The sequence below is a fragment of the Girardinichthys multiradiatus genome, chromosome 9, assembly GCF_021462225.1.
Source record: "Girardinichthys multiradiatus isolate DD_20200921_A chromosome 9, DD_fGirMul_XY1, whole genome shotgun sequence".
Lineage (NCBI taxonomy): Eukaryota > Metazoa > Chordata > Actinopteri > Cyprinodontiformes > Goodeidae > Girardinichthys > Girardinichthys multiradiatus.
In genome coordinates, this window is record NC_061802.1 from 48,728,990 (window position 1) to 49,291,919 (window position 562,930).

The 562,930-nt window shown below is 41.1% G+C and overlaps 6 protein-coding genes across 11 annotated transcripts; 3 read left to right on the forward strand and 3 right to left on the reverse strand.

The window, feature by feature from the left end:
* Positions 1–2,012: 2,012 nt before the first annotated feature.
* hyi (hydroxypyruvate isomerase) lies at positions 2,013–22,715 on the forward strand. 2 transcript variants are annotated; one of them, XM_047375761.1, is made up of 9 exons: positions 2,013–2,901; positions 4,170–4,281; positions 13,872–13,986; positions 16,131–16,209; positions 17,632–17,681; positions 17,773–17,842; positions 18,944–19,047; positions 20,233–20,367; positions 20,441–22,715. In XM_047375761.1, the coding sequence occupies exons 1-8, from the start codon at positions 2,703–2,705 to the stop codon at positions 20,344–20,346; spliced, it is 843 nt and encodes a 280-aa protein (XP_047231717.1). In that variant the 5' UTR covers positions 2,013–2,702; the 3' UTR covers positions 20,347–20,367; positions 20,441–22,715. The 2 variants fall into 2 exon arrangements, with proteins under 2 accessions (XP_047231717.1, XP_047231718.1); XM_047375762.1 differs by lacking the exon at positions 18,944–19,047 and having other exon boundaries at positions 2,015–2,901.
* Positions 22,716–25,030: 2,315 nt separating this feature from the next.
* szt2 (SZT2 subunit of KICSTOR complex) lies at positions 25,031–272,900 on the reverse strand. 4 transcript variants are annotated; one of them, XM_047374204.1, is made up of 74 exons: positions 272,678–272,900; positions 271,731–271,856; positions 262,923–263,096; positions 258,179–258,349; positions 256,494–256,616; positions 256,139–256,301; positions 243,357–243,463; positions 241,184–241,394; positions 233,969–234,139; positions 233,647–233,878; positions 233,415–233,544; positions 232,638–232,783; positions 214,394–214,546; positions 214,147–214,261; positions 208,965–209,170; positions 208,644–208,880; positions 206,327–206,405; positions 206,121–206,209; positions 205,788–205,956; positions 205,552–205,669; positions 203,936–204,049; positions 203,620–203,823; positions 201,824–201,903; positions 200,373–200,505; positions 199,940–200,254; positions 199,588–199,795; positions 191,504–191,631; positions 189,307–189,562; positions 187,246–187,399; positions 185,248–185,340; positions 184,927–185,005; positions 173,649–173,936; positions 171,919–172,054; positions 171,436–171,552; positions 171,254–171,323; positions 169,339–169,524; positions 165,592–165,813; positions 160,567–160,828; positions 158,038–158,112; positions 144,202–144,340; positions 143,696–143,831; positions 143,350–143,470; positions 143,018–143,170; positions 131,062–131,164; positions 130,215–130,329; positions 128,494–128,581; positions 127,508–127,626; positions 127,192–127,356; positions 124,594–124,678; positions 115,196–115,375; positions 114,315–114,497; positions 113,772–113,971; positions 113,445–113,611; positions 109,493–109,587; positions 109,218–109,350; positions 106,906–107,036; positions 105,632–105,679; positions 91,000–91,121; positions 89,265–89,450; positions 67,693–67,948; positions 67,525–67,604; positions 66,805–66,930; positions 64,368–64,570; positions 64,078–64,174; positions 59,034–59,114; positions 58,728–58,802; positions 42,701–42,766; positions 37,102–37,315; positions 28,888–29,065; positions 28,667–28,789; positions 27,729–28,245; positions 26,915–27,025; positions 25,944–26,012; positions 25,031–25,846 (listed from the first exon to the last, which is right to left on the reverse strand). In XM_047374204.1, the coding sequence occupies exons 1-74, from the start codon at positions 272,699–272,701 to the stop codon at positions 25,703–25,705; spliced, it is 11,073 nt and encodes a 3,690-aa protein (XP_047230160.1). In that variant the 5' UTR covers positions 272,702–272,900; the 3' UTR covers positions 25,031–25,702. The 4 variants fall into 4 exon arrangements, with proteins under 4 accessions (XP_047230160.1, XP_047230159.1, XP_047230161.1 ...); XM_047374203.1 differs by having other exon boundaries at positions 109,493–109,590; positions 272,678–272,899; XM_047374205.1 differs by lacking the exon at positions 105,632–105,679 and having other exon boundaries at positions 109,493–109,590; positions 272,678–272,899.
* A 15,192-nt stretch (positions 272,901–288,092) lies between these two features.
* ddx10 (DEAD (Asp-Glu-Ala-Asp) box polypeptide 10) lies at positions 288,093–294,537 on the forward strand. The gene is made up of 2 exons (XM_047375986.1): positions 288,093–289,530; positions 293,003–294,537. The coding sequence occupies exons 1-2, from the start codon at positions 288,181–288,183 to the stop codon at positions 294,092–294,094; spliced, it is 2,442 nt and encodes an 813-aa protein (XP_047231942.1). The 5' UTR covers positions 288,093–288,180; the 3' UTR covers positions 294,095–294,537.
* Positions 294,538–324,910: 30,373 nt separating this feature from the next.
* Positions 324,911–358,738, reverse strand: pde6d (phosphodiesterase 6D, cGMP-specific, rod, delta). The gene is made up of 5 exons (XM_047375819.1): positions 358,464–358,738; positions 334,857–334,945; positions 331,219–331,344; positions 328,773–328,878; positions 324,911–326,452 (listed from the first exon to the last, which is right to left on the reverse strand). Exons 1-5 carry the CDS (start codon positions 358,511–358,513, stop codon positions 326,371–326,373), a joined length of 453 nt encoding a protein of 150 aa, XP_047231775.1. The 5' UTR covers positions 358,514–358,738; the 3' UTR covers positions 324,911–326,370.
* Positions 358,739–371,616: 12,878 nt separating this feature from the next.
* rpl36 (ribosomal protein L36) lies at positions 371,617–376,237 on the reverse strand. Of its 2 annotated transcripts, none has more exons than XM_047375921.1 (4): positions 376,173–376,237; positions 373,409–373,503; positions 373,149–373,283; positions 371,617–371,740 (listed from the first exon to the last, which is right to left on the reverse strand). In XM_047375921.1, the coding sequence occupies exons 2-4, from the start codon at positions 373,499–373,501 to the stop codon at positions 371,651–371,653; spliced, it is 318 nt and encodes a 105-aa protein (XP_047231877.1). In that variant the 5' UTR covers positions 373,502–373,503; positions 376,173–376,237; the 3' UTR covers positions 371,617–371,650. The 2 variants fall into 2 exon arrangements, with proteins under 2 accessions (XP_047231877.1, XP_047231876.1); XM_047375920.1 differs by having other exon boundaries at positions 376,177–376,218.
* Positions 376,238–412,097: 35,860 nt separating this feature from the next.
* On the forward strand, positions 412,098–427,454 carry commd2 (COMM domain containing 2). Its single transcript, XM_047375755.1, has 6 exons — positions 412,098–412,256; positions 415,929–416,006; positions 417,818–417,900; positions 419,393–419,467; positions 419,566–419,664; positions 427,230–427,454. The coding sequence occupies exons 1-6, from the start codon at positions 412,190–412,192 to the stop codon at positions 427,437–427,439; spliced, it is 612 nt and encodes a 203-aa protein (XP_047231711.1). The 5' UTR covers positions 412,098–412,189; the 3' UTR covers positions 427,440–427,454.
* Positions 427,455–562,930: the final 135,476 nt, after the last annotated feature.

A 562,930-nucleotide genomic window follows, 5' to 3' on the forward strand; every position in this document is an offset into this window, starting at 1 on the left:
GGAATGCGGCACTTGTAGCCCATTTCCTGCACACGTCTGTGCACGGTGGCTCTGGATGTTTCTACTCCAGACTCAGTCCACTGGTTCCGCAGGTCCCCCAAGGTCTGGAATCGGCCCTTCTCCACAATCTTCCTCAGGGTCCGGTCACCTCTTCTCGTTGTGCAGCGTTTTCTGCCACACTTTTTCCTTCCCACAGACTTCCCACTGAGGTGCCTTGATACAGCACTCTGGGAACAGCCTATTTGTTCAGAAATTTCTTTCTGTGTCTTACCCTCTTGCTTGAGGGTGTCAATAGTGGCCTTCTGGACAGCAGTCAGGTCGGCAGTCTTACCCATGATTGGGGTTTTGAGTGATGAACCAGGCTGGGAGTTTTAAAGGCCTCAGGAATCTTTTGCAGGTGTTTAGAGTTAACTTGTTTATTCAGATGATTAGGTTCATAGCTCGTTTAGAGACCCTTTTAATGATATGCTAATTTTGTGAGATAGGAATTTTGGGTTTTCATGAGCTGTATGCCAAAATCATCCATATTAAGACAATGAAAGACCTGAAATATTTCAGTTAGTGTGCAATGAATCTAAAATATATGAATGTTAAATTTTCATCATTACATTATAGAAAATAATGAACTTTATCACAATATGCTAATATTTTGAGAAGGACCTGCATATCCAATTTTATTCACAACTTTTTCCTCTCCTCCGGCCTTTGCTACTTCCGTTTGAACAATCTATTTCGACCCGCAATGAATCATGGGATAAGGTGGGCCACGGAGGATACACCGGACCCATCCTTCAAATCTGGGGATAAGAAGGACGCATTTGTTGGAACCTTGGAGATTGGACAGCATTCGTCGCCTCATCCAAGACGTTATCGACCTACATGCGTCCTTCAAAGGATGCAGTCCTGAATTTGGACACTGCAATAGTGAATGACATCCGTGAATCAGTAAATCTGTGTTTGATTAATCTGTAGCTTCAAGAACCCGGATGTGTGACACAAAAAACTGAATTTTGGAGCTGAAATTGAATTACAGACCTGAAAGTGAAAGTAATCCAACTGAATTTCCAATACAATGCAAAGCAATTTTCTTTAAATTTGCTTTAAATCTTTACTTATGTGTGTGTTGCTTACCCCTGCTGAGATTTCTATATTACTTTACCTAAATGTGTGATACTTTTCATAGATTTTCAGATTTCTCAGAAGGATTACCAGCGAAAGCCAAATATTATTAGTATTTGAAAATTTGACTAAAGCTGTTTTTACACCAATGACTCAGCTTATTTGAATGATGGGACCACAATTGCCTCATACCAGCGACCTCAAGGATTAACGTTATCATTTTTCTTCTACCACAGGATAAATTCTTTACCACAGAGGACTTAATGAGCTAATTACCTCTATTAGAAAGATTGGATTAGAACCAGCTCTTACCAGTAAACTCCCAAGCATTATTAGTGTCATTTGATTTGTTTTTCTGTGTTTGATTTTCTGTATCATTGTAATGTTTTTCCTCATGTACAGCGCTTTGAGTGCCTTGTTGCTGAAAAGCGCTATATAAATAAACTTGACTTGTAAAACTGTACACTTGATAATATACTTGATAATGGAAGGAGATGCACTAATTACAGCTTTCAAAACTATTACTGACCCATCCTTCAAATCTGGGGAAAAGAAGGACGCATTTGTTGAAACCTTGGAGATTGGACAGCATTCGTCGCCTCATCCAGGACAATATCGGCCTACAAATGCATCCTTCAAAAGAATGCAGACCTTAATCTGGACACTGCAATAGTGAACGACATCCGTGAATCATTAAATCTGTGTTTGATTAATCTGTGGCTTCCGGAACCCAGATGTGTGACACAAAAAACTGAATTTTGGAACTGAAATTGAATTTCAGACCTGAAAGTGAAAGTAATAAAAGTGAATTTTCAATACAAAGCAAATCAATTTTCAAAGCAAACTAATTCAGTTTTAAACCATTATATTCAGTTTCATTCATTTATTTCAAATTACACAAATACAGATTCAGTCAGAGCAATTCAAATTCAGTTTCTGATGGCACGTTTCTTCCTATACAACAGTGCCATCTAGGCCCATGGTTACAAAGACTCATTTTGCTTTCTGAAAACTACAGCAGCAAGAAATAAAAAGAACAAATATTGCAAAGTTCTTACTTGATTATATATGACATCAGTACCCACATTGATTTTATTTCATAATAATGTGAATATGTTGGGACTGTGAATTTAATTCAGAATGTTTCGATAACAAATAATTAACGTGAATTAATTTTGTTGTGTTAATATGCCTGGGTTGTAGGTGGCAGTAAAATCTGTGAAAACTGGTTACAGGTCTCAGAACAGTTCCGATCTACAGCACTAAAGATTTAAACGCCCCTAAAAAAAAACCTAGCGCGTCCGCCATATTGTGAGTGGCACGTTTGCTTGAGAAACCAGGACTGCTATCCAATGTGAAACAGGGGAGCTTTGCGCTATTAAGACCTGACATTATCACCACAGATCACACATAGCACCCCCACTTAAAGCCCTTGAAGTGGCGTGAACAGTCATTGTCTCGAAAAGGCCATTCACAGTATGGCGATGACGTTGACGTACGATCCGGACGCTTACTCTCGTTTGTTGATAGTAAGGAATAGTGTAGCTTGATCGCAGGGTCATTGGCTCAATCTGGTTAGAAACATGCCTGCGTTGAAGTTTTGTGCGAATATTTCCTGGCTGTTTACTGAGCTTCCAGATTTCAGCAAGAGAATATATGCGGCTGCTTCTGCCGGGTTTGATGCCGTCGAAGCAGCCTGGCTCTACGACTCGGACCTGTCGGAACTCCAGAAAGCTAAGGAGGCAACACGAGTGGAGGTCGTCCTCATCAACACCCCTCCAGGTAGCACAGGCTCCATACAGCACCATGGCTTCAGCACCGAGTTAAATGCGGACGGCAGCAGAGACATGGTGGCCTTGATGTTGTATATTTCATTTCTTGCCAGATGCCATGAGGCTATGGAGAGCCGTTTCATTCAAAATTAAATAAATACATAAATACTGCTATTGATAAATTATTAATAAATATTCCATGAAATAAATACATATCCCCATTAAATAAAACAAAATAATTATGTTAAAAGAAATGTTCATCTTATTTTATTTTATTCATTTCAGGATTTATTTAATTTACTTAAAGATTTATTTATTTATTTCATAATGCATTTTGTGACACTTTTATTTTATAAAGCTATTTTGCGTATTTCAGTGACTTTTACTTTTTAACCCCGTTTTTCATCTTATTCAAGAAGACAGCATGCAGGGGAACCAGGGGATTCTGCGAGGATACCAGAAGTTGCCAGACCCGCCGTAGAAGCCTTCCACGGCGGTTGCCGCTGTTTTTGTGGAAGCTGTTTGTGCAATAAGTCTTCGTCATCCTTTCAGCACGTCATGCACACACATAGTGCTATTTATTTCCCATCTCAAGTAAATACAGCCACCTATGGGTCTAACGCTGTTTATTAAATAAAAACCAATAAAGACATCATAGTTTAAAAGTAACAGACTATAACAATAATGACATCCCGCTTGCCGATAATCAGCATTGGTTTCCACAAAAACAGCGGCAATCGCTACATACGGTCTGGCACCTTCTGGTATCCTCGCAGAATCCCCTGGTTCCCCTGCATGCTGTCTTCTGGCAGGCAGCGGCATGCTTCTGCCGGCCACAGCTACGAATTGAGCTCGGCCCTGCTGTCCCAGCGCCACCCAGCAGATAAAACCCCGCCCCCTCATTTGAATATAAGAACATGAAATAAAAAGAGCTTAAAATGAAAAACGGGGTTAAAAAGTAAGTCACTGAAATACGTAAAGTAGCTTTATAAAATAAAACTGTCACAAAATAAAACTGCATTATGAATTAAATAGATAAATAAATCTTTCAGTAAATTAAATAAATCTTTAAGTAAATTAAATAAATCTTGAAATAAGATGAAAATCTCTTTCAACATAATTATTTTGTTTTATTTCATGGAATATTCATTAATAATTTCTCAATAGCAGTATTTATTTAATTTTGAATGAAACGGCTCTCCATATAAGACACATTTATTGTGAAACGCCGCTATATAAGTCGACTGAATTGAACTGAATTATATGGCTATGTTGCAGGAGATGTCAAGGCAGGTGATCTCGGTTTGGGAGCAGTTCCTGGGAGAGAGCTGGAGTTTAGACAGGGTCTGGATCTTACTCTGAAGTATGCCAAAGCCCTGAACTGCAAGAGGTCAGAGAACACTCTTCCTAAAAATTACTTTTTGTGCTATTTTGTAATATTTCGTGTTGCAAGCCACTGACACACAATAATACTATTTCTAATACTTCTACTAATAATAAAAGTGTTTGAGACCTAAATAGTTTTCAGTGTCATCAGTATGACAACCCAATGACAATTACAAAAGTAAAAAAAAAATCTTTTTGATATTTGATGAATTGTGGAAATGTGGCACAGCTGATGTGTTACATGGCTGTGCTGCTTTGATTACTGCAGAGATCGTCTATCCAGGGACTTTGCACCATGAAGTAATGTCCATGATCAGGATGGTCATGGCAGTAGATGTGTAGGTTTTAGGAATCCGAAAGGAGACCCTAAGTCTGTCTATAATACCCTGCCTCTCTTGCATTTTGTCAGAGTAAAACCACAAACCTCCAGGTGTTTCATTTAGATTTTATGAGGTTGACCAACAAAAATTAGAATTTAATTGTACAGTAGAAGAAAAAGACTTAAATCTAAGGTATGATGCATCTGTATTCAGCCTATTTAAAATAATTTGTAGACCAATTGTAGATCCTTAGATGTACTAATCTGCCAGAAGTGCACATCCAGTGTTTGGGAGTTTTGTTCATCCTATTTTAGCAAAATAGCTTTATTAGTCAATTCAACTCAGTTTATAGATACTTTATTAATCCCAAAGGGGAATAAAATGTTGTTTTAGCTCCTATTATACTGGTTTCTTCAAAGAGCTGCTGTAGATGATGTAGCGCTCTGTCTTAGAGCAGATCTGACTGAAGACACTCTGTTGTTGTAGGAGAGTCTCATGAAGAGGATGCTCAGGGTTCTCCATAATGGTCTTCATTAGGGTCATTTTTTACAGATTTCTTTTAGGTTTATGAGGTATGAAAGGATGGGTATGTTTGACAACAGGTACAAGGCCACTGCCACACCACATTTTTGTTTAAAATAAGATACTTGTTAGCACAATAATAGGTGAATCCCGTTCATACATGCATTACAACTTTGTTTGGACAGAAAATGACTGCACCAATAAGTCCGACATTACTACATAAATTATTTAAATGCAACGAATTTAGTTTCAGTGACCCACTCCTGTTCTTTCTATACATCCCAAACCAAATGTAAGACATGGTAGTAACATCATAACATGGTGTGAAAAAGTGTTTCCCCCTTCCTGATTTCTTTTTTTTTTTTTTGCAACAAATGCAATCAAGCGTATGTGATAAGTTGCAATGAGTCTTTTCCATCGCTGGAGAGGAATTGTGGCCCACTCAGTTTTGCAGAATTGCTGTAATCCAGCCACATTGGAGGGTTTTCAAGCATGAACGGACTTTTTAAGGTTACGCCACAGCATCTTATTAGAATTCAGGTCAGGATTTTGACTAGGCCAGTCCAAAGTCTTCATTTTGTTTTTCAGTTATTCAGAGGCAGACTTGCTAGTATGTTTTGGATTACTGTCCTGCTGCAAAACCCAAGTTTGTTTCAGCTTGAGGTTACAAACAGATGACCGGACATTCTCCTTCAGGATGATTTGTTAGGCAGCAGAATCCATGGTTCCATTTATCACAGCAAGTCTTCCAGGTCCTGAAGCAGCAAAACAGCCCCAGACCACCACACTACCACCACCATATTGTACTGTTGGAATAATATTACTTTTAGTCCGTGGAACACTGGACCAGCTCTATACCCTCTACAGGGTGCTCGAGGGTTCATGGGAGTTTGCCCAACCGGTTCACATGTGTTTTGTGGACCTGGAGAAGGCATTCGACTGTGTCCCTTGTGATGCCCTGTGGGGGGTGCTCCAGGAGTATGGAATCGGGGGCCCTTTATTAGGGGCCATCCGGTCCCTGTACGAGCGGAGCAGGAGTTTGGTCCGCCTTGCCGGCACTAAGTCGGACCTGTTCCCAGTGCATGTTGGACTCCGGCAGGGCTGCCCTTTGTCGCCGGTCCTGTTCATAACTTTTATGGACAGGATTTCTAGACGCAGCCAAGGGCCGGAGGGGGTCTGGTTTGGGGACCAGTGGATTTCGTCTCTTCTTTTTGCGGATGACGTGGTCCTGCTGGCCCCCTCTAGCCAAGACCTACAGCATGCATTGTGGTGGTTCGCAGCCGAGTGTGAAGCGGCTGGGATGAGGATCAGCTCCTCCAAGTCCGAGGCCATGGTACTCGACCGGAAAAGGGTGGCTTGTCCTCTTCAGGTTGGAGGGGAGTTCCTGCCTCAAGTGGAGGAGTTTAAGTATCTCGGGGTCTTGTTCACAAGTGAGGGAAGAATGGAGCGGGAGATCGACAGACGGATCGGTGCGGCTGCCACAGTAATGGGGGCGCTGTGCCGGTCCATTGTGGTGAAGAGAGAGCTGAGCCGAAAAGCAAAGCTCTCAATTTACTGGTCGGTCTACGTTCCTACCCTCACCTATGGCCATGAACTTTGGGTCATGACCGAAAGAACGAGATCACGGATACAAGCGGCTGAAATGAGCTTCCTCCGTAGGGTGGCCGGGCACTCCCTTAGAGATAGGGTGAGGAGCTCGGCCATCCGGGAGGAGCTCGGAGTAGAGCCGCTGCTCCTCCACATCGAGAGGAGCCAGTTGAGGTGGCTCGGGCATCTATACCGGATGCCTCCTGGACGCCTTCCTCGGGAGGTGTTCCAGGCACGTCCCACCGGGAGGAGGCCCAGGGGACGGCCCAGGACACGCTGGAGGGACTATGTCTCTCGGCTGGCCTGGGAACGCCTTGGGCTCCCCCTGGAGGAGCTGGAGGAGGTGTCTGGAGAGAGGGACGTCTGGGCGTCTCTGCTGAGTCTGCTGCCCCCGCGACCCGGTCCTGGATAAGCGGAAGACGACGAACGAATGAACGAACGAACGAATACTTTTAGTCCAGATGTAATGTGACATACACCTTCCAAAAACTTCTGCTTCTGTCTTGTCAGTCCACAGAATATTTTACCAGAAGTCTTGGGAACATCAAGATGTTTTCTGGAAAAATTGTGACAAGCCTTAATGTTCTATTTGCTCAGCAGTGGTTTTTACCAAGGAGCTCTACCATGCCGACCATTTTTGCCCAGTCTCTTTCCTATGGTGGAGACATGACCTCTAATCTTAAATGAGGCAAGTGAGGCCTGCAGTTCTTTGGATGTTGTTGTGGGGTCTTGGATGAGTCATTGCTGTGCTCTTGGGGTAATTTTGGTCCACCGGCTGCTCCTGGGAAGGTTCACTACTGTTCCATGTTTTCGCCATATGTGGATAATGGTTCTCACTGTGGTTCGCTGGAGTCCCAAAGCTTTAGAAATGGCTTTAGAACCTTTTCTAGACTGATAGATCTCAACTACTTTCTTTCCCATTTCTTCCTGTATTTTTTTGGATCTCGGCATCCTATTTAGCTTTGGAGGATCTTTTGGTCTACTTCACTTTGTCAGGCAGGTCCTATTTAAGTGATTTCTTGATTGAGAACAGGTGTGGCTGTAATCAGGCCTGGGTGTGGCTAGAGAAAGTGAACTCAGATGTGATGAATCACATTTATATTTTAACAGGAGGGGCAATCACTTTTTCACACAGGGCCATGCAGATTTAGATTTTGTTTTCTCCTTAATGATAAAAACTTTAATTTAATATCTGCGTTTTGTGTTTACTTGTATTGTCTTTGACTAATATTTACATTTGTTTGATGATCTGAAACACGTGTGACAAACATGCAAAAAAGAAGAAATCAGGAAGGGGACAAACACTTTTTCACACCACTATACCCACTTATCCTTAGAGGGTTGCAGGGGTGTTGGTCCCGAACTCCAGCATTCATTGGACGAGAGGCAGGGTACACGCTGGAAAGGCCACTGGTCTTTCACAGGGCAACACATAGACACACAGGACAAAGATGCATTGACACACTGGTACGTAAGGGCATTTATAGATTGACCAAATAACTGTTTTTGGACTGTGGGAAAAAGTAGACATGCCCAGAGAAAATCCATGCATGCCTGGAGAGAACAGGAAATCTGCATGCAGAAAGATCCCAAGACAGGATTGAAACCAAAGGAACTTTTTGCTGTAAGCCAACAGTACCAACTAGTGTGCCACAGTGCTGCCATTACTAGCCATGTTTAGTAATCCTTGATTCAAAGTTCATTTGTTTAAATTGACTTTGAACACTTGACCATTCTTGTACTTTGTCCAGCTGTAAGTCAAGCCTAGGGGGTTAACTTCAGTGCCCCAGGTGGCAGAATAAAGTTTAAAAAAACCAACCACAGAAAATGTGCCTTGAAAAAAAGTTTAATCTCTTGCCTTCAGGACTAAACAAAAATAAAAATGCCTCTAGTGGAAAAGAAAGGCATTTAAACAACTAGCCCGAAAAGTTATTGAAAAATAATTTCTGGCTTGCATTTCAGTGCTTCTACAAATTTCCCATTTAGCATGATGAAAAATGAAAGTAGAGTGATACATTTTTTGGTGAAGGTTTTGGCACCTAAGAATCAAGTCTTAACAGTTCTCCATTTCAAGCTGTTTGCTGGTGATAGAACTTTGTTGACAGCTAACGAAATTATTAAATCTCTAATGGCCAATTGTAGAAGATATTTGTCTCACTCCGACTTAGAATTGTTTTCTTCCTGTCCCGTAGATCATTTAAATCAATAGAAAAATAATTATTACTTAATGCCGAGTCTAATTTGTTAACCTCCTCTTGGAGGGAAGGTGTTATCGTGAGAGTCTGGGAGAGTTGGAGTTTTTGGTTTTCACGGTTGAGCTGGAAGAAGGCGGATTGGTGAAAATAAACCTGGCAAAATTATAAACGTGGTGTTTATGAATTTTCATGGTAGCAGAGGATGGTAACCAATTACAGAGTACCACCGAAGTTTGACGAGACCAGGCCATACAAGTGCTGGAAAAACTGAAGTTAGTATTTGGAAGCTTGTTGCGGACTTGGATCCGAAAAATCAGGCTCTAGCAGTGGTGCTGGGGCTCGAAGGGAGAGCCAGAGTGACTGCTTTGGAAATATCCGCGGAAGATCTGAACAAACGGTATGGAAACCTTGCTTACCAAATTGGACGCAGTATTCCTAAGAGAAGAAAAAGACCGCGCTTATGAAGCATACTCCAATTTTGACTCGACATCCAAAGACAACACAATGTCAATTGGGGACTACATAATAGACTTTGAACAACGATACAACCGTATCTAGAAGTACAATATGACCCTGCCTGATGCTGTGCTGGTGTTTACACTCTTGGACACGGCTTGTCTTGAGGAGAATAGGCAGCTTGTTCTCACAGCATGCACAGATTTGACTTTTGTGTCTATGAAGTCTGGATTAAAGCGGATTTTCGGAGGAAAAACCAGCACACCTAGCAACAGCAGCGAGACACAAGATGCCATTTTATTTGCAGAGCAAAGACGACCAGGAAAATTCAGATGGAGCAGTTGCTTGTCACAGAGCGGACAGCGGCAGCCAAAGCAAGGTACAAATCCACTTGATAAATATGGTAAACGAATAAAATTCGCCATTTGTCAGAGCACCTACCCTTGGGCTAAAGACTGTCCTCATCGAAGAAATGAAGTGAAGCTGACAGAAAATGTAGAGGAATGCAACATTATGTTGTTTACTAAAGTAATGATGGACTCTGAGATCTTTCTGACTGAATCACTTGGATCAACTATCATTGACACTGCCTGCACACGTACTGTTTGTGGTGAAAAGTGGCTGGATAGTTACATAAAAGACCTGAGTCAAAGCCAAATCGATAAACTGCTGCAAACAGAATATCCAAGCTGCAGACCTTTCAGATTTGGAGATGGTCAGGTGGTACACTCCAACAGAAAAGTAAAACTTACTGCCAAGCTCTGACAAACAAAGTGTCATATTGAGACAGAAGTAGTTTCTGTAGATATTCCATTATTGGTGAGCAAAATGTCTCTAAATAGAGAGCTGGAACTAAACAAAACATTCCTCTTGAGTTCACTAGTTCAAGACACTATTGTGTGGACATTAGAGATGAAACTACAAAAATGAGTAGCAATGAAAGCGAAGCCCTTGTCGTCACAGCAGGGATGTCTATAAAAGAGAAGCAAAAAGTTCTCCTGAAGCTGCATAAGCAGTTTGGCCACGCCTCGGCAGATCATCTGCAGAGGCTCATTCACAGCTCTGGAAATACTGAAAGACTGTTCAGTCGTTTTACAGAAGATTATTCAGGACTGTGAGATATGTCAGAGATACAGCAGGACCAAGTCCAGGCCTGCTGTTGGTTGGCCCTTAGCCTCAGAATACAATGAGACGGTGGCAATGGATTTACAAGAGTTGGAACCAGGCGTATGGTATCTGCACATCATCGATCATTTCACACGCTTCAGCGCTGGAAACATTGTGAGGACCAAGAAACCCTCTGAGATCGTCAACTCGTTCCTCCACTCATGGATAAGTGTACACGGTGCTCCCAAACGGATCTACACAGACAACGGTGGAGAGTTCAACAATGAGGAAATTAGAGACATGGCAGAAAACTTTAACACTGAGACAAAGACTACAGCGGGATACAGTCCCTTGAGCAATGGACTGCTTGAGAGACACAACATGACACTGACTGAGATCCTCCTGAAGGTGAAAAGGGAAAATGGGCATGGTTGGCAAACTGCTGTTAGGATTATGAATCTGAGAATATTATTTAATATTTAATATTAATATTTTATCATATAATATTTTGGTCTGTTAAAGGTTATCCTGTGAATACCATCCCAGTAAGGCGATGGTATTAGAACAAAATAAAAAGGTGTGAGACGGGCTCTGACATTATTGAACAGTAAAAACTCTGCACACACACGGAATGAATTCACACAATTTCTTAAAATACAAGAATTTATTAACAAAAATAAGTCAACTCAAAGTCAAACATATTTTAATCAACAAACTCTTTGCATGGTTATAGCCCATATCAGCTTGTGTTTGGTCACATTCCTAATCTCCCTTCGGCTTTGACTGATAAACTACCTGCTCTAGAGGGTACTTCTATGAGTACTAGAGTAGGACAGCACTTAGCAGCACTACATGCTTCCAGGAGAGCCTTCACAGAGGTGGAATGCTCAGAAAGAATAAGAGCATTGTGCAAACAGTTAAGGCCTACAGATGAAAAGTATGAGACTGGTGACAAAGTGTACTATAAGCGAGTAGATAGTACAGAATGGAAGGGCCCTGGTGTAGTTATTGGTCAGAATGGAGCTGTAGTGTTCATAAGACATGGGGGGATTCTTGTCCGAGTACATCAGTCCAGGCTAAATAAAGTGAACGTACAAAGGAAGGATAAACCACTACTGCCTAGTGTTACTGAAAATGATAGAGAAAATGATGACATGGTTCATACTGATGTGTCAGAGAGTTCAGATGATGAAATGAGTGTTAATAGAGAAGAACAAATCACTGAGAGCACAGAGCAAGATGAAAGAAATGTCAGACAGACTAATGAAACAAACACTGAAACAGAGGGTGATGTAACTAATATTCAAGATTCTACATACATTAAACTGAGAACAGGTCAGACAGTCACATTTACTAACAGAGATGATGGTACTCAGCACACTGCCAGAGTCTTAGGTAGAGCAGGGAAACCCAAGGGGCAATACAAAAACTGGTACAATGTACAGCATACTGACCCAGATGGCAGTGAGGGACAAAAACAAGCATTAGACATGTCACAGGTTGATAACCTTCACACTGAATGTGAAAATACAGATGCTGATGTATTCATTGCCAATGACATCTCGTTTGATGCTGCTAAACAGCAAGAGATTGAAAACTGGAAAAATAACAATGTCTACGAAGAGGTCACAGTCAAAGGTCAAAAATGTGTTTCAACTAGATGGGTCTGTACGTTGAAAGAAACTTCAAAGGGTATCATTTCCAAAGCCCACCTTGTGGCGAGAGGTTTTGAAGAAGTCAATATTCAAGAGTTGCAGAAAGATTCTCCCACATGTGCATCAGAGTCACTCAGGCTGCTGATGGCTGTGATCTGTCAGAACAACTAGAAAGTTAATTTTATGGATATTAAGTCTGCCTTTTTGCAGGGTATGGAACTCTCGAAAGACATTTACATTCGTCCCCCACCTGAAGCGGGCGTGGATAATGCTTTGTGAAAACCAAAGAAATGTGTGTATGGACTTGCGGATGCTTTCCTCTACTGGTACAAGGTCAAAGAACTTATGCTGAACACTGGTGGTAAAATGTCAAAAGTTGATCCTGCAGTGTTTTATTGGCAGAATGAGCAGTCTAAAGTGACAGGAGTACTGGCATATGCCATGTGGATGATTTTCTTTGGGCAGGTTCAAACCACTTTGTAACTAATGTTTTCCCTGTACTCAAGTCTGCTTTTCATGTGGGACGTGAAGAGCATGAGAGTTTTTCTTACGTGGGGATGCACATTGCTACTTTGGGCGATGTGGTGCAGGTGCATCAGCATAGTTACATTGACAACCTGCAAACAGTTCATTTACAAGCATCACGAGCTATACAGCGAGATAACCCACTAAATGACACACAGAGAGAACATCTAAGGTCCAAAATAGGACAGATCTTATGGGTTGCAAAACAGACTAGACCAGATATTATGTTCGACACATGTAGCCTGGCATCCAGCATTAAGAATGCTACTGTTCAGTCCATACATGATGTGAACAAAGTGATTCACCAACACAAACCGGAGACAGTCACTCTTAAGTTTCAACATTTGGGCAACAGTAATAACTTGGGATTAGTTATCTTCAGTGATGCTTCACTGGGCAATCTTCCAGACAGAGGTACACAGGGAGGGGCTTTAATTGTCCTAATGGAAAAAAAACACAGGAAGATTCTCCTCTCTGTTTTGCCAATCTAAGAAAATCAGACATGTGATAAGAAGCACATTGGCTGGAGAAACCCTTGCCATGTCAGATGGTATTGACAATGCAATGTTCTTAGCTACGCTTTACTCTGAGCTCACTACTGGTGCAGTAGATCTTAACTTTCTTCCCCTCACTTGTGTTACTGATAACCATTCAATGTTTGACGCACTTAAGTCGACAAAACAAGTTACAGAAAAGAGACTAAGATTAGAAATAAGCAGTTTTAAAGAACCCATGCAAGAAAACAAAATCAAATAGGTGTGTTGGTCAGAAGCAAAGTCACAACTCGCTGATTGTTTGACTAAGAAAGGTGCTTCCCCCCTTATGCTCCTTAAGGCACTGGATGAGGGTGTAAAGACACTGTGATGTTATGTACACTGTTTAACGTTCATTTGGTGGTAGCTTTTAAAATGCTACTATGTTCTGATAAAATTTTTTTTGGTGACTGTTTTTTTTTTTGCCATGGTAAACCTCTTATCTAATGTTAATTTTTATTTAAAGAGAAAGAGGGAGATTGTTAACCTCCTCTTGGAGGGAAGGTGTTATCGCGAGAGTGTGGGAGAGTTGGAGTTTTTGGTTTTTACGGTTGAGCTGGAAGATGGCGGATTGGTGAAAATTAACCTGGCAAAATTATAAACGGGTGTTTGAATATGAATTTTCATAATTGAGCATTTTGTTCTATGTTTGCTGGTTTATTGCATTAAAGTAAGCTCTGTGTTAACTTGACAGAATTCACTTAATGGCAGGGAGGATTCCAGTGGATGCTCACAGAGCAACGGTTTCCAGAGAGATGGAGGATGTTTTTGTGCAGAACCTAAGCTATGCAGCTGATATCCTCTCCAAGGTAGGTGTCCAACCGACCAGAAATCCTCACTTCTATAACATCAAGTTCTCTTCTTTTTATGTTTAAAAAAAGATCACAAATCCTAAATTCCACCAATAAATGTGTATTTGAGAGGACTCTCTACTACAGCCGCACTCATTTCCTGCTTGTTTTGTGGTCTGGTGTTGTCCCTTTTAATGGGGAATGCTCTATTGCCTTCAAAACAATATACAGAACAGAACGGAATATTTTCCTTAAATTATTGCACACCATTTTTTCTGAATCAACAGTGACCTAATAACAGGTTTTTAGATTAAGTAATCCCCTAAAATATGATCACAGCTTCATATTTTTGTTCCAAACTCAAGCCGCCTGGATTGTGCTTTCACTGTATTACATACAAGTGGCACTTGCACAAAACAGACCCCTTGCATACATTTATACATTGACTATATATATATATATATATATATACAGTCACACCTTCTCATTCAAAGAGTTTTCTTTATTTTCATGACTATGAATATTGTAGCTTCACACTCAAGGCATCAAAACTATGACTTAACACGTGGAATTATATACTGAACAAAAAAGGGTGAAACAACTGAAAATATGTCTTATATTCTAGGTTCTTCAAAGTAGCCACCTTTTGCTTTGATTACTGCTCCACACACTCTTGGCATTCTGCTGATGAGCTTCAAGAAGTAGTCACCTGAAATGGTTTTCCAACAGTCTTGAATGAGTTCCCAGAGATGCTTAGCACTTGTTGGCTCTTTTGTCTTCGCTCTGCGGTCCAGCTCACCCCAAACCATCTTGATTGGGTTCAGGTCCGGTGACTGTGGAGGCCAGGTTATCTGGCGCAGCACCCCATCACTCTCCTTCTTGGTCAAATAGCCCTTACACAGCCTGGAGGTGTGTTTGGGGTCATTGTCCTGTTGAAAAATAAATGATGGTCCAACTAAACGCAAACCGGATGGAATAGCATGCCGCTGCAAGATGCTGTGGTAGCCATGCTGGTTCAGTATGCCTTCAATTTTGAATAAATCCCCAACAGTGTCACCATCAAAGCACCCCCACACCATCACACCTCCTCCTTCATTCTTCACAGTGGGAACCAGGCTTGTAGAGTCCATCCGTTCACCTCTTCTGCGCCGCACAAAGACACGGTGGTTGGAACCAAAGATCTCAAACTTGGACTCATCAGACCAAAGCACAGATTTCCACTGGTCTAATGTCCATTCCTTGTGTACTTTAGCCCAAACAAGTCTCTTCTGCTTGTTGCCTGTGCTCAGCAGTGGTTTCCTAGCAGCTATTTTACCATGAAGGCCTGATTCACACAGTGTCCTCTTAACAGTTGTTCTAGATATGTGTCTGCTGCTAGAACTCTGTGTGGCATTGACCTGTTCTCTAATCTGAGCTGCTGTTAACCAGCGATTTCTGAGGCTGGTGACTCAGATGAACTTATCGTCCGCAGCAGAGGTGACTCTTGGTCTTCCTTTCCTGGGGCGGTTCTCATGTGAGCCAGTTTCTTTGTAGCGCTTGATGGTTTTTGCGACTGCACTTGGGGACACTTTCAAAGTTTTCCCAATTGTTCGGACTGACTGACCTTCATTTCTTAAAGTAATGATAGCCACTTGTTTTTCTTTACTTAGCTGCTTTTTTCTTGCCATAATACAAATTCTAACAGTCTATTCAGTAGGACTATCAGCTGTGTACTGTATCCACCTCCTGCACAACACAACTGATGGTCCCAACCCCATTTATAAGGCTTGAAATCCCACTTATTAAACCTGACAGGGCACACCTGTGAAGTGAAAGCCATTTCAGGTGACTACCTCTTGAAGCTCAACAGAATGCCAAGAGTGTGCGTAGCAGTGATCAAAGCAAAAGGTGGCTACTTTGAAGAACCTAGAATATAAGACATATTTTCAGTTGTTTCACACTTTTTTGTTTAGTATATAATTCCACATGTGTTAATTTATAGTTTTGATGTCTTCAGTGTGAAGCTACAATATTCATAGTCATGAAAATAAAGACAACTCTTTGAATGAGAAGGTGTGTCCAAACGTTTGGTCTGTACTGTGTGTATATATATATATAAAAGAGAGAGACAGTGAGTGAGAGAGATCAACAGTTATCAGTATTAATCACAATTTGCCCAACAGGAAGGAATCACAGGATTGATTGAGCCAATCAACACGAGAATCACAGAACCCCGATATTTTCTGGACTCCCCACATCAGGGTAAGACTGGTTACCTCTGAGACGGTTTTGTCACTGAGCAATAGTGAACACTAATTATCAGTCAGGTGGTTGACAGTCCACTCTTCCAAAACACCTTTTACCCTTGTCTTAAAAAAATGCATCAGCATTTAGAGTAAAATGATGAGTATGAAAACAGTAAATTTGGAGTGATGGTTTGATGTGTAGAGCATGAGAACAATTTTTATATTATAAATTGTACAGAGGAAAAAAACAAATAGAATTTGTGCACTATTGGTCTCATTCTTTCTAAGAAAATGTTTGCTTTTTTACAATGTGGAAACCCTTTCATTCCTTTTGAAAAACACACTGAATAATGTTCTAAACAAAATAGATTAAGGGAGATGTTTTATTCTTGAAAGTAGCCTTAAATTTTTAAGGACAAGGAAATTTTTAAGCACAAAAACCCAATGTTTTACGCACAACTTGGCATATACTAAAATGAACGTTGCATGATCCACAGATTAATTCCTAACAAGTCAGGTCTGATGATTCCTAAGGCAGACAAGCTGGAGACAAGCACTCATCAATAGCTGCGTAAAGTTGCGCGTTATTTTGGAACGGTGGCAACTTTGGCTCAGCTGTAGGACATCGCCAATGGAAGAAGTTTGAGGGAGTGTTTTTTTCAGAGATTGTACTGACCTGCTGGTACATGGTGATGCATGTACCAGCATGTCATTTTGGAGCTCTGCACGGAGCTGGCCTCAGTGTTACAGAGGGAAACCTGGATCGCCGGTGCCCGTTCCAGTTCCTACTACCCTGTGTTCTTTTCAACTGGAGCTTTTCAGAAGGACCTGACTGACAGGTCGAATATGTAACAATCATCCTTGAGCCTGGCCATGCTAGCCATATGGGTCGGCCTCCTCCGTATATTGCACTGATATATAACATTCCCCTAAATTGTGGCTCTTATTTGCAGCGAGATGATTTCTGAATGTAATCAGAGCAATGGACTGCACTCATACTGCTATAAGGGCACCATCTCTAAGGGAAAATGCTTTTATGAATAGAAATTGTATTCAATATATGTGCAACTTATTTGTAATGTACAAATGCAGTGGCACGATGGCTCAGCCCAAGTGCACCAAGAGCACATGCAACTATGTCAAATCCACCGCAAATTGGGATGTATGACGGCTACGTGACATGTCTACGCACAGATTCATACATCTGATTTTTTTTTTGTGCAAAACAAGTTTCAGAATTTCTCCCTACCCAAACCTTTAGTATGAAAGCTGCACACTCTTTCGTACATGAGGCCCCTGGTTAGTTAAAACTTTTACTATGAACTGTTGTCAATGTTTATTATATCAACGTTCGTTAGAATTAGATATGACATTTGTTGTGGCCTGAAGCTTCTTATCTAGAGAGCATAATTTATTTGTTTTGTTGGCTGTTCTGCAGCTGCAGCAATACTGGAGAAGGTTGGCAAGAAAAACATCCAGCTACAGATGGTAGGTGCCTTTGGAATTTTGTCTTAGCTTGGGGAAAAATAGAAATAAAAACAGTTGTCAGTTTACTGACTAGTTATATCCACTCTTTCAGGACATATTTCACTGGCAAATAATGGATGGAAACCTGACACAAAACATGCACAAATATTTCCCCATAATAGGTGAGTTAAAAGAATAAACTGTGATATGTGTTGTGGCCCAAAATGCAAAAACAAAGCTTATCCTGTTTAAATGTTAAAACATGTACTATAATCGGACGAGTATTAACTGATCAATGTTGACACCACTGATTACTAAAATATGTTACTGTAAGTGCATTCCAGTCCGTCATAAGTTTGGATAAGAAAGGTGAAGCTCAGTTTAGTTTTTGAAATCCCGACTTTCCTTAAGATTATAGAATCAGAACAGGACATAAATGTTCTAGTATTTATAGTATGTACAATCTTCATAACAAGCCAAATGTCTCAATATACATATGAGCCAATACTCAGCATGTTTTTGAAGTGTTATCCTTCAGGTTATGAACTCATCTAACTATGGTGGAAAAAGAAATCAAAATCAAACACCTTATCAGTGTGCTGAAGAACACAACAGAGGCTCTGGAAGGAGGTCAAATCTTTATGTCTCAAAATGAAGAAATTAGCTACACCTTGATACCTATGTAAGTTCAAGGGTTACATTACACAGTGTATAGTTTTCAGTGACAGACATCTGGGTAAGATCTTAGTGTTCCAGACACAATGTGACTCTTTGCGAAAGTTCAAAACTTACAAGCAACAATCGTTATTTTTTCAAATTCTCTCCTATGAACGTGGGACTTTTGATTTTTAGGCTGTTTTCACATCTGCCACGTTTCGTACGCTTTAAACGGACCAGTGGTCGTTTTTTAACCTTGGATCTTTTGCACAGGTGTGAATACCCTCAAGCGAACCCTGGTCTGTACCAAACAACCAGACCGAGACCTACTGGTTGGGGTGGTCCTAGGGTGTATTCACACTAGCAATGTTCTTTTGTCTGCTTGTTTGGTCCGGACCAAAACTTAGAAAACTTGTAAACAAAGCCATGCGTGTGATGATCGTTGCTCCCATTGGACAGACATGGCACAGCACAGACCTGGAAATGAAGGAAAACTATCATGGAAGTCCTGCGTGCTGCATTTGTTCTGCATATTTGTGCTATTACAGCTGCAAAATCACTGTGATGGTCAAGAACAGCACATTCAACGCAGACTTCATGCCGTTCTATTTCTAATTTTGGAACAGCGTCAATGAATGCGTGCTGCAAGCCGAAGGAGAGGATGTGCTCTGCGTACCCTGACCCACAACATGCTGACAGCAGCGTCGCTAGGCAACAGATGGCTGATCAGGTATGACTTTAGTAAAATGTTCACTTTTGCTACCGGCTACAGTGGCTTGTTTAGTCCAAAGAGACGTATTTTTTTTGTAGTTGGGTCACATTGGGGCCATTCGATTCATATTCACACCATAAATTAACCGCACCAGAATCTATTTGGATGCGGACCAAGACCACCTCAAAAAGTGGGTCTCATCCAGTTCTTTGGTCCAGATCAGGGTTCGCTTGAATGTATTCACACCTGCACAAAAGGTCTAGACCAAGGGGGGAAACGAACTCTGGTCCGTTTAAAGCAGGTGTGAATGCACCCTGGGCTTGCTTCCAAACGGACTCTGGTCCGGTTTGATTCTAGTGCCTGCCTCAAGTACAGGAAACACATGCATTTTTGGACTTAATGAGCAGGGCATCATGGGACAAATTACCCTTGAGTGTTGCTATCGTCACTACTGCATGGATGCTACAAACAATAAGCTGTAGATGGACCTGGAGCAACTAGGAGATACTGTCCCTCCGTGATATTTGGGCAGATACACACATAGCCCAACTACTAGAAAAGACACACAAGAATGTGGTCGTGTTCAGCATGTTCAGAGAGAAAATGAACAAGAGGGGTTTAAAGAGGTCTTCAGCACGTTAAAGTGAAAAAACGTTGCCAAAGTTACTTAAAAGGCATGAGATACATTAAACGAGTTTTCCCCCCATTTCCAGGTCTGTGCTCTGCTCTGCCTTAATCATGGGAGCAACAATCCTCAATGTGGAGGCAAACTGCACCAAACGAAAAAAATAAAGTCGGCTTTTGATCCGGACCATACTAGCGACCAAGTGACTTTTCTGGTGTGAAGACAACCTGCAAACACTAAAATCTCTTCTTAAAATTATAATGATCAAAGCAGAATATACAGCTGTGGGAAATAGAAAGTACATCCTCTTTCAACTATTTTAGAAGCAATCTAATAGATGAGAAACAATCTCAACATAACTGCAAAAGAAACATCATTGGTGTATCAGAGTGCTGTGTTCAAATTTTAAAAACGACAAAAAGATTAAGAATTACTCAGTTATTAAACATTTATGAAATACAGCTTTGTTTTTATGTGACGCAGAATGATGAGAAAATTTATTTAAATAATTGAATGCCTACACTGAGAAAATGATACACAGTAAGCAGTGCTCTAAGAACAACTGTCTTGTTGCTCAGGCCATGCTCAGATTGCGCAGGTTCCTTGCAGAAATGAACCTGACAGCGATGGGGAACTTAGTTACAGCTACCTGTTCAGTACACTGGAAAAGCTTGGTTATCAGGGATATCTAGGCTGTGAATACAAGCCATTAGGTAAGTCTTCTATTAAGTAATGTTAATGTAATTAAAGTGGTGTGAACTGAATAATTGTTTCTGTTACCTGCAGACTCCACAGAAAAGAGTCTGGGTTGGATCAAACAGTACTGGGCCAAATAACCTTCATGCTGAGCTGATCACAAAGCTGTCATTACTCAACCTTTTGATCATTGACTTTTGACTTCACTGAAAGTCAAGTGGCCTTGTATTTTACCTTTAGGTGTTCTCTGTCACCACATGAAAACCACTGCCCAAATCCCTGCATCATGAAGAAACCTTTGTACCATATTCTAGTTTAACGTTTTATAGAAGATGGAAATTCAAATGGATTTAATACGATTGTAAAAGGTCTATTTTATTACATGTGGAGATAACATGCCTTAATTTTGAGACGGCTTACGTTTACTAGAACCTCATTATTTTGCTTTAATCTAAATGATTGTGTGCTAAATACAGTCAGGTCCATATATATTGGGACATCGACTCAAGTCTCATTTGTCTGGCTCTATAAACCACAATATATTTGAAATGAAACAACCAAGATGTACTTAAAAGCTGCAGACTTTCAGCTTTAACTTGCAAGGATCCAAATCATGTAAACTGTGTCGGAATTACAACTGTTTCAATATGTGCCTCCAACTTTTCAAGGGACCAAAAGTAATAGGACAAAGTAAAAATTATAATTCAAAGTTCCCTTTTTCAATACTTGGTTGAAAATCCTTTGTAGTCAATCACAGCCTGAAGTCTAGAAAGCATAGACGTCACCAGACGCTGGGTTTCATCCCTGGTGATGCTCTTCCAGGCCTCTACTGCAAATGTCTTTAGTTCCTGCGTGTTCTTGGGGCATTATCCCTTCAGTTTTGTTTTCAGCAAGTGAAATTTGCCATTGAATAAAATTCCACTTCTTTGCCTTAAAAAGCTCTTTTGTGGCTTTCACAGTATGATTTGGGTCCTTGTTCATCTGCACTGTGAAGCGCCGTCCAATGAGTTTGGAGGCATTTGGCTGAATATGAGCAGATAACATTGCCTGGATCACTTTAGAATTCAACCTGCTGCTTTTGTCAACAGTCACATCATCAATACAAGGGAAGCAGTTCCATTTGCAGCCATAAAAGCCCATGCCATGACTTTACCACCATGCATGGGAATCCCCTGTATTTTCTCTGATGAAGTCTTCTCATGATTGTTAACTTTGACACACACACACACCTTCCTCCTGGAGAGTGCTTTAATCTGGCCTATTTTTGTGAAGGGGGGTTTTCCCTCACCAGGGAAAGAATTCTTGGCTCATCCACCATATTTGTCTTTCGTGGTCCTCCGGTGTTGTGGTGTTGTTAAGCTCACAGTGTTCTTTCTTTTTGATGATATTCCAAACTGTTGATTTGGCCACACCTAATATTTTCGCTATCTCTCTGATGGGTTTGTTTTGATTTTTCAGCCTAATGATCGCTTGGCTTCACTGACGGTGATAGCTCTTTGGATCTCATATTGAGAATTAACAGCAACAGCACCCAAATTACTAATATAACAATTGAAATTAACTTTGGGCGTTTCATCTGCTCCTTATGAATGAAATTATGAGGGAAGAGCACACACCTGGCCACGGAACAGCTGAGCAGCCAATTGTACCATTACTTTTGGTCCCTCTGAAAAGTGGGCAGCACACATTCAAACGGTTGTAATTCCTACACTGTTCACCTGATTTGGATGTAATTACCCTCAAATTAAAGGTTGTTTTTATTTTAAATCTATTAAAAGATGTATGGACCTGATTGTAGATTAATATATTTAATAAAGAATTAGGGCCCTGTTAACACAACATTTTCTGGTGAAAATGGAAATGTTTAGTTCCGTTGGCACAATTTGACAACTGGTTCCAGATTGTAATGATTTGAAAACATCCCAGTCTTTGTTGTGTAGATGGGGAAAATTGCTGACTCCTTTGAATCTAACCGCGGTACATCTAATGTCTTATTTTTCTAGTAATCAAATGTTCAAAATGGTGGAATGGAATGTTGAAAGTGTTTTATTTCATTCTTATTGAAATTTCATTTATTGTTGACCTACTGAGCAAAGATGGAAGAATTGCATTTCATTGATAAGAATTCAGATGTTCTCTATGTCACAAGATTTAGATAAATCTGTTTAAGATACTATGCTATTCTTGCCACAAAATGGCAATGATATGTTTGATTAACACACTCACCACATCTTCAGTCTCCAGTGTATGGAAGCAAATATGTTCCAATATTCAAATTAAAATGTATTAATAAAATGCTTTTTCATTTTCAAAATGAAGCTGTGTTTTTTGACACACAAATAAAATTAAAACTAAATCATTCAAACTGGATTCAAACTAGCCTTTTCATTTTAAAGTCATAGCTGCATTTTTTGACTCATAAATGAAATTGCTAATAGTGTACGCATCTTGTACATTAGGGAGTGGTGTGCATTGCTCCCGAGACAAAATAAGAGCACGAAGATTGTGTTCAGAGACAGCGGGAAATCACCATGTCCAACTCTTTACTAGAGCTGCTACGGGAAGCTGCAGCTGCACTGGAACGGCAACAAAATCTAATAGTACGTCTCTGCAGACCGGAAACATTGGTGTTTACAATACAGATTTCTGTGTTCTTTTTTGTCTCTGCCCCTAGTCGGTCGTGGCAGATGGTCACCCACACTGAGCCTGGTTCTGGTTCTGCTGAAGGTTTCTTCCTGTTAAAAGGGAGTTTTCCACTCCACTGTCTCTACATGCTCATCCAGGAGGAGTGAATAATGCAAGTGACTGACTCAATGCAATCTGCTGGGTTTCCTTAGATCGAAAAACTTTTAACCAATGTGAATAAATAACTGAATCTGACTGCACCGTTTGATAGTTAGGATTAATTGGAATGTACACTCACCGGCCACTTTTTTAGGCACACCTGTCCAACTGCTCGTTAACGCAAATTTCTAATCAGCCAATCACATGGCAGCAACTCAATGCATTTAGGCATGTAGACATGGTCAAGACGATCTGCTGCAGTTCAAACAGAGCATCAGAATGGGGAAGAAAGGTGATTTAAGTGACTTTGAAAGTGGCATGGTTGTTGGTGCCAGACGGGCTGGTCTGAGTATTTCAGAAACTGCTGATCTACTGGGATTTTCATGCTCTACCATCTCAGGGGTTTACAGAGAATGGTCTGAAAAAGAGAAAATATCCAGTGAGCGGCAGTTCTGTGGGCGCAAATGCCTTGTTGATGCCAGAGGTCAGAGGAGAATGGCGAGACTGGTTCGAGCTGATAGAAAGGCAACAGCAACTCAAATAACCATTCGTTACAACCAAGTCATGCAGAAGGGCATCTCTGAATGCACATGTCGAACCTTGAGGCGGATGGGCTACAGCAGCAGAAGCCCACACCGGGTGCCATTCCTGTCAGCTAAGAACAGGAAACTGAGGCTACAATTCACACAGGCTCACCCAAAATTGGACAATAGAAGATTGGAAAAACGTTGCCTGGTCGTCTGATGAGTCTCGATTTCTGCTGCGACATTCGGATGGTCGGGTCAGAATTTGGCGTCAGCAACATGAAAGCATGGATCCATCCTGCCTTGTATCAACGGTTCAGGCTGGTGGTGGTGGTGTAATGGTGTGGGGGATATTTTCTTGGCACACTTTGGGCCCCTTAGTACCAATTGAGCATCGTGTCAACGCCACATCCTGCCTGAGTATTGTTGCTGACCATGTCCATCCCTTTATGACCACAGTGTACCCATCTTCTGATGGTTATTTCCAGCAGGATAACGTGCCATGTCATAAAGCACGAATCATCTCAGACTGGTTTCTTGAACATGACAATAAGTTCACTGGACTCAAATGGCCTCCACAGTCACCAGATCTCAATCCAATAGAGCACCTTTGGGATGTAGTGGAACGGGAGATTAACACCATGGATGTGCAGCCGACAAATCTGCAGCATCTGTGTGATGCTATTGTGTCAATATGGACCAAACTCTGAGGAATGTTTCCAGTACCTGTTGAATCTATGCCACGAAGGATTAAGGCAGTTCTGAAGGCAAAAGGGGGTCCAACCCGGTACTAGCAAGGTGTACCTAATAAAGTGGCTGGTGAGTGTATGTACCTGACTTGAAATCTGTATGATTTGATTGAGTTGACTTTGTGAAGTGCCTTGAGATGACATGTGTTGTGAATTGGCGCTATATAAATAAACTGAATTGAATTGATTTTTTGACAGTGTCTCTGATTTCGTTTTTAAGCAGATAAGCTTGTTGATTTGTGAAGAGAGTGTTAACCGATCCTAGGCATAGCTCCTAGATGAGAAAGATGTAATTTTTGACAATTTATTGATATACTCTGTTACTTCTTTCAATAAATAAGAAAAATCCAGTTTTTTGCATAAATTCTGGTGTCTTGTTTTTGTCCTCTGCAGTGAAACTGTCTAGGACCGCACATACACACTCTAGGACTGTAATCAGGCAGCTGACTAAGGATCGGTAATCTGGTCTGGGACCAGCAGTTAATTGTTTTAAATATCCCAGCGTTTTGCATGATTTTATGTTATGGTACCTTTGTAGAAATGGTATAACTACAACACTACAAAACATTTTTAGAAGCTAGATCATTATTATGGATAATTTACATAAACCAACCAAAGACTGCTGCCCATTTCATATCCTTTATTCACTCTCCTGCTAAATTCACCTTTATACAATGCTGAATTACATGTTGCATACACAATATACATGATTGAGTTAGTGCAGTGCTTAGATTACAGTCGTGTTCTCATGACGAACATGAAACTGCTCTATTTTAGACTCAGGCAGAGCACAGAATATTATCCACAGGTCTATGTTTGTTTCCTCCGGTCAGTGTGTCATGTAGCCTCCCTATTTATGGGTGGCTTTATTTCAGCCTCGAAACTGTAGGATGAGTACTAGTCACATTTGTTTAATGTGTCAAACTTATTCCCTCTCACACACCACAGAAAAATCACTAATAACATGTGGCTTGTGGTTCATAGCCAAAGCTAATACTGGTATTTCCTTCCTTATTAATTAGAGCTCTGTAAACCTACTCATCACATCAGTTTACCTTACGCAGAGCTGATCAGCTTATTATCTTCAGGGGTTTAGAAAAATAAAAAAATACAAATACAAATAAAGGCACTTCTTGGCACCGATGTGGCAGTAGGAGTTTAAATAGACACTAATCTTGACACATCTCCAAGTCTGAAACATCTCAGGTTGTTCCTAACACTGCTTGGCATGATTGGATAAATGAATGCCGTCACAAATCATTTGTGAACATGAGTTAGGCGTCATGCTGTCAGCTCTACAATAGTCCTGTCCAGAGGTTATAGCAGGCTGTGTTGACGACAGACTCCAGGTGGTGGTACATAGACACCAGCTGAGGAGGAGGACTGCTGCTGGCCTGAGGCTGAGATGGCAACAGCTCCCGAAATACCACCTTTAAGCTCTGTGGGGTCAAGACAATTGGTAAAAAACAACCTATGTGAACCAATTCTGAGCTTTTAAATGTTTAGCAAAAAATTCCAATTAGTTTAATAACTTACAGTTTTTCCTGCTTGGATGTCCAGAAAGACCAAAACAAAGCAATCTGTGAACTTCTGGTTCAGAACAGCCTTTAAAAAGATTACAGACATGGATCTACATTAGCTTGACAATCTGTAATTAGTGTCAAACAGTCAATCTTCTAGGTCTTATGATTTTCCTTAAATACACTGTGTTCATGTGCTTAATGTGGCACTGCCTCTGGTCTATGTACAAAGCTAAAAATTATCAGTGTGCACCACTATCCTTCATTGATTTAGATTCTAGAGAACTATCTGGAATTGATGATACTAATAAAAAGTTCAAGGATGACGCTATTGTCCTCACATCTCTACAGTACATAAGAGTTGTCCATACCGCTAACCCAACACTTCCTGGAATGTGACATTTGCATGTGTGGAATAGGTCAGAGGGCTGCTTTGTGCTCAAAGTTGTGATAGAATAAATTTGGCTGTGAAAATATTCAATCTAACCACATGACTGTGTGTGTCATTGTGTACATTCTAATGAACTTAAAAAAGTGCTATATTCTTCAATGTGTTTACATTTTAGTCCTGCTGTTTTTTTCTGTACTTTAGTTAACTGTGTGTTAACTGATTGCTTGTTATTTCTCAAGGTTGCCACGAGCCTATGGGTGGGGGGCTTGCCCAATGTGAGTTTCAGTCATACTTGGAATTGATCCAGACCCTGAGGGGACAACCCCCCAGACCATGAGCTAGGCTCAATCCTTCACCATGACCTTAAATATAAAAGAAACTGTCACAGTTATAGGTTACCTTCATTTGAAAGTTTAAAAGTACAGCAATAAATCAAATAGAGCAGGTTTGGGATGATGCCATAACATTAAACCAAATAACTGGAAAGCTACATAAGAGGACCAGCTTCAGTTATGTTTGGAAGAGAGTTTTCTGAAAAGGTCCAATGAAAGCCACTACTCTCAAGATCTGTTTTGATGCTGGATCTCTTTACTCACCAGATACTGGATGCCGTTATCGTCAAAGTGTCTGCAGCTCTGGGGAAATCGACTCAGTAGGACTTTGATCAGACTCTGGTACCATGCTGGGCTCATGGTTAGGAAATAATCCTGCAGCGACATAACTAACCTTTATCAACCAATCTGAAGCCACTGTTTCATTCTGATTTTTATACCATTCTGTCTAAGTACAGTATCCATGCTAATCAGAATAGAAGGTTTGATAACCAAGGTTTCATGGTTTTTGCATAGTTATCTTTATACATCTTCGTCAGACTGTAAAAGAGTAAGGAGAATGCTAAAAAACATAGACCCTCATTAATTAATGTAACCTGGAAGGAAGCTCTGTGTTGTGATGCATTTATTTGCACATGCCATTCACATTACTTCTACTTTCATGTTTCCTTCATGTCATACCACATTCCAGATTATTTTATGCACACAAAAGCAGTGGATTAGTTTATATTACCCCGTCTGTACTCTGGTCCCACAATCCCTGACAAAATGTATGGACTGATCACTCTTGGAGAAAACAGAAATGGTTGAACTTGAGAAACATAAGTATCTATTTATTCTGACCTTCTCTTCAACACTATGCTTTGTTAGATCTTGACACCAGTAGCTTGTTTTTTAATGTTAGCCTAATGACAAACAAGGACCTCAATTTTAAAAACAAAAATTATGGAAGTGTAAACTTTGTAACCGTCTCTCTGTGAGCCAGTAAATATTGTATAAAATCAACAACAACAAAGTATGGAGGGACGTCTGACTTGATTTTTGTCATGGTTACCAGTTTTATAGTAAATAATCTTACCAGCTGTGGGTCAATATCCCCCACTGAATGGCTCTGAACAGCCTGCAGCAGTTCCTCCAGTTCTGTAAATGACAGCCTAGCCAGCTTCAATTTGTCAAGGGCCATATGATCTCCGTGGAACAGCCTCCTCCACAGGTTATCCCGGCGGCAGTGACCCATGGCCTGCTCCACACTGGCCTGGATCTGTTTGCGAGCTGAAGCCACCTCATTGTTGAGCAAAGGAAACAAAGGGGAGCTGTAGATTACCCCCTGAGTCCCTGGCCTACCCCTTGTCAGGGGGTAAAATTCGTTGCCATCACTAGGAGCTGAGACCACGGCAGCTTCGGATGACCTTTCCTCCCAAAGGTCCTGGCTGTCTCCACTTGACCCGGTGCTTTCTGCTCGATCCCGAGAATGCTGACTGCCTGGCTCATTTGGATCACGGTAAATTTGCGGAAGCTTCTTGAAGCGGCGCATGTCAGCAGTGAGATGTGGGAACAGTTCCCTTTGACTGGTCATGATTACATAGAATCGCAACCTAAATATAGAGGTTTAAAAATATAAAAGACAGGTTATTTAAAACATCAGGTTAAATTCCTTAAAATGTGATTATATGACTTCCACACACTATAGTCATTATGAGTAAGAAAATTCAATCATTCAAACCAATCTTGATATTAACATGAATGCTACATTCATCCAGACACACACATTTATATATACATATACATACACACATGCATATATGTGTCCCCATGTTACTGCATTTTGATCTTTATGGTTGTATGAACCACTGCACGAAATTGTGTATATTTATTTACTGCTCAGTCACTAACAGTTCCGTTATAATTGAAAAACCTTGCTTATTGTGTCAAATACTGCTTTTGACAAAAATGCATTTAATTGGATTTAAAAGCAAATTAGTATTGTTTTTGATCTGTTGTATTACTCATCCTTACCTTAGCAAATGTCTTTCTCCATCTGACTGCTCTTCAAATGGAGCAGCATTATGACACACTACCAGGGACACATCAAAATCATCATGGTGGTGAAGGCCTTCCAGATCCTTGTAAGAGCCCGAGCTACATGTGAAGCAAAAATGAAAGAAACAGAATGTTCCATTGAAATGGTCAAACATAAACAGCAGGTTTATTTAGGGATCTCTGAGATGTGTTTTGACCTGTTCCACAGAGCCACTAGTGCATACTCATGGAGGTCAGCAGTCCCTTTCCTGTTGTCAGTAGCGACTGCAGCTTTTGACATGCGGAGAGGCTTCATGCCATAAGTGCTGGCATGGTCAATGATGTAGTTGTAGAGCTGGTGAGCTGTTATCATCCCCGTGGAGACTGAAAAGCTTCCTTTACAGAAATATCAAAAACTATTAAAGATATTAACACCTTTTCATTACAACCAAAGCCTCAACATGTTTCAAGTATGTAACATGATACCAAACTATTCATCATCTCCACAAAGGCTGAGTGACTAGGGAGAATTGGAGGATTCAAATAATGTTTAAAAATATATTGGACATTTGCTATTGTGGCTGATGTATTCATTAAGCAAGTCATTCACTAATGATATTCTCATGGTGTCAGAAAATGAACTTGGGTCTGTACTTGTTCTGTTAAATCTCAGTGCTGCATTTGATACAGTCGATCACAATATTCTCTTAGAAAGGCTGGAACATAGTTTGATAGAATACAGGCATGTCTTTAAAGACATAAATGACTTTAGATTTTCTGCTTCTATATTCAGAAAACACAGAAATTGCTGACTGGAATCTTTAAAAAAGAAACTGCTTAGTCAATCAATTAAAGTGGATGACATTAAATTGATCTGTGGTAATAAAGTAAAAAACCTTGGTGACACTTCATTTAAATCCCATATTAAATAGGTTTCTAGGATTTCCTTCTTTCACCTCTGGAATATTTTGTACTCGTGTGTCACCTTCTCCAGCTCCTCCGGGGGGAGGCCAAGGCGTTCCCAGGCCAACTCAAAAGGCTCCTCTCGATGTGAAGAATGTTATAAAAAAGCAGCGGCTTTTTTATACCATTCTGTCTAAGTACAGTATCCATGCTAATCAGAATAGGTTTGATAACCAAGGTTTCATGGTTTTTGCATAGTTATCTTTATACATCTTCGTCAGACTGTAAAAGAGTAAGGAGAATGCTAAAAAACATAGACCCTCATTAATTAATGTAACATGGAAGGAAGCTCTGTGTTGTGATGCATTTATTTGCACATGCCATTCACATTACTTATACTTTCATGTTTCCTTTATGTCATACCACATTCCAGATTATTTTATGCACACAAAAGTAGTGGATTAGTTTATATTACCCCCTGTCTGTACTCTGGTCCCACAATCCCTGACAAAATGTATGGACTGATCACTCTTGGAGAAAACAGAAATGGTTGAACTTGAGAAACATAAGTATCTATTTATTCTAACCTTCTGATAAGGATCTACTATAATGAAATTTTCTTTCAGGTGTGGAGTACTCGGTTAAATTAAACTCAAAGGTTATTAAAAAAAAATGGTCAGTCAGGACAGGGTTATGAGAAAATATTGTTACGTCTTCACACTCAATGCCATATGTCAGTACAAAGTCCAGAGAATGAAGACAAAGGTTTACCCACCTTTGTTAATGTTTTGAGCAAAGCCAATTGAGTCTAACATAGCATTAAAGGCTATACAGTGCCTTGCGAAAGTATTCGGCCCCTTTGAACTTTTCAACCTCTTGCCACATTTCAGGCTTCAAACGTAAAGATATAAAATTAAACTTTTTTGTGAAGAATCAACAACAAGTGGGACACAATTGTGAAGTTGAATGAAATTTATTGGATGTGTCAAACTTTTTTAACAAATAAAAAACTGAAAAGTGGGGCGTGCAATATTATTCGGCCCCTTTACTTTCAGTGCAGCAAACTCACTCCAGAAGTTCAGTGAGGATCTCTGAATGATCCAATGTTGTCCCAAATGACTGATGATGATAAATAGAATCCACCTGTGTGTAATCAAGTCTCAGTATAAATGCACCTGCTCTGTGATAGTCTCATGGTTCTGTTCAAAGCGCAGAGAGCATCATGAAGACCAAGGAACACACCAGGCAGGTCAGAGATACTGTTGTGGAGAAGTTTAAAGCCGGATTTGGATACAAAAAGATTTCGCAAGCTTTAAACATCCCAAGGAGCACTGTGCAAGCAATCATATTGAAATGGAAGGAGTATCAGACCACTGTAAATCTACCAAGACCCGGCCGTCCCTCTAAACTTTCATCTCGAACAAGGAGAAGACTGATCAGAGATCCAGCCAAGAGGCCCATGATCACTCTGGATGAACTGCAGAGATCTACAGCTGAGGTGGGAGAGTCTGTCCATAGGACAACAATCAGTCGTACTCTGCACAAATCTGGCCTTTATGGAAGAGTGGCAAGAAGAAAGCCATTTCTCAAAGATATTCATAAAATTTCTCATTTAAAGTTTGCCACAAGCCACCTGGGAGACACACCAAACATGTGGAAGAAGGTGCTCTGGTCAGATGAAACCAAAATCAAACTGTTTGGCCACACTGCAAAACGATATGTTTGGCGTAAATGCAATACAGCTCATCACCCTGAACACACCATTCCCACTGTCAAACATGGTGGTGGCAGCATCATGGTTTGGGCCTGCTTTTCATCAGGAGGGACAGGGAAGATGGTCAAAATTGATGGGAAGATGGATGGGGCCAAATACAGGACCATTCTGGAAGAAAACCTGTTGGAGTCTGCAAGAGACCTGAGACTGGGACGGAGATTTATCTTCCAACAAGACAATGATCCAAAACATAAAGCCAAATCTACAATGGAATGGTTCACAAATAAACGTATCCAGGTGTTGGAATGGCCAAGTCAAAGTCCAGACCTGAATCCAATTGAGAATCTGTGGAAAGAGCTGAAGACTGCTGTTCACGAACGCTCTCCATCCAACCTCACTGAGCTTGAGCTGTTTTGCAAGGAAAAATGGGCAAGAATTTCAGTCTCTCGATGTGCAAAACTGATAGAGACATACCCCAAGCGACTTTCAGCTGTAACTGCAGCAAAGAGTGGCGCTACAAAGTATTAACGCAAGGGGGCCGAATAATATTGCACGCCCCACTTTTCAGTTTTTTATCTGTTAAAAAAGGTTGACACATCCAATAAATTTCATTCCACTTCACGATTGTGTCCCACTTGTTGTTGATTCTTCACAAAAAATTAGAATTCTATATCTTTATGTTTGAAGCCTGAAATGTGGCAAGAGGTTGAAAAGTTCAAGGGGGCCGAGTACTTTCGCAAGGCACTGTATTTAGGCTATCACTTTCAGTGTCAACATGAATGTTAAAATCTCCCACTATAATAACCTTATCTGTATTTAACACTAAATCAGATAAACGGTCTGAAAACTGATCTAAACATTGAGGGCCTGGTGGACTGTACAAAACAACAAACAGAAGGGATTTTAGTGCTTTGCAATTTGGATGAGGAAACAAAGGATTAAATATTCAAAAGAGTTGTAGCTATTGATTGGTCTGGGACTAATCAATAAATCGGATTGAAAGATGGTTGCTACTCCTCCTCCTCGCCCAGTATTTCGAGGAATGTGAAAATTTAAATAATTAGTAGTTGACTCATTTATAGTAACATAATCCTTTTGCTGCAGTCAGGTTTCTGTGAGGCAAAATAAATCAATCTTGTCACAAATCAGGTTACTAACTAGCAAAGTCTTTTAAGAGAGAGATCTTTTTGTTCAGTAAGCCACATTGAATTGTTTTATTTTTCTTTTTAGTCTGAGTTGTGTTTATTTCTATGAGATTTTCAGGATTTCCTCCTTTTTAGATAATTTTTTAATCTATTCAATTTTGGCTGTGGGCTAGACACTGTCTTAATAGGGTAATGGGTGCCAAGGGTGTCATGTTAAAAGGGAGTTTTCCTCTCTACCCTTGCTACATGCATGCTCAGTATGAGGGATTTCTGCAAAGTCAATGCAAGCAACTATCCACTGTCACTACATGCTCATCCAGGATGAGTGAAGGCTCCAAGTCAAAACTCTTTCAACCAATTTGAATAATAAACTGAATCTGACTGCACTGTATATACTTGTTCTCTCCACTGTACAAGTCCTTCTCAAAATATTAGCATATTGTGATAAAGATAATCTGAATCAACGAGTTAACTCTAAACACCTGCAAAAGATTCCTGAGGCCTTTAAAACTCCCAGCCTGAACCCCCAATCATGGGTAAGACTGCCGACCTGACTGCTGTCCAGAAGGCCACTATTGACACCCTCAAGCAAGAGGGTAAGACACAGAAAGAAATATCTGAACGAATAGGCTGTTCCCAGAGTGCTGTATCAAGGCACCCCAGTGGGAAGTCTGTGGGAAGGAAAAAGTGTGGCAGAAAACGCTGCACAACGAGAAGAGGTGACCGGACCCTGAGGAAGATTGTGGAGAAGGGCCGATTCCAGACCTTGGGGGACCTGCGGAAGCAGTGGACTGAGTCTGGAGTAGAAACATCCAGAGCCACCGTGCACAGGCGTGTGCAGGAAATGGGCTACAGGTGCCGCATTCCCCAGGTCAAGCCACTTTTGAACCAGAAACAGCGGCAGAAGCGCCTGACCTGGGCTACAGAGAAGCAGCACTGGACTGTTGTTCAGTGGTCCAAAGTACTTTTTTCGGATGAAAGCAAATTCTGCATGTCATTCGGAAATCAAGGTGCCAGAGTCTGGAGGAAGACTGGGGAGAAGGAAATGCCAAAATGCCTGAAGTCCAGTGTCAAGTACCCACAGTCAGTGATGGTCTGGGGTGCCGTGTCAGCTGCTGGTGTTGGTCCACTGTGTTTTATCAAGGGCAGGGTCAATGCAGCTAGCTATCAGGAGATTTTGAAGCACTTCATGCTTCCATCTACTGAAAAGCTTTATGGAGATGAAGATTTCATTTTTCAGCACGACCTGGCACCTGCTCACAGTGCCAAAACCACTGGTAAATGGTTTACTGACCATGGTATCACTGTGCTCAATTGGCCTGCCAACTCTCCTGACCTGAACCCCATAGAGAATCTGTGGGATATTGTGAAGAGAACGTTGAGAGACTCAATACCCAACACTCTGGATGATCTAAAGGCCGCTATCGAAGCATCCTGGGCCTCCATAAGACCTCAGCAGTGCCACAGGCTGATTGCCTCCATGCCACGCCGCATTGAAGCAGTCATTTCTGCAAAAGGATTCCCGACCAAGTATTGAGTGCATAACTGTACATGATTATTTGAAGGTTGACGTTTTTTGTATTAAAAACACTTTTCTTTTATTGGTCGGATGAAATATGCTAATTTTGTGAGATAGGAATTTTGGGTTTTCATGAGCTGTATGCCAAAATCATCCGTATTAAGACAATAAAAGACCTGAAATATTTCAGTTAGTGTGCAATGAATCTAAAATATATGAATGTTAAATTTTCATCATGACATTATGGAAAATAATGAACTTTATCACAATATGCTAATATTTTGAGAAGGACCTGTATATATATACAGTGGGGAGAACAAGTATTTGATGCACTGTCGATTTTGCAGGTTTTCCCACTTGCAAAGCATGGAGAAGTTTTTAATTTTTATCACAGGTACTCTGCAACTGTGTGACCGAATTTAAAACAAAAATCCAGAAAATTACATTGTGTGATTTTTAAGTCATTAATCTGCAATTTATTGCATAAGTATCTGATACATCAGAAAAACAAAACTTAATATTTAGTAGAGAAACCTTTGTTTGCAATTACAGATATCAGCTATTTCCTGTAGTTCTGGATGAGGTTTGCACACACTGCAGCAGGGATTTTGGACCACTCCATGAAGATCTTCTCCAGATCTCTCAGGTCTCGGGGTTGTCGCTGACGAATACGGACTTTCAGCTCCCTCCAAAGATTTTTGATTGGGTTCAGGTCTGGAGACTAGCTAGGACCTTGAGATGTTTCTTACGGAGCCACTCCTAAGTTGCCCTGGTCTGCGCGTTTTGGTTTGTTGTCATGGAAGACCCAGCCACAACCCATCTTCAACGCCCTTACAGAGGGAAGGAGGTTGTTGGCTAAGATCTTCCGATTCAAGGCCCCATCCATCCTTCCCTCAGTATGGTGCCGTCGTCATGTCTATGTGAAAATGAATTCTGTGTAGCTTGTTCTGGGCATAAGGAAACAGTCACTCCGAGTAGTATGCAAGGCCTGTCTGGGAAAATGTTTAGAAAAGGACAAGTTCTTGGCGTGACGAAAGACTAAGGAACTTGTTATTGTAGAAGCGAACTTGTAAGATGGATAGAAGCAGTCCAGCTGGAAAGAATTATGTTATCTTGAATCCTGCCAGGTCGCTTTGACATTAGAGTTCAGTGTGCCAGAAAAATGTGCATAAATTGAAAGGATACTTTGGATTGGTCAATGGTTTCACATACACAACAATGATATGACTTTTGTATATATATACCCTGACTCGTGTTAGGGATGGGGGATTCTTTGGGATTTTGTATTATGAAGATGTATTCAGAGATGTGTTCTGAATAAATGGTCCCTCGCGTTGATTTTGTGAGGAAACCAGTTGTCTTTTCATCATGTTTATATTAGTAAACTTTCTTCTTCCACATCTTCAGGTCATTGACTAGGTCCTGCCGTGTAGGTTTGGGCTGATCCCCAGCTTCCTCATGATCATTGATGCCCCACGACGTGAGATCTTGCATGGAGACTGAGGTAGATTAATTGTCATCTTGAACCTTTTCCATTTTCTTATAATTGCTCCAACAGCTGTTACCTTCTCACCAAGCTGCTTGGCTATTTTCCTGTAGCCCATCCCAGCCTTTTGCAGGTCTACTATTTTACCCCTGATGTCTTGGCCACTGTGGAGAGGTTGGAGTTTCTTTGATTGAGTGTGTGTAAACAGGTGTCTTAACGAGTTCAAACAGCTGCAGTTAATACAGGTAATGAGTGGAGAACGGGAGTGCTTCTTGAAGAACTAACAGGTCTATGAGAGCCAGGATTCTTGCTGGTTGTTAGGTGATCAAATACTTATGTCATGCAATAAAATGCAAATAAATTACATAAAAATCACACAATGTGATTTTCTGGCTAAATTCCATCACTCACCGTTGATGAGTACCTATGATTAAAATGAAAGACTTCTACATGCTTTGCAAGGGGGAAAACCTGCAAAATCGGCAGTATATCAAATACTTGTTCCTCCCACTGTGTACATACATGTATGTATGTATGGTTGTTGTTTCAGACTGATGTTTGAAATACAATGTGAGCGATGGAAACCGAAGTCGAATTCTTTGTTTGTGCACACAAACTTGGCCAAGAAAAGTTTATTTTGATTCTATTTGTCACTTGCAATAAATGCTACAAAATATTGAGATCAAAACTCCATTTTATTGTGCCCCAGCCATGGGATGAAACATGGACTTAAACTGTACACACAGAGGCTGGTACAAATTCTTAGTCTCCAAATTCACAGCATTAACCTACTTTCAGTACAGCCCATTAAGGAAAAGCCACAGCTGGAATTCATGATGTCATAGAGCCACTATCTAAACATTTCTCTGAGTCAAGCCTCTTTCCCATTTCCCACAACAGCACAGTTGATTGTATCAGGGAGGCAGAGCACGACAACCTGAATGTCTTTGAAACTTGCTTGTAACTTAGACTCTACTACTTTGAAGAATCCTTGGATGCAAATTTGCAGCAAATATTTTAATTTGGAGTTGAATTGTTTTGTTAATAGATTCCTATACTTTGGAGAAGTTGATGTGAATTTATTCCATGTGTGCAGTTTGCTGTTTTGAAAACACCAGTGCTTGAATCACTCTTTTATCTACTGTTGTTTGGTCTTCACAGACCAAACGTTTGGTTAAATATTATTAGTTAAATATTATTGCACATAAACATGACCCATCACTTATGTCAACACATTGAATAAGTTGCAGTGATAACATGGTATCAGGAGAATTTGAAATGACTTTCCAGGTTTGGTACTGTGCTGAACGTTCTTTCAACTATTTCATGAAATCCCTGCATGCTGGTATATGTAATCTATGTCTTTGCATTTGATTTTTTATTTGTTGAATTTGAACCAACAACAGTATGTATTATTTTTATATCAAAAATATGCCTGAAAAACATACAAGACAAGAGAGTCATTGTTTAATAGAAAAATTCTCCCATCTGATCTCAGGTGATTTAAGCTGAATTCACTGTAAAGTCTTCCTTTGGTGAAAGATACAGTAGCTCACCTTGTACACCTTTACCTTAAACAATGAACTTCACTCACTTTATTTTCTTATATGGAATTTGGTGCAGATATTTCAAAGATAAAGGAGTTTAACATATCATCAATATCACCTTGAAAGATGTGATTGTGACCAAACTTGGGAATATCTGGGTAATGGCAGATGAAGTCATCAAGGAAGTCCATGAGCTGGTAGCCCTGACGAAGCGTCATGTGGCATCCAACCAAGTACTGGTGAGCAACGCGCAGGTGAAAGTCGTAGCTGAAGGAATGAACGTGCATCAGGTCCCGCACCTTATCACACTCCTCAGTAAAGAGCATGGACAACTACAACAGAAGGGGGAACACAGGCTGTCAGACATAGGAAGTCACAGAAAGTTTTACAAGATTTTACCTGCTGAATGAGGTACTTCAACTCCAAAGTGAAGTGGGAATATGCTACCTTTATTAAGCTTTCTAAACTGTTGTGAATGTGCTGATGAATGACCATCAAATTATAAGACACAAGTTGCCTTTTCAGTTGCACTGGGTATTGACTTGACCTCCTCTAATCAGGTTTTTAATCTTAAAGGCATGCTCATACATTACAAGGCATGGGCCAAACTTGCCCTTAATGCTACAGCTTAGGATTTCTGCTATGAACCACGAGCAACACCTGCCGTCTACAAAGGGCCACAGTAGACAGTCCCATAAGCCTTTGCAGAAGATTTTAGACTCCACAGAGAAGAAAAAGGGATACACCTACTGTATCTGCAGGCTGAGACTGAACAGATAACGTGCCTGTGTAGAACAAACAAAATAGACTAATAAAAACAAAAATTTACCCTGGAACTAATGGTGAGATGTCAGTGCACTGTCAGAGACTGGCCGCACGCCATCTGCTAGATATTTGATCCTAGCACCTAACACAGTGTGAACTGACCCTCTGTGATAGGTTGTCAGTTGCTTGTCCCAACATGTCGCAATAAACTGAGGTGTATAGTAAGCACAGTTAAATTTACTTTAAACATTAAAAAAAAACCACGACATACTTCTAAAAGTAGTTTTACTGCACCATAGTTTTTAGTATTAAGTTGACTAATATTTTGAAGTAACGATAGTCTAATGCCCCTTTTCCATTGGCTCCATTTAAGTTTTACAGCTTCAGTCTTTCTTTACTAGACTAATGTTCTGTGCCAGTATTAACGTTACAGTGTGACATTGTCACATTTTGGCACACTCCTCATGAGCAAACCGCTCCAGTTGTCTCAGGTTTGAAGGGTGCTTTTTCCAGACAGCATGTTTCAGCTCCTTCCAAAGATGCTCAATAGGATTTAGGTCAGGGCTGATAGAAGGCCACTTCAGAATAGTCCAATGTTTTCCTCTTAGCCATTCTTGGGTGTTTTTAGCTGTGTGTTTTGGGTCATTATCCTGTTGCAAGAACCATGACCAGCGACTAAGACCAAGCTTTCTGACACTGGGCAGCACATTTCTCTCTAGAATCCCTTGATTGTCTTGAGATTTCATTATACCCTGTACACATTCAAGACACCCTGTGCTAGATGCAGCAAAGCAGCCCCAGCTCCATGTTTCACAGTAGGGACAGTGTTCTTTTGTTCATAGGCTTCATTTTTTCCATCTGCGAACATTGAGCTGATGTGCCTCGCCAAAAAGTTAAATTTTTGTCTCATCTGTCCATAGGACATTCTCCCAGAAGCTTTGTGGCTTGTCAACATGTAGTTGGGCAAATTCCAGTCTGGTTTTTTATGATTTGTTTTCAACAATGGTGTTCTCCTTGGTCGTCTCCAATTAAGTCCACTTTGCCTCAAACAACGTCGGATGGTGCGATCTGACACTGATGTTCCTTGAGCTTGAAGTTCACCTTTAATCTCTTTAGAAGTTTTTCTGGGCTCTTTTGTTACTGTTCGTATTATCCGTCTCTTTGTTTTGTCATCAATTTTCCTCCAGCGGCCATGTCCAGAGAGGTTGGCTACAGTCCCATGGATCTTAAATTTCTGAATATGTGCAACTGTAGTCACAGGAACATGAAGCTGCTTGGAGATGGTTTTATAACCTTTACCTTTAACATGCTTGTCTATAATTTAATTTCTAATCTCCTGAGACAACTCTTTCCTTCGCTTCCTCTGGTCCATGTTGTGGTACACACCATGTCACCAAAACGCACAGTGACTACTTGTAGCCCTATATATAGGCCCACTGACTGATTACAAGAATGTAGACACCTGTGATGCTAATGAATGGAAACACATTGATTTAACATGTCCCTTTGGTCACATTATTTTCAGGGGTACCATCATTTTCGTTCAGGCCTGTTTCATGAGTTTATGTTTTTTGATAATTCTGTTGACGCATGTTTGAAAAGCAATGTCCGTGTGTGTGTGTGTATATATATATATATATATATAAATAGACACACACACATACATGATCATACATACACACACACACACACACACATATAAATATATATATATATATAGACACACACATATACATGATCATACATATACACACACACACACGGACATTGCTTTTCATATATATATATATATATATATATATATATATATATATATATATATATATATATATATATATATATATGAATATATATAGGCAATTAGGTACGAGCCTCCCATTGGATAATTACGGCCACCGCTTAACCTATCCACTCATCCCCACACTTGGCACCGCCTACTTTGGTGGCATTTTTCAAAATTTATCTGGAGCGGAGTTAATCTTTTACATGGGCTTTAGTTCCACTTTAAAGTGATCTGTGTGAAAAAATTAAATAATAAATAGAAAATAAAAACATAAATAAACAAAATACAAATGATGTTTGTATTATTGTAAATAGCTGATATATGTTTTTTTTTTTCATGTATAAAATAATCCACTGCGATGCTTATTTGGACCACAGCCCATCCAGAACTTATTAAATGAAGCACAGGGGTTTGATGTGAAGAGAGGTGTGGTAGGAGCAGCAGAAAGAAGAGACACTGCTGTCTAGACTAGTAATGCTCCAAAATGTGCCTAAAGGTTTTAAAATTATGTACTTCATGAGCAAGTTTTTGTCTCAGCAATGGCAACAAGGAGGACAAGGACTTTAAAGTGAAAAAACGCAGGCCTTGGACTGCGGTGAAGGTAGTTTTAGGTTGTGTGTTGGATTTAGATTCGGCTGGCCTTTGTCTCGTGGACCTGATGCAGGCAGTCTGATTAAGAGCAGCTGCTCTCTCCATGCTCCCTCCTCTTCCACATGCTGGGTCGCTGAAGGGTCGTCAATAAATTTCCGAAACAAACTCGCTGTTCAAAGGTGGTATTGTTTTGTGTGTTTTGGGGGAAACGTTTGTTCATCTGAACAGAAGATTTTATGTGTGATCAGCTGATTTAGGATTTTATTAAATACAGCGCTCTGTGTGCATGTTATTGAGAAAGCTGATGCCTCCTTTTTCTTTTCTGTCAGCCTTCAGGCATGGTTTATGACCCGTAAATGGTAAAATTACATGTTTGACCTGTTCCAGCCACTCTGGTCCTTAATATTATTGTACTTGCTCTTGAGTTTTATTAACCTTCCCTGCACTGTCTCAACGAAAACCTTCTCAGTTCTCCTACTCCCACGGCCAATCAGTGAACAACAGACTGTTCATGTCACTTGTAGTCCCTACTCAGCCCCGGTCGTACCTGCTCAGGAGCAGGGACCAAAAAAGTAGGTATCGATATGGAAAAAACTGTAATGGAAATGCTCACGTAGCGATCGAGTGGAGTTGAGTAGGGCCAAATCGAGCCAGTGGAAAAGGGGCTTAACTTGAGTACATATTTAGGCTACTCTTCCCACCTCTAGTTAACATGATATTTTAATCAAACATTTACCACACACATACACGCAACCACACTGTTTATGGTAAAGTAAGACTTCCTATATGCACACAAGCTGCTTTGTCTATCTGTTGAGCCTACTGTTGCATGTAGTATAGAGTATTATTTGTCATTGGAGGTAGTTTGCACTGTTTAAACATATATTTATTATCTACTGTAGGTATCAGTTTCAAAAGAATTATGTGGTTTAAAAACCAGATTTAGAAATGTATGTTTGTTGTGTCTTAGTTTGTTTTCTTAAAAATTTAATTTAGTATATAAAAAATATTTATTAATCCCAAAGGAAATTAATTGTTGTAGCTCATATTGTACAGGTTTCTTCAAACAGCCATTGTAGATGCTGATGGCTGTGGGCAGGAAGGATCTCCTGTAGCGTCTGTCTTACAGCAGATCTGAAGAAGCCTCTGACTGAAGACACTCTGTTGTTGTAAGACAGTCTCATGAAGAGGATGCTCAGGGTTCTCCATAATGTTCTTCATTTTATGAAGAATCCTTCTTTGCACAATGATCTCCAGAGGTTCCAGAGGAGTCCCCAAAACAGAGCCAGCCTTCTTTATCAGCTTGTTGAGCTTTTTTAAGTCCCTGGCTCTGATGCTGCTATCCCAACAGATGATGGCAGAAGAGATCACACTCTCCACAACAGACCTATGGAAGACATGCAGCATCTTGCTGCAAACACTGAAGGACCTAAGCTTCCTCAAGAAGTACAGTCTGCTCTGTCCGTTCTTGTAGATGGCTTCAGTTGCATCTCCGTTCCAGTTTCCAGTCTGTTGTCCAGATGAACACAGAGGTATTTATACTCCTCCACCAACTCCACTCCCTCTCCCATGAAGGAAATAGTGTTTGACCTGTCACCCTTGACCCATTTCTCTCAAAATCTTTAACCATGTCCTTTGTTTTATTCACCTTCAAGATGAGATGACTGTTTCAACACCATACCACAAAGCAGTCCACCAGCTCCCTAAAATCCGCTTATGGTCCGTCTCCAATTTCAGTTTAAAATACTTCTTTTATCAAATTTAAATCAGATAAGAAAGAAGGCTAAAGTCAAACTAACTCTGAGATGATCTTGGTTGTTTCTTTAAAAAAAACTATATGGCACCTAAAGCAAAAAAAAGCCTCACACCTAATATACTGTAAATAAAACAGTCTCTTATGCATGTACACAACCAACAGACTGGCCTTTTAAACATCCTGTATAAGTTTTAAAAGCTAACTTAGGAGCTGCAGGCCATGTCCTATCAGCTGTGCAAAGTGGAAGTTTCATTATTGACAATCAGGATAAAGAGAAGCAGTGATCATTGAGGTCACAGGAGAAGGAAAAGATCCATAGAAATGTGACTGAAACAGAACAAAAAGTAATTCCAAAACTTTTGGAACACCAACCTAACAAAGATGTAAGAAAAATATAACATGTTTTTTACAAGAATGGGAAACAGAATTGGGAAGGATGCACAATTAGCTGAAACACTGCACCAGCCAAACCAACAAGCATGGAGGCAGAAGCCTGTTGAAAGTCAAGAAAGAATATGAAATCACAGAGAGATTAAGCTCACATCTGAATTTCAAAAATATAAGATGTCAAAATTTAATTTTTCCTAGTTATTGAAATCGTGTGTTTATTTTTGCTTGCTTATTTACAGTCCAAAATCATTGTGTCACTGACACAAGTAGGGCAGAACAATTAATGATTTTGATCCAATTTTTAGATATGAAAAGACAGATAGCAGATTTGCAAAGAAAGAGATCAAGACTGATGGTAGCAAGCAAATTGGCGAACAGGGGTGAAGCCTGATTGTAGTGAAACACCCCTTCTTATGAATAGCAGGAACATACCGCACAGTCACATACTGGTGTGGCATCTGGAAACGGCTTGCAACGAAGTTTGGTGAGGAGGGTGCCCTGATGGAGAGATGACATGAGGTGGGACTTGGCAGACATAGAGACACATAGACAGATGGATGAAGAAGAAGACTGATGATGTTCTACAACCATGTAAGAAGATGGCTTCACAGACTTAGTAATGGATAAATACAGACTCTAATCAAACAACACAGCTGGGGTTAGGCAAGTACTGTTCTCCTGGTAAATGCCAAGCCAAGACTTATCAACAGGAAACACATCTCACTGCTCTAGTGCACTGTCCCAGTGTGTTTTCCACCACTATTTGAGGTTTTGCATTGACTTGGTAAGGTAAGGCTTGGATGTTGATGCTTGGCCATGGAAAAGCAGAAGACCTCTGCATATTATGTGTCTCAGTATCAACTGACACTGCTCAGTGATCTGACTTGTTCCACTTTGTGGCTAAGTTGATGTTGTTCCCAATCCATTCCGCTTTATTGTAAAACCACTCACAGTTGACCGTGGAACATTTAGGAGCGAGGTAGTTTAAAAACTGGACACAACTGTATCATGGTACCACATTGGACTTTTCTAAGCTTCTGAAACCCACCCATCGTTTAACAAATGTTTGTAGAGGCAGCCTGCATGCCTCTACAAACATGCTGATGGATTTTACACAGGAGTGGCTATGGAAGAGATTGGAACACTGGAATTGGAATTTGTAGTAGAGAAAGAATTCTTCCAGATTTGTAACCAAGGGTCCTCTGTAATTATTATGTTGGCCTCTTTTTCAAACTTTTGTCTAATGTAATTGATCTCCTATTCATAGTTGTGAAATTTGTGTAAAGATTGCCATTGATGCATTTTGTAGTATTGGTGGCATAAGCATATATAAATATTTGAATTATCCCTGCATTTATATCTAGGTTAGGGGTCTGGATTTCCCTCCTAAAGAAACTTCGAACCTGCAAGTAGCGATTAAATCCCCATATTTTATTACTATAAAGAAAGAGGCAATTCCTTGTTTGGCCCACAGCCTGTGTTTATGGTTGTTGGATAAATGTTTATAAGTTATCATTTAGTTTAAATCATGTTTATGTCTGAAGTTCTACTCTAGTTAAGATGATTGCTGTGATTGTTTTTTAGTGTGAAAAAGCATTTGTGGAAAGTTAAGGAATGCGGTCTGGAGTGGATCACTCTCTGGACATGACAAGCTTATACCATATATGGGGAATGACTACTCTTTTAAGTTGAAATCTCTGTAATAATTGGCTGAACCGATTCCCGCTTTTTGCTTGTTGGAATGTGAGTTGTAAATAAAAAGTTGGTGCAAGGATTTTCCCTTTGTGAGAAGGAAATCACTGTTCTGGCAGAGGCCTGTCTCACCCTTGCAAGTCAAACTGACTTGGTTCACTTGTGCCTTATTTTATACTTGTCTGTGTTTATCAGCTTTCTAACTCTATCAATGGTCAATGCTGGAAGGAAGCACAAGTGATATTCAGGCCAATTCAAAACTCCCATCTCCTTATGAAGATAAATTTACTCTAATCTGGGCAGACCTATAATAATCCACAAAGCAAGGTAGAGCCATGACCCACCTGCCCCCCCCCTCCGTGGAAATTTGCTTAAACGTCAACCGGGAGTGCCTCAAAAATATATAACAATCTAGGGAGAACATTTATCTATATTGTTCGGATTCTGCTGCCAAAGTTGTGAGGAAGCAGGCTCCACCTGTAGAAACCTCATAACTTTTCTTATTTATACATTTGTAATTAGCATCATATAGTTGAGCAAGATTTTATGTCAATAGAACACCCAAATACTTACTATGTGATTGGTGGCAGTTAAACTGATAACTACCCATTAATTGTTTTGCAGGGTCAAAAGAAACTTTTAGTTTTTTTAACATTGAGTGTATAACCCCAGAATCTTCCATAGGTTTACAGGGTGTTCATAAGCAGTGTAATACCAGGTTTAGGGATTTTCATTGTTAAAAGGACATTGTCCGCATATAGGCAAAAATCAATCAAAGTGTATTTATATAGCACCTTCCTACAATGCCTTGCATTGGCCAAGGTGCTTTATAAAATAAAACAAACACAGGACAAAACATGCTGTCATGTAAAAATTAGAAATACAAACATGTTCAATACATGAGTCTTAAGGTTACCTTTCAATAAAAACAGGTCAGAGAGAGTGCACAACTTATAGGCAAGACTATTCCAGGATCTGGGCTGGTGGGTTTTCAGAAGTTCAGCTAGGTAGGACAGAGCAAGGCCATGCAGTGCAGGGGTGAAACAAAGAATGATTTACTGGCATCAAACAAACTACATTCCTGTTTATCATTATCTAGGTGGAGAACGTTTTGAGAGAGCCAATGCTTAATGTCCTTAAGACAGCTGTCAATGGGATTTAAACTGAGAGGAGAATTGGTAGTGACTGGCAGATAGATTTGCAGGTAATCTGCATACAGATGAAAAGACAGATTATGGCGTGCAATAATGGGTCCTAAAGGCAGCATGTATAATGAGAAAAGCACAGGCCCCAAAATGGATCCCTGTGGCCCACCAGAGGTCAGTCGAGTTGAGAAAAAGGAGACCAGGTCACCTGAAATGCCCTCCCAAAAGATTCACATCTCTTGAGACCAGGTCATTCCTCTATGTAACTTCCCCCATTTTCACTGTGTAACGATGGGAAGGACCAGCTGGTGGCAGTAATGCGCAACTTCAAGTTTTTGCCAACCGCCAATAAACCCAAGAAGAAAGAAAACACATGAAAAAGATGAGGAGACCTGTGAGGAGATGCAGTAGATCACAGCATAGAGGAACACTGTACAAACTGTTTGACTCCAAGATAACATACCAGACAAACAACATCCAAAGTAACTTTAACGGTGGTTTCCTGTTTAAAATAACTTTTGTGTTAACATAGGAGATCGGTTTTGGTACTTCAGCAACAACTACAAGTTACGAACATCAAACTAATGTAACTGCCGTCTATATACAGCCGCTCCAAATTTATGTCTACATTTATTACGGGTTGTCGCATGTAAATGTGTTTCTCTAATGATTTAAGAGCAATTAAACTAGCAGACAATTGACCTGCTAGAGGATTGTTGCTCTGATGGTTGAGTGAAATGTTATGGGATTATGCTACCCTGTAAAGAGGCTGAAACGTTTTGTTCATAGGCTTGAACAGTTTTAGTACTTAATTTACAGCTACAGTCTGTTTCCCATGACTTTCTGAGGTAATATGAGGGGAATAGATAACATTGTGTAAGTAGTGTTTGGAGTGATATGACATGCTTCTTTTTTCATTGGGTCATTTGAGAATGTGATGGAAATTCTTTTATTAAGTGTTCCAAAGTGTATGACCTTTAGGTTACCTCACTCCTCAGAACAACTGTGTTAGAGGAGGAAGCTGTAAAAGCCATTATCAGAAGTTTAATGGTTAAAACCCCTGCTTTAGGGTGATGCCTCAGGAAGAGCAGATGGGTCTGTTTGTAGATAACTTTGTTACCTCTGACCTAAGGAGGGTATAGGGCCATAAAACACAGACTCTTTGAAGTTGAGATAACACTGTCATGTTTGGTAAAAATACTGTGTGTAAATGGTGTTCGTGGCTCTGCTTAACTGACTTGCTCAGTGACAGAGTCATTCAAACGCTGAATGCCTGTGAATAAAACTTATAAAGACAAAGTCCGGATTTTCTCTTTAATGAGTTCATTTTCTTTCCCACTTTGATAAGAAAATACCACTACAATTTTGGCGTCACGAACAGGATCTAACGTGCCAGAGGAAACCGCAGGAGGGGACACGGACGCCTGGCCAGCCTGGAGACAAAGTTGTCCTCAGTCCACCTCCATTTTATGGAGGGGAGTCCTCATGCCCGCCTGCGGCTTCTGGCCGATTGGATCTGAACTATTTGTCTTCAAATATATCTGGGTGAGAAGTTGCTCTGTATGATATAATGTATATTATTTTTTATTACACATTAACCATCATCTCCTAACTAATTAATTAGATTCCGGAGTTGCGAGAAGGAGGACATCAGCTGAGGGCCAGGTCACCCTGTAAGGATACAGGAAGGTTCTTATTGGTAACAATAAGATAAAGCAAAACACAGGGTTTTGCAGGTGGTTTTTTGCAATTTTCTACACCTCATAAAGGAGAAAGGCCAGACAGCAGACGTGCTGCTGAACGGGTAAAAAGGGAAAAAAATGGTTCCGGAACCTTAGAGGCGTCAGGGGTGCCTCCTCCAGACTCTGTGATTTATAAAATAATGAAAGGAAAAAGTGGGGATGATTGTGTTAAATGTGCTTTAATTTGGGAAAATAAGTTTGAGTGTAAATAAGTTCAATAGTTAAAAAAAAATAAATTAGTTTAAAGTAAAACAGTTGATGGAAAGTATGGAAAAAATAAAAAAAAACATAAGAAAAAGATTAAAAAGCATCAATTAAGGGGTTAAAGAGTTAAAACTTTCCTGAAGGAAGTTTCATTTGTCTTAAATATTGCGATCAGTCGGATAAGAAGGTAAAAGTGAAATGGGACATTAGAGATGCGAAAAGAAAGTTGTTTTAGAAAGGAGTATAGTGCATGTTATGGAAGGAAGTGACAGGCAGGTGGACAACTGACTGACTGATAATATTTCTGTGTGCAAAATCTGAACCTATACTAAACTTTTTCTTCTGCCTCTCTCACACACACACATACACACATATATGGAATTTGAGTGCAACATCTGCATTTTTGAGTCTGGACTTTAGAAACCTGCCCTTTCCCTGGCTACTCCGCCAGAGACGCTTCTTCATCATGGCCTGAAAGAGAGAGGGTCTGCCTGCCTGCTTGCTGCAAATCACAGTATGAGTTTCCACCAGAACGAAACTCAGAAGAAGTTACAACATCTCCAAAACTCAGCAGTAACCATGTGTTTCTATGTTATTCTCAGGACAGATCTCATGAAGGAGCATTTTCAAAACCCATTGCATGCGTAACACCTGATGGGCTTCTCCTTCAGGCATTGTTTTCTGTTGTCAGAGTTTGTATCCCATAAATTTAATGGGTAGAGACCTCATTAAAACAGGCTGAGTTCTCCTGCAGATGGTCTTCATACAGTCTCCGCAAGTGCTTACTGACGCTTGTGGAAAGTACAAATTCATTGTTTTTCACAGCGGCTGCTGGGAAGAGGTTATATTAGGTTTTTCTTTCCCTCTTCTGATTCATGCAGCATGTTGATTTACACTGTCCCTTATATCAGGTCCTGACAAAAACTATGAAAGGCTTGGTTCTGCAGGTTCTTTTTTCTCCCTTTGGAGAAGGAAAGAGAAACCTAATCAGTTCTGTGCTGCACAGAAATATTGAAACACTTGTTGTTTTCTAAGATATCACTGGCTAAAACATTTTAAACTTTTGAGAGTAATTTGTTTTGTTAAACACATTTTCCTTGGTAAAACAAACCTTTAAAATGAGAATGGAAAAAATTGGGTTATTTTTGAAGGTAAGAAAGGTTCTGATTGGACAGTGGTACCACACAAAAATTAAACTAATCTCAGGTTTCCTAAAAGACTCTGCATAGAAATGGCCTTAAGAACCGTGGAGTTATTTTCCACCAGAGTACCAAGTTTTTTAAACATGCTTTTCTTTATTTTAAAGCAGATCTGTGGTTTTTGTTTTGTTTTTGGATTTTTAGCATTATGTTTGTCTGAAGCTTCTTATGAACTGGGTTAGGAGCAAATATGATCTGAGGTAAATTAGGAGCTGTGAACTAGAGATTTTTAAATCTGATTATTGTCCGAGCAGAAATAATACACTAACAAGTCTGGGGATATTTAGCTAATCCTTCAATCTCTGCAGAAAGCTAACATCAGTGTTCAATGCTGCAGTACTCAACCTGTGGTTCCTGGACTCCTGAAGCCTGTAAACCATCGATTTTCGGTCCATAAAATTATAATACTTAATTAAAGGTAGACCGATTACCTATTAAAACAGATCTAAGCCAATGATGGTTTCCAGTCATTTGGTGGCTTTGAAATGCAATAATTCTCAAAATTTCTACTCTGGGGAACACAGATTGGGGTTTAAGAATTTTGTTTTGGAACCAAGGTTAGGATTTTTATAACAATAACTCTCAGGATTGTAGTTATTATTATTACAGAGTTACAGTACAAAGAATTGACAAAAGGTTTCAGGATCAGTAAATTTGGATTTATGTTAATGAAAACTGTTGCTGTGCTTCTACAGTTCCTTCTCAAAATATTAACATATTGTGATAAAGTTAATTATTTTCCATAATGTAATGATGAAAATTTAACATTCATATATTTTAGATTCATTGCACACTAACTGAAATATTTCAGGTCTTTTATTGTCTTAATACGGATGATTGTGGCATACAGCTCATGAAAACCCAAAATTCCTATCTCACAAAAATTAGCATATCATTAAAAGGGTCTCTAAACGAGCTATGAACCTAATCATCTGAATCAACGAGTTAACTCTAAACACCTGCAAAAGATTCCTGAGGCCTTTAAAACTCCCAGCCTGGTTCATCACTCAAAACCCCAATCATGGGTAAGACTGCCGACCTGACTGCTGTCCAGAAGGCCACTATTGACACCCTCAAGCAAGAGGGTAAGACACAGAAAGAAATTTCTGAACAAATAGGCTGTTCCCAGAGTGCTGTATCAAGGCACCTCAGTGGGAAGTCTGTGGGAAGGAAAAAGTGTGGCAGAAAACGCTGCACAACGAGAAGAGGTGACCGGACCCTGAGGAAGATTGTGGAGAAGGGCCGATTCCTGACCTTGGAGGACCTGCGGAAGCAGTGGACTGAGTCTGGAGTAGAAACATCCAGAGCCACCGTGCAGAGGCGTGTGCAGGAAATGGGCTACAGGTCAAGCCACTTTTGAACCAGAAACAGCGGCAGAAGCGCCTGACCTGGGCTACAGAGAAGCAGCACTGGACTGTTGCTCAGTGGTCCAAAGTACTTTTTTCGGATGAAAGCAAATTCTGCATGTCATTCGGAAATCAAGGTGCCAGAGTCTGGAGGAAGACTGGGGAGAAGGAAATGCCAAAATGCCAGAAGTCCAGTGTCAAGTACCCACGGTCAGTGATGGTCTGGGGTGCCGTGTCAGCTGCTGGTGTTGGTCCACTGTGTTTTATCAAGGGCAGGGTCAATGCAGCTAGCTATCAGGAGATTTTGGAGCACTTCATGCTTCCATCTGCTGAAAAGCTTTATGGAGATGAAGATTTCATTTTTCAGCACGACCTGGCACCTGCTCACAGTGCCACAACCACTGGTAAATGGTTTACTGACCATGGTATCACTGTGCTCAATTGGCCTGCCAACTCTCCTGACCTGAACCCCATAGAGAATCTGTGGGATATTGTGAAGAGAACGTTGAGAGACTCAAGACCCAACACTCTGGATGATCTAAAGGCCGCTATCGAAGCATCCTGGGCCTCCATAAGACCTCAGCAGTGCCACAGGCTAATTGCCTCCATGCCACGCCGCATTGAAGCAGTCATTTCTGCAAAAGGATTCCCGACCAAGTATTGAGTGCATAACTGTACATGATTATTTGAAGGTTGACGTTTTTTGTATTAAAAACACTTTTCTTTTATTGATCGGATGAAATATGCTAATTTTGTGAGATAGGAATTTTGGGTTTTCATGAGCTGTATGCCAAAATCATCCATATTATGACAATAAAAGACCTGAAATATTTCAGTTAGTGTGCAATGAATCTAAAATATATGAATGTTAAATTTTCATCATGACATTATGGAAAATAATTAACTTTATCACAATATGTTAATATTTTGAGAAGGACCTGTAAATAGTTTGAGATCTTTTTGCACTATGTGCACTCATTTTAAAAAGGATCCTGACAAGTGTCATAACAAAATTGATCAATTACAGCATTAAAAGATATGGCTGAGAAAACATATTTTGAAAAGAGATTGTTAAAAATTTCTTTTAATTCTTGAAGCTTCAAATTTGGCCATTTGTCTGTCTTTGATGTTTTGTCTTTGTTTTATTGGAATGAATGTTTGTTTATATGTTGCATGACACAATAATCCATGTTTAGAATAATGTTTCGAAATCCCAGATTGATTAAAACTTTGAGTTTTCAGGAGAGTTAAGAAGCAGCTTGTTTCTGAGGTAGGTGCACGTTAACAGTTTTACAGTTTAAGGTACACTAAGATGGGTTGGAATGAAGAAACTGTGGGTCCGCCCATAGGCTGCCCATCAGAGGTTAGTTCTGCCTGATTCTGCCCACCTACCAGGTTGGTTCACACCTTTGCTTTCATGGTAACGCTCAGCACCACCCTTCCTGAGTTTAAACACTGTTTAAGAGACTATAGAATCAAAATGCTTGTAGTGATTGTTGCCTTAATAACATGTTTTTGGATGTAGCATGACTTTTGGATTTATGTGTTTTACTATTAAAAGGTTAATGAAATAGTTTTAACTAGTTTGAAGAATTTGTTTTGCATGCAGAATCATTGGTGATTTATTAGATTGACAGTTTTCCCTGCTGCCATTAAGCTAGCTGACAGTTCAAGATATGCCAAAAGTAAGGAATATATTTTTGATAAAGAATCTGAGTCATGACTTCATACTTGGTGGGAATTATTTATTAGATTCAATTTGTAGGGTTTATGCATCCAAATTACATTAGATGTCCATTAATCTAATATTCATCTTCATACAAGACAAATCAGGATGATATGTGAGTAATTTCTACGTGAGACATTGATGAACTGAATAACTAAAGTTTGTGTTTTGTTGTTAATGGAACTGAATTGCAGTTAAAAACATCTGGATTTTCTTTAGGTTGCTTTTGTTAAATTCATAGTGACACATAGTTATGTCAGAATTCATTTCTTTGGTTCTATGTAATGTGATCTTGGTTACTAGAACATTTTTGTACAAACTTTTTGCTGGATTGTCGCATGGGTTGGACCCTGCGCCAGGAGAGGGGAATGTCAGAATAAAGTAACATGGGGTTCCAAATGTTTTAGCACTCATGAAAGCTCATACTTCCAGTGAGGACTTAGTGACAATGCGAGAGAGATGTTGTACTTTGTTTATATAAATGGTGCATAGCTCTGTGAGACCACATTCTGAAAACCTCTCTGAAAGTATGGTGTTGATTCTTTTGTGAAATTTTACATCTCCACCAATTAGACCATTTTTGAAATTCTCTTGGGGTATTCTGAAACTATGGAATTATTGACCTGTAATCAGACCTTCCACAAACATCATGTCACCCTTTTGATATTCAGAATATTTAGCTGATGGTCACTGCTAGTATACCAGGTGAAGTCAGAAGATCAATTCTTTTGATTTTGTTGGATGTTTTGATGAAGTTCATGTAGTTAAGCACTTTGAGAATGGGACTTTGAATTGAAAATTAGCCAAGCGTTGTGAAGGCTCTGCCTATTGTTCTCACTTATATGAGATTGAGACAAAGGACACAGGCAAATCTCAGTCCTTTTGAAGTGCTGTGTGGCAGGTCTCCTAATTTGGGCATGGGGATATTGCCAAGATCATTTTCTTCCACATCTTTGTGTGAAGATAGGATGTTGTTTTACTGTCAAAACCTGTCCACTGTGTTTTCTCAAGTTTCACAGACGGTGAAGGCTGCATTACCAGAGACAGCCACTTCCACCCTCCAGTCCTTTATTCCTGGCGACTGGATTCTGGTCAGAGAATCTAGGAGAAAACACTGGAAGTCCAGGCGCTGGAATGGCCCATATCAGATCCTACTAGTCACCCAGGAAAGCTGCAGGAAAGCTCCAGCTCCTCCAGCTTCATCTGGCTTCCAGGACACAAGTCATCTTCCAACTGGATCATCCACGGCCTGAAAGGTGTGAGGACAGCGGACCACCACAGGACAAAGAACTGTAAGCTGATCACTGGCGAGTGATTGAAGAGGTGGTTGAAGAACACTGTTCTTACAAGGGCACAATCCCTTGGGCAGTGCAACGTTATTTCCGAAACTACTTAAGGCCATCGCATTGCCTGAAAGTTAGAAATCATAAGGTCATTTGCCTCACTGCACACACACCACAGTGAGACACATAGGAAACATACAGGGAATACCTCTACACATTTGCACATAACCTTTCTCTGGATGATGGACTGGTGATGTCTGCAACAGAGAGACTGTCAAACATGCGCCATGATGCTTATTCTCCTTAATTTCATTTGGTGGCTACTAGGCGCTCCTTTGCCTGGACAGCAAGAGTCAGCCAAATTCTTTTCTCCCACTTTGACAGCGAAACTGACTCTGAGGAGGAAATCTCGGATGCTTTTATCTAACTTTCATGTTTATTGCTTGATATCTATCATTATGGTTCGTTCGTTCGTCGTCTTCCGCTTATCCAGGACCGGGTCGCGGGGGCAGCAGACTCAGCAGAGACGCCCAGACGTCCCTCTCTCCAGACACCTCCTCCAGTTCCTCCAGGGGGAGCCCAAGGCGTTCCCAGGCCAGCCGAGAGACATAGTCCCTCCAGCGTGTCCTGGGCCGTCCCCTGGGCCTCCTCCCGGTGGGACGTGCCTGGAACACCTCCCAAGGAAGGCGTCCAGGAGGCATCCGGTATAGATGCCCGAGCCACCTCAACTGGCTCCTCTCGATGTGGAGGAGCAGCGGCTCTACTCCGAGCTCCTCCCGGATGGCCGAGCTCCTCACCCTATCTCTAAGGGAGTGCCCGGCCACCCTACGGAGGAAGCTCATTTCAGCCGCTTGTATCCGTGATCTCGTTCTTTCGGTCATGACCCAAAGTTCATGGCCATAGGTGAGGGTAGGAACGTAGACCGACCAGTAAATTGAGAGCTTTGCTTTTCGGCTCAGCTCTCTCTTCACCACAATGGACCGGTACAGCGCCCCCATTACTGTGGCAGCCGCACCGATCCGTCTGTCGATCTCCCGCTCCATTCTTCCCTCACTCGTGAACAAGACCCCGAGATACTTAAACTCCTCCACTTGAGGCAGGAACTCCCCTCCAACCTGAAGAGGACAAGCCACCCTTTTCCGGTCGAGTACCATGGCCTCGGACTTGGAGGAGCTGATCCTCATCCCAGCCGCTTCACACTTGGCTGCGAACCGCCACAGCGCATGCTGTAGGTCTTGGCTAGAGGGGGCCAGCAGGACCACGTCATCCGCAAAAACAAGAGACGAAATCCACTGGTCCCCAAACCAGACCCCCTCCGGCCCTTGGCTGCGTCTAGAAATCCTGTCCATAAAAGTTATGAACAGGACCGGTGACAAAGGGCAGCCCTGCCGGAGTCCAACATGCACTGGGAACAGGTCCGACTTAGTGCCGGCAATGCGGACCAAACTCCTGCTCCGCTCGTACAGGGACCGGATGGCCCCTAATAAAGGGCCCCCGATTCCATACTCCTGGAGCACCCCCCACAGGGCATCACGAGGGACACAGTCGAATGCCTTCTCCAGGTCCACAAAACACATGTGAACCGGTTGGGCAAACTCCCACGAACCCTCGAGCACCCTGTAGAGGGTATAGAGCTGGTCCAGTGTTCCACGGCTGGGACGAAAACCACACTGCTCCTCCTGAAGCCGAGGTTCGACTATCGGTCGGACTCTCCTCTCCAATACCCTGGCGTAGGCCTTACCAGGGAGGCTGAGGAGTGTGATCCCCCTGTAGTTGGAACACACCCTCCGGTCCCCCTTCTTATAAAGGGGGACCACCACCCCAGTCTGCCAGTCCAGAGGCACTGTCCCCGACCGCCACGCAATGTTGAAGAGGCGTGTCAACCATGACAGCCCTACAACATCCAAAGACTTGAGGTACTCAGGGCGGATCTCATCCACCCCCGAAGCCTTGCCACCGCGGAGCTTTTTAACCACCTCGGTGACTTCAGCCTGGGTGATGAAAGAGTCCAACCCCGAGTCCCCAGACTCTGTTTCCACCACGGAATGCGTGATGGCAGGATTGAGGAGATCCTCGAAGTACTCCTTCCACCGCCCGATAATGTCCTCAGTCGAGGTCAGCAGTCTCCCGCCCCCACTGTAAACAGTGTTGGCAAAGCACTGCTTCCCCCTCCTGAGGCGCCGGACGGTTTGCCAGAATCGCTTCGAGGCCAACCGGTAGTCCTTCTCCATGGCCTCACCGAACTCTTCCCGGGCCCGAGTTTTTGCCTCTGCCACAGCCCGGGCCGCAGCACGCTTGGCCTCACGGTACCCGTCAGCCGCCTCAGGAGTCCCACAAGCCAACCACAGCCGATAGGACTCCTTCTTCAGCTTAACAGCATCCCTTACTGCCGGTGTCCACCACCGGGTTCTGGGATTGCCGCCACGACAGGCACCGCAGACCTTACGGCCGCAGCTATGGGCAGCAGCATCGACAATAGATGCGGAGAGCATGGTCCACTCGGACTCTATGTCTCCAACATCCCCCGGGATCTGGTCAAAGCTCTCCCGGAGTTGGGAGCTGAATACATCCAACTCACCACCAGGTGATGATCAGTGGACAGCTCAGCCCCTCTCTTCACCCGAGTGTCCAAAACATGCGGCCGAAGGTCTGATGATACGACAGCAAAGTCGATCATCGACCTCCTGCCTAGGGTGTCCTGGTGCCAAGTGCACTGATGGACACCCTTATGTTTGAACATGGTGTTCGTTATGGACAATCCGTGACTAGCACAGAAGTCCAATAACAAAACACCACTCGGATTCAGATCGGGGAGGCCGTTCCTCCCAATCACGCCTCTCCAGGTGTCACTGTCGTTCCCCACGTGGGCGTTGAAGTCCCCCAGCAGAATAATGGAGTCCCCGGGAGGGGCACTATCCAGCACCCCCGACAGGGACGCCAAGAAGGCCGGGTACTCTGCACTACCACTCGGCCCGTAGGCTGAAATAATAGTCAGAGACCTCTCCCCAACCCAAGGCGCAGGGATACGACCCTCTCATCCACTGGGGTAAACCCCAACACGAGACGGCTGAGCTGGGGGGCAACAAGCAAACCCACACCAGCCCGCCGCCTCTCCCCGTGGGCCACTCCAGAGTAGAAGAGAGTCCAACCCCTCTCAAGGAGATGGGTTCCAGAGCCCACGCTGTGCGTGGAGGCGACCCCGACTATTTCTAGTCGATATCTCTCGACCTCCCGCACAAGCTCAGGCTCCTTCCCCCCCAGCGAGGTGACATTCCACGTCCCTAGAGCCAGCCTAAGCATCCGGGGATCGTCTTTCCACTCTGCTGAATCTTGGGGTTTTTGCTAAAATTCTGTAAAATTGCATAATAACCAGACATAAACATTTGTTTCCACTTCTCTCAGAGATCCCTGCTCACCTCTCTCCACCTTACCAGCATAAGTAATCCTATCGCAGGAGCAAACGCAGCAGGTTTCGAGTAAAATCGAAGGCCTCTTTGGGATGGTCTTCTTCGGCTTCTCTACTAGTTAAGGAGACGTGCCTCATCTCAATATATATCTCGCCATTCGCTGGACCCTGTTCGAAACCTGTTTGGTCCCTGTAGTCAGCATGAAAGAAGTGTTTCAGCCCCAAAACATCCATTCTCCTAGTTAATCAGTGGAATTTGCAGCCTGTGTGTTGGGAGCCCATAAAGGTATACACGAGGCTCTGCCAGTCCCTGCTAGGATTGGCCTGGTTAAGCTAGGTTTGTACTTGATGCATTGAACAGGGTGTGAGGGTGCATGCGCCAACAGTGATGCAATGGCCCGTCCCTGTGCACTGTTGCAGCACCTGGCTGTTACACATCTGAATTTTTGTAACGGTGCCGACTGCACATGCTGTGCTCCATTCAGAATGAACGAAGTTGAAGGTTCAAACATTTCACTCAAATAAATTACTTCTTCATGAACAGAAGGAAGGGAGTAACAGAGAAGAAAAACACCAAAGAAAAAAGGTAAGAGAAATGCGAGTTACAAAGTTAGATTGTATGCATTAACCAAATTTTTCTAGCTTTTTTATTGTTAAGAGTCCGAAATTATATCCAGTTTTAGATCGCGTAACACAGTAACGTTAATAGCAGCACAGCGCTCTACACTCATGGCTGGAGGCGGGGCTTTAGTCGCCATAGCTTCAGCCGTCGGCGGGTCAGTGGAACCACAACAGTTCCCCTACCGAGTAGAGCGAAACCAAGTGCTGCAGAGAAGCGCCAGATAAAACGAGCCAGTGGAAAAGGGAAATTATGTGTCTGGTCTTAAACAAGAAGGTAGACACACAATTGATCTGGTCTTATTCTATGGTTTGCCTGTTCATAACTTTTGTGATGCTGTGTTGTCAGACCACTTGCCTATATTATTTGTAGTGGCTCTTTCCTAAAACTGTTAATCCTGTGCTGCCTGGTGCTCCCGTCTTTTGAACCGCTCCACTACTGCTCAGTTTTCATCCAGAACTGTTCTTTTTCAGAGTCCGTGTGTGTAACAAGACTAAGGAGCTTAGGTTGTGGTTTCATGTGATTGCGCTGGACTCTGTGGCGCCAGTGAAAGCCAGGCAGTTATGGAGCTGAGCAGTGGAAAAAGGCTAAACTGCAGGTGTCATTTTAGATGTTAAAGTACCGTTGGTGTCAGACAACAGGGAAAAACACCAAAAGAAAGCATTAATCGGATATTATGTTGCCTGTCACAGGCCTCATCTTTTATTTAAAACTATTGACTATGTCTTAATGCTCCATAGACTAATTGTAGTGTGCCTCTCTCGCTGCTTGTCCACTTTTTAACATATAAGATTGCATCAACTTGGGATCTTATCTCACATTCTGTTTATGACCTTTCAGTCTATGTTCCCTGCTCTGCTGTTTTAAGCCAGTTTGAGCCTGTGACTCTTTCCTCTTTACTAGTGATTGTTGGTCATTTGAAGCCTATAGCTTCCCCAAATAGAGTTCTACCTCCACAACTTCTAATTAATTTTGTTCCACATTTGGGCCTTTTGTTCTGGACATGGTTAACAGCAGCCTGTCCTTGGATGTTTATCCTAAAAATGATAAACATACAGTTGTCCAATCTCTAATTAAAAACCCTGATCTAGGTTTTGGCAAATTTAGGTCAATCTCTAAATTGACTTTCCTTTCTAAAATCCTTGAGAATGTTGTTTTGGGGCCTTCCTGGAGGAAAATATTTTCGAGGTCTTGTTTTAAAGTGCTCAATGAGCTGTTATAAAGGTTTTTAGTTATCTATTTCTAGCAACTGATTGTTGACTGTGTTGTTCTTGTGCTTTTAGATCTAACAGCTACTTAGTTCAAAGGTTTGTAAACAGAACCATTTTAAATTTGAGTTGACTGGTTTGGTTAATCATTTTTTATATTCCAGAAAGAAGTTGTTTGTGTTTATTCCATATGTGTGCAGACCTTGCTGTTAACTGAATGTCAGAGCTTGAAACCGCTTATCTATTGTTCCAAATTACCACACCATATTGGGCTGGTACTGGACAGGCAGAACGTTGTTTTGGTAATCTGGTAGTTTTGATTTATTAGTCTGACTAAAATTCAATATTTTAACTATATTGGTAATTTTGTTAATAAAAGACTCAAGAAGTTGACAGTTCAATACAGTTCAGGGAAAACAATGATTTAAATGTTTTTTAAACATCTATAGTAATAAAATGTTTCTGCATTAATTTCTTACTTTTTTATGGCTTTACATTTTGCTAGCAATAACGCACATAACTACTATCCACTTCCTAACAGTCATGACTGCAATGACAATTATTCATTTTAATTAACATTGTCAGTAAACAACTACTTGTAAAATAATCGAACAAAGAAGCTGTTACCTTTTTTTATTCGCAAAACATCCTGACATCTAATCCCTTAACAGACTAAAGAAAGACCAAGGGGGCTGAAATCTTTCAAAAACACAAATCATGTGGACCATTTTACTGATATTGTAATAATAAATTCACAATATTTTCTATTTAAGATTCTTTCATACATGTATGCACACATATGTATGCATGTGCACAATTCTGGGGGGTAGAGGGCTTTATTCTGTGTTGTGCATTCCCAGAATAGTGTAGGTTAATGTCAGGTATTTACCTGGGAGTTCACTGTCTGGCCCATCGGGATGCGGGAACACTCCAGCGCATACTGCTTTACACAGAAGTAACACCCCTGGCAGAACATATTACTTTGATTAGTCAAATGTTTGAACAGCGAACATAAGTACAGAATATTCAGGTGGATACTCTACTCATCAGCGACATGAAGAATGAGAAAGGTTGTAGCTAAAGTGACTGAAGTGTGTAACCAACACTTTGTGATAAAGACAACTCAATTTCAACATATATTGTGCTGTATAATCCCCTTATAAAAAATAAAAAGGACTGATAACAAATGTCTCACCTGAAAAGCCAATTCCATCAACACGATCCCTCCTGGCAGTGCTCTCTGCAGGTGATATGAAGTGGTGCCAGATGCTGAAGTCTGCAAATTACATTAAGGAAACAGTCTTACATATACCACCTGAAAAGATTTTTATGTGCTTAATTCAGAATTGTTGAATTTTAAATTGCACAGGTGATAGCTGATGGGGCAATAAATTCCAAGGCATATCTGTTATCAGGATCTTTCTATGCCCCTGTTATGACAAATATACTAATTTATTTATTCTAGATTTTCAATTTTTAGATTTTAGCCATCTGTCATGGATGTTGTTTTTCTGTTATTTAAAGCCAACCATTTCTAGTTGCGTCATCTCTACTCTAATCATTTAGGATTTTTGTGGGTAATATTTTTGTCAGGATCTGGGTTGTGTTTCTGCTTGCCACATGTGTTTTGTTTCAAACTGTGCTGGAGCTCTCAGGTGTGCTGGGTGACAGGTGCGACTTGTTCCACTGAGTACTAGGAGGAGTACTTAAGCAGGAGGCTGCCAGCACTTCAATGCGAGAGTGTTTTTGCCACCAGTGGTACTAACTCGAGCCACATCTAAGTTTATGCTTTGTACTTTGACCTTTGTGTAACTTTGTTTTTGCTCCTCTGCAGATTTTGAAAACCTAAGCCTTGGGTCTATGTCACTGAGTTTCTGGACTTTGTTTCTGGAAGTTATTCTGGATGATCAAGCCTATCTTCGTTCTGAGGATTCCTATCCTGTCATCTGCTTTTGTTTTGGATTCGCATCAAGCTGGCAGCTTCCTGTCCACACCATCTCCGGAGCCAAGCCACAAGCGTACCCTGTCCACCCTCCAACGTAAGCCACCGCACATCGAACTTGTTCTTTTGTTCCGACAGAACAGCACCAAGTGAACCCTCTACGGATATCCCTGCTTAAGACCTGGATCTTGAATCTCGTTCCCTCTGGCGACCTGACCACCATAACCCAGTAAGCCGATCTCAGATTCATGATAATTATTTGTTCTTAGTTTTGTCTTACCTTCCGTTACCCATACTCATCCATTCTCTTCACTTCTATCCCTACAGTAATATTTTCGTCCGTTTTGTTCCTGATTACATCATCAATAAACAAACTTTATTTTACTTCTTCCTCCTGAGCGTTCTCTGTATGTGGGTCAGAGCTATTTCGAATACAATGACAATATTAACCTCTCAAGCCCCAGCCCACAGTACTGGGGGGAAGAATTTAACTCGTTTATTTTCGGCTTTTATTAAATTAATTCAATTTGATTCAATTCAGTCTTATTTATATAGCACCAATTCACAACATTTGTCGTCTCAAGGCACTTTACAAAGTCAATTCAATTAAATCATACAGATTTCAAGTCGGTTTCATACATTCCAATTAATCCTTACTATAAAAGAGTGCAGATGGATTCAGTTTATTATACAAATTGGTTAAATGTTTTTCTATCTAAGGAAACCCAACAGATCGCATTGAGTTAGTCACTTGTAGGATTCACGCCTCCTGGTTGAGCATGTAGCAACAGTGCAAAGTCGCTGGCGTTGACTTTGCAGCAATACCTCATACTGAGCATTCATATAGCGACAGTGGAGAGGAAAACTCCCTTTTAACAGGAAGAAACCTACAGCATGACCAAAACTAGGCTCAGTGTGAGCAGCAATCTGCCACGACCGACTGGGGTTTCAAGAGAACAGAGCAGAGACACAAAAAGACCACAGAAGCACTGATCCAGGAGTACTTTCTATGGGAAGGAAAAGTAAATGTTAATGGATGTAGCTCCTTCAGTGGCTTCATCTAGGAAAGAAAGAACTGCTAGGTCTGAGCCAGTTTTGAAGTCTAGAGTATGAAAGAGAGCACATACAGTTAATAACAGTAGAAGCTCAGTCAGCAGCTATGTCTACAAGAGACAGGATTAAACTCTGAAAGACAGGGCCAAGTGGACCATCTGTAGAAGGAGAGCATTGAGTTGTAGGCAGCAGCAGCTTCGTCGATGTCCCCCTCCAGGGCGGTGCCACAACTAAACACAGTGCCAGGTCAGATGTAGCTCCTAGAAAGAGAAAAAAACTGAGAGAGAACATAAAGTTAGAAGCTGTAATAACTGCAAATAATGCAAATTTGGAGAGTAGTATGAGAATGTAGCAAAGAGAGTGAAAGTAGTCATTATGTCCTCCAGCAGCCTAAGCCTATAGCAGCATAACTACAGAGATAGCTCAGGATAACCTAAGCCACTCTAACTATAAGCTTTATCAAAAAGGAAAGTTTTAAGCCTAGCCTTAAAAGTAGACAGGGTGTCTGCCTCACGGACTAAAAATGGGAGCTGGTTCCACAGGAGAAGATCCTGATAACTAAAAGATCTGCGCCCCATTCTATTTCTAGAGACTCTAAGAATCACCAGTAAACCTGTAGTCTGAGAACAAAGTGCTCTGTTAGGAACATATGGAATAATCAGATCTCTGATGTATGATGGAGCTAGATCATTAAGGGTTTTATATGTGAGGAGGAGAATTTTAAATTATATTTTGGATTTAACAGGGAGCCAATGAAGGGAAGCTAAAATAGAAATATGACTTTTTAATTTTCATCAGAACTCTGTAACAACATTACTGTAAGTTCCCTTAGTGAAACATAAATGTGTGTGGAATCCACTGAAATGTTATATAGGAATATTTGCAAAAGCTAATAAAAACAATTTCTACGAGCACAGAACCAGAATGTCTGCTGGTTTGTCACAATCCACCCAGAAGTTACTCAACCAGCAACAAAGGAAGATCAGAATTATCACTCACATTTGAAAAACATAATTATTAGCATAATGATTATTTACATAGTTTGTAAATTCTGACAGTGGTGAGCTACCCTGTGGGAACTGCAAAGTTCACTGAAAGTTAAAAATAAAAAGGTTTATATTAGTGTTGTGATAACAATTGACTATAATTATAATGTGTGTTGTCGATTACATCAAAATCAAACTTTAATCACCCTAGCTATAGCTTTAGCACTCTTTCTCTTCATTAATACATTTTATTGATGTGAAACATATAGTGTTTCTAGCAATGTTGAAATTTAAAGACACTATTAAGCTAAATATTTAAAATTTCTATCCGAAATTTGTAAGACATTTATTGCATGTTTGTATAAAATAAAGCTATATTCAGAGGTTCCTCTGTTTTTTACAAAGCCATTTTTACATTTCTTGAATCAAATATTGTTTGCTCTATTATTTCCTTGCCAGTTTGAAGTAACTTCTCATAATCTCTAGATCTAACAAAACAGAGAAAAATTATAAATCATTTCATCATTCTGCACAGATTATAAAGTATTAAAAAAAATGAATCTGAGTGTATAAAACGTGGACTGAAAACTAGAGTATAGAGAAAACAGCATCTAACATCTGTTGAGAATTAAAATCATGTAATTTCATGTTATTAGTTTAGTTTGCATGTGAGAACATTAAACTGAGTTTTAACATGAGTGAGCCTTGGGGAGAGAGTACAGCAGGGGTCAGGGTGAAACAGGGGTTAGAAGGGTCTCAGCAGCTGCAAGCCATAAAAGCTGGCTGTAGGGACAATAAAGCAATAAATGTCAACTTTTGGCCGTGGTATAGATGCCACAAGGGAGTTTGGCTGATTTACAACACCTGATGGAAAAAGGGAAGGCACAGTCAGTAAGCTTTGAAGTCCACAGTATAAAGATGTACCTGGAACTTGAAATGACAGAGACATCTGGGTAAAGACAGCCATGCTTTGCTGAAAATCCATCTCTCTCCATAAGGGCCCTTATGTAAATTATTTTTTCCTTTATGTAATTTTCTTTCTTGTGTTGTCTTGTATATTCATTTTGCATTAGAAATCATTGGACTTATTATCTTCCAAATTAAACTTGCGTTAATCTTAATTTCCTGCTCTTCATCTGTTCTTTCTCATGACATCTGGACTGGGAGAGGTTGAGACCGCAAGAATATCAGTGATAGCGTTATTTGAACTCAACAATTCCTTTAGACATTTAAACTTACACAAAAAATAATGAGTCAAATGCTAACAAAGTGACTAATGCATAATTGTTGTTACATGTAATGCCAAAGATTACGGTTTGGTTTTTAAATGAGATGGTTTGCGCTGTAATCTGCTTACCTTGCAATAGTAACGGTACATATTAACCAATATTACCCTTAATTAAATAATTTACTTCCTAAGCACAGGAAGTCTCTGTACTTTGAACCTGAACCTAAGCAAAATCAGTGCATCCAAGCTGACAGATACCAGTAGCATAATAATTTCTTGATCAAATCAACTTTATAATAAAGTTCACTTTTATAGATATTTTTGTTATTTTAATGATCGAATGTTCCTCGTGTTTTATTGTAAATTCAGGTTTGTTTGGTTGCAGGTGATTAGCATGAAGACCATTTCTGTTTTGCATAGAAATCCAGTTAGTAATTATATTCTTAGTTTAATGGCTGCTCTGTTTGTTTGGGTTAATATTTACTCTAAACATGTACATCAGCACTTATTTTCTGACATTTGTTGTTCAGTTCCTCATGCTGCTTGTTCTGGCAATAGTGAAATGATCAGTTATTGCTTATTGTGATTAAATAACATTTTATCAAATGACTTTCCACAGTCAGTCACAAGAGGAGCCAAGGGTGGAAACTGTAAAGTATCTAAATGCAAAACACATTTTGGGCAATCAGCTTTCACTGTACAAGCCATTAAAACATGGAATACTTTACCTGTAGAATTAAAGGGAGAGTCAAACTGGGTCCTTTTTAAACATAAACTTAAAAACTTGTGAACATCGATTGCACTGATCTGATGTTGCATTTGTGATGTTTTTCATCTTTATTGTGCATGTGTAAAGTCAATGTTGTTTGGTGTTGTATGTTTAAGCATACCTAGGGACAGGAATTGAGAATTAGCCTTTGCTAAAATGTTATAGCAAACAGTACCCAGAAGTATATCTTAATTTCTAAGTGTGTGTCTGCGTATGTGTGTGTTTACAAACAAGTTCTGCATTTGCCAAGTGAATATTAACCTTAGGGTTGTCCTCACTCTTCTGCTTCACATAAGAAAAAGACATCCTTCCTTCCAACGACATGGAGCTCAGCATGGCAGCACGGGCTCTGGCAATACTATCAGAGAGAGGAGAGGGTGTTGGGTAGAACACAAAAAGCCGGAAGCCTGCAGTTAGGCTAAACATGGCTGATGGACACCACTAGTACATCTTTACCTATAAGACTAGTGGGTCAGAGGTTATCAAAAAAAACATTAAAAACTTGAAGAAGAATCTAAAATTACAAATGGACTACTCTTGTAATCACAGACCTGCGAGCGGGAGATGGAGGCCGGACCTGGACTAGAATGAAGCCCATACTCTGTAGGTACTGGACGTACTGCTGAAGGAAGTTGTTAGAAATCTCAAGCAGCCATGGCTCCTCTTTGAGTCGGCTGGGAAGCATGTCGGCTGAGTCAGTGCTGCAGCTTCGATCTCGACCTGACGCTGTGGAGTCACTGGAACAATGCCTTTTCTGGCAATATGTTGACAAGCTGACTTACTTAGAAACACTGACCATTGATGTTGCTTTTACTATACACTACTAGTCAAAAGTTGTAGAACCACTTTATCATTTAATGGTTATTTGTTTATGTTTATGACTATTTACATTGTACGTAGATTCTCACTGAAGGCATCAAAACAGTGAATGGACATATATTGAATTATATATAAGGTTGTCACCAGGGATGTGGGGGGGAGGGGGGGTGTTTAGTAGACGAGAAACGATTTTCTTCTGCAGGATCATCCTGATATGATGCCATTTATATGATTTTAGAAAAATTAGCGCATCGGCCTAATTTCAGTGTAGCAGCCCACTACGCTGAAATGCGTTGGCGAGAACCCTGATACAGCAAACAAAAAATTGTAAAAGATCTTTAAATGTGTTTTATATTTTAGATTGCTTCAAGTAGCCACCCTTTGCTGTGATGACTGAAATATTAACCTTTGGCAATCTCTAATTGAACCTCTGGGAAGTTCTTTCAAGACTCTTTGGAAAACCATTTCAGGTGACCACCTCATGAAGCTCATAGAGTATGCCAAGCAGTAATCAAAGCAAAGTGCGGCTATTTTGAAAAATTTAAAATATAAAAATGTTTAGAGTTATTTCACAATTTTTGTTTACTATATCATTTCATGTCTGTTCGTCCACAGTTTCAATGCCTTTGGTGAGAACCTACAATGTAAATAGCCATGAAAATAAAGAGACCATTAAGCATCTAAAACTTTTAAACAGTAAGTGTATATATTAAGTCAGTTTAAAAATAGGCTAAAGACCTCTTTTCTACACCAGCCTAGCTTGCCAGTAATTAATGAAGCAGTAAAATCATGATGAGACCAACACAAAATATCATGAAATTAATGTGAACTAAATCTTAAAGTGTTATTAATTCAGATAAACAAGGCATAATGAAGGGTTCAAGACAAAGTCATTGTTTTGCAAAAGTGTACAGCTACACACAGCTAAAATCAGATATTTAAATACATTTCATAAAAAGATGCAAAGCCTTTTTCCCCTACTTTCTGACAGTAAATCCACTTCTTTAGGTCAGTTAGAATTACAAAATGATTTCTATTTATTAATCACCAGAATAATGAGAGAGAGCCAATTTTATACTAATGTATTACTTACTTTAAAGTCAGTAGCTTACATACAGTTTGAACAATATAAACAATTTGAGAAAGTCAAGATGATAATGTCATGGCTTTGTAAAGCTAATCAGAAATAATCAAGTTAATCGGCACCATTAGCACACATGCGTTAGAGACTCGTCCAGGCAGCCAGTAAGATGGGAGGAGAAATGTTTCAAACTGAAATGTTACAATACAAACAGCTGGATGTTGTTTTGATATATTCACTAAAGTTTAGATATTGAGAAATATGTTGAGTTGAAAAGGTTTGAGATCTTATTGTAAAGAAAATTAACATTCATTACCACATAAACACACACAAAAGTACCGAAACTGGTACCGTTGAGTAACGATACAGATTCCCAGGTACCAGCCATTGGTACTGCATCGATTCAAATGTGAAAGATACCAATACCCTACTTCCTTGTGTGGCATTGTCCACAGTGAAACAGGTCTTGACGTTACATTGTGGAGAGACAAAGAAGCCATTATTCCTAAAGCAACATAAGAAGCCAGATTATAGACAAATGCACTCAGAGACCAAGACTTGAAGTTTGGAGACATGTCCTATGGTCTGATTAAATTAAACCAATTGGCCACAATGACTGTTATTACACTGTGAGGAAAAGGTGGTAATTGCAGGCCTGAGCCAAAACCCCAACTATGTAGTACAGGGGTGGAGCATAAAGTTTGTGGGGGTGTGCTGGTGCAGGCAAAACCTGACTCCAGTTCTGCTAGGAGAAATAGGCCAAAATTAGTACTAGTAACTACTGTGAGAAGCTTGTGGACAGAAACCCAAAACATTTGACCCATCCCATACAGTTTAAATTCTACCAAATACTGAGGATATGTGGTTTTTTTTGTGGTTTTTTTATGTTTTCTTAAAAATAATTTTAGCAACGCATAATTGACTAAAAACAAGAAACATTTAGTCTCATTAATGTCAGACAGGGAGAAAAAATTGTTTTACTTCTTTTCATATAGTGTAACAGATATGATCTCTGTGCTGGCTAGATGGTTCCCTTGACAAAACATGTGGGAACATTGTTTAAGAAGCTCTTCAGATAGAGAACCTACTTTTACAATCGGCTGATAAGTTGGTTCCTCTTGGATCTGCTTACGAAAGCCAGGGTCAAAGAGAAGAGGTGTGGCACAGTAGTGAACCAGCCGTGATGACTGCTTCAGTGTCTCCAAATCTGTCCCCTGTAGGGACAATTATTGCAACAAAATAACATTGGGAGATGTGGAATAATGGACTATAATAACTTCAAATACAAAAGCAAGTCTAACTTTTCATTGCGTAGTTCATAAAAGACAGAACAAGGTCTATTCAAATATATGGCAGGTGGTCAAAAAGTTATCAACAACTTTAAGAACATGACTAAATAGCTACAATACAGTCTGAGCACAACTTCTATTTGATGCAGTTTGAGAAATGACTAAATGTCACTTTAAATCCCTAAGATAAGTCAGACTGCAGACCCCTTTAGAAAGTGCCTGTAGAAACTGTAGAAAACGTGTTCATTTTAGAACCTGTCTCTACAGATATGACAGTGTCTGGCATCAACTTTTATAAGGAAGGTGACATTTTCCTCTCTTTAAACATCGCCACAAACAGTGATGACAGATGATTCTTTTTTTGAAAGTTAAGAAAAAGAAAAATAGCAGGAAGAGCCTCCGTGGCTATTTAAATACTGCAGCCAACAGATCAGCTATGAATATTTGGGCTAGGTTTCAACCAAAATAAAATGTTTAATTGTCCTTCAACATGTTCCTCATTACAACTGGGATACTTACCGAAATTGGCATGTTAGACTGTGCTGACCTCTGCTGCCAAGTGACAAACAAGTTTTCAATCTTCATTTGCTTCTCCATTTCTGTCAGGACACACAAAGACGTAACTTCATCCAACGTTACGTTGGCCTTACAGATCCGAAATATTCTGACAGTTAAGGCTAATATTACCTCTGCGCTCAGCAGCTTTCATGTCCAAGAGCTGGTTACCATGTCGAACCACTACATCTCCTTCCGTCAAGGGTCGGATAGTGCAGACATCCCTCAGAGCCTCATCAAAGGGAAGCAGCTCAGAGGGGAAATGAAGTGGAGCAAGACTTCGGCCCGAACCTCCAAGCCTCCCCTGCTCCTTGCTTGGCAAGGGGGCAACTGCACTACGCAGCAACGCATCAGGCTCCATTGATGGGCTTAGAAATGGGTTAGGATCCTGGAAAACATTGTTGGAATATAACACTGAACTGCACTAACGGGTCAAAATTTCCTGTTCTTTGAAAATATGAAGCCTGTGTTAAAAATGTCTAATATGATAAAAACTTGGTTCAAAACACAATCTTAACCCAAGACATATCTAACTGACACTTGTGGACTTAAGAAACACTTATAATCTTGTTTCCATCAATTTACTAATCAAATAGAAAATGTTTACACAGTGGAACTTGATATAAGGAGAGCCATAATTTTGAAAATGTTAAATAGGGTAAGTAACTAAGATGCTTACTTGAACACCTTCCTGGGATATAATTAATGAGCATTTAAAAAAATATAAGAAGGGGCCAGGCCATTTAAAGCTTTATAAAAATTATGAGTATTTTTAAAATCAATTCTCTGTTTAACTGGTAACCCCTGAAGAGATTTGAAGATAGGAGTTATATGCTTAACCATTTTTGTTTTACTTAAAAGCCTAGCAGTGGCATTTTGGATCAATTGAAGTTTATTGAAGGAGTGTTTTGACGTCCCAGCAAGAAATGCATTATGGTAGTCTAATCTACTAGAAATAATGGCATGAATTAATTTTTCTAAGTCAGGTTGCAACAGGAGGAATCAGATTTTTTAAATGATCCGGAGGCGATTGAATGCAAACTGTGATATAATTCAACTTTAGAAAGTTCCTGGACAACCATTTTTTGACAATAACGAGGCATTCAAGAAGCCTATTGACAAGGCTCATGTTGTCAGCGGAGACAGATATGTACAGCTGTGTGTCATCGGCGAATTTATGATAAAAGATACTATGGTGTCTAATGATTGAACCAAGGGGAAGCATGTATAAATTGAACAGGAGAGGAGCAAGAACGGATCCTTGTGGAACACTGTAATCAGCGTTAACCCTATCAGACTCAAAGTCACCAATATTAACAGAAAACTTTCTACCCATGAGATATGAAGACACCCAATTAAAAACAGGACCATTTAGACCTATGTGATGTTTAAGACGCTTAAGGAGTATAGCTTGGTCAACTGCGTCAAAAGCTGCACAAAGGACAAGGAGAATCAAAACACAGATTTTATGCTGGTCAAGACTAATTTTCAGATTGTTAACAAGTCTAACCAGTGCTGTTTCTGTACTATGATTGGCTCTAAACCCTGACTGGAAAGTGTCAAACTAACTGTTTTGGATTAAATACATATGAAGTTGACAATACAACACTTTTTCCAAGTAGTTTACCTAGAAATGGTAGATTAGAAATAGTTCTCTAGTTCTCCAAGGAAAGTAGGTAAAGTATTCTTTTTTTTACAATGGTATTTTAATGGCATGTTTAAAATTCCAGGGTCAAGGAAGCATTGACAATGTCAGTCACATCATCCACCAAACTTAAGAAATTGTAGAACAACTTAATTGGTTTATGTTTTCTACTAACTCGTGTCTATTTACTGAAATGAAATTGGAGAGAGTTATATTACATTGAGGAATTTGCATGAGGGGAGAGGCGTACAAATCAAAAATTGAATTTGCAACACTATTCCTAATTTTGTCAAGTCAAGTCAGGCCAGGTTTAGTGCTTTTCAGCAACAAGGTACTTAAAGCGCTCTACATGAGGAAAAAAACATTACAATGATACAGAAAATCAAACAGAAAAACAAATCAAATGACATTAATAATCCTTGGGAGTTTACTGGTACGATGGAAGGTTCATCAACTGGCCACACAGTTCTGAGCAGGTCCACAGATGTCCTCAGGGAAGGGAGGGGGCAGAGGGAGCAGAGCGTCATGTTTACATAACTTCCAGGAGAAGTTGAAGATAGCCAGCCATCAATACCGTGCAGGGGAGCCAGATTCAGAAAAACAACAATTATTTAGGTTAGGCTGACACTTAATTTTCCGTCAGCCTTGAGAGTCTTGCTGGTGCTTCTCAATGGCGAATCCAAAAAGCCAAATTCCTGGTCTTTCGCCAGATCCGATCATACAACTTCTCCAAGATTTATCCCATTTCACCTCTGAGTCCAGGAACCGCAGCCTGCCTGCGATCTTGCAGGATCACATCCAGTTTGTGATTCTGCTCCCTTAACATTTCAGTTAAGTGTTGATAGCTCTACAAACCCCTTCACATAAGCCAGGCAGCCTTACAAAGGCCAGAACTGCTGCCGATGTTTTCCCAATTTCACGATATGCCAGAGAAGAATGTCTGGTCTGGACAAGAGGGCTCTCCCTTACCCTGTCTCCCTGTCGAGAAACTTTGATCAATTGCATTGAGAGACCAGCTGACCAGATCCATAATTCAAAATTCAGGAGATATGCAAAAAGAGGCTCCGAAAGAAGACAAGACAGGTACGGGAGACAGGAGAAATGCGTCCTCCACCGAGAGCAGAAACTCATTTAGAGTAGAAATCACAGGTTTAGTAAGACTGTCTAAAGGGTTAAACAAGCTCTTGCTATTATTAGGATGATTTTAGATGAAATAATGTTTATTTCTTTGTGATACTCAGTTTGTAATCTTTTGCCGGTTGCAAAGTCAGATGTTATTTTGGTCTTGCACGATCTCCTTTCAGTTCGGCGACATGGTCTTTTACAATATTTGCCATGAGAATATTATATCTGTTAACTAAGAGGTCACATGAGGGCACAGAATAATTGGAAAAGAAACTTGAAGATAAATTCAAAACAGAAGGAGAGTCAGAATAATATGACTTAATGGTCGAAAATCTGGAATATCTTAAGTTGAATTCACTTATGATTGCAAAACAGATATTGTGTCTCTTGACAATATTGTGTCCAGGTGAATGTCTGATTCTAACCTAAATACTAAAATAAATGCAAAAATGATCAGAAACAGCAACATTGAGGATACACTTTACAACAGTTTTGAGACCTCTGGAAATGGAAACCCCTCCTCAACATTAAGACTACACTCCTAATAAAGATCTATAGACAAGGGAAAAAATTACGCTTATTTACAGTTGTGCTGCTTGATCATGTCCATGTTGTAACTTGAGTACAAAATAACAAAAAGAAGAAACAAGAGACAGGACAATACAAGACAAGAGACCAGGGACTGTGTCATCTAACAGGACCACACTACAGGCCACAACTGTCTGACAAAGGACTTCTTCCAGGAGAATAACACCCCTATTTTGGAGCATCTTGCATGTTGTTCTAATTTGAATCCCATTCAAAATCTTTTGGGATGGATAGCAAGTAAAGTTTACTAAAACAGATATTAGTCCCAGACCATAGATGTCCTCTGTGAAGCCATCTTAATCACATTAAAACAATGTTCCCACCAACCTACTTGAAACAGCCGCATCAAGCATGTCTAAACAGATTTGAAGTGACACGAAACGAGGAGCTACTCACCGCAGAGTTGTTTTATAATCTTTTGGTTCTATTTTGTGTTTTTTTTGGGCTACAGTCCTGATGTTCTGATTAGCTGATGAACAGCCAGTTTGAGGCTAAATGTCACTTCAAATTAATTACACTTTATATTCATTTTATGAGTGCTTCTGTTTCTACTTTTTTGCATTCTATACCTCTGATCCAGCAGCATAAAATGTGAATACTTGTAATACATTCTTTGGTCTGAATTTTTTTCATCAGTGCATCAACAAGTGGAATCATAATGTAAACAAGAAAAGTGTTTTAGAGATTCCAACTGTCTTAAAGAAAACCTTTGAAAATATTTAACACATTCTGGCTCCTCCTTTAACTCAGTACAGCTTAGGACAAAGGAATCACAGCTGGAATCCCCCTGATTTCATGGAGCCACCACAAACACTTCTCCCAGCCACACCTTCTTTTACATGTGACACAGCTGATTGCATCGGGGAGACAGTGTGTGACCACCTGAATGTCTTTGAAACTTGCTTGTGAGTGAGACTCTACTTCAAAGAATCCTTGTATCTAAAGTTGACTACAATCTGATGTTAGCGATTCCGTTGATTGAAGAACCATAACTCCACACGCCTGTTTGCAGTTTGAAGCATGTGGCCAGAGCAGGCCTCTTTGCCACACAACCCAACAACACCCTTTAGACCTTCTCCACTCCTGTTCGGTTCATGTAAGAGGTGGTGTCTGGGCAGAGAAAATTAGTTTAGGATAAAACATATTGTATGATATTGTTAATATCATTGTGTTTTGCTTTGTTTGTGGTGCTGAAAGTTAAACCATTTGAGTGCTAGTAGGCTATCTACCGAGCTAACGCAAACTGGCCTCTCAGCCTTGAGGCTAGTTTACTTATTCTGAGTTATGTTTTAATGTTATGACACACTTTATTTCAATGAGTGATTTAAACAGATCGGCCTTATTGCATCGACAGCTCTTATATGCACATTAATATTTATTATAATGATAGATAATGGTATATGTGTGACTTAAAGGAATGGTGAATAAACTTTAAGCTTTCCTTTGTTGGCTAAAACCGCTAACTGCTACTGCTAGTGCCAGGAAGGAGGAAAATTTATATCTGGTTCATCACCATCTTGTGAGAGTTAATAGACATTCCTCTCTGTCATTATACCAGTCAATTACTACATTTGATAGCTAGTTAACAACATTAACAACAACATTATTGGCCCCCTTCTGTTTTTTATATATAGTTCAATAGATTTTTTTGTTTCTTTTTTATGCTTGATAGTTTTTAGTTGAATTGTTTCTAGACTAGATGAATGGTTTGTTAATTGAATTATCTTAACTTGGAGTTGAATTGCTTGGTTAATAAATTATTGTATTTTGGAGAGAAGTTGTCTGTGTTCATTCCATATGTGTGCAGAGTTTGCTGTTTTGAGAAAGCCTGTGTTCGGATCAGTCTTTCATCTGTTGTTCTAATACTACTAGACTGGTATTCACAGGACAATACTTGACAGACCGAAAGTTGCTTGGCTGTTTCCTAATCAGGTGGTGGCCGGATTTGTTGGTCTGACTGAAATTCTATATTTCAGCTTGTTAATGTTTATGCATTTGAGATTATTTTGTACAAAGTATTATCCTGCACAAAGTAAAGCCATGGATTAAGGGGAAGTTCAGGCATGTTTGTTCATGTGGAGCAGCTCATGACACAGATGACTGAATATGACAGAGCTGACTGCACAATGGCCACAGGCTGCAGCAAAGAACTATGCACTGGTGCTTCCTCTGCTTTACATCATGACCCTGACAGATGAAGCTCTGTTTAGGCAAATTATCGGCTGCTCTAATTCTGTCTTCCGTCTACACTAATTAGCAATGAAGTGATAAAGAGCACTACCACTGGAGTGAAAACTTTCTTTTATTCTTTGAGCTTGTTTAATCAGGGGTAGGATAATAGGAAATTAATTCCACGTTCATTACTCTGTTAAAAATGTGACTCTAATAAACTTCAGTCTTCTCTACAACACTAGTTCAAGGTATCTAATAATTTTTCAAGAAATTGAGTCACTACATTTACACACTGCAGGCTAACCATTTTAAATCAGATTTATTTCTTAATAATTCAGATTCAGTATGTTTTAACCAAACATGTATCATGTATAATTTCCCAACATTTATTGTTATTCAGTAAGTAGACAGTGGCAACACATCAAAGAAGCTTACAGAAGTGCTCCTTCTGGTATTACAACATTCACGCTGAAGTATAAATTCCACATGCAAAGAGAAACATTTCACATTGTGTATGACCACAATGCACAACACACCCTGCAAAAAGAGCTGTCAAACAGATAGTCATAACAGAGCAACTTCATGGAGAGACAAACTTGCTTTGTTTTGACTGTAGGAACATTTTCAAGGAAACAGAGTGTCTTCTCTATTTCGCCTGTATTTAAAAGGGGAAACCTTTACCCCAGAAAAAGGCCAGACCAGGCAGGTAGTACTTTCTCATTAACAAGGAACTTTTGGATGGAGTGTTGTGGAATGGGAGTACTAAGCATTTGATATCGCTACTTTTTCATTCATACTCAAGCATTGGGGTTTAAACTTTCTCTTTAAAAGATTTTAAATGAATGGAGTCTGCTGAAAGCTGTATTTGGAGGAAAGACAATGTAAATCGCCCAGTAAAAGTAATATTTTAGGGTTTTGAACTGTTTATACTGTGAGGCACAATAAACAGCACCAAATATTAGTATCATGAAACCTGAAAATTTACTTTATTTTGAAAAACCAACACCATCGGCTACTTCCTGCCTGCAAATCTGTGACAGTTGTTCGTAGAGGGAGGCAAAAGAACTGTTAAATAATGACAGCGGTTCCACATTCTCCGTGACTACTCCGAACATCACCGTCAACAGACCTGCTCTCTGTCGTTCTCTGTGAAATTACTATTATGGCCCTCTAGTCGGGTCTGGGCTGGGGTTGGGGGTCAGGTCTTGGGGATTGTCTGGTGCTGGGCTGGCGTTTCGGCTCTCTCGGGATCGCTTGGGTTCCCTTGGATCCCGGCCCCTGGCTTTGGGCCCTGGTCTGCCGGCTGAGGGGGTGCCGGGCTCCGGCAAGGGGGTCTTAGCTGACGTTGATTGGGATGTGGCCCCGATTTCATGGAGGGGCTGGCAGGCTGGACTGCTTTGTGACCATGCGGGGGTGCCACCGTGGTGCGCCATGCAGGGGTGCGGGTGGCCGGCGGGCTGGGGCGCCCTCGGGGTTTGTGGGTGGGGTTGGTGGGGTGCCCGGTAACTGGGGTCACCGTGGCCTTTTTTTTCTCCACTGCTTCCTTCTGTGGTCCTGGCCTGGGGTCGGGCGATGGGCTGCGGTTGGCGGTCGGGTGGGTGGGGCGGTGGAGCATGTCTTGTGACTGCACCGGGGCGGCTGGCAGGTTGTGCTTGGCCTGGAGCGGATGGCCTGCATGGCCCAGGTCCCCGCCGGTGCATGTATCCCTCTCGTGGACTGGTGGGCTGGGGCTGTTAGCGCTGTCTGGGGGGGTTAGGCGGGCTTGGAGGTGTGCTGCTCTGCTGGCTGTCTTGTCCAGAGGGGGATCGGGGCGGTGGGCTGGGGGGTGGCGTGGGGGGCTGTGGCCTGTGGGGTGGAGGGGTTGTGTCCAATTCTAGGGCGTGGGGTCACTGGCATTTGGATCGGCTGGGCAGCAATGGTGGAGCTGAGCTGGATAGTGTGGGGTGGTGGGGTCACTGGCCCTGGGTGCCTGCCGCTGGCCGGGGACATCTTGGTGGATGAGTTTGTCCCGTCATGGTGCGGGGTCCGGTTGTGGGTGCGGTGCTGGGTGGGGTCTGCCCTGTTGCGCCAGTGGGCGGGGGTGGCGTTGCGCGGGGCACTTGCCTTGCCGTTGCGGCGCGCTGTGTGGTGGGGGAGAGGGGTGCGGCGGGGGTTCTTAGAGCGGGGCTGTGTGTGGAGCTTTCGCTGTGTGGGTGTGGCTTCATCGACTTCTCGGCCGCGGAGTTCACCTGTGGGGGTGTACCCCTGTGGGGGTGGGGATTTGTGGCGTTTGGGTTTGGGGGGATGTGTTCGATATCGGTGTCCTTGTTGGGGGTGGCCCTGTGGGGAGGTTCTTGTTGGGGTTCACTGGGGGTGGGAGACTCATGGGGTTGGGATCGGAGCTCGTTGGGGGGTCGGGACTGCTCCAGTTGGCGGGTTGATTTGGGCCATGTGGACCCCTCTTCTTTACATAGCCCCCTCACTGGAGGTGGATGGGGGTTGCTGGGGACTGGGTTCAGGGCGGGGGGGGCAGGTGTATAAGCAAGCAGGGTGTAATCTTGTATCCTCTTCATCCTTCTTTCTCTCCTCCACTCTTTCCTCCTTTTCTCCGCTTTTTCCCCCCATCTCTCTCTTTTTTGAGCTTCGTTTTTCCTTTTCATTTCAGTCTCCGTGTCCGTAACAATTGAAATATTCCCAAAGAGGTTTATAATAAAGTTTATTTTATAAATATCAAGCAGAGCTTTAAAGCATTAGCTGTGATGCTCCGCTTGTGAAAGTAAATCTGTTGGGCAATTTCGTGGCACTCAGACAACAATTCTGAGCGATACTCTGCCGGACAGGACATGGTTAAAAAATAAAAAATAAAAAATAAAGAAATTATGGAACAACTCCAATTTTCTGTTCCATTCCGGTCTGTCTTGCTCAGGCCGGGTCAAACAATGTACCTCTCGCGTATGCTTTCTTCGGGCTCCAAGGAACTTGGAGCGGACACATGTTGTATTTGAATGACATTAATGTAGTTAATAATATAACTTTTACCTTATTGCGTAATGTTTCACATATGTTTTGAACAGCAAAATGTACTCCCCCCCCCCCCGATTTAAAAAATCCTGGTGGAAACCCTGGATTGTATAATCTTGATTGACCAAGGCATTCCGAGGCCAGTCGAGAGACAAAGTCCCTCCAGCGTGTCCTAGGCCATGTCCTGGACCTCCTCTTGGTAGGATGTGCCTGGAACACCTCTCCAGGCGTCCAGGAGGCATCCGATACAGATGCCCGAGCCAACTCAACTGACTCCTCTTGATGGGGAGGAGCAGCAGCTCTACTTTGAGCTCCTAGCGGATGTCCAAGCTCCTCAACCTAACTCTAAGGGAGTGCCCGGCAAGAGGGGGCCAACAAGACCACATCAACAGCAAAAAAAAAGATAAAATCCACTGGTCCCCAAACCAGACTCCCTCCAGAACTTGGTTGCGGCAGGAAATCCTGTCCAGAGCACAAGGTCCCCAAACCCCGGTCCAAATCTGGACCCAGAGAGCGTTTTGTCTGGACCGGAAAACATTTTCTCATTTACTATGTAGATAGACATTTTATTCGGTCCGGCTGCCGCGTCTGACTTTTGAACAGGTGTGATGGGCAACTATGTGGATCAGTGACATTCTGGTCCACACTCTAAGCCAGCTGGTGGCAGTGAGGCACCACATCATTGCATGCCAACTGCCAGAAAATGACAAAGTAACTATGCAGGGTCCTTGGACGCGGGTGGCTAAGTCACTAGCTTTTGAGCTCACGTTTGCTGACAGTACAATGGCTGAGTGGTACACATATGAGTGAGTAAAAGAAGATGGCTTTGTCAAAAATACGTAAAGTGGACTATAAAAATCACACATTTAAAAATGAATGGACGGAAGCATACGCTTTTCTTTTAACTTCTGTTGGGTGTAAGGCCAGTCAGCCTTATACATTTTGAATCAGTTGGATTTATAAAGAGTAAAAATCTAAAGAGACATTATAAAACCAAACATAGGAACTTCAACCCAAGCCATCCGCCTGGGTCTGACGGTAGAACAAGGAAAATAAATTAACTGAGGGGACAGTATGAGAAAGCTACACGGCTGATAACACAGTCTCTTACAGCACAACAGCGAGCATACAAGTGCTCACTGCGAGTACAGTGTATTTTAGGAAAACACAAAAAGTCTTTCACCAACATGAAAATGATCAAAGATTGAATGGAAGCTGTGGCAGAATCACTTTTAGATGTAAAAAATGGACAACTCAAGGAAAAGATAAAGCAAATTGCCATGTCTACCACAAGCACAACAAGGAGAGCAGAATTATTACACCAAGATGTACAGACCTAGCTCGACTGTGCCATTCAAAGTGCGTTTAATATTAGTACTAAAATTGGATTGCACGTTCAGCAGATGATTTAATGGGCATATGAATAATTGATCAGTAGTACAAAAACTGTATTGTTAATTAAATGTTAAAAAATGTTTTGTCAGTTGATTAAAAAAGTTCAGACCCTGAAGTGTTTAGATAATGGAGGCACTGGATCCCCTGCAATTTAAGTTGAGGAACCCTGCTGTGGAGGGTGTAGAGTTGGTCCCATGGTCCACGGCCAGGACGAAAACACACACTGCTCACCTTGAAGCCAAGGTTCGACTATCGGCCGGACTCTCGTTTCCAATACCCTGGCATAGGCCTTACCAGGGATGCCGAGGAGTGTGAAACCTCTGTAGTTGGCACACACCCTCCGGTCCCCCTTCTTGTGAAGGGGGAACACCACCCCAGTCTGCCAGTCCGGAGGCACTGTTCCCAAATGCCACGCAATGCTGAAGAGGTATGTCACCCATAACAGCCCTACAGCATCTTGACTTGAGGTACTCAGGGCAGATCTCATCCACTCCTGAAGCCTTGCCCGTTTGCCCTCATGGTACCAGTCAGGCGCCTCAGGAGTCCCACAAACTAACCACAGCCGATAGAATTCCTTCTTCAGCTTCGGCATCTCTTAGTGCCGGTGTCCACCACTTGGTTCGGGGATTGCCACCACAACAGGCACCACGGACCTTGTGGCCACAGCTACGGGCGGCAGCATCGACAATAGAGGCGGAAAACATGGTCCACTCGGACTCCAACCTTTCCCGAAATCTGGTCAAAGCTCTCCCGGAGGAGGGAATTGAATTCATCCGTGGCTGAGGGCTCTGCCAGACGTTCCCAGCAGACCCTCACTATATCCTTGGGCCTGTTTGGAAGAGCCTAAAGACAATTTCAGGTCATAAACCAAACTTTCAGGATGAAGGACATTTAGGGTGGGTGAATGATCTAAAGTAGTTCTTCAACATGAATGATTAGACACTCACCCCTTCCCCAGCCCAGTCTCTCCTGCTACAATGTCTGAACTCACAATCCTGATGCTCTTTACAGGGAGGGTCAGGTCAGATCAGACTGCCTGCCTGCTATATAGTTCTTTTGGTCTCTGTGGTGGCATCAACCATCTCTATGGTGATATTTGTTGAAGCAGATGTTTATCTACAGCTGAGAGGAAGCAGTAAGATCAGGTCATCAGAAAGGCTAGCTCTGTCCTAAGATGTAGTGCGGTGCAGTGCAGGGAGAAAGAACAACTCAAATAGAGCAAATATAGCATTACTGTTAGAAAATGACTACCACCCCTTGCATGAAGATGTTTCAGAACCGGAGAGCTCCTGCAGTGGCAAACTGTTACATCCTAGATGCACAAAGGACTATTATTGCAGGTCCTTCCTCCCATCAGCTGTTAGACATTGTAACCTTCACGGCTCCCAACAAGTTCAGTAAGTGTTTACATTCCAGCTGTTTTTTGCAGATATTCCATGCACAATTACAAATGTGCTTTTTGTACATTTTCAAATCTTCCTACTCAGTGACACATTTTATTTAATCTGAGTATGCCATTTTAATAAAAGTATTTATTTTCGGATGTCCAAGTGAATATATGCCTACATAATCTCCATTTATACAACAGTTGTGTTGACAGTGTTGTTTTAGTCTGTTCCAAAGACACCAAGCCCAGTGAAATGGTAGAGAATCACACCTATGCCATTTCTGTTTTACAGTCGAATGTGAATTGAATAAATCTGACATCAATAATCTGTTAGAGCTCAGTTGCTAAAGCAGCAGCAACTCAGTTTAATCTGTTTCACTGACCAATCTAATGTTGTGACAGACATACTCATTAAACAGCTGACCTCTAGGTCTTTATGACATGGCCTTAAAATCTAAAATGATCAAACTGATCTTTTTATTGTTCCACTATTATACACAATAGTGGTGCATATAAAAGGTTTTGCCGAGACTGAAAGTATAGCCAATATTGGTGACATTAATAAGGCTGGTAGTGAAACAAGTAGCAACAAAATCCTGTGTAAAAGTCAGCCTATAAATACTCCTCAGGATACAACAGATGCATGATGAAGTCTGCCTTTTCCTGCGATTAAAGTCCAGATGCTGACCTTCCAGTCTACTTCAGCTGAACTAACATCCCCCATTTACCTCCCCATATCCCTCTTACTATACTGCTGAAACAACAGGCATATGTTGATGAGCTTCAGGGGTTTAAGCAGGCCTTTTAAAATATGTTTGAAGAACAAAATGGCAATGTTGGAGACTTTTAAGCCTAAACGAATAAAACTGTAGCCTACTTCTGCCTCTCTGCCGGCTCTGATGCATTTCTTACCCGCTTCCTGCTTGCTTGCATTCTTTTACTCTTAACTTTTTATCTCTAAGCCAAAATTAAGGAAAGGTTAGATTAAAACTACTCCTTACCAGTGACTCCCAATTATTATCAGTTTTATTTTTTCTAAAGGATTTTGAATCAAACCTGAAAGAAAGACAAGTCGAAGCCAGCTAGTCGGCACAAAATCCCTTCCTTCACCACAGAGGACTTCAACAAACTTTTACAGAAATTAGCTGTTTTGGAGATGAAAAATCCATCAACTAGATGTGAATGTTGAGGTTAATACGGGCTACATCAATAATTCAACTCTGCCTGTGATTCCAAACAGTGACAGCCAACTCAACGACTTAGCCAACAAACGGAATTGGAGAAGGTTGTTCTTTTAAGTTGGGACTGTTTATGAAGACGAGGAAAGTAAAGAGGATAGGAGTGGATTAGGAATGGATGGGATGACATGAGTGCGATCCACTCCAGGGGTCCCCTACCACATGGACTGGACAAGTCTGGGGCCTTCTACCCTCACCCACCTACCAACTGGACTTTCCTAGGATCATGAGGAAGACCCCTGCCTTGGAAGTCAGGCTAGGGTTTGTTCCAATTGTTTCAGGTGAAGTAACTGCTCCATCGTTACTTGTTTTTGTTCTGTGTTATGTGTTTACTATATTTAGGTTCATGGATGTGAATACAATGGTTAAAAAGCCCTAAATGGTTAAAAACTCATCTCGGAGAAATATTTTCAATAGAGTCAGGGGCTTCACAAATCCAATCAAGAGGACACAAATGCTAACAAAATTAAAAAGGGAGAAGGGTGAAATTATTTTCATACAGAAGACCCACCTGACAAATGATGAACATTTAAAATAAAACGGCACCTATTGGAAGCTTATACAGTGCCTTGCGAAAGTATTCGGCCCCTTTGAACTTTTCAGCCTTTTGGCACATTTCAGGCTTCAAACATAAAGATATAAAATTCTAATTTTTTGTGAAGAATCAACAACAAGTGGGACACAATTGTGAAGTGGAATGAAATTTATTGGATGTGTCAAACTTTTTTAACAAATAAAAAACTGAAAAGTGGGGCGTGCAATATTATTCGGCCCCTTTACTTTCAGTGCAGCAAACTCACTCCAGAAGTTCAGTGAGGATCTCTGAATGATCCAATGTTGTCCCAAATGACAGATGATGATAAATAGAATCCACCTGTGTGTAATCAAGTCTCCGTATAAATGCACCTGCTCTGTGATAGTCTCAGGGTTCTGTTCAAAGTGCAGAGAGCATCATGAAGACCAAGGAACACACCAGGCAGGTCTGAGATACTGTTGTAGAGAAGTTTAAAGCCAGATTTGTATACAAAAAGATTTCCCAAGCTTTAAACACCCAAGGAGCACTGTGCAAGCAATCATATTGAAATGGAAGGAGTATCAGACCACTGTAAATCTACCAAGACCCGGCCATCCCTCTAAACTTTCATCTCGAACAAGGAGAAGACTGATCAGAGATGCAGCCGAGAGGCCCATGATCAATCTGGATGAACTGCAGAGATCTACAGCTGAGGTGGGAGAGTCTGTCCATAGGACAACAATCAGTCGTACTCTGCACAAATCTGGCCTTTATGGAAGAGTGGCAAGAAGAAAGCCATTTCTCAAAGATATCCATAAAATGTCTCGTTTAAAGTTTGCCACAAGCCACCTGGGAGACACACCAAACATGTGGAAGAAGGTGCTCTGGTCAGATGAAACAAAAATCGAACTGTTTGGCCACAATGCAAAACGGTATGTTTGGTGTAAAAGCAACACAGGTCATCACCATGAACACACCATCCCCACTGTCAAACATGGTGGTGGCAGCATCATGGTTTGGGCGGGCCTGCTTTTCATCAGGAGGGACAGGGAAGATGGTCCAAATTGATGGGAAGATGGATGGGACCAAATACAGGACCATTCTGGAAGAAAACCTGTTGGAGTCTGCAAGAGACCTGAGACTGGGACAGAGATTTATCTTCCAACAAGACAATGATCCAAAACATAAAGCCAAATCTACAATGGAATGGTTCACAAATAAACGTATCCAGGTGTTGGAATGGCCAAGTCAAAGTCCAGACCTGAATCCAATCGAGAATCTGTGAAAAGAGCTGAAGACTGCTGTTCACGAACGCTCTCCAGCCAACATCACTGAGCTCGAGCTGTTTTGCAAGGAAGAATGGGCAAGAATTTCAGTCTCTCGATGTACAAAACTGATAGAGACATACCCCAAGCGACTTGCAGCTGTAATTGCAGCAAAAGGTGGGGCTACAAAGTATTAACCCAAGGGGGCCGAATAATATTGCACACCCCACTTTTCAGTTTTTGATTTGTTAAAAAAGTTTGACACATCCAATAAATTTCATTCCACTTCACGATTGTGCCCCACTTGTTGATTCTTCACAAAAAAAATGTATTTTATATCTTTATGTTTGAAGCCTGAAATGTGGCAAGGTTGAAAAGTTCCAGGGGGCCGAGTACTTTCGCAAGGCACTGTATATGGTGAAGAGAATTGGCCCAAGTACTGCACCCTGTGGTACTCCACAATGAACCCTGGAGTTTAAAGATGATTTATCATTTACATGAACAAACTGGAATCTGTCAGACAAATAAGATTTAAACCAGCCTAGCGCCTTTCCTTGTTTGTATGCACAAACTTGGCAATAAAGCTGATTCTGATTTCTAAGAGAATATTGTGATCGACTGTATCAAATGCAGCACTGAGATCTAATAGGACAAGTACAGACACGAGTCCATTATCTGAGGCCAGTAGAATATCATTAGTGACAAGTAACATTAGAGAAGCTGCATAATTTAACACAAGAACTGGAATACCTCGAAAGAAGTAACAAAAACAAAATAGATGAAGTGACAATTAAAAAAATCAAGGTAATAAAAAACCAAATTGACGACTTACTGTAGATGTGCAGAAAAAATTATGTTTCTAAAACACAAGTATCAGGAAGTAGAACACAGATTAACCAAATTATTTGCTTATAAATTGAGAAAAAAGCAGGTGGAAGAGAGATTTATAAAATTAGGGATCCAGTTAAATAAAATATAGAATGCAGGAAATAAAAAGCTATTTTCAGACTACTACTATAAAAAGTTACACTCTTCTCAACTTTTCAGAAACAGTTCAAAAAACATTAAATTTGCCAAAAGTAACAGAAGCACAGAATAGGGCTCTATCAGCTGAAATAACTGAGGAGGAGTTAAAGAGAATGATACAAGGTCTTAAACCAAACAAGAGCCTTGGCACAGACAGCTATCCTGGACAGTGGTATCCCCTTTATTCAGAGGTTCTGTCACCGATTTTGCTGCATGCATTTAAATGGGTTCTAAAATATGGTAAAATACCGTCTTCTTGGAACGAAACAGTCATAACAATGATCCATAAAGAGGGTAAAGACAAATGGGATTCTGCCAATTTCAGGCCCTACTTAATCAAGATTTAAAAATGTTTACTTCAATTTTGGCTAGAAGGTTGGAAATAATCAGTCAGTCAGTCAGTCATCATATAATAATCTTACCTGAAATTATTAATTTGGACCACACGGGCTTTATAAAAGAGAGGAAAACGAGAGACAACATTCGCCGGACTTTACACATTATTCACCAGATTTTTACCCAGGATGAGCAGGCAGTGGTATTGGACGTGCAGAAGGTGTTTGACTCAGTGGAATGGGGTTTTCTGTTTCAGGTTTTGCCTGTATTTAATTTTAACTATACATTTATGAAGACTGTAGACTGTTGAAGCCCTGTACCAGAACTCCACAGCCAGGATCAAAATTAATGGAGGACTTTCGGACTCATTTAAAATACAACGAGGATGCAGGCAGGGATGTCCCCCTGCTGTTCGTGTTATTTATTGAGCCGCTGAACCAATGGGTTAGGACAGAATGAAAAGATTAGAGGAATTGAAATTAATGAGGAAGTTCACAAAATAGCCCTCTTCGCAGAGGACGTGCTGCTGTATTTAAGGGACCCTAATTTATTCTCTCCCAGAACTTCGTCCATATAATGACAATACAGGTCCTTCTCAAAATATTAGCATATTGTGATAAAGTTCATTATTTTCCATAATGTCATGATGAAAATTTAACATTCATATATTTTAGATTCATTGCACACTAACTGAAATATTTCAGGTCTTTTATTGTCTTAATACGGATGATTTTGGCATACAGCTCATAAAAACCCAAAATTCCTATCTTACAAAATTAGCATATCATTAAAAGGGTCTCTAAACGAGCTATGAACCTAATCATCTGAATCAACGAGTTAACTCTAAACACCTGCAAAAGATTCCTGAGGCCTTTAAAACTCCCAGCCTGGTTCATCACTCAAAACCCCAATCATGGGTAAGACTGCCGACCTGACTGCTGTCAAGAAGGCCACTATTGACACCCTCAAGCAAGAGGGTAAGACACAGAAATAAATTTCTGAACAAATAGGCTGTTCCCAGAGTGCTGTATCAAGGCACCTCAGTGGGAAGTCTGTGGGAAGGAAAAAGTGTGGCAGAAAACGCTGCACAACGAGAAGAGGTGACCGGACCCTGAGGAAGATTGTGGAGAAGGGCCGATTCCAGACCTTGGGGGACCTGCGGAAGCAGTGGACTGAGTCTGGAGTAGAAACATCCAGAGCCACCGTGCACAGACGTGTGCAGGAAATGGGCTACAGGTGCCGCATTCCCCAGGTCAAGCCACTTTTGAACCAGAAACAGCGGCAGAAGCACCTGACCTGGGCTACAGAGAAGCAGCACTGGACTGTTGCTCAGTGGTCCAAAGTACTTTTTTCGGATGAAAGCAAATTCTGCATGTCATTCGGAAATCAAGGTGCCAGAGTCTGGAGGAAGACTGGGGAGAAGGAAATGCCAAAACGCCAGAAGTCCAGTGTCAAGTACCCACAGTCAGTGATGGTCTGGGGTGCCGTGTCAGCTGCTGGTGTTGGTCCACTGTGTTTTATCAAGGGCAGGATCAATGCAGCTAGCTATCAGGAGATTTTGGAGCACTTCATGCTTCCATCTGCTGAAAAGCTTTATGGAGATGAAGATTTCATTTTTCAGCACGACCTGGCACCTGCTCACAGTGCCAAAACCACTGGTAAATGGTTTACTGACCATGGTATCACTGTGCTCAATTGGCCTGCCAACTCTCCTGACCTGAACCCCATAGAGAATATGTGGGATATTGTGAAGAGAACGTTGAGAGACTCAATACCCAACACTCTGGATGATCTAAAGGCCGCTATCGAAGCATCCTGGGCCTCCATAAGACCTCAGCAGTGCCACAGGCTGATTGCCTCCATGCCACGCCGCATTGAAGCAGTCATTTCTGCAAAAGGATTCCCGACCAAGTATTGAGTGCATAACTGTACATGATTATTTGAAGGTTGACGTTTATTGTATTAAAAACACTTTTCTTTTATTGGTCGGATGAAATATGCTAATTTTGTGAGATAGGAATTTTGGGTTTTCATGAGCTGTATGCCACAATCATCTGTATTAAGACAATAAAAGACCTGAAATATTTCAGTTAGTGTGCAATGAATCTAAAATATATGACTGTTAAATTTTCATCATGACATTATGGAAAATAATGAACTTTATCACAATATGCTAATATTTTGAGAAGGACCTGTATATGGAAAGTTGTCAGGTTACAAAATCAATTCTTCTCTAAGTCTTAAGTTCTAACATTTAACTATAGACCAAATAATTACTGTTGATCCCTTTTTGAGATAAATTGGGAAGCTAGAAAATTTAAATACTTTGGGATTACAAAACTCAAAGACCCCCACTCAATAGCACCTTAGGAGGATTTGTATTGCAGTTGGGGAATTGGGAGGACATCCTGAGAAATAATGTGAAGTGTACGGCATCCATTAATTGGAGAGAATTTGTATGGAAGAATATGATAAGTTTTTTTTAGGGTGCCTTCCCACAGCTCCTCGCTGGGGAGGGATACATCTTGCTGGAGAAAGTGTGGGGCAGTTCGTGCCGGTCATTATCATATATTCTGGGGATGCCCAAAGATTTCATCCTTTTGGCAACAGGTTAGGGGCAGTGTTGAGAAAATAATCTCTTTTACATTATCAAACAATTTTGAAACACTTTACTTTGGGAAAAGACCAGTTGAGCTGGTAGAACAAAGGAAAAATACATTTATAATATATTATTGGTAGCTGGAAAGAAGAGGATCACAAGAAAGTGGTTAAGTGGCACTGCCCCTACCTTGGAAGACTGGAGAAGAACGGTCCATGATATGCATGTATGTATGTCTTTTTCCTAATAGGCTTGACTTTGATAAATGTTTCAAATACCGGAATGCCTGGAAAGAATTCGATGCACTATTTAGAGCTGACTTTAATTGAAGGTGACTTGGTTGTAACCATTGTATTATTTCTGTTAGTGTTATTGTTTACATTATTATAATTTTTAAACACTGGGAAAAAAGAATATATTTCATATTTCATTCAGAATTGTCAATTTGATAATATTAAGTCCAATTGCTTTTACGTGCAATATGTGAATTGTTGATTTTTGTTTTGTATTTAATCTTAAATATCTAAGTATCTCTCTGTCATTTGTTTGTTGTCCCTACCTGATTATAATTAGTTAGAAGATAGCTTGTTTCACACCAAGTGTTGTTTTGGGTTTATGTTCAAAATGTTGTACAGTTACAAAAAGGTTAGGAAGAAAAACAAAAGATTGGGACCCAAATGACTCTGACATCTTCTCCATTCAACACCCGCTACAGCCCAGGACTTGCTACTAAACCAACATCTTCCAACAGCCGCAGAGCCCCACCACCTCCTAATCTATCTCCTTCAAATCAAGACCTTCAAATCATTTATCTGTGATACAGTATGGGCCCCAGTGGCAGCTTTATCATAAATGATAATTTCTAAAACTTGGCCCCCAGATGGGAGATAGTTGTTAAATCTCTGTGCTTATATGTGACAGAAAGAACAAAGCTAAAAGGACAGGAAACAATAATAAACAATCGAACTTAAAAGCCATAAACTGTCAGGTACAACCAGACACAGAGTTAAAATCTGGCACTAAGTCATATAAACTGGCTTTATTGAACTTTAGATCTCTGTCAGGAAAATCATTTTTAATCAACAACTTCATTACTGACCATAATCTTAACTTTATGCTTTTAACAGAAACATGGTTACATGAATTTAATGAATCACCCATTCTGATTAAGAGTCGAAGCCTCCGAACTACAGTTTCCTTTGTGAGAGCAGACAGCAAAGAAAAGGTGGAGGGGTGGCCACTTTGTTTAAAGATTTACTAAAGTGTAAAAAGGTATTTGAGCACATTAGACTCTTTTGAATATTTGGCTCTCCAGGTAAAGAGCCCGGTCTGAACCATGTTTTTAAATATTTACAGGCCTCCTAAGTCCAAAAAAACAACAAAAGACTGGACTGAAGCCGTGTGGTTAACAGCTGAGGCCGAGATTTGCGGTTACATCATTTGGTGGAGTTTGTTGATTTTCTGCTTCCACTGCCTTTAGTTTGAACTGTTTTTGGTGTTTGTAGAAATGGTTTTGTGACGTTCATCTTGGAAGTCCTTACACTGTTTCCCTATACCTCAAACAATAGAATACTTCTGTTAGTCTATAAATCACTGAATGGCTTAGCACCAAAATACATTACAGACTTGTTGTCAGTGTTTCAAACACCCAGACCTCTCAGGTCTTCTGGCTCAAATCTACTCTGCATACCCAGAACCAGAACCAAACATGGAGAAGCAGCTTTTAGTTCTTATGCTTCACTAATCTAGAATAAACTCCCAGAAAACTGTAAAAGCGCTGAAACCCTAAGTTGCTTTAACTTTCCAACTTTCCTTTCATTTTCTTATCAATAACTTTATCATTAGTTTTCATTTTTTTTAATCTTTTTTATTATCAGCTTATTATTTTAATTATTTATTTTAACTATTTTTAATTATAGGGCTGCACGGTGGCGCAGTTGGTATCACTGTTGCCTTGCAGCAAGAAGGTCCTAGGTTCAATTCCCAGCCGGGGGTCTTTCTGCATGGAGTTTGCATGTTCTCCCTGTGCATGTGAGGGTTCTCACTGGGTACTCTGGCTTCCTCCCACAGTCCAAAGACATGCCTGTTAGGTTAATTGGTCTCTAAATTGCCCTTAGGTGTATGAATGAGTGTGTGCATGGTTGTTGGTGTGTTGCCCTGCGATGGACTGGCGACCTGTCCAGGGTGTACCCCGCCTCTCGCCCATAGACTGCTGGAGATAGGCACCAGCTTCCCCGCGACCCACTATGGAATAAGCGGTAGAAAATGACTTACTGACTATTTTAATTATTCATTTTATTTTCTTTAATTATTTGTGTTCGTTATTCATTATTTAATTACCTTTATGCAACTGAAATGTACTTTTCCTACTATGTCTCTTTCTCTTTCTCTACACTAAACAAAATAAAGAATTTATATAACCCACAATATATTGTGTACTCTAAATAAGATTAAGAATTCTTTTTGTGTTTATGAGATCCAGCCTTGCTTGCTTTGCATCTCATCTGACACACCGAATGTCTTTTGGAAAAAAAGAATTTAACACTCTCTGCTCAGTCAGAAGATGCATTACCATCTTGAAAAGTTACTTTATCATCCCAAAACCTACTTTTGATTAATGGAAGGTGAAAATGTAAAACTAGGAATTTACTGTGGCCTGGATGAATGCTATTGTCACAGGTCCTTTATGCCCCTTCATATTATCAATGATTAATGTTTCTTTTCTTCCTTACAGCATTAAAGGAGATTCAGCATCATCTCCTTGTCTGAAACAACTTAGTACATAATCATGTCAAATTGCCAGTAAACAAGGCTGTGAGAGGAGCTGCCATAGAATTGCACGGCTATAGTCTGATAAAACATTTAGCTAGTTATTTATCACATCAGCACCAAAGTGCTTGGATGTTCAAATGGGCACAATCATGATATAGATGTCAAGGCAATTTTTTGGTACCTTGATCAGTAATATTTTTTTACAACTATCTGCAAAATATGTTAAACTTAATCTGTTACTATGTTGTAGCTGTTAAATCAGTTAACATTTTACCTTTAGAGACAAAAAAACAACCTTTTTTTATCATGAGAACACATACTGACCTAATGTCAGATGACTGCTTTAGCAGTTGAACAGGCACTTTGGCTCCTAATCATTTAAAACTGCGATTACAGGTCAATGAAGAATTTTCCGTGCATTGAAACTGTGTGTTGCATATGTGTCTCTGTTGAAGAATGCTGCCAACTCTATTTGCAAAATCCACATACTGCCTAAACCTAAGGCATATACACACTTTTACACAAAACTTTTTATTACGAGATTTTGTCATCATTTCCTCCTAACATGATTGTATTCTATTTGTAGCAATAATCTGATCCCATCAGACCACTTCAGTAACTGCATTGGTTAGTTCCACATACCATCTTGGAGTCCAGTTCATGCAGAGGTGCATCAGAGAAGCAGTAGTGATGGAAGAGGCCCATCTTTTGGTTGAAGAGACAGTGGACAACATGAGCCCTTGCATTGTGCCACTTTACAAGGCGCACAAGCTCACGGTTCAGAGACGCGCCCAGGTCCACAGACCAGTTATAGCTGTACAGAATCACCTACAAAAAGCATACATACTATGAATATTTCAAAAACTTTAAGAACACATACTATTTGTATGTCCACTAAAGAAAATTATTTATTTAAAAGACAGGTATTACCACCTAGTTCAAGTAAAACCCTCATCCTCCCAACAGTGGAAACTAGGCTTTGTAACCCCATGTAAAGGACTAACCTACATAGAAAATCATTAAAAGTGCCTTATGATGTACATGGTCACTGTATTCTTCTACCAGTAAAGCCATAGACTGTAATGCACTGCTACAACTATTAGTTAAATAACACTGTCAGCTGTTGACAATTCTCATTATTCAACAAGGAAAATAAAAATGGATGCACAATAAATTGGCCGATAATTATATATATATATATAATTATCGGCCAATGTTAGTCAATTTTGAACATATCAGTATTTGTCAAAATAAGGAAAAATGGGCTGATATTAATGTTTATTTCCATCTTGTTGATGTTTGAGTTTCAGATGGGGGGTGGGGAGTAGGGGGTTGGCCATGTGGTATTTATTTAGTCATGTGACAGAGATAGTGATGCAGGGCAGGGCCGTGGTGTATTACATGAAGCAGAGAAGCAATGTCAGTGGTATGGTCAAATTCACATTGTGGAAGAGGTAGGGAAATATATATAATATTTATATGATATCGGTAAATATCAGTTATCAACCATAACAGCAATATTAATATTGGATATCATGACAACACAAACTCACCAATACTTTCATATCGCTGCATTCCTAATGATAAACCATTACACCCATAATACCTAAAATATTAATACATAATCATCATGTTAATGTTGAAAAAGACTTATATTCAATGTCAAAAAGCTCAACAGGTCTTTGTAAATCGACCAAGGGAGGCAGAAGTAAACTATTTAACTGCAAAGATACATAGAGGTCAAACTAAACAACAGGTAGAATGCTGTTAATTAGATGCAGCAAATGTATTTTTACCCCCCAGTCATTAATAAAGTAATTCAGAGAGCATTTCAGAACCACACATTAACATGAAAAGGACATTAAACTATTTGAAATCCATTCAATGAATTCAATAAAAATGTTACTTTAAATTATTATGAAAGAAACAGAACATTTACAATGCACAAAAAAGTGAGACATGATAATGAAACAGCTAAAATTAGTTTTTGCTTTTATAGAAAAGTTGCAGCAAACAGCTAACAGATCCTGCACATATCAGGTTCTCAGGGTGTTTTTCCACAGCTCAGGAGCATACTACAAATGCTATCTCACCTTGTTTATGTCTGTCTCTGGTTATACAGACTAAGCACATCTCTGATGACCTCACTGTCTAGATGGTGGATACCTGACAAATATCTCTAAGATTGATTTTATACCAAATAAGTGTTAAAAATACTCACATTTAGAAATTACAACTCTACACATAATTCCTCTTTACAATACCACAATAAGGTCAATAATAATACAAAGAAGATCAATTTTTGAGTTCTTAACGATGTTTTCTTTATTTGGCCTCAGCAATATCGACACAATGAAGAGTTCAAGTGGGTCATCACCTTTTTGTCCACAATGCTGATGAACAGGAACCTCTGTCGGGGAGCTTGTCCTGCTTCAGCCTGGCCAGGACTGATTATTTCACTCTGTTCCACAGCCTCAAAGCGTTGGAAGCCCTTGTGAGCTGGGCAGTCAAAAGAGGAAACTTAGTGAAATGGCAAAGTAAAATGATCCAAGTCTCATTTCAAAATAATTTTATAGGGGATCTCTAATAAGTATTTCCTATTCTAAAATGGGTAAACTCTGGTCAACCGAAGCTACAGCAATAATGCATCAACTTCTTGCATTTCATTTTCAACAGGATTTCGCCTCCTAGGTAGCTGTTTATACAACCCTAATTGTAATGAAGTCGGAATGCTGCGTAAGACGTAAAAAAACAAAAAAAACAGAATGCAATTATTAGCAAATCCTGTTCAACCTATATACAGGTCCTTCTCAAAATATTAGCATATTGTGATAAAGTTAATTATTTTCCATAATGTCATGATGAAAATTTAACATTCATATATTTTAGATTCATTGCACACTAACTGAAATATTTCAGGTCTTTTATTGTCTTAATACGGATGATTTTGGCATACAGCTCATGAAAACCCAAAATTCCTATCTCACAAAATTAGCATATTTCATCCAATCAATAAAAGAAAAGTGTTTTTAATACAAAAAACGTCAACCTTCAAATAATCATGTACAGTTATGCACTCAATACTTGGTCGGGAATCCTTTGGCAGAAATGACTGCTTCAATGCGGCGTGGCATGGAGGCAATCAGCCTGTGGCACTGCTGAGGTCTTATGGAGGCCCAGGATGCTTCGATAGCGGCCTTTAGCTCATCCAGAGTGTTGGGTCTTGAGTCTCTCAACATTCTCTTCACAATATCCCACAGATTCTCTATGGGGTTCAGGTCAGGAGAGTTGGCAGGCCAATTGAGCACAGTGATACCATGGTCAGTAAACCATTTACCAGTGGTTTTGGCACTGTGAGCAGGTGCCAGGTCGTGCTGAAAAATGAAATCTTCATCTCCATAAAGCTTTTCAGCAGATGGAAGCATGAAGTGCTCCAAAATCTCCTGATAGCTAGCTGCATTGACCCTGCCCTTGATAAAACACAGTGGACCAACACCAGCAGCTGACACGGCACCCCAGACCATCACTGACTGTGGGTACTTGACACTGGACTTCTGGCATTTTGGCATTTCCTTCTCCCCAGTCTTCCTCCAGACTCTGGCACCTTGATTTCCGAATGACATGCAGAATTTGCTTTCATCCGAAAAAAGTACTTTGGACCACTGAGCAACAGTCCAGTGCTGCTTCTCTGTAGCCCAGGTCAGGCGATTCTGCCGCTGTTTCTGGTTCAAAAGTGGCTTGACCTGGGGAATGCGGCACCTGTAGCCCATTTCCTGCACATGCCTGTGCACGGTGGCTCTGGATGTTTCTACTCCAGACTCAGTCCACTGCTTCCGCAGGTCCCCCAAGGTCTGGAATCGGCCCTTCTCCACAATCTTCCTCAGGGTCCGGTCACCTCTTCTCGTTGTGCAGCGTTTTCTGCCACACTTTTTCCTTCCCACAGACTTCCCACTCAGGTGCCTTGGTACAGCACTCTGGGAACAGCCTATTCGTTCAGAAATTTCTTTCTGTGTCTTACCCTCTTGCTTGAGGGTGTCAATAGTGGCCTTCTGGACAGTAGTCAGGTCGGCAGTCTTACCCATGATTGGGGTTTTGAGTGATGAACCAGGCTGGGAGTTTTAAAGGCCTCAGGAATCTTTTGCAGGTGTTTAGAGTTAACTCGTTGATTCAGATGATTAGGTTCATAGCTCGTTTAGAGACCCTTTTAATGATATGCTAATTTTGTGAGATAGGAATTTTGGGTTTTCATGAGCTGTATGCCAAAATCATCCGTATTAAGACAATAAAAGACCTGAAATATTTCAGTTAGTGTGCAATGAATCTAAAATATATGAATGTAAAATTTTCATCATTACATTATGGAAAATAATGAACTTTATCACAATATGCTAATATTTTGAGAAGGACCTGTACAGTACTGTGCAAACGTTTTAATTCAATTCAATTCAATACAATTCAGTTTTATTTATATAGCGCCAATTCACAACACATGTTGTCTCAAGGCACTTCACAACAGTCAGGTACATACATTCCTATTAATCCTAACAATTGAACAGTGAAGTCGGAGTTAGCTTTTTATTCAAATTGGATAAAAAGTTTTTCTATCTAAGGAAACCCAGCAGATTGCATCCAGTCAGTGACTTGCAGCATTCACTCCTCCCGGATGAGCATGTAGCGACAGTGGACAGTCACTGGCGTTGACTTTGCAGCAATCCCTCATACTGAGCATGCATGTAGCGACAGCGGAGAGGAAAAACTCCCTTTTAACAGGAAGAAACCTCCAGCAGAACCAGGCTCAGTATGAGCGGCCATCTGCCACGACCGACTGGGGGTTTGAGAGAACAGAGCAGAGACACAAAAAGAACACAAAAGCACTGATCCAGAAGTACTTTCTATGGGAAGGAAAAGTAAATGTTAATGGATGTAGCTCCTTTAGTCGTTTCACCTAGAAAGAAAGAACAGATAAACTGAGCCAGTTTTCAAGGTTAGAGTCTGAAAGAGAGCACATATAATTAGTTACAGTAAAAGCTCAGTCAATTTCCATGTCTAGGAGAGAGAAAGGGTTAAACACTAAAAGACAGGGCTATGTGGATCATTGGTAGAGGGTGAGCATTAAGTTGTTGCCAGCAGAAGCTCGGACGATTCCCCTCTCCAGAAAGGTGTCACAGGTAGACACAGAGCCAGGCCAGGTGTAGCTTCTAGGAAGAGAATAGAGAGAACAAGGTTAAAAGCTGAAATAACAGCAAATAATGCAAAATTGGAGAGTAGTGTGAGAATGTAGCGAAGAGGGTGAAAGTGGTCGTTATGTCCTCCAGCAGCCTAAGACTATAGCAGCATAACTACACAGATAGTTTCAGTTCAGATTATTGTGTTCACATATTGTGATAAAGTTCATTATTTTCCATAATGTAATGATGAAAATTTTACATTCATATATTTTAGATTCATTGCACACTAACTGAAATATTTCAGGTCTTTTATTGTCTTAATACGGATGATTTTGGCATAACTACACAGATAGTTTCAGTTCAGATTATTTAGTTAAACGGCGCTTATTTACAACAATGTCGTCTCAAGGCACCCCACAAAGGGTCCCACTGATGGTCATTGTTATACTAAAAACCACAAGGATTGGGATACCTCTCTCTGTCAGACTGATCACAACCATCGGAAAAGAGAAGGAGTCACACAGGTAGCAGAAATGGAGGGTGTGTTTGCACCTCAACCATAACTGAGCCGGTTTAGGCTAAACCTGACTCCCCCTTACTCCAACCAACAGGGAGGGAGGAAGGCTCCCTCCCACTAAGCCACTCTAACTATAAGCTTTAACAAAAAGGAAAGTTTTAAGCCTAGCCTTAAAAGTAGACAGGGTGTCTGCCTCACGGACTAAAGCTGGGAGCTGGTTCCACAGGAGAGGAGCCTGATAACTAAAGGATCTTCCTCCCATTCTACTTCTAGAGACTCTAGGAACCACCAGTAAACCTGCAGTCTGAGAACAAAGTGCTCTGTTAGGAACATATGGAACAATCAGATCTCTGATGTATGATGGAGCTAGATTATTAAGGGCTTTATATATGAGGAGAATTTTAAATTCTATTCTGGATTTAACAGGGAGCCAATGAAGGCAAGCTAAAATAGGATAAATATGATCTCTCTTTTTAATTGTCATCAGATCTCTTGCTGCAGCATTTTGAATCAGCTGAAGGCTTTTAACTGCATTTTGTGGACATCCTGATAGTAACGAATTACAATAGTCCAGCCTTGAAGTAACAAATGCATGGACTAGTTTTTCAGCGTCACTCCTGGATAGGATAATTCTAATTTTGGCAATGTTCTGGAGATGAAAGAAGGAAATCCTAGAAACCTGTTTAATATGGGATTTAAATGACATGTCCTGGTCAAAAATAACACCAAAGTTTTTTACTTTATTATCAGAGGTCAATTTAATGCCATCCAGGTTAAGTGATTGACAAAGCAGTTTCTTTTTTAAAGACTCCGGTCCAAAGACGACAACTTCTGTCTTGTCTGAATTTAGAAGCAAAAAAATTAAAGTCATCCAAGTTTTTATATCTTCAAGACATGCTTGTAGTCTATCTAACTGGTTGGGCTCATCAGGATTTATGGATAAGTAAAGCTGAGTATCATCAGCGTAACAGTGAAAATTTATCCCATGCTGCCTGATAATTTGACCTATTGGAAGCATATATATAGTAAACAGAATTGGCCCAAGTACTGAACCCTGTGGTACTCCACAATTAACCCTGGAGTTTATGGATTTATCATTTACATGAACAAACTGGAATCTGTCAGACAGATAAGATTTAAACCAGCCTAGCGCTGTTCCCCTGATCCCCACAGCATATTCCAGCCTTTCTAAGAGAATATTGTGATCGACTGTATCAAATGCAGCACTGAGATCTAACAGAACCAGAACAGACACAAGTCCATTATCTGAGGCCATAAGAATATCATTAGTGACTTTCAGCAGAGCTGTTTCAGTGCTATGATGGGGTCTGAAACCTGATTGAAACTCTTCAAACAGGTCATTGCTGTATAAATGCTCACACATTTGATTAGCAACAATTTTCTCAAGAATTTTAGATAAGAATGGAAGATTGGATATAGATCTCGATTTCAAGTCATCTCGATCATGCGAAGGTTTCTTAAGTAAAGGTTTAATTACAGCTAACTTAAAAGCCTGTGGTACATATCCATTTACTAAAGATAGATTAATCATATCTAAAATGGGGCTGGTAATCAGAGGGAACACTTCCTTAAATAATTTGGTTGGGATTGGGTCTAACATACAAGTTGAAGTTTTAGATAAAGCTAATATTTCTGATAACTCAGGAAGCTTCACAGGATCAAAACAGTTCAAACAAAAATCAGGTTCTACAGTTGCTTCCAATGTTGTCACTTCTTGAGGATGAAGTAATCATCTTCGGGAGTATGTCAAAGATTTTCTTTTTAATAGAATTAATTTTATTTAAGAAGAATCCCATAAAGTCATGGCTGCTAAGAGCTAAGTGAATGGATGGCTCAACAGAGCTATGACTCTGTGTAAGTTTAGCAACTGTACTAAAGAGAAACCTAGGATTATTCTTGTTCTCTTCTATTAATGATGAGAAATAAGCTGTTCTAGCTTGGCGAAGTGTCTTTTTATACAACAGTAGGCTATTTTTCCAGATTAAGTAGGAATCCTCTAGGTGTGTAGAGCGCCATTTTCTCTCCAATTTTCTAACATTGTGCTTTAAAGTACGCAGCTCTGAATTAAACCAAGGAGCTAGCCTCCTATTAGTGATTACCTTCTTTTTCAAGGGGGCTGCATTGTCTAATGCATCACGCAATGATGACGAAACACTATGAACAAAATAATCAATTTGTGAAGGGGCAGAAACAGAATTATTGCCTTCCATTGTGCTTTTCAGTGATAATGAGGAAATTAAAAGTGGAACAGATTCTTTAAATGTTGTTACAGCATCGCCTGATAATGATCTACTATAATGAAATTTTCTTTCAAGTGTGGGGTACTCGGTTAAATTAAACTCAAAGGTTATTAAGAAATGGTCAGACAGGACAGGGTTATGAGGGAATATTGTTATGTCTTTACACTCAATGCCATATGTCTGCACAAGGTCCAGAGAATGAAGACAAAGGTCGGCAGGTTTGTTAATGTTTTGATCAAAGCCAATTGAGTCTAAGATAGCATTAAACGCTATATTTAGGCTATCACTTTCAGCGTCTACATGAATGTTAAAATCCCTATAAGAACTTTATCTGTATTTAACACTAAATCAGATAAAAGGTCTGAAAACTGATCTAAAAATTGAGAGTAAGGGCCTGGTGGACAGTACAAAACAACAAACAGAAGAGGTTTTAGTGCTTTGCAATGTGGATGAGGAAAACTAAGGATTAAATATTCAAAAGAGTTGTAGCTATTGATTGGTCTGGGACTAATCAATAAATCCAACTGAAAGATGGTTGCTACTCCTCCTCCTCGTCCAGTAATTCGAGGAATGTGAAAATTTAAATAATTAGTAGGAGTTGACTCATTTATAGTAACATAATCCTCTTGCTGCAGCCAGGTTTCTGTGAGGCAAAATAAATCAATCTGATTGTCACAAATCAGGTCACTAACTAGCAATGTCTTTGAAGAGAGAAATCTTATGTTCAGTAAGCCACATTTAATTGTTTTATTTTTCTTTTCGGTCTGAGTTGTGTTTATTTTTATGAGATTTTCCTGATTTCCTCCTTTTAGATTATTTTTTAATCTATTCAATTTTGGCCGTGGGCGAGACACTGTCTTAATAGGGTAATGGGTGGGTAACAGTACAGAAGCTCCAGAGAGGAGTGTTAAACTACGACCCTGCTTCCTGGTCTGAACCCTGGGTTGTCAGAATTTTGGAGAACTAAAAAATTCGGCCAGATTCCTAGAAAGAAGAGCAGCTCCATCCAAAGTGGGATGGATGCCGTCTCTCCGGATGAGACCAGGTTTTCCCCAAAATGTTAGCCAATTATCAATGTAGCCCACATCGTTTTCTGGACACCACCTAGACAGCCAGCGGTTGAATGACAGCATGCGGCTAAACATGTCGTCACTGGTCCGATCGGGGAGGACCAGAGAAAATTACGGAGTCCGACATTGTTTTGGCAAACTTACACACCGAAGCAACACTAACTTTGGTGACCTCCGATTGACGTACCCGGGTGTCATTACCGCCAGTGTGAATAACAATCTTACTGTATTTACGCTTATCCTTAGCCAGCAGTTTCAGGTAGGATTTGATGTCGCCCGTTCTGGCCCCTGGCAGACATTTGACTATGGTCGCTGGTGTCTCTAGTGCCACGTTTCTGACTATGGAGCTGCCAATTACCAGGGTTGGCTTCTCAGCGGGTGTGTCGCTGAGCAGGGAAAATCTGTTAGAAACGCAGACGGGTTGGTGGTGACCTGTGGGCTGGGATCTAGGACTATGCTTTCTACGTACCGTCACCCAGCCGGCCTGAGGCCCCGGCTGCACGGGCTCTGCTGGAGGACTGCTACGGGGAGCTACTCTCGGTGGCTCCGCGCTGGCTAAGGGGCCTCAGCTATCTGCTGGTTTTTCAACAGCGCGAAGCCGGGCCTCCAATTCCGACACCCATGCCTCCAAATCTACAAAAATGCTTCATTTATTGCACGTACCATTATCACTAAAGGAGGCAGAGGAGTAACTGAACATCTGACACAGAGAGCAGGAGAGAGGAGAAGACTCAGAGAGAGAAACAGCAGAACGGGTAGCCATGGTGGGGCTAAGGCTAAGCTAGCGACCCCTTATCACTACTAGAAAAACCGTGTAAAACACGGAGAGTCCCCAAACATTAAAAGTAACAACAGAAAGTAAGTGTTTTAACGTGCTTATGTATTGGAACAAGTAAGAAACATCACAGTAGAGAGAAATCAGATCAAACGAGAGAGCCTTCACACACCAAACAATTCACCAACAGCGAAAACAGGAAGTTAGGCAGGTGTGAAGTGCTGTAAACAAAGAATGCTTTCAAAAATGGAAGTGTTAATCATTTATTTTCATCAATCAACAAAATGCGGTGAATTAACAAAATAGAAATCTAAATCAAATCAATATTTGGTGTGACCACCATTTGCCTTCAAAAAAGCATAAATTCTTCTAGGTACACCTGCACACAGTGTTTAAAGGAACTCGGCTGGTAGGTTGTTCCAAACATCTTGAGAACTAACCACAGATCTTCTGTAGGCCTTCTCACATCCTTCTGTCTCTTCATGTAATCCCAAACACACTCAATGATGTTGAGATCAGGGCTCTGTGGGGACCATACCATCACTTCCAGTAAGTCTTGTTCTTATTTACGCTGAAGATAGTTCTTAACTAGAAAAATTTGTGTTTCCTGTGAAAATGCAATGTGAATGCTGAAAGCTGAATTCTTTAGCTAAAAGCTTGCAGAAACAAGATAAAGTTGACAGCAGAAAATCGACAGAAATCTGATAAATTAGCAGAAATAGAAACATTAGCAAGAAAATCGGTCATATGAACTATTCAAGTAGGAAAAGCAAGGTTTCCTCAAAACTACTTGTTGCTGAAACAGTATTGTAACAGCAGTGTGTAAGCTAAAATTAGCTAAAAAGCTAATGCTAGCTAAAATGCAAACAGTAGCATTGTGGCTAACACTAGCATGTTGGCTAACATTAGTTGACTCTATTCAATATGTTAATTTAGCCCTATAATTGAAAATTAGCCTAAATGTTAATGTTAGCTTAAATGCTAACTTTAGCATGTGGGCTAACATTAGCATGCTGGTTAACATTAACTTACTCCATCTATAATGCTTACAACAGCCTATATGCAAAAGTCTATGAAATTGCCCTTTAAGATCAATCACTGTTGTCTAAGTGTTGGAACAGCAGTACATGCTGTTTAAGTACCCAACACAAAATGGGCACCATGTAGTTGCCTCCTATGAAGATGGTCAAAGGGTTGGGGTTCGGCTCAGGTTTAGGCCATAGAAATGAATGAAAATGAATAGAAGTCAATGCAAAGTCCTCAAAAGGATAGAAATCCATGGATGTGTGTGTGTGTGTGTGTGTGTGTGAGTGGGTGTGCATGCATGAGTGTGTCTGAGTGGGAGATACGGAGAGAAGAGAGGCAGAAAGAAAGAGAGAATAACAGACAGACATATAGAGTGGGAGCAGTGACGAATGAATCAGCCAAGCAGCAAAGACCGTCAGTGTAACTTGACACCTGCCGTTTCTCACTCACGCAGCAGGACACTCTCTCCTCCTGGCCTAGCTTTTTAACATGGAGGCGCATGCTCCTGAACTACCGTGCACTCTAGCAGCATGAACATTCCGTCATTGGATTGCATTATAAAACTGAAAATCTGAAAAAACTGTAATAAAGTTTTAACCAAAACTGTAGAAAAACCGTAAAAGATATCAAAAAGTCGAATAATACAATAACAGCAAAAGGTTGTGAAAGCATTTTAAAAGTTAATTGGTGTTTCTTATGGAACGCCAATGTGTTCAAAATTAAATAAATGAATGAAACATTATAAAAATAAGTATCTACATCAATAAATAATAGATAATGATTTAGTGTGACAATGTAATTGTGAAATACTTGAATGCATATTAAATTCTCAGCTCATTATCATGATATATATTTCCTTTTTTCATAAAAAAATCAGCTTTATAATATTAAATAATTTTCATATAAAATTTGGACCTGCATCCTCATTGGCTAGACTTACATAGAGATTAGTGTCCTGGGTACCTGCTCCCTGAGCAGCTACTGCGCCAGCTCAAGGTTTTGGAAGGATGGTGGAGTTCATTCAGCTCTGGTTACTTTAGAAGAGCAAACTGAGGGGAATAATTTATCATATGATGCCATTTTGAGTTGTTTGGATGACATCTTTCAAATGATCGGGATGATAATTGCTCTCCAGAATGTTAGCATCAACAACGCCATTGTGGATACCCTAAGAGCCATTAAGCACCATGTCCGCATGGAATATTCAGAGCACAGCACTCAAAACTTTATTGGTGTCTGGCATAACCATCAGGGTTATTGTCGTTATGTTTTCTGTGTCACCCAGAACAGTTCACTGCAGTCCAGTGAGCCGACAGTCACGCCAGCCGATGTTAGCTCTTTGTTAAAGATTAGCTTTGCACATCTAAGGTGCATTAAGGTAATAGAGCAGACCAGACACCAATCCAGGCAACGGTTGAGAAATTAAGAGGAAAACAGAAAAGTAACCTTAAGAACATTCATATTAATGACATATTTACAACTTTCACATACATGTTTATGTAAAAAATTAATATTTCATAATTTTACTGTAGATTTTTGGAGAAATATCGGGTCAAAGTAGCTACTAATGTTTATCTGTTATAAACTTTTATGTCACTTTCAGTAATTTATTTCTCCAAAATTATGAGAGGTGACAAGACAATCTCTTTAGATTATATTAAAAGGGTCATCTATACTATGACCAGAATTAATATTTACTGTAGAGGTTTGGAGAATCTCCAAGTCTAAGAATCTCACAATGCTTTAATATATACATAGACGGGTAAATCTTTGTAAATCATACGAAAGTTTGTCTCACGACGAAATTATGCCTGTAGAAATGTACACATGACTGAGGTCAGCGAGATGTGAGAGAAGCATTACATAAAAAGACAGAAGGTGTTGAGGTAACACATCACACAATGCCCTGGAGAACCCACAGTATTTTTGGGGTGATAGATAATAAAGGTTTATTGATCATGAACATAAAAGTGGCTCACCATCAATATTTGATTTATAACATGAATCACATGCATGTATCCATTAATTAAGTTTTTAAATTGCCAATAATTCTGTGCAGGCTTGCTGGGAGGCTGATGTCTACACCTCAAGCAAAGATTTGTGTTTGTGTTGGAGAGTGGGCACACCTATAATATGACCAAAAGAAACTTAGAATGAATATTAACATGACATAATACAGATATTGCTGACTGACTTTACATTTGTGTGGGATATTTACAGATTCAGTGTGACTCAAGCAATCTGTGGTACCATTTGCAATGTATGCACATCCTACAGAAATGCCAGAATGGATGAGAACGGCGCGGGACTGCCTGTTATGTCACTGTTAAAAGTATTAATTGTTTTCAGGTTTTGAAGTTGTTGCAATCTTTTTTCATCAAGTTAGATTTAGATCATTGTTTGGTTTAATAACTGTTTTTCCTTTTTTAAACTTTCCGTGTATCTAAAAAAAAAGGTTTGCAAAGTTGTTTATTAAAAGATATGTTGTATAGAATACATGTTGGGAAAAGAATGGTGTTACTAGCCTTTAAACCTCATCAAATGTACTTGTTAATTTTACAAAATAGAAAATATCTAGTATATGCATTCTAAAGTACTCTGGTTATAGTATAGATCATATAATATCATATAGTATAGTATAGATCACTCCTGACTTCCCAACCCTGCTTCTCAAGCAGGGTTGGGAAGTCAGGAGTGAGGTGCTCTTCTTAAATGTTCCTCTTAAATGAAAAGTGATAATGAAAGTGATTATCAGATTTCTGCAGCCCTGATGGCTGCTGAGGAGGTCATAAAATCATTTAAACCTAGTGTACTGGACCAGAGCCACTAAAACATGTAAGGCAAGGGTACTTGAGGAGTAGGGTTGGTTGGGAAACACTGGTTTAGATGACCCTCTGACATAATCTGAAGAGATTGTGTTGTCACCTCTCATGATTCTGGAGAAATAAATTGCTGAAAGTGACACAAAACTATATAACAGATAAGCATTAGGAGAATGCCTTCAGCATTCACACAATAAAGAATAAAGAGAAACAGGATCTCAATAGCGTGAATGCCTTCAACATGACTTCGACTGTATGAGTGGGTTCCCTCCCTTGGTATTATGTAAATTGATAATAATGTCAGTCATTTATACAGGTCCTTCTCAAAATATTAGCATATTGTGATAAAGTTAATTATTTTCCATAATGTCATGATGAAAATTTAACATTCATATATTTTAGATTCATTGCACACTAACTGAAATATTTCAGGTCTTTTATTGTCTTAATACGGATGATTTTGGCATACAGCTCATGAAAACCCAAAATTCCTATCTCACAAAATTAGCATATTTCATCCGACCAATAAAAGAAAAGTGTTTTTAATACAAAAAACGTCAACCTTCAAATAATCATATACAGTTATGCACTCAATACTTGGTCGGGAATCCTTTGGCAGAAATGACTGCTTCAATGCGGCGTGGCATGGAGGCAATCAGCCTGTGGCACTGCTGAGGTCTTATGGAGGCCCAGGATGCTTCGATAGCGGCCTTTAGCTCATCCAGAGTGTTGGGTCTTGAGTCTCTCAACGTTCTCTTCACAATATCCCACAGATTCTCTATGGGGTTCAGGTCAGGAGAGTTGGCAGGCCAATTGAGCACAGTGATACCATGGTCAGTAAACCATTTACCAGTGGTTTTGGCACTGTGAGCAGGTGCCAGGTCGTGCTGAAAAATGAAATCTTCATCTCCATAAAGCTTTTCAGCAGATGGAAGCATGAAGTGCTCCAAAATCTCCTGATAGCTAGCTGCATTGACCGTGCCCTTGATAAAACACAGTGGACCAACACCAGCAGCTGACACGACAACCCAGACCATCACTGACTGTGGGTACTTGACACTGGACTTCTGGCATTTTGGCATTTCCTTCTCCCCAGTCTTCCTCCAGACTCTGGCACCTTGATTTCTGAATGACATGCAGAATTTGCTTTCATCCGAAAAAAGTACTTTGGACCACTGAGCAACAGTCCAGTGCTGCTTCTCTGTAGCCCAGGTCAGGTGCTTCTGCCGCTGTTTCTGGTTCAAAAGTGGCTTGACCTGGGGAATGCGCCACCTGTAGCCCATTTCCTGCACACGCCTGTGCACGGTGGCTCTAGATGTTTCTACTCCAGACTCAGTCCACTGCTTCCGCAGGTCCCCCAAGGTCTGGAATCGGCCTTTCTCCACAATCTTCCTCAGGGTCCGGTCACCTCTTCTTGTTGTGCAGCGTTTTCTGCCACACTTTTTCCTTCCCACAGACTTCCCACTGAGGTGCCTTGATACAGCACTCTGGGAACAGCCTATTCGTTCAGAAATTTCTTTCTGTGTCTTACCCTCTTGCTTGAGGGTGTCAATAGTGGCCTTCTGGACAGCAGTCAAGTCGGCAGTCTTACCCATGATTGGGGTTTTGAGTGATGAACCAGGCTGGGAGTTTTAAAGGCCTCAGGAATCTTTTGCAGGTGTTTAGAGTTAACTCGTTGATTCAGATGATTAGGTTCATAGCTCGTTTAGAGACCCTTTTAATGATATGCTAATTTTGTGAGATAGGAATTTTGGGTTTTCATGAGCTGTATGCCAAAATCATCTGTATTAAGACAATAAAAGACCTGAAATATTTCAGTTAGTGTGCAATGAATCTAAAATATATGAATGTTAAATTTTCATCATGACATTATGGAAAATAATTAACTTTATCACAATATGCTAATATTTTGAGAAGGACCTGTATTTCTGAAAGCATTCTTTGTTTACAGCATTTTTTCACACCTACCTAGAACTTTTGCACAGTACTGTATAATTGAAGATATACAAATATATTAAATTTCCCTTTTGGCTTAATAAAGTGTTTTTGAAATTAATTAATGTTTAAACCGATAAGCTTTATTTATTCAGTTGTTCACAAGCAAGAATGGGGTGAGGTTCACCACTTTGTGAACAACTGCGTGAGCAAATTGTCATCGTTTTTCTACCTGCTTTGACCCACATGCAGAAATACACTCAGGAAAACAGGAAATGATTTGACAAGTTTATGAAGAAATATTTTGATTGCTGGAGAAACCGAAACTTGCCGTTGCATGGAGAAGGGATCAATGGTAAGTGACAGGTAATATTCTGGGTTGCTGATCTTGATATATTTCTTTGCTTACACAGGGTGATTAGAAAATCCGCCAGGGGGGAGGAGAGGTGAGATGATGGAAAACTCCGGGAGCGTGTCGGGTAAGTGAAAAGTCTAGGTAATTCTGTTTTACTTGCACTTGAGGTGGAGGTGGCACCAGGTGGATGATCTTGGAGGGATGCACGGTGGAGGGTGAGCCAGGTTTGTTCACAGGTAGCAAGAGGAGACTTGAAACCCGAGTGCAGCCAACTGAGAAGATAATCCGTGAGGTTCTCTTACGAAGAGAGAGTCTGGATCTAATGCATACGCAGACTGAATAAGAAGCTCGGAACTGGAGGTAACCACTGCAGGTTAACACTCAGGCACCGGAGTGTTGGCAACGTTGGGTACATAAGCTCCTCTCCCGATGAGGCTGATGGAGAACACCTGTGGACTCAGCTCCTACCGTGCGTCTGCTTGCAGCTATCATTGGCATTGGGGTTCTAAGACTTGATGCCAAATCAACATAGTTACCAGGAAATCTATAAGATTTTTTTCCAACATTAGCAAGTGAGGACTTAATGTATTTGAGGGAACAACACAATAACAGTATGTATATAATCTGTACAAGATAATATATAAAAGAGATACTCTGGGGTTGTAAATAAAGCACACTGGAAACAGAAAATGATGAGGCGGCATCGTTACCAAAAACTAGTAAAACAGCATTGTAGTTTTTAGAAGATTCAAAGTCCTGTAGTCCTGTAGTATTCGTAAGGCCAGAGAGCTTTAGTAATATAACAATACCATCACTTTTTGCCAAAAAATTGCATTCTGTTGTTTTGGTGCCTTCTTACTGCTTGAGGTCCAACTGCATATATCTGGAAACTACTCTACTGATTTTTGTGCAGCTTTATTAAAAGAAAAGGCTAACCTGAAATTTCATGCCTTGAGTAAAAATGGTTAATAACACTTTTTATTTGAGCCGGTTTGTTTTTGTTGAATTCTGTGACAGATTATTCATTCAAAATGTAAAACATAAGACTATTATTATTGTTAATCTAAGAGCCAAACTTACGTGTGAACCTATTTAGCCTTGGGGAGCTTTCCTCATCTGAACTGTCTTCTGCAGCCAAACAGAGATGGTACAAACAGCAAAGCAAGATGAACAGTGAAACACAGATCAACACATAATGATGTAAGCAAATGTTTGGTAAATCTGATGGGGTTAGGCAGTTGGCATGGACAGAGAAACACAGAATCAGAGAGCAGCAGCAAATCCAGCATGTTTAAAGCTTTGCTACAAAACGTGGCATTGCAGGGGCTTAAAGCAGAAATAACTATTTAAATTTACCCAAAAATGTTTCAGAATCAGCTCCTCATAAAATATTTTAATAATTTGTTTTTTGGTCTGGCATTTTGATTTTGTCTGCACATTTTCTCACATTTAAAACCTTTAATTTCTTTACCATTCTGTATTTATCAAATGAAAATGAGCTGTTCTTCTAAAGGCCCAAATTTGGGTGACTTCATTAATGCAAAGGTTAAAAATAAATAAAAGCCTCTTACTTTCAGTTCTTTGCTGTTTTTTATGTCCTGTTATGAAATTATAATAATGTCAGAAGAACAATTACAAATAATGCTCTATCAACAATCTGTTTTATGGTTTGCACAAAGAAAACATTTTCAGGGATTAGTCCATTTTGGGAGGATTTTTTTGTCAGTCCTTAAAAACTATAGCAAAGTTGGGAAGGGAACAAATTGGTAAAAATAAAGATCTATAGGTCTCTTTAAGGCAGAAACATTTTTATTTAGTTTAATCTATTTTCCTTGTGGATTACAACAATGTTTGGTAGGTGGTATTAAGTGTTTACTCTGTTAAAATTCAAGTTGCATGGTTGAGCAAACAAATTACAAAACATACTCCAAAGAAGAGCTGTGTTTATTTTAGCTTTTAAGAACATATACAAAGTATACACCAGGTTACCTAGGGATTTACTACACTGTCTGTCTGTGATAATTTGACCAAAGCATGTCAAAGGCAGAAAACAAGAAATATGATTGCTGAAAAATTTCACTGGTTGATCATTTAGCACTTTGTGATTTTTTCAGGACCTAAAGTGACAGTCAAAATTTCAAAGGAATGTGGTGTTACAGTGGTGTCCGGTAAAGAGCTATATTTAAATATCAAAGTATTTTGCTGCTGCAGGTAGCCTTATAGCTATACAACATGCAAACAGCCAAAAGTATCAATGTAAATGTTGGTTTACTGATCACTGAACTGCGTATTTGATATTTGATAGATATTTAGTCTGTAAGTCATTGCTGTGAATAACAGACTTCATCAGTTACCTTGCTCTGTGCAATAGTGCCACTGTTGGAAATTTCGGCCAATGAGAATGAAGCTTCTTTTAGCATCTGGAGGGTGGCTGAGCTGCTGGACGAAAGGAAATGGAACAAACACATCTCCAGTAGAGGGGCAGCTACAAAAGATTAGAAACACAGAGAAAACAATTTTGTAGCATTTAAAACAGAGTGACAAGTAAAAATAAAGCACTGAAGAACATAGTGTAAAATTATTTCTGTGATGTAACCTCACAGTGGGTGAGCTGAAACTTTCAAGAAATTAAAACGTTCCTAGCGGTCTAAGTTAGATAAAATTGGATTTGCTCTAACCACGCTGACCAATTATTGCCTGGAAACTAAACATTGTTTCATAATCATGAAACAATCACACTAAGAGAGCTAGCTACTGAAGGTAAGATATCTATTCTTACATTCTCAACAAAACCTCATATACAAAGTCTTAACTATTCTGTCAAAGTGTTGCAATTTTCTCAAAATAGTTGAAGTTTATTTTCAATATACATGTATTTTGAGGTTAGATTACAGATACTTTATGAGTGTGCTGGTCAGAGCATTTCAAAGACAAGTGTTGTACTCGTACTCGTCGTCTTTCGCTTATCCGGGACCGGGTCGCGGGGGCAGCAGACTCAGCAGACACCCACACATCCCTCTCCCCAGACACCTCCTCCAGCTCCTCCAGGGGGAGCCCAAGGCGTTCCCAGGCCAGTCGAGAGACATAGTACCTCCAGCGTGTCCTGGGCCGTCCCCTGGGCCTCCTCCCGGTGGGACGTGCCTGGAACACTTCCCAAGGAAGGCGTAAAGTAGGCAGTCGATATAGATACCCGAGCCACCTCAACTGGCTCCTCTGGATGTGGAGGAGCAGCGGCTCTACTCCGAGCCCCTCCCGGATGGCCTGAGCTCCTCACCCTATCTCTAAAGAGTACCCGGCAGCCCAACGGAGGAAGCTCTTTTCAGCCACTTGGATCCGTGATCTCGTTCTTTCGGTTATGACCCAAAGTTCATGGCCATAGGTGAGGGCCTAAATTCCTTCTTAAAGCTACGGTAGGTAACTGTGAAAAAATATTTTTTACATGTTTGTTAAAACTGTCACTATGTCCTGACAGTAGAAGATGAGACCGAATATCTTTGAAAAAAACAAGCTCCTCTAGCTCTTCCCATTGGCCCTAGTGCCATTTGCAGAAACACACTGCCACCGGTCAAAAACAACTAATCAGAATTAGGAGGAATGTCTTAGCAGTGTCAATCACGCTCATGTACACGCCCCAGGACTTGAAGTTGACACAGGAGATCGGAGCCACAGACATCCAAAGGCCCCCCCAGAGACCTAAGGCCCGTCAGAGCCAGGGGGCCTAGACCTCACCAAGCAGCCACCGGGAGTGAGCTGGCACACACCCCAGCACCCAGCCCCAGATACCGAGAACCACCAACACACTGGCATAGAGACACCAGCTACCGGCAGGGAGTGTGTGTGTGTGTAGCTTCACCCAACGTGAAGATACACAAGAACGGATGGCGTACACTCACTCGCACTCCCCATACACACTATACTTCAAGGTCCAGGTACCAATAACCCAGAGGGGCAACCAGCCCCCAGACCCAGGAGGTGGTTCCCTCAATTCCGGGGAGGAGACCAGCAGACTGCACAAGCCGACACCACCTGAACGACGCTGGCCCAGCCCTAGTCCACCCCCCAACAAGCTCTGTCCTGACCCAGAGAAGGGCGCAAAAAAGCAAACAAAACAACAAAAAGAAAGTTGTGTTGATGTGTGTTTGCGGGGGCATGGTGGAGGCCCTCGCAAACACACAACATCAACGCAACACAGCATGTACTGTCGTTCAAGATTGCCTGTGTGCTGCAGTTGTGCTAATGGAGCTATGGTAATAATTTGAGTATCAAGTTTGTAGTTAAAGTATGGACAGGCTATAGTCAATGTGAAGCATATCGTTGATGTTTCGTTCTTACCGGTGATTGTGCCATAGCTTCTAATTAAAAGGTGGTAAACTGCATAACCCTAGTTTTGAACTATTCATGTTTGAGCTTGAGAATTATTTCAGGCACCCAGCAGTTCATAAAACGGAAATTATAGTGAGTTGTATGAAATGGTTGAAACCTGTGAAGTTTTGATTTTTATGCAGGCACAGGAATAAAACATTATTTTTGGAATGGAAGACATGACTTTTATAAGCAATGTTTTTTAGAGCAGCAGATTCCATCAGTAGTATTCTAATAGGAAATGGCTGATTCTCAGCATTAGTTTTATGCCTATGAATGTAATAAATTGGAGCAAACTACTCACCTTGTCCTTTCGAATGATTTCACTGTTGTATCACTGGCCAGAGAACTGACCAGATTAATGATCTCTGTCAAGATAGAAGGGAGCAGGAAGTTGGATGCAATTTCAGTTGTGCACTGTTGAATGGAGGGGCAGCCTTTTCACCAGCAGCAGTCATAAGTTTATAGAAAGAGAAACAGGAAGAGGTATGACAGCTCATTGAACAGAAAACCTGCAATTGTCAGAAGAATTCTGGAAATGTCTTTTGATTCGGTGCTAGGACATAGACAAGAACTCACCAAGTTTAGCCATGAAAGTGAGCCATAGCTGGCAAGTATCCTGGTAGACAGGGTGTAAAGTGCCTGCATCGCCCTCCTCCAACTGAGAGACCTGCCTCCTGAACAACCACAACATAACCTAGCTGATTTGAACAACATTTTAAAGGTTTTTACACATGGTTAAACCTCATATGGTGGAACCATAAGTGACCAGTTACAACTGAACCAAATATTTACGTACACTGTTTAAATGGACACATCCTTTCTTTGTCACTGTGTTAGGGTTAGCGTTCAATATTTTGCTCAACTTGATATATGTATAAACCTTTATCAGAAATTGCTTTGGGATTATTTAAAATGCAATGAACATGGTGACAGAAACAAAAGGGAAAAAACAGAGAAGGAAGAGACATGGAGCAGAACGTTAAAAGGTAGAAGAGATAAGAATACAATAGAAAGAAGGATAAAGAGAATACAAGATTACACCCTAGAAGTCTGCTTCTACACCTGCAGAAAGAGAGAAAGAAAGAAGAAAAAAATACAGGGACAAACAACAAAAGCATATGCAACAGTAACATTACTGAAAAAGTACACGGTAAAAAATCTATGTATTTAGTGGCAACCGCAGCTCAATATAGAGTAAATCTGTATATCTCTAAACATCTGAATACAAACACCTGTGGGTGTATGTATGAGTGCGCTTGTGTATAAGGTTTCTCCATCAGAATATTCAATATCCTGAGGAGCCCAAAAACAGCACCCCAGGACCTGAGGTGGACACTGGAGATCGGAGTCACAGACATCCAAAGGCCCCCCAGATACACAAGGGCACACCACCCCCCAGTAGACATCAGACAGAGCCAAGCAGCCACTGAGAGTGAGCTGGCACACACCTGAGCACCCAGCCCCAGATATCGAGAACCACCAACACACTGGCAGACAGAGACACCAGCTACCGGCAGGGAGTGTGACAAGAAGGGCATATTTTCTGGAAGATGATCCAGAAGAGGGGGAAAGCAAAACCCAACATGACAGAAAATCAGGTGCACACAGTCGCAATCACACGTTCCCACACATCCTCACAGCCAATGTGAAGATACACCAGAATGGACGGCGTACAGTCACTCGCACTCCCCATACACGTTCTAAACTCACAGGTCCAGGTACCAATACCTCAGAGGGGAAACCAGCCCCAGGAGGTGGTCCCCTTCATTCCGGGGTGGAGACTGGCAGACTGCACAAGCCACAAGTCCAGTCTAAGGCAGGCACTGCCCTAATGACCCCAGCCCAGACCCCAACACTGCCCCCCAACAACCTCCGTCCCCATTCAGATAAGGGCGCAAACAAACCAAAAAAACAAAGAAGAAAGTTTTGTTATGTGTTAGCGAGGGCACCCACCATGCCCCCGCAAACACACATCATCGCCACTACAACTCTAGTCCATGAAGAACCACCAACCAGTTCAGCTCCACCATCACCACTAGACCGATCCAAAAGCCAGCAACCTCACATCCAAAAAAAGCCCACCTGACCCTGACTGGGGTGAAGAGCTCTCTGTCTTACAGCAGATCTGAAGAAGTCTCTGACTGAAGGCACTTTGTTTTTATGTGACAGTCTCATGTAGATGATGCTCAAGGTTCTTCATAATGATCCTCATTTTATAAAGAATCCTTCTTTGCACAATGATCTCCAGAGGCACCAGAAGAGTCCCCAAAACAGAGCCAGCCTTCTTTATGAGCTTGTTGAGCTTTTTCCAAGTTGGTGGCTATCCCAACACATGATGCCAGAATACATCACAATCTCCACAAGAGACCCTTAGATGATATGAGGGCATCTTTCTGCAAACACCGAAAGACCTAAGCTTTCTCAAGAAGTATAGTCTGCTCTGTCGCTTTGTGTAGACAGGTTTACAGTTGCATCTCCATTCCAGTCTGTTGTCCAGGTGAACACCGAGGTATTTATACTCCTCCACTTCTTTTCGTATGATGGACCTAGACCTGTTTCTTTTAAAATCTATGATCACATCCTTTGTTTTATTCACGTTCAAGATGAAATTATTGTTTCTACACCATGCCACAAAGCAGTCCATCAGCTCCCTGTACTCAGTTTCTAGTATTCCAAGTGTTTCTGGAGATGATTGTCTGTGTTGTACTGGAAGTCTGGAGTGTACACCCTCTACAAGGTGCTCGAGGGTTTATGGAAGTTTGCACAACTGGTCATGTCAAAACAGGTGTTTTGTGGATCTGGAGAAGGCATTGTCCGACCATGTCCCTCGTGGTGCCCTGTGGGGGACTCTTCAGGAGTACAGAGTCAGGGGGCCTTTATTAAGTGCCATCCAGTCTGTACATATGGTAAATGAACTGAACTTATATAGCGCCTTTCCAGTCATACTGACCACTCAAAGCGGTTTACACTAGAGACACATTTACCTAGTTGAACTCACAAACACACAATTATACACTGCTACACAGATCGGAGCCAATACAAGCAGAGCAGGTGTTTGGTTTGCATTGCCAGCTTAAGTCGGGCCTGATCCCGGAGCATGTTGGACTCTGGCAGGGCTGCCCTTTGTCACCGGTCCTGTTTATAACTTTCATGGAGAGGAGGGGGTCCGGTTTGGGGACCAGTGGATTTTGTCTGTCCTTTTTGCACATGACGTGGTCCTGCTGGCCCCCTCTAGCCAACACCTACAGCATGCACTGGGGCAGTTCGCGGCCATGTGCGAAGTGGTGAGAATGAGGATCAACTGTCCTCCAATCCCGTGGACTCACAACCGGAAAAGGGTGGTTTGCCCTCTCCAGCTTGGAAGGGAGTTTCTGTGTCAAGTGGAGTTCAAGTATCTCTGGGTCTTGTTCACGAGTGAGTGGAAAAATGGAGCGGGAGATCGACAGACGCATCAGTGCGGTTGCCGCATAATATGGACGCACAGCATACTTATTATTTGCCCTATTATTTGTCAATAAAATGTAAAAACTAAGTGCAGACAAGTGATAAGGGCAGTTTTAGGGGTACAATGGCCCTGAGTGTTAGAGGTAAAGCCTCTACCACAATAGTTTTTTTGTTTCCTTTAATATTATTTGGCACCAATGGTGTTTATTTTGCAATGTATAGACAGGAAATGGACAGAGATAGATTGGAACTAAAAAGTAACTGGAAAGATGTCATAATGTGAATCAACTGTTCATAATCTAAGCATTTATTTTGCAGAAGCTTCACTTTGGACTTCCAAGCTGACGATCTTGAGCTGATCATTCATGCTTTTGTGTCTTCTCATTTAGACTATTGTAATAGCCTTTTTTCTTGTCTTAACAAAAAGGAGCTGTCTCGTCTGCAGCAGGTCCAAAATGCGGCGGCTAGGTTGCTGACTCGCACCAACTGAAGGGCTCATATTACCCCAATTTTAAAATCTCTCCATTGGCTTCCAGTGGTTTTTCGCTTTAATTTCAAAATTCTGGTTCTGACTTTTAAAGCTCTCCATGGTCAGGCTCCCCGATACATTAGAGCCCTGTTGTGTCCGTATATCCCTTCTCGAAGGCTAAGGTCATTGGATCAGAATCTTCTTAAGGTCCCTTACACCCGTTTTAAGACTAGAGGAGATCGTTCCTTCCAGGCTGTTGCGCCAAAGCGTTGGAACGATCTCCCGCTCTCGTTACATTCTCTTGATTCTGTGGAAGTTTTGAAGAGCAAAACTTAAAATGAAATCTCTTTTGCAAATCTTTTTAACAGTTCCAGTGCGTTGGATGTAGTTATGCTACTATAGGCTTGTGACTATTATATTTACCACTACCCTCATAGTGATGGTTTTTATTACATTTTGTGTGCCTTTATTGTTTTATCTTAATGTATAATTGTGCACTTCTGTAAAGCACCTTGTGACCTTTAATGTCTGTGAAAGGTGCTATATACATAAACATTTACTTTACTTTACTTACTTAAAGACTAAAGCCATATTATATCGCACCACCTCCCCCACCTCTGAGCTTGCTCCAGCTCCACAGCTACAGCTCTCTCTTGACTCCACTGCTGCTTCACGTTCTCTGTCTTGTGTCTTCGCCGTGGTGCCCGGCCTTCTTCTCCCTTTTCTTGAACAATGTCATCGGTTGTCTTGGGGCTCCCAAGCTCTGCTGAGTCGGGCTTACTCTGATGTAAGAAAAAGATTGGCTCTATTTATATATTTACTATACACATTGGCTAAAATACTAATTAAATAATGAACAGTAAAAAATGTAGTGAAGAAGCCATTATATTGTTGAAAGAACAGCTAAGTAATAAAAAATCTTTCACTGTTCGATATGCTGACCAGTATATCCCAGAAGCTCCGGCGTGTGCTTTTATTGGTGGGTGTAGTAGATTCTGGTGTGCTGGTCCCTGTAGTCGGATTGTTGCATACAGACTGGTTTAGGGTGAGTGGAGAAGGGCTAGTCTTAAAGACCTGTGAGCCACTACGTTGCCTGAGGCTGTCATTCATTTCATTCATCTCAGGTAAAGATGTTCCTTGTCCTGAAAAAGGTTTCACAATGACACAAAGTGAAAAGAAAGTTTGTGAACATTTGCTAATATTTGCAATCAATACACCAGTAGATCCTAAACAGGATTATGTGTGTCATAAAACTAACAAGCAACATTCATTTATTTTTTCAACCTGTAAAATGTACTAGTATTGTTATCAAAAAAAAAAAAAAAAACTGACAATGTGTAATGCCCCTTTGAAAATTCAGAGGGAAACCGAGGATTTGTGATGGTTTTACTTAATACTTGTTACTCTAGACTGCAAAAATGTTTGATAGATTTAAAATCTGGAGGTAGACTCTTAGAGAAATTATAACTGTTAAGTTAACGTTACCTTTGGTTTCTTGTCGCTGAACTTTGCTTGCTAGGACACCAAGACAAAGAGGATTTGGCAAGACTCTAAGCTCCATGATGGCATCACAGAGTGCATGGCGCAGCGCCCCCTGCAGTTTATCACTCAGCTGCAAGGGGCTGATGTTCCCCTGTTCCCAAATATCAAAGCGCACATATAGTCGGGCTGTTGAGAGAAAGATAAACAGAGATACGAATACTGCAGCCTGCGACAAGGAGCTGACATTCAAAGAAATAAAGTAAAAATATGATGATAATATATACCCTCCTTTGCCTTTATGGATTCTTCACATTGTAAAGGTATTAGGACACAGTTCTATTCTACTGAGTCAAACATAATCTGGGAACATTTTATTTGATCAGTTGGGGCTGTTAAAGGGTGTTTTAATTTAACAGCATGCACAATCCAAATTATTTAACATTCTGCTAAGAGGCTATTTCTTCCTCAAACTCCTTCCCCAGCACTCTTTTGTACAGTTTTGATCTAAAGTACAACTTAAACCTTCTTCATGTATGTTGATTTCTTCATAAATATTAATTAAGAAAACTCTTATTTGTTCTCTGAGACTAATTTTAATATAATCATAAGTTTGCTGAAATTCAATGGAAAATTTCTTCATATAGATAGAAAGACGCTCATATTAACAGTAAATTGTTACCAGCACCAATCATGACCACCAGCAAGTGTTCATGATTAAACAACAGACTTAGACTGCGCAGTAAAATGAGAGAAATACAGATATATATACTGTAAGAAGGTTACTCTGTACAGAACTCGTTTGAATTACATAAAAACTTTTCATTTCACATCAACCACATTTATTTCTTAGACCAACCACACAAGCCAATGTGTGGGTCTGGTACCTGATTGTTGACCGATGTTTTTGGCTTCTGCTTTAATCACAGTTGTCAGCTCATCAAAATGTTCTGGGTGAAGAGGGGGGGTGCAAGGTTCAGATTTTGGCACAGGGAGACAGTCCTGAGCTGCAACCTGAAGGGGGCAACCTTGAGCATCCACAAATGAAAGTGCAATGCAGGCAATGCCTAAAAAGAGAAAACAGGAAATCATCTTATTAAATCTTTCATTATTAAAGATGGATAATGTATTAGTACAAGCAATGACATTAAAAATACTTCAGGTATAGTATTGGATAGTGTGTTCATTCTGTAATGCAGTGGTGTCTAAACCTTTTGTCATATGGCCCAAAATTGTCAATAAAAAATAAATCTACAAAAAACAGATTGTGATTTTTTTTTACAACCAGAAACTAAGCATGCAGTATCTCAATTAAACAGACACATTTGTCAGATTGTTTGTAGAAAATGAATTTGTTCATCATGGTAGATCCAAAACTAAACAGGTTAGGATCGTTGCCATATTAGAAGAAAGGATTCTGGTTTGCAAAGTCTGTTTTTAGTAAATGTAACAGATAGATGTGATTCATTTTATTATGCAATGAAAGAGAATGCAAAAATTTAAATGTAAATAGAAGACTCAATCTCTATCAACCACCTGAGCTGACAATGTTTGTTTCATTCCTAAATTACTTGGGGGGGAATCTTTCAATTTGTGGCCTCTGACTGCACTCTGGACAGCCCTGCTATGATGAGTTGTAGCAAATTCCAAATTTATTATACATAGTTGTTTTTTATCACTGTCATTGTATATGGTACTAAATCTTTTTTTTTGGTATTTTATTTTAGATGTCTTGGTAGTTGCTGTTTAAGTTTTAGGTTATGATTCTTTTGAAAATTAACAAAAGATAGAAAAAAAAGATTTAAAAAAAGGATAAGCTCATCATTGCAGGTAGTCTCAGATAGTCGAGCAATTCTAATACAGCTTTTGGTTCTCAATTAAAAACATTAATTTATATTCCAAAATACAAACAATAATTTTGTATATATGTCAGAAATATTGTCATTTAATTTATAAATATTTATATTTACAATATAATATTTTTTATAAATATTTTAACCAATCACATTAAAACAGACTTTGTTTTTCTTTTTGTGGTCCACAAATAGGAAAGGGCTTGTAAACAAAGAGATGGATAATACAAACGGTCACAAAAGAGCCCAGAAAAACTTCTAAAGAGATTAAAGGTGAACTTCAAGCTCTAGGAACATCAGTGTCAGATCACAACATCCGATGTTGTTTGAGGCAAAGTGGACTTAATGGTAGATGATCAAGGAGAACACCATTGTTGAAAACAAATAATAAAAAACCAGGCTGGAATTTGCCAAACTACATGTTGACAAGCCACAAAGCTTCTGGGAGAATGTCCTTTGGACAGATGAGACAAAAATTTAACTTTTTGGCAAGGCACATCAGCTCAATGTTCACAGATGGAAAAATGAAGCCTATGAACAAAATAACACTGTCCCTACTGTTATGTTCTGGGACTGCTTTGCTGCATCTGGCACAGGGTGTCTTGAATCTGTGCAGGGTATAATGAAATCTCAAGACTATCAAGGGATTCTAGAGAGAAATGTGCTGTCTAGTAAGTAAGTAAGTAACATTTTATTTATATAGCACCTCTCAAGACAGATCAAAAAGTGCTTCACAACACTGATACTAGTGTCAGAAAGCTTGGTCTTAGTCGCTGGTCATGGGTCTTGCAACAGGATAATGACCCAAAACACACAGCTAAAAACACCCAAGAATGGCTAAGAGGAAAACATTGGACTATTCTGAAGTCACCTTCTATGAGCCCTGACCTAAATCCATTTGAGCATCTTTGGAAGGAGCTGAAACATGCTGTCTGGAAAAGGCACCCTTCAAACCTGAGACAACTGAGCAGTTTGCTCATGAGGAGTGGGGCAAAATACCTGCTGAGAGGTACAGAAGTCTCATTGACAGTTATAGGAATTGTTTGATTGCAGTCACTGCCTTCAAAAGGTTGTGCAACAAAATATTAAGGGTATCATCATTTTTGTCCAGGCCTGTTTCATGAGTTTATTTTTTGAAATAATTCTGTTGAAGCATGTTTGAAAAGCAATGTCTGACTTTTATTTGTTCATTTTTATAGAATTGTTATTATTACCTTTGTCTGATTCAAGTTATTTCCGTGACAATTGTGGGTTTTTCTTTCATTAAACGTGGGGTACCAACAATTTTGTCCACGTGTGTATCTGTAACTTTATTAATCTCCCCTGATTTTCCTGGTCTTACTTCTTTTTGATAATAATCTCGTACCTATAGATACATATAAAAGCCCTGATTTTCTAGGTTAAATTCTTTCTGCAGGGTCTGAAAACTTTTGAATTGCCCCCCTTTTATAAATCTATTTAAAGTAGTCAGACCCCTCATTGTCCAGTCCATGAATTATGGATTCATAATTCCTGGTTTAAAGTTGTTTTTCACTATACAACTTCTTGTTGGCAAGTTCCCCAAATTCTTAATCTCAACTTTCTATGAATATGCTTGATACAGCGGTGAACAATCAGCTTTTTTAGCAATTGCATTTGTGGCTTACCCTCCTTGTGGTGGGTGTCAATGACATCTGAGCATTTGTCATGTCAGCAGTCTCCCCCATGATTGTATATTCTACTGACCCAGACAGAGACTATTTATTCAGATCAATTCAATTAAAAAGTACTTGACCACAGTCTCATGAGGAGGATGCTCAGGGTTCTCCATAATGTTCTTCATTTTATAAAGAATCCCTCTTTGCACAATAATCTCCAAAGTTTCCATAGGAGTCCCCAGAACAGAACCAGCCTTCTTTATCAGCTTGTTGAGCTTTTTTAAGTGCCTGGCTCTGATGCTGCTACCCCAGCAAATAATGGCACAAGAGATCACACTCTCCACAAAAGACTTATAGAAGATATGCAGCATCTTGCTGCAATCACTGAAGGACCTAAGCTACCTCAAGTACAGTCTGCTCTGTCCCATCTTGTAGACGGCTTCACAGTTGCATCTCCACTCCAGTTTGTTGTCCAGGTGAACACCAAGGTATTTGTTCTCCTCCACCACCTCCACTTCATCTCCCATGATTGAAATAGTGTTCGACCTATTCCTGTTTCTCTTAAGCTCAGTTGCTAAAAGGCTAAACACTAAAGGTAAAATGTAAACATTTGCCAAAATAACACCGGTGAACTCTCGGGGTAAATAATATGGATAAAAACTTACTGCTAACCGTTCAATATCTGGACTGCAGAAACAACACCACACAGTAACATGTCCTGGATGACACCATCTGTTGTTCACAAGTATTGCTAGTCCACCTCAATTATGTTTGCCGCTCCTTCCTGGCCATCTCTCTTCTTTTACTTGTGTCTCTTCTGCATCCACGATGCCTACTTTTCTACTCATCAGGGATTTTGGGTTGTAGTTATTTACACTTTTGAAATATTAATCAGCTGCTCTCGTTTGTAAAAAACACCTTGTTGCTATAGTGATACATCATAACAAATCTCCAAAAGTAAAAAAGTATCAGCAAAAATCCTTCAAGCTTCACAGCATCCGATATCGGAGAGGATAATCATCCAAAAAATAAATTTTTATATACCACAAGAGGAATTTGAGTTCTTAAAAAGAATATATCAGAATGAAAAGTAACAGAACTACTCCTACATGCTACCACCTTGAGCGGAGCAATTCTAGAGGCTCAGGAAACCAAAAAAACGTGTTTGGAGTTAATTAGCTGATTAGAGTGTGACACCAATGTGACATTTTCCACAATATCTAAATAAAACATTATCTGTAAGCCATAATTAAAATTACAAGAAATGAAGGCTTGAAATATTTCACTCCATGTGCAATGAATCCATATAAGTAAGCTTCACTTTCTGAAATGAGTGACAAGAAACACAGAACTTTTCATGATATTCTAATTGTTTAAGATGTTCAAACAATTGTTTGTATTTGCTCAAGTTATCTTTATCCAATGTTAAAATTAGTTTGATGATCTGATGATGAAACATTTAAAGTGTGACAAAAAAGCAACAAAAACAAAAGAAATCTATAATAGGGCAAACACTTTTTCACAGCACACTAATTATTGACAATCATTACTGACCTGAAGGAGGTTCATAGTATGGTGTAAATTGCAACATAATGAACGACGCAAAGTTTAGTAAGTAACTGAAAAACCACAGAATGAAGAAAAATTAGGAAACAGGAAGTGCTTTTATGTGGATATTTCTAGCCGCAAGTATTCTTGCAATGTTGCATTTAGCTTAATGGTGAGAGAATGTTTGAGGCAAGTTACATTTACTTTGTTCTGAAATGATAGTCATTTAATACGGAATTTGGTTGGAGAAATATTTATGTAGTCAGTTATTGTGGAGCTACAGCTAACATGAACAGATTGTAAAGAGCCATTAACAGCCCATAATACACTAACGTCCATATGCATCCTTTCACAATAAAACACTACCTGTTAAAGCTGCAGTCTGTAACTCACATACTGGCTTCCTTTCATTAATTACACATGATAAAAACTGTTAATAAGACGGAAGTCTCAGACCAGGGGGCTCATTAACAAAAGAGTGCACAGCTTTCACACAAAAATTTGGTAAGTAGGGAGAAATTCTGAAACTTGGGCGCAAAGAAAAATTCAGATGTATGAAACTGTGTGTATATATGTCACCGCACAAGTAGCTTTCATATATCCCAATTTGCTGTGAATCTGGCACAGCTGCATGTAACACTGGAACCGCCTAATCCACGCCCATAAATACATACACAAAGTAGTATAAATATCTGGAAGGCACCCACAACATGTCCAAATAACCATGGTAACAGTGCTGTGGCAGTAAGAAATGAACAAGTTCCTTTTGGTGGAAAAACGCTTAGAGAGACTGTGTCTACACACCATGAGGGATTTATGTAGTGAATTAAATCAACAATATCTTGAGTGCCATCAAGATGACTTAGAAACCAGCCATTGCGCACAGAGCCTGATTGAGGTTTGTTCCCAACATAATTGTTATAATTGGAATAATTATATTTATTTTTAAAGTAAAAAGGAATCATGATTTGAGGAGGTCAACATGCCATTGCATTAGTGAGACAAATTTGCACATCACAAATAGGTTGCACATATATTGAATGAAAATACTTTCACAAATGCATATTCACTTACAAATGGGGCCCTTATTAGTGTAGTCCATAGCTTTGATTACATTCGGAGATTGGCTCCTTGCTGCAAATGAGAGCCCTAGTTTAGGGGAACTTTCTATATCTGAGCAACATATATAGCTGGCATGGCTGACCTGTCTGTCAGGTTCCTCTGAAAAGCTCCGTTGAAATGACCGCAGGGTAGTGAGAAGTTGAACTGGCACCGGTGATGCACTGTTCCTCCAGGTTTCCCTCTGTAACACTGAAGCTAGTCCCGTGCAGAGCTCCAAAATAATAAATCTAAACCGGCTAATAAGCCATGCATCATCATGTACTAGCAGGTCAGTACGATCTTTGAAAAAATGTTCCCTCTAACTTCTTCCATTAGTGATCTCCTCCAGCTGTGACGAAGCTGGCTTGTTCCACAATTACGCCTAATTTATTGCAGCTATTTATGGACATGTGTGACTGTTTCCATCTTGACCACCTTGGGAATCATCAAACCTGACTTGTGCGATCTGCAGACCCAACACAATTTTCTTTTTCAGTGAGAATGAAAGTGCCCCTTAGATGATACACATGCATTTTATGCTCCTCAGCGCACAGACTGATGGGGATTTTCATCTACAGGTGACAGAGGAAGTTTTACAGTTTACATCCGACTGAGGTTGTTTCCATAGTTTTCTGAGGTGTGTTATTGTATGAAGCTACATGTTATTCAGTTTCATTGCTCGGGTTTAAACTACAAAAGCTCAAACTCATGAAAAAACATCAAGTTTGATGCTCCATGAATTAAATAAAACTGAATGGAGTCATATTTCAGTGGATTTATTGGAAGTTTAGTTCTCTGTAGTTTGTAGATTGAAAACGTTTGCATGGCGTCCGCACATTTTCACAGCAGCTCAGAAATTTGTGTTGATTACCGTACACTTTCACGCAACATTCATCTTTGTATATGCCAAGTTATGCGTAAAACATTGCACGGCAAGGTTTTTGTGTGTTTACGTACACGTCATACATGAGGCCTCTGGAGTCTAAGTAAAGTCTCAAGACTTTAGGGCACAAGTCTCAGTCGAGTCTGAAGTCGTCTTTAATAACCTTCTGTGGCAGTGACTGTCTTCTCAAACTGTTAAGTCAGCAATCCTCTCCATGAATAGGTATAATATGTTCAGGACTTAATATTTCTATATTCAAAATCCATTTTCACTGGCTTGATTTTCAAATTTCCAGAGATACAGAATTTGTGGTTACATATTCACCTGCGTTTGCCCTGCTTGATATAGGCACCAGGTGAGAAATACCTTTATATGCATTTTAAGGTGATACCCCAAACTGAGATGCCAAGCACACAAACAACCTTAACACCATCTATGCCAGGTTTCACAGGCTGAACACAGACACATCTTCAAAAGTCCCCTGCGACCCCACGGACACCGCTTAACAGGTGACACACAAACAGCTCCTGACGGTTCCTCCCATGGCCTGCATACATGTGCAGCGTTGCCGGAAAAGAGCACAGGGAATAATCAGTGACCCACTCCATCCAACTCAATCTCTGTTCAGACACAAACACTGCACATACACTCTAGAACATAGCAGAGCAGACAGTTTTATTACACATAAAACTCACTTTTTCAACAGCTTCTTCTCTGCCAAAGTTTGACTGATGTCAAAACAAAACTATTGAATAAGTGTAAAATAATACAATATTACCTCACTTACTTATTACTCGGTCACCCTAACCCTAACATTGCTCTCTGTTGCTCTGAATTACAGTTCAAGTGGTGTACATACCACCTCTTGTATAGTGTCCCCATATTTAATCGTATATTTATATTTTTCTTATCGCAGTGCCTTATTTCCTAATGTGGTATAGTGTTTTTATATTTTACATTTACCTAAACTGTTGACTTTTAGAAAGTCCTGTACAAGAATTTCAATGAATCTGGACTGCTGTTTTATGCACAAATGGCAAATAAAAAAACCTAGAACCTTGAACCACACTGCTGCCTTCCTCATGGCAAAATCTATAGCTTCCAGCCAAGATACCAGGAGAGATATGTATGGACCTCTGCAAGTCAGGTTCATCTTTGGGTATAAATTCCATATTCCTGTGGGTACTACACAGCATCAGCACATATAGAATCCGACATGGTCGTCTTGCTATCAGAAGGTTGTGGGTTCGATTCCAGCTTCCACCTGCCATATGTCGATGTGCCCCTGGGCAAGGCACTTAACCTCAAGATGCCTACCGATCTACGTATCGGTGTATGAATGTGTGAATGTTAGTGAGTGCGTCTGGGTGAATGTGGCTCTAGTGTAAAGTGCTTTGAGTGGTCTGTATGACTGGAAAGGCACTATATAAGTTCAGTCCATTTACCATTTACCATTCTATGGTAGACTATGATACCTTCAGAGCAGCGTAAGAATTTAAACTGAATCTTGAATTGTGTGTGTGCGTATGTGTCCATAGAGAAGAAGAAAATTAAGCCAGGAGGAGTGCACACAGAGCCAGCAGCCAACACATCTTGGATAAAAAGTTTTGACACGGGTACATAATGACACACCGTGGTACTGTTACACTGAGAAGTTGGGAAGAGTTGTTAAACTAGCTCCAATGTGGTACCTGGACCATTAGACAGACCCAGAGAGTTAGTTTAGAATGCCTATATCATCTTTACTTACCTCAAAAGAAGAAGATGGGCTCACTTTTTTCTGTGAAATCAAAGGGTTACATTCTGCAATTGAATCCTTTGCAATTGTTTTCACCTCATCAGGAAAGACAAAAAATAAAGAGGAGTCTTTTATGCACGGTAGCCAAATTGTCTTAAATACATAAAAACATACTTAAAACCTTAGACATGCATTTGCAGCATGAGGTTTATTTTGGCTTACAGGCCCAAGCCCAGATGTCAACTTGGACCAGAAATGTTTTACATGCACATAACTTGAGTTTTGTGGCATCAGAATGTTCTGGAATCAACATAAGGTTAAAGTGCAACTTTTCAGAAATGCCAAACTGAGAGTCAGTATATGCCAGACGGGTCCTAAATAGATTCTTGAAAACAATCTGGCCATGGTCTCAAAAAAATCTCAGCTATACATTTTGACATTTGCATCCGATGCCCAGCTTAACAACTCCTAACAGCAACGGAGTGCATCCAACACACTTTAAAAAAGGGTAAAAAAACAACAATCCATATAATAAGCATGGGTATTCTGTGCTACCTTATAAATGTTTTTTCCAGTAAATTTCTAGCTGTCCCTCTTATCTTTCGAATTTCTGTAATAGACCACAATGTCAAGATCCATTTATCAGTTTGTCTTTTATTAATGCTGAAGCTCAGTGTTTTTGTTATGTCCAAAATCACACAGAGCAAAAAAAAATAGCCTCACATTGTTTTACCTGGCTGTTGATCTTAATAAACTGACCTAAAAACCTAAAGAAACAGTTATTTTGTTCAGGAAAGACTACATGCGTTTTGTTCAGATGAGTTGGTAATGTATGATCCTAATGATTAGCCTGTCCCAGCATTTAAAATGATAAACAATCAGCAGTGTGTTTGATGCACTAAAAAAGAATCACAGCACTTAGGTTATCCAACATTATTGTTTAGAGAGGTGATAATTATGGTGACCCTTTCAGAGGACGTGCTATACAATAGTGCCACTGAATGTTCTTTTACAAATCAAAATCTGCCAAGTATGGCAAGTATGTGTAAAAACATTTGAAAGCCATGTATCATTTTTCTTACACATCACAATAATGCACTGCACTGTAATGATACTTTACATAAAATCCATAGAAAAACATTGAAATTTATGGTCGTAAGAAGACAAAATGTAAAAAGACCTGAAGGGGTTTGATATTTGCTGCAAGGCACTGGTGCAACTTTATGTTTTATCATTCATAATCGACGGCAGACGAGAGTACAAGAATAACTAACCAAATTCAATTTGCTGTAGTCTTCTAATCTAACAAAAAGAAAAAAAAAGAAAACTATCAAAGCAGGAAACTCAGTTTTGCTCCATTGTGTTAAAAAGTATTTTAGGCTCATTGTTGCTGGCTGTCTGCACAAGTAACATGTTGTGATTAAGAACATTTAGACAAACAGACTGAAACAAAAGTCGAAGTTGCTATGGTGATGTGTGCTATTAAGACTGCTGCTGCTGGTGTAAACTGAGATGATAATCTTACCTTTTCCTCCTGTTCCCTGGCCTCCAGGCTTATTGTAGAGGTAGATATCAGAGTCAGCCAAGTCCCGGCTCAAATGAAAGTAGTGCTGCAAACAGAAAAAAGTTAATTAATTAAAACCTTTGAGCTCTATCCAAACATGTCAGCCTTCATAACACAGTGAAGCTTATCAGGTATGTGTGTGTGTATGTGTATGTATGTATGTATGTATTCAGAGTTCTCCAAAGTCAACAGCTCCAATCAAAGTTTTTACAGTTTCACAATTGAGCATGTTCCACCTCATCTATTTAAAGAACATTTATTCACCTTGCCACCTCTTGTTGTTATCATCATCAACAGCAGTTTAGAAATAGGAATTGTTCAGTTGAGTGTGTTGCATGCAGCATGCAGTTGTACCACCACTAATTAAAAAGACTTGCTTAGACTCCTTACTCCTTAATATTAAGTCAACTCCGGTTTCTCTCCACGTTTCTAGAGAAGATCATCCTTTGAGTTCTTTCATATACAAGAACAAGGTGTTTAAGCAGTTCCTTACAATCAAAAACCTGCAACAGTACCAAGTCAGCACTGCTGAGGCTATTTTAATTATGTTATTTTTAACCAGATGTTCTTTTAGCCAGTCACTGTTTTGTTGTGATTCTGTTGAATCTAACAGTTGCCTTCGATACAGTGGACCATCAGATTCTCCTTTCCCATCTAAAGACCTAGGTCGGCAGTCATGGGTTGCTCTAGATTGGCTCGGGTCTTATCCAAAGGGTAGAAGGTTTTGTGTTTGTGTTGGAACCTCCGAGTCCCATGCAGCACCTCTCGTGCTTAGTGCCAAAAGACACTATTCTTGGACCCCTTCTCTTCTCCCTTTACCTACTCCCATTGTGGTCAATTCTCCAAGAACATGTTATAGCTTTTGATTTTTATGCAGTTGACAGTCAGATTTGTATCCCACTAAGAAAGTAAAGAGTTACTCTGCAAACCGAATGCTTTGCAGAACTCAGGTCATGAATGTCAATGTATTTCTTACACCTGAACAATAAAAAATGACTGAGGTGATGTTGATTGGGCCGAGTGACAGTTCAGCTCTTCTTAGTGCAACTACAAAGACCTTAATCTATCAGTAAGACAAGCATTTTTAGTTTATACTGTAACTTTGGCAAGGGTTATAAATTCAGGACATTATCATTCAAAACTAAAACAGGCCACATTCTTTAGATGTGAAGCTAGAGATGCTGCCTTACAATAACACTGAGGTTAATGCTTAAGCAAAGAGGCAGTAAACACATTCAATTCAATTCAATTCAGTTTTATTTACTCACAACACGTTGTCTCAAGGCACTTTATAAAGTCAATTCAACCGAATCACAGATTTTAAGTATGGTACATACAATACAATTAATCCTAACAATCAAACAGTGCAGTCAGATTCAGTTTATTATTCAAATTGGTAAAATTTTTCTATGTAAGGAAACCCAGCAGATTGCATGGAGTCAGTGACTCCTCCTTGATGTGACCATGTAGCGACAGTCCCTTGCATTGACTTTGCAGCAAACCCTCATACTGAGCATGCATGTAGCGACAGTGGAGAAGAAAAACTCCCTTTTAACAGGAAGAAACGTCCAGCAGAACCAGACTCAGTGTGAGCGGCCATCTGCCATGACCAACTGGGAGTTTGAGAGAACAGAGCAGAGACAAAAAAGAACACAGAAGTACTGATTAGGAGTACTTTCTATAGGAAAGAAAAGTGAATCATTAAGGCTTATAGCTCATTCAGTGGCAAAAGACAGCTAAGGAGATAAACTCTGAGCCAGTTTTCAAGTCTAGTGTATGAAGGAGAGCACATACAGTTTGTCACAGTAGAAGCTCAGCCTGTGGCTATGTCTAGGAGAGAGACCGTGTTAAACACTGAAATGTTTAAGGGTGGTAAGGTGATAAGGCAATACGCCTTACCACGCAGATGGGTCAAACCTTGGACATTTTTTGACCCAAGTTAAACACATGAGATCCAAAGAATTTCACGCAGAGATAACCCATGTATTGGCTGACACATAGTGGGTAGGGAATTTATAATTTTTTTTTTTATAATTTACTTCTTTTGCCTAATTTATGGGAAGCCTTTTAAAATGACTTATAACATGCTTGGTGCTGGCAGTGTATTGGTTAAGTGCGCGACCATATGCAGAGGCTATAGTCCTAGGTGTCCAGGGTTCGAGTCCCGGACCCGGCGACCTTAGCCGAATGTCTCGTCCTCTCTTTGCCCTCTTTCCTGTCTACCTACTGTTGGAAAATGAAAAATAAAGACCTCTAGTGCCGCAAAAAAAATAAATATATATATATATATATATATATATATATATATATTTTTTTTTTAAAAAGACTTATAAGAAAACCGTGCAATGTTGCAAGAGAAACTATCCTGAAAAGTCACAAAGCAGATATACTCCTGTATTTCACGTTTGAGATTAAATTTTTTCTGCATTAAAAAGTCATACAGTCAGTCCTAACTAATCTTCTAACCTTCATATTCTTTGTTCTTTCTGTTATGGACAATCCAGTATATAGGGGAGGAGTTAGGACAAATGATTTTGCATGGATTAGTGTAGACTGTACCTTGAAATGGTGTGCTGTATTGCTGTCAGTGTACTTGGGTACATGCAGGAAGATAAGTAGGTTTTGTCTGAGGTAGTGGGCCACAGTGGGAAGCCAGGAAAGGCAATATTGTGGCAGAGTGAAGGTCATGATCCCAGTGGCAGGAGATCCTGATGGCTGGATAAACTAACCGGAAAACATTTGGATACATTTACATGATTATCTCTATGGGAAACTACGGGAACATAAAAAAACAGATGGTTTTGCATTTATACAAATTTTAAATGTTTTTTGTCTAAAAAAATAAAAATAAAAGGATACAGAAAGGGCAAATTACCTCCACATCAGCTGGAGTCAGCTTACAGTTCCTAACAAGCATAACTGTGATAATGTCCAATGTAGTTTCATCCAGACGCTTCCGTAGCACCTTAACCAGTTCATCCGTGATTTCTGGCCCTTCACACAAGAGGTAAAAGAAACATGAATTACAGTAGACTTTGACTTTTCAATTTCAATTTCAAAAAAGCTACCAGTATGAGAAAGCATGAGAAATCATTAGGGCTACAAATACTTACCCTAATAATTAGATATGCTAGCTCTTTATTTTATTAACTATAATTTGTAGTCACACCTGCTTAGACTTCAAACATTTGCATTTAGAAGAAAAGGTGTTTAACAGTATGGGTGGACATAAATGTGAATCCCAAAACAACAAGAATCTGTAATTTGAGTACAAACCATTATCGTTTTTTACTGAAGGGCGACACTTCCAAGGTTAATTTATCTCCCCTGATCTAAAGTCCTCAAATCTTTTGTGTCTAATAATTTTAAGTGCAACTCATATGTGGAAATCACAGAGGAGACCGAGGGAATCCCCTTAAGACACTCTAAGACACTCTTAGTATATATATATATATATATATATACTATATATACAGGTCCTTCTCAAAATATTAGCATATTGTGATAAAGTTCATTATTTTCCTGATTTTGTGAGATAGGAATTTTGGGTTTTCATGAGCTGTATGCCAAAATCATCCGTATTAAGACAATAAAAGACCTGAAATATTTCAGTTAGTGTGCAATGAATCTAAAATATATGAATGTTACATTTTCATCATGACATTATGGAAAATAATGAACTTTATCACAATATGCTAATATTGTGATATATATATATATATGTGATATATATATATATATATATATATATATATATATATATATATATATATATATATATATATATATATATATACACACACACACACACATAAAATGTATATAAATAATATATATTTCTTTTAATTTTCCAAATCATACCTGCATTATCCACTCCATGCACTAGAAGCAGTATGTGCTTGTCAACTTGTCCTACAGGCCGAGAGCCTTCCAAAGAAGATCTGGAGCCCTGAAGAGAGAAAAACAAGCTGTTTAGAACATCTACATTTATTTACCCTGCTTTACTGTCAGAACAAGTACAACTGTGCTTCACAACAGCATAGAAACAAGAAACTGGACGATTTCAGAAAAGCATTTCATTGCAGAATTATTGCTGAAAATTTTGCTAGCAATATTAGTTATTATTTACTTCCTTTTTCATCACTTTCCTCACAATGACATAATGCCATTACCACTCTCCAAATCACCTTAGACATACTCCAAGCTTGGCCATTGAAAGATGATAGATTTCCATATCTATAATTAATTGCCAAAATAATCATAGATATGCAGAGTGTGAATGCCTGACATTTGGCATATTAATTCCAACCTAATATTGCATGAAAGCATTCCCTTGCGATAGGAATATTTAACTCCCCCATATTACAATTATGATTTTAATTAAATGTAGTGTGCAGCTCTAGTAGAAACCGTGCAGTAATGTATATATCTTCCATAAAACAATACATAGATTTTACTGGAAACTGAACAAAGAGTGCATGTAAAATGTTGCAAATCAGAAAATGTGATCAAAAATGGGCAAAAACACAAAAAACATGTCAGTCAGTCATTTTCTACCACTTATTCCATAGTGGGTTGCGGGGGAGCTGGTGCCTATCTCCAGCAGTCTATGGGCGAGAGGCAGGGTACACCCTGGACAGATCGCCAGTCCATCGCAGGGCAACACACAAACAACCAAGCACACACTCATTCATACACCTAAGGTCAATTTAGAGTGACCAATTAACCTAACAGGCATGTCTTTGGACTGTGGGAGGAAGCCGGAGTACCCGGTGAGAACCCACGCATGCACGGGGAGAACATGCAAACTCCATGCAGAAAGACCCCAGGCCGGGAATTGAACCCAGGACCTTCTTGCTGCAAGGCAACAGTGCTACCAACTGCACCACCGTGCAGCCCACAAAAAACATGTATAAGGCTAAAATGAACCAAGAAGGCATTCTTTAAAATAAAGATTGAAACATAGAAAAAGAAGTCAGGACCTCCATGCTTACATACTGTGAAATTATTCTGGAACATAAATCATGCATGGCTTCTGTAAGGCTTATGAGAAATACACAACTAACAGTAATGCGAACACAGGAAACTCACCCTGAATGTAATCAGCAGCTTTCATCCACTTAGACAATTTTCACCAAATATTGAATTTCAAACATGCCTTTGCAATATTAATATTGAAAAAAACAATATTGTGATCATTCAGTAATCATTTGCAGCTTTAGTACAGTTACAGTGATATGATTTGAGAAGGGTAAGTTTAACTTTGGTGATGTCAGTGAGTATTATTAAGATGATTGGCTATAAATTGTTCAACTTTGACTGCAGACTAACCAATAAACATTGATACAACAACAAATTAGATCACAGCATGTACAACTTCCTTTACCTGAGACACAATCTGCTATTGGGAAGAGGAGCACAAGCAGGGAAAACAAATACCTCTGCAGCATGTGAATTCTTAAAGCTCTTTAGGTATAAAATTGCCAGTGTCACGATTCAGATGAAAACTGTATGCAAAAGCTTAAATTTACAATGTAGAAAAGTTTAATTTAGATAATACAGTACTACATGTGTTTTCTCACCATAAGGTCTTCTGAATAAAAAGGCTCCTGACTCCTAAAGAGCCCCATCGAGCGAATCGGATGAAGGTTTCCCTCATGGTCAGAGTACTTGCCTGTCAGTGAGGTTTCACAGAGTCTAGGGGAAAAAAGGACAAGGCAAATGGATACTTGCATCATGAGTTGCCTGACCACAAGGCTTACAGCATTTTTATTTATATGTGGTTAACAGTTTGAAATCCCTCGAAATCAAATATGACACCTGACACATGCGGAAGCCAAAGGAAGTTATGAGATATTCTAGAACCGTGTGAAGTAAATTTTCCTTTTTCTCTTGTCATTATAATACTCCCTGAATGTAAACATCCGTCGATCTCTGACACTGAAAAATCATGTATACCACCCACCACCCTGGTTTTAAATGTCTGAGCTACACAACAGGAGTTCAAGAGGAGTTAAGAGATATTTTGCAGCCACATTTAAATCAAAAATGGTGGAAATAAGAAGTTTTTTAGGGCCCACAGGTATTCCAGTCCTCCCATGCAAGTTTCATCTTTTTCAAAAGAAGTCCACAAACCTGATCTCTCAGTAAAGCTTTTAGTTCTTCATTTAATATTTAGTAAGGTCTTAACAATATAATCTAGTTACTCTATTATCTAGCCCTTGAAATCACAAAACAACTATTACTTCACATGTCCTCAGTGACAGCAGTTTACACAGTGATCTAGTCTAAACGGGGTAAAATAGATAACATTAACAGATACGGTGTATTGCTTTAGTTTTAAAGCCCTCAATAAGAAAGACAGACTGAACATGTACACATTTACACAGAACATGTAGAGGGTGAAATAGCTGGAAAAACAGAATTCACCTGAGGTAGAAGACTGATTTCGTTGTGCGCTCCTGGTAGACAAACATGTTCTTTCTATTGACTACAGAGAAGGAGTTCAGCACGGAGCGAAGGGCCTGAATTGCTGTGAAACGAGAACAAAAAAATATATTTAGAGTTAAATACTTTTTTAAAACAAACAAAACTTTTGACATCATAATGACAACAAAAGACCCCATTTTGTGAGAAGTTTAAACATGCAGTCTTGGATATGTTGTGCCCCAGCCATGGGATAAAACATGGACTTGAACTGTACACAAACAAAGAGATTTGCACAAACTCTGATTCCCTAAATTCCACCGCATTAACCTATTTTAGTACAGGCCAGAAAGAAGGAATCTCAGCTGGAATCCTATCATGTCATGGAGCAACAAACAAAACACTTCTCTCACCCATGCCTCGTTATCATTACTCACAGCAGAACCGCTAATTGAATGGTGGAGGCAGCATGTAAGAAGCTGAAAGTCTTTGAAACTTGCCGGCGAGTAAGACTCTACAACTTCGAAGAATCCTTGGATCCAAAGTTGGCTATGATCTGATGCTAGTGTATCCATTGATTGAAGAACAGCCAAAAGTTAGATTCCAAGCTGCTGTTTGTGTACCCACCAAATCACAGTGTGGTAATTAACACAAGCTCTTAGTCTCTCTTTCTGAGTTTCTGCAAAAAATGAATCTGAGCCAGGGATTCCCCTAGAAGAGAGGAAGAAGTGGTTTTTCCAGTGCCTAAAGAAGGCATCGAAACCACAGCTCTGCACGTCTTAAGGGTACAGTCTGAGAAGCTTTCCACCATTACAGCTGCTACTGAGAGCAGCCGCCAAAGTTTTCTTTGATCATCGCCTTTGTCACACAGCTCAATGCTCTTCGAACTCTCTTGATTTCTGTTCATCAGAATGGTTCATGTTCAAGTGGTGTCTGTGTAGAGTTTTTTAAAGTAAAAAACGTTTAACTTTAAAACGTTTGTGCTCATATACAGATTAAGATTTGTATTAATAGTCTTTCAAACACATCTAAACTTAAAATGGTTGCTAAATAGGCTATTTTTCTTTGTTAGCTAAAATCACTACCTGCTAATGCTAGCGCCAGGAAGGTCAGATTTTCGCATCCAACTTGTCACCATTTTAGTAATCCATTACTACATGTGATGGCTAGTTAACACTATTTGTTCAAAAGGTTTTTGATTTCCAATTCAGAAAATAATATTCCTTAAAAAATTATTTTTGCCACCCTAACATGGTGGGGGAGTGCTCAAATGATCCTAGAGGCTATGTTGTCCAGGGCTAAAAGGTCCCTGGCAGGGTCTCCCATGACAAACAGGCTCTGGGTGATGGGTCAGACAAAGAGTGGTTTAGACATCTTCATGAGGATTATTACAACGAGGCACGTGGCATCGCACAGTACGGCAGAGCCGGGGTCCCATCCTGGATGCAGGCCTGGGGTCAGGACTCTTTGGCGAGCGCCTAGAGGCCAGGTGGCTCCTCGCGGTACTTGGCCATCCCTCTGTGGGCCAACCACCTGCAGGGGGAACCACAAGGCACCAGTGCTAAGACGATCAAGCAGCGGACCAAAGTGGAGACCTCGACGACCCGAGCTTTCTTTTCATTTACTTATCAATCATTTTATCTTTTTTATTTTCATCTTATCATTTTAATTATTCATTTTTATTCTGTTTATTTGTGTTCGTTAATTGCTTTATCATTAATTTCTCATTTTGTATTATCTTATCATTTTAATAAAATTTGAGTGAAAAAAATACTCATATTAATCGGCATAAAAATAAAAACCAAATCTAACCTTCCTTCTAAATAATTGATAATGGGACTGGAATAAGGGGATTAAGGATTTTTTACCTGGGAAGCAAAAGACCCCCTACAGGAATGCATATGTTGAGAGGGGCGCTTCTAAGTTAAGCTTAGGACGCGCAGCAGGTGTGCCACAAAGCCCCAGATTCTTGCTCAGATGTGAGTAAGTCTTAAAAAGAGATGTTTCCCCATTTAATAAACATTTAGCAACAGTAAGTGCTTCACTCCGTGTGCATTGGCTACTGGTAAATTACTTGCAGATAAATTGGACGGGCAGCGAAGTTTCAATGAAATGGGAAAGGCGCAGGGTTCCAGGAAATTGCAAACCCCCCAGGGAGAAACGTTTGATTTTATGTTGAGAAAATATGGGCCCGGGAGCATTGCATGCATTAATAATTGGATAAAATTCTCAAATTTCCCTGCCGGACATTCATTTAGTTAATCATTTTTATTATCTTTAAATTATTTGTGTTTGTTAATTATTTAATTACCTATATGCCACTGTAATGTAACTTTTCCTATTACCTCTTTTTGTTTTTTTCATGTAGAGCACTTTGAATTGTCTTGCTACTGAAATGTGCTATATAAATAAAGTTGCCTTGCCTTGCCTTGCCTTGCCTTGCCTTGCCTTGCCGTGCCGTGCCTGGCAGGCCAAGCAGTCTCATGTTGGGGTTTACCCCAGTGAATGAGAGGGTCATATCCCTGCACCTTCTGGTTGGCAGGAGGTCTGTGATTGTTGTTTCGGTCTGCAGGTCGAGCAGTGGTGCCTGCCTTCTTGGCGTCCCTGTCAGGGGTGCTGGATAGTGTCTCGGGGACTTCAACGCCCAAGTGGGAAATGACAGTGACACCTTGAGGGGTGTGATTGGGAGAAATGACCTCTCCGATCTGAACCCGAGTGGTGTTTCATTATTGGACAGCTGTGTTAGTCATGGATTCTCCGTAACAAACACCATGTTCAAGCATAAGGGTGTTCATCAGTGCACCTGGCACCAGGACACCCTAGGCAGATGGTCGATGATCAACTTTGTAATAGTGTCCTTTGGACACATGTTGGACACTCAGGTGAAGAGAAGGGCTGAGCTGTCCACTGATCACCACCTGGTGGTGAGTTGGATCCGCTGGAAATGGAGGAAGCCGGACAGATTTGGCAGGCTCAAGCATATGGAGAGGATCTGCTGGGATCGCCTGGCAGGATGTATTCAACTTTCATCTCTGGGAGAACTTTGGCCAGATTCCAGGGGCCTCTATTGTCAATGATGCTGCCCATAGCTGTGGCCGTAAATTCTGCAGTGCCTGTAGCGGTGGCAATCCCACTACCCGGCGGTGGACACCGGCAGTAATAGATGCCGTCAAGCTGAAGAAGGAGTCCTATCGGCTACGGTTGGCTTATGAGACTGCTGAGGCGGCTAACGGGTACCGTGAGGCCCAGCGTGCCACGGCCTGGGCTGTGGCAGAGGCAAAACCCCAGACCTGAGAGGAGTCCAGTGAGGCCAAGGACTAACAGTCGCCCTCAAAGTGATTCTGGCAAACCATCCGGAACCTCAGGAGAGGGAACAGTGCTTCACCAACACAGTTTTACTGTGGGGATGGGGAGCTGCTGACATAGACTGGGGACATTATCGGGCGATGGAAGGAGTATTTCAACGATCTCCTCAATGCTACCGTCACTTCTTTCCTTGGTGGAAGTAGAGACTGGGGACTCGGAGTCTGACTTGTTTATCACCCAGGCTGAAGTCACCGAGGTGGTCAAAAAGCTCCACGGTGGCAAGGCTTCGGGGGTGGATGAGATCTGCCCTGAGTACCTCAAGTTTCTGGATGTTGTGGGGCTGTCATGACTGACACGCCTCTTGTAATATAGCATGGCTGCTGGGGATAGTGCCTCTGGACTGGCAGGTCTACATTCCTACCCTCACCTATGGGCAAGAACTTTGGGTCATGACCAAAAGAATAAGATCCCAGATACAAGCGGATGAAATAAGCTTCCTTCCCAGGGTGCCTGGGCGCTCCGCTAGAGATGGGGTAAGGAGCTCAGCTATCCAAAAGGAGCTCGGAGTAGAGCTGCAGCTCCTCCACATGGAGAGGAGTCAATTGAGGTGGCTCGGGCATCTGGCCTCATTTCCAAATTCCTCCAAAATAAACCTTGGTTCTTAAACATTAATATCCACACTGAACTGAACTCAATTAAAACAACAATAATTGAAAAGTAACAATTTCATTAATCACTGATAGCAGCTGGAAATCAACAGATGACCCTCAATCAATTAATATGTAGCACTTTGCTGAAACACCACTCATCCCTTTGATGCAGACAGACAGACTTTTTAACCTTCATAAATTGAATAAGCAAGTGAAACCTTAAATATAAACTGAACTCCATGATGCCATCAAAGTATGCGTACTGAAAAACGTCACGGATCTGACAGTTTTCCTGACGTATTTTTAAAATAATTCTGCCGTTTGCTGGCTCCCAAATTCCCAACAGTGGTCACAAAAATTCCAGAAACCTCAACATTCCATCCAAACCTGACATGTGCTAGCATTTTATTCTCGGGGCTGATAAACATCCGACCATAAGGTCCAGCTACCGCCCAAAACCAGTTATAAATGTACACCTTAAAATGATCTCCAAGACAATAGCCACTGGGCTTGGAAAAAAAAAAAACAACAACTTTATATTCCCCAGCAAGACCAGCCGTTAATAATTAAAAATTACTTAATCTAATAAACAACTACAACATTCAAAATGAAAACAGTTTAATAATTTCATAAAATGCAGGAAAGGCTCAATATTTCTACCAGGCTGAACAAGCCAACAGAAATTAAATTCTGTTATTCAAACGGATAGAAAACAGTCACACATGTTAGAGAACCCTCCCGCTTGCTGGGAGGCTTGTACCAGCAACTTTGTGCCCATCCTATCCTTCCTAACACAGACAATACCACACAAGGGTTCTTGGGATGTGGGATAATGGGCCTCGAGGGCATTGCAGGGTACCCTAGCTCTACTTCGCTCCATCCTAGGCTGCAATTTTAATAAATAACAGAAACATTGTGCTTTGGGGATGGGATGGGACAGATCATTCTCTAACCATAAAATAGCAACCCCAATATTAGAGTACTTTAGACATACACGGCTGCTTTCATAGCAGCATTTTGCATTTACACAGACACACATCCAGGGGTGTACCAGGGAAAAGGATAGGGGCTGGGTGCAGAAGCTGTTGCATGGACCTTATTTGCCCGTGCCTCAGTATTCCCTATGGTTAGGCAGGGACCAGTTGTGTGGGAATGACTTTGGGGCAATCCCTCTTGGTGTGATGTGGTTGCAATGTAGGTTTAAGCCAGGAGGCAGTGTAGTGGGTTACTAGCTGGCGTCATGTGGTTCCTATGGATATGTTAGGCAAACAGTGAGCCAGGAGGACTGGGCTGGGCTGTGGTGGCAGCCCCACTTTCTTGGGGTGTGTTCACACCAGGAAAGTCTTTGGTCTGCTTGTGTCGTCCGGAACAAAGGTGGACTTTATTTTTTTGTGTGGTACGGGTTGCTTTCCCGTTGTACATTTTGCAAGTGAACTATTACTTGTTAACAAGGCCATGCAGGTGAAGATTATTGCTCCCATTGGACAGAAATGAAAGGGGCAGGACAAAACAGAGACTGGGAAATGCGGGAAAACAACTGCGGAAGTCCTGCGTGCTGCACCTAGATATTTGTGCCATTATTACAGCTCCAAATCATTGTGAGGGTAAAGATGAGCAAATTCAAGACTCTTCTTTCTTTCTGCTCTCGGTGGAGGAGAACGCTTTTTCTCTGTCTCCCGCAGCCCTCCCATATCTGCCCTGCTTCAGCTCTGTGTCTTGTCTTTTTTTTGGAGCCTCTTTTTGCATATCTTCCAAATTCTTCCAAAATATGGATTTGTTCAGCTGGTCTCTCAATGCAATTGATCAAATTTTCTCGACGAGAAGACAGGGAGAAGTCGGGAGAGCCCACTTGCCCAGACGGGACGTTTTTCTCTGGATACACAATGGACTCCTGGCGGAAGTGGAGGATTGTGTGTCTGGCGATAATGTCAGTCGAGGATGTGGAAGATGTGTATATAATTGGATGTTTGATATCAGGATTTCTGCTTTTTGGAGTCAGCGGTTACCTGGCATATCGAGAAATTCGGAGAATGTCAGCAGCTGTTCTGGCAATTGTGAGGCTGCCTGGCATGTGTGATGGGATCTTCAGAGCGATCAACACTCAGACAGAGATGTTACGTGAGCTGAATTGCAGACTGGATGTGATCCTTACACAGGATCGCAGGCAGGTTGCGGTTCCTGGACTCAGGGGTGAAATGGGATAAATCTTGGAGAAAGTTGTTCGCTCGGATCTGGCGAAAGACCAGGAATTTGGCTGTTTGGATTCGCCTTTGAGAAGCACCAGCGAGACTCTCAAGGCTGACGTAAAATTAAGAGTCAGCCTAACCCAAATAATTATTGTTTTTCTGAATCTGGCTCCCCTGCACGGCATTGATGGCTGGCTATCATCAACCTCTCCTGGAAGTTATGTAAACATTTTATATTGATTGGTTGTTGGAAGACATCCAATTATTGTCTTAATTAGTTGTAAAACTAATTTTAGAACATATTTGTTCCATCCATCCATTCATTGTCTTCCGCTTATCCGGGGTCAGGTTTTAGAACTAAGTTCTAAAACAAATTTGTTCTCATTTCCAACTTCCTCAAGATAAACCTTGGTTCTCAAACATAGAACACACTGAGTGCTAAGACTGCATCCTTTTACTGGTTATGGTTTCCGAGTTGCTATCTCCTCTGGTGTGACAGGATCCATTTCGGTAGCTGGTTTGCTAGCCGAACTTAAAGCTGAGCTGCCTGGTGTGACAGCTCAAAACGGATGATATGGGCTTATGTGCCAATACAAACGGGAATAGCTCCGGGCTATGGTGAAGGCTGGAGTGGTAGCAGCTAGTGCCCGACGGCGGAGAGTTTTTCCCCCGCCAGTGGACAGTTGAACTAGTCTGCTATGAGAAATATGCCTCAAAGCGAGAAGAGGTTTTCGAATGACGTCGTGGCGCAAGCTACTTATAGGGTATGTGACGCTGGCATTGCGATCACCAGCAAATTAGGATTGGAGTAATGAGATAAATGCTTCTGAGGAATATGGCAAGGGGTGTATCCCATAGTGAGACATCACTGAGTTGTTATTGTTCTCTTCTCCTGTTCCTGTTCTTTTTTGCCTATTTCCTTAAATGAAGGCTCTAAAGATTGTACAGATGGCAGTGACTTGTTGTTTGCATACTGAGGCGCATTACAATATAGATAGTCAAATGTTAGTACACAACTATTTCTTCACTTCCTACACTGTAGAAGACATAAAAAATTATGAAGCAAAATTTAGTTAGCAAAGATTTAGTAAGCAAACAAAAAAATGTGGAATAACTCAAAACATCTTTTATACTTTAAAGATAAAATATCTTCAAAATTGCTCTCCCCCTTGCTTTTGTTACTGCTTTGCACACTCTTGGCATTCTTTTGATGAGCTTCATGAGGTACTCACCTGAAATGGTTTTTCAACAGCCTTAATAAAGTCCTAGAGGTAATAATAAATAAATAAAGGCTACGGTCATCCCTGTAACTGGTGCACCTTTTCCCACCACACTTTTTCATTCCACTCAACGTTCTATTAATATGCTTGATTAAAGCACTCCGTGAACAACCAGCTTCTTTAGCAATAATCTTTTGTGACCTACCATCCTTGGAAAAAGGTGTCAACGACTGCCTTCGAGACATCTGTTAAGTCAGCAGTCTTCTCCATGATTGTGTAGCCAACTGGCCAAGACTGAGAGACCATGCTCAGAATGAGGGATTGCTGGCAAAGTCAATACAAGTAACTGACTACTACTACAGGGGTTGGACAATGAAACTGAAACACCTGTCATTTTAGTGTGGGAGGTACCAGCCTGGTAGCCAGTCTTCATTGATTGCACATTGCACCAGTAAGAGCAGAGTGTGAAGGTTCAATTAGGAGGGTAAGAGCACAGTTTTGCTCAAAATATTGAAATGCACACAACATTATGGGTGACATACCAGAGTTCAAAAGAAGACAAATTGTTGGTGCATGTCTTGCTGGCGCATCTGTGACCAAGACAGCAAGTCTTTGTGATGTATCAAGAGCCACAGTATCCAGGGTAATGCCAGCATACCACCAAGAAGGACGAACCACATCCAACAGTATTAACTGTGGACGCAAGAGGAAGCTGTCTGAAAGGGATGTTCGGGTGCTAACCCGGATTGTATCCAAAAAACATAAAACCACGGCTGCCCAAATCACGGCAGAATTAAATGTGCACCTCAACTCTCCTGTTTCCACCAGAACTGTCCGTCGGGAGCTCCACAGGGTCAATATACACGGCCGGGCTGCTATAGCCAAACCTTTGGTCACTCATGCCAATGCCAAACGTCGGTTTCAATGGTGCAAGGAGCGCCAATCTTGGGCTGTGGACAATGTGAAACATGTATTGTTCTCTGATGAGTCCACCTTTACTGTTTTCCCCACATCCGGGAGAGTTACGGTGTGGAGAAGCGCCAAAGAAGCGTACCACCCAGACTGTTGCATGCCCAGAGTGAAGCATGGGGGTGGATCAGTGATGGTTTGGGCTGCCATATCATAGCATTCCCTTGGCCCAATACTTGTGCTAGATGGGCCCGAGTTGATGGGCACTGCCAAGGACTACCGAACCATTCTTGAGGACCATGTGCATCCAATGGTTCAAACATTGTATCCTGAAAGCGGTGCCGTGTATCAGGATGACAATGCACCAATACACACAGCAAGACTGGTGAAAGATTGTTTTGATGAACATGAAAGTGAAGTTGGAACATCTCCCATGGCCTGCACAGTCACCAGATCTAAATATTATTGAGCCACTTTGGTGTGTTTTGGAGGAGCGAGTCAGGAAACGTTTTCCTCCACCAGTATCACGTAGTGACCTGGCCACTATCCTGCAAGAAGAATGGCTTAAAATCCCTCTGACCACTGTGCAGGACTTGTATATGTCATTCCCAATACGAATTGACGCTGTATTGGCCGCAAAAGGAGGCCCTACACCATACTAATAAATTATTGTGGTCTAAAACCAGGTGTTTCAGTTTCATTGTCCAACCCCTGTACATGCTCATCCAGGAGGAGTGAATGCTGCAAGTTGCTGACTTGATGCAATCTGCTGGGTTTCCTTAGATAGGAAAACTTTTAATCAATTTGAAGAATAAACTGAATTTGACTGCACTGTTTGATAGTTAGGATTAATTAGAATGTATGTTCCCGAGTTGAAATCTGTATGATTTGACTGAATTGACTTTGTAAAGTGCCTCGAAACGACATGTGTTGTGAATTGGCACTATTTTGAGACAATGAATTTTGGATTTTTTATATCTGTAAGCCATAATCATCAAAATTACAAGAAATAAAGGCTTGAAATACTTCACTTCATCTGTAAGGAATCGGTGACAAAAATATAATATTCACATTTGTTTAGAAATAGATGAATATACAGTACAGAACAAAAGTTTGGACACACCTTCTCATTCAAAGAGTTTTCTTTATTTTCATGACTATGAATATTGTAGCTTCACACTGAAGGCATCAAAAATATGAATTAACACATGTGGAATTATATACTGAACAAAAAAGTGTGAAACAACTGAAAATATGTCTTATACTCTAGGTTCTTCAATGTAGCCACCTTTTGCTTTGATTACTGCTCCGCACACTCTTGGCATTCTGTTGATGAGGTTCAAGAGGTAGTCATCTGAAATGGTTTTCCAACAGTCTTGAAGTAGTTCCCAGAGATGCTTAGCACTTGTTGGGCCTTTTGCCTTCACTCTGCGGTCCAGCTCACCCCAAACCATCTCAATTGGGTTCAGGTTCGGTGACTGTGGAGGCCAGGTCATCTGGCGAAGCACCCCATCACTCTCCTTCTTGGTCAAATAGCCCTTACACACCTGGAAGTGTGTTTGGGGTCATTGTCCTGTTGAAAAATAAATGATGGTCCAACTAAACGCAAACCGGATGGAATAGCATGCCGCTGCAAGATGCTGTGGTAGCCATGCTGGTTCAGTATGCCTTCAATTTTTAATAAATCCTCAACAGTGTCACCAGCAAAGCGCCCCCACACCATCACACCTCCTCCTCCATGCTTCACGGTGGGAACCAGGCATGTAGAGTCCATCCGTTCGCCTCTTCTGCGCCGCACAAAGACACGGTGGTTGGAACCAAAGATCTCAAACTTGGACTCATCAGACCAAAGCACAGATTTCCACTGGTCTAATGTCCATTCCTTGTGTTCTTTCGCCCAAACAAGTCTCTTCTGCTTGTTGCCTGTGCTCAGCAGTGGTTTCCTAGCAGCTATTTTACCATGAAGGCCTGATTCACACAGTGTCCTCTTAACAGTTGTTCTAGATGTGTCTGCTGCTAGAACTCTGTGTTCTCTAACCTGTTCTCTAATCTGAGCTGCTGTTAACCTGCGATTTCTGAGGCTGGTGACTCGGATTAACTTATTGTCCGCAGCAGAGGTGACTCTTGGTCTTCCTTTCCTGGGGTGGACCTCATGTGAGCCAGTTTTTTTGTAGCGCTTGATGGTTTTCGCGACTGCACTTGGGGACACTTTCAAAGTTTTCCCAATTGTTCGGACTGCCTGGCCTTCATTTCCTAAAGTAATGATGGCCACTCGTTTTTCTTTACTTAGCTGCTTTTTTCTTGCCATAATACAATTTCTAACAGTCTATTCAGTAGGACTATCAGCTGTGTACTGTATCCACCTCCTGCACAACACAACTGATGGTCCCAACCCCATTTATAAGCCCTAAAATCCCACTTATTAAACCTGACAGGGCACACCTGTGAAGTGAAAACCATTTCAGGTGACTACCTCTTGAAGATCATCAACAGAATGGCAAGTGTGTGTGAAGCAGTAATAAAAGCAAAAAGTGGCTACTTTGAAGAACCTAGAATATAAGACATATTTTCAGTTGTTTCACACTTTTTTGTTCAGTATATATTCCACATGTGTTAATTCATATTTTTGATGTCTTCAGTGTGAAGCTACAATATTCATAGTCATGAAAATAAAGAAAACTCTTTGAATGAGAATGTGTGTCCAACCCTTTGGTCTGTACTGTATATCTTTACAACAGGGTATATAAATAAACATTAAAGTTTCAACCATCTAATAATTGATTGGAAGTGAAGCTGAATAATTTTGTGGTATTCACTTTATATTGTGCAATGCACTAGTAATAATAGCAGTCCTGAATCATGATACCAACCATATTACCATGCTTGACAAATAACAGAGTTTTGAGGCTATAACCCTCACCTTGACCCACCCAAACATACGTCTTACCATTGTGGCCAAACAGCTCAGTCTTCCTCTCATATGTCCATGAATCTTTTCTCCAAAAGGCATTTGGCGTGTTCATTTGTGCAGTTGTAACTTTGAAGATGATGATTTTAAAGAAGGAGCAGCTTTATCCGTTTTAACCATCCAGATACGACATTCGTACAACATAAAACCATGTTTTCACTGTGGACAGTGACACTGTCTGTCCAGCAGTTTTTAGTTCATGGCTTGAGTCTTGGTGGTTCCTAAGGGGTGTTGCTTAACAATGTATTTTTTTTATTATTTCATCTGGGAGGGGAACAGATTATCTGGGTCTTCTTCCAGTGGAAGATCCAAATAAACTATGCAGAGCATTTTTAATTGAAGATCCTAAGATTCTGCATCTGTTTAGAAATGTCTCCAACAGACTTGTCCGACAAGTAAAAAAATTTGAATTCTCCTTCCTTGATTTTCACACAGTTCCAGTAACTTTTCCATTTTTCTAATTTTTGGTAAGTCCAACAAGTGCATTTAAACAAATCCTTTTTATGCTGTCAAAGAGAAACTAGCTGTTAGACACAAAAATTCATTTAAGTTGTACTTCCCTTCCACCCTGGAAAAGAAAGCTTTACAATAATCACTAACATGAATGTACCATTTATTAGCCTATGTAAATTTAACTGTAAAACTGCAAAATATAAATGTTTTTCAAAACCTTTTTCACTTTAGAACCCTTTGATATAATCACTGGGTTCTGCAACTCACCCCTGGACACCCCCATGTTGGGTCCCATCTTAAGGCGAGGATGGATGTGGATAACTGTATTCCACACGACATCACATGCAAAATGCCCGGGAATAAATTGCATGGTGGCTGCCAAGTAGTCTTTGGCCTGGTAGCTCTCTTCTGTGTTGTAGTCTGAGTGGTTTATAAAAAACAAACAAAAAAAACAAAACAATCGCATTTAGACTTTATAAAACAACTTCAAAGAGGTTAGTTGGATTGAAACATCAGATAAACCTCCCAACCCCAGATATTAAATGAGCCACAACTAATAGAACAAGAGCTGGAAAAACAAAAATGATCTACCAACTTACCATCGGTAGTGTTCTGCCTCTGCCTGAAGACAGAGTCGTTCTTCCAGATGTCCTCCTCACTTTCAGCAACCAGCAGCGTGTTACATACATGGCTGTCATGCAGGTCCTGGAGCAGCATACGCTAAAACAAATTAATAAAAGTAGGATTCTGTTAAAACAGTCTGCCATTTCACTTAAGGCATTTAAGATATTTTAACAAGTAAATGACACAGCCAATATCCAGGAGGTAGTAATTGTCTGCACTGGCATCTGCCACCCCGTGCATGCTGGGGATGGGAGAACTTGATCAAATGACATACAACAATCATGTTTCAAAGTAGTGTTTCAATGTTATAACTAAATCAACCTGATTGACAATCCGGCAGACTTCACCAATCTTCCTGACCACTGTTTGATGCAGTTCTAAGAATTCAGGCTGCTTATGTTCTTCCACTTTGCCTCCTAGCTCCTCTGAACCAATCTCTTTTTCTTCGCTTAAGGATCTGTAAAAAAACAAAATATATATATATATATATTAAAAATTAAAAATAAAAATGCAATTTTAATTCTCCTTAACAAAATGACCTGCAAAATGTACAATATCCCAAATGAAAACCAAAATGTAACTTTTTCTACAACACATATACCTATTTAAATTCCATTATCAACGTAAAGCATGAGAGACAAACACATCATCTTTTGAAGGTGAAAATATTGATCAGATGCTCCAGCATGAAGTAAAAACAAATAAATGAATCAAATTTTTACAGATTTTCCTTTTACCAAGAGAACCAACAAGATATCAGATTGGGAGTTAAGAAAAAAAGAATTTACAGAAAGAGGTCACTAACAATGTGTATAGGTTGTTCTGACCTGGCATGAGAGTACACCTTTACTCTGTCCTGATGGATGTTAACAATTAGCCAGAAGTCTGGCATTGAAGGTGATTGACCATCCTGTTCTTCAGTGGTAGGACTCTCACACTCAGAATCACTGCTATCACCATCATAACCTTTATAGGAACAAAGAAAACAGTGACATTCCAAACAGTATCACTTTTATACATTTATAAACCCTCTGCAGCTTCTTAACATGACAGAACTGAAAGCCCTTCCAGGTATATTCACCGTTTTGTTGAGAATAAACATGGGAAAAGTGTCTACAACATGGTTACTAACTGAAACCATGAGGGAATCTGCCTTGACCTGTGCACTGTATCCCTCACAGTTTACACATATATTCCAGGGAAACACTGGAATATGTATGTAAAATACATCCTCAAAATTTAGTACAGACATAAATTCTCAATGTGTAGAGCACATTTGATCTGGAACTGGGAAAAAGTCCTGACCAAACTGATCATTACAACAGAAGAGAGACCAAGTCATTGTTTCGCAAGTCCCAAGAAAGTGTCAAGTCTTTTCACTCAAGTACAGTCCTACTCAATCCTGAGCTTTTCTCTTTTTTACCTTATTTTTTAGATGTGCATTTTTGTTTTTTGTAGTTGTCTATGCTGCTTTCAACTGGACCCACACTGGAGCTGATAGTTTTGTGGTTGACTTTGGTCTTCTTTATTTGTTTAAAATTACTTGTGTCCGGAGAGCCTGTCAGCGGCTAGTGCTGCTGCTTACACCAGCAATCAACTACTCGCACTCTGTATAGCCTCACCACGAGAGGCCAGATGTTCTCCACAAACTGAGAATGAAAAGATGCAGGACCCACTCCGACATCAGGCATTGCAACTGAAGAAGGAAAAGACCCATTATCCAGTCGTCATGGGAGATGTGAGCTCTCTGCCCAACAAGATAAATAGGCTGACAGTCTTTACCTGGAATCAGAGGTACAGTGCCTTGTGAAAGTATTTGGCCTCCTTGAACTGGTCAGCCTCTTGCCACAATTCAGGCTTCAAATATGAAGATATAAAATTCAAAATTCTTGTGAAGAATCAACAACAAGTGGGACACAATTGTGAAGTGGAATGAAATTTATTGGATGTGTCAAACTTTTTTAACAAATAAAAAACTGAAAAGTGGGGCGTGCAATATTATTCAGCCCCTTTACTTTCAGTGCAGCAAACTCACTCCAGAAGTTCAATGAGGATCTCTGAATGATCCAATGTTGTCCCAAATGACAGATGATGATAAATAGAATCCACCTGTGTGTAATCAAGTCTCCGTATAAATGCACCTGCTCTGTGATAGTCTCAGGGTTCTGTTCAAAGCGCAGAGAGCATCATGAAGACCAAGGAACACACCAGGCAGGTCCGAGATACTGTTGTGGAGAAGTTTAAAGCCGGACTTGGATACAAAACGATTTCCCAAGCTTTAAACATCCCAAGGAGCACTGTGCAAGCAATCATATTGAAATGGAAGGAGTATCAGACCACTGTAAATCTACCAAGTCCCGGCCGTCCCTCTAAACTCTCATCTCGAACAAGGAGAAGACGATCACAGATGCAGCCAAGAGGCCCATGATCACCCTGGATGAACTGCAGAGATCTACAGCTGAGGTGTGAGAGTCTGTCCATAGGACAACAATCAGTCGTACTCTGCACAAATCTGGCCTTTATGGAAGAGCGGCAAGAAGAAAGCCATTTCTCAAAGATATCCATAAAAGGTCTCGTTTAATGTTTGCCACAAGCCACCTGGGAGACACACCAAACATGTGGAAGAAGGTGCTCTGGTCAGATAAAACCAAAATCGAACTGTTTGGCCACAATGCAAAACAATATGTTTGGCATAAAAGCAACACAGCTCATCACCCTGAGCACACCATCCCTACTGTCAAACATGGTGGTGGCAGCATCAACGTTTGGGCCTGCTGTTCGTCAGCAGGGACAGGGAAGATGGTCAAAATTGATGGGAAGATGGATGGGGCCAAATACAGGACCATTCTCGAAGAAAACCTGTTGGAGTCTGCAAGAGACCTGGGACGGAGATTTATCTTCCAACAAGACAATGATCCAAAACATGAAGCCAAATCTACAATGGAATGGTTCACAAATAAACGTATCCAGGTGTTGGAATGGTCAAGTCAAAGTCCAGACCTGAATCCAATCGAGAATCTGTGGAAAGAGCTGAAGACTGCTGTTCACGAACGCTCTCCAACCAACCTCACTGAGCTCCAGCTGTTTTGCAAGGAAGAATGGGCAAGAATTTCAGTCTCTCGATGTACAAAACTGATAGATACATACCCCAAGCGACTTGCAGCTGTAACTGCAGCAAAGGGTGGCGCTACAAAGTATTAACGCAAGGGGGCCAAATAATATTGCACGCCCCACTTTTCAGTTTTTTATTTGTTAAAAAGGTTTGACACATCCAATAAATATCATTCCACTTCACGATTGTGTCCCACTTGTTGATTCTTCACAAAAAATTAGAATTTTATATCTTTATGTTTGAAGCCTGAAATGTGGCAAGAGGTTGAAAAGTTCAAGGCGGCCAAATACTTTCGCAAGGCACTGTACTATTAGAAGAGTAGCTTGATTCTGTTGACAGAGACTGGGCTATTTATGGGAGAATACGTGTAGTTGGTGGAGGAGTATAAATACCTCGTTGTTCACCTGGAGACTGGAGGGGAGATTCAACTGTGAAGCCATCTACAAGAAGGGACAGAACAGACCGTACTTCTTGAAGAAGCTCAGGTTCTTCAGTGTTTGCTGCTAGATACTGCATATCTTCTATAAGTCTGTTGGTCTGTTGTGGAGAGTGTGATATTTTCTGCCATCATCTGCTGGGGTAGCAGCATCAGAGCCAGGGACTTTAAAAAGCTCATAAAGCTAATAAAGAAGGCTGGCTCTGTTCTGGCGATTTCTATGGAGCCTCTGGAGATCATTGTGCAAAGAAGGATTCTTCATAAAATGAAGAACATTATGGAGAACCCTGAGCATCCTCTTCATGAGACTGTTGTACAACAACAGAGTGTCTTCAGTTAGAGGCTTCTTCAGATCTGCTTTAAGACAGACCGCTACAGGAGATCCTTCCTGCCCACAGTCATCAGCATCTACAACAGCTTTTGTTTTTTTGCAGCACTAGAGGCCTTTATTTTAAATGTTTTCGATAGTAGGTAAAGAGGAAAGAGGGACACAGAGAGGGGGAGACATTCAGCAAAGGTCACCGGGTCGAGGACTCGAACCCGTTACAGCCACACCAAGGACTATAGCGTCTACATATGGTCACACGGTTAACCCCTTGACCACAAGTGCCTTGCCCTACAACGGCTCTTCGAAGAAACCTGTATAATAGGAGCTACAACAACAATTAATTTACCCATGGGGTGAATAAAGTATTCTTAAATTTGAATTAAGTGCACCAACTCCAGGCACAGAATGACTAGAGAGGATTCAGAAAAGAGGAGTGGGTCTGGCTATGTTTGAGGATGGTAGATGGTATAACTGTGAGCACCCAATTTTCAAAGAAACACTGTACAGTAGTGGCTTTGAGCTGCTAGCTGGTAATATGAGGCACCACTAGTTACCACAGGAGTTTACACGTTATTCACCTAGTATGTTACCTGCCACAGCAAAGACAATAAAACACTGGATCCAATTTATACCAACACCAAGAAAGCAAACAGCTCATCTCCTCTCCCTCCTTTGGGGCTGAGATAACAACCTGGTTCATCTCTAGCCTGTGTTAGTTGTTGTCAGTTTTCTTATTAAAACACATTTTGCTACATTAACTCCTAATATCAAAACAAAAAACACCCTTTTCTAAAAACACCAACTTCACCAAAGCATAGTAAATTAGGCTCAAAATGCATTCTGTGAAATAATACCAATTTACAATTCAATTCACAAGGTACATCAGGTCAATTAAAGTGCATCTACTTTCAAAATGACGTTACAAAAATTGCAATACAGGATCTTCTATTTATTTATTTTAGCTTCTATGGACTACACCTTATTATAATTTGGGAGTTGAATGTCAAGATCGAGGCTGTTGAACAACAAATCTTCTTCTCCAGACAATATTAGATACAGTAGAAAAAATATATATTACACACCTGTTACAAGAGCATTACCAATGTATGTGCATAAAACAGTAGCACAGTTGGGCCACATGTTTTCTTTAACATCTGATGTTACCTCAAAGGGACATGTTATGCAAAATCCACTTTCCAGCCTTTATATATATTTTGTTGTGTACCCAGAGTCTGTAGGAGTGCAAAAAATTAAGTTTCTCCAGGGGCTGCATTGATATCTTTATATACTGTTTAGGGCTTATTTTTAAATTTTCTCTAACATCTATTATGTAACTGTATTTGCTGCGGAACAGCTAAACAAGGTCATGGACTTCCGTCATTTTTATTTCTTGCTGCAATTTTGTGCGAAGCTGCAAGTGAGTGTCCGGGCAACCGCACCATGCTGGCGGTCAGACGCCTCGGAGCTCCTCCGGTACTTGGTCCCCATGAAGCGATCACACACTCCATCTAAACACTCTTAAAGGAACGACTCTCAACCAGTTTCTAACTTTTAGCTCTTTTTAATCTAAGTTAAGGCAGAGGAATGATTACAGAGATCAGCGCTGAGCCTCCCGTCTCAAACCGTCGCCGTCTGTGTGACGAAGAGCCTCGATAGAAGGTCACATGTAGTTTTATATCTGGCACTCCAATGGAATGGATGTGCACTCCCTCAGTGATTATCAGTAGACTATATGTCACCATTGTGGTGTCTATCTGTTAGGTTGTGTAGTAGCGGGTGTCCATACTTGTGTGCTGTAGGTTTCTAATCAACCCAGTTATACCAGCTGCTCCACTATCTACCCCAGTGCCCCAGCCTCAGGTCATTTATGACAATCCTTGGGCCATTTATCCTTGTACTGTATGTTTATGAGCATTCTTATCCTATTGTAACAAAAGGGAAACATTAGAATTTATATTTTATGTCACTATAGTATAAAAGGGAAATATAGCTGTGGAGCATATTAATAAAGGTTATTCCTAACATAAGTCTAAATGTTTGGTTGATGGATGTATTAACCCACACAAATCATTACACCGTCCCCCATCAAAACCTCTTCAAAGTGCCTGGTTAAATATTATTTTTTATGTAAATCTAACCACATCAATAGGGAAATTCCTATTCACCCCAACTTCAAGGACAAGCACCTTCAGCAACCTCCTCCAGTATCAAGAAGGATTTGCTGAAAGACTCCATCTGATTAAGGGTTCAGTTACTTCTGTCCATGGAAACGATGGACACAACAAAGCGGTAAGCTGCAAATAACGCTAAAATGACAACAAACTTTATTTTAGACATGAATTTATTGTGTTGATATGCCAGTGTTAAAGCAGCACACAGCGCTATGTTTTTTATTCAAACATAGAACATACTCCTGGACCAGTGCTTCTGTGTTCTTTGTGTGTCTGCTCTGTCCTCTCAAACCCCCGAGGTTCTCCCTGTTAGACAAAAGGGAGATGTTCCTTTCCAGTCACCACGTGTTAGCCCAGCAGGGAAACTGCTGCAAGCCAATAGCCCCTTTTTCACCGAAAGCCTTCCTTTTATAATGAGGGAAGTGTCACTTGTTGGAGTAATAGGATGGAAGAGCTAGGCTCAAAAGGCATCCTCATCACTGGGCCCTTTGCTTATGAGAGACTTTACCCTCGACTCACCAACAGGGTCACCGTCATGTGTCCCTCTCGATTGGAGGACTACCTATGTATGTGTATGTAGTTACTGTTCTGGTTTGCTTTTTGTTGTTGAGGGGTACTAACTCATATACTATTTATGTTAGGTATGGTAGAATCTCATGACTTGAAACTTAGTCTCTAAATGTAAATGGCCTGAGTAACGCAGTCAAAAGGAGCAGATTGCCAAAATAAAAAAGGACAGGACATAGGTCACATTTTTGCAAGAAACACACAAGTCAATGCAAGAACATGATACATTTAAAAGGTTCGGTTATCAAAATTTTTCTCCAGCTATTTTTGACAATAATTTCAGAAAGTGATAGAATTTTAGTCTGTGCTGGAGACTGGAACATGATTCTGAACATGATTCTCTTAGGCCAAGAAACCTCAATATGTTGATCAACAAGATGAGCCTAAATGATGTCTGTAGGGATTTACATGGATAAGAACATGACTTCGCTACTCAGCCACTCATAAAGTGCACTCCAGAATAGATTTCTACTTGTTAAACACTACAGACAGACAAAGGGTACAGAATTGCTTAACAGGAAAATGCGATATATCCGATCAAAATGTGATTTACTATACATCTCAATAGCAGAGCCAAAATACACACTATGGAGACTAAATATCAGCATTTTAAATAATGAAACGGTAGGTAAGGAGATCAAAAAAGAAATTATTGACATTTTAGTCATAACAAGGATGGTCAAGTACATCCAACTATTGAGTGGGACACAGTTAAAGCAATAGAGGGAGACTAATCTCAAGAACAGCTTACCTAACGAAGTGGAAGAGGATAAAATTTGACTAATTAGAGAGAACATTAAGAATCTTAGAGAAACAACAACATAATGATCAACATGTGGAATTCATAACCCACATAAAAGAAAATCTAAAGACAAATAGATAACATTTTCAATTAATAATTTGAGAAACTGAGATTCGCAAAACAAACATTTTATGATTCAGGCCTGAAAGCAACAAAAATCTTATCTAGATGCCTTAGAACACAACAAATAATGAGATCAATAAACAAGATTAGAGACCCTTTAATCAATACAATAACCTATGAGACAGAGGAAATTCACAAGATTTTCTAAGATTATCATAAATATTTGTATTCACAGAGGCAGAGTCTGTGTCAGATCCTCTAAGCTGTGAGCTGCTGGTTTGTGTGGATGTCTCTCTCTTCTCTCCTGCAAGCCATGACTGGCAGGTGCTGTTCCACAGCTGCAGGGCATCAAGCAGTATTAAGGAAATGTACACAGAGTCATAGCTCTGTTGAACCATCCATTCCCTTAGCTCTCAGCAGTCATGACTTCATGAGATTTTTTTTAATTAAAATTGATTCTATTAAAAATAAAATCATTGGCATTCTCTTGAACATGATTACTTCATCCTCACTAAGTGAGACAGCATTGGAAGAAACTGTAGAACCTGATCTGTGTTTGGACTGTTTTGATCCTGTGGAGCTTCCTGAGGTATCAGAAATTTTAGCTTCATCTAAACCTTCAACTTGTATGTTAGACGCAACCTAAGCAAATTATTTAAGGAAGTGTTCCCTCTGATTACCAGCCCCATTTTAGATATGATTAATTTATCCTTAGTAAATGGATTAGAACCACAGGCTTTTAAGGTAGCTGTAATCAAACCTTTGCCTAAGAAACATTTACTTGATCTAGATGATTTACTATGCTACAGACCTGTATCCAATCTTCTGTTATTTAACATTCTTAAGAAAATAGTTGCTAATCAAGTGTGTAGTAATGATCTGTTTGAAGAGTTTCAGTCAGGTTTCAGAGCTCATCATAGCACAGAAAAAGCACTAGTGAAAGTCTCTAATGATATTCTTATGGCCTCAGATAAAGGACTTGTGTCTGTACTTATCCTGTTAGATCTCAGTGCTGCAGTTGATACAGTCGATCACAATATTCTCTTAGAATGGCTGGAATATGCTGTAGGGATCAGGGGAACAGCGCTAGGCTGGTTTAAATCTCATTTGTCTGACAAATTCCAGTTTGTTCATGTAAATGATAAATCATCTTTAAACTCCAGGTGGGACTCCAATTGTGGAGTACCACAAGGTTCAGTGCTTGGGCCAATTCTGTTTACTTTATATATGCTTCCAATAGGTAAAATTATTAGGCAGCATGGGATAAATGTTCACTGTTATGCTGAAGATACTCAGCTTTATTTCTCCATAAATCCTGATGAGACCTAGCTTGACCAACAGTGTCCATGCTGCAGCATATTGTGGAAATTGTGGCAAAATGGCAGAGATACACAGCGTGGTGGCTGGCACACAAGGCTCGGGTCCATTGTTGTACACTAGGTTACAGTTCCATTGCAAAACACTTTACGTTTGGTGTAAGCCCCAGTGAAGTCATGAGTCATTAGTGTTGAAGTCCAAGTGAAGTCTTTTGTCAAGTTCAAAATCATTACATTTGTGACTCGTCTGACTCAACTCCAAGTTATATGATTAAACATGATACAATGGCTGGATCAAAAGGTAACGTGGAAACAAAGAGGGGAGACAGCTGTGATGTGAATGTGCTTGTGCTACTTTGTAACCATGTGTATGTTACAAGGAGGAGCATTTATTTATTTTTTATTTAAAAATAACCTTTTCACTTTGCTGGGCTTTAGGTGGGTTTTCTCATTAAAGATGATTTTACCTGCTTTAGAAAATACTCTTTCACAGGGTAAAGAAGGGTCAACCAGGGAAGCAACATAAATTTTATACAAGCTGGGAATCAGCAGCGTTTTACTAATTCCCAGCTTATGAATCAAATCAGCAACCTAGTTCTTGAATCTGTGAGGTGGGGCTGGATTAGCTGATTGCTCCATGGCTTTACAGAATACAGTAAATGCAGATTAGATGATAGGTGAAGTTAATTGACATTTAATGACTTTTGTGTTAATGCGCAACTCACTATGATTGTAACTTTGATATTTGCAACTCTCCAGGCCACCAGTTTTTCTTTAATTTCACTTCCACACAGACTCTCTTTCTCTATTATACACACATGCACACACACACATACACACAGGAAGACACAATACAAGTTTAGTTCAGACCTCATATTTAGTGGTATAAATTCAATAAATTTTTTAAATGGAATGTTCATGGGATTGGAAATAATTTTAAAAAGTATAAAATCATAGATCTACTAGAAGAAAGCAAAGCAGACATTGTCTTGCTTCAGCAAAACCACATATCCAAATCTGGACGGTAGTACACCTACATTTCCTCATAACTTTAATTCCCAGCAGAGAGGAGTAAGTACCTAAATTAAAAGAAGGACACAGTTTACATGCAAAACAGCATATTGGATCTAGAAGGGAGATATTTCATTATTAACATGAATATAAACAGCTAAGGCTGGTGTAGCGCTTGCATGCATACCGTCCAAACATGAATGACTCCGCAACTTTTATCAATCTCTTTTCTGACCTTTCAACAGACTGGTTGAGCACTTGTGGTGGAACAAGATTGTAACCTCACTCTGAACACAGAGTTAGGCTCAGCAGATCATCTGCACTTCGTACACTAAATCAGGATATGGAAGATCTTGGTCGTGTGATGCCTGGCTTTACTTTTTTCTCACCTGTTCATCACTCTCACCCCCCTATAGACTTCTTTTTAATCAGCAACTCTGTTATGTTAAGGAGGTATGTGAGGCACAAATTCATCAAATTTTCAAAGGCGACCACACACCAGTTACTATGATGGTGATGGAAAAAACAATAACAGCACCTGTATAACTTTGTACTTTTATAGATAATTGCTTAAATATGAAGATTTCCCCAGGTTCTTTGAGAGAATGTACAGATTTTTTAACAGTGATTAACAAGACCTAATGCATGCGCCGGGGCAGTTCACAGCCAAGTGTGAAGCGGCTGGGATGAAGATCAGCTCCTCCAAATCTGAGGCCATGGTTCTCTTAAATATATATGTGAAATTTTAAGCCATATAGCCCTGATATACTACTATTCTGGTCCAAAAACCTTCACCTAACTACCAAGCACTATTCTACACAATGGGGATAAAAATGACTAACAATAATAATAAAAGAAAATATATGTGAATTGAGTGTCTATGGAGATCAAACCAGCAGTTTTATGGACAAAATGTGCATTTTGGGTCAACTTGGAAAGAGAAGCCCTCCTGGTGTGCTGATTGCCCCAACAAAGGGTGAACAAAGGGTCATAAAACTCTGAGGCGGGAACTCAATATAAAAACTCCGGTAATAAAACTGAAATAAAGGAGTGGTCAGGCCACGAGACCCAGACCGCAGCTTCTTTGAATGGAGAAACTTTAAAAGTCCAACTTCTAACTCCCGGCTGATTTGGGATCAGCCGGACAAAACATTCGCACCTTACTGATCACATCCACACTGTGCGATTCAGCACACTTGCACAGCAAATCAAAACAGCTCAGCATAAAACACTTCAATCAGTATTGCATGCAACAAGTTGATACCTTGAATTAACTACTGGTGATTCTAAATCACCTTAAACTATGCCTCACCCTGGCCAGACCTGAATCAACAAGGGGTCTCCCTGAAAATAAAATCTCAGTGGGTTTCCACTTGTGCCGGAGTGTCTTTAATCGGTATGTGAATCTTCTGACCTTCTTGTATCAGACAGATTTCCAGCTATCAAGCTCTTCCGGGAATGGCCGTGTGAAGGAAACCCGAACAATACTATGTAATAGATTTGTCATAAGTGAAGTCATTTCTTACCTCATTAGATTTACCATCGATAGGAATAGTACAAAATAAAAGATTGACTCAAAATAGCAATTTTAAAATTAAAAGGAAGTAAGATGGCAGGAGAGGACGGGTGTCCTGCGGAGTGGGATAAGCACTTCCAGCACTTAGTCATACCGCTACTTAGGGATAGTTTTAATCACGTGCTTTTGGGGGGGGGGGGTGAGACACCACCATCTTGGAGAACAGCAGTGATGTCAGTAATTCAACCAATATCGATTTTGAATACTGGTTATAAGACATCTGAAATAATACTGACCAAGAGACTGGAACTTTATAATTTCAGAATTAATAGACACAGAACAGACAGGCCTCATTTGAAACAGTCAAACCGATGACAATATCAAACAGGCTCTTCACTTGATAAACCAAATGAAAAACAGAGAATCAGTGGCTGTCGGTCTGGATGCTGAAAAAGCGTTTGACTCGATCTTTTGGAACCATCTTTATTTAGCTTTAGAAAGATTTGAGTTTAAGAATCAAATTATACGTTGCCTCCGTTCTCTATATGACTGACCCTCCGTGAGGATTAAGATTAACAGGGATTTATCGGATACAATACAACTAAGGAGAGGCTATCATCCCCTTGAGACCCTCTCTTTTTGAGCTTTTTATTGAGGCTATCAGAAGAACATTATAGGTGTAACTATTAACGAAATAATGTAATGTAATGTCTGCCTATTCGCTGATGATGTGCTCGTGAAGCTCTTTAATCCTGAAGTAAGTTTACCTAATCTTCTCTGTTTAATTAGAACATTTGGCACATACTCGTGATACAAGTTAAATCTACAGAAGATCCAGTTCCTTTCATATAATTATCGGCCATCACAGAGGGTACAGAAAATGTTTAAGTTTCATTGAAATAATGACTCAATAAGATACTTGTAGTTAGATTTACTGTAGTGTTTTTGTAGATAATTACACACTGCTAACATCAGAGATTAAGGTGCTTTGCATCCATCGTGGGTTTGCTTTGCTCTATCCACCCTAATCGCGTGCTTCACACGAACAGCACAGTTCGTGACACATCCTTCGCGTTGCTTTGCTCCTAAACCCGCCTTTACAAAGAGTTAACATTTAAATCGCTCACCCCTGTTGTGTCATTTGCGTTCGGTCGGAACGCACCTTCAGAATGTAGAAGGACATCTACCACTGAAACAGGTGTATTCCTGTTGTAAGTGCCCGGGGCTAAACTGAAGTCCGCCAATGAGCATGTAAATATTATCAGTGCTGGTCTGAGAGGACACACAGAAACATTGATGCTGCTGCAAGCTTGTGTGTTGAAGTTATTACAATTTCTTGTTTTATTGCGAAAAGTCAGAAAAGTCTGGCTCCACCACTTCAACATGCTGAAAAACTCACAATTTTGATTTTGATCCGCCAAAATATAAAAAACTTGAAAAAATACTGAAAATCAGTAGTTCCATATGTATCCACTCCCTTTGCTGTGAAGCCCCTAAAAAAATCAGATGCAATCAATTACCTTCAAAAGTCACACAATTTGTGTGATAAAGTGCACCTGTGTGCAGTCTAAATGTCACAAGATCTGTCAGTATAAACACATCTTTTCTGAAAGGCTCCAGAGGCTGCAACAGCACTAAGCAGGGAGGCATCACACCATGTAGACCAAGGAGCTCTCCAAACAAGTCGGGGACAAAGTTGTTGAGAAGTCAAGGTGGGGTTTTTAAAAATATCTAAATTGTTGGTGTTCCTCCAGAGCTCCATCAAATCCATCATCTTCAAATGGAACATGGTCCCACAACAGACCTGCCAAGAGAGGGCTGCCCTTTAGAACCCAGGCAGGCCAGGCAAGGAGGGCATTAATCAGAGAGGCACTACAGAGGTCAAAAGTAGCCCTGAAGGACTTGGAGAGTTCCACAGCAGAGACCAGAATATCTGTCTGTAGGACCACCATAAGATGAACACCCCATAGAGCTAGGCTTTATGGAAGAGTGGCCAGATAAATGCCATTACTTCGTGTTAAAATACAAAGGCACATTTTGAGTTGCCACGTTTGAGTGGTCCACATGCCTTTCTCGCCATATGTATGGAGGAAGGTTCTCTGGTCAGATGACAGTAAAATTTAACTTTTCAGCCAACAAAAACAACACTGTCTGGCGCAAACATAACACATCCCATCACAACAAGAACACCATAGTAAAACATGGTGGGGGCAGCATCGTTCTGTAGGGATGTTTTTCAGCAGCAGGAACTGCAAAACTGGTCTCAATCGAGGCAAAGATGGATGGTGCTGAATATAGACTGACCTGCGTCAGACTCTCTGTAATTTGAGACTGGGTCGGAGATTTACCTTCCAGCAGGACAATCACATGAAGCGTACTGCTAAAGCAAAATCTGATTGGTTTAAGGGGAAACATTCAAATGTGTTGAAATGGACTAGTCAAAGACCAGACCTCAATTCAATGGTGAATCAGTGGTTAGACTTGAAGATCACTGTTCACAAGCAAAAAACAACATGAAGGAGCTGGAGCAGTTTTGGCATGAGAAATAATCAAAGTGGCAACATGTGGCAAGCTCATAGAGACTTATCCAAAGCCACTTGCTACTATAATTGCTGCATTGACGTTTTCGGTTTTGTCCTATTTGTTGTTTGATTCACATGAACAACAATAATACATCTTCAAAGCTGTAGGAAATGGAGCAAACACTCCATTTTAATTCCATGCTGTGAGGCAACTAAACATGAAAAATGCTTCTATTAAATTAAGTAAATTAACTGACAAAAAACTAAGTAGACTTACAATCTGTCAAAATGAAAAGAAACTTAAAATAATAAAACCTGTAGCTTTTTGGGCCACTTAACAAGGGACAACAATTCTTTTTTCACTTAGGGCCAGGTTGGTTTGGATAGTTTTTGTATGTACTCAGATTATCTTTGTCTGATATCAAAATGTGTTACATAGTACAAAATATTTAGTTGGGACAATAATGCAAAAATAGAAGAAATCGGCAAGGGGGACAAATACTTTTTCACAGCACTGTATACAGTACTATTTTCAGGTGGGGTCATTTTTGATTCTGTATTTAAGTCTGAAAAATAAATTTAAAAATATTAAGAGTTTGTGCTATACCAAGCCATAATATTACGACTGGCCACCAGTAAACAGTTACAATATGAAACAATCAGGCATCAGCAAAACAGTTAGAACTGTTACTTAGCAGTCTGATGCTAAAATCTCTTATGAGGTGAGCTATAGCTCAAGCAGAACAACTGTAGCACACGCTTGCTGAAATACTCTATTAATGTTGTATCAAGAATAATTTAGATGCTGTAAGAACTTACCCTGCATGTCTGAGTCCAGACTACCCTGGCTGGAGACAACACTCTGGACACGACTGGGCCTGAGTCTGCTGCAGCCTAAGAAAAACAAGTTTTCATCCAACTCACTTTTGTTTTGTGTCAGTGAAATAAAAGAGCAAGTAACTAAAGATGCACCAAAAAAATTAGTAGGTGGTGTGGAAGAGAAATTGTTCTTGGGACAAGGAAATACTAATAGAGAAAATGTTTTTGGCATAAGAAAGGAGTAATGACTTTTATTTCCAAAAGCACATAAGTACAGTTAAGAAACTGTTTAGATAAGAAAGTGTTCCTGGCATAAGGAAAGCTTAATTGTTTTGTTACTTCAAATGAGAACATATACCTGTTTAGAATATCTAAGTTCCAACAGGTCAAAAGATTTGATGTGGAAGTTGTTGCTGAGGAAAGAAGACTCAAATGTAAGGCCAAAACTATATTAAAGCATAGATTGTTAGTTACGTATTGTAACCTCAGATTCTATGAGTATAGTCATAGCCCCATAAGGCTATCACTAGTGGGTTAAATGCGAAGCAGGATGTGATCTATACCTCAGTGGATCAGTCCAAACCATAAGCATACATCTGCTAAGCCAGAATACCTTCGAAAGCCCAGCCTTCCGCATGCGTAATGACGCACTCAGAAGCACACTGCACCACTGAATAACAGAGAGGAGAATAATCTCTGTTTAGAACGGAGGCTGAGATGACAGATCTCCTGCTGTGAATATTGATGATGAGGTCACAATATGTGACAGCTTAACAATGAACAAAGCAGGTCAACAACTCCTCAGTTTAGGAGTGAAAACGGGAGCCGAACAGTCCATCGGACTAACAGGATCTTCCAACAGCCTGTTTTTTAAATCTTCCAAGATGGAAGAGGAGAGACAGAGCCACATATGACACTGCACAGAAGTTAAGGAAAGTGTTGGCAAAATTACAGAATTTCTCTGAGTCTTCTGCCAAGAGATCTAATTCTCAAGCTTTCTTCGAGATGGTGTAGTTAAGCAATGTTGTTGGTCGTTGCTGCAGTCTGAGAGACACACTGATGTGAGTCTAGCTGTGATTTGATTGCTACAGGAGGGGTCCACTGGTTGTCGTCCGACATGACGGCAGACCTGACGCCAAACACAGTGGTCATGTTGGACTCCAGTGCAGGAACCAAATGGAAGCTCAGATCTGTGAGGGACTCCTGAGGCAGTCCTAGCAGATGGCATGCAGGTTATAACGCATGATGTAGAACATCTGATATGCCGGTTAAAGGCGAAGGGTGCTGCCGCCATCCATTCCTCTGGTTGTTGAAAGCTTCATAGCTGACGCTGAAGAAAAGGTTATTTCCCGGTCTGAGCGCAGTTTATACAGACCCAAGTGTGGGGCCATTGCAACTGGTGGGCATTGACTAAAGTTTTCAGTGCTTGCTAGCATGCATACACGTGAAGCAATAAATCCACTAGCGATAGTCTTAATGTGGAACTAAACCAGATGTGAAAGCAAAACCCCGCCTCAGATAAATTTTTGAAAAATTCCACCGAAGTGAGCCTGAGCCTCATCAGTTCAAGCCGCTGGCTCAAGGCATCGACTTAGTGATACGCAAAGCCAGAACTGACTGGACAGAATGGGTCCAGTTTCTGAGTGGTAAAGTGATGTTAACAGCATCATTGCTAACATGGGCTAACATTCAAAGCAGTAACAAACTTTCAGAAAGTTTACATTTATATTACCTCAAGTAAAGCATATAATCAAAGGTATAAAGTTATGATCAATGCTTGCAACTACAACTCCTGACTCTCGATGGTGTGAATATATGAGATGCTTTTATATCGGAATATGAAGCTGTACCATAGACGTGTACCAAGATGTACCGTTTGAACCACTAAGAAAATTCAACTCCAGGGGCCCCCGTTCAACTCAACGAGGGCAGCACTAAGTCTGTTTTGGGACAAATACTTCAGAATTTAACAAGTTTACATAAAAATTTTATTGGGGTTTAGAGGGTGAAGCTTATACCAAGTAGAACAAAAATAAGCCACAAAATTTTGATTGGCGCATGTCCACTAAGACTCGACTGTTTTTATCTACAAAGCATAACAGCCTGTCCAAAAAATGTAGACAATTATTTTTGTCCCAGTGCTTTTAGCAGCTGCACCACAGTTTGGCACCCCCCACTGAGAGGTCTCCGTCACTGTTGTGTTTGAGTCTGAATCTATGAACTTCTATAAGCACTGACGTGGACCTTGTTGCTCTGTTTGTAGTAGGAGAGGAGAAATGTTTGGACCAGTAATGCGGTCCAATACCTCTAAAACCTTTAAAAAACTCTAAACTGGATCCCTAAACATACAGAAAGGTGTGACATGATCCTGCTGTTTCTGTGTCATCAGAAAATATTTGGTCAACGCAGCGTTCCAACTTTTATGGCTAAATTGTGTCGAATTTAAGACATCATACCTACATTTTTGTATTTTGTTAAAAGGTTTTCTAAAATTCTAAACATGCATTAAAATGTGTCTGTTAGACTCACTGTGAGAGGCTGACTGTACAGATTCAGTCAGGCTGACATTGGATGTCATCTTTGGAGGAGAACTGGACTCAGGATTGTAGTAATCTGGCGGAAGGTGGTCAGGGCTGGGCAGACCCCTTTCCACCACTGTACTAGCAATGTCTTCTGAGTCAAGTTTCTTGGCTCGGACTGTTTCTCCAGCTTCTGCAGTAGTAGTAGAAGTAGTAATAGCCGAGTCCCTGAAAGAATCCGTGTGAAGATTGAAGGCCTTCTTGTCTTCACTCTGGAGATGAATAGAGCTTGTGTAAAGGTCTATATCTTCATCACATAAATGTGTTTAACTTGAGCCAACTCAAGCAAAGCTCCAAATCTGAAATATTTTAAGGAATTCTCCGTTTTGCAAGAGCAGTTTTGTGCATGTAAAATATGGAATTACAACTGTGCCAAAGCAATCTGTAACAAGATATGAATACATATACACTCACCGGCCACTTTATTAGGTACACCTTGCTAGTACGGGGTTGGACCACTTTTTCCTTCAGAACTGCCTTAATCCTTCGTGGCATAGATTCAACAAGGTACTGGAAACATTCCTCAGAGAGTTTGGTCCATATTGACATGATAGCATCACACAGATGCTGCAGATTTGTCAGCTGCACATCCATGATGTGAATATCCCGTTCCACTACATCCCAAAGGTGCTATTGGATTGAGATCTGGTGACTGTGGAGGCCATTTGAGTCCAGTGAACTTATTGTCATGTTTTAAGAAACCAGTCTGAGATGATTCGTGCTTTATGACATGGCACGTTATCCTGCTGGAAATAACCATCAGAAGATGGGTACACTGTGGTCATAAAGGGATCGACATGGTCAGCAACAATACTCAGGCAGGATGTGGCATTGACACGATGCTCAATTGGTACAAAGGGGCCCAAAGTGTGCCAAGAAAATATCCCCCACCCCATTACACCACCAGCCTGAACCGTTGATACAAGGCAGGATGGATCCATGCTTTCATGTTGCTGACGCCAAATTCTGACCCGACCATCCGAATGTCGCAGCAGAAATCGAGACTCATCAGACCAGGCAACGTTTTTCCAATCTTCTATTGTCCAATTTTGGTGAGCCTGTGTGAATTGTAGCCTCAGTTTCCTGTTCTTAGCTGACAGGAATGGCACCCGGTGTGGTCTTCTGCTGCTGTAGCCCATCCGCCTCAAGGTTCGACATGTGCATTCAGAGATGCCCTTCTGCATGACTTGGTTGTAACGAGTGGTTATTTGAGTTACTGTTGCCTTTCTATCAGCTCGAACCAGTCTGGCCATTCTCCTCTGACCTCTGGCATCAACAAGGCTCACTGGATATTTTCTCTTTTTCAGACCATTCTCTGTAAACCCCTGAGATGGTAGAGCATGAAAATCCCAGTAGATCAGCAGTTTCTGAAATACTCAGACCAGCCCATCTGGCACCAACAACCATGCCACGTTCAAAGTCACTTAAATCACCTTTCTTCCCCATTCTGATGCTCTGTTTGAACTGCAGCAAATCGTCTCGACCATGTCTACATGCCTAAATGCATTGAGTTGCTGCCATGTGATTGGCTGATTAGACATTTGCAATAACGAGCAGTTGGACAGGTGTACCTAATAAAGTGGCCGGTGAGTGTACATACATATTTATATACAGGTCTTTCTCAAAATATTAGCATATTGTGATAAAGTTCATTGTTTTCCATAATGTAATGATGAAAATTTAACATTCATATATTTTAGATTCATTGCACACTAACTGAAATATTTCAGGTCTTTTATTGTCTTAATACGGATGATTTTGGCATACAGCTCATGAAAACCCAAAATTCCTATCTCACAAAATTAGCATAGTTCATCCGACCAATAAAAGAAAAATGTTTTTAATACAAAAAACGTCAACCTTCAAATAATCATGTACAGTTATGCACTCAATACTTGGTCGGGAATCCTTTGGCAGAAATGACTGCTTCAATGCGGCGTGGCATGGAGGCAATCAGCCTGTGGCACTGCTGAGGTCTTATGGAGGCCCAGGATGCTTCGATAGCGGCCTTTAGCTCATCCAGAGTGTTGGGTCTTGAGTCTCTCAACGTTCTCTTCACAATATCCCACAGATTCTCTATGGGGTTCAGGTCAGGAGAGTTGGCAGGCCAATTGAGCACAATGATTCCATGGTCAGTAAACCATTTACCAGTGGTTTTGGTACTGTGAGCAGGTGCCAGGTCGTGCTGAAAAATGAAATCTTCATCTCCATAAAGCAGATGGAAGCATGAAGTGTTCCAAAATCTCCTGATAGCTAGCTGCATTGACCCTGCCCTTGATAAAACACAGTGGACCAACACCAGCAGCTGACACGGCACCCCAGACCATCACTGACTGTGAGTACTTGGCACTGGACTTCTGGCATTTTGGCATTTCCTTCCTTCTCCCCAGTCTTCCTCCAGACTCTGGCACCTTGACTTCCGAATGACATGCAGAATTTGCTTTCATCCGAAAAAAGTACTTTGGACCACTGAGCAACAGTCCAGTGCTGCTTCTCTGTAGCCCAGGTCAGGCGCTTCTGCCGCTGTTTCTGGTTCAAAAGTGGCTTGACCTGGGGAATGCGGCACCTGTAGCCCATTTCCTGCATACGCCTGTGCACGGTGGCTCTGGATGTTTCTACTCCAGACTCAGTCCACTGCTTCCGCAGGTCCCCCAAGGTCTGGAATCGGCCCTTCTCCACAATCTTCCTCAGGGTCCGGTCACCTCTTCTTGTTGTGCAGCGTTTTCTGCCACACTTTTTCCTTCCCACAGACTTCCCACTCAGGTGCCTTGATACAGCACTCTGTGAACAGTCTATTTGTTCAGAAATGTCTTTCTGTCTTACCCTCTTGCTTGAGGGTGTAAATAGTGGCCTTCTGGACAGCAGTCAGGTCGGCAGTCTTACCCATGATTGGGGTTTTGAGTGATGAACCAGGCTGGGAGTTTTAAAGGCCTCAGGAATCTTTTGCAGGTGTTTAGAGTTAACTGGTTGATTCAGATGATTAGGTTCATAGCTCGTTTAGAGACCCTTTTAATGATATGCTAATTTTGTGAGATAGGAATTTTGGGTTTTCATGAGCTGTATGCCAAAATCATCCGTATTAAGACAATAAAAGACCTGAAATATTTCAGTTAGTGTGCAATGAATCTAAAATATATGAATGTTCAATTTTCATCATTACATTATGGAAAATAATAAACTTTATTACAATATGCTAATATTTTGAGAAGGACCTGTATATATATATATATATATATATATATATATATATATATATATATATATACACACTGTTCAAAAAAATAAAGGGAACCCTCAAATAACACAACTGAATGAATGAAATATTCTCATTGAATACTTTGTTCTGGACAAAGTTGAATGTGGTGACAACAAAATCACACAAAAATCATCAATGGAAATCAAGTTTATTAACCAACGGAGGCCTGGATTTGGAGTCACACACAGAATTAAAGTGGAAAAACACACTACAGGCTGATCCAACTTTGATGTAATGTCCTTAAAACAAGTCAAAATGATGCTCAGTATTGTGTGTGGCCTCCACGTGTCTGTATGACCTCCCTACAACGCCTGGTCATGCTCCTGATGAGACGTCGGATGGTCTCCTGATTGATCTCCTCCCAGACCTGGACTAAATCATCCGCCACCTCCTGGACAGTCTGTGGTGCAACGTGACGTTGGTGGATGGAGCGAGACATGATGTCCCAGATGTGCTCAATCGGATTCAGGTCTGGGGAACGGGCGGGCCAGTCCATAGCTTCAGTGTCTTCATCTTGCAGGAACTGCTGACACACTCCAGCCACATGAGGTCTAACATTGTCCTGCATTAGGAGGAACCCAGGGCCAACCGCACCAGCATATGGTCTCACAAGGGGTCTGAGGATCTCATTTGGCTACTTCTGGTGAGCACATGAAGGGCCATGCGGCCCTCCAAAGAAATGCCACCCCACACCATTACTGACCCACTGCCAAACTGGTCATGCTGAATGATGTTGCAGGCAGCAGATCGCTCTCCACGGTGTCTCCAGACTCTGTCACATCTGTCACATGTGCTCAGTGTGAACCTGCTTTCATCTGTGAAGAGCACAGGGCACCAGTGGTGAATTTGCCAATCCTGGTGCTCTCTGGCAAACGCCAAGCGTTCTGCACAGTGTTGGGCTGTGAACACAACCCCCATTTGTGGACGTCAGGCCCTCATACCATCCTCATGGAGTCGTTTCTAATCGTTTGTGCAGACACATGTACATTTGTGGCCTGCTGGAGGTCATTCTGCAGGGCTCTGGCAGTGCTCCTCCTGTTCCTCCTTGCACAGAGGCGGTCCTGCTGCTGGGTTGTTGCCCTCCTATGGCCTCCTCCACGTCTCCTAGTGTACTGGCCTGTCTCCTGGTAGCGCCTCCAGGCTCTGGACACTACGCTGACAGACACAGCAAACCTTCTTGCCACAGCTCGCATTGATGTGCCATCCTGGATGAGCTGCACTACCTGAGCCACTTGTGTGGGTTGTAGAGTCCGTCTCATGCTACCACGAGTGTGACAAAAACCTCAGCCAGAAAGCATAGGTAATGAGAAGTGGTCTGTGGTCCCCACCTGCAGAACCACTCCTTTGAGTGTGTCTTGCTAATCACCAAAGATTTCCCCTTGTTGTCAATTCCATTTGTACAACATCATGTGAAATTGATTGTCAATCAGTGTTGCTTCCTAAGTGGACAGTTTGATTTCACAGAAGTTTGATTTACTTGGAGTTATATTGTGTTGTTTAAGTGTTGCCTTTATTTGTTTGAGCAGTGTATACATATAAACACACACACACACACACACACACACACACACACACACACACACACACACACACACACATGGCATAGACCTCTTATGTATAAAAACTACCAACACTCTTAAAAATAAAACTGACTCTAATCTAATAACTGGGTTTTAATTGTGAAACAATTTTTTGGTAACAAGAAATAAAATATCTGACCTCCTTGCTGTTCCCAGACTCTGATTCACTGTCCACCATTATAGCCTTCATGTGAGTTCTAGGACTGCAACTGCCAGTGTCTTGTGGGGGGTTTGTTGTGGTCTCAGACAACCTCTTGGTGGCTTGGATCCTCTGTGGGTGATGTCTGCTTAGGGACATGTAGTAGAAGCTGTCCTGTACTCCATTCAAAATGCACCCAGAGAATGACAATCTGCAGAACTCCTGCACAGTCAGATAACATCCCATCATATATTACTTTTCTGCGGTCATTCATTTCCCATTCAAACACTAAAATAACCTGGATGCTTAATGACAGAAATTGTATACATAGTAATTAACTGCTATGGCAGTATCTTTTCTCAGAAAAAAAACTGACTAGACAATATAAAGAAAAGTGGCAATCACTGTAGATCTTACATCAGCCGTTGCTCTAGAGGAATGTTTTATTCCTAATTTTTTATTTGAAAAAACTGAGAGTCTTATTATACTTAGGATATTTAATCTGGAAAGGCAACTGCAGAAAGCTACTGTTAACATGCACTTTGCAATATTATAATAGGAAAACAGATACCTATGCAAGACCTATTACCCAAAGTAGGCAGATGGCTGTTTCAAGATAACACATCCATTATTAGCAAGGACTTGTAAACACCAATGACATCCTTTATGTTGTTTGCTATGTACAATCCAGAGCTTTGACCTGAGAATCAATGTGAGGCATCATTTTAAGCCACGTAGAACTGTCATCGGTGCAAATACTACCCTTTCTTTCATGGATATATGTGCTCCTGCTGCTGGCGTGAGCACAAATGAATAGGACTTCTATGGATATTAAAGTTATAAAGTACAAGTGTTGTGGCTTGCGCTTTGACCAGAGCGCAGATGATAAAGCTTGCTATTTTGTTGTTGATTAGTTGTTGCTGCACTGTGACATCTTGTGCTAACAAGAAACTTTTTTACCTAAGCAGGACCTAAAGGGTCTAAACTCTGTTAATGACAGTTTCCTTGGTGCTGGAGAGTCAACTGCTGACCTCAGTTTGGGAATCAAAAGACGAAAGGTACCAGGAGGTGTGGTTATAATGTGGAAAAAGAGTTTGGACTCTTGTGATAAATGTTGTTAGGCTTGGGGTGGGCTGGAGTATTGCAATACATGTTGCCCAGCATAACAAAGAATTTGTTATTTTGCATGTTGTGTATGCCTTATTTAAATGTCATCATAGTGAAAAGGAATATCTAAGTAAGCTTGCTTTTATCAGTTCGTATATACAAAATGACAAATTCAATAGTGTCTAGGTTCCCAGACTCTGTTTTGTGTTATTTGCTGTTATTTCAGCTTTTTACTCTAAGCTCTCTCTCTGTTTTTTCTCTTCCTAGAAACTACATCTGACCTGGCTCTGTGTTTAGCTGTGGCACCTTCCTAGAGGAGGACATCAGCTGAGCTGCTGCTACCAACTTAATGTTTTTCTTCTACCGATGATCCACTTGGCCCTGTCTTTTAGCCTGTTTTTTAGCCTTTCTCTCTCCTAGACATAGCTACTGGCTGAGCTTCTACTGTGACTAACTCTATGTGCTCTCTTTCATACTTCAGACTTGAAAACTGGCTCAGAGTTAATCTGCGTAGCTGTCTTTCTCTCCTAGATGAAACCACTAAAGAAGCTATGACCATTAATGTTGTACTTTTCTTTCCTATAGAAAGTACTCCTGGATCAGTGCTTCTGTGTTTGTTTTCTGTCTCTGCACTGTTCTATCAAACTCCCAGTCAGTCGTGGCAGATGCCCGCTCACACTGAGCCTGGTTCTGGTGGAGGTTTCTTCCTATTAAAAGGGAGTTACATGCATGTCGCTACATGAATGCTCAGATAGTGTTTCCAGGACAAATTATTCTTGATCATTGGTGACAACATTATAGCAAATTATTTTCCTGTGTACAGAGTGAACCTTACAAGGTTGATCATGTTGATATTGTTGAAACTATCAAAACTCATGAGGTCTACAAAGCAATCACAAAGCTTTCTGCAAATACAGGAATGGATCTTATTTCTGCTGAGCATCTAAAATTTGCAAGCTCCAGGTTAGCCCTTCTACTTGCCTGGTGCATTAATAGTTTTATTGTGCACGGTTTTATCCTAGACTCCTTGGTGAAAGTTATTTTATCTTCTGTGATAAAGGACAGGGCAGGTAAAGAGGGCTGCTCAGATAATTACAGACCCATTGCCCCTGCAAATATACTATTTAAAGTTTTTGAACTAATTCTTTTACCAAGATTTGAAAAAATAATAACATCTGCAGAGAATCAATTTGGGCTTAAGCCTAAACATTGTACTGATATGTGCATATATGGCTTAACAGAAATACTAAGTAATTATTAGAGCAAAATCTCTACAGTTTTTATATGTTTCAAAGATGCCTCTAAGACTTTTGATTGTGTGAACCACAGAAAACTATTTTTAAAACTGTGCCAAGCTGGGGTACCTAAACATATAGAAAGGTGTCTATCTTACTGGTATGCCAACCAGTCTATGCAGGTCAAGAGGGCCAACTGTGTCTCTGTATTCTTTCAGGTCTGTAATGGAGTAAGAAAAGGTAGCATTTTATCCCCTGCATTTTGTAATGTTTATATTAATGACGTCTCTAAGCAGTTAAGATTTTGTAGAACTGGCTGCATGGTTGGAGATACAGTAGTAAACCACTTAATGTATGCTGGTGACTTAATGGTTTTTAGTCCTAGTTCAGGTGGTATTCAGCAGCTCCTTAATGTGTGTTCAGTGTATGGTGCATAATATTATGTCATATTCAATCCAATACAAAGCCTCATTCTGATCTGTCACACTAAAGAGGACAAAAGTAGGGTCTTCCCCAACTTTAGGCTGTCCAGCAGCTTACTTAGTGTCTCAAATGAAATAAAATGTCCTGGTCATGTGTTGACAGACCATGTATCAGAAGATGAGGGCATTTACAGTCAGTGTCATATGTTGTACGCTCAAGCTAATGTCTTATCTCGAAAGATGGGATTCTGTTCTGATGAAGTTAAACTGAACTCACTGTATACACCACACTTATGGTAGAATTACAAAAAGGCCACCCTCCACAGATTGCAGGTGGCTAATAATGAATTTAGACATTTGTTAAAAAAGCCCAGATGGACCAGTGCCAGTGAATGGTTTGTGTCTGCTGGGATCTGCTCACTGAAGGCTGTTTTAAGAAACTTTATGTATAGGTTTATTTGGCAACTGAATGAGTCAACTTGCTACTGACCAACACTGAATATAGTGCACTTCCTTATTTCTCTGTGCTGTGGAAACGTTGGTATAAATGCCTTCTAAAAAGTTAGGTTGGTTATGTATGGTTATGTTTTTAAGCTTATGTTTGGAGGTTATATTGGGTATAGTTGTTTTTTATGTTGTTTTTTGTAATATGGACCACACGTCTGCAATTAAAGAATCATGTTCATCCCATGTGGGAAAAAAAGAAGCAGGTCTTTCATACGCGGTCAGTGCTTCTTCTGTTTTCTGTCATAGCTGTGAAGATTTGCTTTGCTTTGCTTTACTTCTAGGTGCTGAATGTAAACTATGGCCAAAAGCAGCTCTTGTGGCCTTTTCCTATGCAGACCAAACATGTGAAATGGCTGCTTTTTACACAGACATTGCAAAGTGTAGCAAACAGATGTAGGAGTGGGTTATGGGAGCATACTAAGCAATACGACTCTAATTAGCTGAGATTCTTTATAGGAATCTTTGTGTGGTCTTGCCTCTTTGAATTTCTCCAGAGACTGCTCAGGCCCAAAGACAAACAGAAGAGGAACATCTTCACAGTGGCAGTGTGGTCGACCGCTGGAGCTTAAAACGTGCTCTGCTACTTTCAGCAGCGTGGCCGAGTTGATAACCCGAGAATGACACAGAGCAGAAACAATCTCATCCTCCAGCAGCCAGCGGATCTGAAGCACATGGTGAACAACAAACAAAGTTTATGTACTCTGTGTGTGTGCATGCATGTATACACACACATGTATATATATATATATATATATATATATATATGTATATATATACACGACTGGTCAAAGGTTTTAGATACACTTTCTCACTTAATGGATCTCTTTATTTTCATGACTAATTACAGTGTAGATTCTCACCAATGGCAACAAAACTGTGAACGAACACACATGGAATGACATAGTAAAAAAAGTGTGAAATACCTCTAAACATTTTTATATTTTAGATTCTTCAAAACAGCCACCCTTTGCTCTGATTACTGCTTTGATCTCTTGACATTCTCTCCATGAGCTTCATGAGGGGGTCACCTGAAATGGTTTCCCTAAGAGTCTTCATTGAGAGATGGCCAAAGGTTAATATTTCAGTCATTACAGCAAAGGGCAGGTAGTTTAAGGAATCTAATATATAAAACCTAATTAAGTTCTTTTACAATCTTTCCTATCCTACATAATTCCACATGTGTTCATTCACAGTTTTGGTGCCTTCAGTGAGAATCTACATACAATGTAAATAGTCATGAAAATAAAGAAAACCAGTAAATGAGAAAGTGTCTAAAACCTTTGATCGGTAGTGACTATGTAAGACAGGCAATGGGCAAGACACAGTAAACCACCAGAACAGGGTGCCAGTCTATCACAGGGCAGCAAATGCCCGTTTTCAATTGGCTCTATTTAGGCCGGCACTATTTCACTTAGCCTGCGTTGCGAGCGATTACTTAACTTTTTTTTTTTGGCCCTGTTCCTGAGATGGTCCGATCGGGGCTGAGTAGGGACTACATATAACATGAACAGACTGCTGTTCACTGATTGGCCATTGGACCAGGAGAAATGAGAAGGTTTTCGCAGAGGTACTGCAGGGAAAAGTTAATGAAGAGCGGCTACAATTATATTAAGGACAACAATCGCCAGGAATCATAATTTTACAATTTATAGATCATAAACCACGCTTGAAGGCTAAAAGAATCAGCTTTCTGAATTACACGCAGGCGGACCACTGTATTTATTCTAAATCAGTTGATCACACATAGAATCAACTGTTCAGACACACAGACATTTTACACTAAATACACAAAACAATACCACCATTAAACAGCGTGTTTGATTCAGAAATGTATTACTGGTCCGTAAGCGAACCAGCGTCTGCAGGAGGAGGGAGCAGTGCAGAGAGCATATACAATAATACAAACATATTTTGTATTTCAATTATGTTTGTTTATGTTTAGTTTTTATTTTTTTGTTTCACGCAGATTACTTTAATGTTGCAATATTAAGTAGTAACATTAATAGCGGCACAGCTACTACACTGACGGCTGGAGGCAGGACTTTAAACCATAGCCCTAGCCGTTCAGGTTCCATGCAGAGTGGGAACAAGTGAAGTGGTGCAGTGAAACCTAAGTAGAGCCAGTATAAATGGGTCAATGGAGAAAAAAAATCCTGAATGCACATGCTCACACCTAAGGGCATTTAAGACAACAACCACAAACCTTACATGGAATATTAATATAAAAAAGAAAGAAATAATTGAATATTCATGATTTTTATGTCAGCGACTTTCCTGAGCAACTAACTACAACTGATGCATTGCTGCTGGTGTAAGTTGTTTAGGTATGTGTTCAGTTGATAAGTAGAAGCTTCTTTCACCACATTTTTTGTTCCTTTTAACAGAGCTCACCTCGTCAAGTGTAGCCAGAATTGCTAATTTGTGAGGAAGCGGTAATTTGGATAAGGGATCCCCAGAGACCCTAAGTAGAGATAACAAAAATATCATATACACAGAAGACATTTTGAATTAGTTACCTTTTTATCTTAGCAGTGTTGTTGTGTGACAAAGATATGTGCTGAAAAAAACCTCACCTTTCAACACCATTTCCCCTGAGACTTTCTAACACTGTCATCAACTCCTCATCAGAGCGATAGGAAGAGGGCTGTCCTGGTGAACGATTCAGGGAGACACTGCTCTCTGAGGTACACCTGAGGACAGAAATCAGATGGGAACAGCAGGGTACAGTATTATCCTTTTCGAATCATTCTGACCAAACATATTTTTCATTTTGAAGTCATCGTGATTTTTTGGATCAACAAAAGTAAAAGTTTTGAACATACTGTTAGTAAGGCATAAACAAAATTACATGAAAAGCAGGAAAAGAAGTCAGAGTTATAAAAAGTAATAAGTCAAAGACTCTCAATAAACAGGACTGAAGGAGCAAATTGACTTCTTGTAGACTAATCAATAAAATAGACAAAAAGTTACTTTAAAAATTGTGCCAGCTTTAAGGGGTGTTTAACGTTTTCCTAGCTATTTAAAATAGAGGGACTTTTGCCAACTCTTCCACTCACCTGTTGTGATGGTAATCAACCGTGACTTCAATTTCCAGGGGCAGAGTCAGCACAAATACATCCAGAGTTACTGAGAGCTCAGTAAGATCAACAGACTGGAGTGTCTCAGAATTCTCAAGACAGGAGATAATCTCACCTGAAAGCACAGCACTCGGTTGAGAAGTGCAACAAAAGCAGCAACATTTTACAAGCCTATTTCCAAGTTTCAGCTAAGTTTTAGTTTTTTAAAGCGCTTAAATACTGACTCTTTCAGCTCTTTGGGCATACCTACACACCTCAAACCAACTGCCAGACATGCCAGAGGTTTGTTGGTATGAGATGCATGGGATTTAAATATAACCGCATACTGTTCCAACCGCATACTGTCCAGATAAAGATGAAATACTGCCTTAAGTTGTAAAGTTGACACATCGGAGCTTGCTGAGCTGCACGCAATGTTCCTTTTAATGCAAAAAGAGAGCACTACAGTTAATACGAAGAAGGAGAGGGTGACTGCGTGCAGGAACAATGGTATGTACGATGTTTTCATCTGCATATGTTCAGCATCCTAGAGTGTAACTGAAACAAGTAGTTATACAATGATGGCAGTTATACAAACACAGCTCTATACAAAGTTCTGAGGAAGCTCATAGGTACTGATGTTTTTTTCAGCTTCCTTAGGAAGTGCCATCTCTGTCCAATTGGGGTTCTATGAACATATGTGATTTGGGCCCATATTCACAAAGAATCCTAAGACTAAAAGTAGGTCCTAGTGACATCATTCTAAGAAATATCTTAAGAGTTTTTCGAATTCTAAGATTTTTCTCAGAATTTTCCCTTGCATGGAGTTATGACCCCATGCACTCCTAAAAGTTATGGATAAGGCATCTTAGGCCTTGAGAGAGCTCCTAACATTCATCAACAGAATGCCAAGAGTGTGCGGAGCAGTAATCAAAGCAAAAGGTGGCTACTTTGAAGAACCTAGAATATAAGACATATTTTCAGTTGTTTCACACTTTTTTGTTCAGTATATAATTCCACATGTGTTAATTCATAGTTTTGATGCCTTCAGTGTGAAGCTACAATATTCATAGTCATGAAAATAAAGACAACTCTTTGAATGAGAAGGTGTGTCCAAACCTTTGGTGTGTACTGTACATATATATGACTATCAAATAGAGGAAGCAGGATAATAAGCAAATCAAAATAATGACGAGCATGTAAATGACAAGCTACGTTGAAACATTTTGATGCTGTGTGACAATTAATTAGATTTTTGCAAAGTTTCATCATCTCAATTTACACATTTCTGAATCCAGTCTAAATTCTATCATTAGTTAATTTCTCTCCATTGATTAATTAGAGTGCTTTTAGAAGACAATGTCACACCTAGCAGCGGGGTCAACCACACCTCCTCACTAAGATAGACATTTCTATAGTCTATATCGGCTATAGTGCATGTGCTGAGCTTGTTCCTGCTTCCTTTCACCCTATGACCTTGTGCGACCACCAATGGTAAAGCTTTCTAAAACAAATCATGTCAGCTTTGAACGGAGGGTATAAACGGCATCAGGATGGGCCTGCAGAGGAAAATTGTTTCTCCTTTTTAAAGTTAAAAATAAAACTATTTTATGTCAAAAAGCATACAAAGTTTGCACTGAAAGAGATTGTACTCACTGTGTCTTCTAAAAATGTAAGTTTATTCACTGTATTCCTTTGTCATGCGGATGTGATAGCACAGCTCTACTCACCGAGGCATGTGGGTAGAGTCTGAATAGGCATGGAACCATGGCTGCTGTTCATGCTGACAGAACAAGTGACGTGGAGAAACAGTGGTGGCATGTCCAGCTGCGGCCCCTCTGCCTCTAGCAGAGACTCTCCATCTAGGATGCTGAAGGAGTCTTGATCCTGGTTGACAGTGTTGGAATTCGATTGGGAGCGTTCTTCACCCTCTTCCTGACAGCTGCTGCTGATGTGGTCCTCATACTCAACCACCAAGTCTGTGTCACTTTCCATCAAAGAAGAGCTTGATACAATCTCTAGAGCAAAGATTATACACATAGTGTTAGTATAAGATTATACACATAGTGTTACTATAAAGATTATACACATAGTGTTAGTATAAGATTATACACATAGTGTTAGTATAAAGATTATACACATAGTGTTAGTATAAGATTATACACATAGTGTTGGTATAAGATTATACATATAGTGTTAGTATAAGATTATACACATAGTGAAAAAGTATTTCCTCATTACAATTTCTCCTGTTTTTGCTTTATTAACACACTTTGATGTTTCAGATCAAGAAATAAATGTTAATGTTAGATAAGGACAAACTGAATACAAAACAGTATTTGATGTTGATTTCCTTTTATAAAGGACCCCTGTTAAAATCATGAATTAACTGCAAATAACATATTTTAGAAGCCACACCAAAGCCTGATTACTGCCGCAGCTGCAGAAACAAGAAATCATTTAAACGCTACCTGTCTGATAACATGAAGTAGGATATTCAAGAATCAATGAAAAGCAAAGTAATTGACTAGAAAGGGTTACATACTCATTTCAAAGGCTTTGGGACTCCAGCCAACCCCAGTGAGAACCATAATTCACAAATGGAGAAAACATGGAACAGTAGCGAAACTTGACAGTGGTGGCTGGCCTTCCAAAATTACTCTAAGAGCACATCAATGACTCGTTCATCCAGTCACTCAAGAACATACAGGGGTTGGACAATGAAACTGAAACACCTGTCATTTTAGTGTAGGAGGTTTCATGGCTAAATTGGACTAGCCTGGTAGTCAGTCTTCATTGATTGCACATTGCACCAGTAAGAGCAGAGTGTGAAGGTTCAATTAGCAGGGTAAGAGCACAGTTTTGCTCAAAATATTGAAATGCACATAACATTATGGGTGACATACCAGAGTTCAAAAGAGGACAAATTGTTGGTGCACATCTTGCTGGCGCATCTGTGACCAAGACAGCAAGTCTTTGTGATGTATCAAGAGCCACGGTATCCAGGGTAATGTCAGCATACCACCAAGAAGGACGAACCACATCCAACAGGATTAACTGTGGACGCAAGAGGAAGCTGTCTGAAAGGGATGTTCGGGTGCTAACCCGGATTGTATCCAAAAAACATAAAACCACGGCTGCCCAAATCACGGCAGAATTAAATGTGCACCTCAACTCTCCTGTTTCCACCAGAACTGTCCGTCTGGAGCTCCACAGGGTCAATATACACGGCCGGGCTGCTATAGCCAAACCTTTGGTCACTCATGCCAATGCCAAACGTCGGTTTTAATGGTGCAAAGAGCACAAATCTTGGGCTGTGGACAATGTGAAACATGTATTGTTCTCTGATGAGTCCACCTTTACTGTTTTCCCCACATCCGGGAGAGTTACGTTGTGGAGAAGCCTCAAAGAAGCGTACCAACCAGACTCTTGCATGCCCAGAGTGAAGCATGGGGGTGGATCAGTGATGGTTTGGGCTGCCATATCATGGCATTCCCTTGGCCCAATACTTGTGCTAGATGGGCGTGTCACTGCCAAGGACTACCGAACCATTCTTGAGGACCATGTGCATCCAATGGTTCAAAAATTGTATCCTGAAGGCAGTGGCGTGTATCAGGATGACAGTGCACCAATACACACAGCAAGACTGGTGAAAGATTGGTTTGATGAACATGAAAGTGAAGTTGAACATCTCCCATGGCCTGCACAGTCACCAGATCTAAATATTATTGAGCCACTTTGGGGTGTTTTGGAGGAGCGAGTCAGGAAACGTTTTCCTCCACCAGTATCACGTAGTGACCTGGCCACTATCCTGCAAGAAGAATGGCTTAAAATCCCTCTGACCACTGTGCAGGACTTGTATATGTCATTCCCAAGACGAATTGACGCTGTATTGGCCGCAAAAGGAGGCCCTACACCATACTAATAAATTATTGTGGTCTAAAACCAGGTGTTTCAGTTTCATTGTCCAACCCCTGTAGAACAACATTTGGGTTAAATGAAGTGAGAAACACTGCACTAAAACATGAAGATCATCTTTGTTCACTATCAGGAATCAGACTGTATTGTGAGCAGAAACGTATGACTTTAAGGACAGAACAACCTCTTCTTCAAGAGCATGTTGTGAATGTGACAATTAACAGTAATTGATATTCTTCCTAATACTCCTGTGTTTAGCTAAAAACACAGGTCTGTAGGTTGCGCTTCCCTCAGCTCAGTGTTCATGATTTAAAAATCATAAAAAGACTGGTCAAAAATGCCATCCAAGGCGAAAACCACTGCTAATCCATAAGATCACAAAGGTTGCAAAACAAAGACCCTGAGATGATTCTCAAGTGAGACAACATTGGAAATAACTGCAGAACCTGATTTGTGTTTGGACTGTTTTGATCCTGTGAAGCTTCCTGAGTTATCAGACATTTTAGCTTCATCTAAACCTTCAACTTGTATGTTAGACCCAATCCCAACCAAATTATTTAAGGAAGTGTTCCATTACCAGCCCCATTTTAGATATGATTAATTTATCCTTAGTAAATGGATATGTACCACAAGCTTTTAAGGTAGCTGTAATTAAACCTTTACTTAAGAAATCCGTCGCTTGATCGAGATGACTTGAAAAAGTCAGACCTATATCCAATGTTCCATTCTTATCTAAAATTCTTGAGAAAATAATTGCTAATCAAATGTTTGAGTATTTACACAGCAATGACCTGTTTGAAGAGTTTCAGTCAGGTTTCAGAGCTCATCATAGCACTAAAACAGCTCTGCTGAAAGTCACTAATGATATTCTTATGGCCTCAGATAATGGACTTGTGTCTGTTCTGGTTCTGTTAGATCTCAGTGCTGCTCAGTGATGATTCAAGATGGCGCCGACGATAGCAGCCTCGGAGCTTCGCTCTCTCTTTGTTTTGGTATTTTGTGTGTTTTTATGTTTTTTGAGCCACAGTTCTGTGGTCTCACTCAGTAGAGAGGAACTTCTCAACATCAGAGAGTCCTCTCTTGGGTTTTTTTCACCATCTTTCATTGATCCGAGGTTCACTGAGCTCCTGGCAAGCGGAGCTGCGGCTCTACAGGTCCTTCTCAAAATATTAGCATATTGTGATAAAGTTCATTATTTTCCATAATGTCATGATGAAAATTTAACATTCATGTATTTTAGATTCATTGCACACTAACTGAAATATTTCAGGTCTTTTATTGTCTTAATACGGATGATTTTGGCATACAGCTCATGAAAACCCAAAATTCCTATCTCACAAAATTAGCATATCATTAAAAGGGTCTCTAAACGAGCTATGAACCTAATCATCTGAATCAACGAGTTAACTCTAAACACCTGCAAAAAATTCCTGAGGCCTTTAAAACTCCCAGCCTGGTTCATCACTCAAAACCCCAATCATGGGTAAGACTGCTGACCTGACTGCTGTCCAGAAGGCCACTATTGACACCCTCAAGCAAGAGGGTGAGACACAGAAAGACATTTCTGAACGAATAGGCTGTTCCCAGAGTGCTGTATCAAGGCACCTCAGTGGGAAGTCTGTGGGAAGGAAAACGTGTGGCAGAAAACGCTGCACAACGAGAAGAGGTGACCGGACCCTGAGGAAGATTGTGGAGAAGGGCCGATTCCAGACCTTGGGGGACCTGCGGAAGCAGTGGACTGAGTCTGGAGTAGAAACACCCAGAGCCACCGTGCACAGGCGTGTGCAGGAAATGGGCTACAGGTGCCGCATTCCCCAGGTCAAGCCACTTTTGAACCAGAAACAGCGGCAGAAGCGCCTGACCTGGGCTACAGAGAAGCAGCACTGGACTGTTGCTCAGTGGTCCAAAATACTTTTTTCGGATGAAAGCAAATTCTGCATGTCATTCGGAAATCAAGGTGCCAGAGTCTGGAGGAAGACTGGGGAGAAGGAAATGCCAAAATGCCAGAAGTCCAGTGTCAAGTACCCACAGTCAGTCATGGTCTGGGGTGCCGTGTCAGCTGCTGGTGTTGGTCCACTGTGTTTTATCAAGGGCAGGGTCAATGCAGCTAACTATCAGGAGATTTTGGAGCAGTTCATGCTTCCATCTGCTGAAAAGCTTTATGGAGATGAAGATTTCATTTTTCAGCACGACCTGGCACCTGCTCACAGTGCCAAAACCTCTGGTAAATGGTTTACTGACCATGGTATCACTGTGCTCAATTGGCCTGCCAACTCTCCTGACCTGAACCCCATAGAGAATCTGTGGGATATTGTGAAGAGAACGTTGAGAGACTCAAGATCCAACACTCTGGATGAGCTAAAGGCCGCTATCGAAGCATCCTGGGCCTCCATAAGACCTCAGCAGTGCCACAGGCTGATTGCCTCCATGCCACGCCGCAATGAAGCAGTCATTTCTGCCAAAGGATTCCCGACCAAGTATTGAGTGCATAACTGTACATGATTATTTGAAGGTTGACGTTTTTTGTATTAAAAACACTTTTCTTTTATTGGTCGGATGAAATATGCTAATTTTGTGAGATAGGAATTTTGGGTTTTCATGAGCTGTATGCCAAAATCATCTGTATTAAGACAATAAAAGACCTGAAATATTTCAGTTGGTGTGCAATGAATCTAAAATATATGAATGTTAAATTTTCATCATGACATTATGGAAAATAATGAACTTTATCACAATATGCTAATATTTTGAGAAGGACCAGTATATGGGATTCTGCGCCGAAAACGGCAGAGGGGAAAGCGTGCTGGCGCGCTGGTAAAGCTCCGCCAAAGAGGATTTCGCACACCACTGCCTTCAATCCACCTGGCAAATGTCCGCTCTCTCAACAACAAGATAGACGAGCTGCTTCTTCTCACCGGTAAAAACACGGACCTCCGCGGATCAGCGGTTCTCTGCTTCACCGAGACCTGGCTGAGTAAAAACATCCCGGACCGAGCACTGCTGTTGCCGGACTTCCAGCTGCTCAGAGCGGATCGCAGCGCGGAGCTATCGGGGAAGAAGCGAGGAGGCGGAATCTGCTTTTATATAAATGAAAGTTGATGCAGAGACGTAAAAGTGCTGGGAAAAACATGTAGCCCGGATCTGGAGTCATTTTCCATAATCTGTAAACCGTTTTATTCACCGAGAGAGTTTTCCTCGTTTATAATAATCGGCTCATACTTTCCACCGCATGGCTGCACTTCTGCCGCGGAAAAACATCTTGCTGAGCTGATTACAGACCTGGAGAAAAAATACACGGATTCTTTCATCATAATACTGGGAGATTGTAACAGCGCAAACCTCTCAAATGAACTCCCCAAATACAGACAGCATATTAAGTGTCCCACCAGAGACAAAAACACACTGGACCATTGTTACACAGCTTTAAAGGACTCATATCATGCTGTTACCAGGGCTGCTCTGGGTTTTTCGGATCATTATCTAATCCACCTCATCCCAACCTACAGACAGAGACTAAGAGCTTCCAAACCCAAGGTTCACACTGTTAAGAAGTGGACTGAGGAATCAAAGCAGACGCTACAGGCCTGCTTTGAATGCACAGACTGGACTGTTTTTGAAACCTCAGCCACTGACTTAAACCAACTAACTGATGTGGTGACATCAAACATCAGTTTCTGTGAGGACATGTGTGTGCAGACCAAGACCTTCTGCACCTTTGGGAACAATAAGCCAACAATAACTCCACACCTCAGGAATCTGCGCAGGGAAAAGGAAGAAGCTCACAGCAGTGGAGATTGGGCGCGGTACAGGCAGGCCAGGAACAAACTAACAAAAGAAATCAAAGCAGCTAAGAGAAGCTATAGTGAGAAGCTTAAGAACAGCCTTTCTACTGGTGACACTTCAGCTGTATGGACTGGTTTGCGAAACCTGACTGCCTACAAGAGCCCCTCCACCCATCCTGAACAGTCGTCTCCTGGCCAACCGTCTGAATGGCTTCTACTGCAGACATGACAAGAAGCCATTCACACCTCAAATCATCCCCTCTACATCCCATTCAGGAACAAATTCCTCCCATAAAGCAACCAACCCCCCACCATCAGATCTTCTGCCTGCACTAAAGATCTCAGAGGAAGAGGTAAATAGGCTCTTTCAGCGCATGAAAACAAAGAAAGCTGGAGGACCTGATAACGTCTCCCCATCATGTCTGAAAGCCTGCGCATATCAACTTGCTCCGATCTTCACAAGGATCTTCAACAAGTCACTGGAGAAATGTGAGGTCCCCTCCTGCCTCAAACGATCCACCATCATCCCGGTTCCCAAGAAACCCACCATCGTAGGATTAAATGACTACAGGCCTGTAGCCCTGACGTCTGTGATCATGAAATCCTTTGAGCGGCTGGTGTTGAAGCACCTGAAAGACATCACATGCCCTCTGCTGGACCCCCTGCAATTTGCGTACCGAGCAAACAGGTCAGCAGATGATGCTGTTAACTTAGGTCTACACTTCATCATGCAACACCTCGACCACCCAGGGACGTACGCCAGGATCCTGTTTGTAGACTTCAGCTCGGCCTTCAACACTATCATACCAGACATCCTCCACCAGAAGCTCACACAGCTCAACGTCCCAGCCTCCACCTGTGAGTGGATCAACAGCTTCCTGACAGACCGACAGCAGCAGGTGAGACTGGGGAGCATCTTCTCCCGATCCAGATCAATAAGTACTGGTGCCCCCCAGGGGTGTGTTCTATCCCCACTCCTCTTCTCTCTGTACACAAATGACTGCACCTCATCGGACTGGTCCGTGAAACTCCTTAAGTTTGCAGACGACAGCACTGTCATTGGACTGATCCAGGACGGTGATGAGTCTGCATACAGACAGCAGGTGGATCGGCTGGTACACTGGTGCAGTCAGAACTACCTTGAACTCAACCCACTCAAGACTGTGGAAATGGTGGTGGACTTTCGGAGAACACCACCCCCCATACACTCCCCTCACCATCCTCAACAACACTTTATCGGCCGTGGACCACTTCAGGTTCTTAGGAACCACCATCTCTGAGGACCTGAGATGGTCTTCGCACATAGACACTGTTCGAAAGAAGGCCCAGCAGAGACTGTACTTCCTGAGGCAACTCAAGAAGTTCAACCTTCCACAGGAGCCACTGGTCATCTTCTACACTGCCATCATTCAGTCTGTCCTGTCTTCATCCATCTCAGTGTGGTTTGGCTCATCCACACAACAGGACAGGCCCAGACTGCAACGAATAATCAGGACTGCAGAGAGAATAATCAGAGCTGACCTTCCCTCCATCCAGGACTTATACAGGTCTAGGGTCAAGAAAAGAGCTACCAAAATCTCTGCCGACCCCACACACATAAACTGTTTAGAGTTTTACCTTCAGGCCGCCGCTACAGAGCACTGTTCACTAAAACCAGCCGCCACAAAGACAGTTTCTTTCCCCAGGCTGTTTCTCTGATGAACATTCAATAGAGTACAGAACAACAGCATACAGATGTTGCAAATGCACCTTTTCTATTAGATATGTGTATATTGTACATTGTAAATTGTACATTGTAAATTTGTATATTCTGTAATGCAAAAACAGAACAAAAGAGCAAAGTGTACCGGAGTCAAATTCCTTGTTTGTATGTACGAACTTGGCAATAAAGCTGATTCTGATTCTGATTTGATACAGTCGACCATAATATTCTCTTAAAAAGGCTGGAATATGCTGTAGGGATTAGGGGAACAGCGCTAGGCTGGTTTAAATCTTATCTGTCTGACAGATTCCAGTTTGTTCATGTAAATGATAAATCATCTTTAAACTCCAGGGTTAATTGTGGAGTACCACAGGGTTCAGTACTTGGGCCAATTCTCTTTACTATATATATGCTCCCAATAGGTCAAATTATCAGGCAGCATGGGATAAATTTTCACTGTTACGCTGATGATACTCAGCTTTACGTATCCATAAATCCTGATGAGCCCAACCAGTTAGATAGACTACAAGCATGTCTTGAAGATATAAAAACTTGGATGACTTTAAATTTTTTGCTTCTAAATTCAGACAAGACAGAAGTTGTCGTCTTTGGACCGGAGTCTTTAAAAAAGAAACTGCTTTGTCAATCACTTAACCTGGATGGCATTAAATTGACCTCTGATAATAAAGTAAAAAACTTTGGTGTTATTTTTGACCAGGACATGTCATTTAAATCCTATATTAAACAGGTTTCTAGGATTTCCTTCTTTCACCTCCGGAACATTGCCAAAATTAGAAATATCCTATCCAGGAGTGACGCTGAAAAACTAGTCCATGCATTTGTTACTTCAAGGCTGGACTATTGTAATTCTTTCTTATCAGGATGTCCACAAAATGCAGTTAAAAGCCTTCAGCTGATCCAAAATGCTGCAGCAAGAGTTCTGATGAAAATTAAAAAGAGAGATCATATTACTCCTATTTTAGCTTCCCTTCATTGGCTCCCTGTTAAATTTAGAATAGAATTTAAAATTCTCCTCCTCACATATAAAGTTCTTAATGATCTAGCTCCATCATACATCAGAGATCTGATGGTTCCATATGTTCCTAACAGGGCACTTCGTTCTCAGACTGCAGGTTTACTGGTGGTTCCTAGAGTCTCTAGAAGTAGAATGAAGCAGATCCTTCAGTTATCAGGCTCCTTTCCTGTGGAACCAGCTCCCAGCTTTAGTCCGTGAGGCAGACACCCTGTCTACTTTTAAGGCTAGGCTTAAAACTTTCCTTTTTGATAAAGCTTATAGTTAGAGTGGCTTAGTTTATCAGAGAGGGAGCCTTCCTCCCTCCCTGTTGGTTGGAGTAAGGGGGAGTCAGGTTTAGCCTAAACCGGCTCAGTTATGGTTGAGGTGCAAACACACCCTCCATTTCTGCTACCTGTATGACCCCCTCTCTTTTCCAATAGGTATAATTAGTCTGATAGAGGGAGGTATCCCAATCCTTGTGGTTTTTAGTATAACAATGACCATCAGTGGGACCCTTTGTGGGGTTCCTTGAGACGACATTGTTGTAAATAAGCGCCGTTTAACTAAATAATCTGTACTGAAACTATCTGTGTAGTTATGCTGCTATAGGCTTAGGCTGCTGGAGGACATAATGACCACTTTCACCCTCTTTGCTACATTCTCACACTTCTCTCCAATTTTGCATTATTTGCTGTTATTTCAACTTTTAACCTTGTTCTCTCTATTCTCTTCCTAGAAGCTACACCTGGCCTGGCTCTGTGTCTACCTGTGACACCTTTCTGGAGAGGGGAATCGTCCGAGCTTCTGCTGGCAACAACTTAATGCTCACCCTCTACCGATGATCCACATGGCCCTGTCTTTTAGTGTTTAACCCTTTCTCTCTCCTAGACATGGCGATTGACTGAGCTTAACTGTAACAAACTCTATGTGCTGTCTTTCAGACTCTAACCTTGAAAACTGGCTCAGAGTTTATTTGTTCTTTCTTTCTAGGTGGAACGACTAAAGGAGCTACATCCATTAACATTTACTTTTCCTTCCCATAAAAAGTACTTCTGGATCAGTGCTTCTGTGTTCTTTTTGTGTCTCTGCTCTGTTCTCTCAAACTCCCAGTGGGTCGTGGCAGATGACCGCTCACACTGAGCCTGGTTCTGCTGGAGGTTTCTTCCTGTTAAAAGGGAGTTTTCCTCTCCACTGTTGCTACATGTATGCTCAGTATGAGGGATTGCTGCAAAGTCAACGCCAGTGACTGTCCACTGTCTCTACATGCTCATCCGGGAGGAGGGAATGCTGCAAGTCACTGACTGAATGCAATCTGCTGGGTTTCTTTAGATAGAAAAAACTTTTTATCCAATTTGAATAAAAACTAACTCCGACTACACTGTTCAATGGTTAGGATTAATTGGAATGTATGTACCTGACTGTTGTGAAGTGCCTACAGACAACATGTGTTGTGAATTGGCGCTATATAAATAAAACTGAATTTAATTGAATTGAAGTGTTTTGGAAAATATTCTGTGAAGTGAAAACACAAAATAGGAACTTTTAAGAGAAGGTGTGTGTCCCATTTCCCATCTGATGGGAAAGTAATACAGCCTTCACAAAAATATATATATTATTCCTGCAGTCCACCATGGTAGTGGTGGTTTGGAACTGCTTTGCTGCTTTGTAACTTTAATTCATGAACCATGAATTCTGCTCTATACCAGAAAATCCTGAAGTTGAATGAAAGACCACCAGTTTGTGACTATAAAGTTGAAGTGCACTTAGATTATGCAACAGAACAATGAACCAAGGAACAAGACTCACTGTCAGTTATACCAAATGCTTAATGGCGGTTGTTACAGCCAAGTGTTACACAAGCAGTAATTAGGTTTTGGGGGCAAATATTAAGGGTAACTACATCATGCAGTTGAAATATGGTAAAACCCGAACTTTTAAAACAATTCAGTTACAAGAAATAACAAGATAACCATGTTCATTTCCAATTGATTTATGGAGATATATACGAATACATTTTCTAAATTTGTAGGTTTTTCTTTGGAAATTCAGGAAAAGTATTAGGAACTAACGTATGGCGTAAGAGAGTCATAATTTTCAGTTCTTCATTGTGGTTTCTATTCCATAGTGAACTTGTGGAAGACTTTCTCTGCTCAGTTTTAGAAAAAGTATGTTACCACCCTCTGTAATTTGTCCAAAATGTCTTCTTTTCAACCATCCATTGTGTTTTGGTAGGTAAAGATCAGTGGTAGGTAACAGGGCAAACCCAGGCAAATCTCTCCAGAACAACAGGCTCCTACCCCTGCACAACTACGGCTTTAGATTCTATGCCTAAATATCAAAGACAGATTCAGTGAGGGGCATCTCTGAAGGAAGCCAGGCTGCATCAGAAAAAAGCTCAACAATACACTGAATAAACAGACACAACTTTTGCTTTGGGCAATAAAGTAGACAGATAGCAAAAGTGCTCTTCACAAATGCTCTCAGTGAACACCTTTCTCAGCCGGATCAGGTCCATAATATAGAATGGGGAGTCAAATTCCTAACACACACTCAGCAACTTTTGTAAGGTGTTTCTCCTAAAGAATCCTCACCGTCTTCACTTGTAGGCTCAGCCTCTGAAACCAGCTCTTCACTACATCTTCTTTCGGTCATATCATCCTCAGAGTCCACCTGGGTATAAAATGCACAAAAAATGCCCATCTTGTAGAAACCAAAACAATACTTAAGGGTACTCTGAATTGGCTTTGTTTTAATATAAATAGCATGACTAATTGATATTGATTTTACACATCTCAGTTAAACCCCACTCATCATTTCTAACAGTATTTGAGCTTTAGAAGCAGATTAGATTCTTGTTTGAAAGTTTACAGAGACTAAATGATATGACATGATAAAAAAAAAAAAAAACGTACCTGTTTCTTGCATGGCAGAGGAAAATAGAAGTAGTAGTGTGGGTTAGATGGGACACTTTTAAAATACCGAGACAGGGTCATCAGAAACTTGTCCTGTTAAAAAGATTATTTTGAAAATTTGATGACATTAGTTTGCTAGTTTCTAGCACATTTCAAAACTGTGATCCCAATGTTCATTTCAGATGTGATATGGAAAATCAATTGTGTTCAAAATCTCGAAGCAGAATTTTGCATGAAAACAAATGACTAGGTGATCTGCTAATACATCCTATTTACTCAAGAGGAGCGTCATCCTGAGGATTGGATAAGCAGTGAGAAACACTGCACTAAAACATGAGCATCCTGTTTGCTTACTGTAGGGAATCAGATCATATTGCAAGTAGAGAGGTCAGACCTTTGGGACAGTTATCTGAAGTTTTTATTCTGCAAAGCAGGAGAAATGAGCAACTTCTTAGAGAGCATCTTCTGCTAGTTACATTGAACAGTAATTGTTATGCTTCCAAACATTCTTGGTTTGATATAAAGCAGCAAATCAGCAAAAACAGAATAAAGCTGTTTAAGTTTAAGTCAGATATATTTTTTAATTTGACCTGTAGCCAAGTGAGACAATAATGAGCAAATCAACACTGGCTCTGATTAGCAGGACAGTGATGGTGAGCCTAGACTATATAATGTCTAGCCATAGTGGATGATTGGATGCTGCAGTACAGTTGCACATGAGACCAGTAATAAAACAATAGCACATCTGATATTACTATCAGAACTAGAAATATTATTTATTTGTTTTGTATTTATTTTATTACAGAACTATCATTCTGTTCCATTTATGTGGAAGCTATATTTGATTGTGAGGTTGGGATGGGTGAGAAACCTCAACATTTCCAAAAAGCTCAGAAATTCCAACTTCACATTAGTGAAGTTCATGAAATGAACCATTAGTGCAGCTGCATTTTAAGAAACTCACAGTTTTTGTAAAGTAAGGCTAAGGGTTGTGTGTTTCAATCATGATAACAACTAGGCAGATACATTATATTGCCAAATAGTTTTGGGTCACCCCTTACACTGCAGAATTAAGCTCTTCCTATCATGTTCGTTCTGGCACCTAGGCATGCAGATTGCTTCTACAAACATTTGGGAAAGAATCAGTCACTCTCAAAAGCTCAATGACATTTTAGATGGGTACCATAATAGGACGCTACCTGTGCAGTTGGTCCAGTCATAACATTTCCTGACTACTAAATATTGCACAGAAAATTATTGTGGTAATATATCAAAGTGAAAGTGACTGGAAACAACTGCAACTCAGCCATGAAGTGCACATACAATCACAGAGTGGGTCAGTAGATGCTAACACATAGTGCGCAGAGGTTGCCAACTTTCTGCAGTCAGAAGCTGTAGACCTTCAGATTAGCTCAAAAAGTGCACAGAGATCTTTAAGGAATGGGTTCCGAAGGTGGGCCGATATCATACGAATTAGAATGGGATTTCATGCAAGTTCATATGTCTGTGAAGGCAGATACACATATGTTCTGTGACTGAAGATCTAACATTAATAAAAAGGTATTAAAAGCATCAAACAAACTTTTACTTTATGACAAGTTTTTGTCTTCATTGTCACCAGTTCATTTAAACAGAACTATAATTATATTTAAGATTTCTTGCAGTAACAATTCACTATTGCCAGAATGGTAAAATATAATTTTTGTAAATATAGCAGAGGAAAGGGCCCTTTAAAATGAGATTCTTTTACTTTGCTCTGACATAAAGTAGTGCCTAGGTGGTTTATATGGTTAAAGACAAGTTAAGACTGCCTTATTTCATTTAAAAATAATAAGACTTCTCTGAAAATTTCTCAGTAAACTACCACATTTCAGATGTGCAAAGATGAACAAGAATGGAAAAATATAAAAAAAACTGTGTGCATGTGTGTAAAGTGCTTCTGACTGAAAGAAATAGCCTAATTCTAAAATATCAGTCATCTAACATTTTAGGATATACCTGAATAATGTTGTGCAGATCTGGATATACTTCACATTTGGAGTCTGTCTGCAACAGGGTCAAAGGGAACGACAGGATTTTGGACTCATCCAGGGTCCACTGAGAAGCCTTCCCTTTAAATTTGACTTCACAGCCATCCTCCACTGCAGTGGTACTGATGATAGAAATGTAATGAAATTAATAATCTGTGGTTGTAGTACCATAACCTCACACAGAATTACTTTAATTTTAGGACATTATTCATCAGGCAGAAAAAAAAATTCCATTTTAGAAAATCTTTTTTTTACCAAGTTACAACAGTCACACTTATTTGCCACCTTAACAGTTTCTATAAAATAAATGTAACTAAAGCATTTTTCTAGTTTATGTGTAGATTTTTTTGATTAATCAGAGTGTGAAGTAACTTTTGAATACTAAGCACCAGCTACCTGTTTCTCTGGGATATAAATATGGCAGCTATCCTCTGATGGAGCTGGAACTGTGCACTTCAGTAAGACAAGGTTAAGATTGAGCTTTTCAGTGCAAACACCCCAGATGGGTTTGCTGTGAAATATACAATATAATAAATAAGTGAAAAAGCACCTCATAACCACTGTTAAGCATGGTGGAGGAGGCGATACTGTGGGCCTGTTTCTATTCCTAAAGCCCTGGGAGCCCTGGAACAGTCCATGGCCTCATAAACTCAAAATTGACCATCACTGGATCTTTAAAAGAATGTTGATTAAACACATTTGGCCAAATCAACACACAAATGGTTTATCTGACACCAAATTCAACAAAAAACTAGTTTTTTTCCACTCAAAAAAAGTGCAGAGTCTCCAATAGAAATAATATAAGAATGGATTTTTGTATTCTATTATTTGTCTTCACCAGGGTAAGTACGAGCAGAACTGCATCAGCAAAAATAGCAATTATGTACCAATTTCAGTCCTGTAGTCATTTCATGATTATTAACTATGTGATTCAAAAATAACACTTTAAGGTTTAAAACAGTAAACCAACTACAATCCTCAAAAAAATCAACAGATTTAAGGTCAGACATCATTCACAGGCTGTTTGAGCTTTACCCAGTTCTACAGCATCATCTAGTGGACATATTATTTTTTTGTTTGCTGTTTTGATTAGTTGATTCATAAAACACAAACACTAAATATCAAACCATGTACAAAACAGACTATATTATAGAGGATTCTATAGACCATAAAAGCAATATGTTATTGTTGTTTCTAAAAAATGTATAAGACAAAACAGAAATACAGTAATAGATCAACAACACATTAAGTTTTACAAGGTGTTGTTCTTAGGGTGACCCTATTGTTCATTAGCAGGTAAAACTACCTTTAGCTGCAATACACTGAAGTAACTATTGTCTAATGTGACCGCATGAAAATACAGAGTAAAGTTTTTAAAAAGGCTTTTTTCCATTTAAAAAAGTTGCTTAAATCCATTACTTTTAAGCATTTGTTTATGCATGGCTTTTACGATTCCACTTTAGAATTTTTATCAGGTTAAGTTCTGTTTTCTGTTTTTTTTAGTTGATCTGTCATAACTTTAAGGCTGCATCTGGGATCTCTGTCCTGTTGCTGGCCCAGTTTGGACCAAACATCAGCTGATGCACAAATAGTCTCACGTTAGACCTTAGCCAAATCATCAGTGGTCCACCACTATTTCTGAGAATTATAAGGCATTTGGTTCTGTGTGCAAGGGCAGACACATTGTTCCAGATGTTTAGTCTTTTTCTTTGTATAACTTTGCAAATTTGGATTAATTAAATCTTTAGCGTTCCTATTAATTGAACTCAGCTGACCGTTTACAATTCACTCATGCTAGTTTTTATTCTTTTAATATTATGAGGATTATGTTTTAAGTGTCTCAAGAACATTTTCCATTTATTTTCACTATCATTTCTTTTTTTTGTGGCACTAGAGGCCTTTATTTTTCTTCTTTTTTTTAGTAGGTAGACAGAAAAGGGGCAAAGAAAGGGGGGGAGACATTTGGCATAGCTCGCCGGGTCCGGGACTTGAACCCGGGACAGCCGCACCGAGGAGTTGCTGAGCTCACCTGCATGAGTTGACCATGACAGTTCTGGCCTCTGCTTGATCTTCCTGAACCTCTCCAATACTAAAGGTGGCAGGTCTTGGACCTCCTCCTAGTTTCTTAGCCTTGCTGCTCTCCCTAAAGACCCGGATGTGACCACAGAGGGTCTGTAGGAAAGCTGTGATGTCGATCTCCTGGAGCGACTCTTCACAGTAGTCCATTGCCATGAGGATGTCCTGGGAGCTTATGCTGTAGGACTGCTGCAGGCTGCGGTACACACCTGAGACACAAAGGCAACAGGACATGATGATGTGTTCCACAAGTGCATACTGTTTATATGTATTTTAGAAAGACACATATCAAGCAAAGGTTGAACTAACACAAGGCATTACAGCTGGAATATATTTAAGTTCCAGGTCACAACACCCTGAGACAGGTTCTCAGCTGCTGTAAAATCTCCTTCCCTTTCAGCAGGACGCTAATAAAAAATACTGCCATTACACTATTACATTATTGGTCAAATATTAGTGATCTAGTCACATTCCTCTCAATGTGGCTTTATAAAGAGAGGGGAAAGGAGGAAAAAAATAATTACAGAAGATTCACCATGTTGCAGTATGGGCTCATTCTATCTTGGTTTCTTTTAAACGAAACGGTTGTCTCACACAATTAAAAGCTGATGAATCTTGGCACTTACACAGTCCTTGAAGTCTAAATTTAGAGAAACCATACCAAATATCAATAAACTGTTTTCACTTCTGAAAAGATGACTGATTTCTCTTCGAACTGAAAGTCAAACTGTGTCTCTAAATGAAAGTATAAGTTAAGACCCGTCCTGCAATTGTCTGCTGTGTGACATATGAAGGCTTTTATTTTGCAACACCTTCAAAACAGCTGGGACAGGGGCATGTTTACCACTGTGTTACATCACCTATCCTTTTAACAACACCCAAGAAGCATTTGGGAACTGAGGACCCTAACTGTTGAAGCTTTGTAGATGGAATTCTTTCCCATTCTTAAATGTCTTTATATATATATATATATATATATTGCAGCACAAGAGGCCTTTATTTTAAATTTTTCAACAGTAGGTAGACAGGAAAGAGGGCAAAGAGAGAGGGAGACATTTGGCAAAAGTCGCTGGGTCCGGGACTCGAACCCAGGACAGCCGCATTGAGGACTATAGTCTCTCCACATGGTCATGTGCTTAACGCCTACACCACCAGCGCCCATTCTTGCTTGATGTACAACTTCACCCTAGTGCCCGAAGGCCGGTCTGGTACCCGCATTCTTTTAATACAAAGACACTTGCAGAATGTGGTATTGTCTTGCTGAAATAAGCAAGGATGTCCCTGAAGAAGATGTTACTTGGATGGCAGCATATGTTGCTCTAAAACCTGAAAAAATTTACCTTTCAGCATTAATGTTGCCTTCACAGGTGTGCAAGTTACCCATGCCATGGGCACTAACACACCCCCATAACATCACAGATGCTGGCTTTTGAACTCTGCTCTAACAACAATCCGGATAGTATTTTTTCTCTTTGGCCCGAAGGACAAGATGTCCATGATTTCAAGAAACAATTTGAAATGTGGACTTGTCAGACCACAGCACAGTTTTCCACTTCACTGCCTCAAAAGAGGTGGGGCCTAGAGAATCCAGCAACGTTTCTGAAGAGATTTCTACAGATTCTCTTTTGATGATATTATGGACTATAGATGATGACATTTCTAAATTTCTGCAATTTTACATTGAGAAATGTTCTTAAACTATTCACAAAGTGGTGAATCTCACCCCATCCTTGCTTGTAAACAACTGAGCCGTTGAAGACGCTCCTTTTTATACTAAATCATGACACTTACCTTTTTCCAAATAACCTGTTCACCCGAATGCTCCTAACAGGTGTTTTTGGAGCATTTCTCAACTTTCCCAGTCTTTTGTTGCCCCTGTCCCAGCTTTTTTGGAATGTGTTGCAAGCATCACATTCAAAATGAGTGAATATTTGCAAAAAACAACAAAGTTTATTAATCTGAACATTAAATATCTTGTCTTTGTAGTGTATTCAATTCATAAAGGTTGAATAGGATTTGCTAATCACTAAATTCTGTTTTTGTTTAGGGTTTACACACTGTCCCAACTTAATTGGAAGTGGGGCTGTAACCAGTCAGAAACTATTACAATGCCTCCAAATACCCAGTGCAAACTTTTAGACGGTGGTCACCTCTGACATAACTCTGGTGGTAGTGCTCCTGTAGCAGGCTGCAGTAGTTGGACAGCTCTTTATATTTGTGAAGTTGCGACAGGATGTCTGTCCATGTGGATGGACCGCTGCGATCCTGAGATAAAGACCTGCAGAAAGAAAAAAACAATAGGCTTTAATTGTAAAACCATGAAAAAAGATACACAAGACCAGACAAGAGATGTGTGGTTAAAAAACATTAAATAGGCAAAAAGGCCTGTGTAATAATCCACAAAGAGCACTTGAAGCATTCAGCTTAAACTCTTAAATCTTTCCTCGGGCAGATCGAAAGGGAGACACAAAGGAGGTTAAGGTCTAATATATAATTGATTTGGTGGTTTCAATGAAAAGTGACGGAGAATAAGGCCCTAAATTCTTCATAGCCCTGTGGGATTTAGATTTAGTTATTGTAATTTAACCAAAAGGCTTGCTGCCTCAAGTGAAGGAGTTCAAGTATCTCGAGGTCTTGTTCACGCGTGAGGGAAGAATGGAGCGAGAGATCGACCGATGGATCGGTGCAGCTGCCAGAGGAATAGGGGCACTGTGCCGGTCCGTTGTGGTTAAGAGAGAGCTGAGCCGAAAAGCGAAGCTCTCGATTTACCGGTCGGTCTACGTTCCTACCCTCACCTATGGCCATGAACTTTGGGTCATGACTGAAACAACAAGATTCCGGATACAAGCGGCTGACATGAGCTTCCTCCGTAGGGTGGCCGGGCACTCCCTTAGAGATCGGGTGAGGAGCTCGGCCATCCGGGAGGGGCTCGGAGTAGAGCCGCTGCTCCTCCACATCGAGAGAAGCCAGTTGAGGTGGCTCGGGCATCTATACCGGATGCCTCCTGGACGCCTTCCTCGGGAGGTGTTCCAGGCAGGTCCCACTGGGAGGAGGCCCAGGGGACGGCCCAGGACACGCTGGAGGGACTATGTCTCTCGGCTGGCCTGGGAACGCCTTTGGCTCCCCCCGGAGGAGCTGGAGGAGGTGTCTGGGGAAAGGGACGTCTGGGTGTCTCTGCTGAGTCTGCTGCCCCCGCAACCCGGTCCCGGATAAGCGGAAGACGACAAGTACGAGGAGCTTGTTTTTGATAGTATTTACAGTATTCACAAAAAATAAGGATAACTGGTTTTGTAAGGGAAATTTCAGGATCAACCTAAAATGCAATATTACCTTTACAGGTGACCTTAATGTGACCATCTCTAAGCCTTTTTAAGCACGTGTCCAACTGTTCAAAGTTTCAGTACTTTTTGCACAACTTGCTGTTCTCTATCAAGAAGCCTAACGGCAGAATTCATTAAACTGGTGTATGATCCATGAATGGACCATTAAATTTCCTGGTTCAGTTAGAATTGGTATTTAAACAGTCCTCCTCATCATGAGACAAGACGACACCAAACAATTAATCTACAATACCTCACCATTATGAGGCTAAAAACAGGATGTTCTCAGATGGAAGTGGCAACTGAGGTACATTTAAGGGAGGTGAGAGGCACCCAAGTGTGACATCAGTCCATTCAAAACCATTCACATCTGCAGGGTCTGCCTTCTAGAGGACCTGCAACGGTACCTGACCCCACCAACAGGCATCATCATCTTGCATGGGCCAGGGAGCATTTATGCTGGATGAGGGGCCAGGGAGCATTTATGCTGGATGAGGGGCCAGGGAGCATTTATGCTGGATGAGGGGCCAAGGAGCATTTATGCTGGATGAGGGGCCAGTGGGCCTCAGTGCTGTTCTCTGATGAAAGCCGATTCGCACTGAGCAGAAATGATGGCCGCCAATGATGCTGGAAATCTCAAGGAGGGCGTTATGCGTGAGCCAATGCTGTCACCAGATGAGCCTTTGGTGGTGGTGGTGGTGTTACAGTGTGGGCAGGTGGGTCAAGTCAATACAGAACTTCCCTAACTGAATTTAGAAGCAAATGGACTTTAAGATGTTTCAACCTCTTCCAGAGGTCTCCTTCAGCTCCAAGTTCTTGGTGGGATGTAGATGGGTTTTTAAGTTCAGTTCACATGAAAATCCGTGCTGCTCATCCCTCGGGATGCTGTTGGCAGTCTTCGACCTCTTTGGAAGGAGTTTCAGTGCTGTGTTGTATGTGGGGAAAAGGTCAAACCTCAGTCCTTCTCCATGCAGGGTACCTAAGGTTTCATGTGAATGGAACCCAAGAGCTTTAAAACCTGGCTAATGCGCATCAAGAACTCAGAGCTGAAGAAGACCTCTGGAAAAGTTTGACACATCTTCAAAAATTAGAAGAAGTCCAGTTGGGTTTGATTCAGTTTTTTCAATGGTGCAATATAAGTGAACAGCAACCCTATAAAATCACACACATGCACATACCTTCACAAACCTACATAGTTTAAACAGTTTGGCTTCTCTAACAATAACTTGTTAGTGGATTGGTTTGTTTAACCACACAGCAAATGCCATGTGTAAGAAAAAATGCCTGTAGTCTACAGTATTATTATAAAAGAAGCCCTTTCCCATTTTACAGGAGATCATGAGATCTCATAAAAAGTTGAGATGCTGCTCACGTAAAAAGTGAGCAGGACCCTCAACAAAAAATGGGAAGAGAGAAACACTAAAACAATGCTACCTTTGCTTCCCCTGCTGATACAAGTCCCAGGATTAATCTTGTTGACATCTACTGACATCCATGAAGACAGCCAGAGTCAAAACTTTTACCTGCTGTCTGTCGGTTGTAGATTGGTCCTTGATCCTTATTAATTATACAGTGATGGAGAAATTCTAATTCCAACAATTAACTTTTGGTTAAAGAAAACAAGAAACCCAGAAAGGAAAAACAGGAAGAATACTGAGGAAGGATGGAAAGAAACAAGTAAAGATGGGCACAAGGAATGAAGTGAAAAGGGAAAGACACACAAAAGGAAAGAAATGGGGATGGAATGAAGGACAGAAGAAGAAATGGCTCTAGAAAGGAAAAACAGGCACAAGAAAAAGTTTGGGGAAATTAAAGTGGGCAATATAAAAATTTTAATTTGTAAAGGGTTAGAAAATCTTAATGAGCTGCCAAAGATTTAATGAAATCATGCATTTTTGCTCATAAGTTTTGTTTTCCTCCTTTTCCTTAAACTTCAAAAAGTAAAAATATAAAATGATGTAGCTGGGAGGAAATGGTTACTGGTTTTAATGATCATCATGATAGCAGCCAAGCATTAGTATAGTTACTATACCATTAAGACTACATTTATTGAGTATAGCTGTGTTTTTCATTGTCCATCATCTCAGATGCATCGCACCAGGCACAAGCAGAAGGCAGTAAAAGCTAAGCAGGGATGATGTTTAAACCACCAAAGAGGATCAATTTACATGTAGCCAAACTTTGGACTTTACAACTGTGCAATGAAAGGCTTTTTAAAAGGTGTGTTGTCGTCACTATGTGCAGAAAAAAACTACAGAAGTAGCCCTCTCCTCTAGCTGCTACTAGCTGCCTGGCAGCTACTGGTAAGTAAATAAACATTAAGCTAAATGCCTGCTCTCTTCAGAAAGGTTTGGTTGGCCTATTTATCCCATACCCAGTTAGTCAGATTAAATATACTATCAGCATTGTATCCAGGGGTCTGATTACATTAGACAGGATAGTTAAAATACAGACACAAGGGTTTATGTATTTATCTAAAGTGCCAATACAGCAAACCCTCATAATAAAAGCTTTATCCAGGTATAAAGTGCTTTGAACTTTAAATAGCATAAAGCTCATTTAAATGGCTTACAGCATCCTATCTGCTCATAAAAAACAACAGAATTCTGGGTGAATTCAGGGTGCATTGTGTGTTTAGGCTGCAATTTATCCCTGACATATATCATTTAATACAGAAGACATTGTGGTTGTGTAGGGGAGAGTGTGAAGAAATTATAACAAATATTACTACTTCTGCTACCAATAATACAGTTAACATCCATGCTGCAGTTAAACTGATAACTGGGATGAATTTACATACAATTATCGTGATAATAACTGCATGACAATATTCTCTTAGAAAGGCTGGGACATGCTGAAGGGCTCAGGGGAACAGCACTAGGCTGGTTTAAAGCCTAGTGCTGTTCCCCTAGTGCTAGTGCTTTAAAGTTTATCTGACAGATTCCAGTTCGTTCATGTATATGATGAATCATCTTCAAACCCCAGGGTAATTGTGGAGTACCGCAGGGTTCAGTACTTGGGCCAATTCTCTTTACTATATAAGTATTTCTGAATTCATTTTATATGCTTCGATCTGTTTCTAAATTTAGTTGTCGTCTTTGGACCGGAATCTGAAAAATAAACCGTTTAGTCCATCAATTAATGTGGACGGCATTAAATTGACCTCCGGTAATAAAGTAAAAAACCTTGGTGTTAATTTGACCAGGAGATGTCATTTAAATGCCATATTAAACAGGTTTCTGGGATTACCTTCCTTCACCTCCAGAATGGTGCCAGAATTAGAATTATCCTATCCAGGAGTGACGCTGAAAAACTAGTCCATGCATTTGTTATTTCAAGGCTGGACTACTGTAATTCTTTACTATCAGGATGTCCACAAAATGCAGTTAAAAGCCTTCAGCTGATTCAAAATGCTGCAGCAGGAGTTCTGATGAAAATTAAAAAGAGAGAACATATTTTCTATTTCAGCTTCCCTTGATTGACTCCCTGCTGAATCCAAAACAGAATTTTAAATTCTCCTTTTCACATATAAAGCCCTTAATGATCTAGCTCCATCATACATCAGAGATCTGACTATTCCATATATTCATAACAGAACACTTCGTTCTCAGACTGCAGGTTTACTGGTGGTTCCTAGAGTCTCTAGAAGTAGAATGGGAGGCAGATCCTTTAGTTATCAGGCTCCTCTCCTATGGAACCAGCTCCCATTTTTAGTCCGTGAGGCAGACACCCTGTCTACTTTTAAAGCTAGGCTTAACTTTCCTTTTTGATAAAGCTTATAGTTAGAATGGCTTAGGTTATCCTGAGCTATCTCTGTAGTCATGCTGCTATAGGCTTAGGCTCCTGGAGGACATAATGACCACTTTCATTCTCTCTGCTACATTGTCGTACTACTCTCCAATATTGCATTATTTGCTGTTTTTCAGCTTTTAATTGTATGTTCTCTCTCTGTTTTTTCTCGTCCTAGAAGCTACACCTGGCCTAACTCTATGTTTAGAGCCACTAAAGAAGCTACAACAATTAATGTTTCTTTTCCCCGTAGAAAGTACTCCTAGATAAGTGCTTCTGTGTTCCTTTTTTTGTCTCTGCTCTGTTCTCTCAAACCCCCATTCGGTCATGGCAGATGGCCCCTCACAATGAGCCTTGTTCAGGTTCTGCTGGAGGTTTCTTCCTGTTAAAAGGGAGTTTTCCTTTCCACCGTTGATACATGCATGCTCAGTATGAGGGATTGCTGCAAAGTCAATGCAAGCGACTGTCCACTGTCTCTCCATAATCAACCAGGAGGAGTGAATGCCGCAAGTCACTGACTCAGTGCAATCTGCTGGGTTTCTTTGGATAGAAATACTTTTTAAGCGATTTGAGTAATAGACTGAATATGACTGCAATGTGTGATGGTTAGGATTAATTGGAATGTATGTACCCGACTTGAAATCTGTCTGATTCTGTTGAACTGACTTTGTAACGTACTTCGAGATGACATGTGTTGAGAATTAGCACTATATAAATAAACTGAATTAATACATTTTCACTGTTACATATGTATTAGGTAACAATAGTGAACTTGAATTGGTATGAGTTAGACAAAACAGTTTGAGATACAGTGATCACAGTCTTCATGTTTTAAGAATGGCAATATTTTTCATAAATGTCAGTTTTCTTAGAGAGATGTTGGCAAATTGTTCAAACTAATTAGAATATAGTGAGAATTTTGTTTTTGCTTACAGTTATGGTGCTTTATTGTCCAGTTAGATGGTTTTTCTTCCAAGGTTTATTCACAGTCTATTCACAGGGGGCCGACACAAGGTTCTGTACTAAGGCCCTTTGTTATTTACCTTTTACATAAATGATATTGGAAAGAATAGTTCAAATGCAGCTCTTCACAGATTGCTTTGCATCTATGCCAACAGAAGTGTTTACACATCTGTAGAATGCATTTAATTGAGTACAGGAACAACTCTGTCAGTTTCAACTTGTCTTGAATTCTGACAAAACAAAGCTTTTTTTTCCACAATTCAAAATTAGCAAGGTCAAACCAATCTGTCATCTTGACTTGTGATGATCAATAATTTGAACTTGTGTCTATTTTCAAATATCGGGGTTTCTTGACCTATGATAATTTCTCTTTTAAAGCCCATATTCAGTATACTGCAAAAAAGCTGAAGCTTTTACTTTGGAAAATAAAACTTGTTTTCTTGCAGTTAAACAGAAATTGGTGCAGTCAACTTTTATTCCTTTTATTATTTATGATGATGTATTATAAATAACTGCGTCTGCCCAAGCCTCCACATGCTGGACAGTGTGTAGCATGGCTCTTTGAGCTTTTTCATCAACTGTGAAGCCCTAACTTATCATTGTGGTTTATGTGCCTAAGTAAAATGGCCATCTTTGCATGTGCGCCTGCTTTGCCTTTGGTATGTCTTTTTGGTCTCAGGACTTTTAAAATTGTACTGTTCTTTGGGTCATAACACAACCTCCTTTTAGCCTTTTTGTTCCAACTTCATGGACCATTTTGAAGTCAACCACGACAAAACTGGTTAAATGAAGGTTATTGTGTAATTATTATAATGTTTTTTTTTATTGAAGAGTTATGCTTTTATTTAGGGAAATTGTGCTAAACCAGGGTCGTTATCGTACAAAACAAAAATGTGATTTAATATTTTTTCCTTTTGCCCAACCTTATTAGGAAGAAAGGACACAACAAAGAAATGAAGGACCCAAGAAAGGAAAGAAGAAAGAGCATAAAGAAGGTAGGAAGGACACAAGAAAGGACAGAATGGCAATGTGCTAGAGAATAAAGTTTGGAAAAACCGTCTTTTTCTTTCTCTTTATCCAGACCTGGAAGATGATGAAATCAAATTCTGGACTTTTTTAGACTCTGTATGAAACTTATGCCTTGTGCCAAGCAAAACATTTTGGTGCTTCGTTATATAAAGCGCCTTATATAATTATTTCTACATCAAGCCCATGCTAATAATTAAAGCTGCAAACTATGCACAGAATTATTTCTGCACAGGAAAACAGTCTGTATTGCCAGTGGAAGTAATATAAATCATAATTAACAATAGGACCACCTGTATATATGTGTTTAGTTGGGTCCACCTTCTGCAGCCAAAACAGTTCTGACCGATTTGCAATGGACATCATTAGACCTCTGAAGCTCTGCTTTGGTAATAGCAGTAAAACACCATTATCATATCCTTATACATTTACCACGCGTAGCAGGTTACATAATCCTGCTGAAAGTCACTTACACTACCAAGAAATACTATCTGCAGTAAGACGTCTATTTGGTCAGTTATAGTGTTTAAATAGTTGGTTTGTATCCATTTCACATCCATATGAATGGTGGCACTTAAGGTTTCCTAGTAGAATAGTGCCCAAAGGATCACACATGTGCAGCCATCTTGATTTCTTCGAAGGTGCAGAGTGCTGTCATGTTTTTGCCAGATAAGTAATATTATACAGGCCTGACAATCAATATGATGCAATACAAAATGGGACTTATCAGATCAGATCATTCTTTTACTGCTGTTTTGTCCAGTTCTGATTCTCTCATATGCCCTTTGAGTACTGTTCTTAGTGTCGGACAGAAAGTCAGCATGGAGACCCCAATCTGTTTGTGACTACACAAAAGAACTAGGAAGTTTTGTGTGCTTTAACATCCTTCTGTCAGAATCAGTTGGAGCAGCAGAAAATCTTCATTTAGACTGACCTTAAGTATAACCTGCCAAACTGCAAACAAATGTCAAAACTGATTCCGAGTCAGTTTAGGACCAGAGCTGCAACACTACTTCCTCCACTGAACAGCAGTGAAAATGGTGTGTGGTGTAGTACTTAATCCATGTCAGATATGAACTGATTCAGTTTGGTCTCTTTTATTTAGGGAACAGACCTATGATGAGTGAGCTCCTTACCTGAAAAAGATGTCCTTCGGTTGGCAACATGAGTTGGGGTGTACCAATTGTTCTTTTAGGTGCTCCAGAGAGCAGTTGTACACATAAACTGGGCATTTTAAGTGACTGCTGTCACTTGAGCTCTGCTGGGAAACCTGGCTGCTTAAGCTGATGCGCAATGGCTCCTTCTGTGGTTCAGAAAACTGGACTCCCTCTTTTCCTCCAGGATCTGGAACAGTTAAAATTACTATTGCAGTCATGTTCTATCTAGCATTGTGCAAAGACATGGCTTACTGCTTCACTTGTCTCATTTTAAATTAAACTACAACTATGTTGTTTTAAATACAACTATTAGCATCATCATTTTACCAACCTGAGCCTGGTGTCCCAGCATCTGTTTCTGACAGTCTACTGTCCAGGTCCACATGCAAAAAGTCCACCGGCCCAGTGTGGTTCTCAGACAGAGGTGTAAGGAAAGAGGACTTGGCTGAGAAGTTCCCACAGCTAGAGCTCCTGTGCAGCTTTGAGCTCACACTATATCCAGATTCTGACCTATCAGGGCCACTGGTGAAACCTGACGGGGAGTCTGCCTGAGACCTGGTGCTGGGAGTCAGGGTATCGTCCTCTTGCGCACTGACAGTATTTCGAGGCTCAGTCCCCAACGCTGATGCCATCAGCAGCAGAACATCTGACAAGTTGATGCAGTATGCACATCACACATCTCAATCACATTCACATTGAATTCCGAATTTCAAATAATAAATAGTAGTTTCTGTTTAACAAAAGAAAATAAACTGTAAGTGTACCTGCAAAGGTGGCAGGAAGGAATGTGAGGAGGAGTTGCTGGGTGTTAATGTACTTGGCATAGCACCTCCAATGTGGTACAGAGGAGTTCCTTTCTAACAGCTCTTCATCAACAAGGTCTGCATTACTGAAACTCTGAAAATCCATGTTTGTTAAACCATTGCAAGATTAGACATAGGTCCTATCAGAGATTCTACTAAACGATAGTTACAACAGGAACAAAATTTACCATAACTAATAACTTAATTGTGGGACCTACATTCATGATAAAAGAAAGTACACCCCATTTGATTTTTCAACCATTCTGTTGCAGATTGTTGCTGTGTTTGGGATCTCTGCCTTGTTGATAACCGATTTCAGGGTGATCGGCTTTAGGTGATCCACCTTTGATTTTAGAATACTATTAATATAAAGAGTTCTTGGATGCTGAGGTCTCCTGGACAATGTGGCTTAGTGGGTACAATAGTCATCTTAATTCAAAAGATGTTAGTTGAAAATGCTACCTGTCCAGTGTCGATGTGCCTGAGGGAAAGGCACTTAAACCAACATAAGGCCTCTACCGATCTGCGGTATATAAAGTCAGTCAACATACCCAGGTCCTGTGGGCGCAAAACAAGTCCAAATGATCACCCCTTCACCACTGTGCTTTATAGTTGGTATGAGGTGATTTTCTATGCTGATTTTGGCTTTTACCTAACATGATGTTGTACATTATGGCCAAACAACCCTACTTTAGACTCAGCTGTCCAAAATGCATTGTTCAGAAATCTCGTGGTTCCTTCAGATCTGCACCTTTCAAACAAAGTAATGCTGCCATATTGTTTTTAGAGAAAAGGGTTATCCTAGATCCCCTTCCAAAGAAGCCATGCTTGCCAAGTGATTTTGAACTTAACACTGAACATGCTAACTGAGGCGTGTGCAATATAAGATATAAGATAAAACAAATGGTCTACAACAATCTTTCGTTGTGTGTTTTTAATGTTACTGTTAAAGTTTAAATGTTTTAGAGGCTAGTAAATGCCAGATAATTTTTATCTGATAAACATAAACTAAGAGTGTAATTTCCTTTTAATGTGACAGAAGAAACACACTAAAAACAAGAAACAAGAAATATACAGGCCTAACCTATTTAACTTCAAAAAGCCTTTATCAAGATAACCTAAATATTGTTTGACCCTACCAGGTTTTAAAATAATGTAAAGGTAAACCAAAACCACAGGACATATTATACCAGATCTTCTTTTCACACACAACCCCTACAATGTTTTGGTAAATAAATATTGACATGGTGTAAAACGTTAGGTCATGTGTTTCTGATTGGGGTTTAGCTACCAGACTATCCCAATGCATAGAATATTAAAGTTTTAAGAGCTTGGACTTAAGTATACAATGAGAGAATTACATTTTCTCTAATCTCTCAAATGCTGATACAGGTGAGAATGCATGAGAGTACCTGTAAAGTGCTTGTAGATCCCATGAACTCCGTGCTGCTACCAGTGGTGTCTTTTCTGTATGTAGGTTTAAGACATTCTTCTGTCACACAAACAGAACACATACAATCTGATGAGCCCCTTTTCTATTGCTTATAGAAAGCCCCAGGCCTTAAAAAGCCTGGGGCGCGTTCCAAAACAAATTTAAGTCGGTAAATTCACTTTCCAAGGGCTTTACTTTCATGGGTCAATGGGTCCTGGTCTGGAGTAGGTCTTTTTGGCTTTCCCTAGGATTTATGAAAGGGGCAGGGTTGTGTGCAGTGACACACTAACAGCTGCAGTAATGGCGAAGGTTAGTATACAAATTAAATTGTTTTTATAACATTAATTTGTCACAAAAGTAGTTTTAAGAGGTTTTTAAGCAAGAAGGTACATCTCAAAACTTCACCTGTGCAGTCAGTTCATCAAGAATGAACCTACTTTGGAATGTTTTTTCTGAGTTTTCGGAGCAATTTAGTTCCACCTACAGGCTGGTCTGGCTGCTAAGCTAAGCTAAACTAACCGGGCGGCTGGACAGAGATTTTCTGACGAACTGCTGCCTGATCTCATCCAGGAACTCTGGGATTTCCTGCTCCCTGTTATCCCTTTGTGGCAACTAAAGTGAATATAAAGCATTGCATAGGTAGGTAAGTAGGTGTATGGTGAACAAGTATCAGAAGATAAAACAGAATATTTTTTGCAGGAAATTTGTGACATTTTAAGTTATTGTTGGCATTAATCATGAACTATGTTTGCCACAGTTCTGTAAGACAAATGTTTTAATGCAGTGCTGATGATCAGAGCACTTTAAATACTCCATGTACATACAAAAATAGACATTTCCCTAACATTGTTTTTTCATGTAAACCTAACTTAGTGGAGTATAAACTCTTTAATATTTTAAATATTTCGTAGTTTTATGCAGACGACAGCAGGAGGAGAGATCACAGCTCCAGGTTTGGATGAAGTTCCCCAGAAGCCCTTGTGTCCTACCATCCTCTACTCCACTGTCAATGCATCTTCTACTTTTATATAAATATTTGCTTATGATTAGACAGTCAATGTATCAATTTTCTATAATTCTGGAGTGATTATCAGTTTCGTTATTCTAAGAAATAAAACTTTTACTTAAAAACATTTTCTGTAGCTGTCCAAGTTTACCTGATGATAATAAAAGAAAAATAAGTGTGTTAATCAGTGTTTAATAGTTACTGTAAATGAATCATGCAGTTGTACAGCAAAATCTCTGGCCTGATGCAGGTTGGTAAAAAAATTAATGTAAAATAATGATTTAAACATTTCCTGCTTATGGATCCAGTAGAACTTAAGGAATAATAGAATGCATTAATCAACTCTATAACTTTAACTCATCATCTATTATTTATCAGCTGAAAAGCGAAATGATTTATTAGCTAATATTCTTTTCAAAGAGTAAAGAAGTAATGCTATCTGCTGGAATGAAGGTGCATTGCAGAGTTTTTCACAACTTCCCCATATGTCATTAGGCTGATTTAAATAAATGGCCCGTGGCAATGGCAGAAGAACGTAACAGATTTCCTGGGAATCCTATTAACCGAGTAAAACAAGTCCTGGAGCTTTAAATCCTGGGGCTTTCAGTGGAAAAGGGGCTTATAGATGAGAAGACAGAGTAACTCATGTAGAATCTCATAAAACAGGTCATAACATGATATTTATCATTACCTCAAAGGAAGAGTAAAGTATTTACAAAGAAACCCACACTGGCTAAGATTTCGGCTAGGCTAAGGCAACACAGACTGACCTTTAATAAGAGACCAAGCGAAAGGAGCGACATGGCCATCTCGTTCTCGCTCTAAAATGTGGTTCATGAAGGCAGCATAGTCAGCTGCATCTAACGGGACCTCTCTGTCACTGAGTTCCTGTTCCAGGCTGGTGTGGAAGAGGCTGAGCAGGAGCTCATTGGGAAGAGTGGAGTTGCTGTGAATCTTATCTTCATTCTCTACATCTATGAAAAAAAAATATATATATATATATTTTAGAACGCATTAATTAACTGAGGGATTTAAATTAATGCAATTTCTAAGCTGACAGGTAAAATTGATTCATTGATACAGTACCTGTATTGAATGTGAGGAAGAATAGTTCAACCTGCTGACAATTTGGAAGAAGTTGAATGAGATCAAATTGGAAGGGAACCATATGGATGCTGTCCTCAGACACTGGGACTTCTCCTGTCAAGAAGAGGACGTCCATCAATCAAAGCACAAAAACCTTCACTCTTAAAACAATACAAAAAGCAATCCACTAAGCACAGCTGGGCTTAACAACACCTTATCTGAAAAAAAAGTAAAATCTAATGACAACATACATTTTGGTATGGAAATATATATATTTTTATAAGGTAACAAATAAGTTATGGACAGATGACTTTGGTGCTTTAAGTAAGGTTAGTCTTATTTTAAATTCAGGTAAAATTCAAAAATACTTTATTCATCCCAAAGGTAAATTAAATGTTGTCATGCAGGTTTCTTCTAAGAGCCGTTGTAGATACTGATGGCTGTGGGCAGGAAGGATCTCCTGTAGCGGTCTGTCTTACAGCAGATCTGAAGAAGCTTCTGACTGAAGACACTCTGTTGTCAGAATTCTCAACAATGTTCTTCATTTTATAAAGAATTCTTCTTTGCACAATCATCTCCAGAGGTTCCAAATGAGTCCCCAGAACACAGACAGCCTTCTTTATCAGCTTGTTGAGCTTTTTAAAATCCCTGGCTCTGATGCTACTACCCAAGCAGATGATTCGATTCAATTCAATTCAGTTTTATTTTTAATTCACAACACATTTCATCTCAAGGCACTTCACAAAGGGTTTGGAATGGTGTAGGGTTGTAGGGGAGGTGAGATTAAACTACTGAGTGTAAGGGTTTGGCCATTTTAGAATGGGCTATGTGTGGGGGTACTAAGTAAAATAATAAACTGATATTGTTTGTCCATCTAGAGCCTACTAAAAACCACAAGGATTGGGGGTACCTCTCTCTGTCAGACTGATTATAACCATTGGAAAAGATTAGGGGTCGCACAGGTGGCAGAAGAGATCACACTCTCCACAACAGGCTTATAGAAGATATGCAGCATCTTGCTGCAAACACTGAAGGTCCTAAGCTCCCTCAAGAGGTGCAGTCTGTTCAGGAGTCTGTCCTGTACTGGATGTCTGAGGTGTACAGATTGAACAGGAATGGTGAGAGTACAGTCCCCTGTGGTGCTCCTGTTCTGCTGACTACCTGGTTAGACACACAACCCTTCAGTCTCGCAAACTGTGGTCTGTTTGTCAGGTAGTCTTTGATCCAGGAGATGGTTGACGTCTTCACCTGAGCTTTTTGGAGTTTCTGACAAAGCAAGCCAGGTTAGAATTGTGTTAAATGCACTGGAGAAACTTTTTGTGGTTTGGTTGAAGTGCCCTGGTTTACGACCTGATACTCTGCATTGTCTGACAAAAGTATTCCCCCTCCCATTCCCACCTTTATATATGGTTTATATAGTCAGGTTACACACTCAGTCATGGCAATGATGTCTGTAGCCTCAAAGCAACCTCGCAGAGCTTCCTGTGACAATTTTCTCACAGTTCTCTTTATTACAGATTGCCTCTGAACAAGGGACTTATACTTTGAGCAAAGAAAAACAAGATTGTGATCTGATTTGCCAAGAAGGGGCCTGGCTTGCAGTATTGTTTTGTTACCTTGCACAACTTTGTTTGCAGTGGGAAGTGAGCAGATCTGATTCTTATTTTGACAGAGCTGATTCAAATACTCAAACGTCATCATGGTGGACATGCATGCCAGATCCCTTGGGAAAATCTGGAAAGACATTATTTTTGATGAAATCCAAGCATGGAGGCAATAAAACAAGAAACAATTATATGCATATACATATTTAGCAATCCTGGCCAATTGCGGTTATAGAAGTTATACACACGGCTTGTGGAATGTCCTGGTATTTGAGGCCTTGGAAGTGTCGATGCTGGTCCATGCAGTTCATCACCGAGCCACTCTGTGGTTCTACCCAGCATTCTGTTATCAGGTTCAGTTCTGAGTCTATATCCACAGCTTCCACCTCTGTATCGTTGTCATCATCCGTAGAAAAGCTAGAGTGCCATAAAGATAGTAATAGGTGGGGAAATCAGTGCACGGTTTATAATGAAAAGCTGGGTTGATGCCATTGAACCAGGTTTAAAGTAATATCTCTGGTCCACCTTAACCAAAACATAACAGAAGAAAGGATTCTGTAGAAGATTAATGGCAGTCATACCTGTCCTTGCTAGAGGTTGAGTGAGGTGGAAACAGAATGTACTGAACAATACAAGAGTGACTCTCCTGGTCTGTGTCGCTTGATATAATCTGATGACAAAGTTTAGGGGAAAAAAAGCACAAATCAGACAACACAGCTAATGAGAGCACACATAAATATTAGAGATGGTCTAAACTAATTGTGATTAGTTTCCAGCTGTTTTTTACCTTCATTGGCAGCTCTATCACCATGTTTATGATGCCCTCCCCGCTAGCAGCAAAGTGAAAACCTTCTGCTAGGCGAATCCTACAAGGACGTTAGGAAAGATTTTAAAATCATGCTTTTGTCAATTAACCACAAAGGAGTAATATCATTTATTTGTTTCAAAGCCAAACTGTAAAGAAATGATGGCTAACAACTATTCCACTTGGAACTGCAAAGTCCATCTGTCTCGGGATTGTTCACGGTTGCAGAGCATTGGCGGAGCCTGAAGCATGTGTGTCATGTGGCCAGTTTCATTGCTTGACCCTGGAGATACGGGTTAAATTCCTTGAAAAAGTGGTGGGAGAGGCTGCTGTCTCATAGCAAGAACCACTGCTCTCTAAGTCGGGAACCCTGGTTTTGCCCAACTCCAATGAGGAAGACTTTTCGGTCGGAGTCCCCACCTTCCAGCTGGGTGGCCCATATGGAGAATGCTGATGGGTTAGCCAACAATGAAGATGCTCGGTATCAGCTTCGAGTGGAAAGCCTCCAGGGAGATGAGGATTTGTTGGACTTCGGCTTAGATGTTCACGGTCTGTCGGATGATGAAGAGGAGTCTCTGGGTCAGGGTGCTGCTGGACTCGTCGTCCCAGAAAAAGAAGATACAGTCCTCCTAGCTGTGAGACTACAGACCCAGGGGTCTCAAGAGCAGGAAGACATGCTCACCAGTTTTCGGCAGCCCCTGCCCAAAACATGTTTTGTTGGTGTTGTTCGGGATCCCAGTTCCGAGAGGCGCTGCGTTTTCCCCACACAGTCTCCCGGTCTGAAGTGCTGCATGGGTATGCTGTGTATGACCCAGGTTTGATGGCTGTTCTGTGGGGCATTTATATATTACCCATACTTATGTGTTGTACTGATTGAATGCACTGAAAGGCAATGTAATGTTGTGCATATAACTACTGTTCCCTGAAGGGGAGTAACGAAGTACAACACATTGCTGCCCCACTGCTCAGCTGGGCTCGGTGAAGAGCGGCTATCAAACTGAGTAATGACGGCCAAGTATATAGTGCAGGGGGGGCCTGTTACACTAATGTAATTTGCCAAGGAGGCGTGATTCGAGGTGGCTGTAGCCAGGACACGCATGGCGTGATATCCCATACTCATGCATTGTACTTCGTTCCTCTCCTTCTTGGAACAGTAGTTATATGATTACATTACACTTCTCTAACTCATCTAACTGATTTCTCAGCACACCACTGACCAAAAAGCTGTTAATCTCCAGACTAGGGGAGTTGATCTGATTAAAGTTCAATTGTATAATTTGTCAGCATTAAGTCTGTCTATTATTTTTGTTATGTTACCTTAGTAATGAGTAAAAATTTGTTGATTGATAATAAATAAAATTTTGTATTTTTTGTATCTTCTCGTCAATTTTTTATTGCTAAAATAAAGTTTTGATATTTTTGTTTATCTTAATTAAATTCTGAACCCCACTGAATATACAGAGATATCCCTGTGCATCTTTACTATGATAAATATAGCTACCTGGAAAGGAAAAGTATTCACAGTTCAGATTGATTTTTGATAATTCAATTTAGGATTAACCTCCCTAGAGTGAACATGTCTTTATATGTGACTGGTATAGTATAAGAGCTACCAAAAGACGTGAACACAATACTTGAATAAATGTGTGTGAGCAGTGATAAATGCAAATGTACAATAAGGTTTTCAATCTGCCTGTGAGGACTTTATCCCGTCTCTAGCATGTGCCGTCTTTCCATTAACTTTCTATGGATAGATCAACTTACATAGGGGTTCAAATTTAATAATTTCACTGAATTAAGATTAAAATGTTTTTTATTTTGTTTTTCTCATCACTCTCTCTCTGAGGTCACCAGATCATGTGCTGCCCATAAGGAAAGCTGACATTGGACTCTGTCTTCAATCAGGCTCACTGGGGAAAAACCACATGGCGATAGGTGATGAGTGGAATGGTATTTGGGTTTAGTTTGACTCGTTTTGAACGTAAATTGTTTCTAAACATTGTTTGAATATCTGACAGACATTCATTTAGTTAATATTGTGTGTATATAAATTAATGTGATTGTGCCCTCCACCCCTTTAATTACCAGTGGTTTGGGCTTTATTTCTGGCGGGTTTGAAACTATGCTTTTAACTCTCTGTTGGTTGAGCAATGGAAATCCATATCCCTCTGTTATTAAAATGCATTCTAAGACATGACCTCACCCATAAACCTTACAATCACTTATCTTAAATACAAAATGTTTATCTAAGTCGTAACAGTAAGCAAAATATGCTAATTTCCTAAGTCAGAGAACTTACTCAGAGAGCACTGACAAGATGTGAGCAATAGCCTGCAAGGTCACAGCCGGTCCTTGACTGCTCTGCAATGCCCACACCCACCGTCGATGTAGCAAATAACGTGACAGTGAGGCCAAGGTTGATGAGGCTGCTCGGTTGGCTGCCATGCTGAGGGGTACAGCATTGTTGAAGGGAACAAGGAAATTCTCCATGTTGAAAATAAAGGGAGTCCTGAAGTCCAGCGGCAGCTTCTCATACCTATAAAGCAGTTAATTGTATGGTAGCGTATTTAGATGAAAGCCTATGATCACAACGAATATGTCTTGTATGACGCACACTAACCTTATCAGCAACTTCTCAAGAGGCTTACTGAGGACCACTACACAGGGTCTGTCAGAAAGAGCAGGCTTGGCCACAGGAACCAAGGGAGGTTTGGATGGAGACACATGGCCAACTGTTTTCCTCTTGGTCTTCGGTGTTGCTTCTTTGTTCTGAACACGGTGAGGGAAGCGAAGCTTAAGAATTTGCTCTCGCAGCTCATCCACAATCTGTTATAAAAAAAAAATTAGAGTTTAAGAGCGATAAGATCATTCTAATGCTTGAGTGTGTTGATACAGCACACATAGATCTAACCAAGTGTGCTGATTAATCTCACTGTGTTTTGACATTTAACTGTCAATCTGATTAACCTGACAGCAAATGAAAATGGGTGGAGCGTGACAGAAAGTACAAAGTAGAAACTTTTCTGTGTTTGGAGCAAAGTCAAAGACAAGAGACAAGAAACATTCCACATTAATTTTAATGTAATTTTAATAGTTGGAATTCAAACTTTAATTGAAGTTGTCCCACTATTCAATGAAAGTTTTATTCATTTCTAATGGTAAATGCTAATACATTTATGCCAAGAATTTCATTAGCAGATTCTATTCGAATTAAATTGACTTCAAACGGATAGAATTCTAGAATTGCGCCGTTCAAGGAGGCAGCAGGTTGGAGTAGCTCTGTTACTTTTGATTCTGATTTATTCTTTTTTGGGAACTCTTCCTCTTGTAGTGGATACAGTTGATTTTTTTTGGACGACTGTCTTCTCCGGTGTCGGATGCTGTGCAGCTTGGACAATTTTGCCTAATACTTTTCTACTTTTGGACATTTGTTATAATGCATTGCCATGGCAACGGGGTTGTTTCTTACAACCGGGAGCAGCTGATTAATATCTCAAAAGCTCAAATGATACTTCAACTACAACCCCAAATCCCTGATGAGTTGAAAAGGAGACGCCGTGGATGCAGAGCAGGAGCTAAGAGAAGAGAGAGAAGGAGGAAGTTCAAACCATCTCTTCCGTCGATTATGATGGGCAATGTGAGATCGTTGGAAAACAAGTTGGATGAACTCCAAGCCCTACAAAGGACCCAGCCAGAGTACCGGGCATGCAGTATTATGTGTTTTACTGAGACATGGCTGCAGGATCATATCCCCGACTCCAGCGTCTCTCTGCCAGGCTGTTTAACCATACGAGCAGACAGAGATTTAAAGAGGAGCGGCAAATGATCATGTCAGCCCTAGACTCCTGAAGGCCTGTGCAGAGCAGCTCTGTGGGATTCTGCAGCACCTATTTAATCTTAGCCTGGCCCAGAAGAAGGTTCCAGTGTTGTGGAAGACCTCCTGTCTTGTTCCGGTACCAAAGAAAACTCACCCATCAGTCCTCAATGACTATAGACCTGTTGCCCTGACATCCCACATCATGAAGGTCATAGAGAGACTCCTGTTGGCCCACCTGAGAAAGCAAACAATCAGCACCCCTTTCAGTTTGCGTATCACTGTGGAGTTGGAGTTGAAGATGCCATCATACACCTGCTTCAACAAACCCACTGTCATCTGTACAAAGCCAGCAGCACTGTGATGATCATGTTCTTTGATTTCTCCAGTGCATTTAACGCAATCAAACCTGATTTGCTTTGTCAGAAACTCCAGAAGACTCAGGTGGAGGCCTCAACAATCTCCTGGATCAAAGACTACCTGACAAACAGACAACAGTTTGTGAGACTGAAGGGTTGTGTGTCTAACCAAGTAGTCAGCAGCACAGGAGCACCACAGGGGGACTGTACTCTCACCATTCCTTTTCACTCTGTACACCTCAGACTTCCAGTACAAGACAGACTCCTGTCATCTGCAGAAATACTCGGATGATTCTGCAGTTGTGATGGACAAGAAGCTGAGTACAGGAAGGGGGTGGACCGCTTTGTGGGATGGTGTGGAAACATCATCTTATTTTGAACGTGACTAAAACAAAGGAGATGATTGTAAATTTGAAGAGAAACAGGAATAAATCAAAAACTATTTCCATCATGGGAGAAGTAGGAGTATAAATACCTCGGTGTTCACCTGGACAACAGACTAGAGTGGAGATGCAACTGTGAAGCCATCTACAAGAAGGGACATCGCATACTGTACTTCTTGAGGAAGCTTAGGTCCTTTGGTGTTTGCAGCAAGATGCTGCATATCTTCTATAAGTCCGTTGTGGAAAGTGTGATCTCTTCTGCCATCATCTGCTGGAGAAGCAGCATCAGAGCCAGGGACTTAAAAAAGCTCAACAAGCTGATGAAGATGGCTGGCTCTGTTCTGAGGACTCCTCTAGAACCTCTGGAGATCATTGTGCAAAGAAGGATTCTTCATAAAATGAAGATCATTATGGAGAACGCTGAGCATCTTCATGAGACTGTCGTACAACAACAGAGTGTCTTCAGTCAGAGGCTTCTTCAGATCTACTGTAAGACAGACAGCTACAGGAGATCCTTCCTGCCCACAGCCATCAGCATCTACAACGGCTCTCTGAAGAAATCTTCATAATGAGCTACAACAACATTTAATTTCCCTTTGGGATTAATAAAGTATTTTTGAGTTGAATAGTATTACCAATATTTATTTTTAGCCCAGATTTATAATCCATCTAAAAACCACAATAACAAAGCAAAGAGAGGGAGGACAACACGCATTTTGGGCAACCTCAAACCCTCATTGTCATTATAATATACAGAACAATGGAACCCAGAAAAAGATCAGTATAGCCAAAACATTCACATGTTCAATCTTATTACATGCAACTCTCATAAAATCCCAATCGAATACACAACTCTCATTAAACCAGGGCAGACATCAATCGTAAATCACACGAAGGACTCAAATACTCCATACATCTTGTCAACACACTCACTTTCACATTTGTGTCGTTTTCAGCCTAATTCATAGTTTTGTCAATATCTCAATTAGTCAATCTCTTAATTTTGTGTATAGTCTCAAATTTGATTATTTGCATACTTGAGTTTGATCCTTATCACAAGACCAAATTAACACTTCTGCAGAACATCAGTCCACTGTTGAAGTAAAATAATGCTATCACTGATATTCTTGCGGCCTCAACCTCTCCCAGTCCGGATGTCGTGAGAAAGAACAGATGAAGAGCAGGAAAGTAAGATTAACGCAAGTTTAATTTGGAAGATAATAAGTCCAATGATTTCTAATGCAAAATGAATATACAAAATAACACAATGAAGGAAAATTACATAAAGAAGAGAGAATTTACATAAGGGCCCTTACAGAGAGAGATGGATTTTCAGCAAAGCATGGCTGTCTTTAACCAGATGTTTCTGTCATTATAAGTTTTCAGTACATCTTTATACTGTGGACTTCAAAGCTTACTGACTGTACCTTCCCTTTTTCCATCAGGTGTTGTAAATCAGCCAAGCTTCCTTGTGGCATCTTTACCACGGCCAAAAGTTGACATTTATTGCTTTATGGTCCCTACAGCCAGCTTTTACGGCTTGCAGCTGCCGAGACCCTTCTAACCCCAGTTTCACCCTGACCCCTGCGCTTACTGACTCTCTCCCCAAGGCTCACTCATGTTAAATCTCAGTTTAATGTTCTCACATGCAAACTAAACTAATAACATAAAATTACATGATTTTAATTCTCAATACCACCTAAACTCTATTCACCACAGAGATCTCAAAAAAGAAAACACTACAGTTATATCAAATTCAAGCTATGAATCTCCAAGGGGTCACCTTCTGTGTCCTTAAAATACTTATGATATCCAAAAATAGCTGACAGCAGGCGCTGATCCTTGTCACACGAAGTGTCAATTTTAAGACACAATAATAGGTCACGCCTGGGCTGTCACGTTCATATGACCTTTTAGCCTGTGTGTGCACAAATGACCAATTACTTTTCTCTCACCGCTTACCCAATCTCACGATTTAGGTGTTTTCCAAAGTTTCACTGGCAATTTAATTTCAAGGTCACCAAGTGCCTTTCATAGTTGTGGTTATTTTTTTTAACTAGTAGGCACATTAAAAGGTACCATGGGTCCCCTTTGGGACAGATAGCCATGAAAAATACACAAGGCTCATTTAAAGACTGCCAAGTGGCCAATTTTAACTCTTTCCTCATCTTTTTGGCAGTCTTCCTGCATGCAGGAACATGGAGTCTGGTTCCGCTCCATGGTTCCCCCTCTCTTTTTCCAGAATCTGCAGAAGCTGCTGTGAGGAGGATGCACGAGGGGCAATCAGGAGCGTCTCTGGGTATGGGCCCTGAACAGAAGCACTTAGAGAAGCATGGCCACCCACAGGAAGTCGTGTGCACAATTCAGGGTGCACGAGCTGCTTCTACTACAACTTCAATAAATAAATAAATTTTACCTCCATGTTGTTTCCACTTCCTCTATGTCTCATTTTGTTCTCAGAGTTCTGGCAGAATAATTATTTTACTGCGCTTTTATATCGGCCCACTCTTTTGCCTGCAGGCACGGAGTGAGATCATAATTGTCCCCCAGCCCCGGTTTGTGACCTCTGTTATTGTTGTTACTATGGCTGAATTACCATAAAACCTCCCTGTGATCAGAAATGATTCCCTCTGCTGTTGCGCTCAGGGCACACGGTGATTTTGCGCCATACATTCATTCATCATTTATCATTTCGCAGCTGATTTGGGTTCCTCCTCAAACTGAGGAGTTGTTGACCTGCTCTGTTCATTGTTGGGCAGTCACATATTGTGACCTCATCATCAATATTCACAGCAGGAGATCTGTCATCTCAGCCTCCGTTCTAAACAGAGATTATTCTCCTCTCTGTTATTCAGTGGTGCAGTGTGCTTCTGAGTGCGTCATTACGCATGCGGAAGGCTGGGCTTTCGAAGGTATTCTGGCTTAGCAGATGTATGCTTATGGTTTGGACTGATCCACTGAGGTATAGACCACATCCTGCTTCGCGTTTAACCCACTAGTGATAGCCTTATAGGGCTGTGACTACACTTATAGAATCTGAGGTTACAATACGTAACCAACGTTCTTCCAGCACTACTGACACAATCAAGAGATCAAATATTGGAGATTAGCAAAGGTTCACAAACATAGTTGTGGAAGTCAAACTGGTTCTTTTCACAGAACCAATTAAAAACTAGAGGCAAATCTGGTTAAGCAACGGAACTGATTTGCTCGAAATAAAAAAAAATCCAATCACACTTTGAATACCTTGTTTCTAACGTTGGCTGGTGTCCCAATAGGAAAGCCCAGACGCAGAACCATGCAGGGTGCCTTAGAGATCAGACGGACCAAGTAAAAGGATGTGGGAATTTGATCCAATGAACTGTGGAGTCAAAGTTCACAAAAGTGTTTTGGTATTATGTTTCACAGAAGAGAATGAAAAACATGTAGATCTTTTTATTAATAGCACAGAAATAATTATGATAGCAAACAGTGCTATCCAGTTTTTTTTCACCTGTAAATGAGTTTGACGTACGAGTAACCTTCCACCAACACAAAGCTGCTGCAGTCCTTCAGCAGGGATGTGAGAGCAGAATGTGAGATCCGACACTGGATGGTACTATACCGTCCATTGTTTCCAGCTGTGTGCAGGTGTTTAGGGACAGGTCTGGCAGAAACAGATGTTGAATCAGTTCCACTCTACTTCTGATCACAGTAAATACAGTCAATCACAGATTCGGTACAGACTTTTGAAAAAAGCTTAAATTGCATGTCATATGCTGTGCAGCATTTTAGACTGGCTGAATACTGCAGGCAGCTGTATGTGGACTTTAGCTGATTTTTTCCATGCCAGTGATGTTTATATTAAGTTTGACTTTGTTTCAAGTAGGCAATTCCGAGAGAGTAAGTGCAGAAAGAGCTACATATTTTATTGCTGCTGAAAAATATGTATGTTGACATAAAGTTTTTTGTTGGGTCCACCTTTCTTTCTCCCCTGTCGCTGATTAAGAAACCATAATGTCCCAAATAGCAGAGATTAGTGATAGCTGGATGCCATCTCGGTTTTGTTTTGGTGTCACTTTTTGAAGTTGCACAACAGAACATTGCATTGCACACTTCATTCCACACAAACACCCTACATGTGTTCAGGTATAAAACAAGGCAGTATTTCTTTGGTGCACCTTCGTATCCAACCAACATTTTCGGTTCGAATGTGTACCGTTATATCCATGCTTTTATGGCAGCAAGACTTAAAAGAACAGTGAGTCCTGTTAAAAAGATAACTCGCTATCTATCCTCAAGGCTGACTTCCTGTCTCCTGTTTTAGTTGACATGGAATTTGAGAATAATATTGACTGCATATAACAGACAATCTTACATGGATAACGCGAGTAAGTGGTTAGATAATCACTGATGATCAAGACTTAAAAGTGAGAAGCCATCCATCCATTTTCTATACCCGGGTCTTCCGTACATAGTTGCAGGGGAGCTGGTGCCTATTCTCCAGTGGTCTACAGACTTCCTGACCTAAGCCCACACCCTGAGGGAGTCTCAGATCACTGGTTTAACTATAGGTTAAAGGTATGATAAAAAGAAGAACTAACTGCCCATGGAAATCTCTTTGACTGAAGGTAGATCCAAAGCCAGGCTAGAAGGACTCGTATCCTCTTTGGATTGTGACTAATGGTTTCAGGAACAGATATTAGCCGCCCAGTAATAAAAGCAGACGTTGGATTTCTGAATGTTTATCTTAGATAATCATATGTACACTGCCATTTCATTTTATCAAACATAAACTATTCAAAATTCCTGCTGTCGCTGCAATACTGAAAAAAACTGGTACAGATCCCAACCACTACAATAACCTTCATCCCTTTTGAAACTTACTTTTGTTTTCCAAGAGAGTTCAAGCAGTCGTCACTCAGCTCCAGTTCTATGTAAATGTCCTATTTGAACAATTCCAATCTGTCTATTGACTCATACTTCCAATCCTTGATCTGAGAGCAGCTTTTTTATGTTTTGCAGCACTAGGGGACTTTATTTTTCCAACAATAAGCTGACAGAAAAGGGAAACATGCAGCAAAGGTCGTCTAGGTTGGGAGTCAAAACCTCGACGGGCTGCGTCGAGGATTGAAGCCTCTGAATATGTGTCATGCATTTTACTAGTGCATCACCGCCGCACACATCTGAGAGCAGCTTTTGATACAGTTTCCTACACCATCCTTCCCAATAGGTTATCTTTCGCTAGCATCACACATACCAATCTTGACTGGTTGCCGTGATTTCTCTCTGGCTGCTCTCAGTTCATCCAACTCGAGTCCTTCAGATCAGACTCCATCCCCGTGACATCAGGTTTGTCTTAGGACCCCTTTTCATAATCTACCTTATTTCCATTAGCATATATCTTTAGTAAATTCAATATTAGTTTTTTTTTTCACTGTTATTTCACTGTTTCACAGAAGACATCAAGCTCTACCTCTCCAGCGAAACACTCCAGCAAACACCCTTCTCCTTTACCACATGCCTACCTGAAATAGGAATCTAGGTTCACCTCAAACAGCAACAAAACACAATACCTTTTTGATGGAACTCAATCTCAGATGTCTAAAGTTGACTGTCTTTCCTTTCAATTGACTGTTCCAAAGTTTTCATCCTCCTCTCAGATCAAGACATAGGGTGTCTTCCTTGATAGCACATTATTTCCTTCCCTAAATAACAATTTTATCTGCTCTGCTTCTTTCTATGTATGCAACATTAGTCATCTGTGTGTCCTCCTTAAAGTTACACAAATTCTGTCCTTGTCTACAGACCGGTCACCTCACATATGCTCTCTCCTCTTTATTTATTCATTTATTTATTCATGAGGCGACTGTGGCTCAGTAGGAAGAGTAGTCGTCTTGCAATGAGAAGGTTGTGGGTTCAAATCCAACTACCTCCTGCTATATGTCGATGTGCCCCTGGGCAAGGCACTTAACCTCAAGTTGCCTACCGATCTGCGTATCGGTGTATGAATGCATGAGCATTAGTGAGTGCGATTGGGTGAAAGTGGTTCTAGTGTAAAGCGCTTTGAGTGGTCTGCATGACTGGAAAAGCGCTATATAAGTTCAGTCCATTTACTGTAGTCTACCTCAGAAATCCTGCTGTAAGATTCAAAGACTCCAAAATTCTGTTGTTCGTTTCTTTACTAAAATCTCTTCATTCCACCTCATCAACCCACTCCTGCAGCAATTGCTGAATTCAACATCTTCCTGAATACATTCACAGCTAACCACAACTTTGCCAATCTCTTATTTAATGTTCATTGCCAACTTCTCCCTCTACTTCAGCACAACATGCTTCACCCACCTTGCTGTGCCCTCTGCTCACGTTAACACCATGGTCTGCAGAGCTTTCAGCCACTCTGCTCCCTGAATCTTAAATTCCCTTCCACATGTGAAACATAGACTCCCGCCCCGCTGTTAAAGATTCAGCCTCATAGCTCACCTGTTCAAAGACTCGTCGTAATCCCAATTTATTGTTTTTGTTAGTACGGTCTCAAAGTTTTTAGCCATTACATCACTCAGTTTTTCTAAAAGGTCATCAGGTCTTCTTTAACATTTTGCTCCTTTCTCATAATTCGAAACACACCTTCTGATTAATTTGATAATAGAATTTGTTATTTTTGTCAACATAGAGAAAACCCTTGACCATAAGAAATGGAACAGACTGCGGTTTGGAAAGATTTCTTTTAAATTCAGATTACATTTTTAAGGATCACATACTATCCTCTATTGCATCAGTTTGTATTAATAATAAAAAATCTAACCTTAATTTTTGGACCCATTACAATTTCCCTCTGACACTGTGACCACATTTGGATTCAGAGGTCACACTGAAAAACGATGGTTTCCCTTTGTCTTGTTATTACTAGCATAGTCTGGTTACTTTGCAGGTTATAAAGACAATTTCAGAAAATGTTTTCTTTTAAACAAAGAAATGCCTAAGCTGTCTTACCTCTGCTTCAAAACATTCAAAGAGCAGTTCACCTATTAAGAAGCTGAAGTAAATTAAAGACAGGATCAGGCAGAGCTCATAATTCGTACTCATACTCGTTGTCTTCCGCTTATCCAGGACCGGGTTGCGGGGGCAGCAGACTCAACAGAGACGCCCAGACGTCCCTCTCTCCAGACACCTCCTCCAGTTCCTCCAGGGGGAGCCCAAGGCGTTCCCAGGCCAGCCGAGAGACATAGTCCCTCCAGCGTGTCCTGGGCCGTCCCCTGGGCCTCCTCCCGGTGGGACGTGCCTGGAACACCTCCCGTGGAAGGCGTCCAGGAGGCATCCGGTATAGATGCCCGAACCACCTCAACTGGCTCCTCTCGATGTGGAGAAGCAGCGGCTCTGCTCCGAGCCCCTCCCGGATGGCCGAGCTCCTCACCCTATCTCTAAGGGAGTGCCCGGCCACCCTACAGAGGAAGCTCATTTTAGCCGCTTGTATCCGGGATCTCGTTCTTTCGGTCATGACCCAAAGTTCATGGCCATAGGTGAGGGTAGGAACGTAGACCGACCAGTAAATTGAGAGCTTTGCTTTTCGGCTCAGCTCTCTCTTCACCACAACGGACCGGCACAGCGCCCCCATTACTGTGGCAGCCGCACCGATCCATCTGTTGATCTCCCGCTCCACTTTTCCCTCATTCGTGAATAAGACCACAAAATACTTCAACTCCTCCACTTGAGGCAGGACTCCCTGATACACCCCCCACCCGACACTAAAACACTGTCTTCTAAATATCTCTGAAATTTACTATAATGAAGAATAAGACAGAAATACAAGTGATTACAGCTACAAAATGAAGTATTACAGCTACAAATCGGATTTTAAAATTGCATGTTCGTCTTCACTTGTTTCAGACAGTTGTGTATTTTTTTTCTCTGTTTTTGACTTTAAAGACATTAAAATGAATATTGAGATGATTACAGTGACACTTAGTGCTGCAGAATATATGAAATCCATCAGAAAAATCATCAGACCTCTTTTCAGCACAGCTAATCTGTTATGAATTAGTGGGGTCTGCAGTTCTACTTGTCTCATTGGGCGACTGGAGTCTAAATTAATTGGATAAAAAGAGTGTGGGCAGGGCCCTGCTTAATTTGAGAAAACGCTGTTTTAGACGGCATAAGAAATGTCGCAAAGCAGCAAAAATACAGGGTTTTATCAGGACATTGAACGCCGTCGGCGACAAAAAGCGGTGTTCAATGGCCAGAGAAAACAGCTTTTTTTTTCACCATTCAGCGCATTAACAGCGTATTAACGGTGCTTTATATGGCAAGCCAACTGTGCCACAAAATGCCACTTTTACCACGCGTCTGGTTAAAAGGTCACACACAAAATCGCCGTTTTATCAGTCAAGATGCTATAAAATACGGCGAACATCCCATTAAAACACCGTTTAATGTGGCAATTTAAGAGCACCTGCAGAATGCCGAAAAACGTTTTTCTGATAAATGCCATATATTCTGCAGCACTCCCTGTCAGTGTTTGCTTCTGTAATCATCTCATTATTAATTTTAATGTCTTTAAACTCAAAAGCAGAGAAAAAAAACATAATAATCATCTGAAACAAGTGAAGACCAACATGCAATTTTGAAATCTGAGTTGTAGCTGTAATTCTTTTCTCCTCCACCAGATTGCACTTGCACAGGAGCTGGTCTACAGAAACGTTTTAATGTTATTAAATACAGGAAAATAAATCTTGTATGCTGCGTTTGCCGTTATTTTTCTATGAACAACTTTAGAAAGTTTTTTTCTTTTGCCCTTTTTTATTTCCCATTGTTTATTTCTATAATTTCTTCATGTAATTTCAGAATCTACCAATATAGTGGGTCAAAGAAGAATTTAGTCAGGCACTGACTGTGGACGTTCTCCTACTTCGAAAGATGAGAGAGGTCTGTCATTTTCATCATAGGTACATTTCAACTATGAGAGACAAAATGAGAAAAAAAAAACAAAATCCAGGAAATGACATTGTAGAATTTTTAAAGAATTTATTTGTAAGTTATGGTGGAAAATAAGTATTTGGTCAATAACAAAAGTTCAACTCAATACTTTATAGCATAACCTTTGTTGGCAATGACAGAGGTCAAACATTTCAAGTCTTCTCCAGGTTTGCACACACTTTAGTGGGTATTTTGGCACATTATTCCATGCAGATCTATAAAGCAGTGATGTTTTGCGGCTGTCGCTGGGTAACACACTTTCAACTCCCTCCACAAATTTTCTATGGGGTTGAGGTTGGGTTGAGGTCCATTACGGTGTCGGATGCTGTGCAGCTTGGAGGATTTTTCTTAATACTTTTCTACTTTTGGACATTTGTTATGATGCATTGCCATGGCAACGGGGTTGTTTCTTACAACCGGGAGCAGCTGATTGATATCTCAAAAGCTCAAATGATACTTCAACTACAACCCCAAATCCGTGATGAGTTGAAAAGGAGACGCCGTGGATGCAGAGCAGGAGCCAAGAGAAGAGAGAGAAGGAGGAAGTTCAAACCATCTCTTCCGTCGATTATGATGGGCAATGTGAGATTGTTGGGAAACAAGTTGGATGAACTCCAAGCCCTACAAAGGACCCAGCCAGAGTACCGGGCATGCAGTATTATGTGTTTTACTGAGACATGGCTGCAGGATCATATCCCTGACTCCAGCGTCTCTTTGCCAGGCTTTTTAACCATACGAGCAGACAGAGATTTAAAGAGGAGCAGCAAATGTAAAGGAGGCGGACTGGCAGTACTTGTGAACAACAGATGGTGTAATCCAGGACATGTAACTGTGAAGTGTCATCTCTGCAGTCCAGATATTGAACTGTTGGCAGTAAGTTTTCATCCATATTATTTACCCAGAGAGTTCATCAGTCTTATCAGAAACTCCAGAAGACTCAGGCGGAGGCCTCAACAATCTCCTGGATCAAAGACTACCTGACAAACAGACCACAGTTTGTCATACTGAAGGGTTGTGAGTCTAACCAGGTCGTCAGCAGCACAGGAGCACCACAGGGGACTGTACTCTCACCATTCCTTTTCACTCTGAACACCTCAGACTTCCAGTACAAGACAGACTCATGTCATCTGCAGAAATACTCGGATGATTCTGCAGTCGTGGGGTGGATCAGAGATGGACAAGATGCTGAGTACAGGAAGGTGGTGGACCGCTTTGTGGCATGGTGTGGAAACAATCATCTCATTTTGAACGTGACTAAAACAAAGGAGATGATTTTAGATTTTAAGAGAAACAGGAATAAGTCAAAAACTATTTCTATCATGGGAGAAGAAATGGAGTTGGTGGAGGAGTATAAATACCTCAGTGTTCACCTGGACAACAGACTGGAGTGGAAATGCAACTGTGAAGCCATCTACAAGAAGGGACAGAGCAGACTGTACTACTTGAGGAAGCTTAGGTCCTTTGGTGTTTGCAGCAAGATGCTGCATATCTTCTATAAGTCTGTTGTGGAAAGTGTGATCTCTTCTGCCATCATCTGCTGGGGAAGCAGCATCAGAGACAAGGACTTAAAAAAGCTCAACAAGCTGATAAAAAAGGCTGGCTCTATTCTGGGGACTCCTCTGGAGATCATTGTGGAAAGACGGATTCTTCATAAAATGAAGAACATTATGGAGAACCCTGAGCATCCTCTTCATGAGACTGTCCTACAACAACAGTGTCTTCAGTCAGAGGCTTCTTCAGATCTGCTGTAAGACGGAGCGCTACAGGAGATCCTTCCTGCCCACAGCCATCAGCATCTACAACGGCTCTTTGAGGAAACCCTCATAATGAGCTACAACTACATTTAATTTCCATTTGGGATTAATAAAGTATTTTTGAATTGAATTGAATACTGGCTAGGCCATTCCAGGACCTTGAAATGCTTTTTACGGAGCCACTCCTTCGTTGTCCGAGCGGTGTGTTTGGGATTATTGTCATGCTGGAAGACCCAGCCACATTCTATCTTCAATGCTCTCACTGATGGCAGGAGGTTTAGGCTTAAACTCTCACAATACATGGCCTCGTTTATTCTTCCCTTAACACGGATCAGTCGTCCTGTCCTCTTCTTAAAAAAACAGCCTTAAAGCATGATGTTTCCACCCCCTTGCTTCGGCATTCTTCTTCCTCCAAAAACAGCAGTTAAGTTTTGCCAAAAAGTTCTATTTTGGTTTTATCCACATGATATTCTCCCAATCCTCTTCAGAAAAGTAACAGCAAACACAGCATACAAGATTTATTTTCCTGTATTTAATAACATTACAACCAACAAAATGTCCACAGATAGCGTTTCGTAGACTAGCTCCCGTGCAAGTGCCATCTGGTGGAGGAGAAAAGTATTACAGCTACAAATCGGATTTTAAATAGCATGTTGGTCTTCACTTGTTTCAGACAGTTATTGTGTTTTTTCTCTGCTTTTGAGTTTAAAGACATTAAAATTAATTACAGAAGCAAACACCGAGTGCTGCAGAATATATAACGTTTATCAGAAAAACGCAGTTTTTTTCTGCGTTCTGCGGGTGCTCTTAAAATGCCGCATTAAATGGCGTTTTAATGGGATTGTCATCATATTTTATGGTGTCCTGACTGATAAAATGGCATTTTTTTTGTGACCTTTTAACCAGACGTGTAGTAAAAGTGGCATTTTGTGGCACAGTTGGCTTGCCATACCACACAGCTGCCCATTGCACCTGTTCAAAAGTCAGACACGGCAACCGACAAGAATAAGATGACTTTATGCACAGTAAATTCTTTGCGGTCCGGACGAAACGCTCTCTGGGTCCGGGTTTGGACCTGTTCCACAGGATGCATCAGGGGCGTTTTTAGGGTCTCAAAACATTGGGGCCTTTAGCCCAAACCCAAAATATTTAAATTTCCAAAAGAAATTTTAATAATAATAATATAAGTAATTCAAAGTTAAAATGACAGATTGTACCAGTTCTCTGTCTCAGATGGTTTTAGACTGAATATAAATTATTGTGAATCAAACAAAAAAAGTTAACAATAATTTTACTTGGTTTTTATTTTTGTTAAAAGCTGAATGAAGGACAAGGAGAAACAGAGCTTAGGACTGATGAAAAAAACATTTTGCTGAAGCAGATAATGACACATTTTGAGGTATTTAGAAAAAGAAGGTAATATGAATTTTTGCTGACAAAACATTTTCTAAAACTCAGAGATGTTTACTTTGGGCCAGATAAATGTGCTTCTTTTGTCATCTACATAAATTACCTTTTTTAACATTACATTCTCATCAAAGTCTTCCACTCCTGAGGCTCCATTGTCTTTATTCTTATATTTCAAAAAATAATGTTGATTTTCTTAAATCATAGTCAGATGGCAAAATCCAAAAACACATTTATTTATTTTATCATGCCAAGAGCTTTTGAAACATTTCATTAAAGTTGTTCCTTCTTTTATGAACCTGGTCTCTTTTATTGCCATCTTTTCAGCCCTTCATTCCACTTCTGAAGAAATTTGGCCGGCCAAAAATAATAAATATGAGATTTTACAACACAGTCTTTTGTTCAGCACTGAGCATGTGAGATATTAGTGCAGTTCTTGCTATTAAACACCTTGAGAGGAAATGTGTTAAGATTTGGTGTTTAAAATATAGCATAGAGTCTCATCCTGGACCGTATCAGTACTAATATTACAGGTATTAATAACTGTATACATATGGTATGTATGTCTCACCTTCAGAAAAACTGTATTCTTGTTTAATTAGTTTAGTTGATATAATATTGCATGTGTAATTCAGAAAAATAAAATAATTAACTAATTAATGGTCCACCTGTGATTAATTGCTATGATTTATTTCTTAATTATACTGCATCTTTAAAGCCAGAGCTGCATGTTTAGAATCAGCACAGAAGATATGAAAGAGAGAACGGAGGCTTACTTTTGCACTTTCTACTACATCTTACTGGAAGCAGGAGATATTTTCCTGGTTTATTGATCAACGCTTTTTTCTGTCTACATGTAGAACCAGGTGCTGCAATGAGATACATTGTGTTGATCTGAAGAACTTTCAATGTGTTTAGCTACGTTGGGATTAAATGCTTTTATTTTGACTGAAGTAAAGAACCAGATATTTTCACATGATGCAGATCCAGCTAAAAGCTCACAGAGAAGGTTGCTACTGTTTACTATGACATACAGATCATGTAACTTTACCTATAGCTCAGGTGAAACTCCCTCTGCTCTCTATTCCTCATCATGACCCTGCTGATGCTCATAAGAGTGAACTTCCACCTCATGTCTGGCTGGGTGAATAAGTAATTAGCTCTAATTTACAATTAGCCCATTCTTCAGGTTTTAACGCTATCTTCGCCTTGTTTATACCGCTTTGCTTGTTGGGCTTGTTATTGCAGGAAATCTTGGGATATGCTGGCCCCTGCCAGGTCTATTTGACCTGAGAGGTTGCATCAAGATAAGTGATGAAATTGTTATTGTAAAACTGTCACGTACGCCAATTTGATGTTTTCCAGATGTCTGGCTAAATGTGTATTCCCGGAAAAAGTAGAGAAAAGCAATGTTGAAGGTGCCAAGAAGGTTTACGAAAATGAGTATGATGATGTCAATTGGTCAGGATGCAATACAATATATGGAAGCAAATCGTTACCATATTTCACATGAAAAAGCATTTCAGAAATGCTTTTTCATTTTAAGAATGTGGCTGCATTGTTTGACTCATAAATGAAATTAGATATCAATAATCCTATTTGCATTTTAATTTTCTTCTTCAAGACTGCTCATTCTTTCACTTAATTAAAATGAAAAAGAAAAAGACATTTGAGATTTATTTTTCAAAATGTACTCCAGCAAATAGATACCAAAATTCAATTTGAAATTTAAAATTTAAAATGAAAAAGCATTTCCAGAAATGCTTTTTCATTTTAAGAATGTGCCACAAATTGAGCTCGGTCCTGCTGCAATTCAATCAATTTCTCGGCACGTTTGCAATGTAATGCACTGCAGACGTGCACAGCGCCTCCCACCGAACAAGATGGGTAGCTCGGTCAGCAGGGAGCTGAGGAAGAGCGGCTGCTGACGTCACTCTTCTGCGCCCGCAGCTCGGAATGCTTTTTCGTTTTCGAGTTCTGGGCAGTACTTTGCGGGCAGACCACGAAAACGAAAAAGCAATGTCTGCTTTGTTTTCTTTTTGATTATGGCATAAAATGTGCAGTCGTGAAGAAGAAAATGCAAATGCAAATAGGATGATTGGTTACTAATTTTATTTATGGGTCAAATAACGCAGCCGTATTCTTAAAATGAAAAAGCATTTCTGGAAATGCTTTTTCATTTTCAAATTTACATTTCAAATTGAATTCTGGTATCTATTTGCTGGGGCATATTTAAAAAAAAAAATCTCAAATGTCTTTTTCATTTTAATTTAGTGAAGGAATGAGCAGTCTTGAAGAAGAAAATGCAAATGCAAATAGGATGATTGATTACTCTGTCATCTCTGATATGTACAGTACAGTGAAGGCCTTTAAAACCAGGCTGAGTCTTTGGGAGATGCAGATGAGAAACAAAAACTTGAGCCACTTTTCCATCTGCCAGACCATGAAAGAGAAGCTCTCTATCGCTGTGTTCCCGAGTGCACAGTTTGCTGATAAACTCAACATACTTGCCACCGACTTCCAATGCCGATTTGCTGACTTTGAAACCCAAAAAAGCAGGTTTGAACTGCTCAGCAATCCCTTTGCAGTCAATGTAGAAAGCGCACCACCAAATCTACAAATGGAGTTGATTGAGCTCCAGTGCAATGACACACTGAAGGAAAATTATGAGAGTTAGTGCTGCTGAGTTTGCACGTTTCATCCCCGACACAATGCCCCAGTTGTGCTTCCGGGCTGCTCGGACGCGCTCTATGTTTGGCAGCACATACTTGTGTGAACAACTTTTCTCTTTAATGAAGCTAATCAAATAATCACCTTCACTCAATCTTGAGGATTTCCTCAGCTCAGAGCCTAACCCCGAACATTGATGAACTTGTACAAAAGATGAGACACCACACCAAGTATCAGGCTCAGCGTCAGACAAGTGAGCATCACAGAGGAGTAACGTATTTTTCAGTTTTTAATTCAGTTAAATGTTTACATTTGTTTGTACAAGATGTGATTTTTCTATGAAGGAAGTATTGTTTTTTTCTGTGTGCCATAGATTTTTGTATTTTATTTTATTGTATTTTATTTATTCATATTTATTTTTCAGTTGAATGTACTCAGGGAAAATTGCAGATAAGAGCCATGAGAAAGAATACATCTGATAAATTTTTTTATTTTCTTATTTTACCATTTGAAAGCAATGATCAGTAGGATCATAGAGCTACACAATAATGCATTTTCAGGTTATAATGCATGCACTTTTATTTATGTATTTATCTTGATATTAAGAAATATACTTTGTTTTTCAAACCCATTAAATGTTTTGCTGTTTGCCAGATTAAAATGTTTTCCCTTGAGGTTACTGACAGAGCCATAACAAAATATTGCTTCATTCTTTTAATGTACAGAACATGCAATTTTTCTTTGAAGGAAGTTCGTTTTTGTCTGCCTGTTGAAAAATGGTTTCACTTGAAATTACTGACAGATCCATAAGAAAATATTGCTTTATTCATTTAATTATTAATTAATATACTCTGTGTTAGGTCTTGGTTCAATAGCCTATGTGCAATCATTTCAATATGTTTTAATAAACATTGAACCAGTCTGACCCTTGGCTTGTAGCAAATTTGGTCTTTTGGCCCTCGGTGTATTTGACTTTGACATCCCTGATATAGAGGATACAACGTTAAATGTAAAGTAGAAATGATGGGAGGAAGGTTCAGGTTACACATCTCACCCCAAGAAACGAGAGATAACTTGTTGGGTAGGAGCATAATTATTTCTAGATTAGGTCTCACAAATGGCAAACGGCAAATGTGCAGTTGGTACATGGATTCAAATGATCAGATTACAGGAAAAAATCAAGAAAATGTAAAATGTGGTTTACAAGTTGTAAAAACAACCTGTCGATGGACTGTGGAAATGGACGTGATAGCTCTTAGAATAGAGGAAACATGAATTGAAGCTAGAAGAAGCTACGAATGGTGGAATAGTAGAGTCAATTATGTTTTGGAAAGTTCCAGACAAATAAAGCGTATTAATTGAAAACAAGTGTTATTTGCTGTTTACAGTTACTAGTAAAACTCCCACGATTGAGACAGATAAAGACGAACAAGATGACATAATAATACCCCAGGTACATACCACGCAAAAACTCATTGCACCCACTACAATAGTAAGCACAATAGCAAACCCTATAAACAATACAAATATTATGCCCTCATTGGCACCCACTAAAACAACATTAAGTGCATTGATTGTTAAATGGAGAGTCGCCTTAACTAACACTAGTGGAGTTGAGGAGACCACTACGTATGGTAAAACAGTAGAACAGGCTAAAAACACCACACTTGTAAATAACACAGAATTAATCATGTTAGCAGAATTTGAAAACGTAACTGTATTACCAAGAACGACTGGCACTACGCTATGGCACTATGTCCTGATCATGGTCCTGATCACGGTTAAAACCACACTTATGCAGGATGATTCAATATATTTGCCAGAGCCTAACCAAACTAAGTACGGATGCTCTGAAAAGGAGGGCTGTCATGACTATCGAGGCGGCTTGGATAAATTCTATATGGAGCGTTGGGACAACAAAGTAACCCCAAGGGCAATAAATAAATTACAAGACATTAAGTGGCATGGATTGAGGCCAGGGGGGGACTGTTACCCCTGGAGCAACTTCAATTGTCATTCCAAAGAAGTATACATCTAAAGAATGTGCACTAGTACAACAACAGAGGTGGAGGGATGGGGAGTTTACTCCCAGCGTAGACGTGGTGTCCTTCTTCAAGTTACCAATGTGTGGTATAAGTTGCAGACTACTGTATGGCTCATGCAATTCGCACCAATATTTAGACAAATGGAAAGGTTACAGGTTTGAAGCACTGTGTGCTGAATTTAACCTCAGTACTAAACAAAGAAGTCCTCCGCTAAATTACGAGGTAGACTATGATGCAGAATACGAGTGTTTTGCAAATGGAGGTTTCGAAAATGGCAAAGGAGTTGATGTGGGTAACACAACAGTAAAATGTAATGTGACTTGGGTGTTATCTTAGTTTAAACACGCAAATAGGACACCAATATTCGTTAAAGCTCCGATATGGTATCAAAATCCAGATTTTGTAGAACAGTATTGTGAAAACATTACCATGTCCATTCCAAGATTATTCTTCCTAGGAGACCAAACACACCCGGTGGCAGATAGCTATTAGATGTGTGGGGAAGACGTGTTAACTACCTATAACTTTGGTGTATGAAGGAGTAAAAAGTATGATTGGAATAGATGAAAATAGAACAAGAGTTCGCAGAAGTTTAGGTGATTATGGACTGAAGGAAGGTGTATATTTGAATCTCATAGGCCAACCACGAGGAATTCCTGATGAATTCAAAGCGCAACATGAAGTCACAGCAGGATTTGAATCAATTTTACCTTGGATCACAGTTAACAAAAATGTTGAGTGGATAAACTATGTTTATTATAATCAACAAAGAATGATTAATTTTACGGTTGAAGGGTTTATGGCTTTAGGTGACCAATTGCATGAGACAAGTAGAATGGCATTGCAAAACAGGCAAGCTTTAGGTTGGATTTTAGTGGACAAGGGGGGTGTTTGTCACATGTTTGGCAATCAATGTTGCACATACATCCCCATGAACACAGCCCCAAGAGTTACCTTCAGTGCCATAATAGTTCAACTCCACAAATTAAAAGAAGAAATGAAGGAGAATGCGGGCAGGGACAGCTGGTCGTAGAAGAGTCTGGAGGAAATATTTGGCAACTGGGGAGCCTTAGCACTGAAGACAGGATTAACCTTGCTAACTGTGTTAGTTGTGATATTCCTGCTCGTGTGTTGCGTGTTGCCTATCATCAGAAAGTGGATCTTGGGAACTGTGTAACGATGGATGACTGATGGTGGGGAACATCAGAGGGTCTAATACGTATAGCAGCCTGGACCTGATGGACTTATGATTTTTTTTTTTACTTTTCTTTTCCTATTTTTTCTTCTTGTTACAATATTTACATATAATATGCGTCCAACATCTACCATACAGACGTGTAAAAATGTTGCAGACCATATACTGTTTAATGCAAATTCTGCAAGAATGGAAGCACGGTTGGTAGCACTGTTGCCTTGCAGCAAGAAGGTCCTGGGTTCGATTCCTGACCGGGGGTCTTTCTGCATGGAGTTTGCATGTTCTCCCCATGCATGCGTGGGTTCTCACCGGGTACACCGGCTTCCTCCCACAGTCCAAAGACATGCCTGTTAGGTTAATTGGTCACTCTAAATTGCCCTTAGGTGTATGAATGAGTGTGTGCATGGTTGTTTGTGTGATGGACTGGCGACGTGTCCAGGGTGTATCCTGCCTCTCGCCCATAGACTGCTGGAGATAGGCACCAGCTCCCCCGCGACCCACTATGGAATAAGTGGTAGAAAATGACTGACTGACTGGAAGATATTACCATCATGTTTTGTATTGGAAGTTATTATGTCCAATGATGTATTTTGTTTTCAATTATTCATATGTGCTTGGGAACTTGGAGCCATGATGGCCGGAAATCCAGTGGGACCCCAGTGGGACTCCAGTGGGTTCGGGGACCACGCTTACGTTGTGCGTGGACTCAGAGACTTATGGACAGCGCTTGGGGACCCTGAATCAGGACTAATGTGATGGCAGAACAATAAAGTTGCCAAAGACTGACCTAGGAAATGTGGAATTGCTCGGAGCATGGAGTCCACATGAGGACGCAGCAAAGGACTTAATGGATGTGTTGCCATGTTATTGTACGTCATCCTATGTTATAATATCAATGTTCTATGTAGTTGGATTTGCTGAAGGAATGTTCTGAATCATATTAATCCATTTATACTTGCAAGTTGTGATATTCAGCGATAGAGGTTTGACATGACCAATGTTCTCCGTTACAAAGGTTTGGTAATAGGAATGACAAAACAGGACCTAATTGGCACTAATGGTTAAATAGGTGGTAACTACACATTTTAGATTTGAAACAGAGATCTCTCGTTCAGATTGGCCGAGAATGAGATTTCTCTATGGCCTCCAGATGTTTTTCCCCACCTTTTAGGACGGGTGGGTTTTTCGATTGGTGTGCCGTAAGCCGACCTGAAGGTCTCCTTCATCGACACGTAGCTTGTGAATTTGACTGACAAGGATGTTTCCATGGGTGAGTTGATGAGATGTGTTCCTGAAGGAGACTTTTGGGAAGAACTATAGAGTAGCTGGATTTGGTCTAATTAGTGAATAGGTTTAGTTTATCATAGTCTAACACAGTTAAAATAATGTGCGCATAGGAACTTTAAATAGGATCATAATTGATTAGTTGAACCCGAAATTTCAGACCTAAACAAGAACAATCATTTGGAGTTGTTTATTAATTTTGTACACAAAGTAATTTCACTACTTTTCATAATCGTTCACACTTTTTTCCTTGTATTCACTTATAAACATCACTTATACTCACAGGATATTTACAATATGAATATAAGATCTCTCTCAGCTGTTAATTAGATTGAAAACCTAATTAAAGGGGAGATATATGTGGAAGCTTAAAGCTTTGTTTGATTAGACTAAAAAGTACGGGGGTTGGACAATGAAACTGAAACACCTGTCATTTTAGTGTGGGAGGTTTCATGGCTAAATTGGAGCAGCCTGGTAGCCAGTCTTCAATGATTGCACATTGCACCAGTAAGAGCAGAGTATGAAGGTTCAATTAGCAGGGTAAGAGCACAGTTTTGCTCAAAATATTGAAATGCACACAACATTATGGGTGACATACCAGAGTTCAAAAGAGGACAAATTGTTGGTGCACGTCTTGCTGGCGCATCTGTGACCAAGACAGCAAGTCTTTGTGATGTATCAAGAGCCACGGTATCCAGGGTAATGTCAGCATACCACCAAGAAGGACGAACCACATCCAACAGGATTAACTGTAGACGCAAGAGGAAGCTGTCTGAAAGGGATGTTCGGGTGCTAACCCGGATTGTATCCAAAAAACATAAAACCACGGCTGCCCAAATCACGGCAGAATTAAATGTGCACCTCAACTCTCCTGTTTCCACAGGGTCAATATACACGGCCGGGCTGCTATAGCCAAACCTTTGGTCACTCATGCCAAAGCCAAAAGTCGTTTCAATGGGGCAAGGAGCGCCAATCTTGGGCTGTGAACAATGTGAAACATGTATTGTTCTCTGATGAGTCCACCTTTACTGCTTTCCCCACATCCGGGAGAGTTACGGTGTGGAGAAGCCCCAAAGAAGCATACCACCCAGACTGTTGCATGACCAGAGTGAAGCATTGGGGTGGATCAGTGATGGTTTGGGCTGCCATATCATGGCATTCCCTTGGCCCAATAGCTGTGCTAGATGGGTGCGTCACTGCCAAGGACTACCGAACCATTCTTGAGGACCATGTGCATCCAATGGTTCAAACATTGTATCCTGAAGGTGGTGCCTTGTATCAGGATGACAATGCACCAAAAGGAGGCCCTACACCATACTAATAAATTATTGTGGTCTAAAACCAGGTGTTTCACTTTCATTGTCCAACCCCTGTAAGTCATTATTGTTTTTACCACTATAAGATGAATTCTGTGAAGAATTGTTCACTCTGAGTAAACATGCAAGAATTCTGATAATAGATTACATTAGGGAAAAGTTTTTGGCATGGGATTAATGGGCTTGTTATTGCAGGATATCTTGTGATATGCTGGCCCCTGCCAGGTCAATTTGACCTGATAGGTTGCATCCAGATAAGTGATGCAATTGTTAGTGTAAAACTGTCACGTACGCCAATTTGATGTTTTCCAGATGTTTGGCTAAATGTGTATTCCCGGAAAAAGTAGAGAAAAGCAATGTTGAAGGTACCAAGAAGGTTTACGTAAATGAGTATGATGATGTCAATTGGTCAGGATGCAATACAATACACACCAATGTTTTGTATCTGTATAAAAACCGTCCTGTAGGAACCGAGGGCAGGGAGACTTCTGGAATTTTTGATGAAGATGATTCTGTGCGTTTTTTGAAGAATAAAAGTTCCCTCCTGTGAGGGCTGTTTTGAGAGAGAATTTCTCTGAGTTCTGTTTTGATTATTTTAGCTCAGTGATCAGACCGCCCGCTCCTAAAAACTCATTGTCTGGTTAGGTGGAGCGGGACGTGATTATACGGAACAAAAGTGAAAAAAACTAATTGTTTTTTAATAAAAATGTGAAGTCCAATACCATTTTGTGGCTGCATCTTAATACTTCTTATTTCTTCTATCAAGAAGTCCGGGGCTATTCAGAAAACATCCGGGGCTTCAGCCCCGGAAACTCAGGTTTAACTACGCGCCTGGGATCCATCATGTTGTATTGGAATGTTTTATTACACACAGTTTCAGCATTTTGTCTTTGTTTCCTGTAGCTAACAGAAACCTACGACACAGTGTGACACTCTTTATCTGAGTTTTAATCTATTTAGCATAAAACTTAATCTGAATTTTAAAAAATATGTTCAAATAAAATGAAAGAACAATTTTCTTTGTGACTATATAACCACATAAACCTTTATCTATAAATCCAAATGACTATTTTTAAATCATATGAATAAAAAGAGAAAGATATGTATTCCTTACAAGTCATGTTCAAGGATGATAGCAATGCGGTGCATGTGTAACCATCTCTGCCAGAAGTTTGTGTCCATAGACAGGATCGGTTTCCAGTATGATGCAAACTGAGACTGAGATGGGTCTTTGGATCCACTGTGCTGCAAAGACAGAACCTGAGGAAGGAGGACATAGTTTATATACACACACACAGAGTTTTTGCTTCCAGCTTTATTATTATAAGATAAGATGTGCACACTAGGATATGTGGAATGGCTGGAAGCGATCACACTTTTCACTTGGGGGCCAGAACCCAGGTCTGCCCACATTTAATCAATATTACAGAAACATTACAGAATGAAAGAAAAAACAATTAGCAAATACAATCATATATAGCCACTTATTAAACTACAGCTCACAGCGTCTTTTTATTTTTGCAATGTTATTTAATCACATGCATAGAAAAGGTTTTTTATGTTAGCCATCCTTTAACAATGGTAAAAAGACAGGCTAATCTTATAAATAGGTGAAATCATATTGGTCAGGTAGATTGGCGTCACTAATGTTATGTTAGGCCATTACAGTCAGTTCCAAAGTCCCTACCAAACTAGTAAAAATGTTCTCTTCCCTGGTTCCTGGGCCCACATTAGAATATACTACCCCAGCAGCTCCTCATCAAATGTAGCAGAAGTTGAATGGTAACGTGAATGGTACCGGCCTATCAATTCTAACACGGCATGTTGAAACCAGGAAAACATGCAGGACAGTGTGCCCCTAGGAGTGTATTCAGAAAACACATCACAGTACCGGAGTCGTAGAGCCAGGAGGGATGTAGAATAGAGGGACTCCGTTTTTGGTGCTCTCTGGAATCATGTAGTTCTCAGGAATTGAATTGAATGACTGCAGATGCACCAACATCTGATCAGTTTGGTTGATGCTGGGAAAGACAAACATGTCAATGTATTTTAATTAATTAATATCTAAAACAACAGCCCATTGTGCTGTGGAATGTCTCAGGGGAAACATTGAGAAGCAGTACCTCTGAAGTGTGTTCCAGAAGCGGCGGATGACAGAAGTGCGGTATGGACTGGTAATGGGCTTCCGTTGTGTGCAGCTGATATCATGCAGGATGTCATAGCTGCCTTCCATTGTCACCTCCACCTTAGTGCTTCTGTTGGATAGGTCCAAAGGCCAGGTGGCAGCTGCTAGGTATTCGATATGCATGTTGTGTTTCCATAGCAGAGCCAACTTCACCTCCAGCTGGGTCCCTCCTAAAGGAAACAAGAGGATATGTTATACTCCAGCACCTTGGTGAGACCTCTGCTCTTTTAAATGTGACCACTGAAAACTGGGACTTTTACCTTTGGTGAGGCTGATGTCTCTGATGGTGTAGCCTTCTCTCAGTCGCACTGAAACTACACTGATTAAATGAGCATGGACTTCTTTCTCTGTGTGCTTCTTCCTCCGCATGACCAGGGCAGGGTTACCGCTGGCTGACACTAGGTGCTCATTGAACAGTTTGTCCTGGGAAACTACAATGACATCAATGATTTAGAGAGTTTCTTCATCTTCATTTAAGTCAAACCATGTCTCTCTGTGGCAAAGTTCAGCTTGTCTGACAAGTTTTTTTGGCTTTTAACATAGGCTGGGCAATACAACAAATATCTTTGATCAATGTTGCACATTGTGTCATGTGTGACCTCTGAAGTAACAGTACTGTGACTATTCAAGTATCAGTTTCTAAAGCATCCATTGATCTTCTGCATTTAATTCTCTGGATGCTCTAGAGATGTTGAAGACAGAACTGAATTTTTTATTGTCAAACTAAGAAATATTTTGTGCATGCTCAGAGAAGTGAAGGAACCCAAACACTGTCTTGGACATTGAGGAGCACACTGCATTCTTAATACAGCCTAGAAGACTTCACCAAGAACGGACGAAGATAATCCACCTTCTTCCTGATTTTTTAACAAGATAGTGCAGTCAGAGGGATATGAGGGAGTATTAGGGCCAGGCTAAGAGAATTTCTTTTTTGAAATTACAAGAAAAAAGTCGTAACATTACGAGAAAAAAAGTGATGACAGCTCCCTTTCCACAAAACAAGCAATTTCTTTCAAGTCTGTGTGGTCCTTTCTTTAAAACAGACACAGTCATATGCACAATTGTTTCAAAGTCCTGATACAAGTAATAATTTGATGCTGATGTGCTAAAAGATTAAGAATATCCTTATTTGTAAAAATGATACTAGTATAACTAGTTTAACTTCACAAGATGCTCAATATTCCTCATTTGAACACGTGGAAAACGTGGAGTTCTCAAAAATTCTGTCTTTATTTTTATAAAATTCCAAAATTCCATCTCTTAGCCTGGCCTTAATACTCTGTCATAGAGGGGAACATTAGCAAGCTTTAATGAGACTGTCTCTACTGGCTGATTTCACATTGGCTGTCTGTTTTGTCTATAACAACTACTTCACCTTCAGGTTTTATCAAATTATACAAATTATATGCTCATAATTGTCATTCATTCTTAAGATGGAAGTATTTAGAAGAAAAACCTATATCGAATTTAGAAATCTTCTCAACTGGCAACAAAAACACCAACTGGCTTTAAGGCATTCTTTTGGATTATTAAAAAAAAAGAATAGTAAAATATTGCAGTTAAAATAACTAGTAATTATAATGAAATCAAAATTTTGATTACATTTTTTTTTTCATGAATCCCAAAAATAAATTAGAAGTTGTACCATCTCTAATTTTCCAAGTTTCTTTAAATGTCATTTAGGTGATGATGGGGCAAGAAGGATCTCCTGTAGCAACCTGTGTTTTAGAAATTTGAGGACGCCTCTGATGAAAACACACTGGTGCTGTAATACAGCCCTTTGAAGAAGGTGCTAAGGACTGCCCATCATGTTTCTTATTTTATGAAGCATCCTTGTACATTTATCTCTAGAGGCTCCAGAACAAAGCCGGTCTTATTATCTTAAAGCTTTTTAAAGTTACTGGCTCTGAGCTGATGGCAGGAAAGACTGCACTTTCCACAACAGACTAATGGAATACATGCAGGCCTTTGGCAACAAACACTGAATGACCTAAGCTTCCTCAAAAAGTAGAGACTGTCCAGCTCCACAGTTGCATCTCCAATCCAGTCTGTTGTGCAGTTGAACATCAATATATTTATAATCATCCAATCCTTCTCCCATTATGAAATAAGTCTAAGATAATTCTGCTTCTCTTAAAATCTCTAATCACCTCCTTCATCTGGTTCACATTCAAGGTACGATGATTGTTCCCACAACATAGCACAAAAATTTATTAATTTTGTTTTTTTTGGGAGGGGCGCTCGTGAGTAGCGTATGGAGCAGACACGTTTTCATTATAATTCTTATTATGAACGGATATATGACTTTGTTCCGGTTTCTTTCCACATTGACTAACTGCTCTGAAGCTAAGGATGACAAAACCAAAAGCTAAAAAGGGAAAGAAGCAGGAGAACGTTCCAGATGAGGCTGATGGGCAACATGTGCCTGAGCTAGCTAAACAAGCAACAACAACATTGGGAACTGAGCTAGCTTGTGAGCCTGATGTAGGGTCCTCAGTCATTCTTTTTGCAATAAGTAACATGAGTACAACAATTATAGACAGATTTAATGACTTAGAAGCATCGCTTCCACTCAGGCATCGCTATTGAATCTTGGTGCTCGAATTGAGGAGGTAGAAGATGCCAGCTCCGACCAGCTCCGCCTCTCACATGTTGAGCAGAAGCTCAGTAAGATGCAGGCAGAGAATGAGGCGCTCTGCACAAAAGTGATTGACCCTGAAGCTCATTCCAGACAGCAGAATATTAAATTCATCGGATTGCCGGAAAAGATAGAGGGTGGTCGCCTGACTGAGTTTTTGATTAAGTTTATTCCGGAGCTGCTGGGCATTAATAACTTCTCCACACCGCTGGAGGTGGACTGTGCGCACTGACTGGGGAGCAGGTTGCCAAACGAGGACACGCCTCCGCGCGTAATGATAGCACGGATCCACTATTTCCAGACGAAAGAGATTATCCTACATTTGGCCCACCAGCGGTTTCAACCCCGCTACAAGGACAAGCCGGTCTACATCTTCCCTGACTACCCGGTGGGGGTTTTGAGGCAACGGCAGGCCTTTGACACCTTAGGGATGCAGCTCCGAGATGCAGGCCGAAGGTGCAGTTTCATATATCCAGCACTTCTTCGCATCACCCATGGCTCTACTGATAAGACATTCTCCTCTTTAGGGGGATTTAGAGGTTGTCGCAGAAACTTTACAAAAGCTCTGATTATCTGGTATGCGTTTTTGTTTATGTGATATGTCTTCAGCTGTTGTTTCTGACAATTTGAAACATGTAGTTGTGCAGCCTCTAAATAAGAAACCAACTTTGGATCCTACTGTTCTGGCAAACTCTAGACCCATCTATATTTTTAGCAATTGACTCTGGTGACTGTGTTGTCCTGGTGCTGTTAGATTTATCAGCTGTTTTTGACACAGTCGACCACAGAATTTTACTTTCCCGTTTGGAACAGTGGATGGGCATTGGTCATATAGATGTGGATTGGTTTAAATCTTATTTGGCCAAGCATACTTTTTGTGAATGTCTTGATGGCCATATGTCCTCCTCTACTCAACTGTCATGTGGTGTCTAGGCCCTCTCCTTTTCTTGTTGTACCTCCTTCCTCTTGGCTCTATTCTTAAGAAATATGGGATTGCTTTTCATTGCTATGCGGATGACACGCAGATTTATGTACCACTAAAGAGATTTGAAGGCTTGGATGGCACTAAACTTCTTAAAACTTAATAAAGATAAGACAGAGGTAATGTTTTTTGGCAGATCCAGTGAAGATTCCCTGACCAATGTTGGCTCCTCAGCCAAGTATGTCAAGCCGGTCATTACAAACTTAGGGGTCAAGATGGATGCTGGTCTTAAGCTTGAAGCTCACATTACAGCTGTTGTAAAATCCAGCTTTTTTCACTTAAGGCAGCCAAAGTAAAACCCATTCTTTCTAGACAGCACTTTGAAACTGTTATTCATGCATTTGTGACCACGCGGCTAGACTACTGTAATGCAGTTTATATAAGAGTTCGTGATTCGTGCATTTTCCAAGCTTAGAGGGTACAAAATCATGTCTTTTATCGGGTACACGGAAATTTGACCATATTTCCCGTTTTAGCTTCTTTACACTGGTTGCCAGTACATTTTAGGATTCATTTTAAAATCCTTTTATTTGCTTTTAGAGCTCTTAATGGCCTTGCCCCACCATTTTGTCTGAGCTGTTACATCTTTACACACCCTTCCATTTCCTTAGGTCAGCTGACCAGTGGATTCTGAGGGTGCCAAAGACAAAGCGCAAGCTCAGAGGGTACCGTGCTTTTTCTGAAGCAGCTCCAAAGCTATGGAAGGATCTTCCTTTGGACATAAGACAGGCCTCTTCACTTGCTGTTTTTAAATCCCTCAAGACCCATCTCCGTTCTTTGGCACAATCTGAGATGTTTGACTTGGTTTTATTGTGTTTATATTTTAATAATTTTATTACGGCTTTTATATTTCACCTTCTCCACTTTATGACTGTATTGTATTTTATGATTGTGTATAGCACTTTGGTCCTGTGGGTGTTTAAAGTGTTTATAAATAAAATTGGTATGGTATCATTTAAACCGGAATTGGTTTTTTTTGGGTAGTTTGAGGTTTACTTTTAGTGGATGAGAGTAGGTGGAGGAGCCTTTGTGGGAAGTAATATTTGTTTGGCCTGTACAGCCTGGCTACCTCTATTTGGGTATGTGCAATTTTCACTCTCACTTTGCTTGGAAAAGTGGGATGGGGGGCGGTGGGTGATGTTCTTACAGTTCTCTTTGTTTAAGGCAGCTGGGCCAACCAGGTTTTTCAGTCTAGTTTTTCAAGTAAGGCTAGACGTGTGGCGATCCTGATTTGTAAAACGGTCCCATTCAGGCATATTTCTACAGTGACGGACCCAAATGGCAGATATATCTTGGCGACTGGTTATATACATTCATTCCATGTGACACTTTTTAATATATACAACCCAAATTTTGATGACCCTAACCCTAACCCTTTCACAAAATATTTGGTCTGTTGCCCGACCTGTCTGACACACATTTAATTTTAGGATGTGATTTTAACTGTGTACTCGACACCCACATGGACGGAATGTATGGACGGAACTTGAACGTATATATATACACACGTATATATATATATATATATATATATATATATATATATATATATATATATAAATATATACAGGGGTTGGACAATGAAACTGAAACACCTGGTTTTAGACCACAATAACTTATTAGTATGGTGTAGGGCCTCCTTTTGCGGCCAATACAGCGTCAATTCGTCTTGGGAATGACATATACAAGTCCTGCACAGTGGTCAGAGGGATTTTAAGCCATTCTTCTTGCAGGATAGTGGCCAGGTCACTACGTGATACTGGTGGAGGAAAACGTTTCCTGACTCGCTCCTCCAAAACACCCCAAAGTGGCTCAATAATATTTAGATCTGGTGACTGTGCAGGCCAAGGGAGATGTTCAACTTCACTTTCATGTTTATCAAAACAATCTTTCACCAGTCTTGCTGTGTGTATTGGTGCATTGTCATCCTGATACACGGCACCGCCTTCAGGATACAATGTTTGAACCATTGGATGCACATGGTCCTCAAGAATGGTTCGGTAGTCCTTGGCAGTGACGCGTCTATCTAGCACAAGTATTGGGCCAAGGAAATGCTATGATATGGCAGCCCAAACCATCACTGATCCACCCCCATGCTTCACTCTGCGCATGCAACAGTCTGGGTGGTACGCTTCTTTGGGGCTTCTCCACAACGTAACTCTCCCGGATGTGGGGAAAACAGTAAAGGTGGACTCATCAGAGAACAATACATGTTTCACATTGTCCACAGCCCAAGATTTGCGCTCCTTGCACCATTGAAACCGACGTTTGGCATTGGCATGAGTGACCAAAGGTTTGGCTATAGCAGCCCGGCCGTGTATATTGACCCTGTGGAGCTCCCGATGGACAGTTCTGGTGGAAACAGGAGAGTTGAGGTGCACATTTAATTCTGCCCTGATTTGGGCAGCCGTGGTTTTATGTTTTTTGGATACAATCCGGGTTAGCACCCGAACATCCCTTTCAGACAGCTTCCTCTTGCGTCCACAGTTAATCCTGTTGGATGTGGTTCGTCCTTCTTGGTGGTATGCTGACATTACCCTGGATACCATGGTTCTTGATACATCACAAAGACTTGCTGTCTTGGTCACAGATGCGCCAGCAAGACGTGCACCAACAATTTATCCACTTTTGAACTCTGGTATGTCACCCATAATGTTGTGTGTATTTCAATATTTTGAGCAAAACTGTGCTCTTACCCTGCTAATTGAACCTTCACACTCTGCTCTTACTGGTGCAATGTGCAATCAATGAAGACTGGCTACCAGGCTGGTCCAATTTAGCCATGAAACCTCCCACACTAAAATGACAGGTGTTTCAGTTTCATTGTCCAACCCCTGTATATATATATATTATTTTATATATATTATTATAAGAATAATAATATAATATATATATTTTTTATTTTATTATTTTTTTTAAAGCATATAGTTAAGATTTATACTGAGCTATCTTTGTAGTTATACTGTAGGCTCAGGGTGCTGGAGGACACACTGACCACCTTTTTCTCACTCTTATACCTCCACCTGTATTCTACAATTGTTCATTATCTGCAGTTATTTTTATTCTTAACTTTATTTCTCTTTGTTTTTTGTCTTCATGGAAATACGCCTGCCCGGGGTTTCTGTTTACTTGTTACATATTCTAGGAGGGGACTATTGGCTGAGCTACTGATGCCAATACCTTCATGCTCTATTTTTATAGATGATACACTTGGCTCTGTCTTTCAGTGTTTAACCTTGACTCTCTGCTAAACACATCAAATGAAGGCGTGGTTGCAAACAGTGTGTACTATTTTCATCCTTTAGATTTTACAACTGGCTCAAAGGTCTTATGTTTAGTTTGATGAGCTATATTAACTATACTTTTCCTTTAACAGAGAAAGTACTCTTAGAACTTCTGTGTTTTGTGTGTATGCTCTGTTTTCACAAACTCTCAGCCAGTTGGGGCTCAGAGCCAAGTGCTACAGGTGATTTCTTCCTGTTAAATGGAAGTTCTCTTCTTCATTGTTGTCACATGTATGCTTAGTATGAGGGATCGCTGCAAAGTTTCATTGCAGTCGACTGCCCACTGTTGCTACATGCTTATTCAGGAGGACAGATTGCTGCAAAGTCAGAGACTCAATGCTGTCGGCTGGATTTCTTTACATAGAAAGACCGAGTATGTTAAAGATTACTAAAATTACAATACAATCTTTGAAGGATTTTGGAATCAGGAGAGGATAACTTGGGCATAGCTGTTGCAAAAACAGAAAATGTTCCTACATCCACAGTCAACATGATTACGAGTAAAGATATTAAACACCTTGCCTCACATACATTAAATAGTTTGGCAACCATAGATGTGTAGTTGTCTCACCACAGACGTATTCTGAGTTCATAGACTCCGGGTTCTTGAGGAAGGAGTAGGTTAGGAAGGCCCTGTGGTAGGCATTCATCTCCTGGTTGCTATCGTCAACTTCAGGGCAAATGGGCAAATAGGATCCAAATGTGGCTAAGGAAATGAACTTCATAAGTTCTACATTTGGGATGTAGCCAAAACTACAGTCATACGAGTACGAACCGCCAACCTGGAAAGGTACAGCCACAAGTTAAAAGAAGCAATCAAGCAAGATTATAAAAACACAGTTGTCATAGAATAACTCTTAACAGTGGAAAAAAGCTCTTAGTAATTTAGAAGTTAAGCCTAATATTACCCCTGACAGATTTAGAGCTAAAAATTATCTTTATTGAACCAAAAAGTTTGTTTCCGATAAGAAATTAGACAGGCATCTCTCAAAAGATAATAAAACTACATAAAATGAGTATTAATTTGAAAAAATGAATTTGTTTTTAGGGCTGCATGATGGAGCAGTTGATAGCACTTTTGCCTTGCAGCAAGAAGGTCCAGGACTCAACTCCAGACAATGGGACTTTATGCAAGGAGTTCGCATGTTTTTCCCTTGCATGTGTGGGTTCTCATTGGGTACTCTGGCTTTCTCCCACAGACCAAAAACATGAATTTTGGGTTATTTGGTCTCTCTTTATTGCCCTTTGGTGTGAATGGGTTTCTGCATGGTTGTTTGTCCAGTACGTCCAGACTGGCAACCTGTCCAGGGTGTACCCCACCTCTTGTCTGTAGACTGCTGGAGATAGGTACCAGCTCCCCCCAACCCTGTACAGAAGAAGCGGGTATAGAAAATGCGCCATTCCCTGGGCCTCCTCCCATTGGGACGAGGCATCCGATACAGATGCCCAAGCCCCCTAAACTGACTCCTCTCAAAGTGAAGGAGCAGCGACTCTCCTCCGAGCTACTCCCGGATGACCAAGCTCCTCACCCTGATTCCACGGGGGTGCCTGGCCACCCTGCTGAGGAAGCTCATTTCAGCCTCTTATATCTGGGATCTCGTTCTTTCGGTCATGACCCAAAGTTCATGCCCATAGATGTGGGTAGGAACACTAGTAAATCGAAAGCTTCGCTTTTCAGCTCAGCTCTCTTTTCGCCACAACGGACTGTCACAGCGCTTACTAAGGCGGCTGCACCAATCCATCTGTCCATCTCCTGCTCCATTCTCTACTCACTCGTGAACAAGACCCCAAGATACCCCAAGGCAGAAGCTCACCACCAACCTGAAGCCACCCTTTTCCAGTCTAGAACCACGGCCTCGGACTCGGAGGAGCTGATCCTTATCCCAGCCGCTTCACCCTCGGCTGCTAACCGCCCCAGTGCATGCTATAGGTCTTGGCTAGAGGGGGCCAGCAGAACCATGCCATCTGCAAAAAGGAGATACGAAATTCACTGGTCCCCAAACCAGAACTCCTCCGGCCCTTGGCTGCACCTAGAAATTCTGTCCATGAAAATTATGAACAGGACTGGTCACAAAGGGCAGCTCTGTCAGAGTCCAACATGCACCGGGAACAGGATTGACTTGGTGTTCCCAATGCTGAACAAACTCCTGCTCTGCTTGTACAGAGACCGGATGGCCCTGAATTCCATACTTCTGGAGTGCTCCCCACAGGGCACCACAAGGGACATGCTAAAATGCCTTCTCCATGTGCACAAAACACACATGTACCAGTTAGGCAAACCTCCAAGCACCCTGTAGAGGGTGTAGAGCTGGTCCAGTGTTCCACTGCCGGCACCGAAAACCACACTGCTTCTCCTGAAGCGGAGGTTAACTATCGGCCGGACTCTCCGCTCCAACACCTGGCATAGCACTTACCAGGGAGGCTGAGAAGTGTGATCCCCCTGAAGTTGGAACACACCCTCCACCACCCCGGTCTGGAAGTCTGGAGGCACTGTCCCCGACCAACACGCAATGTTAAAGAGGCGTCCTTGCGACATTCCACGTCGGGGCTTTGGCTGAGAAACATTATTGTACAGTATCTACCAATCAGAACAAACATATTGGTAAAATGAAAAGATTACAGCAGAACTAAATCTGCCATGGGTATGAACAATGTTGTCCTTTAACGAATGTTCTACATAAATCTTTCATGACATTTTGAATACAACAAAACTAATTTCAAACAAGTAAAAAAAATAAAGATACCTGAACAAAGGAACATGCAATGGTTCCACTCCTGAGCTGATTCAGCAACATTTCACACACAGCTACATCAGGAACACTTGTCACACCATCAGTGATTATAATGATCCCTAAAAGACACAGGTTCAAACAAAAAGTCTATCAAGTCATGCTTAAGACATTGTTCGCTTTGTATGAAAGACTGTTGCCAGTCAATGACCAATGACGCATTTGGTCAGGCTTCCTCAGAAAACCTTTTAACAATATTCTTTATAAACTGAATTTCAGTGCATCTTATAACTAGGATTGACTTGGAATATATGTAATTGAATCTAAAGATATTTATAGGACTGGACTGATTTGGCTTTATACACTGCTCAAAAAAATAAAGGGAACACTCAAACAGACATCCTAGATCTGAATGAACGAAATATTCTTATTGAATACTTTGTTCTGGACAAAGTTGAATGTGCTGACAACAGATTCACACAAAAATCATCAATGGAAATCAAATTTATTAACCAATGGAGGCCTGGATTTGGAGTCACACACAAAATTAAAGGGGAAAAACACACTACAGGGTGATCCAACTTTGATGTCATGTCCTTAAAACAAGTCAAAATGAGGCTCGGTATTGTGTGTGGCTTCCACGTGCCTGTATGACCTCCCTACAACGCCTGGGCATGCTCCTGATGAGACGGCGGATGGTCTGCTGACACACTCCAGCCACATGAGGTCTAGCATTGTCCTACATTAGGAGGAACCCAGGACCAACCGCACTGGCATATGGTCTCACAAGCGGTCTGAGGATCTCATCTCGGTACCTAATGGCAGTCAGGCTACCTCTGGTGAGCACATGGAGGGCCATGCGGCCCTCAAAAGAAATGCCACCCCACACCATTACTGACCCACTGCCAAACCGGTCATGCTGAAGGATGTTGCAGGCAGCAGATCGCTCTCCACGGTGTCTGTCACATGTGCTCAGTGTGAATCTGCTTTCATCTGTGACGAGCACAGGGCGCCAGTGGTGAATTTGCCAATTCTGGTGTTCTCTGGCAAATGCCAAGCGTCCTGCACAGTGTTGGGGTGTGAACACAACCCCCATTTGTGGACGTTGGGCCCTCATACCATCCTCATGGAGTCGGTTTCTAACCGTTTGTGCAGACACATGCACATTTGTGGCCTGCTGGAGGTCATTTTGCAGGGCTCTGGCAGTGCTCCTCCATTTCCTCCTTGCACAAAGGCGGTCCTGCTGCTGGGTTGTCGCCCTCCCACGGCCTCCTCCACGTCTCCTGGTGTACTGGCCTATCTCGTGGTAGACACAGCAAACCTTCTTGCCACAGCTCGCATTGATGTGCCATCCTGGATGAGCTGCACTACCTGAGCCACTTGTGTGGGTGGTAGAGTCCATCTCATGCTACCACGAGTGTGAAAGCACCACCAACATTCAAAAGTGACCAAAACATCAGCCAGAAAGCATAGGTACTGAGAAGTGGTCTGTGGTCCCCACCTGCAGAACCACTCCTTTATTGAGTGTGTCTTGCTAATCGCCAAAGATTTCCCCCTGTTGTCTATTCATTTGCACAACTGCATGTGAAATTGATTGTCAATCAGTGTTGCTTCCTAAGTGGACAGTTTGATTTCACAGAAGTTTGATTTACTTAGAGTTATATTGTGTTGTTTAAGTGTTCCCTTTATTTCTTTGAGCAGTGTACTTCTGTGTACAAACTGGATCTGTATAGTAAATCATTTGAGATTACTATTTGTTGTGAATTTGAGCAATATATCTAAAAAAAACTGAATTTAATTCAGTTAAACTGAATTGAGGATAGAGTAGAATAGAATAAGAGTTGAAAAAGTACTGGATATTGAAACTCTTGTTTGTTAAACTGATAGATGTCTAACAAGAATTGGCCATAATAAAAACAATTCAATGTGAGATTTAACATTAGGTTAACATATGACAAAATCCCTAATGTGTTAGGTGTTTGCAGAGTCAACTATTTCTGGTGGTCATTTTCAATTTTTTTCCAAAATCAGATATGAAATTAAAAATGTTACAGTTAGTTCAACTGGTAGTTGGATTTTTAGTGTAAGGACAAAGCTTAATCTAGATATGCTAATGAAATTAATTAAGACATACAAACTTCATTCAAGACATTAATAGTTTAAATCATGATAGTGAAATTATAAACAAGCAAACAGAGGAAACATCTGGTTAAAAAATTTAATACATTAGTACTATGGTGGTCTACATGATATAACATCTATTTAACGTCATAAAGTATTAAGAGAATTTGGGAAAACAGTAGATTATAGTAAATTCATTGGGTATAAGCAATTGCAGGCAATAGTATTGAAAATTCTAAAAAAGATTTTTTTTTAAACGCTGGAGGAAATATTGAAATTAAACAAGAAAAAACAATGCAATCCCTGATGTCTATGGAGTTATTTAAAACATTTGTGGTATTCAATCATGAGGAAATAGCCATTCGTGATTAAAAAAGGAAATGCATTTGTTGATGTGCACAGAAATAAGATAACAGATTAGGGGAACAAGGGCAAGAAAAATACAACACTGTCTTAGAATTTTTACAATGTATTGAGAATCAAGATGATTATTTAAATTGCATATTTTCAGTTAATTAAAAAGATCTGTACATAAAGCAAAAATCACATGTCTAGAAGAAAAAAACACTTATGTTGAAAAACTTAGGTGACCGCCCATTTCCTGTTTTGTTGCAATTATAGGACACAAATTAGTTTAAAGGCAAATGAATGGAAACAGCCTATTATAAGTTCCAATAAAAAAGCATGGTCAAAATCAAACTCTTCCAAATAATTACAATAGCTATTGCATTAGCCTCAGCAAAATAATGGAAAGAATAATACAAGTTTTTAATTTTTATTTACAATTAAATAATTAGCTTTCTTGCTACCAGAATAGGTTTACATGGGGTAGAATCACCTTAAATCAAATAATTTATTTATAGTTAAGTTATAAGAGAAGCTCAATTTTATAAATAAATATTTGCACAGAAAAAGCTTAGGATCAATTATGGAGATAAGGATTTCTACCTTAAAAATTGTAAGCATACAAGTAAACTGATTTAGATAGATAAAACATTTATTGATTGTAGGAAAATACAAGGACTAATAAATGTTTTTTCTGTAACTGTACCTGTTGAAAATGAACCAGTGGCAGGAATACTTCTAATCTAAAGAAGCACCTGGTTAAGCATAAGATCAAGGCTGAAGAGATCATTTTCGACAGCCTCAGATCTACAGCTACAACTCCTGCTTTCGGCACTGTTAGCACGCCTGCATCTGTTAGTGACTCATCATCTGTAGCCAGCAACAAGGGGAAATAAATTTTTGAAACAATTGAGATGTTGCAAAACAAACAGCTAGATGTTGTTTTGATAGATTCTGTAAAGTTTATTTATTGAGAAATAAATATGTTATATTGAAAAACTTTTGAGATTTTATTATTAAAACAAATTACCATTGATTACCACATAAACACAAAAAAAGTACAGAAAACTGTATCGTATGTATGCATGTTCAAATGTGAAATGTGAAAAGCACCCATCCCTAGCTTTGACTCCATGAAGCTGGCAATGCCAAGGCAGTGGAGGATAGAATGGGTCCAGTTTTTGAGTGGTAAAGTGATGTTAGAAGCATCATTGCCAACATAGACTAACATTAGCCCCTTTTCCATCCATTGTCCCAAGATTTAACGCCCCAGGATTTGTTTCACCTAGGTAATTGAAATCCCAGGGAATTGTGTACTTTTTTCTTCCATTGCCCTGTATTTATTTGTAAGTCAGCCTAATGACATAGGGGAAGTTGTGAGGAAAGTGCAATACACCTTCAGTATTACTCCTTTACTCTATTTAAAAGTCTATTAGCTAATACGTTATCATTGTCAACTGCTACCTAATAGAGGATGAGCAGCTTAAGAATTGCACAGTTGATTAATTCCTTCCATTATTCCTTAAGTTGCACTGGATCCATAAGAAGGAAAAGTTTAAATCATTATTTCACATTTAATTTTTACCAACCTGCATCTTGAGTTGCTGCTTTAGGATTAATTTACAATAATTACTAAACACTGATTAACACAATCATTTTTCTTTTATTAACATCAGGTAAACTCAAATCAGATGACTACAGAACATGTTTTTAGTAAAACTTTTATTTATTAGTTTGAAAAAAACCTACAGAACATTTCAAAGTACGTTCATTTGTGATAAACTGACTCCACAGAAAGTTGTAAGGCTAACCTTTTCGCTTAAAAACATCTAATAACTACTTTTTGTGACAAATTAATGGTATACAAATGATCTATTTGTATACTAACCAATGCCATTACTACAGCTGCTGATGCCATGCCTCGCTGCACAAAACCCAGCCCCTTTAACAAATCCTGGGAAAAGCTAAAAAGACATACTCCAGACCAGGACCATTGACCTGTGAAAGTAAAGCCCTGGGAAAGTGAAATTACCCGGTTCAATTTGTATCGAAATGCGAAGTGGTCTTTCCAAAGGCAGGGGCTTTATACAAGCAATGAAAAAGGGGTTATTGATAGCAGTAACAAACCTTTGGAAAGTTTAAATTTACATGTACATTTATATTATCTCAAGTAAAGCATACGGGGGTGTGTGTCTGAGTGAGATGGTTTTATACCCGAACGCAATGTTGTGACGTAGACATGTACCAAGCTGTACCGTCTGAACCACAATGACAACTGCAGTAGCCACCGTTCAACCCAAAGAGGGCAGCACTAAGACAGTTTTAGGACAAATACTGCAGAATTAAACAAGCTCACAAGAAAATGTACAAAATTGGACAGTAACATAAAGATAAGACCCACTTTATACAGTTTTTGTGCAAAAAAAAAAACTTGATTTAGTGTTTAGTTCCAGCTTAAAGGGCTTTTAATAAAGTTGCAAAGGTGCTCATAGAGTGCTATACAAATTACCACAGCAAAAATGGTAACAGGTCTTAAGTTTAATATTAAACTTATATGGCAGAATCCTCTAGACAAAATTATTGTGAAACTGCTAGTTATAGAGTGTCATTTTTAAACCTTGAACTACTGCAATTCCTAAGCGAAATTAGTTTAGGATGAAATAATATGAAAAATGTTTGTTTCATGACATTTAGGGTTTGTTTTTGTACAGAGTCTAAGTGCTAGAAACTGGCAAATGTGAACTGGCCTCAGTATGGAGGATAGTTATACGTTCTGTGTTGTGTTTTAAAGTTAAGACATACTTTATTTAAAGGGTGGTTTTTAAACACAGATCAGCCATAATGCACCGTCAACACTCATCCATTTTAGTTCTTTTATTTATGGTATTTTAAAAGGTACAAGTTTGACTTCAAATGAGTGGTAGCAAGCTATAAGTGTCTCTTGTTAGATCCAATCGCTAACGGCTAAGGCTAGGCACATGACTCAGGTGATGGCTAGTTAAGGATCATTTATCCATAAAGGTTGTTGGTTCTTATTTTCTTAAATATTTTAATACTCCCTTAATAATGTTTCCTCAAATTATTGTACTAAATCCAGAAGGTTGTTTTTTTTTATTTTATTAAAGAAATCATTGTTTTCAATATTATTTTAATAAAATAATGTTTTACCTGATCTTGCATTGTGATTGGTGGTTTAAAGGTATACCAATTATTGTCTAAGTTAGTTCCAAGACTAAATTAACCTCATTTCCAGATCCCTCAAGATAATCCTTGGTTCTCAAACATAAGTAACACGGAATGGTAGTTTTAGTTGGATTAGTTGGATTGTTTTCTTTTGTTGCTGGTTTGTTAAATCCTGGGTGGATTGTGATAAAACTTATATTTTCGGAATCTGTGAGGTCTGTGCTGTCTGCAGATGCTGTTAGTGTGCTTGATTGTGGACTATCTGACTGACAGACCACAGTTCGTGCGCCTGCGACACTGTGTGTCAGACAGTGTTGTCAGCAACAAAGGGGCTCCACAAGGGACTGTCCTCTCTCCCTTCCTCTTCACCCTCTATACAACAGACTTCAGCTATTGCTCTGAGTCCTGTCATCTCTACAGAAGTTCTCAGATGACTCAGCTGTGGTTGGTTGTATCAGAGGACGATGAGGTTGAGTACAGGGCTACTGTGGGCAAATTTGTCAAATGTTGTGGGCTGAACCACCTGCAGCTGAATGTGACAAGGCCTAACGAACTGGTGGTGGATCTGAGGAGGCAGACTAGGATACCAGTGACCCCTGCTTCCATCCAGGGGGTCAACGTGGACATTGTGGAGGAATATAAATATCTGGGACTCCACATTGAAGAAACTGGACTGGGTCCAGAACACTGATGCTCTCTACAGGAAGGGCCAAAGTAGCCTCTACTTTCTGAGGCGGTTGAGGTCCTTCAACATCTGGCGGACCTTGCTCAGAATGTTCTATGGGTTTGGGGTTTCCAGTGCTATCCTATATGCTGTGGTATGCTGGGGCAGTAGGCTGAGGGTGGCGGACACCATAAGACTGTACAGACTCATCCGCAGCAATGACGTTGGAGTGAAGCTGGACTCTCTGATGGTGATGTCAGAGAGAAGGATCCTGTCCAAGGTGAAGGTCATCTTGGACAACGAGTCTCATCCACTTCATGACGTGCTGGCCTGCTACAGGAGCACCTTCAGCCAGAGACTCATCACACCAAAATGCACCACAGGAAATAATTTCTGCCTGTAGCAATCAGACTTTACAATGCTCAACTCTGAGTGACTTAATCACATTTTCTCTGGACTCATTTCTAGATTTATTTACAGATTAACACTAGAACTCCCAGGGCCGTCAATTTGACGGTTTTGAAAGTTTGACATGCCATAACTCTGGTTTATTAAAACTCTTCCTGGCATCTTTCTAAACCTGTGTCTTGTGTATTCCTATGTCTCTGTTTTAAAAAAATAAAGTAAATAAAAGATCTAAGTATTTCTACCTCTAACTACCACAGCCGCTATTTTGACGGCCCTGTTATTTACATTGATATTTTTTTCCCGCGGCTGAGTATACGAGCGTTGCCTAGCAACAGCCACTCTAGAACGCAGTCTGAGAAGGAGATTGTTGGCATCCTACAAATGGCTTCCAGAAGGATATTTTCTGCTCAAGAGGTATTGGAAATGCTTCAAAAATTACATGATTGTGATTCTGGGGTCGAGAGGGATTCTTACGGCTCTTGGTCAGCATTCAGTTCCAGTGACAGCGGGTCAGAGAGTGACCCTCACCTGGCTAAAAAACACAAGTCGTCCCATTAGCAGGAGGTTGTGGCACATTATTTCAAGGTAGTAAAAGACTAGCCTATGTAACAATTTTGTCATTTTAGGCTATAGTTTACAGATTGGTAAACTAATAATATATAAACTACAGCAACAGTGCCACAATCAGCGCAGATTCAGAGATAGGGAGACGAGCCAGGTGCCCAGTGCCCAGCTATAAACACAGCAAACCAGCTCACTGGCAGGAGAGAAACTAAAAAACAAGGTACTGATAATGGAAAAAGAGATAAACAATAAGTTAGGTCATAGATATAGTAACCCAGTAACAACAATCTATTCTGCGCTTTACAGCGTTTTCATCGCAAGACGAGCGCACACCTGGGAAGGAGGAGGAAATAGGAAAGGATGGCACTGTGTGGACAGTGGTAGGGGAGGAAGAAAGTAGAGGGAGGTGTCAGAGCCAGAATGCGATGACAGAGCGCCAGATACAAGATGCCCAGACCGCGTTCCTCTGCTTGGTGGATGCCAAAATGCTCATCCATGTTCAGGGCTGCAGGGTGGCTGAGGCCCACAGAGTTTTAGGAGATGATTCCTCCTCGGACATGAGTGTGGGTGAGCTGAAGGCATTTTTAGCACTAGTTTATGTCCGCGAAGTGAAAGGGGGGCGTAATGGAGCTGTCCAGCTTTTGGTCAGATTATTAAAACCTTTTTAAAAATTTACTCACTACTCTGTATTATTTTTCAGTACTATTTATAAATAATAAAACATATTTTTGGTTTTGATCAAATACTATTATTAATTCTTGTCAAAACCATAATTTTATAGCGTGCAAGAAAACCTTTAGCATTCTGACCAATGTAATGCGATGACGTCATCACCGCCCTCGCATCCAGAATGCCCGCCCTCAAATTGACGGGGTTGGGAGTTATAGTAGTGTTAGAATGCTGGGAGTCCTAGTGTTAACGTATTTCAATGTACATGCTTATTATTTTATTAATTTTTTTATTTATCAGTCATATTTAAATTATTTCATTGTAAATTCCTATCACTTATGGTTATACTTGTATTATTAATATTTAACAGTTTGAATGGAGTAACTTGTCAATGAATAAGCAATTTCCCCCTGGGAACATTTTAGAGGAAACCACACAGGTCCATGCTGTACCTAAGGGAAGGTACAGCAATGAAAATGAAAGAAAATAGAAAATAAAAAAGTACACACCGCCCCACCATTTGCAGTTTGATTTTACGTTGAATTATTTTTGTTAATAAATGGTTTGTGCAGAGTTTTGGTGTTCAGTAATATCAGAGCTTGTTTCACCCTTTTCTTTATTGTCCTAATACCACCGCCTTATTGGGCTGTTATTCACAGTGTCACACTTGACACACCGAATTATTATTTAATTAAATATTAAATAATACAATCATAATGATAATCACAACACAAAGGTATATCACAAAGTATTGAGCAATGGCTGTGAATACTTATGCAAATATGATTTCTTAGTTTTCTCGTACTTGTAGTCTTCCGCTTTATCCGGGACCGGGTCACAGGGGCAGCAGACTCAACAGAGACACCCAGACGTCCCTCTCCCAAGACACCTCCTCCAGCTCCTCCGGGAGGAGCCCAAGGCGTTCCCAGGCCAGCCGAGAGACATAGTCCCTCCAGCCTGTCCTGGGGCGTCCTCCTCCCGGTGGGACGTGCCTGGAACACCTCCCGAGGAAGGCGTCCAGGAGGCATCCGGTATAGATGCCCGAGCCACCTCAACTGGCTCCTCTCAATGTGGAGGAGCACCGGCTCTACTCCGTGCCCCTCCCGGATGGCCGAGCTCCTCCCCCTATCTCTAAGGGAGTGCCCGGCCACCTTACGGAGGAAGGTCATTTCAGCCGCTTGTACCTAGGATCTCATTATTTCGGTCATGACCCAAGGTTCATGGCCATAGGTGAGGGTGGGAACGTAGAACGACGAGTAAATCGAGAGCATCGTTTTTTGGCTCAGCATTCTCTTCACCACAACGGACCGCCACAGTGCCCCCATTACTGCGTCAGCCGCACTGATCCGTCTGTAGATCTCCCTCTCCATTCTTCCCTCACTTGTGAACAAGACCCCGAGATACTTGAACTCCTCCACTTGAGGCAGGAGTTCTTAGTTTTCTATTTATAATAAATTTGCAACAATCTCAAAAAAACTTTTTTACATTGTCATAATGGGGTATTGTATGTAGAATGTTTAGGAAAGAGATTAATTTTATACCATTTGGAAAAAGGCTGTGACATAACTAAATGTAAAAGAAATGTGAAAACTTTCCGGATGCACTGTATTTTGATGTATAAATTAATGTAGCGTGAAATTTGTACGAACAAGGGCAATTTGTGGAAAAGCAGACAGCAGTCAGAGTGCTCACTGTATTAGTTGGATCATTCAGTCAATAAATCACATTGTAAAAATTCAAAAATGAAACTTGCAAAAAGCTGAATCATATGAAGATGGCATAATTGCTTGTGACCAGTTTAAACTTTGAATGGAGGGCGCGGTGCTGGTGCTGGTGGTTTAGGAGTGAAGTGCGCCACCATGTGCAGAGGCTATAGTCCTCCATGTGGCTGTCCTGGGTTCGTGTCCCGGACCAGGCGACTTTTACCAAACGTCTCCCCCTCTCTTTGCCCTCTTTCCTGTCTACCTACTGCCGCAAAAATAAATAAAAAATAAAGGTCTCTAGTGCTGCAAAAAAACAAAAAACTGAGTTTCTGCTTTATCAAAATATGTGGAAATAGATAGCTTTCAAAGAGTGCAAATGTTTTGCTGAATTTTTAAGAATCTCCAGCGGCTCAGCGACCACAGGCATACAATGGTGTCGTGCAACTTTTTGCTGGTTTCTTTTTGCTTCAAAAATATGCGTGTATGTGTTGTTCACACATGGAAAACAGTCGGGAAAAAAGTGCTGTGTTCACGGTTGAAATAAAGAGTTTTTCACTCTATTACACACAGGTGACTGTATTGTGTTTTGTGGAAATTCGGAACCGGAATCCACACACAGTACAGACCAAAGGTTTGGACACACCTTCTCATTCAAAGAGTTTTCTTTATTTTCATGACTATGAATATTGTAGCTTCACACTGAAGGCATCAAAACTATTGATTAACACATGTGGAATTATATACTGAACAAAAAAGTGTGAAAAAACAGAAAATATGTCTTATATTCTAGGTTCTTCAAAGTAGCCACCTTTTGCTTTGATTACTGCTCCACACACTTGACATTCTGTTGATGAGCTTCAAGAGGTAGTCACCTGAAATGGTTTTCCAACAGTCTTGAAGGAGTTCCCAGAGATACTTAGCACTTGTTGGCCCTTTTGCCTTCACTCTGCGGTCCAGCTCACCCCAAACCATCTTGATTGGATTCAGGTCCGGTGACTGTGGAGGCCAGGTCATCTGGCGCAGCACCCCATCACTCTCCTTCTTGGTCAAATAGCCCTTACACAGCCTGGAGGTGTGTTTGGGGTCATTGTCCTGTTGAAAAATAAATGATGGTCCAACTAAACGCAAACTGGATGGAATAGCATGCCGCTGCAAGATGCTGTGGTAGCCATGCTGGTTCAGTATGCCTTCAATTTTGAATAAATCCCCAACAGTGTCACCAGCAAAGCACCCCCACACCATCACACCTCCTCCTCCATGCTTCACGGTGGGAACCAGGTATGTAGAGTCCATCCATTCACCTCTTCTGCGCCACACAAAGACACGGTGGTTGGAACCAAAGATCTCAAACTTGGACTCATCAGACCAAAGCACAGATTTCCACTGGTCTAATGTCCATTCCTTGTGTTCTTTAGTCCAAACAAGTCTCTTCTGCTTGTTGCCTGTGCTCAGCAGTGGTTTCCTAGCAACTATTTTACCATGAAGGCCTGATTCACACAGTCTCCTCTTAACAGTTGTTCTAGAGATGTGTCTGCTGCTAGAACTCTGGGTGGCATTGACCTGTTCTCTAATCTGAGCTGCTGTTAACCTGCGATTTCTGAGGTTGGTGACTCGGATGAACTTCTTGTCCGCAGCAGAGGTGACTCTTGGTCTTCCTTTCCTGGGGCGGTCCTCATGTGAGCCAGTTTCTTTGTAGCGCTTGATGGATTTGCGACTGTGCTTGGGGACACTTTCAAAGTTTTCCCAATTGTTCGGACTGACTGACCTTCATTTCTTAAGGTAATGATGGCCATTCGTTTTTCTTTACTTAGCGGCTTTTTTCTTGCCATAATACAAATTCTAACAGTCTATTCAGTAGGACTATCAGCTGTGTACTGTATCCACCTCCTGCACAACACAACTGATGGTCCCAACCCCATTTATAAGGCTTGAAATCCCACTTATTAAACCTGACAGGGCACACCTGTGAAGTGAAAACCATTTCACAGGTGAAGCTCATCAACAGAATGCCAAGAATGTGCGTAGCAGTAATCAAAGCAAAAGGTGGCTACTTTGAAGAACCTAGAATATAAGACACAAATTTTCAGTTGTTTCACACTTTTTTGTTCAGTATATAATTCCACATGTGTTAATTCATAGTTTTGATGCCTTCAGTGTGAAGCTACAATATTCATAGTCATGAAAATAAGGACAACTCTTTGAATGAGAATGTGTCCAAACCTTTGGTCTGTACTGTATGTGGACTGTGTTTTTCTCCAAAAGTGCATCATATCAAAAGATGACGCTTAGTTTTTATTCTAATTAGGTTCCAATAAGTCCAAATAGCAAAGAGAAATAAAAAATGCATGTAAAAAAACACCTTGGGCCTTAGAAGGGTAAGATTTATCATTTTGAAAAAAATACAATCTTAAAATTTGCAGAAAAAGCTAAATATTTAGAAAATATAAGAAATATAAAAAAAGTAAAGATACCAAACAATATAGTCATAATGTCCTAAATAAGAGAAACCTTCCTGTGAGGTTTCTCTTCCAAGTTGTTGTTATGGTGATCAAGGTTTTGTCTTGGTTCCTCAAGCTATTAATAAACAATTCTATTAGTTCTGCAATAACAATCGAGTCTCACACGATGAGAAATATTTTAACTATTTAATGAAGAAATAGCTGAATATTTTGATAGTGGAAGGGTTGAAATAGCGTAAGGTATGCAGAAGTAGTTACATACCAACGAAAAGTGTTTAGACGGGATAATAATTGCAAACAGGATCTCTATAGTATGAATGCGTACTCAGCATATAACCAAAAATAAAGAGAAAAAGGAACACAACATTGTTAATGCAATACAGCATTAACACAAACGTTATATTTTTGTCCATACTATCCAGCTCTAGAGCAGGGTCAACCTCTGTTCACTGAAAATGTCCAAACAACTGCCGGATCACAACAGTGTGAATGCTGCTTGACAAGATAATTTTAAGTACTTCATGGTTGTGATAATTTCCATAAAATTAGTTTGAGTGGGGTTTAAAGGTAAAAATGGGATGTTTTGCTTTTTCTTTTTAAAGAAAACTTTTATCAGCTCAGCAAGCAAAGAATAAAGAAAAGATAAACATTTCTAATTCTGAGTTCTTAATTCAAGCCTACCTGCACTGGAATTTGGGGGCAGGAGCTGAAGGGCCAGGATCCCCTGGCGTACCATGCTGACAAGACCCATATCAGCTGACACCACTGACATCCCCTGCTTCCTGTGAGGTTTCTCTTCCAAGTTGTTGTTATGGTGATTAAGGTTTTGTCTTGATTCCTCAAGCTATCAATAAACAATTCTATTAACTCTGCAATAACAATCGAGTCTCACATGATGGGAAATATTTTAACAATTTAATGAAAAAATTGCTTTAAAAGGTGAACACTTTAATTACTTTGTAATCATGGATTATCACAGTATGCAGTGACGGAATGCCTATGTCAACAAGACAACATAACAGCTCAGAGAGCATACCTGTTGTAGCTTCTGATGCAGGACTTCTGCTGTGTTGCTTTCCAGAGCTCTGAGCTGTTGGTAGATCTGATGCAAGAACTCGTTCAGGTTTGTTTTGTCAAGCTGACATCCCTGCACCAAAACCTGCAAGTGACAACAACACCTCCATCATTCATTCATTCATTCATTCATTCATTCTCTCTCTCTCTCTCTCTCATATGGCACATCAATGCGAGCTGTGGCAAGAAGGTTTGCTGTGTCTGTCAGCGTAGTGTCCAGAGCCTGGAGGCGCTACCAGGAAACAGGTCAGTACACCAGGAGACGTGGAGGAGGCCGTAAGAGGGCAACAACCCAACAGCAGGACCGCTACCTCTGCTTTTGTGCAAGGAGGAACAGGAGGAGCACTGCCAGAACTCTGCAAAATGACCTCCAGCAGGCCACAAATGTGCATGTGTCTGTACAAATGGTTAGAAACTGACTCCATGAGGATGGTATGAGAGCCCAACGTCCTCAAATGGAGGTTGCAGGACACTTGGCATTTCCCAGAGAACACCAGGATTGGCAAATTCACCACTGGCACCCTGTGCTCTTCACAAATGTAAGCAGGTTCACACTGAGCACATGTGACAGACGTGACAGAGTCTGGAGACACCATGGAGAGCGATCTGCTGCCTGCAACATCCTTCAGCATGACCGGTTTGGCAGTGGGTCAGTAATGGTGTGGGGTGGCATTTCTTTGGAGGGCCGCACAGCCCTCCATGTGTTCGCCAGAGGTAGCCTGACTGCCATTAGGTACCAAGATGAGATCCTCAGACCCCTTGTGAGACCATATGCTGGTGCGGTTGGCCCTGGGTTCCTCCTAATGCAGGACAATGTTAGACCTCATGTGGCTGGAGTGTGGCGTAAAAGCAACACAGCTCATCACTCTTAACACACCATCCCCACTGTCAAACATGGTGGTGGCAGCATCATGGTTTGGGCCTGCTTTTCATCAGGAGGACAGGGAAGATGGTCAAAATTGATGGGAAGATGGATGGGGCCAAATACAGGACCATTCAGGAAGAAAACCTGTTGGAGTCTGCAAGAGACCTGAGACTGGGACGGAGATTTATCTTCCAACAAGACAATGATCCAAAACATAAAGCCAAATCGACAATGGAATGGTTCACAAATACACGTATCCAGGTGTTGGATTGGCCAAGTCAAAGTCCAGACCTGAATCCAATCGAGAATCTGTGGAAAGAGCTGAAGACTGCTGTTCACGAACGCTCTCCATCCAACCTCACTGAGCTCCAGCTGTTTTGCAAGGAAGAATGTACAAGAATTTCAGTCTCTCAATGTGCAAAACTGATAGAAACATACCCCAAGCGACTTGCATCTGTAATTGCAGCAAAGGGTGGCGCTACAAAGTATTAAAGCAAGGGGGCCGAATAATATTGCAAGCCCCACTTTTCAGTTTTTTATTTGTTAAAAAGGTTTGACACATCCAATAAATATCATTCCACTTCACGATTGTGTCCCACTTGTTGTTGATTCTTCACAAAAAATTAGAATTTTATATCTTTATGTTTGAAGCCTGAAATGTGCCAAAGGGTTGAAAAGTTAAAGGGGGCCGAATACATTCGCAAGGCACTGTATGTATACATATATACACACACACACACACACACACACACACACACACACACACACGTATATATATAAACCTGATGTGAAGTGAGACCAATAATTGATGAATAAACCAAAATGGTGATAAAGATCTTGGGCCTCAAAAGCAGATCTGTTCCAGGAACTTTAAATGGTCGAGCCAGTCCAGACAGGCACTTTGACAACGCATGAAACACTTCATCAAAAATCATCTCGCCTGTGCTGTCATCCTGCAGTGTAGAAAACAAGACAAGTTAAAAACACATCATGTAGAAAATATACAGCACAGACCAAAAGTTTGGACACACCTTCTCATTGAAAGATTTTGTATTTTTTTCAAAATGGTAAATCTTACCCTCCTAAGGCCCAAGGTGTTTTTTTACATGCATTTTTTATTTCTCTTTGCTATTTGGACTTATTGGAACCTAATTAGAATAAAAACTAAGCATCATCTTTTGATATGATGTACTTTTGGAGAAAAACACAGTCCACATACAGTACAGACCAAAGGTTTGGACACACATTCTCATTCAAAGAGTTGTCCTTATTTTCATGACTATGAATATTGTAGCTTCACACTCAAGGCATCAAAACTATGAATTAACACATGTGGAATTATATACTGAACAAAAAAGTGTGAAAAAACAGAAAATATGTCTTATATTCTAGGTTCTTCAAAGTAGCCACCTTTTGCTTTGTTTACTGCTCCACACACTCTTGGCATTCTGTTGATGAGCTTCAAGAGGTAGTCACCTGAAATGGTTTTCCAACAGTATTGAAGGAGTTCCCAGAGATACTTAGCACTTGTTGGCCCTTTTGCCTTCACTCTGCGGTCCAGCTCACCCCAAACCATCTTGATTGGATTCAGGTCCGGTGACTGTGGAGGCCAGGTCATCTGGCGCAGCACCCCATCACTCTCCTTCTTGGTCAAATAGCCCTTACACAGCCTGGAGGTGTGTTTGGGGTCATTGTCCTGTTGAAAAATAAATGATGGTCCAACTAAACGCAAACCGGATGGAATAGCATGCCGCTGCAAGATGCTGTGGTAGCCATGCTGGTTCAGTATGCCTTCAATTTTGAATAAATTCCCAACAGTGTCACCAGCAAAGCACCCCCACACCATCACACCTCCTCCATGCTTCACGGTGGGTACCAGGCATGTAGAGTCCATCCGTTCACCTCTTCTGCGCCACACAAAGACACGGAGGTTGGAACCAAAGATCGCAAACTTGGACTCATCAGACCAAAGCACAGATTTCCACTGGTCTAATGTCCATTCCTTGTGTTCTTTAGCCCAAACAAATCTCTTCTGCTTGTTGCCTGTCAGTAGTGGTTTCCTAGCAGCTATTTTACCATGAAGGCCTGATTCACACTGATTCTTAACAGTTGTTCTAGAGATGTGTCTGCTGCTAGAACTCTGTGTGGCATTGAGCTGTTCTCTAATCTGAGCTGCATTTAACCTGCGATTTCTGAGGCTGGTGACTCGGGTGAACCTATCGTCCGCAGCAGAGGTGACTCTTTGTGTTCCTTTCCTGGGGCGGTCCTCATGTGAGCCAGTTTCTTTGTAGCGCTTGATGGGTTTTGCGACTACACTTGGGGACACTTTCAAAGTTTTCCCAATTGTTCGGACTGACTGACCTTTGTTTCTTAAAGTAATGATGGCCACTTGTTTTTCTTTACTTACCTGCTTTTTTCTTGCCATAATACAAATTCTAACAGTCTATTCAGTAGGACTATCAGCTGTGTACTGTATCCACCTCCTGCACAACACAACTGATGGTCCCAACCCCATTTATAAGGCTTGAAATCCCACTTATTAAACCTGACAGGGCACACCTGTGAAGTGAAAACCATTTCAGGTGACTACCTCTTGAAGCTCATCAACAGAATGCCAAGAGTGTGCGTAGCAGTAATCAAAGCAAAAGGTGGCTACTTTGAAGAACCTAGAATATAAGACACACATTTTCAGTTGTTTCACACTTTTTTGTTCAGTATATAATTCCACATGTGTTAATTCATAGTTTTGATGCCTTCAGTGTGAAGCTACAATATTCATAGTCATGAAAATAAGGACAACTCTTTGAATGAGAATGTGTGTCCAAACCTTTGGTCTGTACTGTATGTGGACTGTGTTTTTCTCCAAAAGTGCATCATATCAAAAGATGATGCTTAGTTTTTATTCTAATTAGGTTCCAATAAGTCCAAATAGCAAAGAGAAATAAAAAATGCATGTAAAAAAACACCTTGGGCCTTAGAAGGGTAAGATTTACCATTTTGTAAAAAATACAATCTTGAAAATTTGCAGAAAAAGCTAAATATTTAGAAAATATAAGAAATATAATATAATTGCACATGTGTTAATTCATGAAAATAAAGAAAACTATTTTAATGAGAAGGTGTGTCCAAACGTTTGGTCTGTACTATATATATATATTATATATAAATAAAAGGGAACACTTAAACAACACAAAACAACTCCAAGTGAATCAAACTGTCCACTTAGGAAGCAACACTGATTGACAATCAATTTCACATGCTGTTGTGCAAGTGGAATAGAGAACAAGGGGAAATCTTTGGCGATTAGCAAGACACACTTAATAAAGGAGTGGTTCTGCCGGTGGGGACCACAGACCACTTCTCAGTACCTAAGCTTTCTGGCGGATGTTTATGTCACTTATGAATGTTGGTGGGTGATTAAGGGGACCGGGTGCGCTCAAATGAGAGCGACAACGAAGAGGCTGAAGTGAGTGACGAGATTCTGAGGCTGTTTAATTCGGACACTGAAGAACAGGACTTTGATGGTTTCAGTGCGCAGGAAGAAGATGAAGAAGGCAATCAATTACTTTTGACCTGGTAGGCTGCAGTGTATATCAGTTAGGAGATATTGGAATGTTGTTCGTGCACTGTTCAGTAAAAAAGCAATAGCAACGTCATTTATGCGTTACTGATAACATACGTATATTTAAAGGTAGCCGTGTTACAGGCACTGTTCGAAAAAAAGCAGTATATAATTGTCTATGCATTGTTTATATTACCATACGGATTAAATTAAAAGTTAAAAATTTCTCACGTGTAATATCTTTCTGTCATTTTACAACGTGGGACACCCGCGGCTTAAAATCCGGCGCAGCCTGTACAAGTACAAAATTGGTTTTCTTTCTAAGATTAGAGCATGCGGCTTTTATTCAGGTGCGCTCTGTAGTCCGTAATTTACGGTATATATACAGGGGTTGGACAATGAAACTGAAACACCTGGTTTTAGACCACAATAATTTATTAGTATGGTGTAGGGCCTCCTTTCGCAGCCAATACAGCATCAATTCGTCTTGGGAATGACATATACAAGTCCTGCACAGTGGTCAGAGGGATTTTAAGCCATTCTTCTTGCAGGATAGTGGCCAGGTCACTACGTGATACTGGTTGAGGAAAAGGTTTCCTGACTCGCTCCTCCAAAACACCCCAAAGTGGCTCAATAATATTTAGATCTGGTGACTGTGCAGGCCATGGGAGATGTTCAACTTCACTTTCATGTTCATCAAACCAATCTTTCACCAGTCGTCATCCTGATACACGGCACCGCCTTCAGGATACAATGTTTGAACCATTGGATGCACATGGTCCTAAAGAATGGTTCGGCAGTACTTGGCAGTGACGCTCCCATCTAGCACAAGTATTGGGGTAAGGGAATGCCATGATATGGCAGCCCAAACCATCACTGATCCACCCCCATGCTTCACTCTGGGCATGCAACAGTCTTGGTGGTATGCTTCTTTGGGGCTTCTCCACACCGTAACTCTCCCGGATGTGGGGAAAACAGTAAAGGTGGACTCATCAGAGAACAATACATGTTTCACATTGTCCACAGCCCAAGATGTATGCTCCTTGCACCATTGAAACCAACGTTTGGCATTGGATGAGTGACCAAAGGTTTGGCTATAGCAGCCTGGCCGTGTATATTGACCTTGTGGTGCTCCCGACCGACAGTCCTGGTGGAAACCGGATAGTTGAGGTGCACATTTAATTCTGCCGTGATTTGGGCAGCCGTGGTTTTATGTTTTTCGGATACAATCCAGGTTAGCACCCGAACATCCCTTTCAGACAGCTTCCTCTTGCGTCCACAGTTAATCCTGTTGTATGTGGTTCGTCCTTCTTGGTGGTATGCTGACATTACCCTGGATACCGTGGCTCTTGATACATCACAAAGACTTGCTGTCTTGGTCACAGATGCGCCAGCAAGACGTGCACCAGCAATTTGTCCTCTTTTGAACTCTGGTATGTCACCCATAATGTTGTGTGCATTTCAATATTTTGAGCAAAACTTTGCTCTTACCCTGCTAATTGAACCTTCACATTCTGCTCTTACTGGTGCAATGTGCAATCAATGAAGACTGGCTACCAGGCTGGTCCAATTTAGCCATGAAACCTCCCACACTAAAATGACAGGTGTTTCAGTTTCATTGTCCAACCCCTGTATATACACACACACACTCAGTTAAAAATAAAGACCCCAGTTACATTTTCTAGGATGTTCCATAGGAAGTTACACTGCTGCCAAACACTTCATACTTGGTAGCCATCACCAAGCTTATATAATTATGACTCAAAGGAAATCTTAAAGGGAATCTACACAAATATTCTAAGTCCATATCAACTTGCTTTTAAGTAAAAGTGCAGTACCATCTTGTAAAATCATTCTAAATTGAAAAAATATATATATTCGAAAGACACATTAGAAGCCTGAAATATGACATATACAACCTTTATAGGTGTGTGTTATCTTCTGATCACTACTCTAGGTCTTACCACAATTCCTGTGGAAGGGCTGAGGTCCAGCTCAATGATGAAGCGATACCTGCGGGCCAGAAAGGTGGCTCTGGTGGACGGCATCAAAACACAGGGGTCTGTGGTGGGGATGGAAATTGGCTGCCATCCCTTCGGTTGGACAGCAACCAGGTCCAACTCATTTTCGGAGTTTTGCTGTTTAAAAAAATCCATCAAACATCATTGAGATATTATTTGCAATTTTATCAATGTAGAGACATCTGTAAAGATGACAAGGAAAAAAACGAGAGGAAATAGCACTGCAAAGAAAGAACATACAGGAACAGTGTCACCGTGAAAATGTAATGTACCAAAAGTCTAAAAAAATAAATATCAGTACAAAACTTTATGATGTATTTAATCCAGTTTACAGTTTTAATTAAAACTCAGTAGTGTTGGAGCCATTAAAGTTGGAACGTTGTACAAAATGTCAATAAAAATTTAGAAAAATGATTTGCAAATTGTGTTCAACCTTTATGCAATTTAATACATGACAAAGACAAGACATTTAATGTTCAATCTGATAAACTTTGTTTATATTCACTCGTTTTGAATTTGATGCATATTTATGACTGTGTTACATCACCTTTCCTTTTAACCACACTCAATTGTTTAGGAACTGAGGACACTAATTGTTGACATTTTGGAGGTGGAATTCCTCGCCATTCTTGCTTGATGTCCAACTTTAGTTGCTCAACTGTCCAGGGTCTCCAGTGTCGTATTTTGTGCTTCATAATGCACCACACATTTTCAATGAGAAACAGGTCTGAACTGCAAGCAGGCCAGCCTAGAACCTATGTACTCTTTTACTAAAAAGCCACGTTGTTGTAACACTTGCAGAATGTGGTATTGTCTTGCTGAAATAAGCAGGGACGTCCCTGAAGAAGATGTTGCTTGGATGGCAGCATATGTTGTTCTAAAACCTAAATGCGCATTAATGGTGCCTTCACAGGTGTGCAAGTTACCCATGGCATGGGCACTAAAACACACTTTGTGCTAATAACAATCCATCATTCATTTTCCTCAATGGCCCGAAGGACACGATGTCCATGATTTCAAGAAACAATTTGAAATGTGGACTTGTCAGACCACAGCACAGTTTTCCACTTTGCGTCAGTCTGCCTCAGATGAGTTGGGGCCCAGAGAATCCAGCAACGTTTCCGGGTGTCAAATTCAAAATGAGCGAATATTTGCAAAAAATAATAAAGTTTATCAGTTTGAACAATAAATATATTGTCTTTGTAGTGTATTCAATTCAATATATGTTCAACAGGATTTGCAAATCACTGCATTCTGTTTTTGTTTGTTTTACACAATGTTCCAACTTCATTGGAAACTGGGTTGTATTTTCCAAAAAACTGTTTAGTGGTTGAAAATGGAGCTTTTTGTCACGGAATGTAGTGCAACCAAACATCAATCTATGACCAGCCTTAGGGATGTTTCATTCCTACTTTAACAACTGGTAAAAGTAATTTCCTTTGACGTACTCATAATTTACTGTAAGGTTATGTGACCTTGATAAACAGTGTCTACCAGCAGGTGGTTGTTTAGACGTATTTAGGTCTGATCAGTGGCCGTGATCTCTCATATTTAAGGGTCAAATGGTCCGTTAGAAGCAAAATCAGTAAAACTAGAATGTACTGGAAAGCCTGTAAAAATAAAATGCAATCCAATTAAATTATACTTACTTTAATTATACTTGAATTTTGAGGATTTATACGTTAAGTATTTGTTTAAATTATAGAGATTAACTAAAAGAAAAAATAAACTGATAAACATTATTTATTTAGGGTAAGGGTGAAGGGTACAAATTAATGAAGGGGCAAACAGATCTGAAGAAGCCAAGCAAACTGGCTTTATTTTTAAAATTTATTTTAGGGGTAGATTTTCTTACTGCCTACAATAAATTTAGATAGCCAGATAACAAAAAATATCTTACATTAAAAACAAATCATGTTGCAACTGGTGCTTAATAGGTCTGAAAATCAGTTAAACTAGTAGTTCTCAATCCCTTTTTAAAAAACCAAAAATCTCCAGAGGTGGATGGGGGTTGTTGGGGACTGGGTTCGGGGCGGGGGGGCGGGAGCCAGGCCGAGGGTCACCCGGGTCTAGGCAGTACCGGCGCTGTCTGCCTGCCTCTGCCCCAGGAGGAAAGAGGACCACCTCCTGGGTCCGGGGGCTGGTTGCCCCTAGGGGGTACCGGCGCCTGGACCTGGGTGTATAGAGTATGCATGGGGAGTGTGAGTGCGTGTATGACGTCCATTGTTGTTTATTCTTACGTTGGGTGTGAGTGATTTTATGTGTATGCATGAGGGTGGGAGTGGGTGATTGTGGCTGTGTGTGCCTGTTTTGTTTTTGTTTGTTTTTTCGACAGGTTGGGTCTTGGACTGCTCCCTCTCCTGGATCAGGTTCCTCCCCGCCACACCGCCTGCCGGTGGTTGGAGTCTCTGCTTGCTGGTGTACTTGTGGTTCTCGGTGTTCGGGGCCGGGTGCTTTGGTGTGTGCTGGCTCAATCCCGGTGGCTGCTTGCCGGGGCCTGGCCCCCTGGGCTCTGCCGGGCCACTGCTTGGGGGGTGGTGTGTCCCGGGGTCTAGGGCCTCTGGGTCCATGGCTGGATCTGCTCGGGCGTGGACGGCTGCCGGCGGGGCCTGTTGGCTCGTTGCTGCGGCTCCCTGGGGCTTCTACACTGTCGCTGCTGGGTGGTTCCCCTGGGACTCTCCACTGCTCTTCTCTGGGGGGGTTGTGGTAGTCCCGGTGGTGGTTCTCCTGGGGTTCCTGTGCTTTGGGGGGCCTTTAGATGTCTGTGGCTCGGATCTCCTCAGTGTCCGTCCAGGGACCATGGGGCAGGTCTGTGGGTCCTCACACTCGCTATTGCATATTTTTGTGGAGAAACCTTGTATACAAAAGCACGTCTACACCCATACTCACAGGTGTTAAGCTTCAGGTGTTGACAGATACACAGATGTTCTATATTGGGCTGCACCTCTCACTAAGTACATTTTATATTTAGAATTACAGTGTACTACTTTGTTAAAAAAAAAAAAAAACAGCTGCAGGTGTATAAGCAAGCAGGGTGTAATCTTGTATTCTCTTCATCCTTCTTTCTCTCCTCCACTCTTTCCCCCTTTTCTCCCCTTTTTCCCCCCATCTCTCTCTTTTTTGAGCTTCTTTTTTCCTTTTCATTTCAGTCTCCGTGTCCGTAACAATTGAAATATTCCCAAAGAAGTTTATAATAAAGTTTATTTTATAAATATCAAGTAGAGCTTTAAAGCATTAGCCGTGATGCTCCGCTTGTGAAAGTAAATCTCTTGGGCAATTTTTTGGCACTCAGACAACAAATCTGAGCGATACTCTGCCGGATAGGACGCAGTAAAAAACAAAGAAAACATGTGAGAAACATGAGAAATGACTTGTTCTAGTCACCGTTACATCTGCCTTGTAAACTTGACACCAGCTTATGCTGTGTGGTCCAACTTCAGACACATCACTGGTAACATATAAAAGTGTGCAAAGCCATAGTTCTTAAGAGAATGATTCTTAAGAATCAAACTCCCTTTATGAGCTATAGCGCATTTTCCATTCCTTTTAGAAAGCCCCAGGTTTTGGAAAGCCGCCCTTTGTGAATGAGTTATCACACCTAAGGGCAATTTCAGAGAGACCAATTAACCTAAGAGTCATGTTTTTGGACTGTGGGAGGAAGCCGGAGGACCCGGAGAAAACCCACCATGCACGGGGAGAACATGTAAACTCCATGCAGAAAGACTCCTGGCCGGGAGTTGAACCCAAGACCTTCTTGCAGCAAGGCAACAGTGCTTCCAACTGCTCTATGGTGCAGCCCGTAACACATTTGTGATATTTTAAGTTATTGTTGGCAATAATCACTAACTATTTTGCCACAGTTCTGTGAGACAAATGTTTTAATGCAGTGCTGATGATCAGAACACGTTAAATTGTTCATGTCCATAAAAAAAAATACACATTTCCCCAAGTTTGTTTTTTTATGTAAACCTAAGTTAATAGAGTATGAACTCATATTTATTCATCTCATATTTATTTATCTAATATTTTTAATTTTTTATACTTTTATGCGATAAAGAGAACACAGTTCCAGGTTTAATGCAAATGCTCTGAACCTCTTCATGTCCTGCCATCCTCTACTCCACTGTCTATGCATCTTCTTTATTTTAACCGTATCCTGTCTGGCAGAGTAGCACTCAAAATTGTTGTCTAAACACCTGTGGGTTTGAGTGTATACAAGGTTTCCATAAAAATATGCAATAGTGAGTGTGAGGAGCCACAGACCCGCCCCCTGGACCCAGGACAGATACGGAGGAGATCCGATCCACAGACATCCAAAGGCCCCCAAGAGCACAGGAACCCCAGGGCTGGGGAGGATCCCAGGGGAACCACCCAGCAGCCACAGTGCAGAAGCCCTAGGGAGCTGCAGCGACAAGCCCACAGGCCCCGCCGGCAGCCGTCTACGCAGATCCAGCCATGGAACCAGAGACATGAGACCCCGGGACATATCACTCCCCAAGCAGAGGCCTGACTGAGCCCAGGGGTCCAGGCCCCGGCAAGCAGCCACCGGGAGTGAGCCAGCACGCACCAAAGCACCCAGCCCTGGATACCGAGAACCACAAGTAAACTCACTCACACTCCCCATACATACTCTATACTCCCCAAGTCCAGGTGCCAATACCCCATAGGGACAACCAGCCCCCGGACCCAGGAGGTGGTCCTCTTTCCTCCTGGGGCAGAGGCGGGCAGACAGCGCCCCCCCGACCCGCCCCCAGTCCCCAATCACCCCCATCCTCATCCGGGGAGGGGGCCATGTACAAAAGAGGGGTCCACATGGTCCAAACAAGCCCGCCAACCAGAGCCGCCACAGAATAAAATAGTTCCAACCCCCAGTGAATTCCGATCCCAACCCCATGAGCCCTCCACCCCCTATAAACCCGACATGAATTTCCCCACTAGGCCATCCCCAACTAGGACACAGATATCGAACACATGTCCCCGAACCCAAACGCCATGAATCACCCCCTCCCATAGGACATGGCCACACTCTCACAGGAGAGCTTCATCCCCAAAAAGCCGACGAAGCAACATCCACACAGTGCAAGCTTAAAATACCACTAGACCATAACAACCAGCATGTTAAGAAATAGTGTGCAGTTGTGGCTCTCCGATGAACAACTGTGCAGATGAGTAAAGTTTTCTTCTGGAGGGGACAGAATTTAAATGCAGACTGTCTTTCAAGCTATGTCATTAGAGAGTCATTCCTAAATCTAGAATTCCATAAAAAAAAGGGAAACCAGGCATTCAAAAGCTATGACAGTTCAATGGACCAGTATGTCCTATGAACATATACGCAAACAAAGTGACACCAGTTTTAGATAAATAAAGGATCAATGTTTGCAACTGTAGTTGTCATGTTTCATCAAACATACATAAAGTAGACTATGAAAATCACACATTTAAAGATGAATGGACAGAAACATAGTCTCTTACCGCACAACAGTGAGCATACGAGTGTTCACTGTAATTTTTGGAAAAACAAAAAGCCTTTCACTGACTAGGAAATGATCAAAGAGTGCATGGAAGCTTTGGCAGAAACACCTTATGATGGAAAAGAATGACAACAACTTAATGAAAAGGTTAAGCAAATTGCCATGCCTGTCACAAGCACAAAGAGAAGCATTATGCCAAGTTGCAGAGACCCAGCTCGACTGAGCCATTCAAAGTGTGTTTAATGTTAGTACCTTAATTGGATTGCTTTTTTCAATTCAGCAGATGATATTATGGGCCTATGAATAAGTGATGAGTAGTTAAAAAAACTCTAGTGTTAATTAAATGTTAACTAAAGATGAAAGAAAATATTTTTGTTTCATGATTTAAAATGTTCGAACCCCAAAGTTTTTGGATGAGGGAGGGAGTGGACCTCCTGCTATTTTAACTGGGGACCCTGGCCTAAACTATCTGTGTTCTAGGATGACCCAAATTAAATATTCCTCTTCTACACATCCACTAAAGCTGCTTGGCTGGTAATATGCATATCTCCCCATTTCTGGAAAACATCATGATTGAATTAGGCTCTCATAAAATGAGGCACAGATGGGCAGATAACTGACAAATGGTAAACTATATAGGGCAAAGTCCAAACACTGATTAGACTGATAAAAGGAATGTCTTTCTGGAAATACGCATAAATATTAAATTCAATAACTTCGTTCCAGGAGTTCAAACTATAAGCCCCAAGACTTTAAAGCAGTCAAGTCCAGTCCTGGGGCCTCATGTATAAAAGAGTGAGCAGCTTTCATACTAAAAGGCAATAGGGAGAAATTCTAAAACTTGCGGTGCACAAACAAATTCAGATGTACTACACTGTGCGTAGACATGTCACCACACATATAACCTTTTATACATCCCAATTTGCTGTGAATTCTGCGCAGCTGTACGTGGTGTTGGAACCACCCGGTCTGTTGCCATAAATACATATGCAAAGCAGTATAAATATAGGGAAGGCACCCACCACGTGTCCAAATAACCATGGCACCATGGGGCGGTCAGTAAGGCAATAAAGAGGAGATTCACCGAATATGAAATACAGATCTCAGTGTCCGAGATTAAGGCAAAAAGTTCAAATTCATTTATCTCACCCGGTGTAAGCAATACATTTAAAATTGAGTGGCAGAAGGTTAAATGCCATTCACACGGTAGGAGCTGAATTATGATCCATGGCCAGAATAAAACATAGGCTATGTGTCAAATCTAAATGACGCTATCTAGTTTCCGCATTGAGCTCAATTATAGCTGGCGTAAATATTCCTCCCATATTTCTATTTGGAAGACAAATGATGTAAAGTACTTTAAATCTTTAAAACTATTCAGGACGTCACATAAAAAAAAGCGGAAAGACAAAAAACATTATATTAGAAGCTGCCATCGCACACGGAGCCTGCTTGAAGTTTGTTTCCAACACAACTTTTATAATTAGAATAATTCTAATTATTATTAACCTATAGTATAGAGGAATCATCAGTTGAGGAGGCCATCATGCCATTGCATTTGTGGGACACATATGCGCATCACGAATAGGTTGCACATAAATCATAAATCATGAAGGTCCTAGAGAGTTGGCCCACCTGAGTAAGCAAACAGTAAACCATCAGGACCCCCTTCAGTTTGCTTGTCGCTGTGGAGTTGGAATTGAAGATGCCATCATACACCAGCTTCAACAAACCCACTGTCATCTGGACAAAGCCAGCAGCACTGTGATGATCATGTTATCTGATTTCTCCAGTGCATTTAATACAATCCAACCTGATTTGCTTTGTCAGAAACTCCAGAAGACTCAGGTGGAGGCCTCAACAATCTTTTGGATCAAAGACTACCTGACAAACAGACCACAGTTTGTGAGACTGGAGGGTTATGAGTCTAACCAGGTAGTCAGCAGCACAGGAGCACCACAGGGGACTGTACTCTCACCATTCCATTTCACTCTGTACACCTCAGACTTCCAGTACAAGACAGACTCCTGTCATCTGCAGAAATGCTCGGATGATTCTGCAGTCGTGGGGTGGATCAGAGATGGACAAGATGCTGAGTACAGGAAGGTGGTGGACCGCTTTGTGACATGGTGTGGAAACAATCATCTCATCTTGAACGTGACCAAAACAAAGGAGATGATTGTAGATTTGAAGAGAAACAGGAATAAGTCAAAAACTATTTCTATCATGGGAGAAGAAGTGGAGGTGGTGGAGAATAAATACCTTGGTGTTCACCTGGACAACAGACTAGAGTGGAGATGCAACTGTGAAGCCATCTACAAGAAGGGACAGAGCAGACTGTACTTCTTGCAGAAGCTTAGGTCCTTTGGTGTTTGCAGCAAGATGCTGCATATCTTCTAGAAGTCTGTTGTGGAAAGTGTGATCTCTTCTGCCATCATCTGCTGGGGAAGCAGCATCAGAGCCAGGGACTTAAAAAAGCTCAACAAGCTGATAAAGAAGGCTGGCTCTGTTGTGGGGACTCCTCTGGAACCTCTGGAGATCATTGTGGAAAGAAGGATTCTTCATAAAATGAAGAACATTATGGAGAAACCTGAGCATCCTCTTCATGAGACTGTCCTACAACAACAGAGTGTCTTCAGTCAGAGGCTTCTTCAGACCTGCTGTAAGACGGAGCGCTACAGGAGATCCTTCCTGCCCACAGCCATCAGCATCTACAACGGCTCTTTGAAGAAACCCTCATAATGAGCTACAGCATTTAATTTCCCTTTGGGATTAATAAAGTATTTTTGAATTGAATTGAACAAGACATTCATTAGATTCAGGTGTGGTGAAGCAGGGGCGCATCTAAAGGTTGCAGGATGGTAGCTTTGAAGGACTGAACTTGGGCACACCTACTTTTAAATGTCCTCATTGTACTTATTTCTTCAGGTTCATAATTATATTGTCTGACTGCTATGAAAGAGATTTAAAAGCTTATAAAGCACAACCATTTGGGTAAAGTATACAGTTAAACCCCTTGCCCCTTTGTCTAGATTTGCTACTTTCACGTTGATACTAGCTGAGGGGTGTGCCAAATGATATAAGAGGCAGTCATATTAAATGTCTGATTGTATTAGGTACAGCAGAACAGCCAGCATAACATATTTGGGATGACAGTCAGTACATGAGAAATTGCTTTTTTCAACTCAGACTTTGGAAATCAGCAGATCATACACAGGCACAGAAAGCATGTGATAGCAGATAAGAGAGGAACTCAACTTGATATCTTTGGGAAGCTTACCAATCCAGATGTGGACGTTGGCCAGATGATTTGATTTAGTTTGCTGACAAACCATGCCAGACGCACATTTCTAGATATCCGATAGTCCTCCTTCATGAGCAGGTAAATCTGGTCAGCCTCCTCTACCTTGTAATGGAAAACACACAGTATATGGTGCTGCAAGTAAGGATGTTGCAATTAAATAAATAAATAGTATTGTAACAAAAGCACCAAAAACCTATTGGCTCTCTGGCACAATTTCCCTGTATGTCCAAGGTACAGAGAGGTACAGACTGGATTAGGTAAATATAAAGAAAAATGCTACTTCTCACTGACAATGAGTGCCACAACACCCACATCAATCACAAAGCAGTCACCAAAAGCTACAAATCAGTAAAACCAAGAACAGTAAAAGCAATTTCTTAATTCTTCACATTGCTATGTGTTATTTTAGTTGTAACTACTGCTAAAATATCGATAATTACATCTTAATTTTCTTCTAATATGACTAACAGTCCCACAAAGATGTACCGGAACTCCACTACTAAAAATAATAAAAAGCAAAAAAAAAACTATTTGGATATTGTTAGTTGAAGCATCGGTGTGGAAGTTCCAAGAGTAAACAAGTTTTAATTTTCCACAATACAACCTAAAGTAAAAATGTATGGAGCTTTAGTGGAGATCAAACCACTCAAAAAGAAATGTGAACGTAATGCTGCCGTCCCTTTGCCTTGGATCTGTAGGCCTGATAATAAATCTGCAGCAAGCACCTTTATATTTGTTATCTGACTCCTGTTAACTACCGAGTACCTCAGCATCTGCTTCCTCTGGATGTTACAACAGAAAATCTTTAGCTGCTTCTAGTTTTGCTCGTGGTTAAAAACGGAACTTAGTTGGTCAAGTTCTGGGCGCTAAAGCAAAACGAGAACGGACCCATAATTCCAAATTATGTCAATTATGACTGTCACCTGAGTGTCCTGTCTCTCTGTCATGTCTGGTAGTGCATGGAAGCAGCAAGGATGTCAGCAAATCCAGTAAAAAACAATCAGTCTTAACAATCGCTTCTGCAGCGTCTCAGGATCGAAACTGCTGCTACTCTTCTTCTTTTGTGTTGTTTATTGGCGGTTGGAGAACAAATTAATGGTGCATTACCGCCACCGACGGGTAAGGAGTGTGAAAATTTTGGCTGGTAGCCGCCTTCTTCTTCTTCTTCTTCTTCTTCTTCTGGTGTTTATTGGCAGTTGGCATCACCGCCACCAACTGCTTTGGAGTGTGGTCCGTGATGGATTAATATCAGTATTACATAATATATAATCAAATTCTATTAAATATTTTGTTTCTTTTCAAAAATCTTATAATAATTTGTATCTGCAGAAGGACAAACTGCAGGGGTTCTTTCAAATATTAAGACTGCTGCCAATGTTATCAAACAATGGTTCTTTGACATTATTGTGTCTGTCACAATCCTTGTGTCTTGTTCAGGACTATTGATTGTGTTCTTAATGCTCCTCATATTAATCTTAATTCATGTTATGTGACTTGTGAAAATTTTCTTCAATCCTTTATTGATTTTATCCACTAGTGCCTCTATCTCTTATACTGCGTATGATTCATCAGTGTCTGTTACCTGCTCTGCTGTTTTTGACCAGTTTGAGCTTGTGACTGTCATTTTTACAAGACGTTGTTGGCCACTTGAAGCCTGCAGGTTCCCTATATGATGTTTCTCCTCGATTTTTCAAAGAGGTCTTTACCACTCTAGGGGTTTCTGTTCTTGCTATTGTTAACAGCAGATTGTCCTCAGGTGTTTCCTGTAAACTTAAAACAACCGGTCGTTCAACGTTTTATTAAAAAGCCTGCTAATTATAGGCCAATTTCTAAATTACCCTTCATCTCCAAATTCATTGAGAACGTGGTTTATAGTCAGTTGATGGCCTTCTTGGAGGAAGATGATATTTGAGAGCTATTCCAGTCTGGTTTTAAAACCTTACACAGTACCGAAACAGCCCTTTTTAAAAGTTTTTAATGATATATTTTTAGCTACTGACTCTGGGGATTGTGTTCTTGTCCTTTTGGATTTAGCTGCTGCGTTCGATACAGGCATCAGGGGTATGGCATTGGACTAGTTGTATTCACACCAGGAAAGTCCTTTGGTCCGCTTGTTTGGTCCGAAGCAAAACGGACTTTATATATTTTTTTTGTTTTGTTTGGTGCGGTTTGCTTTCACATTGTACTTTTTGCAAGTGAACTTTTACTTGTAAACAAAGCCACGCGGGTGACGCTCTTTGCTCCCATTGGACAGAAATGACGGGGGCGGGGCAGAGCACAGACCCGGAAATTTAGGAAAACAGCTGTAGACGTGCTGTGTGCAGCACCTCTGTTCTGCATATTTGTGCCGTTATTACAGCTGCAATATTATTGTGAGGGTGAAGAGCAGCTCATTCAACACAGATTTTGCTAGTGATGCAAAATGAGGCTTTTTGAAGCATAGAATCATTTTGAACCATTGTGTCATAAAGTGGTTCACTACCCGAAGGTTCGTTCAATTCCCTTGGGTGACATCTACTGGTTCGTTCAATTCCCTTGGGTGACATCTACTGGCGGTGCGGTGCGGTGCGGTGCGGTGCGGTGCGGTAAGGCAAGGCAAGGCAAGGCAAGGCAAGGCAAGGCAAGGCAAGGTAAGGTAAGGTAAGGTAAGGTAAGGTAAGGTAAGGTAAGGTAAGGTAAGCAATTACAATACAATCACAAAGAAAAAAACACAGATACAGACACAGAAAAACAAATCAAATGATAAAATCAAACAACAGGGGTAGTTGAAAAATAAAATAAAATAAAGAGAATAGAATGATGGATAAGAAAATGAAAGGGAAGTTGGACTGAAAACTCGTACTCGTAGTCGTCATCCTCCGCTTTATCCAGGACCGGGTCGCGGGGGCAGCAGACTCAGCAGAGACGCCCAGACGTCCCTCTCCCCAGACATCACCTCCAGCTCCTCCGGGGGGAGCCCAAGGCGTTCCCAGGCCAGCCGAGAGACATAGGCCCCCCAGCGTGTCCTGGGTCGTTCCCTGGGCCTCCTCCCAGTGGGATGTGCCTGGAACACCGCCCGAGGAAGGCGTCCAGGAGGCATCCGGTATAGATGCCTGAGCCACCTCAACTGGCTCCGCTCGATGTGGAGGAACAGCAGCTCTACTCCGAGCCCCTCCCGGATGGCCGAGCTCCTCATCCTATCTCTAAGGGAGTGCCCGCCACCCTACGGAGGAAGCTCATTTCAGCCGCTTGTATCCGGGATCTCGTTCTTTTGGTCATGACCCAAAGTTCATGGCCATAGGTGAGGGTGGGAACGTAGACCGACCGGTAAATCGAGAGCTTCGCTTTTCGGCTCAGCTCTCTCTTCACCACAACGGACCGGCACAGCGCCCCCATTACTGTGGCAGCCGCACCGATCCGTCTGTCGATCTCCCGCTCCATTCTTCCCTCACTCGTGAACAAGACCCCGAGATACTTAAACTCCTCCACTTGAGGCAGGAACTCCCCTCCAACCTGAAGAGGACAAGGCACCCTTTTCCGGTCGAGAACCATGGCCTCGGACTTAGAGGAGCTGATCTTCATCCCAGCCGCTTCACACTCGGCTGCGAACCGCCCCAGTACATGCTGTAGGTCTTGGCTAGAGGGTGCCAGCAGGACCACGTCATCTGCAAAAAGAAGAGACGAAATCCTCTGGTCCCCAAACCAAACCCCCTCCGGCCCTTGGCTGCGCCTAGAAATCCTGTCCATAAAAGTTATGAACAGGACCAGTGACAAAGGGCAGCCCTGCCGGAGTCCAACATGCACCGGGAACAGGTCTGACTTAGTGCCGGCAATGCGAACCAAACTCCTGCTCTGCCTGTACAGAGACCGGATGGCCCCTAGTAAAGGGCCCCCGATTCCATACTCCTGGAGCACCCCCCACAGGGCACCACGAGGGACCCAGTCAAATGCTTTCTCCAGGTCCACAAAACACATGTGGACCGGTTGGGCAAACTCCCATGAACCCTCGAGTATCCTGTAGAGGGTATAGAGCTGGTCCAGTGTTCCATGGCCGGGACGAAAACCACACTGCTCCTCCTGAAGCCGGGGTTCGACTATCAGCCGGACTCTCCTCTCCAATACCCTGGCATAGGCCTTACCAGGGAGGCTGAGGAGTGTGATCCCCCTGTAGTTGGAACACACCCTCCGGTCACCCTTCTTATGTAGGGGGACCACCACCCCAGTCTGCCAATCCAAAGGCACTGTCCCCGTCCGCCACGCAATGTTGAAGAGGCGTGTCAACCATGACAGCCCCACAACATCCAAAGACTTGAGGTACTCAGGGTGGATCTCATCCAACCCCGAAGCCCTGCCACCGCGGAGCTTTTTAACCACCTCGGTGACTTCAGCCCGGGTGATGAAAGAGTCCAACCCCGAGTCCCCAGCCTCTGTTTCCACCAGGGAATGCGTGATGGCAGGATTGAGGAGATCCTCAAAGTACTTCTTCCACCGCCCGATAATGTCCCCAGTCGAGGTCAGCAGCTCCCCACCCCCACTGTAAACAGTGTTGGCAAAGCACTGCTTCCCCCTCTTGAGGCCCTGGACGGTTTGCCAGAATCGCTTTGGGGCCAACCGGTAGTCCTTCTCCATGGCCTCACCGAACTCCTCCCAGGTCTGAGTTTTTGCCTCAGCCACCGCCTGGGCCGCGGCATGCTTGGCCCCACGGTACCCGTCAGCCGCCTCAGGAGTCCCACAAGCCAACCACAGCCGATAGGACTCCTTCTTTAGCTTGACAGCTAAAGAAGGTGTCCACCACTGGGTCCGGGGATTGCCGCCGCGACGGGCACCGCAGACCTTATGGGCAGCAGCATCGACAATAGATGCGGAGAACATGGTCCACTCGGCATCTATTGTCGATGGACTGAAAATGTAACTAATAATGTTTAGATGGCACAGTCAAAGGCCACTCTAAACAAATAAGTTTTTAATCTTGATTTAAAGCAACTTAGGGTTTTGCCGCTTTTACAGTTTTCTGGGAGTCTATTCCAAATTAGTGGAGCATAAGAACTAAAAGCTGCTTCTCCATGTTTGGTTCTGGTTCTGTGAATGCAGAGTAGATTTGAGCGAGATGACCTGAGAGGTCTGGGTAGTTGATACACTGACAACAAGTCTATAATGTATTTTGGTGCTAAGCCATTCGGTGATTTATAGACTAACAGAAGTATTTTAAACTCTATTCTCTGAGCTACAAGGAGCCAGTGTAGGGACTTTAGAACCAGGGTGATGTGCTCCACTTTCTTAGTTCTGGTGAGGACACGGGCAGCAGCATTCTGGATCAACTGCAGCTGTCTGATCGACTTTTTAGGCAGACCTGTGAAGACACCGTTGCAGTAATCAATTCTACTAAATATAAACGCATGAATTAGTTTTTCAAGGTCCTGCTGAGACATTAGTCCTTTAATCCTGGAGATGTTTTTTAGGTGATAGAAAGCCGACCTTGTTACTGTCTTTATGTGCCTCTGAAATTCAGGTCTGAGTCCATCACTACACCCAGGTTTCAAGCCTGACTGGTGGTTTCTAGCTGTATTAACTGAAGCTGTGTGCTAACTTTTAAACGCTCTTCCTTTGGTCCAAAGATTATTACTTCAGTTTTGTGTTGATTCAGCTGAAGAAAATTTTGGCCTATCCATGCATTGATTTCTTCTAAGCATTTACCCAGCGCTTGAATGGGTTCATAGTCACCTGGTGACATCGTAACGTACAACTGTGTGTCGTCTGCATAGTTATGATAACTTACGTTGTTGTTCATTAAAATCTGAGTTAGGGGGAGCATGTAGATATTGAATAGGAGGGGCCCTAAGATGGACCCTTGGGGAACGCCACATGTGATTTTTGTGGTCTCTGATTTAAAATTACCTACTGACACAAAAAAGTCCCTGTCCTTCAAGTAGGATTTAAACCAGTTGAATGCTGTATCAGAAAGGCCGACCCAGTTTTCCAGGCGCTCTAATAAAATGGAGTGATCAACAGTGTCGAATGCTGCACTAAGGTCCAATAATACCAGCACTGTGGTTCTTCCACAGTCTGCATTTATACGGATGTCATTGAACACCTTGACAAGAGCGGTCTTTGTACTGTGGTGAGCACAGAAGCCTGACTGGAAGATATCGAAGCGGTTGGTCATTGTTAGGAAGTTGTTTAACTGCTGAAACACAGCTTTTTCAATAATCTTATTGATGGAGGGGAGGTTTGATATAGGCCTGTAGTTCTGTAGTAGCAGCTTGTCCAAATTGCTCTTTTTCAATAGAGGTTTGATAATTGCTGTTTTCAGGGCATGGGGGAAAACACCTGACAAAAGGGACGTGTTTATTATTTGTATTAAATCAGATGTTATTACAGGCAAAGCTTTGTTAAGGAAAGCTGTGGGTAAAACATCGAGACAGCAAGAAGAAGAGCTTAGTTGCTGTACGATTTCTTCTAAGTTTTTGTAGTTTATTTGGGGAAATTGGGAAATTTTGTCAAAATAATTTCTAGTAGTTCTAGCATTGGTACTGGAGTTGTTGTGGATGTGCTGACTGCCCCTCTGATCTTTTGGATTTTTTCAGTAAATAATTTAGCAAATTCATTGCAGGCCCTGGTAAAGTGGAGTTAAGATGTTACAGTTACAGGAGAGTTTGTCAACCTGTCAACCGTGGCAAATAATGCACGAGCATTGTTAATGTTTTTGCTGATGATCTCAGAAAAGAAAGAGTCCCTTGCATTTTTCAATTGTAGGTTATATCTGTATAGTCTTTCTTTATAGATCATATAGTGAACCTGAAGTCCAGTCTTTCGCCACCTGCGTTCAGCTTTTCCACACTCCTTTTGATTGTAGTGATTGTAGTAGTGATTGTTGCACCCAGCGAATGTGATGCACCTCTTGTGTAAATAATAGCACTTATGTATGTATATATGCGTGTTGTACATATGTGTTTTTAGTAACCCATTAAAGATTCTGAGTAGTTAACTCGTGAAAATAATAATTCAAAAACAATGTGAACTGTAGGGGATTACAGATGAAAATAGCTATTAGGCTAATTCTGGCTTCTTAAACTTGAATTGTCATTTGTTTTCAATTCAATTCAATTCAAAAATACAGGACCTTCTCAAAATATTAGCATATTGTGATCAAGTTCATTATTTTCCATGTCATGATGAAAATTGAACATTCATATATTTTAGATTCATTGCACACTAACTGAAATATTTCAGGTCTTTTATTGTCTTAATACGGATGATTTTGGCATACAGCTCATGAAAACCCAAAATTCCTATCTCACAAAATTAGCATATCATTAAAAGGGTCTCTAAACGAGCTATGAACCTAATCATCTGAATCAACGAGTTAACTCTAAACACCTGCAAAAGATTCCTGAGGCCTTTAAAACTCCCAGCCTGGTTCATCACTCAAAACCCCAATCATGGGTAAGACTGCCGACCTGACTGCTGTCCAGAAGGCCACTATTGACACCCTCAAGCAAGAGGGTAAGACACAGAAAGAAATTTCTGAATGAATAGGCTGTTCCCAGAGTGCTGTTTCAGATGAAAGCAAATTCTGCATGTCATTTGGAAATCAAGGTGCCAGAGTCTGGAGGAAGACTGGGGAGAAGGAAATGCCAAAATGCCAGTAGTCCAGTGTTAAGTACCCACAGTTAGTGATGGTCTGGGGTGCCGTGTCAGCTGCTGGTGTTGGTCCACTGTGTTTTATCAAGGGCAGGGTCAATGCAGCTAGCTATCAGGAGATTTTGGAGCACTTTATGCTTCCATCTGCTGAAAAGCTTTATGGAGATGAAGATTTCATTTTTCAGCACGACCTGGCACCTGCTCACAGTGCCAAAACCTCTGGGAAATGGTTTACTGACCATGGTATCACTGTGCTCAATTGGCCTGCCAACTCTCCTGACCTGAACCCCATAGAGAATCTGTGGGATATTGTGAAGAGAACGTTGAGAGACTCAAGACCCAACACTCTGGATGAGCTAAAGGCCGCTATCGAAGCATCCTGGGCCTCCATAAGACCTCAGCAGTGCCACAGGCTGATTGCCTCCATGCCACGCCGCATTGAAGCAGTCATTTCTGCAAAAGGATTCCCGACCAAGTATTGAGTGCATAACTGTACATGATTATTTGAAGGTTGACGTTTTTTGTATTAAAAACACTTTTCTTTTATTGGTTGGATGAAATATGCTAATTTTGTGAGATAGGAATTATGGGTTTTCATGAGCTGTATGCCAAAATCATCCGTATTAAGACAATAAAAGACCTGAAATATTTCCGTTAGTGTGCAATGAATCTAAAATATATGAATGTTAAATTTTCATCATTACATTATGGAAAATAATGAACTTTATCACAATATGCTAATATTTTGAGAAGGACCTGTACTTTATTGGGAAATTAGAACTGACTCATTATGAAATGACAAAAAAAACACATAAATGAAGTGAACATTTTTGATTTGTCATTCATATCCATCCAGGACTTATACAGGTCTAGGGTCTGGAAAAGAGCTGCAAAAATCTCTGCAGACCCCATACACCCTGCACATAAACTGTTAAGAGTTTTACCCTCAGGCCGTCGCTACAGAGCACTGTTTGCTAAAACCAGCCGCCACAGAGACAGTTTCTTCACCCAGGCTGTTTCTCTGATGAACATTTAATAAAGTACCAAAGTCGCAATTCCACCTTGTATATGTGTATATTGTATATATGTATTTAAGGACATAAAGATATATGCAGAATATATCTTATAATGCAAAAAGAATCCCAGAGAGCAAAGTGTACCAGAGTCAAATTCCTTGTTTGTTGTATTTACGAACCTGGCAATAAAGCTGATTCTGATATTTTCTTTGGGAGTGTGCTTGGTGAACTGAGTCTTTTTGGACATTGTGCTTGGTGTAATAAAGAGGGTGCTAACAAAAGGGAAACATTAGAACAGATATATTATATCACTATGGTATAAATGGGAAAAACAGCTATGAGTCATATTAATAAAGGTTATTCCTAACAATAACCTTGGGGTTAAAATGGATACTGACCTTTAATTTGATGGTCAAATAAGGGCAGTTTCTATCAGTTAAGGCAGTTTGCTAAAATAAAGCCAATTCTCTCCAGGAAGGACTTTGAGGTAGACAGAAGTTTTAGCTTACGTTAGCTGAAGAGGTGAAGGCCAATAGAGCCAACAGGTTTTGGTAGTTTAAGACATGGTAGTTAAAGCCATGCTGATCAGCAAGAGCACCGTTGACTGATTGAGTCATGACCGAGTGTTGCCTTATTCAATCACAATGGCGTTGACTGGTTCAAATCAGAATGCTGAGGTTCCAAAGCGAATTGAATACAATTCTTCTTTTTCTTAATGGGGGAAAGCAAACAACTTCACCGGTATACACCGCCACCTGCTGTACATGAGTATGTTGCCACAGGAAAAAATTTGAAACAAGCTTTTTGAATAAAATGTAATAATACACTGCCTGGCCAAAAACAAGTCGCCACCTGGATTTAACTAAGCAAATAGGTACGAGCCTCCCACTGGACAATTACTGCATGGGCGACTATGTTTCAGCTGGCAATAAGTTGTTAACCCAGACTGGTGCAGTAAGTTGGTTCTCATTGCTTAAACAACCATGTCAAAAGACACATCCCGTAGTGCAGTCTGTTTCAGAAGGGTCAAATCATTGGCATGCATCAAGCAGAGATTACATCTAAGGAGATTGCAGAAACTACCAAATTTGGTTAAGAACTGTCCAACGCATTATTAAAAACTGGAAGGATAGTGGGGACCCATCATCTTCGAGGAAGAAATGTGGCCAGAAAAAAATCCTGAATGAATGTGATCGGTGATCACTTAAACGTTCGGTGAAATCAAATCGAAGAAAAACAACAGTAGAAATCCAGGCCATGTTTAATAGTGAAAGTAAGAGCATTTCCACACGCACAATGCCAAGGGAACTCAAGGGATTGGGACTGAACAGCCGGGTAGCCTTAAGAAAACCACTAATCAGTGAGGCTAACGGGAAAAAAGGCTTCAATTTGCTAGGGAGCATAAAGATTGGACTCTGGAGTAATGGAAGAAGGCCATGTGGTCTGAGGAGTCCAGATTTACCCTGTTCCAGAGTGATGGGCGCATCAGGGTAAGAAGAGAGGCAGGTGAAGTGATGCACCCATCATGCCTGGTGCCTACTGTACAAGCTTGTGGGGGCAGTGCTATGATCTGGGGTTAGTGTAGTTGGCAAGGTCTGGGTTCAGCAACAGTATGTGTTCAAAGAATGAGGTCAGCTGACAACCTTAATATACTGAATGACTAGGTTATTCCATCAATTGATTTTTTTCTTCCCTGATGGCATGGGTATATTCCAAGATGACAATGCCAGGATTCATCGGGCTCTAATTGTGAAAGAGTGGTTCAGGGAGCATGAGACATCATTCTCAGACATGGACTGGCCACCACAGAGTTCAGAGCTTAACCCCATTGAGGATGTTTGGGATGAGCTGGAGAAGGCTTTGCGCAGCAGTCAGACTCTACCATCATCAATGCACGATCTTGGTGAAAGATTAATGCAAAACTGGATGGAAATAAACCTTGTGACATTGCAGAACCTTATCGAAACAGTGCCACAGTGAATGCATGCCCTAATCAAAGCTAAAGGCGGTCCAACAAAATATTAGTGTGTGACCTTTTTTTGTTGTGGCGACTTTTTTTTTTGGCCAGGCAGTGTAATTTTATTAATTGAATAATAATGAAACTGAAAATAAAACACTTTGAGGAAATGCATGAAAATGTAATAAAAATAACAAACTTAAATAAATAATTAAATTATGTTTAATTAGAAATAATTTACATTCATGTTAAGAAAGTAAAAGAATAAATCTGCACCTGTCTTGGATCTCTATATGACCTCCAAAAGTCTGACGTTCAAATAATGAACTGTTTATTAAAGAGTGGTTGTCGATAGATGTCCAAATTCCTGACCTTGTTTGCATGTCGTGGACACGTCCAGAATTGGTCTTGGATTGGCGGACTGTAGACCTGATCTGCACGTCTATTAGACAGCTAATGTTTAGTGGGGAAGTCACGTTTGACTGTTGGATGTCCTCCTTTAAAACTCTCACTGATACAAGATTCACGCAGCGTCTAATAGACCTTAGGTGATGTTGAATTCTACTCTGAACAGTGACTACTGGCTGGACCATGTGGGAGTGGCAGAACGGCCAATTTAATGTCTGGCCATTTGCGTATGGTCGGTTCTAAATCCCACGCCAAATTTTGTGTGCATTATTGTGGACGATTGCTGAACACGTTGGCAAGGTGACCTAATGACATCACTTTAGCCCCGCCCACTGACAACCAAATGTCAGGTTTCTTAGTTGATTAACCTTTCTTCCCAGTCTCCAGCAGTTTCAAACTTTTTCTTATTAGGTATAATAAGTTTAGATAACATTTTTAAGGCACGACATGAAGTTAATCCTTCACCACCAAAAAGGTCGAATTTTGGCCAAATTTTCAATGCTTCTCCGGAGCAGAACGACTCGGAAGCGACTCAGTCCGAGTGGTGCTTAGCTGCAAGGGCCACCCAATGCTGCTTGCAGCTTTAATTCTGCTTGTTGTTGTGCAGTGTTTATCTGGCACATAAGCTCATTAACAGCATTGCTTTTTTATTCTGTAACCTTGTAGATTGTGCTTACGCTGTCATAGACGGAACAGTAGTTTTTTGTTGGTATTATTTAGAAAAAGTCAGCACATCACAGGCCGAGGTAAAAAGCTCAAAGAGCTTATGAATAACCTTCACCCAAATTTTTTTAAATAAAAGTTAGTATTCTCATAATTAAAAAGTTAGTATGCTCACAATTATAATAACAATATCAGTAATAAAAATCTTAAAAAACATAAATCATATCAGATATCATATCATATCAATATATTAATTTGAATGGATTTTGTAAAGTGCCTTGACACAACATGTGTTGTGTATTGGCACTATAGAAATAAAACTTAATTGAATTGAACCAAGAAATTTTTTTTTTTTTATTATTGTAGAATTGCGCCGCCCAAGGTGGAAGCAGGTTGGCTCCATTACTTTTCATTCTGATTAATTCTTTTTTAAGAACTCAAATTCCTCTTGTGGATGAAAATTTAATTTTTGGACGATTATCCTATCCGGTGTCGGACGCAGTGCTGCTGGAAGGATTTTTTGCTGATACTTTACTTTTGGACATTTTTTATGAAGCGTTATGGTGGCAACAGGGTTGTTTTTAACAAACAGGAGCAGCTGATTAATATCTCAAAAGCTCAAATAATGTTTCAACTACAACCCCAAATCCCTGATTAGTTGAAAAGGAGGTGCCATGGATGCAGAGCAGGAGCAAAGAGAAGAGAAAGAAGTTCAAACTATCTCATTTAATCGATTCTGATGGGCAATGTGAGATTGTTGGGAAACAAGTTGGATAACCTCCAAGCCCTACAAAGGACCCAGCCAGAGTATCAGGAATGCAGCATCATGTGTTTCACTGAGACATGGCTACAGGATCATATCCATAACTCCAGCTTCTCTCTGCCCAGGACATTAATGACATGACTGAATGTATAACCGACTACATATACTTGTGTGTAGGTAGATAACATCCCCACCAGAATGGTAAGATGCTTCCCCAGTAACAAACCCTGGATGACCAGTGACATGAAGGACCTGCTTAACAAGAAAACAGAGCCTTCAGAGAGGAAGACAGGGAATTATTGAGGAGTATACAGAAGCAACTTAAAGTAAAGATAAGAGACACAGAGGAGGTGTACAAGAAACGTTGGAGAGCATGCTCCAGCAAAACAATATCAGAGATGTGTGGTCAGGGATGAAGAAGATCACAGGCTTCAAGCAGAAGGAAGATCGGAGCAATTAATGTCTGGATAGAGCCAATGAACTAAACATATTCTTCAATAGGTTTATATAAGGCAGTAATATAAATGAAGTACACATTCAAATAAACTAAATTAGCTTTACCTTAAATGGGTTGGAACCATTACCAAAAACATATATTCAATAATTGCTATATTTCATAAACACTTGAGTTCATTATTTAATTAAGACACACCTCCAAAATGTTTACTCAAAATCAGTTAACGTTATGGCTAACAAGGAATTAAATATTCAATTTAAAAAACAGTTGGCAAAAGGTTCAAAATATGTAGCTACAAATTCATTCAAACCGGGTTAATACAAAACCACCATTGCCTCCGAAGCGGTTCAAAAAGTAACAAAAGTACCTTAAAATAGAGCCTAAACACATCTTGAAATCAGTTTTAAAAATCTTTAGGAAAAGCCTCAACAAATGCTGCATTTTCATCTTTTGTAAGTTAAATCCTTATACTGTATATACAGGGGTTGGACAATGAAACTGAAACACCTGTCATTTTAGTGTGGGAGGTTTCAAGGCTAAATTGGACTAGCCTGGTAGCCAGTCTTCCTTGATTGCACATTGCACCAGTAAGAGCAGAGTGTGAAGGTTCAATTAGCAGGGTAAGAGCACAGTTTTGCTTAAAATATTGAAATGCACACAACATTATGGGTGACATACCAGAGTTCAAAAGAGGACAAATTGTTGGTGCACGTCTTGCTGGCGCATCTGTGACCAAGACAGCAAGTCTTTGTGATGTATCAAGAGCCACGATATCCAGGGTAATGTCAGCATACCACCAAGAAGGATGAACCACATCCAACAGGATTAACTGTGGACGCAAGAGGAAGCTGTCTGAAAGGGATGTTTGGGTGCTAACCCGGATTGTATCCAAAAAACATAAAGCCACGGCTGCCCAAATCACGGCAGAATTAAATGTGCACCTCAACTCTCCTGTTTCCAGCAGAACTGTCCGCCGGGAGCTCCACAGGGTCAATATACATGGCCGGACTGCTATAGCCAAACCTTCGGTCACTCATGCCAATGCCAAACGTCGGTTTCAATGGTGCAAGGAGCGCAAATCTTGGGCTGTGGACAATGTGAAATATGTATTGTTCTCTGATGAATCCACCTTTACTGTTTTCCCCACATCCGGGAGAGTTACGGTGTGGAGAAGCCCCAAAGAAGCGTACCACCCAGGCTGTTGCATGCCCAGAGTGAAGCGTGGGGGTGGATCAGTGATGGTTTGGGCTGCCATATCATGGCATTCCCTTGGCCCAATACTTGTGCTAGATGGGCGCATCACTGCCAAGGACTACCAAACCATTCTTGACGACCATGTGCATCCAATGGTTCAAACATTGTATCCTGAAGGTGGTGCCATGTATCAGGATGACAATGCACCAATACACACAGCAAGACTGGTGAAAAATTGGTTTGATGAACATGAAAGTGATGTTGAACATCTCCCATGGCCTGCACAGTCACCAGATCTTAATATTATTGAGCCACTTTGGGGTGTTTTGGAGGAGCAAGTCAGGAAACGTTTTCCTCCACCAGTATCACATAGTGACCTGGCCACTATCCTGCAAGAAGAATGGCTTAAAATCCCTCTGACCACTGTGCAGGACTGGTATATGTCATTCCCAAGATGAATTGACGCTGTATTGGCCGCAAAAGGAGGTCTTACACCATACTAATAAATTATTGTGGTCTAAAACCAGGTGTTTCAGTTTCATTATCCAACCCCTGTATATACAGCATCAACTTTGCTAACTATTGGTGAAGACAAGATATTGTAATATAAATTTTACAGATAATAAATAGAATTTAAAGAGCAGGAATTGTAATGAGGTTATTCTGGGTTCCGGCTCATACAGGAGTGAGAGATAATTAACTTGCAGATAAATATGTCAAAGAAGCTACCAAAAAGACAGAAATCACTCTGTCTCATGTAGAGTGCAAAGTACATTCAAGTACATATACAATGGGTCGGTTACCACAACTAAATACAGAAAATAAAAGTGAACAATATAGAAAAGGGGTCTGCTTAAGACAGTCATTTTCTTTAAAATTAACATAAGAGGGAATATTTTTAATCCATTACTATGGTGAGCTGTTTTATTCAAAATTAAATAAATACTGCTATTGATAAGTTATTAATAAATATCCTCATGAAATAAAACAAAACAATTGTGTTAAAAGAAGTTTTAATCTTATTTTATTTAATTCATTTCAAGATATATTTAATTTACTTAAAGATTTATTTAATTTATTGAAAAATGTATTTATTTATTTCCTAATGCAGTTTTATTTTGTGACACTTTTATTTTATAAACCTACTTTACGTATTTCAGTGACTTTTACTTTTTCACCCCGTTTTTCCTTTTAAGCTCTTTTTATTTCATGTTCTTATATTCAAATGAGGGGGCGGAGTTTTATCTGCTGGGTGGCGCTGGGACAGCAGGACCAAACTCAATTCGTGGCAGTGGCCGGCGGAAGACCGAATCGCCTGGCTCACCTGGTGCCAGACCGGCCGTAAAAGACTGGGCGGATGCCGCTATTTTTGTGGAAACCAATGCTGATTATCGGCAAGCGGGATGTCATTATTGTTATAGTCTGTTATTTTTAAACTATGATGTCTTTATTGGTTTTTATTGAATAAACATCGTTAGACCCATAACATAAGGTGGCTGTATTTACTTGAGATGGGAAATAAATAGCACTATGTGTGTGCATGACGTGCTGAAAGGATGACGAAGACTTATTGCACAAACAGCTTCCACAAAAACAGCGGCAACCGCCGTGGAAGGCTTCTACGGCGGGTCTGGCACCTTCTGGTATCCTCGCAGAATCCCCTGGTTCCCCTGCATGCTGTCTTCTGGCAGGCAGCGGCATGCTTCTGCCGGCCACAGCTACGAATTGAGCTCGGCCCTGCTGTCCCAGCGCCACCCAGCAGATAAAACCCCGCCCCCTCATTTGAATATAAGAACATGAAATAAAAAGAGCTTAAGATGAAAAACGGGGTTAAAAAGTAAAAGTCACTGAAATACGTAAAGTAGCTTTATAAAATAAAAGTGCATTATGAAATAAATAGAGAATCCTTTAAGTAAATTAAATAAATATTTAATGAATTAAATAAATCTTGAAATGAATGAAATAAAACAAGATAAAAATTTCTTTTAACATAATTATTTTGTTTTATTTCATGGGGATAGTTTTTTATTTCATGGAATGTTTATTAATAATTTATCAATAGCAGTATTTATTTATTTAATTTTGAATTAAACGGCTCTCCATACATTTCATCCTCAGGACGTAATATTTTGATAGGATTATTATTAGACTGACTACATATCTGAAGAAAAGGTGTAATTGTTAAAGACAAGTAATATTTGAAAAGTCTAGAGCCAATAGCCCTACCCCCACATGATTATTTCGTCGCAAGATAAATGCGTCATGCAAGGCGCGACGCTAATCCATGTCCATCACGCGGTGAGTGTGTGAAGTCTGAAATCAACGTGACATCGTGCTCATTTTAAATCATGAAAGAAAAAAGCGTGAGTTCCAGTCGAAAGAAACCAAGAGGCGCTCTGATAAAAGGCAGCGCTGACCCAGTTAAATGCTTCGAGAAATGGAAGAAGAAGAACATGAAAGGCAGAGCTCGAGTGAAACAGACCAGAGCGCAGAAGAAGAAACCCGAGTGGCAGCTGGAAAAAGAATACATCGAAAGTCTGGTGAACAGGTATGGTGAGATCAACACCAAGGACGTTCTCAAGTTTTCGGATTTCCCGATCTCGAAGAAGACCCTGCTGGGTCTGCAGGAGGCTCAGTACCGCCAGCCTACGGAGATCCAGAGGCAGACAATCGGCTTCGCTCTGCGGGGCAGAGATGTTCTTGGTGCGGCGAAGACTGGTTCCGGAAAGACCTTAGCCTTCCTCATTCCGGTACTGGAGTGTCTGTACCGCCAACAGTGGAGCTCAATGGACGGCCTCGGAGCCCTCATAATATCACCAACCAGAGAACTCGCTTACCAAACCTTCGAAGTTCTCCGCAAAGTGGGCAAGAATCACGAGTTCTCTGCGGGGCTTGTAATCGGGGGTAAGGACCTGAAGAGCGAGTCAGAGCGGATCTGCCGCACCAACATCGTGATATGCACCCCGGGCCGGCTGCTGCAGCACATGGACGAGACAGCCACCTTCCATGCTAGCAGCCTGCATATGCTTGTCCTCGACGAGGCGGACCGCATCCTGGACATGGGATTTTCAGACACGCTCAACGCCATAGTGGAGAACCTGCCCAAGTGCCGACAGACCCTGTTGTTTTCTGCCACACAGACAAAAAGTGTGAAAGATCTGGCCCGCCTTAGTCTCAAAGATCCAGAGTACCTGTGGGTTCATGAGAAAGCCAAGTTCAGCACACCGGCCACCTTGGAACAAAACTATATGGTGTGCGAGTTGCACCACAAGGTCAACATGCTTTACTCGTTTATCAGAAGCCACCTGAAGAAAAAGGTCATTGTGTTCTTTGCTTCCTGCAAGGAGGTCCAGTACCTGTTTCGAGCCTTCTGTCGACTAAGACCTGGGATTACTATCCTGGCCTTGCATGGCAAGCAGCAGCAAATGAAGAGGGTGGAGGTCTACAACAATTTCGTCAAGAAGCAGAGCGCTGTTCTGTTTGCCACAGATATTGCTGCAAGAGGTCTGGACTTTCCTGATGTCCATTGGGTCCTGCAGTTTGACTGTCCAGAGAATGCAGACACCTACATCCACAGGGTAGGCCGCACGGCAAGGTACAAGGAGGATGGAGAGGCTCTGCTGCTTCTGCTCCCCTCTGAGGAAAAGGGGATGTTGGCCCAGCTGCAGGAGAAGAAGGTTCCCATCAATCAGATACAAGTGAGACATCCTGCATCCACAGTCCACACACAGTCAGCACACTGTGTAAGCACAATGCTGCTAATGTGCAGATATAGTTCCAGTCAGAAGTTAACATCCAACTATCAACATTAAGGCCAAATTGATTTCGGATGTTTTTTGGGGGTGGGATGATATCTTTAAACTGGTTCCTGATTGGCAAAAAGGCTCCTATGAATCTTTTTAAATTACCCCTTACCTCAACCATACTGAGCATTTTTGCCATATGTTTAAAAGTCGAGTCCAAGCTTGGAAATCCACCAAGTTAAATGAGACTCCATTTCTAATAAGAAAAATGAATAACTATAGTGCTGCAATTAACCGTTATTTTGATAATCGATTGTTTTCAGTTAATCAATTACTAATCACAGCAAAAGGTCCTTAATAGAAGATTTTTTACCGACACTATGCCACTTGAGGATTATTTTTACATAATGTATTATTTTTACATTAAACTATGCCACTTGAGGAGTTCTGGTTAGAATATATTTAACAACAAAGAGTTTTTCATATGAAATGCCAAATGTATGTATTTTTGTACAATTGTGGCCTAATTACTGCTCTGGGTGAGTGGTTCTTTTAGCAAAAGGCATGTTCTATACAGGTCCTTCTCAAAATATTAGCATATTGTGATAAAGTTCATTATTTTCCATAATGTCATGATGAAAATTTAACATTCATATATTTTAGATTCATTGCACACTAACTGAAATATTTCAGGTCTTTTATTGTCTTAATACGGATGATTTTGGCATACAGCTCATGAAAACCCAAAATTCCTATCTCACAAAATTAGCATATTTCATCCGACCAATAAAAGAAAAGTGTTTTTAATACAAAAAACGTCAACCTTCAAATAATCATGTACAGTTATGCACTCAATACTTGGTCGGGAATCCTTTTGCAGAAATGACTGCTTCAATGCGGCGTGGCATAGAGACAATCAGCCTGTGGCACTGCTGAGGTCTTATGGAGGCCCAGGATGCTTCGATAGCGACCTTTAGCTCATCCAGAGTGTTGGGTCTTGAGTCTCTCAACGTTCTCTTCACAATATCCCACAGATTCTCTATGGGGTTCAGGTCAGGAGAGTTGGCAGGCCAATTGAGCACAGTGATACCATGGTCAGTAAACCATTTACCAGTAGGTTTTGGCACTGTGAGCAGGTGCCAGGTCGTGCTGAAAAATGAAATCTTCATCTCCATAAAGCTTTTCAGCAGATGGAAGCATGAAGTGCTCCAAAATCTCCTGATAGCTAGCTGCATTGACCCTGCCCTTGATAAAACACAGTGGACCAACACCAGCAGCTGACACGGCACCCCAGACCATCACTGACTGTGGGTACTTGACACTGGACTTCTGGCATTTTGGCATTTCCTTCTCCCCAGTCTTCCTCCAGACTCTGGCACCTTGATTTCCGAATGACATGCAGAATTTGCTTTCATCTGAAAAAAGTACTTTGGACCACTGAGCAACAGTCCAGTGCTGCTTCTCTGTAGTCCAGGTCAGGCGCTTCTGCTGCTGTTTCTGGTTCAAAAGTGGCTTGACCTGGGGAATGCAGCACCTGTAGCCCATTTCCTGCACACGCCTGTGCACGGTGGCTCTGGATGTTTCTACTCCAGACTCAGTCCACTGCTTCCGCAGGTCCCCCAAGGTCTGCAATCGGCCCTTCTCCACAATCTTCCTCAGGGTCCGGTCACCTCTTCTCGTTGTGCAGCGTTTTCTGCCACACTTTTTCCTTCCCACAGACTTCCCACTGAGGTGCCTTGATACAGCACTCTGGGAACAGCCTATTCGTTCAGAAATGTCTTTCTGTGTCTTACCCTCTTGCTTGAGGGTGTCAATAGTGGCCTTCTGGACAGCAGTCAGGTCGGCAGTCTTACCCATGATTGGGGTTTTGAGTGATGAACCAGGCTGGGAGTTTTAAAGGCCTCAGGAATCTTTTGCAGGTGTTTAGAGTTAACTCGTTGATTCAGATGATGAGGTTCATAGCTCGTTTAGAGACCCTTTTAATAATATGCTAATTTTGTGAGATATGAATTTTGGGTTTTCATGAGCTGTATGCCAAAATCATCCGTATTTAGACAATAAAAGACCTGAAATATTTCAGTTAGTGTGCAATGAATCTAAAATATATGAATGTTCAATTTTCATCATTACATTATGGAAAATAATAAACTTTATCACAATATGTTAATATTTTGAGAAGGACCAGTATACTCCAGTTAACAATTATTTGATTACTAATTCAGTTGACGATTATTTCAATAATTGATTAATCACTATTAATCTGATTAATTGTTTTAGCCCTAATTTAATATTCACTAAGAACCTTCCTGATGGCTATGCAAAGTGTTTAGTTTCTCTACAATGTGTTAAGGGACATCTAACAATGCATGAGTTGGGTGTATGGACATATCTGAGCTTCCTGGTGCAATTTTGGTTTTGTCCAGTGTTCCTTTATTTGGTGCTTCACTTTTGCTGATTCAACAGAAGCAAAAAGCTAATTTAGTAACAGATTTTATTTTTCAACATTTCTCATGAATGCCATTTTAACCTCCAGGATTCCTACAGTCTCTACTTTGGGAAAGTGTTATATTTGCCTTTATCATGTTTTAGGTCTGGATAAGTTTGGAAGATAGGAAATGGAGGATGGAAAAATCTTGCGTTTTCAGGCTATATTCCCTGTGTTGTATACAAATTACAACAACAAATTAAATACTGTTCTGTAAGAATTAGTTCTTGTTGTTTTTATGTGTAATGTGTTAAAAAAAGTAACATTTTCTCTCACCTCATATATGCAAACTGGTATATTTACATTATATGGAGAAATATAGTCACCTTGTAGAACACAATAAAATATCAGGTTTTAAGGGATTTCAGCACAAGAAAAAGCAAAACCTGATTCAGTTAGTATTGGTAGTGCATTTAAAAAATATTTTGAATGGAAATCAATAGCACAGAAGATGCTGAAGGGACATGGATTGTTCTGTTTACTTAAATAGGCATGTTAAAGACTTGAAGAAAAAAATATTATGAGAAAATACACAACCTGGCCAAAATGAATGCTATCTGCAGCCACAGTAATGCATAAATAAAATTTAAACACAAAACAAATGCACACCTTAGAAAGAAAAACATTTGCTTTGTGTTATATTTGGAAAAATATGTTTGCTTATTTAAATGGGTCGGTAAATGTATGACCTAATTACTCCCTTTTAGGAGTTTAGCAGCTGGGTAGTTTGAAGTTAGATCTTAGTAGTGCTTCAGTAAATGAGGTAAAAAGGTGCAGACTGACTGTATTCAGTTATCTGGTAGTAGTATTTAATCCCAAAAACTGCATCATTCTGCTTTCTTTATTTTAAATCTGCTTAAAACTGTAATTTAGAGATGTAGATGCAGATTTGAATTTGATGTCTATACCCACAACTCCGCTAAACGTGTGTGTTGATTTCAGGTGAATCCAGAAAAAGTGCAGTGTGTGCAGCAGAAGCTTGAGGCCTTCCTAGCCCAGGAGATGGAGCAGAAAGAGAGAGCCCAGAGATGCTTTGTTTCCTACCTGCGTTCGGTGTATCTGATGAAAAACAAAGAGGTGTTTGACATTTTTAAACTGCAGATTAAGGATTACGCTCTATCCCTGGGCCTCGCTGTGGCCCCCAGGGTGCGCTTCCTCAGTAAAGCACAGGCACAGAGAGCAGATGAGGAGCAGTATAATAGAGAGGAAGTACTCTGGAGTGTTAAGGGCCAGGTGCGACAGAAGCTGCCACTGGATTGTGAAGTTGTTAAATGTGACACAGAAAAAAATGTAGACAAGTCCTTAACAGCACTTCTAGGTGACAACAGTGGAGATCAGGATGATCTTCGGGACTTAGAACTGCTTACAGTCAAAAGAAAGGATGTCTTTAATCTGACAGGCGACCCAGAGTGGGCAGAGGACCCTTTCCAGGGCCTAAAAAACAATGCAGGTAAAGAAACAAAGTACAAAGAGGCCAAAAAACTCCAAAGGAGAAACTTCCAAGTCAACACCAAAGTGACATTTAATGAAGAAGGAGAGGCTTTGCAGCTCTGGCCCCCAGTGCAGCAACCAGTAGCTGGCGAGGATGGCAATGTTTTAGGCATCAATGTGGAAAAGGCCAAAGAGAGGCTGAGACATGAGGACCAGGAGTTTGACAAGAAAGAGTACAGACGCAAGGTTCAAGCCAAACACAGAGAGAAGAGGCTCAAGGCCAAAGAGGCCAGGAGGGAGGCAAGTGACCGGCGATGCAGGTCTGATGTGGAGAATGAAGTTGTGGCACACCTGGTCAGCCACAGCGAGGGCGACTTTGACTCTAGCACCCTGCCAGACCCTGATCAGTTGCACTTGTCAGAAGACGAGGAGGAGGGGTACAATAAAAGACAACACAGCAGTGATGACGAAGTGGAGGAGCTTTCAGCAGTCAAGAGGAAGAAAGGAAAGCAGCTGGATATTGAGCACACAGGCCTGGATACCGGCCTCTCTCTGGCTGAAGATGAGGAACTGGTCTTACATTTGCTGGGTGGACGAATGTAGAGATGGACAACCAGAGACTGAAATATCTATCTGACTGAAAACACATTTAATGATTGAATTTAGTGCTGATCTGAACACATTATTGTTACAGAGAAAAGTATCAATTTAATGGACTAGTCTGATGTTTTGGTACAGCTGTCTTAGAGTACTTAGAGAAATACAATTTTGATGTTTATCTGGTTAACCTGACGTTTATCATGACGTTTTATGACTGGGTCATAAACATGGCATATGTTTTAAATGGTAACCAGCAGTTTAGGTTTATGCTAATTTCTTTTTCCATAACAGGAGTTTCTCCCAATGTAATAAAATAACAAATCATGGTTAGTCCCAATATTCCTTGACATTTTTTCCTTATTGATTCCTGTTTAGCTTTCAACGCTGGCTATTGTTAAAAGCTGGTTTTTTCATTTAAATTCAATAAATCTATAAATGATACACAACATCCTTTAGTGTATTTTTCCCCTTCTGTGGTTAGTTTCTGTGCATCAAGTGATACCCCACTATACCTGCCTCTGCAGGGTCTGAGATAAGCAGTCCTCCGGCTTTAAACCCACACCAACCCACATGTAACACTTCAATCATTGTCAGATGAACTGTCGGATACTGTCTATGAGCTGTAGGTCTGTAACACACAAGTCCTTCACATGTATGTATATATATATATACATGTATGTATGTGTGTGTATATATATCTATATATACTGTATATAGATATATACAGACACACAGGTGCTGGTCATGAAAATAGAATATGATGAAAAAATTGATTATTTCAGTAATTTGATTCAAAAGTGAACTTTGTATATTATATTAATTCATTACACACAGACTGATATATTTTAAATGTTTATTTCTTTTACTTTTGATGATTATAACTGACAACTAATGAAAACCCCAAATTCAGTATCTCAGAAAATTAGAATATTGTGAAAAGGTTCAATATTGAAGACAGCTGGTGCCACACTCTAATCAGCTAATTAACTCAAAACACCTGTAAAGGACTTTTAATGGTCTCTCAGTGTAGTTCGGCAGACTACACAATCGGGGAAGACTGCTGACTTGACAGTTGTCCAAAAGACGACCATTGACGCCTTGAACAAGAATGGCAAGACACAAAAGATGAAAAAAGTATATAAGCAATAGGGATAACTGCAACCTGAAGAGGATTGTGAAACAAAACCCATTCAAATATGTGGGGGAGACAAAGAGTGGACTGCAGCTGGAGTCAGAGCTTCAGGAACCATCACGCACAGACATATGCAAGACATGGGTTTCAGCTGTCGCATTCCTTGTGTCAAGCCACTCTTGAACAAGAGACTGCGTCAGAAGCGTCTTGCCTGGGCTAAAGACAAAAGGACTGGGCTGCTGCTGAGTGGTTCAAAGTTATGTTCTTTGATTAAAGTAAATTTTGCATTTCTTTTGGTAATCAAGGTCCTAAGAGTCTTGAGGAAGAGAGGAGAGGCACAGAATCCACATTGCTTGAGGTCCAGTGTAAAGTTTCCACAGTGAGTGATATTTTGAGGTGCCATGTCATCTGCTGGTGTTGGTCCACTGTGTTTTTTGAGGTCCAAGGTCAACACAGCCGTCTACCAGGAAGTTTTAAAGCACTTTATGCTTCCTGCTGCTGACCAACTTTATGGAGATGCTGATTTTCTTTTTCAACAGGACTTGGCACCTGCACACAGTGCCAAAGCTACCAGTACCTGGTTTAAGGACCATGGTGTCCCGGGTTCTTAATTGGCCAGCAAACTCCCCTGACATTAACCCTATAGAAAATCTATGGGGTATTGTGAAGAGGAAGATGCTATACGCCAGACCCAACATTTCAGAAGAGCCGAAGGCCACTATCAGAGCAACCTGGGCTCTCATAACACCTTAGCAGTGCCACAGACTGATCAACTCCATGCCACACAGCCTTGCTGCAGTAATCCATGCAAAAGGATCCCCAACTAAGTGTTGAGTGCTGTACATGCTCATACTTTTCATCTTCATACATTTCAGTTGGCCAACATTTCTAAAAATACTTTTTTTTGTATTGGTCTTAAGTAATATTCTAATTTTCTGAGATACTGAATTTGAGGTTTTCAGGGTAAATCAGAGTTCAGGCCTTAAGAGCTTTTAAAGTGAACAAATGTTAAAAGTTGTGAAGGAGACCTAAACAGAGAAGATGGTGGAGAGACAGAAAGGAGAGATATTCTCCATACAATAAACAACAGTGAATTAAGACGCTACCGGCTCAATCATGCAGGGACCCACTCCCTAAACAGTTGCGTAAATGACACGTAACCTTCTATAACAATCATACAATTATTAATATAGAGATAAGATAAAGTTGATCATCCCCCTTTCACAAAAGCAGAATTAAGGATAAGAGAAAAGGCCAGGCTTGACTTGGCATGATCAATGCATCCTGGCTTTATCCGTTTCACAAAGACCAAGCCAGGCTCAACTGGTGCGATTATGTCAAGCCAGGAGTAAGTAATCCAGCTAAATGCGGGTCTGCAGCTTTCTTCAAAAGGCCATGAGATTGATCACAGATTCACTGATGCCGCAATGGATAAAGCGAGAGCACTGTACTTCACTCCCAGTGAGCAACATATTTTGATGGAGGCTTATGAAGAATTAAAACCAATAATACTAAAGAAAGGAAACAATGCAGCTATTATAAAGTAGCGAGAACAGCCCCTGCAAACAATGGCAAATCTACTCAATGCGTAAGTAGCCTAAAAAATACATTTCCTAACTACTTGTCTTAACTGAAAACCTCATAACCATACCATTCAAAGAGTTACTTGTAATTTGCTCAAATAAACAACTTTAAACTTACAATATTGACTTCCACTGTTAATTGTTAACAATTTTGAAGCTGACAATCTGATTCATTTCTGTTGCACATCTCTTCAATATTTATACAGAATAAACATGACTGGACCAAAGAGAACATGGCAGCAGGTCAAAATTAAATATAAGAACATTTTGCAGACTGGTAAAGCTTTGGACAAAATGTTGACTATAATGTCCCAATGACTTAGAAGGTGCCTGCTCACACATTTCATTCTCTTACTGATTTTAGCCATCAAAAACAAATGGGTCACGTCTAGCACAGGGGGTGGGCCACCATCTCCTGAATTCACCCCAGCAGAAGAGCTGACTCTTGCAGTGAACAAGGAGAGGTCTGTCTTAGAAGGGATCCAGGGGGGGACAACCACTGACTGTGTCCCATCCATACAAACTGCCCCATTCATACATGGCAAAAAGTTCCACTACTGCATTAGCAGAATAATCAAACATTCATATAGTATGATATGGACTGACTGAGAATGTCTTGCAGTATCTGACAACACAATGACTCTTGTGGAGGTAATGGAGGATGACAGTGATCCAGTGACTAGTCATCAGTCAGTCAGTCCTTTTCTACCACTTATTCCATAGTGGGTCACGGGGAAGCTGGTGCCTATCTCCAGCAGTCTATGGGTGAGAGGCGGGGTACACCCTGGACAGGTCACCGGTTCATCGCAGGGCAACACACAAACAACCATGCACACACCTAAGGGCAATTTAGAGAGACCAATTAACCTAACAGGCATGTCTTTGGACTGTGGGAGGAAGCCAGAGTACCCAGTGAGAACCCACGCATGGACTGGGAGAACATGCAAACTCATGCAAACACATGCAGCCGGCGCAGTTGGTAGCACTGTTGCCTTGCAGCAAGAAGGTCCTGGGTTCGATTCCCAGCCAGGGGTCTTTCTGCATGGAGTTTGCATGTTCTCCCCGTGCATGCGTGCATGCAAACTCCATGCAGAAAAACCCCCGGCCAGGAATTGAACCCAGGACCTTATTGCTGCAAGGCAACAGTACTACCAACTGCGCCACCATGCAGCAAATAGGCTATAGTCACCTGTCAACACTAGGTTAAAGGTTGAGTTCGGTTAATGTGGCAGGATGAAGGAAACCCTGCTGCAGGAGGTGAGGAGACTATGTCTGTGGACTTAAGAAGGATGGCAGTACACTGCTCAAAAAAATAAAGGGAACACTCCAATAACACATCCTGAACATGAAAGTGAAGTTGAACATCTCCCATGGCCTGCACAGTCACCAGATCTAAATATTATTGAGCCACTTTGGGGTGTTTTGGAGGAGCGAGTCAGGAAACGTTTTCCTCCACCAGTATCACGTAGTGACCTGGCCACTATCCTGCAAGAAGAATGGCTTAAAATCCCTCTGACCACTGTGCAGGACTTGTATATGTCATTCCCAAGATGAATTGACGCTGTATTGGCCGCAAAAGGAGGCCCTACACCATACTAATAAATTATTGTGGTCTAAAACCAGGTGTTTCAGCTTCATTGTCCAACCCCTGTATATATATATATATATATATATATATATATATATATATATATATATATATACATATATACAGGTCTTTCTCAAAATATTAGCATATTGTGATAAAGTTCATTATTTTCCATAATGTCATGATGAAAATTTAACATTCATATATTTTAGATTCATTGCACACTAACTGAAATATTTCAGGTCTTTTATTGTCTTAATACGGATGATTTTGGCATACAGCTCATGAAAACCCAAAATTCCTATCTCACAAAATTAGCATATCATTAAAAGGGTCTCTAAACGAGCTATGAACCTTATCATTTGAATCAACGAGTTAACTCTAAACACCTGCAAAAGATTCCTGAGGCCTTTAAAACTCCCAGCCTGGTTCATCACTCAAAACCCCAATCATGGGTAAGACTGCCGACCTGACTGCTGTCCAGAAGGCCACTATTGACACCCTCAAGCAAGAGGGTAAGACACAGAAAGAAATTTCTGAGCAAATAGGCTGTTCCCAGAGTGCTGTATCAAGGCACCTCAGTGGGAAGTCTGTGGGAAGGAAAAAGTGTGGCAGAAAACGCTGCACAACGAGAAGAGGTGACCGGACCCTGAGGAAGATTTTGGAGAAGGGCCGATTCCAGGCCTTGGGGAACCTGCGGAAGCAGTGGACTGAGTCTGGAGTAGAAACATCCAGAGCCACCGTGCACAGGCGTTGCACACGCCTGTGCACGGTGGCTCTGGATGTTTCCTGCACGGAAATGGGCTACAGGTGCCGCATTCCCCAGGTCAAGCCACTTTTGAACCACAAACAGCGGCAGAAGGTGGCTCTGGATGTTTCCTGCACGGAAATGGGCTACAGGTGCCGCATTCCCCAGGTCAAGCCACTTTTGAACCAGAAACAGCGGCAGAAGCGCCTGACCTGGGCTACAGAGAAGCAGCACTGGACTGTTGCTCAGTGGTCCAAAGTACTTTTTTCGGATGAAAGCAAATTCTGCATGTCATTCGGAAATCAAGGTGCCAGAGTCTGGAGGAAGACTGGGGAGAAGGAAATGCCAAAATGCCAGAAGTCCAGTGTCAAGTACCCACAGTCAGTGATGGTCTGGGGTGCCGTGTCAGCTGCTGGTGTTGGTCCACTGTGTTTTATCAAGGGCAGGGTCAATGCAGCTAGCTATCAGGAGATTTTGGAGCACTTCATGCTTCCATCTGCTGAAAAGCTTTATGGAGATGAAGATTTCATTTTTCAGCACAACCTGGCACCTGCTCACAGTGCCAAAACCACTAGTAAATGGTTTACTGACCATGGTATCACTGTGCTCAATTGGCCTACCAACTCTCCTGACCTGAACCCCATAGAGAATCTGTGGGATATTGTGAAGAGAACGTTGAGAGACTCAAGACCCAACACTCTGGATGAGCTAAAGGCCGCTATCGAAGCATCCTGGGCCTCCATAAGACCTCAGCAGTGCCACAGGCTGATTGCCTCCATGCCACGCTGCATTGAAGCAGTCATTTCTGCAAAAGGATTCCCGACCAAGTATTGAGTGCATAACTGTACATGATTATTTGAAGGTTGACGTTTTTTGTATTAAAAACACCTTTCTTTTATTGGTCGGATGAAATATGCTAATTTTGTGAGATAGGAATTTTGGGTTTTCATGAGCTGTATGCCACAATCATCCGTATTAAGACAATAAAAGACCTGAAATATTTCAGTTAGTGTGCAATGAATCTAAAATATATGAATGTTAAATTTTCATCATGACATTATGGAAAATAATTAACTTTATCACAATATGCTAATATTTTGAGAAGGACCTGTACTGCTCAAAAAAATAATGGCAACTTTGATGTAATGTCCTTAAAACAAGTCAAAATGAGGCTCAGTATTGTGTGTGGCCTCCACGTGCCTGTATGACCTCCCTACAACGCCTGGGCATGCTCCTGATGAGACGGCGGATGGTCTGCTGACACACTCCAGCCACATGAGGTCTAGCATTGTCCTACATTAGGAGGAACCCAGGACCAACCGCACTGGCATATGGTCTCACAAGCGGTCTGAGGATCTCATCTCGGTACCTAATGGCAGTCAGGCTACCTCTGGTGAGCACATGGAGGGCCATGCGGCCCTCAAAAGAAATGCCACCCCACACCATTACTGACCCACTGCCAAACCGGTCATGCTGAAGGATGTTGCAGGCAGCAGATCGCTCTCCACGGTGTCTGTCACATGTGCTCAGTGTGAATCTGCTTTCATCTGTGACGAGCACAGGGCGCCAGTGGTGAATTTGCCAATTCTGGTGTTCTCTGGCAAATGCCAAGCGTCCTGCACAGTGTTGGGGTGTGAACACAACCCCCATTTGTCGACGTCAGGCCCTCATACCATCCTCATGGAGTAGGTTTCTAACCGTTTGTGCAGACACATGTACATTTGTGGCCTGCTGGAGGTCATTTTGCAGGGCTCTGGCAGTGCTCCTCCTGTTCCTCCTTGCACAAAGTTGGAGGTAACGGTCCTGCTGCTGGGTTGTTGCCCTCCTACGGCCTCCTCCACGTTTCCTGGTGTACTGGCCTGTCTCCTGGTAGCGTCTCCAGGCTCTGGACACTACGCTGACAGACACAGCAAACCTTCTTGCCACAGCTCGCATTGATGTGCCATCCTGGATGAGCTGCACAACCTGAGCCACTTGTGTGGGTTGTAGAGTCCGTCTCATGCTACCACGAGTGTGAAAGCACCACCAACATTCATAAGTGACCAAAACATCAGCCAGAAAGCATAGGTACTGAGAAGTGGTCTGTGGTCCCCACCTGCAGAACCACTCCTTTATAAAGTGTGTCTTGCTAATCGCCAAAGATTTCCCCCTGTTGTCTATTCCATTTGCACAACAGCATGTGAAATTGATTGTCAATCAGTGTTGCTTCCTAAGTGGACAGTTTGATTTCACAGAAGTTTGATTTACTTGGAGTTATATTGTGTTGTTTAAATGTTCCCTTTTATTTTTTTTGAGTAGTGTATATTGCTCTTGTGGAAATACTTTAATTTAAGTCATTATGGAAAAGAAGTCACTGATGTAATGTTCATATAAAATATCAAACTTTTAACAGGACCCAGACTTTGTACTGCCTGAGAGCCAACCTGGAAACATAGTTTTACCTAAAAATGTATTCATTTGGCGGATGGTTTTATCCAAAGCAGCTCACGTTTGAGGAACAGCATTCAAACAACAGTAGAGTAAGTGTAGTAAGAGTACAGTAGATATGAGCGATTCTAACACATAGACCTACAGCACCAGTGGTATAAAATACCTGGGGGAAGCACCAATACTTAACAAATAGTGGAATCAAGAGTATCTCTTACCACACACAATTATTTCACTGCTAATTGTATTTTACAGGATTCACAAACTGTCAGCAATCTCTACAGCAGCCACTTACAAAACCAAATTGATTTGGCAGGCATACAAATCAAATATTACAAACAAAAACTGCAGGAAGTGGACTTGGATATAGAGATCAAATGAAAAACATTGAAGAAATTGGACTTGGAAATCCAGAAACTTCAAAAAGAGGTAAGTAAGTTTTCAGTGCACGCTGTAAGCATGACTAGGCTCCTTTACAACCTAATAATCTTTTTTTTTCTTTCCCAAGCTCTCAGCAGACAAGTGACCTGACAACAATAAGGGAACCATAAAACATTGTAACATCCTCTCTTTTGTTGTATACACACACACACAAAAGAAATCAATAAACTGAAATGGTTTATAACATATTGGTCTCTGACTAGTCTGCCATTGACACCATCAGGAAATATTGCCAGATTATCCCAGTCCATTACCAAGGCTACCTTAAGAGCCCTTTCCCTCCTGAGATAGGCAATGTTGTGAAGGGCAGCGCATTCAACAATGATATTACAGGCCCTGTCCGGGGTGACCCTCAGGTGGTAAAGGCACTGGAAACGGGACTTAAGAAAGCCAAATGGCATTTCTATGCGGGCCCTTGTTTTTGCATGGGCAACATTATGTGTGTGTTGTCCTGGTGTCTGGGGTTCTGCAAATGGACTCAGTAAAAATGTCTGAGAGGCATAACCCCTGTTTCCCAGCAGCACACCAGAGAGTTCACCTGTCAACACAAAGTGTAATGGTTCAATACAGAGTGTGAAAATTTTGACAGTGGTCAAGATACTTATCCACATATCTCGTATTGCTTACCTTGTGATAGTTGTCGATTAATTGTGGAGACCCGAAATATTTGGGACTTATGGATTGAGCCAGGCCACTTTGTCTCAATATTGCTGAAGATGCATTCAGCATCACAGATCATCTGAATCAATAAGAGATGCAAGTAAGATAATTTAATGCACATAATAATTTATGTAATTGACAGTAAGCCTAACCATAATTCACTTTTACCTGAAAGTTGATACTATGAAAGGATTTTCTGTTTACAAAACCTTCATGTGCACCAAAGGGGCGTTTTAGTGTAATATGTGTACAGTCCAGCGCACCAATAACATTAGGGAATCCTGTATCAAAGAGAGAGAAAAGTAATCCACCTATTCTAAAGTTTCTTTTGTGATGTGTAGCCTATGTTACCTGCAATATTGTACAATCCCTCCTTGATGTAGTTAGCTCTTCTGTGGCCGGGGAAGGTTATGAAGATGTGCATATATTCTTTTAATGCCAAAAACACACTTTTGAAGGTGCAGCAAATAGTGGCTTTGCTAAGATTTTCAGCATCTTCTACTGCATATAGGAACATACAGCTAGCGAAAAATGTGAGCCCAACACACATCATCCATGTGGCAGTCAAAGCATGGCTCCATTTGGTGCGTTGCTGAATTTTGGGACCCAGCAGTCTGCACGGATTTTTTCACACCTGCCTAAAACCTTTGCGCAGTACTGTACATGTGTTTGGAGCTACTTATATGGCCGGACTTGATTGACAACAACTTTGCTTCTTTATCAGCCATTTATCTAATCCCCTCAGCACATGTTAAAATAATGTTAAAATAATAAAAGTACTTGACTTAATAATAATATGTATTAGTGTTATTTTAATGTAGGTTGATAAAAAAAATACCAAAACACGCATATAAGAAAACGAAATCACTGACAAAACATGGCTGTTAGCCTGGTCTGGAGCAGGCTAACTTCACAGAATAAATCACCATGGCAACTTCTGTGTTACTGCTTTTGTGAAACAGAGTCGAGGCTTAATTAAGCCAAGACATCTGGAAAATCCCGGCTTAATTCCTTATCTTGGTTTTGTGAAACAGCCCTCAGGACAAGTTAAAGATGCACCTTGAGTAAGGTCATTTTAGGAAGAATAAATAAATAGAAAATATAATGAATAACCATAAATAAAAACTGAACAAAATTTAGTACAGACAAAACACAATATTATACAGAATTATTTGAATATTTATAGAGTAAAATACTTTCAAAATTCACATTCTTGACAAGAAAATACAATAATCTAAACGCTATATACAGAGAAGGAAGAAGGAATACGTATTTGCTATATTGTACATGACGATGGCAGTAGCCATAGTCTAAATGGTCATCAACACTGCCAGCCTCCCCTCCGACTGTGAAGAAGCTTGCCTGTATGCTGCAATCTCCTTTCTACCTTCTGATTCCAGCAGGTACCAGTCTAAATTCTATGATTGGCTAATTTCTCTCAATTGATTACTAAGACAGCGTTTGTTTGATTTTTTCTTGTTGTTTTTTGTAACAACCAATCACAGCTCTTAGAAGACAGTGCCACACCTAGCAACAGGGTCAACCACACCTCGCTAAAATGTCCATCGTCTCCTCACTCAGAGTTGCTCTCAGCGGCTACCTAAATCACTCTTAAGCTGATACTCCTTGGCATGAATTTTTAGGCAAAGATATGAGCTCTCTAAGAGGACTGAGAATCTTTGAGAGTATGGGTCCAGACCTTTACCCTTAAGGAATTGCTGAAGGGTGTTTTCAGAGTAAGCTTTGTGTTTTGTGGATCTGGGGAAGCTTACATCCCTGTACCACAAGCTCTTTTGTTGGAGGTGGTATGGTAATATGGAGTATTTTTTTTATTTTTTTGGCACTAGTGGCTTTTTATTTTTTGAAAGTGAAGTGACAGGAAATGGTTTGGAGAGTTTGATGGAAATTCTTGCAGTAAGCATTCCATAGTGTATGACCTTTGGTTTACCTCACTCCAGTGAACATCTGTGTTAGGGAGTAAGCTGTAAAAGCCATTATCAGAAGTTTAACGGTTAAAAGCCACAGTTAGGATGATGTGTTGGGAAGGACAGATGGGTTCCCAGATAACTTTGTCACCTCTGAACTCGAGAAGGGTCTAGGGTCGTAAAACACAGACTCTTTGCAGTTGAGATAACACTGTCATGTTCTGGTATAAATACTGTGTAAATGTTGATCGGGGCTCTGTTTCACTGACTAACCTCAGTGTCAGGGTCTTCAAACGCTGAATGCCTTTGAATAAAACTTATAAAGACAAAGTCCGGATTTTCTCTTGTTATGAGTCAACTTCTACCCACTTTGATAAGAAAATTCCACAACAAGAGAGAAGTGGAAGACAAGCAGCAAAGGTCAATGGGCCAGGACTCCCCCTGCTGTGAGTAAATTCAAGGCATCAAGAAATGTCACGTTGAGCAGTTCTTCACAAGGCAAATAAACTATTCCTTTTTACTTTAAACGTTTATATTTCTATACATCTATACCATTTTTGTTACCCTCATTTATCCAATTTGGTTGCATTTCTTGTTAAAATTGAATTAAAGTTCTCACAAATGTTAACGTTTTTCCTTTAAATGAGGATGCAAGCTAGAACTGTTTGACATCCAATTAAAAACAACTCAAAAGCAATTTAGCACAATTGTTTCCCTCAAATACAAGTTTGGTGGGCCATGTTAATTCATTCAAAATTATTGTTCTTGCAATGTTTTTTTTTTTGGTTTTCAGTGATTAACACTTTTCAATCCATAAATCCCATTTTGTCAGCCTTTCAAGAAGAACATTTGAGTAACTATGACAGTCTAGCCAATGGCATTAGTCCACTGTCATTCCTTATTACAAATAATGACTAGCATCCACCAACATGTAGATATTATGTTTTGTATTTGTTGTACTTGTTAAATAAACTGAAAATCTTATGCTCCAGGAAGATGTTCCAGAAATCTTTCAACCTGTCTGGAGTTCCAAAGATTTTTCCATGAGTTGAATAAACAGAATGAAATACACACCTCTCTGGCTCTTTGCTCTAGGCTGTTGAAACTGAGGATCCTCAGTTTGAGAGCAACTCTGATTAGAAGCATGTTCCATAAGTATCCAGAGATTAACAGGGCCTAATAATGACTGAATGGTATGTGTTGCCTGTCTGTTTCCAGAAAGTTGTGTTTAAATATTTTTAGGACATGATGCAGGCCATTTATTTTTGAATTTGAACTGAATTGAACTTGAAAACCTGAACGTTCATACACTCAACCTTTTCAGAATTCCCTTTAAGTAGTTCAACTTCATTCAATTGTTTATGTCTCGTTAATTTTTATTACATTATTGTGATGACTGAAAATTTGATTCTCACAGTGACTATAACCAAAATATAAATTCTGTAAAATCGAAAGTGTAAATATTGTAAATCTCAGGACAAATATATTTTCAGAATGATTTTCTCTCCTTTGTTGCATGAAGTGTGCAATTTAGGCTTCCTGATAAAGAATGTTTTTTACGATTCGAGACTGATTAAATACTTTTTTTAATGAGAGACATATGATTTTGTTTTACATTTTTGTGGCACTAGTGGCCTTTATTTTGTAAGTCGACCGACAGGAAATGGGGTGGGGGGAGGGGGGAAGATTTGCAGCAAAGGTCAACTAGCATGACTTGAAACCCCTTAATGGCTGTGTCAAGGACTGTAGCAGTATTGCCATATGGTAGCCTAGATGAGTCGCTACCAGCTGCAATATGATATTTTGTCGTTAGCCATGCATTTTTTTTAATCTGACCTTTATTTGAGTACTGCTGATCTTACTGATACATAGATTTCTGTTTTCAAGGCATGATTCAAGTTTGCTGTAAACATTGGAAGGCAAATACTCCCCAGAGGTAAGAGAGGGTGATCACACTGTGATTAGATTACTTAATTTCTGGATTAATATACACTGCTCAAAAAAATAAAGGGAACACGTAAACAACACAATATAACTCCAAGTAAATCAAACTTCTGTGAAGTCAAACTGTCCACTTAGGAAGCAACACTGATTGACAATTTCACATGCTGTTGTGCAAATGGAATAGACAACGGGGGGAAATCTTTGGCAATTAGCAAGACACACTCAATAAAGGAGTGGTTCTGCAGGTGGGGACCACAGACAACTTCTCAGTACCTATGCTTACTGGCAGATGTTTTGGTCACTTTTGAATGTTGGTGGTGGTTTCACACTTGTGGTAGCATGAGACGGACTCTACAACCCACACAAGTGGCTCAGGTAGTGCAGCTCATCCAGGATGGCACATCAATGTAAGCTGTGGCAAGAAGGTTTGCTGTATCTGTCAGCGTAGTGTCCAGAGCCTGGAGGCGCTACCAGGAGACAGGCCAGTACACCAGGAGACGTGGAGGAGGCCGTAGGAGGGCAACAACTCAGCAGCAGGACCACTACCTCTGCCTTTGTGCATTTGCCAGAGAACACAAGGATTGGCTAATTTGCCACTGGCGCCCTGTGCTCTTCACAGATGAAAGCAGGTTCACACTGAGCACATGTGACAGATGTGACAGAGTCTGGAGACATTGTGGAGAGCGATCTGCTGCCTGCAACATCCTTCATCATGACCGGTTTGGCAGTAGGTCAGTAATGGTGTGGGGGGGCATTTCTTTGGAGGGCCGCAAGGTAGCCTGCCTGTCATTAGGTACCGAGATGAGATCCTCAGACCCCTTGTGAGACCATATGCTGGGTTCCTCCTAATGCAGGACGATGCTAGACCTCATGTGGCTGGAGTGTGTCAGCAGTTCCTGCAAGATGAATACAGGTCCTTCTCAAAATATTAGCATATTGTGATAAAGTTCATTATTTTCCATAATGTAATAATGCAAATTTAACATTCATATATTTTAGATTCATTGCACACTAACTGAAATATTTCAGGTCTTTTATTGTCTTAATACGGATGATTGTGGCATACAGCTCATGAAAACCCAAAATTCCTATCTCACAAAATTAGCATATTTCATCCGACCAATAAAAGAAAAGTGTTTTTAATACAAAAAACATCAACCTTCATATAATCATGTACAGTTATGCACTCAATACTTGGTCGAGAATCCTTTGGCAGAAATGACTGCTTCAATGCGGCGTGGCATGGAGGCAATCAGCCTGTGGCACTGCTGAGGTCTTATGGAGGCCCAGGATGCTTCGATAGCGGCCTTTAGCTCATCCAGAGTGTTGGGTCTTGAGTCTCTCAACGTTCTCTTCACAACATCCCACAGATTCTCTATGGGGTTCAGGTCAGGAGAGTTGGCAGGCCAATTGAGCACAGTGATACCATGGTCAGTAAACCATTTACCAGTGGTTTTGGCACTGTGAGCGGGTGTCAGGTTGTGCTGAAAAATGAAATCTTCATCTCCATAAAGCTTTTCAGCAGATGGAAGCATGAAGTGCTCCAAAACCTCCTGATAGCTAGCTGCATTGACCCTGCCCTTGATAAAACACAGTGGACCAACACCAGCAGCTGACACGGCACCCCAGATCATCACTGACTGTGGGTACTTGACACTGGACTTCTGGCATTTTGGCATTTCCTTCTCCCCAGTCTTCCTCCAGACTCTGGCACCTTGATTTCCGAATGACATGCAGAATTTGCTTTCATCCGAAAAACGTACTTTGGACCACTGAGCAACAGTCCAGTGCTGCTTCTCTGTAGCCCAGGTTAGGCGCTTCTGCCGCTGTTTCTGGTTCAAAAGTGGCTTGACCTGGGGAATGCGGCACCTGTAGCCCATTTCCTGCACACGCCTGTGCACGGTGGCTCTAGATGTTTCTACTCCAGACTCAGTCCACTGCTTCCGCAGGTCCCCCAAGGTCTGGAATCGGCCCTTCTCCACAATCTTCCTCAGGGTCCGGTCAACTCTTCTCGTTGTGCAGCGTTTTCTGCCACACTTTTTCCTTCCCACAGACTTCCCACTGAAGTGCCTTGATACAGCACTCTGGGAACAGCCTATTCATTCAGAAATTTCTTTCTGTGTCTTACCCTCTTGCTTGAGGGTGTCAATAGTGGCCTTCTGGACAGCAGTCAGGTCGGCAGTCTTACCCATGATTGGGGTTTTGAGTGATGAACCAGGCTGGGAGTTTTAAAGGCCTCAGGAATCTTTTGCAGGTGTTTAGAGTTAACTCGTTGATTCAGATGATTAGGTTCATAGCTCGTTTAGAGACCCTTTTAATGATATGCTAATTTTGTGAGATAGGAATTTTGGGTTTTCATGAGCTGTATGCCAAAATTATCCGTATTAAGACAACAAAAGACCTGAAATATTTCAGTTAGTGTGCAATGAATCTAAAATATATGAATGTTAAATTTTCATCATGACATTATGGAAAATAATGAACTTTATCACAATATGCTAATATTTTGAGAAGGACCTGTACATTGAAGCTATGGACTGGGCTGCCCGTTCCCCAGACCTGAATCCTATTGAGCACATCTGGGACATCATGTCTCGCTCCATCCACCAACGTCACATTGCACCACAGACTTACCAGGAGTTGGCGGTTGCTTTAGTCCAGGTCTGGGAGGAGATCCCTCAGAAGACCATCCGCCATCTCATCAGGAGCATGCCCAGGTGTTGTAGGGAGGTCATACAGACACGTGGAGGCCACACACCATACTGAGCCTCATTTTGACTTGTTCTAAGGACATTACATCGAAGTTGGATCAGCCTGTAGTGTGTTTTTCCACTTTAATTTTGTGATTGACTCCAAATTCTGGCCTCCATTGGTTAATAAATTTGATTTCCATTGATGATTTTTGTGTGATTTTGTTGTCAGCATATAAACATTGTACAAAACAAAGTATTCAATGAGAATATTTCTTTCTTTCAGATCTAGGATGTGTTATTTGAGTGTTCCCTTTATTTTTTTGAGCAGTGTATTTTGAGCGTTACCGTTTTCCACCACAGTCAATAATTTATCTCCACAATAAAAGACTGCACTTCTTTTTTATCCCAACAACATGTCACGTTAACGGAATATTTTCCGTTTGACAGTTTTTTTAAACTGTGACTGAAAACTCTGAATGTCATCTGTCATTTTGACAGATTGCACTTTACAACCCTGACCACTTTGGGGTGAGCTAACACATTAATTTGCTGTTTTCTACCTTGATGCATGACCTCATTGGCTTCACTCATAATAATGTTACAGCAGCTGACTGTCCAAAGTTTCTTCAAAAAGCCTTAATAATGACGATAGTGTTTATAAAAGACGTGAAAAATTTGGGACTGATGCTGTGAAATGTATAGAACAAACAGGTGCAGGTGGGCAATTCAGCTTCATGCGAACCAAGAGGAAGTTGTGTGACTGTGTTCAGGCCACAGCGGGGGATTTGTTTATATTTTAAGTGCAATCATTTAATTACATTGTTTACATGTTACTTAGTGACTTGATTTGTGACAATCAGATTGATTTATTTTGCCTCATAGAAACCTGGCTGCAGCAAGAGGATTATGTAAAATGGCACTCTACACACCTAGAGGATTCCTACTTAATCTGGAAAAATAGCCTACTGTTGTATAAAAAGACACTTCAAGCCAGAACAGCTTATTTCTCATCATTAATAGAAGGGAACAAGAATAATCCTAGGTTTCTCTTTAGTACAGTTGCTAAACTTACACAGAGGCATAGCTCTGTTGAGCCATCCATTCCATTAGCTCTTAGCAGTCATGGCTTTATGGGATTCTTCCTAAATAAAATTGATTCTATTAAAAAGAAAATCTTTGACATACTCCCGAAGATGATTACTTCATCCTCAAGAAGTGACAACATTGGAAGCAACTGTAGAACCTGATCTGTGTTTGGACTGTTTTGATCCTGTGGGACTTCATCTAAACCTTCGACTTGTATGTTAGACCCAATCCCAACCAAATTATTTAAGGAAGTGTTCCATTACCAGCCCCATTTTAGATATGATTAATTTATCCTTAGTAAATGGATATGTGCCACAAGCTTTTAAGGTAGCTGTAATTAAACCTTTGCTTAAGAAACCTTTGCTTGATCGAGATGACTTAAAAAATTACAGACCTATATCCAATCTTCAATTCTTATCTAAAATTCTTGAGAAAATAGTTACTAATCAAATGTGTGAGCATTTACACACCAATGACCTGTTTGAAGAGTTTCAGTCAGGCTCCCAAGCTCATCATAGCACTGAAACAGCTCTGCTGAAAGTCACTAATGATATTCTTATGGCCTCAGATAATGGACTTGTGTCTGTACTTGTCCTCTTAGATCTCAGTGCTGCATTTGATACAGTTGATCACAATATTCTCTTAGAAAGGCTGTGATATGCTGTAGGGATCAGGGGTACAGCGCTAGGCTGGTTTAAATCTTATTTGTCTGACAGATTCCAGTTTGTTCATGTAAATGATAAATCATCTTTAAACTCCAGGGTTAATTGCGGAGTACCACATGGTTCAGTACTTGGGCCAATTCTCTTTACTATATACAGGGGTTGGACAATGAAACGGAAACACCTGGTTTTAGACCACAATAATTTATTAATATGGTGTAGGGCCTCCTTTTGCGGACAATACAGCATCAATTCGTCTTGGGAATGACATATACAAGTCCTGCACAGTGGTCAGAGGGATTTTAAGCCATTCCTCTTGCAGGATAGTGGCCAGGTCACTACGTGATACTGGTGGAGGAAAACGTTTCCTGACTCGCTCCTCCAAAACACCCCAAAGTGGCTCAATAATATTTAGATCTGGTGACTGTGCAGGCCATGGGAGATGTTCAACTTCACTTTCATGTTCATCAAACTAATCTTTCACCAGTCTTACGGTGTGTATTAGTGCATTGTCATCCTGATACATGGCACCGCCTTCAGGATACAATGTTTGAACCATTGGATGCACATGGTCCTCAAGAATGGTTTGGTAGTCCTTGGCAGTGACGCTCCCATCTAGCACAAGTATTGGGCCAAGGGAATGCCATGATATGGCAGCCCAAACCATCACTGATCCACCCCCATGCTTCACTCTGGGCATGCAACAGTCTGGATGGTACGCTTCTTTGGGGCTTTTCCACACCGTAACTCTCCCGGATGTGGGGAAAACAGTAAAGGTGGACTCATCAGAGAACAATACATGTTTCACATTGTACACAGTCCAAGATTTGCGCTCCATGCACCATTAAAACCGATGTTTGGCATTGGCATGAGTGACCAAAGGTATGGCTATAGCAGCCCGGCCGTGTATATTGACCCTGTGGAGCTCCCGATGGACAGTTCTGGTGGAAACAGGAGAGTTGAGGTGCACATTTAATTCTGCCGTGATTTGGGCAGCCGTGGTTTTATGTTTTTTGGATACAATCCGGGTTAGCACCCGAACATCCCTTTGGACAACTTCCTCTTGCGTCCACAGTTAATCCTGTTGGATTAACTACAAGCATGTCTTGAAGACATAAAAACTTGGATGACTTTAAATTTTCTGCTTCTAAATTCAGACAAAACAGAAGTTGTCTTTGGACCGGAGTCTTTAAAAAAGAAACTGCTTAGTCAATCACTTAACCTGGATGGCATTAAATTGACCTCCGATAATAAAGTAAAAAAACCTTGGTGTTATTTTTGACCAGGACATGTCATTTAAATCCCATATTAAACAGGTTTCAAGGATTTTCTTCTTTCATCTCCGGAACATTGCCAAAATTAGAAATATCCTATCCAGGAGTGACGCTGAAAAACTAGTCCATGCATTTGTTATTTCAAGGCTGGACTATTGTAATTCTTTACTATCAGGATGTCCACAAAATGAAGTTAAAAGCCTTCAGCTGATTTAGAATGCGGCAGCAAGAGGTCTGATGAAAATTAAAAAGAGAGATCATATTTCTCCTACTTTAGCTTCCCTTCATTGGCTCCCTGTTAAATCCAGAATAGAATTTAAAATTCTCCTCCTCACATATAAAGCCCTTAACGATATAGCTCCATCATACATCAGAGATCTGATTGTTCCATATGTTCCAAACAGAGTACTTTGTTCTCAGACTGCAGGTTTACTGGTGGTTCCTAGAGTCTCTAGAAGTAGAATGGGAGGCAGATCCTTTAGTTATCAGGCTCCTCTCCTGTGGAACCAGCTCCCAGTTTTAGTCCTTGAGGCAGACACTTTTAAGGCTAGGCTTAAAACTTTCCTTTTTGATAAAGCTTATAGTTAGAGTGGCTTAGGTTATCCTGAGCTATCTCTGTAGTTTTGCTGCTATAGGCTTAGGCTGCTGGAGGACATAATGACCACTTTCACCCTCTTCGCTACATTCTCACACTACTCTCCAATTTTGCATTATTTGCTGTTATTTCAGCTTTTAGCTTTGTTCTCTCTCTTTTCTCTTCCTAGAAGCTACACCTGGCCTGACTCTTTGTCTACCTGTGACAACTTTCTGGAGAGGGGCATCGTCCAAGCTTCTGCTGGCAGCAACTTAATGCTCACCTACAGATGATCCACATGGCCCTGTCTTTCAGTGTTTAACCCTTTCTCTCTCCTAGACATGGCAATTGACTGAGCTTTTACTGTGACTAACTCTATGTGCTCTCTTTCAGACTCTAACCCTGAAAACTGGCTCAGAGTTTATCTGTTCTTTCTTTATAGGTGAAACGACTAAAGGAGCTACATCCATTAACATTTACTTTTCCTTCCCATAGAAAGTACTCCTGGATCAGTGCTTCTTTGTTCTCTTTGTGTCTCTGCTCTGTTCTCTCAAACCCCCAGTCGGTCGTGGCAGATGGCCGCTCACACTGAGCCTGGTTCTGCTGGAGGTTTCTTCCTGTTAAAAAGGAGTTTTTCGTCTCCACTGTTGCTAGATGCATGCTCAGTATGAGGGATTGCTGCAAAGTCAATGCCAGTGACTGTCCACTGTCTCTCCATGCTCATGCGGGAAGAGGGAATGCCGCAAGTCACTGACTGGATGCAATCTGCTGGGTTTCCTTAGACAGAAAAACATTTTATCCAATTTGAATAAATAACTGAATCTGACTGCACTGTTCAATGATTAGGATTAATTGGAATTTATGTACCTGACTTTTGTGAAGTGCCTTGAGATGACATGTGTTGTGAATTGGCGCTATATAAATAAACTGAATTGAATATGTAGTTACTGGGACCACAGTCCGTGATTTTTGTCTCTGTGGAGATAAAGTTAAATGTAGTCATCTGGTCAATGTGAATTCTCTGTTCAGCTTGTTTGGAATTAATATTAATTGAAATAAATCAAGATAAATGCTGTTGAATCTTTGATATTTTATTTTAAAACTGAGCTTTTAGATGGTAGTCGTTCCCCTGGTAGAGCTTTCTGATTTTGGCATTTTTAAGTAGGTTGCAATTTGAAAAACTGTGGGCACCCCTGTTGTTCAGTTTTGTGCTGTTCTCTAGACACAGACCCACATGACTAATAAAAAGAATTCCAAAGAATTGCAGTTGTCGCAAAAGCAAAATTTAGTTGGTATCACCTTTTTACAACTCAAGCATTATCTGGGTTACCAGGCATAAATGGCTGCATAGATGACAGTTACATGCACTGCTTTTTCACAAAACAGTAGATTATGTTTTATATTATCTTGCACAGTTTTTCATCTGCTCAAGTGTTTACGATATTGTTTACTATGTAACTTGACTATGCTGCACCTCCAATTCAATAAATCTGATTATGGCCTTCTTATAACCACACAGTATGTATATGAAATAAATTTAATTTATTCTGGGTTCTATTCTCCTTTACTACACAGCCTTGTTTTTCTTTGTGATTGGTACTTATAGATTTTGGTCTGGTAACTTTGTCTATGGTTTTAGTGATGTATGAACAGGTATTCTTTCATTGCCTTTTGCTTTGTTGCCAACTCACCATGTCCCTCTTATGTGACAATAAATATATATTTTTTAATTCTGTTCTGTATTAAATACACTTAATCAATACAAATGTAGTTGACATAGCAGCTAATTTTGGCCTAGGAGCCTAGGAACTACCACACACCATAGGGCAAGGAGCTATCAGTCTCAGGCCTAGAAGCTATCACCACCAGCCCCAGCAACTTCCACCACCAGGCCCAGGAGCTGCTACTGCTACTGATGTTGTGGAGCTGATGAGGCACTGTGCTTTTGTTGTTGCTGCTATTGTTATGAATACTGCTGCTGGGGAACTGGGGAAGCATGGTGCTGCTACTGTGGAACCAGTGAGGCATTGTGCTTTTGGTACTTTTGTTAAACTCTTTATAAGATTGCAAAAGGCCACCTAAAAAGAACACCGGATTAGAGGATGAGTTGGAAGAAATAAAGAAATCACTAAGCTTCATGTCTGGTGAGATCACTAAGGTAGCATCAGAGCAAGGACTAGAAATGAAACACTGAACATATGCTAGAGCTCTATTAACTGATAGGGAGGATGAAGAGCATACCAGTTGAAGAACTAGAAACACCAGAATAGCAAAGTTTTAAGAGAGTAGGAACATGGCCATCCAGAGTAGTTACATCGAAGCCTGTCACACCCTTCGAAAAAAGGATAAGAAGGCAAAACCTGCTACGATTGTCAGGTTCTGTAATCGAAAGCATAAAACTGAGCTACTTAAACGGGCAAAAAAACTTAAGGGTACGGAGGTACACTTAATTGAGCACCTAACTCCAAAAAATGCAGAAATTGTCAAAAATGCACATCAAAACCAGAATCAGCTTTATTGCCAGGTTTGTACAGACAAACAAGGAATTTGACTACATATTCTTGCACATATTCATAGAAAACAAAACAAAATTAAAGCAACATGGACCAGAAATTGTAAGGTGATGATACGACCCAAGGACCTAACCAGAGTTATGATCGTTAAAGAACTCAAAGATTTAGACATACAGGTCCTTCTCAAAATATTAACATATTGTGATAAAGTTCATTATTTTCCATAATGTCATGATGGAAATTTAACATTCATATATTTTAGATTCAATGCACACTAACTGAAATATTTCAGGTCTTTTATTGTCTTAATACGGATGATTTTGGCATACAGCTCATGAAAACCCAAAATTCCTATCTCACAAAATTAGCATATTTCATCCGACCAATAAAAGAAAAGTGTTTTTAATACAAAAAACATCAACCTTCAAATAATCATGTAGTTATGCACTCAATACTTGGTCGGGAATCCTTTTGCAGAAATGACTGCTTCAGTGCGGCGTGGCATGGAGGCAATCAGCCTGTGGCACTGCTGAGGTCTTATGGAGGCCCAGGATGCTTCGATAGAGGCCTTTAGCTCATCCAGAGTGTTGGGTCTTGAGTCTCTCAACGTTCTCTTCACAATATCCCACAGATTCTCTATGGGGTTCAGGTCAGGAGAGTTGGCAGGCCAATTGAGCACAGTGATACCATGGTCAGTAAACCATTTACCAGTGGTTTTGGCACTGTGAGCAGGCGCCAGGCCGTGCTGAAAAATTAAATCTTCATCTCCATAAAGCTTTTCAGCAGATGGAAGCATGAAGTGCTCCAAAATCTCCTGATAGCTAGCTGCATTGACCCTGCCCTTGATAAAACACAGTGGACCAACACCAGCAGCTGACACGGCACCCCAGACCATCACTGACTGTGGGTACTTGACACTGGACTTCTGGCATTTCCTTCTCCCCAGTCTTCCTCCAGACTCTGGCACCTTGATTTCCGAATGACATGCAGAATTTGCTTTCATCCGAAAAAAGTACTTTGGACCACTGAGCAACAGTCCAGTGCTGCTTCTCTGTAGCTCAGGTCAGGCGCTTCTGCTGCTATTACTGGTTCAAAAGTGGCTTGACCTGGGGAATGCAGCACCTGTAGCCCATTTCCTGCACACGCCTGTGCACGGTGGCTCTGGATGTTTCTAGTCCAGACTCAGACCACTACTTCCGCAGGTCCCCCAAAGTCTGGAATCGGCCCTTCTCCACAATCTTCCTCAGGGTCCGGTCACCTCTTCTCGTTGTGCAGCGTTTTCTGCCACACTTTTTTCTTCCCACAGACTTCCCACTCAGGTGCCTTGATACAGCATTCTGGGAACAGCCTATTAATTCAGAAATTTCTTTCTGTGTCTTACCCTCTTGCTTGAGGGTGTCAATAGTGGCCTTCTGGACAGAAGTCAGGTCGGCAGTCTTACCCATGATTGGGGTTTTGAGTGATGAACCAGGCTGGGAGTTTTAAAGGCCTCAGGAATCTTTTGCAGGTGTTTAGAGTTAACTCGTTGATTCAGATGATTAGGTTCATAGCTCGTTTAGAGACCCTTTTAATGATATGCTAATTTTGTGAGATAGGAATTTTGGGTTTTCATGAGCTGTATGCCAAAATCATCCGTATTAAGACAATAAAAGACCTGAAATATTTCAGTTAGTGTGCAATGAATCTAAAATATATTAATGTTACATTTTCATCATTACATTATAGAAAATAATGAACTTTATCACAATATGCTAATATTTTGAGAAGGACCTGTATATAGATAAGGTAGAAAATGCTGCTTATTAAAATAGAAGCATTAATTGAGGGTAAATCAAATGAAACAATTCAATAATGTCTGGTGTAACAAAGAAAAAATTAGGAATGTCACATATTAATGAGGAAAAAGGCATTCGTTTACAATGGCAACCAGTCATATTTAATCTAATGATTTAGGGATACGACAAAGTATACTGGACTACAAGCACTAGGAACTGAAATATATTGAGTACACTGAACACAATGCATTAGACTGAGAAGATGAACTGGACCTTGATAACAGGTTTGTAGCATCTAATACTAATTATTGTAACTACTACACTGAAGATGAGTATAATAATCATGTTAAATCAGAACTGAAGTTCTAAATTATTTATATCAATAGTAGAAGCATGTACTCAAATTTTAATATTATCAAAGAATATTTACATAAATTTGTACAGCCATTTAGTACAATAGCAATATTAGAAACATGGTTTATTGAAGATATTGGAATTTATTTCGAGTTAGATGGCTATAAGCAGAGTCTGGTCCAGGGGGAAACAGCGACGTGGAGAACCGGGAGCTCTGAAAGAGAGACACTGGTGAGAAGGGGAATCCAGACAATGGAGAAGGGGAGAAGAAAGGAGCTCACTAGATGATGTGTGATAGTCCGCCAGGGGGAAGGTGAGTGGTCGATGGGGTTGTTAACAGAGTGGAGTCCAGTGAATGGATGTTTGTTCCACAGCGTTGATGAAATCCAGAGGGTAATGAAGACTGCAGTGGTGCTGAGTGAACAGGTAGTGCAGAAGACTAGGTTGAAGATGGATAGGTTGGTCAGCGAAATGGAAGCCAGTTGTGGGAATGTGATCCAGGTAACGTCGGAGGTCCTTGTAATGGCGGAGGTAAGTTCACAGGAGAAACTGGACGTAGGAACTGGAACTGGGTAACACCTTCAGGAGAGGAGACACAAGGATTACTGTTGGTTCTTCAGATGGTTCTGGTAGGATGCTCAGGTCGGTTCACAAAAAGCTCAGAATAATGCTCAGGGAAATGCTGAGAAAAATGCTCAGGAGGCTTGACATTACGAGTGATGGTTAACACTTAGGCGAAGAGTGACTGCCTTCCTGCTCCTTTATGCTGCCAGTGGAATGAGGCTGATTGCACTTGATGAGCTGCACAATGGAAGAGGTGCAGCAGGAGGTGACACACCCAGCCAAGTAGCAGACTACAGGAAGCTGGTGGAGAATCTGCAGAACTGGAAACAAAACAGAACACGGAGCACAGTGCCAACAACCCCATTTCCTGACTGGTAGTTAAAAGTCAAAACTTGAGTTTTTTGAAAATTCTATTTTCTTGTTTTATGTACTGGCTAAGAGGTTCAATAAACAAGGCAAATAATATTGGTGAGAGAGGGCAGCTCTGGCGGCATGTTCTATCAAGGGTGACTGGTTTTGACAGACTTCCATTTATTTTTATCTTAGCTGTTGGTTTATGATAAATAGACTGGATTGTCTTCATGTTTGTATGGTGAAAACCAAACCTTTCAAAAACTTTATAAAGAAATGTCCACCTCAGTGAGGCATTTTCAGCATGTAGACCCATAAGTATTGCCTCTAATTTATTCCTTTTTGTGCCACCTATAGGAATTTGAGAACAATTCAGAGCAGAAAATCCTTAAACTCATATTTTTGAATCGTCGCCTCTCGTAAACCGTTCGAGGTACAGACGTGATCTTTGCACCAATTAATCTTCAGACCTTGCTGAGACTCAAAATGAAGGAATTATTTTGATACCTTTTACTGTTTACCGGTTTGTTTCAGAGTACCAGATCTGTCCTTCCTAATAAAGCTTAAAATTTAAACATTTCTAAATCATCGACTTATTTACACTGTCACATCTCCTATATGGATTATTGTAGACACTTTAAATTCTTTAGGATTGTTAACCAATGTCTGCTGTTACCTACAGTTCAAAAATGATTTGGATACCTTTTACCATTTTCCCATGAGGTAGGTTTGTTTCAGAGTGAAAATCCACCTTTGCTCAGGTTGAAAATGTACAATATGATCCACTTTTTCACAGGGTCACCCCTCCTAGGCCTAAATGCTAACATTAGCATTTAGGCAAATTTTTACGTATAGGGCTAATTTAACATATTAAATGGAGTAAGTTAATATTAGCCAACATGCTAATGTTAGCATTCAATCTAACTTTAACATTTAGGCTAATTTGTATTTATAGGCCTAAATGAACATACTGAATGGAGAAAGCTTATTGTAGCCAACATCCTAGTGATAGCCCATATGCTAATGTTAGCAATTAAGCTAACATTAGCATTTAGGCTTATTTTTACTTATAGGGCCACTTTAACATATTAAATGGAGTAAGTTAACGATAGCCAACATGCTACTAATAGGCAACATGCTAATGTTAACATTTAAGCTAACATTAGCATTTAGGAAAAATTTTCACAAGGCCTAAATGAACATACTAAATGGAGCAAGCTTATTGTAGCCAACATCCTAGTGATAGCCCATATGCTAATATTAGGATTTAAGCTAACATTAGCATTTAGGTAAATTTTTACTTATAGGGCTAATTTAACATTAAATGGAGTAAGTTAATATTAGCCAACATGTTAATGTTAGCATTCAATCTAACTTTAACATTTAGGCTAATTTGTATTTACAGGCTGTTGAGGTAGGAAAACTTTATTGGCCGTCAGTTAACTCTTACATTACTCCTCACCTCTCCCCGACTCTTTTTATTTGGCACCCAAAGGACAATCCTCAGTCAGAGATCAGTTGTACATTTCCACAAGTTTATAAAAAAAACAATCTGAATTCAGAGAGGGGACATCACACTTACACTGGTACCTGGAAATGTCTGTGTGTTGTCCGTTTTGGAGGGGCCACAATACCTTTATATACCCCTCGCTGCTATGCAGTACACATACACAATCATTCTATCTGTGAATATCTCCCCAGCAACAATATCCTCATATCCAAATAAGGAGTACTTCTAGTTCTTTTCTTATAACAAACTTATCCTGACTGGCTCCAGCCTTGTCTCCTTCCCCAATTTATGACCTTGCCCTCTCTGTGCACTGTACTCCCCTGTCTTCTTCTGCCCCATCGGTGATTCCTTGTCCTTCACTAATTTATGACTTTGGACTCTGTGCTTCACTCCCTAAGCTTGAACCCCTCTGCTCTATGTACACATGCCAGTTACATACATAGATGGTTTATATTACACACATAAATAGTTAATATTCTACAAGGCCTAAATGAACATACTGAATGGAGTAAGCTAATTGTAGCCAACATACTGTTAGCAATTAAGCTAACATTAGCATTAGGCTAATTTTCACTTATATGAACATATTGAATGGAATCAGTTTATTATAGCCAACAGGCTAGTGTTAGCCAACATGATATTGTTAGCATTTAAGCTAACATTAGCATTTAGGCTAATTTGTATTTAGTCAGTCAGTCATCAGTCAGTCAGTCATTTTCTACCGCTTATTCCATAGTGGGTCGCGGGGGAGCCTATCTCCAGCAGTCTATGGGCGAGAGGCAGGGTACACCCTGGACAGATCGCCAGTCCATTGCAGGGCAACACACAAACAACCATGCACACACTCATTCATACACCTAAGGTCAATTTAGAGTGACCAATTAACCTAACAGGCATGTCTTTGGACTGTGGGAGGAAGCCGGAGTACCTGGTGAGAACCCACGCATGCACGGGGAGAACATGCAAACTCCATGCAGAAAGACCCCAGGCCGGGAATTGAACCCAGGACCTTCTTGCTGCAAGGCAACAGTGCTACCAACTGCGCCACCATGCAGCCCAAAATTTGTATTTATAGGGCTAAATTAACAAATTGAATGGGGTAAGCTAATTGTAGCCAACATACTGTTAGCATTTAAGCTAAGATTAGCATTTAGGTTAATTTTCACTTATATGGTTAAATGAAGATATTGAATGGAATAAGTTTATTATAGCAAACATGCAAGTGTAAGCCAACATGCTATTGTTAGCATTTAAGCTAACATTAGGATTTAGGTTAATTTTCACTTATATGGCTAAATTAACATATTTGAATGGATTAAGTTAATGAAAGCCAACATGCTATTGTTAGCATTTAAGCTTTCATTAGCATTTGGGCAAATTTTCACTTATAGGGCTAAATGAACATATTAAATGCAGTAAGTTAATGTTAGCCAACATCCTAGTGATAGCCCATATGCTAATGTTAGCATCTAAGATAACATTAGCATTAGGGCAAATTTTCACTTATAGGGCTAAATGAACAAATTGAATGGAGTAAATTAATTATAGTCAACATGCTAGAGTTAGCCCACATGCTAATGTTAGCATTTAGCTTCTCTTTCTCCTCTCTTCTCTCTTAGATGAAGAACACTTTTGCCTTTTTTAGGCAATTTCTTGTTTGTTTTTGTGTTCCTTCAGCGTATTTGTTGTTAGTTCGTTATTTTTCTGAATTTTCTGCCATTTTAAAAATATATTTTAGCACTGATCCTAGCTTCTCAGGCTATAGTTTTACTTCAGTCTATGCTTTTCAGCTCATTTACGGGCAGCTCTTCCCTGCTTTTTTAAAGTTTTTGTCAGTTCTTGCATGTCAACAACTGTTTCAACAAGTAGGTTTGAGGTACCTTTACCTTGTCACGCCGTTTTATAGCTAATAGTCTTCCTGCTTAAACAGATCAGTGTTTGTCTTTGCTAATATTTCTGCTATTTCTACTAATTTATCAGATTTTAGATGATATTCTGCTGTAAACCTAAGCCTCCTTCTGCCAGCTTTCAACAGGAGTTTAGCATTTTTGTTTTCTTCTAATTCATTACATTTCAGCAGATTTTCTGCAGTCAGCTTGTTTCTGCCAGCTTTCAGCTAAAAAAATTCAGCTTACAGCATTCACCCTGCATTTTGCGCAGGAAATGCAAAGTTTGCTAGTTTCAGGTAATTGAAATCTATTTAAGCAACTTTTGAAATCTTAACTTAAAAATTTTTTTTTAAAGAAATTTCAACAGTTTATTTGCTGAAATGCATCATGAATATATTTATACAATTAGAATGACAATATGTTAAATCCTTGTCAGCTGAAAAGGTCATTTAAGATTATTTTAATAAAAACTGACATGTTAACAGGGTTGCAAACCAGGGCTAATGTGTTTGCTAAAGAGTACATGCTAGCTGTTTTAACTGTTATGGTAATTGGTCAAGAACAAACTTAGCTATATAATAAAAACCAAAATTTGAGAATATGTAGTGCTGTGAAATGAGTAACAGGGTTGCCTTGCTTTGAGTGACTGACTGCATTAGGACTGGAAAAACAAAACAAATATGTGAAATAGAAGGAGGACCTACCTTAGATCTACCCAGGGTTAGAGCAATTGATGTCATTTCTGCTGAGTCATGTAAATGATTTTTATTTTTCTTCCTGTATGTGGCTAAAAAGGTTATAGTAACAGAGTTGCATGTATGTTGAGAGACAACTAATATGTCTGTGATAAAACAAAATGTTACAAGGAACATATATCAACAAAATAATTGCAAAAATCTGATTTAAAACCTATTTTAATCAGTTATATCTGATATGTAAAGTTGGTTATTAAGAGGAACAATAGAAAAAAGCCATTTTAGGGGCTGCTCAAGAGCTATTTGGTATTTTAATTACTTAGGGATCACTTTTACTATAGCTACAGTTAGATTTTGTCTCAGGACAACTATATTGTATATAACAAGTGCATGTGTCTGTATTTTGCATATGGATTATTTGAAATTTCCTGGGGTGGGGAAGAAACTGTCCTCCAATTCTGGAATGATCCAGCTCTCCAGGACTACAGTTGGGCACCCCTGCTGTAGGATCACTAGATCCAGACTCATCCGTGGAGGACTTACCAATGGTACTAGGTAGAGGTCAATAAACCAAAGGACACAAAAGAGTGCAGCATAGCAACCGAGAAGTATATATAATTATGTTTATATATCAAAAACATTTTTAATAAAAAATATTCTTACCTCATCAGTCCTAAAATGTATCAAAAATAAATGTGAAGGATTAATTCTCTTAATTACATTTTACAAAAAGGAATGAGACAAATAAAAACAGTAATTCTCAGAATCACTATTGAATGGTTACATTGAAACGATTTACTAATATAACCAATATTTATACTCATAGTAATGTATTTAATGACTAAAGACAATCACATCCAACTACATAAAGAGAATTGAGAATAAATGCTCAGAATTAGCTCACTAGGATCCAATATTACTAAATCATTAGCAGCGTTTCTCTAAAACCAAACCTCAAAGGCTTTTTACCCGGAATTCAACTTTAAAAGATTTGGAGAATGAAAGGAGGAATGAACTCAATCTTTGGTCCAATCAATTCTGTCTACCTAAAAATGCCACAATAAAACTAAGTGCCTTACTTGGTCCACCTAGAGTGGTAACACCTCTCTAGGACCTCTGGAACTCTGGATGGAGTTTGCATCTTCCCGCCAATGAGGAATGTTTCAAAACAGCTGTTGTTCAGCCATAGACGTCTCTCTCAAACGGCAGTTCCAGCCCAGGCACTAGCCTCTCACTGTCTCAGTGGGCTTCTCATATGGACTTTGGAACTGCACTGGAAACCAGTGCAACTAGTAATCTGGCCCTGGTCTTTACTGCAGAAACGGAGGTAAAACAAAACAAAGCTTGCTGGAATTTTTAGAATTAGTGAGCAGAGGTAATGTAAATAAAAACATTGCAACTGAAACTGAAGATTGATCAGGCTGAGAAGTAGAATTCAGCTGAGGCAGGACTTCTTTGTTGAATTAATGTTCTCTTTTGTCAGTCCATCTCTAATCTGCCTCAGCACTGAGAGCTCGGCTCAGAGAAACTTCCAAATGTTTGCTATGCCTCATTAGAAAGCTGAGACATGGTTTTAAAGTGAAGTGTGCATTCTGGCAGGGGTGTGCAACTTCAGTCCTCAGGGGCCGGTTCGCTGCAACCTTTAGATGTGTCCTCGATCCAATACACTTGAGTCAAATGGCTGAAGTTCCTCCTCAGTATTTTGTCACGTTTGTCACATTTAATGTAGGTGTGCTGGACCAGGGGAACATCTTCTAAAACAGAGGTGGGCAACTTCAGCCCACAAAGGGTGTCCTGCAAGATGTGTCCTTGGTCCAAACACACCTAAACCAAATGTATGGCTTATTATTAGGTCTGTGTAGTTGGACCAAGACACATCTAAAAGTTGCAGGACACCGGCCCTCGAGGACTAGAGTTGCCCTCCCCTGGTTGTAACTGATCCTGATTTAGGAGCAGATTTAAGATTTTTCATTTTAAAGAGCTTCATTTGACATGTAAACACAATCATCTAAATAAACAGTTTCCTATAACCGCTTAAGTCTCATAACATGATCTGTTAAATTAATTACTTTCAGCTTAATATAATGTCACGACAAAGACTTTTACACAAGTGTTTGACGGAACGAACAATGTGTACATCTAATTATGTACATTTATACAAAAGTCTGATTTCTGAGCATCGAATATATAAACTATATTCCTAGAATAGCACATTTAGAGGGCCATATAAAACTGAGGTTAATAAGTTGATCATATAAATATCCAAGTAGATCAAAGGTCCTTTGCTGTTGTCCAAAAGTGATGCTGGTAAAAAAAAAAAACTGTTGCTTTTGGTACATGTTTACATAATGTATACTCAAAAATGTTTTAGAAAACAAAATATAATTACATGTAGAGAGCACCGCAGTAAAGAACACACACACACACATCATTTAAGTACAGCATTGTATGACTTTAATCCAGAAATCCTGTCATATTGAAACACCTGGCTATTTTATATACCTTTTCCAAAGGCTAAGAAAAACAGAAGTACAGTGAGTGGATGCAAAGTCCAAATCTTGCTAGAATGTTAAGAGCCAGGCTGAAGTCAGAAGCTTAACAGTTGGTAACATCTGATGGATGAAGACAAAGCTAGATACAAAAACAAGCCAATGTATTATCTACTTCAGATTAGTTAAAAGTTTAACATGTAAATGAAGTTAATCTTTGACATTAAAGCAAGAGTATAAATAACTGCAATAAAAACTATTTGCTTGCTGGTGAACGTCACACAAACCATCTTCCAAAAACATAATCTCAACAGTATGTGATCTTATCTCTGGACATAGTCCTGATAATTCAGTGCTTTGTTTGTTTGACTCTAAAAACAGATTTCTTGGACATCTAAAACTTACAACTACTGTTCTGTATAAGTCTTGTTATCAGAAGTGTGTCCCACTCCAGAAGTTGCTCAAAGATATGTGGGTTTGTTCTCTTCAGAACAAACTCATCAGGGCCCAGTGACTTGCATGTTTTCCAAATAGCCCTGATGCTCAAATCAGGAATGTGTTCTTATTGTTTGGTGCCCTTCATAAGCCCCTCAGAGATTTGGTATAGCAGGGATTGTTTTAGCGACACAAATCCCCTTCAGAACTGGACCAAGACAAAATTGGTGTCAAGTAAGCAGTGACTCCAATTTATCACTGGAACAGGTTTGGTGAATAAAGCCCATGTACAGGGCCACTAGTTCTAGTCATCACACAATGGGAATTCCAGAGTGGTTGTGCCCACTATTGGAGATACTCTTATGTAATGAAGGAATTTATTAAGAAAAAAGAGAGTATGTGTTATCTGGAGGTTAATTGCGTGTCATGTATTCATTGTGTGTATTTAGAATCTAATCCAAGAACTGAACTCAGCTTAGCTTTGTTTTCTGCTGCTAAATTTTTTTTGGCTTCTTTAAATCAAGCGCATGTCAGCTTTTGACAAGATCTAGAAAATATTAGGAATTTTTTCACCAATATAAGGGCAGAAGTTTCCACTGTGTTCCTAAATAAATTCAAGCTTTTATTCATGGATTGAGCTGAGATAAGTGGTACTGCAGGTCCAGCGGAGGTCCAGATGGGACAACATGGAGACATAATCCTAAATCAGGGAATTTGTCTTCCTTATTTCCCTTCTCCACAGAACAAAATGGAACAAAAGTGAGCAAAGTTCCATCACCATCAGTTAAGGGCATGTTGTTCACTTAAATGATGGTAGCAGCACGAAGGGCATAAACCATACATGCCGATCCAAAACAGTAATATACTGGCGAGAGGCGATACTGTAGCTAACCTTGATGGTTTGTTTCTAGATCTTGGCAGGAGGTGAGCAGGTTGGAAGGTAGCATCAGAGGTCAAGGATTATATATCATATGTAGAAAAGCCGGACCCTGGAAGTACTCACATGAAGATCGTTGTCGTAGAACTTGGTCTCTATGATCACATTACCACTGGAACACAAGAAAGCAAAGATAACTGTAAATTAGATTTTTCTGCTCCAAGAACATCAATGCTTTAATGATTCAGTTAGAATTCAAAATATTACAACCTAAATGGATCTCAGCCCCCACTGAATCTTTAGTTTATCAACTGTCCTAAATCCAAGAGATCCAGAACCAACAACTGTTACTACAGTAGTACAACTGAAAATATGTCTTATATTCTAGGTTCTTCAAAGTAGCCGCATTTTGCTTTGATTACTGCTCCGCACACTCTTGGCATTCTGTTGATGAGCTTCAAGAGGTAGTCACCTGAAATGGTTTTCCAACAGTCTTGAAGGAGTTCCCAGAGATGCTTAGCACTTGTTGGCCCTTTTGCCTTCACTCTGCAGTCCAGCTCACCCCAAACCATCTCGATTGGGTTCAGGTCCGGTGACTGTGGAGGCCAGGTCATCTGGCGCAGCACCCCATCACTCTCCTTCTTGGTCAAATAGCCCTTACACAGTCTGGAGGTGTGTTTGGGGTCATTGTCCTGTTGAAAAATAAATCATAGTCCAACTAAACGCAAACCGGTTGGAATAGCATGCCGCTGCAAGATGCTGTGGTAGCCATGCTGGTTCAGTATGCCTTCAATTTTGAATAAATTCCCAACAGTGTCACCAGCAAAGCACCCCCACACCATCACGCATCCTCCTCCATGCTTCACGGTGGGAACCAGGCATGTAGAGTCCATCCGTTCACCTCTTCTGCGCCGCACAAAGACACGGTGGTTGGAACCAAAGATCTCAAACTTGGACTCATCAGACCAAAGCACAGATTTCCACTGGTCTAATGTCCATTCCTTGTGTTCTTTCGCCCAAACAAGTCTCTTCTGCTTGTTGCCTGTGCTCAGCAGTGGTTTCGTAGCAGCTATTTTACCATGAAGGCCTGATTCACACAGTCTCCTCTTAACAGTTGTTCTAGAGATGTGTCTGCTGCTAGAACTCTGTGTGGCATTGACCTGTTCTCTAATCTGAGCTGCTGTTAACCAGCGATTTCTGAGGCTGGTAACTCGGATTAATTTATCGTCCGCAGCAGAGGTGACTCATGGTCTTCCTTTCCTGGGGCGGTCCTCATGTGAGCCAGTTTCTTTGTAGCGCTTGATGGGTTTTGCGACTGCACTTGGGGACACTTTCAAAGTTTTCCCAATTGTTCGGACAGAATGACCTTCATTTCTTAAAGTAATGATAGCCACTTGTTTTTCTTTACTTACCTGCTTTTTTCTTGCCATAATACAAATTCTAACAGTCTATTCAGTAGGACTATCTGCTGTGTACTGTTTCCATGTCCTGCACAACACAAATGATGATCCCAACCCCATTTATAAGGCTTGAAATCCCACTTATTAAACCTGACAGGGCACACCTGTAAAGTGAAAACCATTTCCGGCGACTACCTCTTGAAGCTCATCAACAGAACGACTATTTTCATGACTATAAATGCCACGAATGTGCGTGGCAGTAATCATAGCAAAAAGGTGGCTACTTTGAAGAACCTAGAATATAAGACATATTTTCAGTTGTTTCACACGTTTTTGTTAAGTATATAATTCCACATGTGTTAATTCATAGTTTTGATGCCTTCACTGTGAAGCTACAATATTCATAGTCATGAAAATAAGGACAACTCTTTGAATGAGAAGGTGTGTCCAAACATTTAGTCTGTACATAACACACACACACACACACACACACACATACACACTTAGGCAGGTGTACAAACATGCTGTAAACAAACCCTAACCCTAAACAAAATGCAGTCAATGAACAAAAGAGAAATATAAATCAAATCAATATTTAGTTTGAGCCTTCAAAACAGCATAAATTCTTCTAGGCACACATGCACACAGTTTTTGAAGGAGCTCGGCTGGTAGGTTTTTGCCAAAATCTTGGAGAACTAACCACAGATCTTCTGTGGATGTAGGCTTTCTCTCATCCTTCTGTCTCTTCATCTAATCCAAGACACACTCGATGATGTTGAGATCAGGGCTCTGTGGGGGCCATACCATCACTTCCAGTAAGTCTTGTTCTTCTTTACACTGAAAATAGTTCTTAATGACTTTGGCTGTATGTTTGGGTTCCCTCACTTAGCATTTTGTAAATTGATAAAAATAAGTAATCATCATTTATTTTTCTTAAGCTTTCTTTGTTTACAGCATTTTTTTCACACCTGCCTAAAACGTTTGCATAGATAGATAGATAGATAGATAAATAGATAAGAGACATGCATCAGAAATGTACTGAGAATGACTGAGATCTTAACTAAAAAAGACAAGAAAACATAGCTGTCTTACGTTAAAACATTGGCTGGCATCATCTGGGACTCAGGAGCAGCTTCTATCAGAGACTGCCATGTATTGGTAGAGTTTGGGATGACAAAACCAAATTCAAAGAACCATTCTGCACACAGAGAGAAAAACCCCACAGTGTTCAGTCATGCCTTCATAACAAACAGTAACACTCAGAATCCCAGCAGTAATTAACAGTGTAAATACTCCATCAGCCGTTGCTTGTGTCTACTGGAAACCAGCAACATAGCATGTTGTGATGTGGAAACCATGTAGTCCCCAGGGCACTCCTGGAAGCATCACTCCTAATAGTAAGGCTCTGTGGACAGCGCTCCAAACACACAGACAAGGCCAGGTGATTTCCCAACTTTCCAAATATTTTTTTGCCCCTGTACCAGCTTTTGTGGAATGTGTTGCGAGCATCAAATTCAAAATGAGTGAATATTTGCAAAACAAAATAACCCTCATCAGTTTGACCATTAAATATCTTTTCTTTGTAGTATATTCATTTGCATATAGGTTAAACAAGATTTGCAAATCATTGTTTTCCGTTTTTATTTAAGTTTTGCACAATAGCCCAACTTCATTAGAATTCTAGAGTAACTTAAAAACCACCGACTACTATAGGTACTTAGGTTCCTTTGAACAAGGCAGCAATAGATTTTTGTGTTGGGAGATGAATCAGTTATAGCTAATTTAGTATGATTTATTTAGTTTACAAGTGGTAGTTGAATGCACCATCATGGTCCATTTACCTGGACAGGCACAGAAAGGGACTTGGAATGTCACCTTGCTAGTAGGAAAGAGCCCAAGTTTATGCGGGAGGTCGCGAGAGATATCGGCTAGAAACAGTCGGGCTCACCTCCATGCACAGCGTGGGCTCTAGAACCCAGCTCTTTAAAAGAGGTTGGACTCTCTTCTACTCTAGAGTGGCCCACAGGCGAGGCTGTCCTTTCACGGGGGGCTGGACTATGCCTCTCTTGGGGATTCCGTCATTCTGCTGGGTGAACCTCAACACTCAAGTGGGAAACGACAGTGATACCTGGAGGGGTGTGATTGGGAGGAATAGCTTCCCTGATCTGAACCCGAGTGGTGTTTCGTTATTGGATTTCTGTGTCAGTCATGAATTGCCAAGACAAATATCATGTTCAAGCCGAAGGCTGTTCATTAATGCAGTTGGCACCAGGACATCTAGGCAGGTGGTTATGATCAACTTTGTAGCCGTGTCTTCAGACCTTTAGCCACATGTCTTAGATACTCAGTTGAAGAGAGGGGCCGAATTTTCCACCAACCACCACCTGGTGGTGAGTTGGATCTGCTGGAAGAGGAGAAAGCTAGACAGACCTGGCAGGCCCAAGTGTAGAGTGAGGTCTGCTGGGAACGTCTGGCAGGGCACTTGGCCAGGGATGTATTCAAGTCCCACCTCCAGGAGAGCTTTTGACAGATCCCGGGGGAGGTTGGAGACATAGGGTACAAGTGGACTATGTTCTCCACCCATGACTTTTGTCTGTGCTTTTCGACAGACGACGTGGTGCTGCTGGCCCCCTCCAGCCAAGACCTAAGGCATGAACTAGGGCGGTTTGCAAATGAGTGCGAAGCAGCGGGGAGATGAGGATCAACTCCTCCAAGTCCGCCATGGTTCTCAACCAGAAAACAGTGGCTTGGCGTCTTCAGGTTGGAGAGGAGCTCCTACCTCAAGTGGAGGAGTTCAATTATCCTGGGGTCTTGTTCACGAGTGAAGGGAGAATAGAGCAACAAAGCTCTCGTATTATTGGTCGTTCTACATTCCTACCTTCACCTATGAGCATGAATTTGAGTCATGGCCGAAAGAACGAGAGCATGGATGCAAGCGGCTGAAATGAGCATCCTCCACAAGGTGGCCAGGCACTCCCTTAGAGATAGGGTGAGGAGCTCAACCATCCAGGAGGAGCTCGGAGTAGAGCCGCTACTCCATATTGAGAGGAGTCGGTTCAGGTGGCTCAGGCATCGGTTTCAGATGCCTCCTGAACACCTCCCTTGGGAAGTGTTTCGGGCACGCCCTACTGGAAAGACGCCCAGGAGACAGCCCAGGACACGCTGGAGGGACTATGTCTCTCCAGCACTGGCATTCCCAGGCTGGGCCTCAGCCTTTCCCCAGAGGAGCTGGAGAAGGTGTCTGGGAAGAGGAAACTCAGTGAGTGAGTGAGACTGCTGCCACTGCAATCAGGTCCTGGATAAACCGAAGACGACAAATAAAACTACGAAATATGACCTAAAGAAGGCAAAACAAACCTCAACAGCATGAACATTTTTCCAATTGAAATTAGGTTTAAAATCCACAATGCTCTTGTGTTCAAACATTAGCATGTCACTAAGCGCCTGGAAGAAATAAGCGGGGTAGATTGAGGTCAAATCCAGCACAACCCACAACAATTTACAGTTTTAGCTAATCTGTAGTGTTATTACTGCTTACCTTCTAGACACTGTCCTTTGAAGAAAACCTTTTGCTCCAATCTAAACTTTTCCAGTTGCTCAGTGGAAGAAAAGTTCAGCTCTCTGGACACAGCTTTACATTTCAGAATCTTTTTTGGGACACGAGCTAAAACAAAATGGGGACAAATCACAAATGCTGATTACAAGACAGCTTGTTTAAAAAGCAATGCCAGAACTGACTTTTTTGTCTTTCTAATGGACTGCTGACCATTAGACCCTCACACGTGGTTTTCCTTAAAAGAGTTTAAGCTTTTTGAGAGAATGACTAAACTGGCCTATAGAGTGTTAAACCAAAATAAACATGATTTATTTAAGTCTACTAGTCTGAGCTACCTCCTTAGCCTGTGCTTGTGCGGGAGGTCAAGAGCCATTGGCTAGAAATAGTCGTGCGGAGTACCCCGCATTCTTAGCATCCCTGTGGGGGGTGCTTGATAGTGCTCCTCTCGGGGGGATATAACTTTCCACTATCCAGTCATTCTGCTGGGGGACTTCAATGCCCGTGTGGGAAACGACAATGATAATTGGAGGGGTGTGATTGGGAGGAATGCCCTCCCCAAGTTAAACCCGAGTGGTGTTTCATTATTGGACTTCTGTGCCAATCACACATTGTCCATAATGAACAGCATCAAGCATAAGGGTGTTCATCAGTGCACTTGGCACCAAGACACCCTAGGCAGGAGGTCAATGATTGATTGTGTAGTTGCATCTTCTGACCTTCGGCCACATGTGGTGGACACTTGGGTGAACAGAAGAGCTGAGCAGTCCACAGATCACCACCTGGTGGTGAGTTGGATCCACTGGAAGAGGAAGCCGACAGACTTGGCAGGCCTAAGCTTATAATGAGGGTTTACTGGGAACATGTGGTGGAGCCCTCAGCAAGGGATGTATTCAACTCCCACCTCCGGGAGAAATTTGTCTAGATTCTGCAGGAGGTTGGAGACAGAGTCCGAGTGGACTATGTTCTCCTCCTCTATTGTTGATGCTGCTGCCTGTAGCTGTGGCTGTAAGGTCTGCGGTGCCTGTCGAGGCAGCAATCCCCACACCCAGTGGTGGACACCAGCAGTGAGGTATGCTGTCAAGATGAAGAATGACTCCCATTGGCTGTGGTTGGCTCGTGGGACTCCTGAGGTGACCAACAGGTACCCTGAGCCCAAGCGTGCTGTAGCCTGGGCTGTGACAGAGGCAAATACTCGGGCCTGGAAGAAGTTTGATGAGGTAATGGAAGAGGACTACCAGTCGGCCTCAAAGCGATTCTGGCAAACCACCCGGCACCTCAGGAGAGGGAAGCAGTGCTTTGCCAAGACTGTTTACAGTAGGGGTGGGGAGCTGTTGACCTCAACTGGGGACATTATAGGCCATGGAGTACTTTGAGGATCTCCTCAATCCTGGAGTCATGCAGACTTCCTGGTGGAAGCAGAGACTGGGGACTTGGAGTTGGATCTGTCCATCACCCACGCTGAAGTCACCGAGGTGGTCAAAAAGCTCCATAGTGGCAAGGTTTCGGGGTGGATGAGATCCTTCCTGAGTACCTCAAGTCTCTGGATGTTGTTGTGCTGGGGTCTTTCTGCATGGAGTTTGCATGTTCTCCCCGTGCATGCGCAGGTTCTCACCAGGTACTCCGGCTTCCTCCCATAGTCCAAAGACATGCCTGTTAGGTTAATTGGTCACTCTAAATTGCCCTTAGTTGTATGAATGAGTGCATGCATGCATGGTTGTTTGTGTGTTGCCCTGCGATGGACTGGTGATCTGTTCAGGGTGTACCCCAGCTCTCGCCCGTAGACTGCTGGAGGTAGGCACCAGCTTCCCCGTGACCCACTACGGAATAAGCGGTAGAAAATGACTGACTGACTATATAGGGGTGTTTGTCTACTCAGTTTGCGTATGAAAGTTAATCAAAAAATCATTAGTAAGTAGGGAAAATGAATGAGGTAAGAACTGTATGAACTGAGAATGATGCGGATAGAGAGGTAAGCCCTGGGTAAATATGCATTTCTTCTGTTGTATGACCTTGTAGCCCCAAGTAAAACTAGTTGCTTTTCTTTGCTAAATATAGTAATTTTGGTGTTTCATCAGCTGAGGAAACTGGTCAAATAATTAAAGAAACATTCATATTTCTTTATTAGGATTACCTTAGTTTCTTATCTAAAAATAACCAACTTCTAAAGGGTATCTGAAACAAAAATCTTAATATGTTTGTTGAATTAAAAATTTTCAGTATGTATGTTATACATTCTAGTGTTTTTGGAGAGGATTGTGATTATATTATGTTTCTTTTTTAGAATAGGGAAAGACTGTTATAAGAGGAGAGAGGAGGAAAATAGAAAGATGGATAAAAAGAGTGAATAAACAGGAAACATTGGAAGACTTAAAGAGAGGAGGAAAATAGACTGATCGAAAAAGAGTAAAGCTAAGAGGGAAATTGAGTGTTACTATTACTGTATTAGTTTTATTAACTGATAAAGTTTATATTAATAATTATATTAGAGTGCAGTGGCACGGTTTACGATGGCGCAGTTAGTAGCACTGTTGCCTTGCAGGAAGAAGGTCCTGGATTCGACTCTGGGCCGGGGGTCTTTCTGGATGGAGTTTGCATGTTCTCCCCGTGCATGCGTGGGTTTTCACCAGGTACTCCGGCTTCCTCCCACAGTCCAAAAACATGACTGTTAGGTAAATTGGTCTGCCCTTAGGTGTGAATGAGTGTGTGCATGGTTGTTTGTCCTGTATGTCTGTGTTGCCCTGCGATGGATTGGTGACCTGTCCAGGGTGTACCCTGCCTCTCGCCAGTAGACTGAAACCTTTACAATTTTCAAAACAATCAAGTCAACATTAACTTTTTTCCAGTGTTAGGCAGGACAGATGTACTAACCATAATGTGTACATGGGTAGAGCAGCATTTCTTTCACATAATCCAAACAGGTTAAAACATATAGTTTTGTTAGTGTTCAACTGCCCTCCCTCTTCAGTAATCCTTAACAGGACAATTCAAGGGTTTGCTTTAAAACTAACATTCAAAATCAAGCAAAGGTGAAAAACACTTTTCAGAATACACAAAAGCTAGTACATATACAGCACATGTTCATAAAAACTGGGTTTTGGGTGCTTTTGTTTTTGAAATGTAAGCCCTGTGCACCACCTAAAAACCCCACTAGCTAATTGAACAAAGACGTGGGCATAGAGAAATAGAATTCACTCAAGAACCAAATTCCAAGTTTCAAGAAAGAGAAGCCTAAATACCCCTCCAATGATGCTTAAGACTGTCCACGAATACAGGTCTTAGACCTAACAAAAACTGTAGCCAGGGTACAACTTGTGAAAGAAAGGTTTAGAGAGAATCCTTTTTGCAACTGCTGTGTGTATTGGTAAATGCATGCTGGGAAACTAGGAAAACAATGTCTTGCAGGCTCTGAAGTCAAAGGCAAACTTCTCACTTCTTTGTGTGTTCTTTTTTGCTCAACTTTGCGGTCATTATAAAATAGTGAAAAGGGCAATAACAAAAAATAGCAATGACGCCTAACGCAGCTTAAAAAAAAAGACGAATGCTACATTTGGTAACCACGTTTCCTATCTGAGCATAGCAAACTTATGTGTTTAATATAAAAATGTACTTGGTGAATATACCTTCATGTTCTACCCCTGGCACAGAAAGATCCTCTGTTCCTTGCCACAGCACTTTCCCCGTCTCTGCATCGCGAAGATTCATCCAGTTTCTGTCAAGAAAATGTTAAGTAACAACAACAACCAAGCATACATAACTATTATAAATTGACACTGATTATGCTGCAGGTGCTCTGAGTTTGAATGCAAATGATTAGCAAGGATCAACAGTTCCAAATTAGATGTGTCTAGGGGTAGTGTGTGGACAGCATCTGTCGCTGGTCAAATGCAGGTAAATGTATAAAGCAGAGAGTACAGTTGATCAATCTACAAGAGCTGGCAGACCGAGTTTCAGTGTAAAATAATAAAAGGGTCACTGATTCTTAATGAGGGAATGTTCATAGCCTCTGCAAGGTCACTTCAACAAGAACTAGTGCTAAGTTAAGTTCAGGTGAGCCAGGTTCAAACTGAATTATTTACGTTCATCATGTGGCAATCTTTGGCCTAGCCTTCACCAGCTTTTACATGTTTATTTCTCTCCTGGTTTCCTGTTCAAACAAATTATATTTAAAAATGGGACATATACTTTTAAATCCTTCTTTTCACACTGAAATCATTCAGTTGTGATCTATATAAAGTGGAACTGCAATGCTTTGGTCTGAATTCCCTGTTATTTTAGCTCCACAAAGTCCTCTTTTACCTCTGTTCTAAAATGCATCTGAGAGCAACTCATTTTGGTGTGGTCTCTTTAAAGTGCCTGTGACACGCTTTTCCCACAAATGCAGAAATTGAAAGAAAACATCTTGATATTGAAGGAATTGGACAGTAATTGACATATTAGGATTAAAGACGTGATAAAAGACAATTGCAACATAAAATAAGCATTTTTCGATGTTAAATTTTGCAAGTCCGAAAAAGACGCCAAAGGGGAAGTCTACGGTCATTCAATGTGTGGGCGTCAATGATAAATGGTTCAGGTAGAAGCCAAATTGCGATAAAAACATCGTCAATATGATAAAACAGCGGATGCAATAGCCACGCTGTACAGAGCATCTGATGGGAAAAGATTGCCAAATAACAAGGTTGTTGTTGCTTGCTGTTGCTAAACTGATCAAGGCTCAGCAGGTAAGAATACTTCCTTGTTGTTGTTGAAATTAGATAAATTACACGCGCTTACGATATATTTAAATAAATGTAAAGATTCTGATATAAAGTTAAAAAAGATGACATGCCAGGTAGTCTTCAGATCTTAAATCATCCCTTGTGTCTGCTGCTACTGCTCCATGCTGCTTACTGCGCCTCTGTTTCACTCAGTGCCGTATTCACTGTAACCCTGGATTTTCCGGTTACACCGAGTGCAGCAAAGCTATTTTTGTTGCCAAATTTTTTCCTGCTCTCGGTGGAGGTGGACGCTTTTTCTCTGTCTCCCACACCCCTCCCATATCTGCCCTGCTTCAGCTCTGTGTCTTGTCTTTTTTTCGGAGCCTCTTTTTGCACATCTTCCAAATTCTTCCAAAGTATGGATTTGGTCAGCTGGTCTCTCAATGCAATTGATCAAATTTTCTCGACGAGAAGACAGGGGTCGGGAGAGCCCACTTGCCTGGACGGGACATTTTTCTCCGGATACACGATGGACTCCTGGCAGAAGTGGAGGATTGTGTGTCTGTCGATAATGTCAGTCGAGGATGTGGAAGATGTGTATATAATTGGATGTTTGATATCAGGATTTCTGCTTTTTGGAGTCAGCCGTTACTTGGCATATCGGGAAATTCGGAGAATGTCAGCAGCTGTTCTGGCCATTGTAAGGCTGCCTGGCATGTGTGATGGGATCTTCAGAGCGATCAACAATCAGACTGAGATGTTACGTGAGCTGAATCGCAGACTGGATGTGATCCTTATACAGGATCGCAAGCGGGTTGCGGTTCCTGGACTCAGGGTGAAATGGTATAAATCTTGGAGAAAGTTGTTTGCTTGGATCTGGCAGAAAGACCAGGAATTTGTCTATTTGGATTCGCCTTTGAGAAGCACCAGTGAGACTCTCAAGGCTGACGGAAAATTAAGAGTCAGCCTAACCCAAATAATTATTGTTTTTCTGAATCTGGCTCCCCTGCGCGGCCTTGATGGCTGGCTATCTTCAACTTCTCCTGGAAGTTATGTAAACATGACGCTCTGCTCCCTCTGCCCCCTCCCTTCCCTGAGGACACCTGTGGACCTGCTCAGAACTTGGCCGGTTGATGTACATTCCAACGAACCGTCAAGGACAATGGCCTCTGTGACAGTGCTTCATGGACTTACTTGCACAAACTCACTTGCACACACACACACATGCTCAAGATAAACATATGCACCCCTCACACCACCTTCACCGTTCCCAGCATGATGTTGTTTTGTAAATTTGTTGCTTCTTTGTGCTGAGGTTTTTTGCAATCTCAAACTGTATCCTGCTAAGGATAAAGTGTGAAATATGATTTTTTTCCCCTCTACTTACCTAATGTGGCCTTTTTTCTCATCTAGCAAGGGCAGCGCCTGTGAGCGGGCAGCAAAGCCTCGGTGACCCGTCCCCCCATTGTCTTGTCTTGTGTCATGATGTATGTTTGGATGGGTTGTACTGGAATTCTAATTTCCCCTCGGGGATCAATAAAGTATCTTTGAATTGAATTGAATTTAATGTGTAATTGCTCAGTTTACATTACCATAGTTAAGCCAGTAACTGATCTAATTGTTCTAATGTAAACAACTGCTAATATATACACAAGTATATGTAAATATGTATGCATCTATTAATATAGCGAGATCTAGTCTGTCTTTAATGAATTGCCAGGACGTCATAACACAAAATATGTCTAAAATAAAGTTTGTCATTTTAGCGTTATTTGCAGATTACTGCTTTGCTGCTTCTGTCGTTTCCACAGACAGAAGGAACTGACCCTTTAATCAGATTAGGCCTTTCAGCAAATCCTTCTTGATACTGACAGAGGTTGCTGAAGGCAAAATAGGAATTTTCCCACTGATGTGGGTAGATTTCCATGAAAAATAAATTTTAACCAGGCACTTCGAAGAGGTTCTGATGCTGGGGACTGTAATTAATGAATTGCGTTGATTTTGTCGGACCTTCTTCTCCGGCACATCCCGACAATCCTGAATGGGCTTAGGCTTGGGAATCTGTAATGGCCAATCCATGTGTGAAACATATGTCTCATGTTCATTGATCCACTATTATAAATTTGAGCGTGATAAATTCTGACAATATGAATTGGAACAGGAACTTCCCAGAGAATAACATGGTCCTTCAGTGTATTCAGGTAGTCAACTCATTGTTTGGGCACCTAATGGTGCTGAACGTGGAACTGAGTCCTGGTAGGGTCAGAAGGTGGCAATAATTCAAATGGAGACTCTTATCCAATTGCTTTATGAAATCCAAGTGGTAACAATGGTCTAAATGAGAAATGTTAGAAATGGCAGAATAGGCTGCGTTAAAGTCGTTTCTGCTGCAAACCATCACCTGCACCCCCTCCTTGTGTGGGAGTCAGGCTGCAGACTGACAGGACATTAATCTTCAGTTTCAATAGCCATGTTTAAAGCAAAGGGATCAGCATCATTTTAAACGTCATGAGACAGATGTACGTATAACAGCCTGACACACTCCCTCACACACACAGTAGTTACCAAGTTCTGAGGGGAAATTTCACGAGCTTTTCTAAAGAAAAGAAGAGTCTTTCTGTGAATTTACTGCAGCACAGTTTAATGATGCAAATGACAAACTATTTCTGTTGAAGCAGAGCATCACTCTTCTGGTTGTCATGCCATTGATTTTTAAATGAAACATTGCAAGTATTGTGAATGAATATTCCAAATAGATAAAACATTTTTACGCTTGAGGGAACAATGCACTTCTTGTGAGGCGGCAACACCCCTAAACACCAATCTGTGAGGTTGGTTTTGCAATTTCAACAGAACAGAATCGATGTTTACAGCTTGCCTGACAGGGGCAACAATGTGTATGACCTGCCACACCGCTCTCCTACTCTACTTTTAGCAGTGCATCATTTAAGCAACTTATATGGCATTTATAAATCCTTTATTTGTTGTGATTAGTCTCATTTTGAAATTAGGTTCTATTCCCCAAAACAGTCATTTAAGGAATTAAATTTCAGAAACACGATTTCCCTTGTATGGTGAGGACTAAGCTAACCATAGTAGCCATAAAATCATATATAATTAATATTTGTTGGGCATGTTTTATTAAAGCATCATTTTGCATTACTGCACAGTGTGTGACTTAAATCTTAGGGATGTAGGAGGGTTAAACATGCTGATCTTTTCATTCTTCTGTGTATAAATATAAAATGTATTGTTGAACCTTTAGATCATAATATAATAAGTTTGAGGTCTTTATGGACTGATCAGACTAAACATTATTTAAACACACATGGGCATGCACATTTGTTTCCTGTTTATGCAAGTGTTAACACATACCAGTATGATGGATCTTCTTGTTCTATATTATCAGTTCAGCTGAACCAGTGTTCCACTCTGATGTAGTTTGCACTTCAAGCCTCACTAGGGTTAACAATGCGCTGAACACCACCAACTCATAAGAGAAGAAGGGCACCAAAAAGAATCAAAGTGATGTCTCACCAGCACCATCAATGTAGTTATTCAGAGAAGTATTACCCATTATGTGAAATATAAGGGAAATGGTTGTGTGAAATGTAATTGTGGCCATACTAATCATCATTTTGCCAGATGGCTCTGGGTCAACTCAAAAAAGGACAAGATGTAAAGGTAAATGTTTCCTCATCCAGTTCAGTGGAAATGCCACAATAGACTTTTTGTATTTTAGTTGATCCTTCTATCCAGAGGGACAAGGGCCTAATTTATACATGCTAGTCTGCTAAGCTGCAATCAGCTCTATTAATTTAGGCTTATAGGGTTTCTACAGTGTCTAGCATCAGACATAGCCACTGAGCTAAGCAGAATCTGTTATGACCAGAAAACTGTCATACCCCAGGTAGCCTGGTCCCCTCTAGGAAGAGCAGAGGTGAGAATTTAATTCATTCTCACCCAGATGTCCCGGCTCCTCTGCCCCAAGTGTTCCCCTTTATCACAGCAGCAAAGAATCAGCAGGAGGCACCTCAAAAGCACAAAGGGCACTTTCAAATGCCCCTTTTCCACTGGCTCAATTTTTCTGTACCTGACTCCACTTGGCTCGCTTTGCGGGTGTTTCCATTACTGTTTTCTCCGTACAGGCACCTACTTTTTTGGTCTCTGATCCTTAGCAGGTATGACTGGTGCTGGGTCGGGACTACATGTGAACAGATGTAAACAGACTGTTGTTCACTGATTGGACATGGGAGGAGGAGAAATTTGAAGGTTTTCGCCGAAGTAGTGCAGGAAACAGTTAATAAAACTCAAGAGCTGACCACAATAATATTAAGGACCATACCAAAATATTATTTTACTATTTACAGATCATAAACTGTACCTGAAGGCTAAAAGAAAAGAAAAATGACATATCAACTTTCTGAATTACATGCAGGCGGAGCACAGTATTTAACATTCTAAATCAGCTGTTCAGCCGCACAAACATTTCCCCCAAAATGCATTACTATTATCAGTGAGAATGCATTCATTAGCCCAGGTGGAAGCGTCCATTAGAACCAGGAATAACTGTCTCTCAGAACCATATCCAAACTCCATCAGAACCAGGAATAAAACTCTTTCAGAACCTGGTACAAATCTTCATCAGAATCTGGCAAAAAGCTCAATCAGAACCAGCAAAAGACCTTCATTAGAACCAGGTACAAACCTCTATCAGAACAAGGTCCAAATCTCCTTCAGAACCAGGAGGAACCTCAATCAGAACAAGGTCCAACATCCATCAGAAGCTGGAACAAATCTCCATTAGAACCAGACCCAAACATCCATCAGAACCAGGTCCAATCTCTATCAACACAAGGAAGAAAACTCCATCAGAACCAGGTACAGACTTCCATCAGAACCAGGAGGAAATCTATCAGAACCAGGTCCAAACTCCATCAGAACCAGGAACTAATGTCCATTAGAACCTTGTATAAATCTTCATTATAGCCATATACAAACATCCATCAGAACCATGTTCAAACTCTATCAGAACCAGGTGGAAACTATCAGAATCAGGAAGAAACATCAATTAGAACCAGGAAAAATTCTTTTTCTGAACCTGGTACAAATCTTCATCAGAAACATGTACAAACCTCCATCTGAACCAGGTCCAAAGTCTATCAGAACCAGGTCCAACATCCATCACAATCTGATACAAATCTCCATCAGAACCGGACCCAAACTCCATCGGGACCTGGAACAAATCTCCATTAGAACCAGACTCAAACTCTATGAGAACCAGGAACAAATGCCCATCAAAACCTTGTATAAATCTTCATCATAACCATATACAAACATCCATCAGAACCATGTTCAAACTCTATCAGAACAAGGAAGAAACATCCATTAAAACCAGGAATAAATCTCTATTGGAACCTAGTACAAATCTTCATCAGAACTACGTACAAACCTCCATCTGAACCCGGTCCAAATCTCCTTCAGAACCAAGAGGAAATCCCCATCAGAACTTGGTACAAATATCCATCAGAGACAATTAGGAATCCTCACACTCCATCAGAACCAGATCCAAATCTATCAGAACCAAAAAGTAAGCAGTACTCTGTGACTTATGATGGTAAGACCATATTCATAGGTCCCAGGGGAGCAACAAAACAGCAGCCACTTGATGTCAGGTGCTTAAACAGCTTCTGCTGCTGTTCAAACACCCTAACACCTTAAGGATTCTGAGTTATGGGCAGTCGTTCGGGAGCATGTGCCTCCATTTTAAAAAGCTGGGCCAGGGAGACTACGGTGGCCCAGAAGTGTCAGCTCAAATATAAGGGCCACAACGGAAATATAAAACCACAACGGAAGTCATTCAACAGCAGTATTATTTAGTGTCGTTATTTTCTTGTTATGCACTGCGTACTCTGCCATTTTACCAACAATGAGTAAGCGTAAGCAGAAAGTGGGATGAGGGAAACTTTGTAAATCTTAAGCATAAGATTAGGGAAACTGGATTTCCCTAATGCTTCAAAAACCGAGAACAGATGGCGTTAACCTATAGACATGTTACTGCACGTGAGCCGACAGTCAGAAATACGCGGTCACGCCAGCCGACACCAGCTCTCTCTTAAAGATTAGCTTCGCGCATACAAGGTGCATTATTATGGAGCAGAAAGGATGCCGATCCTGGGACGGTTGAGAATATAAGAGGAAAACAGAAAAGTAACTGTCAGAACATTTATGTTAATTACATTTTTACAACTTCACATAAATGTTTTATGTAAAAAAATAAATATTTAATAATTTTACTGTACATCTTTGGAGAAATAACGGGTCAAACTATGAACTAATGCTCAACCATTATATGCTTTTGTCCCATTTTCAGAATTTTGTTTCTCCAAAACCATGAGAGGTGACATCACAATCTCTTCAGATTATTGTAAAGGGTCATCTATACTAAAACCACAATTAAAAGCAACAAAAGCATATACTGGTTGAGCATTAGTAGATACTTTGACCCGTTATTTCTCCAAAAATGTACAATAAAATTATAAATTTTTTATTTATTTATTTTTTTTTACATAAAACATTTATGTGAAAGTTGTAAAAATGTCATTAATATAAAATGTTCTGAAGGTTACTTTCCTGTTTTCCTCTTATTTTCTCAACCATTACCAGGATGGGGTCCTTTCTGCTACATTACCATAATGCAACTTGTATGCGCGAAGCAAATTTTTAAGAGGGAGCTAGTGTCGGCTGGCGGGACCGCGTATTTCTGACTGTCGGCTCACTTGACCGCAGTTGTAACTGCGTAAGTTAACTTACGCAACCAAGTCAAAGCTCATTGTAGACTCATAGTTCCAATCAGTGTGACTGATTATAAAAAAAAAGCGTTTCACTTATCAAATCAGCAAAATTTGTCTGCTGTTAGCAAGCAAAGCTTCTCTTCCCGTTGTTTCATTCAACAGGCACTGTTACTTCTATTGGAGGTTGCGTGACTTCCGTTGTGGCTTTTGTATTTGTGTTGTGGCTCTTGTATTTGCTGATTGGCTGATTCATTCCTCACTGTTCTATTTATAGCTCTGTGCATCTCCAACTGTACAGGTCCTTCTCAAAATATAAGCATATTGTGATAAAGTTCATTATTTTCCATAATGTCATGATGAAAATTTAACATTTATATATTTTAGATTCATTGCACACTAACTGAAATATTTCAGGTCTTTTATTGTCTTAATACGGATGATTTTGGCATACAGCTCATGAAAACCCAAACTTCCTATCTCACAAAATTAGCATATTTCATCCGACCAATAAAAGAAAAATGTTTTTAATACAAAAAACGTCAACCTTCAAATAATCATGTACAGTTATGCACTCAATACTTGGTCTGGAATCCTGTGGCAGAAATGACTGCTTCAATGCGGCGTGGCATGGAGGCAATCAGCCTGTGGCACTGCTGAGGTCTTATGGAGGCCCAGGATGCTTCGATAGCGGCCTTTAGCTCATCCAGAGTGTTGGGTCTTGAGTCTCTCAACGTTCTCTTCACAATATCCAACAGATTCTCTATGGGGTTCAGGTCAGGAGAGTTGGCAGGCCAATTGAGCACAGTGATACCATGGTCAGTAAACCATTTACCAGTGGTTTTGGCACTGTGAGCAGGTGCCAGGTCGTGCTGAAAAATGAAATCTTCATCTCCATAAATCTTTTCAGCAGATGGAAGCATGAAGTGCTCCAAAATCTCCTGATAGCTAGCTGCATTGACCCTGCCCTTGATAAAACACAGTGGACCAACACCAGCAGCTGACACGGCACCCCAGACCATCACTGACTGTGGGTACTTGACACTGGATCTCTGGCATTTTGGCATTTCCTTCTCCCCAGTCTTCCTCCAGACTCTGGCACCTTGATTTCCGAATGACATGCAGAATTTGCTTTCATCCGAAAAAAGTACTTTGGACCACTGAGCAACAGTCCAGTGCTGCTTCTCTGTAGCTCAGGTCAGGGGCTTCTGCTGCTGTTACTGGTTCAAAAGTGGCTTGACCTGGGGAATGCAGCACCTGTAGCCCATTTCCTGCACACGCCTGTGCACGGTGGCTCTGGATGTTTCTACTCCAGACTCAGTCCACTGCTTCCGCAGGTCCCCTAAGGTCTGGAATCGGCCCTTCTCCACAATCTTCCTCCGGGTCCGGTCACCTCTTCTCGTTGTGCAGCGTTTTCTGCCACACTTTTTCGTTCCCACAGACTTCCCACTGAGGTGCCTTGATACAGCACTCTGGGAACAGCCTATTCGTTCAGAAATTTATTTCTGTGTCTTACCCTCTTGCTTGAGGGTGTCAATAGTGGCCTTCTGGACAGCAGTCAGGTCGGCAGTCTTACCCATGATTGGGGTTTTGAGTGATGAACCAGGCTGGGAGTTTTAAAGGCCTCAGGAATCTTTTGCAGGTGTTTAGAGTTAACTCGTTGATTCAGATGATTAGGTTCATAGCTCGTTTAGAGACCCTTTTAATGATATGCTAATTTTGTGAGATAGGAATTTTGGGTTTTCATGAGCTGTATGCCAAAATCATCCGTATTAAGACAATAAAAGACCTGAAATATTTCAGTTAGTGTGCAATGAATCTAAAATATATGATGGTTACATTTTCATCATGACATTATGGAAAATAATGAACTTTATCACAATATGCTAATTTTTTGAGAAGGACCTGTACTTGCTGTTCAAAGAAGCTCACCCAGCTCAACGTTCCAGCCTCCACTTGTCAGTGGATCAACAGCTTCCTGACGGACTGACAGCAGCAGGTGAGACTGGGGAGCATCTTCTCCCGCACCAGATCAATAAGTACTGGTGCCCCCCAGGGTGTGTTCTATCCCCGCTCCTCTTCTCCCTGTACACAAATGACTGCACCTCAGCCGACTCGTCCGTGAAACTCCTGAAGTTTGCAGATGACACCACTGTCATTGGTCTGATCCAGGACGGTGATGAGTCTGCATACAGACAGGAGGTGGATCGGCTGGTACACTGGTGCTGTCAGAACTACCTTGAACTCAACCCACTCAAGACTGTGGAAATGGTGGTGGACTTCTGGAGAACACCACCCCCATACACCCCCCTCACCATCATCAATAACACTGTGTCAGCTGTGGACCACTTCAGGTTCCTAGGAACCACCATCTATGAGGACCTGAGATGGTCCTCACCCATAGACAATGTTTGAAAGAAGGCCCAGCAGAGACTGTGCTTCCTGAGGCAACTCAAGAAGTACAACCTTCCACAGGAGCTGCTGGTCATCTTCTCCACTGCCATAATTCAGTCTGTCCTGTCTTCATCCATCTCAGTGTGGTTTGGCTCATCCACAAAACAGGATATGTCCAGACTGCAACGAATAATCAGGTCTGCAGAGAGAATAATCAGGGCTGACCTTCCCTCCATCCAGGACTTATACAGGTCTAGGGTCAGGAAAAGAGCTGCTAAAATCTCAGCAGACCCCACACACCCTGCACAAACTATTTAGTTTTACCTTCAGGCCGCCGCTACAGGGCGCTGTTTACTAAAACCAGCCGCCACAGAGACAGTTTCTTCGCCCAGGCTGTTTCTCTGATTAACATTTATTAGAGTACCAAACAACTGCATACTGAAGTTGCAAATGCACCTTTGTATACATGTATATTTAAGGACATAAAGATATATGCATATATACATCTTATAACGCATAAAAAAAAAACAAAACAACAGTCAGTCATTTTCTACCGCTTATTCCATAGTGGGTCGCGGGGGAGCTGGTGCCTATCTCCGGCAGTCTATGGGCGAGAGGCAGGATACACCCTGGACAGATCGCCAGTCCATCGCAGGGCAACACACAAACAACCATGCACACACTCATTCATACACCTAAGGTCAATTTAGAGTGACCAATTAACCTAACAGGCATGTCTTTGGACTGTGGGAGGAAGCCGGAGTACCCGGTGAGAACCCACGCATGCACGGGGAGAACATGCAAACTCCATGCAGAAAGACCCCAGGCCGGGAATCGAACCTAGGACCTTCTTGCTGCAAGGCAACAGTGCTACCAACTGCACCACCGTGCAAAAACAACAACAAAAAAAAACAGGGAGCAAAGTGTACCGGAGTGAAATTTGTTGTTTGTTTATTTGTTGTGTTTCAGTGTTGTCCTGGGATAAAATAGCATCCGGTACATGGTTTTCCCAGCCTCTTACCCACTGACAGCTGGAGAAAGACTTTTGGTCATTCTGACCAGGTCTTGAAAATGCATGGATGAATAACAATGGCTTTTCGAGCAAGCTTATATTCATATGAAACACTCATAACTTTCAACAGTGATTGCCTAAATATTTGAAAATATCAAATGTAGCATTTGATATGGATGAGACTTTTCTGACATTGTACTGACAGTTTTACGAGATTGAATTCCTTTAGAACTGTAATTCCATTAACCGAAGTAGTTAAATCCACAAATCACCACCGTAATTTAACCACTTATTTAATTTCCCTTTGGGATTAACAAAGTATTTTTTAATTTTTTTGTAAGGGGTGAAACACATAAGATGCATGTAACAGATCATTTTACATGATTTTGGTTGACATGTTTTTACATTTATGCAAAATAAACATATCCACAGACTAAATGCTCAATATATCTTTCAATCAAAGCATCTTTTACCTCTTTGGAGGGGCATGCCAGTCAGGGCCGTAATCACCATCTCAGAAGTGAGGGGGACATATGTTTAAGTCATCTACTGAGATATCACCTCTCACTTTCAATCGCACCTCTCCTTAGTTGCTAAGGAGCCAAACAATCACCAAGAGCCACAGTACAGCTCCAGGGGACCACCTTTAGTGACAAAATTTATAGTTTCAGCTACCAAACTTTAGTTGAGTTGTTGCAATGAGCCTCTGACATCTAAAGGGTAAGTAGTCAGATCATTAAGTGCCAAATAACAACCTTGAACATGAGATATTTGGTAAAAGAAAAAAAAAACATTCCTGTAAGCAAATTATTACTTAGAACATGATATGGAATGGAAGTGACAAGGTAACAGCCAGAAGATCCATCCCCTGCTCTATCACTGTCTGCAGGCTCCCCCTGACTGTCAGCTCTGCGGCCTCGTCTCTGCTCTCCCTAGCTTGGCTCTTTCTATTGTGGCAATAAAGATTTATTTTAAATATGTGGAAAACTATAGTGAGCACATGTTCTACACAAAAATTAAAGAAGATTGTGTTTATTCTCTCACCGTGAACTAACTAGCAAGGGATGTAACCAATTATTGTTAACTAACTTAACATGATATACTGACATGTATTAACAAGTCCTCATTTAGCTAACAGTATCTGCATGCAACAGCATTACACAACTTACACGGTTTGTTTGGAAAAAACTGTTCAGTTTTCTGCCTTTTGCTGGGTCTAGCTGGTTTGATGAACATCGTGACACTACACACACTGTGAAGCATCGCGCTCAGCAGTGTCCAGTTTATGATCCACTGCGTTAGCGGTGTACGCTTATGGTGCGTTTATGGACGGCTCGGAAAAACAAGTTACCACATGTAAAAAGCGGATTAAACGGTTGTAGCGGCTGAAAAAAGTGCAGGAGACAAAGGACACAGATACGGAAAGTTGGGGGAGTGGGGCATGTCCCTCCCACCCGTAATCCCCGTCCGTTACGCCCATGGTGCCAGTATAATTCCATGTTTATCGTTGCTCAATGGGAAATTTCCCGACGAATTTAGGGAATTGCTTTACACTGCACTAGACAGGAAGTGCACGATCAGAAAATAAAAGCACGTCACTCAAACCGGAATTCAGCGACTTTACTATAAAAATCAGCAAAATAAGCACATTGAAACTTACTGCAATACACTTATGGTTATTTACATCAAATGTTGCTTTAATTTTTCGCTGATCTAAGTTTTTCAAATTTTATTATTTTAAAACATTAATTAGTATCTGTAAAATCTTTTAATATGGAACTGTATTTTATTTCTTAAATATTAGTGATGTTTTTATTTTTACATCTAAATTCTGCTAAAAAATTTGATGTATTTAATAAAGATTTCAAGAAAACAAAAACACAACTGGTTGTTATCTTGTAAAAAAAAAATCTAATTCGGTGCATGCTTTTATTATTTATATTAGAACAAAATTAAAACTGATTTATAAAAATGTTATTCATAATTTATTACATTCATCTAAACAGTCAGACTTTGAATTAAATGCAGTATATATATTGATGTCTTTGTTTAAAATCAGAACAGACCTAATGATACTATGTGTTGAGTAGGCATTGAACCTGCGATTCCCGTAGTGTAACCACATTCTCCACTACACTATCAGTACCACATTACACAATACTGTCATCTTTGTTTTATTGGTTAGGTAACTCTGCGGTGAAATAATGGTGTATGCATATAAGGGAACTCTTTTCAGTCTACCTATGGTTATTTCCTTGCACTGCAGGTACTGTTAGTGGTTTAAGGAATAATGAAGCAAGACCGATGTGCAGGTGTTTCATAAATTTCTAAAACCGCAATCAGGCCACTTCAAATAAAACATTTACTTTTACAAAAATCAGCCATATAAAACTGATAAACACATTTTAATACTTGTTTTGAAAATAATGTTATAGACAAACGTGAAAATTACTGCTTTGCAAACTCTTTGCATTTTCTCCATGAGCTTTATGAGGCAGTCAACTGAAATGGTTTTCCAGCAGTCTTGAGGGAGTTCCCAGAGGTATTAATAAAAATAAAAACAAATGATTGAATAAGGTCAGTCAAAACTTATGACTGTTAGTGTATATCCCAAAAAATCTATTGAATCTTTTTGATATGGTATTGCTGGGGAATGATCATACAAAGGTATAGCTTCTTCTTCATTTCATAATGGCATACCTCAATTTTTGTGTACGAGGTGCTGTGCAGCTGTGGGCCAAAAGAGGATTGATTCAACATCACATGGGAAATCTTTGCTCCTCTTCAGCATGCTCCTGATGAGACAGGGGATGTTCTCCTGCCAGAACTCTTCCCAGGATTAGAGCATCAGTTAGTTACTGAAAAGTCTGTGGTACAACATGACGTTGGTGGACTGACCGAAACATGATGGCCCAAATGTGCTCAATTGGATTTGGGTCTGGAGAACAGGCAGGCCAATCCATAATATCAATGCCCTCATTATGCAGGAACTGCTGACACTTCAGCCACATGAGGTCTAGCATTGTCATCCATAAGAAGGAACCCAGGGCCCACTGCACCAGCATATGGACTCACAATGGGTCTGAGGATCTCATCCTGGTACCTTATAGCAGTCAGGGCACCTCTGGCTAGCACAAGAAGGACTGTGTGGCCATCCAGAAAATGCCTCCCCACATCATGACTGACCCACCACCAAACCAGTCATCCTGGAGAATGTTGCAGGCAGCATAACGTTCTCCACGGTGTCTCCAGACTCTGTCACGTGTGCTCAGTATGAACCTGCTTTCATCCGTGAAGAGCACAAGGCGCCAATGGCGAATCTGCCAATTTTGGTGTTCCCTAGCAAACAGCAATCATCTTGCATGGTGTTGGGCTGTAAGTACAGGTCCTATATGTGGATGCCGGGCCCTCATACCACCCTCATGGAGTCTGTTTCTGACAGTTTGAGTAGAAACATGCACATTAGTGGCCTGGTGGGGGTCATTTTGTAGTCACTGGCAGTGGACCTCCTGTTCCTCCTTGCGCAAAGGACGAGGCAGCGGTCATGCTGCTGGGTTGTAGCCCTCCTACGGCCCCCTCCATCTCTCTTGTTACCTATTCCATGCTCTAGAAACTGTGCTGAGAGCACATCTTACCACCGCTCGCATCGATGTTCCGTCTTGGATTAGCTGCACTTCTTGAACAACTTCAGTGGGCTGCAAGACACCTCACAATGGCTCTATGCGTGACAGCACTGACAAAATGGAAAACTGACTGAACGTTCAACCAGAAAGGATGAGAATTGCCTCTCATATCCACCTGTTGTATGTTCCATTTGCACAGCAGCAGGTGAAATTGATTCACAATAAATGTTACTACCTAACTGGTGACACCGATTCCAAGGTGTGACTTATTTGGAGTAACACTGTTTTGTTTAGGTGTTCCACTTATTTTTTTAGCACTCTCTCTCTCGCCAATAGGTAAAATTATCAGGCACCATGTGATACATTTTCACTGTTATGCCGATGATATTCGGCTCTATTTATGTATATATCCTGGTGAGCCCAACCAGTCAGATACACTACAGGCTTGGATGACTTTACATTTTCTGCTTCTAAATTCAGACAAGACACAAGTTGTCGTCTTTGGACCAGAATCTTTTTGACCAGGACATGTCATCTAAATCCAATATTGAAGTTTCTAGGATTTCCCTTCTTTCTCCACCGGAATATTGCCAAAACTAGAAATACCTTGTCCAGGAATGACGCTGAAAACCTAGTCCATGCATTTGTTACTTTAGAGCTGGACTATTGTAATTCTTTACTATCAGGATGTCCACAAAATGCAGTTAAAAGCCTTCAGCTGATTAAAAATGCTGCACGAAGAGTTCTGCTGAAAATTAAAAAAAGATCATGTGCCCTGGGTGCCTACCGCTTATGGAAGCAAATCGTTACCATATTTCAAATGAAAAAGCATTTTCAGAAATGCTTTTTCATTTTAAGAATGTGGCTGCATTGTTTGACTCATAAATGAAATTAGTTATCAATAATCCTATTTGCATTTTAATTTTCTTATTCAAGACTGCTCATTCTTTCACTTAATTAAAATGAAAAAGACATTTGAGATTTATTTTTCAAAATGTACCCCAGCAAATAGATACCAAAATTCAATTTGAAATGTAAAATTCGAAAATGAAAAAGCATTTCCTGAAATGCTTTTTCATTTTAAGAATGCGGCTGCATTATTTGACCCATAAATAAAATTAGTAATCAATCATCCTATTTGCATTTTCTTCTTCACGACTGCACATTTTATGCCATAATCAAAAAGAAAACAAAGCAGACATTGCTTTTTCGTTTTCGTGGTCTGCCCGCAAAGTACTGCCCAGAACTCGAAAACGAAAAAGCATTCCGAGCTGCGGGCGCAGAAGAGTGACGTCAGCAGCCGCCCTTCCTCAGCTCCCTGCTGACCGAGCTACCCATCTTGTTCGGTGGGAGGCGCTGTGCACGTCTGCATTGCATTACATTGCAAACGTGCCGAGAAATTGATTGAATTGCAGCGGGGCCGAGCTCAATTTGTAGCAGTGGCAGGCAGAACTGGTAGTTCCGGTGGCAGCCTTATGGCCTGGGACATCCAGCGTGTTTTTAAGCATTTATTTATAATTTTCTGTGAGTGACGATTCAGAGTAGCCGCTCATGCTCTATAATAAACCGGCTGTTTGTGCAATAAATCTTCGTCATCCTTTCAACACGTCACACATACACATAGTGCTATTTATTTTCCATGTCAAGTAAATACAATCACCTTATGTTATGGGTCTAAAGCTGTTTATTAAATAATAATCAATAATGAAATCATTATGTAAAGGTAACAGGCTATAACAATAATGACAACCCATTTGCTGATAATCAGCATCAGCTTCCACAAAAACAGCGGCAACCGCATTGGCTAGCTTTTACGGCCGGTCTGGCACCTTCTGGCATCCTCGCAGAATCCCATGCCACCCTGCGGCAGTTCCGGTGGAAGCTTCGGTGGCAGGCTGTGGCAGTTCCGCCACAGCCTGCCACCGGAACTACCAGTTCTGCCTGCCACTGCCACAAATTGAGCTCGACCCTGCTGCAATTCAATCAATTTCTCGGCACGTTTGCAATGTAATGCACTGCAGACGTGCACAGCGCCTCCCACCGAACAAGATGGGTAGCTCGGTCAGCAGGGAGCTGAGGAAGGGCGGCTGCTGACGTCACTCTTCTGCGCCCGCAGCTCGGAATGCTTTTTTGTTTTCGAGTTCTGGGCAGTACTTTGCGGGCAGACCACGAAAACGAAAAAGCAATGTCTGCTTTGTTTTCTTTTTGATTATGGCATAAAATGTGCAGTCGTGAAGAAGAAAATGCAAATGCAAATAGGATGATTGATTACTAATTTTATTTATGGGTCAAATAACGCAGCTGCATTCTTAAAATGAAAAAGCATTTCTGGAAATGCTTTTTCATTTTCAAATTTTACATTTCAAATTGAATTTTGGTATCTATTTGCTGGGGCATATTTTGAAAAATAAATCTCAAAAGTATTTTTCTTTTTCATTTTAATTAAGTGAAAGAATGAGCAGTCTTGAAGAAGAAAATTAAAATGCAAATAGGATTATTGATAACTAATTTCATTTTTGAGTCAAACAATGCAGCCACATTCTTAAAATGAAAAAGCATTTCTGAAAATGCTTTTTCATTCGAAATATGGTAACGATTTGCTTCCATAGCCGCTGGCCGGGGACCTCTCGGTGGATGAGTTTGTCCCGTCATGGTGCGGGGTCGGGGGTCCGGTTGTGGGTGCGGTGCTGGGTGGGGTCTGCCCTGTTGCGCCAGTGGGCGGGGGTGGCGTTGCACGGGGCACTTGCCTTGCGGAGCGCTGTGTGGTGGGGGAGCGGGGTGCAGCGGGGGTTCTTAGAGCGGGGTTGTGTGTGGAGCTTGCGCTGTGTGGGTGTGGCGTCATCGGCTTCTCGGCCACGCAGTTCACCTGTGGGGGTGTGCCCCTGTGGGGGTGGGGATTCGTGGTGTTTGGGTTCGGGGGATGTGTTCGATATCGGTGTCCTTGTTGGGGGTGGACCTGTGGGGAGGTTCTTGTTGGGGTTCACTGGGGGTGGGAGACACCCGGGTCTGGGCAGTACCGGCGCTGTCTGCCTGCTTCTGCCCCAGGAGGGAAGGGGACCACCTCCTGGGTCCGGTTGCCCCTAGGGGGTACCGGCGCCTGGACCTGGGAGTATACAGGTCCTTCTCAAAATATTAGCATATTGTGATAAAGTTCATTATTTTCCATAATGTCATGATGAAAATTTAACATTCATATATTTTAGATTCATTGCACACTAACTGAAATATTTCAGGTCTTTTATTGTCTTAATACGGATGATTTTGGCATACAGCTCATGAAAACCCAAAATTCCTATCTCACAAAATTAGCATATTTCATCCGACCAATAAAAGACAGGTGTTTTTAATACAAAAAACGTCAACCTTCAAATAATCATGTACAGTTATGCACTCAATACTTGGTTGGGAATCCTTTTGCAGAAATGACTGCTTCAATGTGGCGTGGCATGGAGGCAATCAGCCTGTGGCACTGCTGAGGTCTTATGGAGGCCCAGGATGCTTCGATAGCGGCCTTTAGCTCATCCAGAGTGTTGGGTCTTGAGTCTCTCAACGTTCTCTTCACAACATCCCACAGATTCTCTATGGGGTTCAGGTCAGGAGAGTTGGCAGGCCAATTGAGCACAGTGATACCATGGTCAGTAAACCATTTACCAGTGGTTTTGGCACTGTGAGCAGGTGCCAGGTCGTGCTGAAAAATGAAATCTTCATCTCCAAAAAGCTTTTCAGCAGATGGAAGCATGAAGTGCTCCAAAATCTCCTGATAGCTAGCTGCATTGACCCTGCCCTTGATAAAACACAGTGGACCAACACCAGCAGCTGACACGGCACCCCAGACCATCAATGACTGTGGGATCTTGACACTGGACTTCTGGCATTTTGGCATTTCCTTCTCCCAGTCTTCCTCCAGACTCTGGCACCTTGATTTCCGAATGACATGCAGAATTTGTTTTCATCCGAAAAACAGTACTTTGGACCACTGAGCAACAGTCCAGTGCTGCTTCTCTGTAGCCCATGTCTGGGGAATGCGGCACCTGTAGCCCATTTCCTGCACACGCCTGTGCACGGTGGCTCTGGATGTTTCTACTCCAGACTCAGTCCACTGCTTCCGCAGGTCCCCCAAGGTCTGGAATCGGCCCTTCTCCACAATCTTCCTCAGGGTCCGGTCACCTCTTCTCGTTGTGCAGCGTTTTCTGCCACACTTTTTCCTTCCCACAGACTTCCCACTGAGGTGCCTTGATACAGCACTCTGGGAACAGCCTATTCGTTCAGAAATTTCTTTCTGTGTCTTACCCTCTTGCTTGAGGGTGTCAATAGTGGCCTTCTGGACAGCAGTCTTACCCATGATTGGGGTTTTGAGTGATGAACCAGGCTGGGAGTTTTAAAGGCCTCAGGAATCTTTTGCAGGTGTTTAGAGTTAACTCGTTGATTCAGATGATTAGGTTCATAGCTCGTTTAGAGACCCTTTTAATGATATGCTAATTTTGTGAGATAGGAATTTTGGGTTTTCATGAGCTGTATGCCAAAATCATCCGTATTAAGACAATAAAAGACCTGAAATATTTCAGTTAGAGTGCAATGAATCTAAAATATATGAATGTTCAATTTTCATCATGACATTATGGAAAATAATGAACTTTATCACAATATGCTAATATTTTGAGAAGGACCTGTAGAGTATGCATGGGGAGTGTGAGTGAGTGTATGACGTCCATTGTTGTTTATCCTTACATTGGGTGTGAGTGATTTTATGTGTATGCTTGAGGGCGGGAGTGGGTGATTGTGTGTGCCTGTTTTTTTGGGGGTTTTTTTGCGACAGGTTGGGTCTTGGACTGCTCCCTCTCCTGGATCAGCTTCCTCCCCGCCACACCGCATGCCGGTGGTTGGAGTATCTGCCCGCTGGGGTACTTGTGGTTCTCGGTGTCTGGGGCCGGGTGCTTTGGTGTGTGCTGGCTCACTCCCGGTGGCTGCTTGCCGGGGCCTGGCCCCCTGGGCTCTGTCGGGCCTCTGCTTGGGGGGTGGTGTGTCCCGGAGTCTTGGGCCTCTGGGTCCATGGCTGGATCTGCTCAGGCGTGGACGGCTGCCGGCGGGGCCTGTGGGCTCGTCGCTGCGACTCCCTGGGGCTTCTGCACTGTCGCTGCTGGGTGGTTTCCCTGGGACTCTCCACTGCTCTTCTCTGGGGGGGTTGCGGTAGTCCCAGCGGTGGTTCTCCTGGGGTTCCTGTGCTTTGGGGGGCCTTTAAATGTCTGTGGCTCGGATCTCTTCAGTGTCCGTCCATGGGGCAGGCCTGTGGGTCCTCACACTCGCTATCGCATATTTTTGTGGAGAAACCTTGTATACAAAAGCGCGTCCACACCCATACTCACAGGTGTTAAGCTTCAGGTGTTGACAGATACACAGATGTTCTATATTGGGCTGCACCTCTCACCAAGTACATTTTACATTCAGAATTACAGTGTACTATTTTGTTAAAAAAAAAAAACAGCTGCAGGTGTATAAGCAAGCAGGGTGTAATCTTGTATTCTCTTCATCCTTCTTTCTCTCATCCACTCTTTCCTCCTTTTCTCCCCTTTTTCCCCATCTCTCTCTTTTTTGAGCTTCTTTTTTCCTTTTCATTTCAGTCTCCATGTCCATAACAATTGAAATATTCCCAAAGAAGTTTATAATAAAGTTTCTTTTATAAATATTAAGCAGAGCTTTAAAGCATTAGCTGTGATGCTCTGCTTGTGAAAGTAAATCTGTTGGGCAATTTCTTGGCACTCACACAACAATTCTGAACGATACTCTGCCGGACAGGACACGGTAAAAAAAAAAACCGAAAAAAAAAAAAAACCATAAAACCTACGACAATGACACTTAATTTTCTGAAAGCAGAAAGGCAGAGCTACGTTTTGATGCGTAAAATTACTTCTGTAGAGTGAAATCTGTAAGAACAAGAGAGATTTGTTCATGAAAATTCAGTCAAGTTTCAACAACTGAGATAAGCTAGAGGGTGCACTGTTACAGTTGGAAAATTCCATCAATGGATTACATTGTAAAATTGAAATCTTGTGAAAAGTTGCAGAAATCGCGATTTTAGAAAAATTGTAAGAGATATCAAAAAGCTGACTCATTTTAAGATAGCTTAATATCTTGTGACCTGTTTAAAGTTTGAATAGAGTTTCTAGCTAAAAATATATGTGGAAGTAGTTAGCTGTGAAAGAGCGCAAACTTTTTGCTGAATTTTGCGGAATTTTTTAGATTTTCCATTCATTTCAATGGGCTAAAAATCGGCACAAAAAGCTGAATATTTTAAGGTCAGTGACTCAATGCAGTTGCCTGGATTTCCTTATTTAGAAAACCTTTTTACAAATTTGAACAATGATCGCATTTTGTTAACGGAGATCGAATTGTACTTTATGGATTTAACTTTGAATGTAACTATATGATTAGATTGACTTGATTACATATTTTTAAGTGTAAAAAAAAAAAAGATTTAAATAAATAAATAAATAAAAAGAGATCATGTTCCTCCTATTTTAACTTCCCTATATTGGCTCCCTGTTAATCCAGAATAGAATTTAAAATTCTCCTCCTCACAAGCCCTTAATTATCTAGCTCCATCATACATCAGAGATCTGATTGGTCCATATGTTCCTAACAGAACACTTTGTTCTCAGACTGCAAGTTTACTGGTGGTTCCTAGAGTCTCCAGAAATAGAATGGGAGGCAGATCCTTTAGTTATCAGGCTCCTCTCCTGTGGAACCAGCTCCCAGCTTTAATCCGTGAGGCTAGGTTTAAAACTTGCCTTTTTAAAAAAAAGCTTATAGTTAAGAGTGGCTTAGGTTATTCTGAGCTATCTCTGTATTTATCCTGCTATAGGCTTAGGCTGCTGGAGGACATGATGACCACTTTCACTACAGAGGATACATTTGGCCCTGTCTTTCAGTGTTTAACCCATCTTTCCTAGACATATAGCTACAGGCTGAGCTTCTACTGTGATTAACTGTATGTGCCCTCTATCACCCTCTAGACTTGAAAACTGGCTCAGACTTCATCTGCTTAGCTGTCTTTCTGTCCTAGATGAAGCCTCTAAAAGGACCTATAATCAATGTTTCACTTTTTTGCTATAGAAAGTACTCCTGGATCAGTGCTTCTGTGTTCTTTTTGTGTCTCTGCTCTGTTCTCTTAAACCCCCAGTCGGTCATGGCAGATGGCTGCTCACACCGAGCCTGGTTCTGCTGGGGTTTTTTTTTTTATTAAAAGGGAGTTTAATTCTCCAATTTTGATACATGCATGCTCAGTATGAGGGATTGCTGCAAAGTCAATGCAAGCGAGTGTCCACTGTCGCTACATACTCATCCAGGAGGAGTGAATGCTGCAAGTCACTGACTGGATGCAATCTGCTGCATTTCCTTAGATAGGAAAACTTTAAAACAATGTGAATAATAAACTGAATCCAACTGCACTGTTTGATAGTTAGGATTAATTGGAATGCATGTACCCGACTTGAAATCTTTATGATTCGATTGAATTGACTTTGTAGTGCCTTGAGACAACATGTGTTGTGAATGGGCGATATAAATAAAACTGAATTGTATTATTCTGAAGGACAGCCAAATACTGACTTCTGATATGTTGTAGAGCTTTTAACTAAATGATGAAAGTTTGAATAATAAAGGAAAAGGTCAGCAACCCAAATCTGGCTGTTAAAAGATCAGCAGAACGTATAAAGGTAAAAGTAAATTATCTGTAACATCAAATCATTGTTTTTGAAGTTTCAATTTAAACTATATTTTAATCAGATAAAATAAAATTATAAACTGTACTTCCATTACCAGAATATGGCCAAACAAATACTTTCCAGAAAGGGGAAAGCAGGGGGATAGAGGTTAGGGTGAGTTTTATGTGACTGCCAGCTGATATTCTACATCTGACAAAAAACAAAATCAACATTTTTATAACAAATTTTTTTTTTTATTACCACGTCAACAAACTTAACATTGTAGTAGTCGCAAACAGGTATATTGTCTCAAAATATACATCCTCCACAAACTCTAGTGTGCTGAAATCAAACGAGTCAGATCATTAAATGTTTTCTGAGTTAAGAACAGAATCGTTTTCTGCGCACGTCAGGCTTAAAATTCAGTATTAAAGCCAACAGACACAGATCCTTCTCCTATTCTAATTTTCCGGATTAGAATTCGGATTGGCACCTAATCTGTATTTGAAAGCGCAGAAGAACTGCTCCTCTTTGACTCCTCTCAGTCTTCATCAGGAAAATGACCTACAGTTTATGCTGAACATATTTATTTAAACGATGATTGAAACTCCCTTTTAAAGAAGTAGACAATCTGAGCGCATCCCCAGGACATTTAAGGCCCACGTCTCCCATAACACAAGATTTAACGGTACGGTATATTTCACGCTTTAATTGCCTCAAAAGTAACAAGCAAGCCGACATTACGGCTGGCTCGACATATCTGCTTTTAAAGTGGATGTAACATACTTTTTCGTGGCTGACACGCCAGGCTCATTCAACATTAACAAAAAAACCAAGGCCACAAGTGCAAGCCCATCACTACCAAGCGAAAACATGATGAAAATAGTTGTAAATTGAGCCACTGCAGTGATGCTGGTAGGTTAGCCACAGCAGCTCGTCTTACCTTGGCTACTTGCTAGGAAGAAGCAGCTAGTTTACTGTGCGTTACATCACAGCTGATAAAAGGATACAGTTTAAAGCCTTTTAGTATTTCTTTGGCCCTGTCTTCGTCCGAAGACATTTCGAGAGCCGTCTCTCTCACCCTCAGGGATTCTCCAGAATTTTCTAAATAACTAAACTGCGGTCAACTTTAGTCTTGCTAATTAAATCTTGTCCTGGAATAGCGGATCCAATAGGCCCAAACAACGAACCATGAACAGTTTGACTCTAGGATAAATCCGATTCCACTAATAAAATTAGCTAAACACGCTCCGAAGGAACAGACAGTAGCCTCAGCCAATTTAAACGCAACATGAGCGTGAACGAGCCAATCATAGACAACATACGGGACAGTGGGCGGGACAAAAACGGATATTAACGGGTCATCAGGTACAACGTCACAGTGATGCTGCATTCGATGTAAACAGGAAATTTGAACGTTCAAATTAGGGTGAAGTGACGTCTGATCTGTTTTGGACGGCTTTGAGATGTTTCAATCACCAATCCTTCTTTCTGAAGTCATTTTTTAAAATATTGACTTACAGTGTCAACAAAACGTCTCGCTTTGTTTTTCATCAGTAAAACAAATATTTGGCAGAACTCACAGGGACGAATATAAAATTATATAAATTATATTCCCAATTTTTCTGGCCAGGAATTTCAGCACAACTAAAGTAGGAATTCAAACTGTTATTTTTCTCTTATATATATATGAATATATTAAAGTTCAGATTACAAAACCAAAGTTATGATACAGTTGAAGCAGGAATCCCTCCTTCGGGCTTTGAAGGAATATTCGGTCACTCTACAGCAACATCAAACTTGGTTATAAGGCTAGGCCAATACCACAACCAGACTGACCAGTTTTCCCTGTTTTTAATTTGTGCTTATCCCCCTGTCCAAGCTACCGCACCCTGTTGGCGGTAAGATGCCTCAGAGCCCCACCGGTACTTGGACCCCAGAAACAGTCACCAGTTCTATCTAAAGACTCTTAAAGGAACAACTCTCAAACAGTTTCTAACTTTTAGCTCTTTTAATCTAAATTAAGGCAGAGGAATGATTACAGAGATCACCGCTGAGGCTCCAGTCTCGAACCGTCGCCGTCTGTTAGAGGATGACGAAGAGCCTCGATAGAAGGTCACATATAGTTTTATATCTGGCACTCCAATGCAATGGATGTGCACTCCCTCATTGATTATCAGTAGACTATGTGTCACCATTGTGGTGTCTATCTGTTAGATTGTGTAGTAGCTGTTAGATTGTGTAGTAGCGGGTGTCCATACTTAATCTAAGTGTGCTGTAGCTTTCTAATCAACCCAGTTATACCGGCTGCTCCACTATCAACCCCAGTGCCCCAGCTTCAGGTCATTTATGACAATCCTTGGGCCATTTATCCTTGTACTGTGTGTCGATGAGCATTCTTATCCTATTGTAACAAAAGGGAAACATTACAACTTATATTTCTTTCACTATAGTATAAAAGGGAAAAACAGCTATGAGCATATTAATTAAGGTTATTCCTAACAGCCCTTCATGAAAACTGCTCTTGCCATCACAAAAACTGTTCAAACTGGGCCCGATGATGTCTCCCAAAAGCTGCAGGACTGCTTTCACGGGTCTGTGAGATTTTCTGAAGACCTGGATCTGGAGCAGTGGGGATTGCTCTAAGACTGCAAGGGAAGCTCAGCTTCCCCTAAAATGTAAAAAAATAAGTGATCAAATATGTACTGTTGTGTGTACATGTCAGTGACTAAATATGCGCTGCACTCAGCTTTTGTTCAGAATCAGCTTCTTATCATTGGTAACGAAGCGGCTTTCCTCTCACTCATTCCCGCAGCTTCACAGTGCTTTTAACAGTGAGTTCAATAGCGAAGCAAAAATGCTGGGCTTTGTCCTACCCATCGGACACTCAGCGTCTCTGGGGGTCTATGGGGCAGCCTCGGACGCTCAGCTTCTGCATGATGATTGGATGATCTGTCTGAGGCTGAACCTCTTTTTGATTGACAGCGAAATGAGCAAATCAGCAATCTTGAAATTGAGATCCCCTCCTTGAAAGACCAGTACTGATCTGGAGGTGTTCACTGACAGTGTTCTATGTTACATCAAGACCTGCATAAAAAATGTTACTGTGAAAAAAGATCTACCTCAACAACAAGCCCCGGAAGACCAGGAAGGTCCAGCAGCTCCTGAAGAACAGAAACAGTGCATTCAGGTCAGATAATAAGGGCCTCAAACCTGAAGATAAGGCCAAGTTGGACTATAGGAGATTAATCAAAGGACATCAACAACAGCAGGCAGGTGTGGCAAGGGATCCAGTAGCTCACCAACTACCAGACCAACCCTTGTGTTGCTGATAGTGATGCCTTGCTGGCAGAGTAAGTGAACCTTTTCATTGTCCACTTGGAGGTGGAGCCACTGCAGGCAGTTGTACTACACCCTACAGTCCACAGCACCTTCACCCTCACTGTGGAGGAGAATGATTTGATGAGCACAGTGTAGGCTGTCAAGCTGAGGAAGGGGGGGTTGAGTCTGCTTAATAGCATCTAATGGCTGACAGCATGGTGCACAGAACAACTTGCTGCTCATCATCTTCAAGAATAAGAAGATAATAGCAGACGAAAGGATGGAAATTTCACCATTCAGCATCAGCAGGGACTGTGTGGGGAGGGTGGCTGACGTCCGCCTCCTGGGAGTCCACATTGAGGATAACCTGACCTGAAAGCGTGAACACCTCTGAAATGCTGAAAAGGGCCCAACAGAGACTTCACTTTCTGAGGGTTCTCAGAAAAAATGACATCTCACAGAGACTGCTGGTGTCCTTTTATAGGTGCTCTATAAGAGCTACTGCATCTGTGTGTGGTACACCTGCAGTACAGAGGCTGAGAGCAAAGCACTCCAGAGGGTCATTAAGATGGCCCAAAAGACCACTGGCTGCCCTCTTCCCACACTTGAAGAACCTTACAGTTCCAGCTGTCTCCAAAAAGCCCATTGCATCATAAAGGACACCTTTCACCTGCGTCTCTGTTTGATCTGTTACCATCAGGCGGACGCCACAGATCAACTAAAGCAAGAACACGTAGATTGAAAGAAGTTTCTATCCAGCAGCAATAGCTAAACTTAACACAGCATGAATGTAAAGGGAGATGCAGTGATTGGAATGTGCAATCAGTATGAATGTGTGTATGCGTGGTTTTAGTTTGCCTTTAAACAACTGCTTCTATTTTTATATTTTACATAAATTATTTATTGCTCATACACAGGCCAGATGGCTTTTTACTCAATTTCATTGTACTAGTGACTGTGACAATAAAAGATATTCTGACTGATAAAAACATTAAGAACAAGCATGGGCTGCTGCAGTTAAATGGGGAGGTTCTTGAGTGTGGGAAAACCGTGATTGGTTGTATCTGAATCGAATCATTTCCTTAATTGATTTGTTCCGTTCTCAGTTAAGTTGAGGTCAGCGCAAACGTGTTGGTGCGTTCTGCGACTCATACACAATGTCTTGAGAATCTAGAGTTAGTGACAGTGCTAACGAATCACGTCCTCATTGGTCCAGTAGGCGAGTGAGTGACACAGCAGCACTTTTAGCCCAGTATTGGTTGGTGAATCACTCCTCAGCTGCGGTTATCTGTGACTCAAGGTTCACAAACCTATTGCACACAAAGAGTTTTGCAGCTGAGAAGTGATTCTCCAACTAGTACTCTGCAGGAAGTGACGCTGTGTCACTCACAAACTGCACAAATGAACTGCATGAACTGGACAATTCGATGAATGAATGTTTTGAGCCAATCATTTTCATTAACTAATTCTTGGGATTCAGCAAACTCATAAGAACTGACGTCCCATCAATAGCGGGAGTGCTGCACTTTAGCAGGAAGGAGCGTAATGAAATCCAACTGTCATTGCTTCCTCAAACCCAACCCAAAATAGTCAATCCAACCAATCACGTCTTCACAAACCCACAAACTCCAGAGTTCGAACCAACAGCGTTCCGTGTCTGCTCTGTCATCTGTCCCAAATTATGCAGCGTGGCGATTTACACTGGATGCATTTTGACATTTAGGATGCATTCATGCATCTAACAACAGATGCATGGACAAGATGAGTTTCTTTTGGGTGTAAACAACTAAAAAAGAGATTTTGACCAAGCTAAAATTAATTATAAAATTGAATTACTAAAGTTCAGCCGCTTGTATCCAGGATCTCGTTCTTTTGGTCATGACCCGAAGTTCATGGCCATAGGTGAGGGTAGGAAAGTAGACCGACCGGTAAATTGAGAGCTTTGCTTTTAGGCTCAGTTCTCTCTTCCCCACAACGGACCGGCACAGCACCCCCATTACTGCAATCCATTCTTCCCTCACTCGTGAACAAGACCCCAAGATACTTGAACTCCTCCACTTGGGGCAGGAACTCGCCTCCAACCTGAAGAGGACAAGCCACCTTTTTCCGGTCGAGTACCATGGCCTCGACTTGGAGGAGCGGATCTTCATCCCAGCCGCTTCACACTCGGCTGCGAACCGCTACATCGCATGCTGTAGGTCTTGGCTAGAGGGGGCCAGCAGGACCACGTCATCTGCAAAAAGAAGAGACGAAATCCACTGGTCCCCAAACCAGACCCCCTCCGGCCCTTGGCTGCGCCAAGAAATCCTGTCCATAAAAGTTATGAACAGGACCGGTGACAAAGGGCAGCCCTGCCGGAGTCCAACATGCACTGGGAACAGGTCCGACTTAGTGCCGGCAATGTGGACCAAACACCTGCTCTGCTCGTACAGGGACCGGATGGCCCCTAATAAAGGGCCCCCGATTCCATACTCCTGGAGCACCCCCCACAGGGCATCACAAGGGACACAGTCGAATGGCTTCTCCAGGTCCATAAAACACATGTGGACCGGTTGGGCAAACTCCCATGAATCCTCGAGTACCCTGTAGAGGGTATAGAGCTGGTCCAATGTTCCAAGGAACAGGCAGGACGAAAACCACACTGCTCCTCCTGAAGCCGAGGTTTGACTATCGGCCAGACTATTCACTCTAATACCCTGGTGTAGGCCTTACAAGGGAGGCTGAGGAGTGTGATCCCCTGTAGTTGGAACACACCCTCCGGTCACCCTTCTTATGAAGGGGGACCACCAACCCAGTCTGCTGGTCGAGAGGCACTGTCCCCGACCGCCACGTAATGTTGAAGAGGCGTGTCAACCATGACAGCCCCACAATATCCATGACTTGAGGTACTCAGGACGGATCTCATCCACCCTCAAAGCCCTTTCACTGAGGAGCTTTTTAACCACCTCGGTGACTTCAGCCTGGGTGATGAAAGAGTCCAACCCAGAGTCTCCAGCCTCTGCTTCCGCCAGGGAATGTGTGATGGCAGGGTTGAGGAGATCGTCGAAGTACTCCTTCCATCGCCCAATAATGTCCCCAGTCGAGGTCAGCAGCCTCCCATCCCCACTGTAAACAGTGTTAGCGAAGCACAGCTTCCCCCTCCTGAGGCACCAGACAGTTTGCCAGAATTGCTTCGAGGCCAACCGGTAGTCCTTCTCCATGGCCTCACCGAACTCCTCCCAGGCCCGGGTTTTTGCCTCTGCTACAGCCCGGGCCGCGGCACGCTTGGCCTCACGGTACCTGTCAGCCGCCTCAGGAGTCCCACATGCCAACCACAGCCGATAGGACTCCTTCTTCACCTTGACAGCATCCCTTGCTGCCACCACCGGGTTTGGGGATTGCCGCTGCAACAGGCACCATAGGCCTTATAGCCACAGCTAAGGGCAGCAGCATCGACAATAGATGCGGAGAACATGGTCCACTCGGACTCTATGTCTCCAACATCCCCGGAACCTGGTCAAAGCTCTCCCGGAGGTGGGAGTTGAATACATCCCCGGTCAAGGGCTCTGCCAGATGTTCACTATGCGCTCGGGCCTGCCAAGTCTGTCCGGCTTTCTCCTCTTCCAGCGGATCCAACTCACCACCAGGTGGTGATCAGTGGACAGCTCAGCCGCTGTCTTCACCCAAGTGTCCAAAACATGTAGCCGAAGGTCTGACAACACGACAACAAAGTCGATCATCAACCTCCTCCCTAGGGTGTCCTGGTACCAAGTGCACTGATGGACACCCTTATGCTTGAACATGGTGGTTGTTGTTGTTATGGACAATCCGTGAATAGCACAGAAGTCCAATAATGAAACACCACTCGGATTCCGATCGGGAAGGCCATTCTTCCTGATCACGCCTCTCCAGGTGTCACTGTCGTTTCCCACGTGGGCATTGAAGTCCCCCAGCAGAATAATGGAGTCCCCAGGAGGGCCACTATCCAGCACCCCCGACAGGGACACCAAGAAGACCGGGTACTCCGCATTGCTACTCGGCCGGTAGGCTGAAATGAGAGACAACCTGTCCCCAACCCGAAGGCACAGGGATGTGACCCTCTCATCCACTGGGGTAAACCCCAATACAAGACGGCTGAGCTGGGGGGAAACAAGCAAACCCTCCCCAGTCTGCCCCCTCTCCCAATGGGCCACTCCAGAGTAGAAAAGAGTCCAGCCCCTCTCGAGGAGATGGGTTCCAGAGCCCACGATGTGCGTGGAGGTGAGCCCAACTATTTCTAGTCCGTATCTCTCGACCTCCCGCACAAGCTCAGGCTCTTTCCTCCCCACGTCCCTAGAGCCAGCCTAAGCATCTGGGGATCGGGCCACCGAGGTCTCCACCTTCGTCTGCTGCCTAATCCTCTTGGCACCGGTCCCTCATGGCTCCACCTGCAGGTGGTGGGCCCACTGGGGGATGGCCTTGCGTCTCTCGTTCAGGCTTGGCCTGGCCGGGGTCCCGCGAGGAGCAGCCCAGCCACCAGGCGCTCTCCTGTGAGTCTCAACCCCAGGCCTGGCTCCAGGGTGGGACCCCGGCTCCGCCGTACCGGGCGACATCATGTGCCTCGATTTAAAAGTCCTCATGAAGGTGTCTTGAACTACTCTTTGTCTGACCTATGGCCATGAACTTTGGGTCATGACTGAAAGAACAAGCGGCTGAAATGAGCTAGGCTGGCCGGGCACTCCCATAGAGATAGGGTGAGGACCTCGGCCATCCAGGAGGGGCTCGGAGTAGAGCTGCTGCTCCTCCACATCAAGAGGAGCCAGCTGAGGTGCCTCGGGCACCTATACCGGATGCCTGGTGGACGCCTTCCTTGGGAGGTGTTCCAGGCATGTCCCACCGGGAGGAGGCCCAGGACACGTTGGAAGGACTATATCTCTCGTCTGGCCTGGGAACGCCTTGGGCTCCCCCCGGAGGAGCTGGAGGAGGTGTCTGGGGAGAGGGACGTCTGGGTGTCTCTGCTGAATCTGCTGACCCGCTACGAGTACGAATTCCTAAAGTAAAAACACAATTTCTGCCATATTATAAAGATTGTTACAGTAAATATCAATCCAGTGGCTGTCATTTAAAGGTGATATATTATGCAAAATACACTTTTTTTTACCCTTTAAATACATTTTGTTGTGTACTTGGAGCCTGTAGGAGTCCAGAAAAGTTGAATTTAGTCTCTCCAGGTGTTGCGAAGATATCCGTTCAATTTTCTCTGTCATCTGTTGTGTTTTTCCAACTTTTATGTAACAGTATTTGTTGCAGTACAGCTAAATAAGGTCATGGACTTCCATCTCATCAATTTCATGTATTTGCCATATTTATATCTCGCTGCGATTTTGCAGTCCAAACTCAAGTTCAATTCAATTCAATTCAATTCAGTTTTATTGATATAGCGCCAATTCACAACACATGTTGTCTCAAGGCACTTCACAACAGTTAGGTACATACATTCCTATTAATCCTAACAACTGAACAGTGCAGTCGGAGTTAGGTTTTTATTCAAATTGGATAAAAAGTTTTTCTATCTCAGGAAACCCAGCAGATTGCATCCAGTCAGTGACTTGCAGCATTCACTCCTCCCGGATGAGCATGTTGAGACATTGGACAGTCACTGGTGTTGACTTTGCAGCAATCCCTCATACTGAGCATGCATGTAGCGACAGCGGAGAGGAAAAACTCCCTTTTAACAGGAAGAAACCTCCAGCAGAACCGGGCTCAGTATGAGCGGCCATCTGCCACGACTGACTGGGGGTTTGAGAGAACAGAGCAGAGACACAAAAAGAACACAGAAGCACTGATCCAGAAGTACTTTCTATGGGAAGGAAAAGTAAATGTTAATGGATGTAGCTCCTTTAGTCGTTTCACCTAGAAAGAAAGAACAGATAAACTCTGTGCCAGTTTTCAAGTATGCTGATGCTGCAAGTAGATAAGTCCCTCTGGTTAAGTCTAAATATTCGGTTGTTGGGTGTATTAACACACACAATTCATTACACCTTCCCCCAGCATCAGAACCTCCTCGAAATGCCTGGTAAAATTTTATTTTTCATGGAAATCTACCTACATCAGCGGGGAAATTCCTATTTCACCCACTTCAAGGACAAGTGCCTTCAGCAACCTCCGCCAGTATCAAGAGGGATTTACTGAAAGACTTTTATTTAGACTTTATTTTAGCCATGAATTTATCGGTGTTGATATGGCGTCCTGGCCATTGTTTTGATAGCAGTAGCATCGTGCCTTCTGCTGTGTGCTGCTTTTAGCTCCTTGAGAACAGAACCGTACAGAGTGTTGTGAATAGTATTATTACATAAACAGTTTTGCATTGTTTTTGCTGTTTTTATCTAGTTTCTGCAGCGCTAGATAATTGTTTCTCTGTTATTAAACTATAAAACATGGCCGAACAGGTTAAAGTGCAGTGCTGTTTGACCTGGAGGGGGGCGGGGTGTAAAGTGCCTCAATAGCATTTAAAGAGATGGCACCAAAACTCTCAGACACTACTCAGATCAGGGGTGAAAAAGGAGCCTGTGGAGCTACAATAACGAGCAATTTAGACCAAAGCATTGGAGTTCCACTTTACAGGGACCACAATTGAATGGGTTAAGTGTGAAAAGGAAGGATTGTAAAGCATGAAATTTCCCCAACCGATCTGCGTATCTGTGAATGCAGTTAGCTGAATGTGGCTCTAGTATGCTTTGAGTGGTGACTATGACTGGTAAAATGCTAAATAAATTCAGTCCATTTAAACATCTTACTGAGAACTTGATTATTTAACACATTTTTATTAAAGGTTTCATTTGCTTGAATCACTGATTTGTAGAGTATGGGATTACCACAGCTTGACACATAATGCTGCAGGCAAAAACTGTAGAACTAAGTAAAACACATTATATATGGATCCATTTGAGTGTGTTGAACAACTGCACAAAAGATGTAGGTTCCTCAACAAGAGGAGATCTGTAGCTCTGGCTATACTCTATGGACCCAGGTTGGATGCCATAAGCCGGGTCACACAGTTTCCAAATTAGTTTGGTCTGATTTTAACAAGACAGTGAATGACCTGTAAGCTACAATATACAGTCATATTCAATAAGTTTGAATATGTGTTCCAATGAGGCTTGTTTGTCAGATTAAATTTACCTTTCTAAACTAATAACCTTTAAGCAGGTATTAAACATACTTTTCATTAACTTTTTTTTATTGGTCTGATGTAATAGTCAAATCCTAATTGTCTTGTTTTCATTAGCTATAAGCGAGAACTCATCATATTTAACCGAAATAAAGGGTTTACATCAGCTTGTATGTAATTAGTCTATATAATGTGTTTTTCTTAATGAATTGAGTTAGTGAAAGAAGTTAACTTTTCAGTAATATTCTAATTTACTGAAAATGACTGTAATGTGCTGCAAAGTCGTAAATGGTAAATGGCCTGCACTTGTAAAGCGCTTTATCAAATCCCCAGAGACCCCAAAGCACTTTTCAATACAATCAGTCATCCACTCATTCATACACATCTTCACACACTGACAGTAGTAGACTACATTGTAGCCACAGCTGCCCTGGGGCACACTGACAGAAGTGAAGCTGCCATAAACCAGCGCCAACGAGCCCTCTGACTACCATCAGCAAGCAAGGTGGGTGAAGTGTCTTGCCCAAAGACACAATGACTGAGACAGACAGAGGGGGGATTCGAACTGGCAACCCACCGGTTACAGGATACAGTATACCCCTATCACTGTGGGGCGACAGTGGTGACGGAGTCAATGTTCAAACGAAAGTAATACAAGTGAACATTGACGCTGTAAAAAGTCAGCTTTATTTTCTGCAGAAGCACTGATGTGTGCCATCTATGCATTATATGAGCTACAACAACATTTAATTTCCCTTTGGGATGAATAAAGTATTTTTGAACTGAATTTTAAAAAGAAAATCTGTGTTTTTATTTTGTAATGGCAACAAGGATGATTTTTATTGTTTTACTGTTGAAACACACTCAACATCTATGGATGAAAAAGTTCTGGATTAATCAGTGGGGCTCATCTTTGTCTGCACAGGTGGCTATTTATTTCCAGACTGTCACTGGCTCTTGTGTGTCTTAGAATTACATGATCACTTTTTATTTTGATAAATATTTATGGGTTTAACAATGCCTCCTTAAATAAGATACTGATGTCCAAAATTTATAATGTAATCTTAGATTTAAACCTCTGACTTCCAAATGCAAAAATGATTTTTATAGGTGAGTTTAACATGGTTTTTGACAAGAATTTTGACAAGATTTTAGTTAGGTTTCTTCAATCCCATCCTCGCCGACTTTTGCTCAGTACATAACTTTTTTGATTCATGGTGCTACAAACATCCTAACACTGTGGAATAATCTTGGCTCAAGCCTAACAAAATCTACAATAGGCTTTTGGTTGATCTCTCTTTTTATGATGAGTGCTGTTCAGGACTGCTCCATATCTGCAAAGCCCCTCACGGATCACTCTGTAATAAGGATAATTTTTTTAAACCACCCAGCGACGTCCCAAGAAAGAAAGGCTATTTGAAATGTAATTCTAGTTTCACAAAGTCAGACGTTTTCTGTGATCAAATCAAAACCTTAATCTCAAATATGATGAATGATAAGTCCATACCATCTTATACAGTGGGGAGAACAAGTATTTGATACACTGCCGATTTTCCAGGTTTATCCACTTGCAAAGCATGTAGAAGTCTTTAATTTTTATCAAAGGTACTCTTCAACTGTGAGTGAAGGAATCTTAAACAAAAATCCAGAAAATCCCATTGTGCTATTTTGAAGTAATTAATTTTCCTTTTTATTGCATGACATAAGTATTTGATGTAAGAATTCTGGCTCTCACAGGTCAGTTCTTAAAGAATCCATCCTGTTCTCCTTTCATTACCTGTATTAACTGCATCTGTTTGAGCTCGCTATCTGTATAAAAGACACCTGTCCACACACTCAATCAAACAAACTCCAATCTCTCCACAATGGCCATGACCAGAGAGCTGTGTAAGGACATTAAGGATAAAATAGTAGACCTGCACAGGGCTGGGATGGGCTACCTGGAAAATTGCCAAGCAGCTTGGTGAGAAGGCAGCAACTGTTGGTTCAATTATAAGAAAATGGAAGAAGTTCAAGATGACGGTCAGTCTCCCTTGGTCTGGGTCCCAGTGCAAGATCTCACCTTGTGGGGCATCAATGATCATTTGGAAGGTGAGGGATCAGCCTAGAACTACAGGGGTTGGACACTGAAACACCTGTCATTTTAGTGTGGGAGGTTTCATGGCTAAATCGGACCAGCCTGGTAGCCAGTCTTCTGTGTTGCCCTGTGAAGGCCTGGCAACCTGTCCAAGGTGTACCCTGCCTCCCGCACATAGACTGCTGGAGATAGGCACCAGCTTCCCTGCAACCCACTATGGAAGTAGTAGTAGAAAATGACTGACTTATTTTCCAAAAGTGCCCATAATCTGACAAGCAAGCATCATTGGAACACCTCTTTTAATCTACCTGTATTGTTTGCTAAGTAAAACTACCGCCAGCATTTATTTTGCCTGCCTTTTATATAACAGAACAATGTCAGGATGAAGTGTTTTTATTAATGAATTAAACTGGGCTTCAGTAGTCGCCGTTTGTCAGTCATTTTAAAATGCACCATCATGATCCAGTTAGTATGACACCCACAGATACCTAATTTTGGCTGTTCAAAAGTCATTTTTAAAATGTACTTTATGGTTTCAGATGAACACAGAGCATGGAGATGAATAGTGCTTTTTGCTTTCAAGGAGTAGAACGTTTACTGCAGTCTGATCATCTTCCTGGTAGTTTAAAAAATGTTATCTTGGCCAAATCGGTTCAAACTTCCTCCGGTTTGCAGGATGCCGAGGTGACTGCTAATGCAATAGTGTAAAGGAACATAATAGAAGCATATTGCTGCCCTCTAGAGGTGAGAATGTGAAATACATCCAGTTGTGATTTTTACAATACAGTATTAAACCTCATCGGAAATACCGTGATGGTGGACCATAGGGAATGAACAGTACACGAACCAAATTTCAACTCCGTTTTAAAGGCTTCTTTAATATTGGCTACAATAATCAACATAACAGATAGCAGAAAAACTGCATGGCACTACATTGCACGCCTGCATATCTTTAGTATACAATATAAATTCTAATTATTATCACAATAAAATCAATTTAGACAGGAAGCAGTTTAACCTTATAGACAGTATTCCAGGTCAGGCCTCATACCACGGTTGTCATGACCTCCATTCACCCTTATTTCCAATTGCTAAAGCTAAACTACGCATGCATCTACTGCATATTGACTGCTGTGGTACATGCATTCAAAGAAAATCAATTTGAGCCCTCAACAATACTGTTCAGCTGATTACAACTTTGTCATTGCTAAACATCCCTGCTCAATGCAACTAAATCAAATGGCTAAATTCCCGCAACATTCATTCAGCTCTGCAGAAACTTGGCAACATTCATTTGGTTGAGCTGTTGCAGTGGCTCTCCGGGACTGGACTTGGGCACTCCTGCTTTAAATCATTTGGTAGAGCTCCAAACAGCTTTGGTGTGACTCAGCTGCAACATGTTCTCTGCCAAACCGTTAAGCAGTCTTGCCACCCTCAAAGACCATGAGGGTAGATTTTAATGTTGAATCAGTAATTAGACCAAACAACCCATTGTTCACTAGCTAAAAAAAAGCTTCAGAATTCCTTAGCATTAAAGCTTTTCACTTGTGTGTCTGGCCATGGTCTTCTGCATAAACTCCTGACCTAAATCAAAAGTTCATCCACAATTAAAAGACAAAAGGGCACCGAGGCAGGATTTTGTACTGAACAAGTTTTTATTAGGTGGCAGACTACTCTTTCTTGGCAGCAGCCTTTCTCATGGCCGCTAGGACGTTACTCAGCTCCTCTCTCTTCCTCTTGGCCCGAATGTGTGTGCCAATCTGGAAAAATAAATGTTTTTACATAAATTTTCATATATATATACACACACACACAAATGAAAAGACATAACACTTTAATTACATTAAGACTTTGCATTTCTTGTTTTAGGTCAGGAATACAGAAATCGTCTTCAAATGTTAAAAGTCATAATCAGGGAATTGTTTAGAAAGCTTAGAAAGAAATCAACCAAGATATCATGAAAACAACTGAACCTCCACAAGGCTGGTTTATCCTTGGGTCCAATTTCCACATGTCTGAAGGTGTCAACTTCATCTGTATGCAAAGTAAACTCACCGGCCACTTTATTAGGCACACCTGTCCAACTGCTCGTTAACACAAATACCTAATCAGCCAATCACATGGCAGCAACTCAATGCATTTAGGCATGTAGACATGGTCGAGACGATCTGCTGCAGTTCAAACAGAGCATCAGAATGGGGAAGAAAGGTGATTTAAGTGACTTTGAAATTGGCATGGTTGTTGGTGCCAGACGGGCTGGTCTGAGTATTTCGGAAACTGCTGATCTACTGGGATTTTCACGCTCTACCATCTCAAGGGTTTACAAAGAATGGTCTGAAAAAGAGAAAATATCCAGTGAGCCTCTTTTCTGTGGGCGCACATGCCTTGTTGATGCCGGAGGTCAGAGGAGAATGGCCAGACTGGTTCGAGCTGATAGAAAGGCAACAGTAACTCATAACCACTCCCCTCTGCAGCTTCTGTACTGCTACCCACCCATTACCCTATTAAGACAGTGTCTCGCCCACGGCCAAAATTGAATAGATTAAAAAATTATAAATAAAAGGGGGAAACCATGAAAATCTTAAAAATAAAACTCAAAAGAAAAATAAAACAATTAAATCTGGCTTACTGAACATAAGATCTCTCTACAAAGACTGTTAGTTAATGACTTATTTTGTGACCATCGGATTGATTTATTTTGCCTTACAGAAACCAAGAGGATTATGTTACTATAAATGAGTCAACTCCTAATAATTTAAATATTAACATACCCCAAAATACTGGGCGAAGAGGAGTAGCAACCAACTTTTGGTCTGATTTATCGATTAGTCCCAGAGAAATTAATAGCTACAACTCTTTTGAATATTTAAAGCTTATAGTTTGAATGGCTTAGGTTATCCTGAGCTATCTCTGTAGTTCATCCTCTAGACTTGATAAGTGGCTCAGAGTTCATCTGCTTATATGTCTTTCTCTCCTAGATGAAGCCACCAAAGGAGCTATAACCATTATGTTTTAGTTTTTCTTTCCTATAGAAAGTACTACTGGATTGGTGATTCTGCTCTAGGCAAGAGGCACAACCTGGATGTGTGGGGAGTGTGACAATGGGTTGTCTACTGCTGAACAGGAAACCCAGCGGTTATGTTTGAAGCAACCAACAATGTTTCTTACCCTCTTCTTGATAAACTTGAGAGCTCTCTTGTCCTTAGACACCTTCAGCAGTTCCATCGCTCGCCTCTCATACGGAGCAAAGCCACACACTTCACGGATCATGTCCCGAATGAACTTGCTGTGTTTGGTCAAACGCTGCACAGTAACACAATTGTCATGTTCCAACTATTCAAGCTAAACAAAGCACAAGAACATGTCCGTGGAAAGGTTTTTGAAAATTCAACACCACCTGCTTTTTATACTGAGAAACTGATACTTACCCCGCGTCTGCGGCTGTGTTTAGGAGCAGTCACATTTTTGGTTACTGGATGGCCTTTATTAAGGCCAACAGCCATGGGGTAACGTATAGCCATGTCTGCAAGGACCACATAGAATCATCAATACAAAGCACCTAAACAATGAAGCACCAGCACAGCCCCGAATATGAGCTCAATTATGTCCCTTTTCCACTGGCTCGCTTTAGCCGGGCAGCTCTGCACTACTGGGTTTTGCTCTACTGTGTACTGTAACTGTTGTTTCCACCGACCCCCGAACAGCTGAAGCACCGCCTTTAGCCATGACTGTAGAGCGCTGTGCTGTTATTAACATTACCATGTTACATTGTCACATTAAAGCGATCTGCGGGAAATTATAAAAAATAAAGAACAAAAACATAAACTAAAAATTAAGTTTGTATTAATGTATACGCAAGAATGTCTTATTTATGTTTTTATGTCTAAAATGATCCACTAGGATAATTATCTGGACCACAGCCCAGCCAGAACTTAAATAAGGCTCAGGGGTTCTGATGTGAGGGGTTGTGGCAGGAGAAGCAGAGGAGAGACGCTGCTGTCTGGATGGTGAAGCTCCAATATTTGCCTGAAGAAGTTACAATTTTGGGCTTTATGCAAAAAGTTTTTGTCTCAGCCATGACAATAAGGAGGACAAGGACTGTAAGTAAATTTTCGAAACAAACACGTTGTTTCATGATGGTTTTGTTTTGTGTGTTTTGGGGGAAATGTTTGTGCCTCCGAACAGCTGATTTTATGTGTGATCAGCTGGTTTAGGATGTTGTTACATACAGGGCTCTGCCTGCATGTAATTCAGAAAGGTGATTTGTCCTTTTTCTTTTCCGTCCGCCTTCAGGCATGGTTTATAACCTGTAAATGGTAAAATTACAGGTATGACTTGCTCCGGCCAATGTGGTCCCTAATATTAATTGTAGTTGCTTTTGAGTATTATTAATTTTTCCCTGCACTGTCTCAACGAAAACCTTCTCATTTCTCCTCCTACCACGGCCATTCAGTAAAAAGCAGTCTGGTCAGATCACATGTAGTCCCTACTCAGCCCCGGTCGTACCTGCTCAGGAGCAGGGACCAAAAAAGTAGGTACCGGTACAAACGCTCGCAAAACGAGCCAAGAGAAGTCAAGTAGGGCCAAATCAAGCCAGAGGAAAAGGGGCATTAGAGAGAGATCAATGGAACAATAGTGACAGATACTTAAACCAATCAAATCAATTCATTACAAGTGATAAACAGCCATAAATGTTTAAACCCAACACTGAAGGCTACTGAGTCATAGGTAGTGATGTGTCGGTCGCGAACGACCCGGCTCAAAGAGCCGGCTCTTTTATGTGAACGAAGAGAGACATTAGTTGTTTTTTCTTTTCTTCCTAAAGCTGCGCGTGATTGGTCAAGGTGTGTGGTGGCGTCTGTGTGTCAACACTGAGCAGAAGGGGGAGGGGAGGATTTACAGACATGCACACAACACAGCACTGAATGGCACACAAGTTGGAGAACTTGAGAAAGAGCTTAGAACGCTGAAAGGTGAGAAAATGGAGAGCAGAAAACAGAGTAAAATCTGGACACATTTCAAACATTTGAGTTACCAAGTGTTCAGTCTACCCACGTCTTACACACATGATGACACGGAGACTGTGCATTGTTGCAACATCTGTTCCCTCAGAGAGACTCTTCTCTAAAACAAGGCAGATAATTACCGATAGAAAAAACCGGATCAGCCCCTCAGAGCTCAGGCAGTTGGTTTTTCTGAATGCCAATCTTTACTAAAGATTGCTAATGACTAAATATGTATAGCTGCTGGATGCAGCTTTTTTCTTTTTGTTTTGGATATTTCAATTTATATTTTGTTCACTATATTCTGTTCATTGTAAATAGTTCAAATATTTTGGCTAATTTTTGAATAAAAGGAGTTTTGACTTTTGTTTTGTATTTGGTTAGGTCAATGATAATTTTATTTTTTTGTCTGATTGAGAAGTTTGTTTTTATATTTAATATTTTATCGTATATTTATTTTATACTTTTTGTCATACTCTGCTTCAGTTTATTTCTAATTTACAAATAAAGCCACATAGATAAAAAAAAAAACATTTCATACAATGCATGTTTTTTATATTAGTACTTCATTTTACACACTATTTGATATTATTTTTGGTCATGAATTCATGTAATAAACAAAGAATCTGAGGAGCCACTTGGGAGCCGAAAGAGCCGGCACATTTTAGTGAGCAGAGCCAAAAGAGCCGGAATGCCCATCACTAGTCATGGGTGCCCGGAAGAATTTGACACTTCATTTACTTTTGTCTTTTCAGTACAAGAAATGTATAACAGCTAGAAGTACACACAACCTACAGGGGCTGCGTCCGTCTCGGGCTGATCCAGATTTGACGCCCCTCACATACTGCTGTTAGTAATGTGTTATACATTAATTAAACTAGTTTCCAGACATCCAAAGAACCATGTGCTCCGTTTACTCTTAATCCGCCACATGTCCAGCTAGATTTCCTCAGCAGCACAACTCATTCTGGGAAAGTGATTAGCTGTCCCGGTATGTTAGCAAAGCGCTAACAGGTATGGTGCTCAGCTAAAAATCTTAAATTTCCTGAAATGTTATGGCGCATAACGACTCAGAAATATTAAAGAAAGTTCATGGTTGTCTTGGAACTAAACAACTAAACTCAAAATGGAAGGATGGCAAAGATTTGAAGAAGATTCTGGTCAATACTGAGACACTTTAGCAACTCACCTACTGTCTATGATGGCGGTGAAACCGGAAAGACTGTTGCTGGGAGAAGGCGAGGTATAACTGTCCTTCCAGTAGGGAAACACTTTGATGCTAGCGCCCCTGGTGGTTTGGAAGTATTTTGAGATATCGGCGAGATTGAGAAGCATGTCCGGATCTGCAGAGACACACTATTGGGTGAGATTTGAAAACACTAAATATTTCACCATACCAACAACTATTAAAATGTGTTCCTTAATGTACACAAATATTTTTTCTTCTCAACAAGCAAACAACAAATAAAAAAACATAAAAAATACGGCAGTACTCTTTAGTTATATTGTGGCAAGAACCAATACATGAATTATACTGTAACTTCTAGTGTGATTATGATGTATTACATTAAGTGTATTACTGTACCAATGTATAACGTTGATGTACATCTGCAGTCAGGCAGATGTACATCATTAAACTAGGTATATTGGAAAATTGAAACAATAGGCCAAAAATTATTCACAACCTTGGAAGATTTAGATTTAAAATTATTTTCATTTGAACACGTTTGTTTCTGATAGGAAATTAAAGCATGTGAAAGGTGTATCAATAAAAAAGAGTTGTTTTTTTTTTTTTGCCAGGGATCTAAATTATTTTGTACTTAATTTTGGAATAACTATAAGAAGTAGATGTCTTTTATCATTATATATTCTACTAGAACAAAAAATAGGCTACAGTAGGGCTGCACAATATATTGGCAATATTGTCATCAGTGTTCTTAATATTCAGATTGCAAAGGACTGTTTGAAGTGCAGTAATTGTTGGCTAATATATTACAAGTGTTATGAACCTGCATTTTTCATGCTAATGTAATATTTAGCCAGTTAGACAGAGCTTTACGGCAGATGTTGATGCTGAACACTAATGACACCACAAAATTCTAAAGGTCACCGAGTGATGGAAGCACAGATAAGAAAGAGAGGAATGAAGAAAATAGGCATACATCGTGACTGATAAAGTAATTGCAATATTTACCAATATTATTACCACTTCATCCTGCACCAACTTGACCACCCAGGGACTGCGGAGTATTTTACCTTTTAATACTTAATTTTTAATGCTTAGCTTAAAGACACTATGTTACACAGTTGCATTCTTATGACTGCTTTCATAATCATTGCTCGACAGCTGCAGAGATGAAAAACACTGTTTGGATGGAAAATGTTGCGTGATATTAAATCTGCATAAAACAATGTATGATTTATTTTGTGCAACCAGTACACTATGTGTCCTCTGTGTCAGTTGCTGAGAACAGGTTAGAAATGCTTTCCCTGGCACAGTATCAGAAGGAACAAGTCCTTATCAGGAATGTAGAACTGGCTCTGCAGAAAGGGAGTAAATCACGCAGTGGTTTCAGGGAGATGCTGGTTCAGTGACTGACACACAGAGACAAGGTTCACTTGAGGAAAGGGGTGACCTCAACAGGATGTACGCCAGGATCCTGTTTGTGGACTCAACACCAGACATCCTCCATCAAAAGCTCAGCCAGCTCACATTGCTGGCCTCCTCAGCAGCAGGTGAGAATGGGAAGCATCTTCTCCTGCACAAGAGCAATCAGCACCAGTGCCCTCCATGGATGTGTTCTTTCCACTCTTCTCTCTGTATACAAATGACTGAACCTCTACAGACCCGTCTGTGAAACTACTGAAGTTTGCAGATGACACCAGTGTCATTGGTCTAATTCAGGACAGTGACAAGTCTGCATTCAGACAGGAGGGGGATTGGGTAGTATACCGATGCAGTTAGAACCACCTGGTGCTTAACCCGCTCAAGACACTGGAGATAAATGTGCACTTCCAGAGAACATCCCCCACAACTGTTTCCACTAACCATTCCCCTCAACATCCTGCAGCAACACAAGTACAAACTTCCACAGAAATGTACAATCTTACTGTTGTACATTGATTTTGTCAAATGACAAAATTTAATTCAGTTTCAATTCAGTTTATTTATACAGCACCAATTCACAACACTTCACAAAATCAGGTACATACATTCCAATTAATCCTAACCATTGAACAGTGCAGTTAGATTCAGTTATTTATTCAAATTGGATGAAAAGTTTTTCTATCTAAGGAAACCCAGCAGATTGCATCGAGTCAGAGACTTGCAGCAGTCACTCCTCCTGGATGAGCATGTAGCGACTTTGAAGCAATCCCTCATACTGGGCATGCATGTAATGACAGTGGAGAGGAAAAACTTTTAACAGGAAGAAACCTCCAGCAGAACCAGACTCAGTGTGAGCGGCCATCTGTCCTGTGTTCGTCCATCACTGTGTGGTTTGGCCACACAGTGATGTGGCCAAACCCTAACCGATGGGTTGTCGGTTCGGGAAGGAAAAGTAAACGTTAATGGATGTAGCTCCTTTAGCCGTTTCATCTAGGAAGAACAGAAACTCTGAGCCAGTTTTCAAGGTTAGAGTATGAAAGAGAGCACTAATTAGTCACAGTAAACACTCAGTCAGTATGTCTAGGAGAGAGACAGGGTTAAACACTGAAAGACAGGGCCATGTGGATAATCAGTAGAAGGTGAGCATTAAGTTGTTGTTAGCAGAAACTTGGACAATGCCCCTCTCCAGAATGGTGTCACAGGTAGACACAGAGTCAGGCCAGGTGTAGCTTCTAGGAAGAGAAAACAGAGAACAAAGTTAAAAGCTGAAATAACAGCAAAAAATGCAAAATTAGCAGTGTGAGAATGTAGCAAAGAGAGTGAAAGTGGTCATTATGTCCTCTAGCAGCCTAAGCCTATAGCACCACAACTACCGAGATAGCTCAGGATAACTTAAGCCACTCGAACTATAAGCTCAACTATAACCTGTTTTAAACATACACTCACCGGTCACTTTATTAGGTATGATCAGGCAGGAAGGAATGCTGGATATCTACTCACTTGAAGGTTTTCAAGAATCTGGCACCATCTGCCTGCCAGAGAGCTGAATTTAACTGCTGGTGAACAGGTGAGTGGCCTGAAGCTGCAGAGCAGCAGTGTACAGGTGGAGCAGGTGGGCTTGATTGCTGACAGGGAAAGCAGAGGAGGAAAACAGTAGATAGATGGAGCAGAATCATAACACACCTACTTCTACCCTGAGCTACCAACTTAAAGGAGCCCCAGATCGTCTAAAATCCAGCTTTCTTTTTTACATTTTTTGTGGCACTAGTGGCCTGTATTGTTTGGTAGCTGGGCAGGAAGGCAAAAAGAGAACCCAGGACATCTGAATCCAGGATTATAGACTCCTCATATGGTGAACCTGCTCTGCTACTGAGCCATTCTGTTGGTTGATGCTATTAATCATCTCTTCTGTTAATTAATGACATTTATGTAGATCAGTTTTCCCTAAAGCCATACTGGCTGACATTATTATTTTAGGTTGCTGACAAATTATTATTTTCCATGAAATGGTCTAATCTTTGAACAGCTTTTCTAGTATTTTGGAGCATTGGCAGAGTAATAAGTGAACTACAGATGAAGGTCAATGGTTTTGTGATAAAATCAATGACAGTCTTAAGTTTCATTACATTGCAGTCTACAGATGTATTTTTCTTACATTTAATTTCTTAAATTTTATTAGTATCTACAAGTTTCAAATACATTAAGAGTTTGTTGTAAATTTATCAACTCAGTCATCCTCATGTTGTTCGAGTTATTATTTTTATCAGCTAGTTTTTTCCCTACACCTATAAAAATCATGAAATCCTTTTTCCTGATTCATGCATGTTCATTAAAATCCTATCATTAACAAAATAATCAGGATAATCTATTTAAGGTAAACTTCTTTTAGTATTGATATTTCCGCGTTTAGGGGAAATGATCACTATGATTTCCATCATGTTTGCAATGACCATCAGCAGCCCACTTCATAAACTGCATTTCAGGTAATTAGTGTGGCTGAGTGAGTGGGTTTAGTAATCTGGATAATGGCTTAAACTATAAATCATAATAAAAATAATTTCATGTTCTTTTGGATTTAGATATTAAAATCCCCAAATAAACATGACTTTGTGATTTACATTAGCAAATGTTTTTGTGTCTATGAAGTTACTCATGTTAGATGCTGTAGTGCTGCACACACAACTGATAATATTCTACGTTTCATAAAAATTTCTGTAGATATACATTCCATGAATACAAGCTGTCATGTTTTCCACTTTATATTATAGAGTATTATCTACACTACTGGTCAAAGGTTTTAGATACACTTTCTTACCTAATGGGTGTCTTTGTTTCATGACTATTTACATTGTAGATTCTCACCAAAGGCAACAAAACTATGAATGGACACACATGGAATTATATAGTAAACAAAAAGTGTGAAATAACTAAACATTTTTATATTTTAGATTCTTCAAAAATAGCCACCCTTTGCTTTGATTACTGCTTTGCTCTCATGGCATTCTTTCCTCGAGCTTCAAGAGGTGGTCACCTGAAATGGTTTTCCAAAGAGTCTTGAAAGAACTTCCCAGAGGTTCATTGCGAGACGGCCAAAGGTTAATATTTCAGTCATCACAGCAAAGGAGGGCTACTTTAAGGAATCTAAAATATAAAACATGTTGAAAGTTTTTATTTAACGTTTGCTACATAATTCCATGAGTTCATTCAGTTTTGATGCCTTCAGTGAGAATCTACGTAAAATGTAAATAGTCATAAACATAAAACCAGAAAATTTTTCTAAAACATTTGACCGGTAGTGTATAGCCATACCCTTTGTTAATTTTTTTTTGTTCATATAAATTATAGATTCTTTCAAATGCAAAAGGTAAGAACTAATAACCTCAGGCATCTGTTGTACACACTCTACCACAACCCATGGAAGGTCAACATATACTGTTTCAGCTCTAAGACACTGCAGCTCTTGTGAACAAACAGGACCCATGTATTCAAATTCACACGGTTGTGTGTTAATGACAGAAACAAGATTATTCCTGATTCTGCAATAGCTGTTACGTGTACCAAGCTCGTATGGTTGGTAAACATAAAAGTAGACCACACAAGGATTTTTGCTTGAACAAAAAAATAGTTTATTAATGTAAATTTAACCTAAAAAGATAAAGCCAAATTACAGCTTTACCCAAATCTCCAATCAATAACAAAACTAAGCAAATCTAACACAACTTAAACATAAGAGACGACGCAAACAAGTGATCTCAGGAGGAAGAGAGAAAGGGCTGCAGCAGCATGTGTGGCAGTACTTAATAAGCAGGCAGCAATCAAGCCAGATACCAGGACCTGCAGAAGGCCTCTCTTCATACCCTGCAAGCAGAACAGCCAAAAACAACCAAAACAGGGCAGTAACTGTTGTGCCATGGATTCCTGCAATAAAACAAAATGTTTTGACATGAAAGTAGTTCAAATTATAGCAGTTTCAAATACACATAATTCTGAGCATACTTTGAGTACATAATTTAAATTAATTCAATACAATAATTTGTTCACAGAATGTTTAGTTATACACCATTGTCATTGACCACACAGCAAAAGGCATTGAAATAACAAAACTAAATACAAGATGCACACCCTGATAAAAATGAGGAAAATTGTGTCAAAATTCTACATCAGCCCGTGATCTGCACTTTGGTTTTCAATTCTGCATCGGGAAGAAAATATATATATATAGACTCACATATTTCATGTTTAGCTAGTACTGTATTCATTTTTATGCTTCCATACCATACCTTCTTAATTCTTTCTTTAATTTTTCTCTACTCACCCTATATTTTTCGCACTGAATTACAACATGCTCTACTGTTTCCAAATCCATTCCACAATCACATCTTACTGTTGGATGTTTACCCAACATATATAATGTTTTATTTAATTGTGTATGTCCTAATCGTAATCTTGTTATGACTGCCTGTTCTTTCAGATATTCTTCAATTACTTCCATTTTACCTACCGATTTTTGTATTTGAAATAAAGGTCGCCCTTTGGTTCCCTCCTCCCAAAGCCGCTGCCATTCTGATTTTACTTTGTTCTTAACAGATTTTATTTCAGATTTACTAAATGCAATTTCCATAATTTTATCTTGACTTAAAGAATGTTTGGTTAAACGATCTGCAACTTCATTACCTTCTATTTCTTTATGAGCAGGAATCCACATGAACATAACTATTAAATGAAATTGTGTAATCTGTTAATCTGAGCAGATAAGAACTCTTTCTATTCTGTTTTGTTCTACCCATTGTAACGCCATCAGAATTGCAATCATTTCAACTGTAAAGACAGCTAAATAATCTGATGTTCTTTGTTTCAAAGATATGTTTAATTTTGGAATAAAATATGCAAATCCTGTTTTACCTGAATCTGAATCCTTAGAACCATCTGTACAGGTCCTTCTCAAAAAATTAGCATATTGTGATAAAGTTCATTATTTTCCATAATGTCATGATGAAAATTTAACATTCATATATTTTAGATTCATTGCACACTAACTCAAATATTTCAAGTCTTTTATTGTCTTAATACGGATGATTGTGGCATACAGCTCATGAAAACCCAAAATTCCTATCTCACAAAATTAGCATATTTCATCCGACCAATAAAAGAAAAGTGTTTTTAATACAAAAAACGTCAACCTTCAAATAATCATGTACAGTTATGCACTCAATACTTGGTCGGGAATCCTTTGGCAGAAATGACTGCTTCAATGCGGCGTGGCATGGAGGCAATCAGCCTGTGGCACTGCTGAGGTCTTATGGAGGCCCAGGATGCTTCGATAGCGGCCTTTAGATCATCCAGAGTGTTGGGTCTTGAGTCTCTCAACGTTCTCTTCACAATATCCCACAGATTCTCTATCGGGTTCAGGTCAGGAGAGTTGGCAGGCCAATTGAGCACAGTGATACCATGGTCAGTAAACCATTTACCAGTGGTTTTGGCACTGTGAGCAGGTGCCAGGTCGTGCTGAAAAATGAAATCTTTATCTCCATAAAGCTTTTCAGCAGATGGAAGCATGAAGTGCTCCAAAATCTCCTGATAGCTAGCTGCACTGACCCTGCCCTTGATAAAACACAGTGGACCAACACCAGCAGCTGACACGGCACCCCAGACCATCACTGACTGTGGGTACTTGACACTGGACTTCTGGCATTTTGGCATTTCCTTCTCCCCAGTCTTCCTCCAGACTCTGGCACCTTGATTTCCGTATGACATGCAGAATTTGCTTTCATCCGAAAAAAGTACTTTGGACCACTGAGCAACAGTCCAGTGCTGCTTCTCCTGTAGCCCAGGTCAGGCGCTTCTGCCGCTGTTTCTGGTTCAAAAGTGGCTTGACCTGGGGAATGCGGCACCTGTAGCCCATTTCTTGCACACGCCTGTGCATGGTGGCTCTGGATGTTTCTACTCCAGACTCAGTCCACTGCTTCCGCAGGTCCCCCAAGGTCTGGAATCGGCCCTTCTCCACAATCTTCCTCAGGGTCCGGTCACCTCTTCTCGTTGTGCAGCGTTTTCTGCCACACGTTTTCCTTCCCACTTTTTCCTTAGACTTCCCACTGAGGTGCCTTGATACAGCACTCTGGGAACAGCCTATTCGTTCAGAAATTCTTTCTGTGTCTTACCCTCTTGCTTGAAGGTGTCAATAGTGGCCTACTGGACAGCAGTCAGGTCGGCAGTCTTACCCATGATTGGGGTTTTGAGTGATAAACCAGGCTGGGAGTTTTAAAGGCCTCAGGAATCTTTTGCAGGTGTTTAGAGTTAACTCGTTGATTCAGATGATTAGGTTCATAGCTAGTTTAGAGACCCTTTTAATTATATGCTAATTTTGTGAGATAGGAATTTTGGGTTTTCATGAGCTGTATGCCAAAATCATCCGTATTAAGACAATAAAAGACCTGAAATATTTCAGTTAGTGTGCAATGAATCTAAAATATATGAATGTTAAATTTTCATCATGACATTATGGAAAATAATTAACTTGATCACAATATGCTAATATTTTGAGAAGGACCTGTATATCATTTTTAGAACAGTTTTATCTGCCCCCCAATCTGATCCTGTTAAGCACCTCATTATATTCACAATTTTCTTACATTTTCCCTCAATATATCTTATATGGTCACCCCATAGAAGTTTTGAGTCAAATAATATTCCAAGAAATCTAAAGTTACTTACTTTTTCTATTTTTTCTCCATACATTTTTAAATCAATTTATCAATTTGTTCAACCTTCTTTCTACTAAATACAATTGTTTTAGTTTTATCTACTGAGAATCTTACCCCCCAAGTATAAGCCCAATTCTCAACAGATTTAATAGCATTTTGTATTTTGTCATTCACTAATGTTACATTTTTTCCCCTTCTTCATAAAGCCCCATCATCAGCGAATAATGATTGCATAATATCCTGATCAACTCAGGAAAACATATCATTAACCATAATCGAAAATAATAAAGGACTTATAATACTGCCCTGTGGAGTTTCATTTTCTACTCTATATTTATCTGATCTTGCTATGCCCATCTGTACCTGAATAACTCTATCTAATAAAATATTTTTAATCCAATTGTAGGCTCTTCCTGTTATTCCCATTTTATGTAGTTTTATGAGTAATCCATCCTTCCATACCATATCATACGCTTTTTCAATATCAAAAAATGCCACCACTTTGCTATTGTCTTGGGCTTTTCTAATATCTGATTCCAAACATACAGGTTTGGAATCAGATATTAATTAATTTTGGGTTTTCATGATCTGTATGCCAAAATCATCCATATTAAGACAATAAAAGACCTGAAATATTTCAGTTAGTGTGCAATGAATCTAAAATATATGAATGTTAAATTTTTATCATGACATTATGGAAAATAATGAACTTTATCACAATATGCTAATATTTTGAGAAGGACCTGTACTCCATGAACCAACCCTGCTTGGTAAGGTTTATTGAACTAACCCTGGGTTTGGATCTTTTTCTTGGCTTTTCTAACATACTCCTCATATAATCAGCTAGGTTAGCTTCTTCATTCATCTCCCACTGTGGTAATCTGTATGGTCTTCCAAATAACGTTTCATAGGGTGTTAGCCCTGAGGTGCTTGTAATGTTTATATATAATTTTACTAGATCTAGACACTGTGTCCATGGTCTTCCTGTCTCTTCAATACACTTTTTCAGGCAGTTCTTTATAGTATTAATTCTTTCTACTAATCCAGCACTTTGCGGGTGGTAAGCGCAATGGTTTGTCAGATTTATGTGAAACATAATTCCTATTTTCTTTATGATTTGATTTACTAAATGAGCTCCATTATCACTATATATTTTCTCTGGAATCCCATATCTGGGAATGATATCTTTACACAGTGCTTTTGCTACAGTCAAGGCATCTGGATGTTTAGTTGGAAATAGTTCTATCCATTTAGAAAATGCATCTATAATGACTAAACAGAACCTTTTCCCTTCACTGTGGTTTAACTCAATAAAATCCATATGAATTGTTTGAAAAGGGTTTTGAAAATATTATAAAATATATATAAAAATATATATTATAATATTAGTTTTGAAAATTGTCCCCTTCGTGGTCTTAAATTCCCTTGTGGATTATGTTTTGCACATGTTAAACATGTCTTACAAAAAATGTTTAATAAGAATTATGAATTAAATCCATGTTATATAATATTAATATATCTGTCCTACTATTCCCCCCTGTTGAGACATTGTGAAACACAATGGCTCAATATTGCTGCCCATTTATATAGGTTCTTTGGTAGGACAGGTGTATTATCTGGTCAAATATAGTTTTCATCTTTTAATGCAGCTCCATGTTTTTTCCACATTTCTATCTCCTGTAGTGGGCTTTGTTGTTGCATTTCTTTTAACACTATATATTGTCTATATTATGTTGTTTTTCCATTACTAATATTTTGATTTGTCCAGCTGCAGCCTTTCTTGCTGTCTTATCTGCAAATAGTTTGCAGACCTCAGTTAGCGCAATTAACTCTGCAGCCTGTGCAGAATAATGTAAAGGTAATTGTTCTGCTTTTAACACTATCTCTTGTCACCAACACATATTCTGTTTGTATCTTCCCTCTCTCATCTTTTTTGGAGAAATCATTCACATAAACTATTTCATGATCCTGCAAATCACATTTAATTTTTTTCTTTTTCTCTTTTTTTTTTTTCTGCTAATTCTGCAGTATTAATGCTGAAACTGCATGGTAAACTCTTAAGGTTAAAAGGTGAAATAACACTATTGTTGCACTGCAACTATCATTTTAGGCTGCAATTACAGCTCTCACACAATATGGTTGCGCACACGCAACACTATCTAGTTTTGTAGAGAAATAGGCTATTGCTTTCATTTTATCTCAATGTTGTTGAACCAGAACTGAAGTCATAAAATGTCCCTTGCAATCTACCATCTGAACAAACGGTTTACTAGTCTGGTAATGCTAAAGCAGTACTGGAAACTAGAACTTGTTTTATGTTGGTAAATGCTTCTTCAGCTTCTACACTCCATTTTAATTCAGACGTCCTTTTCAGCTCTTCCTCATACATTAATTTATTTAATGGAGCTACTATTTCTACATAATTTGGCACCAGTTTCTACAATAATTAGTTAGTCCAAGGAAGGACATCATTTACCTTTTTTGTTACTGGTTTTGGAGCTTGTAATATTGCAGTCTTTCTTTCTTCAACAATTGTGCATCCCCCTGCGCTAAGATTGTGGCCTAGGTATTTAACCTCATTTTTACACAACTAAAGTTTCTTTTTACTGACTTTGTGTCCCTCTTCTGCTAAATGTTTTAATAATGCTACGTTGTCATTTTTACAGGTCTCCTCATCAGGAGAGGCTAATAGCACATCATCAACATATAATAAACCCTGACTACCTCCTGGAGGGTCAGTCTTGGCCATACTTGCACTCATTACCTGAGTATATAGTTGGACTTTCACAGTAGCCTTGAGGTAGTCTGGTATAAGTATATACCTTTGTCCCTCAAAAGTAAATGCAAACCAGAACTGACTATCTTTCCTGTTGATGGAGCTTGTTTTTTAACTAGAAAAATGGGGGTGTTACATGGTGAGTCCTCGCATTTTATTATCACCCCTGCAGTTATTAAATCCTTTTATTACTGCTTTTTTTCCTTCACGTGCATCATATTTCAAAGGGTATTGTTTTACACTGGGCCTGTATTCTGTTTTTGCTCTAATTTGGACAGGTAAAGCTCCTTTTACTAAACCCACATCAGTAGGGTCTTTTGACCATAACTTATCAGGGACTTCATTCAAAAACAGTTCCTCCTGTTCAGTAAGAAATATTTGTCATTGTTAATTTGTATGCAAATGTATCCCTTTTTACACTGTCACTGTCCAAAATAATAATTTTCTAGTTAATCCTTTGGATGCACAAGTTTCTGTATTCATTATTGTTGCAAACCAGTCTGTGGCATCTTTTCCCCTCTGCACTATTCTTCCCATGTCCTGCCACTTGAGTTCTTTATCCTTGAATAAAGATATGTGTAGAGGTGTCCACATTTTGCAGAGCTTCCTAGTGTCTTCCGCTAACACTACTTCAGCAACTGACGTACTGTTCCCATCTGCATAAACATAAGTTACCATGACTTTGGTAGGTGTTACTTTAGTTAATGCTTCTTCATAAGTTTTATCTGGTCCAGGAGTATTTTTATACCACATGGTAATATGTAGATCTGGCGTCATTCTGATCTTGTAGTTGAGTTATGACATTTCTTCCTTCTGTTAGTAAAGCTGTCCCTACATCTAGGGGTGGCTTGTTTGGAACATCCAGTGAATAGTGGTAATAAAATGGTCTCACTCCTTTTTAACATAAAATAATTTCCTTGGCTGAATTCTGCTTTTCTCTTTACTACAATATGTCCTTCTGAGGTTGGAATTAATGCAACCCCAGATGTAGTAATCCATCTCGTCCCAATAGATTCACCGGACACTCAGGGAACATTAGAATAGATAGCTGACATGACTGTCCATTGGGATCTCTTATCCAAACTGGTTCAAACTCACAGACTTGTGTCAATTTCCCACTTAGCTGACTTACTGTTATTTGCTGATCACTAAGTCTAGAATTTGGAATTTTTTAATTTATTTTTTTATTATTTTTTTTATCTCTACAGGTGGTCCTGCATGCTCCGGTATCACAAAGAAAAGTAATTGATTTTCTATTGAACAGTAAGGTAACTTCAGGTTTTATGCTATCTAGGGAGAGAAGGTCCTGGAAATTTAGGAGGACATCCTGCCCCTGTGTTTTTGGGTTTTTGTTTTCATCGGTGTCTGAGGTACTAGGAACAATTTCACTTGTTTTTTGTCCTAGTCATGCTGAATTATTATTTTCTCTTATCAGGACAGTCTCTGGCCAGATGTCCCTCTCTCCCACAACACCAACACCCTGAGGTGTATTGTCTGTAATTTCCTCTGCTCACTCCTCCTCTCTGACACCTGCGATTTTGTCCTCTGCCTCTAAATCTTCCTCTTCCTCTGCTGTTTTGATAATAAATGTGCTCTTCTTGCTGGAAAAAGGTGTTGACTATCTTTTTTTTGTTTTTTATCCTTCATTACGTTTTTGCATGGAGGGCATGATTTACATAGTCTTCTAGATTTGCTGTGGGGAACCCTATAAAATGCCTATATTCTTCAAAAGCTTCTTCCTCTGTTTGTTTCTCTCTGGCTATTTCTGCGTAGTCAGCTCTGCGTCTGTACCTGACTGTAAGCCTATCGATTAATCCCCTCACTCTGTTTGTTCTGCTGCTAAAAAGAGTAAAATATTTTCTAAGGTTTACACAAAAACCATGTCATGCCATGAACCTCCGTGACAACAGCCTCCAGCATCTCAAAACAATAATAAAAAAATAAACACAAATAAAACATACATGAGGTACAGCCATGGTGGGGATGGATTTATTCACTAAAGGGACTCATTTTAGCCCATTCAATCCTGTCAAACCTCATCAAATCTTTGGTACAAAACAAAAACTTTCCACCTACTCTTTTTACTCCCTTTCTTTTGTCCTGCTATTCTACTTTGCGAGTCCATCAAAAATTACTTCTTAGCCCTCTGACCTTTTCTGCTTTCCACAAAAACGTCCATTCTTATATTCTGCATCACATTTCTCTTTCTAGTTACTTTTAACCAATAATCTACATCATCATAACCTTCTTTGTCCATTTTTCTTAAATCACGTTTACTTTTATTGTACTTTTAATTATTGCATCCTATAGATTAACTAATTTTTTAGAGTTTAAACGACCATCATAATGATATGTGGTTATCCATTTATCTAAATTTTTGTAATTTTAATATTTTAATTTGATCCTATGCTTCCATAAATTTCCAATCTTTACATTATTATTCATTTTTAGTTTATTTTACTCGCCCCTTTTCCCATTTTTTTAAATTTAAATTTGGTCCAGCATATAAATACTTAGGGTATTCTAAATGCTGGATTATTCTGCTCAGTGGGGTAACAGAAAAAAATCTCCTTTTGTGGTATATCTCACTTCAACTCTTCCGAGTGGAGAAATCTTGCCTTTGCTTCCACAAATGTTAGTCACTCACAATCCCACTGCTTTGGTATGAGGCAAAACCTAGTGGTTTAAATCCTCCATTTATTCCTCACATGCACACATTTAAATACGGAATTTTCAGTATTACTCCTTAATACTTTAACCAGGACTCCGCCGTCCCCATTTTTAAATACGGAATTGTCAGTATTACTTCTTAATACTTCTCAGGTCTCCGCCGTCCTTTAAACACGGAATTTTTAGTACTTCACCTTAATACTTTAAGCAGGACTCCGGCGCACTGCTGTTACCTGTTAGGGCCTAGGATTCACAGGGTTTTTTTATTTCACGCAATGACCCCCAATCATTCGTCACACTTTTTTAAATCCAGATTCACTCACCACTTTGTCCTCTCCTCTCTCTCAGAGTTTGGTCAGCCGTCAGATCCCAGCGGGCCGAAATCCAGTCCCGGAAAGGGTCTGTGTGTCTTCCTGATGAAGACAGCCGTGCGCACGGTCTTTTCCTAGAGTCTACCGACCCGCTGGAATCATCAGGCGTAGTTGGAATCCGGCTCTCGAAGGACCAAATTAATATCAGGTTTAAACAACCTAAAATACTTATAACATCACAAAAAGAAGAGAGAGACAAAGAATTAGTTATATACTCGCAGCGAGGAGAACGGTCAAGATGTGTTCAGTTACAAATCTCGCACCGCTCTGAACAGCATCTGCCTGTACCTCTCTTTTTATTATTTTTGGGGGTCCCTATTTACAAAAACATTGTTCTCTAAAGGATGGGAAACAACAGCTGCATTATATACAGGTCATAAACTCCTTTATCTTTTAACAACACACTTCCACAATCTCTCCATCTTAGGATCAGTGTGTTGTCCGTTCAGTGCAATCAGCCTTCATCTTTAGGACCTCCTCAACTGGACTGCTTCCTCCTCTGCAAGCTCAGATCCATTTATGATATTTTCCTGCAGACAACTCATCACATCCTTACTCACACAAACATCATGAAAGGTTATAATATCAAATAGTCAAGTTAAAGAATAGGAGAAAATATAAGATAAATCTATATTAAATTATTCCAACATGTATGCTGCTGCAATGTCTATCGTCTCCTTGTCTTCATCATGAGTATTATCCGTAGTATCCCCTCTATCATCTAGTCATAGTTGACTGGGGTGCCCATTTGGACAGTTTCTAGCCCAATGACCATGCTGTCCACAAGCCCAGCATGCATCATCTCTTCTGTCATCTCCCCCTCTCACTTGCCTCCGTCCACGCCCCCTAAGGCCTCCTCTTCCTCTGAAAATTCCTCCGATTCTACCCCTCCCCTTACTTACTGGTCTTGCATAAAATATGTCATCTTCAGCATAGAAGACATCAGTAGGGGGTTGTTTTTTCTTTCCACTGACCACCTTTTCAGCATGCATTGCCCAGTTCTGCCAACTGCTAACCGAGCAGGTGGGTAGATCAATATTATGTTTTGTGACCCAGTTACGAATCTCAGGTAAGGCATTTGCCTGGAGTGCATTTTTTAACTGCTGTTGATAGGGACTGTCATCAGCATTATTGTGTTGCAGTCCACTATTCCTTTTAAACACTTCTACCATTCTCATTCTATACTCAATGATTGGCTCTCCTATTTTCTGTTTAGTCTGGCTAATAATGGTATAATCTGCTCTCTGTTTAAACTCTCCTTCTAACGGGGGCTGCTTCTGAACACAGTTTCCCATTTTAAGAGTTGTTTTTTATTTATTTATTAAAAACTACTGTTAAGAACTGAGTTCTACTTCTAGTAATTTATATTAGCACATTTATTTGGATCTTTGTGCTTTATTATATATACTTTTATACTATTTGCTCTAGTTTATTATTATTATTCAGACTCTTTTTTTATATTAAAATAGTATAGTATAGTATAGTATAGTATAGTATTTATATATATTTCTGTAGCCTATCATCAAATCAAAACAGAATTCCTCAACGGGCCCCCAACATCTCCCAGAAAACAGGCTTCTAGATCAAACACCTAGTTTTGATCCGGTTTTCTGCATTGAGTTCTACTCTCGGAGACTGCAGCGGTTTTAGACTGAGACTTGATGGCACCTAATATCCAAATCAGAATTCCCCATGACACATCTCAGCTGTCAACAACTTTATGTTAACACCAGCAAGGTTTCAGGTTGTCTCACTGAGTGAATCATGTGATTCTGCTTTCATACACACCCTGTTTATTATCAGGCCTCTTCAAAACGCCGAGCATGCCGGCTCGCGTACTCATCTAGAGCTAACGCCAAACTTACCGTTTTGCGTGTTTCTTTTTATATACTTAGTTGGTTCTGTCTTACCTGTGTGTTCGTTCACACTGTCTGACGGAACGCGTTCATCCACCTTACCGGTGCCCCTCAGTCGATTCGGCGCTTACCAACACAGAATTTACTGTGCAGGATTTTCGTTCTCCAGATGTTCTGAAGGCTGCGCAGACTTGACACCCCACACGCAGGGCCCCGGGCGGCAGATTTCTAGCGATCTGGCTCGAAGGACCAAAGAAATGTTAGAGTTAGAAAGCTGATAAATACAGACAAGTGTAATTAAAGACACAAGTGAACCAAGTAAGTTTGACTTGCAAGGGTGAGACAGTCCTCTGCCAGAACAGCGACTTCCTTTTCACAAAGGAAAAAATCCTTGCACCAGCCTTTTATTTACAAATCACATTCCAACGAGCAAAAAGTGGGAATTGGTTCAGCCAATTCTTGCAGAGATTTCAACATAAAACAGTAATCATTCCCATATATGGTATAAGCTTGTCATGTCCAGGGAGTGATCCACTCCAGACCGCATTCCTTAACCTTCCACAAACGCTTTTTCACATTAAAAAACAATCATAAGAATCATCTTAACTATAGTAGAACTTCAAACATAAACATGTATTAAACTAAACAGATGATAACTTATATACATTTTTTCAGCACTTAACCATTAATAATTGTCCTTATCTTTTAACTTGACAGATTCACGTTCAGTTGTTTAATTCAACAAAACAGCTTCTGTTAAAATTTTTCTGGAAAACCGCCTCTGCACCACACTTCCGCCGCCGTGTCCTTCCTCCAGAGTCTGTCCTTTCAGTCAGCACCAACCAATAGGGAGACGTCTTACATCGTTCCTCCTTAGGCCCCGCCCCAGATGTTCATGTTCTCAGCACTCAAAATTTGTTGAGTTCAACCAAAAAAAAAGGAGCTTTAACCAAAACAAATAGAGCTTCAAAACCAAGTTTTAGATTTGTAACCAAAGATTTCTGACGTTTTGTAGACAAAACTTTACTTTTAAAAATAAATAATTCCATTGCAATTTTAAAAGTCACAAATATATATTTTTTATTTAAATTATTTTTTGTTTGATTGAAAATGGTTTTTGTTTTGGTTGAAATTACTTTTTTCATTGAATAATGTCTGAGTTACCACACCCTGTTAGCGGTCAGACGCCTCAGATCTCCCCCGACGTTTTTCCCCCAGAAGCGTCATCTCTACTCACTGTCACTTTCTCTTAAAAGGAATGACTCTCAAACTGTTGTATACTCTCAACACGTTTATTGTAAATAAGGCAGAGGAATGGTTACAGAGATCAGTGGTGATGGCTCCTGTCCTTAATCCGCTTGGTGATTGCAGTGATGAAACAGCCCCGAAAGGTCACATATGGTTTTTATGTCTGGTACTCCCTCCATGGGATGTACACTCCCTCATTGTTAATCTCATCAGAAGACTATGTGTCACCATTCTGGTATCTGTCTGATAGAGTGTGTAATAGCAGGTGTTCAACCCTGAATCTAAGTGTGGCTGCAGCAATTTAATCACTCCTGTTACAGTACGTCCCACAATAAACCCAATGCACTAAACTTTATGTCAAACTGTAGGTCAATGAGGATTATTATCATATCCTAAGTGTAGATCCTCATTAAACAAAACCTGAGCCTGACGCTCCCATTACCTCCCGCATGTCTCTCATCCCGACAAAAAATATAAAAAATAAATTCTCAGAGATGACTTGCTTCAAAATGTTTACTTAATGAACCGAACATGTACAACAAAAGAGAAAAATAAGGAAAAGCGACTTATCCACATGTTGTTAGTATCATGAATCACTTAGGTAGTCAAAGTAGAACAAACCAGAGGATGAAAACAGACTCAACACACAGGATATAGACGGTAAGTGAGGTTTATTTCTAGGGTAGGCTTGCCTAGGAAACTAAGTTGGAGTAGTCCAGGAACCAGGGGAGGAGGCCGGAATCCAGGAATCCAAGGAGAGAGTGCTGATGGTGAGTATATTTACAGTGCAGTCCTTAGGAGGGAATATTACCAGGTGCAGGCAGGCAGGTAGGCAGATAGGCCGATAGGCAGGTCGACAGGTAGACAGGCAGGTAGGTAGGTAGCCGGGCAGGTACGCAGACAGGCAGTCCACATAACAGAGGTTATGTTCCAGCAAAGGCCTGTACCAGCAGCTACCTTAAGAAGCCCCATGAGCTCATCAGGAGATGAGTTGCAGCTGCTGATAACGAGCTGCCAGAACCAACCAGGAGGAGAGGAGCTGAGATCCTACAGTACCCTCCTCTCAACGATTGCCTCCAGGCAATCCAGTACGTTTTTCAGGATGGTGTTTGTAGAAGGTCGTGATGAGAGCAGGATCAAGGATGTGAGAACGGGGAACCCAGGTTCTCTCTTCGGGTCCATATCCTGCCCAATCCACAAGATATTGAAATCCACGCCCCCTACGCCGAACATGCAAGATACGATTGACCGTATATGCAGGGTGGTCATCAATGAGTCGAGCGGGGGGAAGGGGCTTGGTAGGTGGACTCAGGGGGCTTTCAGAGACTGGCTTGATCTGAGAAACATGGAAAGTAGGATGAATGTGCATGGAAGATGGTAGTTTGAGTCTCACCGCAGATGGATTGATGATCCTCTCAATGAGAAAAGGGCCAATGTAACGGGGGGCCAACTTTCTGGGAGTATCCTTTAATTTAATATTCCTGGTAGATAGCCAGACCCTCTGATTGATTCAGTAGATAGGTGCAGCAGAACGGCGACAGTTGGCGAACCTCTTATTTTGTTCCAAAGTGCATAGGAGGGTCCTCCTGGTCTGTCGCCAAATCCTACGACACCTGGAAAAATAATGCTGAACAGAGGGGACCAGGATGTCAGATTCAATACTGGGAAACAGCGGTGGTAGATAGCCAAGGGAAGCCTCAAAGGGGGACAAACCAGTAGCAGAGGAAGTATGTGTTATGAGCATATTCAATCCATGTGAGATGTTTGCACCAAGAAGAGGGGTTGTCATTTATTACGCACCTTAAGGCTACTTCGAGTTCCTGGTTGCATCTTTCTGTCTGTTCATTAGATTGGGGGTGGTATCCAGATGAAAGACTTACGGAGGCCCCTAGAGCCTTGCAGAACTCCTTCCAGACTTGCGAGATGAACTGCGGGCCTCGGTCAGAAACAATATCCATAGGAACGCCATGGATGCGGAAAACGTGGAGAACCAGGAGTTGGGCAGTCTCAAATGCAGACGGGAGCTTGGATAATGGAACAAAATGGGCTGCTTTAGAAAATCTGTCAACAACAGTAAGGATGACTGTGTTACCGTCAGATGGCGGGAGACCAGTAATGAAATCAATGGACATGTGGGACCAGGGACGGCTAGGGGTGGGCAGAGGTTGAAGAAGACCAGCAGGGGGTTGATTGGTGTTTTTGTTCCGAGCACATGTGGGACAAGCTGCAACAAAGTCTTTAATGTTGAGATTCATAGTTGGCCACCAGAAATACCTCTTGGTAAATGTGGTCATGCGAGTCACCCCAGGATGACAAGTCAGCTTATTGTTGTGCACCCAATCCAGAACTTTATTGACGACAGAGTTGGGAACAAACAACTTGCCCACTGGGCCAGTACCTGGGTCAGGTTCGGACCTCTGTGCCTCCCTGATGTCCTTCTCAATGGCCCAGGTGAGGGCGCCCACAATACAAGAGTCCGGGAGGATGGAGGCTTCAGTCTTAGGTTGGTCAGAATGAGAGAACTGGCAAAAGAGAGCGTCAGGCTTAGTGTTCTTGGAACCGGGTCTGTAGGAGATAGAGAAATGAAAACGAGCAAAAAACAGAGACCAACGGGCTTGTCTGGGGTTAAGTCTCTTGGCATTTTGAATGTAGGAGAAGTTCTTGTGATCAGTCCAAATGAGAAAAGGGATTTCAGTACCCTCTAACCAATGCCGCCATTCCTCAAGCGCCAACTTAATGGCTAAAAGTTCACGGTTGCCCACATCATAATTTTGCTCTGCTGGAGACAAGCGACAAGAAAAATAGGCACATGGATGTACTTTATCATCCACAGAGGACCGTTGAGATAAAATGGCCCCTACTCCAATGTCAGAAGCATCAACCTCTACGATAAATTGTTTATATGGATCAGAATGGGTCAATATGGGTGCCGAAGAAAATAGAGTCTTTAACTCACCAAATGCCCTTTCCGCCTCAGGGGTCCAATGGAATGTTCTCAGAGAGGAGGTGAGTTGAGTGAGGGGTGCAGTGACCTGACTGTAGTTCCTTATAAACCTCCTATAGAAATTTGCAAATCCCAGAAACCTTTGAAGTTGCCTGCGATCAGTTGGAGTAGGCCACTCTGCCACTGCCTTGGTCTTCTCGGGATCAGTTCTGTATTTGCCTGCTTCAAAAATGAAACCCAAAAAAGACACGGATGTGATGCTGAACTCGCATTTTTCGGCTTTAACAGAGTTGATTTTCAAAAAGCCTTTGGAGAATTGTTCTGACATGTTGGTGATGTTGTTCTATGTCCTGGGAAAAAATCTAAATGTCATCCAGATAAACAAAAACAAAGAGGTTGAGGAAATCGCGAAGAACATCATTAATGAGAGCCTGAAAAACAGCGGGTGCATTAGTCAAACCGAAAGGCATGACCAGATACTCAAAATGTCCTAGGGGGGTTTTGAAAGCTGTTTTCCACTCATCGCCCTCACGGATCCGGACCAAATGGTAAGCATTGCGCAGGTCGAGTTTAGTGAAGATCTTGGCAGAATGTAATTGTTCATGTACTGAGTCAATAAGTGGTAGTGGGTATTTATTTTTAATAGTAATTTGGTTCAACCCTCTATAATCAATGCAAGGTCTTAATGTGCCGTCCTTCTTACCCACGAAGAAAAATCCGGCGCCAACAGGGGAGGTGGACGGACGAATGATCCCAGAAGCTAAAGAATCCTCAATGTATTCTTTCATGACCTCTTTCTCGGGTCCAGAGAGATTATAGAGTCTGCTGGATGGTAGTGGAGCACCTGGGAGGAGATCAATAGAGCAGTCATAGGGGCGATGCGGAGGTAGAGAAAGAGCCCCTTGTTTACTAAACACAGGTGCGAGATTATGGTATTCAGGTGGAACTTTGGATAAATCAACAGGCTCAGGAGGTTTGAGTTGTTTAGTAGAGTGAGAGATGGCAGTTCTTAAACAATTCTGGAGACAGAAATTACTCCATCTCTCTACTCTGCCCTCCACCCAATTAATAGCAGGATTATGTTTCTGCAACCAGGGAAACCCCAAAACTAATTGTGGAGAGATGGAAGAGACAACAAAGAACTCAACCCATTCATGATGGTTACCAGAGGTGATGATGTGAAGCTGAGGCACTTTAAATCTCACTTGAGACATGGTTTGACCAGTGATGCCAGTGACAGAAAGGGAATGGTTGAGAGGCTGAGAGGGTATTTGAAGTTTATTAACTAGGTCCGAGGAAATAAGATTCTGTTCAGCACCAGAATCAATAAAAGCGTCAACAGGAAACTTCTCTTGGCCGACAATAATCGTGGCCGGAAAACACAGACGGGTGACAGGGGAAGAATGGGATATGCTCATCAACGTCCCCTGTCTTATTGACGAGCTCTCTCTTTTCCCTTCTTTAGGGCATCTTGCGATGAAATGTCCTCTTTGTCCACAATATAAACAAATACCAGCCTCAAAGCGCCGTTGTCGTTCCTCTGGGGAGAGTCGAGTGTGGCCAATCTGCATTGGCTCCGGTTCCATAGACCCCTCTGTAGCTTGAACGGAAGTGGGTGCGTCGAGGAAAGTGGTTCGAGGTGCCAGAGAGTGATGCCACTGGGAATTGTAGTCCTTTTCTGTTCGTCTCTCCCTCAGACGGTTGTCAATGCGGATCGATAGGTTGATTAATTCATCCAGTCTTTCGGGTTCATCTCTCAAAACCAACTGGTCCTTTATTTGATCTGCAAGGGAGTTAACAAAAATACCCTTGAGTGCCGCTTCATCCCAACCCACCTCCTGCGCTGCCACCCGGAAGTCAATGGCGAACTCCGCCAATGCTCTCCTTCCCTGTTTGAGGGTGAGTATTCTCTTAGCCGCTGCCTCCTGCTGGAGTGGTTGGTCGAAGACCTTCTTAAAGTGACTGAAAAAAGTAGCATAACTAAGAGACTCAACAGGGTTAGATGCCAAATAAGCATGCGCCCAGCGCAGAGCAGGTCCCCTTAGCGAGGTTACCATATAGGTAATCTTGGAGGCAGCAGTAGGGAAAAGAGAGGGGGAACGACTGAATGCTAACTCACACTGGAGAGAAAAGCCACCAAAGTTATTAGGATTACCATCAAAAAGTTCAGACGGACGGAAGTCAGGCTCACGGATCCCAGAAGAGAGGGTTGTGGACAATTGAGGATTCTCTATTTGAACTGGAGGAGTTGGAGAAGCAGGTGAGAGTTTGGTTAGTATTTCACTTAGAGCATGAACCATACCACCAAGTTCTGTGAGATGGGAGTCTGTAGTCCTTTGTTGTTGCAGTAGCTGTTGGAGCATGGTTTCATTAGATTGTAAGCGTTCTTTAATGGAAGTCTGTTCATCATCTGAATTGTTCTTTGACATGTTAGATGGCTGGAACATACTATCATGAATCACTTAGGTAGTTAAAGTAGAACAAACCAGAGGATGAAAACAGACTCAACACACAGGATATAGACGGTAAGTGAGGTTTATTTCTAGGGTAGGCTTGCCTAGGAAACTAAGTTGGAGTAGTCCAGGAACCAGGGGAGGAGGCCGGAATCCAGGAATCCAAGGAGAGAGTGCTGATGGTGAGTATATTTACAGTGCAGTCCTTAGGAGGGAATATTACCAGGTGCAGGCAGGCAGGTAGGCAGATAGGCAGGTCGACAGGTCGACAGGCAGGTAGGTAGGTAGCCGGGCAGGTAGGCAGACAGGCAGTCCACATAACAGAGGTTATGTTCCAGCAAAGGCCTGTACCAGCAGCTGCCTTAAGAAGCCCCATGAGCTCATCAAGAGATGAGTTGCAGCTGCTGATAACGAGCTGCCAGAACCAACCAGGAGGAGAGGAGCTGAGATCCTACAGTTAGTTAAACAAAAAGGAGGGAGGGAGGTCAAAAAATTGTTAGGCTTCACTCCCCATCTTTTTTCGTCTTCCACCTCGACCTTCCTTCTTTCTCCTAGGCTCCACCCACATCATCAGACCAAAATAAGCATCTTACCAGCCTGATAACTAACAAACACCCTGCATAACATAGTTTAGGCTCCTAATTGTTAACAATATCTTTGGAACAATTACTTAAACTCTTATTCAAAATGTCTAAACTATTTAAAGAAAAACAAAAAAAAACATTCAAACAATGTGTCCTATCCCATAATGTCCATAATGAAGCATTGACCTTCGAAATACCTTATTCTTCTTCAGATTCTTGAAGGAGACAGCTTGGTCACCGGGCGGCAAAGCTCATTGGTCTTGGTCCTTACTTTAACTTGACGGACAAAGCCTTTACTGTCAGGAAACGTCTCTGTTACTTTCCCCAGAAGCCAGGAGTTTCTGGGTGAGCTGTCATCAACAATAAGCACCACATCATAAGTTTCTTCCTGATGTGGACCATCGCTGTCGTTCTTGGAGTTGGGTAAGATATTCCTTACACCATCGTTTCCAGAAGACATCCGAAAGATACTGGACCTGTCTCCATCTGCGTCTAACGTACTGATCATCTTTGTTGAACACTCCAGGTGGTAAATCAGGTTTGACTTTGAGTAAAAGCAGATGATTAGGTGTTAACGCTTCTAAATCATTCAGATCTGAGGATGCTGTTGTTATGGGCCTGCTGTTCAAGATTGCTTCAGCCTCACACAGCAAGGTATGGAGCCCATCTTCATCCAACGTCTGCTCCTTAACAGTGGTGTTCAGAAACTTTCTCACCGAGCGAATCAAACGCTCCCAGCTTCCTCCAAAGTGGGAACCGACTGGAGGAATAAAGTACCACTGAACACCTTTTTGCTGCAGCGTCTTCGAAATCTTGTTTGCGTTCCATTCACTAATAGATTTCTTCAATTCCAAATCAGCGGCTCGAAAGTTTGTTCCATTGTCAGAATACATCTCTTTAACCTGTCCTCTTCTGGCTATAAATCTTCTTATAGCATTGAGGCATGTATCTGTGTCGAGTGATGGTGCAACTTCTAAATGTACGGTGAGACATGTAAAAATAACACCATATCTTTTTACCTGTCCTCTTCCCCTTTTCACCATGAATGGCTCAAAATAATCAATTCCAACTCTTGTGAATGGTGGATTGGACCCGACATTTTGGCAAGTCAGCCATAAGTTGGTTGCCAGGTTTGCTATGCAATCTTCTGCATGTGATTGGATTTGGACAAAAACTTTCTAATGGTTCCGTTTGCTCCAGGTATCCAATATCTCTGACGTAATTCAGCCAACATATGATTCCTTCCTGCGTGACCTGTCATGTTATGAATGTGTCCTAGGACAAGCCTGGTAATGTGGGAATCCTTTGGCAGAATGGCTTGCTGCTTACAATCATGTGGCAAAGCTGCCCGACTCAGCCTTCCTCCTACACGAATGACCCCATCCTGCAAAACCGGATTAAGCCTGTATAGCGAGCTGCACTTTTTTACCTTATGATGTTCCTTCAGCATTGCTAAGTCTTCATTAAATTCCTTTCTTTGACAGTGTTTCACAATTTCTGCTTCTGCCTTCTTTAAATCTTCACAGGTTAGTTGCCTTTCTTTGCCAGTTCTGTTGAGAGTTTGAACTTTCCTCTCTTTCTTATTAGAGCTGTTTAGTTGTTTATGGCTAGCTGTCAGCTCTCTCAGAAGGTCTTTCAATTTCAGAAACCGTGCTACAGCACGTTGTAACTTTATCCAAGAAGAAAAGTGTTTTATCAGCTGATCTGTTGCATCCTGTTGTACTTGAACAACAGTCACTTGTCCGAAAGTGATTATTTTGACCTATGGGTCATCAAAGTCAACCATCATAGGATCTGGGTTTCTTGGCCACTGATCTTGAGGACCGAGTAAGAATACTGGTCCTGTTAGTCAGGTTTTGCAATCCAACAACACTTCAACACTGTCCTCTAGAGAAGTGATCGGCTGGATTAAGAGCAGTATTGACATACCTCCATTGTGATGTTTTAGTGCTTTCTAAAATCTTTGAAACTCTGTTAGCAACGAACGTCTTGAACCTTGTACTTTCACTATTTAAGTATTTTAGCACTGCAGTGCTATCAGTCCAAAACACGGAGTCACTAACCTCTAACTCCATTTATTTCCTGAGAATCTGGTCCATTTTAACTGCTACTGTGGCTGCAGTCAGTTCCATCCTTGGAATAGTTGGAGCCTTAACTGGTGCAATCCTTGCCTTTGCCGTCATAAGAGTGCATTGAGCATCTCCTTTATCATTGCGCATGAGCAGATAACTTGCTGTTCCATAAGCATCCTCACTAGCATCAGCAAAATGATGTAGCTGTGCAAAGACTGAAGCACCAAACAGTTTTTCCTTAACACATCTGGAAACTCCAAAGCCTTTTAGAAGTTGCAAACTTTCACCCCATTGTTTAAAGTTCCTTGCAATGTTTTCTGGGAGATTTTGATCCATCCATATTTTTCTCGGCACAGATTCTGCAGGATCGTTTTGGCAGGCAGTACCACAGGAGCAATGAATCCCAAAGGATCAAAGACTGAACTAACCAGGGACAGCAGACCTCTTCTTGTGTGTGGCTTATTTTTGATGTTAATTTTGAATTTAAACTGATCCGTTTCAGCACACCACTGGATTCCTAATGCCCTCTCCATTGGCAAATTGTCCTTATTTAGGTCCAAATCCTGAAACCCTGGGGCCTTTTCCTCTTCAGGAATAGAACTCAGCAACTTCTTGCTGTTGCTAGACCATTTTGTTAGTCGAAATCCACCCTTTGCAAGCATGCATCTTAAATCATTGTAAAGAGAGATTGCAGTGTCTTCATCAACAGTCGTCCACATAAAAGTTCTTCCTAACTGTGTTAGCAGCTTCATGACCAAACTCTTCCTCAAAATCTGTTGCACATTTCTGAAGTGCAAATGTTGCAATGCTTGGTGATGAAGTAGCTCCAAAGATGTGAACCAACATCTTGTGTTCTACAAGCTCCTGCTCATAATTCCCATCAGGCCACCAAAGAAACCTGAGCCGGTTTATATCTTCATTGCTCACTCTAACTTGATGGAACATGGCTTCAATGTCAGCCATAACAGCCACTTCTTCCTGTCGAAAGCGCATTAGAACCCTGTTGGATGGGTGCGAGGACTTGTTATCACTCATGTAAAAACTTTGTGCTGCAAGGCACCTGCAGTCTGTTCTTTGGTATGCAGCTTGTCTCTGAGTGCAGTCCTCCTTCCTGTGTGTGAAATCACCGTTATCTATTTCCCATGAGAACCAGCCTCCTACCTTCCACACACACACACATACTGAACTGTCTGTTGAACTGTGTATATAAATAAATAGATAGGGTGTCAAAACTTTGTAGTTGCACTGCAAAGTGGGCTACCCTTGTCACAAGTAAAACTGACTCTGTATCGTTCTTACCTCTGAGTTGACTAAATAATACCTAACAAACCCCTACAAGAGAGCTTGTCAAGTCTGGACCTTGAAGAAGCTGTTGGTTTAATGATGTTCCTCCAAAACATGCTGCACAGTCAAAAACAACACACACGCTTTTGTTTAACTGGATGTCTGACTCCATGATGTGGCAGATACCAGATTTGTCCATCTGCAGATTCAACTTCAGCTCTATCAAGTTTCACCGCATATCCCTTTTGAATAAGACTTTCCATGAAAGTAACATATTCCTCGTAAAACTTGACATCTTTGGAAAACCTTTTTTGTAAGTTGAATGCACGTTGTTTTGCAATAAATTGATTATTTGGCAAAGTCCGGGATTTGTTTCTCATAGGAAGGCAAATGGTGTAATGACCGTCAACAAGCTTTGAAGACTGAGACACCATCTCAATAAACTTGTGATCTTCTTTAGACATTTCTGTGTCTTCACCTTTTCCAATGTCAGGAAAATCTTGTTCGAACTGTTTCGTTGTCCGATGAGCTAACCCCTCCCTCCTACTTCCCCATGTCTAAAGGGATTGCTCAATCCAGCTCTCCATCTAACGGGTCCGGACTTCCCTAAACCTGAAAGATCTTACTAAGCAAGTTTACTGAAAGTTCTGTTTAAGCTGGTGTCGGGAAATGACTCGCCTAGCCTCTGACAGCCTTCATCCAAAAGTCTCGCCCTTCTTCAACTGGAGGTCCGGGCGACCGAGTAGCCTATTGCAGTCATCCACACCTTCGACAGTCACTTTTGTTCACAGCTGCTCATTCCCTATTTTTACAACTGGCTCTTGGTATATGGGCTAGGTTAATTTTAGTGGCTCAGCATGAGCCCCAAGGGTGCTGTTTTAACAAACTTGGCTAAGGCAACCTATAAAAACCTCCTAAAATATCTTAGAACCAGGCAACAAGACTTTTTACCACCAATGAAAAACCAAAAATAAGGTGACTCAATTGATTGAATGTCCACAATTTAACTAGAATTTTATAGGCTTTCTTTAATTAGCAACGCTTATGCAGGGGTCAGTAACAGCTTCAATTCGGCAACATGTAATAATTTCAATAATAGAAATAAATCAATCAATTCAGCCTGTCTTACTCCGATGCTGAAACTAATGAGTTTGGAGAGGCTTTGAAGACGGAGCATGCACCTGATGGAGAAGAATTCTTCTGGTAACAACGAGTGGTTTCTTGAAGGGAATATGACTTCATCTTCAGTTTTCTTCCTTTAAGTGGCAGGTACTGATGCTCCAGGCTTCAATGGTTAAACAAGATCTTTGTTGTCATATGTCTCAGAAGACAGTAGTTTCCAGAGGCTGAAGAGTTGAAGGAAACCTGGAGACATAAATAAGGTTGATGCAGGACTTCCAGAAGCCTGAAACTTAGAGCAATCAGCTGTTCACCTATCAAGTTCACTTCTGTTGTCTGGATAAAAAGGCTTTAGATGAAATCAGATTCTTAATCTTGAGGCACAGTCCTTCTAAAGGCAAACGGGTTGATCCTCTTATTAATGCAGTCGATCAGCTGGGCTGTGTCTCTGGTCCTCTGATTCATCTGTAGCATCTCTCCGATCTTGTTCGCTGGTCTTCTGCGAGGAAACAACCAACTAGTTCCTCTATTCTTGCCCATTTTATAGAGCATTTCCACCAAACCCATTGTGCTCATTCGCCAGTGGTTGTTGCCATGGCTGTCCCATTGGTCACCCATGACATAAGGTGATTTTATGGAATTTCCCGAGTCGTGTCCATATCAGACATGCCATCATCACCTCAGTCCTGAGCTGTCTGCTGGCCTCTTCTTTGCCCTGTGCCCCCGGATCAGTCATCAGTCTTGTGCTATAAGCTACAGCTCTCACTTCCCCAATTCCCGAACATCTGCTCTATCCCTGTCTCACTCAACGTTACACTTCCTCTTAAACAGAGGCTTTAATTCTTACATTGGTGCTGCTCAAACTTTTAGTTACAACATTTACTTCATTTATAGTTTAAAACCATTACTTAAACTTCATCCTTTTTATTCATACACCACACAACATTATCTCTTTCATATATAGCTGATTGAGAATGTCAAACCTTAAAGCAACCAACCCCCCACCATCAGATGGTCTGCCTGCACTAAAGATCTCCGAGGAAGAGGTAAACAGGCTCTTTCAGCTCATGAAAACAAAGAAAGCTGGAGGACCTGATAACGTCTCCCCATCATGTCTGAAAGCCTGCGCACATCAACTCGCTCCGATCTTCACAAGGATCTTCAACAAGTCACTGGAGAAATGTGAGGTCTCCTCCTGCCTCAAACGATCCACCATCATCCGGGTTCCCAAGAAACCCACCATTGTAGGATTAAATGACTACAGGCCTGTAGCCCTGACATCTGTGATCATGAAGTCCTTTGAGCGGCTGGTGTTGAAGCACCTGAAAGACATCACAGGCCCCCTGCTGGGCCCCCTGCAATTTGCTTACCGAGCAAACAGGTTGGCAGATGACGCTGTTAACTTAGGTCTACACGTCATCCTGCAACACCTCGACCGTCCAGGGACGTACGCCAGGATCCTGTTTGTAGACTTCAGCTCGGCCTTCAACACTATCATACCAGACATCCTCCACCAGAAGCTCACCCAGCTCAAGGTCCCAGCCTCCACCTGTCAGTGGATCAACAGCTTCCTGACAGACCGACAGCAGCAGGTGAGACTGGAGAGCATCTTCTCCCGAACCAGATCAATAAGTACTGGTGCCCCCCAGGGGTGTGTTCTATCCCCACTCCTCTTCTCTCTGTACACAAATGACTGCACCTCATCGGACTCGTCCGTGAAACTCCTTAAGTTTGCAGATGACACCACTGTCATTGGACTGATCCAGGACAGTGATGAGTATGCATACAGACAGCAGGTGGATCGGCTGGTACACTGGTGCGGTCAGAACTACCTTGAACTGAACCCACTCAAGACTGTGGAAATGGTGGTGGACTTTCGGAGAACACGACCCCCATACACCCCCCTCACCATCCTCAACAACACTGTATCGGCCGTGGAGCACTTCAGGTTCTTAGGAACCACCATCTCTGAGGACCAGAGATGGTCTTCACACATAGACACTGTTTGAAAGAAGGCCCAGCAGAGACTGTACTTCCTGAGGCAACTCAAGAAGTTCAACCTTCCACAGGAGCTGCTGGTCATCTTCTACACTGCCATCATTCAATCTGTCCTGTCTTCATCCATCTCAGTGTGGTTTGGCTCATCCACAAAACAGGACAGGCCCAGAATGCAACGAATAATCAGGACTGCAGAGAGAATAATCAGGGCTGACCTTCCCTCCATCCAGGACTTATACAGGTCTAGGGTCAAGAAAAGAGCTGCCAAAATCTCTGCAGACCCCACACACCCTGCACATAAACTGTTTAGAGTTTTACCTTCAGGCCGCCGCTACAGAGCACTGTTTACTAAAACCAGCCGCCACAGAGACAGTTTCTTCCCCCAGGCTGTTTCTCTGATGAACATTTAATATAGTACAGAACAACAGCATACAGATGTTGCAAATGCACCTTTTTATTAGATATGTATATTGTACATTGTAAATTGTAAATTTGTATATTCTGTAATGCAGAATATTGCATTGTACATTGTATATTGTACATTGTAAATTGTAAATTTGTATATTCTGTAATGCAAAAACAGAACAAAAGAGCAAAGTGTACTGGAGGCAAATTCCTTGTTTGTATGTACGAACTTGGCAGTAAAGCTGATTCTGATTCTGATTCTGATTAAAGTTTTTTTTTTTTACTCTAATTCTCAGTTCTTAACCACATTTCAATCATACATCTTTTAACTTGTTAATCAAAGATTACAAATTTTATTCAATACATGTGAAAGAATATAAAATCATCATACATCATTTCTTTGGATATACTTGTTTATATTTTTGCAAAAGATAAGACAGATAACATGTGGCAGATAATATGTGCCTCCACACAGGCCTCTCCAGTCTCTCAGCTCCAGAATATGAGAACAAGCTTGTTTCACTCTACACTGCTTCAACTGTGTATTTATAATAATTATTACATGGATTACACATAAGGATATAAGGATATTTATTGTAATTTTTATGGATTTAACTGTGAGCAGTTAATTAATGTTGCATGGATTACATGGAAAGATCTCACCTTATTTTGACAACTGCAACTGCCAAAGTTCTTCCAACCTGGCAACTGAGATCCTGTTAACAGTCACTTCTGTAAGTTGATTTTTGTGCACTGAAGCATTTCCACTTCTGAGTGGTCCATTTATTGTCCATCCTAACCTGGTCCTCACATTATAGGGTCCATTTCCGACACTGTTGATTATCTGTAGTGGTTCCATTGCCTTGGGAACATTTGCTCCTATAAGCAATCCAACTTCAGATTTGATTGTAGGAAGCTTTACATCCTTCAGGTGTGGCCACATATTAATGTCCTCCTGACAGGGAATATTCTCTTTGGCCACAGGAATAGTTTCTTGTGAAAATACCTCTGGAAGCTGTATCACCATCCAGGCTACTGATTTCAAGCCCGCTGACAACAGAAGTGTTCACAAGAGATTCTTTTCCTATTGTGCGCACTAAAATGTTGGTATTACGCCCTGTCATACATAGCCTGTTTATGAGCGTGGCAGGTAGGCAGGTAGGTAGGTAGGTAGGTAGGTAGCCGGGCAGGTAGGCAGACACAGTCCACATAACAGAGGTTATGTTCCAGCAAAGGCCTTCTTCTTCTTCTTCTGTGTTGTTTTTTGGCAGTTGGCAAATAACTTGAAGATGTGCATTACCGCCACCAACTGGTATGGAGTGTGGTTCTTCATGGTTTTAAATCTTATTTACTATTACAACAATCAAATTTTATTTATTAATTTAGTGCTTTTGAAAAATCTAATTATAATTTGAATATGTTTGCTACCTAAACTTCTTTGCAAAGTATCTCTCAATATAAAATTTTCTTTAATACCTACAAATTCTCTCCTTAAAATTGTTCTTTCTTGTTCATATTTCTGACACTTCAATATTACATGTTCTATTGTTTCCTCCTCTCCACAATAATCACATTTTCCTGTATTATGTTTCTTTATCTTGAACAATGTAGAATTAAGTCCTGTATGTCCTAGTCTTAATCTTGTAATTAATCTTTCCTCTTTTCTACTCCTTCTTCCTGTTCTTACTTCTCCTACTATCTTGTTGATTCTGTAAAACCATCTTCCTTTCTTTTCTTCATCCCACCTTTTTTGCCACTCTTTCCTGATTCTCTGTTTAATTATATTTCTTGCCTCTGACCTACTAATATTTATTATAAAGCTAATGTTGTTTTGTGTTGCCTTCTTTGCCATCCTGTCCGCCTTCTCATTCCCTCCAACTCCTACGTGTGCTGGTACCCATAAAAACACTAATATTAATCCCATTCTTTGTACTCTAAATAAAGCAAGTTTTATTTCCAACAAAATGTCTGGTCTACCCTCTGAATGATTATGTTTTAAACTTAATAATGCTGAACTTGAGTCTGAACAAATGATTGTTTTTAATGGTTTTATATCCTCCACCCACTGCACTGCTAACAATATTGCTAATAATTCTCCTGAATATACTGATAATCCATCTGTAATTCTTTTTCCTACTTTTATTTTAAATTCTGGTATTACAAATGCTACTCCTATTTTTTCATCTGTTTTTGATGCGTCTGTGTAAATCTGGACATAATGATAGTAATTGTTTATATATTCTTGTATTATACTTGAATCTAAACTACATTTCGTATCCTTTTTCTTTTCCATCAATGCCATATCCACCACTGCTTCTGGTAATAGCCACGGTGGCACTACTGGCAAAGGCAACATTAAACTTATTTCTTTTTCATATATTTGAAATGTTTCTGCTATATTATTGATAATCCAACCAAAACTCTTAACTTGTTTTTTTTCTTTTTCCCAGCATGGTTTTAAAATATCACGTGTGGGATGATCCGGATTATTGCCTTGTAAATTTATCCAGTAATTTAATGCTAACTGTTTCCTTCTTAAATCTAATGGCATCTCTCCCATCTCTACCTGAAGTGCTGCTATTGGACTGGTTCTGATTGCTCCTGTACAAATTCTTAAAGCTTGATGTTGTATATTGTCTAATTTTATAAGATGAGTGTTTGCTGCTGATCCATAAATTATACTTCCATAATCAATATTTGATCTAATTAATCCTGTATAAATTCTTTTTAATGATGTTCGATCTGCTCCCCAATCAATACCAGCCATACATCTCATAATGTTTAATATTCTTTTGCATTTATCTATGATTTTTTCTATAAGTACTTTCCATATAATTTTTTCATCAAACCATATACCTAAAAATTTTATATTTTTTACTTGTTCTAAAACTTGATTGTATAATTTTAGTTTTATATTTTCTCTTTTCCTTTTCTGTGTAAACACCATTAGTTTTGTTTTTTCCACTGAGAATTTAAATCCCCATTGATTTGCCCATTGTTCTATTCTAATAATCTCATCCTGTATTTTCTTTTCAATAAATTTGATATTACGACCCCTTTTCCATATAGCTCCATCATCTGCAAATAGTGAACAACCGACGTCCTTACCAATATTTTTAAATACATCATTTATCATTATAAAAAACAATAACGGACTTATAATACTTCCTTGAGGAGTACCATTATCTATTATATATTTATCTGACAATTCTTGACCAATTCTTACTTGTATTGTTCTATTTGATAAAAAATCTTTAATCCAGTTAAACATTTTTCCAGTAATACCCATTTTATTTAATTTAATTAATAATCCTTCAACCCACATCATGTCATATGCTTTTTCTATATCAAAAAATACAGCTACTACATTTTCTTTGTTTCCAGCAAAGGCCTGTACCAGCAGCTGCCTTAAGAAGCCCCATGAGCTCATCAAGAGATGAGTTGCAGCTGCTGATAACGAGCTGCCAGAACCAACCAGGAGGAGAGGAGCTGAGATCCTACAGTTAGTTAAACAAAAAGGAGGGAGGGAGGTCAAAAAATTGTTAGGCTTCACTCCCCATCTTTTTTCGTCTTCCACCTCGACCTTCCTTCTTTCCCCTAGGCTCCACCCACATCATCTGACCAAAATAAGCATCTTACCAGCCTCATAACTAACAAACACCCTGCATAACACATAGTTTAGGCTCCTACACTAAGAAAAGTGAAAACATTAGCATTTATACCTTATCCTTATGGTGTGTGTGTAAAAGCTCATGTATATATTACTCTATAAGTAATAGTAAGAAAGGTTATTCCTAACAATAAGAACAACACAAATTTACCTCCACAACTCAGCTGTATTACTATAATATTGGTAGAAAAGCTACTTTGAAGAGATGTGTGATGATGCAATGCATTCTTTCTGCAATTTCTATATATTTAACCTTTCTGGGGCCAATGAAAACTTAGCTATCATTCTATCAGTCAGCTGTTTTAGAGGTTACAATGTAGTATAGAGGCTGTCACTAACAAAACATTTATATCACATTTCTCTGTCAACATTTGTCTCCACAACTAATGATGTGGATTTTTATGTTCCAATTTAATAAGATATGATTTTATTAAATGTTATTGTTTTTATTTATTTATTTTGTTTTATTAAAATTTATAATGACACATTTCTAGAAACGTTAGATAGTAATGAGTGACTTTTAAGTAGTGCATTTAAAAACATTATTTTGATTATAATTCATAATGTGTTTGTTTTAGTTCCAAGATGGTTTGTAAAGAAAGATGTCTGAAACAAACAAGGACAGAGTTGCTTGAAGCAGCCAGAGATAGAGGATTCTTAACCATCTGGGTTAAAAAGAGTACAACAGGTAAGAAAAAAAATACTAAGATTTTATATAGTCAACATATGGATGTTTGGTTGTGCACTTATGTTGAATTTTACAAGCAACCAGTTTAAGAGTTATTATTGTTGTTCACTTGTACTGTAGTTAACTGTAAATTAATTGATAGCTAATTACTTGCCTCTAGGAGGAAAGTGATGGATCAGATAAGAAGGAGACAGAAATAACAAGAAACACTGAGATACAGTCAATACAGGGAGGATGAGACAATGAGGAAAACGAGAGAATAGATTGAGAAAAAAGAGGGAAAGAAGATAACAAATATCAGTAATCACAAAACTTAACGCAAAGAAATAGAAGAAGTTTAAACCAAGGTTTGGTAGTCAGCAGTGTCAGTAGGCTTTTATGTTTTGCATGGTGACATGTAACAATGAGGTCATATGTGTAACACTAAGATCATATGAGTCAACAACTAATTATTCATTTTGTTGTCTGCAGTTCATGTTAAAGTTTAATGCAACTGTGCTGTTCTGAATGGACCATCTTTATGTCCACTGTGAGTACAGAACATCCTTGTTGCTTTATTTATATGGCTTTTATTACAGTACACTAAAAGGTCCTTCTGTTTATATTTTTAACTGTGTAATTGAGTAAAAGCAAAATATGTCTGGTGAGCCATCCCTCTCTAATAAAATATTTATAACACATAAGCATGGTGTTGTGTTCTGTATTATAGTTTTCCCTAGATTTGATTTAGTTGTATATCTCCATGTTTACTATTTTGTAGTAAATCAAAGTACGTTGAACTGTAAAAGCTAGATGAGATTCTACCTAATATTCTGCCCTAAAATCCAACTATATGTGCCCTTGTATATGTGCCACTTTAGTGATCTCTGCACAGCCCTGCATCTGTGCATTCTACAGAGTTATTTTCCATATTGTGTGCCTTAAAATGGGACCAGGATAATAAACTAAGTATATGTTATATTAATTCTGACTCTGCTGCTGCTCTGCAGGCCTTGATAGGTAAACTTTTAAAAGGAGCCTGTCCTGACTTTGTGTTGGCAATTCAGTGTTGCCTATATTGCATTTAATCAGCTGGCTGTAGAGGAATCTTCTGTTGGATTCCTGGTCACACTGGTATTGTGGGAAATTAGATTGTGGATCAGTTAGCCAAGGAATGTCTTCTTAAGAATGAAAATATGGGTAATATTCCTTTAGGTAGGCTTGATTGTTTTAGTATTTTTAAGGATCTTATTGACCAACAGTGGCAAACATTGTGGGAAGGAGAGGACACGATTTTAGGCGTCAGCCTTCCATTAATATTAACAGACTCCTTTTAACATTTTGTCAACAGGATCAAGTTAAATTAACCAGACTGGGGCATTGTTGACTGGTTGCATGTCTAAAAATAATTAGTAATCCCCCAGATGGACTGTGCCAGTGTGGGCAACTGGAAAATGTGGTTCATGTATTGATGTTTTAAAAGACAGAATTTATTTATTTAATTTATTGTTTTAATAGATTTGTGACTTTGTATGTTTTATCAATCATATCAATCTTTTCTGATAATTACCACTTGCGTTTAATAGATAAAGCTTTACTGACATTTCTTCAATCCACGGACCTCTCTTAACAAAAAATTAAGATTAAGTATTTAAGTATATGTAGGGGGCAGCATTACGCAACGCCAGCGTACAGCCTGCCGGAAATATTTAGAAGAGGAAGCCAACGCCGGTTTCCGGATTGCAGATGTCTTGGCGGTGTTGAGAGGCTTGTGCTCAGGATGCTGTTGGTTTTATCTGAGGATCATAAGGAACACCTGAGCTTCCTGACCAAGGTTGATGGTTGTGGTAAGAACAGCCAGTCTGCTACTCACGGTTCACGGTAACCGTCAGTTGATCAGTTTGCGGCGGCGCACTGTACTGCGTATTAAATAAACGATACAGAGTTGATGGTCTGAGATTCGGACCAGTACATAGTTTGTCTTCGGATCCTTAATTACAAGGGCCTCTGTGTAGACAGCAAATCTATTTGGATTTTCACGTTGCTGCTCGTTTATTCGCTATTTAACAAAATAAAGCGACTGGTCCTTTCCAAAACAAAGTCAATTACCGAGTAGGTTCAGAGCTCAAAGTCCGCTCGGTCACACGACGAGGAAAATGTTTTGCTTTTACTGGTCCCAGACAGCACCAGCACAGTGAGGACAGCATAAAGGAATGTGTCACCTTCATCAGCGCAAGCTTACCAGAGCCAATGAAAAATCATCTTCCCTATTTATGCACTGTCTAAAATGCAGAGTTACATCTTCTGCCCACGACTGTCCACGCCGGAAATGCTTCATAGCTGCTGGTGTTTTCACTGTATGTTTCTGAGGATTGCTGTATCAGCATGTCTGTTGATCCTTTTCTCAGTCCTCAGAAACACGTTGGAGTTCTAAATCAACCAAACTCGAACCTCGATTTGATGATTAGACTATATTTAAACAAGTGGGCTTCGAGTCTTTTGGTACTGAAATATTCTGATAGTACTTTGATTTTAGGGATATGCACTCAATTTCTACTGCTTGTTCGTCATTGTTCTATATTACTACTATTTTGTGTTGTTATTGTTAGCTATTTTGATATCTTTTTGATATTATTTTGAATTCTTTTCTCTAAAGAAATATATTTGTGTCCAAAAACAGTATGAGCAAAGTTCCATTTGTACCAGGTTTGTAGATGCGACAGAAAAAAAAATTCAAAATGTTTGTATTGTAGACAGTGTTGGGCATGTTACTTTTAAAAAGTAATTATTGTTACTAGTTACTTCTCAGAAAAAGTTACAGAGTTAGTAACTGAGTTACTCCACTATAAAAGTAACTAGTTAAGAGGGAAATTAACTATTGCATTACTATTTTAAAGTTTTAATATGTCTTAAGAATTTTGATTTTTTTTTCTAAGGTTTTACAAACCAGTTGCATAAAGTGGAATTACACAGACAAGTACTTACACAGAACGTTTAATATTTATTCCACCTCAACAGACCACAACTGGTAGACATACTTTAAGTATTTCATTTTCATCATAAAAATACAGTTTAACAATATAACCCTTATGTGCTGTTAATTCTATGTACACACTGTGCTGATCAAGTATTTTCCTAAAAGTAAACAGTTTAATCATGTAGTGCTTCAACTCTCTGTAGTGTAAATTTATTAAATCAAAATTTCAGACAACTTGTAGACATGTATATTAAGTCTTTAAGAAAAAATAAAAGTACATAATTTAACAGTATGAAGTACATTTAAAACAGTAGTGAAAATATTAATTACTTGGACAAATAATTTTCTCCTGAATTCATTCATCTATCCATACATACACTCTTTCCTAACACTCATCCACCCATCCATGCATAGATGGATTCATTCCTCCACCTAGCCAACCCGGTCATCTGCTCTGACCATCTTACTGCTTAAACCAATGATTGTATCTTAATAGTAGAAGCTTTTCAATCTTCTGCTCAGAGAGCCTGTTCTCCTGTGGAGTGAAGACGAGCTTGCTCAGGCAAAACAATCTCTCCACAGGGGCACAGGATGGAGTGGCTGTATTCAAGTTGAGAGAAATTTTCTTTACTAGTAGAAATCATTAAGCCTGTCCATCGCTTGATCTCCTGATTTGAAATAAGCGGCAACTTGACTTTCGGCAGTAGCAGAGATTTTCATCCTCAAGGGAAAATAACTCGTCCTCTGTGGCTAACTCGGTGTCTGCCAGTAGTATCTGTTTGCTGGACTTCATCTTGAGCACATGTCCAACACTCTGCTAGCAGACTTGCCTTGGCCTTGTCCTTCCTGTCCTGTGTCGCAGCCAACATAGTTAAACCACAGCAACCAAGATGGCATTCTCGCTTTCCAGGACTTCTGCAAATCTTGTTTTGATTGTCGGCAATGATGCACAATGCAAAGGAAATATTATACTGACTGTGGAATAATGTCTCCAGTGTGGATAGGAGTGTGCCATAGAAGCAGTGGTCTTCTCCCTGAAGAATGTCTAAGGCTACTGTTAATTGCTTCATAAAGTACTCCCCAAGGCACTGATGCTCCTGTTCTGTGATGGCTTTCAAACCAAACTTGGAGGCAGTGGTGTTCAGTTCAACTATAGGGATCTCATAGATGCGAGCAAGGGCATCATCTTGTATTGGGTTTCATCTTGTACTACAAGGGACCAGCAGCATCCTTGCAATGACATCATCGACAGTCTCTGCAGCCACAGTTGAACAACTAGCCTTGTTCAATAAGGCTATACATTTGGTCTTACTACTTTTGTATATCGCTTTAGTTTCTGGTCTGGACAGTATCCACTTGTCAACATCAGTTCATAAAACAAGGTTGAGATATGCCATAGGGTGAGTGTATGTTGTCAAGCTCATTTGCAATACTGTCATGAGTATGACGGCCTTTAAATTGTCTGCATGCCAGAGCTGCTTTCCTTTTTTTCATGCTATGTGTATGTATCCAATGGGCAGTTACAGCAAGATAGCCTTTATTTGGATGTGCAGTCCAAACGTCTGCAGTAATAGAGAAATATTTATTCAAATCCCCTTTTGAGCTTGGCATTCATATTAGCGTACTCGGCGTCTATATATTTAGAAAATGTCTTATACATGGCAGACCGGCACCTGCTGTCCTGGGTATTTTGCCAATGAGGGCACTGAAGTAGTCAGTCAACTGTTGATAATAGAGCATGTTTTCAACAACACTCGGCCAATCATTCCATTCAGTTCATTCTGTGTCACACGTTTTTTTAGAAGTTTGAGCGAAAAAATACAGCTTTGGTTGTTTTGACGGCGTGGCTTCATGTTCTTGTTTGTTAGCGGGGCTCACGTTAGCCATACCGGGCCTGCTATTATTGTTATGAACTGTGTCAACAATGGTGTTTTTGGCCACTTGTTCTGTAGAACTGTGTGCCATTGAGAGATGATACATTAAATTACAGTTGCTTTTAATGGATGTGGACGAACACTTCACACTGGGACATAATGTGCACTTCACACATCTGTCCTTGGCTTTTACCTCAAGGAGAATAAAGTAGTGTTTGTACTTCCACTTTGAAAATGCCATCTTTCCCTCCAGAGCTACCATTGTTGCAGCTACCTCTGCTAGTTTGCATGAGCAGGGCTTCTGTGTGCGTATGTACTTTGTGTGTAACTGAACAATGCCTCTGATTGGCTGATTTACGTTACCTCATCATCACTTATGAGATTGTTTCACCCCTTATAGCAGCTCTTGTGGCTGAGAGCCATGTCAGATGACAAGAGCATCAATGAGTATCTGTAGTTTATAACGCAGCCCATTTAATTGACGTTAATAATGGCGTTGTGATAATGGAAAAAGTAATTTGTTTAAATCATTGCTACAGAAAAGAGTAACACCGTTAGTAATAGCATTTATTTTAACGCCATTATTCCCATCACTGATTGTAGATATCTACATATTTGCAAAATTGTAATGTTATTTTCACAGGATTTCTTTGTTTATTCCCTTGCAGTGGTTGAAGAGTTTGGTCGCATTGCACTAGAGTTCTTGAAGAAAGGAACCAACCCAAAGGTCTATGAGGGGGCGGCCAGTAGGACTCTTTTTTTTTTCTTTTTTGTGGCATTATCAGAAAATATGATCCTCATATGCAGCACATTTATTGTATAACAAATATCTACTTTATAGTGTTTATATATTTCTTCTGTTTATGCTTTTTTGTCACTTAAATGTTTCAGATCATCAACAGAATTTTAATATTGGATAAAGATAATCTGAATTAAATGACGATTTAATTCATTAAGGGAAAAAGAGCTATCTAAACCTACCTGGCCCTATATGAAGAAATAATCCCCCTCTCTATCAGAACATTCTGCAGGAGAATGTTCAGCCATCAGACCATAAACCTGGACCATAAGCTCAATCTCACTTTGGTTCTGCAGCAGGACAAAGATCCAAAGCACAGTAGCTAGGTTACCTCTGAATGACTTAAAAAGCTAAATGAAGTTATACAGGGATTGGACAATGAAACTGAAACATCTGGTTTTAGACCACAATAAATTATTAGTATGGTGTAGGGGCTCGTTTTGCGGCCAATACAGCGTCAATTCGTCTTGTGAATGACATATACAAGTCCTGCACAGTGGTCAGAGGGAATTTAAGCCATTCTTCTTGCAGGATAGTGGCCAGGTCACTACGTGATACTGGTGGAGGAAAACGTTTCCTGACTCGCTCCTCCAAAACACCCCAAAGTGGCTCAATAATATTTAGATCTGGTGACATTTAATCACATTTAATTCTGCTGTGATTTGGGCAGCCGTGGTTTTATGTTTTTTGGATACAATCCGGGTTAGCACCCGAACATCCCTTTCAGACAGCTTCCTCTTGCGTCCACAGTTAATCCTGTTGGATGTGGTTCGTCCTTCTTGGTGGTATGCTGACATTACCCTGAACCCGTGGCTCTTGATACATCACAAAGACTTGGTGTCTTGGTCACAGATGCGCCAGCAAGACGTGCACCAACAATTTGTCCTCTTTTGAACTCTGGTATGTCACCCATAATGTTGTGTGCTTTTCAATATTTTGAGCAAAACTGTGTTCTTACCCTGCTAATTGAACCTTCACACTCTGCTCTTACTGATGCAATGTGCAATCAATGAAGACTGGCTACCAGGCTGGTCCAATTTAGCCATGAAACCTCCCACACTAAAATGACAGGTGTTTCAGTTTCATTGTGCAACCCCTGTAGAGTGGCCAAAGTCTTAATTTAAATCACTTCACATACGGTAGTTTGACTTTAAACCTACCATTTATACTCAAAAACCCTCCAGCATGGCTGATTTAAAACATTTCTGCAAATGAGAGTGGGCCAACATTCCATTTGTCTGAAATCTTGATGTCAGTTGTTGCTGCTAATGGTGGCACAACTAGATATTAGGTTTAGGGGTAATTATTTTTTCTCAGAGGGCCAGGTTGGTTTGAATAGCTTTTTTCCCTTAATGAATGAAATTATCATTTAAAAATATCTTTTTGTATTTACACAGGTTATCTTTATGCAATAATAAAATTGGTATGATGATCTGAAACATTTAAGTGGAACAAAAAAGCAAAAACAGAAAAAATCTTTTTTGGGGGGGCGCAAATACTTTTCCAGAAAATGTATTTAGCAATGACTTGGAGAACAACTAAAACTGTTGATAGAGATATTGATAATGATTTATTAAATATTGTTTCTGTTTAGGCAACTGTAAGGATCTCTGCAACTGGTGCTGTTGAATGATTTTAGCTAATTGTCTCCCCTTACTTAGAGGTTTTTACATTGCAGCATTTTAAGGCTCTAAGTGAAGACATGATGGTTACACTTCCTGCCAAGAGAATAAGCTCACAGGAAATCTCTGCTTGCAGGGAAGCTCGGTGTTCCTGTTGGGATGGTGCAGCGTGGAGTGGAAGGCCTAATGTTCCTGATGACGGAAAGCTCTAAGCACATGGTGAGCAGGAGACAAGCTCGTCATTCTGTCACTCTTTCTTTAGAGGGAGGAATAAAAATGACATATTTCTCCAGTTTAAGCTGCTCTTCATTGGTTCTGGTAAATCCCAAAAATATTGAAGTTTTCTTCTTGCTTGTTTACTTTTACAAGTCATTTAAGTCTATAGGAGGGAAAAGGATCAACAGACATGCAAGTCTATACTTTCCCCATACAGCACTTCACTCTCATACTGACATACTTGTGGTTCTTATGTGATTTAGCATTTACAGTGCTCCTCTCCTGTAGATCTAGGTTCCAGTTTTACCTATGTTATTGTTATTGACTATTAATACCTGTATGTAATACCTCTATTTGTTTCCTTACAGTAGAATGCATGCCTGGTCAGTGTTTGTGTCTGTTTGCTGTCTTGTCTTCTCCCAGCTGGTTGCGGGAGATGCTTATACCAAGCCTGAATCTGATGCTGCTGGAGGTTTCTTCCTGTTAATAGGAAGTCACTCCTCTGCACTGTCACTATGTGCTACCTCAGGAAGACAGATTGCTGTAAAGTAAAGATGAAATACAATTTGCTGATTTACATTAAAACTTTTCGCTTATTAGTATTTTATGGTCATTTTGATTAGATTGAACTCAATTGGATCGGGTTGAACTGGATTGTACAGAAACAGACATGAATTGATTGCCCATTCGGTTTGCTTTTGCAAGGGATGATTCATCACACTCATCAGCGTCAGGTTTACTGTGTCCACATAAGCCTAATTTATACCTCCTACTATGCTTTTATGTCCGCTCGACTGTAAAGACTGTGCAGTGTCAAAATTTCTTCATCTATAACCGGCCATTAGGGTCAATTAGGGGTCTTTGTTGATGTCTGAGTGCAGATTTTTGTGTCCACGTTGCCATGTGTGCTGGCAGGGACAATAATTATTTCAATCAGAGGGTGGCACAAGACACACAGCAGATGAGGAAAATGTTGCGTCAGATCATAAGGAGAAGAACAAAAGAAACGTTTTTGAAAAAAATAAGAGGTCTGCTCAGGGACAAGGATACAAAACTGCACTGATATGCTGTTTAGAAATCACTTTATTCTTTGTTTTCAGTTCTTTTTTTCTCAGTCTACAGTTTATAAGTTGTCCCCTAAACGGCTGTAGTGACAACAGTTTAGCTGAGTGGAGGGTGGTTGTGCAGCTGAACTAAGTATTAATAGTGCGAATGGGAAGGTGTGCTTGTCCTGGAAGTCCATGCGGCCTGCAACCCAGAGAGTTATGACAAGCTTTTAGAATGAGATGCAGCATAGCAGTCTCAGAAATGACAAATGGTCAGACACAGCTGCTATTCTAAAAACATGAAGCTGACACTGACTTACTGCAGTAGGTTCCTCTTCTTCATGTTCATGTCATTCTGTTGTTTAATGTTCTATGTGCTCCTAGGCATCACCAAATGGAAGCAGCTGGTGAGCAAGAGTTTTACAATCTGTTTCTCTGTGTACGTCCAGATTTCTGAAGTGGATTTCATGGACTCAGTGTTAGCTTTGGGATTTGGTGAAGCGCTTATTCAGAGCTTGTTGCAGGTGACTTTTTAATTTTACAGTTCCGATGAAATATATCCGAAGATCATATTTGAATCTTTCAGTATGTTGAGATGGCCTCATTAATCTTCATGTTCCAGCTCTATCTGCAGCACAAACACCAGATTCGCAGCATATTGAGCCAGCTAACCTACCTTCAGCCAGCCTACCACAATCTGGAATGGAGACTGGATGTACAGGTTAGAGTTTTTGGTGTGATTGGATGGATCAATGGGATTACATGTCACATGATCAACATGTTTGTTATATTCTTCTTTGTGCCATCTTTATATAGGAAGTTATCTAAAGCCTCACTAAGTCATAAATAAAAACACTTCAAATTTTACTTCTGATACGTACATTTTCTATTTCCTCTATAAGTAAAAACATTTATGAAAAAACCTGCCCCTCGGACTATCCACTTGTCCAGTTCCAGTATAGTCCTATCAATGTTAGGCAATTTAATTCAATACAAAAATACTTTATTCCTCCCAAAGGGAAATTAAATATTGTAGCTCATATTATGCAGGTTTCTTCAAAGAGTCGTTCGAAATGCGGATGGCTGTGGGCAGGAAAGATCTCCTGTAGCGGTCTGTCTTACAGCAGATCTGAAGAAGCCTCTGACTGAAGACACCCTGTTCTTGGATAACAGTCTCATGAAGAGGATGCTTAGGGTTCTCCGTAATGTTCTTCATTTTATGAAGAATCCTTCTTTGCACAATGATCTCCAGGCATTCCAGAGGAGTCTCCAGAACAAAGCCAGCCTTCTTTATCAGCTGTTGAACTTTTTTAAGTTCCTGGCTCTGATGCTGCTACCCCAGCAGATGATGGGAGAAGAAATCAGACTCTCCACAACAGATTTATAGAAGATATGCAGAATCTTGCTGCAAACACCAAAGGTCCTAAGCTTCCTCAAGAAGGACAGTCTGCTCTGATCCTTCTTGTAAATGGCTTCACAGTTGCAAATTCACTGTCCACAGTCTGTTGTCCAGATGAACACCGAGGTATTTATACTCCTCCACCACCTTTACCTCTTCTCCCAAGATGGAAATAGGGTTAGACCTATTTCTGTTTCTCTTAAGATTTACGATCATCTCCTTTGTTTTATTCACATTCAAGATGAGATGATTATTTCTACACCATACCACGTCCATAGTAGGTCTACATACAACATTTCTCATTCACAAAACTCTAAAATCGGGGACAATTCCGGGGACATCTTTAGCCAGGGACAGATCGTCTAAATCGGGGACGTCTGGTCACCTTACACTACACTTTAGAGGCTTCATTTGGGAGAGAAAGAGAACTAAGCAGATGAACTCTGAGTTAGTTTTCAAGTCTAGAGAGTGAAAGAGACCGCATACTGTTAGTCATGGTAGAAGCTCACCCAGTAGCTATGTCTAGGAGAGAGACAGTGTTAAACACTGAAAGACAGGGCCAAGTGTATCATCTGTACAAGGTGAGCATTAAGTTGTTGGCAGCAGCTGCTTGGCTGATGTCCCCTTCCATGAAAGTGCCACAGCTAAACAAAGAGCCAGGTCAGATGCAGCTTCTAGAAAGAGAGAAAATGGAGACAGAACATAGAGTTAAAGGCTGAAATAACAGCAAGTAATGCAAAATTGGAGAGTAGTATGAGAATGTAGCAGAGAGTGACAGTGGTCATTATGTCCTCCAGCAGTCTAAGCATATAGCAGCATAGCTACAGAGATAGCTCAATATAACCTAAGCCACTCTAAGCTTTATCAAAAAGGAAAATTTTAAGCCTAGCCTTAAAAGTAGACAGGGTGTCTGCCTCACAGACTTAAACTGGGATCTGGTTCCACAGGAGAGGAGCCTGATAACTTAAGGATCTGCCTCCCATTATACTTCTAGAGACTCTAGGAACCACCAGTAAACCTGCAGTCTGAGAACGAAGTGCTTTGTCTACATCTCTGATATAATGGAGCTGCCTGCATGTTCAAAAGTCAGACGCGGCAGCCAGCAGGAATAAAATGTTTATATCTACATAGTAAATGAGAAAATGCTCATTGCCTGACTTGCATCACATGCAGTCCGGGGCCAGACGCTCCGCAGGGCTATACCATACTAACGCAGCGCAAGTGAAGTTAGACAACATGCAGTAATAGATAAATGTTTAAAATTAGGCTGGGTCCAGATTGGATGGCACATGGGTCTTGGAGGGGACCCTGGTCCGCTAATCCATGACCTCTGATTTACATGAACAAACTGGAATCTGTCAGACAAATAAGATTTAAACCAGCCAAGGGCTGTTCCCCTGATCCTTACAGCATGTTCTAATATCGTGATTGACTGTATCAAATGCAGCACTGAGATCTAACAGAACAAGTACGTGCACAAGTTTGGCCATAAGAATGTCCTTATTGACTTTCACTAGTGCTGTTTCCGTGTTATGATGAGCCCTGAAACCTGACTGAAACTCTTCAAACAGATAATTACTGTGTAAATGCTCACACACTTGATTAGCAACTATTTTCTAAAGAATTTTAGATAAAAATGGAAGATTGGATATAGGTCTGTATTTTTCAAGTCATCTTGATCAAGCAAAGGTTTCTTAAGTAAAGGTTTAATTACAGCTACCTTTAAAAGCTTGTGGCACATATCCATTTACTAAGGATAGATTAATCATATCTAAAATGGGGCTGGTAATCAGAGGGAACACTTGCTTAAATAATTTAGTTGGGATTGGGGCTAACATACAAGTTGAAGGTTTAGATGAAGCTAATATTTTTGATAACTTAGGAAGCTCCACTGGATCAAAGCAGTCCAAACACAGATCAGTTTCTACAGTTACTTCCGATGCTGTCTCACTTAGATGATCGACTTTGTTATCGTGTCATCTGATCTGCGGCCGCATGTCTTGGACACTCGGGTGAAGAGGGGAGTGGAGCTTTCCACTGACCACTACCTGGTGAGGAGCTGTCTCCGATGGTGAGGGAGGATGCCGGTCAGACCTGGCAGACCCAAACGAATCTCGAAGGTCTAATGGGAACGCCTGGCGGAGTCTCCCGTGAGGCGGAGCTTCAACTCCTACCTCCGGGAGAGCTTCAAACACGTTCCGGGGGTGGTGGGGGACATTGAGTCCGAATGGGCCATGTTTTGCGCCTCCATTGCCGAGGCAGCTTACCGGAGCATGTGGTCGCAACGTCTTTGGTACCTGTCGCGGTGGCAATCCTCAAACCCGCTGGTGGACTCCGGTGGTGAGGGATGCTGTCAGGCTGAAGGAGTAGTCCTATCGGATCTTTTTGGCTTGTGGGACTCCGGAAGCAGCTGATGGGCCCCGGCCGTCCAAGCGGCATGCGGCTTGTGTGGTTGCTGAGGCAAAAACCCTTTTGGTCATGACGAAAAGAACTAGATCACGGATACAAGTGCAAGTGGCCGAAATGAGTTTTCTCCGCAAGGTGTCTGGACTCTCCCTTAGAGATGGAGTGAGAAGCTCGGTCATCTGGGAGGGACTCAGAGTAGAGCCGCTGCTTCTGCACGTCGAGAGGAGCCAGTTGAGGTGGCCCGGGCATCTGTTAGGATGCCTCCTGGACGCCTCCCTGGTGAGGTGTTCCGGGCACGTCCCACTGGGAAGAGGCCCAGAGGAAGACCCAGGACACGCTGGAGGGACTATGTTTCTCGGCTGGCCTGGGAACGCCTTGGGATACCACTGGGGCGAGCTGGCCCAGTTGGCTGGGGAGAGGGAAGTCTGGGTCTCTCTGCTTAGGCTGCTGCCTCCGCGACCTGACCCCGGATAAGCGGAAGACGATGGATGGATGGGTGGATGGAGGCCTGGTAATGAGCCATACATTTGATTTAGGTGTGTTGTAGCAGAGATATACTATATATAAAACTTGCAGGATACCAACCTTTTTGAGGACTGAAGTTGCCCAGCTCTGTTTTAGACTACGTTCTCCTGGTTCAACACACCTGAATCAAATGCGTAGCTCATTACCAGGCCTGTGCAGAACCTGACTGCACACTGAGTAGGTAATCATGCCATTTGAATCAGGTGTCTCGGACCAAGGACACATCTTAAAGTTGCAGAACACCGGCCCTCTAGGACTGGAGTTGCCCACACTTGTTCTAGGGCTTGCAAGATTCGGACCTGCAGCCTTATCCTGGTTCGGTCTCTCCAGTTGGCTCCTCACCTGATTTCTTTAGACACAGCTGGAAGGTGGAGGCAAAGGGAACAACAGCATCTTCTCATTTAGTTGAAGACAAACATGTAGAAGCAGAAGGGTCCATGGCTGAGGTGGAAGATAAAACATTTGAGGTGAGACGGGAAAGCCATAGGTCAAAGGAGGGTGGGACGTCTGTTTGGCTGTGGGCAGAAAAGGAGAATGCTGAACTTGTTTTTGAACTGAACCATTAGATTCTTCCCACATGATGTTACACGTCCTACATCCAGCTCTGCTGCCATTGTGATAGTATAAGAAACTCACAAGCAGCTTTTCATTCATTGGTCGTGCGTAAGATAACCATGACAATTGTGTATTGTTGGGTTCAAGGGTGTAAAAACAAAAGCGATAAAAACAGTAAAGAGAAGTTTTTATTACATACCGAGAATCAGAAGAAATGAAAGTGAGCAAACATATCAGCCTACTACAATTATTGTAAATTTAACGTAGCTAAAGCCTTACATGTATTGCATTCTGCTCTGTTTATTTGAATAATACCTTCAACAACTTCCAAATGCCTTAGGGATCAGTGCATTTTAATGCTGAATGTTTATAAACTCATCAGTCAGTCAGTCATTTACTACCGCTTATTCCATAGTGGGTCACGGGGAAGCTGGTGCCTATCTCCAGCAGTCTATGGGTGAGAGGCGGGGTACACCCTGGACAGGTCGCCAGTCCATCACAGGGCAACACACAAACAACCACGCACACACTCATTCATACACCTAAGGGCAATTTAGAGTGACCAATTAACCTAACAGGCATGTCTTTGGACTGTGGGAGGAAGCCGGAGTACCCGGTGAGAACCCACGCATGCACGGGGAGAACATGCAAACTCATGCAAACACTCATGCAAACACATGCAGCTCATGCATTTCTTTATTTTTCCATTCCAAGCTGGTTTCATACATAAGAAATAAACAATTTTCTGTGCAAAAGAACACTTGCAGGCGTCATGTCTGTGTCAAATGCTCACTGAGGACCTTTTCACTGAGCAGTTTTTCTTCAGAAAAATCAACATGTCTGCTTTCTCAGGACACAAACAAGCCTGTTCCATGGCTGGTGGAGTCTCCAGCAGTAGAAAATGTATGCTCTGAGGGTGTGCATGATGCTTACGCAGAGAGAGACCTGGTGGACAAGTTTGATAGCATTGGCATAGTGTCCCTGACTTTCCACCACCAAGTCACGGGATTCACTTATTGTTATATATTGTTCTGAAATGAAATGAGGGGGAGAATAGTATGTTTCTACTGTGAGGAGAATATAAACGTAATAGTGAACATGAAATGAGCTGTTTAGCCAGCCGACCCAATATTCTTCCTTGCAGATCCTCTCCATACATATATACATATACATACATATCCATACTCAATTGACTCAATACATATCCATATACAGTACAGACCAAAAGTTTGGACACACCTCATTCAAAGAGTTTTCTTTATTTTCATGACTATGAATATTGTAGCTTCACACTGAAGGCATCAAAACTATGAATTAACACGTGGAATTATATACGGAACAAAAAAGTGTGAAACAACTGAAAATATGTCTTATATTCTAGGTTCTTCAAAGTAGCCACATTTTGCTTTGATTACTGCTCCGCACACTCTTGGCATTCTGTTGATGAGCTTCAAGAGGTAGTCACCTGAAATGGTTTTACAACAGTCTTGAATGAGTTCCCAGAGATGCTTAGCACTTGTTGGCCCTTTTGCCTTCAATCTGTGGTCCAGCTCACCCCAAACCATCTCAATTGGGTTCAGGTCCGGTGACTGTGGAGGCCAGGTCATCTGGCGCAGCACCCCATCACTGTCCTTCTTGGTCAAATAGGCCTTACACTGCCTGGAGGTGTGTTTGGGGTCATTGTCCTGTTGAAAAATAAATGATGGTCCAACTAAACGCAAACCGGATGGAATAGCATGCCGCTGCAAGATGCTGTGGTAGCCATGCTGGTTCAGTATGCCTTCAATTTTGAATAAATCCCCAACAGTGTCACCAGCAACGCACCCCCACACCATCACACCTCCTCCTCCATGCTTCACGGTGGGAACCAGGCATGTAGAGTCCATCCGTTCACCTCTTCTGCGCAGCACAAAGACACAGTGGTTGGAACCAAAGATCTCAAACTTGGACTCATCAGAGCAAAGCACAGATTTCCACTGGTCTAATGTCCATTCCTTGTGTTCTTTAGCCCAAACACGTCTCTTCTGTTTGTTGCCTGTCCTCAGCAGTGGTTTCCTAGCAGCTATTTTACCACGAAGGCCTGATTCACACAGTCTCCTCTTAACAGTTGTTCTAGAGATGTGTCTGCTGCTAGAACTCTGTGTGGCATTGACCTGTTCTCTAATCTGAGCTGCTGTTAACCTGCGATTTCTGAGGTTGGTGATTCGGATGAACTTATCATCCGCAGCAGAGGTGACTCTTGGTCTTCCTTTCCTGGGTCGGTCATCATGTGAGCCAGTTTCTTTATAGCGGTTGATGGTTTTTGCGATTGCACCTGGGGACACTTTCAAAGTTTTCCCAAATGTTCGGACTGACTGACCTTCATTTCTTAGTGTTTCAGTGTGAAGCTACAATATTCCTTGTCATGAAAATAAAGACAACTCTTTGAATTAGAAGGTGTGTCCAAACCTTTGGTGTGTACTGTATATTAAGGCAGTTCTGAAGACAAAAGGTAGTCCAACCTGGTACTGTTAGTACCGGGTAGTACTAACTTCGAGTGGTGCTTTGTTTTTGGACTTCTGTGCTAGTCACGGATTGTCCATAATGATGTTCAAACATAAGGGTGTCCATCAGTGCACTTGGCACCAGGACACCCAAGGCAGGAGGTCAATGATCGACTTTGTTGCCGTATCATCAGACCTTTGGCCGCATGTTTTGGACACTCGGGTGAACTCGGAGGAGGTGTCTGGGGAGTGGGACGTCTGGGAGTTTCTGCCGTGTCTGCTGCCCCATGACCCGGTCCTGGATAAGCGGAAGACGACGAGTACGAGTGTGTGTATATATATAACACAATTTGTCCTCTTTTGAACTCTGGTATGTCACCCATAATGTTGTGTGCATTTCAATATTTTGAGCAAAACTGTGCTCTTACCCTGATAATTGAACCTTCACACTCTGCTCTTACTGGTGCAATGTGCAATCAATGAAGACTGGCTACCAGGCCTGTCCAATTTAGCCATGAAACCTCCAACACTAAAATGACAGGTGTTTCAGTTTCATTGTCCAACCCCTGTGTGTGTGTGTGTGTGTGTATACATATATATATATGTATATATGTGTGTGTGTGTATACATTTTTGTTTCACTTTAATAATTCAGGTCAAACTAATTTTAATATTGGATACAGATAACTTGAGTAGATACAAAGCAGTTTTGAAATGGTTTCATTCATTAAAGGAAAAAAGTGATTGACTAGTGACAAAAAAGCAAAAACAGAAAAAATCTGGAAAGGGCCAATCACCTTCACAGCAGTGTATTATTTGGATGTTTTGTTGTGAATTAATACTATATCAATAATCAGAATTTAATTAGATTGAAACTTGATAACCAATGACTGTTTCTTCTGTTTTTGGTCTTCTGCAGTTGGCGAGTCGTTCAGTTCATCAGCAAATCGTTCCCATGGTGACCATGCGCCTTCTCTTGTCAAGATGTTATGGTGCTGGCAGCACCCACAGCTTCATTGATCTCCAAACAGATCCCAGCACTCTCCTGCATGTGATCTCCACACTGGAGGCTGCTTTAACTGCAATGAAAACCGGTCATGCACGCCGAATTTTACGAAACATTAAATAACTCCTCCAAAATGCATTCATGTGTCTGCCATCTTTAAAGCACTACTACTGCCTTTCACTCAGAATTACTTTTGGTTTTGAACCAAACTGGGTCACTTTTATGTAAGATGACTAAGTCGCATTTCAGTGTAGCGGCCCGAAATGCGCTGGAGATAACCGTGCTTGTGATGGTTGAAAATACTTGTTTCTTCGCAGCAGTTCTGGATCATCTGGAGTTATTGAATACATTAGTGTCTGCAATAAAACACTTAGCTGCTGCAAACAACCTGCTAGCGGCGAGGACATTGCAGAATTGGAGGACGTTCTATGTCCCCACCAAATAAATTTTATTTTAAGTAAAATATAGTTCCCTGAGACAAAATATAACTGTAGCTGTCGTAAAAGGGATTCCTAAATATTATTTAAAATACCAAATAGTGCTTGCCCAGCCCCTAAAATGCCTTTCTTTTCTTGCCCCTCCCTCTTCATGACCAACTTGCATTTCAAATGCTCTGAAATTTTCTCTCAACATGAACACAACCCTGCTACTAAAAGCTTTTTAGCTGTCAAAAGGAAGAGAAAGAAAAATCAGCTACATGACTCAGAAATGGCATCGAACAAATTTTCTGAACCTGGGTAGATCTAAGGTAGGTCCTTATGGAGCTAAATTGGGGCTATAAAGTTTGTTCAAACGAAAAAAATTTGAACCTGAAAAATAAAAGTTTGTTCAAAAGAAAAAAGTTTAAACCTAAAAAATAAAGGTTTGTTCAAAAGAAAAACATTTGAACCTGAAAAATTATTTTGAACATCCCCCCCCAAAAAATTTGAAAACTGAAAAAAAGGTTTTGCAACTGGAAAAAAAAACATGTGAATCTGAAAAAAAAAAAGTTCAAAACTACTTTTCAGATTCAAGTTTTTTTTTTCGAACTTGCAGATTTATTTTTCGACTTCAAACTTTTGGCGTGGGGGGCGGGGCCTCAGATTACGGGGGTGCAGAATCACGACTGACAGCTCAACACAGCGGGTGAACAACATATTCACAGCTGTTGCATTCAGGGACCGTGGGAACTGGAATTATCTGTAATACATCATCGATATTCTCTATATATGTGATTGGTTTTGAAAGATAACATGCTTCACCGATAGAAGCAGCTTACGTGAATACACGACGCGCATCTCAGAGGAGAAAATATGAACTTGACAGATTTGCGCATCGTTTTAAGTCCGTGTTGGAGATTTCCCTTGCTCACCACATAAAGCAAAAGAACCGCTAGACTAAGCGACGGTATGAAACCAGATGCAAAACGAGCCGGTATTTTCTGAATATCCTTGCATAATTAAGCCGGAACTTGTTTTCACATGGACAGGACTCGGGTTTCGGTTTCTGGTGCATTTTTGATTAAAACGTGTTTGGTCTTCATTTAGTAAAGTGACTCACAGCCAAGGACCGTCGCCGTCTGTGAAAGGATGACAAAGAGCCCTAAAAGGTCACATGTAGTTTTATATCTGGCACTCCGATGCAATGGATGTGCCCTCCCTTAGTGTTTTATCAGTAGACTATGTGTCACCATTGTAGTGTCTATCTGCTAGGTTGTGTAGTAGCGGGTGTCCATCCTTAATCTAAGTGTGGTGCTGCATTCTAATCAAACCAGTTACAGCCTGCTCCACCATCAAACCCAGTGCCCCAGCCACAGGTCGTTCATGACAAACCTTGGGCCATTTATCCCTGTAATGTGTGTCGATGAGCATTCTTGTCCTATTCTAACAAAAAGGAAACATTTGAACTTATGCTTTATATCATTATGGTATAAGTGGGAAAAACTGCTATGAGTCATATAAATAAAGGTTATCCTTAACACGTTGATATGGCATAGTTTAGGGCACAGTGGTACAGCAAAATATCAGCACCCCAGAAACTGTCGCCTCTTGCGTACTTGATGTTGCGCTCGCCCTGCGTCTGTGCAGGGTGGTGGGCCGGTGGTTCAGCCCGTAAACCACCGGCCCACGAGCTGAACCACCGCCCTGCGTCTGTGAAAGTGAAAATTGTGCGAGTGAGGAAGTTTTTTTGTTCTTTCTCAGGTTATTCAAAAACCTAGAGTGTACACTCTAGCAACTGACAAATTTCACCATTGGATTATATTATAAAATCAAAAACGTCAAAAATCTTGCATAAAAGTTTAATCGCAATGGTGGAACAACCGTAACAGATATCAAAAAGCTGAATTATTTGGAAATAGCTTAATGGCTTGTGAACATTTTAAAAGTTGAATGGTGTTTCTAGCTGAAAGTATGTTGAAGTAGTAAGCTGTGAAAGAGCACAAGGTTTTAGCTGAATTTTGCGGACTTGTGCTGAATTTCCATTCATTTCAATGGGACAAAAATGTTGGGGCCATTCATTTTGATGCATGCAGCTCAACAGACGTCGCAGCTCTGACGTCACTGGGAGTATAAACCGGCTGAGATGCAGAGTCTTGGGGCCATTTCCCGCCTGTTGCAGGACAGCGTATAGGAGGCACATTTCTGGTGAGACAAGAGCTTGCAGGCGAACCTTTGCTCCACAAGGCCATTCCCGGAAGAGCTTGAAAGCTGGAAATCTGTCTAATACGAGAAGATCAGAGGATTTATTTGCCGATGGAAGACCCCGCCACAACCGGTGCAGGTGAAAACCTACAGAGGTTCTATGTCCAAGGAGAAGAGTTTCCTCTAAAAGTTTTTAATTCAAAGCAACTGCGGTCTGGGCCTCACCCGACCACTCTTTGTTCCAGTTTTATTGCTGGAAATTTTCCACTGGGATCCCGCCTCAAGAGTTTTATGACCCTTTGTCAAGATTTGGGGCGATCAGCTGGTTGTGACTAAAGGGGCGTGGCCCCACGTTTCATCAGCTGATCGCTGCGATCGAGACATCAACACAACCGGAGGATTTCTTTCCATTTAACCCAAATTACACATTTTGTCCATAAACTGCTGGTATGATCTTCATAGACACTAAATGCATATATATATTTTTCTTTTATTATTATTGTCAGGTAGTCATTGTTATTCCCTTTGTGTAGAACGGTGATTGTTAGTTAGGTGAAGGTTTTTGGACCAGAATAATGGTATATCAGGATTATTTGGCTTCAATAAATCTTCATATATATAATTAAGAGAAGCGTTTGTGTTTATTTCGTGCAAGAGTGATTTATCCGTCAAAACAAGGTCGAAGTTCCCCCACCTTCGCTGAAGCGGTTGAATAAATATGTAGCATATGTAGCATTTTTGTAGCTTTGGAGGCAGGGGTGTCGGAATTGGAGGCCTGTCTCCGCGCTGTTGAAAAACCAGCAAATAGCCGAGGCCCCTTAGCCAGCGCGGAGCCACCGGGGGTAGCTCCCCGTAGCAGTCCACCAGCAGAGCCCGCGCACCCGGGGCCTCAAGTCGGCTGGGTGACGGTACGTAGAAAACATAGTCCTAGATCCCAGCCCACAGGTCACTACCAATCTGTCTGCGTTTCTAACAGATTTTCCCCGCTCAGCGACACACCCGCTGAGAAGCCAACTCTGGTAACTGGCAGCTCCATAGTCAGAAACGTGGCACTAGAGACACCCGTGACCACAGTCAAATGTCTGCCAAGGGCCAGAAAGGGCGACATCAAATCCTACCTGAAACTGCTGGCTAAGGATAAGCGTAAATACAGTAAGATTGTTATTCACGTTGGCGGTGGGCTACATTGATTATTGCCGAACATTTTAGGAAAAATTTGGTCTGATCCCAAGAGACGGTATCCATCCCACTTTGGATGGAGCAGCTCTTCATTCTAGGAATCTGGCCGAAATTATTAGTTCTCCAAAACTGACAATCCAGGGTTCAGACTAGGGAGCAGGGTTGTAGTTTAACACTCCTCTCTGCAGCTTCTGTACTGCTACCCACCCATTACCCTATTAAGACAGTGTCTTGCCCACGGCCAAAATTGAATAGATTAAAAAATTATCTAAAAGGAGGAAATTTATGAAAATCTCATAAAAATAAACACAACTCAGACTAAAAATAAAAATAAAACAATTGAATGTGGCTTACTGAACATAAGATATCTCTCTTCAAAGACTTTGCTAGTTAGTGACCTGATTTGTGACAATCAGATTGATTTATTTTGCCTCACAGAAACCTGGCTGCAGCAAGAGGATTATGCTACTATAAATGAGTCAACTCCTACTAATTAATTAAATTTCTACATTCCTCGAAATACTGGGCGAGGAGGAGGTGTAGCAACCATCTTTCAGTCCAATTTATTGATTAGTCCCAGACCAATCAATAGCTACAACTCTTTTGAATATTTAATCCTTAGTTTTCCTCATCCAAATTGCAAAGCACTAAAACCACTTCTGTTTGTTGTTTTGTACCATCCACCAGGCCCTTACTCTCAATTTTTAGATCAGTTTTCAGACCTTTTATCTGATTTAGTGTTAAATACAGATAAGGTTATTATAGGGGGGGATTTTAACATTCATGTTGACACTGAAAGTGATAGCCTAAATATAGCCTTTAATGCTTTCTTAGACTCAATTGGCTTTGCTCAAAACATTAACAAACCTTTGTCTTCATTCTCTGGACCTTGTGCTGACATATGGCATTGAGTGTAAAGACATAACAATATTTTCTCATAACCCTGTCCTGTCTGACCATTTTTTAATAACCTTAGAGTTTAATCTGGGTACTCCACATCTGAAAGAAAATTTCATTATAGTAGATCATTATCAGACAATGATGTAACAACCTTTAAAGAATTTGTTCCACTTTTAATTTCCTCATTATCACAGAAAAACAGTGGAGGGCATATTTTTGTTTCTTCCCCTTCACAAATCGATTCTCTTGTTCATAGTGTTCATCATTGCGTGGTGCATTAGACAATGCAGCCCCCTTGAAAAAGAAAGTAATTATTCATAGGAGGTTCATAGGAGATCCTGTGGAGCCTTCTGAGTTATCAGAAATATTAGCTTCATCTAAACCTTCAACTTGTACGTTAGACCCAATCCCATCCAAATTATTTAAGGAAGTGTTCCCTCTGATTACCTGCCCCATTTTAGATATGATTAATCTATCCTTAGTAAATGGATATGTACCACAAGCTTTTAAGGTAGCTGTAATTAAACCTTTACTTAAGAAACCTTCGCTTGATCAAGATGACTTGAAAAATTACAGACCTATATCCAATCTTCCATTCTTATCTAAAATTCTTGAGAAAATACAGGTCCTTCTCAAAAAATTAGCATATTGTGATAAAGTTCATTATTTTCTATAATGTAATGATGAAAATTTAACATTCATATATTTTAGATTAATTGCACACTAACTGAAATATTTCAGGTCCTTTATTGTCTTAATACAGATGATTTTGGCATACACCTCATGAAAACCCAAAATTCCTATCTCACAAAATTAGCATATTTCATCTGACCAATAAAATAAAAGTGTTTTTAATACAAAAAACGTCAACCTTCAAATAATCATGTACAGTTATGCACTCAATACTTGGTCGGAAATCCTTTTGCAGAAATGACTGCTTCAATGCGGCGTGGCATGGAGGCAATCAGCCTGTGGCACTGATGAGGTCTTATGGAGGCCCAGGATGCTTCGATAGTGGCCTTTAGCTCATCCAGAGTGTTGGGTCTTGAGTCTCTCAAGGTTCTCTTCACAATATCCCACAGATTCTCTATGGGGTTCAGGTCAGGAGAGTTGGCAGGCCAATTGAGCACAGTGATACCATGGTCAGTAAACCATTTACCAGTGGTTTTAGCACTGTGAGCAGGTGCCAGGTTGTGCTGAAAAATGAAATCTTCATCTCCATAAAGCTTTTCAGCAGATGGAAGCATGAAGTGCTCCAAAATCTCCTGATAGCTAGCTGCATTGACCCTGCCCTTGATAAAACACAGTGGACCAACACCAGCAGCTGACACGGCACCCCAGACCATCACTGACTGTGGGTACTTGACACTGGACTTCTGGCATTTTGGCATTTCCTTCTCCCCAGTCTTCCTCCAGACTCTGGCACCTTGATTTCCGAATGACATGCAGAATTTGCTTTCATCCGAAAAAAGTACTTTGGACCACTGAGCAACAGTCCAGTGCTGCTTCTCTGTAGCCCAGGTCTGGGGAATGCGGCACCTGTAGCCCATTTCCTGCACACGCCTGTGCATGGTGGCTCTGGATGTTTCTACTCCAGACTCAGTCCACTGCTTCCGCAGGTCCCCCAAGGTCTGGAATCAGCCCTTCTCCACAATCTTCCTCAGGGTCCGGTCACCTCTTCTCGTTGTGCAGCGTTTTCTGTCACACTTTTTCCTTCCCACAGACTTCCCACTGAGGTGCCTTGATACAGCACTCTGGGAACAGCCTATTCGTTCAGAAATTTCTTTCTGTGTCTTACCCTCTTGCTTGAGGGTGTCAATAGTGGCCTTCTGGACAGCAGTCAGGTCGGCAGTCTTACCCATGATTGGGGTTTTGAGTGATGAACCAGGCTGGGAGTTTTAAAGGCCTCAGGAATATTTTGCAGGTGTTTAGAGTTAACTCGTTGATTCAGATGATTAGGTTCATAGCTCGTTTAGAGACCCTTTTAATGATATGCTAATTTTGTGAGATAGGAATTTTGGGTTTTCATGAGCTGTATGCCAAAATCATCCGTATTAAGACAATAAAAGACCTGAAATATTTCAGTTAGTGTGCAATGAATCTAAAATATATGAATGTTAAATTTTCATCATGACATTATGGAAAATAATTAACTTTATCACAATATGCTAATTTTTTGAGAAGGACCTGTAGTTGCTAATCAAATGTGTGAGCATTTACACAGTAATGACCTGTTTGAAGAATTTCAGTCAGGTTTCAGAGCTCATCATAGCACTGAAACAGCTCTGCTGAAAGTCACAAATGATATTCTTATGACCTCAGATAATGGACTTGTGTCTGTAATGGTTCTGTTAGATCTCAGTGCTGCATTTGATACAGTCGATCACAATATTCTCTTAGAAAGGCTGGAATATTCTGTAGGGATCAGAGGAACGGCGCTAGGCTGGTTTAAATCTTATTTGTCTGACAGATTCCAGTTAGTTCATGTAAATGATAAATCATCTTTAAACTCCAGGGTTAATTGTGGAGTACGACAGGTTCAGTACTTGGGCCAATTCTGTTTACTATATATATGCTTCCAATAGGTAAAATTATCAGGCAGCATAGGATACATTTTCACTGTTACGCTAATGATACTCAGCTTTACTTATTCATAAATCCTGATGAGCCCAACCAATTAAATAGACTACAAGCATGTCTTGAAGACATAAAAACTTGGATGACTTTAAATTTTCTGCTTCTAAATTCAGACAAGGCAGAAGTTGTCGTCTTTGGACCGGAGTCTTCAAAAAAGAAACTGCTTAGTCAATCACTTAACCTGGATGGCATTAATTGACCCCCAGTAATAAAGTAAAAAACCTTAGTGTTATTTTTGACCAGGACATGTAATTTAAATCCCATATTAAACAGGTTTCTAGGATTTCCTTCTTTCACCTCTGGAACATCGTCAAAATTAGAAATATCCTATCCAGGAGTGACGCTGAAAAACTAGTCCATGCATTTGTTACTTCAAGGCTGGACTATTGTAATTCGTTACTATCAGGATGTCCACAAAATGCAGTTAAAAGCCAGCTGATTCAAAATGCTGCACCAAGAGTTCTGATGAAAATTAAAAAGAGAGATAATATTTCTCCTATTTTAGCTTCCCTTCATTGGCTCCCTGTTAAATCCAGAATAGAATTTAAAATTCTCCTCCTCACCTACAAAGCCCTTAATGATCTATCTCCATCATACATCAGAGATCTGATTGTTCCTTATGTTCTAAACAGAGCTTTTCGTTCTCAGACTGCAGGTTTACTGGTGGTTCCTAGAGTCTCTAGAAGTAGAATGGGAGGCAGATCCTTTAGTTATCGAGCTCCTCTCCTGTGGAACCAGCTCCTGGTTTCTGTCCGTGAGGCAGACACCCTGTCTACTTTTAAGGCTAGGCTTAAAACTTTACTTTGTGATAAAGCTTATAGTTAGAGTGGATTAGGCTATCTTCCTTATTTTTTACCTCCGCTTTCCTCCCTCCCTGTTTGATGGAGTAAGGGGGAGTCACGTTTAGCCTAAACCGGCTCAGTTATGGTTGAGGTACAAACACACCCTCCATTTCTGCTACCTGTATGACACCTTCTCTTTTCCAATGGTTATAATCAGTCTGACAGAGAGAGGTATCCCGATCCTTGTGGTTTTTAGTATAACAATGGCCATCAGTGTGCTCTAGATAGACAAACTTTATCAGTTTATTATTTTGCTACACGTGGCCCGTTCTGGGGTGGCCGGGCTTTGGCACTCGGTGGTTTGGTCTGGCCTCTCCGGCAGTCCCGCACCATTCCGGACCCTTTGTGGGGTGCCTTGAGATTACATTGTTGTAAATAAGCGCTATATAGATAAAGAAACTGAAACTATCTCTGTAGTTATGCTGCTATAGGCTTAGGCTGCTGGAGGACATAATGACCACTTTCACCCTCCTCGCTACATTCTCACACTACTCCAATTTTGCATTATTTGCTGTTATTTCAGTTTTTAACTTTATGTTCCCTCTCTTTTCTCTTCCTAGAAGCTACACCTGGCCTGACTGTGTCTACCTGTGACACCTTTTTGGAGAGGGGCATTGTCCAAGCTTCTGCTGGCAACAACTTAATGCTCACCTTCTACAGATGATCCACTTGGCCCTGTCTTTCAGTGTTTAACCCTTTCTCTCTCCTAGACATAGCAATTGACTGAGATGTTACTGTAACTAATTATATGTGCTCTCTTTCAGACTTTCTTTCTAGATGAAATGATTAAAGGAGCTACATCCACTAACATTTACTTTTCCTTCCCATAGAAAGTACTCATGGATCAGTGCTTCTGTATTCTTTGTGTGTCTCTGCTCTGTTCTCTCAAACCCCCAGTCGGTTGTGGGAGATGACCGCTCACACTGAGCGTGGTTCTGCTGGAGGTTTCTTCCTGTTAAAAGGGAGTTTTTTCTCTCCGCTGTCGCTACATACATGCTCAGTATGAGGGATTTCTGCAAAGTCAACACCAGTGACTGTCCAATGTTTCTACATGCTCATCCGGGAGGAGTGAATGCTGCAAGTCACTGACTGGATGCAATCTGCTGGGTTTCCTGAGATAGAAAAACTTTTTATCCAATTTGAATAAAAAGCTAACTCCGACTGCACTGTTCAATTGTTAGGATTAATAGGAATGTATGTACTTAACTGTTGTGAAGTGCCTTGAGACAACATGTGTTGTGAATTGGCGCTATATAAATAAACTGAATTGAATTAAATTACACCAGCTGCAGCAAGGGTTATTGGACCAGCCAAGGAAGAGACATCGAAGGTCCAAACGCAAACATAGTCCATTCCAAGGTGCTGCTTACCGCAGACGGTTTCCTAATCCACCAGTTGACTCCAATCCTGAGAGATGTCGGCCCAAGCCAACGGGCTAGACCACTAGGCCTGCTCCAACCATCACAGGATGTAAAGAAAGGAGATCACCCCATTAAGGACCACGGCCCACCACATGCCAAAGAACTGTAAGGTAATCACTGGAGAATGATTGAAGAGGTAGGTGAAGAACACTGTTTTTACAATGGGCATAATAATCCCTTGGGCAGTTTGCTTTGAATAAGATCATGGATGAGAAGATGTCTTTTATCTACCTCAAGTCTCCCAAATTTAAGATGTACAGAAGATGGGACTCTTTGCTTCTTTGTTGTCTGTCTTCATCATTATGTTATGTTGGTTTATTCTTTCCATGTTTTTTTTTATCAAAGCTTATCAGGTCTGACAGAGCTGTGTGTGTTTTCAGACTTCTACAGCTGTTTTCAGTTCTAGAATAAATAAATTATTCTGTGTTTGCATTGCACCAAAACAAAATGAAACTTATGTCTACCCTTATTTTGCATGCAATTCAAATGCAGAGGTTCATTATTACCCCAGGTGCTTAACTCATCATTTTTGCATCATATTAAAGCTCACAAATCTTCAAATAGGGATATTTACTTTGATAAGACTGGTCCATTCTGAGTCTGCATTTTATCCGTTGTATCACTTAGCGATATCAAACTTTAGATCTACTGCAGTCTGAACTCCTTTATTTCCAACAATTGGTTCAGTTACTGAAGGTTAAAATAATTTTGTTTGTATTTTTACCTTTTCCATTAAGCAGAAATTACTTTAATTATATGGATCTTCATCAAAATATCCAGCAAAGGAGATTTAATCTTTTGACTCATTTAGAGGAATTAACCCCGTACATTCAGAGAGGGTCTCAGGATGAGGCCTCGGGGAGCTGGGCACCAGTTTTATAGACAAAACACAAAGTGTGATCTTCTCTCACAATGTCACTAAGTCCTCACTGGAGGTATGAGCAACCTTCCCTATAATTACAATACTGCTCCCATATGTGCTAAAACTTTTGTAACCCAGTGTTTCATTTTTTTTATTAAGGCTGACATCCCCTCTGTACGGTCCAACCCATTATTTAATTTAGCATTTGTCTTTTGTCTTTAATGATTGAAAAAAAATGTTTTAGCAACCAAGACCACATTAAATATAATTTAAAGAAATTAAGAATCTATTTCCTTCTTGCCAATAGATTGCTGATCAAAAAGTTAATTTTGTACATTAATATAAAGGTCTATTTTCCCTATTAGACTGTTTATTTTATAACTGCGTTAGCTTCAGTTTGTGTAGGTAATGTGGCATTTTCCTTTAAATTTCAGTTGAAGTCATGCATATAATTTTAACCTAGTTAGAACCACATAGGATTGATGTATTTAAAATATTTATAGCTTTTGTGGTCACATTCTGGTTTGAGGTTGGACCAATGCGCAGACAAGAGCTCGGGAGCAGCATTTCAAGCACTCTTGGTTTTATTCATAAAGTGAAAAGTAACAAACAAACGTAACAAAAACACTGCAGGTATCAACCAGAGTCACAGCCAAACTTACAAAAATACTGCAGGGGTTCAAGGCAAGGATGCGGGTAGTGCACAGGGTAAGAGACGAGAGGAACCAACGGGGAACAAAGAACACAGACCAACTAATATACAGGAAGATGTGAGAGGAGAAACAAAGGGCAGATAATCACAGAAACAGGTGTGACAGGGACGCAGGGAGACAGGGGGAGTAGGTGAAGCATACAGAGACAAATGAAGACATGGAGGAGCAAGATGAAGAAACAAACTGAAAAACACACCCAGGGAACCAGAACACGGGGAGAACAACAGATCTAAAAATTACAATAAAACCACACAGTCAATCAGAACAGAACCTAGGAAATAAAACACCAGAAGCAGGAACTCAAAAACATCAAAAACATCTGATTTAAACATAAACAAATACAGAACCGAAAACACACTGACATTTGTTTTAGCCATTTACATCATTAGAATTATTCATTAAGAATGAATTAATTTATCATCATGTATTTCAAATGAATTAGTATTAATAAAATTGGTCTCAGTGTTCACCACTGTGAATTTACCTAAATAAATTTAGGAAAAAAACAACCTGGTTGTTTCTATTTGCAGTCACCTCAGTTTTAACAATAAAAAATTAAATGTTATGAAGTTCATTTTAATGTTTCAATTATAAATGAGTCACATCATCTTGATTTGTCTTGGTTAAAGATGAGTAAATTTAAATCATGCAGGTTTAATGCATAAATCCTACCAATTGAACAATTCTATAATTAATGATTAGTCATTAATTATAGTATAGGATCATGACTCAGGATTGTTATCAAAATATATTCCTTATTTGTGGCATATCTTGAACTTTCAATTAGTTTAATTTATTGGCACCAGGATAAAACTTTCAGTCCATTAAATCCCCAATGATTCTGCAAGCAAAACTAATTATTTGAAGAAGTTTAAACTATTTCATTAACATTTAATTATAAAACAATAAATCTAAATTTTATGCTTTATCCTTAATCAATCATTTTATAAACATAAATTTTATCGCAGTTATCACAACAAGCCCCCTTTATTATTCTCACTTTTCTTTCAAACAGTGTTGAACTCGGGAAGGGAGGGGTGAGCGTTTCCATGGAAGTTAAGGTGTGTTCAAACCTGGTAGGTGGGCGGAGCAGCCAGGCGGAACCAACCTCTGATATGCTGTCTATAGGTGGGCTGTGGGCGGTCCCCATGGTTCTGTCCTTCCAACCCATCTTAGTGGACCTTAGACTGCAGAACTGTTAACACCAACTTACATCAAAAACACGCTGCTTCTTAGGAGTTAAGAAGCTTTCCTGAAAACTGAAGGTTTTAATCAGTCTGGGGTTAGAAAACATTATTCTAAACATGAATTATTATAGCATGCAACATATAAACAAACACTCTTTCATTCCAATGAAACAAAGACAAACATCACAGACAGAGACACAGTTGGCCAAAATTTTGTTTTTTTTCCCCGATCAAATTGTAAATATCAAATTGAATAAATGTTTTAATGATGTCAAATCTACTCAGTGACTTGATGAAGCTTCAGGAATTTAAAGAAATTTTCAACAATCTCTTTTCAAAAATGTTTTTTCTTAGCATATCTCCAGATGCTTTGATCATCAGGATCCTGTTTAAAGGCAAGTGCACACAATCCAAGGGGATCTCAAATAATTTTAGAAGCACAGCAGCAGTCTTCTCTTATATGAATCCAAATTCTTTGCTGCTGAAACTCTTAGCTAATTCTTCATGCTTTAAACATTGTAATGACAGCAGAGTTGCTGTTAAATGTCTCTTTTTGTTAAGTTTAATTTGATCACAACTGTATTTCAGAATTCTCTGCTCAGGTTAAATGCAGACAATTATTTTTAGGTTGGCATTGACATTTTATGGTTATACCCAGACACTAAACAAACACAAACACTGCAGTGTTAAAACGTAAACAGAAAAATGAACAATTAAGTTTAATCCCCAACTAGATTTTATTTCATTGTAGCACTTCAAAGACATAATTGGACATAATTTTCTTTAAATCAGGGTTATTAAAGTTTTGAAAGTTGGGGAAGAACATTATTCTCAGGACCCCTCTGTTATAATTCAAATGCTAAATGTTCCATTATTTGAAATATTGGTAATTTGAAATTATCTTTTGTGCCAATTTAAAAAATCTTTTGTGCTTTTTAAAAAAATATATTTTGTACTAATTTGAAATTTGTTTGGTACTCCTAGGTAGTGTAGGATTTAACCTGATTTTACCTGATTCTCACAGTTATGCTGCAGTTAGAAAATAAATCCCATCTCATCATACAAGGAAGTAAAGTTCTCTGTTTAACCGACCCTAATTACAGGTTAAAATACATTGATAGCCTGTCCTTCATGTGTATGAAGCTGAGTGCGATGCCGAAAGCATTCGGATTTACCGATCAAAGAAAAGGTTTTTCCCTCACCTATTCTCCTCCGAACAGCTCAAGTATGTGGGGTCATTTCCACCTACATTCTGCTACGCACTCGAATGCATGAGTCTTCAAGAACAACAGGTGTTTAACAACTGGCACAGAAAAGCGAGCAAAGGGATCTTTGACTTTAAGAAAGAAGCTCATCGTTATTGTAAAAATTATGTGGATATTCTTTATTAAGGTTGTGTTAAATTCAGGGTTGAGTTCTTTAAGGAGACAAGTGTGGATCCGCTTAAATGCATCACGATAGCCTCAGCCTGCATGAAGGTTTTTATAACCAATTTCCTTCCTTCTAAAACCTTGGCTATCCCCTCACCTCTGGACTATAGACGTAGCAGCAAGACATTTTCCAGCGTGGCTCGGCTGGATTTCAGACAGCAGAAAAATAGACATCGAACATGCGTTAAACAAGGGGGAAAAGGAAATCGGTCCATATTCTGTGGATGGGTTTGCAGAGATTAATGGCGTCAAAGTTGTGTTCGAATTTTACGGCTGTTTTTTCCACGGCTGTAAAAAGTGTTACATGCCTCATGACAAATGCTCTTTGAGAGGGCTCTTATTCGAACAGTTTTACACAGCCACTGTTGGGAGAGGCAAGGTGCTCCAAACTGTGTATGCCCTTCGTCTCGAGGTCATCTGGGAGCATGAGTGGACTGAAATGAAAAAAATCACATGGTTGATCAGCTTTCTTGAGAAAGTTAATGCACCCAAACCGTTATCACCCCGAGACGCCCTGTATGGTGGACTCACCTGCGCTATGAGGTTGAGGTACACAGCGGGGCCGGGTGAAACTGTGCATTATGTGGACTACACATCTTTATATCCCTATGTAAACGCAAACTGCGATTTTCCCCTCGGCCACCCCACCATAATTAACAAAGATTTTGATGATCCCAGCAGCTACTGTGGTATCATCAGAGCCGTGGTCTACCCCCCACGAGGTCCCTTTTTCCCCGTTTTGCCTTACAGAGCTTCCCAAGGTAAACTAGTGTTCACTCTCTGCCGCACATGCGCTGAAATAAATAATCAATCAGGTTTCTGCATGCGTAGTGATGAGGACAGAGCTCTGACAGGTGTGTGGGAGAGTGTAGAGTTTTGTAAAGCGTTGCAGTGTGGTTATCGCCTTGCCAAAATCACAGAGGTGTGGCATTTTGAGAGATACAGTAGCACAATCTTCAAAGGGTGTATCAACACCTTCCTGAAGGATAAGCAGGAGGCTTCAGGCTACCCGTCTGAAGCAGTGGATCAGGAGAGCAAGTCAAAGTATGTAAGAGACTACAAACTCCATCAGAGTATCCAATTAGACCCTGAAAAAATTGAGGTGAACCCTTCCAAAAGGCAGGTGGCAAAACTGTGTTTAAACAGTTTTTGGAGGAAATTTGCACAAAGAAGTGATCTGTCTCAGACCACAGTCATCACTAACGCTGATGAATTTTTCAGCTTCATGTTCTCGAGTAAATACAGGGTTAACTACTTTCATTTTCTTCAACCCCGAAATCATCATCATCATTTTTATTGGTCATTGCACATGTACATTACAACGAAATTTGTCCTCTGCATTTAACCCATCCCTTACAAGGAGCAGTGGGCTGCCCTTGTGCGGCACCCGGGGAGCATTCTGGGGCTAAGGGTGTTGCTCAGGGACCCAGAGTGGTAATCTGTGGGATACGAACCTGGCCCCTTGTGTCCCCTTTGGAACACAAACTCCACTGCACTACACACATTGTGTTGTGCAGTGGAACTACAGCAAACGTGTCATCTCTCCTCCAATCAAGGTAAACAATGTGTTGCAGCATTCACCACCGCTTATGCACATTTAAAACTTCTCAACAACATGGAGCAATTGCAGGATAGATTGATTTATATTGACACGGACAGTTTGATTTATGTGACAAAAAGTGGTGAAACTCCTCTGGAACTGGGGAATTATCTGGGGGATTATGCATACCAAACCAAAAAGCATAAAAAGGTAGTGATGGGTCTCAAGGGCATCACTCAGACGCATGAATGCAGCAAGAGGGTAAATTTTTGACAGCATCAAAGAGTTGGTTGACAGGATCCAGTGAAGGTGTCATCGAAATTCCTCAGCAAAACATCAGGAGGGACAAAAAGAGATTCCACCTAAGAAATGCAACATTTCTTAAAAGGTTTCGGTTGGTCTATGATAAGAGAAGTCTTTTTTCTGATGGGACAACTCAGGCTTTTGGCTATTAGAGCTTAAGAAGAAGAAGAAAAAAAAAAGTCACATTCCATGGATTTACAGGAGATTGATTTTGATCCTAGATTTAGAATGCCTTTCTCATGTATGATTGTAGGGCCCAGCGGCTGCGGGAAAACTCGTCCGCTTTATCCGGGACCGGGTCGCGGGGGCAGCAGACTCAACAGAGACGCCCAGACGTCCCTCTCTCCAGACACCTCTTCCAGTTCCTCCAGGGGGAGCCCAAGGCGTTCCCAGGCCAGCCGAGAGACATAGTCCCTCCAGCGTGTCCTGGGCCGTCCCCTGGGCCTCCTCCCGGTGGGACGTGCCTGGAACACCTCCCAAGGAAGGCGTCCAGGAGGCATCCGGTATAGATGCCTGAGCCACCTCAACTGGCTCCTCTCAATGTGGAGGAGCAGCGGCTCTACTCCGAGCCCCTCCCGGATGGCCGAGCTCCTCACCCTATCTCTAAGAGAGTGCCCGGCCACCCTACGGAGGAAGCTCATTTCAGCCGCTTGTATCCGGGATCTCGTTCTTTCGGTCATGACCCAAAGTTCATGGCCATAAGTGAGGGTAGGAACGTAGACCGACCAGTAAATTGAGAGCTTTGCTTTTCGGCTCAGCTCTCTCTTCACCACAACGGACCGGCACAGCGCCCCCATTACTGTAGCAGCCGCACCGATCCGTCTGTCGATCTCCCGCTCCATTCTTCCCTCACTCGTGAACAAGACCCCGAGATACTTAAACTCCTCCACTTGAGGCAGGAACTCCCCTCCAACCTGAAGAGGACAAGCCACCCTTTTCCGGTCAAGTACCATGGCCTCGGACTTGGAGGAGCTGATCCTCATCCCAGCCGCTTCACACTCGGCTGCGAACCACCACAGCGCATGCTGTAGGTCTTGGCTAGAGGGGGCCAGCAGGACCACGCCATCTGCAAAAAGAAGAGACGAAATCCACTGGTCCCCAAACCCGACACCCTCCGGCCCTTGGCTGCGTCTAGAAATCCTGTCCATAAAAGTTATGAACAGGACCGGTGACAAAGGGCAGCCCTGCCGGAGTCCATCATGCACTGGAAACAGGTCCGACTTAGTGTGCGGGAAAACTTTCTTTGTAAAAAGTGTTTTGCAAAATTGTAAGCATGTCATGGTTGTTGTTCCAGAAAATATTGTATGGATTTACACTTCTTTTCAATTATTAGGGTTTGAAAACTTTTGTATTGTTTATCACTCATATGTCTGTATACGAAGTGCTCTTTCTTCTTTCATGCCACAGAAGGGGGGATGGGGTAGAAGTGAGTTATGCTTCTATCAGCGACATCTGGTGACTCTCTGTACCAGTCTCCACTCCCTCTCTGTGGAAGAACGGACACACACCATAACTCTTCACACACACACACACACATACTCTTGTTTTGCTATATGTAGTGAGGACCATGTGTTGACTCCCATTGACTTCCATTGATTTTCAGTCATTTTCAACCCTTTCTATGCCCTAACCCTGACAATAACCCTAAACCTAACCATTACTAGTGCATGCGTAACCCTAACCTTAACATAAACTCAATTCATATCTTAGTCCTAAACCTAACCGTTAGCAAAATAGGTCGTGAGGACCAGCAAAATGTCCTCACTTTGGTACAAACGGTCCTCAATTTGATGGTGAAATCGGGAAAATGGTTCTCACTCTGATGCCAAGACAGGAACACACACACACACACACACACTAAAAAGGAACAGAGAAAGGTTGAGTATAAATTCTCAGACAAATGGCTGGAACAAAGTAAATTTAGAGACATGCAGAGGCAAGATAAGAAGGAGAAGTGAAAGGAGAAGCTGACAGCTGCGGTCTTGGTGCGCCCACATGAGGAATCGGTGGTCGCACCCAGGCTGGAACAAAGTAAATTTAGAGACATGCAGAGGCAAGATAAGAAGGAGAAGTGAAAGGAGAAGCTGACAGCTGCGGTCTTGGTGCGCCCACATGAGGAATCGGTGGTCGCACCCAGACTGCGAGGAGCGCGGCCCCCTGCCATGCAGGCAGCACAGCAAATGGGAGGAGAGATGAAAGGTGCTGTAGCAGTTCCTAAAACTCCTATAAGAAAGCAAGAAAAATCAAGCAATCCTTGAGAAGAACAGAGCTCTTCTAGTGAGTCCTGGTCTATAATTTCTGGGGGGGGGGGGGGGCACAGGCGTGCAAACTAGGAGTAAAGATAAGAAAACTACTACTGACCCCAGCATATACCCAGGCAAAGCCTTAATGGCTCACGAACAGAAATTTCATCCATTTGGAAAAAATTTAGAGGAAGACACATTTCCTCTAGTTGAAGTAGCAAATCCAAACGTAAGTGACGCTAATCACCGACAGCCGCCAACTATTCTAGTATATAGGCCATGGACACAGGAAGACAGAATTGCTGCTCTAAAGGGTATTCCACCGATACAGGAAGGCGTAGAGGAGTTTTTAGCAGCTATTACAGAACTAAGAGGAAGCTTCCATCTTAATGGCAGAGAAATGCTCCAGTGTTTTACCCAGCTGTTTGGTCGTCGCTGGTGCAGAGTAGCAGGAGGTTTCACTGGATGCGATGACAATGGTGACACATTAGCACATGATTCACCAGATTTAAGGGACGCCTTACGCTTACTCTTTGAAACAATTAGAGGAGTTTATATACAAACAGCAGATTATGGTAAAAACTCACAATGCAAACAGAAGGATGAAAAAGACCCACAAGATTTCTTGGATAGGATGAGACGTGTTTTTAGAGCAAACTCTGCTATACCATATGATGAAGCAGAGGCAGGAGCCTATCAGCAGCAGTTGAAGAGAGCCTTTCTGTAAGGCCTTAAGTCTGAACTCAGACGGTATATAGACAAACACTGGGTTCATCAAAATACAGGAAATGTTACCCAAGCCTTAGAATATGCACAGCATGCCCATAAAACACAGCAAAATAGGAAGACATACATTTGCAATGCAAGATGGCTTAATAGCATTGCATCGCTCAGGGACAAACAGGTAAAGGAGAAGGGAATGATTCAGAGGTCACGGAGGAGGAGGAGGAGGGCCACGACACACCCACACACAGAGCAATGCGTCCCTGAGGTGTGGCAAAATAGGGCATTATGCTTGAGAATGTAGAACAAACTTACAAAACCCTGGCGCAAGAGATGCAAACTGCTGGTTCTGCAATACGTCAGGACATTTTGCAAGAGAATGTAATGAAAAGCGGGTGTATAACCCCAACTCTACCCAACTACAGCCACAGCCCCCACCTCCTCCCCCACTAGCAGAGAAAAACAGTAGTGAAATGGAGGAAGTTGACATACAAGTAGCACTGGAACTTAAAAACATAATAAGAAATGGCAAAGGATATAGCTGTTTGTGTGATACAGGGTATAGCTGAGTGCAAAGGATAGCTTGTGATAGGTCATGTAGAACTGTGCTAACTGAACCTCCACCCAGAGTAAAATATTCCAACACCGCAGTGCATGTTAGATCAGCAGCTGGCACATCAGAGGTACATTACCTAAGTGCACCAGTAACAATAACAGAACCTGAGACAAAACTTACTGCTCAGGCCCCCGTTCTGATAAGTCAAAATGCCCAGTAAACCTGTTAGGAAGAGATCTTATGCAAAAGTTGCATATAAGTATAGTATCAACAGAAACAGGTATGAAGGCTGTGGTGGAAGAAGGGGCCCTAGTCCTAAATGAACTCTCACAGCCGCATTATTACTGGTCCCTCGATCTAGGCCCCACACCAACAGCTCGAGAACTGCTGAGGAGAACCAGAGAAAAACAAACCTCCCAGGAGGCACAGTACATGCCAGATACTGAGCTCCATGTAACCATGAGATATAAAAATACTCCAGGACCAGATTATCAGTATGACACTGTTTTTCACAGAGACAATAATCAGACTGTTACCATATAGCACCTGTATGTTGACCCCTGTTAGAATGGCCCTTGGCAGCTGATTAAGGCAGGAGGCTTGAGGCAGAGAAAAGGTGCAGGCCCACTGGGTGTTTATTCACCAACACTGAAGACATACAGGTACAAGACCCTGTTACACAAGTCACACATGGTCACAGCTACAGCCACCGTCAGTTTGTTAACCGGCAGCCTTTTATAGCCCCTCCCATTAACAGACCTACCATAACTGGCGAAAGAAACATATACACTAACATACATACAACATAGCTAAAACATCACTTTATTTAACAAACATTACTAAACATCTCTAAAACAAGTCTCTACCTAGGCTTAAGTCGTTAACACTAAAGACTAACATGCACACAGTTTACTCCTCCCCTTCAATTTATAATGGTCTCTTCTGGAACCTTTAAAAGGTGCTCAAGCCCCTGGGGAATCTTTTAGCCCAAACACCCTACAGAGGAAGAGACAGAGGTAAGTCATTTGTTTAACAATACACTGGAAAACAATTAATTCCAAAGACTGGTCACAATACTGGTATTTTATCCATTTGTTATGTTTGTTTACCAGGACAGGTCATCATCAGTACCAGCTGAGAAGAAGCTGCCTAAAACAGCCACAAACTAAGAATAAAATACTTCAATCTCTTTCACAGTGTAATTTGTTCTTTCAACAATATTCAAAACAACATTTTAAGTGTTCCAGCATACATAATGAAGCTATTCATTACATTTCCTCCCCCCTCTTTTTAATAACACAGTTCCTTAACCTTCAGGAATCCTAGACAAGCAGTCAGCTACAGTGTTGGTCTTTCCCGCCTTGTAGTAGACTGTGAAGTTATACGGTTGCAAGGCGAGGTACCATCCAGCAATCCATGCGTTTGCGTCCTTCATCGATGCAACCACTGGAGGGCCCGGTGGTCAGTTTCCAAAAAGAAATTCCTTCCCAGCAGGTAGTACCTCAATGATTCAATGGCCCACTTCATTGCTAGACATTCTTTCTCCACCGTCGAATATTTGGTCTCCCGGTCCAGAAGCTTGTGGCTCAGAAACACTAGCGGCTTCATCTCTCCATGATCCTCCTGCAATAAAACTGCCCCCAGACCAACTCCAGAAGCATCTGTTTGCAGTGTAAAGGATTTCTCAAAATCTGGGGCGTGCAAAACAGACTCTATGCAGATGGCATTTTTAAGATCCTTAAATGCTCTGTCACATTCAGCAGTCCATTGAATCTTATTTGGTGACTTGCTCTTGGTGAGGTTGTTCAGCACAGCTGTATGCTCTGCAAACTTAGGAATAAACTTCCTGTACCATCCTACAAGGCCCAAGAAGCTTTTCACTCTTCTCTTGGTAGTAAGTACAGGAAAAGAATGAACAGCCTCCACCTTCCCCACCTGTGGTCTAATCTTGCCAAACCCAATGACATAGCCGAAATAGGCCACCTCTTTCTGGGCAATGGCACATTTCTGGGGATTAATGGTCAGTCCAGCTTTTCTGATGCTCCCCAACACACGTCGTAAATGGGGCATGTGATCCTTCCAGGTTTGGCTAAACACAACCACATCATCCAACTAGGCTGCTGAAAAATCGGACACCTCTCTCAAAACATGATCCATAAGTCTTTGGAAAGTGGCAGGTGCTCCCTGAAGACCAAATGGCATCACTGTGAAGTGGTACATACCAAATGGTGTCCTGAATGCCGTCAGCTTGCGTGCCTCTGGTGCTATTGCCACCTGCCAGTATCCTTTACTCAAGTCCAGTGTAGTGATATACTTGGCTCCTCCCACTCTCTCCAACAGATCATCAACTCTGGGCATAGGATATGGATCAAACTGAGACAAAGAATTCAGATACCGAAAGTCAATGCAAAATCTCAGTGAACCATCTTTTTTTGGTGCAAGAACCACTGGACTACACCATTCACTTGTTGATATTTCAATGATACCAAGTTCCAACATAAAGTTGATCTCTTTCTTCAGTTCTGGCATCAGCCGCTCCGGAATCCGGTAGCTCCTCTGCCACGCTGGAGCATTCTTCTTGAGGTAGATTTCATGTTGCACCAGGTCTGTAAAACCTGGAGTCTCTGTAAACAGTTCTGGATCCAACAGAGATGAAACCTCCTCTTGCTGGGATGCTAAGAGATGAGACAGATCAACCCCACTGACCTGTGGGTCATTAGAGGGCAAAAACGTCTCATCCACCTCCTCATCATTGACATCACAAACCAAGAGGTGCTGCACTGGCCTCTGGTGCATCTGGAATTTTTCAGCAAATTCACATGAAATGTCTGATGTTTTTTCACTGTGTCAGGCATAAACAATTCATATGTGACCTTACCCACTTGTTGAGTCACTTCATATGGGCCATGCCACTTAGCAAGCAGCTTGTTATCTGATGTTGGTAGCAGCAATAGGACTTGTTGGCCTGGTTTCAGGACCCTTTCTCTGGATTTCTGGTCATACCATCTTTTCTGGGTCTCTTGTGCTGTTCTCATACACTCCTGTGCTAGCGCTGTCATCTCCTCCAACCTCTGCCGCATCTTGACCACATATGCCACAATATTCTCTTCTGCAGATTCAGGATTTTCCCAGTAGTCTTTTAGGAGGTCTAATGGTCATCTTACTTGCTGTCCATACAGCAGTTCAAAAGGTGAAACTCCTGTCCAAGCCTGCGGGACTTCTCTGTAGGCAAACAGCAAATAGGGTAACCACTGGTCCCAATCTGCTCCTGTAGTGGAAACAAACTTGCGCAGCATGTTCTTTAGAGTCTGATTGTATCTCTCAACAAGCCCATCCGTCTGGGGATGATATGGGGTGGTCTTAATTCCCTTCACTCCTAACAACTTATAGACTTGTTGCAAATATTTAGACATAAAGTTTGTTCCACAATCTGTCAAAACTTCTTTCGGTATTCCTACTCTTGAGAAACGTTGAATCAAACAGTTTGCAACATTTCTGGCTTTTACGCACTTCAGGGGAAAAGCTTCAGGGTACCGAGTGGCATAATCGCATATCACTAAGATGTACTTGTTACCCATTGAGCTTCTCTCTAAGGGACCCACTACATCCATCCCTATTCTCTCAAAGGGAGTACCAATAATCGGTAGGGGCAGAAGCTGGGCATGCAGAACCTTCCTTCCTGAAATGAGCTGACATTTAACACAAGACTTACAGAAGTGTGATCTCTGACTATACATCCCTGGCCACACAAATCTTCTGGCAATTCGACACAGTGTTTTCTGAAATCCCATATGTCCAGCCCATGGAACTGTGTGTCCCGGATCCATTACTTTCTCTCTGAACTCTTGTGGCAATGCTAAGGACTCCACATCTCCCTTGCACTGATACAAAATTCCCCCTTTTACTACATAAGTAGCCTCATCAAGAAATCCTGGACTGCCCTGTGTGTTTCCTTCAACTTCTGTCACCTTCTCAAACCAACATTTCAATGTTGGATCCTGCCTCTGAAGTTCACCTACATTTGCTGGAAGGTTAACATCTAGAAGCTGAGATGGTATAGGAACATTATCTGTTCGCCTGGCTAAACCCCTCATCTTCTCTCCTTCTCTCAGCCTTGGATTTAGATGGTTTAACTGGCCCCATCTCCCATACTTCCTCAAAAAATTGTAGATCCCTCAATGCGTTTTGTACACTTTGAGCCCTTGTGGTTACCATGCTGTACCCCATAGATGTTGCTTTAAGCTGGGACTCTATAGGTTGTGCTAACGGGGCATCCCTCCCTTCCGGTAGGGCCACATTTCCTGTGCTTGCAACTGACTGTTCTCTGTGAGTGTGTAGTTCCGCTTGCAATAATGGGGACATCATTACCCAGAATAACTGCATATGGCAACTTTGAGGCAAGGGCTACTGACATGAAAAATGTGTGCCCTCCTGCAGTCACATATACATCAGCCATTGGATATGCATGCTTATTTCCATGTATGCAACTTATGTGAGATTTCTCCTCAGTCCACTTTCCTCTAGGTACTAAGGAAGACAGAACCACAGTCTGAAATTCCCCCGTATCTAGCAAGGCCGTCTCACGCTGACCATTAACCAAAAGTGGTACAGTATGAGCAGCATCCCGAAAAGCATGTTTCGTCGGCCTGGGGACAGTGCAAGACAGGGATGGCTTAGAATGATTAGTAAGGGGGCAAGAGTACTGAGTATGACCCAGTCCATTACATAAATAGCATCTTATATCTCGCTTAACTGAACAAAAACGGGGATTCTTAGCAGCATCAAGCTGGTACTTACTAGAGGTAATCTGCCTACTACTTGAAAAAATCCCCTGTTCTCTGACTGACCACAACCCCGTCCATCCCCAGAGGACTTACTTTTGTGGGCAAAGTTGATGTCCCGGGCAAAAGTACTGTGTTTTGTCCCTCATCTTGCTGCTGTGAAGACTTCTGCGAGTTGTGCCGCATTCTCTACTGTCTTTGGGTCATGCTCACGAAGCCACACTTCCAGCTCAGGGTTGACCATCCGCAGAAACTGTTCCAGGATCATTGTCTCTGAAATTTATTTCACGGTTGCCCTGTCTGGTTTAACCCACTTGGAAAACATGTCCTTGAGGCGCACATAAAGCTCTTGCGGAGTCTCCCCAGGAAAGATGTCCAAAGAACGGAAACGTCGACGATAGGTTTCAGCTGTAATCTCATATTTTTGCAATATGGCCGCCTTCACCTTTTCATAATCTTCTGAGTCTGCAATATCCATTAAGACATAAGCACTTCGTGCCTTACCAGTCAGTAGGGGAATAAGCCGGATAGCCCATTCATCTCTTGGCCATCGACAGACTTGAGCCATTCTTTCAAAAGTAGTCAAAAAATGTTCAATATCATTAGGTGAAAGAGGATGCAATTTAGGTTATCTGTGCATGCTGAGATCCCTATCTGGTCTGATAGGATTGGTTGGTTGGCTTGTCCCCTCACCTGGATCACTGTCAGCTTGAGGCCGCCATGCTCCAGACTCTTGCTGTTCACCTCTAGGGTCTTGCTGCATTTCATGAACTTGTAGCTGTATTTGCTGAAACTGGTGCTGCATACTTCTCCATTTTTGCTCTTGACGGGAGACATCTTTTTCCATCTGCTGATCTCTTGCTGCCTGAGACCGAATGAGTGATTTAACCAAATCTGTCAGCTCCTCAATCTTCTCCTCAGGGTTGCTAGCTGCTGCGCCCCCCATAGCAGTGGATGGCTTTACTCCATCATCACCTGTTGGTCCTGCTTTTTCTTTTCTCTTTCTTTTGTCATCCTTAAGTCCACTCTGTGACTCCAATCCCACTCCTGACACCACTTGTTAAAATGGCCCTTGGCAGCTGATTAAGGCAGGAGGCTTGAGGCAGAGAAAAGGTGCAGGCCCACTGGGTGTTCATTCACCAACACTGAAGACATACAGGTACAAGACCCTGTTACACAAGTCACACATGGTCACAGCTACAGCCACTGTCAGTTCTTCTTCTTTTTCTGTGTTATTTTTTGGCAGTTGGCAAATAACGTTATGATGTGCATTACCGCCACCGACTGGTATGGAGTGTGGTTCTTCATGGTGTTAAATCTTATTTACTATTACAACAATCAAATTCTATTTATTAATTTAGTGCTTTTGAAAAATCTAATTATAATTTGAATATGCTTGCTACCTAAACTTCTTTGCAAAGTATCTCTCAAAATAAAATTTTCTTTAATACCTACAAATTCTCTCCTTAAAATTGTTCTTTCTTGTTCATATTTCTGACACTTCAATATTACATGGTCTATTGTTTCCTCCTCTCCACAATGATCACATTTTCCTGTATTATGTTTCTATATCTTGAACAATGTAGAATTAAGTCCTGTATGTCCTATTCTTAATCTTGTAATTAATCTTTCCTCTTTTCTGCTCCTTCTTCCTGTTCTTACTTCTCCTACTATCTTGTTGATTCTGTAAAACCATCTTCCTTTCTTTTCTTCATCCCACCTTTTTTGCCACTCTTTCCTGATTCTCTGTTTAATTATATTTCTTGCCTCTGACCTACTAATATTTATTATAAAGCTAATGTTCTTTTGTGTTGCCTTCTTTGCTATCCTGTCCGCCTTCTCATTCCCTCCAACTCCTACATGTGCTGGTACCCATAAAAACACTAATATTAATCCCATCCGTTGTATTCTAAATAAAGTATGTTTTATTTCCAACAAAATGTCTGGTCTACCCTCTGAATGATTATGTTTTAAACTTAATAATGCTGAACTTGAGTTTGAACAAATGATTGTTTTTAATGGTTTTATATCTTCCACCCACTGCACTGCTAACAATATTGCTAATAATTCTCCTGAATATACTGATAATCCATCTGTAATTCTTTTTCCTACTTTTATTTTAAATTCTGGTATTACAAATGCTACTCCTATTTTTTCATCTGTTTTTGATGCGTCTGTGTAAATCTGGACATAATGATAGTAATTGTTTATATATTCTTGTATTATACTTGAATCTAAACTACATTTCGTATCCTTTTTCTTTTCCATCAATGCCATATCCACCACTGCTTCTGGTAACAGCCACGGTGGCACTACTGGCAAAGGCAACATTGAACTTATTTCTTTTTCATATATTTGAAATTCTTCTGCTATGTTACTGATAATCCAACCAAAACTCTTAACTTGTTTTTTTTCTTTTTCCCAGCATGGTTTTAAAATATCACGTGTGGGATGATCCGGATTATTGCTTTGTAAGTTTATCCAGTAATTTATTGCTAAATGTTTCCTTCTTAGATCTAATGGCATCTCTCCCATCTCTACCTGAAGTGCTGCTATTGGACTGGTTCTGATTGCTCCTGTACAAATTCTTAAAGCTTGATGTTGTATATTGTCTAATTTTATAAGATGAGTGTTTGCTGCTGATCCATAAATTATACTTCCATAATCAATGTTTGATCTAATTAATCCTGTATAAATTCTTTTTAATGATGTTCGATCTGCTCCCCAATCAATACCAGCCATACATCTCATAATGTTTAATATTTTTTTGCATTTATCTATGATTCTTTCTATATGTACTTTCCATATAATTTTTTCATCAAACCATATACTTAAAAATTTTATATTTTTTACTTGTTCTAAAACTTGATTGTATAATTTTAGTTTTATATTTTCTCTTTTCCTTTTCTGTGTAAAGACCATTACTTTTGTTTTTTCTACTGAGAATTTAAATCCCCATTGATTTGCCCATTGTTCTATTCTACTAATCTCATCCTGTATTTTCTTTTCAATAAGTTTGATATTACGACCCCTTTTCCATATAGCTCCAGCATCTGCAAATAGTGAGCAACCGACTTCCTTACCAATATTTTTAAATACATAATTTATCATTATAGAAAACAATAACGGACTTATAATACTTCCTTGAGGAGTACCATTATCTATTATATATTTACCTGACAATTCTTGACCAATTCTTACTTGTATTGTTCTATTTGATAAAAAATCTTTAATCCAGTTAAACATTTTTCCAGTAATACCCATTTTATTTAATTTAATTAATAATCCTTCAACCCACATCATGTCATAAGCTTTTTCTATGTCGAAAAATACAGCTACTACATTTTCTTTGTTTATTTGTGCTCTCCTAATTTCATATTCTAAACATAATGCAGTCATTTGTGCTTCTCCCTTTTCTAAACCCATTTTGATTTCTAGATATATATCCATTAATATTTAAATAATATGTTAATCTATTATTAATCATTTTTTCCATTATTTTACAAATATTTGATGTTAATGCGATTGGTCTATAATTTTCTGGTTTTGTGTTATCTTTTCCTGGTTTAGCTATTGGAATAATTATTGCTTCCTTCCAGCTCTGTGGCAGCTCTCCCTCCTCCCAGACTTTATTGTATAATTCTAATATTTTGTCTTTTGCTTTGTCATTAAGATGTTCTATCATCGTATAGTACATTTGATCTTTTCCAGGTGATGTATATTTTGTTTTCCTGGTTACAAAGTTCAATTCTCCTTTTGTAAATGGTTCATTTATTAATTCATTTGTATCTACATTATTTTGCATTAATTCTTTATATTTCATCTTTGTGATTTCCCTACCTTTCTTTCCCTCTTCACTAATATTATTTGAACTATGAATTTTACTAAATGTTTTAGCTAATATTTCTGCTTTTTCTTTATCTTCCGTTATAGTTGTATTATCTATTTTTGATATAGGATATCCATATTCTTTTCTAATACCCTTCATTCTTTTAATCGTTTTCCAAATTTGATCAATTTTTGTCTCTCTCCCTACGGTATTACAAAAGTTTCTCCAATATTCTCTTTTTGCATGTTTAATTACCTTTGCCTGCTTTCTTTTGTACTCAATTAGATTCTGATAAATTGGGTTACTTTTTAACATTTTAAATGCTTTATTTCTTAATGTTATTACTTCACTACAATCTTTTGCCCACCATGGCACAATTTGTTTTATCGTTCTTTCTTCCTCCTTTTTTTATTGATTCTTCTGCAGCCTGTAAGATTTTTTTTACAGATATTTATATTTAAACTATTTATATCAATTGACTCATCTATTTCTTCCAATTTGTTTTGACTTAAATATTTAAATTTTTCCCAATCAGCCTTATTAAAGTTCCATCTTTTATATAATCCTGTATTCCTGTTATTTATTAATATTCCTGTTAGGATTTTAATGGGGTAATGATCACTGCCTACTGTTGTATCTTTGTCAATGTCCCACTCACAGTTATTGGCTAAACAATTTGATACTATTGTTAAATCAATCACAGACTCTGTACCTGTTTTTACATTAATTCTTGTTCATCTTCCATCATTTATACATACCAAATTTTTTATTTCCATTATTTCTTCAATAACTTGTCCATTTTTATCATTACATTTTCCCCATAATGTGCTGTTAGCATTAAAATCTCCACACCAGACTACTTTTCCTTCTAAGTATCCCATTAATTCATCCATCAACTCAAATGATAATATTTTACATGGATTATAAAAATTTATTATCTTACATTTTTCTTTTTATTGTAAATTTCAACTACTATGTATTCTACATTTTTACCTTTTCCTAATATCTGATATTGTATCCCTTCTTTTATAAATATTCCACATCCTCCTCCACTTCCTTCTTGTCTATCCCTTCTGATACTATTGTACCCTTTAAACACAAAATCTAGGTTTGGTTTTAACCACGTCTCCTGTATACATATAATTTCTGGTTTTTCATCAATTCTATCTATATACCCTTTAAATTCCTGTCCATTAGCGATTAAGCTTCTTGCATTCCACTGTAATATTATCATATATTTCTATCAGCTGGGGTTCCTCCTTGCCTCCCATCTGTTTCCACCTTTTTATTAATGTTTTCCCAAGATCCTTCTTTAATCCCTAAGAACTTTTCTGCTCCTCTGACTATTATTTTAATCTTTTCTGTTTTGTGTTTAGCCTGTTCAGTGCAGTTAATGACATAAGCTATGAATAATATCAGTTTTTCCACAGACATTGTAACATTTTCCTCTGATTCTACTTTTCTTTGTTGATAATCTGGAATCCTAATTTGACCTTCATCCCTTGATCTTTCTTTCTGTACATTTTTGACTGCTTCAGCATAGCTTATGTTTTTAGTCATTTTAATTTGTTGGATTTCTTTTGCTTTCTTCCTTACCTCACATCCCCCGAATGTAACTCTATGTTGCCCTCCACAATTGCAACATTTTTCCTGCACTTCTTCCCCACAATCTTCAATTCTGTGATCTTCTCCACACTTTGGACATCGTTGTTTTCCTTTGCAGACAGCTGCTATATGACCATATCTCTGACATTTAAAACATCTTAGTGGTGGAGGAATGAAAGGCCTCACAGAAAAACTCAGATATCCTATTTTAACATTTTGTGGCAACACCTTTTCTTCAAAATCTATTAAAATTGACAGGCTTCCTACTCTTTCTCCATTTAAATTTTTTGTCAGTCTTTTGAGATTTTTTATATTTGCACCAACAATGCTTTTTTTAAACTTGTCTATATCTTCCTCCAGAGGAATGCCATAAATTACCCCCCGAATGATTTTATCTTCTCCTATAATCTTCCTCTCTGTCACCGTTTTCTTGCAAATGTTTTCAATTTGTAAAGCCTTTCTTCTTTGTTCTTTGGTTTTACACAACACCAGTATATTTCCATCTCTCAAGACCTTCACCATTTCAACATCTCCTATCTTTTTTATTTATTTCTCTAGATAGTGAAATAGGACTCAGGTTCTCTTTTTCTTCTTCATTTTTTATCTTTAATATTATTTTACATTCTTCCCTTCTGATTTTCCTCCTAACTACTCTCTCTTCTTCAGAACTGTTTTCTTCCAGCTCTCTTTTACTCCTTTGGCTGTCTAACAATTTCCCTTCTTCTGCTTTACCTCTTCCGCGTCCTCTCCCTCTACTTACTGGCGTCCATTCATCAAAGTCCATATTGTCCTCCTGTGTATCCATTCTGAACCATTCACATACCAGTTTATGCCTTTTACTGCCACTTCCAAAAGTAAATAATTTCTACCACTGTGGGGTTCTAAGTAGACCAGCATTTTCAGACCGAAGTTTCGCGTTCCGCTTGTGCACTGCGTCGACCTCCAACCGCACCCTCCCCGTTCCGGAACGTGTCCTCAGCTCATATCCAGGCCGCCACCGTCAGTTTGTTAACCGGCAGCCTTTTATAGCCCCTCCCATTAAAAAACTATTACTTCTACACGATACATTTTTCTGACTACGCAAAAAACGTTTGTAGATCATGTATTATCTGCTGCAAACATAATCCACAGGGAAACATGAGACCCAAAAGAGGCCAGTTCCCAGCAGCAACTCATCCCTTTCACACGATACACATGGATTTCATAGAGTTATCATGGTCAGGGGGAAAGAAATATTGCTTAGTGGTCATAGATGCATTTTCAAAGTGGGTTGAAATATACCCTGCAAAGCACTGTGACACACTCACGGTGGCAAAGAGTTTAGTGACACATTCCTTCCCCACATATGGTATCCCACAAATCATAAGATCAGATAATGGGACTCATTTTGTAAATAATGTAATAGAACTGTGCTCTAAAGCATTAGGGTTTCAGTTAAAAACCATTGCTCTTACCACCCAGTATCTGCTGGGCTGGTTGAACAAACAAATGGAACAATAAAAAATAGATCAAGGAAAACTCCAAATCAAACTGGTCTCACTCCATTTGAAATAGTACATGGAAGACCTTTCCATTGCCATTAGAAATGGATGACATAGGAAAAGCACAGCAAGAAAACATCATTAGCTGAATGGATGAATAAAATGTTACAAACAAAAGAAGCACAGTTGTCCAGTAAACTCTGCTCCTATTTGTTGGAATTATGATTATTGATTAATTAATCTTTATCAATAATTATAATTAAAAATCATAATTTGACAAAATAAATTTCTTCACCAAAATCCTCATTTATGAATCGAGACCAGAGATGCCTTCTGGTGTTGTAATTGTGGCTCAACGTCTTTGACAATTACAACCGTTAAATACTCAGTAATAATTAATAACTATTACCAGAGATGTCACTGTTTAATCGACCATTTCTGCCAAAACGTGTGGAACTTCAACCTTATCTTGACTGACGAATCACTCTTGCACAAAATAAACACAAAACGCCTTCTGTTTATCTATGTGAACATTTATTAAATCACAGCCCTGATACACTCGCTCTTCCGATTTAATAATCTTCACCTACTCAAACATGCAAAGTTCTACACAGAAGGAGTAAAATATCTAACTAAACAAAATAAAGCAAAACAGCAGTGGGGTCAGTATGGGGTCAAACCAGCAGTTATGGCAAAAATTATAATATGACAAAAGGACACCCCTTTTGTCATATTATGACAAAAGGGGTGGTGAGTGGAGGTTGGGGTGCAGCTCAAACTGTAACTCAGTTCTACTCAGTCATAAAACATCCACCAACTCTGCGCGGGCTGAGCACACAAAGAGTTATAAAACTTTTGGCGGCAAGCTAGTAAGCAGTTAGGTTGAAGACAAAGAAAATGGTGACTTTCACCATGAGGTTATTATAACAGTCCAGTTACACAGCGCACCTGCGCACAGGTGTTTGCACGGTAAAGACACACTTGCGAGTCACGGCGGTCTCCAGACGTACCAGCGAGTTTCAAAACAATGGCATGCATATACAATTCCGAACACATTAGACTCTAACTGCGACTCCAATCGCACTAAAAATCTCCTCTACCCTGCCAGGCTATTCCTAATAAAGAAATAAAAAAATTAACAAAATAATGTGTTTTACTTTTTTGAAGCCTTCCTTCTGAGCGGAGTTGAGAGAGGAAGAGGAAAGTTGGAAGTCCACAGTTAACTTTAGGAAGAGCGGTCAATCTTCGTCCTTTGTCCTCCTTGGCAAAAAGGAAAAATTTGAGCTGACCATCAGCAGTCGACTAGGACCACAACAAGGTGGCGATTCGTCTCCTTGAAACTCCGTGGGTTTTTTCTTTTTTTTTTTGGTTACGTGTTAAGCTCACGTTTTCAATCGGCAAAGTGAAATTTCTGGCCTTCTTATTCCAGAAACCTCTTATGAATTTTTTCGTTGGCCAATGAGAGAGAATAAATGAAATCCACTCGGGACTCTTCTCCAGGTGATGATTCAGATGTTGGTAACCGTGTCACGGTCTCCAGCTGAAGGCAAATGGTGGGTCGTCTCATCCTCTGTTATATAGTTGACAGTGGCCTCAGGGCTGTCTTATCAGCAGCAGGGTCCGACGGGACCTGTAGGAACGGACTGTCCTGGATACAAAATGGCCGAAAACGCCAGGAGGTCTGGTGGCGTCCAGCAACGTGCAAACGGTCCAATATTCAGCAAACAAGTGGTCCAACATATTCCACAGAACAACCTAAGGCCTGGAGACCTGGTCCTGATTAAGACATTTCACAGAAAGGACTGGAGCACCCCCTGCTGGAAAGGGCCATACCAAGTTCTCCTGACCATACCGACAGCTCTGAAAATCTCAGAGAGACCATCCTGGATCGACAAGAGTCACTGTAAGCTAATATCACCGTTACAGGAGCCAAACCAACCGACGGGGTAACAGAGGAAGACCGGCTACAAAGGGGTTGGTGACCCATAGGGCTCAGCATCTCAAACCGGTGAAGAAAACAACTGACCTGTGCCCAACTTAGCATGGCTTTTTGTAACATGTGGATAGGACTGATAAGCCTGAGCCTAATTCTGGTAGCAGGACTCTTTCTATGTTTAAGGCAGGATCCACAGGATACGACATCACACAAGAAGAGATGGACACTGGACGGCTTTCATCTCAGACCCCTAAAGAAAGGAGGAGGACATCTGTTTCTGCAGAACTATTGGTATCGTTATGTGTATGAAACAGCTAAAGCACAAAATAAAACAGACTGTTATGTATGTTCTATCATGCCAGTTCATTCCCAGGGCCTTACAGTGTTTGTGAGAAAAATGAATTTCACAGAAGCAGCATGTGCCTTTTCAATAGGACTCTGGGGGTATGCGAAGCGTACATATTTTATTGTTCCCGGTCAGAACCTGACGAGAGGAGAAGGCATCCAAGTGGTTGGTAAGAACAACGAAACGTACACATATTACAACAATTCTCTTGCATATGCATGTGACCCATGTAACTGCACATGTGTGTTAGGTATTATTAAGCCAACTCAGAGGCAAGAACGATACAGAGTCAGTTTTACTTGCAGCAAGGGTAGCTCACTTTGCAGTGCAGACTACAAAGTTTTGACACCCTATGTCTTTATTTATATGCACAGTTCAACAGACAGTTGAGACAGGGTGTGTGTGTGTGAGGCTGAGAAGAGGCTGGTTCTCACAGAATGTGATTCAGCCTCTGGTGTGTGTGTGTGTGTGTGTGTGTGTGTGTGTATAAATAGATAACGGAGATCCCACACACACAGGGAGGACTGCATACCAGAGCATGATACAAAGCAGAGTGCAGCTGCACTATAGCACAAAGTTTTTACTTGAGTGATAACAAGTTTTCGCACCCATACAATAGTCCCTCCTTTTTATCACGAGTAAAAACATTTAATATAAAAACAAATAAGAAAAATACTCTGTATGAGCAGAAACCCACAGACGGTAAACAGATTATATTTTGTGGGAAATACTCATACGGCCCCGCCGTCCTCGGCGACCATTAAAAGTTAAATGTTGATTAATACTTGAACACATAAAAATAAAAGAATAATACTTGAAAACATAAAAATAAAAGAATAATACTTCAATACATAAAAATAAAAGAATAATACTTGAAAACATAAAAATAAAAGAATAATACTTAATGAAAACAGTGAAACACAATAAAGGAATTTAAAAATCTGCCCTGTTTATGTCATCATTGTACTTTTTCTCATTTCACTTAAACAACAACTTCTTTCGATTTTCTGCTGTAAGGTCATTTTATGAAATACAATGTATGAGTACACTCAGGCTTTCGATGTGATTTATTTACAACATGTAATCATGTTTGCTGCCCACTCACAGGCAGCGCCTGTGAGTGGGCAGCAACACAAGACAAGGGGCAACACAAGACAAGGGGTGACCCGTCCCCCCCTTGTCTTGTGTTTGGATGGGTTGTACTGGAATTCTAATTTCCCCTCGGGAAAGGAGAGTGCATTGGAAAGGTGTTATTTCGCCGCAAGGAAATAGTGATAAACTTAGGTAGGATCTCGCCGCAAGGAGATCAGAGATGACTAGGCGCCGTAAAGTGAACTGGATAATGTGGTTGGTAACATTCCGCCGGAAGGGAATGAAATTAAGTGTTAAATAATAAAGAGATCTCATAAATTAAGCTAGGTCGACCATACATATTGCTGAAGGGACATAAATATGTTAAAATACTAACTGTGTGAGTGCTATATTATTGTTCTTCCTATTTTTATTACACATTAACCATCATCTCCTAAACATCAAAGTGGGGATGATTGTGTTAAATGTGCTTTAATTTGGAAGATAAGTTTGGTTTTTCACAGTGTGGGAGTTTGAGTGTAAATGAGTAAAAAAAAAGTTAAAACTTTCCTGAAGGAAGTTTCGTTTGTCTTAAATATTGCGATCAGTCGGAAAAGAAGGTAAAAAAGTGAAAAGGGACATTAGAGAGTCAAAAAGAAAGTTGTTTTAGAAAGGAGTATAGTGCATGTTGTGGAAGGAAGTGACAGGCAGGTGGACGACTGACTGACTGACTGACTGATAATATTTCTTTGTGCAAAATCTGAACCTATACTAAACTTTTTCTTCTGCCTCTCTCACACACAAATACTCACATATATGGGATTTGAGTTCAACATCTGCGTTTTTGAGTCTGGATTTTAGAAACCTGCCCTTCTCCATGGCTACTCCGCCAGAGACGCTTCTCCAGCATGGCCTGAAAGAGAGAGATCTGCCTTCCTGTCTGCCTGCTTGTTGCAAATCGCAGTGTGAATTTCCATAAAAAACAAAACTCAGAAGAAGTCTGGCCCGAACCCACTGAGATAGACAAAGATCCATGCTGTTTGCCAGAGCCAGAAGAGTGAATACACTGGATTTATATTGAAAGCACATCTTATGCGGGCAGAAGAGAAACCGGAGCAAAAGTTTCTTCTTTCTCCCTCCTGGAGAAGTTAAAAGCGGACAAAGAAGGATTGAATGTCTCACCAACAGACCTGGGAAGGGCCTGGTTGTTTTTTGGACTGATAGAGGACTGTGTGCCATGACAGTCTGACTCTGGAGCGATTAAGAAACTGATGGGGGTAATGTACAAACACACACACATTTGCATAAATCTTTTCCTATTTTCTGCAATGAAGAATGCTTATTTACCGCTGCTCATGTGACACGCTTGCTTGACGTGGACAGATATAGCGGGTTAAAATATTATTTTAGGGTTAGAAAAGTATCTTTAAAAGGGTGATAACTCATTTGATACTTTCCAGTTAATTCTTTTAGAGAAACAAGTTCTCTTTTGTCGTGGAATATTCAGGGTAAATTATTCTAGTTATTAAAAGTTATTAAAAGCAGAGGAAGTTACAACATCTCCAAAACTCAGCAGTAACCAAGTGTTTCTATGTTATTCTCAGGACAGATCTCATGAAGGAGCAATTTTAAAACCCAGCGCATGCGTAAAACCTGACGGGTTTCTTCTTCAGGTTTTATTTTCTGTTCTCAGAGTTTGTATCCCATAAATCTAATGGGTAGAGACCTCATTAAAACAGGCTTAGTTCTACTGCAGATGGTCTTCATACAGTCTCTGACACAGTACTTACAGTTTGGTGCAGTTTTGTCCGCAAGTGCTAACTTACTCTTATGGAAAGTACAAATTCATTGTTTTTCACAGCAGCTGCTGGGAAGAGGTTATATTAGGTTTTTCTTCCCTCTTCGGATTCATGCAGCGTGTTGATTTACACTGTACCTTATATCAGGTCCTGACAAAAACTATGAAAGGCTTGGTTCTGCAGTTTCCTTTTTTCTCCCTTTGGAGAAGGAAAGGAAACCTGATCAGTTCTGTGTCGCATAGGAGTCTTAAAACACGTTGTTTTCTAAGATATAACCAGCTAAAAACTTTTGAAACTATGAGAGTAATTGGTTTTGTTAAACACATTTTCCTTGGTAAAACAAACCTTTAAAATGAGAATGAAAAATTGAGTTATTTAGAAAGAATCTGATTGGACAGTGGTACCACACACACAAAAAAAATTAAACTAATCTCATGTTTCCTAAAAGACTGCATGAAAAGGCCTTCAGAACCGTGGAGTTATTTTCCACCACAGTACCAAGTTTTTTAAGCATGCTTTTTCTTTATTTTAAAACAGATCTGGTTTTTGTTTTGTTTTTGGCTTTTTAGCATAATGTTGTCTGAAGCTTCTTATGAACTGGGATAGGAGCAAATATGATCTGAGGTAAATTAGGAGCTGTGAACTCATAATTTTAAATCTGATTATTGTCCAAGCAGAAATAATATATTTAGCAAATCCTTCAACCTCTGCAGAAAGTTAACACCATTGTTCAATGCAGTAGTACTCAACTTGTGGTTCCTGGACTCCTGAAGCCCGTAAGCCATAGATTTTGGGTCCATAAAATCATAATATTTAATTAAAGGTAGACCGATTACCTATTAAAACAGATCTAAGCCAATGATGAGTTCCAGTCATTTGGTGGCTTTGAAATGCAATAATACTCTAAATGTCTACTCTGGGGAACACAGATTGGGGTTGAAGAGTTTAGTTTTGGAACCAAGGTTAGGACTTGTATAACGGAATAAAGACAAGTAAAATCCTTCATTTTAGGAAAAGAAAAGAAATAAAGGCCCTCTTAACAGTAAGAGGATGGTCGGCTCAAACTCCAGTCTCCTTGTTTGATTTCTTAGGGTTTAAAGTTTAAAAGAATACATAGGAGTAGAAAGGTACACAAGGTGACTTCAGATTACTAAGAGATAAAATATTGGAACATTTATCAGCATTTGGATTGTAAAAGAGGGATTCTAGTAATTTTTCTAATGTTTCTCCCCAACTCTCAAAATTTAAATAGCCCAAATTAAAGAAAATTATGTTTGTTCTTTTTTTGAAACACTATGTGGGAAAAAGTCCAGTTTGGAGTCAAGCTTCTTATCTTAATTTCTGATTAAGTCAAACACTGTAGTTTTGTTTAGTTTGGGTATACCATAAAAATGTCAATGCCGACTTTTCTAATTTCCCCTCGGGGGTCAATAAAGTATCTTTGAATTTGAATTGAATTGAATTAAAATACTTCTTTGCATTTAACCTGAAATTCTGCAATACAGCTGCGATCAAATTGAGCCAAACAGAAAGAGAATTATAACAATATCTCTCAGGATTGTAGTTATTATTATAGAGATACAGTACAAAGAATTAGCAAAAGGTTTCAGCATCAGTAAATTTGGATTAATTTAAGAGAAAACTGTTGCTGTGCTTCTAAATAGTTTGTGCGCTCATTTTAAAAAGGATCCTGAAGATTGTCATAACAAAATTGATCAATTATAGCATTAAAAGATATGGCTGAGAAAACATATTCTGAAAAGAGATTGTTAAAAATTTATTTTAATTCTTGAAGCTTCCAATTTGGCCATTTGTCTGTCTTTGATGTTTTGTTTGTTTTGTTGGAATGAATGTTTGTTATATGTTGCATGAAACAATAATCCATGTTTAGAATAATGTTTCTAAATCCCAGATTGATTAAAACTTTTAGTTTTCAGGAGAGTTAAGAAGCAGCTTGTTTCTGAGTCTGCCAATCAGAGGTTAGTTCTGCCTGACTCCGCCCACCTACCAGGTTGGTTCATGCCTTTGCTGTCATGGTAACGCTCAGCACCTCCCTTCCTGAGTTTTAACACTGTTTAAGAGACAATAAAATCAAAATGCTTGTAGTGATTGTTGCCTTAATAACATGTTTTTTTGGATGTAGGATGACTTTTAGATTTATGTGTTTTACTATTAAAAGGTTAATGAAATAGTTTAAACTAGTTTGAAGAATTAGTTTTGCATACAGAATCATTGGTAATTTATTAGATTGAAAGTTTTCCCTCGTGCCATTAAGCTAACTGACAGTTCAAGATATGCCAAAAGTAAGGAATATATTTCTGATAAAGAATCAGAGTTATGATTTCATACTTGGTTGGAATTATTTATTAGATTCGAATTTGTAGGGTTTATGCATCTGAATTACATTAGATGTCCATTAATCTCAAACTTATCTTCATGCTAGACAAATCAGGAAGATGTGTGACTTATTTCTAAGTGAAATATTGATGAACTGTACGACAACTGAAGTTTGTGTTTTGTTGTTAATGGAACTGAGTTACAGTTAAAAACATCTGGATTTTCTTTATGCTGCTTTTGTTAAATTCATAGTGGCACGTAGTTATGTCAGAATTCATTTTTTTGGTTCTATCTAATGTGATCTTGGTTACTAGAACATTCTTGTTTAAACCTTTTGCTGGATTGTCGCATGGGTTGGACCCTGCGCCAAAAGGGGGGAATGTCAGAATAAAGTAACATGGAGATATTTCCAAGATCAATTTTTTTTTCCACATCTTTGTGTGAAGGTAGGATGTTGTTACTGTCAAAACCTATCCACTGTGTTTTCTCAAGTTTCACAGACGGTGACGGCTGCATTACCAGAAACAGCCACTTCCACCCTCCAGTCCTTTATTCTTGGCGACTGGATTCTGCTCAGAGAATTTAGGAGAAGACACAGGAAGTCCAGGGCTGGAATGGCCCATATCAGATCCTACTAGACACCCAGGAAAGCTGCAGAAAAGCTCCAGGTCCTCCAGCTTCATCTGGCTTCCAGGACACAAGTCATCTTCCAACTGGATCATCCAGTTCCTGGAGAAGTTAAAAGCGGACAAAGAAGGATTGAATGTCTCACCAACAGACCTGGGAAGGGCCTGGTTGTTTTTTGGACTGATAGAGGACTGTGTGCCATGACAGTCTGACTCTGGAGCGATTTAGAAACTGATGGGGGTAACGTACAAACACACACACATTTGCATAAATATTTTCCTATTTTCTGCAATGAAGAATGCTTATTTACCGCTGCTCATGTGACGCTTGCTTTACGTTGACAGATATAGCGGGTTAAAATATTATTTTAGGGTTAGAAAAGTATCTTTAAAAGGGTGATAACTCATTTGATACTTTCCAGTTAATTCTTTTAGAGAAACAAGTTCTCTTTCGTCGTGGAATATTCAGGGTAAATTATTCTAGTTATTAAAAGTTATTAAAAGCAGAGGAAGTTACAACATCTCCAAAACTCAGCAGTAACCAAGTGTTTCTATGTTATTCTCAGGACAGATCTCATGAAGGAGCAATTTTAAAAGGAGAAGACACAGGAAGTCCAGGGCTGGAATGGCCCATATCAGATCCTACTAGACACCCAGGAAAGCTGCAGAAAAGCTCCAGGTCCTCCAGCTTCATCTGGCTTCCAGGACACAAGTCATCTTCCAACTGGATCATCCACGGCCTGAAAGGTTTGAGGACAGCGGACCACCACAAGACAAAGAACTGTAAGTTAATCACTGGTGAGTGATTGAAGAGGTGGTTGAAGAACACTGTTCTTACAAGGGCACAATAATCCCTTGGGCAGTGCAACGTTATTTCAGAATCTACTTAAGGCCATCGCATTGCTTGAAAGTTAGAAATCATAAGGTCATTTGCCTCACTGCACACACACCACAGTGAGACACACATAGAAAACATACAGGGAAGACTTCTACACATTGCACATAACCTTTCTCTGGATGATGGACTGGCGACGTCTGCAACAGAGAGACAGTCAAACATGCTCCATGATGCTTATTTTCCTTAATTTCTTAATATTTGGTGGCTACTAGGGGCTCCTTTGCCTGGACGGCGAGGGACAGCCAAATTCTTTTCTCCCACTTTGACAGCGAAACTGACTCTGAGGACGAAATCTTGGATGCTTTTATCTAACTTTCATGTTTATTGCTTGATATCTATCATTATGGCACAAATTTGAAATGTGTTCATTTCCGCCGTTGTTATAATTTGTTTTCTTTGAGGAAAAAACTGTTTGCTTTCAGTATCAGAAGGAAGGAGTTTGTGCTTACACAGAGTGTTTCATTTTACATGTATTTACTCATGACTTATTCATGATAAAACAGGGGGGAACTGTTAGGGTTTTTATGACTTTTCTTATTGTTTATCACTTGTGTCTGCTCTAAGTGCTTTCTTCCCCCACATGTCATAGACAAAGAGATAAGAGAGAAGGGTGAGTTATGCTATTATCAGCAACATCCAGGTCCCCTGGGCCTCCTCCCAGTGGGACGTGCCTGGAACATCACCCGAGGAAGGCGTCCAGGAGGCATCCGGTATAGATGCCTGAGCCACCTCAACTGGCTCCTCTCGATGTGGAGGAGCAGCGGCTCTACCAAGAGCCCCTCCCGGATGGCAGAACTCCTCACCCTATCTCTAAGGGGGTGCCCGGCCACCCTACGGAGGAAGCTCATTTCAGCTGCTTGTATCCGGGATCTCGTTCTTTCGGTCATGACCCAAAGTTCATGGCCATAGGTGAGGGTAGTGTTGAGGTAAAATAATGCTATCACTGATATTCTTGCGGCCTCAACCTCTCCCAGTCCGGATGTCGTGAGAAAGAACAGATGAAGAGCAGGAAATTAAGATTAACGCAAGTTTAATTTGGAAGATAATAAGTCCAATGATTTCTAATGCAAAATGAATATACAAAATAACGCAAGGAAAGAAAGTTACATAAAGAAAAGAAAATGTTATAAGGGCCCTTACAGAGAGAGATTGCAAATTTCAGCAAAGCATGGCTGTCTTTACCCAGATGTCTCTGTCATTACAAGTTCCAGTACATCTTTATACTGTTGACTTCAAAGCTTACTGACTGTGCCTTCCCTTTTTCCGTCAGGTGTTGTAAATCAGCCAAGCTCCCTTGTGGCATCTATACCATGGCCAAAAGTTGACATTTATTGCTTTATTGACCCTACAGCCAGCTTTTACTGTTTGTAGCTGCTGAGAACCTTCTAACCTCTGTTTCACCCTTGTGCCATCCTGACCCTCTGCTGTGATCTGTGCTCTCTCCTCAAGGCTCACTCATGTCAAATCTCAGTTTAATGATCTCACATGCAAACTAAACTAATAGCATGAAATTACATGATTTTAATTCTCAACAGTAGGAACGTAGACCAACCGGTAAATTGAGAGCTTTGCTTTTCGGCTCAGCTCTCTCTTCACCACAACTGACCGGCAGAGTGCCCCCATTACTGCGGCAGCCGCACCAATCTGTCTGTCGATCTCCCGCTCCATTTTTCCCCCATTTGTGAACAAGACCCCGAGATACTTAAACTCCTCCACTTGAGGCAGGAACTCCCCTCCAACCTGAAGAGGACAAGCCACCTTTTTCCGGTCGAGTACCATGGCCTCGGACTTGGAGGAGCTGATTTTCATCCCAGCCGCTTCATACTCGGCTGCGAACCGCTACAGCGCATGCTGTAGGTCTTGGCTAGAGGGGCCAGCAGGACCACGTCATCTGCAAAAAGAAAAGACAAAATCCACTGGTCCTCAAACCAGACCCCTTCTGGCCCTTGGCTGCGCCTAGAAATCCTGTCCATAAAAGTTATGAACAGGACCGGTGACAAAGGGCAGCCCTGCCGGAGTCCAACATGCACTGGGAACAGGTCCGACTTAGTGCCGGCAATGCGGACCAAACTCCTGCTCCGCTCATACAGAGACCGGATGGCCCCTAATAAAGGGCCCCCGATTCCATACTCCTGGAGCACCCCACAGGGCATCACGAGGGACACAGTCGAATGGCTTCTCCAGGTCCACAAAACACATGTGAACCGGTTGGGCAAACACCAATGAACCCTCGAGCACCCTGTAGAGGGTATAGAGCTGGTCCAGTGTTCCACGGCTGGGACGAAAACCACACTGCTCCTGCTGAAGCCGAGGTTCGACTATCAGCCGGACTCTCCTCTCCAATACCCTGGCGTAGGCCTTACCAGGGAGGCTGAGGAGTGTGATCCCCCTGTAGTTGGAACACACCCCAGTCTGCCAGTCCAGAGACACTTTCCCTGACCGCCACACAATGTTGAAGAGGCGTGTCAACCATGACAGCCCAACAACATCCAGAGATTTGAGGTACTCAGGGCGGATCTCATCCACCCCCGAAGCCTTGCCACCATGGAGCTTTTTAACCACCTCGGTGACTTCAGCCTGGGTGATGAAAGAGTCCACCCCGAGTCCCTAGCCTCTGTTTCTGTTTCACGGAATGTGTGATGGCAGGATTGAGGAGATCCTCGAAGTACTCCTTCCACAGCCCGATAATGTCCTCAGTCGAGGTCAGCAGCCTCCCACCCCCACTATAAATAGTGTTGGCGAAGCACTGCTTCCCCCCCTGAGGCGCGAGACGGTTTGCCAGAATCGCTTCGAGGCCAACCGGTAGTCCTTCTCCATGGCCTCACCGAACTCCTCCCAGGCCCGAGTTCTTGCCTCTGCCACAGCCCGGCCCACAGCACGCTTAGCCTCACGGTATCCGTCAGCCGCCTCAGGAGTCCCACAAGCCAACCACAGCCGATAGGACTCCTTCTTCAGCTTGACAGCATCCCTTACTGCCGGTGTCCACCACCGGGTTCTGGGATTGCCGCCACGACAGGCACCGCAGACCTTACGGCTGCAGCTACGGGCAGCAGCATCGACAATAGATGCGGAGAACATGGTCCACTCAGACTCTATGTCTCCAACATCCCCCGGGATCTGGTCAAAGCTCTTCCAGAGGTGGGAGTTGAATACATCCCTGGCCGAGGGCTCTGCCAGGCGTTCCCAGCAGATCCTCACTATGTCCTTGGGCCTGCTAAGTCTGTCCGGCTTTCTCCTCCTCCAGCGGATCCAACTCACCACCAGGTGGTGATCAGTGGACAGCTCAGCCCCTCTCTTCACCTGAGTGTCCAAAACATGCGGCCGAAGGTCTGATGATACGACAACAAAGTCGATCATCGACCTCCTGCCGGGTACTCCGCACTACCGCTCGGCCCGTAGGCCAAGACGACAGTCTGAGACCTATCCCCAACCCGAAGGCGCAGGGATGTGACCCTCTCATCCACTGGGGTAAACCCCAACATGAGACGGCTGAGCTGGGGGCCAACAAGCAAACCCACACCAGCCCGCCGCCTCTCCCTGTGGGCCACTCCAGAGTTGAAGAGAGTCCAACCCCTCTCAAGGAGTTGGGTTCCAGAGCCCACGCTCTCTCGACCTCCCGCACAAGCTCAGGCTCCTTCCCCCCCAGCGAGGTGACATTCCACGTCCCCAGAGCCAGCCTAAGCATCCGGGGATCGGGCCGCTGAGGTCTCCACCTTCGTCCCCCACCCAATCCTCTTTGCACCGGTCCCTCACGATTTCCCCTGCAGGTGGTGGGCCCACTGGGGGATGGCCTCGCGTCTCTCGTATGGGCTCTGCCCGGCCGGGTCCCGTGAGGAGCAACCCAGCCACCAGGCGTTCTCCGGCGAGTCCCGAACCCAGGCCTGGCTTCATGGTGGGACCCCGGCTCCGCCGTACCGGGCGACGTCACGTGCCTCGATATTTTCGTCCTCATGAGGGATTCTTGAACCGTTCTTGGTCTGACCCATCACCTAGAGCCTGTTTGCCATGGGAGACCCTACCAGGGACATTTAGGCCCCAGACAACATAGCCTCTTCTACTATTATGGAGTTATTTAGAAACAGTCCAAATCGATAACTTAAAGTTTCCACGCGCCGCATTAATTTGCCCACACCCAACCAGGGTAGGAGAGATAATATTGTTTTATCATGTTTAGGCCAAAGTTTAAATTCATCTGGGACATTTGTTCCCCAAATGGGGTCATGTGGTTTAAGATCTATTTCCCTTTTTGATCTCCTGTGTGTTATGACCATTGTCTGCTTACGAAGTACCACAGTGTGATCTGATGTAAAAACTGGGGCACATATACCATACCAGCTGGGTGGAAGTACATAATAAGCGTTATTACTACATAACCATGCCACCCCTTCTATCCAGTATGTGCCATTTTGCATGAAGGTTGTAATCTGAAATGTTGTTTTACAATTTGTACTTGTACCCAAGTAAGTAGAATTGTTCCCTTTGTTTTTATTGTAACACTGGGCATGCTGCTTTATGTCCTTTAAATATGCATTGAAAGGGGGGACTTTTTCTCCTTCTGTAATATTGAAAGCTCTCCAGAAATCGGGACAGGTACAATTATGAGGGTTGCACGTATAATTTAAATTCTGGTTTGCTGCTGGAAACTGACGTGGTATGATAAATTGATCGCGACGTGCATATCCTAGTGCTCCAAAGGAAGAGGCGCAACTTGCCTGTGAATCACTCATAGCTTTGACATATATGGTGGGGCCTTGGGAATGCACGGGCATTATGGAACAAACATAACAATCAGTTTTATTTTGAGTTTTAGCTGTGTCATACACATAAGATACCAGTAATACTGCAGAAATGGATGTGCGTCATGTCCTTCTGTCAGTGGTCTGAGATGGGTCCCATCTGTTGCCCACCTTTTCTGTGGTGTCCTCTCTCCTGGGTCCTGTAGTGATAGAAGAATAAGTACTGCTGCCAGTATAAAGCTCAGGCTTATCAGTCCTGTCCACATGTGACAGAGAGCCATTTTATAAGTGGGCGCTGATCAGCTGTTTTCTTCACCGGTTTGAGACGTTGGGCCCTATGGGTCCTCCAGCCCCTTTGTAGCTGGGCTTCCTCTGCTACCCCGTTGGTTGATCTGGCTCCTATAACGGCAAAACTGGCTTACAGTGGCTTTTATGGATCCAGGAAGGCCTCTCTGCTATTTTCAGAGATGTGGGCGTTGTCAGGAGTACTTGAAACGGCCCTTCCCACCGAGGAGTGCTCCAATCTTTCCTGTGGAGTGTCTTAATCAGGACCAGGTCTCCAGGCCTCAGGTCGTTCTGTGGGATAGGAGCAGAGGTTATCGGCAGACCACTGGACATTTGTGCTTCTTTTGTCTGCAACATTTTATTCATCCACTCAGCTAATGAAGTTTCCTGTTGTGCTTTCTCTATTTCATTCATGTCAGAGGGCAGAGGAAACGGTCTGCCATGTACTATTTCAAATGGAGTGAGGCCAGTTTGATTTGGAGTTATTCTCATCCATAGTTTGACCAGAGACAGACAGTCTGGTAAGGCTAATGTAACTGTGGTTTGCAGTAAGTTCTTTAAGTTAATAAATGCTTTTCCCCCATCTTTTGTCCAAATAATTTTGTCCCTTAATGTCATGTTTGTCCCATAAATCATAGATTGTAATGGTTGCACTATGGCTGCATAGTCGGGCAGCCGCTCTCTACAGAATTTACAAAGTCCTAAAAAGGACATCATTTGCTGCTTTGTTTTTGGTTTCGGGGCTTCCTATATGGCTGTTTTTCTGCTATTCAGCAGGGAGCGGCCGTTTTGTGATAAGGTGTGCCCCAGAAAAACCAAATCTGTCTGACAAAACTGTATTTTGTTTTTTTGAGGCCTTGTGGCCTATTTGATATAGATGTTTCAACACGGTTATTGTGGCCTCTTCACAGAGTTTTTCTGTGTCTGATGCCACTAAAATATCATCCACATATAACAGAACTTGACTGTGGTCTGGTATTATGCAGGTGCTCATTGAGTACTTTAATGCTTGTGTATATACATGTGGGCTTTCACTAAAACCTTGTGGATGCTTAGTATAGGTGTATATCTTTACTTTAAACTGAAAACCAAACAAATGCTGTGACTCTTCATGCAGTGGTACTGTGAAGAAAGCATTGCTAAGATCTACTACTGACAAATACTTTTTATCTGGGGTCAGTGAATGCAGCAATGTGTGTGGATTTGAAAAGTCAGGAGCTGCATGCTCTACAATATCATTTATTTGTCGGAGGTCTTGGACCATTCTCCAGTTTCCTGTGCTGGCTTTCTGCACTGGAAAAATAGGTGTGTTACACATAGCTTCAGGGGCTTCTCTTAATATTCCTGATTTTAGCATGTCCTGTATTACTGGCTTAATACCTTCTTCAGCTTCTGGCTTTAAGGGGTATTGGCGGACTAATGGCCTTTTTTCAGATATTAGTTTAACCTTGTATGGTGGGAACCCCTTTATTAGCCCTACATCAGTTGATGATTGTGACCACAGTTCAGATGGGACAGCAGCCAGGGCAGGATGCATGTTGTTCTCTATGCTCTCAGCTAAGCCCTGTATTTGTCCCTCTGCCTCATCTAAATGTGTCCTTGGATGGACTTTGACTGTCCACCCTAGAGTGAGCTTCCAGATTTCTGTATTAGGATCTACTTTCGACAGTGTCAGTGCTGTTCCTGCAGAGGTTTAAAGCCTCTGTTTTTCCAAATTCTTATTATTCTTTTTTATCATATTTTATTTTATTGGGGACTTTATTTTATCTTTTTTTTATAAAGTAAGGCCTTATTACATTTAAAAATGAGATCATTATTTTTGGTAGTTGCTATTATTTTAAATAATGCTTGGTTTAGTTCTTATTAAAAATAAAAAAATACAAAAACTCACTCACTGATGAACACAAAAAATGAAGGGCATATTATATCTTATAATCTTAGTTTGTCTTAACCAGTTTTATAGATACACTGTACAGTTTCAGTCAGCTTTGTATTTAGTTCAAGTACAGGTCCTTCTCAAAACATTAGCATATTGTGATAAAGTTCATTATTTTCCATAATGTCATGATAAAAATTTAACATTCATATATTTTAGATTCATTGCACACTAACTGAAATATTTCAGGTCTTTTATTGTCTTAATACGGATGATTTTGGCATACAGCTCATGAAAACCCAAAATTCCTATCTCACAAAATTTGCATATCATTAAAAGGGTCTCTAAATGAGCTATGAACCTAATCATCTGAATCAACGAGTTAACTCTAAACACCTGCAAAAGATTCCTGAGGCCTTTAAAACTCCCAGCCTGGTTCATCACTCAAAACCCCAATCATGGGTAAGACTGCCGACCTGACTGCTGTCCAGAAGGCCACTATTGACACCCTCAAGCAAGAGGGTAAGACACAGAAAGAAATTTCTGAACGAATAGGCTGTTCCCAGAGTGCTGTATCAAGGCACCTCAGTGGGAAGTCTGTGGGAAGGAAAAAGTGTGGCAGAAAACGCTGCACAACGAGAAGAGGTGACCGGACCCTGAGGAAGATTGTGGAGAAGGGCCAATTCCAGACCTTGGGGGACCTGCGGAAGCAGTGGACTGAGTCTGGAGTAGAAACATCCAGAGCCACCGTGCACAGGCGTGTGCAGGAAATGGGCTACAGGTGCCGCATTCCCCAGGTCAAGAGGTCAAGCCACTTTTGAACCAGAAACAGCGGCAGAAGCGCCTGACCTGGGCTACAGAGAAGCAGCACTGGACTGTTGCTCAGTGGTCCAAAGTACTTTTTTCGGATGAAAGCAAATTCTGCATGTCATTCGGAAATCAAGGTGCCAGAGTCTGGAGGAAGACTGGGGAGAAGGAAATGCCAAAATGCCAGAAGTCCAGTGTCAAGTACACACAGTCAGTGATGGTCTGGGGTGCCGTGTCAGCTGCTGGTGTTGGTCCACTGTGTTTTATCAAGGGCAGGGTCAATGCAGCTAGCTATCAGGAGATTTTGGAGCACTTCATGCTTCCATCTGCTGAAAAGCTTTATGGAGATGAAGATTTCATTTTTCAGCACGACCTGGCACCTGCTCACAGTGCCAAAACCACTGGTAAATGGTTTACTGACCATGGTATCACTGTGCTCAATTGGCCTGCCAACTCTCCTGACCTGAACCCCATAGAGAATCTGTGGGATATTGTGAAGAGAACGTTGAGAGACTCAAGACCCAGCACTCTGGATGAGCTAAAGGCCGCTATCGAAGCATCCTGGGCCTCCATAAGACCTCAGCAGTGCCACAGGCTGATTGCCTCCATGCCACGCCGCATTGAAGCAGTCATTTCTGCAAAAGGATTCCCGACCAAGTATTGAGTGCATAACTGTACATGATTATTTGAAGGTTGACGTTTTTTGTATTAAAAACACTTTTCTTTTATTGGTCGGATGAAATATGCTAATTTTGTGAGATAGGAATTTTGGGTTTTCATGAGCTGTATGCCAAAATCATCCGTATTAAGACAATAAAGGACCTGAAATATTTCAGTTAGTGTGCAATGAATCTAAAATATACGAATATTAAATTTTCATCATTACATTGTAGAAAATAATGAACTTTATCACAATATGCTAATTTTTTGAGAAGGACCTGTAACTAAAGTTTGTTTTAATTAACTCAAGTTTTCTCTATTTCAGTCCAGTCCAGTAATTCTGTTAAGGTTCATCTTGTGTTAAGTTTGAGTCTAATTTGATCATTTTGAACCTGACTGGAAAAAGTCTAAACGTCTGTTAAAATCTTTTTGTTTTACCATAGAGAACTGACCTAATATTATTATGGTACTGTTGAAGACTCTAATTTTTACATAACATGAAACAGACATTTATTTCACAAAAACAGAAAGTCAAACACAGACATTTGGCCACATGAAAGTTTAAATACCCTGTTTGTAAAAGAATTGTGAAAAATTGAAGACGGGTCTATGAACTTTCTTATGGTTATCAGTATTTTCAATACAGGTAGAACCTTTGCTATCTTTATATGATTTTTCGGAAAAGATTCTGGAAACCTTATTAAGATATAAGTTTGGCAATGATCATCAGAATATCAGACCTTTATTAGCGCTTTTAAGGTCCCTCAAAGATGCATTACAATGAAATCAGTCATTTCCATTCACACACTACTTACTTATTTCTCTGTCAGAGTAATTTTATTTGCAAAAATTTAAACATAATTTGACTTCTATTATTCTTAAAATGCACATCGTTCCTCATAACAACCTTTTGTTTCCACTAGGTCTGTTTTGAACGCTTCAATTCTTTTTTATTCACCAAGAATCAATAAGGTGGTCTTAGTGCAGTCCACCTTAAAGGTGTTGTCTATTGGGTGTCATGTTATCATTGTCAGGTCAGTGAAGTTCATATGTCAGTCAGAACCTTGGCTTTGGTCTGTGCACATAATGTTTCATAGACCCAGCCTATGATTAGTCAGCAAAACTTCCACCTATAGGAGAAAAATGTATTGTTAATGAATGAGCTGCATTTCCTAGGAACACTGTCTTCCTTCTGGATGAGCATCACCTGTTGAAAAACTTTCATCATTGTTTGTTTCACATATTCAATCAGATCTTTATATTATACCAGTAGGTTGTTAGTATCTCATGTAGACTGACATATACTGTTGCATTTGGAGAGGATCTCAGATTAAATAAACATAGTTAGAGCTTCAATCCAGGTTAAGTCTGCAGACTTTGGCCAATTTTTCTTTTGTTTTTCTTACATAAAGAGCAAGATTCAAAACATTTTCAAAAGGCAGATTGTGGCAGAATGTAGACAAAACTGCTTATTGACTGACAAAATAACATTCAAGCACACAATCACCATATCAAACGCTCTACTTCTAGAGAATCACTAAACTTTTGGGGGCCGGTTTTGGCCCGCTGACCTTGAGTTTGACACATGCAGGGTAGAGTTACAATCTTTATCAGACCTTTCAGCAGAGACAGGCTTCTGCTGTTTGCAGAAGTTTTATCTTTGTTTTCAGGCAGCTGCATCCCTTGATCGGGGATCTAGTGGGGAGAATCATCAGGAGATAATGTTTCTCAGAACATCGCAGAAGATTTTTCTCTTTTCCCCTCATCAATTCAATCATCTGAACCAGTCAGAGACATCCATGAGACAGACGGCGGAGGAGACTTTGGATGCAGACATTAGAGCTACTGGTCCTTCTCAAAATATTAGCATATTGTGATAAAGTTAATTATTTTCCATAATGTCATGATGAAAATTTAACATTCATATATATATATTCATATATCATATTTTATTTTATTGGGGACTTTATTTTATCTTTTTTTTTATAAAGTAAGGCCTTATTACATTTAAAAATGAGATCATTATTTTTGGTAGTTGCTATTATTTTAAATAATGCTTGGTTTAGTTCTTATTAAAAATAAAAAAATACAAAAACTCACTCACTGATGAACACAAAAAATGAAGGGCATATTATATTTTATAATCTTAGTTTGTCTTAACCAGTTTTATAGATACACTGTACAGTTTCAGTCAGCTTTGTATTTAGTTCAAGTACAGGTCCTTCTAAAAAAATTAGCATATTGTGATAAAGTTCATTATTTTCCATAATGTCATGATGAAAATTTAACATTCATATATTTTAGATTCATTGCACACTAACTGAAATATTTCAAGTCTTTTATTGTCTTAATACGGATGATTTTGGCATACAGCTCATGAAAACCCAAAATTCCTATCTCACAAAATTAGCATATCATTAAAAGGGTCTCTAAACAAGCTATGAACCTAATCATCTGAATCAACGAGTTAAATCAAACACCTGCAAAAGATTCCTGAGGCCTTAAAAAACCCCAGCCTGGTTCATCACTCAAAACCCCAGTCATGGGTAAGACTGCCGACCTGACTGCTGTCCAGAAGGCCACTATTGACACCCTCAAGCAAGAGGGTAAGACACAGAAAGAAATTTCTGAACGAATAGGCTGTTCCCAGAGTGCTGTATCAAGGCACCTCAGTGGGAAGTCTGTGGGAAGGAAAAAGTGTGGCAGAAAATGCTGCACAATGAGAAGAGGTGACCGGACCCTGAGGAAGATTGTGGAGAAGGGCCGATTCCAGACCTTAGGGGACCTGCGGAAGCAGTGGACTGAGTCTGGAGTAGAAACATCCAGAGCCACCGTGCACAGGCGTGTGCAGGAAATGGGCTACAGGTGCCGCATTCCCCAGGTCAAGCCACTTTTGAACCAGAAACAGCGGCAGAAGCGCCTGACCTGGGCTACAGAGAAGCAGCACTGGACTGTTGCTCAGTGGTCCAAAGTACTTTTTTCGGATGAAAGCAAATTCTGCATGTCATTCGGAAATCAAGGTGCCAGAGTCTGGAGGAAGACTGGGGAGAAGGAAATGCCAAAATGCCAGAAGTCCAGTGTCAAGATTTTCTACATAAATTGTCAGAGGTAAACATCTCCATATCTTCAGTCATTAACCCTTATGCTCGTGATAAATATAGACGGTTCAAAACAGAGGGAGAAGGATCATCTACTGAAAATGCTGAAGCACCTCCCAGCGCTAAGCAGAGAAGAAGAAGAAGGCAGATAACTCTTTCTCCCCATTGGTCAAGATCCGAGCAGGAGGATCCAAAAAATGCTGATGGGAAGCCAAAAAAGTCTCTTCGTAAGACGACACTACCTCCCCGATGGATTACATTTTCACCATAAGCTGTTATAAGAAAATGAAACATGTAGGCTATTTCTTTTATGCAATAAAATCTTTATTGATTATATTTTCAAGTCTAGTGTCGTTCTCTGCTTCACACACTGATATATGATGTCATTAGACAAATATTAAATCAGAAGAAAAACACAATAAAAAAAAAAAGACTATTTAAATTCCATAACAATCCAGAAACATCTCCAAAGAGGATGTTCCGTGAGTGAAAAATGTAGAACTTTGACTCCTGACACATTTCTGGTATTTTTTCACAAAGTTAGATAGCATTAAGTCATTCTTAATCCCATCTCCAGTGTGTTTTGACAGCACTTGTTGCAGTGATAGACCGCATGCTCTATGACAGAGATAATAGATACAATGGAGAGCGCACACAGTGGACAGAGTGTTTTGAAGCTGATTATTATGATACCATATTTTTGAGGATCCGTCTTCTAAAAATGTTTCAATACTTGACGGGTAGAAATCGTAATCCGGAGGAAATCCATAAGAGTCAAAAAAACTGGCTTGACCATTCTCATCCAAAGTCAGAGCTAGCCAATGCTCTACAGGCATGTGTGATTGATGTGTGTTCACGATAAAGTAGCAGTGGTAGCTGATCGCATGCCCACACGCAGCAAAACAGATCTCCTAGCAGATAATGCAGCAGATTCTCAATTTCGTGATTATTCGTGTCTGATTAGATTAATAATAATCCACCAGCACACGCCTCTTTGAATCAATCTCTAGAATCTCCATTCATAACAGGCTTAGATGATCAGCGTTGGTGGTATGAAGCAGTGGTAGCCTAAATCGCTTTTCCAATCTTAAATTTCCGCTGGAAACTGGAGATAGCGTCCTCTCCCGGGTTAAGGTTAAATGCGAATAGAGAGTATCCTTGATTAAATTCCTAACGTGTTATACACCAGCGGAAAATCTTTTAGATGTCGTGCTGTAGCCGAAAGCATGTTGTAATACTCGTTTACTGAATTGCCTTGGTTAAAATTGGGTTGGAAGGCCTTAGCAGGAATTTGTCTCCCATCCTTGCATAAGGCTAAATATTCCAAATGAAAATGATTAAAGTCAAACGGATTGAGATCGCGTGTTCCTGTAAAACGTTATGATCCAGTAACGCAATCACCACATACTTCGGAAAGACGCCTTGGGTGCACACCCTTGAATTTTCAGGGATGGAATATGGTTTTACATTCACACGTGAAAGTGGATAGAGAGCATTTGCTTTCATTAAAGCTGAAGCGTGCCCCAATCGAATGGCTGGAGAGATGGAAACATTTTTGATGAAAAGAGAGGCTCCTAATATCCCAAGTTTGAAAGTGGAATCTCTTGCTGCCATAAGACAAAAGGCATCGTTGGCTCTTGTAAGTTTAATTTTGAGGTCAACGGTGTTCAAAAGAAGTCTCTCGCAGAAAAATATATCTGCATGCAGGTGGCCTAGGAGATGTACCTCCCTGGAATTTGCCATAAAGCCTGCTCTGCTGATAAAGACCTTGGTTAGGGCCGTTAGTTGTAACGATAGAGTTCAGAGCCCTGGCTGCATCTTTATAAAAAAGACCCGAACGAAACTGACTTTTTAAAGAATCCTCAGAAAAGTTTAAGTTTAAAAGGGGGGGGGGGTTAACGTCAGAGTAACCATATCGCTGAAGTCGCCTTGTACTTTGACGGTCTGCAATAAAGGTGCAAAAGCGTTGCCTACTATCTGGGGGCTGACCACGTATGGGTGATAGAAACCAGCCTTTATATCCGCTGGAAAAGGAGCCAGTTTTGGTTCACCCACATAAATCCATTCCCCTGGTTTCACACCAGCATATAAGCTAGAGTGTTGAAGAAGCATATTTCATACTGACCGCTTGCTTGAAATGCAAATCCCCCTAAATTTGCACAGAAACTTGAACTGGTATTATTTTTAAACACTTCCTTAATAGCGTTAGAGGGAAGGGTAACGTAAAAACTGCCATCCTGTACCTTGCTGTCCATGATGCTGTATTAATCGTAAGGTTTTAGCACACACCTATTTTATACGTCTCGAAGTTCATCAAACCTGATCCAACTGTTGAATTTCTCAGGCCAGTTTTTCCAGCGTACAAAAACCTGTTTGACACCCTTGACGGTGCGTCGTTTTAATATTTTCTCCACTTTATACATCTTTTTGTTAAATATTTGTACTTTTTGAAGTTCCTCTGCATAAAAGCAAACTGGATAGGTTCCCCATCCAAATCTTTGAGTTTGTATACAGGAGGAGATCGGGGTATCCGCTCATACACTGTAAACACTTCATCTATAAAACTCTGTTCGTATTTTTTGTCAAGCACTCCACAGACCTTGAATATTCTGACACGATCCCCTTGTTTAAACGTTGTCACTGAGTCCTTGCAATATCTGTTGGACTTGAAACCATACAGATTCTGAAACATTTGAAAGGCATCTTCCGAGGTCACTTCCATAGGGCTCATTTTCGAGTGGTAGCTGTGGTTGTAGCTTCTAGCTAGGTTTTGCAGGACATCAACGTATCGCAGGGTGTTGTTAGCTGTATCCACATCCTTGTTTTTAATATGTGGTTAAATCTCTCAACCACAGAAGCTTTTGCTTCACTCGCTTTTGCAAAATGTTCAAAACCGTGTTTCACCATTAAAACCTTAAATTGTTTGTTAAAAAATTATTTACCGGCATCAGTCTGAAGTTCTTTGGGATTGTGACTTTCTTTTAAAACTGATTCAAATGCCTTTACCACGTCAGCGACTGTTTTCCTCTTGAAAAGTGGTACATACGCCCTTCTTTGTAAAGATGTCAATGACGGTTGACATCTTTACCTGTTTTGCAGGTCGAGGAAACAGTTAATCTTCTTCATCCTCCCTCTGCTGCATTGAGACTGTTTCAGGGCTACCATTAAGGTGCGGGATTGCAAGCCTTAACACAGTCCAGTTGTTGTGGGTGAGAATATACAGAGTCGATGATGGATCAAGTTCCTCGTCTTGATCCAGTTGATACAGGCAGAGCCCTCCTATTTCATACTTGAAAATATAACCCCATCAGCCACACAGTCCATATGGCTCCAAAGACCACTCTTCCTGCAGAGTGTCAAACGGGGGCCTTTGTACCTTGCAAAGGTAGTATGTTGATGTCTTAGGAGCATCCAATTCACAGCATGAATGCTGGTAGATGGTCACTGGGGTTTCGCATAAAACAGACGTACCTCTTAGGTGACCTGAGGTCTGATTTTCAGCCGTGGTTGTTGAAGTTGAACCATCATCTGTACAGTATGTTAGGACGGGAATTCCGTTAGGTATTTCAAATGAGGAAGTTGCTTGTTCATCATCTTGGCACACCTTGTGTTCCTCCCCGGTTTGATAATTAACTGTCTTAACTCTAACCATTGCTGAACTGGTGTTCTTTTCCAACAAATACTGCAAGTAAAGTGCTAAGTTTTCTGCCAGTATTTAAAACAAACATTAAAGCACACCCTATAGTTTTAATTGGGTTATTCATGTTATGATTTCTTGGTGTTTTGGGGTTTTGTTGGTCTGTTTCACAGTTAAGGCTTTGAATCATGCTTCTGTTTATTATTTTCCTGGTCATGCTTTTGTTTCAAGTTTTTCTAGTTATGTTTCTATTAGCTTGTATGGTTCTCGACCGGAAAAGGGTGGCTTGTCCTCTTCAGGTTGGAGGGGAGTTCCTGTCTCAAGTGGAGGAGTTTAAGTATCTCGGGGTCTTGTTCACGAGTGAGGGAAGAATGGAGCGGGAGATGGACAGACGGATTGGTGCGGCTGCCACAGTAATGGGCACGCTGTGCCGGTCCATTGTGGTGAAGAGAGAACTGAGCCGAAAAGCGAAGCTCTCCATTTACCGGTCGGTCTACGTTCCTACCCTCACCTATGGCCATGAACTTTGGGTCATGACCGAAAGAACGAGATCCCGGATACAAGCGGCTGAAATGAGCTTCCTCCGTAGGGTGGCCGGGCACTCCCTTAGAGATAGGGTGAGGAGCTTGGCCATCCGGGAGGGGCTCGGAGTAGAGCCCCTGCTCCTCCACATCGAGAGGAGCCAGTTGAGGTGGCTCGGGCATCTATACCAGATGCCTCCTGGACGCCTTCCACGGGAGGTGTTCCAGGCATGTCCCACCGGGAGGAGGCCCAGGGGACGACCCAGGACACGCTGGAGGGACTAGGGAGGGTCTCTCGGCTGGCCTGGGAACGCCTTGGGCTCCCCCCGGAGGAGCTGGGGGAGGTGTGTGGGGAGAGGGACGTCTGGGCATTTCTGCTGAGTCTGCTGCCCCCGCGACCCGGTCCCGGATATAGCGGAAGTACTAGTAGTTTGTATCCTTGGATTTTCGTTCTGCTCAAGCCATGTTTTGTCCTGTCAATTAACTTTATGTGGTTCACCTGCTCCAAGCTAATTTGTCTCTTTGCTCCCCCTGGTTCACGCTCCATATATACACACCTGTTCAGTTATTCATCGCGGAAACATTTCAGATCATTTCACCTCTGTCCTGTTGCTCACGCCAAGCTTGTTTTGCCAACCTGCCCATGTCTATTTTTGCCTATCTTGCCTGTCCGTTTATTGTTTTGATTCCTGCCTCCTTCTGTGAGTGAGTTTTTGTTTTTTAGTCATTAAGTCCTTTTCACTTACCATCATGCTGCCTGCTTTCGTTGTCCGATGAGCTAACCCCTCCCTCCTACTTCCCTATGTCTAAAGGGATTGCTCAAACCAGCTCTCCAACGGGTCCGGACTTCCCCAAACCTGAAAGGTCTTACTAAGCAAGTTTACTGAAAGTTCTGTTTAAGCTGGTGTCGGGAAATGACTCGCCTAGCCTCTGACAACCTTCATGATACCTTCTTCAACTGGTGGTCTGGACGACTGAGTAGCCTATCGCAGTCATCCACACTTTCAACAGTCACTTTTGTTCACGGCTGCTCATTCCCTAATTTTATATGGTATATGGGCTAGGTTAATTTTAGTGGCTCGGCACGAGCCCCAAGGGCACTGTTTTAAGAAACTTGGCTAAGGCAACCTATAAAAACCTCCTAAAATATCTTGGAGCCAGGCAACAAGACTTTTTACCACCAATGAAAAACCAAAAAATACGGTAACTCAAATAATTGAATAATTGAATTTTATATGCTTTCTTTAATTAGTAACACTTTTGCAGGGGTCAGTAACAGCTTAAATTCGACAACACAAAATCATTTCAATAATAGAAATGAATCAATCAACTCCACCTGCCATTCCCTGATGTTGAAACTAGTTTTTTTTAATTTAATTCTCAGTTCTTACCCACATTTCAATCATACATCTTTTAACTTGTTAATCAAAGGTTACTAATTTAATTTAATACATGTGAAAGAATGTAAAATCATCATACATCATTGGATACTTGTTGTTTATACTTCTGCAAAAGATAAGACAGATAATATGTGGCAGATAATATATGGCTCCACACAGGCCTCTCCAGTCTCTCAGCTCCAGAATATGAGAACATGCTTGTTTCACTCCCTACTGCTTCAACTGTGTGTTTTAATAATTATTGCATAGATTACACATAAGGATATTTATTGTAACGTTTATGGAGTTAACTGTGAGCAGTTACTAAATGTTGCATGGATTACATGGAAAGACCTCACCTTATTTTGACACCCCCTTCTTGAGATCAGACTGTATCCATGCCTAAAATCCCAAATGTCAGAGAAAATCAAGGTCTGTGTCATAAACACACAAGGAGAGGACCTCATCTTCCAAGAAATCTGAGTAATATGGTGATCGGGGGATCAGACGTTGATAATCTCAAACTCGTCGATGAAGTCAGAATGCATCAAAAGGGGAGATGACACAGGCTCCCTCTGGAGGACAGGTGGTGAGGGAGATCTATCAGCAGCGGGGATCCGCTGCCTTCCATGTGAGATGGTGTCAACAGGGCTATGCAGAGGTGAGAGGATTGGGGGTAAGGGCAAACGGGGGGAGAAGGGTTGAGGAGGGATTGCCAACATGACCTCAGCCAGCAAGCCATCAGACAGCTGGGGAGGACCCGTCTCCTCTCGCATGGAATCACCCGTTGCAGAAGTCTGGGAGACTAGTTCCCCCGGCGAGGCAGGCTGGTGTTGCTCTTCTTCATCACTGGCAGATGTTTGACAGGTGACGGTCTTGGTGGTGACCGAGGTTTGAGTGCTGCCTTCTGCAGTAGTGATCGAAACCTGGCATCCTTTGACGTCGGTGCCTGGAAGAGACGAATCAGGGGAGCAATGGGTGCCAACAGCAACAACCTTCTCATCGAGTAGATGGAGGGTAGGCAACCAGAATCGATCTTTAGGATCTTCCCAGATGTAACTGATGATGGGAAGATACATTCCCCCTTGCTGTGTCTTTATCCTAAAAGCCCCGAAGGCTGATGTCCAGGTCACCTTGTATCGTGTCTAAAGAGTTTGGCTCATGGTCATGGAGATATAGGGAAGATCCCCAGGACCCTCAATGCAGAAAACACTTGTCACTGTAGCATAGTCGACAGCGATAGAGAGACAGTGGTGACACCAGTGCGCCCCAGGCGTAACCCACAGGTATCTGAGCACTGAGGCTGAAATTTCACATCTGGAACAGGAGACTGTTTCCTGGAGAGAGATATATTGGAGGGCTGTAAGTGGATTTTTAAGGAACATAATGGTGACCTTGGATAATCACCTCCAGGGTTAAAAACTAAATGAAGAGATTAAACTAATCATAGAAGCATGCGTTCTAGCGGGCAAAAATCAGGCTGTAGTGTTAGACTACTTCTCTGTTCTGTCACTGGGCGGCCAGCCAAGGGGAGCGAAAAAGCGGAGGTTGAGTGTCACTCGACGAGGCGTCGGGGGAAGCAGCGGAGTAATGGAAGAGTGCTGCATAGGTCATAAGCCAAACCATAATGGCTAGATCAGAAGTGAGTTGCAGCCAATAAAGGAGAGAGAGTACTCCCCATCCTAAGCTCCAAGCCCCCAAACTAGCTAATTTTGCGAGCCAAATCCATTTGCCCTGTCCTTTTGAGAGAGAGAGTTAATTGCCCTAAGTAGGCGATCACGCCAAAAGCTAAGAGTGCCTCCATTATTGCAGTTACTATCTTAGCAGGTGTGTGACGGGTAGCATGAGGTCCGCTCAGCAGTATCTCAAGCACTAAGGCAATGGTGTCGACACAAAGCCACAGTGCTACCATAAGTCAATGCTGACTTTTCGCATAAGATAGGACGCAAACAGAGACAACGCCACTTCCCATCTGCATATCCAGAAATGGCCAAAAATTACTTTATCATATCCTTGGAGCACGATGAGAAACCGTAATGGTTTGCTGACTGACCAGGACCCGGTGTGGCAATAGCATAGCCATCCACAGAGAAGCGCATAAAACTCCACTGTACTCACTTGGACAGGCTTCGAGATAGTGGTGGAATTGGTAGTCATGATGATAAGCAACTGCAAAGGCTTAGGCTCAACTGCTGTCTTCAAACCCCGAACTCAGAGTGACTCAAAACTCCCCCAGCCCTAGGTCTTATACCCGGGGTGGCCCCTCCCTTAGGGGGCGGGGCTGATAGCTCCTCCTTCCAGGGCTGAGCATGGACTGAAGAAATTGTTGCACAAGGACTTTACATATAACTACAATAATCACTCCTACAGCAGCAAGCAAATAAGGCCAAAGCATCATAAACAAATTAGCGATCCAACCTTCAACTACTGAAACCCCTTCCCCTATAATGTGTCCGGCTTCCTGGGCGACTGTAGAAACTACATTGCTGACAGAGTGTCCTAATGTCTCATACCAACTACAAGCATGCTGATACGCTCCTTCCCCACAATTCTTCCAGGTTTCTTTAGGTGGCTTACATGTGAGGTTGGAGTAGAAAAGATTATACCCTACCTATTCTAAACCCCTTTCCATGCTGCCAGAGCATAAATGTTATCGGAAAGCATACAGTTTGGCTAGAGCAATTACTGAATCAGGAATGAAAGGTACAATAACATCCATGATGCTTTTCCTATGCCTGAGATTGTGTCTCAGTACGGTCTCGGCACAGGTCGAGCCTCCACCAAGAGATCTTCTCCACACTTCTCCAATTTTCTTCCACACAACTTCATGAGCATAGGTGTTGTACTCGTTGTCATAATGGGATTGGCATAATTCAGTCCAACCTGTGAGCTCTTGGCAGGGTCTGCGAGCAAGACCTATGGTGCACTGAGTATGGGCAGTGTTACACTCCATACGCCAGGGTCTTGAGTGAACAAATCTTTCTGGCCAATAGAAGGGTTGCAACCAAATGTCTCGCTCTTTGGAGTAAATCGTTGCTAGATATTGGTATTTAACCCAGTAGTTATCAGTCTGAGACAAACAGGGAATAACCCACTCTTTAACTTCATACTCCTGCAATCCCCACCAGGTTCGGGACCAATCTCTGCTGTGTCCTTCGGCCCAGGCCTGCAGGAGCATCTTTGCTGTTCTGATTTTATTTAGGATGGAGCAGTCATATCGCCATGTTGACATGACTGAAATGTCAGCTTGCCACAGGTCACATCGGAGGAAGCCCCATTGCTTGACCACAAAGAGTTGTTAAGACTGTCAAAAACTTGTTGTGCCACACACTGGTCAATTTTCTGAAAATCTCCTGCCGTTACATTCAATAATTCTAGTTCTAGATAGTTCTGAGTGTGGCATTGAGTGAATATGTTCCAAAAACAGCTGGGCAAATGTCTGAGCTTGGTATTAATACATTCCTGCAGGGCTTCTCGATTCCGAAACGCCAACGGGTAATTTGTGCGGTTTCTGGTTGACGAAGTGTTTTTAGGCCTAGGAGTGTCAGGAAGGCACTGGCAGAATTTTGCAGCCCCTGAGAAGCTCCAGTGTCCACCCTGCAGGGGTGGGGGAGGCGCCATACCTACATTAGGAGGGACCATAAGTCCTGGTACTCCCTGCTGTGAGCCCTAGTTGGGGCAGGCGCGTGCCCAATGTCCAGACTGACCGCAGTTGTAGCACACATCTCCACGACCACGCTGACCACCAACATGCCATCCGCCTCCACGACCGGGGCGGTCGTGGAGGCGGATGGTATAATTACTGTACCTGTAATTATAAAATGGATAGGATGGAGGAGGGGGCAACCCCCTCCTTGCCACTGATCCATCAAAGGTGGTGGCATAGACATAGGGGTGTGTGCTGCTGGAGATGCAGCTGCAGCAGGAGGAACAGGTTGAGCTGCAGCTAACATTACATTTTCAATTTTATCACTTTTTCTCTTACTTACTTTACTTTTGGCCTCTTGCAGATGCAATTTAACGAGCTGATTCTGTAGCTGCTCCTTCTCCTCCTTTTTCTGTTTCTCTGCCTCCTGAGCTGGATGTAAATGGTGAATTAAATATTATTACCACTTTGTGAAGTCTGTTCCCTGCAAATCAGGATTATTTTTCATCTTTTGACACACCTCAACAGGAACTCCTTTTAATATGGCTTCTCTAAACAGCTCTCCCATTCCTGTCCCGTCACCCTTGGGATTAACTCCTGTGTGTCTCATCCACGTGTCCACTGCTACACTAATGTACTCTTTAGGATGTTGATTAGGCTCCCAATCGATTTGAGAGACTGCAATGGGTGCGGTGGGCAGATACTGATTTCTTATGGTGTCCCTAGGGCTGTCATTACACGTGTCAGGGGTGTATCATCAGGGTCCTTACTGCAATCAACATTCTGTCCTATTTCTCTAGCAACTGAGGGACACACAGATTGTGGAAGCATAAAGCTTTGTTTGATTAGATTAAAAAGTGTTATTATTGTTTTTACCATTATAAGATGAATTCTGTGAAGAATTGTTCACTCCAAGTAAACATGCAAGCTGTCTGGAAACAGATTACATTAGGGAAAGGTTCTTAGCAAGAGGAAAGACTAATGGACTTGTTATTGCAAGTCAGCCAGGAAATCTTGTGATACCCTGACTCTGCCAGGTCATCGTGACAGAAGTTTTGCATCCAGATAAGTAATGAGAATGTTGTTGTAAACTGTCACGAAGGCCAATCTGATTTTTTCCAGATGTTTTGCTGGAGGTCCGAGGGGCGTAACCGTGGATGCTGATTGGTTGTCGTCATTAGGGGCGAAACCTTAAATGAGCCAATGAAAACACAGGGGGTGTGTTTAAGGGTGTTACGGGGAAGGGCTTAAATGTGCCAATGAAAACACAGGGTGTGTGTTTAAGGGTGTTACGGGGAAGGCCTTAAATGAACCAATTAAAACACAGGGGGGGGTGTTTATTATAAATAGAACAAGACAAATATGGTATTATCAGAAACTGTATGGCATCAGCACCAATTAAAAATAGAGGGGGTGTGTTTGTAAGCTGGGTTGGTAGCTGGGGCTATATTTTCATATATGAAATAGGGGAGCTTTGCCTGTATCAATTGGATCAAGACGAGGTATTTAATGGATCACTGGCTCTGTGTACTCTCACCCACAGCGACTGGGCTGTGTTAAGGCTTGCAATCCCGCACCTTAATGATAGCCCTGAAACAGTCTCAATGCAGGAGAGGGAGGAAGAAGAAGAAGAAGAAGAAAATGAACTGTCTCCTCGACCTGCAAAACGGGCGAGAATGTTTCATATGCCATCCAATGTTGAAATAGCTGAGAGAGAACCTCTCTTTAGTGCAGTGTGGGGATCAAAAACCACAGCAAATGGCCGCTGGTCTTTTCGGGCAAGCAGACGCAGGAACAACCGGACGAACCCCTCAGATCTGTTTGTGTTGGAGGCTTTCAATCAGGACTGCGGCATATTCAAGACAATGCTGGCTCTGCCGTTTGAAGCTTGGGCAGAGAAGATGAGTGAAATTGGACAGCGTCTTTCTGACCTTTTCCACAACTCACGCAGTTGGATCGATGTCATGTCAGTGAAAAAAACGCTGACGTTTCCTGTTTTACGTCTAAAACAAACCCTCTTCTGAGGACCCGCCCCCTTCCTATGATATATATACGGGGGGATAACAGCAAGCTCACAGACACTGAGAATCGAATCCTGAGAATGAGTGAACCAACACCATACAGGGATCTCTACAACCACCGAGCGGAGATCCACTTCTCTCCTGAGCACGATGAAAGCTTCAACATTGGACCATATCATCCGCCTTCCCCTGACCTCTTCTCACCATCCACCTCAACGTCCTCATTCTCAGAGAACCACTTCAGTCCTGCATCACCTACAGGATACAACATTAAATATCTACCGCTTTCTCCAGACCTCTGCTCACCATTGCCGCTATTCATGGCTGAGTCTGTAGACGCGAATGTCCTGCCTGAAGACATGAAGGTGGTCGTGGAGGAGGAGGTAGCCACCAGCTACTCACCCTCTACCGAAGCCCCTACACAAATCCTGGAACCGATGGAGGACCCTCAGCCTTCAGCAGAGGATGAGAGTAACCAGGAGGACGAAATTGACGGTTGGTTCTCAACCACCCTCATCAATACGGTGAAAACAGCGATACTTCATTTATTCAACATAACCTCTTTGAACTATCTCAGAGAAACCGGCTATGGGTGTATAACGAACCACCCGAGCCAGCGTCAGCACCATTGCCTGGAGGTATTGGGGGAGGATTATTACCAAGTCAACTTTCAACGCATCGTACGACGACTCGTAACCCCCAAACTCGTTCCTGCTATTCAGAATCTTCTGATACTTCGACACACACAAGGAGATGACTTTAGAGTGAAGACGATTGCCGAGACGGTTTTATATGAACTGAAATCGGTACAAGGCATCCACTGTGCAATAGCGCACGGTTATGATCGCATGGTCGAAGAGAAACACCTCAAACAACTTAACTCTGTTTCAGAGTGCTATGGACTGACCTCACATGTTTGATGACTTGTTGTATCATTTTTAGTTTTCCAGTACTTTACTTAATCTGTATTATATGATTATTCTTCTTTTTGTTTTCTTTTTACTATTAAATACAATTAAAGTAGGAAAATATTAACCTTTCCCAAAAGTGTTGTTTAAAAGCTAGTAGTGTTTGAATTCATCTGCATTAATCTGTATTTTATCTGATTTGTTTTACTATTAAATACAAAAAATAAAAAATAAAAAGGGATAAATCTACCCTCCTGTGTGTTTTTTCTCATTATTTAACAAGTAATCGTCTGAATGAGCATAAGGCAGAGATGGCAGGAAGACGGCTGATGAAGAACGTATACTATAGCCCTTCAAATCCGGGAAGTTTTGGGGGTGTAGATAGGCTGAGGAGGGTTATGCAAGATGAAACGGGAAAGAAGGTTGTGATATCACAACGTAGCCTGAGATACATTTTATTTGTATAAACTATTCCAGAGATATATATAACCTCTAAGACTGATTGGTTATCATTCATATTACCCTGGTCATTCAACACTGCATCAAGCAGGCAAGAGAGAACATCGCACAGCTAAGTCTGAGACGTGATCCAAATCGCTTTGTAAATTACTATGTAAGTCAATCAGGCGGTAATCTGCCAGGGTTTTATGGGGCTCCGGTAATGTACGGACGCGGAATTGGATCATTATTTCCAAAATGATTCCGCTTCGTATCCCCTCTGGTTAAAAAAGGATTTGCAATTGCAAAACCCCATCTTAAAACCGCTGCATCAAATATTGCTTCGGATGTCATCGGTAGAGCCGTGAGTAAAATGAGTGGTTCTACACACACCGACGGTCAAGAAGGTTCAGGAATTATGGTTTTATCCAAAAAACCCAGAACAAGACCCCCTGGTGATCGTTTAAGGATGGTTAAAAAGCAACGACAAGCACGAAAAAGGAGATCAGTCGGAGCTGACAAACGAATGTTTTGATATATTTAAATAATGGCTCTTTTACATAACAAATCATCAGAGTGCACGCTGGCAGAGTTGGACTTATTTTCTGCCCCGATGACGCAGCTATCGATCGAAGATAAAATTTACACCGAGATCCAGCCTTTATCAGCAATCACCGATGGAGGACCGATCGAGTTTTTCATTCCGGGAGACAGAGAAAAGTATCTGGATCTCAACAATACGCTGTTGCATCTCAGAGTGAAAATTACTAACGAGGATGGAACAAACCTGCCGGATGATGCACCTGTAGGGCTCATCAACTACCCGTTAAACACCATCTTCAGTCAGTGTGACGTCACTCTCGGAGATCGATTGATTTCACAATCCAGCGCTACACATCCGTATAGAGCCATGATTGAGACATTGTTAAACTTTTCTGAGGATTCTTTAAAAAGCCAGTTTAGCTCTGGTCTTTTTTTCAAAGACACTGCAGGTGCTCTGAACTCGGCCCTAATCAAGGTCTTAATAGCAGAGCAGGCTTTATGGCAAATTCCAGGGAGGTACATCTCCCAGGCCCCCTGCATGCACACATATTTTTCTGTGAGAGACTTCTTTTAAACTCTGTTGACCTCAAAATTAAACTTACAAGAGCCAACGATGCCTTTTGTCTCATGGCAGCAAGAGACTCCACTTACAAACTCAGGATATTAGGAGCATCTCTTTTCATCAAAAAAGTTACCATCTCTCCAGCTGTACGACTGGGGCACGCTTCAGCTTTATTGAAAGCAAATGCTCTCTATCCACTTTCACGTGTCAATGTAAAAACATATTCCATCCCTGAAAATTCAAGGGTATGCAACCAAGAGAATCTTTTCTTAGGCGTCTTTCCCAAGTATGTGGTGATTGCATTACTGGATCATGATGCTTTTACAGGAACATCTCAATCCGTTAGACTTTAATCATTTTGATATGGAATATTTAGCTTTGTGTAAGGATGGCAGACAAATTCCAGCTAAGGCCTTCCAGCCCAATTTTAACCAAGGTAATTCAGTGAGAAAGTATTACAACTCTTTTACGGCTACAGGACGACATCTAAAAGATCTTCCGCTGAGTATAACACGTCAGGAATTTAATCAAGGATACTCTCTATTCACATTCAATCTTAACCAGGGTGAGGACACAGATGCTCTATCTCCAGTTTCCAGTGGGAATTTAAGACTGGAAATGCGCTTCAGAAACCCGTTGCCTCATACCACCACGCTGATCATCTACGCTTGTTATGACTCTATTTTAGAGATTGATTCAAAGAGGCGTGTGCTGGTGGATTATTATTAATCTAATCAGACATGAATAATCATGAAATTGAGAACCTACTGCATCATCTGCTGGGAGATTTTTTTTGCGGTGTATGGCCGTGCGACCAGCTGCCGCTGCTAGCTGACAAATTCCCAGGGCCGGCCTACTTTATTGTGAACACACATCCTTCACACATGCCTGGAGAACACTGGCTAGCTCTGACTTTGGATGAGAATGGTCAATCCAGCTTTTTTGACTCTTATGGATTCTCTCCGGATTTTGAGTTCTACCCGTCAAGCATCGTAACATTTTTAGAAGACAGATCATCAAAAATATAATCAGCTTCAAAACACTCTGTCCACTGTGTGCGGTCACCATTGCATTTTTTATCTATGTCATAGAGCGTGCGGATTATCACTGCAGCAAGTGTTGTCAAAATACACCGGAGATGTGTTTAAGAATGATTTAATGGTATCTAACTTTGTGAAAAAATATCAGAAATGTGTTGTTAATCAAAGTTGTACATTTTATACTCACGGAACATGTTCTTTGGAGATTATTCTAGATTGTTATGGAATTTAAATTGTCTTATTATTTTTTCATTGTTTGTTTTTTTTTTCTTATGATTTAATATTTGTGTAATGACATCATATGTTAGTGTGTGAAGTAGAGAACGAAGCTAGACTTGAAAATATAATCAATAAATATTTTATTGAATAAAAGAAATAGGCTACATGTTTCATTTTCTTATAACAGTTTATGGTGAAAATGTAATCCATCGGGGTGGTAGTGTCGTCTTACGAAGATACTTTTTTGACCTCCCATCAGCATTTTTTGGATCTTCCAGCTCAGATCTCAACCAGTGAGGAGAATGAGTTATCTGCCTTCTTCTTCTTTTTCTTCTCTGCTTAACGCTGGGGGGTGTACCCCCATTTTCAATCGATGTACCCTCTGTTTTGAAACATCTATATTCTTCACGAGCATAAGGGTTAATGACTGAAGATATAGGGATGTTTACCTCTGACAAGGTGTGTAGAAAGTCAGACCATCCTCGGGTTTGTGATGCTCCAGATTTTTTAAACGGAAGCATGAGATTTTTCAACAAATCAATCATGTGGGACCCTTTTACAACATTTCCTTTAAATACAAATTCACCTCGCGAAGTCCAACTCTCACTTCTTTCGGATAATTTCTTCAAAATGTACTCGGCATTTTTACGGTTGTGTTTAGGTAGGCTTTTCAGTACTTCCGTAAGAACCTGATCCTTAGGGGCTTCGTCCTGCCCTGGGCCTTGTTTTTCTTGGGACCGCTCATGTTCAGGAACCTCTGTGTCACGCTGCAGTGTTAAACTTACCCGCTGTTTTTCTTCTTTGACACCTTGCTTAAGTAAAGTCAGATACCTCTAGAAAAGTGCATCGTATCTCTTGATTTTTTCATAAAACCGGCTCGTTTAATATCGCTCTCATTTCAGCATCCAAATTCTCCTCCGCTGTCTGTCTGATGGACGTGTCTGACTGGGTCAGACGCTTGAATTGATGAGGGGAAATGAGAAACATCTTCTGCGATGTTCTGAGAGACATTATCTCCTGATTATACCACCCACTAGATCACCGATCAAGGGAGTAAGAGCCGTTAAGATGGGGAGAATAAAACCACCTCGTTGCTTTTTGAGAGCCAGCTGTTTAGTTTTTATTCCGGTTCTTTTATCACCCTACAATCTGATGATTTTTTTTTTTTTCTTCAATTGTCGGTGTTGAGAGGGCGATAGTTTAATGTTACCTTTTAGGATATTCAGAGCAATCTCGCACAGAGCCTGAATAAAGTCGGGAGAGCAGTGTGCGAGAATATCTTTGCGCTTCTGCGGAGTAGCCTGGTACAAAGCTCTGAATAATGGGACATTCCTTTTTATACGCGCAGACATGACATGACATGACTTACTTTGTTCTGGGCACGTACACAGCAGGCCACTGCTGAGGAAGTATGCCCGTTCTCAGTCTGAAATGTTCTGGGCAGGTAGGCGTAAAATCGATGATTAAATATCCATGAGCTTCTCTCGTTGCATCTTCAAAACTCTCCAAGAAGAGACCCTTTTGAGATGGAAACATTTGGCGGGCCAGTATATTCAGCTGCAGTTTATCTCTCGGGTTTTTAAACAACACCATATAATTAGCGTTCAGGCTGATGGTGCGACTGTACCTTCCTTGATGAAAAACATTCTGAGTCAACATAATAACGCTCATATTACGATGATGACGATACTGGGTAAAGACTTTCATCACGTTTTCATCATCTGAGGCTTGAGCAATAACATCGTCTAGAATAATCAGATGATTCTGATCAGGAGGAAAAAGGTTTTCATCTTCAAAAGAATGAGGCAATCCTTCCACAAAGGTAATATTTTATTCATCTTCTGCAATTCAGCATACATGGGTTGAAAAGAAGTGTAAATCCATACAATATTTTCTGGAACAACATCCATGACATGATTACAGTTTTGTAAAATACTTTTTACAAAGAAAGTTTTCCCGCAGCCGCTGGGTCCAACTATCATACATGAGAAAGGTGCTCTAAATCTAGGATCCAAATCAATCTCCTGTAAATCCATGTGACTTTTTATTTTATTTCTTCTTCTTCTTCAACTCTAATAACCGAAAGGCAGAGTTGTCACGTCAGAAAAAAGACGTCTCTTATCATACACCAATCAAAACTTTTTAAGAAATGTCGCGTTTGTCAAATGGAATCTCTTTTTATCCCTCCTGATCGTGTGTTGAGGGATTTCAATGACACCCTCACTTGACCTCTGTAAGTAGCCCTCGACCAGCCCTTTGATGCTGTCAAAATTGACCCTCTCGCTGCATTCATGCGTCTGAGTGATGCCTTTAGCACGTATCACTACTTTTTTACGGTTTTTAGTTTGGTATGCATAACTCTTGGGTCCTGTCGATGCAAACTCCGAAATGCTGTCACTATCTAACTCGTCAGTAAGATCACCCAGATAATTCCCCAATTCCAGAGGAGTTTCACCACTTTTTGTCACATAAATCAAACTGTCCGTGTCAATATAAATCAATCTGTCCTGTAACTTCTCCATGCTGCTGAGAAGTTTTAAACGTGCATAAGCGGTGGTGAATGCTGCAATAAACACATTGTTTGCCTTGCTTGGAGGAGAGATGACACGTTTATTGAAATTCCACTGCACTACACACATTTCAGGGTTGAAAAAATGAAAATAGTTAACCCTGTATTTACTCGAGAACATGAAGCTGAAAAAGTCTTCAGGGTTAGTGATGACTGTGGTCTGAGACAGATCACTTCTTTGCGCAAATTTCCCCCAAAAACTGTTTAAACACAATTTTGCAACCTGCCTTTTGGCAGGATTCACCTCAATTTTCTCAAGGTCTAATTGGATGCCCTGATGCAGTTTGTAGTCGGTTATATACTTTGACTTACTCTCCTGATCCACTGCTTCAGACGGATAGCCTGACGCCTCCTGCTTACCTTTCAGGAAGGTGTTGATATACCCTTTAAAGATTGTGTCACTGCTCTTTTCAAAATGCCATACCTTTGTGATTTTAGCAAGCCGATAACCACACTGCAACGCTTTACAAAACTCTACACTCACCCACACACCCGTCAGAGCTCTGTCCTCATCATTATGCATGCAGGGACCTGACTGGTTATTTATTTCAGCGCATGTGCGGCAGAGAGTGAACACAAGTTTACCTTGGGATGTTCTGTAAGGCAAAACAGGGAACAACAGGTCACGTGGTGGGTAGACCACAGCTTTGATTATCCCGAAGTAGCTGCTGGGGTCATCAAAATCTTTGTAAATGATGGTGGGGTGTCCGAGGGGAAAAACGCAGTTGGCGTTTACATAAGGGTACAGAGATGTGTAATCCACATAGTGTACAGTTTCACCCGGCCCCGCTGTATACCTCAACCTCATAGGGCAGGTGCGTTCACCATACAGAGCATCCCAGGGTGATAACGGTTTGGGTGCGTTAACTTTCTCAAGAAAGCTGATCACCCCTGGGTCTGATTTTTTCATTTCAGTCCACTCATGCTCCCAGATGAACTCGAGACGAAGGCCGTACACAGTTTGTAACACCTTGCTTCTCTCAACAGTAAAACTGTTCAAATGCGACCCCTCTCAACGGACACTTGTCATGAGGCATGTAATACTTTTTACAGCCGTGGAAAAAACAGCCGTAAAATTCAAACGCAACTTTGACACCGTTAATCTCTGCATACCCATCCACAGAATATGGGCCGATTTTCTTTTCACCCCTATTTAATGCATGCTCGATAAATATGGTTCTGCTGTCTGCAATCCAGCCGAGCCATTGAATGGACGCGCTGGAGAACGTTTTACTGCTACGTCTGTAGTCCAGAGGTGATGGAATGGCTAAGATTTGAGGAGGAAGGAAATTGGTTACAAAAACCTTCATGCAGGCTGATGCTATCGTGATGCATTTAAACGGATCCACACTTGTCTCCTTAAAGAACTCGTCTCTGAATTTTAAGCATCCTTGAGAAAGAATTTCAATGTCATTTTTACAATAACAAATAGCTTCTTTCTTAAAGTCAAAGACCTCTTTGCTCGCTTCTCTGTACCAGCTGCTAAACACCTGTTGTTCCTGAAGACTCATGCGTTCTACAGCGTAGCAGGATGGAGGAGGAAAAGGCCCCACATACTGGAGATGTTGTTCAGAGGAAAATAGGTGGGGAAAAAAACCCTTGCTTTGATCGGTAAAGCCTAACGCTTTCGGCATGGCACTCAACTTCATACACATGAAGGACAGGCTATCAATGTATTTTAACCTGTAATCAGGGTCGGTTAAACAGAGAACTTTACTTCCTAGCATGATGAGATGAGGTTTAATGCCTAACTGCAGCATTGCCGTGAGAATCAGGTAGCTGTCGTACCCACGCACGTTGTGCGCTATTAAGGTGAAGCCTCTGTACATCGGTCTCCTGAAATGGAGAAGAAATCTTTGGGTGCAATTCAATCCTTAAGCATGCCATTTATCACCTTTCAACGTTTTAGCACAGACCAGAAAGGGGGTATGCACGCCGCTCTCATTGACGAAGCATTCAAAATCATAAAAAATCAGTTTATCATCAAGCTGATTAATTGCACTGCAAGGCTGAATGTAACATTTATAATCATCGCATGTAATGTCTAGGCTGGGAGGTACATTTTCACCGCAAATACAGCATTTTACATGACACACGTGTGGTTTATTCGGTTTACTGATTGGAATAACGTATATCCTTTTGCATACTTTACACAGTTTTACCAACTCACAGTCACTCATAGGTTTTTCAGCACTATTTCTGTTGCGCGGTTCTCTGTGTCTGCTGAAACATGAAGAATTACGACAGATTCTTTGACAGCCTGCACAGGTTACAGGATTGTTAATTTCTTGCATACATTTATATGTTTGACACACTGGACAATAACCTTCACAATGGTGTGTTTGCATTCTCATACCCGCTGTAACAGTAACTACAGACATATCTGCACCCCATAAAACCTCTGAGATTTTTTATCCCATAGTAATGACCTTGAAATAACAGCAAAAACAGAGGGTTTGAACGATCAGGGAAACTGGTCTCAAATTTACACAGAGCTGTAGAGCCCGTGGTTCTGTGAAACACTACAATTTTTCTCTTTAGAATGTTTTCAAATTTACCAATATCACTAAAAGTAACTGCTGTTTGCTCGTCGAGGCCTGCCTGATGCCGCCATCTCCTCCCCAGTTCTACAGCACAGTCATCAGTAAGCTCAGGGTCAGAGACGTGTGCGAGGCAGATTGCAAAGCATAACTTCTCAATTTTGACTGTCGATTCCAGCCGCTGATCCCTCCAACTTGATCATTCGGGTTTACCTCTATCATCAAATCTATAAATTGAAACATTGTCAAGGGTTAACTATAATATATATATATATATATATATATATATTTTTTTTTTTTTTGCATTTAACATTTACTTACCATATTCTGATTGTGTCAAGATAAAATCCTCAAGGTCATCAGTGGTGGGTTCTAAGAGAAAGAAACAATATATATATATATATATATATATATATATATATATATATATAAAACAATATTAGAGAACATTCACATGCATTTAATGATTTCTTAAAGATGAATACTTACTTACTTACTTACTTTTAAAGATGTCATTGTACTTCTGTGAATCATTAAAAGCAGATGCTGCAATTTCCTGGATTCCTGAAATATTTACCGACATTGTTCTTGTCAGTACTGGTATTTTCAATGCAACAAGTTTAAACTAGAATTCTACTAGTATTTTTTCTGTGTAACAAGTTTAAACCTTTCTTAGCTGTAGCAGACTTGACGATGTAGGCAACACTGAGATCTCTGTGACTACTGTGAAACTAAACCTGTTTTTTATTGCCAGCACACTGAAATGCAAAAAAGAGGCCCAATTACCATATTAGCTATTCATTACACTGTTTCCTTGTAGACATAAGCCAGTGATGTCTGACATGCAGACGTGTCTGATTACATTTACCAAACACGAAAACTAGATGCACGTATTAGCAATGAGAAACCGGCAAAAAACTTTGATATTCATCAGCCCCTGGAGGTTCTCACCTATGTATGTCCTCTTTTTGGAGGGGTTGAGAGAGTTCTAATTACTTTATTTCCCTGTGTCACCCACTTGGTCAGGAAATTGATTCGGAAGGCCGATGGGAGATGTTGACTGTGACGTCACTTACAGAATAACAGTAAGTCTCTCAATAACATTTGCTCTAAGATGAAAAAGAAAATGTTTTAGAAAAGCTACAGGTAACTTGAATTATCATTTCTTTTCCTAAAATGGAGTCTCTCATGATTCAAAACAAACACATCATTGCTAGAGTCAATTTATAACTTGGAAACAGTATACTGAGGGATCGTAAAGTTTTTTTTTTTTCTGTTAATCTCATATTTGTCTTACCTCTTTTCTCCTGCTTTCCAGTCTGTTGACTCAGAAGCTGAAGGTTTTCTCGTTCCATCGATGTAGGGAAGCAAAATCTTTATTTACTTTTTTTTTTAAGTCTTTGCTATTTTGAACTGATTTAGAATGGTCTCACCTATGTATGTCCTCTTTTTGGAGGGGTTGAGAGAGTTCTAATTACTTTATTGCCCTGTGTCACCCACTTGGTCAGGAAATTGAATCGGAAGGCCGAGCGGAGATGTTGACTGTGACTTCAGTTAAAGAATAACTGTTTCAGTAAGTCTCTCAATAACATTTGCTCTAAGATGAAAAAAAAAGGAAATGTTTTAGAAAAGCTACAGGGAAACTAAAATTATCATTTCTTTTCCTAAAATGGAGTCTCTCATGATTGAAAACAAACACATTAGAGTCAATTTATAACTTGGAAACAGTATACTGAGGGATTGTAAAGTTTTTTTTTTTCTGTTAATCTCATATTTGTCTTACCTCTTTTCTCCTGCTTTCCAGTCTGTTGACTCAGAAGCTGAAGGTTTTCTCGTTCCATTGATGTAGGGAAGCAAAATCTTTATTTACTTTTTTCTTTTAAGTCTTTGCTATTTTGAACTGATTTAGAATGGCTCATATAATCAGTAAATAGGTCCTGCTGTAAAGCAAAATGAACTTACAATTCTGTCAGGTTACACAGTTCATTTATTAGGATTTTTTAACTCTTTGCTATTTTGAACTGATTTAGAATGGCTCATATAATCAGTAAATAGGTCCTGCTGTAAAGCAAAATGAACTTACAAATCTGTCAGGTTACACAGTTCATTTATTAGGATTTCATGTGACAGGTCAGCATTAAGTTGATTATACCTTTTAAAATATAAAAGGATGCATGTCTTTTTGTGTTTAGATGTATTAACGCCTGAAAAACATACAGATTATTAATAACACCCTTAAACACACCCCCTGTGTTTTCATTGGCTCATTTAAGGCCTTCCCTGTAACACCCTTAAACACACCCCCCCTATGTGTTTTCATTGGCTCATTTAAGGTTTTGCCCCTAATGACGACAACCAATCAGCATCCACGGTTACGCCCCTCGGACACACCCCCTGTTGACCCCATGACCTTCCGCCCACATGGCGCCATGACCCCCCTTAAGGTCAAAGGTCCCCTGTCAAAACGTTTGATTGAAGGGAGTACTTTAGTCTCTGAGTTATACTGATAGCTCTCCAAGAATTAAGCCTCCTTGTGTAGAGACAGCTATTTTATATTTATAAAAAAACCCGTTATGAAAGGCACGTAGTGGCCTTGAAAATAAGTAGCCGGTGGACTGAGTAGAGGTAAGTTGAAACCTCTTTGAAATGCCTGAGAGGCAGAGATTTTAAGTGCTGAGTAATATTTGCCTGAAAGGCAAAGAGGAACTGCAGTTTAGTGCATGTGCCCAAGTTTTTTCTTTCTTTCATGGGGGCATTCAAAAATGACACCTTGGAGAATCAAAGCCTGAAACTGAAAAAGCTGTTTGTGATCTTTGTGGTGATTGGTGTTCTGCAGAGACGTTAAATTAATCCTGTTAAAGGGATTAGAGTCAATAATCTAATAATTAGAAATGCGTGCACAGATAAAAATTTGTGAAACTGACTCAGCTGACCATCAACAAACTATTAATCAGGTCAGTGGACCCCCGGGGGCATGAAAGGGTGTGAAAAAGGATGAAAAGTGTGGATGAGATGTATGAATGAGAAGGCTTGGATCCACAGCATATGGCAGATAGATGAATGGGTGAATCTTTGAATGATGTATGAATGATGGTGTTTTGCATTTATGTGCGCTGTATGCGATGTCAGACTGAAATCTGTATGAGTGTGGCCATTGAAGCAAGTTGCATGTGATGAGAGACTGAAACTGCATGTCTTGATTTTGATGACCTTAAATGCTTTCTAAGTTTCATTTGCTATGTTAAAACAACAAATGAGTTTTAGTGGTGCGCACCAGAAGCTTTGCTTTGATTTGTTTTATAGTTCCTATGGGTTAAGTGTTGAGTCAAATGTAGATATAGCTGTGTTACTGGTTAAAATTACTGCTTGAATTTTTGTTCACTCTTGAGGGATAGATCTAAAGAAACTTGTGCCCTTTAATTAGAATGAACGCACATGTTAAATAGGGAAGGTGTTTCTGGTAGAAACTGACTGAAAGCTAGAAAAAAGGAAAAAGGTCTCTGCAGGCAGGCTAGAGGAATGGAATTTACGGTTGCAAGTTGTGTGTGTGTGTGCCTGCACATATGCCGTGTCTTGCTTTCCATCAGCGTATGACGAAAAGAGTGTGCTTGTGTGACACACAGCACCAACACACGAACACGTACACATGCATAGCACACAAACATGCAACACATATACACGGGCGCACAGACAGAAACAAAGAACAGACACACAAATGTGGAGAGCAAAATGCATATATGATGAAAAAAAAAAAAGTATGAATTTGTAATCTAAATGTAATGTAGAAATTACTTTTCTTGAATTAAAACACCTGAAGTAACACAAGCACCCTCTTTATTACACCAAGCACAATGTCTAAAAACACTCAGTTCACCAAGCACACTCCCAAAAAAATATAGATGACAAATCGAAAGTTTTCACTTCATTTATTAATTTATTTAGTTATTTATTTAAAATGGGACAGTGGAATTTCATGAAGCAAATGACAATTCAAGTTAAAGAAGCCAGAATTAGCCTAATGGCTATTTTTCATCTGTAATCCCCTACAGTTCACATTGCTATTAAAGTATTATTTTTTCATGAGTTAATTACTCAGAATCTTTAATGGGTTACACATATGTACAACACGCAAATATACATACATAAGTGCTATTAACACAAGAGGTGCATCACATTCGCAGGGCTTCATTTGGTGCAACAATCACTACTACCAGTAGATGTCACCCAAGGGAATTGAATGAACATTTGGGTAGTGAACCACTTTATGACACAATGGTTTAAAATGATTCTATGCTTCAAAAAGCCTCATTTTGACATCACTAGTTGTGACCAACACTCTCCCTGTCAGGTAGAGAGCAATACCTACATCTTGTGGCCACTGAGTAAAATTGCAGTTGCAGCCAGATTTTCCCAAATTGCAGACTTGCACTTGGTGCAATCTGGTGGTCACTGGTGAGAATTGCATTCCCTACTTTGATTTTAATCACTTAGTTCATTAACACAGGCAGATAATTCCATCACCTATGATCAAGGGGCATAACCTAAGTTGAAAGTTGAAGTTATTGATCATTCATTACCACTTTTGAATACAATTTAAGTGATTTTGCTGGGTTTTATTGTGTGAAGCATGTTTTGGTCTGACTCATAAAAACTAACTTAGTTGTCTAACTTTGTAGGGCCAACTAGAAGGTAAGTGATCCATATTAGAAAGCACTAACATTTATTTGAAGCTAAGAACAGCATTGAATGTTTTAGTTTCGTTTTCCCACTTTTAGAATTTTATTTTGAAGTTGGTTTTGGGTTATTTCAAAAAAAAATTTTTTTGTTTTGTTTTTTTCCTTTCCTCCTTTGTTTTTTTGTTTGCTTGATTATTCCCATTAAAGCATAGACTTGGGTAAGCCACAGTTTGAACGGTCAAACCTGTGTGCCCATTTTAAGCAAACCCATACACCTGCAATATATATATACAGCTTAGCCTGTTTGTGTTGCTGCTAATTAATTTAGCTGTTGGACCACTTGTTTGCTGAATATTGGACCATTTGCACGTTACTGGATGCCACCAGGCCTCCTGGCATTTTCGGACATTTTGTATCCAGGACAGTCCGTGCCTACAGATCCCGTTGGCCCCCGTGGCTGATAACCCTTTGTCTGCTCACCTCGCAGAGTTGGGGGAGGTTTTATGACTGAGTATAACTGAGTTACAGATGGAGCTGCGCCCCAACCTCCACTCACCACCACACCCCTTTGTCATATTATCATTTTTGCCATAACTGCTGCGTCGCAGCCCTGAGGCCACCGTCAACTATATAACAGAGGATGAGACGACCCACCACTTGCCTTCAGGTGGAGACCGTGACACGGTTACCAACATCTGAAGCATCACCTGGAAAAGAGTCCCGAGTGGATTTCATTTATTCTCTCTCGTTGGCCAACGAAGAATTCATAACTGAGGTTTCTGGAATACGAAGGCCAGAAATTTCACTTTGCCGATCAAAGCGTGAGTTTAACACGTAACTAAAAAAAACACGGAGTTTCAAGGAGACGAATTGCCACCGTGTTTTGTCCTAGTCGAGTGTGATGGTCTGATCATATTTTCCCTTTCGCCAAGGAGGCCAGAGGACGAAGATTGACCGCTTTTCCTGAAGTTAACTGTGGATGCACAGTAACTTCCAACTTCCACCCCATTCTCTCTCAACACCGCTCAGAAGGAAGACGACGACAAGTAAAACCCATGCTTTATTTTTATTTATTTCTTAGAAAGTCTGGGCAGGGTACAGGAGGTTTTAGTGCGATGAGATTCGCTATTTAATCTAATGTGTTCTGAATGATATGTGCATGTAACCTTTTTATTGAAACTTTGATGTGCCATGTTGGATACCTGGAAGCCGCTGCACTACCCAGCTTTGTGTGTGTTTTGTGGGGTTGTTGAACACCTGAGAGCAAGCGCAGGTGCGCTGTGAGACTGGATTGTTAAAATAACCTCATGGTGAAATTCCCCATTTTCTTTGTCTTCAACCTTACTGCTCACTAGCTTGCTGCCAAAAGTTTTATAACCCTTTGTCTGCTCACCTCGCAGAGTTGGGGGAGGTTTTATGACTGAGTATAACTGAGTTACAGTTGGAGCTGTGCCCCAACCTCCACTCACCACCACACCCCTTTGTCATATAATCATTTTTGCCGTAACTGCTGGTTTGCTTTATTTTGTTTAGTTAGATATTTTACCCCTTTTGTGTAGAACTTTGCATGTTTGAGTAGGTGAAGATTATTAAATTGGAAGAGTGAGTGTATCAGGGCTGTGATTTAATAAATATTCACATAGATAAACAGAAGGCGTTCTGTGTTTATTTTGTGCAAGAGTGATTCGTTAGTCAAGATAAGGTTGAAGTTCCACACATTTCGGCAGAAATGGTCGATTGAACAGTGACATCTCTGGTAATAGTTATCAATGCTAGTATTGCGAGTATTTAACAGTTGTAATTATCAGAGGCGTTGAGCCACAATTACAACACCAGAAGACATCTCTGGTCTCGATTCATAAATGAGGATTTAGTTTCAGAAATTAATTTAGTCAAATTATGATTTTTAATTATAATTATTGATAAAGATTAATCAATCAATAATCATAATTCCAACATAGCTATCATTGATCACAGAACAGCTTAGCCTGTTTGTGTTGCTTCTAATTAATTTAGCTATCATCGATCACAGAACAGCTTGGCCTGTTTGTGTTGCTGGTAATTAACTTTAGCGATCATTTGTCACTGAACAGCATAGTCTGTTTGCGTTGCTGCTAATTTCTTTTAGTGGTGGTTCATAGCTAAACAGTTTGTGTGTTTGCATTTTCAGTGTTTTACCATTGTGCATTTTGGCCAAAGATGGAGAAAACATCCCAGACTGCAGCTGGAGATGTGGGTATGTTAGAGAAGAGGAGAAACCCACCTCACAGGTTGAAGGTAAGCCATACCTGCGATACCCTGAGAGAACCTGCAAGTCAGATCTGGAGGAAGTAGAGATTACCTTTCCAGGCTCATGGGGTTCCCCATACATCCACTGAGTCCAGAACAGGTGTAAATAGTCAGAATAGGTTCAGTGGTGCGGTGCCCCACCCCACTGTAATCACCAGCCATGAACAATACCTGTCTGTGGATCCAGTAGGAGTAAATGGTTCAAGGTTTAGAGGCGAGCAACCTTCAAACTTGACTCGCAGTACAGTTCTCTACGATCTCTCACCTCCGCCAAGGCGACAGGAGAGCCGTCCCTGGGATTCAGGTGGTTCGTGCCGCCCTCAACCGCTGCCCAGGACCCGAGTCTGGGGAGCACAGGGCCCACCGTTGTACCCTGAGCAGCCTCCACTGCCTCCTCCGAGGTTGAGGCATGATGCACTGACACATCCTGAGTGAAGCCGGCTTGAACTCTCAGATGATGACTCAGATGGGCCGGCACCAATCCCTGAGAGTGGATTGCGCACCCGCCAGCTTGAGTCTCTGGCCAAAGACATAGAGCGTTTCGACCCTAATGATTTGTACTGCCCATCAGCACGGGAAAAACTGAAGCTCATCTGGAAGACAACATCCAGGAGCGTCCATGTTTTCATGGAGAGCCTGCCCCCTGCAGTCCGAGACCGTTATTCAACCCTCTGCGAAGCTTTAAGGGAAGAATATTCTATGTACACGGACCGGGCCTCCTCCACACTTGGTGCTTTCACTATCCAGCAAAAGAAAAGCGAAGCACCCAGGGAGTATTACCGGCGCTTGAGAGCTGTTTACTTCCAAGGACGCAATGCTCCCGGCATTGAGGAGGAACATGCTTTTAAATCCCTGTTCCTCCACAACCTTCATGAAAGTGTGCGGTACGATGTTACTATGTATTCCAGAACAAAGACCCTGATCATGCAAGAGATTCGGAAATATGCTCAGATGGCAAGGGAAACACGTGCTCGCCCGACCAAGGGATCAGAGGGCGAGTCTAGGGTGGGGAGGAAGGGGGGTGGTACTGAATACCAACCACAGTCAAAGTTGCCGGACCACTTCCGGTCGAACAGACGACCTAACCATCACGTGAGGCCTAAAGGTAAACCTGATGGTAAAGGATTGAACCGACACGCAGAAGGGATTCTGGGGAAAGAGCTAGAGGATGCCTTACGCAAGATGGCGACAGAAGCGGTGCGTCAGACCACCACGCCACCACAACCCTTGAAACAGGGAGCCTATCATCCAGTTAAACCAGACCCAAAATCCCTGTCAGCATGATTAGGTGTGGACCCAGTCTCAACGACCATCAGAGTCTATCTGATCGGATGGGGAGACAAACCTGGGAAACTCCAAGAATCCCTTGCTAGGAGAAACACCACAAACCATTTTTCCAAGGTTCTCAGGTAAACTGAACCAAAAAGATCCCCTTTTAACTGAGGCACAACACAGCCACACAGTCCTTTTAGCAGACGGGCTCCGCCCTCTCCTTATGACAGCCAGAGTGTGCACCTCCAGTCTGCAGATTGGCATAAAACAGCCCTCCCATGCTTTCAGCATTGTTCCAACAGACCAAAGGGGGGTTACATTACTTTGGTTCCACCTTCAGACCAACCGGGTCGAACCAGCTCCAAAATTAGCAGGAGGTAACAAATTCCTCCTAACTGTGACATGCAGCTTCATTAAGTGGGTTGGATGCTTGTCAGAAAAGATCGACACCATCATCCCAGCTGCTGCTCTTTTTCTGAACCAGATGAAATTCTACATCGAACTCTCCTCCCCAAGAACAGAGCTTGTCTCCATGTCCAGAAAAGGAGAGACCAGTGCGTAGGACTAATTTAAATAGGTGCATGTTTCATAAACTCACACTAACATGCACTAATCACTAACAACTTTCTTTAACAGAAGCAGTTAAAAATATAACTACCTTCTAGGACAGTGTTAAATTGTAAGTTGGCATTTTTCCATTAACACTCTGCATGCACAGCAGACCCTCACAGAAGTAATTCAGAATGATTTAATGGACACACACATTGCCAGAGATTTCGTGCAGAATCTTTTGTTTGGTTCATCTGTAGACAGTCCCACAGAGGCACAGATACCTACTTGCCTAGTTCTGCTGAACTTAGTAGAGAAACCCCTAATTCCACCACAGCAGACACATTGCAACCTCCACAAACACACCTGGCTTATAGCCTAAGTACTGCAATTCAAGAGTTTCTCTCTTTTCACATCTAGATAGTTTAGAGACAGGAGTCATACTAAAACCCATCATCATTTGGAAGAGCTAATAGTTTAAGCCTAAACCTGTTTTAAACATTTGTTGTTTTTTTTTAGATTATACACCGCACACAGGCAGGTTAAGCGTGTACAAGTCAAGATTGATTCCCTCACATTCAGTTCCCCACGATTCATAGCACCACCTTTGCCAATGACACAGTCAGGTTCCAGTGCCTAATGGAAGTTGGACGAATAAGTTATGAACCATGATTTAGATTTATTTTTCCTATATACATATACAGGGGTTGGACAATGAAACTGAAATACCTGTCATTTTAGTGTGGGAGGTTTCATGGCTAAATTGGACCAGCCTGGTAGCCAGTTTTCATTGATTGCACATTGCACCAGTAAGAGCAGAGTGTGAAGGTTCAATTAGCAGGGTAAGAGCACAGTTTTGCTCAAAATATTGAAATGCACACAACATTATAGGTGACATACCAGAGTTCAAAAGAGGACAAATTATTGCTGCACGTCTTGCTGGCGCATCTGTGACCAAGACAGCAAGTCTTTGTGATGTATCAAGATCCACGGTATCCAGGGTAATGTCAGCATACCACCAAGAAGGACGAACCACATCCAACAGGATTAACTGTGGTACTGAGGAAGCTGTCTGAAAGGGATGTTCGGGTACTAACCAGGATTGTATCCAAAAAACATAAAACCACGGCTGCCCAAATCACGGCAGAATTAAATGTGCACCTCTACTCTCCTGTTTCCACCAGAACTGTCTGTCAGGAGCCCCACAGGGTCAATATACACGGCCGGGTTGCTATAGCCAAACCTTTGGTCACTCATGCCAATGCCAAACGTCAGTTTCAATGGTGCAAGGAGCGCAAATCTTGGGCTGTGGACAATGTGAAACATGTATTGTTCTCTGATGAGTCCACCTTTACTGTTTTCCCCACATCTGGGAGAGTTACGGTGTGGAGAAGCCCCAAAGAAACATACCACCCAGACTGTTGCATGCCCAGAGTGAAGCATGGGGGTGGATCAGTGATGGTTTGGGCAGCCATATCATGGCATTCCCTTGGCCCAATACTTGTGCTAGATGGGCGCGTCACTGCCAAGGACTACCGAACCATTTCTGAGGACCATGTGCATCCAATGGTTCAAACATTGTATCCTGAAGGCGGTGTCGTGTATCAGGATGACAATGCACCAATACACACAGCAAGACTGGTGAAAGATTGGTTTGATGAACATGAAAGTGAAGTTGAACATCTCCCATGGCCTGCACAGTCACCAGATCTAAATATTATTGAGCCACTTTGGGGTGTTTTGGAGGAGCGAGTCAGGAAACCTTTTCCTCCACCAGTATCACGTAGTGACCTGGCCACTATCCTGCATGAAGAATGGCTTAAAATCCCTCTGACCACTGTGCAGGACTTGTATATGTCATTCCCAAGACGAATTGACGCTGTATTGGCTGCAAAAGGAGGCCCTGCACCATACTAATAAATTATTGTGGTCTAAAACCAGGTGTTTCAGTTTCATAGTCCAACCCCTGTATATGTACTGTATCTTTTTATTGTTGTTTCACGTTGTCTCAGGGTTACCAAAGCTGATGACCGAAAGAATGTAATGATGATGTGAATGTATTGTCTTGTATTTTCTCATTGAACAACATAGCCCTGCCCAGCCTAATCTCTATCCTGCCCAATCATAGGCTTTTGAGGAACACAGAGACAGTTTGCTGTTTTGTTTTGCTTTCCCACGGATCACTGGTTGTTCAGCTAAGGACAGAATGGTCCCAGCAGCTTCAAAGACTGCGATTCATCTCACCCTTTGAACATGTTGGACCATGTGTTGCTTAATATCAGACCATTTTGTAAGTTGCTGGACGCCAGTATGCCTTCCGGCGCCATCGGCCATTTTGTACCCCAGGATAGTCCGCTACTACAAATCCCAGCGGGCACCGCGGCTGATATGACGGGGGCGTGCCGAATCTGACGTCACAGTAGGCTATATAGGAAGGTGACCCCTTTAAACCATGCTTTTCACGCTGGAAACCGAGATGCGGTTACCACGCAACTGGAGCATCACTCTGGAGAAGAAATCCCATGTGGACTTTCATTCATTCTCCCCCCGTTGGCCAATGAGAAAACTAAGCGAATTAAGCTTACAGGAATAAGAAGGCTTGTAAGTTTTCAACTTTACCAATCGAGGATGTGGATTTAACACGTTACCAAAAACCACGGAGGTTTCAAGGAGACGCAATTTTTCCTTGTTTTTTTTTGTTCCAGTCGACTAGGGATGGTCCGTCATATTTTTCGCCTTTCTGCCAAGGAGGCCGAAAAGGACGAAGACAGACCAATCTCCTGAGTTACCCATGGACGCGTGGAAACTCTTCCCCTCCTCCTTCTCTCTCCCTCTGCTCAGAGGAGACAACATCAAGTAAAATCCGTTCTTTTATTTTTATTTCTTTATTAGAAATAGATTGGGCGGGATAGAGTAGGATTTTAGGGCGATTTAGAATCACCACTTATAGTCTAATGTGTTCTGAATTTTATGTGCATGCCATTGTGTATTGAAATGTGATTGCTGTTGATTTTCGGAAGCTGCCGAGTCTTGCAAGTTGTGTTTTGACTTTGTGGACACCTGAGCACAGGTGCGCTGTAAAATTGAACTGCTACAATAACTTCATGGTGAAAATCAACCATTTTCTTTGTCTTCAGCTTCATGTTTATTAGTTGCCGCCAATAGTTTTACAACCCTTTGTGTGCGCGGACTGCCCAGCGGTGGGGGATGTTTTATGACGTATAGTAAATAAGCCACACTTTGGGAGTGGCCTCCCAGAGCTTCGTTCAACCATATTCTTTTTGTATTTTGCCATAACTGCCGGTTTGATCTCATACACACTCAATGCTGTTTTTATTTTGTTTAGTTAGATATTTTACCCTTTTTGTGTAGAACTTTGCATGTTTGAAGATTATCGAATGGAAGAGCGAGTTGTATCAGGGCTGTTGATTTAATAAATATTCACGTAGATAAAGAGAAGGCGTTTGTGTTTATTTTGTGCAAGAGTGATTTGTCGGTCAAAATAAGGTTAAAGTTCCCCACGTTTTGGAAGAAACGGTTGATTAAACAATGACCTCTAGTAATGGTTGTCAACTATTACTGAGAATTTAATAATTGTAATTATCAAGCGCTTTAAGCCACAATTACAACCCCAGAGGACATCTCTGATTTCGATTTATAAATAAGGATTTTTGGTAAAGAAATTAATTTTGTCAAATTATGATTTTCAATTATAATTATCAATAAATATTAATTAATCAATAATCATAATCCCAACAGTGTCATGCAACACATAAACAAACATTCATTCCAACAAAACAAAGACAAAACATGAAAGACAGACAAATGGCCAAATTTGAAGCTTCAAGAATTCAAAGAAATATTTAACAATCTCTTTTCAAAATATGTTTTCTCTGCCATATCTTTTAATGCTGTAATTGATCAATTTTGTTATGACAATCTTCAGCATCCTGTTTTAAGATGAGTGCACATAGTCCAAAGAGATCTCAAACTATTTAGAAGCACAGCAACAGTTTTCTCTTAAATGAATCCAAATTTACTGGTGCTGAAACCCTTTGCCAATTCTTTCCAGAGTCAGACTGTCATGGCACACAGTCCTCTATCAGTCCAAAAAAACCAAGGCCCTTCCCCGGTCTGTCGGTGGGACATTCACTCCTTCCTTGTCCCCGGCCAGTGGCAAGCACTCGGGGCCGGCTTTAAATGTAAAAGTTACAGGGGGATACGAAAAATATCAGTGTCAGCCTGCCAGAATTTTATCCCCTTACAAATATGGACTAACAATATCCCACATTCTTGATTTTTAGTTTACAAACATTTCTTATGATGACCAACTACTCCTGAAATTTTGGAGCTGACAGCTCTTTATACAGTAAAGTTAAAGGGGGATGTCAAAAATATCAGGCTGACCCCAGACAGTTTTCCACATTCTTGATTTTTCTGTCTAAAATATTTCTCATCATGATTTTCTACTCTAGAAACTTTGGATTGTATCCCTCCCAGCAAGACCAAGCAGAGGAAGAAGACTCTCGTTCTTGCTTGGCAGCAAAGGAACATACAAGTATTTTTTTACAACATGTTTTATACCCTGTAAGCTGAGTATTCTTTGACACATCTACATTAAGGCTGCTAGCCAAAAAACATGTCATTGATTTCTACAACTTTGCAGTGTCATTAATGTATGATTTTCTGTTGAAAAATAAAGTTATAACATGGAGAAAGTACTTGTATGTTGTTATATACATATACTTGTATGTTCCTTTGTTAAAAATAAGTTAAAAAAAATCTAATTACATTACATATCACGTGACTGAATTATATCTGTGTTTAATTTCTCCCATTGGGAAAACCCAGTAGCAGTTTTAAAGCAATGTGCCAATCACACATATATTCTATTTACAATGTATTGGTAATACTAAGTTCATTTGTTCTGGAATCATTTCTAAACAGGATCAAAATTTTCTTTGGGGGGGCCTAAGTAAGATTTCTTTTTATGGGGCCCAAAATCCCTGGCGGTGCTGTCAATGGTCAGCGAGTTACACCTTAATTATGTAAATATTAATTCTTCGAGCCCTATGTAAGTTAAGGTAAAGTTATTATGTTCGGAGCTTTGCTAACTACAGTTCTTTTTCTTCAGGTAACACTCATCCACATATTGTTCATATTCTGTTTGTTAGTATTCTATGTTAAACTTAAAAAGTGAGCTTTCACTAATTTCTGTTAATGCAAGGGGCTTAAGAGATATAACTAAAAGAAAAAGTTTATTTTTACTCTGCAGAGGGGAAATGCAAATATAACATACTTACTGGAAACTCACTCAATACACGAAGACAGCAATTTTTGGTCTAAACAATGGGGAACATATTTTTGTCATGTCACCTCAAAATCAGCAGGGCTGGCTATTTTGTTAAAAAAACTTTCAAGGTCAGGTAATTTCTCATAAAAAAGGATAATTATGGTCACTGGATGATCCTCACTATCTGTTTGGATAATTTAACATTTTTTTTTTTGTATATATGGTTATAAAAACTGAGATTAAAACAAGTTACTGCTAGAAGAAAAAGCCCAAGAATAAGATCATGTCAAATTAACATATTCAGCTAAAAATATTAACATTGGTGTCGATCTTAACCTTGTCCAAGATGATTTTTATGACAAATGGCCTCCTAAATATAATTCAAGTCACCCAAATACGATTTTTACTAATTTCTTAAATGAACAAAGCCTAGTTGATGAATGGCATCATTTTAACCCAGATACTATTCAATTTTCACAAGTCAAGAATTCATCACTGGCTTGTAGTAAATAAATTATTGGCCAAAGAAATCAGCTTTGATATTTCTGGTGCACCTATGACTGACTGACTGACTAAAATACAAATTTAGACAATTATCTATTTCATTTGGCAAACAAATTAAACAAGAACTTCAGAAAAACACATTTGGAATAATACAACAACTCAACATATATTGCAATAACCCTAATTCCTCAGACGAAGACAAGAAGAAAATGTTAACCCTTTAAAATAAGCTAGATGAAATGTATGTCCAAAGAGCCAAATGAGCATTTATTTGGTCAAGAGCCAAATAAATTGAGGAGGGAGAAAAAACACTGCATACCTCTGTAATTTGCAAAAAAGACGACAACAGCAAAATGCCATGAAATCTTTATTAATAAATAATGTAGAAAGCACTAATGAAAAAGTAATAGCGAATGAGATCTTTAATTTCTACAACAACCTATATACTTCTAAATTCTCTGAACAAAACTGCTTCACTTTCCTAAACCATATTGAAACATTTACAGTGCCTTGCGAAAGTATTCGGCCCCCTTGAACTTTTCAGCCTCTTGCCACATTTCAGGCTTCAAACATAAAGATATAAAATTCTAATTTTTTGTGAAGAATCAACAACAAGTGGGACATAATCATGAAGTGGAATGAAATTTATTGGATGTGTCAAACCTTATCAACAAATAAAAAATTGAAAAGTGGGGCGTGCAATATTATTCGGCCCCTTTACTTTCAGTGCAGCAAACTCACTCCAGAAGTTCAGTGAGGATCTCAGAATGATCCAATGTTGTCCCAAATGACTGATGATGAAAAATAGAATCCACCTGTGTATAATCAAGTCTCCGTATAAATGCACCTGCTCTTTGATAGTCTCAGGGTTCTGTTCAAAGCGCAGAGAGCATCATGAAGACCAAGGAACCCACCAGGCAGGTCCGAAATACTGTTGTGGAGAAGTTTAAAGCCGGATTTGGATACAAAAACATTTCCCAAGCTTTAAACATCCCAAGGAGCACTGTGCAAGCAGTTATATTGAAATGGAAGGAGTATCAGATCACTGCAAATCTACCAAGACCCGGCCTTCCCTCTAAACATTCATCTCGAACAAGGAGAAGACTGATCAGAGATGCAGCCAAGAGGCCCATGATCACTCTGGGTGAACTGCAGAGATCTAGAGCTGAGGTGGGAGAGTCTGTCCATAGGACAACAATCAGTCGTACTCTGCACAAATCTGGCCTTTATGGAAGAGTAGCAAGAAGAAAGCCATTTCTCAAAGATATCCATAAAAAGTCTCGTTTAAAGTTTGCCACAAGCCACCTGGGAGACACACCAAACATGTGGAAGAAGGTGCTCTGGTCAGATGAAACCAAAATCGAACTGTTTGGCCACAATGCAAAACTATATGTTTGGCGTAAAAGCAAAACAGCTCATCACCCTGAACACACCATCCCCATTGTGTGGTGGCATCCCCAACATGGTGGTGGCAGCACCATGTCTGAGCATCAGGTTTGGGCCTGCTTTTCATCAGCAGGGACAGGGAAGATGGTCAAAATTGATGGGAAGATGGATGGGGCCAAATACAGGACCATTCTGGAAGAAAACCTGTTGGAGTCTGCAAGAGACCTGGCACTGGGACGGAGATTTATCTTCCAACAAGACAACGATCCAAAACATAAACCCAAATCTACAATGGAATGGTTCACAAATAAACGTATCCAGGTGTTGGAATGGCCAAGTCAAAGTCCAGACTTGAATCCACTCGAGAATCTGTGGAAAGAGCTGAAGACTGCTGCTCACGAATGCTCTCTATCCAACCTCAATGAGCTCGAGCTGTTTTGCAAGGAAGAATGGGCAAGAATGTCAGTCTCTCGATGTGCAAAACTGATAGAGACATACCCCAAGCGACTTGCAGCTGTAATTGCAGCAAAGGGTGGCGCTACAAAGTATTAACGCAAGGGGGCCGAATAATATTGCACGCCCCACTTTTCAGTTTTTTATTTGTTAAAAAAGTTTGACACATCCAATAAATTTCATTCCACTTCACAATTGTGTCCCACTTGTTGATTCTTCACAAAAAATTTGAATTTTATATCTTTATGTTTGAAGCCTGAAATGTGACACGAGGTTGAAAAGTTTAAGGGGGCCAAATACTTTCACAAGGCACTGTATATGATTACAAACAGACTTGTGACAATAGCATCACAATTAAAGAACTTGATAAGACTATAAAGCGCTTTTTACTGAATAAAGCCCCTGGCCGAAATAGACTTGCTGGGAATTTATATCACCATTTCTGCAAAGACATAAAAGTAATACTATACCACACACACACACACACACACACAATGAGATAAGGAATCATTATAACTATCCCTAAACCAGGTATGGACCCAAGAATAATTGACAATAGCAGATCTGTTACTCTCAGAAATTCAGATTATAAACAACTGACCTATATATTCATTTTGCGTCTTCAAGCCGGAATATCAGATAATATTGCAGAATCACAAATTGTTTTTTTAAAGGAAGATCAATTGACAACAATATTTGATTACTAAAGGACATAATTGAATATAGAGAGATGATCACTGATGATAGCTTAATTCTTTGCCTGGACTTCTACAAAGCCTTTGACTGTGTGGAACACCAATTTTTATTTTCACTTCGTTTCGCAGATCAAGTTTGGTGAAGATAGTTGCTCCTTGAACTGCTTCAAAAGCTGAGGAGAGAACGGGAAGAGAGTACTTGTTCTTGATGGTTATTTCATTTAGGCTGCAATAATCGATGCAGGGCCTTAGAGACCCGTCCTTTTTGGACACAAAAAAAACCCAGCTCCTAAGGGAGATTAGGAGGGGCGGATTATGCCTGTTTTAAGGGAATCATTAATGTATTTCTCCATTGCCTCATGCTCAGCTTCAGCTAACTGAAACAGGCAACCTGAAGGGAGAGGAGCACCAGGAAGAAGGTCGATAGAGCCATTGTAGGGACGATGTGGAGGAAGTGACAGGGCAGAGTCTTTACTGAATACACGCTGGAGGTCATGATACTCTTTAGGTACATTAGAAAGATCCGGTTCTGAAGGCGGGACGGAAAGAGAAGAAGAGCAGACGGCCGAAAGAAGGCAAGAGGCATGACAGTTTTGGCTCCAAGCTTCTATATGGGAATGGGACCAGTTTATATGGGGGTTATGAGCCTTGAGCCAAGGGTGGCCCAGAACTATATGCACCTCTTTAGTGGGAAAAACAAAACATGAGATAGTCTCGTGATGGTTCCCTGAAGTGATTAACTCGAGGGTCTCAGTCTGAAGAGTGATGGAGTGAAGGGCTTGGCCATCTAGAGCATTGACTTGAATAGGTTGATTTAGTTCAAAAATGGGGAGATTGAATTCATGGACCAACCCTGGACTTATTAGATTCTGTTCAGATCCTGAATAAATCAAAACCCTTAAAGGAATCTGAACCTGTGATGCAATTAAAGAAGCAGGGAGAGTTAATCGTGAGAAGAGATTGCTATGAATAGCGCCCGCCAGCAACCCCTGTCTTACTGACAGGCCTGATCTTTTGGGCGAACAGGGCACTGAAAAAGAAAATGACTGGGGCCTCCGCAATACAGACAAAGACCTGAACTGCGGCGTCTCTGTTTCTCCTCCAAAGATAGACTAGTTCTACCTATCTGCATGGGTTCAGGCTGCTGGTTGTTTACATTAGGAGGCTTGTCGAAAACTGATGACGTCATGTTATGCAACTGACTAGGCGTCTGGGATATGGAGTACTAAACTCCTTCTTTATTCGATTTCTTTCTCTTCTCCGATTATCAATTCGAATGGATAGTTCGATCAATTCTTCTAGGGAGCTCGTTTCGTCTCGACATGCTAGTTCATCCTTTAGGCTTTCATTTAATGAATTTAGGAAAGCGCTTTTTAGGGCTGGGGAATTCCCGCAAGTGTGCGGAACTCAATGGCCATGTCAGCTACCGACCTTGCACCCTGTCTAAGAGCCAAACGTTTTTTAGCTGCCTCCTCATTACTTATCTTCAATTCAAATTCAATTCAAAGATACTTTATTGATCCCCGAGGGGAAATTAGAATTCCAGGGGGGTGAAAGTTAAGTTAAACAAATCCAAAACTCCTGAAAAGAATAATACTGAATGGAAACTTCATCAATAAGAGCCTCCGTCCATTGTAGTGCCCTGTCCCTGAGTAACCCGACTATATAAGATACTTTACTGGCGTCGTCAGGAAAGGAGCATGGGGATCGGTGGAAAAGAAGTGTGCATTGAAGAAGAAACCCTCTACTTTTACTCAAATCTCCAGAAAGAGGCTCAGGAGGAGGTGGGAGAATTTCCTGGCTTACCGCTCGTGACTGGACCGGAGTGGGCGGCGCCGGAGCTGGAGAAAGAGCAGAGGGAGCACTGTTAGCGGAGAGCGAGGAAAACACTGCTTGAAGCTGTTGAGATTTACTGTCTGTTGAATATCGGTTTGCTGTTGGGACAATGATTGTAGTGTAGCCTGATGCTGCCCTAAAAGAATGCCCTGATGGGAAACAGCTGTCCGTAGTTGTGCCTCAGAGTTCTCTTGGTCAGCCCATTCTGTCATAATGTAGCGTTTCTTTAAACTCTGAAGAGAACACAACCACAGATTCAGGACAGCGTTTTAACAGATTTATTTTGTGAAGAAAAAGGAACAAGGCGAGACAGGGACCCAGGCAATGACAGCAGGAGACTGGTTCTTCTCTGGAAGGGAAGGTGACAAGGTTATGGATATCCGAGGAGAATTTCAAGGTGTTTTTTTTTAGAAGGGTTTGTTCAGGAACTTACAGCCAGAGTGGTTGTGGTTTAGCTGGGGAGGTAAGTCTTTCCTCTGAGATGGAGGTTGGCAGGATGAGTGTGGTAGGTGGCATTTTCCTTTCTTTCTTTTAGCTCTCAAGTGATGACTCAGTTTAAGCATTCCCACGTAGGAGAGTGGACAGGCAGGTGACAACAGAAGTAAGGTTCTCCAAAAAAACCTCACTCAAGCCAAGGCCAGAAGCTGAGAAGGCAGGGACACTCACAGTGGGAGATAAGGAACAAAACCTTGAAGCTCGCTCAGAAAACAGATCACAGGACTAGGAGCCTTAAAAACCCATCAGGCAAGGTCTGGGGAAAAAAACAAGAGAACATTTCGATTAGGTTCAGCAAAATGTATGCACAAGCACTGCACATCACGGTCAGTACCACAAAAATGTAGAAACGGGCTGACATCTCCCTCCTAATCTCAGCTCCTTAAAAAGGCCAGTGATTAGGCCCTGATCAGCAGCACCTGCCAGGAAACGCTCTAGAGCAGAGGGTGGAAAGAAACACACACACACATACACTGCGCACCAACACAGAGCCCTGACAGGTTACACTTGTTTATACTTCTGCAAAAGATAAGACAGATAATATGTGACTCCACACAGGCCTCTCCAGTCTCTCAGTCCCAGAATGTGAGAATATGCTTGTTTCACTCTCTACTGCTTCAACTGTGTATTTTAATAATTGTTGCATGGATTACACAAAAAGATACCATAGTTAATTTGTATTGCTTTAACTGTGAGCAGTTAATAAATGTTGCATGGATTACATGGACAGATCTCACCTCATTTTGAAAACTACAACTGTCACATTGTTTATGTCAAGCCCCTCCTAAACCAAAGACTACATTAGAAGCAACCTACCTGGGCTAAGGATAAAAATAACTGGACTGTTGCTCAGTGGTCCAACGTTTCTGTATTAGACGAAAGTAAAGTTTGCATTTCATTTGGAAATCGATGCTTGAAGTCCAGTGGCATGCCATCTGCTGGTGTTAGTCCACTGTGTTTTCTGAAGTCCACAGTCAACGAAGCCATTCGCTAGGAGGTCTTAGAGCACTTCATCTTTTCTCCTGACAAGCTTTATGGAGATGCTGATTTCATTTTCCAACAGAACTTGGTACCAGCCCACACTGCCAAAAGTGCCAAAATCTGGTTAAGTGACCATGATGTTACTGTGCTTGATTGGCCAGCAGACTGGCTTGACTTGAAGCTGTTGAGAATTAAAATCATGTACTTTCATGCTATTTGTTCAGTTCGCATGTATAACCATAAAACTGAGATATAACATCTCAAGATATCAGAGGTCAAAGCAGGCTTCAGGTTGGAGAAAGAGTTAATCCCAGGTCAGGATGTTCCCAGCAGCTGTGAGCAGCAAATGTCGGTTGTTAGTCATAATATAGGCAAAAAAGTACTCCCATAGAAGTAACTAATTTATAGTGGGGACAAGGGAACATGGCTTCGTAAACAAACCTCAAGCTTTGAAGTAAGGGTATAAAATGCTTTGACACTGATTGTAAGACAGACCACTCGGTAAAGACAGCCTTGCTTTGCTGACACCCGAGCTCTCCCTAAGGGCTCTTAGGTAAGACCCAAAAACGCCCTTGTGTATAACACAGTCTAAGCATTTATTACCCTGGCCAGTTAAACACAGGTGTAACAGAGGGATCAAGCAAAAGCAGAAAAAGATAGAGTGGGTGTGTTGAATACGGGCAAATATGCACGAAATGTGGAAAAGGCAGAGAGAAATCAGAGGTGTTTAATGCAGCTGCTCGCGTGGCAAGGAAATTAACACAGACACCGAGGTGTCGCCTTCACCACCGCACATCAACCCTAATAATCCGTTTACTGAGGCCATGGTTAAATGAACTATACAGATTATTAGCTGGTATAACTTTAGCATTGGGAGATTTCAGACAACTTTTGGGTCACAGCACTACATGCAGTAATCTCCAAGTTATTGAGAATGCGGCCCACACCTCTTATCAATGCGATGCAACACCTTATTTTGCTGTGGCTGGAGGGATGGGAGATGCGCTGAGTGACATGTTCTCATCTAAAAATCAAACACCGTGCTTAAATTTTTCTGGGACGGGCAAACACATGTTGTTTCTTTATGAGGCGGTAGAAACCTGTATCAAACAGACAGTGACTCGCTGGAAGTTCAATATGTTAGACAAACTGTGATGAATGGAATACCTGAAGGAAAATAATGTGAGGAAACCCATATTTAGAAAGGTTTGGTCACGCTAGGTGGGACAGACATTTGTTTTACCACATGCGGAAATATTTGGAGAAAAAATAACAAATAGAACACGAAAAGAAACAGCCTGATGCATTAGACAAAAAACTTAAAACTGTCCAAATAACCATAGTAAGATAGAAGAGGAATAGTAAAAGCCTGATAAGAAAATGATCACTGCAGAGGCTGTAAGATTAGCAAATGGGATGATGGCTCCTGTTACATCTCTGCCCACTTCAGCAGCTCTGGGGGAGGTAAAACTTCCTCAAGCGTTACTCATAGCTCCTACCAATGTATATCAACTGGCTCCACCTATCCAGTGGGAGTCACACCCATACAGTCCTTGTGGCCGGGCCAGGGGCGGGCCGTTTGGAAAGAGGGCCGGATGAAGGGGTGGACAGGGAGGAGCTGGTTCCTCCTCCTAGCTAGTATGTGGGCAGACGGATCGTTGGGCCCGCAGCTGCCCCCAGCGCTGTGGGGCACCCCCAGAAGGAGCTCCTCCAGCCTTGCATCAACCTCTGGCACAACAAGCTCTTGTCACCGCACAATGCAGCACTCATACCACAGTGACACACCCCACAGAGAGGTCCAGACAATGGGAAAAAGGCAGAACCCATTGTTCCAGTGGAATTAAAGGGACACATTGCTATTTCTTGTGAACTCTGAAGCCACTTTTTCCACGTTGAATATTCCTCCATCTAATAAAATGTCTTCTCTGATGGGATTCTCAGGGGTGAAACAGACTCTGGCTGTGTTTAGAGCTCTTCACACTATGGTTGGAAAACAAAAACTGTTGCCTTCATTTGTTATTTCGCCTGACACACTTGTGAATCTACTCAGAGACATTTTGATTGCATTGGAAGCTACAGTGACTTTTCCAGATGGAACCACACTGCATGCAGCGGATGGTCCTGGATCACATACTGTGGCCTGAAGAGAAGGAGGAGGAGTCTTATATCAGGGCTTCATTGAGCCTGAAACCCCTACTGGTGCTGGGGTGAGGTCCGGTTTCCTCATCTGGAAACCCTGGATTTGGGCTCTGGCTCCTTGCGGCCCAATACCTGCTCCGCCACATGTAACTTTGTTTTATGAGAGAAATGAAAAAACAAACAGATTGGTTTCAGGAACAGTTTGAGGAATATTTTAGAAGGGATAATATGGACCATTTCCTCTAAAAACATTTATAAAATGTCTGATGAAACTGTACCTCACCTTGCACCTTGCAAGTCATCAGGCTAAAGAACGGGCAGGAGTTGTAAAACGTTCCCTTGCAGCCACTGATTAGCAACCTACTGCTGTCCCAGCCCTTTCTTTTCCTCCCTCCACTAACATTTATTTTATTGCAGGTTTTGCCTCTGACTCTGCTGTGTTAGAACACCGGCAGCTATCTAGAACACATGGCAGAGAATTAACTGATCACGTTCTGGCTGAACCTGTTTTATCAGTTGTCCACGACATCTATGGGCTCAAGGACCCACTGATGTTGGATGTGTGAACATGGCCCCTGTGGAATTTAAGTTGCAAAGGTCTTCCCCATCTGGCAAAACCAGTACCCACACTCTCCTGCTGCAGAAGCAGGAATTGAATTGCTGACACCATTGAAGGGCTGTTGAAAGCAGGCGGGTCAGAACCCTGCCATTCTGCCTGGAACACCCCCATTCTGCCGATTGAAATTAAAGATACTGGTAAATACAGAATGGCTCATGATTTAAGATCCATTAACAGAATTCTGAAAACACCAACTCTAACTGTTCCCAATCCGCATGTTGCATTGGCATCCCTGGATTCTTCACAATGTTGGTTCACATGTATAGATCTTGCTAATGCTTTTTTCTGCCTTCCTCTAGCTGAGCACTGCAGGGATGTCTTTTTGTTTGCTTTATCCCTGGGTATTTTTAATCAGGTTCTCAAACAGCAGCTCCACGACTGTGTGTTGCCAGCTGATGTGACCCTAATTCAGTATGTTGACGATTTACTGATTGCAGCCAAAACCCCAACCGCGTGTCTTGAAGCTACTAAATCTTGGAGAGAAAGGTTTCAAAGTAAGCAGGAACAAAATACAGCATATGAAGAAGTCAGGTCAATTTTTAGGAATAGTTATTTCAACAACAGGAACCCATATTTCTTCTGCACAAAGATCTCAATTTTACATCATCCTAATACCACGTGTAGTGAAAGACTTGTTGTCCTTGTTTGGGTTTGACTGCCTATAGTAGAAAGTATGTTCCTAATTACACTGGTTTGATAGCACCACAGGGTCTTTTGATAAACGAGCAGGGTATGAGAAATCTTAAAGCATCACTGAATTGGAACACAGACGCGACGATTTGTTCATTAAGTTTAAACACCTGCTGTAGTTTGCTGCACAATTGGCTCTTTCAGGATTACTGACTGCTTTTTATTTAGAAATTTCTGTAACAACAGTGTTGTTTCAGCAAAAAGGGGGATATAGAGAGGTGATTCAGCATGTTAGCTGTATGCTAGATAATATGGAAAAAGACATGTTGATTTGAAACAATGGTTGAGATGTGGATTTGTGACTGCAGCACAGAAGTCAAACATGAAAATGAAATGAGATTTGTGGCTCAAGCCTTGTTGTTGCCTAAAAAAGTAGCAGGTAAGCGTCTTCAATTTAGGAAGTGTTGAAGCTGAGACCTTTGAACATTTAAACTTGGAAAAAATTGAATAACATCAAAAGGGTTTCTCCCCTGAGGAACTTACTGTGTGGAAGAGAAAAGGAGCAAAAGAAGAAGATGGCCTTTGGAGAGGCCCTGATGGTAAAGTTGTGATGCCACCAAACATGAGAGAACACATTTTGGAAGAGGCACATGGAACATTGCATGTAGGTATTTCGTAGGTGCTTATCAATCTGGAACAATGGTGGAACCCATATTTAAAAAATATGGTGAACTGTTCCATCTGTGGATAATTTAATCCAAAACATACTGTGCCTTCATCTCCAGGTAAGTTTTAAAATTACACCAAACCTGGAAAGAGATACTCTGTTGTAATATGTTTAATTAATCATAACATTTCGAGACATGGCTCAAAAAGATAAGGTCTGATAATGGAAATTATTTCAGGAACAAAGATCTGCAACAGGTGGAATCAATGTTGGGACTAAAACATATTTTCGGTACAGTATATCATTCTCAGTCACAAGACAAGGTTGTAAGAATGAACCAAATATTGAAAACAAAATTGGCTAAAATCTGTGCACAGACTAAATTAAATTGGGTGGATGCTTTGCCAGTTCCTTTGATGTCTGTCAGGATGTCTGTTAATCAGGCCACAGTTTACACCCCACATGAACTACAGGACCAGCACAGCGGATACCAGGACAAACAGGTGAATCTGCACAATTATCTTCTAACACGTTCTTTAATGAGTTGCAGACCCTAGCAGCAGAATTCTCCAGAGGACCTGAGGGAACAAGAGGCTCCCCTGTGATACCAGGAGTCACCTGGGTGTGGCTCAAAGTCATCAAGCGGAGGTGGCAGGAACCCAAATTCACAGGCTCATTCCAAGTCCTGGAAAGAACATCTCATGCGGTTTGTCTGAGAGGAAAAGGAGGAACCTGGTATCATTGGAGCCATTGTGCACCATCTGAGGAGTTTACAAAGTCACAAGCACCAGAGGTGTCTTAAAGGGGCATAATAAATCCCCTGGAGGCTCACATGTGATTGCACTGAGCTGAAGAGGATTTATCCACTCCAGACACTTTTTCTTTTAGTTTTCAAGATTAAAAGAAGAGGATTTATCCACTACAAGGAGTCATTACATTCAACTACTCAACAGATAAATTCAGGACTGGGAATCAGGAACATATGTGACTCTTGATTCTGATTATGTGATCATTGAATGTGGTGTTTCTCTGTTTGATTACTCTTCGGATCATTGTTTATACTATTTGTTGTTTTATGTATTTGATGTATGACATTTAATCAACATTCTTGAGTAAATCCCACAGTGTGTGTGACGGTTATAAGCTCCTGGGTAAGTGGTATTGAACTGGTACAAAAGATAAAAAGGGTGATGCATTTTTGGGATGTTAATTGGAAATGGAAATGTGGGGGAGGTTTAATAATGACACTTGTGGGAATAATTGTATTCCTGTTGTGTGATGTTTCCAGAGTGGTGAGCACACTTCCAGTCCCAATTTACGCAGCCGTCGTCATCTACTCCAGAAAATGACTGAAACATCAGATACATGCATTAAAAGACATGGAGGTATCGAATTAGATTATGTACTTGGCTCAGACACTTCAGTCATTTCAGTTTGACCTCTGTGCTGTGTTCACATGTGAGGGCAGTGAGCTAGCCTGGACTAAATATAATGTGTATTTGAGTATCTATCAGAAAGGTGTAGTGGATGCCATGGAGAACATCGGCATTTGGGACACTAAACAAGGACGAATACTGTCAGATAATCCATATGCAGAAACATTTCAGCATTTGGTGACCTTGGCTATTGGAGGTATTAATCCAATATTACTCAGCATTGGAGGAATACAGAGCAACCTCTACCACAACCCTAATATTACAATAATGCAGCCTACTCTCAGATGTGGAAATATGAGTTCTGGATTTTATATGTATTTAGGAGTAAATTTGCCAGGATGAATCGCACGAGATCAGGGTAAAATTGATAGAATTAATCTTATTTCTTTCATGGTCAAATTCAATTCAAAAATACTTTATTAATCCCGAAGGGAAATTAAATGTTGTTGTAGCTCATTATGAGGGTTTCCTCAAAGAGCCGTTGTAGATGCTGATGGTTGTGGGCAGGAAGGATCTCCTGTAGCGCTCAGTCTTACAGCAGATCTGAAGAAGCCTCTGACTGAAGACACTCTGTTGTTGTAGGACAGTCTCATGAAGAGGATGCTCAGGGTTCTCCATAATGTTCTTCATTTTTTGAAGAATCCGTCTTTCCACAATGATCTCCAGAGGAGTCCCCAGAACAGAGCCAGCCTTTTTTTATCAGCTTGTTGAGCTTTTATAAGTCCCTGGCTCTGATGCTGCTTCCCCAGCAGATGATGGCAGAAAAGATCACACTTTCCACAACAGACTTATAGAAGATATGCAGCATCTTGCTGCAAACACCAAAAGACCTACGTTTCCTCAAGAAGTACAGTCTGCTCTGTCCCTTCTTGTAGATGGCTTCACAGTTGCATCTCCACTCAAGTCTGTTGTCCAGGTGAACACCGAGGTATTTATGCTCCTCCACCACCTCCACTTCTTCTCCCATGATAGAAATAGTTTTTGACTTATTCCTGTTTCTCTTAAAATCTACAATCATCTCCTTTGTTTTAGTCACGTTCAAAACGAGATGATTGTTTCCACACCATGCCACAAAGCGGCCACCACATTCCTGTACTCAGCTTCTTGTCCATCTCTGATCCACCCCACGACTGCAGAATCATCCGAGTATTTCTGCAGATGACAGGAGTCTGTCTTGTACTGGAAGTCTGAGGTGTACAGAGTGAAAAGGAATGGTGAGAGTACAGTCCCCTGTGGTGCTCCTGTGCTGCTGACTACCTGGTTAGACTCACAACCCTTCAGTCTCACAAACTGTGGTCTGTTTGTCAGGTAGTCTTTGATCCAGGAGATTGTTGAGGCCTCCACCTGAGTCTTCTGGAGTTTCTGACAAAGCAAATCAGGTTGGATTGTATTAAATGCACTGGAGAAATCAAAGAACATGATCCTCACAGTGCTACTGGCTTTGTCCAGATGACAGTGGGTTTGTTGAAGCAGGTGTATGATGGCATCTTCAACTCCAACTCCACAGCGATAAGCAAACTGAAGGGGGTCCTGATGGTTTACTGTTTGCTTACTCAGGTGGCCCAACAGGAGTCTCTCTAGGACCTTCATGATGTGAGATGTCAGGGCAACAGGTCTATAGTCATTGAGGACTGATGAGTGAGTTTTCTTTGGTACCAGAACAAGACAGGAGGTCTTCCACAACACCGGAACCTTCTTCTGGGCCAAGCTAAGGTTGAAGAGGTGCTGCAGAATCCCACAGAGCTGCTCTGCACCGGCCTTCAGGACTCTAGGGCTGACATGATCTGGACCTACAGCCTTATTCTGATTCAGTCTCTCCAGTTGCATCTTCACTTGAAGTGAGACACACAGGTGGAAGGGGGAAGCAAAGGAAGCATCAGCATCTTCTGATATGGTTGAAGGCAAACATGTAGAAACAGAAGGGTCTAGGGCTGAGGTGGGAGATAAAAAAATGTGAGGTGTTACTGGACAGCTGTGGGTCCTGTGGGTCAAAGGAAGGTGGAATGTCTGTTTGGCTGTGAGCAGGACAGGAGGATGCGAAGCTTGTTTTCTATTGAAACCTATTGAAGAATGTGTTCAGTTCATTGGCTCTGTCCAGCCCTCCATCGGTCTGATCATCCTTCTGCTTGAAGCCTGTGATCTTCTTCATCCCTCTCCACACATCTCTGATATTGTTTTGCTGGAGCTGGAGAAAAACAAGATTGTGATCTGATTTGCCTAGAGGAGGTCTTGCTGTAGAGATGTATGAGTCCTTGACATTTGGATAAAACAAATCCAATGTTTTGTTTTCTCTGGTAGAGCAGCTGACAAACTGTTGAAACATTGGAAGTGTAGCAGAGAGTGAAGCAAATCACCAGAAATTGCCACAAAAGCATTGGGGTTTTGTGTCTGTAGCTTAGCAACAACTGAGCTGATGGCATCACTTGCAGTGTCGGCAACAGCGGAAGGTGGAACGTAAACTGTTGCCAAAATAACACTGGTGAACTCTCTGGGTAAATAATATGGACGAAAACCTACTGCCAACAGTTCAATATCTGGACTGCAGAGATGACACTTCACAGTTACATGTCCTGGATTACACCATATTGTCAGGATGTGACATTTTGGACTTTATGTTTTGTTTTGTTTACTCGTACTCGTACTCGTACTCGTCGTCTTCCGCTATATCCGGGACCGGGTCGCGGGGGCAGCAGACTCAACAGAGACGCCCAGACATCCCTCTCTCCAGACACCTCCTCCAGTTCCTCCAGGGGGAGCCCAAGGCGTTCCCAGGCCAGCCGAGAGACATAGTCCCTCCAGCGTGTCCTGGGCCGTCCCCTGGGCCTCCTCCCGTGGGACGTGCCTGGAACACCTCCCAAGGAAGGCGTCCAGGAGGCATCCGGTATAGATGCCCGAGCCACCTCAACTGGCTCCTCTCGATGTGGAGGAGCAGCGGCTCTACTCCGAGCCCCTCCCGGATGGCCGAGCTCCTCACCCTATCTCTAAGGGAGTGCCCGGCCACCCTACGGAGGAAGCTCATTTCAGCCGCTTGTATCCAGGATCTCGTTCTTTCGGTCATGACCCAAAGTTCATGGCCATAAGTGAGGGTAGGAACGTACACCGACCAGTAAATTGAGAGCTTTGCTTTTCGGCTCAGCTCTCTCTTCACCACAACGGACCGGCACAGCCCCTCCATTACTGTGGCAGCCGCACCGATCCGTCTGTTGATCTCCCGCTCCATTCTTCCCTCACTCGTGAACATGACCCCGAGATACTTAAACTACTCCACTTGAGGCAGGAACTCCCCTCCAACCTGAAGAGGACAAGCCACCCTTTTCCGGTCGAGTACCATGGCCTCGGACTTGGAGGAGCTGATCCTCATCCCAGCCGCTTCACACTCGGCTGCGAACCGCCACAGCGCATGCTGTAGGTCTTGGCTAGAGGGGGCCAGCAGGACCACGTCATCTGCAAAAAGAAGAGACAAAATCCACTGGTCCCCAAACCCGACCCCCTCCGGCCCTTGGCTGCATCTAGAAATCCTGTCCATAAAAGTTATGAACAGGACCGGTGACAAAGGGCAGCCCTGCCGGAGTCCAACATGCACCGGGAACAGGTCCGACTTAGTGCCGGCAATGCGGACCAAACTCCTGCTCCGCTCGTACAGGGACGGGATGGCCCCTAGTAAAGGGCCCCCGATTCCATACTCCTGGAGCACCCCCCACAGGGCATCACGAGGGACACAGTCGAATGCCTTCTCCAGGTCCACAAAACACATGTGAACCGGTTGGGCAATCTCCCATGAACCCTCGAGCACCCTGTAGAGGGTATAGAGCTGGTCCAGTGTTCCACGGCCGGGACGAAAACCACACTGCTCCTCCTGAAGCCGAGGTTCGACTATCGGTCGGACTCTCCTCTCCAATACCCTGGCGTAGGCCTTACCAGGGAGGCTGAGCAGTGTGATCCCCCAGTCTGCCAGTCCAGAGGCACTGTCCCCGACCGCCACGCAATGTTGAAGAGACGTGTCAACCATGACAGCCCTACAACATCCAGAGACTTGAGGTACTCAGGGCGGATCTCATCCACCCCCGAAGCCTTGCCACCGAGGAGCTTTTTAACCACCTCGGTGACTTCAGCCTGGGTGATGAAAGAGTCCGACCCCGAGTCCCCAGCCTCTGTTTCCACCACGGAATGCGTGATGGCAGGATTGAGGAGATCCTCGAAGTACTCCTTCCATCGCCCGATAATGTCCTCAGTCGAGGTCAGCAGTCTCCCGCCCCCACTATAAACAGTGTTGGCGAAGCACTGCTTTCCCCTCCTGAGGCGACGGACGGTTTGCCAGAATCGCTTCGAGGCCAACCGGTAGTCCTTTTCCATGGCCTCACCGAACTCCTCCCAGGCCCGTGTTTTTGCCTCTGCCACAGCCCGGGCCGCAGCACGCTTGGCCTCACGGTACCCGTCAGACGCCTCAGGAGTCCCACAAGCCAACCACAGCCGATAGGACTCCTTCTTCAGCTTAACAGCATCCCTTACTGCCGGTGTCCACCACCGGGTTTTGGGATTGCCGCTGCGACAGGCACCGCAGACCTTACGGCCACAGCTACGGGCAGCAGCATCGACAATAGATGCGGAGAACACGGTCCACTCGGACTCTATGTCTCCAACATCCCCCGGGATCTGGTCGAAGCTCTCCCGGAGGTGGGAGTTGAATACATCCCTGGCCGAGGGCTCCGCCAGACGTTCCCAGCAGACCCTCACTATGCGCTTGGGCCTGCCAAGTCTGACTGGCTTTCTCCTCCTGCAGCGGATCCAACTCACCACCAGGTGATGATCAGTGGACAGCTCAGCCCCTCTCTTCACCCGAGTGTCCAAAACATGCGGCCGAAGATCTGATGATACGACAACAAAGTCGATCATCGACCTCCTGCCTAGGGTGTCCTGGTGCCAAGTCCACTGATGGACACCCTTATGTTTGAACATGGTGTTCGTTATGGACAAACCGTGACTAGCACAGAAGTCCAATAACAAAACACCACTCGGATTCAGATCGGGGAGGCCATTCCTCCCGATCACGCCTCTCCAGGTGTCACTGTCGTTCCCCACGTGGGCGTTGAAGTCCCCCAGCAGAATAATGGAGTCCCCGGGAGGGGCACTATCCAGCACCCCCGACAGAGACGCCAAGAAGGCCGGGTACTCCGCACTGCCACTCGGCCCGTAGGCTGAAATGATAGTCAGAGACCTCTCCCCAACCCGAAGGCGCAGGGATACGACCCTCTCATCCACTGGGGTAAACCCCAACACGAGACGGCTGAGCTGGGGTGCAACAAGCAAACCCACACCAGCCCGCCGCCTCTCCCCGTGGGCCACTCCAGAGTAGAACAGAGTCTAACCCCTCTCAAGGAGATGGGTTCCAGAGCCCACGCTGTGCGTGGAGGCAAGCCCGACTATTTCTAGTCGATATCTCTCGACCTCCCGCACAAGCTCAGGCTCCTTCCCCCCCAGCGAGGTGACATTCCACGTCCCTAGAGCCAGCCTAAGCATCTGGGGATCGGGCCGCTGAGGTCTCCACCTTCGTCCGCCACCCAATCCTCTTTGCACCGGTCCCTCACGGTTCCCCCTGCAGGTGGTGGGACCACTGGGGGATGGCCTCGCGTCTCTCATTCGGGCTTGGCCCGGCCGGGTCCCGCGAGGAGCAACCCGGCCACCAGGCGCTCTCCGACGAGTCCCGACCCAAGGCCTGGCTCCAGGGTGGGACCCCGGCTCCGCCGTACCGGGCCTCGATATTTTTTTCTTCATGAGGGATTCTTAAACCACTCTTTGTCTGACCCATCACCTAGAGCCTGTTTGCCATGGGCATTTAGGCCCCAGACAACATAGCCTCTAGGATCATTTGAGCACTCAAACCCCTCCACCACGTTAAGGTGATGGTTCAAGGAGGGGCGTCATCAGGGATTTGGGGTTGTAGTTGAAGTATTATTTGAGCTTTTGAGATATTAATCAGCTGCTCCCGGTTGTAAGAAACAACCCCGTTGCCATGGCAATGAATCATAACAAATGTCCAAAAATACAAAGTATTAAGAAAAATCTTCCAAGCTGCACCGACACCGGAGTGGACAGTCATCCCAAAAAAATCAACCAAATACACCACGAGAACAATACTTCCCAAAAAAGAATAAATCAGAATCAAAAGTAACAGAGCTACTCCAACCTGCTGCCACCTTGAGCGGCGCAATTCTAGAGGTGGTGAAGTGGAAACCCCTGTGGTTCAGATAGACTATAACACCTTAACCCCGGAAGATGTTATCCAAGGGGCTCTGGGATTTACGGAGTCCAATTTGTGGTCAACGTGGATGGCTCAGACAGCATGTGAGTCGGCCATGAGCAATCGTATAGCATGTGCGCCTGCTAGACCAACTCTAGTCACTGTACCTGCTCCCATATATGAAAGTGTGGATCCACTAGGATTTAAATGTATGCTTTCGTTAACTCATGGTAAAGATAACCCTGCATGTCATACCTTAGCAAAGGTGGTTCCGGTAATTAGCAATAGCTCACGGGTAGGCCCTTTTTCTCCTCAGAGTGAGGGAAATCATTATGCCTGTTTCAATTTTACAGGGGTTACTAAAAACCCACAGTTAAAGCTGGGAACTGTCTCTACATCATGGTGTAACACAACTTACACAGCTGGCATTGTAGGACACTGGGCCTGAGAAAGTTTATATTACTATTGTGGTGGAAATATTTTGTTGGTCCAAATTTATCCTATGGCAGTAGGAAGCTGTGCAATGGTGAGGCTGGTCATTGTTTATGTGGGGGGAGAAATCACCACATGGACGAAAGGTGAGGAAGACCAGGTCCTTTGATCTTATGGACAGTTCATTAACTTATATTGATGCAACTGATTTTAAAAATTTACCAGTAATTAAGCAGTTTTTCCTGTAACCCCAAATAAAAATGTAGACAGGATCAATTACATACATTACGATGTCTTAAAGTTGGCAAATCTGACACGAGACGCGGTTGAAAGGTTGGCAGAGCAGTTGACGCCTACTTCTCTTATGGCTGTGCAGAATAGATTGGCTCTGGACATGTTGTTGGCTGAAAAGGGGGATGTGTGTGTGCAATGTTTGGTGACATGTGCTATACTTTTATCCCAAATAATACTGCTCCTGATGGTTCAGGGACTCGAGCATTAGAAGGCTTGCGTACGTTAAGTAAGGAAATGCATGAATATTCAGGAATTGGTGGGGGACTGGAGAAGTGGTTCACCAACACCTTTGGTAAGTGGAATTATCTCATTGCTGATTTCATTTTCTGTATTTTTTGGTATTCTAGTAACATGTGGATGTTTTTGTGTGCCTTGTATTCGCTGACTTACAGTAAGACTTATAACGTCAACTATTGAAGAAGGGGCACTCACTCATGAACCTCCATATAATATGATGCAAAATGTTTTTGCTGAAGGTTGGGAATTAATGGCGCAGTTGTAATTCATGGCTTTCCTTTGTTACTTCGCAGAGTACTAATCTTTTGGTGTGCCAATTTGACCTTATGATTCTTTTTATTTGTTACTTATCATTCCTACGTCTTTGAATATTGACCTCTTTTGCAGAGGTCAAAAGGGGGAATTGTTGAGAATTAAAATCATGTACTTTTATGCTATTAGTTCAGTTTGCATGTACAGGTCCTTCTCAAAATATTAGCATATTGTGATAAAGTTAATTATTTTCCATAATGTCATGATGAAAATTTTACATTCATATATTTTAGATTCATTGCACACTAACTGAAATATTTCAGGTCTTTTATTGTCTTAATACGGATGATTTTGGCATACAGCTCATGAAAACCCAAAATTCCTATCTCACAAAATTAGCATATCATTAAAAGGGTCTCTAAACGAGCTATGGACCTAATCATCTGAATCAACGAGTTAACTCTAAACACCTGCAAAAGATTCCTGAGGCCTTTAAAACTCCCAGCTTGGTTCATCACTCAAAACCCCAATCGTGGGTAAGACTGCCGACCTGACTGCTGTCCAGAAGGCCACTATTGACACCCTCAAGCAAGAGGGTAAGACACAGAAAGAAATTTCTGAACGAATAGGCTGTTCCCAGAGTGCTGTATCAAGGCACCTCAGTGGGAAGTCTGTGGGAAGGAAAAAGTGTGGCAGAAAACGCTGCACAACAAGAAGAGGTGACCGGACCCTGAGAAAGATTTTGGAGAAGGGCCGATTCCAGACCTTGGGGAACCTGCGGAAGAAGTGGACTGAGTCTGGAGTAGAAACATCCAGAGCCACCGTGCACAGGCGTGTGCAGGAAATGGGCTACAGGTGCCGCATTCCCCAGACCCGGGCTACAGAGAAGCAGCACTGGACTGTTGCTCAGGGGTCCAAAGTACTTTTTTTGGATGAAAGCAAATTCTGCATGTCATTCGGAAATCAAGGTGCCAGAGTCTGGAGGAAGACTGGGGAGAAGAAAATGCCAAAATGCCAGAAGTCCAGTGTCAAGTACCCACAGTCAGTGATGGTCCGGGGTGCCGTGTCAGCTGCTGGTGTTGGTCCACTGTGTTTTATCAAGGGCAGGGTCAATGCAGCTAGCTATCAGGAGATTTTGGAGCACTTCATGCTTCCATCTGCTGAAAAGCTTTTCGGAGATGAAGATTTCATTTTTCAGCACGACCTGGCACCTGCTCATAGTGCCAAAACCACTGGTAAATGGTTTACTGAGCATGGTATCACTGTGCTCAATTGGCCTGCCAACACTCCTGACCTGAACCCCATAGAGAATCTGTGGGATATTGTGAAGAGAACGTTGAGAGACTCAAGACCCAACACTCTGGATGAGCTAATGGCCGCTATCGAAGCATCCTGGGCCTCCATAAGACCTCAGCAGTGCCACAGGCTGATTGCCTCCATGCCACGCCGCATTGAAGCAGTCATTTCTGCAAAAGGATTCCCAACCAAGTATTGAGTGCATAACTGTACATGATCATTTGAAGGTTGACGTTTTGTGTATTAAAAACACCTTTCTTTTATTGGTCGGATGAAATATGCTAATTTTGTGAGATAGGAATTTTGGGTTTTCATGAACTGTATGCCACAATCATCCATATTAAGACAATAAAAGACCTGAAATATTTCAGTTAGTGTGCAATGAATCTAAAATATATGAATGTTAAATTTTCATCAGGACATTATGAAAAATGATTCAAAAATGGTGAAAGAAGTATAAGAAAAACCCAGAAACCAAAAAGCAAACAATCCAAAATCATAACAGAACCCCCCCCCCCCTGTTCTGGTGCAACAGCTGTTAGGCAACAATAACATATTGTTTTTGCAAATTTATTATGGATTATCTATTTTCTGGCATTATTACAGTCTATGTACATATGCAGCCACAGACAGCTCTGTAGAAGCAAGAGAAACCTAGAATGCTTAATCTAAATGGAAGATGACAACCACTCATTTCTAAACCATATTCACTTGAGCTTAGAAGCTCAGAAACTAAGACTCTTGTTACTCTTGTCAGATGTTGTCTTATCCATTTATAGCAGAGACAGCCATACTGTCTCTGGTTCCAGATATGAACCAAATTGAGGAGGGAGTGAAAGCTGAGTGGCTGGCTGACTGGTCAAGTTGTTCATAAATATCATCCCGTCTCTATAATCCTGCTGTCTGTGGTTTACCATGGACAGGTTGCCAGTTAATCATATGACATTTAATAATCATTATTTATCATTATTAGTTGAGTCCATTGTTGTTTGCTGCATGGTGTGAAGGATTGAAAATGGCACCAACCTAATCTTCAGTGCAGTGTAAAACCAGGGTCCAGTTTGACACCAAGGTTTGAATCAAGCACCTTGACACGTCGTTCCAGATACCCAAGGTCCATCCCAGTGACATCACGAATGCCCCTGGGTCCTGTCGAGGTAGGAAAACTTTACTGGCCGTCCGTTAACTCTTACATTACTCCTCACCTCTCATCGACTCTTTTTATTTGGCACCCCAAAGGACAATCCTCAGTCAGAGATCAGTTGTACGTTTCCACAAGTTTATTAAAACCAATCTGAATTCAGAGAGGAGACACCACACTTACACGGGTAGCTGGAAACGTCTGTGTGTTGTCTGTCTTTGGAGGGGCCACAATACCTTTATATACCCCTCGCTGCTATGCAGTACACATACACAATCATCCTGTCGGTAAATATCTCCCCAGCAACAATATCCTCATGTCCAAATAAGGAGTGTTTCTAGCTTGTTTTTCCTCCTGAGTCTGCTGCACCAGCTGTCATACAACATACACCTGTTCCTTAAACGTTTTCCAAACCGGTCAGTTGAAGTCTTATACCTGGCATTCAGCTGTCTGTTCGACCTTCCCAACATTCCTGTTATTCTACTTTTGGCTCTTCACAACATTCCTGTTATTCTGCAAACATGTACAGAAATATCTTCACAGTTGCAGGGGGCAGATTATAGCCAAGTCAGACACACACATACACAGAGAGGCCTGTTTTGAGCAAGCCACTAAGTTACACAATACATTTTATTTCACACATTATTAAACCTAACTTGAGCATAGCAATGTAGACCCTATTAAGTATTTTAAATATTTTCCAACATTTCCCCCTTTTGAAGTCTCAATTAAGACTTCACCCTAAAATGCCCACAGATTATATTGGAAGCAACTTTAAATCTTCAGCATGCCTTCCTGCTCCTCATCATCACCGTCCACCTCTAACAGTGGCATCATGGTGGGATGCTGAGAAGCCTTCCCTTATTGGTTGCGCGTTTCAAACATTTGCTCAGTTTGGCAGCTGTCAGAGCATGTCTGGAATGAAAGTTCACAAAACAAACCCAAAATCACTGTAATAATGCAAAAAGATATGACACACAAACATCCCATGACCCAACCCTTAGAGGGTTTTGGTCCTACCCTATGGCTCCCCATGATTATTCCTGGTAATACTTGTAAGTAATATAATCTTTGATACCTGTAAAAAAAAAGAAATTAATAGAGATACAAAAGTTTTAGTTCAATTTTTTTTAAAAGTCAGTATTTTACAAGTGGGAGGGGAAAACTCTACCACTTTCAGTGAGAAGGAAACTAAATCACTACCGCCTCTTCTTGTGCTGTTCTTCTTCTGTCTTTGGGTTCAGTGTGGTGTCAACATTTACACACAGTATTTAAAGAGTATGTGGGTGTTATCTCAACTTAAAAGAGTTTGTGCTTTATGGCCCTGAACCGTCCTCGGGTCACGGATAACAACGTTATTTATGAGCAGACCCATCTGCTCCTGGTTTTTACAGCTTCCTCCTCTAACACAGATGTTCTGAAGAAAGAGGAAACCTTAAGGTCATACACTTTGGAACACCTTAGAGCACTTAATACAAGGATTTCCATTATAACTCCTTTCTTCTGATTACAAGGTAATCACAATTAAAAGAAAAAAGAAATTCTTCAAAACCATCACCCCTCTCAGCTAAGAGATAATCCAAAGCCATTCCACACATCCAACCCATGTTCTTAGGACATGAGTACCCATCTCTACTAGGAAAATAATTCGGCTGACCCTTGCTGTCCAGGCAAAGGAGCCTAGTAGCCACCAAATGTTAAGAAATTGAGAATAAGCATCATGGCGCATGTTTGACTATCTCTCTGTTGCAGACGTCGCCAATCCATCATCCAGAGAAAGGTTATGTGCAAATGTGTAGAGGTCTTCCCTGTATGTTTCCTATGTGTCTCTCACTGTGGTGTATGTGCAGTGAGGCAAATGACCTTATGATTTCTAACTTTCAGGCAATGCGATGGCCTTAAGTAGATTCTGAAATAACGTTGCACTGCCCAAGGAATTATTGTGCCCCTGTAAGAACAGTGTTCTTCAACCACCTCTTCAATCACTCGCCAGTGATCAGCTTACAGTTCTTTGTCTTGTGGTGGTCCGCCGTCCTCACACCTTTCAGGCTATGGATGATCCAGTTGGAAGATGACTTGTGTCCTGGAAGCCAGATTAAGCTGTGGGAGCTGGAGCTTTCCTGCAGCGCCTGGACTTCCAGTGTTTTCTCCTAGATTCTCTGACCAGAATCCAGTCGCCAGGAATAAAGGACTGGAGGGTGGAAGTGGCTGTTTCTGGTAATGCAGCAGCCTTCACCATCTGTGAAACTTGAGAAAACACAGTGGACAGGTTTTGACAGTAAAACAACATCCTATCTTCACACAAAGATGTGGAAGAAAATGATCTTGGCAATAACTCCATGTTACTTTATTCTGACATTCCCCCCTTCTGGCGCAGGGTCCAACCCATGCGACAATCCAGCAAAAGGTTTAAACAAGAATGTTCTATTAACCAAGATCACATTTCATAGAACCAAAGAAATAAATTCTGACATAACTATGTGTCTCTATGAATTTAACGAAAGCAACATAAAGAAAATCCAGATGTTTTTAACTGTAACTCAGTTCCATTAACAACAAAACACAAACTTCAGTCGTTGTACAGTTCATCAATATTTCACTTAGAAATAAGTCACATATCAGCCTGATTTGTCTTGTATGAAGATAAGTATTCGATTAATGGAAATCCCATGTAATTTTGACGCATACACTCTACAAATGTAATCTAATAAATAATTCCTGTCAAATATGAAATCATAACTCTGATTCTTTATCAAACATATATTCCTTACTTTTGGCATATCTTGAACTGTCAGTTAGCTTAATGGCACCAGGGAAAACTTTCAATCTAATAAATCACCAATGATTCTGTATGCAAAACTAATTCTTCAAACTAGTTTAAACTATTTCATTAACCTTTTAATAGTAAAACACATAAATCTAAAAGTCATGCTACATCCTTAATTATTATACAAAAAAACATGTTTTTAAGGCGACAATCACTACAAGCATTTTGATTCTATTGTCTCTTAAACAGTGTTAAAACTCAGGAAGGGAGGTGCTGAGCGTTTCCAAGAAAGCAAAGGCATGAACCAACCTGGTAGGTGGGCGGAGTCAGGCAGCCTAACCTCTGATGGGCATTATGGGCGGACCCACAGTTTCTTCATTCAAACCCATCTTAGTGAACCTTAAACTGCAAAACTGTTAACATGCACCTACCTCAGAAACAAGCTGCTTCTTAACTCTCCTGAAAACTCAAGGTTTTAATCAATCTGAGATTTAGAAACATTATTCTAAACATGGATTATTGTGTCATGCAACATATAAACAAACATTCATTCCAACAAACAAAGACAAAACATCAAAAACTGACAAATGGCCAAATTTGATGCTTCAAGAATTCAAAGAAATTTTTAACAATCTCTTTTCAGAATATGTTTTCTCAGCCATATCTCTTAATGCTGTAATTGATCAATTTTGTTATGACAATCTTCAGGATCCTTTTTAAGATGAGTGCACATAATCCAAAGAGATCTCAAACTATTTAGAAGCACAGCAACAGTTTTCTCTGAAATGAATCCAAATTCACTGATGCTGAAACCTTTTGTCAATTCTTTGTACTGTAACTCTGTAATAATAATAACTACAATCCCGAGAGTTATTGTCATAATTCTCTTTTTGTTTTGCTCAATTTGATCGCAGCTGCATTCAAGAATTTCTCTGCTCAGGTTAAATGCAAAGAAGTATTTTAAGCCGGCGTTGACATTTTTATAGTCTACCCAAACAAAACAAAAACTGCAGTGTTTGACTTAATCAGAAATTAAGATAAGAAACTTGACTCCAAACTGGACTTTTTTCCACATAGTGTTTCAAAGTGAAGACACATAATTTTCCTTAATTTGGCTATTTAAATTTTGAGAGTTGGGGAGAAAATTGTTACTAGAACCCCTCTTTAATAATCCAAATGCTGATAAATGTTCCAATATTTTATGATTTAGTAATCTGAAATGACCTTGTGTACCTTTGTACTCCTATGTATTCTTTTAATCTTTAAACCCTAAAAAATCAAACAAGGAGACTGGAGTTTGAGCCGACTATCCTCTTTAGTGTTAAGAGAGCCTTTATTTATTTTCTTTTCCTAAAATGAAGGATTTTCTTTATCCAGTTATAAACATCCTAACCTTGGTTCCAAAACAAAACTCTTCAACCCCAATCTGTGTCCCCCAGAGTAGAAATTATGAGTATTATTGCATTTCAAAGCCACCAAATGACTGGAACCCATCATTGGCTTATATCTGTTTTAATTTTTTGTGTGGTACCACTGTCCAATCAGATTCTTTCTTACCTTCAAAAATAACCCAACTTTTTCCCATTCTCATTTTAAAGGTTTGTTTTACCAAGGAAAATGTGTTTAACAAAACCAATTACTCTCAAAAGTTTTAAAAGTGTTAGCTGGTGATATCTTAGAAAACAACAAGTGTTTTAATATTTCTGTGCAGCACAGAACTGATTAGGTTTCCTTTCCTTCCCCAAAGGGAAAGAAACTGCAGAACCAAGCCTTTCATAGTTTTTGTCAGTATCTGATATAAGGTACAGTGTAAATAAACACGCTGCATGAATCAGAAGAGGGAAGGAAAAAAACTAATTTAACCTCTTCCCAGCAGCTGCTGTGAAAAACAATGAATCTGTACTTTCCATAAGCGTCAGTTAGCACTTGCGGACATAAACTGCACCAAACTGTAAGTAGTGTGTCAGAGACTGTATGAAGACCATCTGCAGTAGAACTAAGCCTGTTTTAATGAGGTCTCTACCCATTAGATTTATGGGATACAAACTCTGACAACAGAAAATAATGCCTGAAGGAGAAGCCCATCAGGTGTTACGCATGCGCTGGGTTTTAAAAATGCTCCTTCATGAGATCTGTCCTGAGAATGACATAGAAACACATGGTTACTGCTGAGTTTTGGAGATGCAACTTTCTCTGCATTTTAATAACTTTTAATAACTATAATAATTGAACCTGAATATTCCACGACGAAAGAGAACCTGCTTCTCTAAAAGAATTAACTGGAAAGTATCAAATGAGTTAAGTTATCACCCTTTTGAAGATACTTTTCTAACCCTAAAATAATATTTTAACCCACTATATCTGTCAAAGTCAGGCCAGCGTGTCACATGAGCAGCGGTTAAGAAGCGATCTTCATTGCAGAAAATAGGAAAATATTTATGCAAATGTGTGTGTGTTTGTACGTTACCCCCCTCAGTTTCTTAATTGCTCCAGAGTCAGACTGTCATGGCACACAGTCCTCTGTCAGTCCAAAAACAATCCAAGCCTTTCCGGTCTGTTGGTGGGACATTCAATCCTTCCTTGTCCACTTTAACTTCTCCAGGAGGGAGAAAGAACTTTGCTACGGCCTGTTTCTCTTCTGCCCGCATAAGATGTGCTTTCAATATAAATCCAGTGTATCGCTCTTCTGGCTCTGGCAAACAGCATGGATCGTTGTCCATCTCAGTGGGTTTGGGCCAGACTTCTTCTGAGTTTCGTTCTGGTGGAAACTCACACTGTGATTTGCAGCAGGCAGGCAGGCTCTTTCTCTTTCAGGCCGAGCTGAAGAAGCGTCTCTGGTCGAGTAGCCATGAGAAGGGCAGGTTTCTAAAGCCCAAACTCAAAAACGCAGATGTTGCACTCAAATCCCATACATGTATATGTGTATGTGTGTGTGTGAGAGGCAGATGAAAAAGTTTAGTATAGGTTCATATTTTGCACACAGAAATATTATCAGTCAGTCAGTCAGTTGTCCACCATAACATGCACTATACTCCTTTCTTTTCCGGCTGATCGCAATATTTAAGACAAACGAAACTTCCTGCAGGAAAGTTTTAACTCTTTAACACCTTAATTGATGCACTCTGTGCTTTTTAATCTTTTTCTTATGTTTTTTATTTTTCTCATCTCCATCCATCAACTGTTTTACTTGAAACTATTTAAACTATTAAACTTATTTACACTCAAACTTCCACTCTGTGAATAACCAAACTTATCTTCCCAAGTTAAAGCACATTTTACACAATCATCCCCACTTTTTCCTTTCATTTTTTAGGAGATGATGGTTAATGTGTAATAAAAAAAAATCCAAAAATGCTTAGTCGTCCAAACACACATAACAGGATATATAGCTTGCGCGCGCGGAGGGCCTTAAACCCTTCCACTCAGCGGGACTTTTTCAATCTCTCCTGGTCCAACCGCTATGATGCCAAACCCAGTTTGACACCTAGGAATCAACTCTCCGTTGACTCCCTGGAATTCCTTTTACTTAATCTTATTATTACGGTTTCACCATTTAAGTATCCCAACTGTCTTCCCTCACCTGCCAGTTCCCGGTCTCGGGGTTCTATCCCTAGCCACTTTGAGGCATCCTCAGTCCCTCGGGGAGGCTCTTACTAACCCCAGCCTAAACACCCCAGTCCTCGTCAGGACTGAGTTTGGATTGCCAAATCCGGAACTTATTTACTTCAACATCATCACCATTTAAGTATCTTCAGTGAAAAGTATGTTACAGCCTCAACATTCAAGTATGTCGGCTAAATTTATCTTGTGTCAATCAACAAATATTTTTACGCAATATATAATTTCTTTACCGTAATAAATTATTTCAACCAACAAATATTTTACCCAAAACTGATAAAGACTGTAAATTTAAGAGAAAACAGATATCTATTCCACAACACCACCTACACTATTAGCAGGCAAAAGGAGAATAAATATAGATCTCCTTACCGTTTGTTTTGGGTCGACCCTGTGGTGTTGTAGAACAACGTCCGCCTCGTAGTTAATTAATTATCCTTTAGTTAGTGCCAAATCCGGGTCACAGCACCAATTGTCGAGGTAGGAAAACTTTACTGGCCATCCGTTAACTCTTACATTACTCCTCACCTCTCATCAACTCTTTTTATTTGGTACCCCAATGGACAATCTTCAGTCAGAGATCAGTTGTACGTTTCCACAAGTTTATTAAAATCAATCTGAATTCAGAGAGGAGACACCACACTTACACGGGTAGCTGGAAACGTCTGTGTGTTGTCTGTCTTTGGAGGGGCCACAATACCTTTATATACCCCTCGCTGCTATGCAGTACACATACACAATCATCTTGTCTGTAAATATCTCCCCAGCAACAATATCCTCATGTCCAAATAAGGAGTGTTTCTGCTTATTCTCTTCTAGCTTGTTTTTCCTCCTGAGTCTGCTGCACCAGCTGTCTTACAACATACACCTGTTCCTTAAACGTTTTCCAAACCGGTCAGTTGAAGTCTTATACCTGGCATTCAGCTGTCTGTTCGACCTTCCCAACATTCCTGTTATTCTGCAGACATGTACAGAAATATCTTCACAGTTGCAGGGGGCAGATTATAGCCAAGTCAGACACACACATACACAGAGAGGCCTGTTTTGAGCAAGCCACTAAGTTACACAATACATTTTATTTCACACATTATTAAACCTAACTTGAGCATAGCAATGTAGACCATATTAAGTATTTTAAATATTTTCCAACAGTCCAAATATAAAGCTCTCTGTTTTGCTGTCATTGGAGTTTAATACATTTTGGCCAGTTGGGTTTATGTATGCCCAAAATACATCCGCCTGTATTAGAGCCTAGCTGATGCCCACATACAGAGATTTAGGCAGCAGTCCAACAATTTATCCAAGGTTCCTGCTTTTCTTTGTAAGGAGCACATAAATTAGAAAATTATCCGCATAGAAATGGAAACCAACTAGATGTGTCCAGACAGATCTGAAGGGGATAGGCCGAAGAATCTAACTCTGCAGAACTCCACATGTGAGTTTAAGTGGAATCACCAATGCTGATTCTATTGAAACACATCATCTGGTTGACTTGGCCAGTGACCTTCAACCCCACATTGTGGTCTGCTGTATCAAATATTGCTGATTCACCTGAGTCCGTTGTAACAGTTCATTTAAAACTCTGAGGAGTGCAGATGATTTATTATTGACTGCTTTGATACCATTGTGGGATGCATCAGGAGTACTGTGAGAAGAGACGGCTACAACAAAATCTATATTTAGCTTTTTTTCACCCAGTAAGAAATAGACTTGATTTCGTCAAATGTCAAAACCGTAGATAAAACCTAGATGTAGACCAAGCCAAGCTGCCTGGTCTAAAGTCAATGGAAATATTCATTTTAATCCAAACTGTCCTTTTAACAATCGACAATTTGCACTGACAGCAAAATGCTTCCTCTACATCAAAGACTAATTTCAGTTTGTTGCCTCAGCGGAACAGCAAGACATTTCATTCAATGTACCTAGGACCGATGGCAAACAGAGTTTAATTAAGAAAAAACAAAGATAATATTTTTGGAACAGTAATAAAGGTCTAATAATTCTTAGATGGACTTGTACATCATATGCACAAATGTAAGTAGAACGCGAGACTGATAGTAAAGAGGTTTGCTGTTGTCACTCATTTTCTTTTTTTGTTGCCCAATTTATTCTCACTAGGACGGGTCTGTATTTAGCCTTCTAATAAATGTCTGAAACACAAGATGTTTAGGCACAAGTAGACTGTTTGAACAGTTATATTGGGTATGAACGCTTTTTTTATGGACTTTAAAGTAAGGTATGTTACACGTAGATGGTGTTGTAGTAGCAGTTAGTCTATCAAGCTGTTCAAATACAGTGCCTTGCGAAAGTACTCGGCCCTCTTGAACTGGTCAGCCTCTTTCCACATTTCAGGCTTCAAAAATAATGATATAAAATTCTAATTTTTTGTGAAGAATCAACAACAAGTGGGACACAATCGTGGAGTGGAATGAAATTTATAAGATGTGTCAAACTTTTTTAACAAATAAAAAACTGAAAAGTGGGGTGTGCAATATTAATCGGCCCCCTTGCGTATCGCCACCCTTTGCTGCAATTACAGCTGCAAGTCGCTTGGGGTATGTCTCTATCAGTTTTGCACATCGAGAGATGGAAATTCTTGCCCATTCTTCCTTGCAAAACAGCTCGAGCTCAGTGAGGTTGGATGGAGTGTTCGTGAACAGCAGTCTTCAGCTCTTTCCACAGATTCTCGATTGGATTCAGGTCTGGACTTTGACTTGGCCATTCCAACACCTGGATACGTTTATTTGTGAACCATTCCATTGTAGATTTGGCTTTATGTTTTGGATCGTCGTCTTGTTGGAAGTCTCAGGTCTCTTGCAGACTCCAACAGGTTGTCTTCCAGAATGGTCCTGTATTTGGCCCCATCCATCCATCAGTGAGGTTGGATGGAGAGTGTTCGTGAACAGCAGTCTTCAGCTCTTTCCACAGATTCTCGATTGGATTCAGGTCTGGACTTTGACTTGGCCATTCCAACACCTGGATACGTTTATTTGTGAACCATTCCATTGTAGATTTGGCTTTATGTTTTGGATCGTCGTCTTGTTGGAAGTCTCAGGTCTCTTGCAGACTCCAACAGGTTGTCTTCCAGAATGGTCCTGTATTTGGCCCCATCCATCTTCCCACCAATTTTGACCATCTTCCCTGTCCCTGCTGACAAAAAGCAGGCCCAAACCATGATGCTGCCACCACCATGTTTGACAGTGAGGATGGTGTGTTCAGGGTGATGAGCTGTGTTGCTTTTACGCCAAACATATCGTTTTGCATTGTGGCCAAACAGTTTGATTTTGGTTTCATCTGACCAGAGCACCTACTTCCACATGTTTGGTGTGTCTCCCAGGTGGCTTGTGGCAATCTTTAAACGAGACTTTTTATGGATATCTTTGAGAAATGGCTTTCTTCTTGGCACTCTTCCATAAAGGCCAGATTTGTGCAGAGTACGACTGATTGTTGTCCTATGGACAGGCTCTCCCACCTCAGCTGTAGATCTCTGCAGTTCATCCAGAGTGATCATGGGCCTCTTGGCTGCATCTCTGATCAGTCTTCTCCTTGTTTGAGATGAGAGTTTAGAGGGACGGCCATCTCTTGGTAGATTTGCAGTGATCTGATACTCCTTCCATTTCAATATGATTGCTTGCACAGTGCTCCTTGGGATGTTTAAAGCTTGGGAAATGTTTTTGCATCCAAATCCGGCTTTAAACTTCTCCACAACAGTATCTCGGACCTGCCTGGTGTGTTCCTTGTTCTTCATAATGCTCTCTGCGCTTTGAACAGAACCCTGAGACTATCACAGAGCAGGTGCATTTATACAGAGACTTGATTACACAGAGGTGGATTCTATTTATCATCATCATTCATTTGGGACAACATTGGATCATTCAGAGATCCTCACTGAACTTCTGGAGTGAGTTTGCTGCACTGAAAGTAAAGTGGCCGAATAATATTGCACACCCCACTTTTCAGTTTTTTATTTGTTAGAAAAGTTTGACAATAAACTTCATTCCACTGTGTCCCACTTGTTGTTGATTCTTTACAAAGAATGCATAGTTCCCTGCTGGTTCCTCACGTTAACAACCCTAGTTGGCCTCCCTGTCTCATCGGTCCATATTCCACTTCCCTCAGCTTATAAGCTCTATAGTTTTCATTGTTCCCCGCTGGTTCCTCATGTTAACAACCCTTGTTGTCTTCCCGAGTTTCTCCTAGTGGTTTGTTTTCTGTTCCCCTCCTGAACTTGTACTCTCGGATTACCAGTCTGTAAGTCTACCTTCAGTTTCATTATTAAAATCTACTCACCATGCGGCCTCCTTGCCATGTTCTGCATCCTGGTCCTGCCTCCAAACCCACAACACAGACCTTAGGAACCAACCAAAAGAAGGACCAAGCAGTGGGCGAGGAGATGATCACCCTCTGGGAGTACCTCCGGCGTGCCGCAGAGAAAAGCTCAGGTCAGGCCAGGGAAAAGGTGGAGCAGTGATCGCCTTTCTGGGGCTTGAGGTTGGCGATACCTCCACCTGGCACCGGCCCGCGACGTTACACGCCCTGTGCCACGGAGAAAGGCTTCATCCAGGCCAAGAGAGAAGAGGAGCAGCCATCGCCTTTCTGGAGCATGCGACGCTACACTTCATCTCCGCCCTCCCAGCATAAATCCATAGTCCGGCATACAGCTCCCTCCTCGTCTTCAGAACCTGTATTCAGCGCCACACACTTCCTCTGCCCGGTACGGGAGAGCTCCATGCCTCCTCCACAGTCTTCCAGCTCTTCCTCCCGCCGAAGACGCCGCTGCCGTCAGGACACTGTTCCTCCTGTTGTGGAGTTTCGGACAGGCGTCTCCATATCCTTCCCGGAGGGTCTGGCCAACACTCCTTCCTCTTGCCTGGCGTCCTCAACTTCGCTTCCTGGTTCCCAGCCTTGCTCCAGCGATCACCCAGTGCCCTTAGTGGCTCCCGGCAGAAGAACATGGCACATGCCAACTCATTTCTACAGTCTAAAGCTGTAGAAAACATTACCTCCCGATCTCTGAGCCGTCCATCTACTCCTGCTTGGGTTCTGTCTGGTCTAGCTGCTGTTCGAACTGCCTTAGTTCCTGACCTCTCTGAGGGATCTGCCAATGCTCCAGCTTCAGTCTTTGCTGGAGGCTTGTCAGCCACCTTAGCTCCAGTCTCCGCTGGGGATCAGCCTGTCGCTCCAGCCCCAGCTTCTCAGGGCTTACCGTCAGCTTCTCAGGAGTCACCGGCTGCATTCAACTCCACTGAGGGATCTGCTGATGCTCCAGCTTATGTGTCCCCTGGAGGTCCACCAGACACCTCAGTGCCCCCTTCAGTGCCAGCTCTGTTTCCTGTTCAGCCACCAACTACACCTCCTGCCTCAGCCATCTCTGACTGTACTGCAGACACTCCAGCTTCTGTTTCCGCTGGGGTTCAGCAAGATGCTCCAGCATTCGTCTCCGCTGGTAATCAGCCAGACATCTCAGCATCAGTTTCAGCCTTTCCAGACCAACCTCCAGCTACTGCGGCCCAGCTTTTCCTCCCGACTCATTTCCTTGGGTTCCTCTGGGGCATTCTCTCCGAGGTCTTCGGTGTTCCTGTTCCTGCCTCCGATGTGGGTCGGCGCGACGCCTCAGCTTCTGCTGATCAGTCATCAGTGTCATCATCATCATCTACTCTACTCTTCTGGTTCAGACATTACCATCTTCATCACCCCCAGTCTCCACTGAAGGTTGGCCACACCAAGTTCCAGAGTTCCGACAGGGGTTCATGGATGAACTGTCTCCGTCCCGAGTTCCGAGAGGGGTTCATGGATGTACCACCTCCGTCCCGAGTTCTGAGAGGGGTTCATGGATGAACCGCCTCCATCCCGAGTTCCGAGAGGGGTTCAAGGAAGAACCGCCTCTGGCCAAGTCTCCAGACTCTCAGGCTGACTCCAAGCCTCCGGGGCTCCACCGAGGTCGACTCCCTGACCTAGTTCCTGGAGGGTCCTCTACTCGGCGCGGCCGGCCTCCAGACCGTAAGCTCTTTTGTCGCAGGCCTCCTGATCGCCTGCTCCTTCGTCGCCGGCCTCCTGATCACCTGCTCCTTCGTTGCCGGCCTCTTGATCACCTGCTCCTTCGTCGCCGGCCTCTTGATCACCTGCTCCTTCGTCGCCGGCCTCCTGGACATTGTTTAGTTTGGACTTTGGATCTGCCCTTACGGCTTGTTTGTTTGACTCATGGACTCTAGTTTTTTCCCTGTTGGGTGGTTTTGTGTTTTTGGACTCTTGCCCTCCTTCTGAGGCCCCCTCAGAAACCCACAACACTGACATTGCCAACACCACTCAATGATTAAAATGCTGTCAAGAAGAAATTAATACATTTTATTCTTTTTGTGCATGTGTGTATTTGTAGTCCAGCAAGAGGCCCAGAGAACGCAGTTCTATGTAGAGAAAGCCAAACAGGACCAAAGACAGAAGATTATACAGGCGGAGGGGGAGGTGAAAGCTGCAAAAATGATAAATGGCTAAATTTGGATCTGAATATCTGAATTTAAATAGCTCCAGCTTTGACCTAACTGATTTGAAATAGCTTTGCCTTTTTGATTTTTTTGGAACATGGAGTCCCACACGGAAACTAAACCATTAGGAGAACAGTAACTGAGTTTTTGTGGCATAAAGGAGTTTTGTTTCTATCCATTTAACATAGAAAAGAATTAGGCAAGCTTTAAAAAGGTCTTGTCTGTTTGTTACCTGTATAAGGTCACGGAGATCTAAAGGGGATCAAACTATTCAAATGTGTTCAGCAAGAAGTAAATAAAAGTAAATTAGACTCTCGCTGATTGGAATTCATTAAGACCTGTTAAACATAACTGTTTACCTCTGGTCCTTAACAACCACCATAAAGTTATATCTTAGTTACCCACTTTACAAGCAAATAAACACATAGCCATGTCATGAAGTGAGCACAGTCAGGTCCACTGACACTTCTGTGATATTTGTCTTATCTAGTTATTAAGCTAAACTGTTATTCAGACCATAATATGCTACATGCTCTAATAGAGTCACATTTTTTATTTGCAACAAAACTTTTAAATCAAGCCACCATCTTTTGATCCTGTGTGACCTGAGGTTATTTAACCTGTGTGCTTCTTTGGTTAATCAGTTAATTCTGAAAGGGCCGACAGTTTACATCAACCTGCTACAGAGATTCTACATATGATAGCCGGCCATCAAGCTTACTAGAGTGAGTGGGATTTTTAAATAAAAACAAAAGGCTACGCTTTACAGCCTTGGAAATAAGAAAAGATAAATGAAAAGTTGTAGGACAAGGGAACCTTTTTAGATTAGAGTCATGGTCCTGCCATGTAGAGTCACGGTCCTGCCATGTAGTTCTGGGCTGATCCGTCATCTTCCTCATGATTACCTTGATGCTAGCAAGGGGGGTCTCTGTGTCTGTTTTATTTTGTTGAGACAGCTTGTCCCTGAATTCCTGGACTGTCTCCCTACTCTATCATTTACAGACTTTGTCCCCTCTGGGGATTTATGGTGTGACTCTGGGAGGGAGTTAAACTAAAACAATTCAAAACCATTTATTGTTTATCCAGTCATGAACCAGAAACTTAAAGCTAAGACTTAGACTTGTCTTTATTGTCATTCAGATTTGCGTTTTCCATATCTGGACTAGAATTTATTGCGATGGCTCAGGAAAAGAGCAGAAGCAAAGATCCTCTTCTCCATACAGATCTTCTCCAGATCCTTCAAGTTTCGGGGCTGTTGCTGGGCAATGTGGACTTTCCGCTCCTTCTAAAGATTTTAGATTGGGTTCAGGTCTAGAGACTGGTTAGGCCACTCCAGAACCTTAAAATGCTTCTTACTGAGCTACTCCTTAGTTGCCCTGGCTGTGTGCTTCGGATCGTTGTCATGCAGGAAGACCTAGCCACAACCCATCTTCAATGCCCTTACTGAGGGATAGAGGTTGTTGGCTAAGATCCTCCGATACATGGCCCCATCCATCCTTCCCTCAATACAGTGCAGACGTCCTGTCTTCTTTGCAGAAAAGCATTCCCAAGAATGATGTTCCACATCCATGCTTCACATGGATGGTCTTCTTAGGGACTGTACTCATCCTTCTTCTTCCTCCAAACACGGCAAGTGAAGTTTAAACCAAAAAGCTCTTTTTTTGTCCCATCAGACCACATGACCTTCTACCATTCTTCCTCTGGATCATCCAGATGGTCATTGGCAAACTTCAGAAGGGCCTGGACATGTGCTGGCTTGAGCAGGGGGACCTTGCGTGCGCTGCAGGATCTATGCAGCATAGTGTGTTGCTAATGGTCTTCTTTGAGACTGTGGTCCCAGCTCTCTTAAGGTCATTGACTAGGTCCTGCCATGTAGTTCTGGGCTGATCCGCCATTTTCCTCATGATCATTGATGCCCCATGAGGTGAGATCTTGCATGAAGCCCCAGACTGAGGGAGATTTATCATCTTGAACTTCTTCCATTTTCTTATAATTGAGCCAACAGTTGTTGCCTTCTCACCAAGCTGCTTGGCTATTTTCCTGTAGCCCATCCCAGCCTTTTGCAGGTCTACTATTTTATCCTTAATGTCCTTACACTTGTTTGTTTGATTGAGGATGTGGACAGGTGTCTTTTATACAGATAGCGAGTTCAAACAGGTGCACTTAATACAGATAATGAGTAGAGAACAGGAGGGGACTTAAAGAAGAAGGGATTCTTAAAGACGAACTAACAGGTCTGCAAGAGCCGGAATTGTTACTGGCTGTTAGATGATTAAAGACTTATGTCATGCAATAAAATGCAAATTAATTACTTAAAAATTACACAATCTGATTTTCTGAATTTCTGTTTTAGATTCCGCCACTCCTTCACAGTTGTAGAGTAGCTTGGTAGTGTGTAACTGAAGTGCTTTCAAATTATACAGCAGCAGTGTCAGAATTTAACTGTGCTTTGTCATTTAAAATAAGATAGGCTACTCTCTATACAGTTATAGAAAACAGTATTGGCTATTGTCTTTTGTTTTTTTTTTTCAAAACACTACCTTTTCGAGCAGAGTGTTCTAGAGAGATCACAGACAGTGTGTTCAGATCAAGGTCTATAACATGCACTTAAGATTTCTTAGCAGGGTATAGCTAATGTCTGCCTTCACTTTAATTTAGAAAAAAAAGTTCATTCTTTAAGAGCATTATACATATATTCACATAGATCTAAATAAAATAAGTTATAAGTTCAGAATCATAAATATTGAATTCAAAAACACCTTAAGAGCATAGTCTGTAATAGAAGATTAAACTATGGTCAAAGCCCCTTAAACCAGGCTGAGGTGACCAAGCCTGTTTCTCCATGGCTATTAATCTAGGTTAAGTTTGACTCCAACAATTTCAACTACTTTGCCACCGTATACACACACACACACACACACGCACACACACACGTCCACAGACATATCCCACACATTCAGCAATTTGGTCATCTTCGGTTGTTGTTAAAGTGTAGTTCAGTTGAATGTAACCTGAAGGCATTTACAACATTCTTTGTCAAAAAGTGAAATGTTTACATCTGTGTATGAATACGTTTGTGAATGGTCAGTTTCTGTTTGTTTCTTTACACTACATTACTATGCATTACACTTGTGGTTATAATGTCTGAAATGAAACTGTTTTTGTATCAGAGATTAATATAATTAATAAGACACTTTTTAATTAATCATGACTAATTACATTTTTATCAAGTAGCAATGTTTGACACAATAGACAATGTTTTTTAATTAAAATAAATTTATTTAGTGCATAATGCATAAAGTTATGTTGAACAGCATTTTTTTACCTCAATTAGATGGAAACTGGAATGCTGTAACTTTTATGTTGTTTTTCATCCATCGATACAAATCCACATGCAGTTCCTTTCAAAATGCATCTGTAACGCATCTGTAACACAGTGCTATTAAACCTGCAGTTTTCCACTTCAGAATCCTCTAAATCCAGAAACTCTTTTGGAGAAAAAGTTCCATATTTTTTTTTCCCAGAACGGAATTTCCGTTATTTAGTTCTCTCTGTGTCACTCTTTACAGTGACGGTATTTTAGTAGAAATGTGATTTTACATCCTCTACATCTATTTTTCTTAACGCCTCCCCCTTCAGTCTGAACGCTGCGTAATTAACAGAAAGGTAAAGTAGAAACTGTTGTTATGTCAACATAACAACAGGGACACTGTTTTTTCCCCTCACCTTGCCTGAATGTCTTATTGCACCACATATATTGTCTGACTTTAAGTGTAGGGGATGTGTGAAAACAATCAACTGAAATTTTGTCTCCAAAGCAGTGCTCAACTGTACTTAAACTCCTGTTATCTAACATGGTTTAATCATAGAACACTGACTTGGTCCTCAGGGCCCATTGTCCCTGTATGTTTTAGGTGTTTTCCCGCTGCCACACATTTCACTTAAATGAATGGGACATTAACAGGCTTCTGCAGCACTAAAGGGTATGTACATGAAGGACTGTGGGCCCCACGGACTAGGGTAAAATACAGGTCCTTCTCAAAATATTAGCATATTGTGATAAAGTTCATTATTTTCCATAATGTAATGATGAAAATTTAACATTCATATATTTTAGATTCATTGCACACTAACTAATATATTTCAGGTCTTTTATTGTCTTAATACGGATGATTTTGGCATACAGCTCATGAAAACCCAAAATTCCTATCTCACAAAATTAGCATATTTCATCCGACCAATAAAAGAAAAGTGTTTTTAATACAAAAAACGTCAACCTTCAAATAATCATGTACAGTTATGCACTCAATACTTGGTCGGGTATTCTTTGGCAGAAATGACTGCTTCAATGCGGCGTGGCATGGAGGCAATCAGCCTGTGGCACTGCTGAGGTCTAATGGAGGCCCAGGATGCTTCGATAGCGGCCTTTAGCTCATCCAGAGTGTTGGGTCTTGAGTCTCTCAACGTTCTCTTCACAATATCCCACAGATTCTCTATGGGGTTCAGGTCAGGAGAGTTGGCAGGCCAATTGAGCACAGTGATACCATGGTCAGTAAACCATTTACCAGTGGTTTTGGCACTGTGAACAGGTGCCAGGTCGTGCTGAAAAATGAAATCTTCATCTCCATAAAGCTTTTCAGCAGATGGAAGCATGAAGTGCTCCAAAATTTCCTGATAGCTAGCTGCATTGACCCTGCCCTTGATAAAACACAGTGGACCAACACCAGCAGCTGACACGGCACCCCAGACCATCACTGACTGTGGGTACTTGACACTGGACTTCTGGCATTTTGGCATTTCCTTCTCCCCAGTCTTCCTCCAGACTCTGGCATCTTGATTTCCGAATGACATGCAGAATTTGCTTTCATCCGAAAAAGTACTTTGGACCACTGAGCAACAGTCCAGTGCTGCTTCTCTGTAGCCCAGGTCAGGCGCTTCTGCTGCTGTTTCTAGTTCAAAAGTGGCTTTACCTGGGGAATGTGGCACCTGTAGCCCATTTCCTGCACATGCCTGTGCACGGTGGCTCTGGATGTTTCTACTCCAGACTCAGTCCACTGCTTCCGCAGGTCCCCCAAGGTCTGGAATCGGCCCTTCTCCACAATCTTCCTCAGGGTCCGGTCACCTCTTCTCGTTGTACAGCGTTTTCTGCCACACTTTTTCCTTCCCACAGACTTCCCAATGAGGTGCCTTGATACAGCACTCTGGGAACAGCCTATTCGTTCAGAAATGTCTTTCTGTGTCTTACCCTCTTGCTTGAGGGTGTCAATAGTGGCCTTCTGGACAACAGTCAGGTCGGCAGTCTTACCCATGATTGGGGTTTTGAGTGATGAACCAGGCTGGGAGTTTTAAAGGCCTCAGAAATCTTTTGCAGGTGTTTAGAGTTAACTCGTTGATTCAGATGATTAGGTTCATAGCTCGTTTAGAGACCCTTTTAATGATATGCTAATTTTGTGAGATAGGAATTTTGGGTTTTCATGAGCTGTATGCCAAAATCATCCGTATTAAGACAATAAAAGTCCTGAAATATTTCAGTTAGTGTGCAATGAATCTAAAATATATGAATGTTAAATTTTCATCATGACATTATGGAAAATAATGAACTTTATCACAATATGCTAATATTTTGAGAAGGACCTGTATAAATATTAAAACACTAGTTGTTTTCTAAGATATCACCAGCTAAAAACTTTTAAAACTTTTGAGAGTAATTGGTTTTGTTAAACACATTTTCCTTGTTAAAACAAATCTTTAAAATGAGAATGAAAAATTGAGTTATTTAGAAAGAATCTGATTGGACAGTGGTACCACACAAACATTAAACTAATCTCATGCTTCCTAAAAAACTCTGCATGAAAAGGCCTTCAGAACCGTGGAGTTATTTTCCACCACAGTAACAAGTTTTTTTAAGCATGCTTTTTCTTTATTTTAAAACAGATCTGGTTTTTTGTTTTGTTTTTTGTTTTTTAGCATAATGTTTGTCTGAAGCTTCTTATGAACTGGGTTAGAAGCAAATATGATCTGAGATAAATTAGGAGCTGTGAACTAATAATTTTAAATCTGATTATTGTCCAAGCAGAAACAATATATTTAGCCAATCCTTCAATCTCTGCAGAAAGTTAACACCATTGTTCAATGCAGTAGTACTCAACTTGTGGTTCCTGGACTCCTGAAGCCTGTATGCCATAGATTTTGGGTCCATAAAATTATAATACTTAATTAAAGGTAGGCTGATTACTTTTTAAAATAGATCTAAGCCAATGATGAGTTCCAGTCATTTGGTGGCTTTGAAATGCAGTAATACTAAAAAATTTCTACTCTGGGGAACACAGATTGGGGTTGAAGAGTTTAGTTTTGGAACCAAGGTTAGGACTTGTATAACGGAATAAAGACAAGTAAAATCCTTCATTTTAGGAAAAGAAAAGAAATAAAGGCCATCTTAATAGTAAGAGGATGGTCGGCTCAAGCTCAAGTCTCCTTGTTTGATTTCTTAGGGTTTAAAGATTAAAGGAATACATATACAAAGGTACAAAGGTACACAAGGTGATTTCAGATTACTAAGAGATAAAATATTGGAACATTTATCAGCATTTGGATTGTAAAAGAGGGGTTCTAGTAATAAGTTCTCCCCAACTCTCAAAATTTAAATAGCCCAAATTAAAGAAAATGAGAAAAAGTCCAGTTTGGAGACAAGCTTCTTATCTTAATTTCTAATTAAGTCAAAAACTGCAGTTTTGTTTAGTTTGGGTATACCATAAAATGTCAACGCCGACTTTTCTAATTTCCCCTCGGGGATCAATAAAGTATCTTTAAATTTGAATTGAATTAAATTAAAAATACTTCTTTGCATTTAACTTGAAATTCTGCAATGCCGCTGCGATCAAATTGAGCCAAACAAAAAGAGAATTATAACAATAACCCTCAGGATTGTAGTTATTATTACAGAGTTACAGTACAAAGAATTAGCCAAAGGTTTCAGCATCAGTAAATTTGGATTCATATAAGAGAAAACTGTTCCTGTGCTTCTAAATACTTTGAGATCTCTTTGGACTATGTGCACTCATTTTTAAAAAGGATCCTGACGATTGTCATAACAAAATTGATCAATTATAGCATTAAAAGATATGGCTGAGAAAACATATTCTGAAAAGAGATTGTTAAAAATTTCTTTGAATTCTTGAAGCTTCAAATTTGGCCATTTGTTTGTCTTTGATGTTTTGTCTGTTTTGTTGGACTGAATGTTTGATTATATGTTGCATGAAACAATAATCCATGTTTAGAATAATGTTCCTAAATCCCAGATTGATTAAACTTTGAGTTTTCAGGAGAGTTAAGAAGCAGCTTGTTTCTCAGGTAGGTGCATGTTAATAGCTTTGCAGTTTAAGTTACACTAATGTGGGATGGGATGAAGAAACTGTGGGTCCGCCCATAGGCTGTCAATCAAAGGTTAGTTCTGCCTGACTCCGCCCACCTACCAGGTTGGTTCATGCCTTTGTTGTCATGGTAACGCTCAGCACCTACATTCCTGAGTTTTAACACTGTGTAAGACACAATAGAATCGAAATGCTTGTAGTGATTGTTGCCTTAAAAACATGTTTGTTTGTTTTTTTTGTATAATGATTAAGGATGTAGCATGACTTTTAGATTTATGTGTTTTATTACTAAAAGGTTAATTAAATAGTTTAAACTAGTTTGAAGAATTAGTTTTGCATACAGAATCACTGGTGATTTATTAGATTGAAAGTTTCCCTGGTACCATTAAGCTAGCTGACAATTCAAGATATGCCAAAAGTAAGGAATATATTTTTGATAAAGAATCAGAGTTATGATTTCATACTTGGTGGGAATTATTTATGAGATTCAATTTGTAGGGTTTATGCATCTGAATTACATTAGATGTCCATTAATCTAATACTCATCTTTATACATGACAAATTAGGATGATATGTGACTAATTTCTAAGTGAGACATTGATGAACTGAATAATTAAAGTTTGTGTTTTGTTGTTACTGGAACTGAATTGCAGTTAAAAACATCTGGATTTTTTTTTTTTTTTTTTTATGTTGCTTTCGTTAAATTCATAGTGACACATAGTTATGTCAGAATTCATTTCTTTGGTTCTAGGTAATGTGATCTTGGTTACTAGAACATTTTTGTACAAACTTTTTGCTGGATTGTCGCATGGGTTGGACCCTGCGCCAGAAGAGGGGAATGTCAGAATAAAGTAACATGGGGTTCCAAACGTTTTAGCACTCATGGGAAAAAGGGTAGCTCATACCTCCAGTGAGGACTTAGTGACAATGCGAGAGAGACGTTGTACTTTGTTTATATAAATGGTGCATAGCTCCCTAAGACCACATTCTGAAAACCTCTCTGAAATTATGGTGTTGATTTTTTGTGAAATTTTATATCTCTACAGATTAGACCATTTTTGAAATTCTTTGTGGGTATTCTGAAACTATGAAATGTTGACCTGTAATCAGACCTTCCTCAAACATCATGTCACATTTTTGATATTCAGAATATTTAGTTGATGGTCATTGCTAGTATATCAGGTGAAGTCAGAAGATCAATTCTTTGGATTTTGTTGGATGTTTTGATGAAGTTCATGTAGTTAAGCACTTAGGTTTGAGAATGGGACTTTGAATTGAAAATTAGCCAAGTGTTGTGAAGGCCCTACCTATTGTTCTCACTTATATGAGATTGAGACAAAGGACAGAGGCAAATCTCAGTCCTTTTGAAGTGCTGTGTGGCAGGTCTCCTAATTTGGACATGCGGATATTGCCAAGATCATTTTCTTCCACATCTTTGTGTGAAGATAGGATGTTGTTTTACTGTCAAAACCTGTCCACTGTGTTTTCTCAAGTTTCACAGACGGTGAAGGCTGCATTACCAGAAACAGCCACTTCCACCCTCCAGTCCTTTATTTCTGGCGACTGGATTCTGGTCAGAGAATCTAGGAGAAAACACAGGAAGTCCAGGCGCTGGAATGGCCCATATCAGATCCTACTAGACACCCAGGAAAGCTGCAGGAAAGCTGCAGGAAAGCTCCAGCTCCTCCAGCTTCATCTGGCTTCCAGGACACAAGTCATCTTCTAACTGGATCATCCACGGCTGAAAGGTGTGAGGACAGCGGACCACCACAAGACAAAGAACTGTAAGCTGATCACTGGCGAGTGATTGAACAGGTGGTTGAAGAACACTGTTCTTACAAGGGCACAATCATCCCTTCGGCAGTGCAACGTTATTTCAGAATCTACTTAAGGCCATCGCATTGCCTGAAAGTTAGAAATCATAAGGTCATTTGCCTCACTGCACACACACCACAGTGAGAGATTCTTTCCTCCCACTTTGACAGCGAGACTGACTCTGAGGAGGATATCTCGGATGCTTTTATCTAACTTTTATGTTTATTGCTTGATATTTATCATTATGGTATTATTACAAATTTGAATGTGTTCATTTCCACCGTTGTTTAGTTGGACTATGGAAGCCTAACTTCCAGTAGGTTAGAGTTCCTGTTTCTAAATATATTTCTAGAGGAGCTTCCTACGACCGCCCACCTGTACCAGACTGGTAACAGGGCAGCTTGAAGCCACTCAGGAGAGTCAGCAGGATTTTTTGTTTTTTTTGTTTTTTAAGTTGTGTTTATAATTTGTTTTCTTTGAAAAAAAACTGTTTGCTTTCAGTACCAGAAGAAAGGACATTCCACTTCAAGGTCACGATGCAGTTAAATGGAAGATGGTCTGTTCTGATGCTAATGATTGGTATTGCAAGTATTTTTTATAACTCTTGTGTTCATTTTGGGAAAGGTACAGCAAAGACAATGTGTGGTTAATCTGACTAATAATATTCATCAGCGGATTCGAAGAGAGATTCATCACTTTTCTGACTACTATGATCATACTGATAATGTATGGTGGCAACTGATGCATCAAAACTGTGAGGAATTATACTGTAAGAAAAAGCAGAAATGTTAGTAAATTTTCTAGTGAGACTAATTTAACGTGTGCTTCTACATGAACTCTTTATAGAATTCGGGGTATTAGAAATCCGATTAAAGATCCAGATATTTGTATTACACAGGAGGAAAGTACACCATATTTCCTTGGAAAGACGGAGGGTTGTAAAACTATTATACCAGTTTCATGTGCCTTGACCCACATTAATACATCTAGACCTTGTCCTGTCAGGACTGATCCTTATACTATTTCAGAATCTTTGGCTCCAGATCCCTTTGTGTTAACTCTTAATCTTACAGCCTTACCGGATGGAGGTTAATTGTATGGCCAGGCAGGTAAATTAACCAGGGTTCTTGTTACTTTTCCTAGTAGAGATGGGTTTTCGTGTCCTAAGAACATTGGTTGGATATGTGGAAATAGATCATATCTGTATCTGCCTGCTACTTGGTCTGGAGTATGTTATCTAGCTCACTTACTACCTACGGTCACAACTTATACTTCAATCAGCCTAAGCTATTAGAACGATGAGTTTGCAAACTAGAATGGCTTTGGATTATCTGTTAGCTGAGAGGGGTGATGGTTTTGAAGAATTTTCCTTTAGTTGTGATTATCTTGTAATCAGAAGAAAGGAGTGTGATGGAAATTCTTGCAGTAAGCATTCCACAGTGTATGACCTTTGGTTTACCTCACTCCAGTGAACATCTGTGTTAGAGGAGGAAGCTGTAAAAGCCATTATCAGAAGTTTAATGGTTAAGGGCATTTGTTAGGGTGATGCCTCAGGGAGAGTAGATGGTTGTTCCTAGGTAACCTAGTCACCTCTGAACCCGAGAAGGGTCTGGGGTTGTAAAACACAGACTCTTTGAAGTTGAGATAACACTGTCATGTTCTGGTATAAATACTGTGTGTAAATGTTGATCGGGGCTCTGTTTCACTGACTAACCTCAGTGTCAGGGTCTTCAAACGCTGAATGCCTTTGAATAAAACTTATAAAGACAAAGTCCAGATTTTCTCTTGTTATGAGTCAACTTCTACCCACTTTGATAAGAAAATTCCACAACAAATGAAAAATGAGATAAAAGAAACATGTATTTAATTTTATTTTGTGATGCTGATCAATGCACTTTCTGTTATTTTCCAGCTTTTAAACTGCTCAGAAAAATCATCACATAAATCTGAACAAGTTACAAAGAACTGATTTTCTTTGTTTGGTCTCCTAGAGATTTGGGAGTTGCTTTTATTATCTTTGAAGTATGTGTATCTATGTGTAATAGAATGAAACAGCATTACCTCTGCCTGTTGGAGGAGCGTTTTGTTATGCTAACAAGCCTGTGTTTTAGATGTTTGCATGAGTAAAATCGCTTGTTGAAAGAAGCAACAATCACTTTTTGTCAAACTGTTCTGCCTCATTTTTCTGTTTTCTAATCCAGTTTCAGTCAAATGTAGAATGTGTAGAATATAAATTATCTATGTGTGTAACTGGAATGTGCAGATAGAGGACAGGGAGTAGAGGATAGAAAGTGCAAGGTCATAAGTTGGTGAAGGACAGGGAGGGCCGGACACAAGATAAGATGAGTCTGCTGGAAGTAATAACAAGAAGCACTCCTTATTTGGACATAAGGAACTGATATGTTATAGACTGAGTGATATGATATATGATACATGTATTGTGAACACGCCCAGGAGACTTAATAAAATGAGCTGGAAGCGGAGAGAAAAAGCAGAGTGTTGCTCGCAGGCATTGGCTGGGGCATCATCTCTCACTCTGCGCAGAGGCGAACATAAGCTGATTGTACTTTGTGTTTATTTCATTCTTTTGAAACCTGTGCCCAAATCAACGGACCCGGGAAAGCAGAAACGGCTTCAACAATTTGGGGGCGTCGTCCGGGATTGGGAAAACAGGTGAAAATTGGAATCACTGACAAGGACCAACAGACACCGGACACAGGCTAGCCAAAAACTACAGAAAAGCTAAGCAGAACATGTTTTATCAAACTCTGCTTTTGGATTTTCGATAGGCTAAATTAATATTGTGTCTGAGGTCCTACTAAGTCTGAGTCTGCTAAAACTTAAAGAAAAAGAGTGTCATAAATGTTGACTAGGATTTAAACTGGTGAATAAGATGTTGTTTTAGAAAATTACAAGACTTAGTGGTGGTGTTGTGTGGAAAAATAGTAATTTCTCGAACGTGGCAGTTCAAAGTAACGTCTTCAACGGGAGACTACTGTAAGCTGGGTTAGAGGCCCGAGGGGATGAGAAACCTCAAATTCTACATATAACTGAGAACAAGACCAGGCAAATACACTGTGTATGAATGCTGATGAGTAACGGAGATATTTCTCTGCGAAAACTCAGATTACAGACGTCTGCATAAACACAGAAGGAACAATATAAGCGGTGGAAATAACACCGTAACAGATAGAAAAGTCCTGTGAGTCCAAGAAGTTAAATAAATGAGCTGTGAGCTGGACACAACCCAGCAAGACCAGACAAGATTTACAGTTTAAATGAATGAGCTGTGAGCTGGACACACCACCGGCAAGACCAGACAAGATTTACAGTTTAAAAGGAATGAGCTGTGAGCTGGACACACCACCGGCAAGACCAGACAAGATTTATAGTTTAAATAAATGAGCTGTGAGCTGGACACACCACCGGCAAGAACAGACTAATTAGGAAAACACGAGTGAATGAAAGCTGTTGTGTGAGAGGGGAGGAACGCCAAGCAGCGAGCGACTCCCATTGCAGGTAAAAAAAAAAAGGTGTGAAAGGCCTGGGGGACTGGATAAGTGTTCGGTCTGGTAACCTGACGGTGATAAGGACAAGCCACTGAAAACAGGCTCCTGGAGGGTGGAGGTGTTCTGGTGTCTTGAGGGTCGATTAGAGAACCTTCAGTTGGACCGGGAAACTAGGGACATAGTCCCGGTCGGTCAGAACTGAATGAGTGAGTGACTGAGATAACACATTAAAAATATATCTTTTAGAAAAAAAGGATAGTAATTGTTATAAGATGGAAGGTGAATTTTATAGAGAAATAGATAATAGTGAATGCTATTAAAAAATCACATGAACATAAAGAGGAGCAGAAGTTGGTTAAACGGATGGATTCTAAAATAAATGAAGAATTGTCGAAAGATGGAAAAAGCAGGACAGATAGAGAGAATGTTGGCAAGTGGTTCTGGTTGAAGATGAAAAAATCAAAACAGGAGAAAGACTTGGGTGACAAACAGTGTAGCGACAGCAGGTGGTTGAGCAGAGGAAAGTGGAAGGAACTTACAGACAAAGCAGAAAAAGATGAAAAATTTTGGTCACAGATGGGTTTGCTGTGGCAAAGTAGTGACCATGCTATGACTGAGAAAAGAGACAGGAAAAGCAGACAGATTAAAGATAGCAGTACAGTTGAAATGCCGCCATCATATGAACTTCTCGCACATCAGCCCACTCTATCACACACCACAGTTTCTACGAGAGAAATTGCAGGCAGCCTCTGGCCCAATAAAGTGTTCCACCCCGTATACTTCCCATTCACCTAGCGATATGGAATTAGTCACACCTCTGAAACCAGATGTAACTGAGAGCTCAGTTAATATGTCAGTGTCAGGGAAATGGGTAAAACAAGAACCACTGACTGCGGTAACTTATTATGACGCTGCTATGCAGGCACCACCTATTACAGCACAGAATCAGGTACCAATTGAAAATGAAGAAGTTATGTCATCTCCCTCAACCCCAATGCCACCAGTACCTGAGGCTACTGGACATGGCAATAACATGAGACCCCGAACCCAGCCCAAACCTTCTTATATGGGTCCACTGTTCCAACAACAATTTGGAGGAAACAGATACAAGCCATTCACACTGGGAGACCTCACCACTTTGTGTGACAAACTTCCCCCTATCACAGAAGGGGCCTCTATATGGTTACAGACACTGGATTCCCTGACAGCAGGCACCACGTTAGCTCTAGGTGATTACAGGGCCAGTGCTGGACGATGCATGAAACCACACAGCTGTAGGGACATAGAGCTTGTTGCGGGTATAACAACAGCACCAGATGGGGACCCATTTACCTTCTAATCCACTCTCATAGGCATAGCTCTTCGACAAATGTATCCAGTAACCAGAGGACGTACAATTCCAAAATTTGTGTGGAACGCAAACACAAATCCTAGAGAATATTTAGATCAGTGCAAATCCATGTGGCAAACACAGACGGGAATTAATCCAGACAGAGCTGGTCCCCGAATGGACTGGTTCCGAGATGCTGTCTTAAGAGGGTTACCGTTGCAGGTTAAAACTAATATGGAGAATAATCCCGACTTCCCTGGGGCAGAGACTGGAGTATGGGATCGCCATCTGATGCATCATTTATCTAAAGTCAAAGAGGCAAAACAAAATGAGGAGAGTGAATTAAAAACATTACAAACTCAGCTCCTGAAAATGCAATTAGCAGAAGCTAAACAGAAGGTGGGGGGAAAGAAAAAGGAGGGTAAAACACCTAAAATTATGTATGAAGGTGCAGTGTCTCAGCCCCCTCAGGCTCCTCCATTTCCTGGAAATCGAGAAACAGCAGGACAGTGGCATCAGGCCCCGGTCCCATATCAGGGACAGGCTGGTCGTTTTGGGGGACGTGGAGGGCTGAGAGCAAGGGGATTCCAGAGAGGACCACAGAGGAGACTGGGTGGTGCTGATGTGTGTTACTACTGCAATGAGCCTGGACATTGGGCCCGAGATTGCCCCCATAAGAATGGTCCACCCGGAGGGTATGGGTGTTATAGTCCCGCCATGGCTCCTCCGGACCGTCCATACAGAGGCAGAGGTGGCCCAGTACGCAGCGCACACGGACCACAATTCCAATTACCGGCCTGGGACGAGCCTAGTCTCCGGCCTGAGCACCACTGAAGGTCCCCACGGACCCCAGAAGACAGCGGGACTGCGGACCCCCTGCTGTCTGTGAATGTGTCCGGAAATAGCCTTCCTTTTCTGGTGGACACTGGGGCCACATGTTCAACCATCAAACAGGCTCCTCCAAACACACTCTCCACCAGGACTACAACTGTCATGGGGTTCTCGGGGGCAAAACAGGTCCTGCCATATACCAAGCCTTTAAAGACTGAAATTGGTGGACAGACACTGAATCACAGTTATCTAGTCTCCACTGATACACCAGTACATTTACTGGGTAGAGACATGTTAATAAAACTGGGAGCAACCATTTTATGTGGGACTGATGGACTGCAGGTTCACCTGCCCAATGGCATCCAGTTATTTTGTGACAATAACACTTCTTTTTCACATGGACAGTACCTCCTCCAGCCACTGCAGGACTGAATGGCTGACATTCACTGGGTTTTGCTGCAACCTGAAACCACCGAGCACAGAGGCATTCTCTCGGCTTTCCATCGGTGGAAATCCTGGGTCTCCACTCTGGCGCCCTATGTGCCTCACCTTGTTTTATGATACAAATAATTGTGAATGTTACCAGGAAAGCTTTGCTGACGAGTTAGAGGGTACACACTGGGACATTGTCACCACAGACATATATGTAGCACCAGAAGGAGTGGTGGCCGAGGTTCACTTGACTGAAGAGCAGGAAGTGTGGTTTAGGATGTGGTCTGATGACGTGCCTC

Coding starts and splice junctions, on each gene's coding strand:
- hyi (XM_047375761.1), top strand. CDS start 2,703: ATGCCTGCGTTGAAGTTTTGTGCGAATATTTCCTGGCTGTTTACTGAG. Junction 17,682..17,772: donor AAAACATCCAGCTACAGATG/GTAGGTGCCTTT, acceptor CCACTCTTTCAG/GACATATTTCACTGGCAAAT. Junction 19,048..20,232: donor GGCAACAGATGGCTGATCAG/GTATGACTTTAG, acceptor CTTGTTGCTCAG/GCCATGCTCAGATTGCGCAG.
- szt2 (XM_047374203.1), bottom strand. CDS start 272,701: ATGACAGAGAGACAGGACACTCAG. Junction 200,255..200,372: donor CCTTCCTGCCACCTTTGCAG/GTACACTTACAG, acceptor TCAACTTGTCAG/ATGTTCTGCTGCTGATGGCA. Junction 28,246..28,666: donor GGAGAAAGACATTTGCTAAG/GTAAGGATGAGT, acceptor CTCTATATTTAG/GTTGCGATTCTATGTAATCA.
- pde6d (XM_047375819.1), bottom strand. CDS start 358,513: ATGTCTTCGGACGAAGACAGGGCCAAAGAAATACTAAAAGGCTTTAAA. Junction 334,946..358,463: donor ATACTAAAAGGCTTTAAACT/GTATCCTTTTAT, acceptor TTTTCTTGACAG/AAACTGGATGAATCTTCGCG. Junction 328,879..331,218: donor CAAAGGACAGTGTCTAGAAG/GTAAGCAGTAAT, acceptor CTCTGTGTGCAG/AATGGTTCTTTGAATTTGGT.
- commd2 (XM_047375755.1), top strand. CDS start 412,190: ATGCTGTTGGTTTTATCTGAGGATCATAAGGAACACCTGAGCTTCCTG. Junction 416,007..417,817: donor GGTCTATGAGGGGGCGGCCA/GTAGGACTCTTT, acceptor CTCTGCTTGCAG/GGAAGCTCGGTGTTCCTGTT. Junction 419,665..427,229: donor AATGGAGACTGGATGTACAG/GTTAGAGTTTTT, acceptor GGTCTTCTGCAG/TTGGCGAGTCGTTCAGTTCA.
- rpl36 (XM_047375921.1), bottom strand. CDS start 373,501: ATGGCTATACGTTACCCCATGGCTGTTGGCCTTAATAAAGGCCATCCA. Junction 373,284..373,408: donor AACACAGCCGCAGACGCGGG/GTAAGTATCAGT, acceptor GTTACTGTGCAG/CGTTTGACCAAACACAGCAA. Junction 371,741..373,148: donor TCAAGTTTATCAAGAAGAGG/GTAAGAAACATT, acceptor TTATTTTTCCAG/ATTGGCACACACATTCGGGC.
- ddx10 (XM_047375986.1), top strand. CDS start 288,181: ATGAAAGAAAAAAGCGTGAGTTCCAGTCGAAAGAAACCAAGAGGCGCT. Junction 289,531..293,002: donor TTCCCATCAATCAGATACAA/GTGAGACATCCT, acceptor TGTTGATTTCAG/GTGAATCCAGAAAAAGTGCA.